Source organism: Stomoxys calcitrans, chromosome 1 (assembly GCF_963082655.1).
Source record: "Stomoxys calcitrans chromosome 1, idStoCalc2.1, whole genome shotgun sequence".
NCBI classification, from domain to species: domain Eukaryota; kingdom Metazoa; phylum Arthropoda; class Insecta; order Diptera; family Muscidae; genus Stomoxys; species Stomoxys calcitrans.
Genome location: NC_081552.1, coordinates 267,453,194 through 268,029,909, shown reverse-complemented (window position 1 = coordinate 268,029,909; position 576,716 = coordinate 267,453,194). Strand labels below are relative to the sequence as shown.

Here is a 576,716-nt window from a genome sequence, read left to right as displayed (position 1 = left end):
GTAACTAGCCTTATTACCGAACTGGTATTGATTTTTATACCAATCTGTTATTGGTCTTAGCACCCAACCGTTACTGGTTTTAGTACCAAACCGTTAAACCAAAAAAAAAAAAACATTAGAAATAATTTAAATATAAGTTTATTACGATTATTTTTGTTTATAACTAAAAAAAGTAATGTTACATCGTGACCAACCTCAATTCCTTGTATTCAACAATTGATTCCATAACCATCGATTCCCAGAAGTGGTTTTCACGCGAATACACCAACACAGCATCATTTTCCACACAATGGACTATCATGTTTTTATGTTGTAGAATATCCTTAGAATTTGTACAATTTAGATTTTTACCGCTTTCGAGCAGTTGAACAGGTTTTTATGCACTTAAATTGTATAGGAAAATTTTATTTATTTCTTTAACAAATATTTTACAATGGCGTCAATATTTTAAGTACAGAGCTCAACAACACTTCTGGCGCGATAGCCTCCTTTGTTTGGTATTGAATTGATACCAAATGGTATTAAAAATCTTTGGCAATGACGCGAACAAATTAATACCAGTTGGTATTGGCAAAGTACCGTAATTTTTCTATCAGTGTTGGGACTTATCTCCACCAGCTGTAAAATTAAAATATTCGTCTCGTTGTAATCATGTAAAAAAAAGTATTTATGAAAAAATTTCGCTAAAAGCGAATATATTACCACCCTTAAATCTTCATTTTTTCCCCAGCTTCAAATAACCAATTTTCTAATTTAAATTCCAACATTCCACATTCCCTTTCTCTTTAGTTGTATAGTTACTAGTGGACTTTTCTCTTTGGCGAAAATAAACTACTATGCACATATATTCATATTTTCATTTTCAGCAACTATTAAACTCTTACTTTTGCTTAAAGGCATCATCATTATTGACCCGCTAACAATGATGACGATGGCACTATGCGTTTAATGATGACGTCTCACGGCATACCAAATTCGCATTGCTATGGCTGGACAAGGTAAAACTCTCTTGGTCTGCTGCTTGGATGCACAACAAAAATGAAAGAGCTTTAGAAAACATGCTGAGCTCCAAGTAAGAGAGCTGTTCCCCTTAAGCAATGACCCTCGTCTGGGGAGAGAGCGAAAGAGCATAACGGCCATTGTTGTTTGTTTGATTGGTTGAAGTGTGATGTGAGAAGGAGAGCGATTTGTGTGTTTGTTTTTGCGTTGAACTTGATAATGATGATGTGGTTTGTTGTAAGCTTGCATGCGAGCGGCATGTTCCGACATTGGTTTTCAGTCTCTTTTAGACTTTTGTATCGAACGGTTGTCAACAAACCAACCAACCAATCAATAAAGAAGAAGAAGCGGCATATAATATAACGTGCAGTGTTTTTGAATTTCTAAATCCGAGAAGAGAAAATAAAACAAAAATTCGAAATAAATTTTATATGCGTGAGTTTCGCGTATATGTTTGCCTTCTTTAAAACACAAAGCCCCTCCGCCAGCCCACAATTCGGGTGGAGGCGTCATAGTGTTGTTATTTTTTTGTGGACAATATTAACTTGTGGATTATTTTGAACAAAAAAATAAAACAGAGTGTTGGAAGGCCAAGGGTAATAACAGTTTGAAGTTTATTACCCTTAAAATAAAAACAACTTGCTGCCTGTAAAAAGTTTTAGTGTTAAGACAAAATAAAAAGAAAAATAATAAAATAGTGTAAATTATTTAATAATTTACATGACCAGATAAACCAAAATATATTAGCCAAATAATTTAGTCTTAAACAGAGAAACAGGGGAATTAAAAAAAAAAAACAAACATGAAACCCTCTCCTTTGCCTTGGAGTATGAAATCCTAACTGCCTTAACAAAAAGAAAGTCTGTGAATTTTAAAATATAGAGTGATATTTTCAAAAACAAATAATAAAAAAAAACAAAACAAAACGTAAAAACCAATAAATGCAAATAGCTATTTGCGAAGTTTTCCTTTAAAAATCCCAAAAAATACATGCATACAATTTTTACATTTTCCGAGGCTTGTGCTATACAATAAATAGTTTAAAGCAAAAAAAAAAAAACAACTTTTCCATGAAAAAGCCCCACATAATCCTTGCAATTTGTTGTGCAGTGAGTGAGTGCATTATGCGATAATTTTTGTACATTTTGTAAATGCATGTTACGTTATTATCCCCACGCAAAAACTGAGCCAACAATCAAGCAGTCCAAAGACAAACCCCAACAAAACTCTCTCAGTCATTCTCCTTTCTCCATTTTCACTCCAGCCAACCAGCAAGCCAGCGGCAGCGCCATCCAACCGTCTTGCATTACATCGAACACGGATATTTTTACTTTTTGTTACGGTCTTTGTTTGGTGTTGTGCTGCAACTGAGACTGAGGCTGACTGACATCGGAGGTGCGCTGTTCGTACGATCGTCGTGTCGTTCACTCGCTCGCTTATTCGGTTGTTCGTTCATTGATCATCATACTTGCTCTCATACCAAGGTCAATAAACGTAAGATTGCACGCGATATCAACAAAAACAGCAACACTAACTGCAACGACAACAACAACAACGACAGCAAAAAAATAAAAAAAAACCGGGGTCAACGGTAGGAAGGAATACGTCGTCGTCATACACATTCACATAGAAATGTAATGTACCGTGCCGTACCGTAGCGCAGCGTAACGTATGCCTGCCTGCCTATCTATTAACGATCACTTTCCGCGAGAGTCAAAGAAATGTGAAAATTATTCAATAAAACAGAAATTATAAAAATTAAACAGCAGAAATCTCTTTCTTGTGTGCAATCTAACCAACAATGATGATGGTATGGTGATGTTAACCGCCGCGGCATTAGTAATTTAATCGTTTAATAAAAACTCTTCACCCCTCCGTCCATTCGGATGATTTCGAGATCATCATTTCATTCACTAAACAAAAACACACACACACACAACAACTAAGAAAGTGATCTCACTGAGTGCAAAACTCTTTTCCATCTTCCCTCTCCCACATCATGTCTTCAATTAAAGGATTCAATGATCTGTAAAAGGTAAGTTTCAACAGCTCTTTTGTACCATCTCTTTGGGTGGGGTAGGGGGGTGGCTGGATCCTCCTCCATTGCTCTGGCCAAACAGGTTTTCCGTTTTCACAATTTCGGCTATGTATGGTGAAATTTAACTTTTCGCTTTTTATTCGACATTTATTTTTTCCTGCATTTGTTTTCTGTTTCTACAGCATTGTCGTCGATGTCGTACGGCAGGGGTTGAGTTTTTTTTTCTTGCTGCTTTTTGTTATTACAGGAATTTTGGTAATGTGCATTGTCATGATCACACGCGAGATTTTCCTTTCTTTTCGAGTAAAAGGTTAAATGCTCAATTGTTGGGATTTTGGCTGGAAGTAGATAAAGCAAAGCGGGTTTTGTTTTGTCAACAGTGCACTACGAATCTACAATGCTTTCGATTTGCCATTCTGCTCTGTTGATTGTTTATAGGGTGCGGGAGGTATTTTAGTAGTAACGTGGGCACATTCTAAAAATTGGTTCAGCCCATTAAGCGCCAAAACCACTGCAGTTTTGTCGCTCGATTTCTTCGACCACTCATCGAAATCAGCTAATTTTATAGAGGGAAAACAGTTGAAAATGAGTTGCCGAAGGAATCGAATGACATTGAATGGCAGTAACCTTTGATTAACTTTACTCACTACCAGAGGCACGATAGGGTTTGAGTGAACTAGGGCATCCGTTTCAAATATTCCACAGACTGTTCTTCCTCATAATGCAGAACGTTGAGGATGGTAATATCTCTATCATATAAATCGACGCCTAGGTTTGAGTATTTATGCCCCTAGGAACCTTAACTTTTGGCTGCAATTTAGGCTACCCTTCACCCTTCATAGGATGGGGGTGTAGTATATTCGTCATTTGTAACACCTCCACATAGTGGTCTGCCGAGAGAAAGGTAATTTCCGCTGGAGGGCACAGTTATAATTTAATTTGGTTTCAACTGGATAGGCTTTCCAGATAAACTTCACTTATGATTTCACTTCTTGAGCCGCTGACAACAATTCTTAGGCTGGAGCATTGCATGTAGATCCTTAGACGCGAAATTGCAAAAGATTTGAAGCGCTTGCGCGAACGTGTTGATATGGGAAAATCGTGTTCTTTGAGGAGAAAACTATCCCTACTGAGCAGTTCGTAAACTCCCAAAATGATAGTTCGATAATTTGTTCCAACGAACGGTTACCCAGAGAATTCTGCCATCTCTAGTGATGGCATGGGCAGTTGTGCCCTCCAAAAATTTTCGCCAAAGACTCGGCTATAAAAATAAGGACCCTTATTCTTGAACTTAAAACTTGAATCGGAAAGCACTCAAGAATATGGGAGCAGTTTGTCCCTTTTCCTTAATAGAATGTCCATGGGCATTACACCTATAAGTCATATTTATCAATTTCGAGAAGATCGACTTGCCCGAAACGTTTGCGTTCAAATACCCACTGTGCATGGCGTCGCAGTTTATAAAGTGGTTTTTGTATATGTTTGCTGTTTTAGCAACAAATTACTGCTGATCAATTTAATTCCCTGTTGCTTCAGCACATTTTTTTGCTGTTTTTACTCTTGGCCTCCTTTGGAAAGCTTGGATTAGTTTTAAAGATGTTTTAATTGAAACATTTTTATCGATTTGTTTTTCTGCGTAGTTTCATTCAAATATGGGTTGATCTGAATAGTTTTTTATTCAGGTGCAGAAAAGCCTAACAGAAGTCACAGTTTCAGCGAAATTCGGTGATAAATTTGTTTTTTGTGCCATGATAAGGACCCTAAAGCGGAAGATCGGTCTATATATCTGCTATGTTTAAATACGGTCCGATCGGGACCGTAATTGACGAAGATGTCAAGGGATGTAATATAACTTATTGTTACAAATTTCGGCTAATAAATGCTCTTTTTATGGGCTTAAGATCCTAAATCGGCAGATCGGTCTATATGGCAGCCATATCCAAATATGGTTCTATCTAGACCATATTCAGGTTGAATATCGGGAGTCTTAATAAAACTCACTGTTTTTAATTCCACGGAAATCCGATAATAAATGTCATTTTAATAGGTTTAAGACCCTCTATTGGAAGATCCGATGGCAGCTATATCAAATACGATCCGATCTGGGCCATATTCGGGTCGGTTATCGGGAGTCTTAACAGCACACTAACTTCCGAAGAAGTAAAGCTAGACTCTTGAAATTTTGCACAAATACTTTTTATTAGTGTAGGGATTAGTGTTGGGATTGTAAATGGGCCAAATCGGTCCATGTTTTGATATAGCTGCCATATGAACCGATCTTCGGTCTTGACTTTTTGAGCATCTAGAGGGCGTAATTCTTATCTGATTTGGCCGAAATTTTGCACGTGGTGTTTTAGTTTCACTTCCGACAGCTGTGCTAAGTATGGTTAAAATCGGTCTATAACCTGATATAGCTGCCATATATACCGATCTTGGATCTTGACTTCTTGAGCCAATAGAAGGCACAATTCTTATCCGATTTGATTGAAATTTTGCATAAAGTTGTTTGTTATGACTTCCAACTCCTGTGTTAATTATGGTTCAAATCGGTCTATAACCTGATATAGCTGCCATATAAACCGATCATGGATCTTGACTTCTTGAGCCGCTAGAGGGCACAATTCTCATCCGATTTGGCTGACATTTTGTAAGAAGTTGTTTGTTATGACTTCCAACACCTGTGTTAAGTATGGTTCAAATCGGTCTATAACCTAATATAGCTGCCATATAAACCGATCTGGGATTTAAACTTCTTGAGCCGCTAGAGGGCGCAATTCCTTTCCGATTTGGCTGAAATTTTGCATGATGTTGTTTGTTATGACTTCCAACCCCTGTGTTAGGTATGGTTCAAATAGGTTTGAAACCTGATATAGCTGCCATAAAACCCGATCTGGGATCTTGACTTCTTGAGCCGCTAGAGGACGCAATTCTTATCCGATTTGGTTGAAATTTTGCATTAAGTATTTTGTTGTAACATCCAGCCAACATCCAACTACTGAGATCTTGACTCTTTAAGCTTCTAGAGGGCGCATTTCTTATCCGATTTTGCTGAAATTTTGTATAACGACTTCTCCCATGACCTTCAACAAACGTGTCTAATATGGTCTTCATCGTTCTAAAGCCTGATACAGCTCCCATATAAACCGATCTCTCGATTATGCTTTTTGAGCCCCTACAAGGCGCAATTCTTATCCGAATGGACTGAAATACTACCCAATGGCGTCTACTATGGTATCCAACATTCAATTCTCTTTTGGTCCGAATCGGACTATAACTTGATATATCTCCAACAGCTTCACAATTCTTATCCATTATTTTTCGTTTGCCTAAAAAGAGATACCACGCAAAGAACTCGATAAATGCGATCCATGGTGGAACCTAGCACGCTCTTACATGTTTCTGCTTTAAATCGACAAATCGGTCAATATGGCAGCTTTATCTAAATGTGGTCCAACCTGGGCCATACTGAATATAACCCATTGTTGCAAATTTCAGGGAAATCGGACAATAAATTCACCTTTTATGGGTTCAAGATCCTCTATCGGAAGATCGGTTTATATGGCAGCTACATATATATTCAAATATAGTGCGATCAAGACCCTATTTGGAACGGGTGTCGGAAGAGTTAATTTTTAACTTTTTTAAATTTTATCGAAATCAGGTAATAAATACGCTTTGTATGGGCTTAAGACCCAACATCGGAAGATCGGTCTTTATCTCAGTTTTTGATGGCTGTAGCGTGATTACAATAGACGGACGGACAGATTCATATGTACTTTGTAGGGTCGGAAACAAATATTTCGATGTGTTGCAAACGGAATGACTGAATGAGTATGACCCCTATCCCATGGTGGGGGGTATAAAAATGGACCCGGTACAGATCTAAGGGCTCTTAAATATATAAAATACACACTTTGTTTTGCAATATTAGATAGATTTGTAGTTTCATACATTCAAACTACAAAAGACTTTTGGATTTTTGGTCACAATTGCTTCAATTTCCATGACTTAAGTAATCGTTCTACGTCCTCTCCTTTGCGCCCTTCCCTTGGCCCTTGTTTTGTATAATTGTTATAATGACTATTGTTATTTTTGTTTTTCCCATTCTCGATAGAGTAAATAAATTACTAAAGGGTTATTGACTTTTTTTTGCAAATAATAAAAAACAAAAAAAAAAATGAATATGAAAATAATTATTTTTATAAATTGCAAATTATTTTCTTTGTTGAAAAGTGGTTGGCCGTTGTTTTGCATAGCTCGAGGAGAGCAGTCGCGATGCAATAAACTTGTCAACCATCGATAGGTTGCCTCCACCACCACCACCACCACCCCACAAATGGGTCAACAATTTTAATAATTTGTGAAAACCTAAGCACAAAACTCTTTTGTAATTTTTAAAAAATAAACTAAATACAATCGAACAACACATTTAAATGCACAAAATGGTTGTTGTAATCACTATCACCGTTTTATTTTTTTTTTTTTGTTAGCCATATTACAAGAGTCATACATGTTCGACAAAATAACAACAGCAAGACAAAAAAAGAGTGAAAAGGTGGAAAACGATTTACTTGCATACCTCCACTATGTCCAACAGCACATGCAATATTTTTTCTTGCGGATTTTTGCTTGTTACCAATGGTAATTCCTTTAAAAGTCATCGTCAGCTTTTGTCAATATAAAGCAAAAAAATTAATAAAGACACAGCTTTAATTTTGAACTGTGAGAATATTATCCATATACGATTTTAAAAGGTTGATTCTATTGCGAAATGTTTGTTTACTTAGTCAAGTCAAGTCAAGTTTATGAGAGAAAGTCTAGACAGGAGATTTTGGATCAGTGATGGGCACACTAACACTGTTGTCTATCATTGCCCGGCTTTCGCGTCTAACAGATACCAGCATTTAGGGTTCAGACATGAACCAACTTGGGGGAGTGGCATGGAAAACAATTAAGGATTTTGTAAGTAGAACGAAATTCCTAACTAAGATTTTCTTTTTTGTGGTTTTTATACCCTCCACCATAGGATGGGGGTATACTTATTTCGTCATTCTGTTTGTAACACCTCGAAATATGCGGCTGAGACCCCATAAAGTATATTCTTAAGTCGATCTAGCCATGTCCGTCCGTCCGTCTGTCTGTCGAAAGCACGCTAACTTTCGAAGGAGTAAAGCTAGCCGCTTGATATTTTGCACAAATACTTCTTATTAGTGTAGATCAGTTGGGATTGTAAATTGGCCAAATCGGTCCATGTTTTGATATAGCTGCCATATAAATCGAACTTGGGCCTTGACTTCTTGAGCCCCTAGAAGTCGCACTTCTCGTCCGATTTGATTGAAATTGTGCACGTGGTGTTTTGGTATCACTTCCAACAACTGCGCTAAGTATGGTTCAAATTGGTCTATGTTTTTATAAAGCTGTCATATAAACCGATCTTGGGTCTTGACTTCTTGAGCCTCTAGAGGGCGTAATTCTTATCCTTTTGGAATAAAATTTTGCACGACGTGTTTTGTTATGATATCCAACAACTGTGCCAAGTATGGCTTAAATCGGTTCATAACCTGATATAGCTGTCATATAAACCAATCTTGGGTCTTGACTTCTTGAGCTTTTAGAGGGCGTAATTCTTATCCGGTTGGAATGAAATTTTTCACGACGTGTTTTGTTATGATAACTAACAACTGTGCCAAGTATGGTTTAAATCGGTTTAAAACCTGATAAAGCTGCCATATAAACCGATCTTGGGTCTTAACTTCTTGAGCTTCTAGAGGGCGCAATTCTTATCCTATTGGAATGAAAATTTTCACCACGTGTTTCGCTATGACTTCCAACAACTGTGCTAAGTTAAATTCAAATCGGTACATAACCTGATATAGCTGTCCTATAAACCAATCTTGGGTCTTGACTTCTTGAGCCTCTAGAGGCCGTAATTCTTATCCGATTGGAATGAAATTTTTCACGACGTGTTTTGTTATGACTTCTAACAACTGTGCCAAATAATGTTCAAATCGGTTCATTACCTGATATAGCTGCCATATAAACCGATCTGGGTCTTGACTTCAGCTTTTAGAGGGCGCAATTCTTATCCGATTGGGTCTTGACTTCTTCAGCTTTTAGAGGGCGCACTTCCAACCAATGTGCTTAGTAGGGTTTAAATCGGATAATAACCTGGTATATCTGCCATATAAACCGATCTTGGATCTTGACTTCTTGATGGGCGCAATTCTCATCCGATTTGGCTGAAATTTTGCATGAGGACGGACGGACGGACGTGGCTAGATCGATATAAAATGTCATGATGATCGCATATTTCGAGGTGTTACGAACAGAATGACGAAATTAGTATACCCCCATCCTATGGTGAAGGGTATAAAAACAAAAACCATAATTTTTAAAGGTAGACAGAAAATGTGTTGTTAATAGCATTGACTGGTTTTCTAGATAGCAATTTCGTCTGGCACCACAACCAGACTCATAAGTAGGATCTGTCTAGCAGTTTTTATACCCTCCACCATAGTCCCACTACATAAGACCCCATATATATATATTCTTGATCGCCATGACATTTTAAGTCGATCTATGTTCGTCTGTCTGTCTGGTGCGCAAACTTTCGAAGGAGTAAAGCTAGCTGCTTGAAATTTTGCACCAATACTTTCTATTAGTGTAGGCCAGTTGAGATTGTAAATTGGTCATATCGGTCCATGTTTTGATTAAGCTGCCATATAAACCCATCTTGGTTTCTTGAACCCTTAGAGTGCGCAATTATTCTCCGATTTGGATAAAATTTAGCATGAAGTCCTTTGTCTTGACTTCCAATAACTAAGCCAAGTATGGTCCAAATCGGTTTAAAACTTGATATAGCTGCCATATAAACCCATTTCAGATCTTGTTTTCTTAGGCCTCTAGAGTGCGCAATTATTCTCCAATATGGCTACAATTTTGCATCAAGTATTTTGTTTCAACTTTCAACAAAAATGCCAAGTATGGCCCAGTATGAAGAGATTAGGACCGATACCGAATATATTTGGTATAATTGTTGGAGGTCATAGGAGACGTTATTGTGCAGAATTTCAGCGAAATTGGATAAGAATTGCGTCCTCTACTGACTTGGCCAATTTACTATCCCAATCGACCTACATAAATGAAATATTTTTGTGCCAAATTTCGAGCGGCTAGCTTTGGACATGGTAAGATCGACCTAACATGACATTAAGACCCTTGATAAGGTCTTAGATTAATATTTCTAAAATAGTTGGAATAAACGTATGACAATGTTAGTATACCGCGATCTCCGCTATGGTGTAGGATAAAAAAAACTAAAAAGCTAAGAACCTAAAAAAGCATTAAAAATCAATTAATCCTAGCGTAATATGAATGCAAGACCAGTAAATGTGAAATTTTTTTTCGAGACCCACTATTTTCAATAAATCCCTTGTGGTTACATTCTTGAAAAGTTTCCGTGGTTTCATTGCGAAAAGTGCCACACAAAGTGCAACATGAACAAACAAACAATTTTTCATAACATGGATTGTTTTTTGTCTGTCTATTAAAGTTTAGGTGTATGTTTTAATTATTCAAGTTAGTGTTGTCATAAAAAATTTAAATTTGTTAAATCTAAGAAATTACTTCAACAATTGCGACTGCACTGACGAAGGCGTCAGCAAAAGCAAAAAATAATGACAATAACAATGTCGACAGCAGATGAATGCCGTAGATGCGTAGTGCGAATGCAAAAGTGTGCGTTAGTGTATGTGTGTGTGTGATTTTCCATCGGCACTGACTGACGTAGTCGACATTTAGTGGGCCTGTGTTTTGCAATTTTTAAACAAATATCGATTTTGAATTATTGCTGGCCGGAGAAAAAAAATTTGGTTTTCAATTTTTGTTCAAGAAATACAACTAACCAAGTAAGCAACCATAAATAATAAATTTAATAAAAGCGGCAAAAAAAAAAAACGACGACAAACAAGTTGCACATTGCAAAGGCAAGTAAAGCAAAGCAAAGCAGCGAGCGAAGCTAGGCAAAGCAAAACATTGACATGAGCATGAACATGAACGTGAACGTCGTCGCCGTTTTATAATGAATGACCTTAACATTGACTAACGAGCGACTGCACTGGCACTGCAATGACTGCTGTACTTGCCTCGTTTCTTTACCTCCTTTGCTCTGCAACCCCCCTCAAGCACACACACACACACATATACATTGCATTGCATTCAAGAGATTTTCCTAAAATTTCAATTAAAATAACAACAACGCCAATTGCATAGAGTGACCACAGTTTACGCTTCTAAATGTTGAAGTCTTGAATTTGAATTTTTGTTTTTGAATGGAAAATATTTTGGAACTATCGATAAATTTTTGTTTGATTTTAAACTACTACGGGCTTAAACATTTTATTGAGACTGTGACAAGACCGCGAGTTTGATTTTACTTTTTATACCCTCCACCATAGGACGGCGGTATACTAATTTCGTCATTCTGTTTGTAACACCTCGAAATATGCGTCTGACATCCGTCCGTCTGTCTGTCGAAAGCACGTTAACTTTCGAAGGAGTAAAGCTAGCCGCTTGATATTTTGCACGAATACTTCTTATTAGTGTATGTCAGTTGGGATTTTAAATGGGACAAATCGGTCCATGTTTTTATATAGCTGCCATATAAACCGATCTTGGGTTTTGACTTCCTGAGTCTTTAGAGGGCGCAATTATCCGATTTGATTGAAATTTTGCACGACGTGTTTCGCTATGACTTCCAACAGCTGTGCTAAATATGGTTCAATTACCTGATATAGCTACCATATAAACCGATCTTGAATCTTGACTTCTTGAGCTACTAGAGGGCGCAATTCTTATCCGATTTGAATGAAATGTGCCAAATCGGTTCATAACCTGATAAAGCAGCCTTATAAACCGATCTGGGATCTTGACTACTTGAGCCTCTAGAGGTCGTAATTATTATCCGATTTGCCGGAAATTTTGTATGACGAAACCTCTCATGACCATCAACATACGTGTTTATTATGGTCTGAATCGGTCTATAGCCTGATACAGCTCCCATATGAATCGATCTCTCTATTTTACTTCTTGAGCGCCCAAAAGGGCACAATTCTTATTCGAAACGGCAGACATTTTACACAGGTCTCCAACATATGATTTAATTGTGGTCCGAACCGGACCATATCTTGATATCGCTGTAATATCAGAGCAAATCTTTTCTTTTATCCTTTTTTTGCCTAAGAAGAGATGCCGGGAAAAGAACTCAACAAATGCGATCCATGGTGGAGGGTATATAAGACTCGGCCCGGCCGAACTTAACACGCTTTTACTTGTTTTGTTATGTTCTGGTTAATTTTACTTTATTTTATTTTATTTACCTAATTGTATTCCTTATTACAGTGTGTTATTTATTTATTGTCATTTTTGTGTTCAGCTTAATTTTATTCTAAGGCCTCGTAGAATCTAAGATGGTAACAATGCTTTTAGTTCTAATTCTCTTTTTATACCCACCACCGAAGGATGGGGGTATATTCATTTTGTCATTCCGTTTGCAACACATCGAAATATCCATTTCCGACCCTATAAAGTATATATATTCTTGATCAGCGTAAAAATCTAAGACGATCTAGCCATGTCCGTCCGTCTGTCCGTCTGTCCGTCTGTCTGTTGAAATCACGCTACAGCCTTTAAAAATAGAGATATTGAGCTGAAACTTTGCACAGATTCTTTTTTTGTCCATAAGCAGGTTAAGTTCGAAGATGGGCTATATCGGACTATATCTTGATATAGCCCCCATATAGACCGATCGGCCGATTTAGGGTCTTAGGCCCATAAAAGCCACATTTATTATCCGATTTTGCTGAAATTTGGGACAGTAAGTTGTGTTAAGCCCTTCGACATCCTCCGTGAATTTTGCTCAGATCGGTCCAGATTTGGATATAGACCTATCATCCGATTTAGGGTCTAAGTCCCATGAAAGCCACATTTATTATCCGATTTCACTGAAATTTGGGATAGTGAGTTGCGTTAGGCCCTTCGACATCCTCCGTCAATTTGGTCCAGATCGGTCCAGATTTGTATATAGCTGCCATATAGACCGATATGCCAATTTAGGGTCTTAGGCCCATAAAAGCCACATTTATTATCCGATTGTGCTGAAATTTGGGACAGTGAGTTGTGTTAGGCCCTTCGACATCCTCCGTGAATTTGGCTCAGATCGGTACAGATTTGGATATAGCTGCCATATAGACCGATCCTCCGATTTAGGGTCTAAGTCCCATAAAAGCCACATATATTATCCGATTTCGCTGAAATTTGGGACAGTGAGTTGCGTTAGGCCCTTCGATATCCTCCGTCAATTTTGCTCAGATCGGTCCAGATTTGGATATAGCTGCCATATAGACCTATCATCCGATTTAGGGTCTAAGTCCCATAAAAGCCACATTTATTATCCGATTTCGCTGAAATTTGGGACAGTGAGTTGCGTTAGGCCCTTCGATATCCTCCGTCAATTTGGCTCAGATCGGTCCAGATTTGTATATAGCTGCCATATAGACCGATCCTCCGATTTAGGGTCTTAGGCCCATAAAAGCCACATTTATTATCCGATTTTGCTGAAATTTGGGACAGTGAGTTGTGTTATGCCTTTCAACATCTTTCATCAATTTGGCTCAGATCGGTTCAGACTTGGATATAGCTGCCATATAGACCGATTTCTTGATTTATGGTTTTGGGCCCATAAAATGCTTATTTATTATCCGATGTCGCCAAAATTTTGGACAGTGAGTTAAGTTAAACCCTTGACATACTTCTGCAATATCGCACAGATCGGTTCAGATTTGGGTATAGCTGCCATATTGACCGATATCTACGTTTTAGGTTTTGAGAGACAGTGAGTTTGGTTAGGCTCTTCGAAGTCCTTCTTCAATTTTGCCCAGATCGGTCGAGATTTGAATATAGCTGCCATATAGACCGATATCGCAATTTAAGGTCTTGGCCCCATAAAAGGCGCATTTATAATCCGATTTCACTGAAATTTGACACAGTGACTTATGTTAGGCTTTTCGACATCCGTGTCGTATATGGTTCAGATCGGTTTATTTTTAGATATAGCTAGTGTACTTTTAGTATTTGGTCCAAATCGGAACATATTTTGATATAACTGATATGGGACATAAGGTATGAAATTTCCACCGAATTTTGATGAAAGGTGGTTTACATATATTCCCGAGGTGGTGGGTATCCAAAGTTCGGCCCGGCCGAACTTAACGCCTTTTTACTTGTTTTAAATACGCCCGTTGCAGGGCTGCCAGATTCATTTGGAAGAAAATCTTCACTTTTCAAGAAAAAAATTGGCATTTTCGGCACTTCCATTATAAAATCAGCACCTTGGTTGAACAATAAAACGCATTAAAAAAGAAATAACCAAAAAGGTCTTATGTTGGGTTTGAACACACCATAAAGGACATTTAAACTCGGTTAAAAAATATACCTTTTTTGATCTCCAAATATGGCCATATTTTCCACCGATATAGATATAGAGTCCAAAAGAACCCGATCTTCCAAAAAATTTTTTTTTGGCAATGAAATAAAACTGCCTCATACATGTGATCAAGCAGGAGATAGGTCTAAATAATAGATATAACTAGATATGGTCCGATTTATAGCGGATTTGAGACAAACTAAACATTTTGTCCCCGTCACAGTAATGGTGCTGGCTACAGTTTGTGGTTTTGTACCATGCTAGAACCTAAAGTATTCAAATAGATTCCTTAGAAAGAACCATAATATTTGGTATTTTGCATATTGGGATCAAATGGAAAAACTAGAGGGTATACGTTTCAAAAAAATACTTTCTGGTTTTTTCGGACACTTTTTACATAGGGTCTAAAAATGGGCTTCAAAAGAGAAAAAAGAAATTTCATCTGGTAACCTGTATTTATGGTAATTATATAAAAAATTGCCCCTTATAACTCTCTGTACCCAATATAAGCTGAATCTGGTAAAAAAACACGCCTTTTGTGAACTGAAGAAGTTAAATCTGAAGGTTGGTTGAGATCGAGATATGGCCCATCTTCGAACTTAATATGCCCAATATAATAATAAAAATACCTCCTAAAAAAAATAAAGCTTTCATATGTTTAAAATTCGGCAGAGTAAAAATCGGCACTTTGCTGTTTTAGAAGCTAAAAATCGGAAAAATACCTAACAATCGGCAAATCTGGCAGCCCTGGTCTGTTGATAACTTTCTCTCCCTCTCTCTCTCGCTCTCTCTCTATATCACTATTAATGTTTTTGCTTGTTGCAGCGACCTTAAGAATAGAAAAAAGGAAAATAATATTTGAAAATCTATGCTCTCTTCTTCGTTTCCTTGATGAATTTGTCTTAAATGTCTGGTTTGTGCATTTCGCATTGAGCGCCTGCTGCAATAAAGCGCAATTAAGTTCAAAAACAATAGCATCAACTTGCATATGGCAATAACAATAATGGCAGCAAAGTATTTGTTAAAACCAAACAGTGGAAAACAGCAGAAAAAACACAACAAGAATACGAGAATAATACAATGTTTATCTTTACGTGTTTTTACAATGTCACGCTCAACAACGGTGAGCAGAGGAAAAAATACAGTTAACTTATGTTTTGCTTTTCAAGGTTTCACATAAACAAAACGAAAGCAAATCATTTTAGTTTACACTGCAAAAAATACCCCCGCCTCTTACTTGCAGTGCCACCTACACCCAACCTTGTCTGCGCTGACCCTCAGCCAAGCCCAGCTTCGTTCTATATTAACAACTGGTACTATTTGGCGGGTTTGCCTTGATAGATGCATATTCGGCATATGCACAAACTTTCACCGAAAATTATCTTTGCTGAGTTTTCAAAAAGAAAAAGAGTTTTTGTTTGACTCTTGGGGGGAGATTTCATAAAATTTGCAAACTCCACGTAGCGTTTAGCACGCTGTAGATAAATTGAATGAACGTCAGCTGATTGCTGAGAATGGCAAAATAAGTACACCGATTTAATTTCACCTGCACTTGCACTTGAAAAACTGATTTGGATTATATAAACACCTGCCATTTCGAAATGTCATGGTCCCGAAAATTGCTGCTGTGGACAAAAATCTTGAGCAGAAATTTGTAAGCTTTTCATTCTCAAACTCTCTAAACTCGCACTCTCCCGCCGAACGACTTTCAGCAAATATTTGTGCAAACTGAACACATTTCACACAGTTCACGAAGTTCGGACTATGCCCACTAATGCCAAATGGGTAGAAAAACATCCAAGAAGTTAGAAAAGAGATATCCCAATGTAGTTTGAATTATCGTAAAGTGGACGAATAAAATGAGTTAAAATTTTTTTCCCGCCATATAAGATCATATTTTGGGGAAAAGTTGGCGTGTCGAAAGTCAGCAATTTTTTTTTTATAGTTCAAAAATTTAAAAAAAAATTGTAATTCTTGGGGATGAGATTTATGGAAAACGTTTTGGAGACCTGTTGCATTTGATGGTTTCGATTTTAAAACAAGCAAAAACTTATATACTCTTCATCATAGAAAACATGGGACAAGTTCTTGGAATTGAACTTAAGTACATTAAGCAGCTCTGTCAAGTTATGGAAAACAATACCACGTTAAAAATTTCCGCAAAATGGGATATTAATTGTGTGGGAGCTATTTTAAGTTATGAACCAATTTTGACCATACTTAGCGTGTATTTTGGGAGCCAAAGCAAAACTCTACAGCAAAAGATTAGTCAAATCGAATAACAATTGCGCCCTCTAGAGGGCGATTTAAATTATGTCGGAAACATATCAGGTGTCGGAAACATATCAGGAACCATACTTGGCACAGTTGATGAAAGTCATAGCAAAACATTAGTCAAATCGTATAGGAATTACGTATAACCCGAAGACTGGTTTATATGGCAGCTATGTATATCGGGTAAAGTCCAATTTGAACCATACTTGGCCCAGTTGTTGGAAGTAAAGCAAAACATTAGTTGGGAAATTTCAGCCAAATCGGATAAGCGCTCTCTAGGTCTCAAGAAGTCAAATCGGGAGATTGGTTTATATGGCAGCTATATCAGGTAATTGACCGATCATAACTGATATGGCTATTTGAAGTCGTAGCAAAAGTATACGTCCAAAATTTCAGTCAAAGGGGATAATAATTACGTCCTCTAGAGGGGTCTTGAAGTTAAATCGAGAGATCGGTTTATATGGCAGCAGAAGAGGGTCAGGAGTTCAATTCGAAAAATCTGTTTATATCGGAAACATATCAGGTAATGAAGCGATTTAAACCATACTTGGCACAGTTGATGGAAGTCATAGCAAAGCATTACTCAAATCGGATAGGAATTACATTTAACCTGAAGACTGGTTTATATGGCAGCTACATATGTATATCGGGTAAAGACCAATTTGAACCATACTTGGCCCAGTTGTTGGAAGTTAAAGCAAAACATCAGTTGGACATGTTCAGCCATTTAAACCATAGCTAGAATAACAAAACAAAATACCTCATGCAAAGTTACATCCTAATCAGATAAGAATTGCACCCTTTGCAGGTTCAAGAAGAAAAGATCCGGTTTATATGGTAGCTTTATCAATTTATCCCATTACTTGGACCTAATTCTCACATATTACTGAGTGCTGTCGGATTCAAATTTAAGGCTCAATGATAAGGGGGACTCCTTTTTATAGCCCAGTCTGAACGCGTGCCGCAGTGCGACACCTCTTTGGGGAAAAGTTTTAACATGGCATAGTACCTCACAAATGTCGCCAGCATTAGGTGGGGATAACCACCACTGCAAATTTATTCTGATATTCTCGCCAGGATTCCAACCCAGGCGTTCAGCGTCATAGTTGAACATGCTAACCCCTGCGCTACCGTGGCTGCCATATATGAATGTGGACCAAACTCGTGATTTTCGGTCTTAAGCCCATAAAGACGGGTTTTTTTTTTTTTGAATCTGATTGCGACGAAATTTAGAACAGTGGGTTTTCGTTGACAGTACGGCGACTTGGTCTAGATTTTTATATATACCCATTTTCCGAATAAACGTTTTGGATTTAACCACAAGACGTTTCTTTTATCCGATTTTAACGAAATATGTCAAATTTTTGGCCAACAATAGTCTGGAGTATGTATAGTGTAGGCGTACGAAACATAAACGTTTTTTCTCACATTAAACTCGAAGTTTTTTTTTATTGAAGTAAACAGCCTAATTTAGCAATTAAATTACTAAACATAAAATGGGCTTAAAATTTAAATTTGTGTGCAAACGAAAATGTGTATAAAATAGTAGGTAATTAAATTATTAAAATAATTAAATTATTTGATACACAAATAACCTATCGTTTAATTCACTTATCGAAACAAAAACAAGCAAACAACCCCCAGCATATAGGCCTCAATGTCATACATATCCAGTTTTTAAAGCTACAGCCAAATCGATTTGAGCTCAAAAACAAACACACACATAAAGATAGAAAATTCCTCAACATAACACTGATCAGATGTTCGAGTTTAAACTGTTCTTAATATAACTGTAAACCATGGCAGTGAGTGAGTGTATTTTTAGAACTCAGCCTCGCATTTTCGCTCTCTACAGGCGATAGAAGGGGGCCTGCTCGCATGATCATATGGAGCAGGTTGGTTGGATGCATTGTTACAATATAGCCAGCCAGTCAGCACTTTATTCGTGTGGAGAAGGTCTCAGAAGGTCGAGGCTAACATCAAGTGATAACACAAACGCACACAATCTTACACAAACATACACATTGTCTATTGGCTGCACACCACACATAGGCGCTGGTGCACGCATTATTGTTATGACGTTTGCAAAAAAGCGTAGTGCCCTTATCACCATCTGGCGATGGCGGCGGTAAATGCAAAAACAACATTCACCACAACCATTCTTTTTTACAAGTGTAATGGGCGATAGTTTTTGGTTTTGTTTTGTTTTGTTACCGACAACAAGCGCACAAACGCATCAAATGCCAAATGCGATAATACACTCTCGTGGCAAATACCCCCCCCCCCCCCCATTCCCCCATTCCACGACTCCCTCGAACAAACCACACTCTCAGCTGGCCAAACTAGCAAACGTTGCTTTGAAGAATATAGCTAGTAAGAATTGCAAGAGAGCAATAATAATAGTATTTGGCGGGAGAGAGAGAGAGAGAGAAAAAGATTGTGAGCAGGGGACCCAGACGTTGTATTGGGAAAAGATACGGCAATAACAACATTTTTATATTTTTCTTCCGACTTTGAATATATAGAAGTACGTACGACAGTGCGACGACTACGGCTACGGCTATGAGTATATGTAAGCGTTAGAGGCTAAACAAACTATTCCACGCTGTTCGCCCGCTCGCTCGCTCGCTCGTTGTAGATATTAAGCAGTTTGTTTGGCGGGCTTGCTAGCTGGCTGGCTGGCAGGCAGCGTTTTGCATTGTGCGGCATGCGACGTTTGGTTGAGTGAGTGTGTTTACGTTGAAACGTATGACTGTGTGTTTGCGCTTTAGCTAGAGCTACTAGAGGTTTTTGTGTCCATTTTTTCTACATATTTCTCCCGTGACCCTGGCCTGCTATTGAAGCTCTAGCCTAGCCAGCTATATATGTTTTCATTTTCGTACATGAGCGTGTATAAATGTGAGCGTTCAGTGCTTTTGCCGTTTATAGTATGTATGTTTGTTTCTGCCTGAACCACAAGTACGAAAGTCGAATATGAATGAGCAGAGTAGACGTAGCCGCAGCCGCAGCCGCATATGTAGACTGAAAAGTGGAGGGAGGGGGAGGCACCGTCATCAACAAAATCAGCTGAAATTTGTTGAGTTGCTTGGTGGTAGTACGGGTCGCAGCAGTTGTCAATTGTCGTAGTCTTCGTGGAAGGTGATGTAGACTGTATGCAGCAAGTTTGTTGTAGTTATTTTTTAATTTGTGCCTCAAGTTCCGGGGGAATGCCAAAAGTGGGCGAGAGGAGGCGTTCAGGAAGAAAACCTAGACAGTTTTGGAGGTAACTGGTTTATATTTTGAACCAAACGTTAATAAACATGGATGCATGTAAGACGAATTCCAAATTCCTAAGCAGACCGATGGGCCTTTACTACCGGCCCTTCGATACCAGCTTAGTGTCTTGCCACATTGAGTTCCTGATTCATTTTAATAGTGGTAGAACATATTTGCATGATGTGAATGAAGTGGAGTTGATGCGGCTGTGCCTGATATCAAATGTGGCAGTTGTTCACATTTTGATAGGCTGCCATATCGGCTGACTGTTACTCGAAGGCGTTGGCTCAAGCGTAATAACGATTTGAATACCATTTTGAAGTAGAAAAATATGTTTTATTTGCCGCTTATCTTGACGCACACAGTACCTGGTGTAGGGTATCAGCAAAAGTCGATTTGGTTAGTACTTTTTTTTCTCTGAAAAGTAAAGGTCATTAATTGAAAACAATTTTACTAAATATATACACATACCAATTCAAATATGAGTCATAATTAGAATATGTCTATTAAAAATTATATGTGCCAGATTCCATGAGGATTTGTTTTAAAATTAACATCAAATTCTCCTATACCTAAAATGTGGCCATACATATTTGACCCACATCGAAATGTTGCTGATACATCTCATATAGTTGCTAAAATAATTTTATAGGTGACTTATTCCATAAATACTTTATATAAAAAAAACTAATTGTAATCATATGAACTTTTCTGTAATTTTTCTACAGAAAATACTAAAATCTAAAATTATGAAATCTTTGAAATTACAACGTTTAAAATAAGTCTAGATACTAGTTTTAAAAAATTCAGTTAAAAAAAAAAAGTAAAATGGCATTAAGTTCGGCCGGGCAGAACTTTGGATACCCACCACATAGCGCACAGTGGGCCAAATGGCAAAAAAATTGGAAATAAGTCTACAACTTTTTATCTGTTGATTTTAGCCATACAAAATGTTCTAGACATTTGTAGAGGAGGACATAGGCTTTCAGAAAAGTGCTGTTGTTGGTCCATATCTTTAATACAGGGTGAGCTACAGGGTGTGAAAGTTGACCACTTTTGACTTCTCCAAGCTTCTGGGGGCCATAACTTTTGATCTACTCAACCGATTTACATGATTTAGGACTCTAGAGAAAGAGCTTGACAAGATCTAAAAAACTTATGCATAAAGTACCATGCCATCGTGTACTGTTAAGGAGTTATGAATTGTTTAATTTTAAAATATGAAAATTTGGCCTTGGTTTTTTTCAGTGTTTTTTTAATAACTCCGTCAATTTTAAAGCTATAAACTTCATACTTCACACAAATTATGCCAGCATATGTGTGCATAAAATACAAAAGGAATCACGTGAATATCTTTGGCGGTTTAAAAATGGCATCGTTTTCAATATGAAAAATATTTTTTTTGTCAAAAAATTGCAAAATTTTTCAAAAAAGATACTCCCATTTCCTTTAAGTTTTCGCAAACTTTGGCCATCAAAGCATTATCATTTCTTTCCATTTTCACAAAGTCGAGGTATTAAGAAAAGTTTTAAGTGCTAATTTGGCTAATTTCGATATCAAACAACACCGTTATCTTAAGACCAAAATGGCCAATTTTTTTACTAAACTTCAAAAGTTTCTCACTGGAAAAAAAGTTCCACGGGGATTTTTTCGCTTTTTTTGAACTTAAATGAAAGCTTAAAATGTTCCCAACATTTTAAGGTATGTCTCGCCATATCCTAGCCATAAATGAGATCGTAGCGATCAAAATACTGAAAAAAGTCAATTTTCAAGTAGTGCTATATTCATTGCTAAAAAACAAGTATTACGTCACATTTTATTGCAAAGATGTTAAATAAACTTTTATTTGGTAACACTTCTTCTACAAAACACAAAAAGAATCATGGAAATATCTCTATTCTATTCCATTTTATGGAACCGGCAATAAAAAAGTCAATTTTTCAAAAAAGTCGAATTTCCCAAATTTTGTTTTTGTTGTCCTAATTGCACATGACACACTATAGCCATATTTACGCAACATACCTTATCGTAAAGGAAATTTTCATACCTTTCCAACGATGTATAAAACATTTCTCAACTCGGATTCTATCTACTCTAAAATTCATTTACACTTCATTAAACTCTATATAAAAATGTCTATTTGTGAAATGGAACCTTATATGGGGCCTACACTAAAACATTGATAGATTTGCCCAGGGTTTACAATACAAATGTGTTAGAATAAAAAAAGGTCTCCTGCCAAAGTTTAAAAAAATTGGAATAAAAATATGTGTTTTAGAGCGAAAACACTTCGCATCGGCGTGCGTTTGTATGTATATTAGCTACTCCCAAAATAAAAAAGCATTTTAGTTTTGTATTATTTGATTTTATTCTCTACCAAATAATCTAAGGTATCAAAATTTAAAAGCTTTTTAATTTGAATGGCATCGGGATCGTCCTTATCTATATCGTCACATATTTTTGGTAGCCATTTAGTTCTGATGCTGTATAGTACCGGATCAGACGATAACAATAAATATTGAAGTAAATCATAATTTTGGTTAAATTTGGTGCTCTTTCGGGTATTGAAAAGCCGGAACTGTTTAACATCTCTATTACGGGATTCCTGAGCTTCTTCTGTAAGTTCTCCTAACGGAAGTATGTTGTATTCCACAATTTCCTTGCCATGATGTAAGACTTTATGTACTGTCGGTGTTAAAGCTTTCCACGAATATAAATCAGATAAAATGTTTTTTGTGTCATTACTATAAGCTTCAAATTTGGTTGAATTTATCATCTTTTTGCTATTGATTACAGCCAAAATCACTTTGAATCGTCTTAGCAAGTGTTCATCAAGACCGGTTATTTTAGATGTCGATACGGGGTCCTCAAAAAACCGCCTTGCCGAGTTGCCATCATTTGTGCTTCCGTATCCGTAAAGAGGTTTATCTATTATAAGTCCCTTTTGTTTAAACTCCAACTGGATTCGATTCTTCTCTTCCTGCCTCATTTTGTGAAGATCTTGGTTGTTTCTAGCAGAGACATCGCGGTTTCCAGGGCTAGTCCGATATTTAAGGTCATACGATAAATGCAAACAATACTCCATGAATCGAATTCTACAGTGCAGGGGCGAAATACCGAAATTGAGCGCATTTTCGTTTACTAAATTTTCATCAGACTTGTCCTCGAATTGCCCATTCTTCTTGCCACAAATATTGCATCTCCAATTGGACATAACGCCAGTTAATGCGTTTGCCACCTTTCCATCGATCATAGTGAGTTGTAGTTGAAACGAAACTTTTATATTTCTTCCCAATTGGTTTATAACAATCATGGGTAATGCAGCAATTTCTTCCTTTATTTCGTTCACCAAAGATCGTGTTGTGTTCCGGTCTTCCTTTGTATACTCAAACCGAATTGGGCGACATAAATATTTTGACCCAGGTGTTCTATTTATCCATATATCTTGAAATGCATTTTCTTTCGATGATGAAGATTGGTCCTTGTACAATCTCATTCTCAATGGTACTAATGATGCCATGAAAATTGATGCGAAGTTGGTATCTATTTCTGTTTGTTGCTTATATTCGGAAAATCCAGATGATCCATCACAACCCCATTTGCTGATCAAAACCACTTCGGAATTATTACATGTGTTCAACTGTTCTTCAGTAAAATTAGAAATAATTCTAACAGCTGTATTTTCAACAAGATCAGCAAGTTTCACTCTTGCTTTTAATTCGTCCACGTATATATTTGATGGCACCATTTTCGTCCTGGTGTTGTACAATTTATGTTTTGAGGGTAAACAACCCCATCCTTTTTCACGAAGAGCCTTCCTCATTGTTGAGTATTTGTTTCTTGAGAGGCCTAGGTTCAAAATCAGGGCCAGTGCATCTTCCTCCGTGAATTCTGTAGTCGATTTTGGAGTTGGAATACTTTCTACCATTCTCTTTACCCTTTTCGGAGATGCTAATGGTAAAACATCGACAATTCGTCCAACATTTTTTGGTTGTGTTTTTAACAATGCTGTTTTGAACGTATCTTTTATTAAATTTGGCGGATGTGCCGCCAATAGTTCCTCTTGTTTTTTCTTTTTGGTTTTCTCCGTAACTTCGTCGTATGCTTTGCTAGGCCGGCCGGGAATCAGCGGTTTAATTTCAATAAGTAGATCCGATTTCAGCCACTTCTCATACATTTTGAAAAACTTGATTTTTGCGAATGAACATTCTGGCAACCTTCTCTCAAATGATTTGTAGAATTTTTCAAGTTTGTCTAAAGCGTCTTTATTTAGCCTTATTCCATATATGTGGTCCAAAGTGTAAACAAGTTCCTTAAATGACTCCGTGTATGATTTGGAATCATTTTTGATGTCCCATACAATTTTCGAAAGAGTGGAATACTTCAGTATGACTTCCATAACTTATAAATGTCCTTTACGCCTCTACAAAATATAATGAAGAAAATTTGGATTTTGTTCAAATATTTATGCAATATATTCACAATTAATGACCCATTTCAGGTATCAGACGCAATCGTAAAAAGGGGTCCAAAGTGCCTCTTTTTACTTACTCTTCTATAATTATTTACCTGGACTCGAATTTGGTTAAAAAAAATGACAATGAATTTTTTATGGGTAGGTTTTTTCACATTCATTGATACGGTGGATTTCCTGGGAATTCGACATAGCGAAACAGGTAACATTTGTCTGCATCAAATCTTAACACAAATATATATATATATGCAGGTATATTTCTAGGTTACTTTTTATTCAAAAATCATCAGCTTACATTAAAAATAGATGTAGGTACTATACAAACGCACGCCGATGCGAAGTGTTTTCGCTCTAAAACACATATTTTTATTCCAATTTTTTTAAACTTTGGCAGGAGACCTTTTTTTATTCTAACACATTTGTATTGTAAACCCTGGGCAAATCTATCAATGTTTTAGTGTAGGCCCCATATAAGGTTCCATTTCACAAATAGACATTTTTATATAGAGTTTAATGAAGTGTAAATGAATTTTAGAGTAGATAGAATCCGAGTTGAGAAATGTTTTATACATTGTTGGAAAGGTATGAAAATTTCCTTTACGATAAGGTATGTTGCGTAAATATGGCTATAGTGTGTCATGTGCAATTAGGACAACAAAAACAAAATTTGGGAAATTCGACTTTTTTGAAAAATTGACTTTTTTATTGCCGGTTCCATAAAATGGAATAGTATAGAGATATTTCCATGATTCTTTTTGTGTTTTGTAGAAGAAGTGTTACCAAATAAAAGTTTATTTAACATCTTTGCAATAAAATGTGACGTAATACTTGTTTTTTAGCAATGAATATAGCACTACTTGAAAATTGACTTTTTTCAGTATTTTGATCGCTACGATCTCATTTATGGCTAGGATATGGCGAGACATACCTTAAAATGTTGGGAACATTTTAAGCTTTCATTTAAGTTCAAAAAAAGCGAAAAAATCCCCGTGGAACTTTTTTTCCAGTGAGAAACTTTTGAAGTTTAGTAAAAAAATTGGCCATTTTGGTCTTAAGATAACGGTGTTGTTTGATATCGAAATTAGCCAAATTAGCACTTAAAACTTTTCTTAATACCTCGACTTTGTGAAAATGGAAAGAAATGATAATGCTTTGACGGCCAAAGTTTGCGAAAACTTAAAGGAAATGGGAGTATCTTTTTTGAAAAATTTTGCAATTTTTTGACAAAAAAAATATTTTTCATATTGAAAACGATGCCATTTTTAAACCGCCAAAGATATTCACGTGATTCCTTTTGTATTTTATGCACACATATGCTGGCATAATTTGTGTGAAGTATGAAGTTTATAGCTTTAAAATTGACGGAGTTATTTAAAAAACACTGAAAAAAACCAAGGCCAAATTTTCATATTTTAAAATTAAACAATTCATAACTCCTTAACAGTACACGATGGCATGGTACTTTATGCATAAGTTTTTTAGATCTTGTCAAGCTCTTTCTCTAGAGTCCTAAATCATGTAAATCGGTTGAGTAGATCAAAAGTTATGGCCCCCAGAAGCTTGGAGAAGTCAAAAGTGGTCAACTTTCACACCCTGTAGCTCACCCTGTATTAAAGATATGGACCAACAACAGCACTTTTCTGAAAGCCTATGTCCTCCTCTACAAATGTCTAGAACATTTTGTATGGCTAAAATCAACAGATAAAAAGTTGTAGACTTATTTCCAATTTTTTTGCCATTTGGCCCACTGTGTAGCGTCTATATGTAAACTCCATTTGGTCACAATGCGGTGAAAATTGGATAACTTATGCACCTTATGCGGACATTGAATGGTCTAACATAAATGTCAAAATTAAATTTTGTAGAACAAAATATTGGTCTTTTTGGCAGATATATCCAATTATAAACCGATCTGAACCATGTTAAGGTCGGATATCGTGAGGCTCAGAAAAACTCACTGTTTCAAATTTCAGCGAAATCGGGTAATAAATAAAGCTTTTACGAGCTTCAGATCCCTTATCGGCAGATCGGTCTAATATAGTCCGATCTGAACCATATTTAGGTCAGAGGTTTTAACCTACTCACTGTTTCAAGTTTCAGCGAAATCGGTCAAAAAATTAAGCTTTTATGGGTTTCAAACCCTTTATCGGCATATCGGTCTATATGACAGCTATATCTAAATATAGTCAGATCTGAACCATATTTAGGTCAGATGTTAGGAGGTCTTAACCTACTCACTGTTTCAAATTTCAGCGAAATCGGGTAATAAATAAAGCTTTTATTGGCTTCAGACCCCTCATCGGCAAATCGGTTTATATGACAGCTATATCTAAATATAGTCCGATCAGAACCATATTTAGGTCGGATGTTGGGAGGTCTTAACCTACTCACTGTTTCAAATTTCAGCGATATCGGGTAATAAAAAAAGCTTTTAAGGGCTTCAGACCCTTTATCGGCAGATCGGTCTATATGACAGCTATATCTAAATATAGTCCGATCTGAACCATATTTAGGTCGGATGTTGGGAGGTCTTAACCTACTCACTGTTTCAAATTTCAGCGATATCGGGTAATAAATAAAGCTTTTAAGGGCTTCAGACCCTTTATCGGCAGATTGGTCTATATGACAGCTATATATAAATATAGTCCGATCTTTATCATATTTAGGTCGGACGTTGGGAAGTCTTAACCTACTCACTGTTTCAAATTTCAGCGATATCGGGTAATAAATAAAGCTTTTAAGGGCTTCAGACCCTTTATCGGCAGATTGGTCTATATGACAGCTATATATAAATATAGTACGATCTGTTCTATATTTGGGTCAGGAGGCTTAATATAACCCACTGTTTTAAATTTAAGCGAAATCGAGTAATAAATAAAGCTTTTATGACCTTCAGACCTTTTATCGGGAGGCCGGTCTATATGACAGCTATACCTAAATATAATCCGATCTGAACAATATTTACGTCAGATGTCGGGAGGCTTAATATAACCCACTGTTTTAAATTTCAGCGAAATCGGGTAATAAATAAAGTTTTTATGGGCCTCAGACCTTTTATCGGGAGACCGGTCCATACGGTAGCTATATCTAAATATGGACCGTTCTAATCCATATTTATGTCAGATGTCGGGAGCCTGAAACTACTCACTGTTTCAAAATCGGATGAAAAATAAAGTTTTTATGGGCATTATAACCTTTATCGGAAAATCGGTCTACGATCCTACGGTGGTGGGTATAACAAGTACACCCTCCACCATGGATCGCATTTGTCAAGTTCTTTGGCCGATATCCAGTAATATTAAGAGTCATAAGAAAATCCCTCCTTCCAAATTTCCAGAGAATCGGATAACAAATGATTACTTTATTGCAATATTTCTCAAAATCGGACGAACATACAATACTTTGTAGGGTCGGAAATTGTTATTTCGATGTGTTGCAAACGGAATGACTAAATGAATATACTCCCTATCCTAAATGAATATTCCACCTATACCAACAAGTATACCCTCCACCATGGATCGCATTTGTCAAGTTCTTTGGCCGATATCTTTTTATAGATAAACAATGGATAACGGATAAAAATTGTCATGCTATTAAAGCTATACCAAGTTATGAACCGATTGGGGTCATAACTTGGCTATTGGAGATCAAAGTAGAATTAATTGTTCAAAATTTCAGCCAAATAGGATAAGAAGTGCGCCCTATAAAATAAGGAGATCTGTTTATATGGGAACTATATTACACGTATATAATAGGTCATAGAAAAAGTCGTTGTGCAAAGTTTCAGCCAAATCGGATTCGAATTGCTTCCTCTAGAGGCTCAGGAAGTATTATGGGGCGATCGGTTTATATGGAAGCTATATCAGGTTGCGAACCGATTTAAACTATACTTGGCACAGTTCATGCCAAATGTCATGCTAAATCGGTTAATAATTGCGCCCTCTGGCGGCTCAAGAAGTCAAGATCCGAGATCGGTTTCTATGGGAGCTATATCATTTGAACCATACTTGGCACAGTTGTTGGAAGCCAAAATAAAACATCTAGTGCAAAATTTTAGACAAATTGGAAAAGAATTGCGCCCTCTAGAGGCTCAAGAAGTCAAGATCCTGGATCGGTTTTTATTGGAGCTATGTCAAAACATGGGCCGATATAGCTCATTTACAAGTGTTTTTATTTGTTAATTTACTGAAGTATTTTGCTTTACTTACTCTATTTCTCGAACGAGCTTAATAAGCATAATGATCGAAGACCATAATATGACTCTCTTCGATTTCTTGGTTAAGGAAATCTCAGCGCATACATTAGGGTGTGAAGGCTTCAAGGGCCGTACGACGGTAGGTTGTACTTATGTCGAAAACGCCTTTATGATATAAATACGAAACTAACTAAGCTTGGCACCCAGTGTGCGAGCTGTTCCTTTTCCATTACATGTGTTTGTGTGTTGTAGTGATAGATTTTTTGTCCACGCAACTACAATGACTCCCATGGTATACACATGTTTTCGTGCATCATTCGGAAGTTGTGTCAATAGCTTCGAACGCTAGACAACGGTAACGGCAACGGATCTCGCTGTTGCTCCGAGTTTCCTGGTCTGAATTCTATTTTTTTAAGTCTTTTTGACTGTTAAATCAATGGTCATTTCAATTTCATAATTCCCATTCTATTTATCTTTCGAGACGGGCTTAATGATCGACGATTTTTTATACCCTCTACCATATGATGGGGGTATACTAATTTCGTTATTCTGGGTGTAACACCTCGAAATATATTCTTGATCGTCATGAAATTTTAAGTCGATCTAGTCATGTCCGTCCGTCTGCCTGTCGAAAGCACGCTAACTTTCGAACGAGTAAAGCTTACCGCATGAAATTTTGCAGAAATACTTTTTATTAGTGTAGGTCGGTTGGGATTGTAAATGGGCCAAATCGGTTCATGTTTTGATATAACTGTCATATAAACCAATCTTGGGTTTTGACTTCTTAAGCCTCTAGAGGGCGCAATTCTCGTCCGATTTGACTGAAATTCTGCACGTGGCGTTTAGGCGTCACTTCCAACAACTGCGCTAAGTATGATTCAAATCGGTCTATGTTTTGATATAGCTGCCATAGAAACCGATCTTGGGTCTTGACTTCTTGAGCCTCTAGAGGGCGCAATTCTCGTCCGAGTAGCCTGAAATTTTGTACAACGGCTTCTCTCATGACCTTTTATATGGTCTGAATCGAACATACCTTGAAACAGCTCCCATATAAACCCATCTCCCGATTTTGCTTCTTGAGCCCCTACAAGGCGAAATTTTTATCCGAATGAATTGAAATATTACACAATGACTTCTACAATGTTCAGCACTCATTAATGGTCCGAATCGGACTATAACATGATATAGCTCAAATAGCATAACAGTTGTTATTCAATATTCTTTGTTTGCCTTAAAAGAGATACCGCGCTTAGAACTCGACAAATGCGATCCATGGTGGAGGGTATATAAAATTCGACCCGGCCGAACTTAGCATGCTCTTATTTTGGCTTTACATCTGATATGATATTTTCTTTTGTATTTTCCCAATATATGCAGCTTTTTAGATCCTATTGAGTTGTAGTTGGTTAAACGTAATGACAAATTTGTTATTCCTACCGGTTAGCATATTGTGAAGGTTACCAATTTATGACCCATCGTCACACTGCGGTGTGAGTAAACAAATGTTGTTGAACAACATTTGGCTTCATTGCCTCCTGCTTTGTAGAAAAGCGAAAAACAGTTAACATCAGTTAATGGTTGACGCTTCGTGCGACTTCGTCATAACAGAACAAATGTCACATTCATGCTCACACACCTTCAAACTCCTAAACACTTGGGTGCAAGAAAAAAAATACAACAAAAAAATGCACAAAACTAACCGAAAACGAAGTGCATTTTGTACTGCTGCTGGGATGTGTTTAGGTGTGTGTGCTTACGAGTAGATGTCGTGTCACATCCAATAGTACATACTTGCATTTCTACATTAGTCTCACTCATTGGAGGCGGTGACAAGGCGTTTTGGTCGATTCTTCCCAAGTGTGTGTGTATGTGTGTGTGCTGTGTTAACAGAAAATATGACCACAGAGATACCAAGCAATGAAATTATAAAATTCGCAATCGTTTTATTTCGCCTGAACACGGCCTTACACATGAAAATGGAAAAATGTCTGCTAATATTTAAATAGCAACGGCCAATTATTATGCGGATTCAAAAGTTCTAACAATATGAGGGGGTGTAACCACTATTAAGGTATTAAAATGAAATAAAGTATCAATGCCACCATGTGAAAAAGATTGTTAGGACATTTGCACCATAAGCCCATAGACTGTCCTAAACATATTTGAAAACTTCATTGAACTTTTTTGAAAAAGTTGTACAAATTAAAAATTATGGGCTCAAATTGGCCAATGTACGTACCATTTGTAATTTTAATTGTAGTCAGATGAAAAATAAAACTACAACTTTTGTGGGGGGGTATTTAGCCCAACCCCAGAGGCTTTTCTACGCTAATATAAGCGACATTTCCGTATATCTGCCGAGCATGCATGTCTATTGATTAGCAATTAGGTATAGCCACATGTAAAATTGTGTTATTAGCGCTAACTTAATCTTGAAATCTTCGGAAATGTTACAAAGTTACTTTGAAAGCTCGACTCTTCCCATCAAAGGTGCTCGGCAATAAATAAAAAAAAAACTTTGTTTTTGTTCATTCAAAATTCAATACCTCTTGAGAATCTTTCAATGAGAAGTGTTGAGCCGGTTTTCAAAGTTTCAATGTCAATGATATCCATTGTAGTGTGGTCCATGAAGATATGAGCAATTTATGAGTTTCACTCTGTTTTCTGGCTGGTTTAAACTGCGGTCAATTTAAGAACCAAATTCATAATCAAAACAAAAAACCTTAAATTATAATAAATACGCATATAGAGAATTATTATGCGAACAAAAAAAAAAGATACGAGAACTGTTTTGGTTATAGAATGGAAAATTATCAGATTTGAAAATTTTAATGAAGGACTACAAACAGCAGTTTTTTTAATTTAAGCAGCAAACAATTTTGTTTTAAACGTAAAATTTGCCTAAAAAAGGGAAAGCAATAACACCGTGGAACAATTCAAGGATCACAGTTTGAGAATTGACGGCCTTTGTTCCAAAATGTTGACATTATATCTGAGATATATCAGAGATGGGTGGACTATTTCGTTACAAACATAAAATTTCCATTAATCGATCCACCCACCACTGATATACCTCGCATTATGGGATTTTTTGCCATCCTTTAACATACAGGACATACTAAAAGAATTCGATTCTTTGATTCACTGTTTGTAAAATTCGCAGAGGACAAATAAAGCATCCAAACAAAACAGAGGCTGCATCATACCTCATCTGCATATTGCCAGTATAGGTAAAGGATATGAGCACTAAAACATTGCAACAAAACAAAAGGAATTGAAAAAGAGTAGCCCGCGAAAATTCAAAATTATCTATACATTCTGTGTTGGTGTGGCATAGACTTTTTCTTGGGTTATTTTTGGCGGACAATCGTGAAATTCGTGAAAAGAGTAAGGGGTAGTTCTTCATCTATTCCAACTCTTGTTAAGGACGATCAACCCGGTTGATAAGGCTGACCCGGTTGATAAGGCTAACCTGTTGGCTGATATATTTGCAGTGAACTCTTCCCTGCCGGATAGCAATCAACCACTCCCCTCAATCGAAAATGTATCTGGCATCATGCCCCAAATATTTTTTCGAACTCGTGGAGTTAAAAGGGTTCTTGAAAATCCAGATGTAAATAAATCCCCGGGGTCGGATGGCATATCAACACTTGTCTTACTCAAGTGTTCTTCGACGCTCGCTCATCCATTTCGCAACCTTTTCAATCTTGCCTACCGTGCGGGAGTCTTTCCGGCGCGCGTGGAAGGTTGCGAACGTTCAGCCAGTACCCAAGAAGGGTGAGGCAAGCAACCCTGCGAATTATGGGCCAATTGCGTTATGCTCCGCTCTCTCCAAGGTCATGGAGAGCATGGTTGATCACCATCTTGTGAGGTATTTAGAGTCTAATGGACTTCTTAGCGAGGAACAGTATGGGTTCCGCAGAAATCACTCTACGGGTGACCTCATGGTACTTCTGTCGGAACGTTGGAGTCGCTCAATTCACCAGTTTGGTGAGAGTAAGGTTGTGGCTCTGGATATCTCCAAGGGATATGATAGGGTCTGGCACGGTGCACTACTATCAAAGCTTGTCGCATTTGGTGTCGGGAATGGCTTCGTTCGATTTATTTCGAGTTTTCTCAAAGATCGCACCATTCGAGTCGTTATAGATGTGTTCTCATCCAATGAGCACAAATTGACACAGGGCTCTGTTCTTTCTCCTTCTCTTTTTCTAATTTTCATCAACGATCTGTTGGGTCAGACATCGAATCCGATCTACTCATTTGCGGATGACAGTAATCTCTGTCATTCGTACTCATTCGACCATATGCCAAGTCTTCGAGAGATTGAGGACAAGAGGCGGGTTATGGATGATACACTCTGCCAGAATTTGCTGGCCATTTCTGAGTGGGGTCGAATGAATCGAATAGATTTTAATGCACAGAAGACTCAGTGCTGCTTGTTGTCACACAAACGATTCGCTAACCCATTACGATCATCTTTGTTTATCAACGGTGTAGATGTTGAGCAATCAGAAGCTCTTGATGTTCTGAGCATGAAAATACAAAGTGATGTCCGTTGGGCTAAACATGTATTCGAAGTGTCGAAATAAGCATTTAAGTGTTTAGGCTTCCTTAAACGGTGTAAGAATTACACCTCTACACCTACACCACTTTCATAAGGCCTAAAATGGAGTACAACTAACATGTATGGGCTGGAGCTTCACTGGACCCTGGAGGTACTGGACCGTGTACAGAGGAGAGCGATGGCGTTGATTGGGGACAGTGGGGTATCCAACTCTTGCCTCCCTTCATCATCGTCACAATGTGGGTAGTTTGGCGCTGTTCTATCGGTACTTTCATGGTGTTTGTTCGTCTGATATTCGTCTTCTTATTCCTGATGTAAGGATGTATGTGAGGGATACTAGACATTCCAGGAACTCACACCCGTTTGTAATTGATTGGCCAGCGGACCGCACAATGCATTATAGAGAGAATTCTTATTTCGCCTGAACCGTTCGTAAGTGGAATCGACTTCCGACTAATTTTTTTCCCACCCACTTTGACATCCAAAGATTTAAGACAAATGTCAATAAGCACTACATCCTTTTCCCCCCTCCAATTCCTAATTTCCTCTCGCCAACGCAATGCACTGTATTCGCAGGGGACATCCCCTGCGTGTTGGCTGACAGAAAAAAAAAGATGGAGTACTTTCGGCCTATTTACAGTCCCCACCAATCTATACCAATAAGAAATATTTGTGTCAAATTGGGGGTTGATAGACTTAATTGTCCGCAAGTACCTTCGAGTACCTTCGGGGGTATATATCTGGTAAGCGTAAGGAATCCATATCAGCTCCCAAAACTCTCTCAAAAGGACATATAGGTCAATCGGCACACTATGGGAAAGACTTCAATTCAAATGTGTAGTCCTGTGTTAGGCCACTTGTACTCAATATGACACTTCAATGAAAGCAATTCAAGAATAGGTTGGCAGTAGGTCAAATCTAGCTGATGCTGTTCTTTACTTTCAAACACCGAATTTTTTAACCACCCTCGTACAATATCAACATCTTCACTACCACATTCATGTGTGCTTTGCGAGATGTGGGCAAAAAGACAGCAAAGCTATGCAAAATTCAAAAATTATGCCTAAAAAGTGAAACCCTCTGATGAACCTTTAATTAAAATATCAAAAAAAAAAAAACATGGAAAACAACAAAAATTCATCTTTTATATTTGAAAAGAACTCTGCAATTTCTTGTTTTGTGTTTCTGATTTCTGTTGTCGGCAGCTAAAGTTTTGCTTAAAATTAACATTGTTGTTGTTTGTGTGTTGTGGGAATGCCTTAAGCAAAAACAGCAGCAGCGGCAGCGCTGGCCAGAAGTAACAATGAAAACTACACACAAATGAATCATGACCTTCCACAATGCCAGCTAAATAAACTGAATAGGTAAAGCCGTCCAGTTAGTTAACCAGTCAGCCAAGCTAGTAACTCGCCAAACCAGCAGCAAAACCAAAACAGAAGCAAACGGTCGGTCATAGTCGACTCTGCGAAGCCTTGTCAAGCAGTTCTACGGCCACAAGCATCTATCTCTTGTGGCCAAGCCATTAATGGGGCACCCACAGCCGGTGCTTGCCAACCGGCAAAGAGTAAAGCCATCAATTTGCTCTTAGTACTCCCATCCAAGCCATTCGACGCAACTTGAGTCTTCTACTCGCTTTGCGCTTTGCAAGCACACACACACAGGGCTCACACACTTCACATATGCGAAACGAAGCACTTTGATAGCCGAAAAAAGACGCTGAGCTGAAGACTGAAACAGACCAACAGCAAAAAAATATTGAAAATAAGGCCAAGGTGACTCACCTTGATTTAGACTCACAAAAAAACTTTAATGACCTCGGCAAAGCTTGATACACATAACAATTAACAGACATCAGACACAATAACAATGACGACGTTGACGACGATGACGACGGTTATGACGGTTACTCTGACTTCGATGGTGAGGAAGCCCAATTACCGACCAACTAGCTGGGTGCTAGTCGATGATGATGGATATGACGAAGACGCTTCTTCTTCGCCTGCTCTGATACTTCTGGTTGTCAGAGCTGTTACAAGTACCGCCACTACAACTGTCACTTTCGTACAGATTGATGGGCTATTATGGCCAATACCGCTAAGTTTACACACTGCCATCTACCAGTTGAGGCTGTGGGGTGGCAGCAGTGTAGTCTCAAGTCTTTCCTATTTGTTTTGATTAACTCTTTGATCTCGAGCTGACAAGCTAGACACAATTAAGCATTAGAAGTTTCTAGTTTAATAATTTGTCTGTGCTAAGCGGCGGAACTAGGCCACATTTAGGACAAAAGTGTTCAACTTTACATGTTCTAGATATAACATCACGGACACTTGGAATGAAGGTAAGATTTCTAGTGTCTAGAATGATATCTGAAAAACTCTTTGAAGATTCTAACACATTAATCAGAGGCGGCATGCATAAGTCATGGCAAATGCGTGTGTTTCAAATCACTATTCTGAAAGGAATATTCTTTGTAGTCATGGTCAAGGTCTTGAGCCGATTTCTGATTATACGAAATATAAGCTGTTATATAAAATAAAGGTAAAAGTTTTGAAGGAATTTTACTTCCTAATGGGTAGTCTTAATGGTCATTTATTGAGGGTCAAGTAGGTTAGCATGCCTACGAAGGGTGTAGAACAGTTGATTTCTAACACTGATTTCTCTCATATCAATGAGTATTCTTATATTAAGGTAGCTATTGTGATGGGATGAGTAACAGTATTGATGACATACTAAAAAAACGCACTTGAATGCAACCCTCCTTGAATACCCACCGTCATGCATTCGGCTAAAAATGAAAAATTTTAACGTGACCGTTGGGGAGTTCGTTTCAAGCTGGTCTTGATTTCTGAATAGTTTTTCATTCATTTAAGTTCCATATTTTTCATTTAAGTTCCATATTTTTTTAAATTGGTTTATATGCCTATTGTGGGGAGTTATGGAAGTTGGGGGGGCAACCCTGACACTTTAGCCCAAATTCGTATATGATGCTAGCCGAAGCGGAGCCTCTTCATTGGGCCTTCCTTCACTCTCTTATACATTTTATTGGAGACTTTTATTGCAATAGCCGGTAAATAAATAAGTAAGGGGTGGGACGTCCCCTCGGATATTTCGCCCCGAATGCGGATATAAAATTCTATATTCCCAAATATCTATTATTTGAGTCCCATATTGCGTTTGTCTGAAAAAATGTTCAGGTTGGTGGCGTTTTAGGGATGGTTGGGCGGCCACTTGACTCTAAAAATAGCTATCAGATCCGTGCGCTACTCTCAAATATCTTTGATTGGAGTTCTATATTGCCGTGGTTGGTAAATAAGTCCAGTTTGAGGGTCTTCTGGAGGTGAGACGGACTCCCAGAGACTTGGTGATGAAAATGGATATAAATTTCGTACTCTACTCCTTAAATCCTTTAATTTGAACTCCATATTGCCATGGTCGGATAATATGTCCTGCTTGAGGGGTGAGCGGTCCCCAAAACACTTAGCCCTAAAAGTGAATATCAGATTTCTATTCTACTCTCGAATTCATTTTATTTAAGTAGCGATTGGTCTATATATCCATTTGGTATATTTTGGTGGAGGCCACCGTAGCGCAGAGGTTAGCATTTTCTATGACGCCGAATGCCTGAGTTCGAATCCTGGCGAGACTATCAGAAAAAATTTTCATCGGTGGTTTTCCCCTCCTGATGCTGGCAACATTTGTGAGGTACAATGCCATGTAAAACTTCTCTCCAAAGAGATGTCGCACAACGGCACGCCGTTTGGACTTGGGTATAAACAGGAGGTCCCTTATCATTGAGCTTAAACTTGAATCGGACTGCACTCATTGATATGTGAGAAGTTTGCCCCCGTTCCTTAGTGGAATGTTCATGGGCAAAATTTGTATTTGTATATTTTGGTGGTGGTCATAAGAGGATCCGTCGTACAAAATTTCAGGCAAATCCCATAATAATTGCGACCTCTAGAGGCTCAAGAAGTCAAGATCCCAGATCGGTTTATATGGCATTAGGTTTTGAACCGATTTGAACCTTATTTGGCACAGTTGTTAGATATCATAACAAAATACTTCGTGGAAAATTTATCGGATAAAATCGGCTAAGATAGCGGCTAGCGGCTCAAGAAGTCAAGATCCTAGATCGGTTTATATTGCATCTATATCAAAACGTGGACCGATATAGCCCATTTACAATCCCAACCGACCTACACTAATAAGAAGTATTTGTGCAAAATTTCAAGCGGCTAGCTTTACTCCTTCGAAAGTTAGCGTGCTTTCGACAGACAGACGGACGGACAGATGGAAGGACATGGCTAGTTCCACTTAAAATGTCTTGACGGTCAAGAATATATATTCTTTATGGGGTCTTAGACGAATATTTCTAGGAGTTACAAACAGAATGACGAAATTAGTATACCCCCACCCTTTGGTGGAGGGTATACAATTTTTCTAAAAAAACAGCTGATTTTTTTACTTAAAACAGCAGATTTTGTTTGTTGATTTAGCTGGCCGAAATGTTTGTTAATACAGCAGCCCTATGTTTGTTGAAACAGCAGTAATGTCAGCTTTCCCCTTTTTAGCAGACAAAAAATGCTGTTTTAGCAAACTTTTTTGCTGTTTTGGTTGAGTGCATTAATACATGCAAAACACATATTAAAAAATTAACCATGGTTTGAGGACCTACCTACTTTGGCTATTACTCAAAACAAACAACCCGATCAGGCCAATTTTTACCATGGTTTGAGGACATGCCTTTAGAAAAGCTACTTTGGCTACTATTCAAAAACAAACAACTCGATCCGGCCAATTTTATACTTCAAGAAAGCTGACATATCACAAGGTATTCCCGACAAATTTGTGCCATCTAACTTTATTGACTTTTATGATATTAATTTTATACAGCAAGATTGGTCATTTCGTCCACTGTGCATTGTCAAGACCGATCATGAACAGAAGAACATCCGATTCGGCTATAAAAAAAACGTTTATATATGTGTGTAAAATTCAAATTAATAATGGCACCATGTTATTTATCCATAGTTGTCATCTTGATCGAAATAAACAAACTTTTAAAAGAATTTGAAATATTTGAAGTGTTGTGCCTGCATACAATTTCTTCTTAAGTTTTGTTCTAAACTAAAGGCCAAATTATTTTTGAACAAAAACTGCATGTATTTATAAACTCTTGTTACCTAGACCTTACGTTCATTGAGGTCGTATTAAAATGCATTCCATTTCTGTCGATTTTTTACTGTTTTACTGTTGTGCTGCTTAGATGGGATTTGCCCAGCACTGACTTCCGAAAAAAAAATTGTACGAATTGCGATTTTCTTTGCTTGATATTCGACCTGTTTTTTGGGGTTTCAAAGCTTAATTTGCATATGCAGATTTTGTGTTCCCAAAAACTAGCCATAGAAGATACTGGCATACATACACAGTTACACACACCTCGTTGTATGTGTGTATGCATACTCAAGCAGAGATTTAAGTGAGGTAGGCCAGTTTAAAAGTCAATCTATGAGTTAGTGAAAAGAAGTAGAAGAGGTCCCAATAATGACAACGGAGTTCATTATCCATGGCGCGGCATGGCACAATCCACACCAAGTAAAGACTAAGACTAAATTATGGTCATACCACTTCTGCCCTAAATGGCTAACATGCTGGTGGTGGCGTCGGGTGCCATGAACTGCATTGCTATTCTTTTTGTTGTTTAATACTTGAACTGTACTTGAAAGCACAAAATTACAACAACAACAACAACAACACCACCAACAATCATTTGCACACGCATCTAGACAATAATAACAATTATTGTTATTATTAAGCAACTCGAAATTTGTTCAGCAAAAAAACGTTTCTGGCCTTTTTTGGCTATTCACTAAATAAATATGAAACCTTTAAGGCAGAAACTCTGTCCGAAATCGGCATTGAACTCACAAGTGTGGTGGCTACATTCACAAGTATCCATATACGAAACTCGAAGAATGACCTCTCCCCCAACTTGCTGGCAGCTTGCTAATCTTTTAGGCGAGCTTGAATTATTTACATAATGTAGAGATTTGTACCTTCAATAACAGACAATTTTAGAACACTTGAATTCGTGTGATCAGCGTAGTCAAGCTTTTGTAGATGTCTCTCTGCTATGAGAGTTGTTTACTACAATACCAGAGGGCTTAGAGGGCTTTGCCTTATCTATCATCTAGCTAAATTCACAAAGTGCGTAAAGTTCGGCCGGGCTGAATAACCCACCAAAGATCGCATTTGACAAGTTCTTTGAATGACCCCTTCAAAAATAATTGGTTGCCCAAAAAGTAATTGCGGATTTTTCATATAGTCGGCGTTGACAAATTTTTTCACAGCTTGTGACTCTGTAATTGCATTCTTTCTTCTGTCAGTTATCAGCTGTTACTTTTAGCTTGCTTTAGAAAAAAAAGTGTAAAAAAAGTATATTTGATTAAAATTCATTCTAAGCTTTATTAAAAATCCATTTACTTTCTTTTAAAAAATCCGCAATTACTTTTTGGGCAACCCAATATATGAGAGCAATATCAAGTATTAGGCCGATATGGCTGTTACAGTTATAGACAAAAATACCACAATAATTGCGCCCTCTAGAGGCATAGAAAATCAAATTGGGTGATCTGTTTCTATGGCAGCTATATCAGGTTATAAACCGATTTAGACCATATGTGCCTCAGTTATAGAACATCTAAGCAAAATGCTATCTGCAAATTGGATAAGAATTGCGCCCTCTAGAAGCTCAAAAAGTCAAATTGGTATGAACCGATTTGAACCATACCTGGCATAGTTGCTGGAAGTCACAAACAAAACGCAAGATGCGAAGTTTAAGCCGAATCGGCTAAAAATTGCACCCTCCAGAAGCTCAAGAATTCAAATCGAAAGATCGGCCTATATGACAGCTATATCAAAACATGGAGCGATTTGATCCATTCACAATCCCAACCGACCAACACTAGTAGCAAGTATTTGTGCAAAATTAAGCAAGCGCTTAGCTTTACTCCTTCGAAAGTTGGTGTGCTTTCGACAGATGGACTGACGGATAGACGAACATGCTAGATTGATTTAAAATGTTATGACGGGTCTTAAACGAATATTCCTAGGTGCTACAAACGGCAAATAAAGAATAGTAGTAGTATCACTTTATTTCTTCTTAATAATTGGTACAATTCAAAATTTTCTTAAATATAAATGTAATTTTAATTACAATTGGGCAAAACAAAAAAATAAAGTGGATTCACGACTATGACATTATGTCGTCAGTCGGTAAAAATATGTACATTTACTTATATGTTAAAGAGAGCATATATTCTTGTTTCTTGTTTGTTTGGCTTTTTCGTTATGTTTTGTTTTAATTGTATTCATTAAGTATAAGTTTTCGATATCTAAGCGCCGATATAAGATAAGACACTAATTTTTTCCAATCAGCCCCATCATGTCCATCTAGTATTGATACGATTTCGTGTTGTTGAAGGTGGGGTTTACCAAATATTTGTATTCTAATTTCTCTGAGAATTGGACAGTTACCGAGAAAGTGCTGAAGTGTTTCCTTTTCATTTATATTGCAAATAGTACAGTTGTTGTTTTCATCTGTGCCTGATATATAACGATTTCCACTAAGACAAATTAGGTCGCACCTTGCTTTAAAAATCCAGGAGATTTCTTGTCTGTTGAAATTACCATTGAAATAACATGTGCCTCGTGTTAGATCTAAGTGTTTATAGATACGTGAGTTACTTTGCCGTGCTCTACGCAAATCCTTTGTTCTGTTATTGGTTGCTACACGTTCTATAAGAGCCGCTTCCATAAATTTCCAGACATTTGGTGAAATATTTTCCTCTATTGTCTGCATATCCAGTTCGGTTAATAAATCATTTAAGGATCTAACCCAAAATAGCTGTTTCCGAATTATTATTTTACTTAATTGACACGGTAACCTTTCTTGGTTATATTGAAACAATGTCCTCCAAATATAATTTAAGTGCAGTTTAAGTGTATAAATGTGGCCAGCATCAAGACCTGTTTCAATTGAAATAGCGTAGTTTGGTGTTGATTCAGGTAATCTCAGAACACGTTTTAGAAAAAATCGTTGTAGTTTATCTACTTCGTCAAAATGTAAATGGCCCCACACTTGCGCAGCATATGATTGGATTGCCCTGCACACAGCTTGATACATGTTCCACTTTTGGGCCAAGGGCACCTCATCTTTATTTATAAAATTCTTCCATGTGACGTTTATGGCACTCTTCGATTGGCTATTTCGATTTTGTATATGTTTTAAAAAGGACATTTGTGGCGTTACAATTACTCCAAGGTAGTTATATTGTGAAACTATCTCAATTTGTTCTCCTTTAAAAACCCATTTTTCTTGTTCGGCTAATCTGCCTCCTTTTCGAAATACAATTATCTTCGACTTTGCCATGTTGACCGTTAAATTCCATTTAGAGCAATACTTTTCTAAATTCGTTATCATAAGTTGAAGTATCTGTTTATCCTCAGCCAAAATAACGATATCGTCGGCGTATAGCAATAATCTTATATTCAAGCCCTCTATATACAAGCCACCTTTTAAAAAATCATGGAGGTCATTGAGATATAACGCGAAAAGCAGCGGGGATAACAGACAGCCTTGTTTCACGCCCGATAATGTATCAAAATATTCAGATATTTCCTCACCTGCCCAAACTGCTGATTTTGTGTTTTTATAAATGCTTTCTACCATTTTAACAAATTTATAGGAAATACCAAGTTCATGTAGTTTATAAATTAGTAGACTTCGACTGACATTATCAAATGCAGCCTTGAAGTCAACGAAGAAGGCATATACTTTCTTTTTTTCTGCCATCTTGATATTAACTATTGCAGCAAGGTTATAAATGTTGTCTGCGGCTGAATAATTTCTGCGAAATCCAGCCTGATATTCCAGCAGTAACTTTCGTGTTTCAATCCAGGTAATAAGCCTTTCATTGAGGATTCCCATGAAGATTTTAGCAACGCAGTTCATAAAGGAGATTCCTCTATAATTCGAAACATCACTAAGACAACCTTTTTTGTGGATCGGGAATATTATGGTCTTTATAAATGTATCTTCCACATCTGCATTTTCATACACTTTGTTGTATCCACGAGCTAATTCCGATAGAAACCCTTCAGTGGCGTGTATGAAAAATTCATACGGAATTCTGTCCTCCCCTGGCGCTTTGTGCAGTTTAACATTTTGTAGCATATCTTTAACTTCGTCCACTGTAATTTCCATATCCAACAAGTGGTCTGTTGCTAGCATTGGGGCATATAGTATTGGTAATGAAGTCTGCTCAGGATTCAAAAGCCGTATGAAGTAGTCTTTTAACATGTCGACTGAGATTTTATGACTTATTTTAAGCTCTTGATTATTTATTTCTTTTACTAGCTTCCACCATTCTTTGCCATTTTTAATATTGTTAATTTTTTCATTAATGAGACAAAAGTACCTACGTTTGCTCATCTCACATACTTCTTTGTACTTCTTTTTTGCGCTTAAGTATTTTTGCTTCTGTATTTCATTGTTATTTTTTCTAAATTTGCGCAAGTTTTCAAAAACCTTTCTTCTGGCCCAATGACATGTTTCATTGAACCATTTCATCTTTGGTGTGAATTTTGACGTGATTGTCGCTTCTGATGATGCTGTTATAACTCCAGTCAAATCTTTTAGACATATTCTTTCATTGTTTTCCAGAATAGTTTGCAAATTTCTATTAAGCTTGCTCTGGTAAATATATTTATCTGCATCCTTCCAGTGCAATTTAGGTAATAATTTCAACTTTTTTTCAGCATTATTCGGCGAGTTTAATTCCAATGTTAGAACTATTGGTAGATGGTCAGACCATATTTTTTCATCAACATGAAAGCCTTCCACATATTTCAACAAAGATTGAGATACTGAACAGATATCATTCACAGATTCCCCAACAGTACTAATAAACGTAAGATTCCCATTTTCATCACCTCTGGTTTGCCCATTTAGAATCATCAGATTATTTTCGTTGCAGAATTCCAAATATGTTCGGCCCTTTGCATTTATTTCCTCATCTTTGGATTTTCTTATTGCTTTTCCAGCAGGAAATAGCTCTCTATATAGTGGAGCAATATCTTGCTGTAAATTGCCTATACGTATATTTAAGTCTCCGATTAGAATGTAATTATCGCAATCTGACTGTTCCACGAAGTTCTTAACAATCGAGTAATCATTAGACCAGTTTGCGCTTCTCAGATATAATGGTATTATTCGCAGCGTGGAGTAGGCAGTTTTGATATGCAAGCATTGTACTTCATTGGTGCTATGAAAGTGGTAGCTGATGTTATATTTTGTTAATGACCTTTTTACACCTATCATAACTCCACCAATTGCCCTTCCAAATCGGCTTAATCTTGTAGCATTTATCCAGTTTATACAATGATCGGGAAAGTATTTTTCTGCCTGTCTTGTATTTTCCATGATAAGATGGGTTTCCAATAGAATAATAATATCGAATTCATTTAAATACGTAAAAAAAAGTGGATACAAATATTTATTAGACAATCCATTGATGTTATAGGAGATTATCTTAAGTTTAAAGCTGTTTTTATTATCATGGGGAATTTTTATTTTATCTTTAGCGCGCCTTGTTTTTAGTTTTTTGAATTAATTTTCTCAAAAATGTTGTTAAAGCAAGTTGTACGTATATCTTCTCCGTACAATGACTTGAGAACGGATTCGGCTTTTTCACGTCCACACATTAGATTACTACGACTGTCCCAGGTGAACCATTTGGTATTGATCTTCATTCTGTCCTCTCTTACAATAATTTTAAACTTTTTAGATTCGTTTAAAATTTCCTTTCTGACCATTAACATGGCTACTTTGTTCTTCTGCCTTCTTGGATTAAGGTCTCGATCTATCGAAATGGATGTACCTGCTAAATTTCTTGTATTTCGGAGCACTTCCATTGCATTACTCTCATTTCCAAAATCGGCAATTACGGTTTGCGTACCCTTTCGTTCGAAAATTGTGCGGGCTGATGTGATTGTAGGCGAGATATTCAATCTTTCCGTGCATATCTGCATAACAGCATTTAGCGGTGGTTTTATGTTTGATATTCCTTTGAAAATGAGTCTTGAGTTCGATATTTGGTGTTCCAGCCAACGTAAACTATCTTCACCTTCCTGCATTTTGACCCTCAATGTGCTTATCTCATCTTTCAACATTTGATTTTCAGCTTTTAGTTGTGCAATTTCGGCTTTGGCAGCTAATACTCCATCTTTTACTTCTTCTATATCTTGTTTTGTAGGAAGATTGGCAAGCTTTTCCTCCAACAGTCCATTCATTGTAGTTTTCATTAACTCCATCAAATCACTTACGTCCATATTTCCTACAGGTTTCTTCGCCATGTTGTTTATCTCTGGTGATGTTTCTAACAATTTTCGCTTTGGTTGCTGATAACTGGATGTGTTTTGCATACCTTTTTAGTAAAATAGTTCTAAATATATTCTCCACTACCGGTGATATTTTTCGAACCCTGACTTTTGGCTTTCAAAGTGTTAACGGCTAATTAGAACTTTGCAGCACTTTTCAGTGTTGGTAATCGAAATCACATACGAAACACACCACAACAGAAATGTCAAACATACCAGCTGATTATTGTTTTGTACAGAGTGCTGAATAATATTGCTCTCACCGGTTAACAGCAAAAATTTCTTCTTTCCAGTGTTTGGCTTTATTTTACCAAAATTTTTAATTTTTAAATTGCGAAAAATGGCGAACCGTGTAAAAAGCAAAGTCCCACAAACGTTCACCGAGGTTCTCCAGATTCCGGGGCAAAAATTTAACGTCTTTTGGAGGCAGGCCAACCACTGCTACAGGAAAGGGATAAGTTTTTTCAGGAGCACCAACAAAACGCGTAAGTTCTCTTTAACAGTGTAGATGTAAAGAATATTGAATAAGGACTGCTATGCTATTGGAGCTATATCAAGTTATAGCCTGATTCGGACAATAAATGAATGCTGAACATGGTAGAAGTCATTGTGTAATATTTCAGTTCATTCGGGTAAGAATTGCGCCTTGTAGGGGCTCAAGAAGCAAAATCGGGAGATAGGTTTATATGGAAGCTATATCAAGCTATTGATCGATTCAGACCATATTAGACACGTATGTTCAAGGTTAAGAGAGAAGCCGTTGTACAAAATTTCTGCCAAATCGGTTGAGAATTGCGGTCTCTCGAGGCTCAAAAAGTCAAGATCCCAGATCGGTTTATATGGCAGCTATATTAGGTTATGTACCGATTTGCACCATATTTAGTGCAGTTATTGGAAGTCATAACAAAACACCTCATGCAAAATTTCAGCCAAATCGGATGAGAATTGCGCGCTGTATTGGCTCAAGAATTCAATATCCAAGATCGGTTTATATGACAGCTATACCAGATTTTGAACCGATTTGCATCATATTTCACACAGTTGTTGGCAGTGATACCAGAACGGTACGTTAAAAAATTTAGTCAAATCGGACGAGAATTGCGCCCCCTAGAGGCCCAAGAAGTCAAGACCCAAGATCGGTTTATATGGCAGCTATATCAAAACATGTACGGATTTGGCCCATTTACAATCCCAACCGACCTACACTAATAAAAAGTATTTGTGCAAAATTTGAAGCGGCTAGCTGTACACCTTCGAAAGTAAACGTGCTTTCGACAGACAGACGGACGGGTGGACGGACGGACATGGCTAGGTCGACTTATAATGATATGACGATTAAGAATATATGTACTTTATGGGGTCTCAGACGAATATTACTAGGTGTAACAAACAGAATGAGGGAATTAGTATGTCCCCATAAAATGGAATAAACCAAAAAATATAATAAAATCAATTAGATTAAAAATGAAATTTCATCGAAATCGGGGAATGAATTCACTTTTTATGGGATTAAGAGCCTAAATCGGAAGATCGGTATAAATAGCACTTATGTCCGATCTCATCCCCTACCAGGGATGTCAAGGTATCTAATACAACTCGGCTGTTATGGGCTTTAGATGTTGACCATATTTTAGAAGTATGGCAGAAGTCACCATTCAAAAATTCAGCTAATCAAAAAGTCAAATCCTATACATGGTTTAGGATCGTCTTCCCTTAACAATATTTGCGAATGCTGAAAAATTATCGTAGTTAGAGTACTCCCTTGATCTACGACGCTGTTATGTCATGACCTAAGACAGTTATCACGAGATAACCAACGTTGTCTTTGGCACATGAGAAACTTGTATCGAACATGCAAGCAGAGACAGAGACAGAGTGAGTGAGAGAGAGAGAGAGGCTCATTTGCAGACATTGGCTCATTATCAGTTGATTTGTCTATTTTTGCTAAAGTGTATTGAGATTTCGTTCACGTAGCTTTAACTGCTTTAAAGAGACACCCTACTCCATTCCACTCGATTGTAATAACATTAAACAGTAATATTTTAGGCCTAAGTCTGTGGCTTGTGCTTATAAAATCTACAGCAGTGTGCTATTTGTGTAGTTGTTGTTGCGTTTGTGCGTAACTTTCGTTTGGCATGGCTTAATTCTTTTCAAGGTTAGGTTGAGGTTTCTTTTTTTCAATGGCGATTTTTTTTTTAGGGGGTTTTATTTTAGTGGGTCATTTTAATACTCAAACAATAACACACACACACACACACACAGATTTACACTTGGCCTCTATAAGAAAAATCTCTTATACAAATGTATTATAAATCAAAATTCATTAGGCCGTTCTGTTTTATCCAAGGCAGATTTGTAATAAAAATGTCCGCTGCTGAGCAGAAATGATCTTTTGGGCTTTCTTGATTGATTAATTACATATTCATAATCAAATCAAAATAAAAATAAAAAATAGATAAGGCAACGATTGGTGTTTATGGAATGATGGACTATGCATAATGAGATGCATGCGAGTTAATTGATCGATGGGAATTTTTCCCCCAAAAGCATATCGCAGTTTTTATGGTTTGAGAGACAGATCCATATCAATTTTTTATGTAAATACAAATATAGATGATGCAAGTTCAAACTGTTTGCATTTATTCGTTTTAGCCGGTAAAATATCAGACATGTTCTTGTGTTGTTTTTTCGTTTATTTAAAATATATGAAATAAGTGCTGAACAAAACTTGGTTTTGGTTTTGTTTGATGGCAAAACCGCAGAATTTTCTTTTCTTTAGATTGGAAAATATAATCTTCACAGTCCCCAATTTGTCATCCGTTACCCTTCGGGCCTTATTTCAAAGTATTAGCTTATATGCGCACAGACTCCACCTCCCATGGGCTCCTGCGCTGTGATGGGCTCCTTATGCTCGGGTCCTTAATGATTTTAGTTTATAATAATTTTACAAGTAAAAAGATGTTAAATTGGGCCGGGCCGACCTTTAGATACCCACCACCTTGGGTATATATGTAAACCACCTTTCGTCATAATCCGGTGAAAATGTATAATTTATGCCCCCATAGCAGCTATACCGAAAACTGGTCGACTTGAACCAAATTCGACACGGACATTGAGTGGTCTAATAAGTACAAGTCATTGTTCAATTTTGTAGAACAAAATATAGGTCTTTTTTATAGCGATATCCAAATATACCGCTCTGAAACATATACGACACGGATATGTCAAATTTCACCTAAATCGGACTATAAATGTGTCTTTTATGGGCCCAAAGCTTCAAATCGAGAGATCGGTATATATGGCAGCTAAATCCAAATCTGGACCGATCTGCGCCAAATTGAAGACGAATGTTGAAGGGCCTAAGACAACTCACTGTCCCAAATTTCGGCGACATTCGACATTAAATGCGCCTTCTATGGGCCCAAGACCTTAAATCGGGAGATCGGTCTATATGGCAGCTATATGCAAACATTGATCGATCTAGGCCATACATAACTCACCGTCCCAAATTTCGGCGACATCGGACAATAAATGCGCCTTTTATGGGCCCAAAACCTTAAATCGAGATATCGGTCTATATGGCAGCTATATCCAAATATGAACCGAACAGGGCCAAATTGAAGAAAGTTGTCGAAGGGCCTAAGACAACTCACTGTCCCCAATTTCAGCAAAATCGGATAATAAATGTAGCTTTTATAGGCCTGAGACCCTAAATCGGCGGATCAGTCTATATGGCAGCTTTATCCAAATCTGGACCGATCTCGACCAAATTGACGAAGGATGTCGAAGGGCCTAACACAACTCACTGTCCCAAATTTCAGCAAATTCGGATAATAAATGTGATTTTTATGGCCATAAAACCCTAAATCGGAGGATCGGTCTATATGACAGCTATATCCAAATCTGAACCGATTTGTGCCAAACTAAAGAAAGATTTCGAAAGGATTAACACAATTCACTGTACCAAATTTCAGCAAAATCGGATAATAAATGTGGCTTTTATGGGCCGAAGACCCTAAATCGGCGGATGGGTCTACATGGGGGCTATATCAAGATATAGTCCGATATAGGCCATTTTCGAACCTAACTTGCTTATGGACAAAAAAAGAATGTGTGCAAAGTTTCAGCTCAATATCTCTATTTGTAAAGACTGTAGCGTGATTTCAACAGACAGACGGACAAACGGACGGACATGTCTAGATCGCCTTAGATTTTTACGCTGATCAAGAATATATATACTTTATAGGGTCGCTACCAAAAAAGAACATTTGTTAACCGGTCCTCGAGAAATAAGGCAAGAAGGTAAGATATAGCTCCCATGTATATGTGTCGCCCGATTTTCACTTCTAGAGCCTTGACAAGCGCATTTTACGATATTCCAAAATAACTCTCTATAATTCCTAAGATATATTCGGACATCCTTCTTCAATTTGGCGATATTCCATAATAACTATCTGTTTTGTTATTACTTCCAATAACTGTGCTAAGTATGACACATATTGGTACTTTTTTAGGCGTAAAAAATGTTAAAGTTGTGAGAAAAAAAGTGGTTCAATCATAAATTTGTGACAGCCATTTAATTTGGGGTTGCTTTAATTCGACTGACAACATGTTTTTCTCAGAAGGAATAGAGCACGCTCTAAACCAACAAATGATAGGTGCTATTTTGAAAAGTGGTTTTCATATGCTAGTTTCATTTGTATCACACGACACGTACAGCTCCACAAGTGCCAAATTTGACATGTCATAAGATAGCTACATACCGTGTAATAGAGCCTTAAGAAGAGATAGACGTTATTAGCGATTATAACTTCAAGCTAGTTATCGGCTTGAGGTATTTTCTTTAATTTGCTACTATGCGAAACACTAGGGTTAAGACTATCTTACTTCATTGAGCACATTTGGATTTTTGCGTTTGAACCAAAGACCTAGCGGGCATGCTAATGGCTGATCCAAATTCGCAATATATATATGAAACATTTATACCTCGTAAACATTTTGTATAGCATTGAGCCAATTAAAAAAAAATAAGGCGAAATAAGTTTTAGTTAACATTTTAAATAAGCTTAATATTGACACAGATTGTTGAAAAGGCATAACTAGAGATGGGTAAATACACAAAGGTATTTACCCGGTAATTTGGGTAGATACCCGGGTATTTACTCATTTATACTCAAAAGCTGGGTATTTATAATTTTGCAGGTAAATTGGGTAATATGGTCCGATCTAAACGATATTCAACAAAAAGGTTTATAGGGGAACCGGTACTCGCTGTGTCAAATTTCATTGAAATAGGATGAAAAATGCTCCATTTATAGGTTAATTACACAATATCGGGAAATCGATATATATGACAGCTATATCCAAATATAGTCCGATCTGTGCCACATTTCACAGGAATGGGTAGGGGTCTAGCAGAACACACTGTGCCCAATTTCATCAAATTCGGGTAATAAATGGATCTTTTATGGCCTCAATACACTTTATCGGTTGGTCGGTCTAAGGGCAGCTATAACCAAATATAGTCCGATCTGATCCGCACTCACAGAAATGATTAGGGGTCTACCAGAACTCACTGTGCCAAAATTTATTGCCTCAAGACTTTAAGTCTGGAGATCAGTCTATAAAGCGGCTATATATCTAAAATCCGATTTTATGAGATCAGAAGATCAGGTTTATATACAAAGAATACGAAACAATCAAAAAATTGTTTTGAGAAGTTTTTTTATACCCAAGATGTCTGCAAAATTATAAATACCCAAGAAAAAGTATTTATGGGTATTTACCCAATAAATACCGAAGCGTTGGGTATTTACTCGGTAGAAACTCATCTCTAGGCATAACCTAATTGAATTTAAATCCAAATCATTGTTTTGTGCATGGACTAATTTACATTTTCAATTCTTATGCCCAATTGAATGTGAAAAGCAAATTTGCAATTAATTAACGAAATCGGTCGCTATGTTGAGAATTGCAAAAATTTCAATTTCATTTTCAACACTTTTATGTTTATAAAGAACTCTGAGCTTTTCCCGTCTCATACTGCATACCTGCATTTCACCACCGCTATGATCCACCTTGGCTGTTGTGTGCCTTCAAAGCCAACGTCGTCGTCTTCTTCTTGTCTGTCAATGTTTACGTTGTGTATGGCGTACATTGACCATCATCATGCATAGAGAGGAGATGCGAGCGAGATTCCTAAAAAACAACAAACCTACCGCAATCTATTCTTTATTTAGGAGGAATAACGTGGAGCAATAAAAAATCACATACAACGACACTAATACAGGCAAGACAGCAGTAACAACAACCAAACAAGAGAACCTTCAATAAAAAAAAAGAGTTCTAACGTCAGACAAGAAGAAAGCCGCGTACGAACAGACAGCCAGCCAGCCAGTTAGAGGCAGCAATAAAACAATCCAACACGAGATGAATGCCATTGAAGAGAGAACACCGCGCACACACATAGAAGAGTTCTGCTCATAATCACCATCAGGCAACATCATTATCTTGAAAAGCAAATATAACAACAACAACAACGAGATCGACGTCAAGAAAACGATGACGTACTGTTGCTTAAATTTTTTCGCAAAGTACTCTGAACTCTGTTCATGCCAAAGTGATGATAATGATGGCGAGGATGATGATGTGAGGCGACACATATACTCACTTGCAAGCGAATGTCTCTCAATGCAACACCACTTTATCTGTGTTTGGTGTTTTGTTGGGGTTTAATTAAAGGTACGGCAATGGCAACGGCATTATGTCGTTCGTACGCTCGTTGGTTCGTTGGCTGGTTGCTGGTGGTGGTTGCCTGGTTAGGTTGGATGACTGTTGGGCTTTCATACTTGACTTGTATGTGTGTATGCACGTAGTTACATGTGGTGTTGTGTTTTTTGCTTCTTGTTATTGTTATTATTATTATTTGGTCGTTGTTGTTTTTGTGGGTGAATAACATTTAAATAAATAAATTGTGAACAAAAATATGAATGACAACAACAATGGCAACACAAAAAATGAAATGGTATTTTTTCATTTCTGGTGCCGCCGAGGCTCCCCTCACGAAGCCGAATTGCATTGCAAACACTGTTTGTGTGCAGATATAAAAAGCAAAATATTAAGTAATGATGGCTATGAACTTTTGGGCGATTGTTATTGAACTTTAGCGTGCAATCAGGTTTACGGTTAAATAATTTCCTTCATTGTCGTCGTTTGCCTTGTGATCGGTTCTGAGAGTGTTCTCTGAGTCATAACCAACCGCACTTTGTGTGTTTCTTACTTTTGGTTTTTTTTTTTGCTTTTGGACATCACATTTGCCACACGGCCCTGATGGGAGGGCAATCCACTGGTGATGCTCACAATGATCCATGGTTGCTTTTGCGCACTTAAGCGAGGAGATTCGCTCAGGATGGGATCGTGAGAATGAAAGTCGATTCAGCGAAGGTTGTTGCCTACTGCTGCATGTTGCTTAGCATCTCTTAGTTTTAGACAAAATGTTTTGTCTTGAGCTTTATCATTAATCTTGATCAATGACATTGGTGCACTGTGGTGTATTCAGAAATAAATTTGTTATTGCCCTATTCAATCGAAAGTTTAACCACATGATGAGGAAAACCCATTAAATCATGCTTTTGGCGGGGTGGTAAAAAAATGCGACTACACCTGAAATGGTTTGGCAACGTATTGGCAATCAAATGGCTGAAGATCTGAAAATATCCTAACAAGTTTACACCAAAGCTGATACCTTAAACTTGAAAAAGTAAAGAAGTTGCTGTGCTCGTGGTGAATACCCTATGGGCAATTCGTAATCTCATGTAAATGATCGTGTTTACTTAATCGATGTGCAAAAAACATCACAAATGCAATCCATGATGGGGGTATACTAGATTACGTCCGGAACGTTTTCCGCTGTTTTACGTTATTAATCAACGGGCTAGGTTTGGAGAATCGGATAATCAATATATAGTACGTCACAAACTTCGCCAGCATTAGGAGGGCAACCTGGTAGCCGAGTTGGTAGCGTGCTCGAATTACCAGCGCAGGGGTCGTGGGTTCGATTCCCACCAGAAGCCTTGATCTGTTGCTACTGCGGTATCACAATGAACTTAAAATTTTCTAAGTGAGTCTGTAAAGGACTGCCACTCTTACCCTACCTAGGAGGGCAATGTCACCATTGAAAATTTTTTCTGATGTTCGCCAGGATTCGAACCCCTGCGTTCAGCGTCATAGGCGGACATGCTAATCTCTGCGCTATGGTGACTTTCCTGGAACAAATATCTCACCAAAAGTATCTCATTACTTAGTTGGGATCTAACTTCGTTGTTGAAAAACGTGCCGTTTAACGATTTTTTTTAAGTTATTACAAAACTTTGGTAATTGAGTTGGATGACCTTGACCTAGTTATACACATGCACATATGCATGATGAGTTAGTTCAAAGAAGGAATTCATAAAACGAGTGATTTAAAGAACGATATTTAATAATTTTTTTTATGCCTATAATAAAAGGAGTTTTGTGTCTTCTTGAAAGCGGACAAGACTCTTCAGAACTCGCATGGATGACTTATATAAGGTCTTCCGCAAAGATATACGCACACAGCAGAATAAATTGAAAATTATTATAAAAGAACCGCAACGTTTTTCCTATAACTTGGGAAGTAATGTAGTAAAGAAAGCGAAATATAAATTGGGGGAGTTATGAATAAATTGCATGTTTAGTAACTTCAAAGTGGCATATCCTTGGTTGACCCTTGTACATCATTTTTGACTATTTGAGCTGGGTGCTGGTCATACTCTTGCAAAATTGTTGGTCGATTTTCCACTTGAAGCTTCTATGGTAATTTTCTTCTATGTTGACTTTACCTTGACTCTTCAGAACTCGCATGGATGACTTATACAAGGTCCATTTGGGGCATAATTTTGGGATGGGGCGATCCGCCTGGGAATAGATCTTAAACTGTGATATACATAAGTTTCGTATTTTACTCTGAAATACCTTTCATTTTAATCCCATATTGTCGTTTTGGGGGCAATTCTTGGGGTGGGGCGTGTGCGTGAGATTTGACCCCAAATTTGTGTATAAGTTCAATACCGTTCATTTAGTGACAATATTGTCTCAATCGGTAAACATGTCCGTTTTAATGGGTTTTGGTGTAGGCCTTCACCCACGGTTATTTGATCCCAAAGTTGTATACCATAAAGTGGCGTACAAAATTTCGCTTTAATCGATAAACCCATCTCGGGGATTTTGCGTTTTTAAAAATTGTGGTTATCAAATCCCCTCGCGGATTTGATAAAATGAAGCATCATATTTTTTGTAAAAATATTATGAAAATCGTTTTCCCGTTTTTGAGTCTATTCGGAACAAACAAAGGGCAGCACTTTCATTTTTATGATTGTGCCTGGAAGAACGTACTTGATTATATTACCTTATTTGCGTATGATTAATATAAAGCATCCATTTAACATTTGCTACAACTTACCCATGAAAATACGAAGAAGCCAAGAATTGTTTTCAATATTTTTTGATAGCAGAAGAGATATTTGGAATTCAAATGTTTTTTTGAGCTTAACTTTTGGGGTTGGGGGGAAAAATTACACGTAATTTCCCTTTTTGAATATCAGATTAGTACCTTTTCAGTTTGAAATTGGGATCTTAACATTCTACTTCTCTTGTAAAATCATTTTTGTCACCTTTTCATGTAATAGTTTTGACTTTATACCAAAAGTAAAATTTTACATATATATGGAATTTTTAATAATTAATTGACGATATAATAAGCCACCCACTGGTCTACGCGATTCCACGATTATTTTTCAATAGAGAACCTGTAAAGGCACTAACAATTTAATTCAATAATTAAACAGATTATAAATTCTAGACCTAAACTTCTAGGCCTTGTCAAAAGTCACAAACATTTTGTTTTGATTATTACCTTCATACTACGCAAGTTTATAGACCAACAAATATCGCGCCTTTATCAATATGTTCGGGTCATTCTCCTACCTCAGTTACCCCCTTCTGGGAAACACCACTCTGCTGGGTTCAATATACAGCAACACACACGGAAAAGTAAATGAATGAATTACACACTCACCCATGATGATGGTGATGGGCTGTCAGTATTGGGTGGTTTGTTGGCCTTAGACACATTGCATTTAAGAGAGTTTCAATGGCAAGAGAATCCGCAGAGAGAGAGGTCGTGCTTTTGGTATGGATTTTTTGTGTATTTACTCTGGCGCTCTCTCTCTCTCCCCTTTTTGTTTGATGAATAGAAGAAGACCTTTTGAAGGTAATTGCCATTGGTCGGAGGCCGCGCAACGATGAGAAAGCTCTCTGTTTTGGAATTTCTTCTTCGTGAGTGTGTGCGTGTTTTCTTTTTCGGGGGAATATAGTTCATTGAATCTTTGTGCATCGAACGCGAGGCGTGCGTTGCCTGAGACTATATGGTTGTGTTGTGTTTTTGCATTGCCTTCATCGCTGCTGCTGGTGTTGTTGAAGTTGTTGTCGAGTGCGACAAATACAGCTTGCAAACATGTAGGCAGGCTGGCGGCAAACAGCAAATTTGCTGGCTGGTTACTGCCTGCCGTTGATGACGTTTACAATGACGATGATGATGTCGATAGCATATGGTTGTTTTTGTTGTTGGGGCTGCTATCTGGTCGCTGACTGATATTTGCCGTGCTAACCCAACCACATATCAAATGTTGTGCCTAAGGCTGCTGACTTGCGGTTTTTCTCTGCGCGCTCTGGAGCAGGCAACCTTCAAACGCAACATCAGGGAGTAAACAAAAATAAATGCTGCAACCAAACAACCATCCATCCATCCATCCGACAGAGCGCCAAACACCGAATGCAACTTATGCGGCAAGCTGCATTCATTGCTCTTGTACTGCAGTTGTTGCCATTGCTGCTGCTGCTACTGGTTGTAAGTTGAATGTTGCTCGGATGTTGTTGTCTGTACGAGTGTGTGTTGTTCCTCGTGCGCGCGCTATATGTGCGAGAGTTTGTTGTAAATTCAGCACAACACACAGTGCAATGACTACCCATGATGATGATAATAACGACAACAACGATGATGATGATGTTGATGATGGTTATCGAAGGTCTTTCACCCGAACTCGGTCATTGGCGTACATTTGCTTGTTTGCCTGCTGCCTGCCTTTGCCTTGCCTGCCTGCTTGCGAATCCAGAGCTTTTCAAAGTGTATACATGTCGCAATTTTCTTAAGAAAGTTCAATTGCCTCAACAATCACATTCACTGTCGGTTTCTGATGCATTCGAGCTGTATACGCCACTCGTACATGCATCACCACCACCACTACCATCATCAGCCAAACAAACACTGAACACTAAACACACCAACATACATGTTTATGTTTGTATGCATCGATGTATGTTTATGGAGGAGAATAACACTGCAACACACAATGCACACATAGTGCAAACTAAAAACTGATGGGCAAAAAACTGCCATAATAATAACAAAACATGAACTCAACTCATTGGATGCTCCCCACCCACCCCCTAAGGGTATACCCTGTATCTCTTCAGTGTTGAGGGATTGATTTTTTGGTGGATGTGCTAGGTAGGCATACCTATTTATCATAGATTTGCTGTTGTTGTTGTTGTTTAAATACAAGACACATGTTTTGTGGTTTTTTGGAAAATATTTGAGGAGTTTTGTTCCCCTTTTTGGTGGACATGAACGGTGTTTGTTAAATTTCTGATTTTTGCTTCAAAGGCGTTTAAGTAAAAACAAAAACAATAATAATAACCAACCACTCTGCAAATAAGAACAAGCGAAAACAATGGCAACGCCGGCAATTAATAACGAAAGTTCTTAATTGAGATGTTGGTTGGTAAGCAAAAGTATGGAAAAAAAACACGAAACGAGCAACAACAAAGCCCATTTAAAGTTTTCAATAATCATTGCATTTCGCTGATTCGCTCTCCGTTTCGTTGTTGATTTGAATGCAACGTTTCAACGTTGGGGCGATGTGTGAGTTTTCGCTGTTCGATACTTTTTACTTTTACTCTTTTCTTCCCCATGAGAAAGTGCTTGGCGCAACATTAAATGCAGCGTCGATTCGATTTGATTCTTAAAGCAGAACTCGTGAAATTCGATGCAATTTAATCATTTTTCAGTTGTCGGCAGATTCATTTGTGACTAATTGAGAAACATGAGATTGCCATTTTAATTTGACAACACAGTGACAATTTCACAATTGTTTTTGTTTAAAATTAATTCAACTCAACTGAAATTATTTGGTAATGACGCGAGGAAAATTTCACAGAAATTGATAATTAAATTTATGACTATGAATGAAGTTTATTTGAAGTTCTGAGTCAAATACCAACTAGGTATTTGAAAACCTATGTTTCAGGCTACACTCAACCAAATTTATTATTAAAAACAGCAAAATGTTTGCTAAAACAGCAGTTTTTGACTGCTGAAAATGGGAAAGCAGACTTTACTGCCCCTTCCGAATTTCTAGAGAGTCTGTTAACAAATGAGAAATGACCAACATATGACTGTTAACAAATGACCAAAAATCTGAACCGATTTTTTCCAATTTCAATAGAAAAATGTATGTGTGAAGACGATTGGATGAAAATCGCGACCTGTAATTTGTATACAAATTAACATGGACAGACGGACAAACTTCAGACGGACATAGCTAAATCGAATCAGAAAGTGATTCTGAGTTGATCGGTACACTTTTTAATCGGACTATCTCTCTTCCTTCTGGGTGTTACAAACAAATGCACCAAGTTTATTACCCTGTACCACAGTAGTGGTGTAGGGCATAATTAGGACATACAAAAACAGCTGTTGGGAAAATCTACATTTAATTGCTAAACTCGAATGTTATTGTTTTAAGTTTAACTAACACTATTTCGAAAATGATTTTTGTTAGATTTTTGTTTGTTTCTCTTTCGAGACGAGCTCAATGATCGGAGATGCAAATGGAAAAGGAAAGCCAAAGATACCAACACACACCAACCACTATGGGACGCGTTTCGTCTTTGGTTAGAAGGCTTTTCAACCATATTAGGTGTATGGCTTCAAGGGCCGTGCGTTGGTATGTTGTATTTGAATCGCATTAATAGCGAAAACGCATCTATGATACAATTACCACATTAACCAAGCTCGGCAATCCTGTCTATTAGCTGTACTTTTTCCCAATGAATGTATTTTTTGTGTAATGACAGACATTCTATCTGTGACAAATTACACTTCTTCCGTACTACACATGATTTTGTGCATCTGTTGGAAGTTGTATTGATGACTTCGAAGGCTAGACAATGGCAACGGCTCTCGCTGTTGCTCCGTGTGCCCAGGTTCGAAAAAAATTTTCAGCGGTGGTTTTCCCCTCCTAATGCTGGCAACATTTGTGAGGTACTATGCCATGTAAAACTTCTCTCCAAAGAGGTGTCGCACTGCGGCACACCGTTCGTACTCGGCTATAAAAAGGATGTCCCTTGTCATTGAGCTTAAACTTAAATCGGACTGCACTCATTGGCAGGTGAGAAGTTTGCCCCTGTTCCTTAGTGGAATGTTCATGTGCAAAATTTGCATTGTCATGGGGATATTTGATATTGTTGAAGGGATTTTTTTTTTGTAGGGCTTTGAGCAGTATCCAGCAGATAAATGGAACTCAGAGCACAAATAAAGGTTAGGCAGACCGAAAATTTTTCGATAGACCGTTGTGATCAACATTAGTGGCGTGTCAAAAATTGCCCGGGCTACATAGGGCCTTGAAATTTTTTGCCTAAAATATCGTTAACACCTCAGCTCGCGCTTCAGTCGAGTCCGGATAATTAATTACCGTTTAATTGAAAAACTCTTTTAATTGAAATCCAAATTTTAAGTGAAAAATTGCATTTCAATGATATTAATTTCGTTTAGTTGAAAATATCGGATAATGGAAACAAATTTCCCGAATTTTACTGTTTTCAATTAAGCGGATTCGACTGTATTCAATTTCAAAGTTTTTTTTTAACCCGTTCACAAATGTGATTTCCATTTTTATACACTCCACCATAGGATGGGGGCATACTAATTTCGTCATTCTGTTTGTAACTCCTCGAAATATGCGTCTCAGACCCCATAAGGTATATACATTCTTGACCGTCATGACATTTTATGTCGATCTAGCTATGTCCGTCCGTCTGTCTGTCGAAAGCACGCTAACTTTCGAAGGAATAAAGCTAGCCGCTTGAAATTGTGCACAAATACTTCTTGTAGGTGTAGGTCGTTTGGGATTGTAAATGGGCCATATCGGTTCATGGTTTGATATAGCTGTCATATAAACCGGTCTTGGGTCTTGACTTCTTGAGCCAATAGAGGACTCAATTTTAGTCTGATTTGACTGAAATTTTGCACTTTGTGTGTTTGGTATCACTTCCAACAGCTATGCAAAATATGGTTCAAATCGGTCCATAACCTGATATAGCTGTCATATATCGCCATATATCATATATCGGCCATATCGGTCCATGTTTTGATGTAGGTGCCATATAAACCTATCTTGGGTTTTGACTTCTTGAGCCTCTAGAGGGCGCAATTTTAGTCCGATTGGACTGAAATTTTGCACGTAGTGTTTTGGTATCACTTCCAACAACTATGCTAAGTTTGGTTCAAATCGGTCCATAACCTAATATAGCTGTCCTATACCCGGATCTGGGGTCTTGACTTCTTGTCAAGGAGAAGGCGCAATTCTTATCCGATTTGGCTGAAATTTTGCATGACGTGTTTCGTCACAACTTCCAACAACTGTGCCAAGTATGGGTGAAATCGGTGCCTAACCTGATATAGCTGTCATATAATCCGATCGGGGGCCTTGACTTCTTAAGCCTTTAGAGAGCGCAAATCCTATCCGATTTCGCTGTAATTTGGCATGACGTGTTTCGTTATGATTTTCATCTGATGTGCTAAGTATGGTTCATCTCGGTCCATATCCTGGTATAGCTGCCATATACCCCGATCTGGGGTCTTGACTTTTTGAGCCACTAGAGGGCGCAATTATTATCCGATTTTGCTGGAATATTGTATGAGGTTTTTTTTATGACTTTCAACAACTGTGCCAAATAAGGTTCAAATCGGTTCGTAACCTGATATAGTTGCCACATACACCGATCTGGGATTTTGACTTCTTGAGCCACTAGAGGGCGCAAGTATTATTTGATTTAGCTGAAATTTTGCATGGGGTGTTTTATTATGACTTTCAACAACTGTGCCAAATAAGGTTCAAATCGGTTCGTAACCTGATATAGCTGCCATATAAACCGATCTGGGATCTTGACTTCTTGAGCCTCTAGAGGTCGCAATTATCATCCAATTTGCCTGAAATTTTGTACGACGGATCCTCTCCTGACCATCAACATACGTGTCAAATATGATCTGAATCGGTCTATAGCCTAATACAGCTCCCATATAAAACGATCTCCCTATTTTACTTTTTGAGCCCCTAAAGGGCGCAATTCTTATTCGAATTGGCTGATATTTTACACAGCTCTCCAACAGATAATTTAATTGTGGTCCAAACCGGAGCATATCTTGATATCGCTTTAATAGCAGAGCAAATCTTTTCCTGTATCCTTTTTGGCCTAAGAAGAGATGTCGGGAAAAGAACTCGACAAATGCGATCCATGATGGAGGGTATATAAGATTCGGCCCGGCCGAACTTAGCACGCTTTTACTTGTTCTTAATTGAAAATTTCCTTTAAATTTCGTCTTCTCAGAAATTTTTTTTCAGCTAAAACTAAACGAAAAATTTTCCTTAGATGACGTCTCCGCTCTAAGTCAATGTTGTCTTAGAAATTGAAAAAAAGCATATGCTGGTTGATTTTTGACTTTATATTTCAAAAGGAACAAATAACCGGTTCGAACGGTTTTCCAACAAACTCAAAAACTTCAACCGGTTTTTTTAAAACCGAATGGCTCAAAAACTGACTCTAGGAAAACAAGCAACCGTGAAAAGTATTGATTTTGACTGTGAAGCACGAACTTAATCTTAGTACCTAAAAACCCAAATCTAATATCTGAATTTGGGGCAAGGCATCCTTGGGATACGCCTCAAACAAAAATCCTCCATTAGGATATGTTGATCGACCGGGACAGTATGGGAATAAAATGAGTACCAATCTGGTATAAAAATTTGGCCCCTAGTAACTGGGTGAAATAGTCCACCGCCGAATCTCTCCAAACCCTCCAGACAAAATGAGAACAATATAAGTGTCACATAAGAGGTACTAACGAACTGAGTACTTATATCATATAAAAATTTGGGCTACTTTACTTTTAAAATAGTATTGATTGAAAATCGAGCTGTTTTTACGTTGCGCTCCGTATTCGTTCATCCATTTCGAAATACCCTAAATTGTTACATTTAGTCTTCGTCACATTGGGCCAATTGCAAATTTAAATGAATGTGTGTTTGATTTGGTATTTGCGAAAACACCTTCTTCGAAATTATTGATTATCAATTGGCTGTATGCTAAGTAATTGCTTACTCCACATATCATTGTGGACAATGTCATCTAAGGAAAGACGCCGAGTCTTTTGGCAACAGCTCCATTGCGCACACACAAAAATGAGGTATTCCAAAAAAAAAAAAAATCACCTATTGGATAATTTCATTATCACAATTTGCGAGGTAATTTCCAGTAGCATAGCCAACTGGTATTTGGCAACGGACAAGGCCAATTGGTAAGGGGTAGACGCAGGGTCAGGCGGCTCTAAAGAAAGGCGTTTTGCGGTAAGCAGAAATTGACATTTCCCAGTGCCAAGTTGAAGACAACGCCGGAAAGTGGAATCACCACTGTCATTGTCAGTGCCACTGCTGCTGCCACTGCCACTGCCACTGCCACCTATAAAAAATACGTTGAGTCGTTAGATAGCTGGGCACTCACGCACGCATTCACATTTGTTTGGCTGCTTTGCACAGGTTGTTGTTGGCTTCAATTGGATGAGGTAAAGCATTCGATGTAATAATAATTAATTGCATATTTTGTAAGTTTGGTACGCATGCGTGCATTTTTAAACTCCCAATGCATACCTACTTTTGCTCTATAGAAGCATTTCACCACTTGCACTTGAACGCATACAGCCAAACATACTGGTCTTGCAAGTGTTACACCATTTCCAAAAGCAAAAAAAAGACGTTCAGTTGAGGTGACATCGAATCGCTTCATTTTTATACCCTCCACCATAGGATGGGGGTATACTAATTTCGTCATTCTGTTTGTAACACCTCGAAATATGCGTCTGAGACCCCACAAAATTCATATATTCTTGATCCTCATGTCATTTCAAGTTGATCTAGCCATTTCCGTCCGTCCGTCTGTCCGTCCGTCCGTCTGTCCGTCCGTCTGTCCGTCCGTCCGTCCGTCCGTCTGTCCGTCCTTCCGTCCGTCCGTCTGTCCGTCCTTCCGTCCGTCCGTCCGTCCGTCCGTCTGTCCGTCTGTCTGTCGAAAGCGCGCTTATTTTCGAAGGAGTAAAGCTAGCCGCTTGAAAATTTTGCACAGATACTTCTTATTAGTGTTGTTCGCTTGGGATTGTAAATTGGCCAAATCGGTCCATGCTGCCATATGAACCGATCTTGGGTCTTGACTTCTTGAGCCTCTAGAAAGCGCAATTCTCGTCCGATATGACTGAAATTCTGCACATGATGTTTTGGTATCACTTCCAACAACTGCGCTATGTATGGTTCAAATTGGTTCATAATCTGATATATCTGCCATATAAACCGATCTTGAGCCTTGACTTTTTAACCTTTAGAAGGTGAAATTCTTATCCAATTTGAATTAAATTTTGCACGAAGTATTTTGTTATCATATCCAACAATTGTACCAGGTATGGTTCAAATCGGTGCATAACCTGATATAGCTGCCATATGAACCGATCTTGGATCTTGACTTCTTGAGCCGCTAAAGGGCGCAATTCTTATCCGATTGGAATGAAATTTTTCACCGCGTGTTTCGCTACGACTTCCAACAACTGTGCTAAGTTAAATTCAAATCGGTACATAACCTGATATAGCTGTCATATAAACCAATATTGGGTCTTGACTTCTTCAGCCTCTAGAGGGCGCAATTCTTATTCGATTGGAATGAAATATTGCACGACATGTTTCGCTATGACTTCCAACAACTATGCTAAGTAAGGTTCAAATCGCTCCATAACCTGATATAGCTGCTATATAAACCGGTCTTGGGTCTTGACTTCTTCAGCCTCTAGAGGGCACAATTCTTATCCGATTCGGCTGAGATTTTGCACGACGTGTTTTGTTATAATATCCAACAATTGTGCCAGGTATGGTTCAAATCGGTGCATAACTTGATTTAGCTGCCATATGAACCGATCTTGGATCTTGACTTCTTGAGCCTCTAGAGGGCGCAATTCTTATCCAATTGGAATGAAATTTTGGACGACATGTTTCGCTATAACTTCCAACAACTACGCTAAGTAAGGTTCAAATCGCTCCATAACCTGATATAGCTACTATATAAACCGGTCTTGGGTCTTGACTTCTTCAACAACTGCGCTAAGTATGGTCCAAATCGGTTCATGTATTGATATAGCTGCCATATAAACCGGTCTTGGGTCTTGACTTCTTGAGCCTCTAGAGGGCGCAATTCTCGTCCGATGTGACTGAAATTTTGCACGTGATGTTTTGGTATGACTTGCAATAACTGTGCCAAATAGGGTTCAAATCGGTTAATAACCTGATATAGCTGACATATAAACCAATCTGGGATCATGACTTCTTGAGCCTTTAGGTGTCGCAATTATTTTCCGATTTGCCTGAAATTTTGTACGGTGGATCCTCTCATGACCATCGGCATACGTGTTTATTATGGTCTGAATCGGTCTATAGCCTGATACAGCTACCACATAAATCGATCTCTCTATTTTAGTTCTTGAGCTCCCAAAGGTCGCAATTCTTATTCGAATTGGCTAATATTTTACACAGGTCTCCAACACATTTTATTTTATTGTGGTCCAAAGCGGCCCATATCTTGATATCGCTCTAGTAGCAGAGCAAATCTTTTCTTATATCCTTTTTTGCCTAAGAAGAGATGCCGGGAAAAGAACTCGACAAATGCGATCCATGGTGGAGGGTATATAAGATTCGGCCCGACCTAACTTAGCACGCTTTTACTTGTTAAATTATACCCTACACCACTACTGCATTTGTATCCAACGCTAAGAAGGAGAAGAGCTAGACCCATCAATGAGTATCGGCTTAGAATCACTTCCTGGTTCGATTAATCTACGTCCGTGTGGCTGCCCATGTATTATTGCGATCAAGGTACAGGCCGCAATTATTGTCCGACTATTAAAACATTTTTCATCCGATATGGGCTTTTAAGGCTGTAGAATACACAATTTTGGTGCCATCTTTACAAAATTTAGCATGAGGTTTTTGATATGAAGTCCTCATATGTGTGCGAAATTTCATAAAAATTGGGTCAGATTTAGATATAGCTCCCATATATATCTTTCATCTGATATGGCCTTTTAAGGCTGTAGAGCCCACAATTTTGGTCCGATCTTTCAAAAATTTTGCATGAAGTGCAAAATTTCGGAGCAGATTAAGATATAGCTGTCATATATATTTTCACCCGATATGGCCTTTTAAGGTTGTGGAATACACAATTTTGGTCCGATCTTTACAAAATTTATTATGAGGTGTTTGATATGATGTCCTCATATGTGTGCAAAATTTCATAAAAAATTGGGCCAGATTTAGATATAGCTCCCTTCATCCGATATGGCCTTTTAAGGCTGTAGAGCCCACAATTTTTGGTCTGATCTTTACAAAATTTTGCATGAGGTGTTTTATTTGACGATTTTTAAAAAATCACACACGTGCAGCTGCCTTTTGTTCCGTGCTCCAAACTTTGATAATTAAAAACTTAAATACATCCGTTCGTACACCAAAAAAGTTCTTAAAGTATACAGCAGCGCCTGCTGAACACCCACTGACGAAGGCGGCTTGGAGGTTGCCTGTGATGTGAAGATTTTACACATTCTATTAATTTTTATCGCGAAAGGAAAATTATTTCTTCATTGGAATGTGAGTTCTTCTTCACTAACACAGACAAGGCAAAAGGTAAACATCAGCTGTACTATTCTATCATACTTGTCGAAAGGCTGTTAATCGATAACAAGTGCCAGCTGAAGTATTTTATCGTTATCGTCGATCATATGTTGTACTGTGTTGCCAGATGAATAGTAAGCGCACGTTATTATCAACATCACCAGATCAGGCAAATCATACACCGAAAAAATTTTCGCCGTGCCAAAGCATGAATTCTGACCACAAAGATGTTTTCTCATGGAGCAAGCTGGGGGATATGTTGGACGACAAATTGAAGGACGTTGCCAAGAAGGAGGATGTGGCTGCAATTAAGCAAGAAGTGGAAGACTTGAAAGTTGAAAACTCTAAGTTGAAAATCGAGGTAGAGAAGCTTACGAACCGAATTGAACAAATAGATAGACGAAGCAGGTCGGCAAATGTTGTGGTGAGTGGGCTTTCGTGTAAAAGCACCTTATCAGCTAAGAAGAGATTTGAAAAAATATGTAAAGATGATTTGAAAATGGAAGTTGATATCGTGAAAACAAGAATGTTATCGTCTGGCAAATCCTTTATCTTCTCTCTTGATACTTATGGACAAGCGCAGCGTGTAATCGATTCAAGGACAAAACTAAATGGAAAATCTATATATATACAAAAAGATTATACTGCCGTTGAACAGATGAATAGATACAATCTAAGAAAACTGTCTAAAGTACTATCCAGTAGCAAAAACAATATAAAAGTTCGTCTAGGTGAATTCTGTATTTTCGTTGACGACATAAGATACACTAGGGGAGATGGTAAAATACTTGCACCTTCTCAACGTGAGGCAGATTATCTCAACAATATTCTAGCAGATACAGATTGTTCTTTTGAAGTTCACTGTCAAAAACCAGTTAATTCAAGTAATGTAAGCTCAGGTTCTTTCACACAATAGCAGTTTGATTCGTGCCATATACTATCTTATAATGTTTCAAATCTACAAAGTTGTCTCAATTCTGGTAATTTTGTAACTTTTTTAAATAATTTTGATGTTTTCCTTTTATTTGAAACACATGTAACTGCAAATAAACGATCAAACTTTTCGTCATACCTCAAAAACTACTACCTACACTGGGTGGACGCAATTAAAATGAATAGATTTGGTAGAGCAAGTGGAGGAGGCCTCTATGGATTCAAAAAAGAGTTAAAAATCTCACTCAAAGCTAACTTTATAACGTCATACTCTTATCCATTTCTATCTTTAAATATTTGCGGTAACACAGTCTATTTAATTCCCATCTACATAAACTGTACTAGCTGGAAGCATGAGGCTGAAAAATTTGACTCCTTTTTATTGGATCTTGGCCCAACAAACTTTTGCCTAATGGGAGATATGAATGCCAGAATTGGCAACGTCCAGATTTTAGACAACAACATGATTCGTGGTATTTCTCATATTAATTCCGTTAGAAAGTCCAAAGATATAACTACAAACTCTCGTGGGAAACAACTATTGAACATTGTTGAGAACATTGGCGGTATTATATTAAATGGTAGGATAGATGGCGACGTTGAGGGAGAATACAGTTTCTGCGGTGTAATGGGTAACTCTGTTATTGATTACTGTATCTGTTCCACTACTTTCATTCATTATGTCGAGAAACTTGTGATTCCCCCTAAACCATATTCTGACCACATGCCTTTGTGCCTTCAAATCAGAATTCCTAGGCTAATGGGCAGTGGAGGCGATAACAACATTCAACACCGTCTTTATTGGAAAGGAATATATAAAGCACAGTATGTACGAAAACTTAATTCCATGCTACTTGATCTAGGTCAAATAAATAGTTTACCTGTTGATGTTATGGTCGAGAGCATTTCCCGGGCAATTAGACAGGCTCATATCCACAGGAGGAATAGAAAATTTTTTGAACCTAGGCAAAGATGGTTTGATTGGTCTTGCTTCCGTGCACGGTCTGTTATGTACAGAAGGCTAAAATTGTACAAAAGAATGAATACGGAGAACAATAGGAGGCTCTATTACTCATCAAGGAAAAGTTTTCGAAGGCTGTGTAGTGAAAAGAAGTTGGAATATTTTGACAACAACTTGATGAGGTTAGACGAAGTAAAGTGTAGCAAGGAATGGTGGGAACTATCTAAATCATTAAGTACCAGTTCGAACAGCATGAAAGGAAACATTGATGCAAATGAGTTCAAACGATATTTCAGCTCGCTTTTGGATAAGTCTGGTCAATCCCAGGAAATTAGTTGGTGCATGCCGTTTTTCGTAGACCCGTTCTTAGATTCCCCTATTGAATATTATGAATTATATAATGTTATAAGGAAGTTGAAACCGAATAAGTCCCCAGGGCAGGATGGTATCCCTTATGAGTTCTACAGACATGCTCCCAGATGTTTCCTTCAAAAACTGTTATACGTTTTCAATCAAATCTTCCTTAAGGGAGACATACCAATCACATTCACTGAATCCATTCTGATTCCATTACACAAAAAAGGGGATGTAAACGTACCAAGCAACTACAGAGGCTTATCGCTTATTGACTCGGTTTGTAAAATTTTCAACTCTATTCTTTTGAATAGGATAACGAATTGGTTGTCAATGAATAGTATTTTGAATGAATTTCAGGCTGGCTTCAGAAAGGATTATTCTACGATTGACAACATTTTCAATTTAGTTAGCATTGTGAAGTTGAACCAGGCTAAAGGTAAGACCACTTATGCCTTTTTTGTTGATTTTTCCGCGGCTTTTGATCTTATCCCAAGAAACAGTCTGTTCTACAAACTCTCATCTTTAGGACTTTCAACGAAAATTGTATCGATAGTGACATTACTGTACAAGAATACTAAAAGCAGAGTATGGGATGGAAATACATACTCGGAATATTTTCCTGTAGAGTCGGGAGTGAAACAGGGATGTATTCTTAGCCCAGTTCTTTTTTCACTATATTTAAATGACTTACCCGATGCTCTAACTGGAGGAATAAATATCGCGAACACACACGTGAAGATACTACTCTATGCCGACGATATTGTGATCTTGTCTGATACACCTAAAGATTTACAGATTATGATTGACACTTTGCAGGAATATTGCAGTACATGGAGCTTAAAAGTAAACCTTACTAAGTCGAAAGTTATGGTTTTTAGAAAGAGTACTAGGATATCGTCCGGTCTTCGTTTCCGCTACAACGATGAAGATATAGAAATAGTTAACAGATATACTTATCTCGGTGTGGAAATCGCGTACAATTTGTCTTTCAAAGACCATTTAAAGAACAAATTATCGGCATCGAAAATTGCTATTAACTCCACGTGGTCGAAATATATAAATAACCCAAGAATCTCTCACGATAATAAATTAAAAATATTTGACTCTTGTTCAAAGTCTATCATGTGTTATGCTGCTCAAGTATGGGGTTACGAAAAATATGATGATGTTGAAAAGTTGTTTCGTTTTTTCATTAAAAAGATGTTTTACTTACCTAACAACACACCTAATTATATGTTGTATCTAGAATCCGGACTATACTCCTTATACTCCTCCACCCTTAAAACTCATTTTCTTTACATCAAGAGGGTACTTCAACTAGAAGTTAGTAGACTTCCTCGAATTCTAGCAGAGGAAATCCTTAAACTAAATATTTCCTGGGCAAAAGTGTGGTCGGAATTATGTCAGGATTTGAACTATCTGCCCGCCAACAATAGATTGCCCTTATGCGCCTATTGGAGGGAAATAATTGATGCCTTGAATGTAAAGGAACGATATAGTTTTGAATCGGCAGCCAGAAATTCTCAGTTTCACGATCTCTACCCATATCTTGATTATAATATGATCCCAACACTGACAGAGAATCTTTCTGCTCGTGCTACCAGCTTGATCATTAAAGCCAGAGGTGGATTGCTTGATCTGAATTCCAGGGCATTTCGAAGTAACACTACTGGCATATGTTCTATCTGTAACACAGATGAACCTGAAAATACTTTACATTTTATTGGAAAATGTCCTATTTTGAAAGAATTTAGGAAACTTTATTTTAACAAAATAAGTCTCGAAGAAAATGAAACATTAAACATACTAAATGGCACGAATCTTACCTCTCTGTACTCTTATTTAGAAAGCTGTATCAAATATAGAAAATTAATAATAAACTGTTTTGATGTTTGAAAATTATATAAATGATTAAATATATTAACATGGCAAGCAGCATATGTGCTAAGCCATATATAGATTGTATGCTTAAGAATCAATATTATATACATGCATGTATTATTTTGTATTTCTTAATCAATCTATTAATAAATAATAAATAATAATAATAATAATAATTTGACGTCCCAATACATGAACAAAATTTCATTAAATTCGGTCCAGATATAGATATGGCTCCCAAATGTATCTTTCGTCCTATATGGCCTTTTAAGGCTGCACTAGACACAAGTCTGATCCGATCTCTACAATATTTTTTCATGAGATGTTTTAATTGGATATCAATTACTGGAGAAAATTTCACCAAATTCGGTTCAGATTTAGACATAGCTCCTATATACTTCTTTATCCGATATGGCCTTTTAAGGCTGTAGAAAGCCACCATTTTTGTACCATCGTAAGAATATCTTACAAGCTTCTATTTGATATATCAATGTGTATACAAAATTAAAGTTTGACTAGATTTAAGTTAAGTTCTATATATTGGGTTGCCCAAAAAGTAATTGCGGATTTTTTAAAAGAAAGTAAATGAATTTTTAATTAAACTTAGAATGAACTTTAATCAAATATACTTTTTTTACACTTTTTTTCTAAAGCAAGCTAAAAGTAACAACTGATAACTGACAGAAGAAAGAATGCAATTACAGAGTCACAAGCTGTGAAAAAATTTGTCAACGCCGACTATATGAAAAATCCGCAATTACTTTTTGGGCAACTCAATATAAGATGTAGTACGTAGACTCGGTGACGTAGGGTATTAAATGATCGTCTCCGCCCTACTTTTGCCTTTCTTTATTGGTTTTGTTTTGCTTTTTTTCGCTCGCATGGAGTCATGTTTCCCCAAACGGACATTTTGTATTGTACTGCAAGCGAGATCAAATACATTGAAATGGATCACATTAGAGCAATTTAAATGCCTCATGGTTAATTGGTGGTTTCCAGAACCTAGAGAGTTGGAAATGTTGAGTTCATGTGGGCTGTGTACGCCCCAGGCTTGCAAACTGCACCGTTATAGGAATCACAACCCTTTTCTATCTTCTTTTTTTTGGATCCATCTTGTAAATTCTCTTGTAGTCTTATTGTTTAATCAATGAGGATTTCTGTAATCCCTGCTAGCGTTATATGTTTTAATGTTTATTTAACTGTTAATTTGCAAAAATATTTTTTCTTTTTCAGGTATATTTTCGATGACTCACAATATTTTGTTGTAAGTGAAATTTTAATTAAATTGTTGCCATTGTATAATTCCAAAAAACAATAACATTTGCGAACAGAGAAAAAACTAAAAGCATGATTGAATTAAAAATCTTGTACATGCAATTAAAAAATTCGCTGAAATCGAACCTATTAACGTATTTGAATTATTGATTAACAATTTTGCAATTTGGATTTATGACAAGCTCAATTTGAAAGTTGTCCCTTCTCTCAAATAACATTTTTAGAAATTTAATTAAAGGAAATAATTGGAATTTTTTGCATTAATGAAAATCCGGCCAGGATTCGAACCAGGGCACACGGAACAACAGCGAGAGCCATTGCTGTTGTCCCATCGTTCAAAGCCATCCATACAACTTCCAACAGATGCACAAAATCATGTGTAGTGCAATTTGTCACAGAAAGAATGTCTGTCATTACACAAAAAATACATTCATTGGGAAAAAGTACAGCTAATAGACAGGGTTGCCGAGCGTGGTTAATGTGGTAATTGTATCATAGATGCGTTTTCGCTATTGATATGATTCAAATGCAACATACCAACGCATGGCCCTTGAAGCCATTACACCTATTATGGTTGAAAAGTCTTCTAACCAAAGAAGAAACGCGTCCCATAGTGGTTGGTGTGTGTTATTAAATTAATTTAACTTTAAACGTTTATAATGAATTGTGCATATTGAAAAGGATGCCAAATACAATTTAATTTTGTAACATTATACAAACTTTAATTTTTACGAATTATAAGTAGATCACAGTTGGAAATTCAAACGCTATAAATAAAACAAAAAATGTTTGTTGTTGTTTTTGCACATTTAAATATGTACTTTGTGATGGATATTCTTTATCGCGTAAACGTTAACAAACAATGTTTGTGCTTTACAAATTTTGGTTGGGTTTCTGTCTCAAAACATGGTCTCAGTTGGTAATTTAAAACAGATCTCAGTTGGTAATTCAAACTCTTCCAGACTATATTTGGAATTATTTCTATGTTATGATACACAATTATATTAAAAGCCTTCCATTTTCGCTCAACTCCATTATGGTTTTTTATCATGATCTTCTGTATTCCTTATGCTATAAATAAAACAAACTAGTAAAAGCGTGCTAAGTTCGGCCGGGCCGAATCTTTTATACCCTCCAACATGGATCTCATTTGTCGAGTTAGTTCTTTTCCCGGCATCTCTTCTTAGGCAAAAAAGAATATAAGAAAAGATTTGCTCTGCTATTAGAGCGATATCAAGATATGGTCCGGTTTGGACCACAATTAAATTACATGTTGGAGACCTGTGTAAAATGTCAGTCAATTCGAATAAGAATTGCGCCCTTTGGGGGCTCAAGAAGTAAAATAGAGAGATCGATTTATATGGGAGCTGTATCGGGCTATAGACAGATTCAGACCATAATAAACACGTATGTTGATGACCATGAGAGGATCCGTAGTAAAATTTCAGGCAAATCGGATAATAATTGCGACCTCTGAGGCTCAAGAAGTCAAGATCCCAGATCGGTTATATGGCAGCTATGTCAGGTTGTCAACCGATTTGAACCTTATTTGACACAATTGTTGAGAGTAAGAATAAAATACGTCATGCAAAATTTCAGCCAAATCGGATAGGAATTGGACCCTCTAGAAGCTCAAGAAGTCAAGTCTCCAGATATGTTTATATGACAGCTATATCAGGTTATTAACCGATTTGAACCATACTTGGCTCAGTTGTTGGATATCATAACAAAATACTTTGTGCAAAAATTCATTCAAATCGGATAAGAATTGCGCCGTCTAGAGGCTCAAGAAGTCAAGACCCAAGATCGGTTTATATGGCAGCTATATCAGGTTATGGACCGATTTGAATCATACCTGGCACAGTTGTTAGATATCACAACAAAACACGTCGTAAAAAAATTTCTATCGGATAAGAATTGCGCACTATAGAGGCTCATGAAGCCAAGAGCCAAGATCGGTTTATATGGCAGCTATATCAAAACATGGACCGATATGGTCCATTTACAATACCAACCGACCTACACTAATAAGAAGTATTTGTGCATAATTTCAAGCGGATAGCTTTACTCCTTCGGAAGTTAGCGTGCTTTCGACAGACAGATGGACGGACGGACAGACGGACGGACATGGCTAGATCGACATAAAATGTCGCGACGTTCAAGAATATATATACTTTATGGGGTCTCAGACGAATATTTCGAGTAGTTACAAACAGAATGACGAAATATGTATACCCCCCATCCCATGGTGGAGGGTATAAAAATGGTAGTATTGGGTTGCCCAAAAAGTAATTTTCGGTAATATAGTAGTAATATAGTCGGCGTTGACAAATTTTTTCAACGGCTTGTGAATCAGTAATTGCATTCTTTCTTCTGTCAGTTATCAGCTGTTACTTTTAGCTTGCTTTTGTTTACATTTGTTTGTTTGGCGTCAATTTTAATATGGGTACCACATGTATTGAAAGAAATTCATTTAACAAACCGAATCAACGCTTGTGATATGCACCTTAAACGCAATGAATTCGATCCGTTTTTAAAACGAATCATAACTGGAGATGAAAAATGGATTATTTACAACAACGTTAGTCGAAAACGATCATGGTCCAAGCATGGTGAACCAGCTCAAACCACTTCAAAGTCTGATATCCACCAAAAGAAGGTTATGGTGTCTGTTTGGTGGGATTGGAAGGGTGTGGTATATTTTGAGCTGCTTCCAAGGAACCAAACGATTAATTCGAATGTTTATTGTCAACAATTGGACAAATTGAATACAGCCATCAAGGAGAAGCGACCAGAATTGGTCAATCGTAAAGGTGTCATATTCCACCAGGACAACGCTAGACCGCACACATCTTTGGTCACTCGCCAAAAACTGAGTGAGCTTAGCTGGGAACTTTTGATGGATCCACCATATAGCCCTGACCTTGCACCATCAGACTACCATTTATTTCGATCTTTGCAGAACTCCTTAAATGGTAAAACTTTCGGCAATGATAAGGCTATAAAATCGCACTTGGTTCAGTTTTTTGCAGATAAAGGCCAGAAGTTCTATGAGCGTGGAATACTAAATTTGCCAGGAAGATGGCAAAAGGTTATCGAACAAAATGGCAATTATATATTTGATTAAAGTTCATTCTAAGTATAATTAAAAATGCATTTACTTTCTTTTAAAAAATCCGCAATTACTTTTTAGGCAACCCAATAGTTGTTTTCGCATATTTCAATACGTACTTTGTGATGGACATTTCTTTATCGCTTAAATGTTAGCCAACAATGTATGTGGCTTACACATTTTTGTTGTGTTTTCTTGTAACTGGTAGCCATTTGTGTATTGCTCTAATGATTTTTGTCATTGGAACTTTAGAAGTTGTCACTTTTCGCGTTTACCCTCCGCACTCTTCCGTGCTGCTCATTGTGATGTCTTCTCGTCGGCTCATCAGTCAAAACAAAAAAGGAAAAAGTGTTGTGTGTGAGAATGTGGCTATTCCAGTGACGAGCACACGATTGAAATTATTTGCTTGCCTATGGGTCTGCTTGGCATTATTTTCTTGTGTACGTACAAAGCTATATCCAATAGAGTGAGTATTTTTGCAAACCATTGGTCTATACGCTCAATTACTCACCCTGTTTCTCCAGTAGGAGAGACACAAGAGAATAATTTTTGGTCTGGTAAACGAAAAATCGGTTGCGGCTATTGAAGCACTTTTGTAATCAAAAAATTTTTGGTTTTACAACAAAAGGAAGGTCGTTTTACGTAGATGAAGCTGCTAAACGGTTTACAATAAACAAAGTTGGTTATGTATATTAATACTACGTTTATGGCCAACGTTCGTTATGTTGAAGCGACACGTTACACGTTTACTACAAACGCAAAACTTCGTGGTATAAGTACGAGTATTTTTTTGTTGTAAAAATTTCCCAAGCTTTTTGTTTTGCGTGTATGATGGGTAATATCTAGAAATGAAAGCCGAGAATTCGTTACACAGTTTCTAGGTATTTCTTTTCAGTACAAGATTATTTTCTTTGTAAGATTCATTTACCTTCTCTCATTTGGTTTGTAATACCCAGCTATGAGAGGCCTTTTGTTGTGCGCATTGTCCGATGTTGGAACTTTTTATCATAGGATTTGAGGGATTTCTCTCACTCAAATAATGATATTCTTTCAAAAACAGTAATTGGTTAAAAGGTTCAGTTTTTAAAACCACTAAAAGAAAATGTAAAACACAAAAACATGAAGGATTTCATCGATCTATTGCTAAACGAATATTTAGTAAATTGCTTGCCCCAACGTTATACTGCAATCGCTTGAATCCATTTGGGTAAAAATAACTCAAGTAGTAAAATACATGACAGGTTGTAATAGGCAAACATAAATTAAATTGCATCCTTCTGCTTAAATGGCATCCGATTTACCCCGTAGTTTTTGATTTTAAGGAAACTGCCATCATTTGCATTTGACGAATTTTTATGTACTCTGGATGAAATTGTGAATGCAGTTGCAATGTATGGCACAATTTATTTTTTTTGTTTGTTTGGTTTTCTCTGCCCTTTCTTCCTTTTCTCTTTCGTATGCATTATTATTTTGTATATGTTTCAATTTGATTTGGGTTTTCTGTGTTGATCTTGACGGTATTTGACTTGTTCGCTAGCATTTTCGTTTTTGTTTTTAGCATTTGAATGCGATCAATATAAGGCGCACTTACAATCGATCGCACACTCATTGTAGTCATTCGTTATTGTCATCTTCGTTGTCGCTGTTCGCCGTCGACGAGTGTGTCGGTGTGTTTTGTAGTGTTTTGTCTCGATCTCTCGCGCACATTCATTCGCCTTTCAATGAATCAATCCTTGAAATTTTAACTTCCTGATACGCATATTAGTTGATTTAGTAGTAGTTTCTCTCTATATAGCATTCGACCGCTACTTAGCGAAGACAGCGCCAAAGGCAGCGGCCACGACAGTGAAACTATGTAGAAACACACACACACACGAGCGCGCACACAAAACAAACAACTGCAAAGCAGAGCAGCACTAATGCAAACAACAACAATAACGAAAAAATTGCAACAGTATAACAACAATAACATTATGCACACATAGTAAAAGCAATAACTTCGTTGTTGTTGTTAGTGCCTAAACTGATGACTGCGGCAGTACACGAAAACAACACCATCACTCCAACACCCGCCACAAATAACTGGCATTACTTCCCCCATAACAGTGGTGGTCATATAATGAGAATAAAAACCAATGAAAATTCTTTTATGTGTACTCCGCGAAATATTCGTCTAAGACCCCATAAGTATATATATTCCTGATCGTTATTACATTTTAAGTCGATCTAGGTATGTCCATGCGTCTGTCTGTCGAAAGCATGCTAACTTTTGAAGGAGTAAAGCTAACCGCTTCAATTTTTGCACAAATACTTCTTACTAGTGTAGGTAGGTTGGGATTGTAAACGGGCTATATCGGTCCATGTTTTGATACCGCTGCCATATAAACCGCTCTTGACTTTTTGATCCACTACAGGGAACAGTTCTTCTCCGATTTGGCTGAAATTTTGCATGAGGTGTTTTTTTATGACTTCCAAAAACTGTGCTGAGTATGGTTGAAATCGGTTCATAACCTGATATAGCTGTCATATAAACCGATGTGGGGTCTTGACTTCTTTAGCCTCTAGAGGACGCAATTCCTATCCGATTTGGCTGACATTTTTGCTAAGTATTGGTTGAGTCGGCCCATAACCTGATTTAGCTGCCATTTAAACCGATCTTGAATCTTGTCATCTTGAGCCACTAGTGGTGCAATTCTTATCCGATTTGGCTGAAATTGCGCATGACGTATTTTGTTATGACTTCGAACATTTGTGCTTAACATGGTTCAAATCGATCCATAACCTGATATAGCTGCCATATAAACCTATCTGGGATCTTGACTTCTTGAGCCTGCAGAGGGCGTGATTATTATCCGATTTGGCTGAAATTTTGTACAACAGCCATTACCATTACTAATTGCGACGGTGGTTTGGTTAAAAATGCAAATTGCTTGAATATGTGCGTAAAGTTATGCCCACCAGTGTAATGCGACGACGGCTAACACTTTAGCTACCCTTTCTGTTGGTACTAGTACAATGACAGCTCTCGGCCTGTCTGTCTGTCTGTCTAGCTGGCTGCTTGATTTTTGTAGCTTTTGCTGTTGTTATTGTTATTATTTGTTAGATACAAATGGTGTTGTTGTTGTCGTCGTCGTTAGTTTTGTTGTTCTCTGCTTTTGCTGTTTTGTTTGAAGGTTGCGTATGAATTTATTGTAGTTTTATTTTAATAACAATAATAAAAAATTTACAGTTTTATTCTTAAACATTTAAATATGGGCATACAGGCACACACACACACATACACACACATGCGTACAAACACCAGTACCCCACCAACATACAATGAAACTTTGAATGGAGATAAACAGGTATATTTGTATGTTTGTAGTTGGCTTAATGTTGTTATTATTATTATTTTTCTGTTTTGTTTAGTTTTGTTTTAGTGTGAGTTGTTGGTGTTGTTTTTAACACCATCATCAGCATAGTTTTTGGAGAACATGATATGACTTTTAAGAATGAATGATAGGTATGCAACCAATGGATCTATGGAAATTTTAGTATGCCTATGTACTATGTGTGTATTTGCGTTTGCGTGTGCTAGTATGTGTGCCCGTGTTGAAGTAGCTATTGTTTTTAAGAAAGGTTTCATCAAAACAAACACCTTCGGATTATAATTAAGACCATTTAAAATTCAGGGTTAATGGTGTTGAGCCATGTTTTTCTTCTTTTCTGGTTCTCTGCTAAACTGGTGTATAGAACGAATCTAAACTTGGATTAGGCATGAAAAGATAAGCGAAAATCCTGTAACATCAGCATTATGAGGTCATTTCTCAGTTCCTGATTGGACTTCACCATGTCCATTTGTCCTTATATTTTAATACCCTCCATCATAGGGGGTATACTAAATTTGTCATTGCGTTTGAAACACCTTGAAATATTGGTTATAAGAAGTATATATTCATGATTGTCATGACATTACAAGTCCATGTAGCTAGTCCGTCCGAGTGTGGAAAGCACGCCCACGTTCGCATTAGTGAACTACTCTTTTCCTTAATTATTTTTCTCGTTTTGTCACGTGCAGCCAGATACCTTCTACCTTATGAGTCCAAGAATAAAACTGAGAAATGGTCCTGATTCAACACCTGCTTGTATGAGTTACATATTTTCCATGATTCTTTCCTCTTTAGAGACAACTACAACAAACACTCATGCCCACAATCCTCCATAAAAATCTCAAACTCATCGTTATTGACCTTCAATAGTTGTCGATTCAATATCGACATGCAAATGGAATTTTTAATAAAAATGATGCGTCAAAGTAGCTTCGTCATCCATCGCATGGCGGGAGCTTAACAACTTCTTTGGCTTTTGAGGTTTTATTTTTGCGTTTCGTTTTCATTTCGATTTTGTATACATTTAGGCATATTTGCGTAAAAATATGCCTGCTATTTAAGATCGTTAAACGTTCATCAAACCTGTTCAGTGAGATCTTTAATGAAGTTTAGAAAACAATGTTTTTTTTTTGTTGCCTGGATTACATGGTCAAAAAATTAATCGATTTCGTTTTCATATTGAATTAGATCGTTGGTTTCGTTCACGTTTGAGAATCGAATTAAAAACAAATTTCATAGATATGTTTAAAGCTACTTCAGATTTCCATAACAGAAACGTATGGCTTTAGACTGGATCTTAAGCCAGAATCAAAAATAAATTGAATAAATCTAGACTGGAGTAGGTCACTTTATACTGAATTGATTTAGACCAGTTTAACACATCCATTTGTTGAAGGACATTAAGAATATACAGGTCAAGAATTGAGAACATGTTTTGTAGAATTTGGTCAAAACAATAGTAGACTACGATCGTTATTGTATAACTATAATTGATTTTATGTGTATATATTGTTTTTATACATATAAATATATGTACCATAGGATGGGGGTATACTAAGATCGTCATTCCGTTTGTAACACATGGTAATATATGTCTAAGACCCCATAGTGTATATATATTCTTGATCGCCATGAAATTTTATCCAGCCATGTCCGTCCGTCTGTCTGTGTGTGGACGCACGCTAGCTTTCGAAGAAGCAAAGCTGGGCGCTTCAAATCGTACAAATAGCACTTCCTATAAGTGTAGGTCAGTTGGTATTGTAAATGGGCCATATCGGTCCATGTTTTGATATAGCTCCCGATCTCCCAAATACGTAGATTTCTCGAGCTTCTATTTGGCTGATTTTTTACACTATGATGTCTTCTATGACATTCAACAGATGTGTTAAGTACGGTTCGAAACGGTCTAAAACCTGATATAGCTCCGATCTCCCGATTTTACTTCTTGGCAGAAACTTTGCACAATGACTTCTACAATGGTCTCCAACATCCAATAGCTAAAATAGCATAGCAATTATTTTTCATTTTCCTTTGTTTGCCCATTGAGAGATACCGGACAAAGAATTTGACAAATGTGATCCATGGTTAGAGATGGGTGATGGGCAAATATCTAAAAGATATTTACCCGGTAAATTGGGAAAATTGGGTAAATACCCGAGTATTTACCTGTATATTCCCAAAAGCTGGGAATTTATAATTTTGCAGGTATAAAAATTAAAAAAATACCTATTATTTTAATTTTTATACCCTTCACCATAGGATGGGGTATACTAATTTCGTCATTCTGTTTGTAACACCTATATGCGTCTAAGACCCCATAAAGTATATGATCGTCGTGACATTTTAAGTCGAACTAGCCATGTCCGTCCGTCCGTCTGTCAGTCGAAAGCACGCTAACTTTTGAAGGAGTAGAGCTAGCCACTTGAAATTTTGCACAAATACTTCTTATTAGTGTAGGTCGGTTGGGATTGTAAATGGGCCGAAATTGGTCCATGTTTTGATATATTGTAGCTGCCATATAAACCGATCTTGGGTCTTGACTTCTAGAGCCTCTAGATTTGACTGAAATTTTGCACGTAGTGCGCAAAGAACTCGACAGATGCGACCATGGTGGAGGGTATATAAGATTCGGCCACGCTCTTACTTGATAAAACAAATTTTGATGCTTTCGTATTGTTTATACCTTTCATATAAACCTGACCTTCTGATCTCATAAAATCGGAATTTAGTTTATATAGCCGCTATATAGACCGATATCTCGACTTAAAGTCTTAAGGCAACAAATTGGTCATTATTCATCCCATTTCGGTAGTTAGTAGCACTGTTAGTTCTGGTAGACCCCTACCCATTTCTCTGAAGTGTGGTAAAGATCGGATCATATTTGGATATAGCTGGCCTATAGACAGACTGCCAGATCACCCGATATAGGGTGTTAAGGCCATAAAAGATCCATCTATTACCCGATTTTGACAAAACTTGGCATGGTGAGTTCTGGTTGACCCCTACCCATTCCTGTCAAAAATGTGGTCCAGATCGGATTGTATTTGGATATAGCTGCCATATAGACCGATCTTCCGGTATAGTGTATTGGGAATCGATTTCGGGTGAAAAATTTCGATGAAATTTGGCACATTGAAGACACCTACACCTATTTGTTGAATGTGGTCCAGATCGGATCATATTTGGATATAGCTGTCATATAGACCGATCTTCTGATATAGAGTATTAAGCTCATAAGAGGAGTATTTCTCATCCGATTTCGATGAAATTTGACAAAGGTCCGTTTTGGTACCCCTCTACATCTTTGTGTTGAATATCGTCCAGATCAGACCATATTTGGATAGAGCTGTCATTGAGTATTGTATTGAGCCCATAAAAGCAGCATTTTTCATCCAATTTTGTTGAAATTTGAAACAGTGAGTTTTGATAGCCCTCTACACTTGTTTGTTGAATATCATCCAGATCAGACTATATTTGGATATAGCTGCCATATAGACCGATCTCCCGATATAGAGTATTGAGAACCCTCCGTCGCCCTATACTATATTTTAACTAAATTGAAACTGCTATATCCAAATAAGGCCCGATCCCAGCAATACTTGAAAGTCGGCACAAAAGTCGAGGGGTCTAGTAAAACTCACTTTTCCAAATTCTAGCCGCATCAGGTTTTAAATGAGCATTTTATTTTAAATCGGTATATTGACGATTTGCCAGTTATTTATGTTTATAAAGAGTGTTCCACAACTTCCTGCAAATTTCCCAATATCGAGTAGCAAATGCGTATTTTATGGATTCAGTGTGGCGTTAGAGTCCTGGAAAAGACCCGAGAAGGACATTGATCAACACCTACCATCTATTCGTTGACTACAAAACTACCTTCGATACCAAACGAGGCTTGAGACAGGGAGACAGCTTATCAAGATGCAGGTGTGAGTAGTAATGTCACACTACTTACAAGTGAATACATTCCCGCCCGCCTAAGAGGATGACATCGATATTATGGGTCGTTGGCCGAAAGAAGCAATTTCAGCCTTTGAAAGTATCGAAAGAGAATCAGAAAAAGTGGGTCTGGCAGTAAATGAAGAAATGACAAATAGGATGATATCAACTAACGCAGTATCCTGCACACTTGGGCTGATAAAGAAAATGGAAAAAGTGGGGAACTTCACATTTATCTATCTAGAAACCGCCGTGACCAACACAAATGACATTATCTTTTAAATAAAACGAAGGATCAAATTGGCTTACATATACTTCTTTGAATTGAGCAAGCAGCTCAGGAGCAAAGCCAACTCTCGACAGACGAAAATCACACTATACAAGAGACTGATAATACCCGTGCACACGAGGAAGTGCACATAGTGTTTGAGAGAAAGTTTCTTCGTAAAATATAAGGACCAATCTGCGTTGATGAAGAATATAGGCGTCTCACAGTAAGATACAATCGAAAAAACTAGTAAAAAAAATCTGTCGTTTGAGAACGGGAAAAAATATTTGTTTGAAATTTTAAATCATTAGAGCTGAGGTATCGTTGAGCTTAAACATTAATCATACTGCACTCAATGGTATGAGAGCAGCATCTCCAGTTCCTTAATGGAATGTTCATGGGAATGTAGTTAGAGCTGAGGTGTTAACGAGATCATTTATGGTGCCTTTTTGCAGGCTCATAAGGTTGGTCACCTCAGTATTTCGAAAACTTGTTTGGACTGCCAAATCTTCATTTGGGATTTCCAATTTTTTTTTTACTGGATAGTGCTCAAAACCCCTACAAAAAAATCCGCTTCAGGTCCTCAGTATCCATTTTAGTCTTAGGGATTTTCGAATAAATTTTTTTTTTGCAATTTTTGGCCGAGATGTTCTTTGTATTTTGCAATTTGAGAAGGCATTTATGATTCGATTTTCATTTTGATGCATAATTTGGATTGGTGATCAGAATGTTTAAATACGATTATTCAGTTAAGAGTAATGCAGTTTGGAGGTCAAAAATTTAAATGAACTATTGTTTGCATTTTTAGTTTCTCTTCAAAAAAGTTACTTAAATACCTCAACATGTTTAAGATGTAAAACAAATTTGCCCATGAACATTCCATTGGGGAACAGGCACAAACTTCTCACATATGAATGAGAGCTGTCCGATTCAAATTTAAGCTCAGTGATAAGGGCCTCAATTTTATAGCGGAGTCGGAACGGCGTGCCGCAGTGCGACACCACTTTGGGAAGAAGCTGTTACATGGCATAGTACCTTACAAATCAGATCTTAGTTTCGCCAGGAGGCCACCGTAGCGCAGAGGTTAGCATGTCCGCCTTAGTTGCTGAACGCCTGGGTTCGAATCCTGGCGAGACCTTCAGAAATTTTCAGCGGTGGTTTTCCCCTCCTAATGCTGGCAACATTTGTGAGGTACTATGCCTTGTAAAACTTCTCTCTAAAGAGGTGTCGCACTGCGGCACGCCGTTCGGACTCGGCTATAAAATGGAGGCCCCTTATCATTAACCTTAAACTTGTATCGGACTGCACTGATTTGTGAGAAGTTTGCCCCTGTTCCTTAGGGGAATGTTCATGGGCTAAATTTGCATTTGCAGTTATCGCCAGGATTCGAACCCACGCGTTCAGCGCCATAGGCGGACACGCTAACCTCTGTGCTATGGTGTTTTTGCAAAATTTGAACAACAAACATCAGCTTAAACGGGCGTTATATGTACTACAAAATAGGTAACTTTTTAGGAAAAGATATCTCTAGCCGTTCTGAAACGCTAGCTCTTTTTGTACCCACCACCATAGGATGGGGGTATACCAATCTAGTCATTCCATTTGTAATACCTCGAAATATTGATTTAGAACCCCATAAAGTATATATATTATTGATCGTCTCGAAATTCTGATTCGAACTAGCTATGTCCGCCCGTTCATCCGTCTGTCGAAATCACGAAAGCGGTCGCATGCGTAGAGCTAGCCGCTTGAAATTTTGCACAGATACTTTATATTGATGTAGGTCGTTGGGGATTGTAAATGGACCATCTCGGTTTAGATTTGAATATAGCTCCCTTATAAACCGATCTCCCGATTGGACGTCTTGAGCCCATGGAAGCCACAATTATTGTCCGATGTGGCTGAAATTTTGCACATAATGTTCTGTTATGACTCCCAACAACTGTGCCAAGTACGGTCCAAATCGGTCAAGAACCTGATATAGCTCCCATATAAACCGATCTCACGATTTGACTTCCTGAGCCCCTGAAAGCCGCCGTTTTTGTCCGATTTGACTGAAATTTTGTACATTGTGTTCTGTTATGACTCCCAACAACTGTGCCAAGTACGGTCCAAATCGGTCAAGAACCTGATATAGCTATCATATAAACCGATCTCCCGATTTGACTTCCTGAACCCTTGAAAGCCGCAATTTTTGTCCAATTTGGCTGAAATTTTGCACATGGTGTTCTATTATGACTTCCAACAATGGGGCCAAGTACGGTCAAAATCGGTCTATAACCTGATATAGCTCCCATATAAACCGGTCTCCCGATATGACTTCCTGAGCCCTTGAAAGCCGCAATTTTTGCCCGATTTGGTTGAAATTTTGCACATGGTGTTCTATTTTGACTTCCAACAATAGAGCCATGTACGGTCAAAATCGGTCTATAACCTGATATAGCTTCCATATAAACCGATCTCCTGATTTGACTTCTTAAGCCCTTACACGCCGCGATTTTTATCCGATTTGGCTGAAATTTTGCACATGGTGTTCTATTTTGACTTCCAAAAATGGAGCCAAGTACGGTCAAAATCGGTCAATAACCTGATATAGCTTCCATATAAACCGATCTCCCGATTTAACTTCCTGAGCCCTAGAAAGCCGCAATTTTTGCCCGATTTGGCTTAAATTTTGTACATGGTGTTCTGTTATGACTCCCAACAACTGTGCCAAGTACAGTTCATATCGGGCTAGAACATGATATAGCTCTGCGCCAAGTACGGTCCAATTCGGTCTATAACTAGATATTGCTCCCATATTTTAGCAGAATCAATGGTGGTGGGTTCCCAAGATTCGGCCCGACCGAACTAAGCACGCTTCTACTTGTTCTAGTTTGTTTCGTTTCTGTTCCACGGTGCTTTGTGTAAACCACGAGCTGCATGACCACGCTAGCATAGTTAAAAAAAAACATGAACTCGAGGTGTAATGTTTGGACAAAGATCCGTGGGCACCCTTACGAACTAAAATTGCCTCGGAGGGGTGTTCCAAAAAATTTTGGTTTTCAGATAGGGATGCCCTATAGATTTGTTGTTGTTGTCGTAGCAGTGTGTTGTGCACTGAGGTTACAGCCCTTGGCAAATGAAGGATTTCATCGGACTGACATGGTATTGTTATAGATTTTTCGAAATGTGAAACATATAGGTCTTTGATCATCCTTCCATTTATATTGTAGCGGACAATATAGCCTTTAATTGATATTACTTAAGCACCTGTAATATGTTGAAATAAAGGTTGAATTTCAGATATTTACTGTGTTTTTAGTCCTGTCCAGTGTAAGTAAGATGTTCTGGATAGAATTTCAGTGGAAAGTTGTTCTAAATCGATGAGCGAAATAACTGATTGCTTAGTTGAAGAAGATAAAATTTCAATCACATCTTTTTTAGAAAATTTGGTAAAACTTGCTTGAATTTAGTTTTTTAGTTTTTTAATTGAAAATTAAAAAATATTCAATCACGATTGTGATTGAAAACTGTTTCAGATTCAATTAAAAATTAATTGAATCAATAAATATTTTAGTTGAAAATGGCAAACATTTCAATCACGTCTGTAATTGAAAAAGTTTGATATTCAATAAGAAAAAAATGATTGAATGAATAAAATTTATAAATCTTCAATAAAATTTTGAATTGAAATTTTTTTCTATGTACGCCTTCTTTTCATTTAAGCCCCATATTGCAATGGTCGTTATAATATATGTCCAGTTTGAGGATTGTTTTAGAGAGTGGGGCGGCCAGCCAAATACTTCGCACTTGAAATAGATGCCAGCTTCATGCTTTACTCTGAAATACCTTTTATTTGAGCCTCATATAGCCGTGGTCAGTTAATAAGCCCTATTTATTGGGTGCTAAGAGGGTGGGACGTCCCACGAGACAAGTGGTCCCAAAAGTGGAAATCAAATTGGTCGGTAGAAATGTCCTGGGGTCGCCCCACCCCAAGCACGTGGCCCAATAAATGGATATCAGATTCGTTCCCTACTCTTAAATGTCTTTCATTTGAATTCCATATTGTCCATCCATTTGGTGGGTTATGTGGGTGTGGCGACCCCCCCGGTACCCAAACTCAAATTGGGACAGCAGATTTTTGTTGTTTGGTTTCAAACTAAAATTCACTGAAATTGCCACACTCATTTTTGAAAATTGTAGTAAGGGGATCTCTCACGCTCCAAGAAAACCGCCAGCTTAGAAAAAATCATTGAAAAATATCGAAATGTTTTTTTTTCGTAAAATATCAATTTTTTATTTTCATTTAATCAACAAAAACATTATTTAAAAGAAATGACAAGTTTCAAATAAATTGGTTTTTTGTGTTGAAAACCATTCAGCTTGTATAAATCGAAATTTCAATATTGCTAATCAAAAATACAAATTTCTTTGCAAAATTTACCCATGAACATTCCATTAAAGAACAGGGACACATTAACTTCTGCACTAGGATGGCCTCCAAAATCCTTTATTGGCCCTATTTCATTGAATTGAACCGTGATTTTTAACATTTCCGTGCACATACCAAACCTTTGTTAAAATCTGGTAAAAAAAACTTTAAACATACTTGCGTAATTTTTTTGAAAAATTTAGTTACTTTTCTAAAAGGGATCTCAATTTGCGATACGTTGTTAAATAGTTCATAATAAAAAAAGCCACAAAATTTTTATTAGTATTTGTTGTTAGTACTTCATGACATCCACAATGTTCTCAAAATATCATCTACCATTCTAAGTGTTTAAACATAATTGTGTGAATTTAAAAGAAATATAGTTACAAAGTATCAAAATCAATTTGTAGCACCTTACAAAGCTATTGATGAGAGGTATGCGGCGGTATGGGGAAGAGAGAGCGAGAGAGAGATAGAGAGAGAAATCGGGTTGACAGTAATATGAGGGTGATCTATAATCACATTATTTTCAAATACATTCTGTCTCTGGTTGTTTAGTTGCATTGGCAAAAAAAATGTGCGTTTGTTACTACGTCAAAAGCACTAGGACAGACAGACAGACGGACAGAAAAACTGATGGACGGACAGACGCACATTGCACATACGAGCATTTATCAGTCTCCAAAAGCCATGACAAAAAATAAGGAACTTGAAAATGCATTCTACAAATGTGCGAGCGCACACACACACACATCGGCTCAAAGTGAACTGAAACGAATGACAAGCAACAACAAAGCCCAATAGAATATACTTGTGGCTGGTTGTGTGTGTGTGTATTTCCCCAAGTGCGAACTTGAGTGAACGTAAATAATTTTTATTCAATGAAATGAAAAACAATTTTTAGTTTGTGTTTGAAGTATGTATGTACATACACATGTACGCATGAGTGTGCGTGTTCATGAGTATTTTCCCTCTGTTTTCTTTAGGTTTAGTTTTGTTTGCAAAACAAAATACAAAACAAACCATAATAGTTTTGCCACAAAGTGGTTAAAAATATGACCACACATACATATTAATTATGGTACAACTGGATAGTGAATATGGAGGGAGTATGTATGTCTGTAAGTTTTAAGTTTGAATAATTTAGATTTTTTCATATGGTTCATTCATTTCTAATTTTTGCATTTTTTTTGGTGTTTTATTTTTATGAGCGCCAAAAATTGTTGTGTTTTGATTTTTCGAATGCGGCATGAGCGTTAAAATCCCAAATAGATTTTATGCGGAGAGCACACGATAGCAATAGCAACGACAACAACTGTAGCGAAAGCAACAAAGGCAATGCCAATAACACTAATAACGTTTGAGAAGTCGTCTGTCTAATGTAAACTACAACAAAAACAATTTTAAAAAACATTGAAAAGCTTCGCGCAGCCCTGACAGTGTGAGAAGGTCATCGTGCATAGTTGTCGTTGTCGGTTTGTGTAAATCACTACTACGACGACGACTACCACAACATCGACGTTGTCGGTTGTCGTTAAAGACGACGTCGATGCCGACAACGCCACTGACTGCTGCTGCTGCTGGCTGCTTTTCACACAGTGAGAGCACTTTTAAGTGGCACTCTTACATTATGTTTACACTCTCGGCCAATTGTTCGCAAACAGCCACAACAATAATAGCAGCTATAATGGTAATTTAATAACTAATTAATCTCGGCTACTATTAAATCGCAGTGTATTTGTTACTTTGTAATATTAGGCTAATTTTCTTCTAAGAAAGCACCTTACCTTAAGCATTGCTGGTAGCGGCTGAAGGTTGCGTACTGAAAAGAAAAAAAAAAAAAAAATAAAAGAATTATAATTTAACAACAGCTAAGAAAATTAAAAAAACCAATTTTCTGTATGAGAATGGGGGATGCTTATTTCAATAGTACTTGAAAAAAATATTTTCTTAATTAATATTTAAATGAATTATGTAATAGTAAATTTTAATGGTTTAGAGCGAAACGAAATCTTGTATATAAAATTCAGTTTGTGTTTGTTCCGTATAGACTCAAAAACTGTTGAACCGATTTCCTTGAAATTTTCAAAGATTGTGTAGGTTTGTCTGGAAGGAAACATGGGCTATATGATTTTTTGATATGGGGAGGAGAGCGGACCCTCCCCCGTACCCCAAAAGCACTACTCAAAAATAAAAGTGAACCGATCGGGACAATATGGGACTTAAATGAAAGGTATTCAAGAGTAGAGTACGAATTGCATAATAATAGTTGGGTCCAAGTACCTGGGGCGCCGCCCCAGCCCCAAAACCTCTTAAAAAAGGTTTATTTGACGATCATGACAATGTGGGACTCCAATGAAGGGTATTCAGGAGTAGATTACGAATATGGTCAGGAAGTCGGAACAGGCTTTATAATTTATTGATAACGGAAGTGGGCGGACCCTCCATTCTTACCCCAAAAGCACCACTCAAAATCAAAAGAGGACCGATAAGGACAATATGGGAATCAAATTATGGGAATCAAATGAAAAGTATGCGGGAGTAGACAACGAATCTGGCATACAAATTCATGTCGTAGTTTGGGGGGGCCTAAAATGGGCACAATAGCCAACCACGGATATATGGGACTCGGTTTGTTTGTTCCGTATAGACTACAAACGGCAGAATCGATTTTCTCGAAATTTTCCCATATTGTGTAGGTTGGTCTGGAAGGAAACATAGGCTATATAATTTTTCGGTATCGGAAGGCGGACGACCCCCGCCCCCTTATGCCAAAAACACTTCACAATATAGGTATCAAATGAAAGGTATTGGAGAGTAGAATACGAATATGGTATTAAAATTTTAGTATAAGTACCCATCGGGCCGCCCCAACCCCAAAACTCCCTCAAATAGACGTATGGAACGTTCATTTCAATATGGTGCTCAAATGAAAGGTAGTCGATTTCGCATCTGGCATACAAAATCAGATGGAAGTATAGGGGGTCACGGTACCCCTCGAAAACGCCAATAAACCCATTATGACTATATGATACTTGGCTTAACCGGTTTTCTTAAAATATTCATAGATTGTGTACGTTTGTCTGGAAGGAAACATAGCTATATTTAATTTTTAGATATAGGGTGAAGGCGGACCCTCCCCCTTACCCCAATAACGCCACCCATATCTGGAAGTGGTCCGATGGGCACAATAAGGGTACCAAATGAAAGGTATTGGAGACCAGAAAAGGAATATTGTATTAAAATTTGGGTCCAAGTACCCTGCGGGCCCCCCAACCCCAAAACTCTTCTAAACAGATATATTTGAAGTTCATGTCAATATGGGACTCAAATGAAAAGGCAATTAGGCAGTAGATTAAAAATATGGCATGAAACATTAGGTCCAAATAATGGGAGGCCGCCCACCCCCAAATGGACATATTAGCCGACCATGGCTATATAGGACTCAAATGAGAGGTATTAGGGAGTAGATTACGAATATGACATTTAAAATTCCGTTCAAGTCTTGGTGGCGCTTTTCCTTCTAAAGATATCTCAAATGGGTTATTTGACCCATTATGACAACATGGGACTCAAATGAAAGGTATTTGAGAGTAGAAAACGAATTTGATATCCAATTTTGGAGCTATGACAATATGGGGGTCAAATTAAAGGAATTTGGAAGTGCAGCACAAATTTGATATCCATATTTGAATCGAAATGTCTCCTAATGAGAACATTATTCTTAGGAAGAACATTACCACCGGGAACCGAGAAGGAGCAAATTCTCACACATCAATTAGTGCTTTCCGATTCAAGTTTAAACTCAATGATAAGGGTCCTTTTTTAAAGCCAAGTCCGAACGGCATCCCGCAGTGCGACATCTCTTTGGAGAATTTTTTTTTAATGACCATGCATTGGCATTGTACCTCGTAAATGTTGCCAACCACCTCTTTGTCCGATGTTCTCGCATGGATTCGAACGCGTTCAGCATCATAGGCTACAATGGCACGAATTCGATATCCGCATTCAGGGGGCGAAGTGTCCCCACCTAAAAAGATTAGAGAGTTAAAGACGGCGCAGCGGAGCGGGTCCGGTTCGGCTAGTTTTTAAATAAAATGGCCATATTGTACCTATCTGTAATTATGTTCGTATGGGTGGATTTTAGGGTGGGCCGTCCCTCCAGTTTGTTTGTATTTTTTGGTTATCATAGGAGGCATACAAAATATCGCCTAAATAGGAACAACCATTTCCAAGATCTGGCGTTTTTGAAAATTGTGGCAAGGCGGAGGGTCCCTCTTCGCCTCTCTTCAGATATAAAAAAATTAAATACGCTGTTTTCATTGGTGGGCCAAACTCTATCTCTGAAATTTTCATAAACATCGGTTCAAGCGTTTTTGAATATGTACAGAACAATCAAAGAAAACGCAAATTTTCATTTTTGTATACTAGACTAGATGAACCCGGCCCACGCCTTCATTAATGCCAAATATAAATAAATTTTTAACCTACTACCATATGTATCCCACCAATACAATTTGTTTAGCCACTCTCAGATATCCTATATTAGTTAGTATCCCCTATGGCCATGTTTGGAGGGTGGGGCTTCGCCTATCACTTGGACCTCATTTTAAATATGATATACGTAATCTACTCTCGAATACGTTTCATTTGAGTCCCATATTGTCATGGTAGTCGAAAATGTCCATTGGAGGGGGTTTTGACCGATAGATTTGCTCCCAGGTTTAGAGAGATATACTTTGCCTGTATCAGCAATTCGTATATACATGTGTCATAGAGGTCAATTTTATTTCAAAAAAGAGCGAAAGATTTTCGTCTTCTTAGTTATTCCTTTTTGTAGCCTCCACCATAAGATGTGGGGTATACTCATTTTGTCATTCCGTTTGCAACACATCGAATATAATTCTGAGACCCAACAAAGTATATATATATTCCTGATCATTTTGACATTTAAATCGATTTAGCCCTGATCGTACGCCTGTCGAAAGCACGCAAACTTTCGAAAGAATAAATTTAGGCCCTTGAAATTTTGCAAGAATTCTTCATATTAGTGTAGGTCGGTTGGGGTTGTAAATGGGCTATTTGGGTCAATGTTTTATATAGCTGCCATATAAGCCGTTCCTGGATCATGACTTGTTGAACCTTAAGAGGGCGGAATTCTTATCCAATTTGTCAAAAATTTTGCATGCAATGTTTTGTTATTACTTTCAACAACTGTGATGAGTATGGTCAAAATCGTTTTATAACCTGATATAGCTCACCTATAAACCGATTTCGGATATTGACTCTTTTAGCCACTAGAGGGTGCCGCAATTCTTATCCGATTTGGCTAAAATTTAGCATAAAGTGTTTTGTTTTGACTTCCAACAACTGTGCCAAGTATGGTCTAAATCGGTTCATAACCCGATATAAACCGATCTGAGGTCTTGACTTCTTTATTAACCGATTCGGCTGAAATTTTGCATGGAGTGGTTTGTTTTGACTTTTTTTGCACACTGATTTCTAATTAGGTCTCCAACAGCCAAACCAAGTATGACCCCAATCGGTTCACAATTTGATATAGCTCCAATAGCATAGTGGAGGCCACCGTAGTGTAGAGGTTAGCCTGTCCGCCTATGACGCTGAACGCCTGGGTTCGAATCCTGGCGAGACAATCAGAAAAAATTTTCAGCGGTGGTTTGCCCTCCTAATGCTGGCAACATTTGTGAGTTACTATGCCATGTAAAACTTCTCTCCAAATAGGTGTCGCACTGCGGCACGCCGTTCGGACTCGGCTATAAAAAGGAGGCCCCCTATCATTGAGCTTAAACTTGAATCGTACTGCACTCATTGATATGTGAGAAGAAGTTTGATATGTGGCATAAAAACATTAGATTTGAGATATTCGTTTAAAAGAAGATTAATCCCACTTTATTTGGTTTATTGCTTTGTTTAAAATCGTTTAAGTGCTAAACAATAACAATTTGAATTCAAAAACGTTTTCAAAACATGCCTTCCAATTCCATAGTGAAATATGGAATTATTCCGCAAATTACTCATCTGCAATTTATGTGGCTTAAGTGTTTGCAATTGTGGTTGTGGTACTCTAAAGAAAATACAAAACAATTTATTGGGTTGCCCAAAAAGTAATTGCGGATATTTTAAAAGAAAGTAAATGCATTTTTAATAAAACTTAGAATGAACTTTAATCAAATATACTTTTTTTACACTTTTTTTTCTAAAGCAAGCTAAAAGTAACAGCTGATAACTGACAGAAGAAAGAATGCAAATACAGAGTCACAAGCTGTGAAAAAAATTGTCAACGTCGACTATATGAAAAATCTGCAATTACTTTTTGGGCAACCCAATAAATGTTTTTTTATACTCTCCACCATAGGATGGGTGTATACTAATTTCGTCATTCTGTTTGTAACTCCTCCAAATATTCCTCTAAGGCCCCATAAAGTATATATATTCTTGATCGTCATGACATTTTAAGTCGATCTAGCCATGTCCGTCCGTCCGTCTGTCTATCGAAAGCACGCTAACTTTCGAAGGAGTAAAGCTAGCCGCTTGAAATTTTGCACAAATACTTCTTATTAGTGTTGGTCGGTTGGGATTGTAAGTGGGCCAGATCGGTTCATGTTTTGATATAGCTGCCAAATAAATCGATCTTGGAACTTAACTTCTTGAACCTCTAGAGGGCGCAATTTTTATCCGTTTGGGATAAAATTTTGCACGACGTGTTTTGATATGATATCCAATAACTGTACCAAAGATGGTTTAAATCGGTCCATAACCTGATATAGCTGCCATATAAACCGATCTTGGGTCTTGACTTCTTGAGCCTCTAGAGGGCGCAATTCTTATCCGATTGGAATAAAATTTTGCACGACGTGTTTTGTTGTGATATCCAATAACTGTGCCGAGTATGGTTTAAATCGGTCCATAACCTGATATAGCTGCCATATAAACCGATCTTGGGTCTTGACTCTTGAACCTCTAGAGGGCGCAATTCTTATCTGATTGGAATGAAATTTTGCACGACGTGTTTCCCTATGACTTCCAACAACTGTGCTAAATATGGTTCAAATCGGTCCATAACCTGATATAGCTGCCATATAAACCGATGTGGGGACTTGACTTATTGAGCTTCTAGAGGTCGCAATTATTATCCGATTTACCTGAAATTTTGTACGACATACGTGCTTATTCGGTCTATAGCCTGATACAGCTCTCATATAAATCGATCTCTCTATTTAACTTCTTGAGCCCCCAAAGGGCGCAATTCTTACTCGAATTGGCTGACATTTTACACAGGTCATAACTTATATATAATTTAATTGTGGTCTGAACCGGACCATATCTTGATATCGCTCTAATAGCAGAGCAAATCTTTTCTTTTATCCTTTTTTTGCCTAAGAAGAGATGCCGGGATAATAACTCGACAAATGCGATCCATAGTGGAGGGTATATAAGATTCGGCCCGGCCAAACTTAGCACGCTTTTACTTATTTTTTTTTATTAACTTTTGTTTTTTGAGAAGCATTGAGTAAATGAATAACCAGTCTCATGTGCACAGGGAAAGCAAACAAAGATCTGTTGCGGGGAAAAAATAGAGTAAGAGTCTGAATGCATATAAATGCAAACACTTCACAAGAGAGAGAGAGAGAGAGAGTGTGTGTTTGTCGTATGGAATAGATTGCTTTACGCACTCTATAAGCTTCCCTCTTAAGCGTTGCATTGTTTGTGTGATTAGAAAAAAGCCTTAACTGCCCTTTTCCCATTGCATATCCAATGCCGTTAAACGTCATTTTGTTTCTGATTGCAGTTTTTTTTTATTGTTGCCATTATCGCACTTTAGAATTTCCATGATGTGTGAGTTATGTTTGTTGTTGGCCAAAGCTTTAGCTGAAAAAGCTTTCATTTTGTTCTCAACGAAAAGCTATTGACATGACTTGTGGCGACAAAGAATACAAAAACTTAAGGAAATAAGAAAATCGGAGATAAAAACAAGTAAAAGCGTGCTAAGTTCGGCCGGGCCGAATCTTATATACCCTCCACCATGGATCGCATTTGTCGAGTTCTTTTCCCGGCATCTCTTCTTAGGCAAAAAAAGGATATAAGAAAAGATTTGCTCTGCTATTAAGGCGATATCAAGATCCGGTCCGGTTTGGACCACAATTAAATTATATGTTGGAGACCTGTGTAAAATGTCAGCCAATTCGAATAAGAATTGCGCCCTTTGTGGGCTCAAGAAGTAAAATAGAGAGATCGATTTATATGGGAGCTGTATCGGGCTATATACCGATTCAGACCATAATAAACACGTATGTTAATGGTCATGAGAGAATCCGTCGTACAAAATTTCAGGCAAATCGGATAATAATTGCGACCTCTAAAGGCTCAAGAAGTCAAGATCCCAGATCGGTTTATATGGCAGCTATATCAGGTTATGAACCGAGTTGAACCATATTTGGCACAGTTGTTGGATATCATAACAAAATACTACGTGCCAAAATTCATTCAAATTGGATAAGAATTGCGCCCTCTAGAGGCTCAAGAAGTCAAGACCCAAGATCGGTTTATTGACAGCTATATAAGGTTATAAACCGATTTGAACCATACTTGGCACAGTTGTTGGATATCGTAACAAAACACGTCGTGCAAAATTTCATTCCAATCGGATAAGAATTGCGCACTCTAGAGGCTCAAGAAGTTAAGACCCAAGATCGGTTTATATGACAGCTATATCAGGTTATGAACCGATTTGAACCATACTTGGCACAGTTGTTGGATGTCATAACAAAACACGTCGAGCAAAATTTCATCCCAATCGGATAAGAATTGCGCACTCTAGAGGCTCAAGAAGTCAAAACCCCAGATCGGTGTATATGGCAGCTATATCAGGTTATGGACCGATTTGAACAATACTTGGCACAGTTGTTGGATGTCATAACAAAACACGTCGTGCAAAATTTCATCCCAATCGGATAAGAATTGCGCACTCTAGAGGCTCAAGAAGTCAAGACCCAAGATCGGTTTATATGGCAGCTATATCAAAACATGGACCGATATGGCCCATTTACAATACCAACCGACCTACACTAATAAGAAGTATTTGTGCAAAATTTCAAGCGGCTAGCTTTACTCCTTCGGAAGTTAGCGTGCTTTCGACAGACAGACGGACGGACGGACGGACGGACGGACGGACGGACAGACGGACGGACATGGCTAGATCGACATAAAATTTCACGACGATCAAGAATATATATACTTTATGGGGTCTCAGACGAATATTTCGAGTAGTTACAAACAGAATGACGAAATTAGTATACCCCCCATCTTATGGTGGAGGGTATAAAAACGGTAATCTTTAGCTAGAGATGTGGGATAACCGGTTGCCGGTTTATAGTAATCTGTTTGTTATACGTAAGTGTTACCTGCGCTCTTTTCATACGTTTTTTTTTATAAAAAGAAGATGGGTTTAGGGTTTAAACTGCTCTTTCATTTATTTTTAATGCTTAAAAATTTACTAGACTTTTTTCATCTGGAGTGCACTTCCATATCAAGCCTATTCAGGAAAAGCCATGAAACGCCACGATAAATGAACTAAATAGTTATTTGCGTAATTACACAGTGGGCAAGGTTGCTAGTTTGAACATTTGGAGCATAATTTGCATTAATTAGATGTTTCACTTTTAGCCCTTATATAATAAAATGAAAATTTTTTCTGATAACATCACGGTGAGTTTCTTCTAATCAAGGAAGTTAATTACAACAATGAAGAGAAATTTACATGTCTCAATAGTCGTCGGCTTAGCCTATCAACAACGAATGGTAAGAGAAAAAAAATATTTATATAAGATGTTTGGCCTTCTTTGGTCCTTGGAGGAACTGTGGCGTGTATTAAACCCTGAGAATGGGAGCATTTCTATTTTGAGAGAATCCTGTTTACTGTTTTCCAAAGTTGAAAATTTTTGACCTCTCTACCTTTTTGCCCGAAATTACTACACTGATATATCTGATCAAACTATTTCGGCAAATGCATGATCCAAATCGGTTCATGTTTGTATAAGGCAGACAAATAGATTTACCTATGTTAAGGTTTCAGGTCCAAATTAAGATATATGTAGTTACAAAACGTACCCCGATTAGGAGAGTTTGCCCTTATCTGGACCAAATTGAAGAAAGATGTTGCAGAGCCTAACATAACTCACTGTCCCAAATTTCACCGTAATCGGGTAATAAATGTGTCTTTTATGGGCCTAAGACCCTAAATCGTCGGATCGGTCTATATGGCAGCTATATCCAAATCTGGACCGATCTGGGCCGAATTGAAGAGGGATGTCGAAGGCTTGACACAGCTCACTGACGCAAATTTCAGACGCAAAATCCGATAATAAATGGGGCTTTTATGGGCCTAAGACCCTAAATCGGCGGATCGGTCTATATGGGGGATATAGCAAGATATAGTCCGATATAGCCTATCTTCGATCTTAACCTGCTTATGGACAAAAAAAAAAAACATCTGTGCAAAGTTTAAGCTAAATATTTTTGTTTTTAAGGACGGTAGCGTGATTTTAATAGGCAGACGGACGGACATGGCTAGATCGTCTTTGATTTTTACGCTGATCAAGAATATATAAACATTTTAAAGGCTCGGAAATGGATATTTCGATGTGTTGCAAACGGAATGACGAAATGAATACACCCCCATCCTTCGGTGGTGGGTTTAAAAAAAAAAATATCGCAAAACATGTGCGGGTATAGTAGTAAAACAAAATTTGTTATAAAATTAAGTATCTCGTGTTGCTTTTCTATTGTCTATTATTACGCTCATCTCGACAGAGAAATTAACTCATCATTAGAAAAATGATTATCGCTCTAACAGCAAAGAAAAATTAAAAATGTATTTACATTTGTGCACGTTCTTATACCCACTACCATAGAATGGGGGTATACTTATCTAGTCATTCCATTTGTAACTCCTCGAAATATTGATCTGCCACCCTATAAGGTATACATAGTCTGGATCATCTCGAAATTCTGAATGGATCTAGCCATGTTCGTCCGTCCGTCTGTCGAAATCACGATAGCGGTTCAAGGCGTAAAGCTAGCCGCTTAAAATTTTGCACACATACTTCTTACTGACGTAGGTCTTTGGGGATTGCATATGAGCTAAATCGATTCAGATTTGAATTCTTGAGCCCCTAGAAGCCTAAATTTTCATCCAATTTGGCTGAAATTTTGATAGTTGGCTTCCAATATAAATTCCAAGTATACTTTTTCATCCGATTTGGCTGAAATTAGGAACAAAGACTTGTGTTACGACTTTCAATATCCATTCCAAGTATGGTCTGAAAGGGTAAATAAACAGATATAGCACCCATATAAACCAAACCCCAGATTTGACTTCTTCAGCCCTTATAAGCCTAATTTTCACCTGAATTTTCATCATGACTTACAATATTAGTGCCAAGTTTTATCCATATATATCAATATGGTGATATAGGCCCCGTTATCCCGACATGATTTCTTGAGACAAAAATAATTCAAATACAAACTCAGTACATAAGGGAAAATTTTTCGCGGAATCCATGGCGATATGTACCCAAGATTCGGCCCGGACGAACTTGGCACGCTTTTACTTGTTTTAAAATTAATTAGCCGAATCGGGCACGCACCGCTGCGACTTCTGTAGCTCTCTTATACCTTTTATTTAAGCCCTATATTGCTGTGGTCGGTAAATATGTCCTGTTTTGGGGTGGAGACATTTCGCTCCAATGTGGATATCGAATTCGTACTCAACTTTGTCTAATATGCCCATATGATTGATTTTGGGGTAAGACGACGACTCCATTACTTGGATCAATTTTTTCCGCCATAGTAATATGAACCTCCAATATGTCTTTTGGGGTAAGTTCTGGGGTTGTGGCGGCCCCCTGGCTACTTCGACCCAATCTTTGATATCATATTCGTATTCTACACCCCAACACCTTTCATTTGATGCCCACTTTGCCCCGATCGGTTTACTTTTAATTTTGGGAGGTATTTTGGGATAAGGGGAAGGGTCCGCCCCCTTTCGATATCAAAAAATTATATAACTACAATAATTGTTCCTTCCAGACCAACCGACATAATCTGTGAAAATTTCAAGAAAATCGGTTCAACCGTTTTTGAGTCTATGCGTAGTTGCCGATGTTATTTTTTTTAGAAGCCAATGCTATTTTTCTGCTTTATTATGTTTATGACGGCGGTTAGATTATTTCTTTTTTAATCGTTTAGCTAAAACGTAAACTGCATGAAATTCTAAGAAATTTCTCCGAAGAAACCATGCATTTAAAATAATATCCTTAAATAAATCCTAAAATGGCACAATCTGCATCGTTTGGTTGCAAGAAGGAGGACAGTATGAGTTTCGGTGTCTTTGCGGGTCATATAGGGCTCAAGGCATATTTATGCAGAATTGGTATGGCAAGTGACGTCATGTGTAGGGAATGTGAAGAAGATGATATGACTGTTCCAACGTCTTATCATTACTTCCTATGCCAATGACCGGTTTTCGCGGCCAGACTTTGGCTTTTGGGTGCGGATACGATACCAAACTTGAACAAACATGTAATCGATTTAGTGAGTAGCACGTAACCTATGGTTTTTATATCTTCTGGGTTACTTTTTGGACTTTTTGGAGAGCGCACTACATGCTGATTATTGGCTTAGATGTATGTCCATAGTGACATGGGACAGATTAAAATCCACACCCTCTTTCCATTCTAAATTAATCTAACATACACTGAAAGGAAAATGCTTCATCTCTTCAATGAACGCGTTCCATTAGTGTGTTTTCATACATTCAATGAACATTTTCATAAATACAAAGAAATTTTTCATTAATGCACTGAAAAGTTTCATTACTGTTAATTTTGCATTTCATGGTTTCATTAAATGAATAAAACGGAATTCATTGATGGAATGAAAATATTTTTTCCTAATATAAAATTAAATTATGTGAATATTGCGATATAAACTATGCATCCTAAAGCAGTAGGCAAAGCAAAATAAATTAGGAAAAAAAGTTTTGCAATGAACTTCTACGTTGGTTCTTAAACAATGACAAATTTCATTGCATCAATGTAAGATTTCACTTCGGTTACGAAGGGTTTCCTTTCAGTGTAAGTTTACCCATTTCCGTTATTGTTTTGTAATTTGAAGATTGTAGATGGTTATTTTTAATAGGGGACCATTCGATAAATTTAGAATAAAATAGGTTCCACCAGTCGGGCCTTTTTAGGGAACGAACAAAACGACTTTTAAATATATGATTTTTCTCCAATTTTCAATATTTTTCACACAAACAATGCGAGGGTTTTTTTAGTTGTTAATACATTTTGGCCTTGAAAGACTTCGATTTTACCTTGGGAGCGTATGAACAACGTGTAGTGTTTGTAGGGGTGTATTATCCATACGTCACCATGTACTTTGTTGGTTGCCCTTAATGCTGTTAGACAAAGAATTTAAATGTATGTACTTTTTTTTATTTTATCCAGCTTTCGTGCTGACCTGTTCTTATTTCATCAAATAATATTTGATTTTAATTGAGTTTTGTTTTTATTCCTCTTATATTTACAGAACACATGATCTAATTCAATGCATGATCAATACAACACCTATAAATGCGTCCCCAAAGACAACGTGTGGGATTTGTTGATGTTAAGATCGAGACACCATTCATTAGGAGGATACGTTGCAAAATCAAATTCTACGAACCCCCCAATGGTATGTCGATAAAATGATAAAAACCATAAATCGCGTGCTCTGAACGCGAGCCAATGCAGGAAAAATTGAACAGCATCACCAAATAAAAAAAAAAATTAACTTCAACGGAAAAACAAAACAATTTCTGTTTGAAAACCAAAAACAGCCTCAACGGGAGGATATTTTTGAAAACAAAAAACAAAGAAAAAAATACTCCATGATTCCAATAAAAAACAATAAAAGTGTTGAAAAAATCTTAGATCATCATAGCAGCCAACTTCAACGGCTTTTTAAATTGCTTTACTTCTCTTTGCTCATCGCAACCAATGGCAGCGTTTCCTGCATTGGATTTCTAGCCAAATCTGTGAATTTCAATAAGTCTTCAGTCATCGATCTGTTACACTGCCTTTTGTCAACTACGTTCACACATTCAATATGTCGATGCGTATTCGTAGATTTTTTACATCAAAAACACCAATAAGAACGATTTTTTGCAAACACTATATTGTCAATACATTTTAGTAAAATCAACAACAACAACACAAAGCTCAGAAAAAGATCAGAAACAGCAACAACACCAACAAAAAGGTAAGTGGTGCTCTGTGCTGCGATGTATTAAAGTGTACAAACGCCACTTTTCAGTATTTTAGCCTTTTCTATTTTTTTTTGTTTGTTTTTATATTTTTCCATTGTCTTTCTTTGAATTAATAATTATCAGTTAAATTTCGAAACAAAGGAATGAGCATAGAGCGGTAGTGTAGACACTTATTATATTTAAGGCTGCTTTTTTCGTATTTCAAATAGTTGACATTTTAAATAAATAGTTGCACTTGTGATGACTAATATGATGAAAAGTGCACGCAAAATATAGAAACCCCTAGGCTGAGACACAACGCGGGCGTTTTCAATAGTTAGTGGGCTTGCAAATGCAAATTTTGCCCACGAACAATCCACTAAGGAACAGGGGCAAATTTCTCACATATCAATGAGTGCAGTCCGATTCAAGTTTAAGCTCAATAATAAGGGGCCTCCTTTTTATAGCCGCGTCCGAACGGCGTGCCGCAGAGCGACACCTCTTTGGAGAGAAGTTTTACATGGCATAGTACCTCACAAATGTTGCCAGCATTAGGAGGGGAAAACCACTGCTGAAAAATTTTTTCTGATTGTGTCGCCAGGATTCGAACCCAGGCGTTCAGCGTCATAGGCGAACATGCTTACCTCTGCGCCACGGTGGCCCAGTTAATGGGCGTGACTTGCTTAAAATGAAATAAAATTGGAAATAAAGATTTGCCCGAAGGAAATTGAAAATTCTTTTCTTTTTTAGCACCTTGCAGAGGATGCATACAAGATTTGTCAAGACATTCTGTTTCACCAATAGTGAAAACGCTTTCAGCACAGTTCAGTTCGAGGGTTCCCGAACTTTGGCTAACCACCACCATGAAATAGTTTCTGCACAATTTCGGCCGCGTCGAATCTACTACTCTACCATGGCCTTTGTCAAGTTGTTTAAACAAAGTAGATTAGACGGCTAATATGAGAATCGAGTTATGGACCGATGTGGATAAAAGTTTCCATTGATGTTTGAAGGTAAAACAAAATATCAGTGCCTAGATTTACTCTGTCGAATGTTCGTGTATGAAAAATAACAAAATATTGTAAAGGACGGGAATATATCCTGGATTGAAATTTATTTCCCGGGAAATGAAAAATAACGCAAAAAGAAAATTCCTTGCTTTATTAGACCCTTGCTTAATTTGGTTTAGATCTAATGGATTTTTTTGCGATTAGTGATGCATATCCTCATTTTATTTATTTTAATTTTTTCTACTCTAAAAAAACTTTAAATTCCAAAATTTTTTTAGAACAAAAAAAATAAAGTGTTTATATTTTTGAACTGGACTGTTATAATCAATGTTGATGTTTTTTTTTTTTTTGAATTCAAGCTCAAGGTCCTTTTGTTTTTTATTTAAACTATTTAACGATATTCAATTTGGGCCAAGTTGCAGTAAAATGTCCAAGAGCCCAGCACAACTCACTGTTCGGACAATAAATGCGCCTTTTATGGGCTTAAATCCAATCTATATGGCAGCTATATCCAAATATGAACCGATCTTGGCCAAATTAAAGAAGAATGTCAATGAGCTAAACTCAACTCACTGTCCCAAATTCCGGCGACATCGGACAATAAATGCGACTTTTATGGACCCAAAACCTCAAATCGAGAGATCGGTCTATATGGCCACTATATTCAAATCTGTACCGATCTGTGCCATGGTGCAGAAGTATATCGAGGGGCTTAACTTAACTCACTGTCCCAAATTTCGGCGACATCGGACAAAAAATGCGCCTTTTATGGGCCCAAGACCTTAATTTGAGAGATCGGTCTATTTGGACACTATATCCAAATCTGAACCGATCTTGGCCAAATTAACGAAGGATGTCGAAGAGCCTAACAGAACTCACTGTCCCAAATTTCGGCGACATCGGACAAAAAATGTGCCTTTTATGGGCCCAAGACCTTAAATCGAGAGATCGGTCTATATAACAGCTATATTCAAATCTTGATCGATCTAGGCCAAATTGCAGAAATATATCGAGGGACTTAACTTAAATCACTGTCCCAAATTTCGGCGGCATCGGACAACATATGCGCCTTTTATGGCCCCAAAACCTTAAATCGAGAGATTGGTCTATATGGCAGCTATATTCAAATCTGGACCGATCTGAGCCAAATTGAAGAAGAATGTCGAAAGGCCTTACACAACTCACTGTCTCAAATTTCGGCGACATTGGCCAATAATGCGCCTTTTATGGGCCCGATCGAGAGATCGGTCTATATGGCAGCTATATGCCAATCTTGATCAGAAGTGTCAGAAGAGTAATTAGAGTAACCTTCGTTTCTATATTCGTGACGATCGGTTAAAATCGGACAAAAATATATACGGGAGCTATATCTTAATCCAAACCAATTCCAAAAAAACTCCGTATTTACACTCAAAAAATGTTGAACCTCAACACTAGTTAAAATGAACTAACTTTGGGAAATATTGAACTTCCTATGGCGCTAAAGAATTATGTGCTCGCTACGAGTTTAATAACTCATAACAGTTACGAAGTTCTTTTTACATACTATTAGTTCACTTTTACTTGCCACTGGTAAAATATGAACTAATGAGCATTGAAACTGAAAACCTCTACACTAGTTAAAATGAAATAACTTTGGGAAATGTTGAACTTCCCATGGCGCTAAAGAATGATGTGCTCGCTACGAGTTAAATAACTCATAACAGTTACGAAATTGTTTTACATACTATCAGTTCACTTTTTACTTGCTACTGGTAAAATATAAACTAACGAAGATTGAAACTGAAAGGTTAAGTTATTTAAAAAAAAATCGTTATTTCCGAACTCTTCGAATCATCTAATTGGAGATTGGCGGACACATCTTAATACATAACCCAGTTCCGCCTGTCTCCCATCCCCACGCTATCAATTGCTCAGCTGTTTTAAAGAAGACAAATTCAATATGAAACATTGCAATTATAAATTAAATAAAACTTTACCTTTAGTCGCAGCCGAGTATTGAACCAAGAACCTTCCGTTTACAAAGCAGTTGCTCTACACGTTCATCCACATAACTTTTATTTGAGTCTTTCACTATTATCTTTTTTCAATATTTGCTAACAACACAAAAGCAAAACATTTTCTAACTCTTTTCCATCAAAGATTGCCATGCTTTTTTGCTTAGGTTTGACATATTCTGTTCGAATTAATTTCAACGACTTAGCCTAAATACCCAATGTGGATAAGGAAAAGGTCGGCATTGCCCATTGCCAGTTCCTTAACAGGTGAAATCGACAAATATTTGTATATTTCTGTCATATGGACTGATCTGGCGTTTAAGGATCTAAAGTCCATAAAAACCGCATATATTGCCCGATTTTCCTTAAATTGAACAGTGAGTTGCACTAGACCCCCTAAATCCAAACCAAAAACAGTTCATATCGGGCCGTGTTTAGAAATAGCTGCAATATTGATCTATTTTTAGTTAAAATAATGGACAAAAATGTTTGCTAAAATAACAGCCCTAACAGTTTGCCAACAACAGCCCTAACAGTTTGCCAAAAAAGTCATTGCTGATTTCCCATTTTTAACAGACAAAAACTGTTGTTTTAGCAAAAAATTTTGTTATTTTAAACTAAAACCAATAAATATAAATAAATAAATAAAAGCGAGCTAAGTTCGGGCGGACCGAATCTTATATAACCTCCATCATGGATCGCATTTGTCAAGTACTTGCCCGGTATCTTGCAAATTGCAAATTTTGCACATGAACATTCCACTACTCACATGTCAATGAGTGCAGTCCGATTCAAGATTTTAGCTCAATAATAAGGGGCCTCCTTTTTTTATAGCCGAGTCCGAACGGCGAGCCGCTATGCGAAACCTCTTTGGAGAGAAGTTTTACATGGCAAAGTACCTCACAAATGTCGCCAGCATTAGGAGGGGAAAACCACCGGTGAAAATTTTTTCTGATGGTCTGCCAGGATTCGAACCCAGGCGTTCAGCATCATAGGCGGACATGCTAACCTCTGCGCTACGGTGGCCTCCCAGGCCACCGGTATCTTGTTATAGCCAACGAAGGATAATGGATAAAAATTGCCATGCTGTTGCAGCTTTGAAATCAGGTTGTGAAACGATTCGGACCATATCTGATTCGTTGTACAACATTTCAGCGAAATCTGGTAAAAAGTGCGCTCAGAGGCTCAAGAAGTATAATCTGGAGGTCGGTTGATAAGACAGCTATATCAAATTATGAACCAATTTGGACCATAGTTAGCATGATTGTTTAAAATCATAACCAAAGACCTCATACAAAAATCGGACAAGATTTGCGCTGTCTAGAGACTCAAGAAGAAAAGATCCATGATCGGTTTATATGGCAGCTATATTAAAAACATGGGCTGATATGGCCCATTTACAATCTCATCTGACCTATTCCAATAGGAAGTATTTGTGCAAAATTTCAAGCGCCTTGCTTTACTCGGCCGAAAGTTTGCGTGCTTTTGACAGAAGGACAGGCGGATGGACATGGCCAAACTGAATGTCAAGACGATTAAGGGTATTACAAACGGAATGATGGAATTAGTGTACATCCTATTCCATGGTGGAGGGTATACAAATTTTTTATGACAGATTTAGATGATACAGATACAGATCAACCCACAATCACTTTCTAATTCGATTTAGCTATTTCCGTCTAACTGTTTGTCTGCCTGTCCATGTTAAATTTTGTACAAAGTAGTACAGTAAAATTTTCATACGATCAAAACAATTTTTTGGTATTGAGACAAAGCCTGTTGAAACTGGAAAATTGGTTCAGATTTGGATATAGCTCCCATATATATTTTCGACATATTTGTTCTAATTTGTAATAATGTTGCCATATGTTGACAAATTCTCGCGAAATTTGAAGGATTCTTTTGTTTCTCTCGAAATAATTGATGAATTTCATAGAAATCGGTTCAGATTTAGATATGGCTCCTATATAAATCGTTCGACTGTGTAAATGTATTCCTTCCACTTCTAGAGCCTTTGCATGCGGATTTATCATTCGATCTTTTCAAAATTTTGCACATTTTGGATTTGGATCGAAATCGGTTCAGATTTAGATAAAGTTCCTATGTGTGGAAATTTTTCAATCGATTTTCAAGAGTATAGGTCCATAAGAAAAATAAAATTATCTAATAACAGTTAGCATTTTTATTGAGTTTTATCAAAGTCGCTTAAGATGAATGTATAGCTCGCTCGATTGGCATCTTCAGTGCCGGAGTTATTACAATTTTGAGCAGATTCTCTGGAAATTTGTTATGGATTATTTTATTACCCATTCGAAAACCTCAGCCCAAGTCCATCAAAATTGTTTCACATTAGATATACCATCCATACAGTGGCATTACCCAAGTTACACTCATAGGATAAATGAAGGGTATCTTACAGTTGGCACCGAAGGACTTTTGCCTTTCCTTGCTTGTTTTTCTCCAATGTTGTAATGTTATTGCAAATTTTCTCATTGCTAAGAAGCTATTTTTCAGTTATTGCTCGGGAGTTGGAAAGCATGAAAAATTGTATGTGTTCAGATTACTGTTTAACAAGTAAAAAGGCGTTAAGTTCGACCGGGCCGAACTTTGAATACCCACCACATCGGGTATATATGTAAACCACCTTTCATCAAAATCCGGTGAAAACTACATACCTTATGTCCCATGGCAGTTATATTGAAATATGTTCCGATTTTGACCAAATACTAATAAGTACAAGACATTGCTCACTTATGTATAACAAAATATTGGTCTTTTTAGTAGCTATATTTAAAAATAAACCGATCTGGACCATATACGACACGTATGTCGAAAAGCCTAACATAAGTCACTGGGTCAAATTTCAGTGAAATCGAATTATAAATGCGCCTTTTACGGACCCAAAACCTTAAATCGAGAGATCGATCTATATGGCAGCTATATCCAAATCTGGACCGATCTGAACCGAATTGAAGAAGAATGTCGAAGGTCTTATCTTTACTCAATGTCCCAAATTTGGGCGAAATCGGGCAATAAATGCGCCTTTTATGGGCTCAAAACCTTAAATCGAGAGATCGGTCTATATGACAGCTATATCCAAATCTGAACTGATCTGGGCCCAATTTAAAAAGGATATCGAAGGGTCTAACACAACTCACTGTCCCAAATTTCACCGATATTGGATAATAAATGTGGCTTTAATGGGAATAAGACTTTGAAACGGCGAATCGGTCTATATGGCAGCTATATCCAAATCTGGACCGATTTGGGCCAAATTGAAGAGGGATGTCCAAGGCCCAAGCATAACTTACTGTCCCAAATTTCACCGAAATCGGATAATAAATGTGGCTTTTATGAGCCTAAGACTCTAAATCGGCGGATCGGTCTATATGGCAGCTATATCCAAATCTGGACCGATCTTGGCCAAATTGAAGAAGGATGTCCAAGAGCCTAGCATAACTCACTGTCCCAAATTTCACCGAAATCGGATAATAAATGTGGCTTTTATGGGCCTAAGACCCTAAATAGGCGGATCGGTCCATATGGCAGATATATCCAAATCTGGACCCATCTGGGCCAAATTAAAGAAGAATATCGAAGGGCCTAACACAACTCACTGTCCCAAATTTTAGCAAAATCGGATAATGTATGTGGCTTTTATGGGCCAAGACTCTCAATCGGCGGATCGGTCTATATGACAGCTATGTCCAGGCCTTCGAAGAAGGATGTCGAAGGGCCTAACACAACTCAATGTCCCAAATTTCAGCAAAATCGGATAATAAATGTGGCTTTTATACGCCTAAGACTCTAAATCGGCGGATCGGTCCATATGGCAGCTATATCCAAATCTGGACCCATCTGGGCCAAATTAAAGAAGAATATCGAAGGGCCTAAAACAACTCACTGTCCCAAATTTTGGCAAAACCTGATAATAAATGTGACTTTTATGCACCTAAGACCCTACATCGGCGGATCGGTCTATATGACAGCTAAGTCCAGCCCTTCGAAGAAGGATGTCGAAGGGCCTAACACAACTCACTGTCCCAAATTTCAGCAAAATCGGATAATAAATGTGGCTTTTATATGCCTAAGACTCTAAATCGGCGGATCGGTCTATATGGCAGCTTTATCAAAATCTTAACCGATCTGGGCCAAGTTGAAGAAGAACGTCGAAGGGTCTAACACAACTCACTGTCCCAAATTTTGGCAAAACCTAATAATAAATGTGACTTTTATGCGCCTAAGACCCTACATCGGCGGATCGGTCTATATGACAGCTAAGTCCAGCCCTTCGAAGAAGGATGTCGAAGGGCCTAACACAACTAACTGTCCCAGATTTCAGCCAAATCGGATGAAAAAAAAGTATTTATGGGCATGAGACCCGTTATCGGAAAATCGGTCTATATAGCAGCTATATCCAATATTTGGCCCGTTCAAGAAATTAACCAGCGTCCATCAAAAAGACGTATCTGTGCCAAATTTCAGCTTAGTCTCTCAATTTTTGAAGGCTCTAGAGTGAGTACAACAGACGGACGGACAGACGGATAGACGAACAGTCACACGGACATCGTAAAATCGTCTTAGAATTTAACGACGATCCGAAATATATATACTTTGTAGGGTCGGAAATGGATATTTCGATGCAAACGGAATGACAAAGTGAATGTACCCCCATTCTTCGGTGGTGGGTATAAAAAGTATGAATGTTTGACGACTGCAAATGTAATTCTAAATGTAAATCTCGAAGTAATCGTCTTAGACCCCAAAAAGGTATAAAGTCGTAGTAGTGACCTTTCGACCATCCCTCTGCCCTTTCGGCACACTCACTTACGAACGAGTATGGCCAACCCCTCACAATTTTGACCAACTTTTTTTTAATATAGGTCTGATGGGATTGTCAATAGATTTGCCCAATCATTCCATGTTAAGATACAACTCTCACAAAAACCGATCTCATAATTTTTTTTTTCTCGAGCCCCTCCAAAGAGGCCGCAATAATTGTTCGATTTGACTAAATTTTTGCATGATGACACTTTCAATATTTGTTTTGCGTATAGTCCGAATCGGTCCTTAGTGTGATATAGCCTTTTAGAATGAATTAAATTTGTCCATCAAGTATAAATAGTCGACCGACGAAGTACTGTGAAAATAACTGAGGTGAATCACAGGTTGCTTTGAAGTTAATAATAAAAGATTAACGCATGCAAATGTAGAAACTCGTTTGCACATAAAGAGATTCATTTTCAAGCCAGTTTTTTTTTATTTTTTTTTTCCTATGTTTTGATATATCTTCCAAAATTGTGTGTACGACACTCTGTCGTAGTAGAAATAAAAATTGTAATTTTCCTTTTGTTTGAGTGTCGATGTTAGAAAATACTTAAACTACAACAACTTTGACTATGAAAACAATCTATGTTTATATAAAAACAAAAAGAAAGATGCATGTTGTCCACATGAATATATGTTTGCACATACACAGACAGTAGTCAGCGTAGTTATTATGACGGTATAGTGTGGGTTTCTGCATCACCTGGTTGACATAACTGAACTATGGTTTATAGACACTGATTCGCCACAAAATGTTTTTTATATAATATGTATTTCAGGAGGAGGCCACCGTAGCGCAGAGGTTAGCATGGGTTGGAATCATGGCTAAGGCCATCAGAAAAAAATTTTCTGCTGTGATTTTTTCCCTCCTAATGCTGGCAACATTTATGAGGTACTATGCCATATAAAACTTCTCTCCAAGGAGGTGTCCCTCTGCGGCACGCCGTTCGGGCTCGGCTATAAAAAGGGGGCCCCTTATCATTGATCTTAAACTTGAATCGGACTGCACTCATAGATATGTGAGAAGTTTGCCCCTGTTCCTTAGTGGAATGTTCATTGGCAAAATTTGCAATGTATGGTCTCAAGAATTTAGATCGAGGATATAAATATAAGTCTGCCCTCCCTGATTCCTCCTTTGACTCCTGAATGTTTTTTTTTTAAACAAATCATTCTTTTTAGTCTGAAAAAAGTCACTGATAGTAAATAGGTTTGGAATATACCGTGGGACATAGATTAGCATGACCGCTTATGACGCCGAACGCCTGGGTTCAAATCCCGCCTTGAAAATTACAAAAATTTTCAGCGGTGGTTATCCTCTTACCTATACGGGCTACAGTTGTGAGGTATACTGTCAAGTTAAAACTTCTATATCAAGTGGTGTCGCTATGCGGCAATTCGTTCGGACTCGGCATAAAAAAGCAGGCATCTTATCGTTGAGCTTAAAGTTTAATCGAACTGCACTCGTTGATATGAGTGTTCCTTAATGAATGTTCATGGGAAATTTAGTAGTAAGAAGGTTCAATGGTTAACTGCACATTATTTGTCATTGGCGATGTTCTATGCTTTTTGAAAAGCCCAGGACCATAATCGAATTGCATTGATTGGGAGTCTGTAGTTTCCTTTCCAGAAGAAATGTTTTTATTTTGAACATCTTTTCTTTAATGGGAACGACATCTTCCAATCTGAAATATAATTCTGAGAATCTATTAAGGGTATATTTTTGATTGACCTTTTGAGTCGATATTGCCAATCGTCCGAACCTTTGCCCGTAATCCGTGGAAATTACGATAGCGTATAAACGAATAAAGCAATTTGCTTTACATTTTGCTTGGATAGGAAGTATCCGAGGAAATTATGATAGCGTATAAACGAATAAAGTAATTTGCTTGACATTTTGGGCGTATATCGATGTAGGTCGTAGGAGATTGAAGATGGCCCCAATTTCACTTCTTGAAATCAGGACTGCAGAGTCGGAGTCTTGGAATCAGAGAATCTTGCTGGAGTCGAAAAAATTTGCTCTGCTACGATTTCGGCCAATAGAACTTTTACGAGAGCAAATTTTTTTTTCGGCTTATATGGTAGCTATATCCAAATCTGCTACGAATGTCGAGAAGATTACTACAACTCACTGTTCCAAATTACAGCGATATCGAGTAATAAATGTGCAAGTTATGGGGTTAAGAGCCCAAATTGGCATATCGGTCTTCATGACAGTTATATCTAAATATAGTCCGTTCGGGATCACATCCAGTATGGACGTCGAGAAGCTTAGTACAACACACCGTTTTAAGTTTCAGTGAAATCGGACAGCTTGACATTTTGGGCGTATATCGATGTAGGTCGTAGGAGATTGAAGACGGTCCCGATTTCACTTCTTGAAATCAGGGCTGCGGAGTCTTGGAATCAGAGAACCTTGTTGTAGTCGGAGTTGAAAATATTTGATCGACTATGATTTCGGCCAATAGAAATTTTACGAGAGCAAATTTTTTTTTTCGGCCTATATGGCAGCTATATCCAAATCTGCTACGAATGTCGAGAAGATTACTACAACTGACTTTTTCAAATTATAGCGAAATCGAGTAGTAAATGCTCATATTATGGGGTTAAGAACCCAAATTGGCATATCGGTCTTTATGACATTTATATCTAAATATAGTCCGTTCGGGATCACATTTAGTATGGACGTCGAGAAGCTTAGTACAACACACCGTTTTAAGTTTCAGTGAAATCGGATAATAACTGCGCCTTCTATGGATTCTAATTCGGGAGAACGGTCAATATGGCAGCTGTTTCGTAACACAGTCCGATCAAGAGAATATTAGGCAAGAATGTTGAGTATCTTAGTACAACTCATTGTTTAAAATATCTGCAAAATCGGATTATAATTGCGCCTTTTATGTGATCAAGACTATAAATCGGTAGATAGGTTGGCAGTATGGCAGCTAAGTATATGTAAATTCGGTTTTGGCCGTTTAAGAACTGAAAAGCTGTGGTGGGTATAAAAAACATATATTAATGGTTTCTAATACAATAAATACATTTCCCAAAGTCTTAATTTTTATCCGATTTGGCACAATGAATTCTCGTGGGGCCTGCAACATCCGTTTCAAGTATGGTTCGAATCGTCCCATAACCTGATATAGCCTTCACATAAAACAATCGCATGATTTGACTTCTTGAGCCATTAGAAGCCTCAATTTCAGATTCATGAGCCCCAGGTCATAAAGGTACCACATATAAGAAATTAGAAAAGACTCCCCCCAAACTTGGGTCCAAGATTGTATTGTACTTAGAAAGACGTTTGCTGGAGCATTATTTTATCTCAGTCAGCGTAAATGTCCGTTAGGGGTTTTTTTTAGGGATTGACAATACCCCGTCACCACTACGGCGGCTTATCACTGTGGCACCAAATCATTTTTTTTTAAGTTTAGCCATAAAAAAATTTTTTTGGTGAACCCGGGCCCATGTCCCCATATAAAAGTTTTCCCGATTTGGATTATGATTCTGGTATGATTCTTTATATTAATGGTAAATTTCATAGAAATCGGTTTCTTTTATACAAATCGCCTGATTTTCATCACTTCTAGAGCCTTTATCAATTCATTTATCAACGGATCTCAACAAAATTTTGCATAATGTCGTCTTCTATGACCTGAAAGATATTATATAGTCGGCACCACCTTACATTTTCCTTACTTTACTTGTTTTCTTCAAAAATTTTTTACTATCTAAAAATTTTTTTTACCACAAAAAAATCTGATGAGGCCTTTAGCAAAAGCCAAAATAGCGATCATTGCAGCCCGCCCCCAATACATTCCACACACTACATTGCTAAGACTCTATAAATGTTTTTTCTTGCTTTTCTTTTCTATTTTAATTTGTTTAAATTGTTTACTATCTAAAATTTTTTTTATCATAAGAAAATCTGATGAGGCCTCTGGCAAAAGCCGAAATCGCGATCATTGCAGCCCGCCCCAAATACATTTAACACACTACATTGCTGAGACTCTTTAAATAGTTTTTGTTGCTTTTTTTCTATTTGAAACAAGGGCAAAAAAATAATAAACAAGTAAAAACATGCTAAGTTCGACCGAACCGAATATTCGAAACCCACCACCATGGATTCTGCGGAAAATTGACACAAAATAAAATTAGCTGAAAGGCATAGTTTTTCTCCTCGTAGAAAATTTCTGCCAAACCAGGCAAAAACGAAAGTAAATTTCAAGCGGCTAGCTTAATGCTCGACCGCTATCGTGATTTCAACAGACGGATGGATGGGCATGGCTAGATCAAAATGTCCAGACGATCAAGAATATATATACTTTATGGGGACGCAGATCAATATTTCGAGGGGTTACAAACGAAATGACTAGGTTACTATACCCCCACCTTATGGTTGTGGATAAAAATATATAAAAAAGTGGTCTAAGCTGAATATAATACAAAAAACAAAATGAAATATGGCTAATTTTCATAGTAAATTTCTTGGAACATTTTAATAAAAAATAATAAAAATTGTGGTCAATATGTGATAATATTGACTATGGTCACTGTGACGCCAAACTGCATTTGTTGCATGTTACATGCGACCACCACGTACCATCATGCGCCCAGTGAAGTAAGATCGAATCATATGCGATACAGACTTCACAACAACAGCAGCAACAACAACAACAAAGCAGACCATATTGAAGCAAGCAGAAGAAGGCGAAAGGCAGAATAAAGAAAATGCATAAAACCCGATATTGGTCTTCTAATGCTGGGTTATTAAACATTGGATCACACATCACTTTGTTGTTATTGCCGTTGCTGTTGGTGTAGTTGTCTAATTTAGTCTGCTCTACAGCAACAGCAACAATAACAATGATTGTTGTATTATCTATTGAATAACGACGAAGGAATGAAGCAAAAACTAGTTTCGCAGTCATTGAAGACATGGCAAATGTTATGGCTTTCCTTGGTTGGAAGACCTATTGCACATTGCTTCCAGCAACAGCAGCAGCTGATGACAATGCCTATGCTTAGGAAGACTATGCGAACAACGATAATCATGTTGATGATGAATTTGGTTGTGTGTTGGCTCCCTGCTTGGCAGTCGGGGTTCGCTGCCGCCTCTAGTGCCATGGTCAGGCTTTTGGGGGCTCCATTATCAGAGTGCGAGTGCGAGTTGCTTTCAGTTAATGGGTGGTTTTATTGCAACCTATTTTGCTTGGCCGGTCACCTCCTCGATAATATAGCCAACTGTCTATTGTCAATGATGATGGCGATCATGGCGACTCCAATTATGACTTTGATGATAATGACGATCTTCACCATTACCAGGCATGATCAGCATAGACCATTGCCAGGGCCCGTCTTTGGTTGGTTGGCTGCATTTTGTTTTTGTTTCCTTTCTATGGCCGCTCTCCACCATGCAATTGTGCACCATTTCATTTGCGGTTGTTTTTGCTTTTGTTGTTGTTGTTGTTGTTGTTGTTGTTGCTAATGCTAATTCTATTGTCATTTGTTGTGTGCTGTATTCGTTGTTGGATTTCTGCAAATCGCCAACTCAGTCATTGCCTTTGTTTGGCTGCCGTCTGTCCTGGCTGGTTCGCTGGCTGCCTGTCAGACTGGCTCTCTTTCCGACTGTCTGTCTCTCTGTCTGTGTGTCTGATTTAGTGGCTCACTCACGTAGTTCAATGTTAACGAACTGTAGTCGCGCTTCGACTTTCACTTGTAATGAATTTGGCTGCGGTTCGCTAAATGAAGTTAGTCGCCGCCAAGCAATGCGCCATGCATTTGCCGATGTAGCAGCAGAGGCAGCAATTGCGGCACCCAGAGGCAACGAAACAACAACAACAAAAACAACCAGTAATAAAAAGCGCACATTAGAAAATAAAATTGAAACGAAATGGAAAATGCATTCAAAAACATTCGCACAGGCATGCTCCATATGCTCACTGCGGCATGGGGCAGGGAAAACATTAAAGCAACCAATGCAACACAGTGGTTTCCGCATTCGCTCTTCAGCCACGATTGGCATTAATAGTTCATTATGTTGGTTCATAGGAGTGTGCATAACAACTAAATAAGTTTGCTAAAATTTAACAAGTAAGGAAAGGCAAAAATCGAGCGGTGCCGACTATATAATACTCAACACCTATCCTCAAAGTACCAATTGGGAGCTTCATTGATGAACCTTGGGGTAGGTTTTCAGAAGGTTCCGCATTAAATTTCGAGCTGATATATTCAAAGTGCAAAAACTACAGCTGCATTAGAGAATAGGGCCACTTATGGAAATTAACAATCAATCTGAACCGATTTTTATACCCAGCACCGTAGGATAGGCGGTATATTAATTTAGTCATTCCGAAATTAGTCATCGAAATATCAATTTCCGACCTTACAAAGTATATATAATTCGGGTCGTCGTAAAATTCTAAGACGATTTAACGATGTCCGTGTGTCTGTCCGTTGGTCCGTCTGTCCGTCCGTCTGTTTTAATCACTCTACAACCTTCAAAAATTGAGATATTGGCACAGATACGTCTTTTCGATTCGCGCTGGTTCTTGAAGTTCTTAAAAAGGCCAAATCGGACCATATTTGGATATAGCTGCCAGATATACCGATTATTGCCATTATTGCAATATTGCTCTAAAGCGGACGAATATATATGAGAGCTAGATCCAAACCTGAACCGATTTCGACCGAACTTCTTAGATATAGTGGTAGTTGTTGAGGAAAGAGTTTTGCAAAATTCTGGGAGGTTTGATACATACATGTGCTTGCAGTGGCTCTAGAAGGGAAAATCGGTCAATATATTGGGTTGCCCAAAAAGTAATTGCGGATTTTTTAAAAGAAAGTAAATGCATTTTTAATAAAACTTAGAATGAACTTTAATCAAATATACTTTTTTTATACTTTTTTTCTAAAGCAAGCTAAAAGTAACAGCTGATAACTGACAGAAGAAAGAATGCAATTACAGAGTCACAAGCTGTGAAAAAATTTGTCAACGCCGACTATATGAAAAATCCGCAATTACTTTTTGGGCAACCCAATACATGTATGGGAGCTATATCCAAATCCAAACTGAAACCAGTAGTATTGAGAGTCAAAAGAAACTCCTTCTTGCCAAATTTCGAGAGAATCGATTAACAAATGATCACATTATTGCAATATTAGTCCAAATAGGACGAACATATATATGGGAGTTAGATCCAAATCTGAACCGATTTTTTCCAATTTCAATAGCCAAGAGACGAAGGCTAAGAAAATGCTTGTGCCAAATTTGAAGATGATTGGATGAAAATTGCGACATGTTCTTTGTTCACAAAATAACATAGACAGCCAGACAGACAGATGGACATAGCTAAATCGAATCTGAACGAAAATGGGGAGTTCCTTGTTAAACATGGAGTGGGGGTTGAAAGATCGCTTTTGGCTGTGGAGGTGAAAGGCGTTGACGTCACGAATGGAATTCCCTGTGGATGCTGAGTGGACTGTAAAAAGGGGGTTGTTTAACTTATTTTTCCTCGTACCCAGAGGAATAATAAGTCAAATGAGAAAATGAAGTATCCCAAAACGAGAAGAAGAAATAAAAGACAGTAAGTGTCGGCTTAGAAAATGTACAAAAGTTGGGGGTTTTATTGGGAAAAAGAGAAGGGTAGGATGTGTGTGTTGCTCACCTTGCTGTGGTTGTAGAAGACGTGAGGTTCTATACTCTACAGAAAAGGCAAGTGACATGTCGTACTAAAATGCTTATAACTAACAATTCACAATGGTCTATTCCAATCTATTCCAGATTAGTACGGATGGCAGAAAAAGATATCTTATACAGTATACAATTCATAGTAATTCACAATATAATTCAATGACATACAACTTATTTTACGATATATTCTTAATACTTTTCTGTTTTTTCCTTAATTTAAAGTGACAAATTCATATTTGTCCATGGCGTCGGCCTTGGTGAGGCGCATAAAACGATTGCCAGTGACTTGATTCCCTCTGACAAAATGAGGAAGTTTGGTTGTGGAGCCGCTGAGCTCTTTCTATTGGCGTTTTGGGTCTCCGATTTTCGCTGGGATTTAGGCTTGGGCTGTTGTTGTTGGTGGCTTCTTTGGCCCTTTGATATATTGTGACTTTTGGCTCCCATAATGTCATATCCCGAGCCGCTGACTGAATATATCTCCTTAGAAAACAGGTGGTTAAAATTGAAGGCAATCCATCACCAGTTTGCCATTCGATGAAAAGAAGAATATCTTAAGGCACTACAAAAGCGTTACAAGTGGAAAACCACATCTCTGAATATAAAAGTTGGTGATCTAGTAGTCGTGATGGACGATCCGGAAAGTGATTCTGAGTCGATCGGTATACTTTTCAATGGGTCTAGCTCTCTTCCTTCTGGGTGTTACAAACAAATTCACGAAGTTATAATACCATGTACCACAGTAGTGGTGAAGGGTAAAAACTTCAGGGGCCACAGCCCCTTATGCTTGCTTTGATAAATGCAACAAAACTTCTTTAGAAATGTGACCTTTCTTTATTTTTATTTTTATACCCACCACCGAAGGATGGGGGTATATTCATTTTGTCATTTCGTTTGCAACACATCGAAATATCCATTTCCGACCCTATAAAGTATATATATTCTTGATCAGCGTAAAAATCTAAGACGATCTAGCCATGTCCGTCCGTCTGTCTGTTGAAATCACGCTACAGTCTTTAAAAATAGAGATATTGAGCTGAAATTTTGCACAGATTCTTTTTTTGTCCATAAGCAGGTTAAGTTCGAAGATGGGCTATATCGGACTATATCTTGATAAAGCCCCCATATAGACCGATCCGCCGATTTAGGGTCTTAGGCCCATAAAAGCCACATTTATTATCCGATTTTGTTAAAATTTAGGACAGTGAGTTGTGTTAGGCCCTTCGACATCCTTTGTCAATTTGGCTCAGATCGGTCCAGATTTGGATATAGCTGCCAAATAGACCGATCCTCCGATTTAGGGTCTAAGGCCCATAAAAGCCACATTTATGGTCCGATTTCGCTGAAATTTGGGACAGTGAGTTGTCTTAGGCAATTCGACATTCTTCTTTAATTTGGTCCAGATCGATTCAGATTTGGATATAGCTGCCATATAGACCGATCCTCCGGTTTAGGGTCTAAGGCCCACAAAAGCCACATTTATTATCCGATTTTGATGAAATTCGGGGCAGTGAATAGTGTAAGGCCCATCGACATCCTTCGTTAATTTGGCTCAGATCGGTCCAGATATATCTGCCATATAAAGGGTGATTTTTTTGAGGTTAGGATTTTCATGCATTAGTATTTGACAGATCACGTGGGATTTCAGACATGGTGTCAAAGAGAAAGATGCTCAGTATGCTTTGACATTTCATCATGAATAGACTTACTAACGAGCAACGCTTGCAAATCATTGAATTTTATTACCAAAATCAGTGTTCGGTTCGAAATGTGTTCATTCACCGTTCAGCGATGAGGCTCATTTCTGGTTGAATGGCTACGTAAATAAGCAAAATTGCCGCATTTGGAGTGAAGAGCAACCAGAAGCCGTTCAAGAACTGCCCATGCATCCAGAAAAATGCACTGTTTGGTGTGGTTTGTACGCTGGTGGAATCATTGGACCGTATTTTTTCAAAGATGCTGTTGGACGCAACGTTACGGTGAATGAACACATTTCGAACCGAACACTGATTTTGGTAATAAAATTCAATGATTTGCAAGCGTTGCTCGTTAGTAAGTCTATTCATGATGAAATGTCAAAGCATACTGAGCATCTTTCTCTTTGACACCATGTCTGAAATCCCACGTGATCTGTCAAATACTAATGCATGAAAATCCTAACCTCAAAAAAATCGCCCTTTAGATCGATCCTCCGAATTATGGTGTAAAGCCCATAATAGCCACATTCATTATCCGATTTTGCTGAAATTTGGGACAGTGAGATGTGTTAGGCCCTTTGACATATTTCTTCAATTTGGTCCAGATCGGTTCAAATTTGGATATAGCTGCCATATAGACCGATTTATTGATTTATGGTTTTGGGCCCATAAAATGCTCATTTATTGCCCGATGTCCCCGAAATTTGGAACAGTGAGTTAAGTTAAGCCCCTTGACATACTTCTGCAATATCGCACAGATCGGTCCAGATTTGGATATAGCTGCCATATAGACGGATATCTAGGTTTTAGGTTTTGGGGCCATAAAAGAGACATTTATTGTCCGATTTCGCCGAAATTTGAGACAGTGAGTTTGGTTAGGCTCTTCGACGTCCTTCTTCAATTTTGCCCAGATCGGTCCAGATTTGAATATAGCTGCCATATAGACCGATCGCTGGATTTAAGGTTTAGGGCCCATAAAAGAGGCATTTATTGTCCGATTTCGCCGAAATTTGGGACAGTGCTTAGTGTTAGGCTCTTCGACATGTTTACGCAACTTGACCCAAATCGGTTCAGATTTGGATATAGCTGCCATGTAGACCGATATCTCGATTTAAAGTCTTGGCCCCATAAAAGGCGCATTTATAATCCGATTTCACTGAAATTTGACACAGTGACTTATGTTCGGCTTTTCGACATCCGTGTCGTATATAGTTCAGATCGGTATGAGGTATATGAGTATAAGGTATGAAATTTTCACCGAATTTTGATGAAAGGTGGTTTACATATATACCCGAGGTGGTGGGTATCCAAAGTTCGGCCCGGCCGAACTTAACGCCTTTTTACTTGTTTGATATAAATGTATTCTGAATGACAAATTGAAGTTTAGGCCTGTATGGGGATCAAGAAATTAAAGCGTTTGATGGTTTACGTTTATTATGGACAGATATGGCCTACATGCATTAGGGTAGTATGAAATACGTTAAGTAAGGTTAAAAAGAGGGTGCAGATTACAATCTGCGAACCACAAAATAAGGATATTGACTTGGGAAATGTTCTCACGTCTTATCAACATCTCCACATCACCAAATCACACTGTTACTTGCTACACCTCCTTCTTACTTCGGCTCATTAGAAGCCCCGACCTTTCATGATGCGGTTTCCCCACAGGATTTTCGTCGTTTTTCCGACTGTTTTACTGTCATGATCTTAGCTCGAAGTGTGCTGCCTTAAAAAGCTTCGCATTCTGGCCCCAACAACCAAGTCGTCTGCCCTCCTGTTCCACCTTAGTCCAATATGGCGTTAATCTTCGTCTCACACTTCAAGTCCGTCCGTGATTGTCATCCTGTCTGATATAGCCCTAATGGTAAACTTACTGCCCATAAAGATATTTGCACTCGAAGTCCTCGCGTTAATACAGTAACATTTCATCGGCCGAATTTCCGCCTGCTGAATCGTGATTATGCAAAGACATCATATTTTCTAAGCCTGTTGTAATGTTGCACTTCTACTGCATTGAAGTCCACCAAACTACCGTGGCATAATTTTGTAATAGTTCAACTATACTTCTGTAGAGCTAGTGGACTATCCTCGGATTCAGGCTCAGTTGGATCCGTCACTTTATATGCAAATTTTGCCATGAACATTCCACTAAGGAACTGGGGCAAACTTCTCACATATCAATGAGTGCAGTCCAATTCAAGATAAGAGGCCTCATTTTTATAGCCGAGTCCGAACAGCGTTCCGCAGTGCGACACCTCTTTGGAGAAAAGTTTTATATGGCAAAGTACCTCACAAATGTTGCCAGCATTAGGAGGGGAAAACCACCGCTGAAAATTCTTTCTGATGGTCTCGCCAGGATTCGAACCCAGGCGTTCAGCGTCATTGGCGGACATGCTAACCTCTGCGCTACGGTGGCCTCCATTTTATATGGTTCCAAATATCTGTGAGCTTCCTCAGTAAGCTGCTGAATATGACACTTTCATTTCCGTTTCCTTTCCAAGATCACTCCCTAGTATTTGACCTTGTCGGATATCGAAATCTTCCTACGTACCGTATGTTCCGCGTATTCATCAAAGTCTCAGCATGTCCTCCGTTGTGTGGACTTTTTGAGACTAGCGTCTGATGCTAATTTCTATCGACTATAAGTTCGGCAACTAGGACTGGGTGCGCGACGAAGCGATAATAGACGTAGTTGGTCCTTTCACATGAAAACAAAAGATACGGGAATTTTGACTTTCATTTCTAAACGGGTCATTCGGCTAATGACGAAATAAGCGAAATTCCAAAGTGTCCTGGAAAAAACATATAAAAGGAATTGCAAGGTGTGGTGTGCGTGCCTTCTACTCCTGCGGGAGGATGCAAATGGGGCGTAAGCCCATGTGTGATTTATTGGATGCCGCAGGCTGGTTTGAAAGCGATGCAAAATATACAACCCATTGGGGCTTTTATTTGGAACTGTGCCCCCAAGGTTGCACTTACTCTGAGGGAACTCAGCATGCTCATGGAGGGCAGATAGGCACAGCACTTAAGATAATAAATGCTTCGGAATGTCTTTACGACAAACAAAGCTCCTTTATTGAGGAAGAACTATTTTTATAGTAACTCTGTAATACTTCAAAAGTTTTTTTAAGCCAAAAATGTTTCGTTTACAGCATAAAAGAAGGTTCGTTTGCTTTGTCTATTTCTTGTGTCTCTTCCGTGTGGCGAAGAATTTCTCATTTTTGTTTTTTCTCATTAGGTAATGGAAGACATCGGTCATGAAATTTGGAACAAAGATTTTCTTATGACTATTGAAATCACTGGTGAATTTTATAAAAATCGGTTTAGACTTAGATATAGCACTCATATATATGTATATATCGCTCGCGTTTATCAACCGATGTTCTCGAAATGTTGAACCTAACCATTTTCTATGATTTCCTATTTGTTTGTTCATCACAAATAATTATCCAGATCGGATAATTATTGCGCCCTCTAAATATGCATTATTCGTCAAGTGAATATCCACATGTGCTTCACGAATCAACACTTCATCCACAAAAAATAACTGTTCGGTGCGGGTTGCATGCCGGCGGCGTCATTGGGCCATACTTCTTCGTTAATGATGTCAATCTTCATGCAACCGTGAATGGACAATTCTACCGCGCCATGATCACTGATTAGTTTTGGACTGAATTGGAAGATTTACACCTGGGCGACATGTGGTTTCAAAAGTACGGAGCCACAAGTCACACAGCACACGTTACAATCGATTTATTAAAGAGTGAGTTTTATGAGAAATTGCCCAGTCGACTGACCGCCTCGTACGTGTGATTTGACGCCTCTCGATTTTTTTCTTTGGGCCTACGTCAAGGCATTGCTTTATGCCAACAACCCGACGACGTTTGAAGAGCTCAGAGCCAACATTGCAAGGGAAATAGCGACCGTTTCGGCTGAATTGTGTGGTCGAGTCATCGAAAATTGGGTCCAACGTATTGATAGATGCAAACGTGCCCGCGGTGGCCTTATGAACGAAGTTGCATCCTATTTATAAATGTTTTGTTTGTACTTCAAGCCGATAAAAAAGTTTTAGAAGTATTTCAAATGGTTTGAGTTTTATTTATCAAAAAGTTGCCAATTTTTCCAATAAGGAAAACCCGATATATTTTAGGGTAATGTTTCATAATGAAAAAACACTCCAAGCTAGGAGCCGTTTTTCATTTTCAATTTGGGGCGCAATTGTTTGGGCCCGCTGTTATGGCGCCTGCCGGCACACAACGTTAACGAAGAAACAGACGAATGTGTTAAGAAGGGTTTGTTATTGGCTCAAAAAATAGTCGCCACGCTCATATATATGTATGTCGATTATCGAGCTACTGAACGTAGTAGTAGAAGGAAAGCACGATGCGGTGGTTGGGTTATGGTGACAATCCCTACTGATGTACTGCGCTATTGCTTGGGTACGAGTAATCTGCATAATAATTATTCTAGAAGCTGTTTTCATTAAAACACGACGGCCGAGCACTAGTTGATTACATGTACGCCTGGGTTCGAATCCTGACATTTGTGAGGTACTATGCCATGTAAAACTTCTCTCCAAAGAGATGCCGCACAACGGCACGCCGTTTGGACTCGGCTATAAAAAGGAGGTCCCTTATCATTGAGCTTAAACTTGAATCGAACTGCACTCTTTGAAATGGAGAAGTTTGTCCTTGTTCCTTCGTGGAATGTTCATGGGCAAAATTTGCATTTCTATATATTTTTGATATACTTTGTAGTAGTGAAGGCAACAAAATGCCATCAGTTTAGTCTAGGGGACATATTATTTTGCCAAGATTTGAACATGGTCTTTCAGCGTCGTAGGTAGACAAGCTAACCCAACCGCCTTGGTGTCCTTCATCTTAGGTCTAGAAAATACTATCCTTATAAAACACTTTTTCGCCTACATAATTCCAAATGGGAATTATTCTTGCGTTGATTCAGTGAAACGTGGTTCCCAACTGACCACTGTCTATGATCGCGAAATGCTGCTGACAAAACCAACAGTGATGGCAACATACCACTTTCTGTCGTTGCTGTTGTTGTTGCTGATGTTGTTGTTCGAGTTGTTGCAGCTTTTTGGGTTTTCATAGTTCAATAACATGTTATGTAAAGTTTTTTTTCTCACTCTATCTGGTTCGAAATATTTTCAAGAGTTTCTGAGTTTTTTCTGCACATTTTCTATTTTCGTTTTTCATTTCTATGGCGATAGCCCGTCGACGTAGTGTTCGTTGTCGTTGCTGTAACCGCCACTATTGCCAGCACTATTTGTCGGGAATCTCGGGGTGTTGAGTGTCGACTTTTCTTCAGCTTTGGCTTCAATTTCGATTTCGATACTTTTTGCCGCAGCCAGACTTATTGCGACTCCAATTGACGGAGTGTTTGTGCCTAGACCCCCATGTCAGTTCAGTTCCGTTGAGGGTCGGAGGTGTTGTTGGTCAATGTGGAGCGTAATGGCAATGCAGTCATATGCCTATGGTCGGTTTCAAGTATCTCCCGGCATGCTAAAGTTGATGGCAGTGATAAATCAACGACGACCACGACGATGACGAGAGGTAGCAACGAAGCGATATTGCTGACGGCCAAGACCAAGCAATGGCGATGATGATGATGATGCTCGATGTTGGTGGTGCCATTGGCTGTTGCTGCAGCTGATCGTAATCGGCAACAACATTGAGGGGGCACACTCACACACTTGTGGTAGTGCTGTGGCAGCAGGCATCGGCCCTCATCACTGCCATGGTTGGTCCATGTGTTTTCTACTAATATTCACTTTTTTTCGTAATAATTTTTTTTCTAATGCTCTGGTGGTAGTTCCTTCACTCTTCACTTCGGTCTGTTCGGCCTTATGCTGGTGTAAGTGGCCGATGATGTTGCTGTTGCAAAATTTTATAATTTTCTGTTGTTGTTGTTGCGAATGTATGAATGTGGATGGAGAAGGCAGACTGCTTACAAATTGTACGTGGGTTTTCCTATTGCTCCACAATGATCCGACAACTTGCGATGGTATTGACTGTGTGAGTATGTATGTGTGTGTGTGCGGTGTTTGCCTCTGAGGGTCTATTTAGAGTGGCAGGCATTAGACGCAGTAACGCAGTGGATTGCAATGCAATGCAGTGTAGTGGTGGCAGTCATTCGCTTTTTAGAGTTTTTCTTTGGTTTTTCTTCTCCTTCTTCGTCTTGTTGTTGTTGTATCTGAAGTTGGTTTTTTTTTAATTTTTGGTTTTTGTTGTTTTTGTATAATCCATACACAGCAGATGTTATTTGATTTGATGTTATTGAACTTTATTGTGTTGCTGTTGTCGCTGCCATTGTTGTGCTCTGTTGTGTTGTGTTGTATTGTTGTTGTCGTGTCGTTGCAATGCATTGTTATTGCTGGTAATGGTGTTGATAATGATGATTAACCGGAAGAAAGGAACCACCAAACAAATTTTCTTTTCATTTAGTTTTTGTTGTTATTTTGGATTGTTTTTCTGTTTTTTTGTTGCTATTTTTGTTTGGTATGTGGCGATGATCTACTTGCAGTCGCCGATGGGTAACGGGTTTGAATTATGTTTTTATTTTTATTAAAAGAAAAAACTTCCAGTAATTATGGCAACATTTCACTAATTAGTTATTAGGATTAATACATTCATGCATGCATGTATTCATATGCATGGGATGCATATTAAGCTTTGCATAGGTTTTCAGATATTTATAATTTAGCTGAGATATATATTTTGGGAACTAATTATTCATTCGCATTTATTTTAATAATGTCATGTAGATTCAAAATTTTACCTACAAATGAGTTACATAGCCTTTTTAGCCGTTTTGACGGCATTTTGTTTCGGCCTTTCGGCCTTATAGATTTTTTAAACCAACATAGGATGAGAGGTATACCCTGTTTGTGATACCTGGAAATGATGGTAATGCAAGTCCTGTGTCCAGATCAGGTCTATATATCGAAAGAAGGCTAGCTAACAAATTCCATATTGGTCTGGCCATACCAATCTGCCCTGTTCGTATGCAACAGGCAACATCTTTTGCTTCACTTTGCAAATTGCAAATTTTGCCCATGAAAATTCCACTAAGGAAAAGGGGCAAACTTCTTACATATGAATGAGTGCAGTCCGATTCAAGTTTAAGCTCAAAGATAAGGAGCCTCCTTTTTATAGCTGAGTTCGAACGGCATGCCGCAGTGCGACACCTCTTTGGATAGAAGTTCTACATGGCATATTACCTCACAAACGTTGCCAGCACTAGGAGGGGAAAACCACCGCTGAAATTTTTTTTCTGATGGTCTCGCCTGTATTCGAACCCAGGCGTTCAATGTCATAGGCGGACATGCTAACCTCTGCTCTACGGTGGCCTCCATGCTTGCCAAGTAAAAATAACAAAAACAACATAAAAAAATTATATGTGTTTGGGGAAGATAAGTAGTTTTGGAAATGTAAGTTGTCACTTTTGTCACTAGCTTTTCTGTTATCCCTACACTCATAGAAAAAAGTCTTCTAACTGTCTGCTTACTGTTATCAGTTTATTTTGCTGCTAATACAGCAGTAGTCCTTCTGGCATAGCTAGATATTTGCAATGTTAGACCAGCAGGCTGCCTGCTACAATGTCTGTTACATGCTGAAAATGCCTGCTGCTCACTTTAGCAAAAGAGGAGAGTGAAATAATATAAAATAACCTAAAATCAATGTAGGAAAATAAATAAGATAAAAAATAAAATAAATTAAAAGTTAAGCGTGCTGAGTTCGGCCTAGCCGAATCTTTTATACCCTCCACCATGGATCGCATTTGTCAAATTCTTTGCCCGGTATCTCTTAATAGGCGAACAGAGGATAATGCATAAGAATTGCCATGATATGGGTTCTATATCAGGTTACGAACCGATTCGGAAATTTCATTCAAATCGGAAAAGAATTGCTCTCTATGAGGGCTCAAGAAGTAAAATCGGGAGATCGGTGTGTATGGGAGCTATATCAGATTATGAACCAATTTTGACCATGCTTGGCATAGTTATTGCGAGTCAACACAAAACACTCCATTTTAAATTGCAGCCAAATCTGATAAGAATTACGTCCTCTAGTTCCTCAAGGAATCAAGATCTAAGATCGATTTATATGGCAGCTTTATCAAAATATGGACCGATATGGCCCATTTACAATCCTAATCGACCTACACTAATAACAAGTATTTGTGTTTGCTGAAAATAGCAAACACTGCCTGCTGAATATTAATGTTTAAGTTTGCTCCTATTGTAGCAGTAGTTCTGCTATTACAGCAGTAGATCTGGAATTTTTATTATGAACCGATTTAAACCATACTAAGCACAGTTGTTGGAACAAGACACTTCGTGCTAAATTTTGGCCAAATCGGGGGAGAATTGCGCCCTCTAGTGAGTGGCCCAAGAAGTCAAGATCCAAGATCGATTTACCATCCTAATCGACCTACACTAATAAGAATTATTTATGCGAAATGTTAAGCGCGTATTTTAATTCCTTCGAAAGCTAGCGTACTTTCGACAGACAGACGGATGGACATGGCTATATCGACTTAAAATGTCTTGACGAATTTTTCGAGATATAACAAATGGAAAAAGTTTGCTGAAAATAGCAAACACTGTCTGCTGAATATTAGTGTTTTATTTTGCTGCTATTGTAGCAGTATTCTGCTTTTACAGCAGTAGATCTGCAATTTCAGCAGCAAGCCTGTGCTGAAATGTCTATTGTTTGCTGAAAATTACTGCTGCTCAATTACGAAGGGGATGTTAGAAGAAAAAATAAAATACAAATGCAAATGTGTGTCTCACTGTATGTTTATAATCACCACTGAATGTTTTGTTTCCATAATCTTTTTTCTTAATGGATAGATCAGGTAGCTTCTTTACAGTAATTAAAATTACTAAAATAATTTCTACAAAAAATTCTAAGCAAATGCCTAAAGTAATCAAAACAGGCAAATATGAACAAGTAAAAAGGCATTAAGTTCGGCCGGGCCGAACTTAGGATACCCACCACCTCGGGTGTATATGTAAACCCCCTTTCGCCACAATCTGGGGAAAATTGGATAACTTTTGCACCCAAATCCGTCACGGACATTGGGTGGTCCAATAAATATAAGTCACTGTTGAATTTTGTATTTAAAATTTCAGCGAAATCGGATAAAAAACAAAGCTTTTATGGCCTTCAGGCCCTTTATCGGGAGATCGGTCTATATGGCGGCTATATATAACTATAGTCCGATCTGAACCATATTTAAGTCGGATGTTGGAAGGTTTTAACCTACTCACTGTTTCAAATTTCAGGGAAATCGGGTAATAAATAAAGCTTTTATTGGCTTCAGACCCCTTACAGTCAGATCGGTCTATATGGCAGCTATATCTAATTATGGACCGATCTGAACCATATTTGGGTCAGATGTTAGGAGGCTTAAAATAACCCACTGTTGCAAATTTCAACAGAATCGGATAATAAATAAAGCTTTTATGGTCTTCAGACCCTTTATCGGGAGATCGGTCTACATGGTAGCAATATCTAAATATAGTCCGATCTGAACCATATTTGGGTCAGATTCACTGTTTCAAATTTCAGAAAAATTTTAAGAAATAAAGTTTTTATGGGCATTAGAGCCTTTATCGGAAAATCGGTCTATATAGCAACTATATTCAAATATGGTCCGATTTGGCCCGTTCAAGAACTTAACCAGCGTGGATTAAAGAGACGTATCTGTGCCAAATGCCAGCTCAGTATCTCAATTTTTGAAGCCTGTAGAGTGATTACAACAGACGGACGGACATCGTTAAATCGTCTAAGAATTTTACGACGGTCCGAAATATATATACTTTGTAGGGTCGGAAATTGATATTTCGATGTGTCGCAAACGGAATAACTAAACGAATATACCCCCTATCCTACGGTGGTGGGCATAAAAATGTTTTGATTTTCATTTAATGCCTTTTTCGGCCTGACATGATTTTTGATTACTTTTGGCATTTTTTCTAAAGGGTGTCGGGCTAATGATCATGACAAATTATGTTGGAAAAGAAGATTTTAATTTATATTACCTGATCAAGAAATCCTTGTACACATAGCCATTACGACCATTGGGATGAATTTGGTTGCTCTGCTAATGCCCACCCTATCGTGGCTATTGGCTTTATAGCTCATTTTTACTTATATCGTTATTATATAAAAGAACGCTGTATGGAATGTAAACAGCCACTGAGACACACATCTCCATTCTCAATATCTCAAAGTATACTATCAAAATTTTGTTCCTTCCTACTTTCTGCTTCGGCGAGGAGACCCATTTGTTTGGTTTTTCTCATATTTAATCTTTATCCATTTTTCGTGTGTAGTAGAACAACAACAGTGCAAAGGTATTTCCAACAGGGAAATACCGCATAGGTGATTCATACTCTATTGATGCTTTTGACGCTTGTGCGCTGTGTAGTACTTACCGCAATATTTTTTTCCCCATTTTCTTTCCAAAAATCGTCTCTCCCATTTAATTTCTTCTAACAACCCTGCCATAATTTTAACAGCAGTAATTTTAACAAACAACAGACTTTTCAGCAGTAAGCTTGCTGTTCTGAAATTGCAGAACTGCTGCTGTAAAAGCAGCAAAAGTAGCTACTAACAATCAGCAGAGAGTGTTTGCTATTTTCAGCAGACTTTTTTCTATGAGTGTATTACTTTTCAAGGTCAATTAAGACTTGTCACATAATTGTATACCCTTCACCATACTTTTTATATCCACCACCGACGGATGGGGGTATATTCATTTTGTCATTGCGTTTGCAACACATCGAAATATCCATTTCCGAACCTTTAAAGTATAAATATTCTTGATCAGCGAAAAAATCTAAGACGATCTAGACATGTCCGTCCGTCTGTCTGTTTAAATCACGCAACAGTCTTTAAAAATAGAGATATTGATCTGAAACTTTGCAGAGATTATTGTTTTTTTTTTTTGTCTATAAGCAGGTTAAGTTCGAAGATGGGCTATATCGCACTATATCTTGATATAGCCCCCATATAGACCGACCCGCAGATTTAGGGTCTTATGCCCATAAAAGCCACATTTATTATCCGATTTTGCTGGAATTTGGGACAGTGAGTTGTCTTAGGCCCTTCGATATTCCTCTTCAATTTGGCTCAGATCGGTCGAGATTTAGATATATCTGCCATATAGACCGATCTCTCGATTTTAGGTTTTGGGCCATAAAAGCCACATTTATTATCCGATTTTGCCGAAATTTGGGACAGTGAGTTGTGTAAAGCCCTTCGAAATCCCTCTTCAATTTGGCCCAGATCGATCCAGATTTGGATATAGCTGTCATATAGACAGATTTCTCGATTTAAGGTTTTGGGCTTATAAAAGGCGCATTTATTTTGACAAAATTTGGGACAGTGGTTTGAGTTTAGCTCTTCGACATCCTTCTTTAATGTGGCCAAGATCGGTCCAGATTTGGATATAGCTGCCATATAGACCGATCCGCCGATTTAGGGTCATAACCCCATAAACACCATATTTATTATCCGATTTTGCTGAAATTTGGGACAGTGAGTTGTGTTAGGCCTTTCGACATCCTTCTTCAATTTGGCCCAGATCGGTCCAGATTTGGATATAGGCAGGTCTCTTGATTTAAAGTTTTGGTCCCATAAAAGGAGCATTTATTGTCCGATGTCGACGAAATTTGGGACAGTGAGTTGAGTTTAGCTCTTCGACATCTTTCTTTAATTTGGCCAAGATCGGTCCAAATTTGGATATAGCTGCCATATAGTTCGATCTCTCGATTTATGGTTTTGCGGCCATAAAAGGCGCATTTATTGTCCGATTTTGTACTGTTTGTAACACCTCGAAATATTACCGGGGCGCAACTTATCTCTATTCCCTATTCATATCTGTTACACATAAGAAAAATCACATGACTACAAAAAGGTGTCCTGTCACATGACAACGATATGTGTATCGTCTGTTATTTATTTGGTTGAAGACGATTTTCTCAATGCGCATGGAAGGAAAGAAATTTTTATTGATGGAGTTGGAGTTCGCGGTTTTGGTTTTCTCCTTTTTCTCCAAAATTACGTCTACGATGGGGGTATATTAATTTCGTCATTCTGTTTGTAACTCCTCGAAATATTCGTCTAAGACCCCATAAAGTATATATATTCTTGATGGTCATGATATTTTAAGTCGATCTAGCCATGTCCGTCCGTCTGTCTGTCTGTCCGTCTGTCTGTCGAAAATACGCTAACTTTCGAAGAAGTAAAGCTATCCGCTTGAAATTTTGCACAAATACTTCTTATAAGTTTGGGTCGGTTGGGATTGTAAATGGGCCATATCGGTCCATGTTTTTATATAGCTACCATTCAAACCGATCTGGGGTCTTGACTTCGTGAGTCTCTAGAGGACGCAATTCTTATCCGATTTGGCTGAAATTTTGCATGAGGTGTTTCCTTATGACTTCCAACAACTGTGCCAAAGATGTTTCAAATCGGTCTATAACCTAATATAGCTGCCATTTAAAGCGATCTGGGGTCTTGACTTCTTGACTCCAGGGTCTTCGTCTCTAGAGGGCGCAATTCCTATCCGATTTGGCTGAAATTTTGCATGAGGTGTTTTGTTATAGTTTCTAACAATTGTTGGTTCAAATCGGTCCATAATCTGACATGGCTGCCATATAGACCGATTTGGGGTCTTGACTTCTTGAGTCTCTAGAGGGCGTAATTCCTATCCGATTTGGCTGAAATTTTGCATGAGGTGTTTTCTTATGACTTCTAACAACTGTGCCAAAGATGATTCAAATCGGTTTATAACCTGATATAGCTGCCATTCAAACCGATCTGGGGTCTTGACTTCTTGAGCCTCTAGAGGGCGCAATTCCTATCCGATTTGGCTGAAATTTTGCATGAGGTGTTTTGTTATGACTTCCAACAACTGTGCCAAAGATGATTCAAATCGGTTCATAACCTGATATAGCTGCCATATAAACCGATCTGGGATATTGACTACTTGATCCTCAAGAGGGCGTTGTTATTATCCGATTTGGCTGACATTTTGTACTTCTTGAGCCCCTAAAAGGCCCAATTTTTATTCGATTTCGCTGAATTTTTACACATAGACTTCTATTGTGGTCTCCAACACTCAATTCAAGCATGGCAATTCTTTTCTTTTATCCTTTGTTTTTAAAAAAGAGATACCGGGAAAGAACTCGACATATGCGATCAATGGTGGAGGGTATATAAGATTCGGCCTGACCCAACTTGGGACGCTTTTACATGTTTATTATACCCACCATCATAGGATTAGGTGTATACGAACCAAGTCATTTCGTTTATAACACTTCGAAATATTGATATGCGAAATATCCATTTTGCCAAGTTCGAATTCGCTAGAAATTTTTCATAGAATTGGCTGAAATTTTGCACGTATGTCTTTCAGCATCCATGGTGAGTATTGTCCGAATAGGTCCATAACCAGATATAGCTCCTATATAAACCGATTTCTCGATTAGTCTTGTAAATTGAAAATTTTGTCTGATTTGGCAAAAATGTGGAAGGTGAAGACCACATATGCCCTTCAACTGCGTTAGTTGGTGGAAATTTTCAGCAGCCACCATGGATGTGGTGGTTTCCCGAGATTTGGCTGGGCCGAATTTGGCACGTTTTTAATTGATAATTATTGAGATTATAAGATTTTCGTTTTAGCAAATTACTAATTTGAACTTTATCTGCTCTTCTCTTCCAGACTTATCACAACTCTTTTTCTACACCAACTGGTTGCCTTAAACCCAATTTTTTCAACATTTTTTTAATTAGTGCGTAGTTTATTCTAATAATAAATGTAAAGTGTCGTTTTTTATACATCAAACAAAACCAAAACAACATCGATAGTAGGAGTGTAAATAAGAAGGATCCGTTTTTTTGTATCGGGAAACATAAATTCGTCCATAATTTAAAAGAATTTATTTTTGCAACTAATTGGCTTTAATTTCCGACAAGGAAAATGTAAATTTTAACCAATCTCTCTGCCACTAAGAACCACATTCACAAAACAAAAAAAAAGTAAAATATCCAAAACCAAATACAAAAAAAAAAAAAAAGAAGTGGGAAACAAAAAAGTGCCTAAATTTTTTATAAATCTCCCAACTATACTGCCCTCACCCCACTGAAGAAGAAGAAGAAGAAGAGGAGGAGGAAAAAAAGGAAGATTGTTATAGACCAAGGAAAGAGGCTCGATCACACTGCTGGAGTGCCCTTTCGAAATATAACAACCCCAACACCAACCAAAAAAACAGCGAATTTAAACATTTTTCCAAAGGGCACCGGTGACAAAAACACGCTGGCACTGGTGAACGAAGTTCTGGGTGGCTTTGCCTTAGCGATGCCATTTATTGATGACGCTCTACTCTGGTGTCCGGATAACGATGGTCGCATTGTGGGTGGCTTAGACATATCAGCATGCATGCAGGTAAGGACACTAAAACTCACACGCACCCACACACACACACACACACCTACATCCATATGTGATATTTCTTGATTTCTCCTTTAGGATGGCGTACCCCAATCCAATGAGAATGTCAGCGAGAGTACACAGTTAGCAGAGAGTACCACCGAATTGAATGCCCTGGAACCTTCGTTGTGCAACAATGACTCTTCCGATGAACTATTCCGCCAACTATCTGAAAGTAATTTTGAAATCGAGAGTTTGCTCTCCGACTTGGCTACAGTTGAAGTGAAAGTATGTGGAACACAAACGTTTTGCAAATGGTCCTAGCTACGGCCTCTGTTTTTTTTTTGTTTCTTTTTGCTTTGCAGGAGGAGAACAACAACATCAGCGATGTTACCAGTGAAGGATGTGCTGCTGATGATACATTTGCTGCACTGGTCAATGGAGCAGGCGTGGGTGTCAGCGTGGGGCCCAGTGCATGCGGCGGCGGTCGTGTCTCGTCCACAACATCACATTTGATCACCGGCAATGGCATTCAGCTGCCGGGTGAAAATTCTGCTCTGGGTTCTGTGGGCACGAATTCGCTAACCTTGGAACCCACTGCAGCATCTTCCACTCAGGAGCAGGCAAACAGCTCACCATATCTGACAAGAAGTAGCAGCAGTAACAACACAAGCAACAACACTGGCAGCAATCAGTCTGGCAACAGCCTTAATGCGGAGACATCATCAATATTCGATGATAGTTCAACACGTTTCTTAATTGCATCCAATCCCCTGCTGGCCGAAAAGTTGATGGCAAAAAGTTTAATACTCAAAACCGAAGCAACGACAGATTATAAAGGTGAGTCAGTCGTCTATGGGCAAATTTCTTATAAAATATTTTTCTGTTGAAAAATAGTGAAATTGGAAAAAGTTTAACTTCAATTTCAAAGTCACAGATTTTTACCAAGACCACTGTGGCGCAGAGGTAGACAAATCCGCCTATAATACTTAACGCGAGTTTTTAACTCCCGCCTAGGAGGCCGGAAAAGTATTCCAAAGGATATGTGGATGTGGTCTCCGCGCTAATTCAATGTTGTCTCAGAAACTGAAAAAAATATATGTTGTTCGATTTTTGCTTTCATCTAAAAAGAATTTACTTGTATAGAAAAAATAATCGGTTTTTCAAAAATCTCAAAGCTTAAAGCTTTTAAAAGTTTTCTCTACCCGGCAGATTTGTTACCAGTTGTTTCGATGTCATACCACTGTGCGCCGTTCAGACTCGCCTTTAAAAAGAGGTCCCCCATCGATTGAGCTTAAAAATTTATCGAACTGCACTCATTGATATTAGAGAAGTGTGCCCTGTTTCTAATAGAATTATTGTGCGAGAATTTGGACTTAGCTACTCTTATTCCACATGCATCTCTTAATTCTTCGCACTATAGGTTATCACCTTGTCGAAAATCATCCTTTGAAAGATTTTGCTATATTCTCTCCTGCACTCTGCACTTTTTTATGTTTTCTTGTGTGACCACGTCTTTTAGGCGCACAGAGCGCGGTGTATTGTCTGTGTCCCTGCGGCCTTTTTAGGCCAAAATAGAATGGGCATGTTGAGCTTTGTTTTTGAGCATTCCGTTGAAAGATGCAACTCTTTTGCTTCACGAATTCATCAATTGTGTTAAAGTAATTAATTTCAACGATAACGTTCATTACGTATTTAATGGTATTATATAATTTTTTCCGGGGAAAAATAGAGTCTAGTCTTAGCTACAACATTTCATTCGACCTATTTATCGTTCAATCACAGTTTCTGTCTGTCACTCCAACAAACCGTGGGTGTGTGACTTTGATAAGAAAAATTTCGTTATCGCACCAAAGCACACTTTTAGGCGCGCTGCTAATTTGAACGTAAGTTACACTATAAGCCGCCTGGTGTAGTTAATATTGCATAGACATAAACCATAAATATGGCCACTTGTAATTTCTACCAAACTATAGATGGCGCAACCATCCATTTACTGACTGTATGTACTGTATGTTCTCTTAGTATATGCGTCCCCAATAGTTTAAAAGCCTATTTTTGGGCGCATGTAAGACTTTGTATTGGAATGTCTGAATTTCCCCAAACTAATAATCAAAGATTAATTAAGATATTGGATTTCAATTGGTACTTTCGGATGTTAGACGTTGGCCCTTCTTTCGGTAACATTTTCATTGCATTTAGTGGTCAACAGGTGTCATTAGGCAAAAATGGTTCAATATTTTTTAGTGATTTGCTTAAAATTTAGTATTTAATGTGTGAGCCCTGAAATAAATATATGCTTCAGTTGGATCTCGATTATGCGAAACCTCCATTTTCCGGAATAGAAAAGATATTTTTGAATTTTTTTCATTGCTTCGATTATCCGTAATTACATTATCTGGGAGTATTAGCACACTTCACCATTATATTTGAATAAGCAAACAAAATGAAAATAAATGGAAGATGGGAATTCGCTCGTTTTCGTTTCTTTGGTGAACGCTACCGTAGCGCAGAGGTTAGCATGTCCGCCTATGACGCTGAACTCCTTGGTTCGAATCCTGACAAGAATATGATCAAAAACAATTTCCAGCGGTGGTTATCCCCTCTTAATGCTGGCGACATTTGTGAGGTACTGCACCATCTGGTATGGCAGTCATGTAATAACTTCTGCAAAAAGAGGTGTCACACTGCGTCACACCGTTCGGACTCGGCTTTAAAACGGAGGCCCCTTATCATTGAGCTTAAACTTGAATCGGGCAGCACACAGTGGTATGTGAGAAGTTTGCCCCTGTTCCTTAATGGAGTGTTCATGGGCAAATTTGTATTTGCATTACTATGTTTGTGGGTATTAAAACCTAAAACCCTTGGAAAACGCAGAAGAACCAAAATTGGACTTAGAAATTTGAGATTGGTCGCCAAGAACGAAGTAAGAGAACTTCAGAAACAGTCATAATGATAAAGAAAAAGTCTGAAGTATTCCATTCAAAGGTGAAGAAATTTCTTACACACATAAAAATTTTTTAGTAAAAACTGCAAAAATGTTTGCAGAAACAGCAGAAAGTCTGATAAAAATGGGACAGCAGTTAAAACAGCAAAGAAGCATAATCCGTGGGTTATATGTACTTTTTATTTTAAATATTTTTGTGATGGTTCCATTTCAATGAATACAATACCATCTATGCGTTCAAAACTATCCCTCATCGAGTTTATAAATACCAGTCTGTATTGTATAAATACCAGTCTCAGTTGAAAATAATTGTTCAAAGTTTCAACAAGTTGACTTTAACGATTGACTTTTTATTTTCTAATCGCTCTTACAGAATCTTTTGTTTGTGTTGTTTTTCGTTGATAATTACTGCTGCGCCATCTATTAGAGAGTGTTGAGTGATTGTACACAATGCGTTCCAAATGTTTATTTAACGAATTCTTTTTCACCACAGGTCTGTAGTTTGTTCAAGAACCATCGTAGACCACAGTTGGTGAAAATCAAAATAAACATTTCAATAGCAATACGTGTATCATTGCTCATTGCCTTGACATGCAATTTTGAAATTCATAACATTTATGCGATGTCGTAAAATATGAACCTTCCGAGAACCATGCGTTAACAGTATATCTGGGCATTTGTTTTTATGAGGACTATATCATAAATTGCGCCTATATAAAGCATATTCGGAGTCGAAATATGGTGAAAATGAGCCTTCGACGACCTCTTGAATCGAATCGAAAAATTGTTTTACATTGGAAAGGTAACCACTGCGTACCATATTTGGGATAGATGTAAGTGAGGTCTTAAATAGACCACTATTTCATACATCGTCGATATCGAATTTTTCAAGAGATCAAACCTAAACCTTAATTTCGGCCAAATTGGAGAAAATTGCGTCTTCCTGGAGTTCAAGATGTCAAATCGGGAAATCGGTTTATCGGATTGTTGGTTGTTGTAACAGATGCAGATTGTAGATTCCATCGCCTCAAAATGTCAAATCGGAAGATGGGTTTATATGTGAGGCACCGTAGCACAGAGGTTAGCATGTCCGCCTTTGACGCTGAATGCTTGGGTTCGAATCCTGGCGAGACCTTCAGAAAAAATGTTCAGCGCTGGTTTTCCGCTCCTAATGCTGGCAACATTTGTGAGGTACTATGCCATGTAAAACTTCTCTCCAAAGAGGTGTCGCAAAAAAGGAGGCCCCTCATTGATATGTGAGAAGTTTGCCCCTGGTTCCTAAGTGGAATGTTAATGGGCAAAATTTGCATTTGCAAAGAACACTCATAGAAAATAGTCTGCTGAAAATAGTAAACACTGCTGATTGTAGGTAGTTAATTTTGCAGCTATTACAGCAGTAGACCTGCAATTTCAGAACACCAGGCTTACTGTTGAAAAGTCTGTTGTTTGCTGAGAATGACTGCTGCTTAATTTATGATGGGTATGTTAGAAAAAATAAAATGAAAGAGAAGATTTTTGGAAAGAAAATTAAGAAAAAAGTTTGCAATCATACAGTCACTTAACACACAAAAGTGTAACCCTTGGTTGTAGTTGTTTATTGAACACGCTGCTGGCAAACGAATTTTGAGCACAGATAGTGCAGGATTTTTTTAATTTCATCATATTTTTTTTAATATTTTACGATATTGTAGCAAATTTTTATATATATTGTAAAACAGCAGGTTTTTTTATACCCTCCACCATAGGATGGGGGTATACTAATTTCGTCATTCTGTTTGTAACTCCTCGAAATATTCGTCTCAGACCCCATAAAGTATATATTGCGTTGCCCAAAAAGTAATTGCGGATTTTTCATATAGTCGGCGGTGACAAATTTTTTCACAGCTTGTGACTCTGTAATTGCATTCTTTCTTCTGTCAGTTATCAGCTGTTACTTTTAGCTTGCTTTAGAAAAAAAGTGTAAAAAAAGTATATTTGATTAAAGTTCATTCTAAGTTTTATTAAAAATGCATTTACTTTCTTTAAAAAATCCGCAATTACTTTTTGGGCAACCCTATTTTCTTGATCGTCATGACATTTTATGTCGATCTAGCCATGTCCGTCCATCTGTCTGTCCGTCCGTCCGTCCGTCCGTCTGTCTGTCTGTCCGTCCGTCCGTCTGTCTGTCGAAACCACGCTAACTTTCGAAGGAATAACGCCAGCCGCTTGAAATTTCGCACAAATACTTCTTATATGTGTAGGTCGGTTGGGATTGTAAATGGGCCATATCGGCCTATGTTTTGATATAACTGCCATATAAACCGATCTTGGGTCTTGACATCTTGAGCTAATAGAGGGCACAATTTTAGTCCGATTTGACTGAAATTTTGCACGTGGTTTTTTGGTATCACTCCCAACAACTGTGCTTAGTATGGTTCAAATCGGTTCATAACCTGATATAGCTGTCATATAAACCGATCTTAGGTCTTGACTTCTTGAGCCAATAGAGGGCACAATTTTAGTCCGATTTGGCTGAAATTTTGCATGACGTGTTTCATCACAACTTCCAATAACTGTGCCAAGTATGGTTCAAATCGGCCCATAACCTGATATAGCTGACATATAAACCGATATTGAATATTGACTTATTGAGCCACTAGTTTTAGCTGAAATAGCAGTACGAAATTGTTTCTAAAGCAGCAGCACTTTGTTTGTTGAAACAGCAGTCATTCCTGTTTCCCCTTTTCAGCAAACAAAAACTGTTGTTTTAGCAAACATTTTTGCTATTTTGAATAACAAATTTAGTTGAATGTAGTCTTTGCATACCTATCACCATTTCTAATCATTTACATACTATAAACTACCAACAATATCTGCTCATGGTCCCCATTTGAATAGGATTCGAAATGTTTTAGGCAGAGCTGTGGAGTCGGAGTCTTGGAATCGGAGTCAAGCAATTTTCCCTGTAGTCGGTGTCAAAGTCGAAAAAATTGCCTCCACTCCGGACAAAATAGAAAAAAATGTTTCAACAAAAAAAAAAAAAATTATGCAAAAAAAGAGAAACTTATTAAAATGTAGTCTTTAGAAAAAGTTTCTTTGAAACTTGTCTTTAGAAACAATTTCGTTAAAATATTGTCACTGAAATTTGAGATAAGTTACATTGTCTTTAGAAAAAGTTTGGTTGAAATTTTGTCTGTAGAAAAAATTTCATTGAAATTTTGTCCTTAGAGAAAATTTTATCGCAATTTTGCTTTGGAGAAAATTTGATCGAAATTTTGAAAAAATCTTAGAGAAATATTGTCTTTAAAGAAAATTTCATCGAACTTTGTCTTTTGAAATAATCTAATTGAAAGTTTTCTGCATTTTGACTTTAATAACCTTCTTTGAAATAGTGCCTTTAAAAATGTCCTTAAAACTTCGTGTTAAAATTTTTTTTTAAAACATTTGATCGAAAAATTCTGCATTGAAATTTAATAAAACGCTTCATTAAAATTGTGTATTGTAAAAATTTTTTAAAGTTTTTTTGTTTGGAAAAAATTTCATTTAGTTTTATATCACAGGGCGAAAATTGTTTAATTATTAATCTATGCGAAATTTCGTGGGGATATCCTCATTCAAAGGACGGGCGGATATTGTGAGATTGACTTCGAATACACAGACGATTGAGAATATTTATTATAAATATTTCGAGGTGTCACCAAGGAAATGACGAAATTTGGAGAGAAATGTACTTTGTGGGGCACACCCCCTAGTTCTGAGCCCAGTAACGAGATTCTAAAGTCGGTTTCTGGGGCAAAGGACCCTCGATTCCCTAGCGACCCAAAATTACCGCTCGGGTGGCATTGTCGTTGCCACATGGATGTGGCAATCACATTTTAATGCCCTAAAGAGTATATTTAATGTGCACACCCTTTACTCATCATCATTCCCTTCATCCTAATTTTGGATAAAAATGGAAATTGGAAAAAGCACCGTAGTCTACGTCTTAATACCTTTCGTTTGGTACCAATATTGCTTAGAGTTAAAGGGGGTCCAAAATTCTCAAGTTCCTGTAATTCTTTCCCAGGTGCAATTTTTATTTTTTGTTTTTACATATTCGTAATCTACTCGCTAATAACTTTCATTTGATGCCCTCATTGCCCTGGTTTGGGTATCCACCCCATCCTTTATTGGTGAGTATAAAATACAGAATTTTTACGGGCCCACAGTCGACTCCGGAGTCTAAGTCAGAGTTGGAGTCGATCAATTTGCCTGGAGTCAGAGTCAAGTCGAAATTGCTCGACTCCTTACGCCTGGTTTTATGAAATAAACCGTTTCAATACGATTCTACGATCTAAAGAAGAGAGAGAAATAGGTCGCATGTGACACAAGACAAGAAACAGGGACAAACTTCTCATGACCTATATGACAACTATATAAATATAAGCTGGTCTGAAACAACTCATTCATCCATAAGACGATATTGGATATGGATATTCGATATATGAACTATTAAACAATTTTCAATAATGCAGATGAAAGATTCACTTTTTTAAGCTTTCAGTTTTATAAGCAACAGGCCAACAATGTGTGTTTCGTTGTGCCATGCAAATGCAAATTTTGCCCTGCACACTAAGGAACAGGTTGCAAACTTCTCACATATCAATGAGTGCAGTCCGATTCATGTTTAAGCTCAATGATAAAGGGCCTCCTTTCTATAGCCGAGTCCGAACGGCGTGCCAGGGTGCGACAGCTCCTTGGAGAGAAGTTTTACATAGCATAGTACCTCCCAAATGTTGCTAGCATTAGGAGGGGAAAACCACGGCTGAAAAATTTTTCTGATGGTCTCGCCAGGATTCGAACCCAGGCATTCAGCGTCATAGGCGGGCTTGCTAACCTCTGCGCTACGGTAGCCTCCTTCTTCGCTACACCATATAATGACAGTGAGTAGTTTAAGACTTTTCGACAACTTGCCCAAATATGGTTCAGATCGGATTATATTTATAGACCGATCTCCCGATAAAGGGTCTGGAGACCATAAAAGCTTAATATATTATCCGATTCTGTTGAAATTTGCAACAGTGAGTTATTTTAAGCCTCCCGATATCTGACCTAAATATGGATTAGATCGGTTCATATTTAGATATAGCTGCCATATAGACCGATCTCCCGATAAGGGGTCTGAAGTCCATAAGAGCTCTATTTTTTATCCGATTTCGCTGAAATTTGGAATAGTGCGCAGTTTTAAGCCTCTCTACGTCCGACAAAAATATGGTACAGATCGAACTATTTTTAGATATAGCTTCCATACAGACCGATCTCCAGATAAAGGATCTGAAGCCAATTAAAGCTTTATTTTTTAACCGATTTCGCTAAAATTTGAAACAGTGCGCATTTTTACGCCTTTGTAATATATATATCGGACTATATTCAGATATAGCTGCGATATTGAGCGATCTGCCGATAAAGGGTCTGAAGTCCATAAAAGCTCTATTTATTACCCGAAATTTGAAACAGTAGGTTGATTTAGGCCTCCAGACGTCCGTCCCAAATATGATTTATATCGGACAATATTTAGATATAGCTTCCATACAGAGCAATCTCCCGATAAAGGATCTGAAGCCTATAAAAGCTTTATTTTTTATCCGCTTCACTGCGCCTTCTTTAACTCTCTAATATCTTGTTAGGGTGGGGACACTTCGCACCCTGAATGCGGATACCGAATTCGTGCCATTGTAGCCTTTGACGCTGAACGCGTTCGAATCCTGGCGAGAACATCGGACAAAACGGTATTTTTCCCCTCTTAATGTTGGCGTCATTTGCGAGGTGCAATGCCATGCATGGTCATTTAAAAAAATTTCCGGAAAGAGGTGTCGCACTGCGAGACGCAGTTCGAACTCGGCAGTTCGAACCCTTATCATTCAGTTTATACTTGAATCGGAAAGCACTCTTTGATGTGTGAGAATTTGCCCCTTCTCGGTTCCTGATGGTAATGTTCTTCCTTAGGATAATGTTCTCATTAGGGGAGGGAGTGATGGCACCTCAGACATTTCGACTCAAAAATGTGGATATCAAATTTGTGCTGCACTTCCAAATCTCTTTAATTTGAGCCCCATATTGCCATGGCCGGTAAATATGAACCGTTTGGAGGGTGTTTTGGGGTTGGGACGGCCTCCGGCACTGCACTGAAAGTAGATATCAAATTCGTTCTTTATTCCCAACGGAAATGAAGTTCAATTTAGGGGGTATTTTAGGGCGTACCCCATAACACTTGGCTCCAAAATTGGATATAAAATTTGTTTTCTATTCTCTAATACCTTTCATTTAAGTCCCATATTGCCATAATGGGTCAAATAACCCATTTGACGTATCTTTAGGAGGAAAAGTGCCATCTAGACTTGAACGCAAATTTTAATGTCATACTCGTTATCTCCCTAATACCTTTTATTTAAGTCCCATATAGCCATGGTCGGCTAATATGCCCATTTGGGGGTATTTGGGGTTGGGCGACCTCCCATTACTTGGATCTAATGTTTTACGCCATATTTGTAATCTACTGCCTAATACTTTTCATTTGAGTCCCATATTGACATGAACTTTGAATATATCTGTTTAGAGGAGTTTTGGGGTTGGGGCCCCGCGTTTCGTTTTCTGGTCTCCAATACCTTTCATTTGATACCCTTGTTGTGCCCATTGGACCTCTTTCGAATATGGGTGGCGTTTTTGGGGTAAGGGGGAGGGTCCGACTCCACCCGATATCTAAAAATTATATGGTCTATGTTTCCTTCCAGACAAACCTCTACAATATGCAAAAATTTCGAGAAAATCGGTTCTGTCGTTTTCAGTCAATACGGAACAAACAAACCGAGTCCCATAGATCCGTGATTGGCTAATGTGCCTATTTTGGGCGTTTGTGTGAGGGTGGGGTGACCCCCTATACTTCGACATGAGTTTGTATGCCAGATTCGTTATCTACTCCCGCATACTTTTCATTTAATACCCATATTGTCCTTATGGGTCTACTTTTGATTTTAAGTGTTGTTTTTGGTATAACGGTGGAGGTCCGCCCCTTCCGTTAACAATAAATTATAAAGGGTATTCCTACTTCCTGACCATATTCGTAATCTTCTCCCGAATACCTTTCATTTGAGTCCCATATTGTCATGATCGTCAATAAACCTATTTTAAAGGGGTTTTGGGACTGGGGCGGCCCCCCAGGTACTTGGACCCAATTTTTATTTTGAAATTCGTACTCTACTCTTGAATACCTTTCGCTTGAATCCCATATTGTTCTGATCGGTCCACTTTTATTTTTGGGTAGTACTTTTGGGGTAAGGGGGAGGGTCCGTCGCCTTACCGATATCAAAAAATTATATAGCCTATTTTTCCTTCCAGGCCAACCTACACAATCTGTGAAAATTTCAAGGTAATCGGTTCAGCCGTTTTTGAGTCTGTACGGAACAAACAAACATAGGCCGATCCTAATGTTTCAGAGCCTTCAAAGATTTTATGTAACCGGCAACATATGAGTCAATTTTTCAGAAAAGTATACTTTTTCCAAATTTGTTTGTTGCCGTTGCCATTACACATGAAAACGGACATCCTTACTTGCAAAATACCAAATATATATTTAGACCAATCACGACAAAATAGGGGACTCAAATGAAAGGTATTTAGGATAAGACAAGTAAAAGCGTGCTAAGTTCGGCCGGGCCGAATCTTATATACCCTCCACCATGGATCGCATTTGTCGAGTTCTTTTCCCGGCATCTCTTCTTAGGCAGAAAAGGATATAAGGAAAGAGTTGCTCTGCTATTAAAACGATATCAAGATATGGTCCGGTTCGAACCACAATTAAATTATATGTTGGAGACCTGTGTAAAATTTCAGCCAATTCGTATAAGAATTGCGCCCATTGGGGCTCACGAAGTAAAATAGAGAGAACGATTTATATGGGGTCTGTATCGGGCTATAGACCGATTCAGACCATAATAAACACGTTTGTTGATGGTCATGAGAGGATCCATCGTACAAAATTTCAGGCATATCGGATAATAATTGCGACCTCTAGGGGTCAAGAAGTCAAGATCCCAGATCGGTTTATATGGAAGCTATATCAGGTTATGAACCGATTTGAACCTTATTTGACACAGTTGTTGAAAGTAAAAATAAAATACGTCATGCAAAATTTCAGCCAAATCGGATAGGAATTGCGCCCTCTAAAAGCTCAAGAAGTCAAATCCCCAGATCTGTTTGTATGACAGCTATATCAGGTTATGGACCGATTTCAACCATACTTGGCACAGTTGTTGGATATCATAACGAAATACTTCGGGCAAAAATTCATTCAAATCGGATAAGAATTGTTCCCTCTAGAGGCTCAAGAAGTCAAGACCCAAGATCGGTTTATATGGCAGCTATATCAGGTTATGAACCGATTTCAACCATACTTGGCACAGTTGTTGGGTATCATAACAAAACACGTCGTGCGAAATTCCATTCCATTCGGATAAGAATTGCGCTCTCTAGAGGCTCAAGAAGTCAAGACCCCAAGATTGGTTTATATGGCAGCTATATCAGGTTATGGGCCGATTTGAACCATACTTGGCACAGTTGTTGGATATAATAACAAAACACGTCGTGCAAAATTTCATTTCAATCGGATAAGAATTGCGCACTCTAGAGGCTTAAAAAGTCAAGACCCAAGATCGGTTTATATGGCAGCTATATCAGGTTAAGGACCAATTTGAACCATACTTGGCACAACTGTTGGACATAATAACAAAACACGTCGTGCAAAATTCCATTTCAATCGGATAAGAATTGCGCACTCTAGAGGCTCAAGAAGTCAAGACCCAAGATCGGTTTATATGGCAGCTATATCAGGTTAAGGACCGATTTGAACTATACTTCGCGCAGTTGTTGGACATAATAACAAAACACGTCGTGCAAAATTCCATTCCAATCGGATAAGAATTGCGCACTCTAGAGGCTCAAGAAGTCAAGACCCAAGATCGGTTTATATGGCAGCTATATCAAAACATGGACCGATATGGCCCATTTACAATACCAACCGACCTACACTAATAAGAAGTATTTGTGCAAAATTTCAAGCGGCTAGCTTAACTCCTTCGGAAGTTAGCGTGCTTTCGACAGACAGACGGACGGACGGACAGACGGACGGACATGGCTAGATCGACATAAAATGTCGCGACGATCAAGAATACATTTCGAACCGAACACTGATTTTGGTAATAAAATTCAATGATTTGCAAGCGTTGCTCGTTAGTAAGTCTATTCATGATGAAATGTCAAAGCATACTGAGCATCTTTCTCTTTGACACCATGTCTGAAATCCCACGTGATCTGTCAAATACTAATGCATGAAAATCCTAACCTCAAAAAAATCACCCTTTATATACTTTATGGGGTCTCAGACGAATATTTCGAGTAGTTACAAACAGAATGACGAAATTAGTATACCCCCCATCTTATGGTGGAGGGTATAAAAACGTATCTGATATCCAATTGTCGGACCAAGCGTTAGGGGGACCAAGCGTTAGGGGGACCACCCCAAAACACCCCTAAATCGGACATAAAGGGTGATTTTTTTGAGGTTAGGATTTTCATGCATTAGTATTTGACAGATCACGTGGGATTTCAGACATGGTGTCAAAGAGAAAGATGCTCAGTATGCTTTGACATTTCATCATGAATAGACTTACTAACGAGCAACGCTTGCAAATCATTGAATTTTATTACCAAAATCAGTGTTCGGTTCGAAATGTGTTCATTCACCGTAACGTTGCGTCCAACAGCATCTTTGAAAAAATACGGTCCAATGATTCCACCAGCGTACAAACCACACCAAACAGTGCATTTTTCGGGATGCATGGGCAGTTCTTGAACGGCTTCTGGTTGCTCTTCACTCCAAATGCGGCAATTTTGCCTATTTACGTAGCCATTCAACCAGAAATGAGCCTCATCGCTGAACAAAATTTGTCAAAATTTGAACACATTTCGAACCGAACACTGATTTTGGTAATAAATTCAATGATTTGCAAGCGTTGCTCGTTAGTAAGTCTATTCATGATGAAATGTCAAAGCATACTGAGCATATTTCTCTTTGACACCATGTCTGAAATCCCACGTGATCTGTCAAATACTAATGCATGAAAATCCTAACCTCAAAAAATCACCCTTTATTTACCGACCATGGCAATATGGGACTCAAATGAAAGGTATTTGCGAGTAGAAACCGAATCTGATATCCAAATGTGGGACCACGTTTTTGGGGGTCCACCCCTTCCCCAAAAAACACCCCCCAAACTAGACTTATTTACTGACCATGGAAATATGGGGCTTAAATAAAAGGTATTTGAATGTAGAATACGAATCAGATATTCAAATATGGGACCAAATGTTTGGGGGTCGGCTCTCTCCACAAACATTACCCAAAGGGGACAAATTTACGACCATAGCAATATGGGGCTCAAATGAAAGGTCTTTGGGAGTAAAGCACGACTTTGATATCAATATTCGGGAAAAGTGTCTACGGGGCCACGCCACCCTCACAACACCACTAGCAATATGACTATTGCAATTGAGGCTCAAATAAGATGGTTTTTAAAGTGGAACAAGAATCCGATATATATTTTCAAGGCCATATTTGCCGACTATGGAAATATGGGGCTCAAATTCAAGGTATTTGGAAGTAGACCACGTATCTTCATTAGGAACCAACTGTCTAGCGGACGTCCCACCACCATAACAACCCCCAAATATTTGCTTACCAAGACAATTTGGATCTTAAAGAGAGGGGAACTAAATATTCATTGTTTTTAGGGCCAATACCCCAAAGATATAATCTTGTTGTGCTTGGTGTTAAATAAATGAAATGAAATGAAAATGAAATGAAACCGGATATATTTGCTGACTTTTGAAATAAGGAGTTTAAATGAGATTAGAAAACGAATTTGATATCCTATTTTTAGGGCAATATGGGGTTCAAATAAATGATATATAGATGTATGAGAATAGAGCACGTTGCAGATATATTTTCTGGGCTTAGTGTTTGGGGACCACCCCAATCCCCAAAACATCCCTAAATCGGGCATATTTCCCGACCATGTCAATGTAGAGCTTAAATGAAAGGTTTTGGGGGGTAGAGCAAGAATTGATACCCATTTTCGGGACCAATTTGCTGGGGGTCTACCCCTTTCCAAAAATACACCGCAGCAATTTTTTAGTGACCATCGCAATATAGGGCTCAAAGAAAGGTATTTGGGAGTAGAATACGAATTTGATATCCAAATGTAGGACCATGTATTTAGGGCATCACCCCTTTCCCAAAACAACCCCAGAGGGAAAGAAATTTTCGACCATGCCAATATGTGGCTCAAATGAAAGGTATTTGAGATTAGAAAACGAATTTGATAACCTAAGCGAAAATTTGATGTGCATGCCGCCCTTTAGGAGTAGTACTTGTTGAACATTTTAGCTGATTTTGTTTACTAAAATAGCAAGCAAATGATTTGCTAGGAATATGTTCGATAATTCAGCAGTTATTTCTGCTTCTCCGTTTTCGGCATTATTTGCTATTTTAAATAATAAACTTCGATGAGTGTTCTTTTCAATTAAATTTTTTTTTAATTTGATCTTTGTAAAAAGTATTTTTGTAATCATTGACAACATTTTTCAAAAAGATTTTAAGAAAAAAATTTTTATGTGATTTTGTGATATGCATGATTAAGTTAAGCTACACTTATCTATCAACACAATAAATACATATTTTTAGGCCATAATCTGGGAGAATGAGATATCCATAGCACTAAATCGATGTAAGAGGTAACATGCTTTACAAATATATCAAAGGCAATTTTCTTTATTTAAACCCATTATCCACTTACTCTCTATCTCTGAAATCTATGGAAGTCTGTCTAGAAAATAAAGTTTTAATAGAACACCATAGATTTGGCCGAACAGTTGATTATTTTTAAAACAAATCCTTAGACCATCTCCAATTGAATTGGAAAACGTTTCTGTTTGGGGATATTGAACTGAAACTTAGCTCAGGTGAAAAATATTAGTGATAAAACTCTTTGTGATACAAAATTGAAAATCAGACTCCCCCCGTAGGCGTATTTAATTCAATCCTTGTAGCAAGGATGTAGATGCAGATGGGTAGACGACAACACCTCATTGTAACTGTGTGTGAAATCTGTTTTATTTATTATTATTATAACCTGACAATCTCCTTAGCAATGGGTTTGGGTGAAAGACGCACAAGACTTAACAACACCTTGGCCCAAACCCCGAGTCACATATAACATCACCTCAGGAGAGAATAACCTTTCAAGGCCAAGTCAAGGTACAATGATCTCGAATGAGGCGGTAGAATCACACACCTCTACCGAAGAGTTCTCTCCTCGAGTTAAACGACTCTCTCACTGCAGCAGAGTGGTTGGGGGAAAGTCCACTCTCCCAAGGAGGCAGTCGAAAAGGATCATACCTTTCAATAAATTCAGTAAACTCTAAAAACAAATCATTTTCCCCAAACGCATTTCGCCACCGACCGACTGCTCAATGGTATTGTGCGTGGAAGCAGACATGTCCTTCCTTCCTCTTTTTTTTCCTCCACAAATATAGTGCCTCACACACACACACACACACATTCGTGCAGAAATAGATTGTCTGTGGGATTTGCGCATTTCATGCCTCTTTCGCCTTCCGTTCCTTCTGTGGCAGTCTGGCGTGTGACATGGAAAAAGTCAACCATCTATCCCAGTGCTGTTCATATGCGCCACCATTCAGAGGTGAGAGTAACAGTGTCGGGAGCAGCCAGAGTAAGTGTGGGAGTAGCGACAAGGGTATCCTGTGGCAGTTCGCCACTGTTAACTTCTGCTCCATCTCCTGACATCTTTGTTGTCGCAGACGTCGTGATGTTGGTTGTGCTAGAGACGGGTCAATAAATTCTTCAGTATGGAAATATACTTTCAAGGTCAAAAGGATATTGGCTTTGTTCACAAGAGAACGCACAAACACGCCACGAAGAGACCATCAGCCTACCAACTATTCACCCGCTCCTCCCATACGAATCTGCTGTCAAGGTTTGGAAATTTCGGGATCCTCATAAAAAATAGCACAAGGTTTGTGTGGCAGGGATAGGCAGACATCGCTCGAAAAGTTTCCGTATAGACCAGAGATGAGGGAAGAGGTAGCGCCATCCACATTTATCTTGCCGCAGCAGCTTGGCGACAATGACAGAGCAAAACCAACATTTGTTGGCAGAGACTATGGCAGCATCGCCGGCAGAGGCTGTAACTGAGTTCGACTGTGAAAGTTCGTTAGTTAAATAATGCCTTTGTCCTTGAATTCGTTCACATGAATTTTCAGGGTCTTACGAGTATTTTGCCTCTCGACTGCCAGCCTACGTTATGACAACAGACTGCTTGGGTATGGTTGGTCGCTCACATACTCTCGTGCCATTCTAATGCCGCCTGTGCGTACGGGTGTATGTGTTTGAGTGTCTGTGCAAGTGTGAGTGCATGCGTATGTTCATGTAAATATTATTGTTGATTTTTAACGTCTTTAGGGAATGAGGACGACAGACATCCTGAGACCCTGAAAAAAAATTGAATGTCATTTATATATGAACTCACACACACACATCGGCACCTACCAGAAGCAAAACAGCAATAAAAAAGTACTAAATTTTGAAGACAACACTAGGGATGATAATGATAGCAGCGCTTTACATTAGCTTTTTTACACTTTACTCAAATCTAAGCTATCGAATCAAGTTGTTAAAAAAAAATTCATGTTAATCTGAGTTTTATTTATTTAAAACTGAAGGTACAGATCAACAAATACTGGTATTTGGATGCCTCTTTTACAAGTAATTGACACAAACCTTAGAACTGAAAACCTTCCTATTTTTATTACCTGGATATACTGATCTGGGACCCTTTATAAAGGGTGATTTTTTTGAGGTTAGGATTTTCATGCATTAGTATTTGACAGATCACGTGGGATTTCAGACATGGTGTCAAAGAGAAAGATGCTCAGTATGCTTTGACATTTCATCATGAATAGACTTACTAACGAGCAACGCTTGCAAATCATTGAATTTTATTACCAAAATCAGTGTTCGGTTCGAAATGTGTTCATTCACCGTTCAGCGATGAGGCTCATTTCTGGTTAATTGGCTACGTAAATAAGCAAAATTGCCGCATTTGGAGTGAAGAGCAACCAGAAGCCGTTCAAGAACTGCCCATGCATCCCGAAAAATGCACTGTTTGGTGTGGTTTGTACGCTGGTGGAATCATTGGACCGTATTTTTTCAAAGATGCTGTTGGACGCAACGTTACGGTGAATGAACACATTTCGAACCGCCCGTCTCCTAGAATAATCAATTTTTTAACGACTGATTTGAAATTTGGTATGCGAAATACTTTTTTCTACCGTTCTTTCCACCCAGCTAGGTCCATAATTAGATATTGCCATTAGCGTAGCTAGACATTTTTCTTTGGGGGCCAAGACCCAAACAAAAAAAAATTATAATTTGTTTTTGCTTTCTTATAAGAATGAAATAATTCGTATACTTATGTTCTAAAAATTAAATCAATAGGTCCATAATTAGATATTGCCATTAGCGTAGCTAGAAATTTTCCCTTGGGGGGCCAAGACCCAACCAAAAAAAATATATATTTTTTTGCGTTTTTATAAGAATGAAATAATTCATATACTTATGTTCTAAAAATTCAATCATAAGGGTCGGTTTTTATCACATAAAATGTCCCGTTTCTCTTGTTCTTTAATTATGGGCTTAATGCCATGGGCACCACTTACTTCTTTATGACTTCTTGGGAAAAATCGTCAAGTTAATCGCAAAATTCGCCAAAGTCGATCGAGTAAGTTGGTTCTAAACGATCGTCAAACCGGTTTTAGTATATAAATTCAGATTCCTATTATGATTTGTATACTCGGGCAAGACTTCTTCGCGTCAGAAAAAGTTGATAGATTTGCACATTTGCAACAAATTTACCTAATTCTCATTTTGTATTATTTACAACAAATTTTTTATGGCAGTTAAATCGGATGTTTAGCTTGGCCGATTCTTATGTACGTTTCGGTGAAATTTGGTACTATATGGTCCATATGGGTATTAAGGAACAAAAATTCCCCTTTCTTGTGCTAAAGGAATTCAGGTGATTGGTCTTGAAGGGGTCTAAATCAAAATATAGTTTTATATTTTAGTTGTAATATAGAAGTCACCAGGGCCAAAAATCGAATTACAAAGTAGCATAGCCCACATTAAAAACTTTCATACTAAAGAAAATAAATTTAAATTTAGTATACTTAGCCAGTAATGAGTAGTTCCCCAAACCCAATTAAAATACAATAATTGAGCAAAGTCCGTAAAGATATCAAACTTCCTGAATCGTCACAAGCAAAAAAAAAAAAAAAAAAAACATGTAAGAGCGTGCTAACCTCGGCCGGGCAGAATCTTATATACCCTCCACCATGGTCGCATAAGTCGAGTTCTTTGCGCAATATCTGTGGACAGAGGAGCAGCTATATCAAGTTATAGCCCGATTCGGGGCTCAAGAAGCGAAATCGGGAGATCGGTTTATATGGGAGCTGTATCAAGCTATAGGTCGATTCTGACCATATTGCTCACGTATATTGAAGGCCATGGGTGGGAGCCATTGTACAAATTTTGTGCCAAATCGAATGCGCCCTCTAAAGGCTCAAGTAGTCAAGACCCAAGATCGGTTTATATGACAGCTGTATCAGGTTATGAACCGATTAGGACCATAATTCACACAGTTATTGGAAGTAATATCATAATATCATTGGAAGTAATAGAGGCTCAAGAAGTCAAGACCCAAGATCGGTTTATATGGCAGCTATATCAGATTATGGACCGGTTAAAACCATACTTCGCACAGTTGTTCGAAATGATATCAAAACACTATGTGCGAAATTTCAGTCAAATCGGACGAGAATTGCGCCCTCTAGAGGCTCAAGAAGTCAAGACCCAAAATCGGTTTGTATGGCAGCTATATCAAAACATGGACCGATTTGGATTTCAAGCGGCTAGCTTTACTCCTTCGAAAGTTAGCGTGCTTTCGACAGACTGATGGAAGGACGGACAGACGGACGGACGGACATGGCTAGATCGACTTTAAATGACATGACGCATATTTCGATGTGTTACAAACAGAATGACGAAATTAGTATACCCCCATCATATGGTGGTGGATATTAAAAAAAGTAATGATTTTTAATCTTTCAAAATCTTTTAAAATTTCAAACTAATCCAAGTACTCAATGCTGATCTTTGCCATGTTTCAGTAAAATAACTTATTTTTTAAACTCAAACATATTCAATAATTATTGAAAAATATAGTAAACAGATATCGAATATTGCTAAAATTGAATATCAGCCGCATCTAATAATAGAATAACGTCATCAGGACAAGCCATAGGTTCCACATATTGCAAATGCATGGTAAGTAAACATTTATGTTCCAGTGAAAAAAAAGATGCAATAAAGTTCGTTCTACTAATGATTTGGCAATTTGATAATAATTTGCCAAGTATCTTAAAATGCCCATGGCGGCGTATGAGTTTGGGTATAATTCTCGAATAGAAATCATACGCTCCCAAGGCCAATGAATAAATAAATAATTATTTTCAACCATGCACGCTCCGCTGTGCCCTCTTTTACAATACACAAAACAAAAACTTCCTTATATTTGTGATCTGAACTTCTAGGGTTCATGGTTGCATCTTGGCTTCAAAAATTTGTTACACTCAGAGAAATTTGTTAGTGAAATCAAAAAAATGTTGGAGTAACAACAAGATAAGGTGAAATATACAACTTTTCACAATATTTATGTTATCTTAGCTTCAAAAGTTTGTGTACAGTTACACTCAGAGAAATTTGTTACTAAAATCAAAAAATTGTTGGAGTAACAACAGATAGTCTGCTGGAAATGAGAAAGCAAAAATGTTTTTTGCAAAAAGCTTTTTCATTTCCTGCAGACTATCTATTGTTACTCCAACATTTTTTTGATTTTAGCAAAATTTTTCTCTGAGTGTAACTGTACACCAACTTTTGAAGCTAAGATAACATAAATATTGTAAAAAGTTGTATATTTCACCTTATCTTTTAATTTTTTGATTCACTTAAAACAAAACATCTAGTAAAATCATATTTAACCTTTTAAATCAAAAATGTACGTCTTAAATTGTTACAAATGTACATAAATATGTAGGAAATGCTTTAACTATTGTTTTGAAGTCTAAAAAGTTGAAACTGTTTTCTGCTATGTTAAAAAACTTTTTTTTTATAAAATCAGCAAAAAATATTCACTGACATCGGAAAACTTATTTCTCTGGGATAAAAGTAAATATTTTTAGGCTTTCAAAGGTTCTTCATTTAATATCAAGATTGACGACCCTTGAGATACGTGGCCCAAAAAGATGGATGTCAAATTCGCACACTGCTCTCAAATATCTTGAATTTAAATCCCATATTGTCATAATTTGGTTACATGTCCATTAAACCCTTTTGGGGTTAAGGTTCTCTGAAAGATGAATCCATATTTCAATGTTTGGTTGTTGCCATACTTATAAAATCCCCGCAAGTGAATACTACGTTATTATGATCGTTAGGTTTAGAGGATGACCCCCAGGCACATGACGCCATATTTATATATCAGATTCACTATACCTTCCATTTGAGACATTATATAGCTTTGATAACGCCTTTACTTTTAAAACCCCAAAGCGGACGTGTAATTTTTGGATATATTCGTGGAAAGTAGACCTACCACATATCAAGTTTTTTCATCACAGATTCATTATTTGCTGCAAACATTTCAAGAAAATAGATTATTGAGATTCCATTGCAGGATATTGTCCGGCTTTAGACCATTGTTTAATGCTTTCTATTCGAGGAATAGTATAGCAAAAACATTTAAAAGTCAGCAAAAAGTGTGTTGTTGCTAGAAGCATTTGACTGGTTTCCTTTATCGCGATTTAATTTTCAACCAAGAAACATCATCAGAAGGAGATGTCAAATGGATCCAGGTGCTTTACAACCATTCCAACTAGAGTAAGTTGTAAAGCACACATCTGAATTTGAACAGGTCTCTTTAAGTCGACTTGTTTCATAAGCGCCATAGAAAAAGTTAGAAGCGATTGATATTAGTACATAAGTACTTAATTAGCCAAAATTCGCCATCTTTCAGTGGGGACATAAATTGGCTGCAACCAAAAATTTCGCTAGAGGGGTGTACCCAGCTTAATAAAGATATGAGCCCATCAGATATTGCAAAATACTGCATCCTCTACCCTACATCTTTAAACTGTCCACCAGCTATTTCGATCATTGAGTGCATAGTATAGCCACACAATTAGTTACTTTGACTGAGCACAATCATTCATAGGCAGCTATATTTTTAATTTTCATTTCTATGTTTCAATACAATAAGTGACATTCACCTACCTACTGCATACGGCCTGTACTGGAGTTACACAATATTTTGTCTTGTTGTGTATGCTACCAAACACGGTGGTACACGCAAACCGGGAAGACCAAAAAGCCGATGGAAAGATCAAGTGTTGTCAGAGATTTTAGAATGAGCGCAGATGAGGCACTTAGAACGCTAGTGGCTAGTGGAACAAATGTTCTGTTATAGCCAATTAAAGTAAATTAAAGTGTATGCTCCCAATGGATGAACATACAAACAACAACAAACTAGCAAATGCCACACAAAGCCGAGCCTTTAGAAATTGGCTGAGCAACATGCTGAGTAGGACCACGCGCCGCACACCTTCTCGCACCATTTGTTTCTCTTACTCTCACCACTAATACTCCAACCGACAGGATTGCATTCACACTTTTAACGAATGCTTTAGAAAAGAACCAACAACAATTTGCCACGCACATGCAGATTACACCCCCACGATACCCTCACCTATAAAATGATACTCTTTCTCTCGCACCCTTAACAAATGCTTTAGAAAAACACCAACAACAATTTGCATCTTTTAGAGAAAATTAATACCTCATTTTCATGGCTTTTCTTTAGGGAAAATTAATTTTCATATATATTTGTCGCTTCTCGGAAAAAATATCTTTCGATTGATGTCAATTTCATTAAAATCCATTCTGCCGTTTGGGCGTAATATATACCACAAAATCGTCTTTATAAAACCCTTGGCCGTTTAATAATATATGCACATATATGAGTGACAAAACCCACCTACGACCTGTACTGTAGTTAAATTTTTTTTGTCTTGTTGTGTGGCGCTTAATAGATATACATACAAACAACAACAAAATTGCAAATGCCACTCAATGACGAGTCTTTAGAAATTGGCTGACAAACATGCCGAGTAGGGCGACGCACATCACACCCCCAAAAATCCCCACTTAAATAGTGATAATCTTTCTCTCGCATTATTTGGTTATCTTACTTACGCCACTAATACTCCAACCTATGGCTTTGCAGTCACACCCATAATGAATGCGTTCGAAAAAAACCACCAATTTGCCGTGCTTATGCATCTTCTTCTTTTGTTGAGTACAATTCCTGAGGCTTACAAACGAGCAACACTGATAACAGTTCATGCTCCTGCCCACCGGAACAGTCTCTGACTACTGACAAAACTTAACTAAATGCAATTAACTAACTCACTAAATAAAAAATAGAGCTTTAATGTTGTGTTAGGAAAAAAACTATTTTTCAATAATTTTTCTCGAAATTCTGGTTAATAATGAAACTGTAATGCATGCCTTAAAGTAACGTTCTCTATTTAGGTTCCCAAAAGGTATACACAAAAAACAACAACAAAATTGACACACAAAGCCGAGATTTTAAAAATTGGCTGACCTACATGCCGAGTAGAGCCACGCACATCACATTCCCACAGCACCCTTACCTACTATAAAAAGTGATACTCTTTCTCCCGCATATCTACCAGTTGTTTATATTTCTTTCGCCACTAATACTCCCAGCCATGGCTTTGCATTCACACAAATAACGGATGTTTAAGCAAAAAAGCAAAAACAATTTGCTATGTTAATGCTTCTTCTTCCTTTATTAAAAATCAATTCCTCATTTGCATTACTTTTCTGTAAGGAAAATTCATTTTCATATATATTCGTCGCTTCTCTGGAAAAAATTCGATTGATGCCAATTTCATTAAAATCCATTCAGGCGTTCGGCTGTTATATGTACCACAAAATCGGCTTAATAAAACCCTTGGCCTTGATTGGTGCTGTCAGGGAATTCCAGCTAATTATAGATGTTGCGACTTTAAGCGTCTATTATTTTACTGGACCACAATCGTATACGGATTTTATAGTTATTTTCTCCGTATACTACTAAAATAAAAAAACCACCAAATATGGGGAAGCCATGGCTTTTCCTGAACATCTATTTATCCAAATCCTTGCCTATGAAACGCAGTAGTATTCAAAGAGTCATAAGGGAAGCTATCGTGCCAAATTTCATGAGGATTGGATAACAAACGACATAATATTTCAATATTAGTCCAAGTCGGACTAATGTATGTATATATAAGTCGTGATTTTTATATCCTTTACCACAGGATCAGGGTTTACTGATTTCGTCATTCCATTTGTAACATATCGAAATATTGATCTGACACCCAACAAATATATTCTTGATCGTCGTGACTTTCTAAGTCTATTTAGCCATGTCTATCCGTCTGTCTGTCGGAAGCAAGCTTTTGAACTTTTGAAGGAATAGAGTTAAACGCTTGAAAATTTGCACAAATATTTCCTATTACTGTAGGTCGGTTGGTACTGTAAATGGGCCATATCGGTCCATGTTATTGTTTAGCTACCATATAAACCGATCTTGCATCTTGATTTCTTGAGTCTCTAGAGGGCGCTATTCTCGTCCGAAGTGGCTGAAATTATGTATGAAGTGTTTTGTAAAAGCATCCAACAACTGTGCTAAGTATGGTTCAAATCGGTTCATAACCTGATATAGCTGCCATATAAAGCAATTCTGGATTTTGACTTTTTGAGCCTCTAGAGGGCGCCATTCCTATCCTATTTGGGTGAAATTTTGTATACGGTATTTTGCTATGGCTTCCAACAGCACTAAGTTTGGTTGTACTAAGTTTGGTTTAAATCGGTTCACAACCTGATATTCCTCCCATATAAAGCGATCTCCCTTGAGCCTCCAGAGGACGCAATTCTTATCCGATTTGGCTGAAATTTTGTACAACGATCCTATGACTCTCAACATATATGCCAAATATATATCTGAATTGGTCCATAGCCTGATATAGCTCCTCCGATTCGGCTGAAATTTTGCACAAAGATGATGGCCATAGAAGAAATAGAACAGTAACAAGTAAAAAGGCGTTAAGTTCGGCCGGGCCGAACTTTGGATACCCACCACCTCGGGAATATATGTAAACCACCTTTCATCAAAATTCGGTGGAAATTTCATACCGTATGTCCCATATCAGTTATATCAAAATATGTTCCGATTTGGACCAAATACTAAAAGTTCACTAGCTATATCTAAAAATAAACCGATCTGAACCATATACGACACGGATGTCGAAAAGCCTAACATAAGTCACTATGTCAAATTTCAGTGAAATCGGATTATAAATGCGCCTTTTATGGGACCAAGACCTTAAATCGCGATATCGGTCTACATGGCAGCTATATTCAAATCTCTACCGATCTGGGCAAAATTGAAGAAGGGCTTCGAAGAGCCTCACCAAACTCATTGTCTCAAATTTCAGCGACATCGGACAATAAATGCGTCTTTTATGGCCCCAAAACCTAAAACGTAGATATCGGTCAATATGGCAGCTATATCCAAATCTGAACTGATCTGTGCGATATTGCAGAAGTATGTCAAGGGGTTTAACTTAACTCACTGTCCCAAATTTTGGCGACATCGGATAATAAATAAGCATTTTATGGGCCCAAAACCATAAATCAAGAAATCGGTCTATATGGCAGCTATATCCAAATCTGAACCGATCTGGGCCAAATTGAAGAAAGATGTCGAAGGGCATAACACAACTCACTGTCCCAAATTTCAGCAAGATCGGATAATAAATGTGGCTTTTATGGGCCTTAGACCCTAAATCGGAGGATCGGTCTATATGGCAGCTATATCCAAATCTGGACCGATCTGAGCCAAATTGACGAAGGATGTTGAAGGGCCTAACGCAACTCACTATCCCAAATTTCAGCGAAATCGGATAATAAATGTGGCTTTTATGGGACTTAGACCATAAATCGGATGATCGGTTATATGGCAGCTATATCCAAATCTGAACCGATCTGAGCCAAATTCACGAAGGACATTTTAGGGCCTAACACAACTCACTGTCTCTAATTGTAGCAAAATCGGATAATAAATGTGGCTTTTATGGGCTTAATACCCTAAATTTGAGGATCGGTCTATATGGCAGCTATATCCAAATCTGAACCGATCTAAGCCATATTGACGGAGGATGTCGAAGGGCCTAACACAACTCACTGTCCCAAATTTCAGCAAAATCGGATAATAAATGTGGCTTTTATGGGCCTAAGACCCTAAATCGGCCGATCGGTCTATATGGGGGCTATATCAAGATATAGTACGATATACCCCATCTTCGAACTTGACCTGCTTATGGACAAAAAAAGAATCTGTGCAAAGTTTCAGCTCAATATCTCTATTTTTAAAGGCTGTAGCGTGATTTCAACAGACAGACGGACAGACGGACGGACATGTCTAGATCGTCTTAGATTTTTACGCTGATCAAGAATATATATACTTTATAGGGTCGGAAATGGATATTTCGATGTGTTGCAAACGGAATGACAAAATGAATATACCCCCATCCTTCGGTGGTGGGTATAAAAATTGTGTCATGAGGACCACCACTTGAGGGGCTACCCAATCCTAACAGTCCTGGTTAATACCTCAGTTATGCTCATTCTAATTTTTGGAATTATATCTCTTCTCTCTTAAAATATAACTGTTTTCTTTTCTATTTCTTCATATCCAACTGTGCGTTTATTCATCTATAAGCAAACTCATATGATTTTCGAGAATTCGGACACATTTGAGAAATAACTGCCATATTTCAACTGAATTTTTACACTAAGGATGTAACACATTTAAATTTTGAAGGAACCGACCGATATTTATGACCTGATGCCAATAATATTGGGAGTCATAAATTTGTAGCAACTACAGAAAGTAAAAAAAAGTAAAAAAGTCATGTAACCCCATACAAATATTTTTGGCCACATGGTCTGCTATTTGAGGAGTCCGTTTTGTAGCCGACTTTTAAAAAGAAAATTGGGGAAATCAAGAATGAACCAAAAGAAAAAAGTGTTTGCGTGTCTGTGTGCCGTATTGTATTCAAACAGACGACTGTAGATAAGGGGTATGCGCCATATAGCAGCAGACTGGGACGGAGAGGAGAGACTAAGGAAGCCTTAAGTACCTACAGCCTTCGAAACGAAATGGGGGCAGGGGTGTCCTTGTGCGTGCGAACAAAAGTTCCTATAAACCGGCAAAATGGTTTGGGCTTATGTATTTCGTTGTAACGCCGTCGTACTGCTTCAGTCGCAGCTTATGTATGTCTCACTGATGGTCCATATGTTTCGGCTATCGTCTGGATGGTGAACGGGTGGGTGGCTGGTTGGTTGATGGTTTGGCTGGACTGGAATGGCTGCTGCCGGTGTTTGGTGTATATAAAAGTCCCAAAACAAAATTTTGTTTAACCTTGAACTTGAAAATATAGTCAACAACACCGACAACGGGGACGAATAACAGCAGTAGCAACAACAAAACAAAGTAATAATAAAACTAGACAAACGACCAAAATTTGAGGGAACAACAACACCAGCAGCCACAGCAACAGACCAAGCACAGAAAAAACACCATGGAAAATGGAAAATGAAAATGTCTCGCTGTCGGGCCACAAGAAAAAGGCTAAATATATTTATACAAACACACACACACACACATACTTGCACACATATACACAAACAACCAAAAGCCTTTTACCATGCCGTTATCGTTGCCGTAGTTGTTAATGTGACTGTCGAGTTATGTGCTTTTTCTATGCATGTGTGTGAGTGTTTTTTATAATCGGCGGCAGGTTTCAAGTGAAAATTACAATTGATAAGCAAATACCCATTCATTTGGGCCCACTCTCACTCTCTGTGCCAGTCTTTGGGACAGTGTGTCACTCAGTCAGTCATTTGAAGTCGTCAACAATCAGATTCAAGTCCCCCCAACTCTTGGCCATTGTGATCTGGTGGTATTGGTAGCCGGGATGCGACTACTTACTGATGGATGATGCATAGCAGGTCAAATCGATGGTGGTAATGTGTTTACTCCAAGTAAGATTGCTTTCGGGTTTTTAGTCTGCTACTCCCTCGCTTTGAACAATTTGAATTATTGTTGCTTAATGTCAAAATAAAAGAAGAATAAATTAACACCTAATGATAGGGGTGTGCGACAAAAAGGAGCAGCTGTTTAGAATTGAAGACCACCATAGCACAAAGATTAGCGTGTCCGACTTTGAGGCTGAACGACTGGGTTCGAATCCTGGCGAGAACATCAGAAAAAAATTTCTGCTGTGGTTATCCCCTATGCCATTTGAATAAATGGTATGGCAGCCATGTAAAAACTTTCCCTAAAGAGGTGTCGCACTGCGTCACGCCGTTCGACCTCGGTTATAAAATGGAGGCCCGGTATCTTTAAAATTTAATTAATTAATTGATATATGATAAGTTTGCCTCTGTTTCTTAATGGAATATTCATGGGCAAATTTTGTTGTTTAGAATTGGTGAGCGGAAATAGGTACAATGAAGTATGATCAACATGTATTATCGGTGTGTGTGTTGCTTTGACAAGACTTGAAAGTAATGAAGTACCTTGTAGTATTGCCTTAAAAGTTAATTTTTGTTTTAAAATAAATTGTATGGATTGTCTAGTGTAAACGTTGTTAGCTTGTATTTTTTTAAGAATTTCTGTTTAACGTTTGGGCACAAATTCGAAAGGATAACAAAAATTTGTTATTATCTGGTCCATAATAAGCATTTTCCCAACAGGATTGTCTCTGTTACATTAAGCGTCGGTTTTTAAAAGGAACTCTTCCTCCTTTTTCCCAACTGCTTAGTGGCCAAATCATACTTTCGACTAGACAATTATCTTGCCTTAATAAAATAATTGGATTTGAAATAATATCACCAAAAGTGTCATTATGTATTAGGTAATACAAGTCTAAAGCAAGGACAATTACTTAGCTTACAAAGGATGGTAACTGATATACCAAACATTCGTCTTGAAACGAAGTCTAATCAAACAATGGTCAAATATAATAACAACTTTAAAAGAGTTGGACATGCTCGTATGTGAATTGCTAAATATGTTGTATTCCAAACATATATGAGATAAATGTAAAACATTTATATACTGTTAGGTTGCCCAAAAAGTAATTGCGGATTTTTCATATAGTCGGCGTTGACAAATTTTTTTAACAGCTTGTGACTCTGTAATTGCGTTCTTTCTTCTGTCAGTTATCAGCTGTTACTTTTAGCTTGCTTTAGAAAAAAAATGTAAAAAAGTATATTTGATTAAAGTTCATTCTAAGTTTTATTAAAAATGCATTTATTTTCTTTTAAAAAATCCGCAATTACTTTTATTGGGTTGCCCAAAAAGTAATTGCGGATTTGACACATTTTTTAGTTACAAAACTCTCTGTTCATTCATGAATATGCTGTTAGTAGAGATCAATCTGTTAGCTCTAGTCAAACCAGGCGCTTTTTTGTATGAAGCCGTACAGTGACTCAGAAGGATTTGGGCAGTAAAAAAGTTGTTGACATTTGCGTAGGAGAACATACGTTTAACTGCCTTTATGAGGTCATATAAAAAACAAGTCATAGTCCGATTCGGACCAATAATGAATTGAATGTTAAAGACTGTAGTTGAAAAAAACAAGTCATAGTCCGATTCGGTCCATTAATGAATTAAATGTTAAAGACTGTACTAGAAGTCATTGGGTAATATTTCAGCCCATTCTGATAAGAATTGCGCCTTGTAGGGACTCAAGAAGCATAATCGGGAGATCGGTTTATATGGGAGCTGTATCAATCTATAGACCGATTCAGACCATATTGGACACGTAAATTGAAGGACATGAGGGAAGCTGTCGTACAAAATTTCTGCCAAATCGGATGAGAATTGCGCCCCCTAGCGGCTCAAGAAGTCAAGATCCAAGATCGGTTTATATGGCAGCTATTCCAGGTTATGAACCGATCTGAATCATACTGAGCACAGTTGTTGGAAGTGATACCAAAACACCAAATCGGATGAGAATTGCGCCCTCTAGAGGCTCTAGAAGTCAAGACCCAAGATCGGTTTATATGGCAGCTATATCAAAACATGGACCGATTTGACCCATTTACAATCCCAAATGACCTACACTAATGAACGGTATTTGTGCAAAATTTCATGCGCCTTTCGACAGACGGACGGATGGACGGACATGGCTAGATCGACTTAAAATGACATGACGATCAGAAATATATATGTTCTTATGGGGTCTTAGATTCATATTTCTAGGTTATATATCTCATAAACAGAATGAATGTTACCCTCCTACGGAGGAGGGTATAATAACCGTTATTTAAAACTTTTTCAAAAAGTATTTTTTATTCATCAATAACTATCTTGTCTCTTTCAAAGTAGTCCCCCTCAGATGTTTTTTCCAATCCTCAAAACTGAAACGCGCTTTTTAGTTACACAAAACTTAACCTTTTTATCTGTCAAAACTTGCAAACAAGCTGACAATCCAAAATGGCTGATATTACCAACATATATAACAGATATGTGTATCAACATAACAGAAAGAAGCGAAATCGAACATACGTTACTCAAGAAATTCGAATCGAGGTCTGATCGAATTGATCAGACCTCGTAAATGGATCTCGATTTTGAACTTCTTAAAAGAGGTGTAGTTTTATCCGGTTGCGTTGAAATTGTGTTAAACCCATCAACAGATGTGCCAATTATGTTTGGTATTAATGTAGATATTGGTCCAGTTTACTCCCAATTTCGAGGAATTTCAGCGCTAAATCGTAAAACATGTTGACTTATATGTTTGTTAATTTCGGCATAATTGATCTACTGATCGAAAATCCTGAGTTTACAAAAGGCGTTTATACAACTCCGTTGAAATTCTTAGTAATATTTTGTATTAGACTCCTCAATAAACGAAGTTGACTACATTTCAAATGAGACTTCATTTGAATCTAGCCGCCGAATAAGTCTATTTCCTGAGATAAGTTCATGAGCTTATAAATGGAGTTTTTTTTTTGCCAATTCGGCATTCGCCGGAGAATAAACCACTTCCTTGGAGACCTCGACTTCGCGGATGATATATGCTTCTTTGTGCATTGCTTTGAGCGAATAATTTCAAAATAGGATCGCTTGAATGAAAACGCGGCTAAATTCGGCCTGAAAACAAACATAGCTAAGACCAAATTGATGAGGATAAGAACCAAATATCTGACACCGCTCACTATAAACGGCCATGTCATTGAGGATGTTGACAACTTTTCCTACCTTTCGTAGTATCTGAAGCAGACATCTGCGACAACAAAGTTTGGAGATGCAGTGACATCTCATACAATACAAAAGTCAGAATCTTCAACAGTAGTGTGATACCTATTTTATTACATGGCTTGCAGATTGACAAAAGCGACTACCCGCCAAAACCCAAGTTTTTTTTTTTTAAATTACCGTCTACGACAAATTCTTCGAATTTTCTGCCAAATGGTATTTCAAATGAATAATTACATATAAGAACAAACACTATCCCTGTCGAAATGTCCTATACTGGAACCCGCAAGGATAGCGAAGAAGAGAACGGTCGAGAAACACAGGGTACCGCTTATAAGTCAATGTTTTGATGGTGATATATGAGGACTGATCAAAAAATAACCGATATTTTCAAATTTCATGAGTTGCATATGTTCTCAGATCATTACTTGGATGAGTTCATACGGAAGGACGATGCTAGTATCACCTTGAAGGGGTTAAGATAGTTATTGGTGAATAAATAAATACTTTTTGAAAATTTTTAAAATATCTGTTATTTTATGATCAGACCTCCTATTAGACATTTTATGATTGTATAGGATTAGAAATATACTTTGTGTATAAAGAAGCATCAGCAATTTGCACGAAGTTGGTTCACCACCGACTATTGATAACAACTTAGACGCTTAAAAATAAGTTACGGATGATGTCATATACAGCATATGTTGGGTGAATGGCGATGATGAAATGGCAAAGAGAGACTAAAAACTTCACCATACGACATTTAGTGGAGAGAGTTTGAGTTTGAAATCTTCACACAACTAAACACTAACAATTATTATTTGGAAATGGAAAGCAGACATGGCTGTTCTTTTAAACAAATATAGGACTGTTGCTTTAGCAAACATATCCGTCTGCTTTTGTAACTAACAAACCTGATTTTTCAAACAACAAAATCTGCTAAAATAATGGATGCAAATAGCGAACAAATAACATTTGCTTCGGCAGCAAATTTATTATTCTGCTATAAGTGCATACGTTTGGCATCTTCTACAAGCCAAATTTCGTCTATGAGCTATGAATGGGATAAGTCGACACATATTTTTTTAAACATATTGTTATGCATAAATAATTCGTAGTTAATACTCTCATTTTGTTTCAGTTTGCAATAATCATAATTATCTTATTTGTATTAAATTTTAAGTTTAGTATTTTACTTTGTCTCATAACAATCCCATTAAAAAGTGAGCAGCAAACATTTTCAGCAAACAGACTTTTTAGTAGTCTACCTGCTGCTCTGAAAATACAAACATTTTGTAATTAAATCAGAATAACTGCTGTTATAGCAGCAAAATATCAGTGTTAGCTATTATCAGCAGAATTTTCTACGGGTACAATAATTTGCGCTCTCTACGTTATTTTGAGAAATTAATTTAGCATTGATAGAATAACAAAAATATCATAAATACATTTTTCCAAAAAACCATGGGTCCAAAACAAAAAACTATTGCAGTTTATTCGGATAAGAATTGCGCCTTGTTGGTGCTCAAGAAGCCAAATCGGGAGATAGTTTTATATGGGAGCTGTATCAAGCTATTGATCGATTCAGACTATATTATACACGTATGTTGAAGGTCATGAGAGAAACCGTTGTACAAAATTTCAGCCAAATCGGATGAGAATTGCGCCCTCTAGAGGCTCAAGAAGTCAAGGCCGAAGATCGGTTTATATGGCAGCTATATCAGGTCCTATATCGATTTACGCCATACTAAGCACAGTTATTGGAAGTCATAACAAATCACCTCATGCAAAATTTCAGCCAAATCGGAAGAGATAGAGCGCTCAATTCTGGCTCAAGAAGTCAAGATTCAAGATCGCTTTATATGACAGCTATACCAGATTATGAACCGATTTGAATCATACTTAGCACAGTTGTTGGAAGTGATACCAAAATACTACGTGCAAAATTTCAGTTAAATCGGACGAGAATTGCGCCCTCTACAGGCTCAAGAAGTCAAGACCCAAGATCGGTTTATATGGCAGCTCTATCAAAACACTACGTGCAAAATTACAGCCAAATCGGATAAGAATTCTAGAGACTCAAGAAGTCAAGACCCAAGATTTATTTATATAGCAGCTAAATCAAAACATGGACCGATTTGGCCCATTTACAATATCAACCGACCTACACTAATAAAAATTATTTGTGCAAAATTTCAAGCGGCTAGCTTTACTCCTTCGAAAGTCGGACGGACATGGCTATATCAACTTAAAATGACATGACGATCAAGAATATATACACTTTATGGGGTCTTAGATGCATATTTCGAGGTGTTACAAACAGAATGACGAAATTAGTATACCCCCATCCTATGGTGGAAGGTATAAAAACGAACAGAGCCTTAATTAAAGTATTAACAAATTCGTGTGGCTTCGTTAAGTCCATGCATTGTTCTCATTGAGCAAAGTTACTTCTCTTAGTTGATTGTTTTGGGTTTTACTTTCTCTCGTACAAACACAATATAGTTTTTTCAACTGTGATCATCAACTCTCAGAAAAAAACGGTTAAACTAATCCCTAAAATTTAGTGAAGAACGTCCTTAAACAAGAACATATCATGGTACAAAGGCGTAGAGTGAACCGATTGTTCAGACTTATGTGCTATGAGGGTCGGTAACGATATTTGGTATACGAAAACTAAGACTTATTTTACGAAAAATTATCAAACAACCAGTAAGGAAAGGCAATAGTCGGGCGGAGCCGACTATATAATACCCTACACCACCGAGTCTACGTAATACTTTTAATATATAGAACTTATATTCTAATTTAGTCAGGCTCTAATTTTGATTATATCGAATAGAGCCTTCTATGATATTCTTTTGTGCCAAATTTGGTAAAGATCGGACCCAAATTGTGCCTCCTACAGCCTTAAAAGACCTTATCGGATGAATGATATATATGGGAGCTACATATAAATCTGATCCGATTCTGATGAAAATTGTGCCTTCTACAGCCTAAATAGGTCAAATCGGATGAAAGTTATATATGGCAGCTATATCTAAATCTGAACCAATTTCGATGAAATTTTGCACGTATATGTTGACGTCACACGAAACATCTCATGCTAAATTTGGTAAAGATCGGACCAAAATTGTAGCTCCTACAGCTTTAAAAGGGAATATCGGATGAAAGATATATATGGGAGCTATATCTAAATCTGGACCGATTTCAATGAAATTTGGCACACATATTGGGACGTCAAAAAACTCTTTGTGTCAAATTTTGTAAGGATCGGACTAAAATTGTGGCCTCTACAGCTTTAAAAAGGCACATCGGATGAAAGATATATATGGGAGCTATATCTAAAACTGAACCGATTTTTTGCAAAATCAATAGCGTGCGTCCTTGGATCAAAAAAGAGATTTATGCAAAATTTTGTGAAAATCGGACAACAAAAGCGAACTGTACCTTGATTACAACAATACATGGACAGACAGACAGACGGACATAGCTAAATCGAATCATGAAGTGATTCTAAGCCGATCCGTATACTTATCGATAGGACTAGCTCTTCTCCTTCATTTGAGCCACATATTGGCATGGTCGAAAAATTTTTACCCTTTGGGGGGTGTTTTGGGGAAGGGGTGATGTCCTAAATACATGGTCCTACATTTGGATATCAAATTCGTATTCTACTCCCAAATACCTTTATTTGAGCCCCATATTGCGATGGTCAGTAAAAAATTGCTGTTTGTGGGGTGTTGTAGGAGGAGAAATGAAAACACCCGTACGGTTTGGCTGTATTTTCAATTCTAATTTATTATGCCATTCAATCCTGTTTATATACTATCTTACCAACTAATTCTTAAACTACACTAAGCGAACAATCTTATCTTCCTTATTAGACGAATAACAACAGTACCTAATTACAGCGTCCCTTTTAAGTGATAAGCCGGTCATAAACTACCTAAGCGTCTTCCATATGCGCGGCAGGAAAACCCTAAACAATTATCGCTTGTAAACTCATTTACTTTATGGCTACATTAGATATGCATTAAGAAACCATAAACTGTAAAGAGATAAACAATCTCTATTGAAAGAGTAGGGATAAATGATCCTAATGACCTGAACTATTTTGATAAGAAAAGTATGCTTAAGATATTTTATTACTCCACCTTAAGATTATTCTAATGTATAGATTGTGTTCATATTTTTATGAACATTCTCCCGGCCGGCAAATAAACATTCTAGACCGTCGGCACCCCTGGGAACTGAATTGCAGCTATGCGCCTCTTCCTTATCTTTCCTCTTATGCATAGAATTATTAGAATTATTGATATTATTATAACTAAAATAAATGCCAAATGACCGGACCAATGATGGAACTCTAAGCCTCTTAATTTTATTCCTTCCTTCTTTAAATTGTCCACGACCTTCTTCAGTTGGTTGATCTCTTCGTGATGATTGACCAGTACATTTCCAAGGGGTTTTATGATTTCTCTTTCAGCCGGACTCACATCCTTCAAAAGAACTGAGGGAAATTTGGAAGATATCTCATCCTTTTGCTGATGGACCGCCACCAATGTGATTTGGTCTATCCTTGCCGCACAGTCTGGCTCTAGGACTAAAATACCTTGCTGTGGAAGCTCCATTAGGGTTTGCTGTTTGTCCGAACATTTCACGTGAGCTGTTGTGTTAGCAAATATCTTGAATAACCAGTTTGCCTTGCGTTTGAGCTGTATAAAATATGGACTGTTTTCTACTTCATCGTAAGTGCACTTCAAGTTTATGTGTGGCCTCAGAGGAGCTAACTCGCAATCATTTGTAGACGCATCTCTCCACGGAAAATTTTCTTCGCAAACAATTTCATCATCCAAGGTGCCTTTACACTCGTTCAACATGGCTTGCGTTAGATAGTGAAATGAATCCAATTCGAAATTGTACACTATATACGGTGCCTTTGTCCTCGCTATCATGACGACATTATTTCGTTCAAACGGTATCGGAATAACTCTGTATAGTTGCGATGACTGCCTATTGAAAAGAGGTATTTTCAAGTCGATTACCAACTGAGTGCCTACAAACATCCCATGACCTCTCATTAAATGCAACACCTCCTTCAGTTCTGCACCAGTGCTTTTACCGGGTAAAACATACTTCTCTGGTAGAGCATTACGTATTCTTATTATCTCAGACTGCAGTTGACTGGGACTCATGAGCACGGGGTGAAAGTGACCATTGTTCACTTCCAACAATACGTCGATGACCTCTTTCTGCGCCTCGTCACATTCTGTGATACTCTCGTGTATTTCTTTGGTGATTATAAAGAACCGAATTGATTCTCTATAAACGTAATAATTCTCGTTCATTGTGGCGCTTATGTTCTCAATTTTGCACTTCATTTCCGTAAAGTGCGAATTGACTTCATCTGTCGTTCTCTTTAGCAGATTGACCGTAGCATCAACTACAGATGTCTGCTTCCTTTCTAGTTCTTTAAGATCATGCTGGTTCGCTAATAGGTTTCTCACGTTGTTTTCCATTGCCACGCGATCTTCGTCGTCCATCACTCCGAAAACCCAATGTTGAAAAGAGCCTACGAACTTCAATGGAGCTCCTCTTTTCTGGCGTCTATCTTCTTTCATGAATAAACGATTATTCGCCTTTATTTTACTTATTTTGTATTCCATGTTCCTTATAACTGACCAGCACTGATCTTGAAATGTTTGGAGTCTCGGACATATTTCTTTTGATTTGTCCAGTAATCTTGCTGCAAGCTCCAAAGCATCCAAATAACTTCGCATTTCGAAATATATGACCATATTCCATGAAGATGATGACATATGGGTCTGTGATATCGGATCCAAGTACATTGCCGTGGAACTGTTCAGCTCGTGCACAAACGTAGCTTTAGTCGGCATCAACATACAAATGTTTACCAACATAATCATCATCATTGTGGGATTTCCCAGTATACTTGGTAATCGCCTAGTCGTGCTTAACTGCGCATTTTTCCGCTGCAAGTTTTCCATATTCTTCTCCTCCAATCTTTCATCTTCGTGCTCTAGCGGGCATAACTTATGGACCGGTCTCTTCAATTCCCCACTTTGTGTCTTAACCGTCACCACTCTTACCACTCCATCTTTGCCCGTATGTACTTCTGTGACTTTTGCTAGTGGCCACCGAGCTGGGTGAGTATCCTCATTTCGTAGTATCACCATTTGTCCAACCTCTAAATTCCGCTCTTTCTTTCTCCATTTTGTTCGATTTTGCAAGGATGTTAAATATTCTTCCTTCCACTTTCTCCAAAAATGATTTTTTATTCGTTGTATTAATTTCCACCGGTTAACGCATCCCAAGTCTCCTTCATCGCTTTTCGCCGGAGCTTCTAACAATGGTCGCCCAATTAAGAAGTGGCCTGGTGTTATTGTGTCGACATCTTCCGTGCTGCTACTGAGTTCGTGTAAAGGCCTTGAATTTAGAACCGCTTCAATCTGAGACAGCACTGTGCTCACTTCTTCATATGTTAACTTCGTGTCTCCAATAATTCTTTTCAGGTGATGCTTCATTGACTTAACAGCTGCTTCCCATATTCCTCCGAAGTGAGGAGCTGCCGGGGGAATAAAATTAAGAGGCTTAGAGTTCCATCATTGGTCCGGTCATTTGGCATTTATTTTAGTTATAATAATATCAATAATTCTAATAATTCTATGCATAAGAGGAAAGATAAGGAAGAGGCGCATAGCTGCAATTCAGTTCCCAGGGGTGCCGACGGTCTAGAATGTTTATTTGCCGGCCGGGAGAATGTTCATAAAAATATGAACACAATCTATACATTAGAATAATCTTAAGGTGGAGTAATAAAATATCTTAAGCATACTTTTCTTATCAAAATAGTTCAGGTCATTAGGATCATTTATCCCTACTCTTTCAATAGAGATTGTTTATCTCTTTACAGTTTATGGTTTCTTAATGCATATCTAATGTAGCCATAAAGTAAATGAGTTTACAAGCGATAATTGTTTAGGGTTTTCCTGCCGCGCATATGGAAGACGCTTAGGTAGTTTATGACCGGCTTATCACTTAAAAGGGACGCTGTAATTAGGTACTGTTGTTATTCGTCTAATAAGGAAGATAAGATTGTTCGCTTAGTGTAGTTTAAGAATTAGTTGGTAAGATAGTATATAAACAGGATTGAATGGCATAATAAATTAGAATTGAAAATACAGCCAAACCGTACGGGTGTTTTCATTTCTCCTCCTACCAACTAATTCTTAAACTACACTAAGCGAACAATCTTATCTTCCTTATTAGACGAATAACAACAGTACCTAATTACAGCGTCCCTTTTAAGTGATAAGCCGGTCATAAACTACCTAAGCGTCTTCCATATGCGCGGCAGGAAAACCCTAAACAATTATCGCTTGTAAACTCATTTACTTTATGGCTACATTAGATATGCATTAAGAAACCATAAACTGTAAAGAGATAAACAATCTCTATTGAAAGAGTAGGGATAAATGATCCTAATGACCTGAACTATTTTGATAAGAAAAGTATGCTTAAGATATTTTATTACTCCACCTTAAGATTATTCTAATGTATAGATTGTGTTCATATTTTTATGAACAGGGGTATTTTGGGAAAGGGGTAGACCCCCAGAAAATTGGTCCCGAAAGTGGGTATCAATTTTTGCTCTACCGCCCAATACCTTTCATTTATGCTCCACATTGACATGGTCGATAAATATGCCCGATTTAGGGGTGTCTTGGTGATTGGGGTGGTCCCCCGCCCGGAAAGCCCGGAAAATGTATCAGCAACGTGTTCTATTCTCATATATCTATATATCATTTATTTAAACCCCATATTGCCATTGGTCTCAAAACTGGATATTAAATTCGTTTTCTAATCTCATTTGAACTCCTTATTGAAAAAGTCAGCAAATATGTCCGGTTTAGGGTATTGGCCCTAACAACTATAAAACTCTCTTTAAGACCCAAATTGTCATACGTCCTATTAGGGGGTTGTTATAATGGTGGGACGTCCGCTAGACAGTTGGTCCCTAATGTGGGATACTCCCACTTACCTTTAATTTGAGTCCCATATTTCCGTAGTCGGCAAACATGGCCGGCTTGGCCATGGGAATGTGCGGCCACTCAGTGAGTTAGCCATGAAAATATATATCGGATTCGCGTTCTACTCTAAAAATAGTCAACAAATACTTACTTCTTGGGTGGTGTTGTGGGAATGGGGTGGACCCATAGAAATTTTACCCGATTATTGATATCAGATTCGTGCTTTACTCCCAAAGACCTTTCATTTGAGCCCCATATTGCTATGGTCGTAAATTTGTCCCCTTTGAGGGATGTTTTTGGGACCCCAAACACTTGGTCCCATATTTGGATATCAGATTCGAATTCTACTTTCAAACACCTTTTTAATTTAAGCCCCATATTCCCACGGTCAGTAAAAAAGTCCTGTTTGGGGGGTGTTTTGGGGAAGGGGTGGACCCCCAGGAACGTGGTCCCCCATTTGGATACGAGATTCGTATTCTACTCGAAAATACCTTTCATTTAAGTCTTATATTGCCATGGTCGGCAAATATGTCCGATTTTGGGGTGTTTTGGGGGTTGGGGTGGTCCCCCTACACTTGTTCCGACAATTGGATATCAGATACGTTTTATTATTCTAAATACCTTTCATTTGACTCCCATTGGTCTAAATATACGTTTGTTAGGTTTTAGGGTGGGGCGCCCCCCCTAGGTACCCCATCCGAAATTTGGATACCAAATTTTTATTTTTAGGGTATATATGAGAGCACACAAAATTTCGCTTAAATTGCACCACCGATCTGCGAGGTCTGGCGTTTTTGAAAATTAGGGTAAGGGGGAGGGTCCGCCCCCCTTCAGATATCAAAAAATGTAGCACCCTATTTTCACCACGGGATCATTATGCACCATCTGTGAAAATTTCAAGAAAATCGATTCAGCAGTTTCTACAGTCTACAAACAAACAAACAAACACAAATTGATTTATATATATAAGATTTTATATGGAAACTAATATATCTAAATCTGAAACGAGATGGGATCCAGTCTCCAACCAACTACATCCATAAGAAGTATCTGTACAAACGGGGATAGTTTTATGCGTTCAGACGCTATTGGGATTATGCCAGACGGGCAAATATGGCTCAATCGACTTAGAATGTCAAGACGATCAAGAAACTAAAGCGGGTTGAATGTCGATAGTTTGAGGTGTTATAAACTGAATGACTAGATTCCATTCTATGTTGGTTAGTGAAAAAATCAAGATAAGGGGTAATCATTATAAACAAAATTGTTATAAAAAAAGTTTTTCGTGAGAGTTCCCTATGACGACGAATGAAGAAGAGAAATGAGCCAAATCGGTTCGTATTCGACAAAAATTACTGTATTGATCGGTTCTTATGTTCTCTTAGAAGGTTATTATGGGGTTGGTTCAGCTGCTTAGGCACTTCGAACAGGGAAATGTCCTCTTGTTTTGGCTGAAGGGACTGATATTCGATTTGGGTATCAGATTCGTACTGCGGTACTCTCTGAGATTTTTGGACATGTTCTTCTGCCATCTAGTTTTCATGAGTGCTTATTAATGTTAAAAGCTTACTTATTTCAATTAAATTTATTTTTAATATACATCGAATTTATCATTTGGCAGAAGCCACTATTCTTATCATTAAATATTCGAATTATAATTTATCTTTTTTATTTTACTATTTAAAAACTCTTTAATCAACTTGTTATAAATAAAGTTTATTTTATGATTTTATGATCTTTTTTTTTGAGAAAATAAGATTTGCTGAGTTATTGAATCTTCGTAATTTTGTTTAATTGATGAGGAATGGATAATTAAAAGACGTGTCTATGGGTGAAGCTATCTATCTGGCCAATTTAATCATTCAGACTTCAGGCAGTGACCTCAAATGTGTTATATTTGTTTGCATTAAAGTGTTCTTATTAAGTAGGGATAGGCTGCCAAAACGCACGTTAACTCAATCTCAAGTTTTCCACTCAATCGCTTTCGTACATCCTACTATCCGCCCACAGCATGACGCTTAATAAATTACCTGTAGCGCAATGTCTGTAATAGCGTAGCACTTCTGCGACGCAGAGATAGTGGTGGTGGCGGTTATGATGATGACGACGACTTGACCTCCTACTGTCTAAATACTTACCCCATTTCATTGACCTGAAAAGTGGTCACTTTTTGCTTGTAAGTCATATTGGCTACTGCTCGCGTAGTCGAATGTAAATTGGTTTGGACACATGTCCAAATGGTGGCCCAATGTTGGACTAAAACACAATGTAGACAACTTTTATGAATAGGTAGATGTGTAGGAAAAATCGTCCTTACAAATATTTATTCTTGTAAACAGTTTCATTAAACATTTATCAATGTCGCCAGGGGCGAAGAACATTTTTCTTCTCTGATATTTTTTGTCAGGTGAAAAATGTAACATTTGTCCAACCATTGGCAAGCTCTTAATTTTTTCATATTTTTTTTTTGGTTTTTTATTTCTCTGAAATATTTGTAACTTAGCAGACATTTCCACTGGGCTATATTTAGGGCTTGGTTTTGGGTTCTTTTCCTCGAACTGAGGTTGGTGTTTACAAAATTACTTCTAATTTACTCCTTCACCTTTACCTACATGCACCTTACGTTTTGGTAAATGTCATAAATCCAGATTCTCCAGGAACAAGCCATTACTTAATGCACGTGTCGAGTAGATCAGGCGGTGTTAGGAGCAGAGTAGCGAACGATATTATTGAGAAGTATTTTTTTTTTTGTTGGAGCTAATGAAAGTAACTTAAGAACATATGCGCAATTTGTTTGTTTCTTGTGGCGATTCGGTGGGATTTTTGTTTAAATTTCCAGTGAAATAAGTCATAAATGGCATAAGGTTTACTCATCAAAGCTATGCTTGATACTTTTTTCCTAAACCATCATAGCATACCATAGTGAAGCAAATAAGATTTCATTTAAAGACCATATGTTTTGGTGGCATTCAATTTAAGAAGACAGAAGAGAAGAAGTAAAGAAGAATGGATATGGTCCAGATCGTACCATATTTGTATATAGCCCTCATATAGACCGGTCTCTTCATAAAAGGCGTATTAAGTTTTAGATTACTCTGAAATTGGGAACAGTGAGATGTGCTAGACATTTGTAACGAGTATGGTTCCACATTCGGACAAAGATGCCAATGGACCGATTTCCAAATATTTGGTAATGAATCCAGAAAATGCTTGTTTACTACCCAATTTCGTGAAATTTGTGAGTGAGTGAGTTGTATAAGATACCTAAAACTCAGTGCCAAATATGATCTAGAAAGGACCATAATGTGTTATAGCTGTATAAAGAGCGATCTCCCCCATAAACATCTTGGGTTCATAAAGGGTGAATTTTTAATCGAATTTTTGACGAAATATATATAAGACTAGCTAAACCAGACTCGCTTCACAGCGCCTTCAAATCCACGCGAAAAATATATATCTTACTTACTTTGTATAGGTTCGCACTCTACTTTAAATTGTTCATTAACCTATCTGTCAACATATTTGGAGTGGTTTTACGCGTTTTGGATACTTTCATTTGAACCCCAGATCGCCGGATCGCCTTATATATCCATTTCGAAGGGGGTTTAGGGGGATGGGGAGGCCAAACATTACTTGGACCCCATTTTTAATTCATACTCCTTATCTACTCCCGAGTACTTTTGATTTGAGTCCCATATTGCATGATCATTCAATATCCCTATATGGGGTGGGTTTGGTCTGGGTTGGTCACTTGGGTATTTATACCCAAGTTGCTTTATCATATTTGTACTCTACTTCCGAATATCTTTCGTTTAAGAATTATATTGTTCCGATCGGCCGGTTTTTGATTTTGGACAGTACTTGTGGGGGGTTTTTGGGCTCGGGGCCAAATCCAATTTTTTGTGTCGCATCCATACTCGCTACCCGAATACCTTTGATTTCTCATATTGTCCCATTCGGTTCTCTTTTGATTTTAGGCAGTACTTTTGGGGCAGTTTTGGGCTCGGGCGGGCACATAGTTACTTGAACCCAGTTTTTAAAATCGAATTCGTGTTCTATTCTCGAATACCTCGAATTTAAGCACCGTATTGTTCCTATCGGTCCGTTTTTGATTTTGGTGCTGTTGGGGTAAGGGGGAGAGCCCGCCCCTCTTCTAATATCTAAAAATAATAAATCATATTGCTGCTTCAAGACCAACCTACACAATCTGTGGAAATTTCAAGCAAATCGGTTCAGCGGTTTTTGGGTCTATACGGAGCAAACTGACAAACTGCAAACAAACAAACAAACAGACACAAATTCTTTTATATATATATAGACTAACTGAACCCATCCCGCTCCGCTGCGCGTTCATTAACACTACTCGAATATAGGTTTCTTACCTACTATCATATGCATCTCTCTGGTACAATTTGTCTACCTACTCCGGAACACCCTTTATTTGTGCCCCATATAGACATGAATGGCAAATATTGCCATTTAGTGAGGGATTTTGGGGGGTGGGGCGGCCTCTTATCACTTTAAGCTCATTTGGAATAAAATATTCGTAATCTACTCGCGAATATCTTTCATTTGAGCCCCATATTGTCCCCATTGGTCCACTTTTGTATATGGGTGGCACTTTTGGGGTTAGTTGGAGGGTCCGTCCTCTTCCGATATCAAAAAATTTTATGGGCTATTGTTACTTCCAGACAACTCCCCATATTAGTAAAAAATGCTAAATTTGCCCCTGAACATTCCATTAAGGAACAGGGGCAAAATTCTCACATATCAATGAGTGCAGTCCGATTCAAGTTTAAGCTCAATGATAAGGGGCCTCGAACCCGGGCGTTTAGAGTCATGGGCGGACATGCTAACCTCTGCGCTACGGTGTCCTCCCCATATTAGTAACTGTAGTTAAGAGCAGTAACCTCGTCGCCATAAATGCATGTTTTTAGTTGAATTTTTTTTTGGTTAGTTTTTAAGGGGCGATGTTGAATGTTAAACTTTAATTTCGAACTTTTCTGCATTTCATTTGATATTTCTCAATTTCAGACTAATGAAATTTTAATTTCTAATATGAAACAAGTGAAACTCCTTAAGACTGCTAGAGCGGGACGCACATACAGTAGCATTTTTATAGTTTCTTCTTCCCAGACGTCCAATGCGTTAAAGTTATTGATGATTTTCGTTCGACAAGCCAAATTTCCCTCAAAACATGAACTTATATGACCGGAAAATTTTCAATTTAAAAAAATCTCCAATCACAATGTATGGCCTTTGAAGGCTCCACACCTAACGTGTTTGAATAATTCCTCTAACCTAAGATGAAACGCGTCCTACAGTGGTTTGTGCGTTGTGATCTCTGGATTTTCTTTTCCATTGCAAGAAGTCTTCGAGCATTAAGCTAGTCTCGAAAGAGAAATGAAAGCAAAATTAAATTTGGTTTTTATGTCAATTAAAAATGCATTGGGATAACTCTTTCCAAGGTTAGGTTAGGTTGAATGGGTAGGCCACTCTGAAAAGCTGAGTTCACTCAGAGGCCAGCTTGACTCATTGTGATACCCTACTAAGAAAAAAACTGTGATGACGTACGAGTTCCCTGCTCCGATCCTAACAGGAGACAGGAAGAGGAAGAAATTTGAAATAGTATTGTCGAGCTTGGTTAATGTGGTAATTGTATCATAGATGCGTTTTCGCTATTAATACGATTCAAATACAACATACCAACGCAGGGCCCTTGAAGCCATCACAACTAATATGGTTGAACAGTCTTCTAGCCAAAGACGAAACGCGTTCCATAGTGGTTGGTGTGTGTTGCTATCTTTGGCTTTCCTTTTCCATTTGCATCTCCGATCATTGAACTCGTCTCGAAAGAGAAACTAAAAGAAAGAAGAAAATAATATGAGAACTTTAGGGAAAGAATAGAGAGCAAGCGCCTATCCATGACGCCGCCATGCATGTGTTTGCCCATTCGTCCATTGCCAAGCGTCAATATGTGCATAAGAATTGCATCGTGTCCACCGTCGAAATCGATCCGCCTTATCCACGTACATATCTGAGTAGACCCCTCAGAGATACATCTGCAAGATAGCTGAGATTGGAGAAATCCGCCTTGCTAGTATGGAAAGTCTCTGCCCCTGTGGACCCAGGAATGAGCATAGCAATTGCTCGTGATCTATAGCGTGCATTATGATAGCGCTCGCAGGGACTCCCATGCGCGAGGCCATATGGTAATCTTACTCAGTACTCTCCTAACAAGGGCAAACAATTCTTCCGTCTTGTTTATGTCAATAAAAACTGCATTGAGATTCCTCTTTCCTTGTACTAGAACTTAATCGTTAATGGATTAACACAGGCGCTCAGAGGAAATGCAAACTTCTGCGCCTCGTCTTCTTTTACTGTTCAACATTTCATCTAAATCCCATAAAAATTAACACAAGAATTAAAAATGTTTGATGTGAGAACCATTCCTTCCACCTATTGCATCCACCTCGACATTGCCCAAGTCACAGATTTAACATTTTTGACCTTTTTAATTACTTGTGCTTTCTATGATTCGAGTTAAAGTTTGAAATATTGGGAGAATGGAGAACATTTATCCTTTGAAATATGTCCAAAGCCTGCTACTATATCAGTTCATTGAATTCAATTTAGAAAAATCCCTCGCTAACTTCAATTTGACAAACAAGAGTTTATTGGATTTCTCAAGGCTTCCCCACTTTACCAAGGTTGTCGTTTGTCATTTTTGTGTCGCACAGACTTTTAATGCATCAGGTTTGTTTTTTTGCAAAGTGTACTGCAACTCATTAACAAATGGCAGCAAATATTCAAATTTATTCATAACCATTATTTTGCGTGCGTAACATTGGCTTAAAGTGATTTTTGTAAAGAACGAAAATGACATTTTACACTAAAACAGCGATATGAAAATTTATTTATCAGCCGATAATGGCCCAATACTGAATTCAAGGTCGGCCCATGCAAACAGCTTGCACGAGCTCGTAAAACACTCAGCTAAGCTGTGTGGCGTTGAGTGGTGGCGGTGGCGATTGCTGGCAAATTTGCCTTAAAGTTGTTGCCCATAGATGCGTATGAGAAACTTAAGATATGTCATCATGGCATAGACAGCCATTCAGTCAGCAGCACAGCAGGCCTTCAATTTGAACCGGATATAGCATTGTGACAACATTCTCACACATGCTTCGCCAAGTTGCAGCCACCATGATTCCATTCTAATGCTGGAGCTGCTTTTCAAAGAATTTGCTTTGTGCCACAAAATTGCACGCATTTGAGACGTTAACCACGATTCGATGGTTTAGGCCTAGATTTGTGTGCTCACTCACGACGGGATCTTTCGCCTGTACAAAAGAACAATCTAAACGATCAGCGTCGAATGCAGTGTAATTACAGCCAATTTGGTCATAAATATTAATGGCCAAATCTACAAACCTGATTGACACCATTTCGGCCATTGCATCGAATGCATCAAACAAGAATACACACACACACACAGGCACACATTCGCATGCATACAAGTCGGAAAAAACAACATTTACTCATATTTTTGTAAATGCAAAAAACCCCCATTGCTATGCGAATTCTATGTTAGTGGCGAACGATGTTCGTATTGTTGTTGTTGTTGTTCTGTGTATTTTTCTAAGTTCATGTGCAGTCAAATGTGCGTTCAGTGACTAGGCGACGTTTGCTGCCATTTCGAAGGTAACCGCCAGAAAAGTCATTACCATGCTACGTTACATTGCGTTACAACCAACTGACAAAGGCGCACATCGACCAAACGTCATTTTAACAAAAGTGCGTTTAAATGCAACTTGTGCGAGCGAGTGTACGTGAGAGATGTGAGGCGTTAGAAGAGTGACAAACTTCTAGAAGTTGTCGTTCACTATGATTGTTGTTGTTGTTCTTCGATTTTTTTTTATATTGTTGCGAACTGCAAATTATAGTGTCATTCATTTTAGTCACACATTAACAAACATGCATAGGTTGCGGGGCACAATGGTGCATTCTTTGAATGGTTTGAAAAAAAAACACATAACACTATACACGTAAGCCTAGAAGAAAATAGCCATAAACGATACATAACAAATCACAGATATCTATGTACAATCAAACAGCGACCGCCATTGTGGACCCTAGAGCTGGTTGGTCTAGGAAGGAAGCAAAAACCACAAGAGCACCGCACGATTGGGACATCTGTAAGGCTGAGCTAAGAAAATATCAAGGCGAATTGAGAAAGGCTCAGAACAAATCCTGGGTAGAATTCTGTAGCTCCGTGGAGGATACGTCTGAGGCCCCTAGACTAAGGAAGGTTCTATCCTCGAGATCTATTACGGTGGGGTATATTCAGAAGTCAGAGAATGTATGAACAATGTCTAGTGAGGAAACACTAGAACTACACGTTGATACACATTTCCCGGGAAATTCTTCATCGGACAACGTGGCTCCAAAAGAGGTTGTCACTGGTATGCATTCATCGGATATTATTGGGAAATTGTGTCTGAGGCGAAAATCCTTTGGGCGATAAGAGGTTTCGACTCCTGTAAGTCGCCAAGCCCTGATGATGTATCATCGGTTGAATTACAATCTGTGTCTAATACACTGGTTCCTCGCCTTAGGGAGATTTACTCTGCTTGTATCGCATTGCATATATATCTGTGGATGGAGGTACACTAAGGTAATTTTTATTCCGAAAGCAGGAAAACCTTACCACAGGAAGGCGAAAGATTTTCGTCCTATTAGTCTGTCAACCTTTATGCTGAAGACTCCTGAAAAGTTGATAGAAAGATCCGCTTGTCGCGGCGGCAGCATGTATATAGTAAAGGCAAATCCACTGAAACAGCCCTTCAAGACCTAGTCGGCTACATAGAGGGTACTCTCGCTGGTAGCATTTCTTGACATTGAAGATGCTTTCAATAATATAAAACCGACGTCAATTTTGAAGGATTTGGAGTTTCTAGGCATCAACTCTACTGTAAGAAAGTTTATTAATAACTTATTTACTAAAAGATGCATTACGGCAGGCTTGGGATCTGTGCATCTAAAAACCTCAAGGATGTATACTGTCTCCTCTACTTTGGAATATAGCCATTAACAATATATTATTGTCTCTGGAAGAAAAAGGCATTAATGTGGTTGCGTATGCTGATGATGTGGTATTTGCCGTTAGGGGAAATATTCCCAGCATACTGAGAGAAATACTTAAGGAAGGTATACGTGCAACAGCGAAGATGGCTACTAAAAGTGGTCTAGGTATAAATCCGTGCAAGACAGAAGTAGCTCTTTTCAGAAGGAGATGCAATGGTACAGTGGTACCTGTCTCCTTGGGAGGAGAGAACAGGGAATTGTACTTCAAATCCAACATTTTGGAAAGGGCAAGAAGGACAACTTTTGCCCTATATACCTGCAAGAGAGCCATTGGCAAAAGTTGGGGGCTTAGACCGCGTGTGATGCATTCGGTATATACTGCAGTTCTTAAACCTATAATGCTATATGGTGTTGTGGTCTGGTGGACTGCCCTTCAAAAGTCCACCTACTGCTCAATACTTAACCGGATTCAAAGGATGACTTGTTTGTACATCACAGCCGCACTGAGGACGACACCATCTGATGCACTGAATTTAATGCAACACCTAATGCTTCTGGACATTGTGGCTAGACAAATTGCAACGTCCATTTTCGTGAGATTGAGGGATCTTTCTCTTTGGTCATGTGGCGGCTACGGACAATGTGTTAACCTTGATATATTATCCAATGTTGCAGGCAGTGTGGATTACACCCTACCTGAGCCGCTTTTTGATAAAAATTACAGTACGACTATTCCTGATAGAATCGATCGAAACTATGGTATCTCTGGTAATGGAAGTAGCATAGACTTCTTTACGGTTGGTTCCAAACTAGATGACCAGGTGGGCTTTTGGGGTGTACTCGTAAGAACTAGAACTGGTCATATTGAAAAGGTTACCCTACCACTGCAGTGTGTATAAAGAGGAGATCCTTGCAATTAAGGAAGTAGTGGAATGGCTAAGATATAATGTCATAACGACGATTGGCATAGATATCTTCTCAGACAGCCAGGCAGCCATTAAATTCTTGGATAAGGTATTTCTGAACACAAAAACTGCCTTCGACTGTCGCAGATCTGTCTACGAGATGGCTGAACAGTTACAAATTCACCTTTTTTGGGTGCCGGGCCACAGAGATATCCGAGAGAATTGTAAAGCTGATGAGCTTACGAGACTAGGAACTACCTTCCACATTCCAAGGAAACAGGAATCTGTGGGTATGCCTGTAGCGACAAGTAAGCTAATTTTCCAAGACCAGACCCGAAGACAACGAATGATAGACGGTCTCAAAGAGGGGGCTCTGAGCATTCCAAAACTATCTGGGCTAATCTAGAAGAGGTCTACCGCTTTCCTGTCACTGGCTAGAACAGACGTCTCAGTCATTGTGTCCGTCATGACAGGTAACTGTCTAATCGGAAAACATGCTGACAAACTGAAGGTTGCCAGCAACGACTTTTGTAGAAGTTGGGAGAACATCGAACAAGAAATGACTGTAGAACATCCTCTGTGTGTGTCCCGTACTAGCAGTCAGAATGAGTTCCACTTTAGGTTCTTATTTCTTTGAGAATCTTTTTGATTTAGCGGATGTAAACATTCGCAAGTTGCAAATTGCAAATTTTTGCCCATGAACATTCCACTAAGGAACAGAGGCATATACACTTTATGGGGTCATAGACGAAATTGGAGGTGTTACAAATGGAATGACGAAATAAGTGAAAAATAGAGAGTAAGCTAAGGATTAGGTTAGGTTTAAGTGGCAGTCTGCCATCAGACTCACTTAGACGTTTTCGTCAATTGTGATACCAAAGGAACAGATGAAAGAAGATGCCTTCTAGTTCCTACCGTTGAACCATCCAAATCGCTTTAAAAAGCTCAATAACTTGCGAATGGAAGCCACCGTAGCGCAGAGCTTAGCATGTCCGCCATCAGAAAAAATTTCAGCGGTGGTTTTCCCCTCCTAATGCTGGTAACATTCGTGAGGTACTATGCCATGTAAAACTTCTCGGCTATAAAAAGGAGGCACCTTATCATTGAGCTTAAACTTGAATCGGACTGCACTCATTGATATGTGAGAAGTTTGCCCCTGTGCCTTAGTGGAATGTTCATGGGCAAAATTTGCATTTACAATCTCTACTCGGTTAAATGTTCAAGTGCTTCCGACAAACTGATGAAAGGAAGGACAGGCATCAGTGGATCGTCAAGACTATTTAAACTCAAACCCTTGGCAGCCGGATGTGCGTACCGGATTGATCCGAAAAAGTTCTTCGTCGGCAATGGCTGCCCCCTCAGTGTAAAACACATTGCTACAACAACAACAACAACAATTATTAAAACTTTGTATTGTAGTATATTAGAACAATATTTCAAAATGTTAGAAGTGTAGAATGTCACTGTTATCCAATATGGCAATTCTGTGAAAGCTTGTGAAGAGCAGGGTAAAAATGCAAATTGCAAAATTGCAAATTTTGCCCATGAACATTCCACTAAGGAACAGGAGCAACTTCTCACCTATCAATGAGTTCAGTCCGAGTTTAAGCTCAACGATAAGGGCCTCCTTTTTATAGCCGAGTCCGAACGGCGTGCCGCAGTGCGACACCTGAGTGGAGAGAAGTTTTACATGGCATATTATCTCACAAATGTTGCTAGCATCAGGATACGAACCCAGGCATTGAGCGTCATAGGCGGACATGCTAACCTCTGCGCTACGGTGGCTACGCTATGTGAAGGTACAAATATATAAATAAAAATTTTGTTCCGAATATTACGTAGTTTGCGCTGCAGGCTCATATAAAATATATGTTCATCTTATGGTCAAATTAATTGTAATCTGTTATTAAAAACAACAAATAATGTATCATTTAAATCAAATTGCTTCTTTAGACTATCTAACAAAATTACGATGAAGGTGCCACAGTGCCTAGTTAATTTCTATTATAGACCCAATAACATTGAGTCGAGTGTTAACATTGTGCGAGATTATTCAACTGTGTGTTTGTGACGAGAAGTCTGTTGTGAGGCATTAGGCATTTGGGGGTAAATTTATCTGAGATCGGAACATACAATCAATAATAGTTGGCTCGTTGGCCAGTTGATTAACTTTGCTTGACTTGCCTTGATTTGGTTGGCGAGGCTTAATGCACCGCCACTGCAGCAGACAATGTCCAATGCATGTCGTTGAGGCCATTGGTGGCTATGGGGTAGTGACGTGCTGCTGCTGCTGTTGGTGGTGGTGGTGGTGATTGTCTCAGAGACGTTGGGTGTGATGATTGTTTTGATTTGTGCATTGATTTCGGTTCAGGGGCCAGCACTGAAAGAACACTATGTTCGTCCATTAATTTGTCTGTCTGTCTGTCCGTCTGACTGTCTCGGCTATTGCCATTGCGGCATTAGCCACAAACAAAATGAGAGAGAGATGTTATTCTTCAGTTTTTCTGATTGTCTAGTTGGTCTTTTTGACTGTTGCTTGCTATTGGCTTGCTTAGGTTGGGTTGTTGCTGCTGATGCAACTGCTACTGCTGCTGCTGCTGCTGTTTCGTTGTGTATTTTAATAATCAAAACGCACTTTAAATTATGCGGTACACCTTGACATCAATTAAATGTTGTTAGAATACAACAACAGCAAAGTGCAAGCAAAAAGTAATGAAAAGCGCGCGCAGTGTCTAAATGTACAAAAAATGCAGTTGTCTGTCCGTTTGTTTGTCTCTTTTGGTGTGAGTGTTTGTGTACCTATGAGCGTATGAGCTACGACAATGGCAACGAATGCATGCTGAACGAGAGATTATACACGGATGTGCCTAACATCACTTCACCATGTATGTGTGAGCAAGAGTGCAATTTAAATGTGCATAAAAACTATTTCATACACCTCTCTCACACACTGACACACAAATACATGCATGTTTTGATTGTGTGTGCCTGGTTTTTTTGCTATTTTTTAAATAATCAATTACAGTTTTTTTCTCAATTTGCTGAGCGCCAAATGCGATCGTTCGTTAGAACATTTTTTTTCTATATCTGTTTTTGTTGTTATTTGTTGTATTTTTATATTATTTGTAGTTTTGCCTAAGCCAAAAAACCAAACTGACCAATGTCAAGTGAATAAATGTTGCGGCCGTTCGTTGTTCGTTCACTGATTGTTGACTTGCAATTTAGCTGGTGGCTAGTCGCATTGTATGTAGGTTGCCGTTTTTTTTCTTTCTTTTTTTTTTTGGGGGGAAAACAATTTCTGGGAAAATTGCACTTCTGTTTACATTCTGACACATAAACACATTTACAATGACATTTACACTATTCACGTTAATTAGGAGTAATGATGAATTTAGAGAACATTTTTATCACATTCTATTCCAATCGATAGCGAAGAAAAACAATTTAATTTTTGATTAAGCCAGTATCACATAATAAATTTCTTTCTATGGGCAGATAAGAGGAAATGAGGCTTATGTAATATCTAGTTAATCATAATGTCAAGTAAAAGTACTGAAGTGTCTTAACTTTGCATCATATAGACACTCACACTTTCGAAGGAAAAACTGAATATGTTATATCGATTAGGGTTCCAGCAACGTGGCCTATTGCTTTTTGCCTTTTTTTACCAAATAGGAAAGCAAAAAACTTTTTAAAATCTAAGCATTTTTATACCCTACACCACCATTGTGGTACAGAGTATTACAGATTTGTGCATTTGTTTGCAACACTAAGAAGGAGAAGAACTAGACCCATCGATAAGTATACGGATCGGCTTAGAATCACTTTCTGATTCGATTTAGCTATGTCCGTCTGTCTGTCCATGTATTCTTGTAATCAAGGTACAAGTCGCATTTGTTGTCCGATTCTCACAAAATTTAGCATAAGTGTCTTTTTTGGTCCAAGGACGAACGCTATTAATTTTGAAAATAATCGGTTCAAATTTATATATAGCTCCCATATATATCTTTCACGAAGTGCTTTTTGCGGCGTCCCAATATGTGTGCGAAATTCCATCAGAATCGGACCAGATGTGCACTTTTAAAGCTGTAGAAGGCACAATTTTGGTACCATCTTTACAAAATTTAGCATGGGACGTTTTATTTAACGTCCCTATATGTGTGCATAAAAATCGGTTCAGATTTAGATATAGCTCCCTTACATATCTTTCATCCGATATGGTCTTTTAAGGCTGTAGAATCCACAATTTTCGTCGGATTTTGCATGAGACGTTTTAATTGACGTTCCAATACGTATGCAAAATTTCATTAAAATCGGTCCTTTTTTAGATATACCCATAATGTGTATTTTTTCATCCGATATAAAAGCCCATATCGGATGAAAAAAAAGGCAGTAAAATCCACTATTTTGGTCTCATCTCTACTATATAGGGCGTGAGATGTGAGATGAAATTGGTACAGGTTTCGATATAACTCCCATATAATTCCTAGGGTAGGAAAATCTTACAAGGTTCCAAATTGCTATTTCAGTTGGTATCCAAATTGAAGTCTGACTAGATTTCGAGATAGGTTCTGCATGAAAAAAGTACTACATACACTAGGTGGTGTAGGGTATTATATAGTCGGCACCGCCCTACTTTTGCCTTTCCTTACTGGTTTTTATTGACAAAAAAGTAGAAATTTTATAGAAAAACAAGTAAAAGCGTACTGAGTTCGGCCGGGCGGAATCTTATGTACCCTCCAACATGGATCGCATTTCTCAAGTTCTCAGGTTTATAGGCAAACAAAGGTTATGGATAAGAATTTCTATTGGTTACAAACCGACTCAGACCATATTTGGAAGGCATGTGCGAAATTTCAGCCAAATCTTATTAGAATTGCGCCCTCTAGACGCTCAAGAAGTAAAATCAGGAGATCGGTTTATATGGGAGCTATATCAGGTTGTGGACCGATTCAAACCAGTTATATTTGAGGTTATAGAGACATTTACTGTGTAAAATTTTAGCCAAATCGTTTAAAAACTTCGTTCGGTTAAAAACTAAAGGCTCTAAAGAACGGTTTGTATGGGAGCGAAGACCCATACAAACCATATTTGGCACGTACACTAAGGGTCATAGAAAAAGTCACTGTGCAAAGTATCAATCAAATCAATCGGTAAATAGGCTTTCTAGAAGCTTAAGATGTTAAATCAGGAAATCGGCAGCTATATCAAGATATAAACGATTTGAGCCTTAATTGGCACAAATGTTGTAAGTCATATCAAAATGTGACGTGCAAAATTTTAGCCAAGTCGGATAAGAATTGCACCCCATAGGAGCTCCAGAAGTCAAATCAGGTGATCGGTTTATATGACAGTTATATGAAACAAGGACCGATTTGGCCCATTTACAATCCGAACCAACCTACGCTAATAGGAAGTATTTGTGCGTCTAGCTTTACTCCTTTAAAAGTTAGCGTGCTTTTCACATACAGACGGATGGACGGACATGGCTAGCAAATGCAAATTTTTGCAAATTTTGCCCATGAACATTCCACTAAGGAATTCGATTCAAGTTTAAGCTCAATGATAAGGGGCCTCCTATTTACAGCCGAGTCCAAACGGCGTGCCGCAGTGCGACACCTCTTTGCAGAGAAGTTTTACATGGCCTAGTACCTCACAAATGTTACCAGCATTAGGAGGGGAAAACCACCGTTGAAATTTTTTTTCTGATGGTCTCGCCAGGAATCGAACCCATGCGTTCAGCGTCATAGACGGACATGCTAACCTCTACGCTACAGTGGCCACCATGACATTGCTAGATCGACTTAAAATGTCATGAGGTTTAAGAATATATAAACTTTATGGGGTCTTACGATCTAGCTGTTGAAATTACAACAGCGGTCGAACGCGTAGGGCTAGACACACGAAATTTTGCTTAGATACTTCTTATTGACGTAGGCAGTTGGAGAAATTCAGCACGAAGTGTTCTGTTTAAACCTCCAACAATCGTGCTAAGTTTGGTTCAAATCGCCTTTTAACTTTATAAAGCTTCCATTCAAACCCGGTCTCTCAATTTGACAACTTTAGCCCCTGAGAGTAGCAATTGTGGTCCGATTTGTCTGAAATTTTTACTGGCTTTTGTAACGACTTCCAATATCTGCGGTTAGTATTATCCATTACATGATGTATTTTCCACATAAACCTTTCTGTGATTAACCTTCAAGGTTCTTCTACTAGAAGCTCAAAGAAGATTATATTTTATTTATTTATGACAAGTAAGAGCGTGCTAAGTTCGGCCGGGCTGAATCTTATATATACCATGGATCGCATTTGTCGAGTTCTATGCGCGGTATCTCCTTTTAGACAAACATAGAATATTGAAAAAGAACTGTTATGCTATTGGAGCTATATCAAGTTATAGTCCGACTCGGACCTTAAATGAATGCTGAACATTGTAGAAGTCATTGTGGTATATTTCAGTTCATTCGGATAAGAATTGCGCCTTGTAGGGGCTCAAGAGTAAAATCGGGAGATAGGTTTATATGGGAGCTGTATCAAGCTATTGATCGATTCGGACCATATAAGAAGGTCATGAGAGAAGCCGTTGTAAAAAATTTCAGCCAAATCGGTTATGTACCGATTTGCGCCATACTTGGCACAGTTATTGGAAGTCATAACAAAACAACTCATGCAAAATTTCAGCCAAATCGGATGAGAATTGCGCCCTTTATTGGCTCAAGAATTCAAGACGCAAGATCGGTTTATATGACAGCTACACAAGATTATGAACCGATTTGAATCATACTTAGCGTAGTTGTTGGTGATATCAAAACGCTACGTACAAAATTTCAGTTAAATCGGACGAGAATAGCGCCCTAAGAGGCTCAAGAAGTCAAGACCCAAGATCGGTTTATATGACAGCTATATCAAAACATGGACCGATGTAAACCATATTTAGCGTAGTTAGAAATGATACCAGAACACTACGCGCAAAATTTCATTAAAATCGGACGAGAATTGCGCCCTCTAGAGGCTCAAGAAGTCAAGACCCAAGATCGGTTTATATGGCAGCTATGTCAAAACATGGGCTGATTTGGCCCATTTACAATTTACATTTACAAGCGGCTAGCTTTACTCCTATGAAAGTTAGGGTGTATTCGACAGACAGACGGACTAACGGACGGACGGACATAGCTAGATCGACTTAAAATGACGATCAAGAATATATGTACTTTATTAGACGCATATTTCGAGGTGTTACAAACAGAATGACGATATTAGTATACCCCCATCCTATGGGGGAGGGTATAAAAAATTATGCCCTCCAACTATGGTGGTGGCTTCCCAAGATTCAGCTCGGCCAAACTTAACAAGTTTTAAATTTTTTTAATTTGATTCTTTTTTGAATGCTTTTTGCGACTCTTATTCAACAAATCTACTTTTTTTCAATAAAACTCTATCTTTATCTGTGTTGAACATAACATTATATGGGTTGCCCAGAAAGTAATTGCGGATTTTTCATATAGTCGGCGTTGTCAAATTTTTTCACAGCTTGTGACTCTGTAATTGCATTCTTTTTTCTGTCAGTTATCAGCTGTTACTATTAGCTTGCTTTAGAAAAAAGTGTAAAAAAAGTATATTTGATTAAAGTTAATTCTAAGTTTTATTAAAAATGCATTTACTTTCTTTTAAAAAATCCGCAATTACTTTTTGGGCAACCCAATATAATTTTGCAAAAATTTTATTTATGTAAAAATTTTTTTAAAACTTTATTTCTATAGAAAATAATCTCCCAATTTATTCCCATGGATATTTTGACTGAAATTCCGCAACGAAGCGGCATCTTTCACAATACAAGGAACTAAATATTTATAAATAAATTCCATGCTGTCTTTTTGAAGAGATGTTGACTGTTAGAACTTAACTTTTCTCTTACTGCGCTATAACAAAAGATTGAATAACAAAACCGAACATTTCACTCAGAGGGCTTTCTTCTACCATTGCACTGCTCACTAATTATTGAGTAGGTGGAAGCATGTAATCTTTTGGTGACATAGCAGTCTGATGAGGCTCCTGGCAAAGGCCGAAATCGCGATCCTTGATTCATCCTTGATTCACGACCCTTGATTCATTTTACAAAAATAATTAAAGCAATAAACACCTGGTTTGAAAAGTTTTTTATAAGTCAATGCCATGTTTAATCGGTCAAATTTAGGTCTACATTTTTTCTGTGTGGTATTTGATTCCAAAAATACCTTCGATTTGCCGATGCGGCGGCTGCCCAGATACTTGGAGACTAAATGGATACCATATTTAATATCAGATTTGGTTTTTTTTTTCTCAAATACCTTTTATTTGACTCCCATTTTGTCGCGATTTGTGCGTATGGTCAAAGTGGATATGCTAACCTCTTAGCAACGGGGGCCCTTTACACTGGAGTCCATCTATGTTCCTAATCAGACGACATTTGGATATAGCTGTCATATAGATCGATTCCTCAAGTAGACTTCTTGGCATTATTAAAGGCATATATTGGGTTGCCCAAAAAGTAATTGCGGATTTTTCATATAGTCGCCGTTGACAAATTTTTTCACAGCTTGTGACTCTTTGATTGCATTCTTTCTTCTGTCAGTTATCAGCTGTTACTTTTAGCTTGCTTTAGAAAAAAAGTGTAAAAAAGTATATTTGATTAAAGTTCATTCTAAGTTTTATTAAAAATACATTTACTTTCTTTTAAAAAATCCGCAATTACTTTTTGGGCAACCCAATATTTGTCCCAAATTTGCTACCACGAGCTGTATAAGCTGTATGACGACTATAGCATAGTTACACGCATCAAAATACAACGGCTGCGTTGGCTAGGTCATGTTGTCAGAATGGATGAAGAATATTCAGCAATGAAGTCTTTTGAAGGCAAACATGGTGGTACACGCAAACCGGGAAGACCAAAAGCCCGATGGAAAGATCAAGTGGTGTGAGATACTTCGAAATTTGGGTCAGAGATTTTAGAATGAGCGCAGAAGATCGAGGCGCTTGGAACGCTAGTTTACGTTCGGCTAGTGGAACAAATATTCTGTCATTCTGACTCACGTCTTTCCATATCCTTTTCCTTTCTGCGGAATAGACGTTTCTCCTCTCTCCTTTTCTCCCGATACCTCTCCTTCATCTGGCGCGTTGCTACTGATTGCAGGGTTGCCAAGGTTGGCACATTCTTGGCTTCAGTAGCATCTCGACACTCTTGGTCGTACCATGGGTTTCTTGGAGGAGGCTTCCGGTACCCAAGTACGGATTTCGCGACATTTTCCATGGAGTGAGCAATAGTTTGCCACTGCACCATTATATTATCGGAACAAGGAGTGCTTTCATCAAGCAGTTGGGTCAGTCGAGTGGAGTATGCCGCTGCCATTTGTCGTGTTTGCAGCTTTTCAGTGTCCAGCTTCCGTGCAGTGTCAGATCGTACTTTCCTCGCCATGTTCGAACGGGTGCGAACCTTTGCTGCAACAAGGTAATGATCCGAATCTATATTCGCTCCACGGATCGATCGTACATCTAACACGCTAGATGAATGCCTTCCATCTATCACAACGTTATCAATTTGGTTTCTCGTGTTTTGATCGGGTGACAGCCATGTGGCTTTGTGAATATTTTTATGTTGAAATCTGGTGCTACTAACCACCATGTTTTTTGCCGCGACGAAATCAATCAGCCTCAACCCATTACTGGACGTTATCTCGTGGAGGCTAAACTTTCCGACTGATGGACCAAAAATCTCTTCCTTCCCTATTTTCGCATTAAAATCTCCCAGAACGATTTTAATATCATGGGCGGGGCAGCGGCCTCTCCCTAGGCGGTCGTAGAAAATATCCTTGGTCTGCTCGTCTTTGTCTTCCGTCGGGGCATGGGCACAAATAAGGCTGATGTTGAAGAATTTGGATTTTATGTGAATTGTGGCTTGCCTCTCATCCACCGGAGTAAACCTAGAGACAAGGCGTTTCAGTCTCCGACTAACCACAAATCCACAGCCAAATTCATGCCTCGTGTTGTGGCAGCTATAGTACAGTTGGTCACCGTTTGGTGTTGTAGTGACGCCGTGACGAAATTTGGGACAGTGAGTTGTGTGAGGTCCCTCGACATTCTTCTTCAATTTGGTTCAGATTTCGATATAGCTGCCATATAGACCGATCTGTCGATATAATGTTTTGGGCCATAAAAGGCGCATTTAATATCCGATTTCGCCGAAATGTGGGACAGTTAGTTATGTTAGGCTTTTCGACTTCCGTGTCGTATATGGTTCATATCAGTTTATATTTGGATATGGCTACCAAACGATTTGTACTTATTAGACCTCTCAATATCCGTGTCGAATTTTCGATAAAGCTGTTATGGGGGCATAAATGATGCATTTTTCACCGGCTTATGACGAAATGTGGTTTACATATATACCCGAGGTGGTGGGTTTCCATCTTTTACTTACTAGTAAAATAAATGAACTTTATTCTGACTTTGTAGAGCTTCGATCTGTAATACTACAGCACTTCTATTATATTATTGGATAGTGCAGCGCTATACATCGAGTGACAAAATGTTTTTTTTTTTAACTGAACGATGAGAATATTTTTATACCCTCTATCATAGGATGGGGGTATACTAATTTCGCCATTCTGTTTGTAACACCACGAAATATGCGTAAAGTATATATATTCTTGATCGTCATGTCATTTTAAGTCGATCTAGCCATGTCCGTCCGACTGTCTGTCGAAGGCACGCTAACTTTCGAAATATTAAAACTAGACGCTTGAAATGTTGCACGAATACTTTTTATTACTGTAGGTCGGTAAATGGGCCAAATCGGTTCATGTTTTGATACAGGTGCCACATAAACCGATCTTGGGTCTTGACTTCTTGAGCCTGTAGAGGGCGCAATTCTCATCCGATTTGACTGAAATTTTGCATGTGGTATTTTGGTATCACTTCCAACAACTGTGTTAAGTATGATTCAAATCGTTTCATAATCTGGTATAGCTGCCATATTAACCGATCTTGGGTCTTGACTTCTTGAGCCAATAGAGCGTGCAATTCTCATCCAATTTTGCTGAAATTTTGCATGAAGTGTTGTGTCATGTCTTTCAATAACCGTGCTAAGGATGGCGCAAATCGGTCCATAACCTGATATAGCTGCCTGTAAGCCGATCTTGGATCTTGACTTCTTGAGCCTCTAGAGGGCGCAATTTTCATCCGATTTGGCAGAAATTTTGTACCACGGCTTCTCTCATGACCTTCAACATACATGTCTAATATGGTCGGGATACAGCTCCTATGTTAACCTATCTGCCGATTTTGCTTCTTGAGCCCCTACAAGGCGAAATTCTTATCAGAATGAACTGAAATATTACACAATGACTTTTGCAACGTTCATCATTCATTTATTCTTTTCTTTTCATACATTCTTTATTTTTGCCTTGTAGAATCTTAATCTCACAACTGATTTTTGGGTTTTTTTAGACCTAAGATTTATTTCTCCCTTTCTCCTAGCACTAGCTATTTAATATTGTAGGATATCGTTGCGTTTGCAACACTTGAGATGTTTATCTTTTACCATTTATTTTCTATAAAAAATTTCTTGGTTGCTATACGAATCTAAGAGAATTAACGATGTCGGTGTGTCTCTCCATCTTTACTTATTGCTAATTTTGCCCATCACCATTCCACTAAGGAACAGGGGTAATCTTTAGGTTTTTACGCTAGGCTTTTGCAGGCATAACAATTTTGTCAATCACATCTACTCCAATTTATGACAAATTAATTATTACATAATCCTTAATTGATATTGACTTTTCTTTTTATTTCAGGTATGTTCATATATTCAGTAAGTGCATATCACATTGCCGTTGTAAGTAACAATCCATAAAATATATTTTCTTTAATTTTACTCCCAATTGAGTACTATGCCTCAAATAGATGTTTCGGATTAAAAATTACTTGCTAGGCTTGTAGAGCTTGTCTTCAACGAGGGGCAGTATTTGACATATGTTTATGATTTCGTAGGTGTAAAATATATAGGCTGAACTGTCCGGAGGATAACTAATAAAACATATTTTTGTAGTCAACATTTTACAAACATTTATCAAAAAAGTTCACGCTTACAACTCTGAACGGCCAACACATTAAACACTCCTTTAAAATCGTTGAGACATTTTAAGTATTATTGCCTATGTGCGTAAAATGATTGACGATTGTATTTTGCATTTTAAGCAATAGGCATGAGAGCTCACACAGCTACAGTTTAACATTATCAGCATTGATACTAATGTCCGTGACAGAGAATTACAACGTGTTATCATACCAAAAGTGTACTCGGAAATTTTAAAAAGATTTTTTGTGTATGTGAATTACATACATTTACTCACAGCTCGAACGGTATGGATAGATCCTGAATAAATTTGTATTTGTCGAATACATGAACATCTTAAATACGTTCGAGAATGGTAAGATCCATACATAGATAAATGTTTCAGTATGGTGGATATAACAAACAACAAAATTTGCCTATGAACATTCCATTAAGAAACAGGGGATATTAAGCCCAAAACAGAATGAGCGTCTTGAGCTTTGTTTGTGAGCGTTGCGTCAAAAAATGCAACTTTGCATCCTACAAAAGCAACGCGCGAAGAATTTTAAGAAGAATTTAAAGAATTTTCAACTTTGACGATTGAAATCGAGCGTCGTGTTCTGTGTTGCCACACTTGAAGAAATGTTTTTCCTTTCATATCTCTCAATTAAGCTGTACAAAGGTATACACGGATACTATGAGTATACATGGATACTGTGAGAATTCAACGCATTACTTGGGTACCAAGCGTGAAACGTATCAAGCATGTGTTTACGTATGTGATTGTGTAAGCATGTGTAAGCGTGTGTCCACCCCGCAAACATTTTTCATAATTCTGGAAGATTTTAACGTAATTGTTCTTTCGTATGAGTCGCGAAACACTCTTGCAACTCATTGAGTTATAATCGTCCGTATGAGTCGTGAAACACTCTTCTAGAATATCATCGGACAATCCATTGCTTGAGCGGAAGTTTTAGCGACTCATCGCGATTATTGTTATGCAACTCATTGCATTATAATCGTCCAGAGGATTCATTGATAAATCGCCTGAGTTCACTTTCTGCGATTGCTTTCATTATCACATATGGTGCGTTAAGGAGTTGTATTAGATTATGTTATTCGATGTTTTGTTTTGAGTGGACAACTTTCACAACACCAAACAGAATTCTCTTGGCTTATATGACGGTTGGCGCTTCGTATGACGAATATGACGAGTTGAACTGACTCTTTTTATACCCACCACCGAAGGATGGGGGTATATTCATTTTGTCATTCCGTTTGCAACACATCGAAATATCAATTTCCGACCCTATAAAGTATATATATTCTTGATCAGCGTAAAAATCTAAGACGATCTAGACATGTCCGTCCGTCTGTCTGTTGAAATCACGCTACAGCCTTTAAAAATAGAGATATTGAGCTGAAACTTTGCACAGATTCTTTTTTTGTCCATATAACCCCCATATAGAGCAATCGGCCGATTTAGGGTCTTAGGCCCATAAAAGCCACATTTATTATCCGATTTTGCTGAAATATGGGACAGTGAGTTGTGTTAGGCCCTTCGACATCCTCCGTCAATATGGCTCAGATCGGTTCAGATTTGGATATAGCTGCCATATAGACCGATCCTCAAATTTAGGGTATTAGGCCCATAAAAGCCACATTTATTATCCGATTTTGCTACAATTAAAGACAGTGAGTTGTGTTAGGCCCTAAAATGTCCTCCGTGAATTTGGCTCAGATCGGTCCAGACTTGGATATAGCTGCCATATAGACCGATCATCCGATTTAGGGTCTAAGTCCCATAAAAGCCACATTTATTTTCCGATTTTGCTGAAATTTGGGACAGTGAGTTGTGTTAGGCCCTTCGACATTTTTCGTCAATTTGGCCCAAATCGGTTCAGATTTGGATATAGCTGCCATATTGACCGATTTCTTGATTTATGGTTTTGGGCCCATAAAATGCTTATTTATTATCCGATGTCGCCAAAATTTGGGACAGTGAGTTAAGTTAAGCCCCTTGACATACTTCTGCAATATCGCACAGATCGGTTCAGATTTGGATATAGCTGCCATATTGACCGATATCTACGTTTTAGGTTTGGGGCCATAAATGACGCATTTATTGTCCGATGTCGCTGAAATTTGAGACAGTGAGTTTGGTTAGGCTTTTCGAAGCCCTTCTTCAATTTTGCCCAGATCGGTCGAGATTTGAATATAGCTGCCATATAGACCGATATCGCGATTTAAGGTCTTGGCCCCATAAAAGGCGCATTTATAATCCGATTTCACTGAAATTTGAGACAGTGACTAATGTTAGGCTTTTCGACATCCGTGTCGTATATGGTTCAGATCGGTTTATTTTTAGATATAGCTAGTGTACTTTTAGTATTTGGTCCAAATCGGAACATATTTTGATATAACTGATATGGGACATAAGGTATGAAATTTCCACCGAATTTTGATAAAAGGTGGTTTACATATATTCCCGAGGTGGTGGGTATCCAAAGTTCGGCCCGGCCGAACTTAACGCATTTTTACTTGTTTAGGTTTTTTTCGGAGTTTTTACGTTTTTGATGAACAAACTAATGCATTTTAAGATCTTCCAAGCAATTTACGTGAAACTCTTACAGAATAACATTTAATAAAAATTACAAAACACTTTTTATATCCTCCACCATAGGATGGGGGAATACTAATTTCGTCATTCTGTTTGTAACATCTCGGAATATGCGTCTGAGATCCCATAATGTATGTATATTCTTGATCGTCATGTCATTTTAAGTCGATCTAGCCATGTCAGTCCGCCTGTCTGTCTGTCCGTCCGTCCGTCCGTCTGTCCGTCCGTCCGTTTGTCCGTCCGACTGTCTGTCGAAAGCACGCTAACTTTCGAAGGAGTAAAGCTAACCATTTGAAATTTTGCACAAATACTTTATATTAGTGTAGGTCGGTTGGTATTGTAAATGGGCCAAATCTAACCACGTTTTGATATATTGTAGCTACCATATAAACCGATCTTGGGTCTTGATTTCTTGAGCCTCTAGAGGGCGCAATTCTCGACCGATTTGACTGAAATTTTCCATAAGGTGTTTTATTATGACTTCTAATAACTGTGCTAAGTATGGCGCAAATCGGTCCATAACCTGATATAGCTGCCATATAAACCGATCTTGGATCTTGACTTTTTGACTTGATAAAGCTCCAATAGCATAATAGTTCTTATTCAATATTTTATGTTTGCCTAAAAAGAGATACCGCGCAAAGAAGTCGACAAATGCGATCCATGGTGGAGGGTATATAAGATTCGGCCCGGCCGAACTTAGCACGCTCTTACTTATTTTTACTAGTTCAGGCGAATAATGCGCAACTCTTCTGGAGAGCATTTTATTATTATTCCAAAAAACACTATATTCGCGGAACACTCTTCCAGAAGAGTCGTCTTGAGGACACAACTTCTCGTCTACGACTGTTAGACAATCTCGTCCGCGACCATAATCTTCATCTTGAAGATTTCTGTATGATTATTTAACGATCAAAAATGTCCGAAGGGCAGCCGAAATGGAGCAAATGTGCATTCGTCGATGCTTATAAAGGATGGTTATAGTATTGTGAAGCATGTGGAATATGTATGAGCTGGCACACTACATTTTGCATCCATACACATTGAACCCAAATATTTTTGTGGTATCCAACTCCATACACTTTGTCACTCTTTGGTCCGTGTTTTGTATTGTCTTGGGTAAAGAAAAACAGGAGGCCGCTGTAGCGCAGAGGTTAGCCTATCAGCCTATGAAGCCGTACGCCTGGGTTCAAGTTCCGGCGTTAACATCAAAAAATGTTCAGCGGTGGTTTTCCCCTTACTAATGCCGGCTGCATTTGTAACATATCCTGCCATGTTTAAACTTCTCTACCAAGTGGTGTTGCCATGCGGCACGCCATTTGGACTTGGCGTAAAAAATGAGGCCCCTTATCACTGAGCTTAAATCGTACTGCACTCATTGATATGAAAGAAGTACCCGTGTTCCTTAATGGAATGCTCTTGGGAAAGTAACAAAAATTGGAAGTAATTTTGACATTTTTAAATGGACACTGAAAATTTATAATGGAAAAAGATGAGATGTTCGCCATCATATAAATGAGCCCTCAATGTAAGTCACCTTGTACGAAATCTGGTATTCAAATTTCAGATGGGGTACCTAGGGGGCCGCCCTACCCCCAATATGGAGCTTAATTAAAAGGTATTTGAGTGTAGAATACGAATCTGATATCCAAATGTGGGATCAAGTGTTTGGGCGGCCGCCCCTACCAAAAACATCACCCAAAGAGGACAAATTTACGACCATAGCAATATGGGTCTCAAATTAAAGCTGTTTAGGAGTAAAGCACGAATCTGATATCAATATTCGGGAAAAAATGTCTATGGGGCCACCCCACCTCCATAGCACCACCCATATTGGAAGTATTTGTTGAACATTGCACAATGAGGCTCAAATGAAAGGTATTTGCGAGTAGACCACGAATCAGTATTTCAGGGCCAACTGTCTAGAGCACGTCCCACCACCATAACAACCTCCATATAGGACGTATTTAACTCCAAGACAATTTGGGTCTTCAAGATAGTGGAGCTCGATATTGATAGTTTTTAGGGCCCATATCCCAAGCTATTTGAGATTAGAAAACGAATTTGATATCTAATTTCGAGGCCAAAGGCAATATGGGGTTCAAATAAATGATATAGAGATATATGAGAATAGAGCATAATGCTGATATATGTCAGGGCTAATTGTTCAGGGGACCACGCTTCTCCCCAAAACACCCCTAAATCAGGCATATTTGCCGACCATGTCAATGTGGGGCTCAAATGAAAGGTATTGGAGAGTAGAGCACGAAATTGATACCCACTTTCGGGACCAATTTTCTGGGCGTCTACCCCTTTCCCAAAATACCCCACAAACAGCAATTATTTACTGACCATCGCAATATGGGGCTCAAATAAAGGTATTTGAGAGTAGAATACGTATCTGATATCCAAATGTGGGACCATGTATTTGGGGCACTGCCTCTTCTCCAAAAAAACCCCCAAAGGGTAAAAATTTACCGATTATGCCAATATGTGGCTTAAGTGTAAGGAAAACGAATTTGATAATAAATTTTGGGAGTAAGTGTTTGGAGGATTCCTCGTCCTATAAAAAAAGGACCCAAAACCTTAAATCCGGAGATGGTCTAATGATAGCTAATATCTAATTACCTTCCGATCTGCATCATATCCAGGAAAGAGTGTATAGGTCTTATAAAGGGTGATTTTTTTGAGGTTAGGATTTTCATGCATTAGTATTTGACAGATCACGTGGGATTTCAGACATGGTGTCAAAGAGAAAGATGCTCAGTATGCTTTGACATTTCATCATGAATAGACTTACTAACGAGCAACGCTTGCAAATCATTGAATTTTATTACCAAAATCAGTGTTCGGTTCGAAATGTGTTCATTCACCGTTCAGCGATGAGGCTCATTTCTGGTTGAATGGCTACGTAAATAAGCAAAATTGCCGCATTTGGAGTGAAGAGCAACCAGAAGCCGTTCAAGAACTGCCCATGCATCCCGAAAAATGCACTGTTTGGTGTGGTTTGTACGCTGGTGGAATCATTGGACCGTATTTTTTCAAAGATGCTGTTGGACGCAACGTTACGGTGAATGAACACATTTCGAACCGAACACTGATTTTGGTAATAAAATTCAATGATTTGCAAGCGTTGCTCGTTAGTAAGTCTATTCATGATGAAATGTCAAAGCATACTGAGCATCTTTCTCTTTGACACCATGTCTGAAATCCCACGTGATCTGTCAAATACTAATGCATGAAAATCCTAACCTCAAAAAATCACCCCCTTACAACTCACAGTTTAAAATTTCTGCTAAATCGGATTATATCAACACATAGTGGTCATCTTTTTCAAACGAGAAGTTGATTTTTAATGACTACAGAGTGATTTCAATAGAAAGACGGACTGATGAACGGACCGACAGACATGACATGAATCGTCTTAGAATTATTCGAAAGGCAAGGGATCAAGAGGCTCGAAAATGGATATTTCGGTGTGTTGCAAACGGAATGATAAAATGAATATAACCCAGTCCTCCGGTGGCAGGTATAAACATAGAAAAACGTTATATTTGAACGGATAGGGGAATTTTTTAATGGTTAAGGCTTAGGTGCAGATTTACTAATGCTGGAGACATTTGTGAGATATTAAGCCATGCCAACATGTTATGCCTATAACTGAACTACACTCAGAGAGAGAATAGTTCCATGTTCCTTATTGGCATCTTCATGGGAAATGTATGTATATCCTTGAACGATACTTCAACAATAAGATGGGTGCATCAGAATAAGTTAAGTGCATGTATTTACTTATGCACTTATTCAATCTATTCTGCCCATGATCGGTCGCCAGAACTTTATTATTAGATAAATTGAGACATCACCTTTTTTATGAAAAATTTGTGAAAAATTTAAATATAAATTTAAGGTTAAGTTAAAATAAAAAACAAGTAAAAACGTGTTAAGTTCGACTTTGCCGAATTTTGGATACCCACCACCATGGATAAATTAACCATCCTCTTTTATAACAACTCCACTTAATATCCATAACATATCTATATATAGTCCGATCCGAACCATATTTGAGTTGGATGTCGGCAGGCTTAACAACTCACAACTCACTATTTCCAATTTTAGCGAAATCGGATAATAACTGCGACTTTTATGGGCTTAAGACCCTCAATCTGCAAATCGGTTTACATTATAGTTATATCTGAATATTGTCCGATCTGAACTACATTTGAGTCGGATATCAGGAGGCGTAAAACAACTAACTTTTTCAAATTCCAACGAAATCGAATAATAATTGGGGTTTTTATGGACTTAAGACCCTAAATCAGCAGATCGGTCTATATGGCAGGCATATCTAAATATAGACCGATGTGAACTATATTTGAGTTGGATGTCGGGAGGCTTAAAAAATAGCTTTTTCAAATTTTAGCGAAATCGGATAACAATTCACTGTTACTAATTTCATCGAAATCTGATAATAAATGCGCCTGTTACGGTCTTAAGACTCTAAACCGCTATAACGGTCTATATGACAGCTATATGTAAATATGGTCCGATATGCGCCATATTCGGTTTGAATATCCGAGTCCCTAGTAGAACTTCCTGTTTCAAATTTCAGCTAAATCGCACAAAAAATACGTCTTTTACGAACTTAAGACCCTAAATCGCCAGATCAGTCTATATGGCAGCTATGTTCAAATATTGTCCGATTTGGCCCACTCAGAAATTAACCTGCGAATAGAAGAAATACGAGTCTGTGCAAATCTTCAACTCAATATCTCAATTTTTATAGGCTATAGCGTGATTACAACTGATGCACACGCTGACGGGCAGACACAAGGAAATGGATTTTTCGATGTGTTACAAACGGATTATACCCTCTATCCTATGGTGGTGGGTATAATTAGACGCTATTAATCCTGGTGAAGTATGAAGGATTGTGTCGAAGCAGAAAACTTGCTGCAAGTAAATGAGGATATTTTGTTAATGTTTTCCACAACTGTTCCGAAAGCAGAACAGAGTACCCTCCCACAATATAGTGCCGAACTTTATTATTAAAAATATTTAATTTTAACATTATATAATCAGGTTGCTGTATAGAGGTAAATACACATATGTTCCAGATGGCAATAACAAGCTCCGCTGAACTTTTTGCCTTTTTATTCCTAATTTTTTTATATCATCGTTTTTCACTAAACCTATATGATACCTACACAATATGTACAACATTATCTAGATTTATATTTAAAATAATAAAACATACCTCCAAATATTAATTCGTTATAAATATAAGAATTTTTATTCAAACTCAATATAAGCATTCATATCATATTGCCCCAGTCCTAGAATAAGTTTCCTAAATAGCTATTATTACGTTACCGTTGATATGTCTACGACATCTTGAACAGCATCAACATTCTACGCCAACACCTAGACCAACAAGTCAAACATCTTTCTTTGGCATTTGTTGGGATGCGACTGTTTTGCATGGCTGCAGTCGCACTAAGAACCTACCTACGACGACGAGTCCCACAGAAGCCCACAACTACAAACATCCCATTCTCTTGACTCTTGACGTATGGGTATGGGTGAGAGAGTCCCCTAAAGAGTAACACATTTCTAGATGAGAATTAAGCTTTTCCGTACTCATAGCTCGAAAGTATTTCAAATTCAAAAATACGGATGCGAGTTGTTTAGCGTAGCAAATGCAAGCACAAACGTCGCATAGGCTGCGATGATAGATAAAAAAAAATGGCAAACTGAAGACTTTGTTCTACGTGGACTATGCAAAGGAAAACAAACAACACAGATGCGCTGTCAACAGCAACTGCAGCAGAGGAAGAAGACGATAAACGACAACGACGCGACGCGACACAAAAATGCACAGAGATAATGTCATAATTGAGAATAGAACATATGTGCGAGGAGGTGGCTGGCTGGCTGGCTGGATGGCTTGTGAGCGCCAGAACACAAGGAGAATTGCAAGTATAAGAAAGCGCGCGAGAGAGAGAAAGAGCAGGCCGATGCACCAACACCAGCATAGTGGAAGGCCTACACAGCTACGATGTTCATGTGATGTGCAGCCTTGAATTAGTTCGGTGCACTCGCGTGACGACATTCCAACATACTTACATATGATTGATATATACAAACAAACTCAAACACACAGACCCGTAATCGCACTGTCACACAAACACACTCACCTACACACATCAAAGTCCCCACAAATGTAGTCGTATCATAACGCAATAACAAATAAAGAAAAACAAAAACAAAAACAGTCAAATCTTTACCTCCAATGCACGACAGCACAACAGCCGACTGTGGGGTAAAAGAACAATTCTGCTGTTCACACACCTCACCCCCTCCTCCTACTCCTTCATCGAGCGATTATTATTTTCAACGACCGCCTGTGCTCCTCTATCACTACTCAATTCACTCTCACTGCAAATAGCTACCAACCATCCCTCCCCTCCTTTCCAATCGTCATAAACAGTTGGCAACATTCGTGGCATCACAGCGGGCGAAAGACAACAAACGGGGCAACCATGATGATGATGACGACTACGGCAATGGAACAGACTAATGATCGGTTGGTTGCAGCGTCAGTATTGCAGCTATAACTGATGTTCACATAAGACGATTTACTGAAGATTAAGATGAAATTGTAAAGGAACAAATTTGTGTAACGAGCAGAAATGCATCCCAATTTGGTTGACTTCAAAACGCAATACAGTTCAACAAAGGCAACCCATGTTTATACCGTGGCATGTGAACCTCCCTAAGGAATGTTATTGAGTCAGGGAACGGTTTTCGTTAGAATAACTGATATATTCGCCAACACCCATACATGCACAATGCATTATTTTATAACTGGTAATAAACTTTGTTGTAATAAATATACGGGAATTTTATGCTCGTGTGGTTGTTTCAAACGTTTTTTTTTATACATTGTGTTTAATCTGTATCCTGGAATAAAATTTATTGAATAATTTTTACTTTAACTTTAGATTCAACTAAAAGTTGAATTATTGGAAAAATTGGTAAACTTTTCTACAATACATTTTATTGAATTAAATTGATGATAATATACAAAATTTAAAAAATTACCAAAAGGGAACAAAAAAAAAAAACTCTTATAGAGTAGATTTGGTGAAAAACTATTTCTGTTTGTTAAAAAAGTTATCAAACTTATTTTTGAAATTTTTTGCATCATTTATATGTATAGACTCCATTAAAAGGATGATTCGTAACTTATTTTTTAGTTTTAAACACAAACAACCATTGGCGGTTTGAAACCACTCTATATTATTTGTTAACATAATATAAGAAATATAAAAAATTTAATTAGGTCGTTAATTAAGATCGGTGTAATTTATTCCAAACAACCGATTTCATTTCAATGGTGTGGGATTCGGATTCGGACAAGGGGTCCCATGCAAACAGCATTCGGCATATATTGGAATGACACGTTCCTCTCACCATTCCGATTTCTTAACAGATTGCATGCGAGATTGTTAAGACACTAAATACGTATCGAGATATGGGTACTTCACGAAAATCATTGAAGCTATATCCAATTCAGGACCGATGCGGTTGACAAATGACAACATTATGGCAAATTACCCAAAATCTGACGAACGTATATATGGAAGCTATATCTAATTCTGAACTGATTCCGAGCAAACTTCTCAGATAATGTGGCAGTCGTCGAGGAAAGCGTTGTGCAAAATTTTGGAAAGATTGGTCAAACAATGCGCTTGCATTGGTTCTTGGGGTGAAAACCTGGCGATATACATACACGACAGCTACATCTAAATCTGGGCCGATTTCTATAAAAATTCATCAGTTATATTGAGAGTCATAGGAAAATTCTTCCTGCAAAATTTCGATAGAATCGGAACACAAATGATCACTTTTTTGCAATATTTCTCAAAATCGGACGAACATATATATGAGAGCTATATCTAAATCTGAACCGATTTCGAGCAAACTCCTCAGATACTGTGCCAGTCATCGAGGAAAGCGTTTTGCAAAATTTTGGCAAGATAGATCAATAAATGCGATTTTCTGTGACTCTAGAAGTTAAAATCGGGCGATATATATATATATATATATATATATATATATATATATATATATATATATATATATATATATATATATATATATATATATATATATATATATAAATCTGAACCGATTTCCATGAAATTCACCAGCAATATAGAGAGTGAAGAGAAAATCCTTACTGCAGAATTTCGAGAAATTCGGTAATCAAAAGGCCATTTTATTGCATTATTACTGCAAATCGGACGAAAATATATATGGGATCTATATCTAAATCTGAACCAATTTTGACCAAACTCTATGTATACTGTGGTAGTCGTCGAGGAAAGCATTGTGCAATATTTTGGCAAGATTGGTCAATAAATGCGCATGCAGTGGGTCTAGGAGTGAAAATCGGGCGATATATATATATATGAGAGCTATATCTAAATTTGAACCGATTTCCATAAAATTCACCAGTAATGTTGAGAATCGTAAAAATATCCCTCCTGCCAAATTTCGAGAGAATCGGTTAACAAAAACTGTGTCAAATAAGGTTCCAATCGGTTCATAACCTGATATAGCTGCCATATAAACCGTTCTGGAATCTCTAGAGGCCGCAATTATTATCCGATTTGCCTGAAATTTACCGTCATTCTGTTTGTAACTACTCAAAATATTCGTCTGAGACCCCATAAAGTATGTATATTCTTGATCGTCGTGACATTATGTGTCGATCTAGTCATGTCCGCCCGTCTGTCTGTCGAAAGCACGCTAACTTTCGAAAGAGTAAAGCTAGCCGCTTGAAATTTTGCACAAATACTTCTTATTAGTGAAGGTTGGTTGGGATTGTAAATGGGCCCTATCGGTCCATGTTTTGATATAGCTGCCATATAAACCGATCTTGGGTCTTGACTTCTTGAGCCTCTAGAGGGCGCAATTTTTATCCGATTGTAATGAAATTTTGCACGAAGTGTTTCGCTATGACTTTCAACAACTGTGCCAAGTATGGTTCAGATCGGTTCATAACCTGATATAGCTGCCATATAAACCGATGTGGGGATTTGACTTCTTGAGCCTCTAGAGGGCGCAATTCTTCTTCTGGAGTAAGGCTAGTCACTTGAAATTCTGCACAAACACTTCTTATTAGTGTAGGTCGGTTGGGATTGTACATGGGCTATATCGGTCCATGCTTTGATATATCTGCCATATAAACCGATCTTGGGTCTTGACTTCTTGAGCCTCTAGAGGGCGCAATTCTTATCCGATTGGAATGAAATTTTGCACGACGTGTTTCGCTATGACTTCCAACAACTGTGCTAAGTATGGTTCAAATTGATCCATAACCTGATATAGCTGTCATATTAACCGAGCTGGGGACTTGATTTCTTGAGCTTCTAGAGAACGCAATTCTTATCCGATTGGAATGAAATTTTGCACGAAGTGTTTCGCTATGACTTTCAACAACTGTGCCAAGTATGGTTCAGATCGGTTCATAACCTGATATAGCTGCCATATAAACCGATGTGGGGACTTGACTTCTTGAGCCTCTAGAGGGCGCAATTCTTCTTCTGGAGTAAGGCTAGTCGCTTGAAATTTTGCACAAATAGTTCTTATTAGTGAAGGTCGGTGGGATTGTAAATGGGCCATATCGGTCCATGTTTGGATATATCTGCCATATAAACCGATCTTGGGTCTTGACTTCTTGAGCCTCTAGAGGGCGCAATTCTTATCCGATCGGAATGAAATTTTGCACGACGTGTTTCGCTATGACATCCAACAACTGTGCCAAGTTCAAATCGGTCCATAACCTAAAATAGCTGACATATACACCGATCTTGGGTCTTGATTCCTTGAGCCTGTAGAGGGCGCAATTCTTCTTCTTGAGTAAAGCTAGCCGCTTGAAATTTTGCACAAATAGTTCTTATTAGTGTAGGTCGGTTGGGATTGCAAATGGGCCATATCGGTCCATGTTTTGATATAGCTGCCATATAAACCGATCTTGGGTCTTGCCTTCGTGAGCCCCTAGAGGGCGCAATTCTTATCCGATTGGAATGGAATTTTGCACGACGTGTTTCGCTATGACTTCCAACAACAATGCCAAGTATGGTTCAAATTGGTCCATAACCTGATATAGCTGTCATATTAACCGAGCTGGGGACTTGATTTCTTGAGCTTCTAGAGGACGCAAATCTTATCCGATTGGAATGGAATTTTGAATAACGTGTTTCGCTATGACTTTCAACAACTGTGTATGGTTCAAATCGGTCCATAACCTGAAATAGCTGCCATATAAACCGATCTTGGGTCTTGACTTCTTGAGCCTCTAGAGGACACAATTCTTCTTCTGCAGTAAAGCTAGCCGCTTGAAAGTTTGCACAAATAATTCTTATTAGTGAAGGTCGGTTGGGATTGTAAATGGGCCATATCGGTCCATGTTTTGATATAGCTGCCATATAAACCGATCTTGGGTCTTGACTTCTTGAGCCTCTAGAGGGCGCAATTCTTATCCGATCGGAATGAAATTTCGCACGATGTGTTTCGCTTTGAATTTATTTTAGTTCTTGAGCCCCAAAGGTGGCAATTCTTATTCAAATTGGCTGACATTTTACACAGGTCTCCAACATATAATTGAATTGTGGTCCGTACCGGATCATATCGTGATATCGCTCTAATAGCAATGCAAATATTTTCTTTTATCCTTTTTTTGCCTAAGAGGTGGTGTCGGGAAAAGAACTCGACAAATGCGATCCATAATGGAGGGTATGTAAGATTCGGCCCGGCCGAACTAAGCACGCTTTTACTTGTTTTTAGTTTCATTCAAAAGTTGAAGACAAATTTCTTTTGGTACCACATATTGAGAGATATATCTTGAATTAATTGACACACTTTTGGGGGAAAATGTAACTTCAATTGATTTGTAAGATAAGTCTCTTATCTGTTCGCTAATGAGAAATTCGTATGCCAACTTGAAATTTTAACTGTAGCAATAGATAGGGTGGGCTAATTTTGATATCGATTTCCACTCTTCTTTGTTCGATATAAACTCTGACAAAAAAATTGTCAATTGCCAATTTCTTGATTCCTTGCGTGATTCGATGTAAATCGCAGTTTGTTATAAATACATCCCATTGATTTAAACCTAATATTTAATATAGCGCTGTTATCCTAACACAAAACTAAAAGCGCTTTCCAATACCTGTTTTTTTTTCATAAAATAAGATTTAATTTTACTAATTTTCATAGAAATCATGAGAGTGCCTATAAATATGACGCAAAAATTTTGTTGCTTGTCCCTCAGTTCGTCCAACTGCCCAACCGCCTCATTCGCCTGGCTGACTGTTTGCGCTGTTTCGCTATTGTCAGTTGTTTGTTCTATTTTAATTCGGGCATGTCTGTGTTAAAGCCACTTTGTCTACTTTTATGTAGTTTTTTTTTAAATAATTTTAGGTATGTTTGTTTGCTTCAATCTACCTGCATACAAATAAACACTTGAGAAAACATTCTAATGTTAGAAGTGGCCAAGTTAAATTCCTAGACAAACATGTGATTATCACCTGCATTTTGATATCAGCCAGAGATACACACTTCGCTTCACGAGTTTCACATCTGTTTGTAATTGTTTTCGAAACGGAAGTTTGGCATTATATAACTAAGATAAGTACACTTGCCCAATAAGAAACTGAAAATGGAATTAAGACCTTTCTAATGTTTGGATTTACTGATAAATTCAAAAGTTAATCGTCCCTTAATTTCATTGGACTAGATTAGATTATTTTTATTTTATTTATTTTTTAATCGATTTAGTTGCAGAATTTTCGAATCTATAGCCGAAGTGCTGATTTAAAAATTACAAAGGTACTACTCCATTCAAACCACTCTCATGGGTTCGCCCCTCTCTAAGAAATGATACCATAGTATTAAGTACCGAGTTCAAAAGGTGAAATAAGTCGTTTGTTTATTAACTGGCTTAACAGGCAAAAAAATTCAAAATTAATATTCGACATTTTTCAGGCCCTTTTTCCATATTTGTAGACATCTTTTCATCACTTTAATAGATTCTCAGTGACCTTACCACGCCGTTAAGGTCACGCACAGTCATGCAGTGTAAGAAGAAGATTACGTCTTCTCAGAGGATGGCAAAATTCGCCTCGTTTGGGTGCGGTACCATAACGGAGTAAGGGGGAATGAAAGGGCAGACGATTTGGGGGTGAAGACCAGAGCACTGCCGTCAATGAACTTGGTTAACCCGAAGCCTTTCGGGTCGACACAGTCCGAGTAAAGGGAGTGAGCGACGAATACGCATGCAACTTTGTGGAACAGCGAAACGGTCGGTAGGACGGCGAAAATCCTATGGGGGGATCCAGATCGTGAGAAGACGAAGCTATTACTGAAAGAAGGCAAGAAGGAGGTCAGTATAGCTATTGGTATCACAATGGAACACATAGGACTACTTTTGTAAAATCGGTGCGGCAAGTGATAGCATGTGTAGGGCATGCGGGGAAGATGATGAGACGTTGGAGCATTTCCTTTGTAATTGCCCGGCTTTCGCGTCTAACCGCTACCGGCACTTAGGTGGAGATACAATGCCAAAAATGAACCAACTTAGGGGAGTGGTATTGAAAACAATTAAGGATTTTGTAAGTAGCACAGAATTTCTAACTTAAAATATTGTTTTATAGTTTTTAGAGCGCACAACAAGCCGATTACTGGCTTAGGTGTATGTCCATAGTGGCATGGGGCGAATTAATATCTGCACCCTCTTTTCAACCTAACCAAATAGATTCTCAAATGTGATTCTCTCTAGGCGATATCCAAATATGGCTTAAGACCCTATAAGTAAAAAAATTAATTAATAATTTTTAAGTTTTTCTCAGAGAAATATGTTTTAGGTTGTTTTTTCTCTTTGTGTATGAAAAAAAAAACATTTTTACATGTTTGAAAAATTTCTGTTTTTTCCACAAAGAGAAATTTTTATACAAAGAGAAATTTTTATACACCCAGAAGGAGGAGAGAGATAGACCCATTGATAAGTATACCGATCGACTCAGAATCACTTTCTGATTCGATTTAGCTATGTCCGTCGGTCTGTCTGTCTGTCCGTCTGTCTGTCCGTCTGTCTGTCTGTCTGTCCGTCTGTCTGTCCGTCTGTCTGTCTGTCTGTCTGTCCGTCTGTCTGTCCGTCCGTCTGTCTGTCCGTCACAGTTTTCATCCGATCGTCTTAAAATTTGGTACAAGCGTGTTTTTTGGTCTAGAGACGAAGCCTATTGAAATTGAAATTGAGCTCCCATATATATATTCCTCCGATTTCCAGTAATAATGCAATAAAATTGTCATTTATTAACCTTATGACTCTCGACATTACTGAAGAATTTCATAGAAACCGGTTCAGATTTAGGTATAGCTCCCATATATATGTTCGTCCGATTTTCAGTAATAATGCAATAAAATGGTCATTTATTAACCGATTCCCTCGATAATTGGCAGGAAGGATTTTCTAATGCCTCTCAACATTACTGGTGAATGGAAATTCATGGAAATCGGTTCAGATTTAGATATAGCTCCCATATATATATATCACCCGATTTTCACTCCTAGAGCCACTGCAAGCGCATTTATTGACCAATATTGCCAAAACGTTATACAACGCTTTCCTCGACGACTTGCATAATGTCTATAAAGTTTGCCCGAAATCGGTTCAGATTAAGATATAGCTCCCATATATATGTTTGTCCGATTTGCAGTAATATTGCAATTAAATGGTCATTTGTTAACCGATAACCTCTCAAAATTTGGATTTTCTAATGCCTCTCAACATTACTGGTGAATTTCATATAGCTATATATATATATATATATATATATATATCGCCCGATTTTAACTTCTAGAGTCACAGCAAGCGATTTTATTGATCCATCTTGCTAAAATTTTGCAAAACACACACAGCAAAAAACACAGCATCTGAGAAGTTTGCTCGAAATCGGTTCAGATTTAGGTATAGCTCCCATATATATGTTCGTCCGATTATGAGAAATATTGCAAGAAAGTTTTAATTTTTTTTACCGATTCTCTTGAAATTTGGCTGAAAGGATTTTCTTTTGACTCTCAACATTACTGGCGAATTTCTTGGAAATCGGTTAATATTTAGATATAGCTGTCGTGTATGTATATCGCCAGATTTTCACCCCAAGAGCCACTGCAAGCGAATTGTTTGACCAATCTTGCCAAAATTTTACATAACACTGCCCTCGACGACTACCACATTATCTGAGAAGTTTGCTCGAAATCGGTTCAGAATAAGATGTAGTTACCATATATATGTTCTTCAGATTTTGGGTAATTTGCAATAATGTTGTCATTTGTCAACCGTAGTTATTACAGTTTGAGCATATTTGCTCGCCGAGGTCCATCAAAATTGGTTCAGATTTGGATATAGTACTTATAGGGTAGGCGTAAGGTATTATACAGTCGGCACCTCTCAACTATTTTCCTTCCTTGCTCGTTAAAAATAATTCAATCGTAGCTCTTAACATTTAAAACACCATGTCATGTACAATCAAATCGGATCATAACATGGCATAGGAAGCATGCGAGGGCTGAAAAAAAATACTCGTTATTTTTAAATTTTTCAAAAGTATATTGTCCCCCCAAACAGATTCTGTTTTTTCCAAACCTCGAAACTCTTCTGAAACGCACTGTTTGGTTACACAAAACTTAATACAGTTTCTTTAATCCATTTTTTCGGATAGTAAAAAATCTAATAGCACTGCAAAACATTACACTCATAGAATTTTGTTAGTAAAAACAGCAAAAATGTTTGTTGAAACAGCAGAAAGTCTGCTGAAAGTGGGACAGCAGTAACTTTTTGCTAAAACAGCAAACTATTCCTACCATTTATACCCTACACCACCACTGTGGTACTGGGTATTATAGATTTGTGCATTTGTTTGCAACGCTAAGAAGGAGAAGAGCTAGACCCATTGATAAATATAACGATCGACTCAAAATCACTTTCTGATTCGATTTAGCCATGTCCGTCTGTCCCTCTGTTCGTCTGTGAGTTCATGTATTCTTATAATCAAAGTGCAGGTCCTATTTGTTGTCCGATTGTCACGAAATTTTGCACATGTCACTTTTTTGGCCCAAGAAAAAACGCTATTGATTTTGAAAAAAATCGATTCAGATTAAGATATTGCTCCTACATATATTTTTCATCCGATATGGCTTTTTAAGGCTGTAGAAGCCACAATTTTCGTCCGATCTGTACAAAATTTGACATTAGGTATTTTATTAGAGGTCTATATATGTGTGCAATATTTTATAAAAATTGGTTCAGATTTAGATATAGCTCCCATATATATCTTTCATCCGATATGGACTTTTAAGGCTGTAGAAGCCACAGTTTTAGTCCGATCTTCCAAATATTTTGCACGAGGTATTTTATTTGACGTCCTAATATGTGTGAATATTTTCATGAAAATCGGTCCAAATTTAGATATAGCTCCCATATATATCTTTCATCCGATAAAGCCGTTTAAGGCTGCAGAAGCCACAATTTTTTACCGATCTTTACAAAATTTGGCATGGGGTGTTGTATTTGACATCTCCATACGTATGCTATATTTCATAAAAATCGGTCCAGATTAAGATATAGCTCCTGTATATATGTATCGCCCGATTTGCACTTAAATGACCGTAGTAGCTACAATTTGCTACCGATCTGCACAAAATTTGGCACGTACTGTTTTGTTAAAGGTCTTAACATATCTGGAAAATTTCATCAAAATCGGTTCAAATTTAGATATAGCTCCCATATATATCTTTCATCCGATTCCAACTATTAAGGCTGTAGAAGCCACAATTTTGGTCCGATCTTCACCAATGTTGGCCAGGAGTTTTTGTGAAGTCTCAATGTATGTGCAAAATATCATAAAAATCGGTTCAAATTTAGATATATCTTCCATATATACCTTTCATCCGATTTGGCGTGAGGTGCTTTATTTTACGTCTTCATACGTGTGCAAAATTTCATTTCGGTTTCGATTTAGCTCCCATATATGTATCATTCATCCGAATTGGCCTTTTAAGGCTGTAGAATCCACAATTTTCGTCCAATTTTGCATGAGACGTTTAAATTGACGTTCCAATACGTGCGTAAAATTTCATTAAAATCAGTCCTAATTTAGATATAGCTCTAATGTGTACATATCATCCGATATGGTCTATTGAGGCAGTGAAATCCACAATTTTGGTCACATCTATACAATATAGGTCGTGAGATTCTATTTCATGTCCCAGTATGTGTCATTAAAATTGGCACAGGTTTCGATATAAGGCCCGACTTTTGCCTTTCCTTACAGGTTTTAAATTTTGAAATGTTAAAAAAAAACTTCAAAATGTCGTAAATATTAAAAAAAAACAAATTATATTCCATATTTTTTTCAATTTTACAAGCATATAACTGGATTTTTTTTTTAAGTCATAGTGTAATATTTCAGTCCATTCGGATAAGAATTGCGCCTTGTAGGGGCTCAAGAAGCAGAACCGGGAGATCGGTTTATATAGTAGCTGTATCAAGCTAAAGATCGATTCAGACCATGGTGGACACGTATGTTGAAGGTCATGGGAGAAGCAGTTTTACAAAAGTTCAGCAAAATCGGATAAGAATTGCGCCCTCTAGGGGCTCAAGAAGTCAAGATCTCAGATCGGTATATATGGCAGCTATATCAGGTTATGTACCGATTTGCGCCATATTTAACACAATTGTTGAAAGTCATAACAAAACACCTCATGCAAAATTTCAGCCCCCCCTAGAGGCTCAAGATTCAAGACCCAAGATCGGTTCATATGGCAGCTATGTCAAAACATGGGCCGCTTTGGCCCATTTACAATCCCAACCGACCTGCATTAATAAAAAGTATTTGTGCAAATTTCAGGCGCCTAGCTTTGCTCCTTAGAAAGTTAGCGTGCTTTCGACCGACAGACGGACGGACATGGATAGATCGACTTAAAATGTCTTGACGATCAAGAATATATATACTTCATGGGTTCTTAGACGCGTATTTCGAGGTGTTGCAAACAGAATGACGGAACTAGTATACCCCCATCCTATGATGAAGGGTATAAAAAGCGAAAATTAAACATACACAACTCACAAATTTGAAAATAATTGGTTTTTTGATCAGGCCTCGTAGATCGAATCGGCCTTTAATATCTTAATGGACTTTTGCAGAATGCCGTACGAATGAAAAGAATTTTTTTAATGTAAAATTATGTTCTGAACATCCATGCTATAAATTCGAATTCTTAAAAATAAATATCTACAATAGCTTACATGTGAAAAATAACTCCGTTTTATTAGAGACCCTAAACATTTGCATACGTAAAATATTTCTAGCCTCTTACATTTGCATAGCCTATCACATCTAAAGTCCCCTACATTCATGTTTGTTGAAATGCAACGATGCCCAATAACCTTCAATATGTTAATGCAGCTTTTCGATCATTCACACTTAATAATTCTAGACACCATTAGAGGGCGACAGACGGCAACAACAGCAACAACAACAACACTAGCTGAGAAGTGAATTATTTAATTAAATGTAATATCAAACCCAATCTTATGAAAGTTATCTTAATCTTGACCCTCTACGAGTGTATTACAAGCGAACAAGTCCAGTGGCCAAGTAAACAGTGGCAATAATGCATGGCGGTGCAGTGTGAGGTAGAAATTTTCCAATTTGAGGCTGACATAGAGCTACAGTAACAGCATTTTGCGATTGTTGGGGGGAAGGAAGGAAGAGAAAGAGAGCGATTGAGAACGAGAGAGACTAAATAGAGCCATAAGTGTAAAGTGTTCCACTGTCATGCGGGGCATAAAAGAGATATCTATCCATGTTCGTGCGTCCGCCTGTTGTCAAACATAGAGGAAGAAGACAAGGTGGGCACACGAAGTCAGGCATATGAACTAAGTGAGGATTGCATGAGTGGTGGCGTGGTGGGGGGCATGGGGCTATGGGGCTAGAGGAATATAAAGTACAACAACATAGTTTATGCCTCGTTCAACTTGAAATGTTGTTGAACCGAGTCGCGCTAACAGCCCTGAACACAGTGAATAACGCCAACAACAAATGCTGCCGCTGTTGCAACGACAACGGTAACGACAACGAGTGCAATAGCAGCGCACCACTGTGTAACACAGTTTGCAATTGGTGTGGTGTTGTTGTTGGCATTTTCGTTGTATGTTTTGATGTAATTGTTGTTGCTATTTGATAAAAATTGAAGGAAAAAAGAGAAACATTTAAAAAGGAAACTTGTTGTCGCTAATTGAATGCAACTGCAAATGCAGCAGTCATCCAACACACTCACAAACACACACACGCACACACATACCTCTGCACCCTGCTTTGCAATCTCAAGATGGACTATTCTTCTCTACACACTCTATTCACTATTCTAGAGAACACATACGCACAAACAGACTTACGTTTAGAATAATTTCGCTCTATGTGCCATTCTAGGCAGCATTCTGCATTCTACGAACACGCACTGGCGTGTGGAGCCATGATATGGGTCTGAGCGGAAGGGAGGCGGGAAACGAAAAACGAGAAGTCAAATGAAGGCGTTTACAGAGCACTCAACTCAAAGCAACATCCAAACGTACCTATTGTAAATAGATGCACACACTACCACACCTACAAATGACTTTTACTGCCAGCAACTATTTTCGACTTTGGTGGAGGAGAACAGCGAACAGTGGTAACATGTGACTATAGGACATTGAAAAGTGCAAAATAAAACATCAAATTGAAATAAATGTAATTTTTTTCGGAAGTGGATATTTAGAAAGAATCACAGTGGCAAATAGGGCTATAAAGACTTTGTCGTTTTAATTGGAATAACTTAAAACATTATTGAATAGTATTAGAATTTCTTTGAACTATCATGATAGACGAGGTCAAAATAGAAGACACATGCATCGGCATTTTTTTGAAGGTTTACATTGTGAGGTAAACTAAGAAGAAACCAAAAATTTCCCTCTGTTGGATTATTTTGTAAATACGGCTAGTATTTTCTTGTAATCACTTGAGTATCCTTGAAATCTTCGTATTTTAGGTATAATGTTTCTTTGCCAATATGATTGACATCACGGCGAGATTTTTTTTTTGAAAAAACTTAGGGTGTTCTCCTACGTTCAGATTTGTCAAATATTTGACCCAACTTGATTAAAAATATTTAAAAAGGGTGATTTTTTAAGAGCTACAGGAAAGATTTTCGAAAAAACACATAAAAGTCAGAAAAAACTCATGAAATCTTTATTTAAATCAATAGTGCGGTCCAGATAATTAAATATTTGAAGATTATTTCATGCAAATGTGGAACGTAACTCGCCTCAAATGGTCCATTCGCTTAGTCCAATTTTGGCATACTCTTTTCAACATTTCGGCCGGTATCTCACGAACATATGCTTCAATGCTGCCTTCCATTGCATCAATTGAAACGGGATTGTCTTTATAGACATGAGCTTTAACATAGCCAGACAAAAAATAGTAAAAAAATAGCACGATCTAGGCGGCCAATTGACCGGTCCCGAATGTGAAATGAAAGGTTCACCGAACTCTCCTCTCAATAAGTCCATTGTTATGAGTGTTGTGAGGCATGTGGCGCCGTCTTCTTTAAACCACTTGTCAAGTAAGTCAAGCTTTTGCATTTTAGATATCATCTCACGGTAGTGCTCACCATTCACAGTTACGATACGATTCGCATCATCTTTGATGAAGTACGGTTATCTAGAATGTGCAATATTTAGATCGATGCTAGAGAAGCCGTTATGCCATTAATATGCATATTTTGATCATAAATAAGATAGGAAATGTGTCTATAAATTTAAAAAAGATCTTCGTAAGACTTCTTGTGGGGATGTTTTATCTTCTATCTAAGTATTTATCAAATTTTCGAGCGACTAGACTATCAGTGCTGCTGGGACAGTAATTGCAGTGCTGCTGGGTCTAAAAAAGTGTCCGATCCAATTAAAAAATGCTTAAAGGAACTTACAGCTAGACCACTTGCATTGTTTTTCTTTTTGTCACTCAATTCGTTCGCCAATCCAATTTCCCTTTATAAAATCGGCTGCTTTCAATGAATTTGCGAACAAATCGAGTGCCAAAAAAAGTTAGTGGTCTAGGCCGTTATTGTTTCAAAAATTATTGAATCAATTAAGTTTTTAATTGAAAATTTCAATCAGGATCTCAATTGAGAAAAAGTTCAGATTAAAATTGAAATAAATAAAAGCCAAATCTTACATACCCTCCACCATGGACATCTTCTTAGACAAAAAGAAGGTTAAAAGAAAAATTTGCTTTGCTATTAGAGCGATATCAAAATATGATCCGGTTTGGACCACAATTAAATTATATGTTGGAGACCTGTGTAAAATGTCAGCCAATTTGAATAAGAATTGCGCCCTTTGGGGGCTCAAGAGTAAAATAGGGAGATCGATTTAAATGGGAGCTTTATCGGCCTATAGACAGATTCAGACCATGTTAAACACGTATGTTGATGGTCATGAGAGGATCCGTCGTACAAAATTTCAAATCAAATCAATTTGCAAATCGGATAATAATTGCGACCTCTAGAGGCTCAAGAAGTCAAGAGCCCAGATCGGTTTATATGGCAGCTATATCAGGTTATGGACCGATTTGAACTATTCTTAGCACAGTTGTTGGAAGTCATAACAGAACACGCAAAATGCTAAATTTCAGCCAAATCGGATGTGAATTGTGCTCTCTAGAGGCTCAAGAAGTCAAGTCTCCAGATCTTTTTATATGACAGCTATATCAGGTTATAAACCGATTTCAACCATACTTGGATCAACCAGTTGTTGGATATCATAACAAAATACTTTGTGCAAAATTTCATTCAAATCGGATAAGAATTGCGCCCTCTAGAGGCTCAAGAAGTCAAGACCCTAGATCGGTTTATATTGCTGCTATATCTAAACATATACGGATTTAGCACAGTTGTTAGAAGTCACAGCAAAACACGTCGTGCAAAATTTCATTCCAATCGGATACGAATTGCGCCCTCTAGAGGCTCAAGAAGTCAAGATCCCTGATTTTTATGGCAGCTATATCCGATTATAATATAATTATTATAATCCGATTTGAGCCTTATTTGGCGCAGTTGTTGAAAGTCAAAATAAAATACGTCATACAAAATTTCAGCCAAATCGGATAAGAATTGCGCCCTCTAGAAGATCAAGAAGTCAAGATCCCAGATCGGTTTATATGACAGCTATATCAGGTTATGGACTGATTTGAACCATACTTGGCACAGTTCTTGGATATCATAACAAAATACTTCGTGCATAATTTCATTCCAATCGGATAACAATTGCGCCCTCTAGTGGCTCAAGAATTCAAGATCCAAAATCGGTTTATATGACAGCTACATCAAAACATGGACCGATATAGCCTATTTACAATCTCAACCGTCCTACACTAATAAGAAGTATTTGTGCAAAATTACAAGCGTCTAGCTTTACTCCTTCGAAAATTGGTGTGCTTTCGACAGACAGACGGACGGCCATGTCTAGATCGACTTAAAATGTCAAGGAGATCAAGAATATATGTACTTCATGGGGTCTTTGACGAATATTTTGAGAAGTTACTTACAGAATGACGGAATTACTATACCCCCATTTTATGGTGGAGGGTATAAAAATGTTCGTGATTTTATTTTCTGTGTAGTGTAGATAACAACTTGAGATAATCATAGAAACGAGCATTTTTTTTTCTCTCAACTTGTAGACACAATCTGTCTTACTTATAACATGCTCGGGGTCATTAGCTCGGTGACTCTTCTGTGGAGAAAGAACGTTAGGAAAGAATGTTTCTACGATACTGAACAAACTTTACTTTGTTTTTATAACCATCGATGAAAGATGGTGTGTAAGACATCTAACTATCCATTTCAGACCCTACGTAGTACACACGAGGATATATATTCTTGATCGTCGTAAAATTCTAAGAGGATCTAGCAGTGTCCGTCCGTCTGTCTGTTGAAATTAATCTACAATGTGGGTTAAAAATTTTCTGGGGGTCGTCGAAAACCCTGATTTATATGGAGGCCACCGTAGCGCAGAGGTTAGCATGTCCGTCTATGACGCTGAACGCCTGGGTTCAAATCCTGGCGGGACCATCATTAAATTTTCAGCGGTGGTTATCCCCGCCTAATGCTGGCGATATTTGTGAATTACTATGCCATGTAAAAACTTCTCCTCAAAAGAGATGTCGCACTCCGGCACGCTGTTCGGACTCGGCTATAAAAAGGAGCTCCCTTATCAATGAGCTTAAATTTTAATCGGACTGTACTCATTGATATGTGAGAAGTGTGAGAAGAAGAGCCCCTGTTCCTTAATGGAATGTTCATGTGCAAAATTTGCAAATCGTGTCCGCTTATGACACGAGCCGCTTAGATCCGAAAAATTAAAAAAAATAAATTTGTTGATTTCTTCTGCGGTGGATACTCCTAGGCTTTTGGAAGCAATATTTATGAGACTTGCAGTCATGTTCCAGCTGTGCCTGAATTCAATATTTATGGAAAGGAACTAAAATATATGTGCTGGGACCCATTGTACATTAACGGCCTTATTCACAAAATTTAATGTAGATTTGAAATGGGTTTATTTGACAGATTGCCTTTAAAGAAGTTTCGAATAAACCTATTTCAAGTCTACATTAAGAATTGTGATTAAGGCTGTAAATGAATATACAAACCAATTTTCTTTCCAATGCACCACAGTGTGTTGGCTGTATGGCCACCGATTACATGGCTGCATTGAATGCAACGCACATTCAATTGCGCCAACGTTTAGAACATAACAAACAAATAAATGAAACAAACTTAACGTCTGTCTGTCTATCTTTGTGCCTGTGAGTGCGTATGTGGCTTTGTGTGCGTGTGTGTGTGTGTGTGTGTTGATGTGTTTATGAACGTTTCGTTCAGTATCGCATCGTTGTGCTTTATTAGAATGTAATTGTGCGCCTGGCCTAGACCTAGAAAAGGAAATTTTTCGTGCTAATATTGTTGCCATTGCCGCGACAGCAGCAGCACTGCAAAGGCAAGCAGCTTGAGCGGTGCCACCGATGTTGTTGTCTATATTTTGCGATTATTATTAGCGAATCGGTCGTTTCGTTTATTTGTTCTCCTTCCTCAGTGATTGTAGATGTTGCTGTTGTTGTTGTTGTTTCTTTTGATATTCAGAACTTTTTAACAACATTCTATAGAATGCTATTTGGGTGTATGCGTGCCAGTTTATGGTATGTGTGTGGAGTGTCTGTCTGCCGGTTAGTGTTGAATGCCTTTGAAAAGCTTGAATAAAGTGGAAGTGCATGTTGAACATTTTGCTGCAAACGTCAATGCCAACTGCAACAAATGCAACATCGACTGCGAATGCGACAACGTTTTACAGCGACTCTGACTGCATGGTGGCAGATTTGTAGATTTACACACACATTTTTTCAGCTTTCAATTTTCATTTAAACTTTTTGGTTTTTCCCATTACATTTTTGCTTTTTGTGGAAACGAAGTATGCACGGGGTTTTGTTTGCTTTTGGCATTTTTCACAAAATGCCAGCTCACATTTCCTGTGAAAAATGATGCCTCTTAAGGAAGCTTAATGTGGTGATTTTGTTTTTAGAAAAACAAGCGGGAAAAATGCACACACATCCTTTATCGAGACTTTGTTTCGAAATAAAGGTCATCTAATGTACTGATTTATTACTTTGAAATTACTTTTCAATTAAAGGAGAAATTATTTTTTAAGCTTAAATTAGGAATGGCGAAATTGTTCTTTTAAAAATCAAGAAAAAAATTGAAATGTTAATTAAAATAATTAAGGAGCGATAATATATAAATTTTGTGAAATCAATCTCGAGGTCTTCAGATTTGTTTATTCATTTATTCGCCATTTCGCCCATCCGTTGGTGAGAATTTTCAAAAAAATAACCATTAGAGTAACTAAGAACACAAACAAAATTTTAAAACTATGCAACCATCTTCACTGGCCGTTGCCTGTTTTAATAAAAAGGTCGAACAAAATAAAACAAACAAAAAATTCTAATCATTTTGAATTTTACTTAGATAGGCGCCCCGGTAGCCAAATTTGTAGCGTGCTCGGATTACTAGTGCGGGGTTTGTGGTTTCGATTCCCACCATAGGCTTTGGTCTTTCGCTACTGTGGTATCACAATGGACTTAGGTTAGGTTGAAAAGAGAGTGCGGATATTAATCCGCCTCAAGCCAATATGGACATACACCTAAGCCAGCAATCGGCTTGTTGTGCGCTCTAAATGCGTCTGTAAAGGACTGCCACTCTTACCTAAACTAATCTGCTTACTTAGATGGCCTTTACGGAAGAGTTTTTTTTAACGTTTGCTCTGCCAAAGCCATCTTGTCCGAAGGAATTTCTAGCGGTTTTTAGAAGAACCGCGTACGAAAGACAGTTTGAGTTTTCAAAAATTATTTGCCGAAATATATTTGTCCGGCGGAGGCCAACGTAGCGCAGAGTTTAGCATGTCCGCCTATGACGCTGAACGCCTGGGTTCAAATCCTGGCGAGACCATCATAAAATTTTCAGCGGTGGTTATCCCCTCTTAACGCTGGCAACATTTGTGAGGTACTATGCCATGAAAAACTTCTCCTCAAAAGAGGTGTCGCACTGCGGAACGCCGCCGTTCGGACTCGGCTATAAGAAGGAGGCCCCTTATCATTGATATGTGAGAAGTTTACCCCTGTTCCTTAGTGGAATGTTCATGGGGAAAATTTTCATTTACCTTTAAACAATAACTGATCATCTTCTGCAAACGCAAAAGCAATACAATTAATAGAAATGATAGACTCAAACAAATTATTCATAAATATTAAAAACAACAACGAAACAAGCACATAACCCTGTGGAACACCATTACACACTGAGACAATGCAAGACACACAATGATTACAGAATACATACTGTTTCCTCTCAAACAAGTACGGGTACAACAATCTGCACGCAGAACTCAAAAATTTGAGCACATTATACAGTTTTTCTATCAAGCACTTATGATTCACTCTGTCAAAAGCTTTCTCAAGATCCAAAAACATGAGCAGACAACAACCACCATCGCTAAAATTTCGGCACCCTCAATCGGCAGATCGGTATATAGGTCAGCTATATCTAAATATGGTCTGATGTGAACCAAATTCGGTTCGAATATCAGTGAGCTTAGTCCAACTCACTTTTCTAAATATCAATAACTGCGATTGCTATGGGCTTAGTCCAAGACTGTAAATCAGAAGATTGCTCTATATGGCAGCTTTATCCGAATATCGTCCAATGTGGACTAAAACAGTTTGTATTTCGAGAGGCTCAGTGCAACTCACTGTTCCAAATTTGAGCTAAATACTGAACTGCTGCGAAAACAGGCAAGATCTTTGGGTGCCAATGTGCTTAGGCGCCAAAAATTTCTTTACGAACAGCGTCTGCGTACTTCCTTTACACGAGGAAGTAAGAGCTTTTGGTCGTTCGTGAAAAGAGTAAAGGGTAGTTCTTCATTAATTCCAACTCTTGTTAGGGACGATCAAACGTTCACTGACCCGGTTGATAAGGCTAACCAGTTGGCTGTTATATTAGCAGGGAGCTCTTCCCTGCCGGATAGCAATCAACCACTTCCCTCAATCGAAAATGTATCTGGCACCATGCCCCAAATATTTTTTCGAACTCGTGGAGTTAAAAGGGTTCTTGAAAATCTAGATGTAAATAAAACCCCGGGCCCGGATGGCATTTAACACTTGTCTTACTCAAGTGTTCCTCGACGCTGGCTCGTCCATTACGTAACCTTTTCAACCTTGCCTACCATGCGGGAGTCTTCCCGGCGCGTTGGAAGGTTGCGAGCGTTCAGCCAATACCCAAGAAGGGTGAGGCAAACAACCCTGCGAATTATCGGCCAATTGCGATATGCCCTGCTCTCTCCAAGGTCATGGAGAGCATGGTTAATCACCATCTTTTGAGGTATTTAGAGTCTAATGGCCTTCTTAGCGACCAACAGTATGAGTTCCGCTGAAATCGCTCTACGAGCGATCTCATGGCACTTCTGTCGGAACATTGGAGTCGCTCAATCCACCAGTTTGGTGAGAGTAAGGTTATCTCCAAGATAACTAGATATCTCCAAGGCATTTGATAGGGTCTGGCAAGGTGCAATACTATTAAAGCTTGTCGCATTTGGTGTCGGTAATGGCTTCGTTCGATTTATTTCTAGCTTTCTCAGAGATCGCACTATTCGAGTCGTTATAGATGGGTTCTCATCCAATGAGCACAAATTGACCGCAGGTGTACCCCAGGGCTCTGTTCTTTCTCCTTCTCTTTTTCAAATTTTTATCAACGATCTGTTGGGTCAGACATCGAATCCGATCTACTCATTTGAGGGCAAGTCTTCGAGATATTGGGGACAAGAGGCAGGTTATGGACGACACACTCTGCCAGGATTTGCTGGCCATTTCTGAGTGGGGTCGAATGAATCGAGTAGATTTTAATGCACGGAAGAGTCAGTTCCACTTGTTGTCACAAAAACGATTCGCTGACCCAGTACGATCATCTTTGTCTATCAACGGTATAAGGGTTGAGCAATCAGAAGCTCTTGATGTTCTGGGCATGAAAATACAAAGTGATGTCCGTTGTATTCGAAGTGTCGAAAGAAGCATTCAAGTGTTTAGGCTTCCTTAAACGGTGTAAGAATTACTTCACTCCATCTGATCTTCTTAACATGTACACCACTTTCATAAGGCCGAAAATGGAGTACAACTCATATGTATGGGCTGGAGCTTCAAAATCATCCCTTGATCATCGTTGCAATGTGGGTTGTTTGGCGCTGTTCTATAGGTATTTTCATCTTGTGTGTTCGTCTGATATTCGTCTTCTTATTCCTGATATAAGGATGTATGTGAGGTATACTAGACATTCCAGGAACTCACACCCGTTTGTAATTGGCCAACGGACCGCACAATGCATTGTAAAGAGAATTCTTATTTCGTCCGAACCACCCAGTCTAGAAGAATTTTTTGCTCTATAAATTCCCATGAACCAAAAACGAGAAACGCCCATTAAATTTTTGCCATCCATGCTATGCTTTCCGAGGCACTGCTGCTGCAATCGCCACATTCTTCGATTGACGGAACCCTAGTATTGCCATCTGCAAGATCATGTTACACGGATGGATCAAAGCTAGAGCACAAAGTGGGTCTGGGGGTTTACAGGGCAATGGCAACCAGGACGGTAAGGTCACGAACAGTCTTGCAGTGTAAGAAGGAGATTAACGCCTTCTCTAAAGATGGCAAAATGCGCATCATTTGTCTGCCGGGCCATAACGGAGTAAGGGGAAATGAAAGGGCAGACGATTTGACGGTGAAGACCATAGGACTGCCGTCAATAAACTTGGTTAACCCGAAGCCTTTCGGGTCGTCGCAGTCCGAGTTAAGGGAGTGGGCGACGAATGCGCATGCAACATTGTAGAACAGCGAAAAGGTCGGTAGGACGGCGAAAATCCTATGGGGGGATCCAGATCGTGAGAAGACGAGGCTATTACTGAAAGAAGGCAAGAAGGAGGTCAGTATATCTATTGGTATCATAACGGGACACATAGTACTACGAGCTCACTTATGTAAATTCGGTGCGGCAAGTGATAACATGTGTAGGGCATGCGGGAAAGACGATAAGACGTTGGAGCATTTCCTTTTTAATTGCCAACAGACACCAGTACTTAGGTGGAGATACAATATCAGACATGAACCAACTTGGGGGAGTGGTATTGAAAACATTTAACGATTTTGTAAGTAGCACGGAATTCCTAACTTAAAATGTTATTTTTATGCCCTCCACCATAGGATGGGGGTATACTAATTTTGTCATTCTGTTTGTAACTACTCGAAATATTCGTCTGAGACCCCATAGAGTATATATATTCTTGATCGTCGTGACATTTTATGTCGATCTAGCCATGTCCGTCCGTCTGTCCGTACACCTCTCTGTCGAAAGCATGTTAACTATCGAAAGAGTAAAGGTTGCTTGAAATTTTGCACAAATACTTGTTATTAGTGTAGGTCAGTTGGGATTGTAAATGGGCCATAACAACCGTTCTTGGGTTTCGACTTCTTGAGCCTCTAGAGGGCGCACTAGTTATCCGATTGGAATGAAATTTTGCACGACGTGTTTTGCTATGACTTCAAACAACTGTGCTAAATTAGGTTCAAATCGATCAATAACTTGATATAGATGCCATATAAATCGATCTTGGGTCTCGACTTCTTGAGCCTCTAGAGGGCACAATTATTATCCGATTAGAATGAAATTATGCATGGCGTGTTTCGTTATGATATCGAGCAACTGTGCCAAGTATGGTTTACATCCGTTCTTAACTTAATATAGCTGCCATATAAACCGATCTTGGGTTTTGACTTCTTGAGCCTCTAGAGGGCGCAATTCTTATCCGATTGGAATGAATCTTGGCACGACGTGTTTTGCTATGACTTCCAACAACTGTGCCAAGTATGGTTCAAATCGGTTCATAACCTAATATAGCTACCATATAAACCGATCTGGGATCTTGACTTCTTGAGCCTCTAGAGGTCGCAATTATTATTCGATTTGCCTAAAATTTTGTACGACAGATCTTCTCATGATCATCAACATACGTGTTTATTATGGTCTGAATTGGTCTATAGCCCGATACAGCTCCCATATAAATCGTTCTCTCTATTTACTCCTTGAGACTCCAGAGGTCGCAATTCTTATTTGAATTGGCTGACATTTTACGCAGGTCTCCAAGATATAATTTGAAAGTGTTCCGAACCGGATCATATCTTGATATCGCTCTAATAGCAGAGCAAATCTTTTCTTCTATCCTTTTTTTGCCTAAGAAGAGATGGCGGGAAAAGATCTCGCCAAATTCGATCCATGGTGGAGGGTATATAAGATTCGGCTCGGCCGAACTTAGCACGCTTTTACTTGTTAGAGGTTAGTTTATAGTTTTTAGAGCGCACAACAAGCTGGCTTAGAGGTATGCCCATAGTTGTATGGGGCGGATTAATATCTGCACCCTCTTTTCAACCTAACCTTACCTCCATGCTAATCACCCCACCCTAATATGTACATACTTTTTAATGTCGGAAATTGATATTTCGATATGTTGCAAACAAAATAACAAAATCAATATACACTCTATTCTATGGTGCTGGGTATATTAATAGTTTATTAAAATTACAATATCAATAATTAATGTAATTTCAATTGTTTGGTATTGACTTTGAAAGCATATGCGACTGAAACTTTTCTACTGCATATTTTATAATGCAATAAATAAACATCAATTGGAATTTGCATCTATTACACCCAACATTTTGATATGTGTAAATGCTAAAACAGAGCATTTTTTTCTTTTTTATTATATTATTATTTAAATTTTGCCAAATTTTACCAAATCAGTTCAAAAGTCTTTAAAGCTTTCTTTTAATAACTATTGAACACATTTTCCTAAAGGGAATATTTCTCACATTGCCTTTTCGTTCCCTTTTATTTGGACATTTATGACATCATAGCATTTTCTTCTCAATTCTTACAAAATCAACAATTTTGTTATTGCTCCGTATTAAAATCAAATTTCTACCTGTAACACATAGCCTCTAACGAAATAGTTGTGCTTCCCACACAATTAATTTCTTCCTGTCTTCTTTGCTTAGCGTGCATATGTGCACATGTCCTTGGGACTAAATACCATTTAATTAGTGTATGTGTGTGCGTGTGGATGACCTACTATAATGCAAACAAGAAGCGACAAAACATTTAATAATGAAAAGAATTAAAAATAGTTCAACAAATTGTTTAAACTGAAACATTTTGAAGGCTAATCACTAGCCAAAAGTGATTAAGTCGCATTTAACTGTAATGGAAAACATAATATGAAATTTGTCACTTATGTACAATCGGATAAGAATTGCGCCCTCTAGCTATGGACGGATTTAAACCATACTTAGCACAGTTGTTGGAAGTCATAACTTAACACGTCGTGCTAAATTTCAGTCACATCGGACGAGAATTACGTCCTCTAGAGGCTCAAGATGTCAAGACCCATGATCGGTTTATATGGCAAAAATGCAAATTTTGCCCATGAACATTCCACTAAGGAACAGGGGCAAACTTCTCACGTAGTAATGAGTGCAGTCCGATTCAAGTTTTAAGCTCAATGATAGGGGGCCTTCTTTTTATAGACGAGTCCGAACGGAGTGCCGCAGTAGTACACTCACGACGATCAAGAATATATATACTTTATGGGGTCTAAGACGCATATTTCGAGGTGTTATAAACAGAATGACGAAATTTGTATACCCCCATCGTATGGTGGAGGGTATAAAAATCATAAAAGCATTAACTTGGGATTTGAGAAAATATATTACTACATAATAGACTTAATCCTTTTGACCATAGAATGTCGTTGATATGGTCTATGAACATTTATCAGTGCATTCGCTTTTCATTCTCCCTACGCTTTGCGTAGAACAACTACAACTACAACAATAACATCACCACATCACATATAAATTGCCACAGTGTCGAGTGCAATATGAAATAGAAACACAATCAACAAGAACAACAACAACGACGACAACATTGCAATGGCAGGGGCAGAAGTGCATTTACACTGGCATTAGAATTTTAGAAACAACAATACTACAACAACAAACGGCAGCGATAGCAAAAAACAAACAACCAAACTAGGGGGGGCCAATGCTCGGGCAGACTTGCGGGGCTTCGAACGGACAGACAGACAGACAACCAGCTAAACAGCCATACCAACAGAGGCGATGATGTAAACAAACGGTGTGGCTGGTGTGGAGATGGCATGACGGGAGAGAAGGTGGCACGGCAAGGGGTGCCAGCGGGTTATAAGCTTGATGTCCATGTCCCCATTTAAGTCAAGTGACGTGCTATCTGTCGCCTTCTCTCAGAACTTTGACTCCGAGTTTTGTTTGAATGCCAACCGCGCGCGAATATTTTTACATTTAACGCATTTAGAGTAGCAGTAGTTTTCAACGTACAAACGACCGATCCCCCGACATCCTCACCGACCGAAATGACGGGCAAACAAACAAACAACAAGAACAACAATTCAATAGAATTAGGAGAACAACAACAACAATAGCAATAATAATAATAAGAACAACGAGCACAAGACTAACCATAAACGACAATCAACGATTGTTTAGTTGCACTATAATTTCTAGATATTGTTGTTGTTGTATGCTTGCAATGTTATTGGTAATAATGGTGGTGTCGATGGTGGTTATTTTTTTTTTTTTGTCCGTCTGTCGCACATACATACAAATATGTGGATTTGTGTGTATATTGCATATATGCAAACATTTTTCTAATAAACACTGCTGCTGCTTTATGGATGCAAAACATGTCTGCTGCCACTTTTGCGGACAAACTTGCACAGCAATTTAGAGACAAACGACTATCGAGCCTATCGATATCAAGGTGCACAGTGTAATTCTCTCCAAAGGGTGTGATTTTTTCAAATTTTTTTTTAACCCCAAAAGAAGATTTTGTTTTATAGAGTTTTATCTCCTATTTTCTATTTCCATATACCCAGCAGTGGTCTCTGTCCTTTTCTTATCTCATGATGTAATGAAAAATACAGCGCTATGAAATTTGTCAAATCACAATGAGATTTATGAATTTGTTTTAACCCATCTGTAAGACCTTTTATTATTCAAGTTTTTTGACTTCATGTATTTCATAAATTAATTGTTCTGAATCCATTTAAACCCGCTTTGGCCCTACTCATTGATTTTGAGCTAATTTATACAGCTTTTTCTCTTTGATCTGCACAAATGTACGGTGAGGTGCCGTGGGACCTCTTCAAAATGTTTTAGTGTTGTATTGAGATTTTGTTAGATATGAGGCAAACAATTTTTAAATTTAAATTTTTCGAATCTAATGTTGTTTGTGCCATAAGTTCCTTTATTATGCTATATCGGGCCACATATTATCATAGCACACGTTTAAATGTAACGATAACCGTATTTGTTATCCTATTACGCTGAAACTTGCAACAGTGAGTTGTATTTGGCCCATAGAAATCCGTGCTCAGTATGGTCTAGATCGGCCCATATTTGAATATACCTGTCATGTAGACCCATCTCCTGATTTATGGTCAAGACGCCTCTATAACACGATTTTTATGAAATTTGGAACTGTAAAATCAATTAGACTCCTAGACAACCGTGCCAATTATATTACAGATAGGACCATATTTGGATATAGCTGCTGTGTAGATCGATCTGGCCAAAAACGTCTCCGTTTGATAAATACTCATAATGCTGTTGAGCATCCGATATTCAGCCCGGAAGAATCTAATTCGTAGTTATTGGTTTAATAAACATTACTTATCAATTTTCGATACATAATTTTAAAATTAACTGAGTTATTAGGAAAACGCTTTAAAAAAAAATGAGTGTCTAAATTGTAAAAATGTGATAATAATAATTTTTCTTTGTCTGTAATATGAAAACGATGCACAAAGGCATATTTGAAGCCAGAACATTTTGTTTAATACTTCCCTTTTGCAAATCGTTTCATTAGTTTAAAAGTTATAGAGAGTAGAAATTTGATCAAATGTGATATCCTGTTTTGCACCCTTTATTGGTAAAAGAAGCCACATACAGCCATTAACTGGAAGCCTATGTTCTCCTCGCAAAATGTCTAAAATATTTTGTACCGCTGAGATCTAAATATAAATATAAAGTTTTGGTATTATAACTACTGAGGTCCCCAGAGACCTTATCGCTCAGATATGACATCCGAAATTTTCGTATATCAAAGGATTAACAGATCGAAGCGAGTCTTTTTCTAAGTTAACTTATATATTTTTATACCCACCACCATAGGATAAGGGGTATATTCATTTAGTCATTCCGTTTGCAACACATCGAAATGTCAATTTCCGACCCTACAAAGTATATATATTTCGGATCGTGGTAAAATTCTAAGACGATTTAAAGACGTCCATGTGTCTACCCGTCTGTTGTAATCCCTCTAGAGCCTTCAAAAACTGAGATATTGAGCTGAAATTTGGCACAGATACGTCTCTTTAATGCACGCTGGTTAAGTTCTCGAACGGGCCAAATCGGACCATATTTGGATATAGCTGCTATATATACCGATCTGCCGATAAAGGGTCTAATGCCCATAAATGCTTTATTTTTTATCCGATTTCAATGAAATTTTAAACGGTGAGTAGCTTTAAGCTTTCCGACATCTGACTTAAATATGGTTCTGATCGGACTAAATTTAGATATAGCTGCCATTTAGACCGATCTCCCGATAAAGGGTCTGAAGCCCATAAAAGCTTTATTTTTCAACCGATTGCGCTGAAATTTGGAACAGTGGGTAGTTCTACAGGGTGGCTGATGAAAGCCGCTACCAAAAAAAAATGTAATAACTTTTTTTCTATTTAATAATAATAATTTAATAATTAATTTAATTAATTAATTAATTAATTTAATTAATAATAATTTAATAATTAATTTAATAATTTAATTTAACATGAATAAAAGAAAAATGTATTCCATACACCGAAAAAAAAATGTAGCAATATTCATCATTGTAGCAATATTCATCAGCCACCCTGTACGCCTCCTGACAAAGGACCCACATATGGTTCAGATCGGACTATATTTAGATATAGCTGCCATATAGACCGATCTCCCGATAAAGGTTCTGAAGCCCATAAAAGCTTTATTTTTTAACCGATTTCGCGAAAATTTGAAACGGTGGGTAGTTTCAGGCCCCCCTACATAGGACACAAATATGGTTCAGATCGGGCTTTATTTAGATATAGCTGCTGTATAGACCGATCTCCCGATAAAGGGTCTGAAGCCCATAAAAGCTTTATTTTTTATCCGATTTCGCTAAACTTTGAAACAGTGAGTTGTTTTGAGCCTCTCGATATCCGAGCTTAATATGGTTGACGTCGGACTATATTAAGATATAGCTGCCATATAGACCGATATCCCGATAAAGGGTCTGAAGCCCATAAAAGCTTTATTTATTATCCGATTTCGCTAAAATTTGAAACAGTTAGTAGTTTTAGGCCACCTGGCCACCTTAGGCCATCTGACCCAAATATGGTAAAGATCGGACTGTATTTAGATATAGTTGTCATATAGATCGATCTGCCGATTAAAGGTCTGAAGCCCGCAAAAGCTTTATTTATAACACGATTTTGTTGAAATATGAAATACAAATACAACAGTGTCTTATATTTATGAGACCACTCAATATCCGTGTCGAATTTGGTTGCATAAGTTATCCATAAGATTGTAAAAAGGGGGTTTACATACATATATACCCGAGGTGGTGGGTATCCAAAGTTCGGCCCGGCCGAACTTAATGACTTTTTACTAGTTTTAGCTTTTTTCATTCATCTGTCCAACAGCTTATTCAACAATTCGAGTCCCTAACTAATAAAATGCAATAAAAAATCAGTAAGGAAAAGCAAAAGTCGGGCGGTGCCGACTGTGTAATACTCTATACCTACTCTTTAAGTTCAAAGTGGGAGCTATTTCTAATTCTGAAATAATTTGATGGACCTCGACGGATGTTTTCAGAAGGGTTATTAAACAATCCGTATCAAATTTCGAGCAAATATATTCAAACCGCAATATCTACGGTTGACAAATGACAACATTATTGCATATTACCCAAAATCTGACGAACATATATATAACTACAACTAAACCGATGTCGACCAAACTTTATACAAATTGTGGTAGTAATCGAGGAAATCGTTTTGGAAGATTTTGGCAAGATTGGTCAATAAATGCCCTTGCCGTGGCACAGAAGTGAAAATCGGACGATATACATATATGACAGCTATTGTATATTTAGATCTGAACCTATTTCTATGAAATTCACCAGTAATATTAAGATTCATATGAAAATTCTTCCCGCCAAATTTCCAGAGAATCGGTTAACGAATGAGCACTTTATTGCAATATTTCGCAAAATCGGATGAACATATATATGGGAGCCAAATCTGACCCGATTTTTTCAATCGATTTTTTTCACCCAAAATGTATTTGCCAAATTTTAAGACGATCGGATGAAAATTGCGGCCTGTAGTTTGTACACAAATTATCATGGACAGACAGACAGACGAACATATCTAAATCAAATCAGAAGGTGATTTGAGTCGATCGCTATACTTATCAATAGTTCTAGCTCTCTTCCTTCCGGGTGCTACAAACAAATGCACTAAGTTATAATACCCCTGTAGTTTTTTTAAGTTTCTTCATTTATTTACTTAAACATTTAATTTTAAAGAAAAAGGATTATTAATAAATGAAGTACATATTTCGGTGTTACTGCTAATTTTAAAGCATTACTCATACGCACCGTGCACCATTGCTAACACTCATACGCTCTATGGAATTTTAATAACAGCTGCATGGGCTAAAGTTTTAGTAGTAGATGGGGCTAAAAGTGTTTAACCAATCTATAGAAAGGATAAATTCCGTTATTTCTCGATCTATGCAACGCTAAACGAATGATACGCGTTTTTTTAACGTTGGTGCACTTGTCACATGCCAGTACCTATTTTATTTCAGTTTGTTTGTGTTTAAGAAGGCCACCGTAGGGCAAAGGTTAGCATGTCCTCTTATGGTGCTGAACGCCTGGGTTCGAATCCTGGCGAGAAGATCAGAAAAAAAAATTCAGCGGTTATACCCACCTAATGCTGGCGACATGTGTGAGGTACTATGCCATGTGAATACTTCTCCCCATAGAGATCTCTCACTGCGGCACGACGTTCGGACTCGGCTGTAAAAAGAAGGCCGCTTATTATTGAGCTTCAACTTGAATCGGACAGCACTTGGTGATATGTAAGAAGTTTGCCCCTGTTCCTTAAAGGAAAATTCATGGGCAAATTTGCATTTGTATCACAATGGACTCTTTCAGCTATAAAATAGATTTACAAGCAGTACAAACTTTTTAAAGAACATCCAAAATTGGTGGAAAAATTATTAAAGGAAGTGCAGAGGAGGGTGGCACATATATAACCTCAACCCATACATAGTTTTGCATATCTCAACCATTAACTGTATGAAATTGAAAACAAGTTAGAACTTGAATAGGGCGCCTCGGTAGCCGAGTTGGAAGCGTGCTTGGATTACCAGTGCAGGGGTCGTGGGTTCGATTCCCGCCAGAAGACCTGGTCTGTCGCTACTGTGGTATCACAATGGACTTTAAATTGTTTAAGTGAGTCTGTTAAGGACTGCCTCTCTTACCTAACCTAAGAACTTGAATAGTTCGGCTGGGTTGAATGTTGGGAACTCAACACCATGAATTCTACTAAAAATTTACACAAAACAATTTAGTTGAAGGACGATAAGTACATCACATCACAAAATTTAAGCTTTTTGGGCCGTAAAAGATTAATCGAAGTTTAGAAGGGAGCTACATCCTGTTATAGACCGAGTTGGCCATTTCATCCAAATGGGAAGCAATCGAGAACTCAAATCGGGAGATTGGTTTTTATGGGAGCTTTATCAGGTTATTGACCAATTTGGATAGTACTTGTCGCTGTTGTTGAAGTCGTAAGTGAACTCTATATGCAAATTTTCAGCCAAATCGTATGAGAATTGGGGCTTCCAGGGGCTCAAGATGTCAATCGGTTTATATGGGACCTATTTCAGATAATAAATCTATTTGGACCTTGTTTAGTAGGCGCTTCGGTCGCTGAGTTGTTAGGTGGTCTAAAAAAGACATTAAATGCTAAATTTCAGACAATTGAGTAATAATTGCAGCCTCTAGGGGTTTACTAAGTCAAGCCGAGGGACCATTTTATATGGCAGCTATGTCCCCATTTGCCATCCTCAAGGACCTGCATCAATAAGAAGTATCAGTATCAGACAGACATACATGGCTAGATCGACTCAGAATGTCAAGGCACCTTAACTTTACCTTATTGACTCTGCAAACGATTTGTCTCCTCTCAGAGATGGTGGATGGCAAAAATTCACAAAAATATTCATTTTAACTTCTTATACCTGCGGTTTTTATCAAATGACATGTTTAAACAGCAATTCAAAGTGCCGTAGTTAAAGTAAATGGTCAAAAATCTAACAGGCTAACCAAGTGCATTGTTTCAGCATTTTTGTGGCTGGTGGTTTCGCAATAGGAATAAAACCATAGAATTACTTGAAGTTTTAAGCGATATGTGCGTTTAGTGACTCTTGCCGCATTTTTGCAGCTTGCTGGGTTTGTTGAAGTTCTTTTTTTTTTGTTGCTGTTGTTCTTCAAATGTTCATATCACAATGATAAGATGCCATTGACCTTTGAAAACAAAAGTAGAAGGTAGAATCGTATGCAATTCGAAATAAATACACAAAATTGCATACATACAAGGACACATGCATAATTCATATTTTGGTATTATCAAATATCAAAATGGCAACAAAAAAACTCAAAGTAAATATAATAACAATAAAAGCAAAGACATTTGTCCCTCCCCAGTGCTATGAATATAGCTGTGAATTTCCTGCTACGACATTTATATTATTTATGATGTTTTTCACCCAAGATGGTATGTTGTGGCGCTTTTTATATGATTTCCATTGCATTGTGTGACGCAAGAACGTGAATATGTTCTAAGAAACAAATAAAATTAAAGGGAATAATAATATTTTTTAACAAATAATACCAAATGAGGAAATTTTAAATTACAACTCAGAAGATTTTTGTCACACGTGAGAATGTGACGTCGACCTATTATTTCCTCCACCACATGCGGTTCAATAATTTGTTGTAAATCAATTGCAAGACAGCTTTTTTTCTCTTTAGATTCATTAAAATTCAATATAGACCATACAAATTGAGATATCGCCAACAACAACCTAAGCATATTGCTTCGTGTTCGTTTTTTTTTGTCATGGGATAGGCACATCCCGGAAAAGAACCCCGGACCCTGATTCTATTCGCTTTGCCAGAACCGCCTCCATCATCGGTCGATGTCGGTGAGGTGTAACCGGTGCATGGGGTGGGTACATTTCCGATCTTGCTCTGGCCTCACTTCACTACGGGAGCATAGTCATACTGGTTATGTCGCAAAGTGCTGTGTGAACATAGCCAGCAGTGGGTCACAAGCGTCGCCGTCGTCGCCTTATGCTTCCTCGTCGTCGGACTATGTGACCCTCGACCTCTCCCGTACGGTAATTTACGCGACGGCAGCATCCCAGCCCAAATATTGCCAGGCCAGTGCCGGGAAGTGTATCGTTTTTGCAGTTAAACTACAATGGACTTCGTGGCAAGATCGATGGGATTGTGGACTTAAGGAGTCGGAAGAGCATATTGGTCGCAGAGATCCAGGAGACAAAGCTGACCAACACCTGCAGCTTGCACAGTTGTCACGGTTACAATGTGCAACGTAAGGATCGCTCAAGGAATGGAGGTGGGGGATTGGCCTTCGTAATACACGATTCCGTGCAATATAGACCTATCTCGCCTGCGCATGGCGCTAGTGACCCCTACATGGAATGTATGGGGATAGCAATCAGGTTCGGTACTGCCGAGATAGAGCTATACAACAGTTGGTAGCTGTGTCCCGATTGATGGCCAAACTTACAACCCTGTCATAAGTGGGTTGCTATCTGGCCATAATCGTCTGGTTCTAGGGGACTTTAATGCGCATCACACGTCATGGCATTCTCCCCTAGGTAACGACCAGCGTGACATAGCTATGGCAGACGTAAATGAGGATGCCCCCACTAGGATTACGAGGAGGTGCAGCAGCTCGCCAGACATCTCCATTACATCCCCTGATATCCTAAGTGACGCATCCTGGCAAGCCGTCATCTCTTTGGGATCAGACCACCTCCCCATCGTTCTCACCATCGACCAACCACCCGACTTCATAACCTCTGACCACCGGACGTTTATCAGTCATAAGAAGACCGATTGGGCTGGCTTCAGAGAGTATAGCAATCGCCACTGATGTGCTAATGGTCGAGAGAAAAATCCGAGACATCATTATCGCAGCAGCCGCTCGCTTTATACCAGCCAGTCGAATACCCCCAGTTGCGGCCTAATTTCCCGGCGCAAGCAGTGGTACTCGCAGATGAGCGTGATGGGATTCGTGGTATGGACCCCGCTAACCCCAAAATCAGAGAGCTGAATCTGGAAATAAACAGGGTAGTCAACGAACATAAGCAGAATTTATGGCTGGAATACTTGGAGCAATGTACCTTAGGCACCGGTGTAGGCAAACTGTGGTCTACTGTTAAGTCACTCTCGAACCTCGGTAGACGGGATGACAGGACCTCAGTCACTTTTGGCGAAATAACCGTGACTGATCCGAAGAGATGCGCCGGGTTGTTCAACCGTCAATTTATTGTGCATCCCGAGAGAGACAGGGCAAGTCATTCGCCGTATTCGTGGTCTCCCAGCCGATGAACAGCCATCACAATTTACCGTGGGCGAAGTTACGAATGTCATCCGTGGCGCCAAATCATCAAAGGCGTTGGGCCCCGACAGAATCTCTACATTGATGTTGAAGAATCTGGATTCACCTGGAGTTGAGTACCTTACCACTGTTCTCAATCTGTCCTTTAACACTTTTATAGTTACCGATGTCTAGAAAATGGGCAGAGTGATCCCGCTACTGAAGCCTGGAAAAGACTCGAGTTTGGGGGAGTCGTACAGGCCGATCTCCCTTCTGTCACCAGTGGCAAAGACGCTTGAGGCATTACTCCTCCCGAGCCTCGTAGGAAAATTTCCATTCCCCGAGCATCAACATGGATTTCGAAGACTGCATATCACAACAACAGCTGTGCATGCCATCACCGCACACATTTGCTGTGGCTTCAATCGTGGCACTGGACCTATCGAAGGCATTCGACACGGTCAGCCATGCCAAATTATTTGAGGACATCGCCAACCCGTCCCTCCAGCCAACCCTGAAACGAAGGGTAGCGTATTATCTGTGTGGTCGCCAGTCATTTGTGGAATTTAGGGATAAGAAGTCGAAGCACCGTAGAGTGAAACAGGGAGTTCCCACATCACCTTGGGGAACTCCCTGTTTCACTCTATGGTGCTTCGACTTCTTATCCCTAAATTCCACAAATGACTGGCGACCACACAGATAATTCGCGACCCATCGTTTCAGGCACTGTTTAACCTCTACCTATCCTCCATTCCACCCCCTCCAAACGGCATAGAGATCGTATCATATGCGGACGATTGTACGATCATGGCATCAGGCCCCCCGCCACCTGCGATAGGTTGAACGTCTACCTCAACGAGCTTGCCTCATATTTCGCTGCAAGAAATCTTAAGATATCCGCCACCAAATTTTCTGCCACATTGTTCACTACAAATACGCGTGAGGTGATTACTAAGCTGACTGTGATGGTCGATGGAGAAATGATTCCGACCATCAAGTGCCTCTAAATACTTGGCGTTACATTTGACAGCTCTTACACATTCTCCCCACATGCCACAACAATCTGCGATAAAATCAAAAGTAGAAACAAGGTCCTCAAGTCACTCGCTGGCAGCACTTGGGGTGCAGACAAAGAAGCCTTGTTGACCACGTACAAAGCAATTGGCCCGTCTGTTGTAAGTTATGCAGCGCCAGTGTGGTCTCGTCAACTTTGTGACACGCAGTGGAATAATATTCAGATCTGTCAGAATGCCGCCCACCGAACTGCGACGGGCTGTCTTCTCAGTTCTCATGTGGACCACCTCCATCAGGAGCCAAGATCCTACCAGTGCGAAGACATAACTACATGCTGTCTAACCAATACCTTCTGGGCTGTTATCGCAGAGATCATCCAAATCATCATATTGAGGATAGATACCCACCGCCCAGAAGCCTTAAGGTACATCTACATGATCTAGAGCGTGAGCGCTACAAGGGAGAACCTCTAGATCAAGCGGCATATCAATCAGGTCTAAACAACATTCATGCAGACACTGTAGCAGATGCGGTAATTGGCTACCGGGTGAATGTAGTCCTAGGAGAACGACCGCCTCCCATTGCACCTGGAGAAATCGAACTCCCCCCGCAAACCAGAGTAGTTCTGGCTCAATTACGTCCCGGCAGATGCAGGGGAGGGATGGCACCTCAGATAGTTCGACTCAAATATGGATATCAAATTCGTGCTGCACTTCCAAATCCCTTTAATTTGAGCCCCATATTGCCATGACCGGTAAACATGATCAATTTGGAAGTGTTTTGGGGCAAATTTGTTCTTTTCTCCCAACGGAAATGCAGTTCAGTTTAGGGGGCGCTTTAGGGCGCAAAACACTTGGCTCTAAAATTGGATATCAAATTCGTTTTCTACTCTAAAATACCATTCATTTGAGTCCCATATTGTCATAATGGGTCAAATAACCCATTTAACGTATCTTTTAGGAGGAAAAGCGCCACCTTGACTTGAACGCAAATTTTAATGTCATATTTGTAATCTACTCCCTAATACCTTTCATTTGAGTTCCATATAGCCATGGTCGGCTAATATGCCCAATTAGGGATGGGTGACCTCCCATTACTTGGACCTAATGTTTTATGCCATATTTGTAATCTATTGTCCAATGCTTTTCATTTGAGTCCCATATTGACATGAACTTCGTTATATCCGTCTAGAGGAGTTTTGGGATTGGGGGACCCGCTGGGTACTTGGACCCAAATTTTAATACCATATTCGTTTTTTAGTCTCCAATACCTTTCAATTGATACCCTTATTGTGCCCATCGGACCACTTTCGTATATGGTTTGTATTTTTGGGGTAAGGGGGGGGTGCGCCTCCACCCGATATCTAAAAATTATAAAGCCAATGTTTCCTTCCAGACAAACGTACGCAATCTATGAAAATTTTAAGAAAATCGGTTCATCCATGTAGCACATAGTCATAATGGGTCTAATGGCGTTTTTGAGGTGTGGCGTGACCTCCTATACTTTGAACTGATTTTGTATGTCAGATTCGAAATCTACTCCCGAATACCTTTCATTTGAGCCCCATATTGAAATGAACGTGCAATATGCCTGTTTGGGGAGTTTTGGGGTTAGGGAGGCCCGCTGGGTACTTAGGCTCAAATTTTAATACCATATTCGTATTCTACTCTCCAATACCTTACATTTGATACCTATATTGTCCCGCTCGGTAAACTTTCGGTTTTGGGTTGTGTTTTTGACATAGGGGGGAGGGTCCGTCCCCCTTCCAATATTAAAAATTATAAAGCCTATGTTTTCGTTCCAGATCAACCTACACAATAAGCGAACATTTCGAGAAAATCGGTTCTGCCGTTTGTAGTCTATACGGAACAAACAAACCGAGTGCCATATATCCGTGGTTGGCTACTGTGCCCATTTTAGGCCCCCTATACTTCGACATGAATTTGTATGCCAGATTCGTTGTCTACTCCCGCATACTTTTCATTTGATACCTATATTGTCCCGCTCGGTCCACTTTTGATTTTGGATTGTGTTTTCGGCATAAGGGGGAGAGTACGTCCCCCTTCCACGACGTTCAGACGGACGGACAGACGGACAGACACACGGACATCTCGTCTTAGAATTTAACGACGATCTACACCTACTTTGTAAGGTCGGAAATGGATTTTTCCGATGGCTATGTGGTTGGTATGAAAATAATTTTGAAAAACACGCTACACACCACTTTATCAATGTCTGTATTGTATGGAGCGTCATTGTAACACTGTGCCAATTGTCCAATATTTAGTATCCGTCTATCGGTAATTTTAGCAAACATTGTTCGCAATAGAAAATAACAAAAAAAAAAATGCATTTTTAATTTACACCTTAGACGAATGAGTTTTCATGAATGTATTTACAATGTTCACAAGAGCGCATTTCGAGTGAGCGAGAATGGGCGAAGGAACATCTGTCTGTCCATTGGTCATTAAACGTCAATAGATTTTTTCGTTCTTACATTACAATGTGGCTTCTATCGAGGCAACTGTAAAAGACATCAGGCACTGCCAAGACTGGCATAATGCTGCCAGTCCGCCTGTCTGTCGGATCGTCTTTGCGTTTTACGTTGCTTGACTAACCAGTTGGGGCAGCCACAGCAGTAGTATCAACCTCATGCAATGGTATTTTGTATGTTCAGTGTCACCGTGCCTATTAGCGTTTGGGTATTCTAGTCTTTGCCATTGTTATTGTTTGTTTGCTGCTGGTTTTGGTATTGGCCACGACAAACATGTATGGCACTTTAAACCTATCGTTTGATTTGGTATTTTTGCCATTTGCAGCCACCATTCATTCATTCCCCCTCCACTGGGTGATAATCGGGGGCTGCCACATATCCCCTGTGTCTGGTGAGATGTCTCCCATCAAGCTTATAGCCAACATACATATTGGAGTTAATTTTTGAGTTAGTTATAGCTTAGCTACACTTATGCCACTTGAGGAATATCTAACAATGGTTAATGTCCGTCTGTCGCTCCACCATTGGCTCATCCATATGGCTGACTCATTCAAAGACTTTGTCTTCCATTTCATCTATTTCGTCCATCCATTGAGCTGCTGGCAAATGATTTGTAATGCCAATGTCGTCACATTGCTTTGCTCATTGTCTCGTTGTGTTTCTTTTGTGTCATTTTTTGTGGAAATCGAAATGAAAAGTTTTCAAATCAAACGCAAAACAAAAAAAAAAAACCTGAACAAAAACTGGGCAACTTCAGTGTCTGCCACTGCTGCAATTTCTGGTTGTTAGTTTTTTTTTTTGTCGAGTCTAAGCCATTGCATATGAATTGCATCCATCTAAGCAACCATTCATTCATTGAAGAAGTGGCGAAAAAAGTGGAATGGCAAGAAGAAAAGCACTTTCCCTCTCGTTGCTTTCCATTTTTGCACTATTATTGAATAGAGTTTACTTCACAAGCGGCTACTACAGCAACAACAACAACAACAACAGCACCATCACCAGCAACATTTGCGAGCTAATGCTGTCATCATCTATTGGTGGTGTTGCCGCTGCTGATGTTGGTGTGGGTATTGCTATTTGGCTGCAATTGCATTGGCTTTTCCTTTGGCAACGTTTATTGTTGTCTTGGTCGTCGATGATGTAGATGGGATGCATGCAGACAATTACTATTGCTGATGCATAGTGATTACACTAGTCTACAGGTGTAAGAAGTGTTTAAGAATAATTTCCATTTTTTTTTTAGTTTGAGACAAGAAAATCAGAAACAAAATTTCAGCAGTGGTTATCTCCTCCTAATGCTAGCGACATCTGTGAGTGATATGCCATGTACAATCTTCTCCCCAAAGAGGTGTCGTGCTATGGCATTTTGAGCTTAAACTAAAATGAAACATCACTGCTGGTCTCTAATGGTATGTTCATGGGTAAATTTAAAAACACCACACACCAACTACGATGAATCAATTTCGAGTTAAAAGATAAGAAAATGTTTGACATCATTCATGAGTTAACAATTTTTATCCAAATGCTAAATCACGTCAAATATGGTCCTAGTACATGAGCAGCTAGCTGCTTTTACCAACATAACAACAAAACCTAGGACATTATTTTCGCATGATTTTTATCACCCAATTCCGTTTGGAGAGTTCATTTCCGGTTATAAATAAAGCTTTTATGGGCTTCAGTCCCCTTATCGGCAGATCGGTCTATAAGGCAGCTATATCTAAATATAATCCGATCTAAACCATATATAGGTCAGATGGCGGGAGGTTTAAAATAATCCACTGTTGCAAATTTCAGCGAAATTAGGTAATAAATAAAGTTTTTATGGGCTTCGGATCCTTTATCGGAAGATCGGTCTATATGGCAGCTATATCTAAATATAGTCCGATCGGAACCATATTAAGGTCGGGTGTCAAGAGGCTTAAAATAACCCACCGTTTTAAATTTCAGCAAAATCGGGTAAAAAATAAAGCTTTTATGGCCTCCAGACCCTTCATCGGGAGATCGGTCTATATGGAAGCTATATCTAAATATAGTCCGATCTGTACTATATTTAGGTCAGATGGCGGGAGGCTTAAACTAACTCACTGTTGCAAATTTCAGCGAAATCGGGTAATAAATAAAGCTTTTATGGGCTTCAGACCCTTTATCGGGAGATAGGTCTATATGGCAGCTATATCTAAATATAGTCCGATCTGAACCATATTTGGGTCAGATGTCAGTAGGTTTAAAATAACCCACCGTTTTAAATTTCAGCGAAATCGGGTAAAAAATAAAGCTTTTATGGCCTTCAGACCCTTCATCGGGAGATTGGTCTATATGGAAGCTATATCTAAATATAGTCCGATCTGTACCATATTTAGGTCAGATGGCGGGAGGCTTAAACTAACTCACTGTTGCGAATTTCAGCGAAATCGGGTAATAAATAAAGCTTTTATAGGCCTCAGACCCTTTATCGGGAGATCGGTTTATATGGCAGCTATATCTAAATATAGTCCGATCTGAACCATATTAAAGTCAGATCTCGGGAGGCTTAAACTAACCCACCCTTTTAAATTTCAGCGAAATGGGATAATAAATAAAGCTTTTATGGGTTTCAGACCCTTTATCGGGAGATCGGTCTATATGGCAGCTATATCTAAATAAAGTACGATCTGAACCTTATTTGGGTCAGTTATCGGGAAGCCTTAAAATACTCACTGTTTTAAATTCCATTGAAATCGGATAAAAAATAAAGCATTTATGGTCATTAGACCCTATATCGGGAGATCGGTCTATATGGCACCTATATCTAAATATGATCCGATTTGGCGCGTTCAAGAACTTAACTAGCGTGCATCAAAAAGACGCATCTGTACCAAATTCCAGGTCAATATTTCAATTTTTGAAGGCTCTAGAGTGATTACAACGGACGGACGAACAGACGGATAGACGGGCAGGCATCGTTAAATCGTCTTAGAATTTTACTACGATCCGAAATATATATACTATATAGGGTCTTAGACGCTATTTAGAGGTGTTACAAACAGAATGACGAATTAATATCCTATGGTGGAGGGTATAGAAACGCAGCAAATTGATAATGGAGGAGCTAGGGATATATACCACATCGTCCGGCTTTTTCAAGATCAATATGTCAATCCAGATTCTTGGAAATTGCAGATATTTTGGAGCAGGTAAAGAAGTTTCTTCTGCGGGGCTTATGAAATAGAGTTTTGTTTTTGACCGGCCCTATATACTGGCACGATGTCAAACTTTGAAAGTAAGCATCTTGTTCATAATGAGTTTCAGAAACCCCATAAGCCATTTCGAATAGCTGGGCTCTTCAAAGCACATCACAAGCAGATAGATCATAACAAGTAAAAGCGTGCTAAGTTCGGCCGGGCCGAATCTTATATACCCTCCACCATGGATCGCATTTGTCGAGTTGTTTTCCCGGCATCTCTTCTTAGACTAAAAAGGATGTAAGAAAAGAGTTGCTCTGCTATTAAAACGATATCAAGATATGGTCCGGTTCGGACCACAATTAAATTATATGTTGGAGACCTGTGTAAAATTTCAGCCAATTCGTATAAGAATTGCGCCCATTGGGGCTCACGAAGTAAAATAGAGAGAACGATTTATATGGGATCAGTTTCGGGCTATAGACCGATTCAAAACATAATAAAAACGTTTGTTGAAGGTCATGAGAGGATCCGTCGTACAAAATTTCAGGCATATCGGATAATAATTGCGACCTCTAGGGGTCAAGAAGTCAAGATCCCAGATCGGTTTATATGGCAGCTATATCAGGTTATGAACCGATTTAAACCTTATTTGACACAGTTGTTGAAAGTAAAAATAAAATACGTCATGCAAAATTTCAGCCAAATCGGATAGGAATTGCGCCCTCTAGAAGCTGAAGAAGTCAAATCCCCAGATCTGTTTATATGACAGCTATATCAGGTTATGGACCGATTTAAACCATACTTGGTACAGTTGTTGGATATCATGACGAAATACTTCGTGCAAAAACTCATTCAAATCGGATAAGAATTGTGCCCTCTAGAGGGTCAAGAAGTCAAGACCCAAGATCGGTTTATATGGCAGCTATATCATGTTATGGACCGATTTAAACCATACTTGGCACAGTTGTTGGGTATCATAACAAAACACGTCGTGCGAAATTCCATTCCAATCGGATAAGAATTGCGCCCTCTAGAGGCTCAAGAAGTCAAGACCCAAGATCGGTTTATATGGCAGCTATATCAGGTTATGGACCGATTTCAACCATACTTGTCACAGTTGTTGGATATCATAAGAAAACACGTCGTGCAAAATTTCATTCCAATCGGATAAGAATTGCGCACTCTAGAGGCTCAAGAAGTCAAGACCCAAGATCGGTTTATATGGCAGCTATATCAAAACATGGACCGATATGGCCCATTTACAATACCAACCGACCTACACTAATAAGAAGTATTTGTGCAAAATTTCAAGCGGCTAGCTTTACTCCTTCGGAAGTTAGCGTGCTTTCGACAGACAGACGGACGGACGGACGGACATGGCTAGATCGACATAAAAAGTCGCGACGATCAAGAATATATATACTTTATGGGGTCTCAGACGAATATTTCGAGTAGTTACAAACAGAATGACGAAATTAGTATACCCCCCATCTTATGGTGGAGGGTATAAAAATACTACAGCTCTTTGGCTACCTATCGTCAGAAACTCACTCAGTACAACTTACTTAACTTTTAAAGGACCTCTGGTTATGCCCAAGGCTGGACACTTCTCATACCCCGCCAAAGAATCACTTTGCCTTTACTTGAATTGAATCATAACCATATTTAATTTCGGTTTCGGAATGCAGAATAAATTAAATCGCCAAAACCGCCATCTGTGTATTGTAGTGTAATTATTGCATGATGTTTGAGCTGTTGCATTTGCCTGCTCGTTGGCTTTCTTGTGCGCTGCTGTTACTGTTGTATTTTCGTATTTAATCGGTGAAACTTTCTTGGAAAAATTTTCTTGTTATAGAAAATGAAAACGAAACTTTTGCATTTTTTCTCTTGGCTTTGTGAAATAATTTCAAACACTGCTAGATGCGAATAGCCAATAGCTCGGTTGATGTGTGTGTGAGTGTGTGTGTGTGTGTGGAACATATAACAGCAACCGGCTTGCAGCATACAAAAGCATAGTTGCAACAACATAAATGCTGCTGCAAATAACCCCCATACCAATATGGCTACTCACGCACACACACACACACAACGGAACGACTACTTGCATCTGCAGTATGTGCTGTAAGTTAATTGGGCTCATGGCCAAGTGCTTCCCATTGAAAACGAAAACTATGCACATGCATATGTCTATGGCTATGGTCTATGCATGCCACACATAACCACACTCACATGCGAAAACCTATGCCAAGTTCGTTCGTTGATTTGTGCAGGCAACAATCGCGAACCTATCGACCAACCAACCGACCGATCGAACGACACACTCACTCACAACTCACACTGGTAGTAGTCCAATCCCCATAATAACATCCCATGCATGAGATGATTTTATTACCATTTTTTCCGTTCGTCTGTCTGTCCCTCCATCCATCCATACATGTGTTTGTTTGTTTGTGTGGTTTTTTTACTTTTACTTGTGAAAAGTTTCACTTTTAATAATCCTTTAATAGTCAAATTTCCGTTTTAATGCTTGTTGTTTCGTTTTTTTTTTAATATCGGTGATTGATTAAGTGACAGGCTCCCTGCAAGTCCAGAGCTGGTGTTAAATTTTTGCAGATTTCGCCGAATTTCCACATTTTTACGGTGATGCAAAAGCATTTTAAACAATTTATGTTAAAACTCTTGAAAATAATTGGTGTTTTTTTGTTGTAGTCCCATCGAGTTCAAGTCAGATGTTCTGCATAGAATATCAGTAAAAAGTTGTCCTGGATAGTTAGCGATATCATGTGATATAAAACACAGCAAATATAAGGGGTGATTAGAGGTTTAACAAGTAAGAGCATGCTAAGTTCGACCGGGCCGAATCTTACATACCCTCCACCATGGATCGCATTTTTCGAGTTCTATGCGCGGTATTTTTTTTTTTAGGCAAACAAGGAATAAGAACTGCTATGGTATTGGAGGTATATCAAGTTATAGTCCGATTCGGACCATAAATGAATGCTGAACATTGTAGAAGTCATTGTGCAATATTTCAATTCATTCGGATAAGAATTGCGACTTGTAGGGGCTCAAGAAGCAAAATCGGGAGATCGGTTTATATGGGAGCTGTATCAAGCTATTGATCGATTCAAACCATATTAGACACGTATGTTGAAGGTCATGAGAGCAGTCCTTGTACAAAATTACTTCCAAATCGGATAAGAATTGCGCCCTCTAGATGCTCAAGAAGTCAAGATCCCAGATCGGTTTATATGACAGCTATATCAGGTTATGAACTGATTAGCGCCATACTTAGCACAGTTATTGGAAGTCACAACAAAACACCTCATGCAAAATTACAGCCAAATCGGATGAGAAATGCGCCCTCTATTGGCTCAAGAAGTCAAGATCCAAGATCGGTTTATATGACAGCTATACCAGATTACGAACCGATTTGAATCGTACTTAACACAGTTGTTGAAAGTGATACCAAAACACCACGTGCAAAATTTCAGTCAAATCGCATAAGAATTGCGCCCTCTAGAAGCTCAAGAAGTCAAGACCCAAGGTTTATATTGCAGCTATATCAAAACATTGACCAATTTGAATCATACCTATTACAGTTGTTGGAAGTGATACCAAAACACTATGTGCAAAATTTCTATCAAATCGGGCGAAAATTGCGCCCTCTAGAGCCTTAAGAAGTCCAAACCCAAGATCGGTTTATATGGCAAAAATGCAAATTTTGCAGGCAAACTTCTCACGTTTCAATGAGTGCAGTCCGATTCAAGTTTTAAGCTCAATGATAAGGAGCCTTCTTTTTATAGCCGAGTCCGAACGGCGTACCGCAGTGCGACACCTCTTTGGAGAGAAGTTTTACATGGCATTGTACCTCACAAATGTTGCCAGCAATAGGAGGGGAAAACCATCGCCGAAAAAAAAATTTTTTCTGATGGTCTCGCCAGGATTCGAATCCAGGCTTTCAGCGTCATAGGCGGACATGCTAACCTCTGCGTTACGGTGGTCTCCGGTTTATAGGGCAGCTATATCAAAACATGGACCGATTTGGCCCATTTACAATCTCAACTGACCTACACTAATAAAAAGTATTTGTGCAAAGTAAAAAGCGGCTAGCTTTACTCCTTCGGAAGTTGGCGTGCTTTCGACAGACGGACGGACGGACATGGCTAGATCGACTTAAAATGACATGACGATCTGGAATATATATACTTAATGGGGTCTCGAGGTATATTTCGAGTTGTTACAAACAGAATGACGAAATTAGTATACCCCCATCCTATGGTGGAGGGTATAAAAAGGAGGCCCCTCATCAATGAGCTTAAACTTGATTCGAACAGCACTGGGCAAATTTGCATTTGCATTATTCAAATATTTCTCCTAAGCTTAATACGCAGCTCCGTCCGTCGGTCCGTCAGTCTGTCTATCCATATATTCTTTGGTCGCATTTGTTGTCCGATTTTCACAAAATTTTGCATATGTCTTTTTTTTTGGTCCTAGGATGAACGCCATTGATTTTGAAAATCGGTCCAGATTTAGATATAGCTCCCATATATACCTTACATCCGATGTGCCCTTTTTGCCACAATTTTGGTCTGATTTGGCACAAAGTGTTTCTTTTGACGTCCCAACATGTGTGCTAAAAATCGGTTCAGATTTAGATATAGCTCCCATATATATCTTTCATCCGATATGCCCTTTTAAACCTGTAGAAGCCGATCTTTACCAAATTTAGCATGATCTGTTTCGTGTGGCGTCTTAATACGTCTGCAAAATTTCATCTCAATCGGTTCAGATTTAGATATAGCTCCCACATATAACTTTGATCCGATTTGACCTATTAAGGCTGTAGAAGGCACAATTTTGGTGCGATCTTTACCAAATTTGGCACGAAGTGCCTTTTTACACGTCCTAGTATGGGTACAAAATTTCATCAGAATCGGATCAGATTTATATATAGCTCCCATTAATATCTTTCATTCGATATGCCCTTTTAAAGCTGTAGAAGGCACAATTTTGGTCCCATCCTTACAAAATTTTGCAGGATATGTTTTATTTGCAAAAAAGTCATCAAAACCAAACCAGATTTAGGTAAAGTTTCCATATACATATATCTTTTATGCGTTTCGACTTTTAAGGCTGCAGTAGCTACAATTTTGGTCCGATCTCTACAAAATTTCATAAAATTTCCAATAGTGTGCAAAATTTCATCAAAATCTAATCAGATTTAGATAAAACTCCCATATATATCTTTTATGCGTTTCGACTTTTAAGGCTGTAGAAGTAAAGTCGGACTAGATTTGGATATAAGTGCTATATATTAAGAACATTACGTAGACTCGGTGGTGTAGGGTGTTATGTAGTCGGCTCCGCCCGACTTTTGCCTTTCCTTACTGGTTTTTGTCTTGTAAATTTTATCTCAAGACAATATTTTATCTTAAACTTAAAGTTCAAAGTCTTAAAACATTGTCTTTTAATTGAATTTCCTAGTCCAGAGAACCCAACACTGAAGGATGGAGGTATACTGATTTTGTCATTCCATTTGTAACACATCGAAATATCGACTTCCGACCCTACAAAGAATAAATATGTATATAATCTTTTTTATGTCAACTCATGTTCATGCACGCTCACACGAAAATCAAGTAAAAAGACATTAGATTCGGCCGAGCCGAACTTTGGATACCCACCACCTTGGGTATAAATGTAAACCACCTTTAGTCAAAATGCGGTGAAAAATGCCTACCTTATGCCCCATAACAGCTGTATCAAAATATGTTCCGATTTGGACCAAATACTAATAAGTACAAGTCATTGTTCAATTGTTTATAACAAAATATGGATCTTTTTAGTAGCTATATCTAAAAATTAGCCGATCTGAACCATATACAACATGGATGTCCAAAAGCCTATCATAAGATACTGTGTCAAATTTCAGTGATATCGGATTATAAATGCTCCTTTTATGGGGCAAAGACTTTAAATCAAGATATCGGTCTATATGGCAGCTATATGCAAATCTTGATGGATCTAGACCAAATTGCAGAAATATGTGGAGGGGCTTAACGTAACTCTCTGTCCCAAATTTCGGCAACATTGGACAATAGAAGCGCCTTTTATGGGCCCAAAACATTAAATCGAGAGATCGGTCTATATGGCGGCTATATACAAATCTGGACCGATCTGAGTGAAATTAAAGAGGTATATCGAAGGGTCTAACACAACTCACTGTCCCTAATTGCGGCGAAATCGGACAAAAAATGCGTATTTTATGGGCTCAAAACCTTAAATCGAAAGATCGGTCTATATGGTAGCTATATTCAAATCTACACCGATCTGGGCCAAATCGAAGAAAGCTTTCAAAAGTCATAAGACAACTCACTGTCCCAAACTTGGGCGACATCGGAAAATAAATGCGCCATTTATGGGCCCAAAACTTTAAATCGAGAGATCGGTCTATATGGCAGCTATATCACAATCTGAACCCATATGAGCCAAATTGAAGAAGAAAGTCGAAGGGCCCAACACAACTCATTGTCCCAAATTTTGGCGACACCTTAAATCGAGGGATCGGTCTATATGGTAGCTATATTCAAATCTACACATATAGCCCATCTTCGAACTTAACCTGCTTATGGACAAAAAAAAAGAGTGCAAAATTTCAGCTCAATGTCTATATTTTTATAATCTCCACCATAGGATGGGGGTATACTAATTTCGTCATTCTGTTTGTAACACCTCGAAATATGCGTGTAAAACCCCATAAAGCATATATATATATTCTTGATCGTCACGTCATTTTAAGTCGATCTAGCCATGTCCGTCCGTCTGTCCATCCGTCCGTCTGTCTGTCGAAAGCACGCTAACTTTCGAAGGAGTAAAGCTAGCCGCTTGAAATTTTGCACTAATACCTTTTATTAGTGTAGGTCGGTTGGTATTGTAAATGGACCAAATCAGTCCATGTTTTGATATAGCTGCCATATGAACCGATCTTGGGTCTTGACTTCTTGAGCCTCTAGAGGGCGCAATTCTTATCCGATTTTATTAAAATCCAACAACTACACTAAGTATGATTTACATCGGTCCATGTTTTGATATAGCTGCCATATAAACCGATCTTGGGTCTTGACTTCTTGAGCCTCTAGAGGGCGCAATTCTTATCCGATTTTATTAAAATTTTGTACGTAGTGTTTTGTTATCACTTCCAACAACTACACTAAGTATGATTTACATCGGTCCATGTTTTGATATAGCTGCCATATAAACCGATCTTGGGTCTTGACTTCTTGAGCCAATAGAGCGCGCAATTCTCATCCGATTTGGCTGAAATTTTGCATGAGGTGTTTTGTTTTGATTTCCAATAAATGTGCTTAGTATGGCGTAAATCGGTATAGAACCTGATATAGCTGCCATATAAACCGATCTGGGATCTAGACTTCTTGAACCACTGAAATCCGAATCCGAATGAACTGAAATATTACACAATGACTTCTACAATGTTCAGCATTTATTTATGGTCCAAATCGGACTGTAACTTGATATAGCTCCAATATCACAACAGTTTTATTCAATATTCTACGTTTGTCTAAAAAGAGATACCGCGCATAGAACTTGACAAATGCGATCAATGGTGGAGGGTATATAAGATTCAGCCCGGCCGAACATAGCACGCTCTTACTTCTTAAAGACTGTAGCGTGATTTCAATAGACAGACAGACAGACGGCCGGACGTGCCTAGATCGTCTTAGATTTTTACGCTGATCAAGAATACATATACTTTATAGGGTCGGAAATGGATATTTCGATGTGTTGCAATCGGAAGGACAAAATGTATATACCCCCATTCTTCGTTGGTGGGTAAAAAAAAAGTACAAAAGTTTTGAATTTAAAATATTTCAAGCCAGCCATTTTGACCAGTTTGGTCTTTCTAGAGTTAGAGTTAGTATACCCGCATCCAAGATTGCCATATGTATAATAAAATCTTCAATTAAATTCAACAACTTATATTGTTCAACAATTTCAGTTTATTTTTAACACAAGTTTATATTTATTAATTTAACATTCCTTTATTAACTTGCATTTCTCATTTCATTTCATTTCAGGTTTGTAAATATAATGTAGTTAATGAAACACAATTTATTTGTATGGTAAGTAATGGAAGCATTGGCTGCTAGATCAACGGTTGAAAATTTGTTCTTTCTTCTCACCCAACTCCCATGCTTCTTAAAATAAATCTCCCAAAAGTCCATAAGGATAGAGAGAATAAGGTTTTAGTTTTGGAAAAAATTATTGCTTTCATTTGAGCAACAATGTTTGAGATGTTTAGATGACTTTTATTTATAAGAATGCTAAAATGAATGCTGAAGAAGCCACGAAGTTATCGATGTAGCTATGTAGCTTGTAGGTCTATATGTTCCGCCCTTCGATTAGTCGGTCGAAATCACTTTCACTTTGGAAAGAATCAAGCTATCCGATTACAATTTTGGACACTTTCTTCTTACTGATGTAGGCAGATTGTGTAGGTTGGTCTGGAAGGAAACATAATTTTTTGATATCGGATGGGGGGCGGACCCTCTCCCTTATCCCAAAAGTACTACCCAAACATAAAAGTGGACCGATGGGGACAATATGGGTCTCAAATGAAAGGTATTCAGGAGTTGAGTACGAATTTCATATAAACAAGTAAAAGCGTGCTAAGTTCGGCCGGGCCGAATCTTATATACCCTCCACCATGGATCGCATTTGTCGAGTTATTTTCCCGCCATCTCTTTTTAGGCAAAAAAATGATATAAGAAAAGATTTGCTCTGCTATAAGAGCGATATCAAGATATGGTCCGGTTTGGACCGCAATTAAATTATATGTTGGAGACCTGTGTAAAATGTCAGCCAATTCGAATAAGAATTGCGCCCTTTGTGGGCTCAAGAAGTAATCGGCCTAGACCGATTCAGACCATAATAAACATGTTAATGGTCATGAGAGAATCCGTCGTACAAACTTTCAGGCAAATCGGATAGAAATTGCGCCCTCTAGAAGCTCAAGAAGTCAAGTCCCCAGATCTGTTTATATGACAGCTATATCAGGTTATGAACCGATTTGAACCATATTTGGCACAGTTGTTGGATATCATACCAAAATACTACGTGCCAAAATTCATTCAAATTGGATAAGAATTGCGCCCTCTAGAGGCTCAAGAAGTCAAGACCCCAGATCGGTTTATATGGCAGCTATATCAAAACATGGACCGATATGGCCCATTTACAATACCAACCGACCTACACTAATAAGAAGTATTTGTGCAAATTTTCTAGCGGCTAGCTTTACTCCTTCGGAAGTTAGCGTGCTTTCGACAGACAGACGGACGGACATGGCTAGATCGACATAAAATTTCACGACGATCAAGAATATATATACTTGATGGGGTCTCAGACGAATATTTCGAGTAGTTACAATCAGAATGACGAAATTAGTATACCCCCCATCTTATGGTGGAGGGTATAAAAATTGGGTCCAAGTAACTGGGGGCCGCCCCAACCCTAAAACCCCCTAAAATAGGCTTTTTGGATGATAGATGTTCGTGAGTAAATTACGAATTTAGGCAAAAAGGAGAAACAGGCCTTATAATTTGTTGATTTCGGAAGGGGGAAGGGTGGACCCTCCCCCGTTACCCAAAAACACATCCCAAAATCAAAAGTGGATCGATCGGGACAATATGGGATTCAAATGAAAGGTATTGAAAAATAGAATACGATTATGGCATTAAAATTTGGGTCTATGTACCCATCGGCCCACCCCAACCCCAAAATTCCCCCAACAGACATATTGGACGTTCAATATGGGCTTCAAATGAAAGGCATTCGGGAGTAGATTGCGAATTTGGCATACAAAATCAGTTCGAAGTAGAGGGGGGTCACCCTACCTCCCAAAAATGCCTTAAATGGGCATATGACCCATCATGACTATATATAGACTCGGTTTTTTTGTTTGTTCCGTAGAATCAAACACGGCTGAACCGATTTTCTTAAAATGTTCACAGATTGCGTAAGTTTGTCTGGACGGAAACATAGGCTATATAATTTTTAGATATCGGATGGGGGCGGTCCCTACCCCCTACCCCTTACCCCAAAATAGCCACCCAGAACCAAAAGTGGACCGATGGGGCACAATATGGTTATCAAATCAAAGGTATTGGAGACTAGAGAGTGAATATCGTATTTAAATTTTAGTCCAAGTACCCAGCGGGCCGCCCCAACCCCAAAACTCCTTGTAACAGATATATTCGGCATTCCTATCAATATGGGACTCAAATGAAAAGTATTCGGCATTAGATTACAAATATGACATAAGTAATGGGAGGTCACCCCATTCTCAAATATCCCTAAAATGGGCATATCAGACGACCATGGCTATATGAGATTCAAATGAAAGGTATTTGGGTGTAGATTACGAATATGACATTAAAATTTGCGTTCACGTCTAGGTGGCACTTTTCCTTCCGAAAATAGGTTGATTCAAATAGATTGATTGACCCATTATGACAATATGGGACTCAAATGAAAGGTATTTGAGAGTAGAAAACGAATTTGATATCCAATTTTGGAGCCGCCCTTAAGCACCCCCTAAACTGAACTTCATTTCCAATTATGGCAATATGGAGTTCAAATCAACGGTATTTGGAAGTAAAGAACGAATTTGATATCTATTTTCTGGACATAGTGCCGGTGGCATCCATCCATCCCCAAAACACCCTCCAAACGGTTTATATTTACCAACCAAGGCAATATTGGACTCAAATTAAAGGGATTTGGGAGTTGAGCACGAATTTGATATGCATATTAGATTCGAAATGTCTGTGGTGACATCCCTTCCCTAAAAAGTACTTCTCATTGTTTTTTTTCGTTCAACTTTCAAAACGCCATATCTCGGAGATTGGTAATGTGATTCGTTCAACATTTTTTTTGCACTCTCACAGTGAAAACTAAACAGGGTTTCTATTGTTGGGGTCGGATGCCTTGGGGGCCGTCCAAAACCCGCCAGTCCAGTCACGCTCAAACGAAAGGTGGTTGAGAGAAAAAAAACGAATTTGATATCCAATCGAAGAGCCATGTATTTGGGAAGCCTCCGCACCCCAAAATACCTCCCAATTGGGTTGCCCAAAAAGTAATTGCGGATTTTTCATGTAGTCGGCGTTGACAAATTTTTTCACAGCTTGTGACTCTGTAATTGCATTCTTTCTTCTGTCAGTTATCAGCTGTTACTTTTAGCTTGCTTTAGAAAAAAAGTGTAAAAAAGTATATTTGATGAAAGTTCATTCTAAGATTTATTAAAAATGCATTTACTTTCTTTTAAAAAATCCGCAATTACTTTTTGGGCAACCCAATATATAAAAACTATTTAGGGAGGAATTGATAGATTTTCGGCATATTGATACTCATTTTCAGAACAAAGACCCTGGGGTCCACCCCACCCTAAAATAGAACTTATTTACCCATCACGCCATTATGGGGCTCAGAGCACGAATCTTATATCTACTTCAAGGGTCAAGTGTTTGGATGGCCACTCCACCCCTAAAATACCTCCTAAACCCGAAATATTTACCACTACGGTAATATGAGACTCAATAGAAAGGCATTTGGGAGTAGCGTAAAAATTTGCCCAGGAACCGAGAAGCGGCAAACTTCTCACACATCACTGAGTGCTTTCCGATTCAAGTTGAGTTTATCAACGATAAGGCGAGCCCGAACGGCGTGCCGCAGTGCGACACCTTTTTTGGAGAGAATTTTTTACATGACCATGCATGGCATAGTACCTCGCAAATGTCGCCAGCATTAAGAGGGGATAACCACCGCTGTACACTTTTTCCGAAGTTCTCGCTAGAATTCGAACGCCGTCATAGGCGGACATAGGCTACAGTAGCACAAATTCGATATCCACATTCAGAGCGAAGTGTCCCCACCCTAAAAAGATATTAGAGAGTTAAAGCAGAGACAGCGGTTACCGATATAAACCAATTACCCACTTCGATATGTTTGACTTTCCTAAGTGGTGGAATGCCGAAGACAGAGTATGACAGCTAATCTCGAGAACAGTGGTTGTGTTGATTGGAGACAGCAAAATGTTCAACTCTATTGTTTTACTTGGGCATTGTCGAAATCGAAATATGGATTGGCTTAAGTTGTTCTATTGATACTCGCATGGTGTATTTTCTACCATCTTATGCCTAATGTAAGATTGTTCGTCAGTAATATCTTTTCAGATAGCAGCCATTAAATCTCACGGGAACATATTTCTGAGTTCAAAAACTGCTCTCGACTGTCGCAGATCTCTCCACGAGTTAACTGAACACCTGTTCTGGGAACCGGGTCACAGAGATATCCCAGAAAAGTAAAGACTATAGAAATTAATTCTGATTTAAGTTTGAATTGAAGGTGTACTCCATTCTTAAAATACTTTATTTCAGTCCGATATTCTCATTATGTCTGATTTGGGGGTGTTTTCGGGGGTAAGGTGGTCCCCCAAACACATGGTCTCAAAATTGGCTATCAAATTCGTTTTCTAATCTCAAATAATTTTCATTTTGCTGACCATTGCAATATTAGGGGTGTTTTGGGGAGTAGGGAATTCTCCCAATCACTAAGCCCTGAAAAAATATCAGCAACGTGCTCTATTCTCAATTTTTTAACCCCATATTGCCATTAGCCTCAAAATTAGATATCAAATTCGTTTTCTAATTTCAAATACCATTCACTTAAACCCCTTATTGAAAAAGTGAGCAAATATGTCCGGTTTGGGGTATGGGCCCTAAAAACTATGAATATCGAGCTCCACTCTCTTTAAGACCCAAATTGTCTTGGTGAGCAAACACGTCGTACTTGGGGGTTGTTATGGTAGTGGGACGTCTAGGGACAGTTGGTCCCGAATGTTGATGTCAGATTCATGGTCTGCTCCAAAATACCATTCATTTGAGCTTCATTTTTCAATAGTCGGCAAACATGACCGGTTTGGGGGGTGTTTTGGGGGGTGGGGCGGCCGTTCAGTAACTTGGCTTTGTAAATATATATCAGATTCGTGTTCTTCTCTAAAATATCTCTTATTTGAGCCTCATATTGCAATGGTCAGCAAATTCTTCCTATTTGGGAAGTTTTGCCTAAACATTGATTTCAGATTCGTGCTTTACTTCCAAAGACCTTTCATTTGAGCCCCATATTGCTATGGTCGTAAATTTGTCTTCTTTAGGGGATGTTCTCTGGGATGGGCAGCCCCTCAAACACATGATCCCACATCTGGAAATCAGATTCGTATTCTACATTCAAATACGTTTTATTTAAGCCCCATATTGCCATGGTCAGTAAACCCCCAAAAACTTTGTCCCAAATTAGGATATCAGATTCTTATTTTACTCGCACATTGCCATGGTTGGTAAATATGTCCGATTTAGGGGTGTTTTGGGGGTGGGGTGGTCCCCCTAGCACTTTGTTTGACAAATGGATATCAGATATATTTTCTAATCTTACATACCTTTCATTTGAGTCCCATATTGGCGTGATTGGTGTATATATATATATTTGGAAGGTTTTGGGGTGGGACGCCCCAAAACCTTCCAAACCCCACGGTACCCCATCTGAAATTTGGGTACCAAATTTTTGTTTATAGGTTACTATAAGGGACCACACAAATTTCGATTAAATCGCACCACTCATCTCCGAGATCTGGCGTTTCTGAAAATTAGGGTAAGGGGGAGGGTCCGCCCCCCCTTCAGATATCAAAAAATATAGTACCCTATTTTTCACCACGGGATCATTATGCACCATCAGTTAAAATTTCAAGAAAATTGGTTCAGTCGTTTCTGAGTCTGTAAGGAACACACAAACAGACAAACACAAATTGATTTTTATACAGGGTGGCTGATGAATATTGCTACAATGATGAATATTGCTACATTTTTTTTTCGGTGTATGGAATACATTTTTCTTTTATTCATGTTAAATTAAATTATTAAATTAATTATTAAATTATTATTAATTAAATTAATTAATTAATTAATTAAATTAATTATTAAATTATTATTATTAAATAGAAAAAAAGTTATTACATTTTTTTTTGGTAGCGGCTTTCATCAGCCACCCTGTACATAAGATTAAGTTCCAACTACTCCTCTCTTATCATAATTGTGGACCTGCAGAAGTCATCCAAGGAGTACTACATTTATGACAATGAATGTCTGGGAGTTATCACTTATCACTTATCAGGTATCACTTACTTAGCACATATATACGACTTATCTTCCCCAATTTAGTTTGAAAGTAGATGCGAGTGTGTGTGCTAGACTATGTCTGTGTGTGTTTGTTCAATTGAATTGCCATCGTTGCGTGTTTCTATTTCCATTATGTTTTTCGCCACCAAACACACGCCACCCGGCGCTATCATGGGCATTATCATCAACGTTGCCATTATCATGGGATGAGATGGATTGCAGGCAACTAATAATAGAAACGGCCCAAGCAACAACATGCAACAGCATCGTCATCATCATCATCATTGGCTACAACAATGCCAACTATGGCAAAAATTGCATGGATTTTCGTTTCATTTTCATTTCAAAAGAAAACCAAAACTATATTTATAGGTTAGTTATACCATCCACACAGACACACACACACACAGACACACACTCGGCCACCACTACCTCAAAACAGTGACAACGATGCTGACTATGAGGCGCACTAACAAGGCAGCGACAATCCAGCATGGGCAACTGGTTATGTTGCCAATGCTGATGACGATGTTGATTAGCCGACTGGTTTTCTGTTATTAAATTAAACAGGCCGCCGCCACCGCCACGGCCGATGTTGGAGTCGCATCCACCTTTGCAGCTTCTTCTTCTCCATGCTCTTTGGGGTTTTGTCGTGTCTTTCTGCTTCGTGATTTTTCTATGACCGACTGACTTACGGTTGGAAAAACTAGTGAGACACTGCACTTGCACTTTCTATTTGCATTTATGGGCAATGGAAAAACTTTCGTTTTTCTTTTTCATGTAACTGACTGACTGACTGACTTAGTGACTGCTGCCGCAGCCTCTAAGACTGGCTGTTGACGCACAAAACTTGTAGCAAAACCAGCTTAGCCATCGTTTGGCAAAACGTCACCGAAGTGGTAGAGCCAGCTATTGCCTGTGGCTGCAGCATTTCAACTTCAATTGGTGTTAGAGCCGGCGTTAAGACTTTTCTTTGAAAACCGCATGAAAAACACGTACTTTTCTTCATGCAACATGCAACACAAGCAGATTTGTTAAAGTAGCACCACAACGAAAAAATAAAAGAAAAAAAAAACAAACTGCAAAACATGGCAAATAGAAAATTACTTTGTTAGAGTAGTGCGTCCGTCCATAGATAGATAGTCGACTAAGCGGACAGGCGTGTTGCATGCCGTACACGCGTATTCACATGCATGTTGAGACTTTGCCAGTGTGGCCCGGCTATAACATGTTTTTTGGTCGATGGGCTGGTTGAGGCGGCAATTAGACGAGTGCGTTATGTGGCGTCTTCGCATAATACCCAAAGCTCGGATGTTCAGACGTGCCACATACAACTCGTACAACACATGTCAGACGTACGTGCGTCTGTCCTCTTCTTGCGGGCACATTTCATATCTCCGTCCGTTGTGTTTGAAATTCATGTTAGAAAGGTCTGCTGCAGCTGCTTTTCCTTTCTTTGGGGCGGTGAGGTGGTGACGCTTTTTGTTTAGATTCGCCTTGGCTTCGTGCTGTGCACGCATCACTTCATAATGAAAGTGAAGTGAATCGCTGACGTATGCAACGCATTGTTGGCATTGGCGTAAAATGCTGTGAAATCAAAACAATTTGCTCACAAACTGCTCACAAGTCCATAAACGGCAGATGGCGCTGATGGACATGCCATTGTTTGGCGATATTGTCGCCATCGTCTAGGCAACAAAAGCAGCAACCAGCGGCCAAACATACATAGAGGGGCGCATGTGCAGCATCATAAAAGTGAAACATAATTTACTATGCGTCCACTAGAGTGGTCGATCAATTAGGCATCTCTTTTTTTATGCTTGATGTTGTTGTTGTTTTATTTGAGGCGTCTCGCATTGATTGAAACTGCATTCTGATGATGGTGGCTGGATGAATGGTTTTGCAATGTTGCATCAGTCACTTTCGATTTTAATATGAGGCAAAAACAGAAATTATGTTAAAACGGCATTCACTTTTTCATGAACATGTATGGCATTGGCAATGACGACTGGCTTAGCTCAAATCACATGGTACCACTGGCTATGTGGACATCACTTAGCGGCATACTTCCAGACATGCTCATACGAATACAAATTGGTCTAATTCCATCTCACAGCCATCTAATAGTCATCTTTCATATGTATCTACCCTTCCTGTAGGAGAAAGTCGGAATTTTGACAATTTTGCCTTGCCACTTGGAACATCTATTCTTGTCTCCTAGAGCCTTGTAAGAGTTATACGAAATGATGGTAAGTACGGAACCATGAATCGAGTTTGACAAGTTCTTTGGATGACTTTGTTTCTGTAGGCATAAATTCAAAGAGCATTTGGAAGTCAGTGGAAGTGGGCACGTGAGTGAGTTTTCACTCACACTCACGAGACAAGAATTTTAATCATGTCTGAACTTTTGGTGTTGATTGATGTTAACGCGCTTTGACGAAACAAACAACACACGACTCACAAGAAAATCACGATCCAAGAAAAAATGTACGACTAATGTAAAGGGATCGAATAAAGGAGAAAATAGAGAAAAAAAGTCAAAAAAAAAAACATGTTAAGTTCAGCCGTGCCGAATCCCACCACTATTGATTCTGGTGATTCTGATAGAGGTATCAAGCTCCATCAGAGGTGAGCATATGCATGGATTTCGTTGCATGAAATCTACATTCCGCCACAAGCTTTTCCGATGCTGCACACATTTTTCTATAACAGCAGAATTACTGCTGTTAAACGATCAAAACTCCCTACCAGCAGTTGGCAGACAGTGTTTGCTGTAATCGGCAGCCTTTTTTCTATGAGTGTAAGAAGAAATATTAGAGAGTAGATTACTAATGCACGGATAATGTAAAAATTGAAAAGAAATGTCGATGGGTCAAAAACAACCCGTTGCTCCAAATTTCTTCGTAATGGCATATAGAGCGATCTGAGCCGTATTCAACATTGATGTTGAGGCATCTAACACAAATGTCGGTTTTTCGGTCTCTATAGAGGCTTCAACTAGATAAAGAGCGATTTTTAAGCGTAGTTTTAAAAAATCTAACAACACCAAACTGCAAATGTGAAGAACAGCCAAACTGCAGCATGTGGCTGTTCTTCACCCGAAAAGTGACAGTCATGTTTGCCAGAAATGAGCCTTAACTCTGAACACAATTTATAGATAAAACAGTGGATTTCCTTCGGGGTGGCAATACCGATTGATAACTGTGTCCAAACGTTATCTTTGAAAGTGAAAAGTGTTCAGTACACTCTGCCATTTCTCATGGAGAAACTTACAAACGACCAATGATTGAAAATCGTAACCTCGAGCTCGAGGTTACAATTTTCATGAGAAATGGCCAAGTATACTGCCGAGGTCGAGGTTACGTAACCGAGCTCGAGGTTACGATTTTCAGTCATTGGTCATTTCTAAGTTTCTCCATGAGAAATGGCAGAGTATACTGAATACTTTTCACTTTCACAGATGATGTTTGGACACAATTATCAATCTGTATTGCCACCCGAAGGACTTAATTCACAAAAATAGCAGAAGTTTTTCTGCAATTTTATGAGGTGAGGAATTGCGACAATGGAGAATATAGGCGATGTATGAACCACGAGCTGTATGAGCTGCATAATGACGATAGCGTTGTTACACGCATCAAAATAATGTTGTCAGAATCGATGAAGAAGCTCCAGAAAAGAAATCTTTTGAAGGCAAACACGGTGGTACACGCAAACTGGGAAGACCAAAAGCTCGATGGAAAGATCAAGTGGTGGGAGACACCTCGAAACTTGGTGTCAGAGATTTTAGAATGAGCGCAGAAGATTGAGGCGCTTGGAACGCTATTCTACGTTCGGCTAGTGGAACAAATATTCTGTCATAGTCAAGGAATTGAAAAATGCCATAAACTGTTGTATATCACATACATTTACCACTGTGGTGCAGGGTATCATACATTTGCGCATTTGCGGACTGATAGTTTATATAGCTGTCACAAAAAGAGATTTTCCACCAAAACTTTATTAGCACAAAAATTACATATTTTTAGTCGACTGCTCTGAACCAACCATTCGACATTAAAAGGATTAATGCGTTCTTATTTGCTGGATACTACTTTTACGCCCACCAACTGAAAATCGTCTTGCCATACTCTAGCCCTGTCTGTCCGTTCTTCTGTCGAAATCACAATATACACATGAAATTTTGATACTTCTTATTTGAATAAAGCTTTCACAGAAAAAGGTTCTTTGAGTTGACTTCTGGATCCCCTAGAAGCCTTTGATTAACTGATTTGACAAAATCTGTGTGTGGGAAGTACATTTATGTTTCCAATTCACAGAACAAACCCCGACCAGATAGATCCATACGTAGATACTATTTAGATTCCCGGTGGTCCTCTTCGCTGCCCCCGTTTTTGATGCCCCTTTTTAGTCTAGATAGTCACTCGATTTATAAGATTATAAAGTTTTGTTATAATTGCGTAACAAATTTCAGGAATTTGTTCCCTTCTGTAAAGAAAGTACCAAATAGTACCAAGAAAAATCATTAAGTAGCCCAATATATTGCCAATGTATTAATGAATCCTCATTTTGAGCGCTTAATGCACGAATTAAAAACCAATCTTATTACCGCCCAATAGTTACTGTCAAGGTGTACGTGTATCCCAACTTTGAGAGCTTTAGTTCACACTGTTAAGAAAGTAAAATTTTGTACGTTTGTGTACCTAAACATACGAATAAATAATATCTTCTAGTCGCCCAATACATTCTTTCAAGGTACCAATTACACCACAATTAGTACGTTTTCTTCAAGTTACTTAATTTTATCAGCCATCATTCGCTGTACGCGAAGATAAGCTATTTCGTACTATTTTTCACTTTTTGGTACCAAAATGTACGAATTTTGAATGGATCATTTAGTCACCCATTATTTATCTCCTCCTTGTACCTACATGTCAAATTTCGGACCTCTAGCTCCATCTGTAAAAAAAGAACAAAATTGTTCCAAAATGTACGTGTTGTGAATAGATAATTTAGTCACCCATCTCATTTTTACTAGTTGTACCTGCATACCAAATTTCAAACCTCTAGCTCCTTGTGTAAGGAAAGTGCCAACTGGTACCAATTTGGCTGCAAAATGTATGAATTCTTAATAGATAATTTAGTCACCAATCATATATATCTTAATTATACCTATATGCCAAATTTCAAACCATTAGCTCCGTCTATGAAGAAAGTACCAAATGGTACCAAAATGTGCGAATGATCATTTAGCCACCCATCATATATTTCTAAGTTGTAGCCCCTTGCCAAGTTTCAGACCTCTAACTGCATCTGAACAGAAAGTACAAAATGGTACCAATTTTAGTAGCAAAATTTACGAATATTCAAAAGATCATTCAGTCGTCCATCATTTATTTCTTAGTTGTATCTACATGGCAAATTTCGTACCACTAGCTCCATCTGTAATAATTGTACCAAATTGTACCAATTTTGGTACCAATGGGTCGAATTGTGAAGTGATAATCACCATCACATTTTTCCTAGTTGTACCTGCATGCCAAATTGCAGACCTCTAGCTGCATCTGTAAAGAAAGTACTAAATGGTACAAATTTTGGCACCAAAATGTACGAATTTTGAATAGATCATTTGATCATCCATCATAAAATTCTAAATTTTACCTTTATGAAAATTTTATATAGCTTTAAAATCACACTTAGATAGCACCCATATAAACAGATCCCGGGATTTGAGTCCTTGAGTCTATATACGCCTTAATTTGTATATGATTTAAATGAAATTTTGAACGTAGACTATACAAATGCTCTTTTACTACCACTTAAATTTCACCCTCTTAAAAGTCCATTTCCCATTTGACTTCTTGATTCTCTACAAGTGTCAATCATTAAACGATTTCCATCACCATAGGATGAGCGGAAACCGAACTTCAGATCTGACTTTTCGAGCTCCTATGAAAACAAAACCATATCTAATGTGAACATCCACTGAGATACACATCTCACACATTGCCAATTGGTTAACATCTCATTCAAAAACTTCCTTAAATCCGGCTGTTCCAGTTTTTTTTGGTCTACCTATGTATTTCCGCAATGCATGACAAAATATTGTCCCTTCTTACGTTGGCTTCTGCGAGGAAACGCATTTGTTTGATTTTTCGGATATTTTGCCTTTATCCATTTCTCGTGTGTAGTATATACAACACGGATGTCGAAAAGCCTAACACAAGTTACTGTGTCAACAAATTTCAGTGAAATCGGATTTTTAATGCGCCTTTTATGCGGCCAAGACTTTAAATCGAGATATCAGCCTACATGGCAGCTTTATCCAAATCTGGACCGATTTGGGCAAATTTGGAGAAAAATTTCGAAGAGCACTGTCCCAAATTTCGGCGACATTGGACAAATGCGCCTTTTATAGGCCAAAAACCTTAAATCGAGAAATCGGTCTATATGGCAGATATATTCAAATCTGAACCGATCAGGGCCAAATTGAAGAAAGATGTCGAAGAGCCTTAATTAACTCACTGTCCCAAATTTCAGCAAAATCGAATAGTAAATGTGGCTTTAAAGGGCCTAAGACCCTAAATCGAAGGATCGGTCTATATGGCAGCTATATCCAAATCTGGACAAATCTGAGCCAAATTGACGAAGAATAGCGAAGGGTCTAACACAATTCACTGTCCCAAATTTCATCAAAATCGGATAATAAATGTGGCTTTTATGGGCCTAAGACCCTAAATCGGAGCATCGGTCTATATGGCAGCTATATCCACATCTGGACCTAAATTGACAAGGATGTCGAAGGGCCTATGACAACTCACTGTCCCAAATTTCAGCAAAATCTAATAATACATGCGCCTTTTTTTGGCCTAAGACCCTAAATCGGAGGATCGGTCTATATCCAAATCTGAACCGATCTGGGCCAAATTGACGAAGCATGTCGAAGGACCTAACACAACTCACTGTCCCAAAATTCATCCAAATTGGATAATAAATAAGGTTTTTTTGGGCCTAAGATCCTAAATAGGAGGATCGGTCTATATGGCAGCTATACCCAAATCTGGACCGATCTAGGCCAAATTAACGAAGGATCTCGAAGGGTCTAACACAACTCACTGTGGCTTTTATGGGCCTAAGACCCTAAATCGGAGGATCGGTCTATATGGGGGCTATATCAAGATATAGTCCGATATAGCCCATCTTCGAACTTAACTTGCTAATGAACAAAAAAACAATCTGTGCAAATTTTCAGCCCAATATCTCTATTTTTAAAGACTGTAGCGTGATTTCAACAGGCAGACGGACAGACGGACGGACATGTTTAGATGTGTTGCAAACAGAATGACAATATGAATATACCCCAGTCCTTCAGTAATGGGTATAAAACAGGTTATCTTTTTGTGTGAGTATGAGGCCGTGAAAGTTTTTCCTCATTTTCTTTCCAAAAATTGTCTCTTTTATTTTATTTCTTCTAACAAATCCGTCATGAATTATGTAGCAATCATTTTCAGCAGACATTCATTTTCAGCAAACATTCATTTTCAGCAGAACTGCTACTGTTTTAGCAGCAAAATTAATAGCAGTTGATCGTTTATAGCAACAAATTAACGATCAGCTGACAGTGTTGGTTGCTATTTCAGCAATCGGTCCATAAGCTGATATAGCTGCCATAAGATATGACTTATGACATCTCTAGAAGGTGCAATTACAAACCGATTTGTCTTAAATTTTTGCTATGCTATGACTTCCAACAGCTGTGCCAAGTATGATTCAATTCGTTCCACTACCTGATATAGCTGCCATATAAACCGATGTTCAGATTGGACGTCTTGGGACTCTAGAGTAGAGCTGGCAAACTATCGATAATCGCAACATTCGATATTTTCGGTAGTTTTAATAATAAATATCGATAGTATCGATACTATCGTTAATTTCCCATCACCTATATTTCAAACGTAACTGAGAAGTAAAAATCAGGAGATCGATTTATATAGAAGTCATATCAATGCACAGACCAAATAAAACCATGTTTAATAAAATGGAAGTCATGAGAGAAATCATTGTACAAAATGTTAGCCTAATCGAATGAATTCTGCGCCCTCTATAGGCGCAATGTATCTTAGGGAATATATTCAGTGTCAAATTGTTTATTTTTGTTTAATTTTGCAAAAAATATAATTCTTGCGAGAGTATTCATCGGAAAAATAATTATTTATCGGAAAAATATTTATTTTGGGTTTTTTCTCGTCAGAGTTGGGCTACGTAGTTGGAGAGGTCTTTTCATTGTGGAAGTAGATAATTACAAGCAATTGTAAATGTTTTTGTGATTGTTAGTGTTTGTCTGTTTGTGATAGTATCCATAGGAAAAATATTAATCGATATTCAGTCAGAACATTAAATATCGATAGTGCCATCGATATTTTGCCAGCTCTACTCTAGAGGGCGCAATTATTATCCGATTTGGTTGACATTTGATGCGTGTTTTTTTATGCTTCCATGTCGGTCCATAACTTAATGAGCCTCCCATATATTGGAAAAATTCATTCAGAATGCAATCCATGGGCCGGGCCGAACTTAACGCGTTTTAAATTGTTCAAACTAATTAATGCGATGGGAGAATGGATAGGGGATGGGAGCAGGTCATACCATTGCCGTATAATTGAGGCGACGGAAACATGGGTTAGAAGAGATTTCCGGTCGGATACCTGGGGTGAAACTTGAGGTCGAGTGCGAGACACTGCTGACAAAGGCACAGCCTTGGATTGACGGAACTCTGGTATAGCCATATGTTCGATCATGCTACAGAGATGGATCAAAGGTAGAGGTTTGGGCCTGGGGACTACATTGAGAACCCAGGGACCGAGAACTGTTTTCGTTTGCTTCACCATAATACAGTCCTGCAGGCAGAGATTCGGGCGATCATGGAATGGGTGATGTGGTGTGGTGTTCACGCGAAGAGGTCGGGTGTGAACATCTTTACGGATAGTAAACTGGCCTTCAGGGCAATAACGCCTTCTCTGAGGATGGCACGATCCAGAAATAAAGTAAGTTTTCTTGGTGAATCCATAGTGGTGGGTACCCAACATAAGTCCGTTTCAACTTGTTTCTTTTCATTGGCAAAAATTCAATGAAATAGTCATTCCAAAATTCCCATTCAATCAAGCTGAAAGAGTAAATATCGTCCTTTGCAGTTCTTCTGTAAAAGAGCTATCGACACCTGATATCAAGCATTTACAAAATACTTCAGATTTCGGTTGTATATGACATAGGAAACTCTGTGCTGTAATTGTCCAAAGCACAAACAGTTACTCAATGAAAGTTGGATATGGTCCGCATCATTTTTAAATAAAACTTTTGTTCACATTTAGGTTTAATTTGGCTATTTCAGCATGGAATTAACCTTCCTAATTCGTTTCCCATATTGGTTGGTATATGTTCTCGTTTGTTTTTTTTTTTTTTTTCATTGTTATTTTTTTAGCAAAAAAAAATCAAAACTTAACTTTCTTAATGCATAATTTCTCCAGCTGACATGGCACCTACCACAATTCAAAATAAATTCACAAATAAGGCCATTCCAAGTATTTCCACCTTAGTTGACTGTTTTTTATGGCACTTTTTCAATAACGGAAGCATTTTTGCCAACAACAGACCCTGCCCAAAAACAAATGCCCACCAAAAAATGAGACCTAAATTCTTGACAAGTTTTTGTCGATTTATGCAACTTTTGTGTTGTTGCTCTATCTATGGCTTGCTGTTGCTGCCTATGTTGCTTCTTTTAATGCGCAGTCACTGCCAGTGTTGGTGCAGTGCAATACAACAGCCAAATAGCCCTTGAAAAGAAATTGTATCCACTTTTACATTGTCGACATTGTTTACATTCGACTGCACTTTTCCCATTGTCTGTCTGTCTGCACTACGAGTCTGTCCCTCCGTCCGTCCGTCCATCTTTGTCTGTCTGTCTTTCTTTCAATGGCGGCTGTTGGTGGTTTGTTTTGAGTCTCCATCAGGCAAGTTTGGGGGTTCGATTGGTAGCCGAGTGCAGTCTGCATAGCTTTTTGTTAAGATTGCATTTTTCTGTTTTTGGATTTGTCTTTTTTTTTGCGCCAAAGTTTTGCTGATGTTTTGGGTTTTTTCTCGTCAGAGTTGGGCTACGTAGTTGGAGAGGTCTTTACATTGTGGAAGTGGATAATTACAAGCAATTGTAAATGTATATTTGATTGTTAATGTTTGTCTGTCTGTTTGTGTATGTGTGTGTGTGTATAAATGCATACAAATGATATCTTTAACACCCAGTGGCAGTGACAGTGAATGGTGGTGGTGGTAGTGGTAGTGGTGGCACAGTAAGTGAGTGAGTGCTGCAGACAAAGACCTAAAGAAAAAAATACGAGCAGCAGAAGCTGAAGAAGCGGCGCATAGCGCATTTACAAAATTCATCGAGATTCAATGTCATTGCTACGAAAAGTTGCGCGCTTTACCATTGACATTGATCGTTCGTTTGTTGCTTCGCCATTTGTTAGGGTATGAGCCAAGACCAAAGTGAGCCATTTTTTTTTTTTTTGTGGATTTTCGGTCCACGCATTTGTGTGTTATACTCCACAGTATTAATTCATGGGTGTTATGAGTGCAGAAAATGGCGGGCGCATGGCAACATTACCCAATAACCTTTCGGAAGAGCATTGAATAATACTATGTTTTGCTTATCTCAGACTTCTGAAAATTCCGTCAAAGAAAGCATTTCGTTGCATCATCATTGTGTCATGCGGTAAAGAAAAGAACTTTCTTTGAAATGGGGGATCATATTTTGAATGAGATTCGACGCAATAGTGAAATTCTATAGTGTTCTGAGTGGAAAACTCTAGAGTCCGAAAATCTTTTTTATCAATGGCATTATTTCCACCGATACTCTTATTTATAAAAGTTTTTTAACTCATCCCTAGTAAAGGTGATCAATAAACCCGCCTTTTATATCCACCACCGAAGGACGGGATATGTGGAGCAAAACATCGAAATATCCATTTCCGACCCTATAAAGTATAGATATTCTTGATCAGCGTAAAATTCTAAGACGATCTAGCCATGTCCGTCCGTCTGTCTGTTGAAACCACGCTACAGTCTTTAAAAATAGAGATATTGAGCTGAACATTTTGCACAGATTCTTTGTCTTTGTCCATAAGCAGGTTAAGTTCGAAGATGGGCTAAATCGGACTATATCTTCATATAGCCCCCATATAGACCGATCCGCCGATTAAGGACCTTAGGCCCATAAAAGTCACATTTATTATACGATTTTGCTGAAATTTGGGAAAGTGAGTTGTGTTATGCCACCTTATATGCTTCATCAATTTGGCCCAGATCGGTTCAGATTTGGATATAGCTGCCATATAGACCGATCCGCCGATTTAGGGTCTTAGGCCCATAAATGGCACATTTATTGACCGATTATGCCAATATTTGGGACAGAGAGTTGTGTTCGACATTCTTCGTTAATTTGGTCCAGATCGGTCCAGATTTGGATATAGCTGCCATATGGACCGATCTCTCGATTTTAGGTTTTAGGCCCATAAAAGGCGCATTTGTTGTTCGATTTTGCCACAATTTGCGAGAGTGAGTTGTGTTAGGTTCTTCAACATCCTTCTGCAATATGGCACAGATCGGTCCAGATTTGGATATAGCTGCCATATAGACCGATCTCTCGAGTTAAGGTTTTGGGCCCATAAAAGGCGCATTTATAGTCCGGTGTCACTGAAATTTGGGACAGTGAGTTGCGTTAGGCCCCTCGATATACTTCGTCAATTTGGCCCAGTTCGGTTCAGATTTGAATATAGTTGCCATATAGACCGATCTCTCGATATAAGGTTTTGGACCCATAAAAGGCGCATTTATTGTCCGATGTCGCCGAAATTTGGGAAAGTGAGTTGTGTTAGGCCCTTCGACATTCTTCGTCAATTTGGCTCAGTTCGGCTCAGATTTGAATATAACTGTCTTATAGATCAATCTCTCGATTAAAAGTGTTTTGTTATGACTTTCAACAAAGGTGGTAAGTATGGTCAACATCGGTTTATAACATGATATGGCTGCCATATACACCGATCTCTCGATTACACCTCTTGAGCTTCTAGAGGGTGTAATTCTATTGTAATTGCCGGAAATTTTGAACAACGAATTATTTTATGAACTTAAACATACGTGCCCAATATGGTCCATAACCTGATATAGCTCCCATATAATCTCGATTTTATGCACTATACGGCGCAATGCTTATTCGATTTGGTTGAAATTTTGCACAATGACTTCGACTATGATCTCCAATATTCAAATCATGTATAGTACTTGATATTACTCCAATGTCATAGCTATCCTTTATCCTTTGTTCCCCTATTAAGAGACTTTAACAAGTAGAAAAGTGTTAAGTTCGGTCGGGACGAACTTTGAACACCACCTCGGGTATATATCGTAACCACCTTTCGTCAAAATCCGGTGAAAAATGCATACCTTATATCCAAATCAGGACCAATCTGGGCCAAATTGAAGAAGGATCTCGAAGGGCCTAACACAACTCTCTGTCACAAATTTCAGCAAAATCGGTATTTATGGGCCTAAAACCCTAAGCGGATCGGTCTATATGGCAGCTATATCGAAATCTTCATCGATCTGGCCTATATTGAAGAAGGATGTCGAAGGGCCCAGCACAAATCACTTACCAAAATTTCAGCAATATGATCGGCTAATAAATGTGGATTTTATGGACCTAAGACCCTGAATCGGCGGATCGGCCTATATGGGGGCTATATCAAGATATAGTCCGATATAGCCCATCTTCGAACTTAACCTGCTTATGGACAAAAAAAGAATCTGTGCAAGGTTTCAGCTCAATATCTCGAAATTGAAGAACGATGCCTAACACAATTCACTGTCCGAAATTTTAGCAAAATCGGATAATAAATGTGGCTTTTATGGACCTCAGACCCTAAATTGGTGGATCGGTCTATACGGGGCTTATATCAAAATATATACTGCGATATAGCCCATGTTCGAACTTAATCTGCTTATGGACAAAAAAAAGAATGTGTGCAAAGTTTCAGCTCAATATCTCTATTTTTAAAGACAGACAGACGGACGGACCTGGCTAGATCGTCTTAGATTCTTACGCTGATCAAGAATTTATATACTTTATAGGGTCGGAAATGGATATTTCGGTGTGTTGCAAACGGAATGACAAAATGAATATGCCCCCATCCTTCGGAGGTGGGTATAAAAAAAACCTACATGTCGCTATTATTGCTAAGACAAACAAAGTTCTGAACAAATGTTGCTAGGGGACCTTGTGCTTTAGTGGGTTTGTTATGTACAGCCCCCACAACGAATCAATGACTAAATTTCAAAAAACAGAACTTAGTTTTCACGCCTTTCAATTTGGCCCTTCACATAGCAACACTCTGATATATCAGTCATTAAATTAAAAAATAACATCACATTGCATGAGAAAATTGTGTACTTCATCCTGGTGAGCAAACAAAACCAAACTTATGTATGTCGTTTCTAAGCAATTAACAAAAATTGTTATCACTAAACACTGCCCCATGAATTCGAAGGAATTACCTATTTTATCTCTGTTTAATTTTTTTGGAAGAACCCCTTCAGCACTGTCAAACTCCCGGGTGCAGCTTTTTTACCCTACACCACAATTGTGGTATAGGGTATTAGAACTTAGTGAAGTTGTTAGATGCATTCTCAGAAGGAGTAATATACCCATTGCAAAGTATACGGATCGATTGAGAATCACTTTCTGATTCGATTTAGCTATGTCCATCTATCTGTCTGTTCATGTTATGTACAAAGTACAGGTTCCAATTGCCATTCGATTATGTTCAGATTTGGCACACGCAATTTATTTGACCCAGAGACGAAACCCTATAAAATTGGAAGAATCTCGATTTGCACAAGCGCTTCTCCTATGGCCCTTGACATCACTAGTGAATTGGATAGAAATCGTTTCAAATTTAAATAAAGCTGTCATATATATCTATCGCCCTATTTTCACTTTTAGAGCCTTTGCAAGCGCATTTATCAAGCGATCTTCTCAAAATTATGCACAGCGCTTTCCTTTTCGACCACCAGAATGCCCCAGGTCGATTTTGGTCAAAATCGGTTCAGATTGGAGTATAGCTCCGATATATATGTTTATCCGATTTGAAGTAATATTGTAATAATGTGGTCATTTGTTAACCGGTTTGTGAAGAAATTTAACACAAATGATTCCCTAATAATGCCCGGCTTTGCCATTGAATTTCACAAAAATCGACTAAGATTAAGATATAGCTCCCATATATATGTAGGTATTACCCGATTTCCACGTTTAGAGTCCTTGTCAGCGTATTATAGGGGAGCTGTATTAGGCTATAAACCGATTCATTCCATATTCGACACGTATGTTAAAAGTCATGAGAGAAGCCGTTGTACAAAATTTCAGCTAAATCGGATAATAATTGCGCCCTCTAGTGGCTCAAAAAATCAAGACCCCAGATCGGTTTATATGGCAGCTATATCAGGTTATGGATCGATTTGAACTATTCTTAGCACAGTTGTTGGAAGTCATAACCAAACACCTCATGCAAAATTTCAGCTAAATCGGATAATAATTGTGCCCTCTAGCGGCTCAAGAAGTCAAGATCCCATATCGGTTTATATGGCAGCTATATCAGGTTATGGACCGATTTGAACTATTCTTAGCACAGTTGATGGAAGTCATAACAAAACACCTCATGCAAAATTTCAGCCAAATCGGATAATAATTGCATCCTCTAGTGGCTCAAAAAATCAAGACCCCAGATCGGTTTATATAACAGCTATATCAGGTTATGGACCGATTTGAACTATTCGTAGCACAGTTGTTGGAAGTCATAACAAAACACCTCATGCTAAATTTCAACCAAATCGGATAATAATTACACCCTCTAGTGGCTCAAAAAGTCAAGACCCCAGATCGGTTTATATGGCAGCTATATCAGGTTATGGACCGATTTGAACTATTCTTAGCACAGTCATTGGAAGTCATAACAAAACATATCGTGCAAAATTTCAGCCAAATCGGATAATAATTGCGTCCTCTAGTGGCTCAAGAAGTCAAGACCCTGTTCGGTTTATTTGGCAGCTATATCAGGTTATGAACTGATTTGAACTATTTTTATCACAGTTATTGGAATTCATAATAAAACACCTCGTGCAAAATTTCAGCTAAATCGGATAATAATTGTGCCCTCTAGCGGCTCAAGAAGTCAAGATCCCATATCGGTTTATATAGCAGCTATATCAGGTTATGGGCCGATTTGTACCATTCTTAGCACAGTTGTTGGAAGTCATAACAAAACACCTCATGACAAATTTCTGCCAAATCGGATGATAATTTCGTCCTCTAGTGGCTCAAGAAGTCAAGGTTTATATGACAGCTATATTAAAACGTAGACCGATACAGCCCATTTACAATCTCAACTGACCTACACTAATAGGAAGTATTTGTGCAAAATGTCAAGCGGCTAGCTTTACTGCTTCGAAAGTTAGCGTGCTTTCGACAGGCAGACGGACGGACGGACAGACATGGCTAGATCTTCTTAGATTTTTACGCATATTTCGATCTGTTGCAAACGGAATGGCAAAATGAATATACCCCCATTCTTCGATGGGGGTATATGTATGACTCCCACAAGTTGTAGGAAATTTGTGTGTCATAGGATGTCAAAATGTCGGCTATGACCGACTTTAGCCCGTCCTTACTTATTTAATTCCTGTTTCTGCATTTGTTTTTTTTTTTTTTTTGGGGGGGGGGGGGGAAGGGGGAATAATCATAATAAGACACGTTTGGATTTTGTATATTAAACTGTATAGGGGGGTATTCTATTGAGTCAACATTTTTTCTGATTTTGCGTTTGATAATTTAAAGAAGCTAAGCTTCCTAAAACAAAAATAAATAAAACGCAATTTCTCATCCAAAATACAAGACAAACAAATCGAATCGAAACAAATTGAAATGTGTGTGAATAAAAAATGCAACTACAACACCATCGTCATCATTCTCATCGGCACCAACACGGGCATTGATATCACCAACATCAACGCAGACAGTGTCCGTCAGAAGCCCCAGCTCAACCAGCACAGGCGCCAACCTCACACATCCCCCAATTAAGCAGCGAGGAGCACAGCAGTTTGGGGAGTTGTTTTTAGATTCCTTCCTTGGTACGTTCATTGCAAATTCCCCTTTTGGCCAGAGTGGCAGAAGTGCCACCACTGCCACTGTGGTAGTGCCAAGTAGTGTGAGAACTGCAGGGAAAGATGTGGGAACGGCGCGTGTTAGATCGTTTTCAGGTCATTCACTGAATGTTGTCTCGTTTCATGATTCACTTAATTTTCTTAATATACATGTACATGTGTATGTACATACATACCAGCCATCTACATGTATATGGGTATATACGAATATATATACGTAAAACATACACACATAAGTATAAAAGCTAGAAATCAGCAACCCCCCCCCCCGCGAAAAAATTAAATGCCAACAAAAACTGTTTTTCGTATATAAAGTAATACAGCAATCGGCTCACCTCCCTGCATTCCCGAAAATAACAAAAAAGACAACCTTCAACCGTTTACTGGCTGCTGCACTCCCCCTGCTCTTTGGTGTCGCACTTAAAGAAAAAGAAGAAGCAAAAGGAAATACTGGAACGGGATAAAAAGGTGTCGTCTGTTCATCGACACCGACCAAAACAAGCTACAGTGGTATGGTGATTAAGATTCGCTAAAGGAATTCTGTGCCGTTGCTTAGGTTCCTTTTGCCATCTTAGAAATCTTCACTTGACTACATTACAAGAGAAGGTGTGCGAAATGGATAAATGTTCTGATTATGTATACAGATATTTAAATTCCTCAAACCACAGAGAATATACAAAGCAAGTAGGCAATCTATACATGAAAACATTCTTTGACATATGGCAAAAATCTGAAACCCTGCTACATTTAGAAAAGGATACCCAAAATGTGTTTGTAGTTGGTTGGCCAATACGAAATCTTTGATTCCAAGGCCCTATGTTGAGAATTTCTTCAAACACTTAATTTTTTCCATCAAGTTTGGAGTTTCTTACAGTGCTTTTAACTCATCTTTACGATTGTCATATTTTTATACCCTCCATAAAGTATATATATTCACGGATATATGGGACTCGGTTTGTTTGTTCCGTATAGACAGAAAAACGGCAGAACAAATTTTCTCGAAATTTTCGCCCGCTGGGTACTTAAACCCAAATTTTAATATCATATTTGTGTTCTGGTCTCGAATACCTTTCATTTGATACCCTTATTGTGTCCATCGGACCATTTTCCGATATGGCTGGCGTTTTTAGGATATTGGGGAGGGTTCGCCTCCACCCAATATCTAAAAATGATATAGCCTATGATTGCTTCCAGACAAACGTACACAATCTATGAAGACTTTGAGAAAATCGGTTCAGCCAAGTATCGTATCGTCATTATGGGTCTAATGCCGTTTTTAAGGGGTGGCGTGACCCGCTATACTTCGTTCTGATTTTGTATGTTAGATTCGAAATCTACTCCCTAATACCTTTCATTTGAGCCCCATATTGAAATGTCCACTATGTCTGTTGGGGGGGAGTTTTGGGGTTGGGGCGGCCCGATGGCAACTTAGACTCAAGTTTTAATACCATATTCGTATTCTACTCTCCAATACCTTTCATTTGATACCCATATTGTCGAGATCGGCCCTCTTTTGATTTTGGGTGGTGTTTTTGGGGTAACGGTGGAGGGTCCGCCCCCTTCTGTTATCAATAAATTATAAAGCCTATTCCTACTTCCTTACCATATTCGTAATCTACTCCCGATGTTTAGATTTCTAAACATGGGATATTAGTTGATGTGTGTCATGGAAATGTTTTAGCCTTGAGAACGAATAGATAAGATACTTTCCATTTTTTGTTTATTTTCATGAGGAACCCTCGTGTTCCCGTATTCCCTCAGTTGAATTGCGCTGCACACAATTCAAGTTTTGGCAGTGTTTTCCTATTTTTCACTGGGTTTACCTTAGATTTTGCTGCTACCAACGTAACTTTGTTTGCGGCCCGGATGTATATGACAGCTGCGTACGCCTTTTCCGAAGCATCAGCAAAACCATGCAGTTCTATTTCCATTAGTGATGAGGTAGACAACCAACGCGGTATTCGGATTTCTGCTAAGTCGGGCAATTTCCTCATGATGACATCCCATTCAGAAACGCTACATGGAGGTGCGAAACTCATGGAAAATGAACTACGCAGCAGATATTGGGTGATTGGTGCCAAAAATGCCATCAAGAGAGCAGTTCGGTCATGCGTCAAATGTTTGCGTTATAGGCGAGAAACTGCGGCTCAATTAATGGGTAACCTACCAGAAAGCAGAGTTTGTGTGTCTCATCCATTTGATCACACAGGAATTGATTATGCAGGTCCTATTCAAATGAAGGTGTCTAAAGGAAGAGGACAGCGAGCTTACAAAGGATACATAGCTGTATTTGTTTGTATGGCAACCAAAGCATTACATTTGGAGGCAGTCAGCGATCTAACAACAGAAGCGTTTTTGGCTGCGCTACGGCGATTCTTCAGTAGAAGAGGAAAAAGTAGCCATATATATTCGGACAATGGCACTAATTTCGTGGGAGCGGCAAGACATCTGGATAAAGAGTTCGTCAAAGCGGTGCAGCAAAATTCAGACGTGGCTCATATATTAGCATCTGAGCGAATACAGTGGCACTTTATTCCGCCCGGAGCTCCTCACTTCGGAGGATTGTGGGAGGCTGCCGTGAAGTCTGTGAAGCACCATTTGAGACGGGTTGTTGGTGAAACGAAATTAACGTATGAGGAAATGGCAACGTTTTTGTCGCAGATAGAAGCTGTTCTCAACTCTCGTCCCTTGTGTCCACTCAGTGAGGACAACTGCGAGATTTTAACGCCAGGACACTTTGTAGTCGGAAGACCATTGCTAAGTATTCCAGAAAGAGGCGTGGAGAATAAACTGGGATCTTTAGACAGGTGGAAAATAATTCAAAGAATGCGGGATGATTTCTGGAAACAGTGGCGCAATGACTATCTGAGTAGTCTTCAGCAGAGAGTAAAATGGAAAACTCCAGTACCAAATATCAAGGTTGGACAGATGGTGATAGTGAGGGATGAAAATACTGCTCCTGGAAGGTGGCCTTTGGGAAGTATTGCGGAAGTACATAAAGGCAAAGATGGAAAGGTTCGAGTCGCTACAGTAAAGGTCGCTAAACAAAAGGGGTTGTTAAAACGGCCCATACACAAGTTATGCCCGCTGGAGATATTCGCTAATGGTGGTGAAAAGGAAGCCGACATTGAAGTGTCGCAGACATATATTTGCAAATTACCTCAAAAAAGAAAAATAAACGTAGCAATGATGTTATGGATGATCATGGCAATGATGGCAAGTGTTCAATCGATGTCAACCTCAATTACCGGCGGTGCGATAAAAGAATTGGGAAATGACACAATCATTTATATGGATAAAATTGGCAGAATCAACCGAGTAACATCGTCATGGAACCTTATGACATATTTCGATCTGCACGGGTATTTTATCACGGTGAATCATCTGGATAAGGGTCTAGAAGCGTGTAAATCATTATGTGTTCGGCTGAGATCGTTCGAGCAGCAGTGCGACACGCAGATGGATATTATGACGAACAGACTGAACACTATAGATGAGAACCACTTGTTACTCTCACACAAAAAACGTCAACGAAATAAAAGGGCTCCTTTAGAGTTTGTTGGGTCTCTTTTCCACATTCTTTTCGGAGTAATGGATGCGGACGACAGAGAGAGTATGGAAGCAAATATGAAAAATGTACTTGAAAATCAGCACAACTTGAAATATTTGGCTGAGAAGCAAACGTCTGTGGTGGAAGCAACGCTTAATGTGCTGAAAAAGACCACGGATGAAATAAATGGACAGTTTAAAGAGCTGAATGAGAAGGTGCAAAACATAAGTCAGATGCTGAACACTGACTATTCCCTCTTCAAAAAGGCGATGGACTTCTTCGCGGTAGCCGATCAACTTAGCAGCTTGTTTACTGAAGTGGAACATATTCAAGCCAGGGTAATTGGCTTATTAATTGACATCAACCATGGAAAAGTAAATCCAAATTTAGTACGGCCAAACCAGTTGCAGGCAGAGGTGATGAAAATAAAGGATCAGCTACCTAAAGGACTAAGGTTGCCTGGTGAGAAGGACAATGTGTTGCAGGCAATATACAAGGTGATGACGGCGCATGGTCTGCTGGTGGAAGAAAAATTAGTGATTGACGTGCAGATTCCCTTGGTAGAAAAATCATCAGCAGAAATATTCCGCGTCGTACCACTGCCGATGGTGAGAAACGGAACCGCAATGGTAGCAGCTTTAAGACAGCAGTTCCTGGCCTACAACTATGAAATGGATGCTTATCATCTACTGTCGCAGTCATTGATGAACCAATGTCAGCTAACTGGTGAAGATGAATTTCTTTGCAGAGGCAACTGGGCCTGGGAAGACGCCAACGATCATTCATGTGAGCTAGCAGCGCTTAAGCCAACAAGTAAATATGGCTGCCAGTTTTTGAAGACTCAGAACAGGAATTTTTGGATTGAGCTGAAGACAAGAGGGTCATGGTTGTTTAAAACTAAAGATCAAGTTTCGGCCCATATTCTATGTGCTGAGCGCACTAAAGGAGTATTTGAATTACCAGGCCTAGGTATCATCACTCTCCAGCCTGGGTGTACTGCTAGGATTGGACGAACCGTATTAACTGCGTCACAAGAAGCAAAAACTGAGATGTCCTATAATTCCACATCATATATCTTGAGAGAGGTGAAGGACATAGCGATGGTGGACGAGCTAAACTACAATAAAATCGATCATTCGTCAACGATTCAAGGATTGGAGGAAGAAATTAAAATGATGAAGGCGAATCCGATCCACCTTAAGGAGCTATCATGGCATCACATCAGTGGTCATATTTCACTAATCTTAATAATATTATTTTTAAGTTATGTAATCTATAAGTATTTAACAAGAGAAAGTAACATAGTTGTTGTTCGTCCTCGGGATGTTTAGATTTTAACATATATATTTGAATTACAGTCCATTTTGCTGAATTTTTACAGTTTATAAGTAGAGCTATTTCATAATTAGTTTTGGCCGCCCGCAGAATGTTTAGATTTCTAAACATGGGATATTAGTTGATGTGTGTCATGGAAATGTTTTAGCCTTGAGAACGAATAGATAAGATACTTTCCATTTTTTGTTTATTTTCATGAGGAACCCTCGTGTTCCCGTATTCCCTCAGTTTAGCTGCACCAAGGCAACCAAAAACCCCACACGAGCTGCTAAGTCAGCGCATTGGACACCTTATTCTAGACACCTTATTCATTTGGTTGCACCCAAACCAACTACTTACAACCATTCATGGGAAACCTTCATGCTCCCGTATTCCCACAAGTAACACGAGCCGCCTATTCAACACCCCACTACAGGTTAATAGCCCAATATTCTACACGGGCCACTGTGTCAGCAAGAAATGCAATGGCAACGTTGGCAGAGCGACAGCGGCGCAACATAATGTGGTGGCTTAGTTTTAAGTAACAGCATTATTGTAAGCTCAGTTTTTAACTCATACTCAATGAATAAAGTTTAATCCATTCATTAAAAATAATTTATATAAGGATGAGATTTTGAAGAAATAAATGAGTATCAAAAAAGTACTCCGGGATTAAACTCGTTTTATTCACCCGAATACCTTTCATTTGAGTCCCAAATTGTTATGATCGTCAAATAAATCTATTTTAACGGGTGTAGGTTGGTCTGGAAGGAAATATAGGCTATATAATTTGTCGGTATCGGAAGGGGGACGGACCCTCCCCTTTATATATTCCTGATCTTCAAGACATTTTAAGTCGATTTAGCCATGTCCGTCTCTCCGTCCGTGCGTCTGTCTGTTGAAGCACGCTAACTTTCGAAGGAGCAAAGCTAGCCGCTTGAAATTTTGCACAAAAACTTCTTACTAGTGTGGTTCGGTTGAGATTGTAAATGGGCTATATCGGTCCATGTTTTGATACAGCTGCCATATAACTACATCTTGGATCTTGACTTTTTGAGCCTCTAGAGGGCTCAAATCCTATCCGATTTAGCTCAAATTATGTACAACGTGTTTAGTTATGATTTCCAACTACTGGACTAAGTATGGTTCAAATCGGTTCATAACCTGATATGGCTGTCATATAAACCTATCTGGAGTCTAAACTTCTTGAGCGTCTATAGGGCTCAATTCCTATCCGATTTGGCTAAAATTATGTACAACTTTTTTCGTTATGACCTCCAACTACTGGGCTAAGTATGGTTCAAATCGGTTTATAACCTGATATAGCTGCCATACAAACCGATCTTGAATCATGACTTCTTGAGCCACTAGAGGGCGCAATTCTTATCCGATTTGGCCGAAATTTCGCATGGCGTGTTTTGCTATGACTTCGAACAATTGTGTCAAATATTGTTCAAATCGATCGAGAACCTGATGTAGCTGCCACTTAAACCGATCTGGGATCTTGACTTCTTGAGCCTCCAGAGGGCGTAATTTGGCTAAAAGTTTGTGTATCGACTTCTCCCATTACCTTCAACATACGAGTAAAATATGGTTCGCATTGGTCTGTAGCCTGATACAGCTCCCATATAAACCAATCTCTCTATTTTAGTTTTTGAGCCCCTAAAGGGCACAATTCATACTTGAATTGGCTGAAATTTTACACAAAGACTTCTACTATGGTCTCCAACATTCAATTCAATTAGAGTCAGAATCAGACCATAATTTGTTATAACTCCAATATTATAGCCATTCTTTTCTTTTGTCCTTTGTTGGCCTAAAAAGAGATACCTGGAAAAGAACTCGACAAATGCGATCTATGGTGGAGGGCATATAAGATTCCGCCCGGCCAAACTTAGCACGCTTTTATTTGTTCTATGTGTTTTTCATGTAGAGAAGTAATAATGATTGTGAAACCAAACAAACCTGAGTATCAAATATCATCATATAGACCGATTAGTCTACAATATAAGTAACTAGCCGAACCGGGCCCGATTCGCTGCGCCTTCTCTAATATCTTTTTAAGGTGGTGGCACTTCGCCCTGAATGCGGATATCGAATTCGTGCCATTGCAGCCTATGACGCTGAACGCGTTAAAATCGGACAAAACGGGGTTCATCCCCTCTTAATTTGCGAGGCACAATGCCATGCATGGTCATTTAAAAAATGTTCCCCAAAGAGGTGTCTCACTGCCGGACGCCGTTCGGCCTCGGCTTTAAAAAAAAAGGTCCCTTATCATTGAATTCCACTTTAGATTTTGGTTTGTGTTTTTGGCATAAGGGGGAGGGTCCGTCCCCCCTCCGATACCAAAAAATTATATAGCCTATGTTTTTTTCCAGACCAACCTACACAATATGCAAACATTTCGAGAAAATCGGTTCTGCCGTTTTTCTGTCTATACAGCACAAACAAACCGAGTCGCCTATATCCGTGATTGACTAATGTGCCATTGTGGGCGTTTTTGGGGGGTGGGGTGAGAACCTATACATCCACATGAATTTGTATGCCAGATTCGTTATCTACACCCGCATACTTTTCATTTGATACCCATATTGTCCTTATCGGTCCACTTTTAATTTTGGATGGTGTTTTTGGGGTAACGGTGGAGGGTACCCCTTCCATTATCAATAAAGTATAAAGCCTATTCCAACTTCCTGACCATATTCGTAATCTACTCCCGAATACCTTTCATTTAAGTCCCATATTGTCATGATCGTCAAATAAACCTATTTTAAGGGGTTTTGGGGCTGGGGTGGCCCCCAGGCACTTGGACACAGCTTTTATTATGAAATTCGTACTCTACTCTTGAATACCTTTCATTTGAATCCCATATTGTCCCGATAGGTCCACTTTTATTTTCGGATAGTACTTTTGGGGTTAGGGGGAGGGTCCGCCCCCTCCTGATATCAAAAAATTATAAAGCCTATGGTTCCTTCTAGACCAACCTGCACAATCTGTGAAAATATCAAGGTAATCGGTTCAGCCGAGTTTGAGTCTATACGGAACAAACAAACAAACCGACAAACAAGCAAACACAAATCGAATTTTATATATAAGATAATGATCCAAAGATTGATCGGATCGAATTCTGGACTTCCACAGTGTAGTGTATAGGGTCTCGTCCGTAGCTATAGCAACCTATGCCGATGACACGGTGGTCTTAGCGAGAAGTGCCAATAGAGCATCTATTGCAGTATAGGAACAATTTAATGATATTGAAGAATGGTTGGAAAACTGGAATATTAAAGTGAATGAGGGGAAATTAGCACACTTAACCCATACGTTGAGAAAAGGCGATTGTCCAGCCGTTAGTTTAAATTATATTCAAATTCCACAATCTATGTCAGTAAATTCTTAGGTTAACATATTGACAGGAGATTAAACTGGAGAACCATACCTTGTTGGAGGTCATAGGAAAAGTCATCGTGCAAAATTTCAGCCAAATCAGATAAGAATTGCGTCCTCTAAAAGTATATTCGGGAGATCGGTTTATATGGGAGCTATATCTAAACGTTGACCGATTTGGTCCATTAACAATCCCAACCGACCTACATTAATTAGATGTACTTATACAAAATTTCAGGCCCCTAGCTTTACTGCTTGGAAAGTTAGCGTTCATTAGACAAATGAACGTACGAACTGACATGACCACATCGACTTCAAATATCATGACAATCTGGAAAATATATACTTTATGGTGTCGTAGACGAATATTTCGAGGTGTTACAAACGGAATGACGAAATTAGTATATCCCCATCATATGGTGAAGGGATAAAAAAAGTTTGGAAATGTATTATTTTACTTAAACTTTCCATCAAAGCTTCCGCTTTCTTAATGACATTCTGCCTGCTGCTTCTTCTATTCTCCCAACGTGACCAAGCCAATTTCAATATCCGCTGTTCATGCTACAAAATGTTTCTCCATTAAAATAGGTCCATTTACAAGCCATCAAAAGCAGCCGATTCCAAGTTTAGATAAAATGAAAGCTATTCGCGATGGAGCAAAAGCGTTATAGTGAGATTTTAGCTATATTGGGCAGGAAAAACACAAACGGTCATTGTTGGCGAACTCAAACACCTTAAAGTGAACAACATGATTGTATATTGTTCGTTATAATAATAGCGGTAAATCGTTGTAATGATACCTGAAGCGTTGCCAAACGCCATGGTGGTGGTCAAAAAACACTGCATCATTATCTGAAATGGTTTGACGAGTGAAGGCTAGAATTCAACGATATGCACGCCGTAGTGGCAATCTAAACAAGTAAAAAGGCATTAAGTTTGGATTTGGCCCGTTCAAGAACTTAACCAGCGTGAATAAAAAAGACGTATCTGTGCCAAACTTCAGCTCAATATATCAATTTTTGAAAGCTCTAGAGTGATTACAACAGGCGGGCAGAGCTGTAGCTGTTATACTACTAAATTTATTAAAATTCCCATAAACATTCCATTAAGGAACAGGGAACGCTTCTCTCATATCAATGAGTGCAGTCCCATTAATGTTTAAGCTCAACGATAAGAGCCCTCCTTTTTCATGCCGATTTCGAACGGCGCACCATATAGCAACACCACTTGGTAGAGAGGTTTTAACATGGCTGAAAATGTTTCTAATGTTCACGCCGGAATTTGAACCCAGGCGTTCGGCGTCATATGCAGACATTCCAACCTCTGCGACACTGTGGCCTCCGTTGCTGCTATAAACTTTTGTATCTCACACTGATCTTTCGATCAGCCCATAAAATGAGTTACTATATCCCAATTTCGCTGATAATGGAAAAGTGAATTGCAGTGAGTCTCCTGAATATCCGTGCGAAATATGTTCCAGATCGAATTATATGTATTTAGATACAGCTTACACGGAAGTTATATCTTACGGCTTAAGGCACATAGCCTATAAAAGGCATATTTCTTACACGATTTCGCTGAAATTTGTTACAGAGAGTTATTTTGGACAACCAAAATAACGCTCATGCTGAATAATCCACATAGGATAATATTTGGAGAAACTGTATACCAATGATGTAAAACAGTGGCGCGCAAATACACACACACACTATTGCACATATTTGTATACGAGCCAAAGAACATAAGCCCATGGACTTGAAATATTACGCACACTAGCACATGTACCTTACGCTGATGTAAAACGTTATACATTCCCTAGTTTGATATCCAAATTTGGGTCGAAAAGTTAAAATGTACGCCCATCACATTGAAAGCCTAGGTTCGAATCCTGAAGTGGCCTGTAGTACCTTAATGGGATACTTGTGGAAATTTTACATTTGCTATTTTTCAACAAAAAATTATTTCTATAAAAGTTTCCTAAAACGTCTCACCAGTTGCAGTTTTACATGACAATTTGTATGAGGAGTTGAGGAAAATTGACTCAAACACTTGTTATGGAAAGGGCATATGATACCACTGTGTATCAAAGAGCAACAACACCAAGCCGCAAAAGTAATAACCAGACCTACATACAACACATCCCAAATACAGCAGGTTTATGCCAATAAACATAGATAAGAGGGTGTTGGTGCTGTACAGCATACCTGATACTATCTATGTGGGAGGAGACGGCGGCTTGCAGCAGCCAAATATTTTGGTGAGGTTAACAATCAAGACAAGGCTACAGGACGCTCATTCCTCCATGTCTGTCTTCAATGTTTATTTTGTCTCAAATGGGTTTCTTTGCCTCTTCGGCCAAGTTCACCTATGTTAAGTGCGAGGGCTGTCTGATTCCCTTCTCTTTGCAGGTGGCCGGAAAGCAAAAACAGACAGCTAGTGAATAGGAGCAAATGCACCTCAATAGGTTGTCTCTTTGACTGTCTGTCTATCTGCCTGACTGTATACCAACTGGTGAGTAGCTTAGAGTATCTTACATCTTCGGCAGCAATCTCAGTAACAAATGTAACCCCCAGCACATGCTGGTCTTTTGTTACTTTTTAACTTTGTAAAATCGTCTTTTTTTATTTTGAGCCGCTGCTGCTGCCTTTTCTGAAAGTTTCCCCCAAAACTCATGCCACTTTCCCAGTGAAAAGGAAGTCTGTTTTATTTTCTTGTGTATTCGCATAGCAGATCTCCTTTGCCATCACTCGCTTGGAGCCAAAAAATATAAAACAGCCAAAAGTCTTTTCTTATTAAGCCACATTCGCATTGCAGACGCTCAAATTACCTCAGAAGATTTCCCAGAGATCCCCCTGCCACAGATTTGTTTGCTGCGCGTTCTGTTTTTTCTATGCCACAGACAGCAGCAGACATCATCATTCGGTGGGTCTATGCATATCTTGTGCCTCCATCAAAGTAGAATCCAATTCCCCAATAAAAGACACAGGCGAACATGTTCAACCATAATCGGCACACACGCACACACTCACACACACACTCGAAGCCATCCATCCTCAAGATCCATCAGCCATCATTGCGACCATATGGTGGGGCAAACTGGTTGGTATGCAGGCATTGTGTGTGTGTGTGTGCGTATTTTTGCAATTCAAACGGAAAGTGAAAATTTGTGGCTACATGCAACAACAATGATAACAACAAAAACAACAAGACTTTGAAAATTACGACTGTCGGCCTTCCCTCTTCTGGCCTGGCGCACTGTCCCTATTAAATCCTCGCCTAACCCTCTGCAGCATTCACATACATCCAAGTGAATGATGAATATTTAGTTGTGTGAGTTGCACACACACACACTCACACACACACACAACACATGGGCATATTCATTCTCATAACCTTTGCAAAAATGTGCATGTGAGTGATGATTTGTGTCCGTGAATACTCTCTCGGGTCTTTATCGTCATTGTTACGGAAAATGCTGCTGTGAGATTTTTCACATTGCTATTGCTCTCGCTCTCGCTCTCTTCTCTCGCTGTCTCTCTTTTTTTGATGTTTTTCTTTTATTCAAAAGCAGATGTTGCTGCCTTTGCTGCTGTCTGTCTTTTCAATGTGTTTTTCTTGTTGTTGTTTGTGTAGTGGCTCTGTTGCCCATGTTGTTGGCTTGTAACATTGTAAAATTAAGGAAAGGAGATGAAAATAGACTGACTGCATGTTCTACTTTTGTGAGTTTTCCATTTCATTTTGCTCTATACACAGCTTGTTAATGTCAGAGAGGTGTTTTATTGTGGCTATTGTTTTTGTTGTTGCTTTGATGGAGGCAGGAAGCGATCTCAGTACATTCAGAGGGGTCTGACTACGTGCCTGAAGGCCTAGAATGAAATGCGGTATGAGCCAATGTAAATATTGAGACAGACAATTCTGGCTACTTTAATAAATTTTGTAAATTTAATTTCTTATGTTTTAAGGAGTGGTTTAAGACTATAAAGTTTCAGCTACAGCTGAAAGCTCTATCTAAACTATAATGTTATATTGTTCTACCTTGGGTTTGGCTGAATAGGTAGCCCATCATAAAAATAACTTCACTCGGAGCTTAGCGAGAGGGGAGAGCAAACCATATGCCCATTATTTTGTCTTGCTTACGTATTTGAGGAGATCTTCCAGAGAACGCCCCGATCGGAGGAACACATTGTTCCCAAAATGAAAAACCTTCGTCCCCAAATAACCCGATATGGACAAGGCAAATGCTTCACATTCATGGGCTAGACAAACTCTTTAAGGAAACATTTCCTTTGGTGAAAGTCTATAAAATCCTTCAATGGTAGTTTAATAGATCCTTAACTTTGTGCCTTGTTTTTTAAAGACACAAATCTTTATGTCAAGGTCAAAATGTCATCGAAGGTAGGAAAATAGGCTTTGGGGAAAGGCAATGTTGTACCTTAGTTAAATATGCAAGTAGGCGCGACTTAACTATTGATTTATATATTACCTGTAGATCTTAATAGCGAGCTCCATTTTGGTACCTAGGAACTAGAGCCTATTGACCTTAACCAGGCGGCCGGGCCGAACTTTGGATACCCGACACCTCGAATATATATGTAAAACCGTCAAAAGTCGGTGAAAAATACATACCCTATGCCCATAACCGCTATATCCAAATATGTTCCGATTTGGACCAAATACTAATAACTAAGAATCATTGTTCAATTATGTATAACAAAATATTGGTCTTTTTAGTAGCTATATCTAAAAATAAACCTATCTGAACCATATACGAAACGGATGCCGAAAAGCCTAACATAAGTCACTGTGTCAAATTTAATTTCATAAATGCCAGGTATATCCAAATCTTTACCGATTTGGGCAAAGTTGCAGAAAAATGTCGAGGAGCCTAACACAACTCGAAGTCCCGGGCCTTTTAAGACTCTAAATCGAGAGATCGGTCTATATGGCAGCTATATCCAAATCTGAACAGATCTGGGCCAAATTGCAGAAAGATGTCAAGAAGCCTAACACATCTCACTATCCCAAATTTCAGCAAAATCGGATTATAAATATGGCTTTAAGGGGCCCAAAATCTTAAATCAAGAGATCGGTCTATATGCCAGCTGTATCCAAATCTAAACCGATCTAGGCCAAATTTAGAAAGGATGTCGAAGGGCCTAACACAACTCACTGTCCCAAATTTCGGCGACATCGGACAATAAATGCGCCTTTTATGGGCCCAAAACCTTAAATCAAGAGATCGGTCTATATGGCAGCTATATCCAAATATGGACCGATCTGTGCCATATTGCAGAAGTATATTGAGGGGCTTAACACAACTCACTGTCCCGAATTTCGGCGAAATCGGACAATAAATTTGCCTTTTATGGGCCCAAAACCCTAAATCGAGCGATCGGTCTATATGGCAGCTATATTCAAATCTGAACCGATCTGGGCCAAATTGAGAAAATATGTCGAAGGGCTAAACACAACTCACTGTCCCAAATTTTGGCGACATCGGACAATAAATGCGCCTTTTATGGGCCTAAAACCTTTATTCGAGAGATCGGTCTATATGGCACCTATATCAAAATCTGGACCGATCTGGGCCAAATTGCAAAAATATATTAAGGGGCATAACGCAACTCACTGTCCCAAATTTCGGCAACATCGGAAAATAAATGCGCCTTTTATGGACCCAAAACCTTATATCGAGAGATCGGTCTATATGGCAGCTATATCCAAATCTGGACCGAACTGTGCCATATTGCAGGTATGTCGAGAAGCTTAACTTAATATTTTAGCAAAATCGGATAATAAATGTGGCTTTTATGGGCCTAAGACCCTAAATCGGAGGATCGGTCTATATGGTGGCCATATCAAGATATAGTCCGATATAGCCCATTTTTGAACTTTACCTGCTTATGGGCAAAAAAAAGAATCTGTGCAAAGTTTCAGCTCAATATCTTCATTTATAAATACTGTATCGTAATTTCAACATACAGACGGACAGACGGACGGATATGGCTAGATCGTCTTATATTTTTACGCTGATCAAAAATATATAAACACTTTATAGGGTTGGAAATGGATATTTCGATGTGTTGCAAATGGAATGACAAAATGAATATACCCCCATCCTTCGGTGATGGGTCAAAAATGAAGGAAAAAAAACCATAATTTTTTTACGATAAAGAATTGTCCCATACGATTTCGAGATGTAAACCTTCTGGACTTACAATGCAAAACATTTACCTCCTGTATCCTGTATTTCTCCAAGGATTCTAAAAATTCTTGACTGTTTGCAATAGAACATGCCCATTTGGCCACTTTTTGCAACAAAAAAATGTTTCCCATTTCCTTTGCTCCCTACCAACTTATATCTGTGCAACATAATACCCAAACTAGGGTAACCCCATTGCAAAGAAATATGCCAAACCGCTAACAAACGAATGAACGAACGAGCAGCCAACCAACCATCCAACCGGTCACACACATTCCCACACACCCGAGCACAGAGCAAGGAAAGGAAATATTGTGTACCAGAATTACACAGTGGTACAGTGGGTCTGGGTCGTCGTCGATGTTGATGTTGATGTGATGTCGGTCTCCAAGTGTTTTGGTTGGCTTGTGTGTCATGTTCGGGCAGCAAGTATTTGACGCAACGTTGCTGCTGTTTGGCATGGTTGATGTGTTTCCCGTCCGTATTTTACTTTTGCCACACACAGAACGAACGAACAGTGGAGAGCAGAAGAGCAAAAGGCAACACAACGCAACAAACGATGAAGGCGCACACAATTTGCTTTGACTTTGCTTTTGTTTGTTGTTTTGTTTTGTTTTTCTACCAGCACAAGACATGAATGCAAAATGCGCACGAGATGCGGTGGTGGCGGTGGCGGTGGCGAAGGACGTACGAGACGGAACAAAACACAACTCGGACATACACTCACTCACACTTCGGGGGCCAAGAAGAGATACCGATATGGCTATGTATTTAGTCAGTCCCATACTCAACACATTGCACATTGCTGCTGCATCATAAGTGAGAGTGTTGGGCCCAAATGAATTCACACCCCACTGCGTTGGGGATTCAAGAGAACAGCAGATTTGGAGAGGCAGAGCGCCAAGAGTGAATTTGTATGTGAAAGAGAAAAAGAGTACAGGCAGTAGCGGTGTATGGGTGAGCCTAAGCATTATTGCTGGTGCTCTTCGCTGTTGTTGTAGTTGTTGCCGCCGTTCCCTGCGAGAGAAGCCAACAACAAACCATCAACAATGTTTTGGAATGGTTGGCGGTTGTTGTCTGGTTATTGGTTGCTAAATGTTGTGCTGCCGTTCAACGCTGTGTGTTGTGTTTGCAGCCAAACAGTCGTCATTGCTTTTCTTCCCCATGCATAGTGAATTGATGGTGGCACTGCGGTGTTTAGCTTTATACACAAAGTTGCAAAAAATGTTCTTCTAACAAAAAACCAATCGAAACAAACCAGACTGAAATGGCAAAATTAAAGCTTTAAGGAATTTCCTCCCCATTGCAGCAGCATCCAGAGAGCCAGTCAGCCAAACTGCCCAGCCATCCAGCAAACAAACCCAAACCCCCTGCATTATCATCGCCATCTCCAATTCAAACTCGAGTCAGCAAACAATCAAGCCATCAGTTTGTCGGCCAGTCAGTCAGTCAGTCAGCTGCTCAAGCGTTTGTTTTGCTCCAACGGCACATAAGAGCAGCACCAGCAGCCAACCGCATAAGCAACGACAACAACAGCCACAGCCACAGCACCAGCAACAACGATGGCAGCGCATGCTTATACATGTGTACCCAACGACGAGACGACTTCGACGACGACTACGACTACGACGAGCAGCAGCAACGACGAAACTGAAATGGAATGAAAAAAAAAATATATCGAGTCTCAGCCACTTCAGCCGTAATCAACTTATTTCAGAAACTACAAAATTCAGTTTCGCTGATACCGTAAGAGATAAACGACGTTTGTGTTCGAAACGTTCGAAAGCGAAAACCAACCAACCAACCAAACAAACAAACATTTCAAAACAATTTCAAACAACACACTCAGACAACATTTGAAAAAATTAAAAAAAAAATTAAAATATATTAGAAAAACAGAAAAATATAAAACAGAATGGCAAAATTTTTTCTAACTATTCAAATAAAAAAATATAACGGATACGGATATCTCACATCTCGTCTCGATGCTTAAACACTTTTCAGGTTCCCACCAGCAATCCCCTGTTCAATCGCTCGTACAAGTGATTTGAGTGCTTTATGAATTCTGTGTAAATATATTTCGTGTTGCTGCTACGGTGTGTCAGTTTGTCAGCCACGGTCGTTTTTGTTCTTCAGTTTCTAAATACGCGAAATCAATTCCAAATTGCCAGCAAATATTCGAGAACTTAGCAGCCAAGCACCACTCCCGATTACACAAAAAAAAAATTAAACAAAAAATTTTAAAATTTTTTTTAACAAAAAACAAACAGTGTCATTCCAATAACATTAAAAATAAAAATAAATAAACATGCACTTCTAAATTAAAAAAAAAAAAAAAAAATATTTTTCAAAGAAAACTCATGAAAAATTCCCCAAGAAAACTTAAAAACCACTGACACAAAAATTTATATCGTCCGTTTTTAACTGATGTACAAACAAAAATTACCTCAAACCCCATTTAAAAAAAATACAAAAAAAAATTTAAACACAATATTTTATTAGAGATCTGGTCTCAGGTACAAAAACAAAAATTCTACAAAAAATAAAAAAAAACTAAAAATATATTTGAGTAAAAATTACAATAGTTGCAAGTGTTTAATTAAGTTTTCCTCACACAATGAGGAAAATCATGCAAAAACCAAATTGAAGCCAACTCTGGCTCTGGGCAGAAAAAACAAAATACACACTAGAATTTGACAACAGCAATATGATTATGGTGCAACATTTGGTGGCTGCAAATGCCCATACATTTGCCAATACCTCAAATGCCACAGCCTCGCCTTCACCCTCGCCACCGGCCACAAATGGGCATTTGCACAGCAGCAGCCCTTTGGCATCACCCTCAACGGCCTCAACATCCTCCTCCACAGCATCACAACAGACTATGGCCTCCTCACCATTATCCTCGCCGGCGGCCGGCGAGATGGTGGCTGCGGTCTCAAAATTATCCTGCAACATGGATACCACAACCAACCACAATAGCAACAGCAGCAGCAACAGTGAAAGCATGCAAACCCTAATTCATAGGCCTGTCTCACCTTCAAGCTGTCAATCGCCGCACGACTCGTCAATCGCAGCCAACAAAGAAGATTGGCCAACGTCAACGTCACCACAAGGTCATCATCATCATCATCTTCAGGATGCTGCAAGACCCCCCACGCCCCCCAGTGCCATATGTGAGGAGGCGACTTGTGAGGAGCGTGTGGCGGATTACAAGGACTCCACACAGAGTCCCCAGCATAGTCCTTCAACATCACCTGCGCTGTCAAATCACTCCGCCGCCACCGCCGCCAATAATGCTGACAGTGAACAGCATCAAATCTCAACATGTCGACAAAAATTTGCCGTTCTCTACAATCATTTGAGGCAACAACAGCAAACACCCTCCCGCCCGGACTCAATGGATGTGGAGACGACATCTCCCACACTGGGGCAAACGCATCTAACACAACCCGCAAGGCGTTCCGTCATTACCAGTCGTGAAGAAGAGGATTCCTTGTCAGAGGAGCATTGCGCTTCAGCGCCATCTCCAGACCATCTGGAAAAGGAGCTGGCAGATCAGAGGCATTATCAACATAATTCACAACAACTGCAACATCATCACCACTACAGCAGCCACCAGCAGCAACCACAACCACAAAAACTTCATCACCATCTCCCTGAGCATCCGCCTTCGGATCACTACCACAGCGATGAGGAGGAAGAGGAGGAGGAGGAAGATTTCGACGATGAGGCCCCCCTGGATTTATCATTACCCACAAAACTTGCCAGAAGTCGGGCGCGCACTTATTCCGGTTCCGATTCGGATGATTCGGGTTCGGGTGTCCATGATGGTGAACGCGGTAGTATGGCGCGACGTCTAAAACCCGAGGAGCGTAAAGCTGCCTACAAAAAGTCATTAATGAAGCGATATTGTAAGTGTTGTTATATTTAAAAACAAAATGAAAAAAAAGCTCGTGGTCTGCACTAAAAGTGTTGAGAATTTTGTATTTCTTAAGAAAGTCTTCATTCATGAACATCGATTCTTTGTCATCGATAAAGACATTGGTTTTGTTGTGTTTTTGTGTAAAATTTTGTTTTCGCACCAAATCTTGAACAGATTTGTGATTAATTTTTTTGGAATAGGCAAAAATTTTACATGAACCAAAACTCGTCCCAACAAAAAAGCTGTCAAAAAATTTACTAGACATTTGAAACTGCCAGCGTTGACAAGCATACGCAAGAGATATGAGTACTGATGTAACGTAACAAAACAATCGAAAAATAGAATAAGCTGCGAAAATTCGCAATACTTTTTGTCCAGACCTCGTGTGTATTTTAAAATTCTAAAAAGAACAATAAGTCAAAATGATTTTTGGCAAATGCTGATTAGTAAGCAATGATGGTGACCATCTGTCATCAGAGGCTCTTCGGGATGATCTTATTATCTGTTATCCTAAGAACTATCTTGCGCTAGAGGCATTTCCACTGATTCCAGTTCCCTTGAAAGCTGATAGGTAGTCCCTTTATCTTTAACCTGGACTGGACTGGGGCGAAAGCTTTTTAACAGCGAGGATATCTGTTTGCTACTCACGCCAGTGATCGGATGGCCTTTTCGAAATCCCCAATCCCTTAATCTTCCAACCTCGAACCATCCTTATAAACTTCTATGTAACTTTTATTGCCAGAAATATTGGACGTACAATCGGTTATAGACTATTTTTATCATAAGAAGCCAAGTTTGAGGATAAAAGTGCAGCAGTGCCTTTATTTTTTATTTGTGTTTTTATTTACATTGTGTTTTTTATTCGCAATCCTTGTGACTTAGGGACAATGGATATTTGTATAGATCGGTTCTGATAACTTTTATATGTACGTGGGAGTGTTTACACTCTTGGAAATATTCTCCAAAGATCATAGATAAAATAATTCAAAAAAGTCTTAAACAAGTAAGAGCGTGCTAAGTTCAGCCGGGCCGAATCCTACATACCCTCCACCATGGATCGCAATTGTCGAGTTCTTTGCGCGGTGTCTCTTTTTAGGCAAAGAAAGAATAATGGATAAGAATTATTATGCTATTTATCAAGTCATAGTCCGAATCGTCCGGACCGATAATGAATTGAATGTTAAAGACTGCAGTAGAAGTCATTGGGAAATATTTCAGCCCATTCGGATAAGAATTGCGCCTTGTAGGGGCTCAAGAAGTATAATCGTGAGATTGGTTTATATGGGAGCTGTATCAAGCTATAGATCGATTCAGACCATATTGGACACGTATACAGAAGGTCATGGGAGAAGCCGTTGTACAAAATTTCTGCCAAATCAAATGAGAATTGCGCCCTCTAGAGGCTCAAGAAGTCAAGATCCTAGATCGGTTTATATGGCAGCTATAACAGGTTATGAACCGATTTGAACCATACTTGGCATAGTTGTTGAAAGTCATAGCGAAACACGTTGAGCAAAATTTCATTCCAATCGGATAAGAATTGCGCCCTCTAGAGGCTCAAAAAGTCAAGACCCAAGATCGGTTTAAATGGCAGCTATATTAGGTTATCATCCGATTTCAATCATACTTGGCACATTTGTGGGATATCATTCAAAATTTCATTCCAATCGGATAAGAATTGCGCCCTCTAGAGGCTCAAGAAATCAATACCCAAGATCGGTTTATATGGCAGCTATATTAGGCTATCATCTGATTTGAACCCTATTTGGCTCATTTGTTGGAAGTCATAACAAAATACCACGTGCAAAATTTCAGTCAAATCTGACAAGAACTGCGCCCTCTAGAGGCTCAAAAATTCAAGACCCAAGATCGGTTTAAATGGCAGCTATATTAGGTTATGAACCGATTTGAACCCTATTTAGCTCATTTGTTGGAAGTCATAACGAAACACTACGTGCAAAATTTCAGTCAAATCTGACAATAACTGCGCCCTCTAGAGGCTCAAAAAGTCAAGACCCAAGATCGGTTTAAATGGCAGCTATATTAGGTTATCATCCGATTTGCACCACACTTAACACAGTTGCTGGAAGTGATACCAAAACACCAGATCCAAAATTTCAGCCAATCGGACGAGAATTGCGCCCTCTATAGGCTCAAGAAGTCCAGACCCAAGATCGATTTATATGGTGCTATATCAGAACATAAACCAATTTGGCCCATTTAAAATCCCAACCGACCTACACTAACAAAAGGTATTTGTGAAAAATTTCAAGCGCCTAGCTTTATTGTTTCGAAAGTTAGCGTGCTTTCTACAGACGGACGAACGGACGGAAAGACGGACGGACATTGCTAGATCGACATAAAATGTCACGACGGTCAAGAATATATATACTTTACGGGGTCTGAAAAGCATATTTCGAGGTGTTACAAACAGGCCACCGTAGCGCAGAGGTTAGCATATCCGTTTATGACGCTGAACGCCAGGGTTCGAAGACCATTTTCAGCGGTGGTTTTCCCCTCCTAATGCTGGCAACATTTGTTAGGTACTATGCCATGTAAAACTTCTCTCCAAAGAGGTGTCGCACTGCGGCACGCCGTTCGGACTCGGCTCTAAAAAACGAGGCCCCTTATCATTGAGCTTAAACTTGAATCGGACTGCACTCATTGATATGTGAGAAGTTTGCCCCTGTTCCTTAGTGGAATGTCCATGGACAAAATTTGCATTTGCCATGTCTTATCGAGATATTGGCCTATATGAGGTATATACCAATAAACCGTCTGATGTCAAGTTATATCAAGTTTGAACTTAATATCATATGAATCATTGTTCATACCTCATCTCTGTTCTTCATTTAATGAAATTATGGTGATTTCACCTTTCAAACGCTCCAAGTACTATTTCCTCTACTTTATTTTTGTACAGCTCTTTCTTGTTTCTCTACTCAGACCGTCTACAATAAAAGAAACAAATCAGTCGACATAACTAATGAAGGTCTGATTGAAAGTTGAAGGTGGAAATAGAAAACGGAAAAGTTTTTGAAAAAACATTGTAGCCATACCAATTTCTTTAATATTCATATATTCTAATTGTATAATGTCAACTCATACATGCTAGGCTTTATTGAATATAATTATACTTATAAAGAGTCTTACAAACTAATAGTTTAATAAGTACGAATCACCTGTATACCTTTTAATGAGTTTAATCATTTGGTGGCTCATAAATAAGGTGTTATTGATTTTTACATGAACCCAAGAACTTGCAAAACAATATTAAAACATGAAACTTTGTATAGGAAAAGAATTGCGCCCTCAAGGTCTGAAAAAGCCAAAATTCGATGTTCCTTTGAAGATGAAAAATAAAATGAACAAGTAATAAATTAGAGTGTGCTAAGTTCGGCCGGGCCGAATCTTATATACCCTCCATCATGGATCGCATTTGTCGAGTTCTATGCGCAAACAAAGAATAAAGAATAAGCACGGAGGAGGAGGACTTATATGAAGTTATTGGGTTGCCCAAAAAGTAATTGCGGATTTTTCATATAGTCGGCGTTGACAAATTTTTTCACAGCTTGTGACTCTGTAATTGCATTCTTTCATCTGTCAGTTATCAGCTGTTGCTTTTAGCTTGCTTTAGAAAAAAAGTGTAAAAAAAGTATATTTGATTAAAGTTCATTCTAAGTTATATTAAAAATGCATTTACTTTCTTTTAAAAAATCCGCAATTACTTTTTGGGCAGCCCAATATATTCTGATTCGGACATCAAAAAGCAAATTCGAGAGATCGGTTTATATGTGAGATGTATCAAGCTATTGATCGATTCCGACGTATGTTGAAGGTCATGAGAGAAGCCGTTGTACAAAATTTCTTCCCAATCGGATGAGAATTGCGCCCTCTAGAGGCTCATGAAGTCAAGATTCCTGATTGGTTTCAATGGCAGCTATATCAGGTTATGTTCCGATTTGCGCCATACTTAGCACAGTTATTAGAGGGCATAACAAAACAATTTATGCAAAATTTGAGCTAAATCAGATGAGAATTTCGTGCTCTATTGGCTCAAAAAGTCAAGATCCAAGATCGGTTTATATGACAGCTACACCAGATTATGAACCGATTTAAACCATACATAGCGCAGTTTTTGGAAGTGATACTAAAACACCACTTGCAAAAATTTCAGTCAAATCGGATGAGAATTGCGCCCTCTAAAGGCTGAAGAAGTCAAGACCCAAGATCGGTTTATATGGCAGCTATATCAGAACGTGGACCGAATTCAACCATATTTAACGCACTTGTTGGAAATGATACCAAAACAACACGTGCAAGATTTCAGTCAAATCGGACGAGAACTGCGCCCTCTAGAGGCTTAAGAAGTCAAGACCCAAGATTGGTTTATATGGCAGCTATATCAAAACATGAACCGATTTGACCCATTTACAATCCCAACCGACCTACACTAATAAGAAGTACTTGTGTAAAATTTCAAGCGACTAGCTTTACTCCTTCGAAAGTAAGCGTGTTTTCGACAGACGGACGGACGGACATGGCTATATCGAACTACTATCAAAGCTTATGGCATTTGGTGTCGGTAATGGCTTCGTTCGATTTATTTCTAGCTTTCTCAGAGATCGCACTATTCGAGTCGTTAAGATGGGTTCTCATCCAATGAGCACAAATTGACCGCAGGTGTATCCCAGGGCTCTGTTCTTTCTCCTTCTCTTTTTCTAGTTTTCATCAACGATCTGTTGGGTCAGATATCGAATCTGATCTACTCATTTGCGGATGACAGTAATCTCTGTCATTCGTACTCATTCGACCATAGGCCAAATCTTCGAGAGATTGAGGACAAGAGGTGGGTTATGGACGATACACTTTGCCAGGATATGCTGGCCATTTCTGGGTGGGGTCGAATGAATCGAGTAGATTTTAATGCACGGAAAACTCAGTGCTGCTGTTTTCACAAAAACGATTCGCTGACCCATTACAATCATCTTTGTCTATCAACGGTGTAGATGTTGAGCAATCAGAAGCATTTGATGTTCTGGGCATGAAAATACAAAGTGATGTCCGTTGGGCTAAACATGTCTGCGAAGTGTCGAAAGAAGCATTCAAGTGTTTAGACTTCCTTAAACGGTGTAAGAATTACTTCACTCCATCTGATCTTCTTAACATCTACACCACTTTCATAAGGCCTTAAATGGAGTACAACTCACATGTATGGGCTGGAGCTTCAAAATCATCCCTGGAGCTACTGGACCGTGTACAGAGGAGAGCGATTGCCTTGATTGGTGACAGTGGGGTATCCAACTCTATTGCCTCCCTTCATCATCGTCGTAATGTGGGTTGTTTGGCGCTATTCTATCGGTACTTGCATGGTGTGTGTTCGTCTGATATTCGTCTTCTTGTTCCTGATGTAAGGATGCATGTCAGGGATACTAGACATTCCAGGAACTCACACCCGTTTGTAATTGATTGGCCAGCGGACCGCATAATGCATTATAGAGAGAATTCTTATTTCGCCCGAACCGGTAGTATGTAAAATCGTGTTCCGGTTAATGTTTTATTTTTTTTTTTTGACATCCAAAGATTTAAGAGATCTGGCCATGTCCGTCCGTCTGTCTGTCGAAAGCACGCTAACTTTCGAAGGAGTAAAGCTAGCCGATTGAAATTTTGCACAAATACTCTTATTCTTATCCGATTGGAATGAAACTTTGCATGACGTGTGCCAAGTATGGCTTAAATCAGTTCATAGCCCGATATAGTTGCCATATAAAGCAATCTTGGGTCTTGACTTTTTCAGCCTCTAGAGGGCGCTATTGTTATCCAATTGGAATGAGATTTTGCACGACGTGTTTCATTATGATACCCAACAACTGTGCCAAGTATGGTTCAAATCGGATCATAACCTGATATAGCTGTCATATAAAGCGATCTTGGGTCTTAACTTCTTCAGCCGCTAGAGGGCGCAATTCTTATCCGATTTGAATGAAATTTTGCAGGACGTGTTTCGTTATGACTTCCAACAACTGTGATAAATTAAGTTCAAATCGGATCATAACCTGATATAGCTGCCATATAAGCCGATCTTGAGTCTTGACTTCTTGAGCCTCTAGAGGGCGCCATTATTATCCGATTGGAATGAAATTTTGTACGACGTGTTTTGTTATGATATACAACAAATGTGCTAAGTATGGTTCAAATCGGTCCATAACCTGATATAGCTGCCATATAAACTGATCTTGGCTCTTGAATTCTTGAGCCTCTATAGGGCGCAATTTTTTTCCTATTAGAATAAAATTTTGCACGACGTGTTTTGTTATGATATCCCACAACTGTGCTTAGTATGGTTCAAATCTGTTTATAACCTAATATAGCTGTCATATAAACTGATCTGGCGACTTGACTTCTTGAAATAACAAGAATTTGTTTGTAATTTTTTTTAAAAACTTAAATTTTTTTTTTAATAATTCAAAACAAAACGTTGCTACGTCAATATAAATGCTCTAAATAATGAAAAAACGAAATTTCATCAAAATCGGCCAAGGGAGTCAAGGGTCGGGCGATAATGGCTTAAAATGACCCATGCTGGAAATACATACCTCCATCATACATAGATGGCCTACAATTTGTACGTTTAGTTCTGCTATGCCTACTAAAACACATTCCAAATACGGCTGGCATTTTGATGTTGATCTCTCGATTCATTCTCTTACGCATCAAATTGATAGCTCGATTAGTATCCAAAATGGGTACAATTTTTATTATGTGCTTATGCTTCCATATTAAATTTGTTGCAAATGGTTTTATATACTCATATCAATTTTGAATACAACCTCTTTGGTTTCTAACGTTCAAAGAACTAACCGAATACGATCCATATAAGATTTTTAATGACTTAAACTCTCAAAATACTTAACTCAAACTCTTCTTATCCTCACCACTTTCAGTTTGCTTTGTTTTTGGTATTTTGGCTTGCTTTTCTCAAACTTTAATTCCTTCTCAACTTACTGCGAGTCTTGGAGTCTAAAGGTCCTTTATCCATATCAAGAAATGCACAAATTAGGTCACAAGCGTAGAGTTAGTAGGTCACCTCAGTAGGAAATCAATGTTGTATGAATCAATAATTGTAACAAGTGATTTACTCGATTGCTGCTGGTAGTTGTAGTCCCATAACATCATTAGCGCTGAGAGTAGGTTCTGAAAATGCAGTTCATGTTAGGGGTGGTGTTCAGGGCAACAAAGTTCACCTACAAACAACCCTTGTGGCTTATAGCTAAACGCCAGTTGCAGCAACAACAAAACCTTCAACATGCACTCTTACAATGACCGACCTGAACTATAAACCAACCAAACATGCATAAAGTGCAAAAACTATTTATTCTTGTTGTTGTTGTTGTTGCTGCTGTTTTTTTTTTCTCATAAAAATCTGGGTCAATGCGGAAGGAAGGCTTGCTTGACATGTGCCATGTTATGTGGTGTGTGCTGTGTGCTATGTCGGGGGAAAAGGGGCCCATTGCACATGAGTTCATGCATGTGTAGAATTTAGTCTGTGTTAGTTTACTGCTGCTGCTGCTGCTGCTGATGTGTGAGTATCGGCATGCTGGGGGTTTCTGTGTTTTTATGTCTTCTGCATTTAACAGTGGAATATAGAAGGCAACTCTATACATATCATGTGATGCCATAATTTAGGCCAACATTTTACCAACAACACGACCCAAACGACTCGAACCGGCCGACCCAACAGTCAGCCACCAACAACAACGTCGTCATCAACAGCTTCCCCAGCCCCAGCCGCAGCCACCGTGGCCTGTTATTAAACATGCACTTTTAATCGACTTTAGCTCTTTTACAATTTCCGGTTTTCATTTGGAATGGTTATTTGCGAAATGTATGCACATTCCCATGCACACACACACACACACACACGCACACTCACTCAATTCGTCACAGTTTAAAAGGAGCCCCCAAGCAGCCACCTATGCAGCAGCGCAGCTAACATGGCAATAATTCATTTCCTTTGAAAGGAAATTCTTAAGAAATTTACCAACTATAAATTACCATAATTTCAAATAAATCTTTAACTGTGTGTGTGTATGTGTGCATTTATAAGTGTTGTATATAAATGAAATGGCACACTCTTTCCAACGTGTGCATATTAAAGAGTTCATTGAGAGAAATTATTAAGTGCAAGTGGATTTGTGCTTTGGGGCTGGTAATGATGAAAGACAAATCGTACACTCCGAAAACCTGTCTCCGCCATTTGCCAGAAGATTATTGAAGAGGGCTAGAAGTAACTGAAATTTAATGTTTTACCCGTTTCATACATATCGCAAATTTGTGTTTTCGTAGAAAAAAATTGCGAATACTTGCAATTGATTTTGGGGGGGGCTTTTAAGATCCCCAGAAGGCCATCGTAGCGCAGATGTTAGCATGTCCGCCTATGCACTGAACGCCTGGGCTCGAATCCTGGCGAGACCACCAGAAAAAATTTTCAACGGTGGCTTTCCCCTCCTAATGCTGGCCACATTTGTGAGGTAATATGCCATGTAAAGCTTCTCTCCAAAGAGGTGAGCTTAAACTTGAATAGGACTGCACTCATTGATAGGCGGGAAGTTTGGCTCTGTTTCTTTAGTGAAATGTTCATGGGCAAAATTTTTTTGATAACAAAACTAAAATTTGAGCTGCATGTATCACTCAAACGCCATCTGTCGTATAAGTGATATAATTAATTAATATCACTTATACGCCGTCCAGTACTTTAGTGAGGATTTATAATTGTTTCTTCTTAGCACATTTTAAACGATTTTAAACCTTGTTGACCGCTTGTGCAATCAGTCCTATAAAAATTTTAAGATTAGCTAAAATTATTTGTAATGCCATAGAAAATAGCTTTACATTCCCCTCTATCGCAAGCAGCGTGAAATTTATTGCCGACTCCGACTCCGGAGTCTAACATGGAAAATATGTTTATTAAAAAGGTTTTTTACCAACCACCATAGGGCAAAATATCCATTTCCTCCGCTACAAAGCATATATATTCTTGGTCGTCGTAAGGTGTCTGTCCATCTGTTCGTCCGTCCATCCGTCTGTATGTGCGTCAGTTGCAAACACTCCAAGACCTTGAAAACACCACAGTGCAATATATCGTACTGTAGTTTTTCTATACCCAAGTCTTCTTCTTTAACGCGAAAAATTCTATCATATTTACATACAGCTCCCATATAAACCGATCATACGATTTTCTGTCTTAAGCACATAAAAGGCACAATTATTATCCGATTTCGATGAAATTTAGAACAGTAAGTTGTTCGAAATATGGGTTCGATTAGACATTATTGAGATATGGCTTCCATATAGATCAAACTGCCGATTAAGGGTCTTTCAACATTCACGCTATTTATGCTCCAAATTTAAAGAAACTGGCACTGAACTTGAAAACCATAACGGAACCCTGTATTTGAAATTTCAGACATACATCCAGAGAAAAGTTGATACCGAACGTGCTTATTTCAGTATCATACGATGTTGATAGTAAAGCAACACCGTATGGCATTAAAGCAATAGCGCATGGTATGGATGAAATATAAAATGATTATTACCGTTTGGTATTAGCTTTATTACCGAACTGATATTGATTTCAATACCAAACCGGTATTAGTTTTAGTACCAAACTAATATTGAATATTCCACCCTCTAATGAACCAAAATGAAACAACATGGAAAATAATTTCAGTCTTATTTTAATTGGATTGTTTAAGTGAATAATTTAAATTTAATATATGTAAACAAGTAAAAAGGCGTTAAGTTCGGCAACCATTCGTCAAAATCCGGTGAAAAATGCATACTTATGGCCCATAGCCGTTATATCGAAATATGTTCCGATTTGGACCAAATACTAATAAGTACAGTAACTAAATATATCTAAAAATAAACCGATCTGAACCATATTCGACACGGATGTCGAAAAGCCTAACATAAGTCACTGTGTCAAATTTTAGAGCCTAATGCAAAGCACTGTCCCAAATTTCAGCGAAATCGCACAATAAATGCGCCTTTTATGGGCCCACAACGTTAAATCGAGAAATCGGTCTATATGCCAGCTATATCCAAATCTGGACCGATCTGTGCCATGTTGCAGAAGTATGTCGAGGGGCTTAACTTAACTCGCTGTCCCAAATTTCAGCGACATCGGACAATAAATGCGCCTTTTATGGGCTCAAGACCTTAAATCGAAAAATCGGTCTATATGGCAGCTATATCCAAATCTGGACCAATCTTTGCCATATTACAGAATTATGTCTAGAGGCTTAACTTAACTCGCTGTCCCAAATTTCGGCGACATCGGACAATAAGTGCGCCTTTTATGGCCCCAAAATCCAAAACCGAGAGATCGGTCTATATGGCAGCTATATTCAAATCTGCACCGATCTGGTCGAAATCGAAGAAGGATGTCGAAGAGCCCAACACAACTCACTGTCCCAAATTTCGGCGACATCGGATAATAAATGCGCCTTTTATGGGCTTAAAACCTTAAATCGAGAGATCAGTCTATATGGCAGCTATATCCAAATCTTGACCGATCTGGGCCAAATTAAAAAAAGATGTCGAAGGGCCTAACACAATTCACTGTACCAAATTTCTGCGAAATCGGATAATAAATGTGATTTTTATGGGCCTAAGACCCCAAATTGGGGGATCGGTCTATACGGCAACTATATCCCAACCTGTACCGATCTGAGCCAAATTGACGAAGAATATCGAAGGCTCCAACACAACTCACTGTCCCGAATTTCAGCAAAATCGAACAATAAATGTGGCTTTTATGGCCCTAAGAGCCTAAATCGGAGGATCGGTCGATATGGCAACTTTATTCAAATCTGGACCGATCTGAGCCAAATTGACGTAGGGTATTGAAGGGCCTTACACAACTCACTGTCCGAAATTTCGGCGATGTCGGACAATAAATGCGCCTTTTATGGGCCCAAAACCTTAAATCAGAAATCGATTAATGGCAGCTATATCCAAATTTGAACCGATCATGGCCAAATTTAAGAAAGATGTCGAAAGGGTCGAACACAACTCACTGTCCCAAATTTCATCAAAATTGGACTAAGACCCTAAATCGGAGGAACGGTGTATATGACAGCTATATCCAAATCTGATCCGATCATGACCAAATTGAAGAAAGATGTCGAAGGGCCTAACACAACTCACTGTCCCAAATTTCAGCAAAATCGAATAATAAATATGGCTTTTATGGGCCTAAGACCCTAAATCGGAGGATTCGTCTATATGACAGCTATATCCAAATCTGGACCGATCTGGGCAAAATTAACGTAGGATGTCGAAGGGCCTAACACAACTCACAGTCCCAAATTTCATCAAAATCGGATAATAAATGTGGCTTTTATTGGCCTAAGACCCTAAATTGGGGGACCGGTCGGTATGGAAACTTTATCCAAATCTGGACCGATCTGAGCCAAATTGACGTAGGGTATTGAAGGGCCTTACACAACTCACTATCCCTAAATTCAGCAAAATCGGATAGTCAATGTGGCTTTTATGGGCCTAAGACCCTAAATCGGAGGATCGGTCTATATGGGGGCTATATCAAGATATAGTCCGATATAGCCCATATTCGAACTTAACTGCCTATGGTTAAAAAAAAAAGAATCTGTGCAAAGTTTCAGCTCAATATCTCTATTTTTAAAGACTGTAGCGTGATTTCAACAGACAGACGGACAGACGAACGGACATGTCCAGATCATCTTAAATGTTTACGCTGATCAAGAATATATTGGGTTGCCCAAAAAGTAATTGCGGATTTTTTAAAAGAAAGTAAATGCATTTTTAATAAAGCTTACAATGAACTTTAATCAAATATACTTTTTTTACACTAAAGCAAGCTAAAAGTAACAGCTGATAACTGACAGAAGAAAGAATGCAATTACAGAGTCACAAGCTGTGAAAAAATTTGTCAACGCCGACTATATGAAAAATCCGAAATTACTTTTTGGGCAACCCAATATATTAACACTTTATAGGGTCGGAAATGGATATTTCGATATGTTGCAAACGGAATGACAAAATTAATAAACCCCCATTCTTCGGTGGTGGGTATAAAAACAGGAAAATCATTCTAACTCAAACTCTTCCTTATTTTTGTACAAAAAAATTATGCATGGAATAAAATACACCAATTGACCTTCTTTTCCCAAATCCCCAAAATTAAATCTTCTACACAATCCCTAGTTTCTAATTTCCTCTAAGCTAAACAAACATGCTAGATGACCATCTAGAGCCAATCAAATCAATATATAGTTGTTTTGAGCCTATTGCATGCAATACTTAAAATAAATTTTCAATTTTAACTCTAAAATCTCGAATGATAAAAGCTGTATTAGCTGTTTATGAGTTAAACAATTATTTCGATACAATTATCTTTCGTGAATAGCCCAGATTGACGGCCTTTTAATTGCATAAACGACCAACCCTGAAGTGATTATCCTAATCTTACCAAACAATTTTTGTTTATTCATAGTCCTTGGGAAAATTGGTCAAGTAAACAAAAAAACAAGGAATCAATATCAGTTTTTATTTTCACCGTTTAAGAAAATTCCAATTTTCTGGAGAGTCTTAAGCTTCAAAGAGAATTTGATATAACTTCAACATTTATGTCATCACTCAGAATGTTTGTCTGTCCACTGAAACAACCCTGAACTGATTATGCTACATTTGCTTTCTTCTTTAAATGACTAGGAAATTTTAAATCTTTTTTTTTATTATTATTATTTAAATAGGTCAAAATTCCTCTGCCTAAGCGATTTTCCCAAGTTTTCCATTTAGATGTATTAGTTTGGCCATAGTTGTTGCACCCAGCTTAGGGAGTTGTCCATGGGTATTAATTAACATGCGACAAATTACGTATGTCTACATGCACTTGTTTGCACATGTCGTATGTTTATAATGTAGCCAACATACTTTCACATACATACATACATACAGATGTACATGGCTCTCTGCATTAACTCTCATTAATATAATTTGTTTGTCGCTGTTGCCTCTTCACCTGTGCATGAATTATTATGTGCGTGAATGTGTGTACGGCCGTGTGTATGGCTGTGTGTCTGTAGTGAAATGTTCACTTTTTGGCTGCGTAACAGTTTCCTAACCCACCTCAACAATTTTATTGATTTTTTTTTTCAGGTTGTTGTGGTAGCCCCCCGGCATTCGGTATTTTGACATAAAATGAAAAAGAAAAATAACACACAAGCCACCAGTGGCAGCAGCAGCACTACTGAGCTGCTGCGATTCCAAAAACACCCTTCGCCCCTGTCGCAAAGGAAACCCTCCCACAGTGCACTACAGTCTACAAATAGACCTTAGCAATATAAACACTCAAGCAAAAATCCCCAAAAAAAATGTAATGGTGGCAGGTAAATGATGCAAGGGTGAGGGCAAGAGGGCCCCTCTGCCACCTTTCGCTGCTGCCTGCTGTTTTAGTGGCCTTTTCTGCGGAAAAACAAAACTCTTGTTAAGCCCACAACACAAATGTCTTAGCCAAAACAAAACTCCAACCCAAACAAAAACTGTTGATTTCTTGTGGTTGTTGTCTTTAACGAGCGAGCAAACAGAAACTGGTTGACTGCTGTCTCTAGTCTCGGCTCTTTTATTTGGTTGGGAATTCTCATCAGTTAATTTGATTTATTTACTCCTCAAACTTATTTCCGTGTGCGTTAATGCCATCTAAAGCTGATGGTATTGGTGTGCTCTTTGCATTGCTGTTGTAATGGCAGTTTTTCCTTTTTGTAACACGAAATCCCTTTTGCTGGCTCTCACACACCATGACACAGAGCAATTTCGTTTGCTCTTTGCTCTTTTGCAGTGCGTTTTCCTCTTTGCTGCTACATTTTAGCCTATAGGCTTGTAGCTCAGACGCCATACTTGTGCTCTAGCCTATTTGGTTGGAATATTTTCTTTGCTCAATTCTCCCAGAGAATGAGCGCCGCCTGAACGAACTGAACTAGACGGAGTAAAACAGCACAACGCCAAAAGCCCCGAAATGCCTTTATTTCCCCACTATCACTTGTTGGCTTGACTTGTGGGCTGCTTGAAATCGTCGTCTCTGGGTTTTGGTTTGCCTACATCTCGGTTCGTAACATTTAAGACTTTTTCGTCAGGTTGTACCCAAAAATAACGTTAATATTGCATGAATAATCAAAACAACTTTTAGTTGGCGTTATGTTTGTTGCTGTTATTGCTGCTGTGTGCTCTTGTCGTTTTTGTTGTGGTAATGGCGGTGGAGTTGTTGCTGCTGCTGGATTTGAGGTTCTCCTCTGTGTATTGTAGGAATTTTAAAGTTTGCTTAAATAATCAATAATTTAAAAATGTAACACAGGCACATATTTCGCACTCGCTCGCACACAAACACAAGTAAAATGTGCAAGTGTATGGGTATCTGCTGGCTTTAAAGAATTTCATCCAAATTTAATATCTCCGGGTGAGTGTGGGTAGAATGTCTGTAACCGTTAAAGTTTGGCAAGGAAATCTTTAAATTTTCACTTGTTTAAGATTTTGCAAGTGGGTAGGGCAAAAATTAGGGTCATATGAGAATTGCGCCCTCAAGAGGCTCAAGAAGTCAAAATCCCAGATCGGTTTATATGACAGCTATACCATATATTCGAAGGAGTAAAGCTAGCCGCTTGAAATTTTGCACGAATACTTTTTATTAGTGTAGGTCTTGTAAATGGGCCAAATCGTTCCATGTTTTGATATAGCTGCCATATAAACCGATCTCACGATTTGACTTCTTTGATTGTTATGTTTTCCAATAACTGTGCCAAGTCCAGCCAAAATCAGTCCATAAACTGATAAAGCTCCCATGTAAACCGGTTTCTCGATCATCCTTGTTCGGTTCCAAGAAGCTTTAATTTTTGCTGGTTTAACAGAAGTTTGGAAGGTAGAAAAAAACTATGCCCTAAAACTTAATTTATTTTGTATAAATTTTTAGCAGAATCCATGGTGTTGGGTTCCCAAGATTCGGCTCGGCCCAACTTAGCACACTTTTATTTGTTTTCTTTAAGAGCCAATTGTCTGGTAGGCCGCTCCACCTCCAAAATAGCTCTCAAACCCCATATATTTACCGCCCTTGGCAATGTTGGACTCAAAATAAGGGTTTTTGGGAGAAGAGCATGAATTCTAAATTCACCCCAAATAAGAACTTATTTTTTGATCATGGCAATATAGGTCTCAAATATGAAAGTTAAAGAAGGCGCAGCGAAGCGGGCTCGGTACGGCTCGGTATATTGAACTATTTATGTTACACAAGGAAGGACAAGATTAGTATACCCCCATCCAATTTGCATCAGAAGATTGACAATGAAAAAAAGTATATGTACACCATCAATAATAAATTTAAAACGTTATCATTCAGTCGATTGATATCTTATCATAACAACCTATAATTTCGCTGGATTATTAAATAATTACAATCTTTTAATTCTCTTATCGCACAATTATGTTATCTAATAGTAGGACAGAGGAATAGCTCGTTTAAACATTCGATGAGGGATATGACTTTAAAGATTAATGGGTTAGTAGAACGACTTTTCCACCCAACAAAAAATTAAAACCAAATTATTATCTTTTATTAAATATATTGTAATGGTCGGTATAGTAACTTTGTTATGGCGTTGGTAAAACCTCAGAAAATTTATTTAAGATTCTGTAAAGTTTACATATTCTTGATCGTGTCGACATCCTACGTCGGTCTATCTGTCTTTTCGGCTTCTTAAGTATGCCTTATTTCAAAAGAATGAACCTTTTTGTTTCAGGGAGATTGGTCTATATGGCAGCTATAGTCCGATCTGAACCATACTTGGGTTCGAAGTTGAGAGGCCTGAAACTACTCCCTGTTTCAAATTTCAGCGAAATCGGTTAAAAAATAAAGCTTTTATGGGCTTCAGACCCTTTATCGGAATATCGGTCTACATGGCAGCTATATCTAAATATAGTCCGATCCAAGTCATATTTAGGGCGGATGTTAGGAGGCCTAAAACTATTCACTGTTTCAAATTTCAACAAAATCGGTTAAAAAATAAAGCTTTTATGGGCTTCAGACCCTTTATCGGGAGATCGGTCTATATGTCAGCTATATTTAAATATAGTCCGATCTGAGCCATATTTATGTCAGATGTTGAGATACTTAAAGTAGCCCACTGTTGTAAATTTCAGCGAAATTGAGTAATAAATAAAGCTTTTATGGGCTTCAGACCCTTTATCGGCAGATCGGTCTATATGGCAGCTATATCCAAATCCGGACCGATCTGGGCCAAATTGACGAAGGGTATCGAAGGGCCTTACACAACTCACTATCCCGAATTTCAGCAAAATCGGATAATAAATGTGGCTTTTATGGGCCTAAGACCCTAAATCGGAGGATCGGTCTATATGGCAGGTATATCCAAATCTGGACCGATCTGTGCCAAATAGCAGAAGAATGTCAAGGAGCTTAACCTTACTCACTGTCCCAAATTTCCGCAAAATCGGATTATAAATGTGGCTTTTATAGGCCTCAGACCCTAAATCGGAGGATCGGTCTATATGGCAGCTTTATCCAAATCTAAACCGATCTGGGCCAAATTGACGATGGATGTCGAAGGGCCTAACACAACTCACTGTCCGAAATTTCAGCAAAATTGGATAATAAATGTGGCTTTTATAGGTCTAAGACCCTAAATCGAAGGATCGGTCTATATGGCAAGTATATCCAAATCTGGACCGATCTGGGCCAAATTGACGAAGGATATCGAAGGGCTTAACTTAACTCACTGTCCCAAATTTCGGAGGCATCGGACAATAAATGCGCTTTTTATGGGCCCAAAATCTAAAACCGAGAGATCGGTCTATATGGCAGCTATATCCAAATCTGAACCGATCTGAGCCAAATTGCCGAAGGATGTCGGAGCGCCTAACACAACTCTCTGTCCCAAAATTTCAGCAATTTAGGATAATAAATGTGGCTTTTATGGGTCTAAGAGCCTAAATCGGCCGATCGATCTATATGGGGGCTATATCAAGATATAGTCCGATATAGCCCATCTTCGAACTTGACCTGCTTATGGAAAAAAAAGAATCTGTGCAAAGTTTCAGCTTAATATCTCTATTTTTAAAGACTGTAGCCTGATTTCAACAGACAGACGGGCGGACATCGTTAAATCGTCCTAGAATTTTACGACGATCCGAAATATATATACTTTGCAGGGTCGGAAATTGAAATTTCGATGTGTTACAAACGGAATGACTAGACGAATATACCCCCTATCCTACGGTGGTGGGTATAGAAATAATATTAAAATTTAACATATTTTCATACATATAAAAAATTTATTAAAATAAAATTGTTCTTAATTTTTTTTATAGTAAAGTCTAAAAATAAAAAATAATACATCAATATAAATGCTCTATATAAGGGTTATAAAAATGCAATCAATATCTAACAAGGAAATCGAGGGTTAGCCTTTAATAGGTTATCAGTTTTGTTCCATAAGGCATGATCAATTATAAACCCCTAGAAGCTTGAAACATCCAAAAATTAATCCAAAACACAAAATGATTATCATAAAAGTTTACTTGACATTTTATGGTTCAATTATAAAATTTCTATTCTTATATCTGTGAATACTTTAGTAATGTTTAAATATATTCAACACCTTTAAATATGCAAGTGGCATGTTTCTAATTTAAATTATCGACATATTCTAAATGTCATTGCTATCTGTGGTCTTTCTCTCTCTCTCTCTTTCAACCACTTTGCGGAAGAAGGCTTTCTTGGGAATAAACTTTTGAAAAACCTGTTCCTCAGATAGAAATCAATATGCATTCAGTAGCAAAGACAAAGCAAGCCATCATCTTAAAACAACGAGGAATTATGGTTGTTTTGCCAAATAAACAAGAACTGGCGTTATTTTGAAAAAAAAAGACAAAAAACGCCTTTCTTGTGGCAAGCACACAAAAACAAGCCAAGCTATTAAACTCTTAGAAATCAAATTTATTTAACTATTTTATGAAATGAAATGTTAACAACCATTATTTATAACAAAACAGTATCAAACAAGAGATATATGATGATGTTGGATCTTTTATTATAATGATGAAAGTGTTTTCTTTCAATTCTTTGGAACTAGAAATATGACACTTATCCCAGTAATTATAAGATCATTTTGTTAACAATTGCCTTCTTGGACTATAATATTATCCAAATCAAGACACAGTCAATTTGGAAAGTTTGTGAATTTCCAAATTGATTGTAGGCTACTACACATTTGGCCCAAATAAAATCGAGTTTTATATTCTCACAAAAAAAAAATCAGCAGTTATTAAAGCTAATGAGCTTTTTTGCTTCTGGCATATCAAACCATAATGGATTTAATCCCAAGCAATTCATCTTTAGTCTAGTCCCAATTTAATTTTTCAATAATTTTATTTCGCTTTATAATACAACCATTTTACATCAACCCTTTTATCAGCCCCGTTTTACCAAAGCCTTATCCTCCAAGCTGTACTGAAGAGAAGAAAAAAACAATGTTGGATGCAAATGACAGTTTGAAAGGCAATTGAATGACATTAGAATAATCGAATCGCATGTGGCCATTACAGAAACACACACTTGCACAAGCACACTCGCGCACTCACACATGCAAACAATATGCATAGGTTTTAAAAATAAATCACAAGCCTGAATGTGTCAATTTTATATAATAATCATCGATCGGTATCTCCCGCACCGGATACTGCAATCGATGTTGCCATTGCCTCTAAGCCATTCAAATCGAACTATTTAGAATTTCCGCAATGACAAAAACAAAACCCCCAGCTGGTCATAGATGGGTGTACAGCTTAGACATTTCAACAGTTCCAATTGGTGATGTTGGCATTGTTGTAAAAGAGGATAGGAATGATGTCAAAGCTACAGTAACAAGAACAAAAACAAAAACACTTCATTACAAACATGTCTGCATATGAAAGAAACATAGGCCAAATACGCAACAAACCCATGTAGATAAGTACTGAACAGACATGCATACACACACTTAGTACATACATATATACATATGTACTATGTCTTTATATCATCTGCTGGCAAGTTCCTACCACAACAAGCCATTATTATTATTATTAACAAAATAGAGTGTCATGACAGAAGCGGCGGCGGCGTCGGCGGCACTTTCGGCAGCAGAAGCGAAAAACAGACTACGGAAATCGTCACGTAAGAACCACCAAACAATCATTGAAAAAAAAACGAAACAAATCCAAAGCGTCCCCCATCGTCCCCGGTGGCCCCAAAACTACAGAGTATCACTGTAGAGTGTCTCATAGAAACACTGGCACACGCACACACCGACACACTTATGTATTATATACTGCACCAACATTTCATAGTCAGTCAGCCAGCCAGTGAGCCAACCAGCCAGCCATAGGCACATACCGGCGCGTTAGCAGCGACAACGGCAACCACACCAGCAGCAACAAAAACAACGACAGCGAAATAAAAGCTGAAAGAAACTAATATTTCGTGCGCTTAACATAATGTAGAATAGCTTGAGGTAGGTTGGGAATTTTTCTGTTGAATTTCTGTGTTAACGTTGTATTTGCAAGCCTGCTGTTATTTTTTTGTTATTGTTGCGCTTGTGTGTTTGGCCATAGAATGTGAGCTCGTTACATGCCCACATACACACTCGTATTCCGACACCCCCCACACACAGAGCCATATGTATGTACGAGTATGTACACGCAATTTGTGCCCTGCATTTAGAGAGGCATGTAAATTTACAGCAGAGAAACTTATCCCACTCATGAGCACACAAACAAAGCCACTAGCGGAGACTCAGTGCCATTCAGCCTACCACAAGAGAAACAGTATAGAACAGCAAGGAGAAAGGAGAAAGAGCGAGTTTGTCCATCACACAACCACTAGTGGCAGCGGCAGAGAATATTACAAAACAATTTTCACTTTCACTGCCAACGACGTAATGGCAGCAGCACTACAAAATCTTCCGCTTCTTCTTCTCACTGTAGTGCATTTCATATAGAAATAGAATAGACGACCAGCTCGTTAGAGAGCCTGACTGGGTGTGTGTGTGCGTGTGTGTGTCCGTCAGCCTAAGCGCCAGCCAGACAGCTTCTATGATTAATAGTTGCGGTGCTGATAAGCGAGCGAGCAAATACAATAATTGTAAATAACTTTTCCTTTTATTTGTATTAAAATGGCAAGTTTAAATATAATTGGCGCTCGGTTCAACTGATAAACTAATTATGGATTATGGTCTTATAACTGCAATAAAACATTGTCACTTTGAACATTTTAAAATTAAACACCTCTTCAAAAAGCAGGCGCATGTTAGATTGGAAAGATATTTTGAGTAGTGGGTATCGTACAGTTTGCTAAGGAGGCATACAACCGTTTAATGGCTTAGTTGTATGTCCATAGTAGCATGTGGCGGTTTAACACGCGCACCGTTTTTTTTCAACCTAACCTAACCTAGAGGTGAATTTTATGCACCCTATGCCATTTGTAAGGTTCTTGAGAGGGAAAGGTCTTAGTAATTAGAGCTCTGCTGGAATATTTATTTTATATTTGTGAAGGAAATTTCTGTGGCACCTCAAGAACTAAAATCGAAAGATCGGCATATGTACACAGAAAAAAAAATAAAAATCGGTCTCAATCACGAAATTAATTGATCCAAATAATTTTTTAATTGAAACGGCTTCAATCACAAAAATGATAATTTCAATCACAGTTTTTGAATAAGGTGATTTTTAATTGATCCAATTAAAACATTAATTGAATATGTTAAAAAATTCAATCATATTTTTAATTGGATCAATTAAAAAATCACCTTATTCATAAACTGTGATTGATATTATCATTTTCGTGATTGAAGCAGTTTTAATTAAAAAATTATTTGGATCAATTAATTTCGTGATTGAAACCGATTTTTTTTTTTCTGTGTACATAATTGAAAATATTCAAATGTTATATTAAAACTTTTACGAAAATCGCCCTATATAGAGCGCTTCCTCGATTTTGATGCAACATGGTTAACATATGTAAAACTCCTGGAACACGAATTTGAGGTTTATGTTTGGGTCCATGATCACTTCTTTGAAAAAAAAAACAATTACGGGGGTTTTCCCAAAAATAAATCGGAAAATATTGTTTTCCGAAAATGTTTTCAAAGCGGATAGCTATAACAGTGCTGTTGGGTCTAATAATTGAAAGAACTTACTGCCTAGAACTAAAATTTTCACCAGTTCAATGAAGTGAGATATTTTTCTCTTTAAAATCAGTTGTTCAGATTCAAATGAAAAAATGATTGAAATAATTAATTTTTTAATTGAAAATTTAAACAAATTCAATCACTATCGTAAATGCAAAAAAGATCAGATATAATTAAAAAAATGTTTGAATCAATTCATTTTTTTAATTGAAAACTTCAATCACGATCGTAAATAAAAAAAAATCCAGATTCAATTAAAAAATGATTGATTAAATTGAAAAATTTAATTGAAAAAATGCTTGTAATATATTTTTCTGTGTAGGAGCTTTTATAAGAAGTATTTCTGAAAAATTAAGGACATCTAGCATTACTCGTATTAAAGTTATCGTACTTTTGAAAGAAACCCGTTGGACGGACAAACGAGCAGAGAGGCGAATAATATACCAAGTCATAAGGTAATATTTCGAGTTACAAAGTAATGACGACGTGAGTATGCCAAATTTCAGCCATTTAAAATTTCATAACCGTTGTATATACTAGGAGCTATATCAGATTTAAAACAGAGTCGAACATTACTTTGTGTGGATCATGAACGTTAACATGGAACTTTTTTGTGCAGAAGACTTACATAATGATAACGCCTTTCAGGTGTTCAAGAAGGTATCGATTTGATTATTTTAGGCATAGCTATTAAGAACATGCCAAATTTGGATGGAAGTAAATAAGTATTAAAAAAAAAGTTCCATGTTCTTAAGAACATGCCAAATTTAGATGGAAGTAAATAAGTATTAAAAAACATCTAAAAAAGCACTATAATTAAAGTTCAAGTTATATATAAGGAGTCATATAACCTGATTGCCGATTAAATCGTCCATCCTTTTTTGTTAAATCCTGTGAAAAAACAAATCCCTTTGCATTCTAATTCAGTTCTTTGTCAGCTAAATATTGTATATGATTAATCACCTACATATATGATACATCAGATATGTGATATCAGCCATAAGATAAATCAGATTCCCTTATGCGTAATCTCTTTAGGCTTCAGTATATAAATTGATACAGCTATTCTCAAATCATGGTCCCATGAATATATTTTTACATATAGCCGCAAAAATTTTTAAAAATATATATTGCTTAGAAAAGAAAACATCCCGAGTATATATGAGTTGGATACATACATTAAATTTATTTAAAAACCTTTTGGTATATTAATATTATTATTTCCATATACTTTTTTTTTATTAGCATCACTTTATCTTTAGTGCGTATGATTATTTGGGGGGGGGGGGGGAATATTACTCATACGCAACCATGTAATTGTGGGTGATGGGGAAATATTATTCATACGCAACCAAGCAACTTGTATCAGACAGCACTCATTGCTATTAGAGATGTATCCCTGCTGTTCCTTAATGCAATTTTCATGGGCAAATTTGCAATTTCCCATAGATGAACGTCTGGCAATGGCCACCTATTCTAACGTTGCGACAAAAAAAAATCGTTACACACATGGAGTGATCACATTTGACTAACAAGCTAACAATAAAACATATATTGGGATGCCCAAAAAGTAATTGCGGATTTTTTAAAGAAAAGTAAATGTATTTTTAATAAAACTTTGAATGAACTTTAATCAAATATACTTTTTTACACTTTTTTTCTAAAGCAAGCTAAAAGTAACAGCTGATAACTGACAGAAGAAAGAATGCAATTACAGAGTCACAAGCTGTGAAAAAATTTGTCAACGCCAACTATATGAAAAATCCGCAATTACTTTTTGGGCAACCCAATATATTTAAATCTGAACCGATTTTTATCAAAATCAAAAGCGTTCGTCCTTGGGCCAAAACAGTGACATGTGCAAAATTTCGTAATGATTAGACAACAAATACGACCTGCACTTTGGTTACAAGAATGCTTGGACTCACAGACGGACATGGCTATAACGAATCAGAAAGTGATTCTGAGTCGATCGACATCCTTATCAATGGGTCTAGCTCCACAGTGGTTGTGCAGAGTATAAAATAAAAGCGCGTTAAGTTTGGCCTGGTCGAATCTTATGTACCCTCCACCATGGATCACATTTGCCGAGTTCTCTCTTTTAAGGCAAACAAAGAATATTGAATAAGAAATGTTATTCTATTGGAGCTATATCAAGTTATAGTCCGATTCGAACCATAAATGATTGCTGAACATTGTTGAAGTCATTGTGTAATATTTCAGTTCTTTCGGATAAGAATTGTAGCCTTGTAGGGGCTCAAGAAGCAAAATTGGGAGATCGTTTTATATGAGAGCTGTATGAAGCTATTGATCGATTTAGACCATATTGGACACGTATGTTGAAGATCATGGTAGAATCCGTTGTACAAAATTTCTGCCAAATCGGATGAGAATTGCGCCCTCTAGTGGCTCAAGAAGTCAAGATCCCAGATCGGTTAATATGGCAGCTATATCAGGTTATGTCCCGTTTTGCGTCATACTTAGCACAGTTATTGGAAGTCATAACAAAATACCTCATGCTAAATCTCAGTCAAATCGGACGAGAATTGCGCCCTCTAGAGGCTCAAGAAGTCAAGACCCAAGATCGGTTTATATGCCAGCTATATCAAAACATCGACCGATTTGAACCATACGTAGCGCAGTTGTTAAAAGTGATACCAAAACACCACATGCAAAATTTCAGTTAAATAGGACGAGAATTGCGCCCTCTAGAGGCTCAAGAATTCAAGACCCAAGATCGGTTTATATGACAGCTGTGCCAGATTATGAACCGATTAGAATCATACTTAACACAGATCTTGGAAGTGATATCAAAACACTACGTGCAAAATTTCAGTTAAATAGGACCAGATTTACGCCCTCTAGCGGCTCAAGAAGTCAAGACCCAAGATCGGTTTATATGACAGCTGTGCCAGATTATGAACCGATTTGAATCATACTTAACACAGATGTTGGAAGTGATATCAAAACACTACGTGCAAAATTTCAGTTAAATAGGACGAGATTTACGCCCTCTATTGGCCCAAGAAGTCAAGACCCCAGATCGGTTTATAAGGCAGCTATACCAAAACATGAACCGATATGGCCCATTTACAATCCCAACCGACCTACACTAATAAAAAGTATTTGTGCAAAATTTCAAGCGGCTAGCTTAACTCCTTCGAAAGTTAGCGTGCTTTCGACAGACAGACGGACGGGCGGACGGACGGGCAGACGGACGGACAGACAGACGTACGGACATGGCGACTTAAAATGACATGACGATCTAGAATATAAATACTTTATGGGGTCTGAGAAGCATATTTCGAGGTGTTACAAACAGAATGACGGAATTAGTATACCCTCATCCTATGGTGGAGGGTATAAAAATGAATATAGAAGTATTTTCAAAACTATTAAAAAATAAACTAACAATAAAACGGAGACCACCGTAGCGCAGAGGTTAGCATGTCCGTCTATGACGCTGAACGCCTGGGTTCGAAACCTGGCGAGACCATCAGAAAAATTTTCAGCAGTGGTTTTTTCCTCCTAATGCTGGCAACATTTGTGCGGTACTATGCCATGTAAAACTATTCTCCAAAGAGATGTCGCACTACGGCACGCCATTCGGACTCGGCTATAAAAAGGAGGTGCCTTATCATTGAGCTTAAAACTTGATTCGGACTGCACTCATTGATATATGAGAAGTTTGCCCCTGTTCCTTAGTGGAATGTTCATGGGTAAAATTTGCATTTGCAATAATAAAACGGTCGTGCACGAAAAGTTATAGAGCCGTTAGACTGGCAACCTTTAGTACAAACCATTTCAAGATCTCTGTGGTAAACCCCTCAAGGTAGGTTTACATGAGATCTAACTTCCAAAAACGAAACTTTTTGCAAATTACTTAACAAGGAAATTGAAATCTTTCGGTCCAATCCTTTGTGAATTGTGATTTAATAGCTTGATTTCATGATCCGAGTTATTTGGGATAAACAATTTTGCCCATACTTAGAAATACGTACCTGTGAGCTTGAAGAAATTAAATGGGAAAATATTTTTCAAGAGATCAATATCAAATCTGGGCGGCCACAACAGACGGATGGACATCATTTAATCAATTTCAAATGAAAATATCCTAAACTTATGTTTAAATTTCCTAATCTTAAAGATGGTTCTAACCAAGCGTGAGTACAAATATAGAACCTTATTCACAATTTATGGATATAACAAAGCTCAAAGTGCATCAAAGCAGAAAAATTCCTTGAAAAATAAAAAAATATTTTTTTTGACCAAGAAGGGGATTTAATCAAGGAAAAGCTTTTTTCCTAGAACTACTGAAAAAATATTCCTCACATCTCAATACTTGAATCTCTTGTATTTTAATACAATGTAACCACGTAAGCTTGATTATTTTTTCCCCGTTCTTTCTTTTTTTCTTGTTTTTTTGATAAATTTCTCAACGTATGACATATATATACACCACGTTGACATTTCTTGCGCAAGTGATTAACAATTTATGGAGTTCGTCACATTCACGAATGTATCTTAATTTGAAAAACAAAGCAAAAAAATCTGCAGGCGTTTCCTGGCAACTAAGCTTATGGCCAGCCAGCCAGTCAGCGAGCCAGTCAGTCAGCCAACCAAATGAGTATACATTTAGCATTTAAGATTTATTAAATTTTGATTAAATAATATTCCCCCACTGACACCGAATAAGACAATGTCAAACGTCTGTCTAAGCCTGTGAAGTGAAAAGTGAAGCGTTGAGCGTAATTTAATTGAGAATTGACGTACTTTCTTTGTTCTCGCATATAATTAAATTTTTTAAAATTTTTTCTTAAACATCTTGTGGCGCAACCGGTTGCAAATGCACTCGTAAAATATATTTTAATATAATTTTTAAAGGTAATTGTTTATTACAGCATTTGTTTTATATATCATGTATATATATGTATATGGCTATACGAATATTTTTCATTGTTCGCTGAAATGATTTTTTTTTTTTGGGGATTTCAAAAATACGAAAATATTAAACAGTTGACACAAAGACCCAGCGATCGAATGTTGACAGACAATGAAAGGAAAATAACAACCGAAATAAAAAAGGGAACATTGTGCAAATTTAATAAACTCTAATTGTAATTGTCTTAATTAAGGCAAAAGCTATGTTTTTAAAATTACATTTTTTTACGCTTCCAGCCAATAACAACAATGCTGTATGAATAAGTCATTTTTCGTATGTTTTTGTTTTTTTTTAATCTGACTGACTGACTGGCTAGCATTTACCAAAATGCAGGGTATGGGAACAAAATCCACAAAAAACGCTCATCCCGAAAAATTTTAAAATATTATACTTTTTTGAGAAAAACAAAAAAAAAACACAATAATAAGCATTTTTTATACTTTCATGTGTAGGTATGTAAGTATGTATGTACCTTTGTGGGCATTAATCTTTTTGTTTTTTTTTATGTGTTTCGTATTTTGTATTATTTTTTTATTTATTTTCTGTTGTTTTTTTTTTCAATAAAAATATTTGTGTTTCAATATTTGTGTCTCTGTTTATCAGGAAGTATTATAAATTACACCCAGTCTACTTGCATTTATTTATTGATATGTGTGTGTGCTTGTGTATATCACACATACACTCACTTACGTTTATAGACTCCCAATGAACCAGAATGTGAAAACAAAGAGTGTGGGATTCTTGTTCTGTGAGTGTTATTGGTTTGAGAAGTACTGAGTAAATATTCCCAAAAAAAGAATAAAGAGCCATGCACACATACACACGGACTGCAGTTGACTCTCTCGAAATCTTGCTGATGAATTCCTGCTTGCCCCCTTCGTTCTCTGCCTAACGATCCAGTGGGCCCTCTTTGTCCGGAAATTCTCTTGTTGGTTCCTCTTCATTTTTTTGTTGTTGCTTTTTATTTTATTTTTTGTTAACGAATTTCATTCCCAATTTAACTTAATCAAAATAAAACAAGTCGCATTGTGGACGGCGCTGCTGGCGTTGCCGGTTTCTCTGTTTGTTCCCCCTATTCCCCATTCTTCCCTGATGTCGACTGGCATCGGCCTACGTAGTCGTGTTTGCCATAACTCTGCGACAAGAACGAAGTGTATATATCATCATCATAATCTCCATCAACTGTTGTCGTTGTCGTTGTTGTTGTTGCCGCAGTCGTTTTCGTTGCCGTGCTCCCCACTCTCGAACACGCACACACGCTCTCACTTACTCACACACAACACTCAGTCATCGTGTTGTGTATTTGTTATCCGCAAGGCCTTGAACTTGAGACTAAATTTCCAAAATGCTTACACACATATCTCGCACATACCGTAGTATGTTGGTTTGTAGGAATGTTTGAGTACATACGGAAAAAATACACAAAAAAGTTGCTGGCTGGCTGGCTGGCTGACTGTTTTGAATGTCTGTTTTTATGCAAACACATACAGGCGCACGCATCAATGGAGCGACCTGCCGAAATCGAAATGCAGGCTGGCTGGCATTCTCGAACATGCCGATACAATTGACTGAACAGAATGATACGAAGAAAGGCTGACAGGCCAGGCCGCCAGGCAGTTAGGCAGAACGACAGGAACGACAATCGTCTGTCAGCTGTTTCGACCTCTCGCCTGTCGCTGGTCTGCGTCACTTCAACCAGCAGCCAATATTTTTACTGCCTTTGTTGCTTGACACACAGACCGACCATACGGACACACGCGTGTTTGTGTGTATGTGTGCATGCTCGCAAAAAACGGAATAACAAAAGGAATGAAAAAAGTCGAAAACAACAACAACAACTTTTATTAATTCGTCTGTATATCGTAAAAATAACCGATGAAATGCTTAGGAAGCTCAAAGAAAGTGAATTTGTATCGTATATTGATGAGGAGTCAGACCCAGACACTTTTATAGTATCATCCCCTGCCATTCGAACCGCAAGGGAGTAGATGCAGAGACATTTAATGCTGTCACATTTCTTTCGCACAGCCATTAGCCATTAGAATTTGCGTCGGCAGTCGGCAGGACGAAGCCGAATGGACAGCAAGCAAACAAATTCAATGCTGACAGTTTTCTCCCTAAAAATATGAAAATAGATCTTTAGTTTCTATTTTCAAATATTAAATAATTACCTAAAGGGGTTCCAGGAAATTGATGGATTCCATAGATTTGCTAACTGTGAATTAAAGCAAAAGTCAATAAATTAAACTTTAAATTAGATGCTGTAAAATTATAAGGAAAAATAGGCAGGAGCTAGTTGTTATAAAGCCAATAATAGCCTAAATCAGTCCAGATTGTAGACGGCACAATGTCAGACATTAGAATGAAGAAGCCAACATGCATGACAAAACGGCGGCTGGAGACATCCCTACAATCTGCCATTTAAAGCTATAGATGTCAAGAATGTCTAAAGGGCTAAGTTCCTAAAGATAATTTAGACACATTAAAGGTGTTCGTTTAACCATAATCCTACACCTACCCCCGCAATTTCTGGCCAATGCCACAATAGGTGCTCAACCGTTTATAACTCATCCTCATCTCTAGAAATCAAATGTAAGTCCGCTATGTGTCCGGCGTGACGTCAAAGTGCTGACATTGCAATGAGTGCGGCAGCTTCAACCTATCTGGGAGAAATACCCTGAACACAACAAATTACCTCATATTGGTAAATAGCACAAACTTTATCTATCGGGTGAAGCATCCAGACCATTGGTCAATCTTGCCACACGGGCACACACACACACCATAATGAGAACGTCATCCTCGTAGCCAACAAACTTTGAATGTCCCCTTTAAATGACCTTAAAATCCCATTTATATCCAAGAGGTTCAAATCTTCCTTTTTGAGCCGAAATATCAATTTTCGACCCTACAAAGTATATATAGTTCGGATCGTCGTAAAATTCTAAGACGATTTAACGATGTCCGTGTGTCTGTCCGTCCATCTGTCTGTCCGTCCGTCTGTTGTAATCACTCTACAGTCTTCAAAAATTGAGATATTGAGCTGAAATTTGGCACAGATACGTCTTTTTGATGCGCGCTGGTTAAGTTCTTGAACGGGTCAAATCGGACCATATTTGGATATAACTGCTTTATAGACCGATCTGCCGATAAAAAGTCTAATGCCCATAAGAACTTAATTTCTCATCCGATTTTGCTAAAATTTTAAAAAATTTAAACAGCAGTTTTAGGCCTCCCGACATCTGACCCAAATATGATCTGGATAGGACTAGGAGTCATATAGACCGGATATAGGAGCCATATAGACCGATCTGCCGATAAGGGGTGTGAATCCCATAAAAGCTTTATTTATAACCCAATTTCGCTGAAATTTGAAGCAGTGGGTTATTGTAAGCTTCCCTGCATCTGATCTAAGTATGGTTCAGCTCGGACTATATTCAGATATAGCTGCCATATAGACCGATCTGCCGATAAAGGGTCTGAAGCCCATAAAAGCTTTATTTTTTATCCGATTTCGCTGAAATTTTAAACAGTGAGTAGTTTTAGGCCTACCAACATCTGACCCAAATATGGTTCAGATCGGACTAGATGTAGATATAGCTGCCATATAGACCGATCTGCCGATAAAGGGTCCGAAGCCCATAAAAGCTTTTTTTAACCGATTTCGCTGAAATTTGAAACGGTGGGTTATTTTAAGCCTCCTTAAATCTGATCTAAGTATGGTACAGATCGGACTTTATTCAGATATAGCTGCCATATAGACCGATCTGCCGATAAAGGGCCTGAAGCCCATAAAAGCTTTATTTTTTAACCGATTTCGCCGAAATTTTAAACAGTGAGTAGTTTAAGGCTTCCCGACAACTGACACAAATATGGTTCAGATCGGACTATATTTAGATATATCTGCCATATAGACCGATCTGGCGATAAAGGGTCCGAAGCCCATAAAAGCTTTATTTTTTAACCGATTTCGCTGAAATTTGAAACAGTGAGCAGTTTTAGGTGTCCCAATATGGGACCCAAATATATTTCAGATCGGACTATATTTAGATATAGCTGCCATATAGACCGATCTGCCGATAAAGGGTCTGAAGCCCATAAAAGCCCTATTTATTACCCGATTTCGCTGAAATTTTAAACAGTGGGTAGTTTAAGGTCTCCCGACGTCCGCCCCAAATATGATCTGTATCGGACTATATTTAGATATAGCTGGCATATAGACCGATCTCTCAATTTAAGGTTTTAGGCCCATTAAAGGCGCATTTATTGTCCGATGTCGCTGAAATTTTGGTACAGTGAGTTGTGTTAGGCCCTTCGACATCCTTCTTCAACTTGGCCCAGATCGGTTAAGATTTGAATATAGCTCCCATATAGACCGATCTCTCGATTTAAGGTTTTGGGCCCATTAAAGCGCATTTATTGTACGATGTCGCCGAAATTTTGGTACAGTGAGTTGTGTTAGGCCCTTCGACATCCTGGGCCAATTTGACCCAGATCAGTTAAGATTTGGATATAGCTTCCATATAGACCGATCTCTCGATTTAAAATTTTGGGGCCATAAAAGGCACATTTATTGTCCGATTTCGCCGATATTTAGGACAGTGAGTTGTGTTAGTCTCTTCGACATTTTTCTGCCACTTGGCCCAAATCGGCCCAGATTTGGATATAGCTGCCATATAGACCGATATCTCGATTTAAAGTCTTGGCCCCATAAAAGGCGTATTTATAATCCTATTTCACTGAAATTTGGCACAGTGACTTATCTTTTCGACATCCGTGTCGTATATGGTTCAGATCGGTTTATTTTTAGATATAGCTACTGAAAAGACCAGTATTTTGTTATACACATTTGGACAATGATTAGTATTTGGTCCAAATCGGACTATATATCGATATAGTTGCTATGGGGCATAAAGTTTGCATTTTTCACCGGATTTTGACAAAAGTTGGTTTACCCGGCCGAACTTAAAGCCTTTTTACTTGTTAGTTCTGGAATTATTGGTTTTCTGATAAAACAATCTCGCAAATGTACCATTTTCCTTTGGCTTATTTTTTTAACGGCATGATGGTGATTCCTAATTACTTTTGAGCTTAGCACCCTTGCCTTCAAAAGATAATGTCTAAACCGAAATGCAAACAAGTGCACTTTGGGCATATTTTTACGCCTCCAACTCTTGTTTGCTCGAAGTTAATAAATGCATGTTTTTTTTGGTTTTTTTGAAGGGAGAGGGGGATTTGGCCTTAGTTAATGTGAAATTTATTGCTTGACTAATTGACCGCTAACCATGGCAGAGCGGTAGACGTGCAAAACACACACACACACACTCACGCACATATGATGTCTTGTTCATGCGGTTTGGCTTGTTAAATTTAAATTGATTTTTATAGAAATAATTTTGCCCAAAAATGTTTTTTTGTTAATTTTGTTATTTTGTTTACTCATAACACGCAAATGAGTTGATTTTCGTTTGTGTTTTCCCATTTGGTTCTGGCTTTTATTTATTTTTTTTATGTTTTAATATAACTTTGTTGGTTGTTTTTGTTGTTTATTGGGATGATTATAAAAATAGAAAAATAAATAACAATAAAAATACTACCTGTGGTTCCTCTTCCTTGGTGATTAAGCGCTGAAGACATTTTTGTCTTGTTGTTCTTGCTGCCATAGTGAATGTGATGAGAGAATTATTAGGCATGTGCACACTCATGCACATGCCCACCCATACAGTCAGCTGCCATGGGGGGATTTGTTTTAGCGGAAATTAAGATTCCAGAATATCTGATTCAATACACCAATGGGAAAAAAATCAATTTTATCCAAATTAAGGATATGATTGCCCATATCAGTTTTTCAATAAATTGTTGTAAATGACCTTTGGCGATTTATTATTATATAAGTGTGTTTATATAAATAAAAGAAATAATTTTCCAGAATAAATGAAATTGCATCATGGGTTTAATGCAATCCCAGCTAAATTTGTTATTAATATTGATTTTACAATTTTTTTGTTATACCTTCGACCATCAGCTGCTGCACTTAAGCAAACCAAAAAACAGAAAACTCCATTTCAACAAACATTTCCATCGCACATCTCGGTGTTCCGCTAAATTATAATTAAAAGACAATTAAATGTTCGAAAGGTTAATGATATGTGACAGAGTGCATTAAGTAGCGCTCTTTTTTAGATGTTAGCGAACTAAGCTTAAGCGGGGTTTTGTAAAAATTAAAAGTTGCATTTGATTTTATTCACCATCCAAAAACTGATGATTCAAATGAACCAAAGATAAAAAAAAATATGGAATGTGGCAACAGCGAATTACCTTGGCAAACTGTCCAACCTCTCAAATCCTGTATTAGCTTTATGGGATTATAATATTTGTCTGTCTTTGGATTCCATAGGTGAATTAGATACGTGATGAGTTTGATTATCTTTATACTTCGACGGTATCCTTCCATCGCCAATCTATTCAAAACTTGATGTAGCTCCCATAGAAACCTGTGTAACGATTTGACTTCATGAGTGTTCCAGTACAAAATTCCTCTTCGGTTCAAAAACGTAAATAAGTCACCATTTAGACTGTTAGACTCTTAGGAAGCCAAACCAAATTCTGTTTATTAGGTCGATAACAAAGAGGAGACCTAGATGTATTATGTAAAGAAAAAAAATAAATAAAAACTAGTGAAAATTGGCTAACTTAACCAAATTCGGCACACAATGTCCGTGCCGAATTTGGGTGCATAAAGCTTTTATGTGCTTCAAACCCTTTATCGGCAGATCAGTCTATATGGCAGCTATATCTAAATATAGTCTGATCTGTACCATATTTGGGTCGGACATCAGGAGACCTAAACCTACCCACCGTTTCAAATTTCACCAAAATCGGGTAATAAATAGAGCTTTTATGGTCTTCAGACCCTTTATCGGGAGATCGGTCTATATGGCAGCTATATCTAAATATGGACCGATCTAATCCATATTTATGTCAGATGTCGGGAAGCTCAAAATAACTCACTGTGGCAAATTTCAGCGAAATCGGTTAAAAAACAAAGCTTTTATGGTCTTCAGACCCTTTATCGGAAAATCGGTCTATATAGCAGCTATATCCAAATATGGTCCGATTTGGCCCGTGCATCAAAAAGACGTATCTGTGCCAAATTCAGCTGTATATCTAAATTTTTGAAGGCTGTAGGGTGATTACAACAGACGGCCAGACACACGGACACTGGGAATTTCGCTGAAATTTGATACAGTGGGCTATTTCAAGCTTCTTGACATCTGACCTAAAAATGCTTCATATCGGACTATATTTAGATATAGCTGCCATATAGACCGATCTCCATATAAAGGGTCTGAAGCCCATAACAGCTTTAAAAGCGTGCTAAGGAGGCATGCTGGAACCCACCATCATAGATTCTGCTAAAAATTTATACAAACTTAATTTAGTTGAAGGGCACAATTTTATTTTACATACCAAAATCTGTCAAATCAGCAAAAATTGACTTCTAGAAACCAAATGAGGATAATCGAGAAACCGGTATACATGGGAGCTATATCAGGTCATAGACTGATTTGGACCATACTTGGCACATTTAGTGAAAGTCAAAAACAGAACACCGCATGCAAAATTTCAGCCAAGTCGGACAAAAATTGCGGCTAGTAAGGGCCCAAGAAGTTAAATCGGGAGATCGGTTTATATGGGAGCTATATCAGGTTATGGACTGATTTGAACCGTACTCGGCACAGTTTTTGGAAGTCATAAAAAAACAGTATGTGCAAAATTGTAGCTGAATTGGATAAAAATTGCGTTTAGTAAGGGCTCAAGAAGTCACCGTACTTGTCATGGCTATTAGTAGTCATGCAAATATACCACCCCCAGAGACCCAGGACATACGGACGGACATGGCTTAATCGACTTAATCGATGTAATGACGATAAAGAATATTTGTACTTTACGTGGTCTTTGACGAATATTTCGGAATGACGAGGTTAGTGTAACTCCTATGGTGGAGGTTATAAAAATTAAGGGGAATTTGAGTAAAGTAAACATGCTTTTAAAACTGAATGTATGGGAAAATGAATTTCTTATTGCCTTTTAACGTATAAAGATAAGAAACCAGACATTTTAATGAACCTTTACAAGATTTTAAATAAATTGTTTGAACAACTTAAAAACGTTGCACAAATAGTCATAAACATTTATCGATCAGCGCTGTGCGAACAAGTCCAGATAGCAAATGGATCAAAATAAACAATAATCTGGTGTCAACGATCAGTTATCTTGTTTTATTTATCAATTCCAGTAGTCGACGATACAAAGAAATGTATTTTCATTGCCCTCAATTGGAAAATCTTTTTATAGTTTTTGTTTAAAATATTTTTGAATTAAGTTTTATAGTTTTCATAAATGAAATTGGTGTGCGGATTGCTTTAATTTCCATAAATTATAATTGCTGCAGCCGAAGGTTATTAGCATACCAGTGACACAGAGCTTCAACATGATCGTCAATAGGCTTGAAACGTTACTCTTCTAATAAACGAGTCTTGGATTGATGGGCCTTATGCCTTTAAAATGCATCGGAAAAATTTTGTTGGTCAATTTTTCAATTTTATTCATAGTTAATACGATTGCATTAGAAATAAATGGGTATTTAAGAAATGGTGTGCCATAGTTTTCAAATAATCTATTGTTATGTAAGATATTTTTTGATGGGCTTTTGAACTTGAACTTGATGTTATTGTTTGGAAATGTGGAATATGGAAACTTTTAGTAAGGTATGACGGGTGATGGTGAAAATGCACCGGTACCAATGTGAGAGATTTGTTTGTAGAACCTCAAGGACCTACAAGGACTTTATAAAAATATTCTATAATTTCCAAAAAATATGACTGTCTTCCTTAACAGCATATCTTAGTCATTGGCGTAGCTAGGGAGGGGGGTTGTTGGTGCTGGGGACACACATAAAAGTTTTCAGCCAAAAATATCAAAAACAAAACATACATACAAGGTGGGGAGCAGGCCAAGATTGAAGAGAGATTAAACCAATGCACTTCATATTCTTATTTGAGAAGCGTTTTCATTTTGGAGTAAAACCCCAATAAATCAAACAGGTTATGAGTACCGATTTTGATGAAATTTAACAGAGGCTTTTAGTTGGGTAATAAAACATGTCATAACTAATTTCGTGCAAATCGCTTGAAAATTGTAGCAACCATTATTATAAGTGAAAATCGAGCGATGTATATGCATAATAGGTATATCTAAATCTAAACCGAAATTGATGGGATGAAAAATGCAAGCTCTATTGATTGATTACAAAAAACAAGTAAGAGCGTGCTAAATTCGGCCGGGCCGAATCTTATATACCCTCCACCATGGATCGCATTTGTCGAGTTCTATTATGCGGTATCTCTTTTTAGGCAAACAAAGAATATTGAATAAGAACTGATATGCTATTGGAGCTATATCAAGTGATAGTCCGATTCGGACCATAAATGAATGCTGAACATTGTAGAAGATATTGTATCATATTTCAGTTCATTCGGATTGCGCCTTGTAGGGGCTCAAGAAGCAAACTCGGGAGATAGGTTTAAATGGGAGCTGTATCAAGTTATTGATCAATTCAGACCATATTAGGCACGCATGTTGAAGGTGCCAAATCGGATGAGAATTGCGCCCTCTAGAGGCTCAATAAGTCAAGATCCCATATCGGTTTATATGGCAGCTATGTCAGGTTATGTACCGATTTGCACCATACTTAGCACAGTTATGGGAATCACAACAAAACACCGCATGCAAAATTTCAGCCAAATTGGATGAGAATTGCGCCCTCTAGAGGCTCTAGAAGTCAAGGCCCAAGATCGGTTTATATGGCAGCTATATCAAAACATGGAACGATTTAAATCATACTTAGCTCAGTTGTTGAAAGTTTTACCAAAACACCACGTGCAAAATTTCAGTCAAATCGGATGAGAATTGCGCCCTCTAGAGGCTCAAGAAGTCATGACCCAAGATCGGTTTATATGGCAGCTATATCAAAACATGGATCGATTTGGCCTATTTACAATCCCAACCGACCTACACTAATAAAAAGTATTTGTGCAAAATTTCAAGCGACTAGCTTTACTCCTTCGAAAGTTAGCGTGCTTTTGACAGACAGACAGGCGGACAGACGCACGGACAGACGGATGGACATGGCTAGATCGACTTAAAATGACATGACGATCAAGAATATACATACTTTATGGGGTCTCACACGCATATTTCGAGGTGGTACAAACAGAATAATGAAATTAGTATACCCCCATCCTATGGTGGAGGGTTTAAAAATAAAAACAGCAAACGATATAGAAAGGATACGCAACAGACGGATATAAGTTTTTATTATATAGTTACTATCACAGCCACAGTAGTGGTGTAGGGTACCATATATGTTTTTATAATAAATATCACATACTCAACTGGACTCCCTAGAAATCACTACGATTGCCAAAATATTGGATATTTTTGTTCGTTTCTCTTTCGAGACGAACAAAGAGAAAACGAAAGCCAGAGATAGCAACACTCACCAACCATTATGGGAAGCGTTTCGTCTTTGGTTAGAAGACTTTTCAACCATATTAAGTGTGATGGCTTCAAGGGCAGTGCGTTGGTATGTTGTATTTGAATCGTATTTATTGCGAAAACGCCTCTATGATACAAATTGCACATAAACCACGCTCGACAACCCTGTCTATTAGCTTTACTTTTCCCAATGCATGTATTTTTGTGTAATGACAGACTTTTTTCTGTGACAATTACACTACTTCCATGGTGCACATGATTCTGTGCATCTGTTGGAAGTTGTATTGATGGCTTCGAACGCTAAGACAACGGCAACGGCTCTCGCCACTGCTAAGTCGGGCGGTGCCGACTTACATTTACCCTATAAGCGCCAATTGGGAGCTATATTTAGTGCTGAACTAATTTTGATGGACCTCGGCGAAGGTTTTCGAGCAAATATATTCGAATTGTAATAACTATGGCTTTATAAGTGCAAACAGGATTTATTTGTATATGGAAGTTGAAAATTAATCTGATTTAATTTTTATAACATTTTACAAAAATTTCCATAGTTGTAAGAGAGTTATATATGCCAATTTTCATTACAATCGGTTGACAACTGACAACATTATTGCAGGTTACTCAAAATCGGTCAAACACAAACCGATTTCGAACAAACTCCTAAGGCATTGTAGTAGTCCTCTATGAAAACGTTGTGCAAAATTTTGTGAAGATTGGTCAATAAATGCGCTTGCAGTAGCTCCAAAAGTGAAAATCGGGCAATATATGCATATGGGGAGCTGCATCCAAATCTGAACCAATTTTTATGAAATTCATCAGTAATGTGGAGAGTCATAAGAAAATCCTTCCTGTCAAATTTTGAGAGAATCGGTTAACAAATGACCACACTATTGCAATATTGCTCAAAATCGGACGAACATATATATGAGGACTGTATAGAAATCTGAACCGATTTCGACCAAACTGCTTGCAGTGGCTCTAGCAGAGAAAATCAGGTGATATCTTTATATATATATATGGGAGCTATATCCAAATCTGAACAGATATATATGAAATTCACCAGTAATTTCGAGAGTCATAAGAAAATTCTCCCCGCCAAATTTCGATAGGATCGGTTAACACTTGACCACAGTATTGCAATATTAGTCCAAATCGGACGAAAATTAATATGGAAGCTATATCCAAATCTGAACCGATTTTTTCCAATTCCAATAGGCTTTTTCTCTTGGCTAACGCCTGTATTAAATTTGAAGATGATTGGATGAAAATTGCCACCTTTAATTTCTTCACAAATTAAAGGTGGACAGACAGAAGGACAGGTATACTTATCACAAGGTCTAGTTCTCTTTCTTCTGGGTGTTACAAACAAATGCTCTAAGTACCACAGCACTGGTGTAGGGTATTAAAACACTTAAAATTTGGTGTTAAATTTCTGGGGGTGGCTAACATTTTTTCTGAGGGTGGTGATAAGCCCACCACAAGTATGACGAACTTGCTCCATAAAGGGAGCTTACCAAGGATCACGTTAGCAGATGCGGTATATGGCTATCGGGTGAATGTAGTCCTTGGAGAACGGCAGCCTCCCATTGCACCTAAAGAAATTGATCTCCCCCGGTAAACCAGAGTGGTTCTGGCTCAATTATGTTGCGGCAGATGCAGACGCCTCAACTCCTACAGAGCAAGGATTGGATGGCGACGTGCAAGATGTATGTCCCAATTGTAATCAGGGACCGCACTATACACCTCACATGTTTAACTGCCCGGCCAGACCCATTCGACTCAAACCCAGATCCCTGTGAACGTACCCCATCTGAGTAGCAAAGTTCCTGGGTCTTGAGACTCAACAGATTCAAGCAGACGAAAGATGCACCACCGCTGTGGTACAGGGTATTATAGATTTGTGCATTTGTCTGCAACGCTAAGAAGGAGAGCTAGACCCATCGATAAGCATACGGATCGGCTTAGCCATGTCCTGATTCGACTTAGCCATGTCCGTCTGTGCGTCCATGTATTCTTGTAATCAAAGTGCAGGTCGTATTTGTTGTCCAATCATCACGAAATTTTGCATAAGTGTCTTTTTTGGTCCAAGGACGAACGCTATTGATTTTGAAAAATATCGGTTCAGATTTCGATATAGCTCCCATATATATCTTTCATCCGATATGCACTTTTAAAGCAGTAGGAGCTACGATTTTGGTGCGATCTCTACCAAATTTGGCGTGAAATGTTTCGTGCAACGTCCCAATATATGTGCAAAATTTCATCTAAATTGGTTCAGATTTAGATATAGCACCTTTTAAAGCTGTAGAAAGCACAATTTTAGCCCTATCCTTATAAAATTTGGCACAAAGTGTTTTTTTTTTAACGACCCAAAATGCTTGCTAAATTTTATTGAAATTGGTTCAGATTTAGATATAGCTCTCATATATATCTTTTATCGGATTTGCGCTTTTAAAGCTGTAGGAGCCACAATTTTGATGCGATCTCTACCAAATTTGGCATGAAACGTTTCGTGTGATGTCCCAATATGTGTGCAAAATTTTATCATAATCGGATCTGGTTTATATATAGCTTCCATGTATATCTTTCATCCGATATGCCCTTTTAAAGCCGTAGAAGCCACAACTTTGGTCCGATCTTTACAAAATTTGGCATGGACCGTTTTATATTACGTTCTCATATGTGTGGAAAGTTTCATAAAAATCGGTCCAGATTTAGATATGGCTCCCATATATATTTTTCATCCGATATGGCCTTTTAAGGCTGTAGAAGCCACAATTTTGGTCCGATCTTCACAAAATTTGGCATGGGCCGTTTTATTCAACGTCCTCATATGTGTGCACAGTTTCAAAAAAATCGGTCCAGATTTAGATATGGCTCCCATATATATTTTTCATCCGATATGGCCTTTAAAGGCTGAGATGGTTAAATTGATTCTATTCAATATTTCAATAGGTATGCAAAATTAAAGTCTGACTAAATTTGGATATAAGTGCTATCTATTAAAAGTATTACGTATACTCGGTGGTGTAGGGTATAATATAGTCGGCTCCGCCCGACTTTTGCCTTTCCTTACTGGTTTTTTACAGATAAATGTAATTGCTTACAAATGCGACATTGTAAATGTGGGTCAATCAACTTCTGCTTCTATCCTCATTGCACACATCTATTTAATCTTGTTTCTCTGCTAAATTGGCCAGATTTGTTATGGCTCATTTGAAGGCCTGCCCGTCTTTTTTTTCTATTCATTTGCAGAAAATAGTTCAGATTTTGTTGTGTAGCCGTCAGTGCACAAAAGCCATTGTCGTATGACTTTTAATGGCAATTATTGCATAAATTCCTTTATACACTTTTTTTCGGCCACTCAACGCTAGATGACTGGATGGCATAAAAAACCCTATGCTCCTTTTTTGCGACTTGGCACTTCAAAAACCCCACAAACGTTCGCACAATTAACCCACAAAAAAAGTGCTCATAAAATAATTGTTATCACGATTACACTTTTGACCACAAAACAAGTGATACACTTTAACAATGATCACAAAAAAGAAAAAGAAAAATATAGATCAATATCATTGAACTTTTTCTTTTTTGTATCTTTTTGCCACATTTCGAACAGATAGTTGGACAGTCATGGCAGTGGTGATTGTTTACCTGATGGCAGCACTTAACAAGACCACGGCAAGCCTCCCCCGTACCATAGGCATTTCCTCTGGGTGAATAGAGCAAACAAAGTTATTTGCCAAATATTTGCCATTCAAAATACATTATCAAGCAAAAAAAAATGAACAACATAAAGTGTTACAAACTACACCACCAACACTGCTAAAAGCATCACCTCACCCATACAACTGTTAGCCTTTGTTGAGCCATATCAGGTTTCACGAATACACTGAGGAGACTGGTTAACGGTTTTCTGTTTATTTTGGCCTCTGCTTTGCATTATTTCAGGACTAATAGCAGGTCAATATACCTAATGTGCTGCAGCGGCCACAAGCCCTATACAGCTGGAAATGTTGATCATTATTGTTATTGAAGTCTTGTTTCAGCGGCAACTAGCCATGAGCAGAAATGTATTTTTGTTTTCGGGGAGGAGGTTTACCAAGGTACCCTTACTACTTAACAATCGCGAATTGCCATAGAATTGCATAATCGTCATACTGTGGCCAATTTCAGCCAGACAATACCAGAGACTGACCAACGAACCCTCAGTAATCACAGCACGCAAGACGCAAAAGAAATAACGAAAAAGAATAACAGCCACATTAATTTGACAAAAATCATAACCAAAAAACTCACGGCTTCAGAGTTGTATATTAAGAGCCAGCACAAGAAGAGTTGCGCTGATTCACACACACACACATCATTTCTTTCGCATCATAACCTGTCCAGTGCTCAAGCACGCACGCACGCACGCACTCGCACACACTCGCACACACTCACAGCAAACAAGCCCCAAATATGTGGCCACTGAACTATAAAACATTAAGGCATGCGCAATAATCACGCATACACCACCGCTACTCCAATGGGAATTTAACACACACTGCCATAGCCCAGAGTAGTATTAGTGTTTGATTGCATTTCATAGACGGTTAAATGTACTCTCTTCCGTCTGTCGCTGGTGGCGGTGTTTGTTTGTTTTGTTTTCGGCTTTCATAAATTTGTTTTTAATTTATTGCTTTATTATTAGCGTTAAGCACCAGCACCAGCGCCAGCAACGCCACCAAAACCGGCCTGAAGCTTGGCTCTTTCTTTTGCTCTCGCTCTCGGCATCTTTCTCCATTGACTTCATTCATCCGCGTCCGCACAGTCCCATTGCGCCATTGGCTCAGTTCGACGTCAAAACTTTTGCGCATGCTCTCTTACACCAAAACCCTAAATAGCCGAAAAAAAAACAAAACGTAAAACGCAAAACAAAAACAAATCAAGTACCAACAACAACAACAGACCAACTATCGTCTACAAAAGCCCCAGCAAAGTAAAAAACACATGGCAAGCATTTTATTCATTGACCTACTATCCAAAAACTTTGTATGTGGGGATATGATGTAACCGGCTGAACCGCAAAAGCATACATAACCGTTTTTTTATTCGGGCCATGTTTTTACAAATTTCAAGTCCAAGCTAAAATCATTTTATTCCGTTCGTTTTTATTATTATTATTTATTTATTTATTTGTTTGGTTGTTTTTTTTTCTGGCCAGTGCGGATTTTTTTTATTTGTTTTGCTCTTCTGGTATGGGCGCGAAAGACACTTTGGGGGGGGCAAACAGCAGCGGCGGTGGAGGTGGAGTAGTGGCTACGGAGTTAGCGCTACGGATATCTGCAATAAATAAAAACCGTTGTTTTCTGAAGGGTGCACAATCAAAAATTTCAATTTCGGGCCATTTATGCATGGCAACATCCGTTTGTTTTGCTTGAAAATCTACATAAATGCACCATAAAATTCTAAGGTCGGAAAATTTATAACATTTTGATTTAGTTTTGCATTGAGGATGTTTTCGTAATAACGAAACGAAATTATTTTTTTATTTTTTTTAATTGGACTAATGGTTTCAATTTCGAAATGATTTGGAAAAGATTGATGGAAATTTTATATATTTCGGAGGTTTTTATGGGGTGGGAAATTAATCAAAATATTAGTGAGAAATAACCCCAAAAGCTAGTTTCGTTTTCAATGTTACCCACAAAACAATGGTTCCAATCCATATGGGCTTTTTTCACTCCAATAAGCATTAGAGAGTCGAAAAATAGGTTTCGGAAATTGTCGTAGGATTATCGCAGATAGCAATTACGAGTTATACCAAACAAACTAGTTGTGGCAATGGTTTTCCCATGAAGGGACTTTATTTTTGAAGCCGATTCCAGGGCCATATTACTTTAAATTGAAGTTTTACATGGGGAAAAAGGCATCACTAATGCCCACGACATTAACCGACAGACCCTCGTTTCCCTTGGCTGATTTCGATGAAAATGTTTTTACCCTACATCACCACTGTGGTACAGGGTATTATAAATTTGTGCATTTTTTTGCAACGCTAAGAAGGAGAAGAGCTAGACCCATTGATAAGTATACCGGTCGACTCAGAATCACTTTCTGATTCGACTTAGCCATGTCCGTCTGCCCGTCTGTGAGTCCATGTATTCTTGTAATCAAAGTGCAGGTCGTATTTGTTGTCCAATCATGACGAAATTTTTGCACATATCACTTTTTTGGCTCATGTGCGAACGCTATTGATTTTAAAAAAAATCGGTTCAGATTAAGATATAGCTCCCATATATATGTATCGCCCGATTTGCACTTAAATTGCCGTAGTAGCTACAATTTTCAACCGATCTGCACAAAATTTGTCATGGATTGTTTTGTTACCGATCTTGACATATCTGGTAGATTTCATCAAAATCGGTTCAGATTAAGATATAGCTCCCATATATATGTATCGCCCAATTTGCTTTTAAATGGCCGTAGTAACTAAAATTTTCAACCGATATGCACAAAATTTGGCACGGATTGTTTTGTTACCGATCTTAACATATCTCCAAATTTTCACTTAAATCGGTTCAGATTTAGATGTAGCTCCCATATATATGTATCGCCCGATTTGCACAAAAATGGCCATAGTAGCTAAAATTTTCAATCGATCTGCACAAAATTTGGCACGGATTGTTTTGTTACCGATCTTAACATATCTCCAAATTTTCACTTAAATCGGTTCAGATTTAGATATAACTCCCATATATATGTATCGCCCGATTTGCACAAAAATGGCCGGAGTAGCTAAAATTTTCAACCGATCTGCACAAATTTTGGCACGGATTGTCTTGTTACCGATCTTAACATTTCCGCAAAATTTCACCCAAATCGGTTCAGATTAAGATATAGCTCCCATATATATGTATCGCCCGATTTGCACTTAAACGGCCGTAGTAGCTAACATTTTCAACCGATCTGCACAAAATTTGGCACGGATTATTTTGTTACCGATCTTAACATATCTCCAAATTTTCATTCAAATCGGTCCAGATTTAGATATAGCTACCATATATATGTGTCGCCCGATTTGTTCTTAACTGACCGTAGTAGCTACAATATTCAACCGATCTGCATAAGATTTGGCATGGATTGTTTTGTTACTGATCTTAACATATCTGCAGATTTTCATCCAAATCGGTTAAAATTTGGATGTAGCACCCATACATAATTATCGCCAGATTTGCACTTATATGGCCGTAGTAGCAACAATTTTCAAACGATCTCTTTAATAGTCGGTTCAGATTTAGATATAGCTCTCATATATAGATATATATTTATATAATGCCCGATTTTTTAAAATTGTAGTATAGGTGTAGGGTATTAAATAGTCGGCTCCGCCCGACTTTGGCCTTTCCTTAATTTTTGCAATCGGATATTTTGCGGCTGCAAACCTTAATCTACTGTCCGTTGCTATTACAAATAGAAACGAGGAAAGCATTGTACAAAGTTTTGGTCAATAAATGCGATTGCAGTGGTTCTAGGAATGAAAATCGGTCGATATATATGTATGGCAGCTATATCTAAATCTGAACCGATTTCTATGAAATTCATTAGTAATTTCAGAAAAATCCTTCCTACTAAATTTCAAGAGAATCGGTTAACAAAAGACCATTTTATTGCATTATTACTGAAAATCGGACGAACATATATATGGGAGCTATACCTAATTTGAACCGATTTCTATAAAATTCACCAGTAATTTCGAGAGTAAAGAAAAAATCCTTCCTACTAAATTTCAAGAAAATCCGTTGAAAAATTACCATTTTATTGCCTTACTACTGCAAATCGGACGAACATATATATGGGAGCTATATCTAAATCGGAACCGATTTCTATGAAATTCTCCAGTAATGTCGAGGGTCATGCAAAAATCCTTCCTGCCAAATTTCGAGAGAATCGGTTAAAAAATTACCATTTTATTGCATTATTACTGAAAATCGGACGAACATATGTATGGGAGCTATAGCCAAATCTGAACCGATTTTTTTCAATTTCAGTAGGCGTCGTCTCTGGGCCGAAAAACATGTCCGTACCAAATTTGAAGACGATCGGATGAAAATTGCGACCTGTAGTTTGTACACAAATTAACCTGGACAGACGGACAGACAGGCGGACAGACAGACAGAGGGACATAGCTAAATCGAATCAGAAAGTATATCTGAGCCGATCGGTATACTTATCAATGGGTCTATCTCCCTTCCTTTTTCTTTTCCTTTTGGGACCTCGGTTTACTGCCGAGTTCAATGGTGTTCTGCAAAGCGACATCACTTTGTGAAGGGACTTAAACCGACTGAAGACCAAATGTCGCCAGCATAAGAACGCAGATAAGCACAGCTGAAATCTTTTTGCTATGTTCTCGCAAGGATGCGTACCCATGATTTTGGCGTCAAGGGGGGGCACGCAAATCTCTGCGCTCCGTCGGCCTTTAGTGAGTTTGCTAGTTATTATACCAAATTTCAGCAAGGGACACATAGCACTAGGAGCTCATTTATGAAAATCAGTGCGGCAAGTGAAATCATTTATAGGGCATGTGGGAAAGATGATGAGACGTTGGAGCATTTCCTTTGGATACACAATACCAGACATGAACCAACTTAGGGGAGTGGTATTGAAAACATTTAAGGATTTTGTAAGTAGCACGGAATTCCTAACTTAAAATTTTCTTTTTAGAGCTTACTTTAAAGTTTTTAGAGCGCACAACAAGCCGATTACTGGCTTAGGTGTATGTCCATAGTGGCATGGGGCGGATTAATATCTGCGCCCTCTTTTCAACCTAACCGAATCTAGGTTATGTGGGAGCTATATCTGCGATATTTGGTCGGAGTCTTATGGGTCATCATCATCATCATCGTTGCCGTGTCCGAATGGCGTGCAGCAGGGCGACATCGGTTTAGGGAGACATTTTTTCATGGCATATATATATAAACTTTAAATTCAGAGACCAGGCCTCGTGGATGCCAAACAAGAAATGATATCTGACCTCGTTGTCGCCGCCTTTTCCCGCTGGGATGTTAGTGATTTTAAGTGGACTTTACATTTCAAATTATAGCCCAATTACTCTATAGGTTAAATGGATGGATCGGTTTATATTAGATTTAAGACATACGCACGACGGACGGACGGACTAGATTGACTTGGCATGTAAGACAATAAAGAGTATTTTTACGTTATGAAGTCGCAATTCATTATTAGGAAGTATTGCGATATGAATCCTCTCTATCCTATGTTGAGTAGTTCCTACAGCACATGAGTCTTACTTTCATATCAAATTTAAATTCCTGAAAGAAATTTTCCGACTAAATTTTACTACTGAAGTAATTTTAGCTCCCAAACGATATACGATATTTGATTCTTTGCAAACATTTCAATTTCTTCAATTGGCGACCCATGAATAAATTCTCCTTAGTTTTGTCACTCTGACCAAAGTTGCTACACCCCTGTTTGGGAGCTTTGGAATTATGACACTGTGTGTCTAATGCCAAAATGTAATGACATAAATGTGGGCAAAACTGTTGGCCATTTTGTTGGTATTAAAAGCAGTTGCAATTGCCGTTGCTGCTGGTGTACTGCGTTTAAGGTTAATTGTTTACAAACAATTTCAAGGATATTGAGTTTTTTTTTTTTTTTGTTTGGCTTTGCAGTTTTTGTGTAGCTATTGACACTCTTTTAACAATCCCCAATTCAAACCGCATTTCTAAGAAATCATGACTAACACGTGACAGTATTTATATTATTGTAGCCTAACAATAAGCAAACAACAATCACACAAATCTGCAAATTTAAACAAAAACAAAAGGCGATAGTTATCTTACATCTAAGCAAATAAACTTCAACGAACGTACGAACAAACGGCTATAACTGAAACTATCAAATTTAGGTACCTGCGAGTATTTATTATGAAATTGAATAAAAACTGAAACTGTTCACAATGGCCAAACACTAAACAGTTATAAACAAAATCAAACGTGTGTGGCATACGCAAAAATGAAATGTAAAAAAGCGCAAGCGTGCGCTGCTGGCTCATGGATGATTAACAAATGCCGTTTTTATTTCACTGCTGTCCCATGGGCCGTCCGTCCATCCCTCCGCCTAGCTAGCTGTCACTGGATTTCATCGCTTTGCCTGCTGCGATTCGATGGAAACGGACCAAATGTCAAGTGGCTAAAGTGAGAGGTGGTGTTGGCAGTGAAGTTGGGTAATTTCCATTCGAAACTGGTTGGCAATTCATGTTTCCCTGCGGACCATATCATTTTCGTTTATTGTTGTATTTTCAAAAATCACCGGAAAGAAATTTCAAATGTAAATCTCTTTACATCTGCAGATGTATGAGCATACACATGTACATATGTGTGTGTGTGTGTTTAGATGCCTCAGAATAGCCTGCAATTTGCATTAGTTGAAGAAAATGCATTATTGTTGTTGTTGCGTTTGCTGTAGGCACAATTTTTACTCTGCCCAGAAAAACTTGGACGAGCAGCAAATGTATGCAATGAACCTAAGTAGCACAGACACTGCCACCAACACCCGCGCCAACCAAAAACAATTCAAATAGCAAATAGACAAAAGCAACAGCAACACCACCAACAACAACAACATCATCAGTATAACGACATGCAATAATGCAACCAGCCAGCAAAGCATAAATTGTAAACGACTTTACACAGTACAATACCACCACCTCAAATACACACACACACACTCACACACATACCATGCCGCCAACGAGCCTTGACCTGATTTCTCTTCCTCTCTCGCGGCCAATTGTTTGTTGTTATTGTACGAGCACACAGTGCACAGGCAAACACACTCAGGCCAACACTTATGGTAAACATATTTAGTGTTGCTGTTGCTGCTGCTGCTGCTGATGTCGTTCGGAAAAATGGGGGATCGTTTACTCGTTAGTGGTCGCAGTGACAGGGAGGCTCGTTATAAACAGCCACTTACATAGTTCCTCCACCACTCTTACTCTCAAACACACACACACACGCATACACATGCTCTTATAAACGTGAGACTATTAAACCGCCGCATTCAGTTGCTTGTGGATGAACGTTGATGCCTTTTGCACTATCGCTGCAATCGCAAGCATCCGCTGTGCCCCCACACGCATACACTCACACACTCAATTTACTGCTTTATTGGTTATTGAGGGTTTCGCATAGTAGTGGGATTTATTCCAGGCATACCAATTGAAAAGAGTAGGTATGCGTGAAGATATGGAGGACTCAGTGTTGCCAGAGGACTCAATATATTTTGAATTCTGCAAAATTCTATGCAATCAATGTAATTATGGACTTTAAATTCAATAAATTTATTAGATTTTAAGAATAATATGACATGCAAGGTGAACCAGGACCCAAGAGTGGGGGGGTGGGGTAATTTAATGATTTTTTTTTTTTTTTTAAAGTCTACATCATTTGCTCATTTGTGGGTCTACATCAAAATTATTTTTTAATGCCAAAATTTCAATTAAATTTTTTCCATTTAGCAACACTATATAGAAAATTTTTAATCTTTTTTTGCTTTTCTATTCTAAATAGAAACAAAAACAAAACCCATTGTTCTAAACTGGACACAATTTCAATAACAGAATGAAATTTTTCTGTGTAAAGATAAAACTGCAAAGACATTCTTTCCCAAGAAACTTTTTATGTATTGAATAGATACTTAGCTCATAGTGTGGGCGCCCCGTTAGCCGAGTTGGTAGCGGTCTTGGATTACTAGTGCAGGGGTTGTGCGTTCGATTGCCGCCAGAAGCCTTGATCTGTCGCTACTGTGGTATCACAATGGACTTAAAATTGTCTAAGTGAGTCTGTAAGGAACTGCCACTCTTACCCAGCTTATAGTAAATACAAGACTAGTAGGATATGACAAAATATTGCTCAGACCTGGGCGCCTTTAATTTTCATGACATCTTTTCAAATGACAACATTTTCCAAAAAATTTTTCATGGGACAAATTTCAATAAATATTTTTAAGGACAACATTTTAATGAAATTTTCTTTAAAGACAGAATTGCAATGTAATTTTTTCAAAAGAAAAAAACTTTGAGATTGTTTTGAACAAAAAATTATTAAAGTTTTCTTTCAAGCTAAAATCTTCATGGAATTTTTTTCCAATGAAATATTTCAATGAAAATTGTTCGGTTTCCATGTTTACAAAAAATTCCAAGCTCTCTTAGAAAGGAAATGTGTCAAAATCCTATTAGTCAACAGACCTTTTTCTATGCGAGCAAGTTTTTATACCCTCCACCATCGGATGGGGGTATACCAATTTCGTCATTCTGTTTCTAACACCTCGAAATATGTGTCTGAGACCCCATAAAGCTTAAGTCGATCTAGCCATGGCCGTCCGTCTGTCCGTCCGTCCGTCCGTCTGGCTGTTGAATGCACGCTAACTTTCGAAGGAGTAAAGCTAGCCGCTTGAAATTTTACACAAATACTTTTTATTAGCGTAGGTCGGTTGGGATTGTAAATAGGCCAAATCGGTTCAAGTTTTGATATAGCTGCCATATAAACCGATCTGGGGTCTTGTCTTCTTGAGCCCCTAGAGGGCGCTATTCTCGTCCGATTTGATTGAAATTTTACACGTGGTGTTTTGGTATTACTTCCAACAACTGTTCGAAGTATGGTCCTAATGCGTCCATAACCTAATATAGCTGCCATATAAACCGATCTCTCTATTTTACTTCTTGAGCCTCTAGAGGGCGCATTTCCTATCAGATTGGGCTGAAATTTGGCATGACTTGTTTTGTTATGATAACCAACAACTGTGCCAAGTATGGTTTAAATCGGTTCATAATCTGATATAGCTGCCATATTAACCGATCTTGACTACTTGAGCCTCTAGAGGGCGCTATTCTCGTCCGATGTGAATGAAATTTTGCACGTAGTGTTTTTAACTTCCAATAACTGCTCTTAGTATAGTTTAAATCGGTACATGTTTTGATATAGCTGCCATATAAATCGATCTGGGGTCTTCATTTCTTGAGCCACTAGAGGGTGTAATTATTATCCGATTTAGCTGAAATTTTGCATGAGGTGTTTTGTTATGACTTCCAACAATTGCTTGCCTAAAAAGAGATATCGACAAATGCAATCCATGGTGATAAGATTCGACCCGGCTGAACTTAGCACGCTCTTACTTGTTTCTCCTTATTTTATATCATTTTATGTAAATTTTTGTAATTTTTTATTATTATTTTATTCTATTTTATGAAATTTTGTTGTATTTGATTTTGTATTATTTTATTTTTGATCATTTTATTTTTAATTTTTATTTTGTTTGAATTTGAATATGCATAGTACTTTTCCCGAATCTTAAAATTACAGTTTGCCCAAATAACTACTCAACGGCAACACTGCAGGCCTGTAAAAACATCATTAACTTGTACTTATCCAGATGTATGCATGTATGTGTGTGTGAGTAAAATTCGCTTGAAATATTCAGAGATGTGTATGTTGCTGGGTTCACAAACGGCCTAAAAACACGAATGTGCAACCTGGCTGCTTTGCTGCCAGGCTGACAGTTTTTGGTTTTTTTTTGATGAGTTGCCTGGCTGGTTGGGCTGACTGGCTCACAGTCTATTCATGCAAGCAGACATCTCTGTCTGTCCGTCCGTCTCTTATACATCTGCCAAAGAAATCAGTGAAAATGCACTTTTACTTTTACACGCTCGCCCAGCAGTTTTCCCTCGTCTCAAAATTTTGCACTTCGCCACGCCAGGCTGGCGTTGCATGTGGTGAAAAGCAAAAGTAAACTTGGTTGTTGTTTCTATCTTTCATTTTGGTGTAACTAACTAACAACCAGCAAACAAAACTCAACATAAAAAAAAATCGCAAACATAAACCAAAAAAGAAATTCTCCAAGTGAAATGAAAATGAAATCGAAATTAGTCATGTCGAGTTAGCTTGGAAACGCTTTGTGTTTTTCAAATGCATCAAATGTTGTTGTTGTTGTTGATGATGTTGTTGATGATGTTGTTGGGACATAAAAGAAAACCACAGAAATAAATTACAATGTGTGGTGCTGCGGCATCATAAAATGCAAAAAGAAATTGTTTTAGGACCATTCGCGTTGCAACAAAGAAATCTTTATTTCGGCCAAGATAGGATTTCCTTTGCTGCAATTGTGCTTTAAAATATAAGTTGAAGTACTTTGGGGTTTTAAAAATTCAATATCAATAGTAATCACAACAAATTTAAGAAAAACGAAAGACGCGTCAAGTGTAGTTAGGGTGATCTTGGGATATCCACCACCATAGATATAGTTCTAATCCTGCCTAACCTTCAAACAGCAAATTCACATCAATCTCATACCATTGAGTACTGATAGGGGACCTTCGTTTTATTGCCGTGGTAATAATGAGGGACCTTCTTTTTATTGCCGTGTCCGAACGTCTTGCCGCAGAGCGACCCCACTTTGTCAAGTAGTTCACACGGCTGATTTCCATCGTAGCTCAGATCGGTTCGAATCCCAGGTTTCGAATCCCATCGAGATTATCAAGAAAATATTTTGAGATATTTAATATTTAAAAATTTAGTATTTAAATATCTCAAAATTTTTTCCTGATAATCTTGCCGGGATTGTTCAACATCAAGGTGAAAATGCTAATCTCTGAGCTACGGTGGAAATGTGCCCTCGATACGCCCCTTTCACAAAAATTCAACAAAAACTGAAGGATATTGGACTATCAGACTGGAATTCCATCCACTTCAGTCTAAACCATCTTCGCCCAATTAACTCCCTGTCCCAAATTTCGGCGACATCGGACAATAAATGCGTCTTTATGGGCCAAAAACCTTATATCGAGAGATCGGTCTATATGGCAGCTATATCCAAATCTGGACCGATCTTTCCCATATTCGAGGAAAATATCGAGAAGCCCAACCTAAATCCCTGCCCCTAATTTCGGCGACATCTGACAATAAATGCGCCTTTTATGGGCCAAAAACTTTATATCGGGAGATCGGTCTATATGGCAGCTATATCCAAATCTGAGCCGATATTTTCCATATTCCAGGAAGATATCGAGAGGCCCCACTTAACTCCCTGTCCCAAATTTCGGCGACATCTGACAATAAATGCGCCTTTTATGGGCCAAAAACTTTATATCGGGAGATCGGTCTATATGGCAGCTATATCCAAATCTGAGCCGATATTTTCCATATTCCAGGAAGATATCGAGAGGCCCCACTTAACTCCCTGTCCCAAATTTCGGCGACATCGGACAATAAATGCCCCTTTTATGGTCCCAAAACCATTATATTGGGAGATCGGTCTATATGGCAGCTATACCCAAATCTGGACCGATCTGAGCCAATTGGAAGAAGGATGTCGAAGGGCCCAACCTAACCCTCTGTCCCAAATTTCAGCGACATCGGACAATAAATGCGACTTTTATGGGCCAAAAACCTTATATTTAGAGATCGGTGTATATGGCAGCTATATCCAAATCTGAACCGATCTTTCCCATATTCCAGGACTATGTCGATGGGCCCAACTTAACTTTTTGTCCCAAATTTCGGTGACATCGGACAATAAATGCGCCTTTTATTGGCCCAAAACCTTATATTGGGAAATCGGTCTATATGGCAGCTATATCCAAATCTGAACCGATCTGGGCCAATTTGAAGAGGAATGTCGAAGGACCAAACACAACTTCCTGTCCCAAATTTCGGCGACATCGGACAATAAATGTGCCTTTTATGGTCCCAAAACCTTATATTGAGAGATCGGTATATATGGCAGCTATATCCAAATCTGAGCTGATATTTCCCATAATATAGCAAAATGTCGAGGAAGAAGGAAGGATTGAAGAAGGATGTCGACTGGCCTAACACAACTCACTGTCCCAAATTTGAGCAAAATCGGAGAATTAATGTGGCTTTTATGGGCCTAAGACCCTAAATCGGCGGATCGGTCTATATGGGGCTATATCAAGATGTAGCCCATCTTCGAACATAACCTGCTTATAGCCAAAAGAAGAATCTGTGCAAAGTATCAGCTCAATATCTCAATTTTTAAAGACTGTAGCGTGGAGGCCACCGTAGCGCAGAGGTTAGCATGTCCGCCTATGGCGCTGAACGCCTGGCTTCGAATCCTGGCGAGACTATCAGAAAAAATTTTTTGTAAGGTACTATGCCATATAAAACTTCTCTCGAAAGAGGTGTCCCTCTGCGGCACGCCGTTCGGTCTCGGCTATAAAAAGGTGGTCCCTGATCATTGAGCTTAAAACTTGAATCGGACTGCACTCATTGATATGTGAGAAGTTTGCCCTTGCTCCTTAGTGGAATGTTCATGGGCAAAAATTTGCTTTTTTTTCTTATTTGATGTGATTTCAATAGACAGACGGACGGATTCGGCAAGATCGTCTTAGATTTTTACGCTGATCAAGAATATATATACTCTATAGGGTCGGAAATGGATATTTCGATGTGTTGCAAACGTAATGGCAAAATGAAATTTAATTTTCTACATATCTAGAATTAGGTTATTTGCCATATGTATATAATAAAAAAGACAAAAAAATTTTATTACATAATAAATGTCACTAATGCCTTTTTTTGTTTACCTTTGCAGATACTGAAATTCCTATTATAAAACAATCAACAAGTCCGGGACCTCATCTACACACGCACCTGCCACCACATCATCATGCGCAACAAGCGGCACATCAACAGCACCAGCAGCAGCAACAACAACAACAACAGCCTTCATTAACGCCACAACATTCGAACGCAAATCAATCAACGTTTACAGGATCAACCACTGTCATTAATATTAAGACCGAGCAAAATGTTCTAACATCGCCCACACAACACCAACAACAGCAGCAGCAACAGCAGCAACAACAACAGCAATCGCTCGGTGCTGGTGGAGGTGGCGGAGTTAATTTACAACAACACGGCGGCAATCTGACAGGACCTAGCAGCAATAATCTACAGTCATTGAATATACCACACCGGCCACTGTTGCACAACCTGCTGAGCGGTGGTTCACTCCACAGCACACATCACAGGAGTTATGGTGCGGGTACAACAGGTAATGAAAGCAAAGCTACAATTCACCTAACAACAACATTTGCTCTTGAAGACTATGATCATAGTGGTTTTCTATTCATTAATGAAAATACTTTTTTTTCCTCTCCCTCTCTCTCGTTGGCTTTTATGTTGCATTCCAGGCTCATTTCCTCCCAGTCCGGCCGATAGTGGGGTGTCCGATGTGGATAGCTCAAGCTCAGGTGGCCAGCCGTGTAGTGATGAACTTAAGGCACGTCTCGGTTTACCACCCCACTGTACGACGCACCCATCACATCTGGCGAATGGCACATTTCTGCATCCCAATCTATATCAGAATTCTCAAATAAGAAATATTTGGAATCGTGGAAGTAAGTACACAAGCTCTTCATGTTTTTTAAACATCATCATTGCAAACTAAAAAAACAAAGTCTAGAAAGAATATTCGATTGATTCGATTGTGGATATATTCGAATGTATTCTTGCTTAGGACGTCAAAGATGCAGTGTATGATTCGTGACCAAATAAAGTAAAATTGCTCCATTGAGGCTCCATGAAAACGTTTGGAGAGGGGCCATTGGCGGCCAATGCCCATAGCATCACTTGAGCTGGAAAATTACTTGGAGTGGGTGTATGTAGGCGCAAATTGCGCTTAGCTTAGTAAAAACGATCATTTTGGAAGTTTACGAATTGCTTCATTGGGAAATTGTTCTCCTCAGAGAACATCATGTTCGGAAATGCACCATGTCCGTGAAATCACAGCAATTCCTTTGCTCTTTCGAGTCTAACTTTTTTTGCTTTGGAGCAAGATCGTGTGCATTTGAAACATGTAAGGCTTTATCTTGAGCTTGTTATTCAATAAATGCAGGTATGTTGCATCCTTTCACGGGATATTTGCAGATCTTTTGCCATTGCCTCTATGGCTTCAATCAGATGTTTTTTCAGTTTTGGTTTTTGAAACACCACCATGGCGTTTAGTAATGCTAGCAGTTTCATTATTACGATTTCTGGTGTGATACACAAACATTTGGTTCACTTTAAAGTGTTTTAGTACCCCGGTTGTCACTTTCCAGCCAAATACAACACAATCACAGTATTACGATTGAACTCCATCACAAGTTTATTTCCTTTTAAATCAACTCAGAAGCTGTTAAAAGACAAAAATTATGCTGATGTCTCTTCTAGTTTGGCAGATATACTAGTGTGAACTTGGTAACATTTCGTGTCAATTACCCTGTTTACCTCTTACGTCATGTCGTTCATACAAATTACAAATTTTGCCCATGAACATTCCACTAAGGAACAGGCAAGGCAAACTCCTCACTTATCAATGAGTGCATTCAAGCTTAAGCTCAATGATAAGGGGCCTCCTTTTTATAGCCGAGTCCGAACGGCGTGCCGCAGTGCGACACCTCTTTGGAGAAAAGTTTTACAAATGTTGCCAGCATTGGGAAGGGAAAGCCACCGCTGAAAAATTTTTTCTGATGATCCCGCCAGGATTCGAACCCAGGCGTTCAGCGTCATAGGCGGACATGCTAACCTCTGCGCTACGATGGCCTCCTGTCGTTCATACGACACCGATATTCTTCGCTAGCGTATAGTGGTCCATACATTTTAAGATCACTCTTGAATATCTAAACGATTGCCTCATTTGGTTTTGATGTTCTGGTATTGTTTGCTTAGAATATCTTCATTGACTAAAATCTCTTTTACTGCGGAATGGCTCGGAGATTCTTCACTATTAAAATGCTGCCGTTAGACGGAGTCATCATCAGAAATCTTTAGGTGCAAGCGCTTCGACGGTCGTACATTGGTAGGTTGTATTCATCACGGAGAAATTGCGACAGTTCCTCTACGAAATGCATAGAATACTAGGTTCGATACTTTGTCCTGCCGGCTAGGCCATTTTTCCAATGCATGTGTGATTTAATGTAAATGCAAATTTTGCCCATGAACATTCAAGTTGAGCTCAATGATAAGGGGCCTCCTCTTTATAGGCGAGTTCAAAAGGCGTGCCGCAGTGCGACACCTCTTTGGAGAGAAGTCTCGGCAGGATTCGAACCCAGGCGTTCAGCGTCATAGGCGGCCATGCTAACCTCTGCGCTATGGTGCGTTTTAATGTAGCGAGGATTTATTTTCCCATCGTAAGATGCCATCGTAGCGCAGAGGTTAGCATGTCCGCATATGACGCTGAACGCTTGGGTTCGAATCCTAGCGAGAAAATCAGCAAACATTTTTCTGCGGTGTTTACCCCTCCTAATGCTGGCGATATTTGTGAAGTACTTTGCCTTGTAAAAACTTCTCTCTAGGTGTTGCACTGCGATAGGCCATTCGGACTCGGCTATAAAACGTAAATTTGAATTGGACAGCACTCATTGATATGTGAGAAATTTGCCGTTGTTCCTTAATTGAACCTTAATGGCCAAATTTGCAATTATACCCACAATTGTTTCCAGGGTATACACATGGTCTTTGTGCATCGTTTAGAAGTCGTGAGGATGGCTTTGAACGCCAAAACGACAGCACATGTTGCCCAAACATCGTGGGTATAAACCCCCGCCAGACTTAACCCAAATTGTTGTACCCTACACCACCACAGTAAAACTTTTTCTTTACACAAAGTACTAACCCTTACAAAAGCCAACATCAACTTAAAAAAATAAGGAAGAATATTTGAAAGAATACCTCTTCCCATTTCTTCACAGGGGTTTCTTATTGTTTTTTTTCTACTTCTTGGCATTAGATTTTAAAGAGCAAATCAATTCAGCCCTTCTCAATATGCGAAAATGCATTTAAATGGCAGAGACCTTTTGTGAGTGGTAGTCAGGCCGTCATCATCAATCTATACATTCATCAACTCATGTGCATAACTTAAACTCTAGCTAACAAAACAAAAACAAAGGCAAAAACACATTGCTAAAGTCTCCAACAAAACTAATGCGATTATAATAAGAAAGCAAACTAATGAACGTAAAGAAGACGGCGATTTAAGACATACACACCGACTGACAGACCGACCAACCCAACATACTACATGCAAACAAACATGCATAGAGGCAAGCAAACAAGAATTAAATGCACAAAATGTATTTGTTTAGCATCTTTTCTTTTCTTTTTTTTTTCTTTTGCCTATTTATTGTCGTTATTGCTGTTGTTGCTGCTGTTCATAATCGCCAACATTTGTATAGAATTCTAAAGATACACTCATATGCTGGTACTGCAAAATCAGGAGTGAGTACGTTTGTGCTACTCCGGTTCTGGCAAAATAATCGACTTTACTGCTGCACTCAACAAGCAAGCAAGCAACCAACCAACCAATGAGCTTTTGTTGTTGTTGCTGCTGCTGCAGCTGCCGCTACTGCGTCTCCTACTGCCCGTTGTTTGTGTTTGCTTTTTTTTGGTATTTTGTTTTCTTTGAACGAAACATACAAACGTAGAGTTGTTGTTGTATGTACGTCGATTATTTCTATGTATAAACGTATGAATCTGTGGTCATCGACACATTGCCTTTGCACAAATTCTGAAGGTCACAACCACATGCAACTCTCTTCTGTTTTACACACAACAGCCAGCCAAAGCGAAACGATAGTCGACAGGCAGTCATCTCGCAGCGCCTTCATTCCCATGTTTGCTTTGGAGCATTTCAACACACACCGCCAAATGAGTATTCCCCAATAACACAAACACAAACACACACGCACACACTATGGCTATCGCACAAAAAAATTAAATTTTGAGAGGCTGAGAGAGAGAGAGAAAGAGTGCTTAAAAGAGCACCATCTGCATGGGCAGACGAAGCAATGCATTTGTATTTTGGCTCTTTGAGTGCATTTGATGAGTCTAAAAGTAGACTGGGGGAGGCCGTTGGGAGGTAAGCAACTCTTTGCTTAAGCGTGTTTATAGTAAGGTCTAGCTAAACTCGCTAGCATATATTTACAGCTTTAACCCTAACTTACTTGGGACGTAGCTTTTTCTTTGAATGTACGTACCCCTGCATATTGGAATGCTGTGAATAGTAGCATGAGTGCAATTTAATTCCAGAGTTTTTAAGTACATATTTGCCAATTCCACACCATATGTCTAAAGATAACTAATTTGAGGGAGCTCTCTGACTGTGCGAGTAGCCAGGCCTTAGCCCCCTCTTGTTACTGCTTTACCTCTCGCACTTTTCATGAGAGTGTGTACTAGTGTAGTGTGGTTGGATCTGCGGGCAGCAGTGCATTCTGGTTTTAAGAGCGAACGTGTACAATAGCAACAAAAACAAATTTCTGTTGCTGTGACCGATGAGCATGAACGTTATGTCGTCGACGCTGTTGTGCGCGAGAATTGCAAAAACACTTTTATTTTTATTGCAGTATATTTTGTAACATTCCTCGTTAATTTTGACGCCGGATGTAAACCAACAAAACGAGAAATGTACAAACAAATACATATGTATGTACGCATGTATGTGCATACAAATGTATTATTTCATATGTACGATACAATGCAAAGCTTTAAACATGTGCTACATCCAATGGTACAAATATATGACAAACAAACAACAACAGCAATCTGCGATATCTGTTAGCCAGTCATACATGCATGCCACATATGCATCGCTGCAGCAAAAGCAGTCGACAGCAATTGTTGGTTATCCGCTCGTTTTCCTTCTATCAGAATTTTATCAACAGAATTTGTTGTATACATGACACGTTGTTGCGTTTGTTGTTCGTTTAAGGTGAGCAGGGAATGTGGTGTATTTTTGAGAGAGAAATGTTTGACACTATGACGGACAGCAAGGGAAGTACTTGTCACACAAGTCGAACTGTTGTACAAACAAAGAACCACTTGATTATTCTCCTTTTTTACTGAGAAGCGCACAATGAGGGTGTACCTTGCAAGGGGATATTCTTAAATTTCAGCACAAGGCATGATAATTAAATAAAATTTGACTTAAGATCATCTATGAAATAGAATATCTTTTTTTTGATTCACTAAGATAAACAATGCCAATGTTGGATTCAAATTGCAAATAAGAATTCACAATTAAAATTGCAAAAAAAAAAACAGCAATTAAAAAACATACCATAAAGCATCGTGAGAAAAACTGGAATAATATGGAAAAGCGAATCTTAAATTTCCGACCATAAGGTATTTTAGAATAAACAACGATCGCATGTTGGCAATTAAAATAATGTTTTATTTTTTATGATAAATGTGTTTGAATCATTGACGTGGGCTCAGTCATTAGTCAAAAATACCCTCTTTTCCTTAAGGAATTCATGTTATAAAGGAATATGTCTCATCTCAGTAGGACTTCCCTCACCCGTCAACCTTAGAACGGAAGGATTTTTCTTCCCCACCAAAAGGTTAACAACATACAAATATGTGACATGTAGTTATGCTTCGAAGCGAGGTGGAATGTGTTTGTTATATCCAAATCTGATCCAATTTCGCTGAATTTAGCTTTGTGCAAAATTTTGAAAAGATCGGTGAGTAAATGCTCTTTCAAAGGCTCTAGAAATGAAAATCGGGCGATACATACATATGGGAGCTATAGCCAAATCTGAATCGATTTCTTCCTATCAATAGGCTTTGTCTCTAACATGCCTGTGCCAAATTTGAAGATGATACAGATGGAAATTGGGACAGTTACTTAGAACACAAATTAGTATGGATAGACGGACAGACGGACATATCTCAATAGGCTTCGTCTCTAAGATGCCTGTGCCAAATTTGAAGATGATACGGATGGAAATTGGGACATGTACTTTGTACACAAATAAGCATGGATAGATGGACAGACGGACATAGCAAAATCGAATCAGAGAGATATTCTGAGTCGATCGGTCGCTATACTTAACAAAGGGTCCATCTGTCTTCCTTCTGGGTGTTACAAACAAATGCACTTAGTATAGATATTATAATAATAATAATTATAATTAATTTCGTATGATACCTCTTCCGAGATGTGTGATGTGTTCCTCAGTTTGTTTGGTCCAAATATTTTTTTAGCATTTTCATAGTTTTCATTTGTTCCATTCTCATTGAAAAAAATAAAGCCAGTAAGGAAAGGCAAAAGTCGGGCGAAGCCGACTATATAATACCCTACACCACCGAGTATACGTAATACTTTTAATAAATAGCACTTGTATCAAAATTTAGGCTAACTTTAATTTTGCATACCTATTAAAATATCGAATAGAACCTTATACGATTTCCTTACGATGGTATGAAAATTGTGGCTTCTACAGTCTTAAAAAAAGTCGAAACGCATAAAATATATATATATGGGAGTTTTATCTGAATCGATTTTGATGAAATTTTGCACACGTATTGGGATGTCAATCAAACCATCTCATGAAAAATTTTGTAGAGATCGGACCAAAATTGTGGTTTCTACAGCCTTAAAAGGCCATATCGGATGTATGATATATATGGGAGCTATATCTAAATCTGGACCGCTTTTTTGGAACTTTGCATACATATGGAGACGTTGAATAAAACGCTCCATGCCAAATTTTGTAAGAATGGGACCACAATTGTGGCTACTACAGCCTGAAAGACCATATCGGATGATAAATATATATGGGAGCTACATATAAATCTGATCCGATTTTTGTAAGGATGGGACCAAAATTGTGCCTTCTACAGCCTTAATAGGTCAAATCGGACGAAAGTTATTTATGGGAGCTATATCAAAATCTGAACCGATTATGATGAAATTTTGCACACATATTGGAACGTTACACGAAACATTTCATGCCAAATTTGGCTTTAAAAGGGCTTTAAAAGGGCACATCGGATGAAACATATATATGGGAGCTATATCTTAATCTGAACCGATTTCAATGAATTTTTGGTCACATATTGGGACGTCGAAAAAACCACTTTGTGTCAAATTTTGTAAGGATCGCACCAAAATTGTGGCTCCTACAGCTTTAAAAGGTCATATCGGATGAAAGATATATTTTGGAGCTATATATAAATCTGATCCGATTATGATGGAACTTTGCACACATGTTGGGACGTCACAAAAAGAACTTCGTGCCAAATTTTGTAAAGATCGGACCAAAATTGTGCCTTCTACAGCCTTAAAAAGTCAAATCGGACGAAAGTTATATATGGGAGCTATATCAAAATCTGAACCGATTTAGATGAAATTTTGCACACATGGTGCGACGTCACAAAAACACTTCGCGCCAAACTTTGTAAGAATCGGACCAAAATTGTGGCTTCTACAGCTTTAATAGGACACATCTGATGAAAAATATATATGGGAGCTATATCTAAATCTGGACCGATTTTTGTGAAACTTTGCACACATATGAGGACGTTGAATAAAACGCTCCATGCCAAATTTTGTAAGGATGGGACCAAAATTGTGGCTACTACAGCCTTAAAAGGCCATATCGGATGAAAGATATAAATGGAAGCAATATATAAATCTGATCCGATTATGATGCAATTTTGCACACATATTGGGACGTCACAAAAACACTTCATGCCAAATTTTGTAAGGATCGCACCAAAATTGTGGCTCCTACAGCTTTAAAAGGTCATATCGGATGAAAGATATATTTTGGAGCTATATATAAATCTGATCCGATTATGATGGAACTTTGCACACATGTTGGGACGTCACAAAAAGAACTTCGTGCCAAATTTTGTAAAGATCGGACCAAAATTGTGCCTTCTACAGCCTTAAAAAGTCAAATCGGACGAAAGTTATATATGGGAGCTATATCAAAATCTGAACCGATTTAGATGAAATTTTACACACATATTGGGACGTCAAAAAAAACACTTTGTGCCACTTTGGTAGAGATTGCACCAAAATTGTGTCTCCTACAGCTTTTAAAGGGCACATCGGATGAAACATATATATGGGAGCTATATCTTAATCTGAACCCATTACAATGAATTTATGATCACATATTGGGACGTCAAAAAAAACACTTAGTGCCAAATTTTGTAAGGATCGCACCAAAATTGTGGCCCCTACAGCTTTATAAGTGTATATCGGATGAAAGATATATATGGGAGCTATATCTTAATCTGAACCGATTTCTTTCAAAATCAATAGCGTTCGTCCTTAGACCAAAAAAGACTCTTATACAAAATTTTGTGAAAATCGGATAACAAATGCGACCTGTACCTTGATTACAAGAATACACGGACAGACGGACATAGCTAAATCGAATCAGGAAGTAATTCTAAGCCGATCCGTATACTTATCGATGGGTCTAGCTAGCCCTTCTCCTTCTTAGCGTTTCAAACAAATTCACAAATCTATTATACCCTGTACCACAGTAGTGGTGTAGGGTATAAATACACGGCTTGTTATTTTACCATGGCTCCCATAGCGTATGATCAACAAATAAGATATTTTTTAATAATACTCATACGCATGTTTGGATATGGGATGTTCTATTTATAAGCTACAAACATGCAATTCTATTTATAAGGTATTCTTATCCATATTCTGACTAAGTTCTTGAACGGCCTATATATCTAGATATAGCTGCTATATAGACCGATCATCTAATTTAGGGCACTTGTTTTCCGATTTTCTGAAATTTGAAGAAGTGAATGGTATTAGGCCCATCAAAATTCTTGTGCTCGAGTTCAAACCATTTTTGGATACAACTGTAATGTAAAAAAATCCAGATTTAATGGTTATAGGCCCATAATGGGTGCATTTAATGTCCGATCCATATACAACTTAAGAGGGAGTTTATTAATTTGTTTAGTAAAATGGCGGTAGAAACCTCAATCCTCGGATGGCTTACACAACTTTTCGACCATTTTTAGGACCATCTGGGGTAACTAAAGAATTTAATCATATTGGGGTTTCAACTTTGCATTTTGAGAACTCGAAGGATTTTCTTTTCTAGTATTTTCGAAAAAACTTTCCATGTTTTACTTCACATTCCTTCTACCTGAGCATAATTTTACTCTACATACCAAATTTTTGCTAAAACAGACCAAACCAAAAATAAAAGCGTGCGAAGTTCAGCCGGGCCGAAACTTATATACCCTCCACCATGGATCGAATTTGTCGAGTTCTTTTCCCGGCATCTCTTCTTAGAAAAGATTAGCTCTGCTATTAGAGCGATAAACGTTGGAGACCTTTTGGGCCCTCTTTGGGGGCTCAAGAAGTAAAATAGGGAGATCGATTTATATGGGAGCTGTATCAGGCTAAAGACCGATTCAGATCATAATAAACACGTATGTTGACGGCATTGGGAGGATCCATCGTACAAAATTTCAGGCAAATCGGAAAATAGTTGCGCCCTCTAGAGGCTCAAGAAGTCAAGACCCAAGATCGGTTTATATGGCAGCTATATCAGGTTATGCACCGATTTGCACCATACTTGGCACAGTTGTTGAAAGGCATAATAAAATACGTCATGCAAAATTGCAGCCAAATCGGATACGAATTGCGCCCTCTAGAGGCCCAAGAAGTCAAGACCCAAGATAGGTTTACATGGCAGCTATATCAGGTTATGGACCGATTTAAACTATACTTGGCACAGTTGTTGAATATCTTAACAAAAGACGTCGTGCACAATTGCAGCCAAATCGGATAAGAATTGCGCCCTCTAGAGGCCCAAGAAGTCAAGACCCAAGATCAGTTTATATGGTTATAGACGGATTTGAACCATACTTAGCACAGTTGTTGGATATCATAACAAAACACGTCGTGCAAAATTTCAGTCAAATCAGACGAGAATTGCGCCTTTCAGAGGCGCAAGAAGTCAAGATCTGTTTATATGGCAGCTATATCAAAATATAGACCGAGATGGCCCATTTACAATCCCAACCGACCTACACTAATAAGAAGTATTTGTGCAAAATTTCAAGCTGCCAGCTTTACTCCTTCGAAAGTTTGCGTTGCGGTCGAAGGAGTAGAGGTATAATCCTGCAAATTTGCACAGTCACTTCTTATTGATGTGGGTTCTAGTTGGGAATAGCTAATGTTATGGAATGGTTCCATTGTCTGTTGTTGTTTCTTGTCTGATTTTACTAAAGTTCGGTATGTAAAGTAAGTAGTTCATACCTTCTAGCGCTCGCACCAAATCCCGGCGCGATAGGTCCAAAAATTTGTATAGCCCCATACAAAGCAATCCCCATATATGAATTGGTGAGCCCTTAGAAGCCACAATTTGTCCACGATTGGGTCTGGCCGAATTTTGGTGGCTACTCAAGACTCAGTTTGGGAGAACTTAACTCTTGTTTACTTGTTTTAAGAGGGAGCATGTAATTTATTTTTTATAAGCATTACAGGAGATACATCATTGGTTGGAAAAACTATTCATTTCAATTCATTATAAAAACACTTCAACTTAGACTTATACCATTTGGTTTCGTATCTTTGCAGTGGCCGAAAATTATTATTTACCCCTGGCAACAAATGGCGGCGGGGGTGGCGGTAATCCATCCAGCAACGGTCCAATTGGTAATAGCAATGTCTCCTGCAGCTCAACGGCGCCCAATGGCTCGTACGGTGGTGCGCCCTATTTTACCACACCCTCTCCGCCTCGTGCAACGGTCGGCTTGGGTTCGCATCATTCCCTACATCCACATCAACAGCATGCTTTGCATTCACACCAGCAGCATTCCTCCGTGTCAAATCCCACTGTTGGCTCGACCAGCAACGGCGTCCTCTCGTCCAATGGCGTACTAACGCATCAGCAGAGCGTCATACAACCGGCCACGTCAAGTGTGAACTATGATCTCTCCTATATGCTAGAATTGGGTGGATTCCAGCAGCGCAAAGTGAAAAAGCCCCGCAAGCCCAAAATCGAGATGGGTGTAAAGCGACGTAGCCGCGAAGGCTCCACCACATATCTGTGGGAGTTTCTACTCAAGCTGTTGCAGGATCGCGAATATTGTCCACGTTTCATAAAGTGGACGAACCGCGAAAAGGGCGTCTTTAAGCTGGTCGACTCCAAGGCCGTGTCACGCCTATGGGGCATGCACAAGAACAAGCCCGACATGAACTACGAGACCATGGGTCGAGCCTTGCGTTACTACTATCAAAGAGGCATTCTGGCCAAGGTCGATGGCCAGCGTTTGGTCTATCAATTCGTGGATGTCCCCAAGGATATTGTGGAAATCGATTGTAATGGTGTTTAATGATGAAAAAGCGATGGTATTTCAAATAGCGCAGTCCCAAAGACCCAAGTCAAGTAAAACCATCCCATCCATAGTCAAACGGAGAAATCGAGCAAGCGAAAGAATAGGAATGAAAAGGAAGCGACAGAAAACAACCAACCAACACTGTTTCAATCGATTCCCAGTCAACTTTAGACCACAATTTTTTTTTTCAAATAAAAATTTTGTATCGGCCGCCCCAACAACGATCCCCTAAATGGTAAGTTGACAATTGTAACATGGAGTCATTTTGGTGTGTCACAAAATACTTTTTGAATTTGCAATAAAGCTTTTCATAGGCAACAAAGACTACTAACAGCAAACACTGTTCACTAAAAAAAACAGAAGGGTTTATACAATTACATATGTTATCATTTTATACGAACGACTTTCCTAAAATAAGTTGAGGGACAAAGAGTACTCAAAGTTTAGTCGCACGAAATTTGTCCATTAATTGATATGGCAGCTATATCCAAATCTGAACCGATCTGAGCCAAATTGAAGAAGGCTGTCGCAGGGGCTAACACAACACACTGTCCCAAATTTTGGCAAAATCGGATAATAAATGTGGCTTTTATGGGCCTAAGACCCTAAATCAGAGGATCGTTCTATATGGCAGCTTTATCCAAGCATGTCGAAGTGCCAATCACAACTCACTGTCCCAAATTTCGTCGACATCGGACAATAAATGCGCCTTTTATGGGCGCAAGACCTTAAATCGAGAGATCGGTCTATATGGCAGCTATATCCAAATTTGAACCGATCTGAGCCAAATTGAAGAAGGATGTCGCAGGGGCTAACACAACTCACTTTCCCAAATTTTGTCAAAATCGGATAACAAATGTGGCTTTTATGGCAGCTATATCTAAATCTGGACACATCTGGGCCAAATTGAAGAAAGACTTCGTAGGGCCTAACACAACTCACTGTCCCAAATGTTGGCGAAATCGGACAATAAATGCGTCTTTTATGGGCCTAAGACCCTAAATCGGCGGATCGGTCTATATGGCAGCTATATCCAAATCTCTACCGATCTGGGCCAAATTAAAGAAAGATGTCGAAGGGCTTAACACAACTCACTGTCCCAAATTTCAGCAAAATCGGATAATAAATGTGGCTTTTATGGGCCTAAGACCCTAAATCGGCCGATCGGTCTATATGGCAGCTATATCCAAATCTGGACCGAACTGGGCCAAATTAAAGAAAGAATCAGCAAAGTCGGATAATAAGTGTGGCTTTTATGGGCCTAAGACCCTAAATCGGTCGATCAGTCTATATGGGGTCTATATCAACATATAGTCCGATAAAGGCCATTTCCAAACTTAACCTGCTTAAGGACAAAAAAAGAATCTGTGCAAAGTTTCAGATCAATATCTCTATTTTTAAAGACTGTAGCGTGATTTCAATAGAGAGACGGACGGACATGTCTAGATCGTCTTAGATTTTTACGCTGATCAAGAATATATATACTCTCTAGGGTCGGAAATGGATATTTCGATGTGTTGCAAACGGAATGACAAAATGAATATACCCCCATCCTTCGGTGGTGGGTATAAAAATTGATTATTCCTGAAGCCAGTATAGATATTGCATACCTCAAGTAGACTTTTGTAAGAATTTTTGAGCACTATCGAGCAAAAAAAGTATTTTAGGAATCGGACCACAAATGAAGATTTGGCAGCACGAACCATTTTCCAAAATGCCCAGGTGACCAACTTTAGGGCCTTGCCAACGTTAGGGTATGGTCTCGATAGCACCTCAGCTCTAACCACTTCAAATTCCAAAGAGTTATCTGTAATGGCATATTTTTATACCCTCGTCATTCTGTTTGTAACACCTCGAAATATGCGTCTAAGACACCATAAATTATATATATTCTTGATCGTCATGTCATTTTAAGTCGATCTAACCATTTCCGTCCATCCGTCTGTTTGTCGAAAGCACCCTAACTTTCGAAAGAGTAAAGCTCGAAATTTTGCACAAATACTTCTTATTAGCCTAGGTCGGTTGGGATTGTAAATGGGCCGAATCGATCCATGTTTTGATATAACTGCCATATAAACCCATCTTGGATCTTGACTTCTTGAGCCTCTAGAGGGCGCAATTCTCTTTCGATTTGACTGAAATTTTGCATGAGGTGTTTTATTATGACTTCCAACAATTGTGTTGAGTATAGTTGAAATCGGTCTATAACTTGATATAGCTGTCATATAAACCTATCTGGGGTCTTGACTTCTTGAGGCACTAGAGGGCGCAATTCTCATCCGATTTGAATGAAATTTTGCACGTTGTGTTTCGGTATCACTTCCAACAGCTGGGCTAATTATGGTTCAAATCGGTCCATGTTTTGATATAGCTGCCATCTAAACCGATAACTGCCATATAAACCCATCTTGGATCTTGACTTCTTGAGACTCTAGAGGGCGCAATTCTCTTTCAATGTGGCTGAAATTTTGCATGAGGTGTTTTATTATGACTTCCAACAATTATGCTGAGTGTGGTTAAAATCGGTTTATAACCTGATATAGCTGTCATATAAACCTATCAGGGGTATTGACTTCTTGAACGTCTAGAGAGTGCAATTCCTATCCGATTTGACTGAAATTTTGCACGTCGTTTTAAACTGCGACTTCCAACAACTGTGCCAAGTATGCTTTAAATCGGAACATAACCTGATATAGCTGCCATATAAACCGATCTTGCTTTTTTGACTTCTTGAGGCACTAGAGGGGGCAATTCTTATCCGATTTGGCAGAAATTTAGCATGAGATGTTTTGTTATGACTTCTAACAACTGTGTCAAATATGGTTCAAATCGATCCATAACCTGATATAGCTGCCATATAAACCGGTCTGGTATCTTGACTTCTTGAGCCTACAGAGGACGTAATTATTACCCGATTTGTCTGAAATTTTGTACAACGGCTTCTCCCATTACCTTCAGCATACTTGTCAAGTATAGACTATAGCCTGATACAGTTCCCATATAAAGCGATCTGTCTATTTTACTTCTTGAGGCTTAAAAGGGCAAAATTCTTACTCGAATTGGCTGAAATTTTTGACAATTACTTCTACTATGGTCTCCAACAGCCAATTTAATAATGGTCCGAATAGGACTATAACTTGATATCCTTTGTTTTTAGTCAAACAAAGGATAAAAGAAAATAATTGTAGAAAAAAAAGAAAATTGTTGTAGTAGAAATCGGGAAAAGAACTCGACAAATGCGATCTATGGTGGAGGGTATATTAGATTCGGCCCGGCCGAACTTGGCATGCTTTTACCTTTTTGATCAGACCTCGTATATGCAAGTATGAACCGATATGACAAGTTTACAATCCTCAGACATCTCATCGTTAAGGGATAATCTTTTCCAAGTTTAAAGCCGACGGCTCCATTCGTTTGAACAATATAGAGACTTCGACAGACATTCAGACTGACGCATTGCGCTATATGAACTTGAAATGTCATGTCTGTCCATCCCTAATCGATGTAGACTATAGATTGCAAGGTGATTTTAATAAAATGTCTAGCATAAAATAATTTCGAAAAATCTTCTGTTTTTTATACCCACCACCGTAGAATAGGGGGTATATTCATTCCGCTTGCAACACATCGAAATATCAATTTCCGACCCTACAAAGTATATATATTTCGGATCGTAAAATTCTAAGACGATTTGACGATGTCCGTGTGTCTGTCCGTCCGTCTGTTGTAATCACTCTAGAGCCTTCAAAAATTAAGATATTGAGCTGAAATTTATCACAGATACATCTTTTTGATGCACGCTGGTTAAGTTCTTGAACGGGCCAAGTCGGACCATATTTGGATATAGCTGCTATATAGACCGATCTCCCGATAAAGGGTCTAATGCCCACAAAAGCTCTATTTTTTATCCGATTTTGTTGAAATTTGAAACATTGAGTAGTTAAAGGCTTCCCGACAACTGACCCAAATATGGTTCAGATCGGACCATACTTAGATATAGCAGCCATACAGACCGATCTCCCGATAAAGGGTCTGAAGACCATAAAAGCTTTATTTATTACCCCATTTCACTGAAATTTAAAATATTGGGTTATTTCAAGCCTCCCGACATCTGATCCAAATATGGTTCAGATCGGACTATATTTAGATATAGCTACCATATAGACCGATCTCCCGATAAAGGGTCTGTAGACCATAAAAGCTTTATTTATTACCCGATTTCGCTGAATTTTTAAATATTTGGGTTATTTTAAGCCTCCCGACATCTGGTCCTAATATGGTTCAGATCGGATAATATTTAGATATAGCTGTCATATAGACCGTTCTCCCGATTAGGGGTCTGAAGGCCATAAAAGCTTTATTATTTATCCGATTTCGCTGAAATTTGGAATAGTGCACAGTTTTAAGCTTCTCTACATCCGACAAAAATATGGTACAGATCGGTCTATATTTAGATATAGCTGCCATATAGACCGATCTCCAGATAAAAGGTCTGAAGACCATAAAAGCTTTATTTTTCATCCGATTTAACTGAAATTCGCAAAAGTGAGTTATTTTAAGCCTCCCGACATCTGACCTAAATATGGATTAGATCGGTCTATATTTAGATATAGCTGCCATATAGACCGATCCGCCGATAAAGGGTCTGAAGCCCATAAAAGCTCTATTTATTACCCGATTTCATTAAAATTTGAAACAGTGGGAGTTTTAGGTCTCCCGACGTCCGACCCAAATATGGTTTGTATTGGACAATATTTAGATATAGCTTCCATACAAAGCAATCTGCCTATTAAGGGTCTGAAGCCTATAAAAGCTTTAATTTTTATCCGATTTCGCTGAAATTTTAAATACACAATGCAACAGTGACTTATATTTATTAGACCACACAATGTCCGTATTGCATTTGGGTGCATAAGTTATTCAATTTTCAGCAGATTGTGGCGAAATGGGGGTTTGCATATACACCCGAGGTGGGGGTTATCCAAAGTTCGGCCCGGCCGAACTTAATGCCTTTTTACTTGTTTTTTATTGTTATGTGTTTCAGCTTTCTTTTTGCAAGAATCTTTCTCTGACGGTAATAGGTGGGGATACAAATTAATCTCAAGGGTAAAGTGCTTTATGTTGTTTGTGTATTAGCTTGTAAGTAGAAAATCTCGGATTAAATATAGGGACTCAACCGACTTTAACTTTCTCTCGTTAGTGCGAATAACTATCAGTTTTTATTTGAAAAGTAGGTCGTAGATTTCATTATAAAATGAAAAATTAATACTTATGCATATCTCAATTTTTCTGTCTCTCTTCTTCACCAGATTTCCAGCATTTGGATACACGCTTTTATGCCTTGGAAGATGATGCATAGCTGCAAGGGAAATATATGCGCTTTGAGTCATTCACGCATAAGCGAAATTGTTACCCTTGTTTAAACAGAAAAGTATCGTGTATAGAGATTGTTAATTGGATCATAAGAAGCTAGGAAACGTTTCGACTTTTGTCCCCAACGACACCAAGGAAGAGTCCCACTAGAGAAGGCAGCCAACTGGCTTAGCAAAGTAATGCAGATACCATGGACTACATAACGACAGAGTACCATAGCAATAAAAGGGCTGTAAGTCCCACATCCCAATCGCATCAGATACATAGAGAGCATCACAACAGTGGGCGTTTCTAGGTTCCGGGAAACTTTGGGAAAAATTGAATTGAAGCCGAGCTTAAGATTTTTCCCCAACCCTGCGCCATCGGGAAGGTTGGGTAAGCTGTATGAGGATAAGCGTGTCCTTGAACATGAAAGCAAAAAAGGAAAACCAACATCAAACAAAACAAAATAACCCTAACAACCTATATGTGTTAACTTTATAAAAGTAAAATGTGAACAAATTCACAACTCTTTTTCGTAATTGTAAAATTATTATTCTTTTTTTTTTAATTTTCGGTATAGTAGTGTTTTCGTTTTTCCTTTGCAAGGCCAAAAATTGGAGAGAAAAAAAAAACGCAATTGTTTACCTTTGTTCTTCACAAGCTGTGCTATTGGCTTACAAAAACAAACAAAGAAATTATCGTTATCAACTAAAACCCACATTGGTTAAGTCTAATTTATTCTGCACTCTTGTATGCAGAATAGGCAAATCAACTAAAATTGTGTAAATTAATCGATTTAGAAATATTTTCAAGAAAATACATAACATACATACATATATTTACTATACAAGACAAAAGCAGGATCATATCCAAGATATGACGGTATGATGATGCATCGTAGTTTCATAAGGGATATGTTGGATATAGTGTTGTAATTACATACAGTTTTCTATTATCATTATTATTATTACTATAACTATTAGTATGGATTAATTAATTGATATATAATTGTTAATAACGTTTAAGATTTATTCTATTACCACTATTATTACTATTATTATTATTATTATTATTATTATTATCATTATTATTACCATTACAATTACCATTATCATAATTAGAATTATTATTATTAATAGTAGAAATATTCTATTCTATTTGTAGCTGTTTAGCATAATTTTTACTCTACTCTGTATTTTATTTCTCATACATATATGTATGTGTGTTTTATCTTTTAATTTTATTGTTTTTTTTTAGTCTTTCACCGAGTGTAAAAAGAACAACCACTTTTGCTGTACGATGAATTATTTTTAAATCAAACAATCAATTTGTATCATATTTTTTGTTTTTGTTGCTTATTTTTTAATTCGAGAAAAAAAAACAAAAAACAGAACAACCTAAAGTAAACTTGAAAATGTTGATTTTTTTTTTTTTTGATAATAATATTAATATAATAATACATATGTGTAATACTACAATAATTGAATTTTTAGTAACTTCTTTTTTGTTTATTTTTTAAAAATGGAAACAATTTTTTTTTTTTGTTTCTTGTTAATTAAGGCAAAACAACCAGAGAACTATGCAATAATAATTTAAACAAAACTCAAACGTTTTATGTTCAAACTACAAGTATGATCATGAGAAACCAAAACCCCCGCCCCTCTCTTGAAGTGAGAAAGAGAGAGAGAGAGAGAGAGAGTAGGTGAGCGTGTGGTTGTTTTTGCTTTTTTTGGGTATTTAACAAATTAGGGATTTTTTTTATTGAAAAGCTCCCTCCTTACAAAAAAAGTCTTCCAAAATTACAGACGCTTCCATAATCACCAACATCAAAGAACAGCATTTGTTGTCACTTACAAATGAAAAATACTTTAAATATTTGTTATTTCTCATAGTTTTGTATTTTTTCTTAAAGTTTTTTTTTCTATATATATGATCTCTCATTAAATGTTACACATAAATGTGATAAGCCAATCCAAATATTAAAAAAAAAAAAACAAATTAAATCACCACACAGAACTAGGAGCGTGGTAATTGAAGTGGGGCAGAGATGAGCACGTATCGAAATAAGAAAACAAGGAAGAAGTGGTAAACAACCATGGTGAATAAATACTATACGTTCCATCAAGTATTGGTTCTATACAGCTGGACGACCTAGCTCCCAAAGGGAGGATTGTCAAAAATCGAAACCCTTTATGATATCGATAACAGATTATATATTAGATGTCATGCGATAACAGCAAAATGATGATTTTCTCTTAGCCATTTTTGACAATAATCGACACAATTGAAAATTTCATATTACAAATTTGCTATGTTGCCGATACCCTTCCCCCATACAAGTATGTAACATGATATCGATAATATATTATATGTTATCGTCATGTTATGTTATGTCATGTGCTAACACCAAAATAATGATATTCTCCTACCCCTTTCTGACAATAGTCGACATATTTGAAAATTTCTTATTAAAAATTTGCTATGTGGCCAATACCCCCCCCCCCCCCCCATACAAGTATGTGGCATTGTATCGATAATAGATTATATGTTATCAATGTCATGCGATAACAGCAAAATGATGATATTCTCTTAGCCCTATTTGAAAATAATCGACATATTTGAAAATTTCATATTAAAAATTTGCTATTAAAAATCATGCCTCATACAAGTATGTGGCATGATATCGATAATAGATTATATGTTATCAATGTCATGCGATAACAGCAAAATTACGATATTCTCTTGCCTCTTTTTGACAATAATCGACATATTTGAAAATTTCATATTAAAAATTTGCTAAATTGCCATATTTTCAAATCGATAAATCAAAATCCAAATACTTGAAAGCTATTGTAAATTCTCCCATTTATTTATTTCAGTTAGAGTGAACATCAAATAAATGTCTGTATCTTAGTTAACGATATCTTACTCGTTAAACAATAGATTTTTCCATATAAAACCCTGCTACTGCATACCAATTTGTTTAGCTTTTCTCTTTTAAGTTAAGCAATGCAAACGATGCAAATTTTGCCCGTGAACATTCCTCTAAGGAACAGGGGCAAACTTCTCACTTATCAATGAGTGCAGACCGCTTCAAGTTTAAGCTCAATGATAAGGGGCCTCCTTTTTATAGCCGAGTTCGAACGGCGTGCCGCAGTGCGACACCTCAATGGAGAGAAGTTTTACATGGCATATTACCTCAAAAAATGTTGCCAGCACTAGGAGGGGAAACCACCTCGGAAAATTTTTCTAATGGTCTAGCCAGGATTTGAACCCAGGCGTTCAGGCATTATAGGCGGGCATGCTTACCTCTGCGCTACGGTGGCCTACATTTTATGGTCATTTTACAGTCCGTTAAGATGTTCACACTCGATCTTCTCGCTTAAGTATCAGACAACCTCACGGCCGTGATTTGATGGTCTCGCCAGGATTCGAACCCAGGCGTTCAGCGTCATAGGCGGATATGCTAACCTCTGCGCTACGGTGGCCTCCATTTTATGGTCATTTTACAATCCGTTAAAATGTTCACACTCGATCTCCTTGCGTTAGTATCAGACAACCTTGCGCATTCCGTGATCGCCCGGATCTCCTCCTGCAGAACTGCTATTTTTACTAAATTTCGTGATATCTTCCTCCTCTTTATATTTTCATCGCAGAACCGCAATTTTGACTAAATTTCGTCATATCTTCCTCCTCTTTTTATTTTTATCGTTTCCCGGAACCGGCAAGTGGAGTGAAGCACCTTCTTGCATATGCTTTTGAGCCATTGAACGTAGACACTCACCAACATTGATGATGGTGTACATTTCATACAGCTCACGGTTCGTCGTATCATAGAGAAAGAACGCGTTGAGAAGCGTCTCGTTGATGCAATGCAACTCTGCTAACAAATGTCAAAATTTCAATCGCAAAAGTTAAACAAATCTTAACTTTGCCACACGTGTGGCAGCACAGAATGACGCTCGCTTTCAAGCGTCAAAGTTGAAAATTTGTTAACTCTTCTGCGTCACTTTTGAGGGATTTGTGTGCATAGTTGCGTTTTTGCAACGCAACGGTCAAAAACAAAACTCAATGCGCTCATTCTGTTTAGGCCTTAAATGCTGTTTTATCTGCTTACGTAAGTGCCCATGCCTTGGATGCATTTAAGAGCGCAGATAATATGGACATTAACTTCTAGCTGGAAAGTATTTGGATGTGAGCAGCAGCTTTTTATGAAACACCTATTTGAAGCAACAGTTTGCTGCTAAAAAAAAAACCCCCTCCAGCAGAATTTGCCGACTCTCAATTGGCAAATTCTCTGCATTTTGTTCACTCTCCTATTCTGCCATAAAACAAAAGGACGCGAATGACTTCCATTTCTTTAATGATTGTAAACATTGAGACTTCTCTTGTATCAATGATACAAGGATTAGTTCAATGGCAAGGAACCTCAGAAAAGCGTGCCGCAGAGAGAAACCCCTTCTGTAGAAATGTTTTTAGGTGAGTACTAAATGTTTTGAGGCTCTCGCTAGGATTGAACATGCTAACGCAAGCATTTTTTTTTAACATTTTTGATAATCGCCATAATTTATAGTCAAAAAACCGTTCATTCGACAAACTGAGGCAATAGTCCTTACCGATCATTCAACATGATTTCTGGCCGCCTGTGAGCCTGAACACCAGGCTTCGAAATTTCTATGCCTTTCCATTCCATTACTAAATGCTGGCAATGTTTATTCGTTTTAAGACCATGTTTAACTTAGCTCCTAAGTGGTGGTACTTGGGTGGAGACACAATATCAGACATGAACCAACTTAGGGGAGTGGTATTGAAAACAATTAAGGATTTTGTAAGTAGCACGGAATTCCTAACTTAAAATTTTCTTTTTAGAGGTTACTTTATAGTTTTTAGAGCGCACAACAAGCCGATTACTGGCTTAGGTGTATGTTCATAGTGTTATGGGGCAAACTAACCTAAGTGGTGTTGCTCTACGCGACGCCATATGAGTTCTTTAAACATTGAGCTTTAACTTATGGGTCGATTATGGATTGCAACTTGCGTTGCCAGAAGATAAACCACGAAGTAAAAAATTAGTATAAAGTTGGAAATTTTTGTCAATTTCATGCATAATCAGTATTTTTTTACTTCAGCTACTAAGAAATTCGAACATTGTTGTAACAAAATTAGGCCGTTGGCAACGCATCTGAAGTTGGGTTGCCATTTATAATCGATCCATTAAATCACTCCCACTCTCCCATGTGCTCTTTCATACTGCCAAATAAAATACGCAAGCGGGAACGAATAGTAAAGCACTTCAAGTTACTATTCGAGCTTAATGATTATTGTATAAGCTGTCTTGAAGAGGATAAGAATGAAACGTTCGACTTGTTTCTCTCTATATGCGGTTCTGATCTTCACCCGCGTCAGGAGGTTATTCTTCGATCTGCGAGCTCTTAGGGGCCAAGTAAGAAGATCCGTCGGGGGACACTTGCACACTCTGGGCCGAATGCTGTTTCGGAGATGCATATAAATGTGTGTACTTCCAATTTCTTTGGTTTTTTTTTTAACTTGAAAAAAATCCCAATAAACTGATAAGGAAATCAAATAATTTTTATACCCACCACCGAAGGATGGGGGTATATTCACCCTTTAAAAAAAAAAAATATATATATATACATATATATATATATATATATATATATATATATATTTGGTTCATTAAGTTCGAAAATGGGCTATATCGGACTATATCTTGATATAGCCCCCATATAGACGGATCTGCCGATTTAGGGTCATAGGCCCATAAAAGCCTCATTTATTGTCCGATTTTGATGAAATTTTGGACAGTGAATTGTGTTAGGCCCTTCGACATCCTTCGTCAATTTGACTCAGATCGGTCCAGATTTGGATATAGCTTCCATATAGACCAATCCTTTGATTTTCGGTCTTAGGCCCTTAAAAGCTACATTTATTATCCGATTTTGCCAAAATTTGGGACAGTGAGTTGTGTTAGACCCTTCGACATCCTTCTTCAATTTGGATATAGCTTCCATATAGACCGATCTCTCGATTTAAGGTTTTGGGGCCATAAAAGCCACATTTATTATCCGATTTTGCCGAAATTTGGGACAGTGAGTTGTGTTGGGCTCTTCGACATTCTTCGTCAATTTGGCCCACATCGGTTCAGATTTCGTTATAGCTGCCATATAGACCGATCCTCCTATTTAGGGTCTTAGACCCATAAAAACCACATTTATTTTCCGATTTTGTTGAAATTTGGGACAGTGCGTTGTGTTAGGCCCTTCGATCCTTCGTCAATTTTGCTCAGATCGGTCCAGATTTGGATATAACTGTCATATAGACCGATCCTGCGATTTAGCGTCTTAGGACCATAAAAGCCACATTTATTATCAGAATTTTCTTAAATTTAGAACAGTGAGTTGCGTTAGATCAGTCGACATCCTTCGTCAATTTTGCTCAGATCGGTTCAGATTTGGATATAGCTACCATATATACCGATCCTCCGCTTTAGGGTTCTAGGCCTATAAAAGCCACATTTATTATCCGATTTTGTTGAAATTGTGGACATTCAGTTGTGTTAGGCCCTTCGACATCCTTCGTCTATTTGGCCCAGATCGGGCCAGATTTAGTTATAGCTGTCATATAGACCGATTTCTCGATTTAAGGTTTTGAACCCATAAAAGGCGCATTTATTATCCAATTTTGCTGAAATTTGGGACAGTAAGTTCTCTTAGGCCCTTCGACATCTTTCTTCAATTTGGCTCAAATCGCTCCAGATTTGGATATAGTTGCCATATAGACCGATCTCCCGATTTAAGATTTTGGGGCCATAAAAGGCTCATTTATTGTCCGATGTCGCTGAAATTTGGGACAGTGAGTTCTGTTAGGCCCTTCGACATCTTTCTTCAATTTGGCCCTGATCGGTTCAGGTTTGGATATAGTTGCCATATAGACCGATTTCTCGGTTTAAGGTTTTGGGGCCATAAAAGACTCATTTACTGTCCGATGTCGCTGAAATTTGGGACAGTGAGTTTAGTTAGGCTCTTCGACGCCCTTCTTTAAATTGGCCTAGATTTAAATATAGCTGCCATATAGACCGATCTCTCGATTTAAGGTTTTGGGGCCATAAAAGGCACATTTATTGTCCGATTTCGCCGAAATTTGGGACTGTGCTTTGTGTTAGGCTCTTCGACAACTAGAACCAAATCGGTCCAGATTTGGATATAGCTGCCATGTAGACCGATATCTCAATTTAAAGTCTTAGCCCCATAAAAGACGCATTTCTAATCCGATTTCGCTGAAATTTGACACAGTGACTTATGTTAGGCATTTCGACATCCGTGTCGTATATGGTTCGGATCGGTTTATTTTTAGATATAGCTACTATACTTATTAGTATTTGGTCCAAATCGGAACATACTTCAAAAAAACTGCTATGGGACATAAGGTATGAAATTTTCACCGAATTTTGATGAAAGGTGGTTTACATAAATACCCGAGGTGGTGGGTATACAAAGTACGGCCCAGCCGAACTTAACGCCTTTTTACTTATTTTTTTTTTACGTTTGAGATTAAAATTTTTTTTTTTCCTTCAAATTTAAGTAAAACTGCCAAAACCAACAACTTTTTGTCCTCCGATTCATTGAAATCAGCTGATTTTATATAGGATGATTTTGAGGAATTGGCGAACAAATCGAGTGACAAAAAGTTGGTGGTTTTTGCTAGTTTTTGCTAAGTTTTGTGAATTTACTTTCAATAAAAGCTTTTCTGAAAGAGATAAATTTGGAATTAACGAAATTTGAATTAAACGTTAAATTAGGCATAGAAAATCTGTGTAATTTGCATATTTATTATTTTTTTTTTCAAAAATTAGCCTAAACCCTGCCACCTTCATTACCCGTCCAAACCTTAAACCAAAAAAAATCTTAATTTGTTAAATACCAAAAAAAAAAAATAAATTGCAGCTGTCTGCTAACTACATCGACTCCCCTATTTTGGAGCTATCTATCAAAGAAGGAGCTATCTATCAAGTTAAAAAAAAACAACAACAACAATATATACTTTTTGTAATATTTTTCTTTATAATTTAGCAAAGCTAAGTGAACGTTACACAAAAATAAGAAAAAAAAGAACAAAAATAGAAACAAATCAAAACTGTGTAAAAAAAAAACGAAACGAAACAAAAGAGAAAACTTAATTTTTTAGTCCAATATTTTGTGTTACCAACTACGTATAGCTAGCTACAACACGTCTATGTACTTGCAAAACTGTCCCTCAAACACACAACAAAACAAACCGTTCAAAACAATAGACTTTGGGAATTCTTTTTTGGAAATTCTTGCTAATCACCTTAACACTGCCCTCGTGCAACTGCAACGAAAATAGTTTCAATAGTTTGTCTTTTTTTTTTTGCTACAAATACTTTCAAAACTTTTAATTTTTTTTTTTATTTTTTTGGAATTTTTATTTCTTCTTGTGTATGTTATGCAATGATAATGATTTTTTGTACATTTATTTAATAGTAAATTGTTTTTTTTTTTTTTGTTTATTGTTTATAAATAATTAAATAATAGTAGCATACTTTTGTACATTGCCCTCATGTCCTTGGCACTGGTCACTGGCCTGAGATGATGGCATGTTTAAGGTGCCACAAAGCCAAGGATACGAGAGAAACAACTGCCCTACACTGCCTGTAATTTACACTCGATTCAATACGAAATGCAAGAAAGCAAAGCAAAGAAAAACTAAACATAAATTACAAAACAAAACAAAACAAAAAAAAAACTTAAACTAAAACTATTTAACATATAAAAACCAACAACAATGTAAAGTGCAATCTGTTATGAATCTTAAGTCTTGTTTTAATTTAATTTTATTTTGTCTATGTGTGTGTGTGTGCGGGCGTATGTTAGCCGAACAACAGAATTATGTTGAAAATTTTTCGTTTTGTTTATCCAGTACATACACAATTACATGCACACACACATGCATATACATACATATATTATATATATATATATAATTTTTGTGATTCCATGTGTTTTGGTTTTGTATTTTATTTTTTAGTTTTTGTTTTTATGATTATCTTCATTTGTGTAATATTTAACAAAACTACAAAATGTGAAAAATGTTTATATATTTTTAATTGTGTAATAAAAACAAAGTACTTTATATTATTTAAAAATAAATTTATTTTTATTTTAAACAATTTTTGTTTTATTTAATTTTGTCCAACTGATCAAAAACAATTAAAAGCGCACGGCCGGACCAACACCCATTACCATGAACATATTTCTAATCGTAAGGCGCTGGTGCTATATTTGTTCATCACAGTTGAAACACACATATTTTTCGCGGTTGCTTTTTAAAGCACTTCAAAAATCTCAATGCAAACATATGACTTTTTTCCTAAGTAATGAGTAGAGAGCGGATACATATGCAAATCCTTATATTTTTTGGAGCATCGGAAAAAAAATTTAAAAACACAGAAATTTGTTTCATCGAATGTAGGTTTGGAAAACGCTAATAAATTTTTGCATATTTTATGCAAACTGCAGATATTGCATATCTTTTGCACATTTAGCACATCTTTTGCATATTTTGTGCATATATTGCACATATTTTGCATATCTTTTGCATAATTTGTGCATATTTGATGACTAAACTAGTAAAGAGGCGTTAAGTTTGGCCGGGCCGAACTTTAGATACCCACTACCTCGGTTATATATGTAAACCACCTTTCATCAAAATGCGGTAAAAATTGCATACCTTATGTCCCATAACAGTTATATCGAAATATCTCCCGATTTGGGCTAAATTTTAATAAGTACAGTAGCTATATCTAAAAATACACCGATCTGAACCATATACGACACGAATGTCGAAAAGCCTAACATATGTCTTTGTGTCAAATTTCAGTGAAATCGGATTATAATTGCGCCTTTATGGGGCCAAGACTTTAAATCGAGATATCGCTCTATATGTCGGCTATATCTAAATCTGGACCGATTTGGGCCAAATTGATGAAGGATGTCGAAGAGCCCAACTTAACTTAAATTTAAAATTTCAGCCACATTGGAAAATAAATGCTCCTTTTATGGGCTCAAAACCTTTAACCGATAGATCGGTCTATATGGCAGCTACATCAAAATCTAAACCGATCTGTGCCATATTACAGAAGTATGTCAAGTAGCTTAACTTTACTCACTGTGCCAAATTTCGGTCTGGTCCAAATAAACGAAGGATGTCGAAGGGCCTAACACAACTCACTGTTCCAAGTTTCAGCAAAATCGTATAATAAATGTGGTTTTTAGGGGCCTAAGACCCTAAATCGGAGGATCGGTCTATATGGCAGCTATATCCAAATCTGTACCGATCTGGGCCAAAATGCAGAAATATGTCGAAGGGCCCTTAGATAACTCACTGTCCTGAATTTCAGCAAAATCAGATAATAAATGTGGCTTTTATGGGCCTAAGACCCTAAATCGCCGGATCGGTCTATATGGCAGCTATATCCAAATCTCGACCGATTTGGGCCGAATAAACGAAGGTTGTCGAAGGGCCTAACACAACCCACTGTCACAAATTTCAGCGATATTGGACAATAAATGCACTTTTTATGGGCCCAAAACCTTAAACCGATAGATCGATCTATACGGCAGCTATATCCAAATCTGACCCGATCTGGGCCAGATTAAAGAAAGATTTCGAAAGGCCTAAGACAACTCATTGTCCCAAATTTCAGCAAAATCGGATAATGCATGTTGCTTTTATGGGCCTTGGACCCTAAATCGGAGAATCGGTCTATATGGCAGCTATATCCAATACTGGACCGATCTGGCCAAAATGCAGAAATATGTCGAAGGGCCCCTAGACAACTCACAGTCCCAAATTTCAGCAAAATCGGATAATAAATGTGGCTTTTATGGGCCTAAGACCCCAAGTCGGAGGATCGGTCTATATTGTAGCTATAACCAAATCTGGACCGATCTGGTCCAAATAAACGAAGGATGTCGAAGGGCCTAACATTACTCACTGTTCCAAGTTTCAGCAAAATCGTATAATAAATGTGGTTTTTAGGGGCCTAAGACCCTAAATCGGAGGATCGGTCTATATGGCAGCTATAACCAAATCTGGACCGATCTGGGCCAAATTGAAGAAGGGTGTTGAAGGGCCTAACACAACTCACTGTCCCAAATTTCAGGAAAATCGGATAATAAATATGGTTTTTAGAGGCCTAAGACCCTAAATCGGCAGATCGGTCTATATGTAGGTAATATCAAGATATAGTCCGATATAGCCCATCTTCGAACTTAACCTGCTTATGGACCAAAAAAGAATTTGTGCAAAGTTTCAGCTCAATATCTCTATTTTTAAAGACTGTAGGGTGATTTCAACACACAGACGGACGGACATGTCTAGATCGTCTTAGATTTTTACGCTGATCAAGAATATATATACTTTATAGGGTCGGAAATGGATATGAACAAAATGAATATACCCCCATCCTTCGGTGGTTGGTATGAAAACGCTAGTTATCGAGGATGGCTTAAGCGATTTAAGCTTATTTTTGTATGTACCCTTATAATAACTCAAAAATACGAATCTTGTGTTAAGTTTGGGGTCAACCTATTGGGTGAATCGCCCAACCCGAAAGGACTTTGGTACATTGGGGCAATATCTAATTCAAATGTAAGATATTTGGACACATTTCATCTAGACTCGACCGAAGGGTATCCAAATTTGGCTCATCAGAATACTAAGATATTACTTAGCACTAGAAAGACCAAACGGTCATATAAATAATAATTGATACCCTCCACCATAGGATGGGGGTATACTAATTTCGTCATTCTGTTTGTAACACCTCGAAATATGCGTCTGAGATCCCATTAAGTATATATATTCTTGATCGTCATGTCATTTTAAGTCGATCGAACTTTCGAAGAAGTAAAGCTAGCCGCTTTTTACTTTGCACAAATACTTTTTATTAGTGTAGGTCGGCTGGCATTGTAAATAGGCCAAATTTAGTGGAATTCAAATTGATTCATAATCTGGTATAGCTGTCATATAAACCGATCTTGGGTCTTGACTTTTTGCGCCTCTAGAGGGCGCAATTCACGTCCTATTTAACTAAAATTTTGCACGTAGTGTTTTGTTATGACTTCCAACAACTGTTTTTAGTGCGATTCAAATTGATTCATAATCTGGTATAGCTGTCATATAAACCGATATTGGGTCTTGACTTCTTGAGCCTCTAGAGGGCGCAATTCTCGTCCGATTTGACTGCAATTTTGCAGGTAGTGTTTTGTTATGACTTTCAACAACTGTGTTAAGTATGATTCAAATCGGTTCATAATCTGGTAAAGCTGTCATTAAAACCGATTTTGGGTCTTGACTTCTAGAGTCAATAGAGCGGGAAATTCTCATCCGATTTGGCTGAAACTTTGCATGAGGTGTTTAGTTATGACTTCCAATAACTGTGCTAAGTATGGCGCAAATCGGTCAATGTTTTGATATAGCTCTCATATAAACCGATCCCCCTATTTTACTTCTTGAGGGTGCATTTCCTATCCGATTTGGCTGAAATTTGCCATGACGTGTTTTGTTATGATTTCCTACAGCAGTACTAAGTATGGTGCAAATCGGTATATAACCTGATATAGCTGTCATATAAACCCATCTGAGATCTTGACTTCTTGAGCCTCTAGAGGGCGCAATTATTATCCAATTTGGATGAAATTTCATTCAACGGTTTCTCCCATGACCTTCAACATAAGTGTTAAATATTGTCTGAATCGGTCCATAACCTGATATAGCTGCCATATAAACCGATCTGGGATCTTGATTTCTTGAACCTCTAGAGGGCGCAATTATTATCCGATTTGGCTGAAATTTTGTTCAACGGTTCCTCCCATGACCTTCAACATACATGTCTAATATGGTCTGAATCGATCAATAGCTTGATACAACTCCCATATAAACCTATCTCCCGATTGAACTGAAATATAACAATGTTCAGCATTCATCGGACTATAACTTGATATAGCTCCAATAGCAAACAGTTCTTATTCAATATTCTATGGTTGCCTAAAAAGAGATACCGCTCATAGAACTCGACAAATGCAAACCATGGTGGAGGCTATAAAAGATTCGGCCCCGACGAACTTAGCTCGCTCTTACTCTTACTTACTCTTGCTTAAGGTTTTAAATTTAGCTCAAAGATTTTGTTTTAGATATGTTAATCTTTAGACTGCCGTAGCGCTGAGGTTAGCATGTCCGCCTATGACGCTGTACGCCTGGGTTCGAATCCTGGCAAGAAAATCAGAAAATATTTTTCAGCTGTGATTATCTCCTCATAATGCTGGTGACATTTGTGAGGTATTTTGCAATGTAATAAAAACTCTCCAAAGAGGTATCGCTCTGCGGCATTCCGTTCGGACTCGGCTATAAAAAGAAGGTCCCTTATCATTGAGCTTAAACCTGAATCGGATAGCGTTGAGTGATATGTGAGAAATTTACCCCTATTCCTTTATGAAATGTTCATAGTTTGAAAACTTTTCAAATTGATTGTGAGTCCGCATTTTGAGAACAAGACCCAGGAACGGCCGAAGAAGGCTTTGAAAAGTAAGCTTTGGTTCGGGTTAATACAAAGAGGACACAGCGGAACAGCTTGTCGTATTTAAAACGTATCTTTTCATCCCCAAAAAAAAAAAGACGTTTATTTGAAGCGCAAAGATTCCACATCATTTTTGTACCCTCCACCATAGGATGGGGGTATACTAATTTCGTCATTCTGTTTGTAACCCCTTTAAATATGCGTCTAAGACCCCATAAAGTTGATCGTCGTGACATTTTAAGTCGAACTAGCCATGTCCGTCCGTCCGACTGTCTGTCGAAAGCACGCTTACTTTGAAGGAGTAAAACTAGCCGCTTAAAATTTTGCACAAATACTTCTTATTAGTGTAGGTCGGTTGGGATTATAAATGGGCCAAATCGGTCCATGTTTTGATATAGTTGCCATATAAACCAATCTTGGGTCTTAACTTCTTGAGCCTCTAGAGGGCGCAATTCTCATCCGATTTGAATGCAATTTTGCATATGGTGTTTTGATATCACTTCCAACAACTGTGCTAAGTATGGTCCTAATCGGTCCATAATCTGAGATAGCTGCCATATAAACCGATCTCCCTATTTTACTTCTTGAGCCTCTTGAGGGCGCATTTCCTATCCGATTTGGTTGAAATTTGGCATGACGTGTTTTGTTATGACTTCCTACAACAGTGCTAAGTATGGTGCAAATCGGTATATAACCTGATATAGCTGCCATATAAACCGATCTTGGGTCTTGACTTCTTGAGCTTCTAGAGAGCGCAATTCTCATCCGATTTAGCACAAATTTTGTACAACGGCTCCTCCCAAGGCCTTCAACATACGTGTGCAATATGGTCAGAATCGATCTATAGCTTGATACAGCTCCCATATAAACCGATCTCCCGTTTTCGCTTCTTGAGCCCCAAATCGGACTATAACTTGATATAGCTCCTCCTCCTCCGCCCTTATTAATTATTCTTTGTTTGCCTAAAAAGGGATACTGCGCAAAGAACTCGACAGATACGACCATGATGGAGGGTATATAAGATTCGGCTCCGACGAACTTAGCACGCCCTTACTTGTTAAAATAGAAATAGCCCAACAATAATAAAGTTCGTGGTCTGTTGCCAAAAAAAAAAATCATTTTAAAGTGAAACTCCATCATTTCGTAGATTGAAAAATTGCTTATAATTTGTTATTCATTCCTAAAATTTTTTTTTTTTTTTTTTTGATTTGAATAATCATTTGAACTTATTTGTTCATTATAGATTTTGTGATTCCGGATACTGGCACACATTATTACAAAAAAAAAAATTCACTATTCTTAGATAAATGAATTCTTTAGCAAAATGTGTAAATCATAAAAACAAAAATAATAAAAAAAAAACTAACGGAACAGGAATTTAGAACTGTTTTGGCGCGAAGTCTCAGACAGAGGTTTCTTTTAGTTAAATTAACAAACATTGTACGATTTAGAAAAATTACCTTTTATTAACTCATACATACATACAATATATAAAACAAATAAACACAATTTGTTTACATATTAAGAGTCATAAATGATGTCATTCGTAAAATTTTATATACCCCAAACTATATACGAACCTCGAACTCGATAAACTCCCCAACTTCAGCAACTTGAAGAAACTTTCAAATGAACATAAATGTACAACCTTTGACATTAGATAAGTAAAAAAAAATTAAGTACAACGAAAACATTACCCAAACAAAATAAATTTTAAAAAAATATCGCATATATACATGCATTACAAAGAACAAAAAAGGCAAAAATATATATAAAAAGTTTACATCATAAAAAGGAAAAGAGAAATTATTTATTTATATATCACAAGAGACGATATAATCGATATACATACATACAAGAGTTTGAAGAGAGTAAGGAACCCCCACCCCCCCCTATATGACCCATCCTTGTAGGGGCTATTCTCACTATCAGTTTCAACTGGCACCTTGTTGCTTGGAGCCCAGGTGGTTAACTTTTGCTTTGCTCACATCTATGGCAACAATCGGTCAGTGGGAAGAACCCCTTGCAACCCCCATTTCTTTCGAATAGATTTCATATTTCCGTCAATTATTTGTAAGAATGCACTTGAAAATACAAACCAAAATAAAGAGAAAAAAATGTTAAGCAAGGACATAACACATATTGATAAAAAAAAATATTTCTAAATACAAGCAAAAAACAACATTTGGACCTCATACTTTAAAAAAAAAAAAAAACCAAACGAAATGTTTAAAATTATTTAAATTTGAAATGATTATAGAAATTGTATTTGTATTATATTTAAAATAAGAGAGCGCAAAACATAAAACAGAAATTTGTACACAATACGCACCTTTTTCTAAAAGAAAAAATAAAGAAAAAAAATGAGAAATATCCTGATTGTAGAACCTTACAAAAACATTTCCAGCTTCCATCTGTCTTAAATGTCTTAAATCGACCGCCTCATTCTCACTTGTGGGGAAACCTAAGTTACAATATCTATACAGTTATAAGCCACAAAAAGCATATATATATTGTATATATATAAAAATAAATATAACAAAATTTATACGTATGCATTTTTTATACATTTACATACATACGTCGAACTCTCTGACTTTTCTATGGTAGAAAGAATTTGTTTATTCCTCTGATTGTTTTAAAATGGTTTCAAAGATGATTGAACGATGACGATGATGTCTGATGTCTGATGTATGACCCCAATAACCTCATTAGTCTAAAACCTTAAGTAAATATTATTATGATATTTAGTAAATATGTACTATTTTTAAGTTCATCAAATACCAAATGAAAAACGAAAACAAAAACAAAAACAAAAAATGAACATGAAAATGGGAACGAGCATATACCGCAATTGGTAAGGAGAATATTATATATATATTAATGATGATAATATTATTTAATTAAAATTTAGTAAATTCTATGCATAAGTTTTGTTATATGTCTTTAATATTAAACAACAACCAAAAGTTAAATTTAAATAAAATATAATACATATGTATATCAAAAGTAAAACGAACAAAATAAACGTTTTTTTCATTTAAAAATAAATACAATGTGGGAGCTAAATCCAATTCTGGACACATTTTTGATGGACCTCGGCGAGCAAAAATATGTTCAAACTGTAATAACTACGGTTGACAAATTGCAACATTATTGCAAATTACCCAAAATCTGACGAACATATATATGGGAGCTATAACTAATACTGGGAGCTATAACAGTAATGTCGGGAGTCATTAGAAAACCCTTCCTTTCGAATTTCGAGAGAATCGGGTAACAAATGACCTTTTTATTGCATTATTACTGCAAATCGAACGAACATATATATGGGAGCTATATCCAAATCTGAACCGATTTTTATGAAATTCACATGTAATGTCGGGAGTCATAAGAAAATCGTTCCTGCCAAATAAGAAAATCGTTCCTGCCAAATTTGCCAAGAGAAAATCGGTTTACAAATGACCAAATTATTGCATTATTACTACAAATCGGGTGAACATATATATGGGAGCTATATCGAAATCTGAAACGATTTTTTCCAATTCTAATACGCTTTGTCTCTAGGCTGAAAAACACGCCCATACCAAATTTCGAAAAAAAAACGGTTTACAAATGACCATATTATTGTAGTATTACTGCAAATCGAACGAACATATACATGGGAGCTATATCCAAATCTGAACCGATTTTTACCAATTTCAATAGGCTTTGTCTCTAGGCTGAAAAACACGCCCATACCAAATTTCGAAAAAACCGGTTTACAAATGACCATATTATTGTAGTATTACTGCAAATCGGGCGAACATATATATGGGAGCTATATCTAAATCTGAACCGATTCTTTCCAATTTCAATAGGCTTCGTCTCTAGGCGGAAAAACACGCCCATACCAAATTTCGAGCAAATTGGTTAACAAATGACCATTTTATTGCCGTATTACTACAAATCGGGCGGACATATATATGGGAGCTATATCCAAATCTGAACCGATTTTTATGAAATTCCCGTGTAATGTCGGGAGTCATAAGAAAATCGTTCCTGCCAAATTTTGAGAGAATCGGGTAACAAATGACCATATTATTGCAGTATTACTGCAAATCGGGCGAACATATATATGGGAGCTATATCCAAATCTGAACCGATTTTTTCCACATTTCAATAGGCTTCATCTCGAAAGACACGCACATACCAAATTTTAAGACGATCGAATGAAAATTGCGACCGGTATTTTGTACACAAATTAACATGGACAGACGGACAGACAGACAGACGGACATAGCTAAATCGAATCAGAAAGTGATTCTGAGTCGATCGGTATACTTATCAATGGGTCTATCTCTCTTCCTTTTGGGTGTTACAAACTAATTCACAAAGTTAAAATACCCTGTACCACAGTAATGGTGTAGGGTATAGTTTCCTCTAAGGTGGACTCAATAAACACAACCAAAGTGCATGCTAGACGGCGCTAAGCCACGGCACTCCTGCTAGGAAATGAGACAAGTTGCGAAACCCTAGAAACTCTGTCTCCAAACGGAGCTGGCCGCGTTCTTGATTGCATTTACGGTAGACGACTTCGTTCGATTTATTGCGAGCTTTTTCAGAGATCGCACTATTCGAGCCGTTATAGATGGGTTCTCATCCGATGAGCACAAATTGACCGCAGGTTTTGTTCTTTCTCCTTCTCTTTTTCTACTTTTCATCAACGATCTGTTGGGTCAGACATCGAATCCGATCTACTCATTTGCGGATGACAATAATCTCTGTCATTCGTATGCATTCGACCATAGGCCACGTCTTCGAGAGATTGAGGACAAGAGGCACATTATTGACGATACACTCTGCCAGGATTTGCTGACCATTTCTGAGTGGAGTAGAATGAATCGAGCAGACTTTAATGCACGCAAGACTCAGTGCAAATTGTTGTCACACAAACGATTTGCTCACCCTTTACGATCATCTTTTTCTATCAACGGTGTAGATGTTGAGCAATCAGAAGCTCTTGATGTTCTGGGCATGAAAATACAAAGTGATGTCCGTTGGGCTAAACATGTCTGTGAAGTGTCGAAAGAAGCATTCAAGTGTTTAGGCTTCCTTAAACGGTGTAAGAATTACTTCACTCCATCTGATATTCTTAACATCTACACCACTTTCATAAGGCCGAAAATGGAGTACAACTGACATGTATGGACTGGAGCTTCAAAATCATCCCTGGAGCTACTGGACCATGTACAGAGGAGAGCGATGGCGTTGATTGGGGACAGTGGGGTATCCAACTCTATTGCCTCCATTCATCATCGTCGCAATGTGGGTTGTTTGGCGCTGTTCTATCGGTACTTTCATGGTGTGTGTTTGTCTGATATTCGTCTTCTTGTTCCTGATGTAAGGATGCATGTCAGGGATACTAGACAATCCAGGAACTCACACCCGTTTGTAATTGATTGGCCAGCGGACCGCACAATGCATTATAGAGAGAATTCTTATTTCGCCCGAACCGTTTGTATGTGGAATCGCCTTCCGGCTAATGTTTTTCCCACCCACATTGACATCTAATGATTTAAGACAAATGTCAATAAGCAGTACTTCCTCTTCCCCCACTCCAATTCCTAATTTCCTCTCGCCAACGCAATGCATTGCATTGCAAAAATATTTAACCTGGACTTGTCATTGAAGGACACCAATTGATTCTCATCTACTTTCTTCTTTCTTTTCTTCTTATGACAAAATATTGGTTCTACTAGCGGAACGTAGAATAGCGTTCCAAGCGCCTCGATCTTCTGCGCTCATTCTAAAATCTCTGACATCAAGTTTCGAGGTGTCTACCACCACTTGATCTTTCCCTCGGGCTTTTGGTCTTCCCGGTTTGCGTGTACCACCGTGTTTGCATTCAAAAGACTTCTTTGCTGGAGCTTCTTCATCCATTCTGACAACATGACCTATCCAATGCAGCCGTTGTATTTTGATGCTATCGTCGTCATACAGCTCGTGGTTCATACGTCGCCTAAATTCTCCTTTAACGCAAACTGGTCCATATATTTTACAAAGAATCTTTCTCTCAAATACTCCAAGCACTGTCTCATCTGCTTTTTATTGTAATTAAATTTTGCATGAAATTAAACTCTTTTAAACTATATTTTATTTATTTTTATTTAGGTTAGGTTGAAAAGAGGGTGCAGATATTAATCCGCCCCATGCCACTATGGACATACACCTAAGCTAGTAGTTGTGCGCTCTAAAAAACTATAAAGTAACCTCTAAAAAGAAAGATTTAAGTTTCGAATTCCGTGCTTCTTACAAAATCCATAACCGTTTTCAATGCCACTCCCCCAAGTTGGTTCATGTCTGATATTGTGTCTCCACCTAAGTACCGGTGTCTGTTGGACGCGAAAGCCGGGCAATGACAAAGGAAATGCTCCAACGTCTCGTCCTGTTCCCCGCATGCCCTACATATGCTATCACTTGCCGCACCGAATTTACATAAGTGAGCTCATAGTCCTATGTGTCCCGTTATGATACCTATAGCTATACTGATATCCTTCTTGCTTCCTTTTAGTGATAGCCTCGTCTTTTTACGATCTGGATCCCCCCCCATAGGATTTTCGCAGTCCTACCGACCGTTTCGCTGTTGCACAATGTTGCATGCGCATTCGTCGCCCACTCCCTTATCTCGGACTGCGTCGACCCGAAAGGCTTCGGGTTAACCAAGTTTATTGACGGCAGTCCTCTGGCCTTCACCGCCAAATCGTCTGCCCTTTTATTTCCCCTCACTCCGTTATGGCCCGGCAGCCAAACGATGGGGATTTTTCCATCCTCAGAGAAGGCGTTAATCTCCTTCTTACACTGCAAGACTGTTCGTGACCTTACCGTCCTGGTTGTTATTGCCCTTATGGCAATTTTACTGTCGGTAAAGATGTTCCCACTCGACGCCCTCGCGTTAGCACCACACCACCGCACGCATTCTGTGATCGCCCGCATCTCCGCCTGCAAGACCGTTTAATGGTCAGGCAGTCTAAAACAGATCTCAATCCCTGGGTTCTCAATGTAAACTCCCGGGCCCACTCTGTCCTGTAGCTTTGATCCATCCGTGTAACATGATCTACCAGATGGCAATACTAGGGTTTCGTCAATGCAAGACTGTGCCTCTGGCAGAAGTGCCTCGCACTCGACTTCAAGGTTCATCTCAGGTATCCAATCGGAAACCTCTCCCCTTCCTTCCAGGTTTCCTATCGTCGCCTCGATTATACCGCGATGGTATGAGCTGCTCCCATCCCCAATCCATTTTTCCCATCGCCTTAAGTCTCATAGCTGCAGTGGCTGCCTCACACTTAATCTATATGTCAATGGGTCGGATATCTAGAATAGTCTCCAATGCCCTAGTGGGCGTGATCCTCATTGCTCCGCCTATGCCAAGACAACATGTTCTCTGAACCTGTTGTATGGTCCTTATGTTGCAGTTTTTCTCCATAGCAATCCACCGAACTACTGAGGCGCAAGTAAGTATTGGTCTAATCACGTTCCTGTAGAGCCAGTGGACTATCCTCGAATTCAGGCCCCATTTGGAGCCTACGGCCCATCTACATAGTGGCCAACATCTGTGAGTCTTCACAGTACGCTCCTGAATGTGACAATTCCAATCCCCTATTTGACGTGGCATTCGCACATTTTTACATTTTTGTACGAAGTCCATTTCTGGTCTCTAGGGTGGAATCAATTTCCTGCCCTGCAGTTTCTAAACAGAATTCTGGAAACTTTCTTCAAGGTAAAACTGATTTCTTCTAATTGTGATTCGTCAAATTGAAGGTATTGATCCCCTCTATGACGTGGCATTCGCATATTTTTGTACGAAGTCCATTCCTGGTCTGAAGGCTGGAATCAGTTTTCTGCCCTGCAGTTTCTAAACAGAAATCTGGAAACTTTTTTCAAGGAAAATCTGATTCCAGTTAAGTGTGATACGTCAAATAGAAGGTATTGACCTCTTCTTTGATGTGCACTTGATCCGCACTTTTTCGTACAAATTCCATTCCGCCCATTATAGATGATTTTCCTAGTTCGGATCTTCTTGATCGCTTGAAATTCCAGTACTTTAAGGCGATATTCTCTGCATTATGTATTTTATGAATAGTTTGAAGCCTTTTGAATGAATTATCGTTTTGTAAAAATGTCATATATAATTAATGATATGAAATGATACAAATAGTATCATTTTACTGATTTCATTTTAAAAATATTTTTTACTGTTTTGGATCACCCTGTGTATTCAGCTATCGAAAATAATCGAAAGTTACCGACGTCAAACTCGGTTTCGCCATGGGTTTGAGAGACTGGCTAAGTTATAGGGACTTTACATGGCACATGATGATGCGTGGTTATTATAATACTATTGGTGAAAATATGGGTATATGCGTCACATGTACACATAACCATCAGCCATGGCAAACAAATCAAAATCATTTGATATTTTCAATAATTGGCGTATGTATATCGGTTACCGTTTACACACAAATGTGTAATCATTACTTGACAGATATTGAAAAACACATACTGGCCAAAATAAGGTTATAAAAAAGAAGAAAAGTATGGAAAATTAAATAAAATCAAAGAAAAGAAAAATCAGTGCTCATTTTTGGCAAAAGCTGTTATCAACCCGCACACACGATGAGTACGATTATGATATGCCGTGTAAACCCTATTTTTTACCTTCTGCGCTTTGTTATTTTTCGGACTTGTTTGCAGAGTGGTAGTTTCCCAACTCAACGCTGAAAAACATAACCCAACGCGCTCATTCTGTTTCGGTGTTGTGGCTGGTACTATGTGCGTATTTCACAGTTGAAAACATAGGTTTTTCGTGATTATTTTTTGAAAACTTCAATGATAACCATGGCAAAACAATTAAAGGTGCTCTCATTTGTATAACAACCACAAATCATATGGTGCAATCCGCCATCTTGCCGTCAAGATGTTATTTCAAAAATGATATTTTTCTCAACACAACTAAAGAAGCGTACGCTCGTGTGTGTACGTGTACAGGTAAAATGAGAGAAAGAGAAACACAAACAAAGAGAAGGTGAAAAAACGGGGTGGTTTGCTTCGAATGTAAGGATAGAACTGACATCTTAATACCGTCCGAGGAGCTGTTTTCATCTGTTCGCGTGAGATCACCTTTATTAATCCACCTTGAATGATAACATAATACTTGTCATGGTACAATTAGGAGCCAGCGTTATGAGTACAACAACAAAGATCAACCTCCAAAGAAACTACCTTGATTGCCAAATGCCGTAAATGCAATGTTAAAGTGGTTTTAAAAATAAACGTTAATTTACAATTTATTTTTTTCAAATGTGTTATAATGATGTATTTTCATCATTATAAAACTGGGTTGTTACTTATAAGTGGAATATCGGATCAAATAAAACATCATTTAAAGAAGAAAAAATCACATCTGTGTTAACAAGCATTTGACATTTAGATTTATGGCAAAACCAAAACCAATATAAAAAAAGTACTCAGATGTTCGCATGACATCACCTTATAAGCGCATCCTGAACAGGGATTCGGAGTAGCGCGTAGAGCGGAGCTGAGTGGAGTGTGAAGCAGAGTAGGCCCATTTTCCCGGAGTGGTAGCGAAATTTGTTGAACCCGGAGCTGAGCGTTTTTCAATCTCAAAATCCGCTTCGCTCCAACAAAATAAAAATACACTTTTCTTGGTTTACGAATTTCTCATTTTAGCGAACTAAAACAACAATTTAAAATTATTAAATTAACATGAGATAACTTAAAAGTGGAGTTACATACTGTGCGCGCGCATTAAAAATGCAACTCTGCAAACAAAGCCTACTAAAGCAAATCGCAAAAGTTAAACAATTTTTAACTTTGACGCCTAAAAACACTACTTTATCTATAGCAACACAGAATGACGCTCGAGCTCAATCGTCATAGCTGAAAATTCTTTAATTTTTGCGGGTCGGTGTTGTGGATTTGTTTGCAGAGTTTCATATTTAATGCGTGCGCATTGTATGTAACTCCACCTTTAAGTCTAGGACTGACTTCATTCGCTGTGAAAATTCCTAAAAATATACTGCGAAATCCGACGGACTCTTGTATTTGTATTTATTTATAGTTTTGGAATACCATGCACAACAAGATAAAATTTTATATGTTACAGTACGGGTCTTTGTTCGTGTAAATTTAACAAATTGTACAATTAAAAAAAATCGTATAGTACTCATTACCACTGCTACGAAATGTGTTCGAAGTTTCAGTGCCAAGATATATTCATTTACAGGTAGTGGTTGTTGCCCAACAACAAAGTGAACTATCTGTCAAAATCAGTGATTAGTGCAACACTGATTTTGAGTATGTTGCTAGTTCGCGCCATCTTTCGGTGTTTGTGTGTGCTATGGTTATAATACACACACACAACTAAAACTCATTGGCAGATAGTTCACTTCGCCGGAAAAAATTGTACTCAACTGTTTACGGTGCCCTACCTGGTAATTATATCATGGTTTGAGAGGCTGGCTAAATTATGGGGACTTTACATGGCACATCGTGATGCATGGTCATTGTAATAGAATTGGTGAAAATATAGGACCATCAGTAATGGTTGCAAAATTAAAATCATTTGATATTTACGATGATTGACGTCTAACGTTTACCGTTTACACAGAAATGTGTGATCATTACTTCACAGATATTGAAAACACACATTCTGTCTAAAATTAGGTTATAAAAAGGGAAAAATTTATGGAAAATTCAATAAAATCAAAGAAAAGACAAAATCGATGTATCTTTTGTAATCAACACGTACACACAATGAGTACAACCATGATGTTCGGTGTAAATGGCCTATTGAAACGAAATCAAAATCGAAAAAAGCAATGTCTCGAATTTATAATCGATTAATCGATTTGTTTTAACTTTTTTCAAGGTGGAACAATCGACTAGTCGAAAATCGACTTTTAGATCCCTAGGTCTCTGGTATTTAATTTCTTTAAAATTTCGGAAAAATATTGGAATTTGTGCATGTAATGCACACAAAACCATTATAAATGTGCAACAAAACGTTTGGAAACAATTGCGCCAGTTTTTGAACCTCCGATTGCATAATTTCGAGGAGTTTTCTGTGGCGATAGTGAAAAGTTGAAAAGTGATTTTCTACGAAGAAAGAAATATTCATTTGACTTTTCTCGGCAAAGAGACGACGTACTGAAGTGAGCGTGTGTGCGTGTGTATGTTTCGAAATACTTTACTCGTGGTCGTGGCTTTTTCATGAAAAAGGAAAAAAATTGGTAATTTCTTCTACGCAAAAACGCCAATAAACACGAAATTGTGTCGAAAAACTCCGTCAAATTGGTTAGAAAGAATTTGTCATCTGGCTTGACAAAGAAAACAAAAACCTCATTTCGACTGGCTTTGGACATAATAAAAGTGTATTGATTAAAGCAGCGAAGCGTCGACGCCATATCAAAGCAGTTCCCAGTTGTAGCAGCAGCAGCAGCGACCCTAGCAGAAAACAGCAACAACAAACGTCGTACTCATTGTCAGCAGAGCAACATTGACGCCGTCGTTGTCGTAATAGAGACGACGACCGCCAGCATACCTGTACTTTTTTTTTCTCTTCTCAAATGTATGCATAGCAAAAATTATTACAAAAAAGCAACAAAAACAAACTGAGATAAAATTGGAAAGTGATGCTTAGTGTTTAAATGCTGATTTTGATTTGGCCCGTGTTTTGTTTGTAGTTTTCCTTCAACACTACTCTTCGCTCTTCACGCCCACACCCCTCCGTCGACAGCTTGGTTGTGATAAATCATGAGTGGAATTCCAAGTCCGTCACCAGTGCGAGGCAATCATGGCGACCGAGACAAAGATTCCATGTGGTATTTCACGTCCGAAGAATTGTCCAATTCGCCCAGTAGGCGAAATGGCATTACTCCCGACATAGAATTGTCGTATCGTCAGATGACGGCATATCTTATACAGGAAATGGGCCAAAGGCTGCAAGTGTAAGTACTCCTCACTTCTATGTCGTCCCCTCCTTTGTTAACTTCAATTTACACTCGTTTCTTCCTTTGTCTCATCGACAGCTCACAACTTTGCATCAACACTGCCATTGTTTACATGCATCGATTCTATGCGTTTCATTCATTCACACACTTTCACCGTAACGGCATAGCTGCCGCAAGTCTGTTCCTGGCTGCAAAAGTTGAGGAGCAACCACGAAAGTTGGAACATGTCATAAAAGCGGCCAACAAGTGCCTAAACCAGCCGAATACCTCAACAACGGACTCCTATTACATCGAGCAGGCTCAGGATTTGGTTTTCAACGAAAATGTTTTACTCCAAACCTTGGGTTTCGATGTTGCCATTGACCATCCCCACACACATGTTGTGAAAACATGTCATCTTGTTAAGGGTAACTAAATTTTTTATAAACTTATATAAAAGCCTACAAAAAACATACGCAAATTACATATGTACTTGGAGCTCATAATCCAGTGGCAATCGAGAATGACATCTCTCACTATGTAAAAAAGATGAATGCTGAGAAAATTCTGTCAATGCGGCGTGATAAGTTTCATTTCGAAGTGCAGCCAATAACAGTTATGAAGTGGACAAATAAGAATTTGCAACTAAAGGAGAGCTTGCTTTAAGTTCGTATTTCTCTGTGATGTGTTAGTCTTAACATGGCTTGATTACAATTTCCAACTTTGACCATGTCAAGAGTTACACCGATGCAACCATGTAGCCAATTGTGATTACTAAATCTCATGCCGGCACGGGATAGCTGTGAGCACCACAAAGGCTGGAACATTGAGGTTCGATTTGTGTGGTGTTCATTGCTTCCACGAGAAGCTTAGCTGCGAGCTACCGAGCGCGTCCAGAGGTTGCGGATAGTGGAATGGAAGTAGCTAGCTGCAACGGCAGTCGCGGACAATCAGCGCTATCGAGCTGAGAGTCTCAGTGAAAGGCCAAGCGTTACTGGCCCTTGCACAAATACTGAGTGCCTATGATGCTCGATATGACAAGGCGAGTTATTGGCGCCTTCAATTAGCCAATGGTCATCCCGCGGCGATCGGTCCTTTGGACCGGAACGATCTTGCTCACACAGCAGCTTGACGAGTATTGCCACCTCCACATGAAAATGTGGCAACAACAATAACAAAATCGCATTTTTCTCCTAGATCCGAACTCCACCTCTGGGTACGGCAGGCTTTACCCTGAACCTTTTCGTACCACTTTGATGGCAGAATAAAGATGTTATATCTGTTAGCCACCGCAGCATATCTGGAGGCCACCGTAGCGCAGAGTTTAGCATTTCCGCCTATGACGCTGAACGCCTGGATTCGAAACCTGGAGAGACCATCAGAAAAAATTTTCAGCAGTGGTTTTCCCCTCCTAATGCTTGCAACATTTGTGAAGTACTATGCCATGTAAAACTTCTCTCCAAAGAGGTGTCGCACTGCGGTACGCCGTTCGGACTAGGCTATAAAAAATAGGCCCCTTATTATTGAGCTTAAACTGGCATCGGACTGCACTCATTGATATGTGAGAAGTTTGCCCCTGTTCCTTAGTGGAATGTTCATGGGCAAAATTTGCACATCTGTTATAGTAATTTTAGCTACTTCGATGCCTGAAAGAAGAAAGTTCCCATTAATTTATTCTTACCATGATAAAGCCGGCGATTCTCATACCCGTTGCAATACAATCCCATAGCAGCCGGTTATACTTACCGGATTGACACGCCTCAGTGTACAACACACTGCTACGACGACAACACAGCCATCGGCGCCTTTAAACAACCAATGACGTTCCAGCGGCGATCGGTCCCTTGGACTGGAACAAGCTTGCTCTCCGTTATCTCCATATACAAATATGTGGCTACAACAAAAACAGATATCAGACGTGTGGATGTTCTTGACAGTATGATCACAATGGCAGCTGCTGCAATTGTCCCTAATATAAACAGAGAGATATGGGTTATTCTGTGCAGTGGATTTCACATCCGGTTTAACCATCCATCTGTAAAAATATTAAAATCCCTCAAACTTTATTCTCTGCTTCTGCTACTCCGCCAGAAAGGTACCAGCACATGTAACCAACTGTTCTGTTGCCAGCCTGCAAGACCTCCTTAGGCGCGTCGAGCGTACCGAAATGCAGGCTGGTATCTTCCGAAGCTATGAAAGTTGTAACCACGTAAGTTCTAGTCCGATTAACTAATATACACATTAATCGTCGGAGTCCACCGTTGCGCTGAGGTTAGCATGTCCGCCTATGACGCTGAACCCCTGGGTTCGAATCCTGTCGAGACCATTAGAAAAAAATTTTCAGCGGTAGTTTTCCCCTCTTAATTTGTGAGGTACTATGCCATGTAAAACTTCTCTCTAAAAAGGTGTCGCTCTGCTGCACGCCGTTCGGACTCGGCTATAAAAGACGGTCCCTTATTATTGAGCTTAAACTTGAATCGGACTGCACTCATTGATATGTGCCCCTGTTCCTGAGTGGAATGTTCAAGGGCAAAATTTCCAATTTACAAATTAATCGTCTGAACTCCAACAACACCTTTAAGAGCCATCCATAGGACAGAAAATGTCCAACCAACCACTCACGCCACAAATCTCCACAAATCCCACCGAAATAATGCCGCTCTGTGGCGTACCTCTGCTAACATTTATGGGCCCAATACAGGCTGTGATCTCCCTATGCAACAGCATATCCATTATCCAACCCGTAATGCCGTTCTCTACATCCACAGTACCGCCGACAACGCGTTACATTTAGAAGCGCAGTATTGATCACCGACCCATGATATAAGCGTGCTGACAGGTAGGAAATATGATTCTCCCAGCATACTTTTTATTGAAGGTCCAGAATCCTCTCCCACGTTTCAACGAAGAAGGAGAAAAGACTCGTACACTCATTGGTCTTAGTGACCAATGTATCCATTGCTGTCCCCGAAAATTGGGCAGCCCTTGCCGATGGAGAACTCCATCGGGTCAATCCGGTACGTACAACCGGCTGCCATGGGATTGAATTATTATTGGTAATAGGTATTGGCAAAATTTATGAGATTAACTGTTTTTTGAGTAGTATTTAAATCATTTTTTATGAATTGTTAATTTCGTTGGTATTATAGTCATATATGGTCTAGCGACTTGACTAATAAATGAGCAATTTAAAATAAAATTATTTTTAACATGGATTTTGTTTCTTTCAGCATGCAAGGACTTGGCCCAAACCTCCTATTTTTTGGCATCGAACAGTTTACATTTGACTTCTATGTGCCTGCAATATAAACCCACAGTTGTCGCCTGCTTTTGCATTTACTTAGCTTGCAAGTGGTCACGTTGGGAGGTAAATATGAATAAGTCTTGAATGGGGACCTGTGCAAGTAACTGGTTTTTGTCCCATCCCTCTTTCTTTCTGTGACAGATTCCCCAGTCGACTGAGGGCAAACATTGGTTCCATTATGTTGATGAGACAGTGACGATGGATTTGTTGAAAAAGCTTACAGATGAATTTATAGCCATCTACGAGAAGAGTCCTGCTCGGCTCAAGGCTAAGCTTAATTCTATTAAAGCTTTGGCGCAAGGTGCCAGCAATCGTCAAGGTCAAGTCAAGGAAAAGAAGGCAGACCAAGACTGGAAAATGGCTGATATGATGAAAATGTACCAGCCAGCCGATTCTGCTCCAGTTAGTGGCGGCGGTGGTAGTAGTTCGCAGTCTTCCTCTTCCCAGTACGGGGGTCAGGGGTCATCTGCAAACGACCAACAGCAGCAAAGCATACAGCCAATGCTACCTCCACCAACGCATCAGCCGCCACAGCAAATGCGTAAATCTGATATGCACTCATCGTCAAATCAGCACCGTTCTCATCATAGTTCATCATCGTCCTCGTCATCGTCTTCACACCATCCCCCCAAAATCGGATATTCTTCAGGCGATGTCCCTGGTAATAATTGCAATCCTTTATTTTTTATTCCTAAACAGATTTTAATGACGCTTTTGTTGCTCTTAAAGACCACAAGCTTGGAGCGAACCACAAACAACAACAACAGCAGCCTCCCTATGGTACGAATCTTGTAAATCGACAAAGAGAACACGCGTCATCATCCAACCACAGCCAGTCGATGATGGCACCTTCGTCGAAATCCTCAAGTTCAAGTTCATCCAGAGCATCATTGAGCAACAATATGGCTGGACAGCAATTATCTCGGCCTTCTTCGCAAGGCCACTCTATGGAGGTGAACTATCATAAGTCGAGGGATCGCAATATTCAAGTACCACCTGGTTCGCATAGTTTGCCTCCACACGGAATGTCTCACAAAATGGCTCAGAAGCAGCAAGATTCTGGTCGCTCTTTAGCAAAGGAGCATTCTGGGCGCCTCGCGTCCGAACAGCAACAGCAAACTAAACAGAGTAGTAGCGTTGGCAATAAACCATTTTCTTCCTCGTCTTCGTCATCTTCAGCACAATATGGTGGCAATAATCAACAAATGCCTCCGAGTGGTGGACCCAATCAAGCCACAAACAAGATGGATGCGTTGCATGACATGTCACGCAATATGTTGCACCCATCTAGGGGCTACAATCAGCAGCCACAGCCACCTACAAACGGTCCGCCAAATAATTTACTCAATTTCCATCAGCCACAGCAGGGATCACGTCATAGTAGCAGTAGTAGCAACAACAATAACGTTAGTAATAGTAGCAGTCTTAAGCATGAACAATCTAAGCAACAACAAATTTCCGTCCATATGCAACAACCCACACAAACTTCAACACACAACCACAAACAAATGATGCCACCAGAAGCTGGCTATCCTGGTTTGACAGCAGCCCAGCACGACTTGCAGCAGCAGCAGCAGCAACAACAACAGCAACAGCAATCACATGCAGCATCCTTGTTGGGCAACAACTATTGTAAAATTGAACCTACACAGCATTCCGATGATCATTCTATGTCACATTTCACAGCCCATAATCAAAATGCAGTTACTAAAACGGTTAGTTCGTTGTTCAGCCCTGATTGGAATGAAAAAATCATGGGGCATCATGAGCCGCAACAGCAACAACAACAACAACAGCAGCCACCGCAGTCTAAGCAGCATCAAATGCCAACAAATCTAAACTACAATAACAACGGCGGCATGCCGCACAACCTTAACACTGCTGAAACCTATACAGGCTTTAAACTAGCAGCCATCAAAGAGAGTCCACCCAAAATCAAGACCGAAAGGGATACACCTTCCAAGAAAGACAAAAGTCGCTCCAGTTCGCAACAAGATTCTTCCCTTAGCTCTGGACGCAATTCTTCGACATCGTCTTCGTCGGTTGCCAATCAGCCAATGCTTAAGACTTCGCTGTCAAATAAACTTGATGGCCAAATGACTGGCCTCAATGAACTTGCTGGTTCAAGTAATGTTGTAGGTAGTGTTGGAAGCGGTGGCGGTATGAAGAGGCCCAACGATCAGCTGATTATAAAGCCAGATGATGATATTCTTTTGCGTGATAGTAAAATTCGAAAATTAGACAGTGTAGGCGACACAGGTAAACACAATCAAGTGGTCAATGGCTTCGAAACCAACCCGGATTTGGTTCGAAACCTTCTAAAGGAAAGTCTTTGTCCACCGAGTGCTTTGCTTAAAACTGAAAACTCTATTATAACACCAAGCTTGCAACCGCCGGCCGAACTATTTGAACCATCTGCCACTACCTCAACTCAAAATCCTGCAAACAATGCCTCCGCCATTTCAGTAACTGCAGCAAATGCTCTCTCTGGTAACTCCGAAGTGAGTGCAATGGAAACAGAAGAGCAGAGCACATCTGCAGGTGGAAGTAAGTCCGAGAAGAAGAAGAAGAAAGACAAACACAAGCATAAAGAGAAGGATAAAGACAAGTCCAAAGATCGAGAAGAACGAAAGAAACACAAAAAGGATAAAGATCGCCATAAGGATAAGGAGCGAGAGCGTGAGCGTGAGTCTGAAAATGCAGAACACGTCAAAATCAAGATTTCAAAGGAAAAACTTGAGTCGGCTGGCGAGCCCATAGGTTTTAAAATAAAGATACCTAAAGATCGTATTATGGGCGATCTTAGTTCACAGTCGGCCCCAAGCCATTCATCAATAGACACAGCAGCGACACATGCACCTCCTGTTTTGAAAATAAAAATATCGAAAGATAAGCTGGAAAGCTATAGCAGCGGGTCGGCATCCGATGCCCTGGGCAATTTGACCACTCAACCATTGTATAGCCATGGCAATAGCCAATCTTCGTCCTCATATGCTCCGTACGCATCGACGCACTCCAGTTCGGCGACAACGCACTCCAGCAGCAAGAAGAAAGATCGCGAAAAGGACCGTGAACGTGACAAAGATAAGAAACGGCAGCATGACTCGTCCTCAAAGTCGAATGGTGGCGGCAGCAGTAGCTTAAGCATGAGCACGGCATTGGGGGCTGCAACAAATGGCTCCATTGCCGGTGGTTCGCATAGCACAGCTGGTGGAACAACAACACAGAAGAGTCAATACTCCAGCAAGGTACAGTAAAATCTGATTATTTTGATTGTTGTTGTCGTTGTTCAAGACTTAATAGACACCCGCACACACAAACACACACACACACACTGGGCAACATGGTGTTTTGTTGGCAAGCTATTGATCGTAAAGCCCGGCGTCTAGCAAATGCAAAGAACCCAGTGTGGCAGTGTGGAACGGCGTTCTTTTGCGGCTTAAGCTTCTTACTCCAAAAGCACTCTCACACACACACACACAGACTCATGTGAAATCATTATTTATACCGCAATTCATATTCATATGCACATATTACCATATACCATCATAAAAACAAACTTACGCAGACCTTACTCCCAACAAATATAAGCAATTTAGTTTATTTAATTATTCTTTTTCTTTTTTTTTTTGTTTAAAAAATATCTCTTAAGTTAGAATCCTTAAATACCAATACATACATTTACCCATAAAATTTTTTTAACGTTTCAAACAAACACCCACGACTTACACACACACACATGCCAACACACTCATGTACTCATAACTCATAATCATTCATCATAACTGTTAAGAAACGAACTTGAAATGCAAGCATATTCTAAATAATCATGAAATGAGCAGAAAACTCATCACCCCTCTCATTATCCTTTAGCATTAACTATTGTTTTTTTTTTATTCCTTCTTTACATAATAAAGGTGTATATAGTACCCATACTCTAACAATAACGATATAATTACACATTCAAAACTATGTTCTAAATTGGTGGTTATGGTCTCGGTCTCCGTCTCGGTCTCGGGTTTCTGGTTTTGGTCTAAAATGAAACAAACAAAAGAAAAACAAAAAAACAACAGCAACATAAACTTGTTACTAAATGTGTCAGTATTGCGTACTCTCCTTCCTATTTAGCACCACAATACACAATAGGCAATTGTACATAACTCTTCTCTTTTCCTAATTAGTTATCCTCCTTCTATTTCTCTCTCTCTCTCTCTAATTCATATCAGTTATCGTTGTGGTAACATTTACAATAGCAAAAACAACAAAACTAGTTTCTCATAGTTTTTCTGGTGTTCTCTCTCCATTCTACGTTGCCTCAACATTTCTTGCAGATGCATCATCAAAGTAATATGAGCCTTCTATTTGGGGAATCAAATGAGTCCAATGATGACGATGATGATGACTATTGATGATGAAATTGTTAATAATGACTCTGACTTCCTGTGTTTTAGCTGTTACCTTTACATTTTTGTACGCCTACATCCTATAAACCAACCAACAACATTTATATTTTAATTTCGTTATCTTTTTTTTCTTATTATCTAAAAACACACACACACACACAAGATTTATGATCACACACTTCCGCAGAGCATCTTTTTAACAAAAAAAAAAAGCAGACCATAGTTTGTTTCTTGTTTCGAATCGAAAAAAGGACGCGTGTCCATCCAAAGCGAAAGCGAATCAGACCGCAGTTTTTTATATTCATTAATTTCTTTTTTGGAAAGACGTTATATCTATTATTTTTTTTTTATTTATACACACACACACACATACACTATGCAGAAAAGTACGCGTCTAGTAATTTAGTAAAATTGTTTTTTTTTTTTTATTTGAATTGATACATTTTTTTATGAATATTTATTAGTATTGGAGTGAAAAAAAAAAAACAAAACAAAACAAAAGAAAAATAAAATTAATTTGTTTTCTTTGGAACATTATGAATGTTAATGAAACAAATATTTTTAACTACAAATTAACAACTTGCGTAATTTATTGTATTTTGTATAATTATGGGAGAACGAGTATTACTCTGGGCATTCAATTAAAACTACACCGAAAAGGGAAAGGATGTTCTTCGGGTGCTTATTTTGACATTTAGTAGAACCCAAGCCGTGCTGGCAATCACCCAGCTGAGGATATCAACACAGAAGAGTTGTTCAATGGGCTCCGCTGACAGTGCCAATACAGAAGAATAGTTCACAGCTTGCCAAGCTTCAGCGTAGGTCTTAAAAACGGAGAAAAATTCGACTCGTTAGCACACGTCCACAGGCCTCATTTTAACATCTTTACACAAATGAGTTTAGGGGCCTAATTACCGCATTTGTAAGCGATCGAGTTTCTAATTTTTATACCTTACACCACTACTGTGGTACATCCATTTTGACAACATGACCTAGCCAACGCAGCCGTTGTATTTTGATGCGTGTAACTATGCTATCGTCGTCATACAGCTCGTGGTTCATACGTCGCCTATATTGTCGATTATCGCAAACTGGTCCATATATTTGACCAATAATCTTTCTCTCAAATACTGCAAGAACTGCCTCGTCTGCTTTCACAAGTATCCATGCTTCAGAACCATATAACAGCACGGGTAGTGTGTATAGTGTAATCTTCGTCTGTCGAGAGGTAGCCTTGTTTCTAAACTGCTTACTTAGTCCAAAATAGCATCTGTTTGCCAGTATTATTCTTCACTTTATCTCAAAACTGGTGTCAATCGTGCGGTGCCGAGGTAAACAAAGTTACCGACTGTCCCGAAGTTGTGGTTCCCAACTTTCTCCATTTTCTTTATCTGCTCGGTTGTGCAAGGCTTTTTGGGAGTTGAAACCATCCATTTCGTCTTATCTCCATTTACAGCCAGACCCATTTTCACTGACTCTCTTTCGAATCTTTCAAAGGCTGCAGTTACTACTTGACCGACCGACCTATGATGTTGTTGTTGTTGTAGCAGTGTGTTATACACTGAGGCGGCAGCCCTTGCCATCGGGTCAATCCGGTACGCACAACCGGCTGCCATGGGATTGACCGACCTATGATGTTGATAGCATGTATGTCGATAGCATGTGTTCCCTTGTGATTAGTGTGCCATATCTATTCACATTTGCATCTCGTATAATCTTCTCCAGCAGGATATTAAAGAGATCACACGATAGGCTGTCTCCTTGTCTGAAACCTCGTTTGGTATTGAATGGTTCGGAGAGATTCTTTTCTATTCTTACTGAGGAACACGTATCAGCAAGTGTCATCATTGCAGGAATACCAAACTGAGACATGACTTGAAATACCTTTGAACGTATAGGGGGTATCGAAAGCGGCTTTGTAGTCAGCAAAGAGATGGTAGGTGTTGATTTGGCCTTCTCGGGTCTTTTCCAGAATTTGGCGCAGTGTGAATATGTGGCCCAGAATGGATTTGCCAGGTCTAAAGTCGCATTAATAGGGCCCAATTATCTCATTGACTTTAGGTTTTAATCTTTCTCACAGTATGCTCGAAAGTATCTTGTATGCAATGGGGAGGACACTTATTCCTCTGTAGTTGGCACATTCCGTTTTGTCTTCTTTCTTGTGTACGGGAGGTTCCAATCATCGGGTATGCGTTCTTCAAAACAGATTGCGACACTCTGATAAGGCGTATGCCTTTCGCCTCCAGTCTTAAATAGTTCAGCGGGTATCCCGTCGGCTCCTGCTGCCTTGTTGTTCTTTAGTCGTGTCACTGCTACTTGGACCTCATTCTGACTAGGAGTTAAAAATTCTATACCATCATCAGGGATTGATTCTGCGGTATCCTCTTCGCCACCAACGTCGGCCACTAGCAGTTGGATAAAATTTTCTTTCCATATCCTCAGTATGCTATCTGTGTCAGTTACAAGATTTCCTTTTTTGTCTCTGCAGGAGGATGTGTCTGCACCAAGGCCATCGGTTTGATGTTTAATTCTTTGGTAGAATTTCCGGACTTCATTCTGACTCCTGTACATCTCAATTCGCTCGCACTCACATCTTTCCATACCCTTTTTCTTTCTGCGGAATATACGTTTCTCCTCTCTCCTTTTCTGCCGATACCTCTCCTTCATCTGGCGCGTTGCTACAGATTGCAGGGTTACTCTATATGCCGCATTCTTGGCTTTAGTAGCATCTCGACACTCTTGGTCGTACCAGGGGTTTCTTGGAGGAGGCTTTCGAGGGACGGATTTAGCGGTGTTTTCCATGGAGTAGTTTGCCACTGCGCCAATATATCGTCGGAAGAAGGAGTGCTTTCATCAAGCATTTGGGTCAGTCGAGTGAAGTATGCCGCTGCCATCTGTTGTGTTTGCAGCTTTTCAATGTCGAACTTCCCTGCACTGTCAGATCGTACTTTCTTCGCCATGTTCAAACAGGTGCGAACCTTTACTGCGACAAGGTAATGATCCGAATCTATATTCGCTCCGCGTGATCAATTTGGTTCCTCGTGTTTTGATCGGGTGACAGCCATGTGGCTTTCTAATAATTAATACCCTACACCACTACTGTGGTACAGGGTATTATAACTTAGTGCATTTGTTTGTCACGCCCAAATGGAAGAGAGATGGACCCATTGATAAGTTTACCGATCGACTCAGAATCACTCTCTGATTCGATTTAGCTGTCCATGTTAAATTGTGTACAAAGTACAGGTCGCAGTTTTGATCCGATCGTCTTAAAATTTTTCGGCCAAGAGATGAAGCCTATTGAAATTTGAAAAAATCAGTTCAGATTTGGATATAGCTCCCATATATAGGTTCGTCCGATTTGCAGTAATACTGCAATAAAATGATCATTTGTTAACCGATTCTCTCAAAATTTGGCAGGAACGATTTTCTTATGACTCCTGACATTACAAGTGAATATAATAAAAATCGGTTCAGATTTGTATATAGCTCCCATATATATGTTCGATTTGCAGTAATAATGCAATAAAATGGTAATTTGTTATCCGATTTGCTCGAAATTTGGTATGGGCGTGTCTTTCGGCCTAGAGACGATGCCTATTGAAATTGGAAAAAATCGTTTCAGATTTGGATATAGCTTCGTTCGATTTGGATATAGCAAGAAGGATTTTCTCTTAACTCTCGACATTACTGGTGAATTTCATGAAAATCGGTTCAGATGAAGATATAGCTCTCATATATATTTGTTATTTTGCTGCCAAGATAGGAAAAGTTGTCAACGTCTTCAATGACATGGTCATCAATTTGGTCTTTGCTATGTTTATCCTCAGGCCTTATTTAATTAATTTTAATTTGATTAAAATAAACAAAATTGTACATTTCCAGATTGCACGGTTATAAACAAAATTTTACAATATAGTGCCAAACAATTTGTTTGTTTGAAATGTTGGCCTTTAAATTTATAATAACACCAAATGTTATATTCCTTTTTATTTGGTTAAATTTTTGGAAAACTGAATTGGTTCGCATCATGACATGATTACCTGGTAGTGTACCGTAAACAGCTGAGTACATTTTTTTCTCGCGAAGTACACTATCTGTCAACGAGTTTTGGTTGTGTGTGTGTGTATTGTAGTTAAGAACCATAACACACACAAACAAACAACGAAAATGGCGCGAACTAGAAATAAACACAAAATCAGAGTTGCACCAATCACTGATATTGACAACAACAATATTGTTGTTGTTAGGAAACTGCCACTACCTGTAAATGAATAAATGTTGTAGCTTTAGGGAGTATAATTGGGTAATCACGCAAAATACATCACTGGAAACAGCACTCTAAACTCTTCGATTACCCTTTGATGGCATATTTGTACCGAGCAGAATTAAATACAGTGTGGCATCGATTATCCGAGATGGTCGGGATCGAAAGCGTTCCGGAAAATCGATTTTCCCGGTTAATCGAGTTAAATTTGTTAACTCGTTTTTACATAGATATTTTTTTTTATACCCACCACCGAAGGATGGGGTATATTCATTTTGACATTCCGTTTGCAACACATCGAAATATCCATTTCCGACCCTATAAATTATAAATATTCTTGATCACATTAAAAATCTAAGACAATCTAGCCATGTCCGTCCGTCTGTCTGTTGAAATCACGCTATAGTATTTACAAATAGAGATATTGAGGTGAAATTTTGCACAGATTCTTTTTTTTTTGTCCATAAGCAGGTTAAGTTCGAAGATGGGCTATATCGGACTATATCTTGATATACCGATGCTCCGATTTAGGGTCTTAGGCCCATAAAAGGCACATTTATTATCCGATTTAGCTGAAATTTGGGACAGTGAGTTGTGTTAGGTCCTTCGTCAATTTGGCCCAGATTTGGATATAGCTGCCATATAGACCGATCCGCCGATTTAGGGTCTTAGACCCATAAAAGCCACATTTATTATCCTATATTGCTGAAATTTGGGACAGTGAGTTGTGTTGGGTTCTTCGACGTTTTTCAGCAACTTGGCCCATATCGGTCCAGATTTGGATATAGCTGCCATATGGTGCGAGATGATTTAAAGACTTGTCCCCATAAAAGGCGCATTTATAATCCAATTTCACTGAAATTTGACACAGTGACTTTCGACACCCGTGTCGTATATGCTTCAGGTTTGTTTATTTTTAGATATAGCTATTAAAAAGATCAATATTTTGTTATACACAATTGAACCATGACTTGTACTTATTAGTTTTTGGTTCAAATCGGAAAATATTGCGATATAGCTGCCATGAAGGATAAGGTATGAATTTTTCACCGGATTTTGACGAAATGGGGTTTTCATATATACCCAAGGTGGTGGGTGTCCAAAGTTCCTCCCGACCGACCTTAATGCCTTTTTGTTTGTTTTTATTTATTTTTCCCATTTTTTTTTACCCGTCTCCTAAAACTAAATAAGCTATTTCGTATAGCGACCACAATCTTCAAAAAAAAAAATTTGAGGCATCTTTACCAATTTAACAGTAACAGAAGAATTTTGGCAATTATCGATTTTGAAAAAATGTTCCCCCAAAAATGAAATCCTGGCTACGTCCCTGATAGGGGTTTCATTTTATTGTTTTATTTTGTCCCCCCCAAAAAAAAAATAAAATCCTGGCTACGCCCTGCTAGGGGTTTCATTTTATTGTGTCAAATGTTCAATTTGCTTGTTTTGTCCATATTTTCATACAATTTTTTAATACCAGAGACACTCACATGAAATTCGGGAAAAATATTTTAGAAATTTTTACTTTTTTTTTAAAGTGGGAATTCACAAACTACGAATAAAAACAATTTAAAAAAAAATACATTATATGCCATTTTATTGCATGTCGTCTAACTACTTTTTAAACTTAATGTATTTCGGCCTATTAATAATGTGTTGGCAATCAGTGTAAAATTCAGCTCTAACTTAATGACCAAATGATACTGCCGATGGGTCAGTTCCTTCTCCAAATAGCGACCACAATCTTCAAAAAAAATTTGAGGCATCTTTACCAATTTCACAATAACAGAAGAATTTTGGCAATTTTCGATTTTGAAAAAATGTGCCCCCCAAATTAAATCCTGGCTACGTCTCTGATAGGGGTTTCATTTTATTGTTTCATTTCCCCCCCCCAAAAAAAAAATCCTGGCTACGTCCCTGATAGGGCTTAATTTTTATTGCGTCAAATGTTCAATTTGCTTGTTTTGTCAATATTTTCATACAATTTTTTAACACCAGAGACATTGAACTTCGGGAAAAATATTTTTGGTAATTTTTAAAAAGTGGGAATTCACAAACTACAAATAAAAACAATTTTGAAAAAAAAAATACATAATATGTCATCTTATTGCATGTCGTCTAACTGCTTTTTTCACTTAATGTATTTCCAGTTTTGAAAGGATCTTAAACTTTAGACTACTTTCGAAACACTAAAGCACCGATGAACCAAATAAAGCCAGAGACAAGTGCATAAGCGACCGTTTATATATCAAATATATATATATATAAGCAACAGAAAAGTGTCGATGAGACAAACACACATACATGCATACATTTAGTGATAAACACTAAACAAATACAAAAACATATTTTAAACAACAAGTAAATAAATTTATACATACAATCCTATTAAATTGTTAAACACAGAAAAAAAAACAAATGCTATAAAATACATATACACACTCTCACACACACACACATGCATAGAATATTAAGAAAATGGTGAAAATTCTAAAGAAATCTGAAAACTACAAACATGTTGATGAATGTACTCTACGTATTTGTTGAAAAAGGAAAAGTTAATGTTATTCAAGAGAAAATGTTTTTTATCCACTACACACGAATTAATTAATAGGACTACAACAAAAACAAAACAAAAAAAAACATGCATACAAACACATATTCAAAAACAAAACAAAAATAATGATAAATAATACATTTCTCCAATGTCATTGCGATAACTATTTACTTGGAACATAGCAAACATACACAGCAAGTCCATTCTCGAAACAAAGTTGAATTATTAAACAATAAAGTGAAAATAAAGAAATGTTAATTTCATATAATCTATGCCAGTACTTGAAATATATCAACCGCCTGCCGAAGCGTATGCCTATGGCAGGGCCCATTCTAGAGTTGTAAAAATCCAAAAACCTAAAGGGAAAACAAAAATGTCCTTAGTAATACAAAAAGAATGCTTCAGCTCTTTAAAATCTTAAAAAAAAAAAACAACAACAAACATATTTTCAAAATAGAAAAGTAAAAACAACGTAGAAGGTCTTACCTTCATCTAAAAAGAAATATTCAAGAGGAACAAACATTGAAATAATGTTGAAATGAAAAATTTTATAAACGCAAAAATAGAAGTATGTAATGCATTAAATCCTCCTATCCTATATACCTAAGTTAAAATTAATTTAAGCAAATCTTTTGAATTACAACAAATTATACTTGAAACCATACCAAACGAAAACCCATAAACATTTTTATATACATATGTGGGTAGAATATGGATTGTCGCCCCGCCTTTAGTTGCGTTGCCAACGGGTAAATTTGTTATGGCTACATCTGTCTTTACTTACTTGCAAGATATATTCATTACAGGTAGTGAGTGGCAGTTGCCCAACAACAAAATATTGAGTGCACTGTCTGTCAAAATCAGTGATTAGTGCAACTCCGATTTGTGTATGTTACTAGTTCGCATCATTTTTCGTTGGCTGTGTGTGTTTCGTGGTTCTTAACTATGATATACACACACACACAACCAAAATTCATTGACAGATAGTGCACTTCGCGAGTAACAATTGTACTCAGCAGTGTACGGTAGACTACCTGCCAATAATGTCATGCTTAGTTGATAGCTAAACGTTCAAAACCACTTATATTGAATGAAACTCACAAAAATGTCCAACGATATATTCTCATTTCGTGATTTTATCTTTGAATATATTTGTCATTTTACAACATTTTTTATGACATCTTTACTAGGATATGTCATAAAATGCATTGAATAAAACCATCCACTATTTTATTTACAGTTAAAAGCTTTAAGAAAACTATGCTGGAAAAAAATTCAGAGCCGTTTTAATTATTCAATCAAGCCCAAAGCCCATTCTTCCAATACACAAAAAATAAAGAACGGCCCCCGAAAATCAAGAAATCCCTGATAAATACTTCCGTTCACTCAAACAATTTGTAGCATTAGTTTATTGAAAAAAAGAAAGAAGTTTTAATAAAAAATATTAAATATTTAAATATATGTTTATATATGGGTATGCCTTAAAAATGATATGGATTTGGGATTTGATTGTTTTTGACATCCACCATTTAAACTCATTTGGATGTCAAAGAGAGCTAAGCATGCTTTATCGTTTTTTTTTTGTTGTTTTTTATATGAACTTATTGTTATTTTCACATCTTTTTAGCAAAAGTCTTAATTTTATGGTTAGCTATTAGTTTATGTATGATTATGTTATATTTTGTTTCTGCTATACTATTAAAAAAAAAATATGTGAAAACACTATAAATCTTTGTAAATACAATCTGTCTGACATTAATTTAAAGTTTCAAGCAACAAAAATTTATGGGAAATTGTATTTCACCAAAAACAAAAAATTCCTATAAAATTGAATAACACAAGTAATTATATCGAAATGAACAAAAAGAAAACATTGAAACAAACAACAACAGCAAAACTAAGTAATATTCTAGAGATAAGTAACAAAGAATGAAAAATAAAAGAAACAAACAAAAAAACTGAGAAGAAACAAAAACGATGAGGTGGTGTGTTTATTGTTTACTGTAATAAATGGGTAATCTGAAGGTAATCAGGTTACAAACCGTTAAGGGCAATAACAAAACACTAGGTGGATTTATAAAGGTGGTCTCACGCGAACAGCTGAAAACAGCTGATATAAAGATGTCAGTTCTGTGTTTACATTCACAGCTAGCCACCCCATTTGCGATTTTGGCTGTGTGTCGAATGGTATCAAAGTTGTAGAGATAGTAAAAATATGACGTAAAGTGTGGTGTATAATTTTTGAATAGCCCAGGGGCTAGTAAGATTTTTGACAGTACAATAAATTTTGACGTTTCAATGAGCAAAGTCCCGTGGCAGTAATTGCAAGTGCATTTGCGTTTTGGTAACCAACTTGCATGCGGCATAACTTAGCCGCCTACATTGTGGGCAGATGTCACTAAATTTAAACGATTTAAATTGGCATAAAATAAGTAAAACTATTGTTTATAATCATTGGCAGCGGGATTCTAAAAGTACAGTTTTGTGTTTGTAGTTTATTGAAATGATGGCGCCACCGTTTAGTGATTATACCCACCACTGTGGTACAGGCTAATGTAGATTTGTGCATTTGTTTGCAACGGTAAGAAGGAGCAGAGCTAGACCCACTGATAAGTATACCGATCGACTCAGAATCACTTTCTGATGCGATTTAGCCATATCCGTCTGTGAGTCCATGTATTATTGTTATTAAAGTGCAGGTCGTATTTGTTGTCCAATCATTACGAAATTTTGCACATATCACTTTTTTGGCCCAAGGACAAACGCTATTAATTTTGATAAAAATCGGTTCAAATTTAAATATACAATAGCTCCCATATATATGTATCGCCCGATTTGCACTTAAATGGTCGTAGTAGCTAAAATTTTCGACCAATCTGCACAAAATTTGGCATGGATTGTTTTGTTACTGATTTTAACATATCTGCAAATTTTCATCAAAATCGGTTTAGATTTCGACATAGCTCCATATATATGTAACGCCCGATTTGCATTTAAATGGCTGTAGTAGCTAAAATTTTCAACCAATCTGCACAAAATTTGGCATGGATTGTTTCGTTACTGATTTCAATATATTCGCAAAATTTCATCAAAATCGGTTCAGATTTAGATATAGCTCCCATATATATGTATCGCCCGATTTGCACTTAAATGGTCGTAGTAGCTAAAATTTTCAACCGATCTGCACAAAATTTGTCATGGATTGTTTCGTTACTGATTTCGACATATTTGCCTAATTTGTTCAAAATCGGTTCAGATTTCGATATAGCTCACATATATATGTATCGCCCGATTTGCACTTAAATGGCCGTAGTAGCTAAAATGTTCAACCGATCTGCACAAAATTTGGCATCGATTGTTTTGTTACAGATCTTAACATATCTGGAAAATTTCATCAATCCCGTTTCAAATATAGATATAGCTCCCATATATATATAACGCCCGATTTGCACTTATATCGCCGTAGTAACAACAAATATCGACCGATCTGCACTAAACTCGGTTCAGATTTAGATAAATCTCTCATATACATATATACTTATATATTGCCCGAATTTATAATTGTAGGGTATTATAAAGTCGGCTCCGCCCGACTTTTGCCTTTCCTTACTGGTTTTTCTATAACGACGTCAATACTTTGTTTACCTGGCAATGAGTTTCGTTCATCATTTACATGTAAACAATAGAAAACAATAAAAAGGCGTTAAGTTCGGCCGGGCCGAACTTTGGATACCCTGCCATATAGACAGCTATATGGCAGGGTATCCAAAGTTTGCAGCTATATCCAATTCTGTACCGATCTGAGCCAAATTGACGAAGGATGTCGAAGGGCCTAACATAACTCTCTTCCCAAATTTCGGCGACATCGGGCAATAAATGCGCCTTTTATGGGCCCAAAACATTAAATTGAGAGATCGGTCTATATGACAGCTATATGCAAATCTTGATCGATCTAGGTCAAATTGCAGAAATATGTCCAGGGGCTTAACTGACTGTCCCAAATTTCGGCGATATCGGACAATAAATGCGCCTTTTATGGGCCCAAAACCTTAAATCGAGAGATTGGTCTATATGGCAGCTATAACCACATCTGGACCGATTTGTGCCAAATTGAAGAAGGATGTCGAAGGGCCTAACATAACTCACGATCTTAAATTACGGCGAGATCGGATAATAAATGCGCCTTTTATGGGTCCAAAACCTTAAATTGAGAGATGCGTCTATATGGCAGCTATATCCAAATCTGGATCGATCTGGGCCAAATTAAAGAAGGATGTCGAAGGGCCTAACATAACCCACGATCTTAAATTACGGCGAGATCGGATAATAAATGCGCCTTTTATGGATCCAAAACCTTAAATTGTTAATATATCGATTCGGAAGTTTTTGTGCAAAATTTCAGCCAAATCGGATCAAAATTGGGGCCTCTAGGGTCTTAAGAAGACAATACTAGGGATCGGTTTATATGGGGATATATCAAAATCCGAACCGATATGAAGTATCGGTGCGAAATTTCAAGGCAGATCACTCGGACTGAGCATAATTTTACTATACGTACCAATTTTTTGAGAAACTAGGCAAAATGTCTCACACCTTCGACAACCGGAATATTCTCCTGATCGCCCAAACTATTCCTGACTCCAGCACAATTTCATTAGCATTCAACCACGTTTCTTGCCTCAGAAATCCAGTCAGGTATTTTGACTTTTTTACTATACGTACCAAATTTCTGCCAAACCAGGAAAAATTTTAAGCTTCGATCCGCACAAGGGATGTATGTATATGGTTGAGACAGATCCTCATGTCATTTAAAGTCGATCTAGCCATGTTCCTCCGTTTGTACGTCCGTCCGCCTGTCTGTCGAATGCACGCTAACTTTCGAAGGAGTAAAACTAGCCGCTTGAAAATTTGCACAAATACTTTTTATTAGTGTAGGTCGGTTGGGATTGTAAATGGGCCAAATCGGTCCATGATTTGATATAGCTGCCATATAAAGAAAGTAAATGCATTTTTAATAAAACTTAGAACGAAGAATTAATCAAAAAACCTTTTTTACACTTTTTTTCTAAAGCAAGCTAAAAGTAACAGCTGATAACTGGCAGAAGAAAGAATGCAATTACAGAGTCACAAGCTGTGAAAAAATTTGTCAACGCCGACTGTATGAAAAATCCGCAATTACTTTTTGGGCAACCCGATACTTGAACTATAATAGAGCCACCCGGGTAAAGAAGACCTTTGCGGATCTTTGTTCCTGTCAGAAGCCTATATTCATTCCGTTTGCAACACACCGAAATATCCATTTCCAACCCTATTCTTGATCAGCGAAAAAATCTAAGACGATCCATGTACGTCCGTCTATCCGTCCGGCCGTCTGTTGAAATCACGCTACAGTCTTCAAAAATAGAGATATTGAGCTGAAACTTTGCACAGATTCGTTTCTTGTCCATAAGGTTAAGTTCGAAGATGGGCTATTTCGGACTATATCTTGATATAGCCCCCATATAGACCGATCCGCCGATTTAGAGTCTTAGGCCCATAAAGCCACATTTATTATCCGATTTTGTGATTACAGTGAGTTGTGATAGGCCCTTCGATATCCTTCTTCAATTTGACCTCGATCGGTCCGGATTTGGATATAGCTGCCATATAGACCGATTTCTCGATTTAAGGTTTTGGCTTGTAAAAAGCGCATTTATTGTCCAATGTCGCCGAAAATTGGGACAGAGAGTTAAGGTAAGCCCCGCCACATACTTCAGCAATATGGCACATATCGGTCCAGATTTAGATTTAGCTGCCATATAGACCGATCTCTCGATTTAAGCTTTTGGGCCCATAAAGGCGCATTTATTATCCGATTTTGCTGAAATTTGCTACAGTGAGTTGTGTGAGGCCCTTCGATATCCTTCTTCAATTTGGCCCAGATCGGTCCAGATTTGGATATAGCTGCCATATAGACCGATCCGCCGATTTAGGGTCTTGCGCCAATAAAAGTCACATTTATTATCCGATTTTGTTGAAATTTGGGACAGTGAGTTGTGTTAGGCCCTTCGCCATCTTTCTTCAATTTGGCCCAGATCGGTCCAGATTTGGATATAGCTGCCATATAAACCGATCTCTCGATTTAAGGCTTAGGGCCCATAAAAGGCGCATTTATTGTCCGATATTGCCGAAATTTGGAGCAAAGAGTTAAGGTAAGCCCCGCGACATACTTCTGCAATATGGCACATATCGGTCCAGATTTAGATATAACTGCCATATAGACCGATCTCTCGATTTAATCTTTTGGACCCATAAAAGGCGCATTTAATATCCGATTTTGCTGAAATTTGGGACAGTGAGTTATGTTAGGCCCTTCGATATCCCTCTTCAGTCTGGCCTCGATCGGTCCAGATTTGGATATAGCTGCCATATAGACCGATCCGCCGATTTAGGGTCTTAGGCCCATAAAAGCCACATTTATTATCCGATTTTGTTGAAATTTGGGACAGTGAGTTGAGTTAGACCCTTCGACATCTTTCATAAATTTGTCCCAGATTGGTTCAGATTTGGATATAGCTGCCATATAGACCGATTTCTCGATTTAAAGTCTTGCTCCCATAAAAGACGTATTGTCCGAGTTGGCCCAGATCGGTCCTGATTTGGATATAGCTGCCATATAGACCGATCTCTCGTTATTTATAATCCGATTTTGCTGATATTTGCTACAGTGAGTTGTGTTAGGCCCTACGAAGTCTTTCTTCAATTTCGTCCAGATCGGTTCAGATTTGGATATAGCTGCCATATAGACCGAAAGTTGTTTCACATATATTCCCGAGATGGTGGGTATCCAAAATTCGGCCCGGCCGAACTTAACGCCTTTTTACTTGTTTTAAAATGAAAAGAAAACAAATATGCTGATCTCTTTACACTTAAATAAGTTGTTAACACTCTGAACAAATTAGTTAAGTAAACTAATTTCAATGACGTTTTATAGAAAGTAAAACAAACCTGTTTCTGAGAGCAGCAAATATTTCTGCAATATCGCTCACTTCAAATGAACATAGACGCACACGGGTACATACATACAAATCTCAATTCATTCTTAACTCACACGTACACCCATCCATACATAATACGCTTGCAATACCACCTAACACATAATACATTACGCATTTCACATTTCACATCCGGTATGCCTAACTTGTTTTTTTACCACTTTGCCAGCCTGATTAATGATCAAGATCTGATTTCTGTTATATACTTATCTACACAGATTGGTATGTATGTATCGATTTACGAGGGTGTATTGAAAGCAAACATCTGGTATCCGTATCGACAAGGGGCAATCGCCAATCGTCAATTGGAGCAAAGTATCGACGACGACGACGACAATGGTTGTTGGTAGTCGGTCGAATGATGGTTGGCCGATGTCGTTGTTTCTTACATTTAAATTTAACCTTAAGGCAATGTACTTTGGTTTAATGCTTCCCTTTCTACTACCCAAAAAAAAACCCAATATGCGAATTGCAAATGAGTCATAGGCCATAATTCTTTTTAATTCGCAATGTGAAGAAACGTGAAATGCAAACAATGACCTACAACCATACAGTCATTTCGTCAACATAGTATGCCTGCTTGGGGATACCCCCATTCACAGCCGCAGTACTGAAGGCAACAACAATAGATGCTGCGATGTTGCCATGTTATGGCTTAGATTCTGCCAATTTTTTCACAGCTTGGAAAGCCAACGTGATTACCCCGGCTCTCACAAAAACTGGGTGCAGAAGGGGGGCGCTAGGAAAATAATAAAATGACGTACGTAGACTATTAATATAATATGCCCAGACATGCTTTTTGCTTTATTTTTGGTTTTAAAATTTGCTGCAAAATTTCAGTTTCGATTAAACTTTCGACAACAATTTTATTTCAATGAAAATTTTTTATAAAAATTAGATTAAAAAAAAGATTTAAAAAAGTCCAATTTCGAAAAATTTTTCTTTTATAAAAATTTAATCTTGGATAGTTTTATCCAACCATCCATTAAAATGAAGTATAGAACGGAAGTATATTTGCATGATAGCGATTCGCGATAACAGGAGACTAAGGGTCTCCTTTAAGGATGTATTAATTTGAAGCTTATATGTATTTTGCATAGTTTCCAAACCAATTTCATTTGAATCTTTCCACGATGCAAGGTGGCCCTGATCAGATACCTTCCATATGAGTTTCATAGTGTCCTAATCGGTCATGTGTCTGCTGAGGAGTATTTGAGGATAAGGGCTTTAATGTCGGATTCGAACTACATAGAAATAATTATGCTCATGATATTAATAAAAGTTTTTCTAGCATTAATGAAACATACTCCGCAGAGGTTAGCCTGTCCGCTTATGACGCTGAACGCCTGGGTTCGAATCCTGGCGGGACCATCAGAAAAAATTTTCAGCGGTGGCTTTCCCCTCCTAATGCTGGCAACATTTGTGAGGTAATACGCCATGTAAAACTTCACTCCAAAGAGGTGTTGCACTGCGGCACACCGTTCGGACTCGACTATAAAAAGGAGACCCCTTATCATTGAGCTTAAACTTGAATCGGATTGCACTCATTGATAGGTGAGAAGTTTGCCCCTGTTCCTTAGTGGAATGTTCATAGGCAAAATTGGCATTTTACTCCATAAAACATACACATACACTGAAAAAAAGATCCAAAATTTAAGATTTTTCGTTGTTCGTAAGATTTTAGCCATGAAAACGAGCCAAAGAAACAAAACTTTAAAAGATGTTATCTTTAAACTTAATTTCCTTTTTACTAACGGACATGACCAAATTGTTTCAAATTGTTTGATAGCTGATGAACTCTTATTTTATTTCATAGATGACTATCCAACTATTATTTTTTGAAGAATTCTTTTTTTTTAACTTAGCGGTAAGTTCGGCCGGGCCGAACTTTGGTTACCCACCAGCTCGGCTATATATGTAAACCACCTTTCATTCCGAATCTGGACCGATCTGGACCAAATTGACGAAGGATGTCGAAGGGCCTAACACAACTCAGTGTCCCAAATTTCAGCGAAATTGGATAATAAAAGTGGCTTTTTTGGGCCTAAGTCCCTAAATCGGAGGATCGGTCTATATGACAGCTATATCCAATTCTGGACCGATCTGGGCCAAATTGAAGAAGGATGTCGAAGGGTCTAACACATCTCACTGTCCCAAAATTCAGCAAAATCGGATAATAAATGTGGCTTTTATGGGTCTAAGATCTTAAATCGGAAAATCTGTGTATATGGCAGCTATATCCAAATCTGGACCAATCTGGGTCAAATTGACGAAGGATGTCGAAGGGCCTAACGCAATTCACTGTCCCAAATTTCAGCAAAATCGGATAATAAATATGGCTTTTATGGATTTAAGACCCTAAATCGACCGATCGGTCTATATGGGGGCTATATCAAGATATAGTCCGATATAGCCCATCTTCGAACTTAAACTGCTTATGGACAAAAAAAGAATCTGTGCAAAGTTTCAGCTCAATATCTCTATTTTTAAAGACTGTAGCGTGATTTCAACAGACTGACAGACAGACGGACGGACGTGTCTAGATCGTCTTAGATTTTTATGCTGATCAAGAATAGGGTCGGAAATGGATATTTCGATGTGTTGCAAACGGAATGACAAAATGAAAATACCCTCATCCTTTGGTGGTGGGTATAAAAAAACTGAACAAAACGCTCCTATTTGTAAGGCGTTTTTGCGTCTTTAACTAGGGTTTACTGTTGTCTTGTCTCAAGGTGGACTTCCAAACTTTCAACGATATTTTGACCTTCATTTTAGATTTTTGTGAAGACGCAAAGTTAACCTACCATTTAAAATAGAAAATACTTAATATGAAGGAGTGGCCACCGTAGCGCAGAGGTTAGCATGTCCGACTATGACGCTGAACGCCTGGATTCAAATCCTGGCGAGACCATCACAAAAAAAAAATGGTTTTCCCCTCCTAATGCTGGGAACATTTGTGAGGTACTATGCCATGTAAAATTTCCTGATTTAGATAAAGCGCCCACAAAAAAGGCGCATTTATTGTCCGATGTCGTCGAAATTTGGGACAGTGAGTTAAGTTAAGCCTCTCGGCATACTTCTGCACTATGGCACAGATCGGTCCAGATTTGGATATAGCTGCCCTATAGACCGAACTCTCTATTTAAGGTTTTGAGCCCAATAAGGGCGGATTTATTGTTCGATGTCGCCGAAATTTGGGCCAGTGAGTTGTGTGAGACCATTCGACATCCTTCTTCAATTTGGTCTAGATCGGTCCAGATTTGAATATAGCTGCCATATAGACCGATATTTCGATTTAAAGTCTTGGCCCCATAAAAGGCGCATTTATAATCCGATTTCACTGCAATTTGACACAGTGACTTATGTTAGGCTTTTCGATATCCGTGTCGTATATGGTTCAGATCGATTTATTTTTAGATATAGCTACTACAAAGATCAATATTTTGTTATAAACAATTGAACAATGACTTGTACTTATTAGTATTTGGTCCAAATCGGAACATATTTCGATATAGCGGCTATTGGCATAAGGTATGCATTTTTCACCGGATTTTGACGAAAGGTGGTTTACGTACATACCCGAGATAGTGGATATCCAAAGTTCGCCTTTTTACTTGTTTACTATACTTACTATAGGATGGGGTATACTAACTTCGTCATTCTGTTTGTAACACCTCGATATATGCGTCGAAGACCCCATAAGGTATATATTCTTGATCGTCATGTCATTTTAAGTCGATCTAGCCATGTTCGTCCGTCTGCCTGTAAAAAGCACGCTAACTTTCGAAGGAGTAAAGCTAGGCGCTAGAAATTTTGCACAAATACTTTTTATTAGTGTAGGTCGGTTGGGATTGTAAATGGGATTGGGATTGTAAATCGGTTCATGTTATGATATAGCTGTCATATAAACCGTTCGTGGATCTTGACTTCTTGAGCCAATAGAGGGCGCAATTCTTATCCGATGTGACTGAAATTTTGCATGCGGTGTTTTGGTATCACTTCCAATAACTGTGCTAAGTATGGTGCAAATCGATACATAACTTGACATAGCTGCCATATAAACCCATCTGGGATCTTGACTTCTTGAGCCTCTAGAGGGCGCTATTGTCACTCGATTTAGCAGAAATATTGTACAACGGCTTCTCTCATGACCTTCAACATACATGTCTAATATGGTCTGAATCGATAGATAGCTTGATACTGCTCCCATATAAACCTATCTCTTGATTATGCTTCTTGAGTCCCTACAAGGCGCAATTCTTATCCGAATGAACTGAAATATTACCCAATGACTTCGTCAATGTTCAGCATTCATTTATGGTTCGAATCGGACTATAACATGATAAAGCTCCAAAAGCATAACAGCTCTTATTGAATATTCTTTGTTTGCCTAAAAAGAGATACCGCGCATAGAACTCGACAAATGTGATCCATGGTGGAGGTTATACAAGATTCGGCCCGATCGAACTTAGCACGCTCTTATTTGTCTTTTTTTTCTGTGACTTCTGATTAAATCCACCATGGCACAGAGGTTGGTATGGCCGTCTTTAAAACTGAGCGTCTAGGGCCGAATTTTGGCGAAAACATCAAAATAAAGTTTCAGTGATCGTTATCCCGTCACTAATGCTGCCTTCATTAGTGAATTACTCGGCCAGGTAAGACTTCTCTTCTAAGTAGTTTGCTCTACGATAAGTCGTTCGGACTCCCCCTGTTTATTAACTGACTGTTCATGGGAAAATTCCCATTATTGTTTATCCTTGAGCCTGTAGAAACCTACATATCTACCTAATGCTGAGCCAAACGGCATAGTTATCAATGCACCAAGTTATAATATTTCGCATTGCAGCAGTAGCAGGGTATAAACATGACCAAATATTTTTTGTATCAATTATAAAAAGAGAATAATTTTAAAAAAAAATTTAAAATCTGTAACATTGCTGGTTCAACGTTTAAGGAATTTAAAATTTGTTCCAGATTCAAATGTGGATTTATATGTCAAGCTCCCGATGTTCTGTTAAAAAGGATAAATCTCCATATAATTGTCATTTTTAATTCGCGAGTTCATTCATTTTTATTATGTTTTACGCTTAGCATTCCAAAATATAAATAATCTTGAATAAATTAAAAGCGCCAATCCAAGAGTAAGTCAAACGACAATGTTTTTTTTTAATCGTTTAATAATTAAAATGCGACCACTGAAGAGCAGGTGTGAAAAGTTTGATGCCAAGGCAAAACTGGGTTGATTGTTCGAAACTTCTCCCCATCCAATAAAAATATACAAAATGTGGGTGGGTGCCCAAGTCCAAGTGGAGGACATTTACCCTTGACCAAGTCCAAGCCAATTTCGTAATTGAATGTAGTGTTCAAGTAATCTTAGAATCAAACTGACACGACTGACACGAAAATTTCAGCGATTTTTAAGATTATAAAAGTGGTTACTTTCTTAAGATTCAGATTCAAGTTGTCTGTCTATGGCTTAATATTTGTGAAAATCAGAGTAGCTAGTAATACATGATCTATTACTAATTATGTATGACTAACCAGTTTTGGCTGGTTCTCTAACTGGTGGCTAGTTGCAGCAGAACTCGTATACCAATTTTGCACAATGGGATGGATGCTAGCATTCCTTTATACCCTACAGCAACGCTATACGCGTAATTTGACCGGTATCATTAACATATGGCACTTGATTACAAGAAAAGATAAAGATTAAGAAGTCACTCTTTGCTTATCGATAGGCTTATAACTTCTTGCCATGACAAACTAATGTACAATACTATAATAGTCTATTCGACTGTAGCACAAACAACTAAGAGAGCGTAAGAAGCTTATATACCCTCTACCATTGATTACATTTGTCAAAAAAATTTTCATAGGGTAGATTACATGATTTATATGGGAATCAGGTTACAAACCGGTTTTTGGCCAAAACAAAACACTAGGTGCTTAATTACAGCTAAATAGTATAATAATTGCGTATTACAGGGGCTCTAGAAAATTAAATCGGTATGGAAGCTATGTACATATATCTCAACATATCCGATTTTACCCTTTTGCAGTTCCAAGACATATTTGAAGGTACATAAATAAGAAGTATTTGTGCAAAATTTCAAGTGTATAGCTTTACCTGTTCAAAAAATGACGTTACTTTGGCCGACGGACGGGTGTCGCACAGTGTCACGACCTTGGCCAAAAATTACAAAGGTCGACATATTCAGAATGCAATTTTTAAGATGCAATTTGTTAGATTACATTCCAGTTATTAGTTCTTATACCCTCCACCATAGGATGGGGGTATACTAATTTCGTCATTCTGTTTGTAACTCCTCGAAATATTCGTCTCAGACCCCATAAAGTACATATATTTGCAATCGACATGACATTTTAAGTCAATCTAGCCATGTCCGTCCGTCTGTCTGTCGAAAGCATACTAACTTTCGAAGGAGTAAAGCTTGAAATTTTACACAAATGCTTCTTATAGGTGTAGGTCGGTTGGAATTGTAAATGGATCATATCGGTCCATGTTTTGATATAGCTGCCATATAAACCGATCTTGGATGTTGACTTCTTGAGCCTCTAGAGGGCGCAATTCTTATACGATTTGGCTGACGTGTTTTGATATGACTTCCAACAACTGTGCTAAGAATGGTTCAAATCGGTCCATAACCTGATATAGTTGCCATATAATCACATTTGTGATCTTGACTTCTTGAGCCTTTAGAGGGCGCAATTCTTATCCGATTTAGCTGAAATTTTGCATGAGGTGTTTCGTTGTAACTTCCAATAACTGTGTAAGTATGGTTCATATCGGTTCATAACCTGATATAGCTGCCATATAATTCGATCTGGAATTTTGACTTCTTAAGCCTCTAGAGGTCGCAATTATTATCCGATTTGGCTGAATTTTGCATGATGTGTAACGTTATGACTTCTAACAACTGTACTAAGTATGGTTCAAATCGGTTCATAACATGATATAGCTGTCATATAAACAGATCTGGGGACTTGACTTCTTGGGCTTCCAGAGGGCGCAATTCCTATCCGATTTAGCTGAAATTTTGCATGACGTATTTTAGAGTTACTTTCAACAACTGTGTCAAATAAGGTTCAAATCGGTTCATAATCTGATATAATTGCCATGGAAACCGATCTGGGATCTTGACTTCTTGAGCCTCTAGAGGGCGTAATTATTATCCAATTTTGCTGAAATTTTGAACAACGGCTTTTCCCATAATCTTCAACATAAGTGTTAAACACGGTCTGAATCGGTCTATAGCCTGATACGGCTCCCATATAAACTTCTAGATCCTCTAGAGGGCGCATTTCCTATCCGATTTAGCAGAAATTTTGCATGAAGTGGTTTGTTATGACTTTTAATAACTGTGCTAAGTATGGTTCAAATCGATCCATAACCTGATATAGCTGCCATAGAAACCGATCTCTAGAGGGCGTAATTATTATCCAATTTTGCTGAAATTTTGAACAACGGTTTCTCCCATGATATGTGTCAAATAGGGTCTGAATCGGTCTATAGCCTGCTCCCATATAAACCGATCTCTCTATTTTACTTCTTGAGCATCTAGAGGGCGCATTTCCTATCCGATTTGGCTGAAATTTGGCATGACGTATTTTATTATGACTTCCTACAACTGTGCTAAGTATGGTTCAAATCGGTTCATAACGTGATATAGCTGTCATATAAACCGATATTAGACCTTGACTTCTTGAGCCTCTATAAACCGACCTCCCTATTTTACTTCTTGAGCCCCTAAAGGGCGCAATTCTATTCGAATTGGCTGAAATTTTACATAATGATTTCTACAATGGTCTCCAATATTCAGTTCAATTGTGGCCTGAATCGGACCATAACTTGATATAGCTTCAAAAGGATAGTAATTCTTATATTTTATCCTTTGTTTGCCTGAAAAGAGATACCGGGAAAAGAACTCGATAATGTAATCCATGGTGGAGGATATATAAGATTCGGCCCGGCCGAACATAGCACGCTTTCACTTGTTTTACCTACCACCATAGCATGGGATTGGATAACTCCCATATAAAGAAGAAATTTCCGTCCGATTTGGCTGAAATTTTGCACGGATTTTTATATCTACCACCGTAGGATAGGGGGTATATTCATTTAGTCATTCCGTTTGCTACACATCGAAATATCAATTTCCGACCCAACAAAGTTTATATATTTCGGATCATCGTAAAGTTCTAAGACGATTTAACGTCTGTCTGTCTGTCCGTCCGCTGGTTAAGTTTTTGAACGGAACAAATCGGACCATATTTGGATATAGCTGCTATATTCGATAAGCTTTATTTATTACCCGATGTCGTTGAAATTTAGAACAGTGGGTTATTTGAAGTCTCCTGTCATCTGACCTAAATATGGTTCAGATCGGACTATTTTTAGATATAGCTGCCATATAGACCGATCTGCCGATAAAGGGTCTGAAGCCCATAAAAGCTTTATTTATTACCCAATTTCGCTAAAATTTGAAACATCTGAGCTAAATATGGTTGTGACCGGACTATATTTAGATATAGCTGCCATATAGACCGATCTTTCGATAAGCGGACTGAAGCCCATAAAAGCTTTATTTATTACCCGATTTTGGTGAAATTTGAAACAGTGAGTTTTTCTGAACCTCACGATATCCGACCTTAATATGGTTCAGATCGGTTAATAATTTGTTCTACAAAATTGAATAGTGACATATATATTGGACTCAATGTCCGTGGCGAATTTGGGTGCTTAAGTTATCCAATTTTCACCGGATTGTGACGAAATATATACCCGAGGTGGTGGGTATCCAAATTTCGCCCCGGTCGAATTTAATGCCGTTTTACTTCTATTAAAGACAAAAATATATTTATTCCTTAATCTTAGTTTTGAATTATATTTCACCTTGGTATATTTAAAATGCCGATCTTCACAGAGACTTAAACGTGAAAACCATGGTGGAAGAGATCTCCTACGCAGCACAGAGACACGCCAATAAACTGAGGATACACGTGAACTCTGATTTAAACAACATATTCGAAAATTATACACCTGCTGGAGGCTTCTGGAGACAACTCCTATGGATTATGGACACACATAATTAAATATAATAGAGTGGAATTTCTGAATTACTTAATGCTAGCTATTTAGGTAGCAGTTAGGTCTTGTACATTACTAATTTAAAATTGCTAGATGAGTATGACTCAGTTGTATTAAAAAATGAAATGAAAAAATTATATATTTCAACCCATTGTGCAAGATTTGGCTCGTAGTAAACGTTCTTTACACGGTTAAGTTGGAAGTGCACTCGTCGTCGTCGTCGTCGTTGTCGTTGGTCGCTCAACACGTTAGTATGAGGCATTGCTTCTTGCTTCGTATTGGCTCAAGTCAAGAATCTTTTACGTGCACAAAGAAAAACTATAAAACCGTTTGTCGTGTCGACTTTCAATTCAGTCTAAATTGCCTTTGATCGGTGTAGCGAGCAAAGCGCGCGTTGCTTCGTTCGTCGTCGTAGTTCGCACAACTTGAAAGTTAAAACGTTAAGCTTGGCTTGACAGTTACGAATTCGAAAAAGTTTTCAAAAACAAAAAAAAAAAAAAACGAATTTAAAACTATCTGAACACAAAAAGTAACCGCAGAGAACAATAAAATATAGTGAAAATCTCAAAAAAAAAGCAAAGAATAAATTTCCAGCAATTATTATTGTCAATATTGGCATTTGTTGCAACGCTTGTACAACGAAATAAATAATAATTTTCTAATAATGACTCTCAACAATCAGGGTCACACGAAGGATGATACAAATTCATTTGTTAACATTGCCTTTACACACGACGAAAACGGCAGTGAGACAGTGATACGCCGTAAGAGTGGTAATTCCAATGGCTTGCAATTGGATGGCACAACGAATGCAACCAACAGCAACAATAATGGAGCTTCAGTGCCGCCTGCAGCTAATACAATGCCAATAGATTTCGACGATATTCTGCCCATGATTGGTGAATTCGGAAAATATCAAAAAATTCTTTTCCTTTGCATGATACCATTTGCATTTTTTGTGGCCTTTATATATTTTTCACAAATATTCCTAACATTGATTCCTGAGCAACATTGGTGTACTGTACCGGAATTGGAGGCTTTGCCATTGGAAGAAAGGTAAATAAATCTATTGAAGTACTGTTGGAATAGGAAGGATGTAGGAATTTAAAAATGTTTTTTTTTTTACTGAATTTGCTAAATATGATAGCAAGATGAGTGTCAAACATTGTTGTGCGAAAAATTTTATAAAAAATTGTTGTACGTTGCAACGTTACCTCCATTTAGTAAAACACATTGCTATAGATAGGCATACAGTTTCTCCGCCCAAATCTTATGTAATATCCACTATGGATGGCACTTGCCAAATTTAAAAAGTCAAATCTGAATGTGTGCTCTATGAAATTTCGATATCGATAAGGATCATACCCAGCAAAAACTCCCATTACCAAATAACCAGAAAGGTAAGCTCATTCAAAAACTAGTAACTACTTATTTTTAGGCATCGTTTCTAACTACTTTTGCATGACGATGTTTCAGGAGGAAAGTCCTTCCGCACAAGCATACCAGTAGTTCAAAAATAGTTACTTATGCTTAGGCATACAAGTTGTCAAAAATAATGACATATTATCTTAGTTGAATGTTGCCAAAAAATATTGAGTTGCCCAAAAAGTAATTGCGGATTTTTCATATAGTCGGCGTTGACAAATTTTTTCACAGCTTGTGACTCTGTAATTGCATTCTTTCTTCTGTCAGTTATCAGCTGTTACTTTTAGCTTGCTTTGGAAAAAAAGTGTAAAAAATGTATATTTGATTAAAGTTCATTCTAAGTTTTATTAAAAATGCATTTACTTTCTTTTAAAAAATCCGCAATTACTTTTTGGGCAACCCAATACATACTTAGACTCAAGCATGTTTGCGCCTTTCCCCACCACCATGTTCTCAATGCTCAGTTTCTTTGAAGAAGACAAATTTTATATGAATAATTCAAATTATAAATGAAGTTAAAACTTTCCCTTAATCGCTAGGTTGTTGTAGCGGTAAACTAGCTATCAAGAATGCATTTAACCTTCCACGATAGACCAGGGTACTTCTAGCTCAATTTCAATGGGGCTGGGATTGATTCCAACATCATAGACGTTTGTCTCTATTATAACCAGGGAACACACATCACATGTATGACTCTCTGATAGACATGAGGATTCCTTCTGAATTGAGTTCATACAATGTTGATGGGAAGGGCAATTAGCGTACCACTAGCAAACTAGGTTTTCCAATTCGAGTCATACGACTCCGGAGGGCCAATACGTTGAGCTTTTCGCTGCGCACAATGGTTTGACGCAACTAGTGAACGAACTGACAGATATCGCATGTGTTCAAGGGCACCAAAATAATACTCCTGACCTTTTTTTTAACTTCACACCCTGAAAAGTATGAAGTTAACACTCCCCTCAATCGAAAATGTATCTGGCATTATGCCCCGAATATTTTTTCGAACTCGTGGAGTTAAAAGGGTTTTGGAAAATCTAGATGTAAATAAAACCCCGGACCCGGATGGAATATCAACACTTGTTTTATGCAAGTGTTCTTCGACGCTCGCTCGTCCATTACGCAACCCTTTCAACCTTGACCTGCGGGAGTCTTCCCGGCGCGTTGGAAGTTTGCGAACGTTCAGCCAATACCCAAGAAGAGTGAGGCAAACAACCCTGCGAATTATCGGCCAATTGCGAAATGCTCCGCTCTCTCCAAGGTCAAGGAGGGCATGGTTAATCACCATCTTGTGAGGTATTTAGAATCTAATGGCCTTCTTAGCAGCCAACAGTATGGGTTCCGCAGAAATCGCTCTACGGGCGACCTCATGACACTTCTGTCGGAACGTTGGAGTCGCTCAATCCACCAGTTTGGTGAGAGTAAGGTTGTGGCTCTGGATATATCCAAGGCACGGTGCACTACTATCAAAGCTTGTCGCATTTGGTGTCGGTAATGGCTTCGTTCGATTTATTTCGAGCTTTCCCAGAGATCGTACTATTCGCGTCGTTATAGATGGGTTCTCATCCAATGAGCATAAATTGACCGCAGGTGTACCCCAGGGCTCTGTTCTTTCTCCTTCTCTTTTTCTTATTTTCATCAACGATCTGTTGGGTCAGACATCGAATCCGATCTACTCATTTGCGGATGACAGTAATCTCTGTAATTCGTTTCGACTATAGGCCGAATCTTCGAGAGATTGAAGACAAGAGGCGGGTTATGGACGATACACTCTGCCAGTATTTGCTGGCCATTTCTAAGTGGGGTCGAATGAATCGAGTAGATTTTTATGCACGGAAGACTCAGTGCTGCTTGTTGTTACACAAACGATTCGCTGGCCCATTACGATCATCTTTGTCGATTAACGGTATAAATGTTGAGCAATCAGAAGCTCTTGATGTTCTGGGCATGTCCGTTGGGCTAAACATGTCTGTGAAGTGTCGAAAGAAGCGTTCAAGTATTTAGGCTTCCTCAAACGGTGTAAGAATTACTTCACTCCATCTGATCTTCTTAACAACTACACCACTTTCATAAGGTCGAAAATGGAGTACAACCCATATGTATGGGCTGGAGCTTCAAAATCATCCCTGGAGCTACTGAACCGTGTACAGAGAAGAGCGATGGCGTTGATTAGAGACAGTGGGGTATCCAACTCTATTGCCTCCTTTGATCATCGTCGCAATGTGGGTTGTTTGGCGCTGTTCTATCGATACTTTCATGGTGTGTGTTCGTCTGATATTCGTCTTCTTATTCCTGATGTAAGGATGTATGTTAGCGATACTAGACATTCCAGGAACTCACACCCGTTTGTAATTGATTGGCCAGCGGACCGTACAATGCATTATAGAGAGAATTCTTATTTCACTTGAACCGTTCGTATGTGGAATCGACTTCCGGCTAATGTTTTTCCCACCCACTTTGACACCCAAAGATTTAAGACAAATGTCAATAAGCACTACATCATGACGATCAAGAATATGTATACTTTATGGGGTCTTAGACGAATATTTCGAGGTGTTACAAACGGAATGACGAAATTAGTATACCCCCTATCCTATTGTGGAGGGTATGAAAACGTGTTTTGGTAGGGAGACAAACAAATTTGATTGCTGTAAAATTTCGCTCGCGAAACAATTAAAAATATCAGTGACATTTCCGAAAGCAGAATAGAATTCCAAACCTTGGAGTTGAATCAAACATTCCGATGGCAAACAAAACAACTTTTCTTATTTAACAATTTCCAGTTAATAAAGAACATTTTTATTACTACTGGAAATATAAATTGAAGAAAACATATTAAATTTTTAATTTATAAAGCTTTCCTAGTAAAAAAGTGCTCTTGAATGGAAAGAAAAACGAAATAGTAATCAATCCGACAGGGTAAATGCAGTCGTATTGAAACCGGTATATCGGTTTCTAAACCGATTAGAGACATATATGCCATTAAGAAGAGATGTTATAATAGGACATCAAATGCTAATTCAAATTAAATGAGAATTGGACCATAAGGAGACTCAAGAAATAAAATCGGGTGATTCGAACCTATAAAGCCCGTTTACTTACTATTGCGATTTACATCATACACGGGGTCGGACAACCCTACAGCTAGTAAAACGTTATCACAATGCAGGAAACACATACATGAAAGGATTTTAGGTCAGAACCTCAATCGTATGGTGGCACCTGGAGGGTACTTATACTATCTAAATTTGAAAGAATTTTTAATATGGACTACCGTTATGATCTCCATTTGCCATTCAACCCATCCGAGCTTAATTGTTTTCAATTGCCTCTAAATATTTTTGTTGTGAGTTAAGTTAAGCCCCTCGACAAACTTCTGCAATATTGCACAGATCGGTCCAAATTTGGATATAGCTGCGATATAGACCGATCTCTCGATTTAAGGTTTTGAGCCCATAAAAGGCGCATTTATTGTCCAATATCGCCAAAATTTGGGACAGTGAGTTGTGTTAGGACATTCGACATTCTTCTTTAATTTGGCCCAGATCGGTCCAGATTTGAATATAGCTGTCATATAGACCGATATCTATATTTAAGGTTTTGGGGCCATAAAAGGCGCAATTATTGTACGATTTCGCCGAAAATTGGAACAGTGAGTTGCGTTTGGCTCTTCGACATTTCACATTTATAATCCGATTTAACTGAAATTTCAACAATGACTTGTACTTATAAGTATTTGGTCGAAATCGGAACATATTTCGATATATCTGCTATGGGGAATAAGGTATGCATTTTTCACCGGATTTTGACGAAAGGTGGTTTACATATATACCCGAGGTGGTGGGTATCCAAAAAGCCTTTTTCTTGTTATTTCAAATTTCAACAAATTCGTGTAACAAATAAAGCTTTTATGAGCTTCAGACCCTTAACCGGCAGATCGTTCTATATGAGAGCTATATCTTAATACATTCCGATCTGAACCATATTTGAATCGGATGTTAGGAAGCGTAAAAGTACTCACTGTTTTAAATTTCAGCGAAATCGGTTAAAAAATAAAGCTTTTATGGGTTTCAGAACCTTTATCGGGAGATCGGTCTATACGGCAGTTTATCTAAATATAGTCAGATCCAAACAATATTTGGGAAGGATGTTGGGAGACCTAAAACTAACCACTGTTTCAAATTTCAGCAAAATCGGGTAATAAATAGAGCTCTTATGGGCTTCAAACCCTTTATCGGCAGATCGATCTATATGCCAGCTATATGTATATATAGTCCGATCTGAACCATATTAAGGTTCTATGTTGGGAGGTATAAAACTACTCACAGTTTCAAATTTCAGCGAAATCGGTTAAAAAATAAAACTTTTATGGGCTTCAGCCCTTTTATCGGCAGATCGGTCTATATGGCAGCTACATCTAAATATAGTCCATATTTAAGTCAGATATTGAGAGGCTTAAAATAACCCACTGCTTCAAATTTCAGCGAAATTGGGTAACAAATAGAACTTTTATGGGTTTCAGCCCCTTTATCGGCAGATCGGTCTGCATGACAACTATATCTAAATATAGTCCGATCTGAACCATATTTAGGTCCTATGTTGGGAGGTATAAAACTACTCAAGGTTTCGAATTTCAGCGAAATCGGTTAAAATATAAAGCTTTTATGAGCTTCAGACCCTTACTCGGGAGATCGGTCTATATGGCAGCTATATCTAAACATAGTCCGATCTGAACCATGTTTAGGTCAGATGTCGGCAGGCTAAAAATAATCCACCTTTTCAAATTCCAGCGAAATCGGGTAATAAAAAAAGCTTTTATGGGCTTCAGACCCTTTATCGGGAGATCGCTATATGGCAGCTATATATAAATACAGTCCGATCTGAACCATATTTAGGTAAGATGTCGTGAGGCATCCGATTTCGCTGAAATTTGAGGCTGTTTCAAATTTCAGCGAAATCGGGTAATAAATAAAGCTTTTATGGCCTTCAGACCATTTATCGGCAGATCAGTATATATGGCAGCTATATCTAAATATTGTCCGATCTGAACCATATTTGGGTCTTATGTTGGGAGGTATAAAACTACTCACAGTTTAAAATTTCAGCAAAATCGGATGAAAAAATTAATTTTTATGGGCATTAGACCCTTTTTCGAAAAATCGGTCAATATAGCAGCTATATCCAAATATGGTCCGATTTGGCCCGTTCAAGAACTCATCCAGCGTGCATCAAAAAAACGCATCTGTACCAAATTCCAACTCAATATCTCAATTTTTGAAGGCTCTAGAGTGATAACAACGGACGGACGGACAGGCGGATAGACATACGGACATCGTTAAATCGTCTTAGAATTTTACGACGATCCGAAATATTTGCACTTTGTAGGGTCGGAAATCGATATTTCGATGTGTTGCAATGACTAAATGAATATATCCCCTATCCTACGGTGGTGGGTATAAAAAGGATCGATGATAGGTAGATATCCAAATTTATAAGACAGCTTCTTGAGTTAAATTTCGGTCGGTGAGTTATACATGTTGAAAACGGGTTTTACAGCTTCACGTTGTGTTTCGCCTTAAAAAATTATTCTGCTGATCTTATCAAACACTGTCTGCTGATATTAAATTTAAACGTCTAAATAACAATTGAGGAATTTTCTATACATTTATAAAATAAAGTTTCAATTTTAGGCGTTAATTTTTCTTTTTTAATTCTTAATAAAATGCTTGTAAAATTGAAAAACAAGATGGAATAAAATTTTTTTTAAATATTTGCAACATTTTTGAGCTTTCTTAACTTTCTAAAATTTGAAAACAGCAGAAAATGTTTGCTGTTTAGCAAGAAATTACTGCTGTCCGATTTTTAGCAGACTTTGTTTGTTAGCAAACATTTTTGCTGTTTTTACTTACAAATTTCTATGAGTGTATAAGCGTCAAATAAACCTCCCTGGTTAAGCGTCAACAAAACTGCCTGGAGATTTGTTGACATGAGTACATATATAAAAGTTTAGCCCGGTCAAAAATAATGCCAATTTTATTGTTGTTTTTTTTCTTGGAACATTATTGTTGTAACACACACCCTTTCAACGTCATTATCGTGGTGGTTTTATTCTATTTTAATAAATGAGCCAAATATTTTTGCCTTATATTCGGAAACAATCACGTATTTGATGTGGTCTGTTTGTAATTGTTTAATTATTGCATGCTCTCTCTATTTCCCAAATACGAAATTTACTTTCCCCAGTTCAAATAGTAGCTGTTCAATTTAGATTTTAAAGAACTAGATTTTGGGAAATTTCAATGATTCTATAAAAATATTATGACATTTTTTAGGAATAAAAAAATATACGGATGTTGGTTGTGAGGTATATAGTATATGAACACAGTATAATCGATCATTTAATCTATTAAGAGACAAACAGCCTTTTGTATCAAATCAAAAGTATCAATCGAAAAATTTGCTTGACATAATCGTTATTTTTTGCTATTTGTTATGCAGCAAATTCCATATCAATTGAGAATAAAAAAAAATAATAATAATATTTTGAATTCATTTCTGGTATTTCCTCATAAGTAAAGATCAATAATTGGAAACAAATAGTTCATAATAGGCATTAGAGTACATTTTTTTAAAGGAGATATAAAGTTCTTTTATTTGACTTCTCACAGAAAACACATTTTTTTCTTAACTATTCAAGAATAGCGTTACGAAGCTCAATACATCAAGTGTGGTGAAGGGCAAAAAAAGTTATACAATTTTCTGATAAATTTCTGTTAAAGTTTAATAAAAAATTTGCATTATACACCCAGAGACAAGAGTTCGTTGTTATAAGTGAACACGGTTTGCCAACAAACTCCTAACAGTTGAGGAACACCTATTAAGAAAAAATCATCATTTTACTTACATTTCGACATACCGCTTTGGAGAAAACTATTTGTGATCCTAAAAAGTTAAGTTATATAATAGATTTTTAGGAATTCGCTCAAAAATCATAAATTTTGTAATAAAATCAGAGTACAGTCGCAACCGGATAGTGAAACGCAACAAATACGTCAATTTCGTTTCACTTGTACGTCATTTTCAGTTAAGCGTACGTCGTACAAGAGAAAATCATTTCCAGTTAAGCGATTAGGCGTAAGTGAAGGCGAATTTTCACTTGACCCTAATAATTAAATGTGTGTTTGTTTTTCGTCGGTTTGTTTGTTTGTTCCGTATAGACTCGAACAAGTTAAAGCGCGCTAAGTTCGGCCGGGCCGAATCTTATATACGGCATCTCTTCTTAGGCAAAAAAAAAAGGATAAAATAAAACATTTGCTATTAGAGCGATATCAAGATATGGTCCGATTCGAAACACAATTAAATTAATTTTTGGAGACCTGTGTAAAATGTCAGCCATTCGAATAAGAATTGCGCCCTTTGGGGTCTCAAGGAGTAAAATAGAGAGATCGATTTATATGGGAGCTGTATCGGGCTATAGACCGATTCAGACCATAATAAACACGTATGTTGATGGTCATGAGAGAATCCGTCGTACAAAATTTCAGGCAAATCGGATAATAATTGCGACCTCTAGAGGCTCAAGAAGTCAAAATCCCAGATCGATTTATATGGCAGCTATATCAGGCTATAGGCCGATTTTAACCTAATTTAGCACAGTTGTTGGAAGTCGTAGCAAAACATGTTGTGCAAAATTTCATTCCAATCGGATAAAAATTGCACCCTTCAGAGGCTCAAGAAGTCAAGACCCAAGATCGGTTTATATGGCAGCTATATCCGGTTATGGACCGATTTTAACCTAATTTAGTACAGTTGTTGGAAGTCGTAGCAAAACACGTCGTGCAAAATTTCATTCCAATCGGATAAAAATTGCACCCTCTAGATGCTCAAGAAGTCAAGACCCAAGATCGGTTTTATGGCAGCTATATCAGGTTATGGTCGGATTTGAACCATAATTGGCACAGTTGTTGGATATCATGACAAAACACGTCGTGCAAAATTTCATTCCAATCGGATAAGAATTGCGCACTCTAGAGGCTCAAGAAGTCAAGAGCCAAGATCGGTTTATATAGCAGCTATATCGGGTTATTGGCCGATTTGAACCTAATTTAGCACAGTTGTTGGAAGTCGTAGCAAAACACGTAGTGCAAAATTTCATTCCAATCGAATAAGAATTGCGCACTCTAGAGGCTCAAGGAGTCAAGACCCAAGATCGGTTTATATGGCAGCTATATCAAAACATGGACCGATATGGCCCATTTACAATATCAACGGACCTACACGAATATGAAGTATTTGTGCAAAATTTCAAGCGGCTAGCTTTACTGCTTCGGAAGTTAGCGTGCTTTCGACAGACAGACGGACGGACGGACATGGCTAGATCGACATAAAATGTCACGACGATCAAGAATATATATACTTTATAGGGTCTCAGACGAATATTTCGAGTAGTTACAAACAGAATGATGAAATTAGTAAACCGCCCATCCTATGGTGGAGGGTATAAAAATGGCTGAACCGATTACATTGAAACTTTCACAGATTGTGTAGGTTGGCCTGGAAGGAGACATAGGCTATAAAATTTTTTGATATCGGAAGTGGGGCGGACCCTCCCCCTTACCCCAAAAGTACTACCCAAAAATAAAAGTGGACCGATCGGGATAATATGGGTCTCAAAAGAAAGGTATTCAGAAGTAGAGTACGAATTTCATATAAAAAATTGGGTCCAAGTAACTGGGAGGCCGCCCCAACCCCAAAACCCCCTAAAATAGTTTTTTTAACGATTATGACAATATGGGACTCAAATGAAAGGTATTCGGGAGTAGATTGCGAATATGGACAGGAAGGAGAAATAGGTTTTATAATTTGTTAATTTCGGAAGGGAGCGGACCCTCCCCCTTTACCCAAAATCAAAAGACGACCAATAGGAACAACATGGGAATCAAATGAAAGGTATTGGAAAGTAAAATACGAATATGGTATTTGGGTCTAAGTACCCATCGAGCCGCCCTAGCCCTGAAATTCTCCCAAACAGACATATTGGACGTTCATGTCAATATGGGCCTCAAAGGAAAGGTATTCGGGAGTAGATTACGAATCTGGCATACGAAATCAGTTCGAAGTATAGGGGGTAACCCTACCACCCAAAAATTCCTTGAATGGGCATATGACCCATCATGACTATATGGGACTCGGTTTCTTTGTTTGTTCCGTAGAATCAAAAACAGCTAAACCGATTTTCTTAAAATTTTCACAGATTGAAAATAAAGAGTATTCGGCATTAGATTACAAATGTGGCATAAAAAATTAGGTCCAAGTAATGGGAGGTCACCCCACCCCCAAAAGGGCATATTAGCCGACCATGACTATTTGAGACTTAAATGAAAGGCATTTGGGAGTAGATTACAATATGGCATTAAAATTTGCGTTCAAGTGTAGGTGGCGCTTCTCCTCCTAAAAATACGTTAAATTCGTTAATTGAGCCATTATGATAATATGGGACTTAAATGAAAGAGGTATTCGGAGTATAGAAAAGGTATTCGGAGAGTAGAAAACGAATTTGATATCCACTTTTGAAGCCAAGTGTTTGGGGGGATATGAAATTCAGTTTAGTGGGTGCTTTAGGGCGCCCCCCTAAACTGAACTTCATATCCGACTATGGCAAATTGGAGCTCAAATCAACGATATTTGGGGGTAAAGAACAAATTTGATATCTATTTTCAGGGCAAAGTACCGGTGGCTACCGCAGCCCCAAAACACCCTCCAAACGGTTAATATTTACCGACCATGGCAATATGGGTTTTGGGAGTATTGCACGAATTTGATATCCATATTTAAGTCGAAATGTCTGAGCTGCCATCGCTCCCCAAAAAGGACTTCTCATTAAACTAATTTTGAAAAACACCAGATCTCGGAGATTGGTGATGCGATTCGTTCGAAATTTTGTATATAAAAATCTAAGACGATCTAGACATGTCCGTCTGTCTGCTGAAATCACGCTATAGTCTTTAAAAATAGAGATATTGAGCTGAAACTTTGCACAGATTCTTTTTTTGTCCATAAGAAGGTTACGTTCGAAGATGGGCTATATCGGACTATATTTTGATATGGCCCACATATAGACCTATCGGCCGATTTGGGGTCTCAGGCCCATAAAAGCCACATTTATTATCCGATTTTGTTGAAATTTAGGACAGTGAGTTGTGTTAGGCCTTTCGAAATTCTTCGTCAATTTGGGCCAGATCGGTCCACATTTGGGGTATAGCTGCCATATAGACCGATCCTCCGATTTGGGGTCTTAGGCTCATAAAAGCCACATTTATTATCCGATTTCACTGAAATTTAGGACAGTGAGTTGTGTTAGGCCCTTCGACATTCTTCGTCAATTTGGCCCAGATCGGTCCACATTTGGGGTATAGCTGCCATATAGACCGATCCTCCGATTTAGGGTCTTAGGCCCATAAAAGCCACATTTATTATCCGATTTCACTGAAATTTGCGACAATGAGTTGTGTTAGGCCCTTCGATATTCTTCGTCAATTTGGCCCTGATCGGTACAGATTTGGATATAGCTGCCATATAGACCGATCTCTCGATTTAAGGTTTTGGGTCCTTAGAAGGCGCATTTAATATCCGACTTCGCCGAAATTTGGACCACTCAATATCCATGTCGAATTTGGTCCAAATCGGACCATATTTCTATAAAGCTGCTATGGGGGCATAAATTATTAATTTTTCACCGGATTCTGTCGTATAGTGGTTTACATATATACCCGAGGTGGTGGGTATCCAAAGTTCGGCCCGGCCGAACTTAATGCCTTTTTACTTGTTCAATTTAGTCAGGTTTAAAGCGAAATTAAATGAAAGTTTCCACAAAAATCAATTACAAATCGTTTCATTCAAACTTAATTCTGAACAAGAAATGATTAATCAGCTTACACATAATTCTCTCAAATCAAAAAGCAAGGTATGCGTATTAAATCAACGAGAGATATCGAACTGAAAAATTGCACAGGGGCAATTACAATGATTGCACACGACATGATTGCTTTAACCGACAGGTGTTATCTCATCTAGAAATAGAAACTTTAAGCTCCGTGAAGCTGGTTTTTGTAATGTATCAAACAAATCATATCTTATGGTACTAAATAAAAAATAATTGCAATTTTAATAGCCTACTTCTATAGTTTTTTGTGGGAATCATTTAAAAACGTTAACAGATTCTTAATAAAAGTCACATTAAAAAAATGATCTTAACTAAATTCTTCCCTATGCACAGTGGGTGAAACGGCGAATAAATGCGTGTCATAAATGAATTGAATGTTGAACACTGTAGAAGTAATTGTGGAATATTTCAGTACATTCGGAAAAGAATTGCGACGTGTGGGGGCTCAAAAACCAAACTCGGGAGATCGGTTTATATGGGAGCTGTATCAAGCTATTGATCAATTCAGACCATATTGAACACGTATATTGAAGGTCATGAGAGAAGCCGTTGTACAAAATTTCTACCAAATCGGATGAGAATTGCGCCCTCTAGAGGCTCAAGAAGTCAAGATCCGAGATCGGTTTATATGGCAGCTATATCAGGTTACGAACCGATTTGAACCTTATTTGGCACAGTTGTTGAAAGTCATAATAAAATAAGTCATGCTAAATTTCAGCCAAATCAGGTAAGAATTGCGCCCTCTAGAGGCTCAAGAAGTCAAGACCCAAGATCGGTTTATATGACAGCTATATCAAATTATAAACCGACTTGAATCATACTAAACACAGTTGTTGGAAGTGATACCAAAACACCACGTGCAAAATTTTAGTCAAATCGGACGAAAATTGCGCCCTCTAGAGGCTCAAAAAGTCAAGAACCAAGATCGGGTTATATGGCAGCTATATCAAAACATGAACCGATTTGACCCATTTACAATCCCAACCGACTTACACTAATAAGAAGTATTTGTGCAAAATTTCAAGCGGCTAGCTTTACTCCTTCAAAAGTTAGCGTGCTTTCTACAGACAGCCGGATGGACATGGCTAGTTCGACTTAAAATATTAAGATGATCAAAAATATATATACTTTATGGGGTCTTAGACGCATATTTCGAGGTGTTACAAACAGAATGACGAAATTAGTATACCCCCATCCTATGGTGGAGGGTATAAAATATGGTTCGTTTAGCCATAATCCTGCATCTACCCACGTAATTTTAGGCATTGCCACAATAGGTGGTGAACCGTCAATAAGTCTTTCATGTGTCTAGCGCGATGTCAAAGTCCTGGCATTATAATGGCTTGCCAGGACCCTTTTCAGCAGTGAGAGCGGTAGCTCCACCTCATCTAGGAAAGGTCCCCTGAACACATCATATTACCTCGTATTGGTGAATAGTAATCCCATTGCCAATCTTGGCAGCATACTTTATGAACTCTGATAGCCATACACCATAATGAAAACGCCTTCCTCGTAGCCAACAAACGTAAATCCCTTCCTTTTCAAGTGAACTGAAAATTCCACAAATATCCAAGAGCCTTAAAAATGGATACAAAAACCGTCCTTGTGTTGATTGAGCTCTTGTCACAATAATCCTATTTGAGCCCTTTGCTAGCGGAACGGTTATAATCCAGTCCATGTTGATGGACTGGATGAACTCAATTCAGGAGGAATCCTCATGTCCACCAGAGAGTCATGCATTACACACATGTGATATGTGGCCCCCGATTATAATTGACACACACGTCTATGAAGTTGGAATCAATCCCAGTCCAATTGGAATTGAGCCAGAACTACCCTAGTCTACCGTGGAAGGTTAAAGGCATTCGCTTGGTAGATATTTTACCGCTACAATTACCTTGTAAAAACATTTAAAAGTTTTTACAAGGTCTACTTTTACATGTCGATCCAGTCATGTCCGTCCGTCGGTCTGTCTGTCGAAAGCACGCTAACTTTCGAAGGAGTAAAGCTAGCCACTTGAAATGTTGCACAAATACATTTTTATAGTGTAGGTCGGTTGGGATTGTAAATGGGCCATATCGGTCCATGTTTTGATATAGCTGCCATATAAACCGATCTTGGGTCTTGACTTCTTGAGCCTCTAGAGGGCGCAATTCTTACCCGATTGGAATGAAATTTTGCATAACGTGTTTCGTTATGACTTTCAACAACTGTGCTAAGTATGATTCAAGTCGGTCCATAACCTGATATAGCTGCCATATAAACCGAACTTGAATCTTGACTTCTTGAGCCTCTGGAGGGCGCAATTCTTATCCGATTGAATTGAAATTTTGCATAACGTGTTCCGCTATGACTTTCAACAACTGTGCTAAGTATGGTTCAAGTCGGTCCATAACCTGATATAGCTGCCATATAAACCGATCTGGGCTCTTGACTTATTGAGCCTCTAGAGGTCGCAATTATTATCCGATTGGAATGAAATTTTGCACGACATGTTTTGCTATGACTTCCAACAACTGTGCCAAATAAGGTTCAAATCGGTTCATAACCTGATATAGCTGTCATATAAACCGATCTGGGGTCTTGACTTAATAAGCCTCTAGAGGTCGCAATTATTATCCGATTTGCCTGAAATTTTGTACGACGGATCCTCTCATTAGCGTCAACATATGTGTTTATTATGGTCTGAATCGGTCTATAGCCTGATTCTATTTTACTTCTTGAGCCCCCAAAGGGCGCAATTCTTATTCGAATTGGCTGACATTTTACACAGGTCTCCAACATATAATTGAATTGTGGTCCGTACTGGACAATATCGTGATATCGCTCTAATAGCAAAACTTTTCTTTTATCCTTTTTTTTGCCTAAGAAGAGATGTCGGGAAAATAACTCGACAAATGCGATCCATAATGGAGGGTATATAAGATTCGGCCCGGCCGAACTTAGCACGCTTTTACTTGTTTAAGATATTACTTTTATACAGCTAGATTAGTCATTTGGTCCACTGTGCTATGGAATGTTTCGCAATATTTACACTGTTCTCCTTCACTTTGGTAAAGGGTATTATGGTTTAGTTCATTTGTATGTTACTCACAAAGAGAAATTTGGCCGTAGCCGTCTGCCTGTCTAACTGTCAATGTATTTTTGAACTTCTTAAAATTTAGTACAGTTCACTTTAAGGACTTCAAACGAAGCCTATTGCAATTAAAAGATGTGTATGCGATACGTATGCATGTATGTAGTAAGTAAATATTTCAATAGGCTTCGAATAAATCGATTTCCATTGCCATATTAGTGAAAATCTGCTAAAATCCAACATACATTGAAAAAAATGTTGTCCTTATTTTAAAGGTATGAGCCAAACTGTTAAATTGATAATCAATCAATAGACCCATGCCATTATGGACATACTTCTAAAGCTGCCATCACACTATATGTGTTTGTCTGATGACATGTCCCTTATGCAATCAATCATGTACGTCGAAATTGTCAATTTGCATACCATTCATTGTTTTTGCTATCACACTTGTATGCTATTTTCGTATGACTTAACCTAAAAATGTGAGCAAAATCTCGTTTTTGTTATGCGTAGGTGAACATTCCACTAAGGAGCAGGGGCAAACTTCTCACATATCAATGAGTGCAGTCCGATTCAAGTTTAAGCTCAATGATAAGGGGCCTCATTTTTATAGACGAGCCCGAACGGCGTGCCGCAGTGCGACACCTCTTTGGAGAGAGTCATAGTACCTTACAAATGTTGCCAGCATTAGGAGGGGAAAACCACTGCCAGGCGTGTAGCTTCATAGGCGGACATGCTTACCTCTGCACTACGGTGCTATTTTGAAAATTTATCCACCTAGTCCTTAGCATTTGGCTTATCCAGTACCAGTCCAACCGAAACTGGTCCAAAATGTAGATGACTGTTATGCAGATGTATGGCTATTGGCACGTAGAATTCTTTGCGAGTTGTGGGGTAGGGTATGTAGAGTTCAACTTTGTCCGACATTGGTCGATACTTACTTTTAATTACCTACCAGTCATTGCTTTTTAATTTTTCTTTTTAATAGATAGCAGATGAAATGTTCTTTTCATCATTGTCTGAGCCAGAGTATAATTAAAAGCTAAATATTTATTTTGTGAAGTTTTTGTAACTATTAGAACATCATTTTCAATATTTGTTCAATGTATTATCAGTGCCGCTAAAGTTGGAACATGTAACAACACAAGACTACAAATTAATTTGCAAAGTGTTTTTAATAATAAAAATAATAATTTTACGTTAATTTTTAGTTTTGACAAAGATAAATTGTTTAAAAAATGCTTTGGCAAAAAGTTTGCATAAATAAAATCGATGGATGTTTTGTGGAATCATGCTTAAATTTAATGGAGTTCATATGTTCGATATCCGCCTAAAGTATATCGAGGGTCTTAACCTAACTCACGGTCCCAAATTTTGGTAAAATCGGACAAAAAATGTGCCTTTTATGGGCCGAAAACCTTAAATCGAGAGATCAATCTATAAGGCAGCTATATCCAACTGACTGTCACATATGTTAGCAAAATCCGAAAAAATACGGCTTCCCTGCCGAATATGGATTGGATCCGTCTATATTTGCATAAGGCTGCTATATAGACCGATCCTACGATTTAAGATCTAAGGCCCTTAAAAGCCAAATTTATTGCCCCATTTTGCTAAAATTAAGCATAGTGAACTGTGTTATGCACTTCGACATCTGTGTCGAATATGGTTTGATTGGTTTTTATTTAGATCTAGCTATCATATATACCGATCTCCCGATTGAAGTTGTTTGACCCATAAAATATGTATTTATTCCCGACTTCGCTGAAATTGGACCAGGGGCCAGTTTTAAACATTTTGACTTCCGTGCTGAGTATGGCTCTGATCGGACGATATTTGGATATAGCGCTCATATTAACCGATCTCCGGTTGGGGGTCTTTCCCATATTTAATGTATAAATTACCCGATTTTACTATAATTTTGTACAACAAGTTCCCTACGCATCCTTCTCGCAGATCGGAATATTTTTGGATATAACTGGCGCATAGACCGATCTCCCGATTTAAGCATTGATTCCATAGAAGGCCCCGTTAGCTCAAATTTAGAACAGGGAATGTGCTAAACAGCTCGTCTTCCTTGACCAGATTTGTCCAAATCTTACCATACCACGATCTAGTCGTCTTAGATTTTTACGCTGTCTGTCCGTCCGTCTAACTGTTGATCACGCTTCATTCTTTAAAAATAGAGATATTGAGCTGAAACTTTGCAGAGATTCTTTTTTTTGTCCATAAGCTGGTTAAGGTCGAAGATGGGCTATATCGGACTATATCTTGATATAGCCCCCCTATAGACCGATCCGCCGATTTAAGGTCTTAGGCCCATAAAAGCCACATTTATTATCCGATTTTGCTGAAATTTGGGACAGTGAGTTGTGTTAGACCTTTCAACATCCTTCTTCAACTTGGCTCCGGCCGGTCCAGATTTGGATATAGCTGCCATATAGACCGATCTCTTGATTTAAAGTTTTGGGCCCATAAAAGGCGAATTTATTGTCCGATGTCGCCGAAATTTAGGACAGTGAGTTGTGTTCGGTTCTTCGATATACTTCTGCAATATGGCACAGATCGGTCCAGACTTGGATATAGCTGCCATATTGACCAATCTCTCGATTTAAGATTTTGCGGCCATAAAAGACGCATTTCTTGTCCGATGTCGCCGAAATTTGAGACAGTGAGTTGTTTTAGGCCCTTCGAAATTCTTCTTCAATTTGGCTCAGATCGGTCCAGATTTGGATATAACTGCCATATAGACCGATCTCTCGATTTAAGGTTTTGGGGCCATAAAAGGCGCAGTTATTGTCCGATGTCGCCGAAATTTGGGACAGTGAGTTGTGTTAGGCTCTTTGACATTTTTCTGCAACTTGGCCCAAATCGGTCCAGATTTGGATATAACTACCATACAGACATATCTCTCGATTTAAGATTTTGGGACCATAAAAGACGCATTTATTGACCGATTTCGCCGAAATTTGGAAAAGTGAGTTGTGTTATGCTGCTGTGGGGCATAAGGTATCCATTTTTCACCGGATATTGACGGAAGGTGGTGGTACATATATACCCGAGGTGGTGGGTATCCAAAGTATAGCTAAACGCCTTTTTACTTGTTATTTGATTTCTTATATCATACAATAGGTGTTTCTAAGTAAAACTAGTCTTTTATGTTGTGTGACTTGATGTGGTTTTGATAACATATCATAACCGGTCTACCTAAGGAATGCCTTGTATCAATAAATTATTCTAGAATAATAAAAATAATTATTATTGTGGAATTTTGTAATCCCACATTCCATATTACAGACATAGAGCACACGAAAACAGTTATGAAAATGTCGAGCGTTCAGTAAAGCAATTGCGGATATTCTTCGTACTCTCTGATTCTAAATAGGAATAAAGTGTTATTTAACATAAGCAAAAGACTGAATCTACAATCTTGAAACTTTATAAAAGGTGCTTCAGGGTAAAATTTAACAGTTTTTAAAAATTTGGAGGTACGAAAAGTAAAAAAATTATATAATATAAGTTTTTGTTTATATTTAATTATTTATTTTTGATCTAAACATTGTAAACTTTAAAAGGATTAATTTCCCGAACAATAATCACAAGATACTACAACTCTAAAATTTTTTATTCAAACAAATTCTCTGCAAAATATCGTTTTAATGTTCATGACACCAAAACGAAAAGAATTTAATTTGTTATAATTGTTATACCCTCCACCATAGGATGGTGGGTATACTAATTTCGTCATTCTGTTTGTAACTCCTCGAAATATTCGTCTCAGAATCCATAAAGTATATATATTCTTGATCGTCATGACATTTTATGTCGATCTAGCCATGTCCGTCCACCTGTCCGTCCGTCTGTCGAAAGCACGCTAACATTCGAAGGATAAAGCTAGCCGCTTGAAATTTTACACAAATACTTCTTTTAGGTGTAGGTCGGTTGGGATTATAAATGGGCCATAACGGTCCATGTTTTGATATAGCTGCCATATAAACCGATCTGGGATCGTACTTCTTGAGCCTGCTGCAATTTTGCATGACGTGTTTCGTCATGACTTACAACAACTGTGTCAAGTATGGTTCAAATCGGTCCATAACCTGATATAGCTGTCATATAAACCGGTCTTGGATCTTGACTTTTTGAGCCACTTGAGGGCGCAATTCTTATCGGATTGGAATGAAATTTTGCACGACGTGTTTCGCTATGACTGCCAACAACTGTGCCAAGTATGGTTCAAATCGGTCCAAAACCTGATATAGCTGTCATATAAACCGATCTTGGGTCTTGACTTCTTGAGCCTCTTTGGGCTCAATTATTTTCTGATGTGGGTGGAATTTTGTTTAACAGCTTCTTCCATGACCTTCAACATACGTGTCAAATACAAGTTGCCTGCAGTGGGACCTGTCTCCTTGGGTGGAGAGAATATTCCATTTACAGAAAGCGCAAAATACCTGGGTGTTTTGCTGGACAGGAAACTGAACTTCAAATCCAACATTTTGGAAAGGGCAAGAAAGGCCACTCTTGCCCTATACACCTGCAAGAAAGCCATTGGCAAAAGTTGGGTATTTACACCGCATGTCATGCATTGGCTATATACTGCAGTTGTCAGACCTATTATGCTATATGGTGCTGTGGTCTGGTGGACGGCGCTTCAAAAAATCCACCTACTGCTCAATACTTAACCGGATCCAAAGGATGGCTTGTTTGTGCATCACAACCGCACTGAGGACGACACCATCTGATGCACTTAATTTAATGCAACATCTTATGCCTCTGGACATTGGGGCTACCCAAATTGCAGCGACCACTGCCGTGAGGTTAAGGCAGCTTTCTCATTGGTCATGTGGCGACCACGGACACTGTGTTACACTTGAAACAATATCCGATGTTCCAGGCAATGTGGATTACACCCTACCTCAGCCACTTTTTGATAAAAAATACTATGCCACTATTCCTGATAGAACCGTTTGAAATTACGATATCCCTGGTAATAGAAGTTACATAGACTTCTATACGGATGGGTTCAAACTAAACGACCAGGTGGGCTTTGGTGTGTACTCTAAAGATCTAAAACTGGTCATATCGCAAAGGTTACCCGACCACTGCAGTGTGTTTCAAGCAGAGATCCTTGCAAATAAGGAAGTGGTGGAATGGCTAAGATATAATGTCATAACGACGATTGGCATAAATATCTTTTCAGACAGCCAGGCAGCCATTAAATCCCCGGAGAACGTATTTCTGAACACAAAAACCGCCCTCTATCTTTCTTTCATTAGCTAGAACAGACGTCTCAATTATTGTGTTCACCATGACAGGTCACTGTCTAATCGGAAAACATGCTGACAGACTGAAGGTTCCCAGCAACGACTTTTGCAGCAGCTGTGAGGACATCGAGGAAGAAGAGACTATATGTGTGTGTGTCCCTCACTAGCAGTTAGAAGGAGTTCCACTTTAGGTTCTCATTTCTTTGGGAATCTCTCTAATATAGCGGATGTAAACATTCGCAAGTTTCTGGGCTTTTTAAAGCGATGGATGGTTCAACGGTAGGAAATAGAAGGTTCCTGTGGTACCACAATGGACGAAAACGTCTAAGTGAGTCTGATGGCAGACTGTCACTTAAACCTAACCTAACCTGCCCGACAATTGTTACGGATAGTTATATGAGCCATCTAAATACCTCTGCCGAAGTCCATAAAAAACGGTTCAAAATTAGATATAGCGTCCACCTAATCATATAGCCCCATTTTACACTCTAGGGTAAATGTAGGTTATCTTCTTCTTATATATAAAAATCAATTTGTGTTTGTTTGTTTGTGTGTTCCTTATAGACTCAGAAACGGCTGAACCGATTTTCTTGAAATTTTCACAGATGGTGCATAATGACCCCGTGGTGAAATTAGGGTACTAAGGTTTTTGATAACTGAAGGGGGAGCGGACGTTTCGCCTTACCCTACTTTTCAGAAACGTCAGATCTCGGAGATAGGTGGTGCGATTTAAGCCAAATTTTGTGTGCTCTCTTATAGTAACCTACAAACAAATATTTGGTATCCAAATTTCGGAAGGGGTACCTAGGGGGGGGGGGGGGCGTCCCACCCCAAAACCCACCAAATATATATATACAAATGAAAGGTATTTAGGATAAGAAAACCTATCTGATATCCATTTGTCGGACCAAGTGTTTGGGGGACCACCCCAACCCCCAAAACACCCCTAAATCGGACATATTTACCGACCATGGCAAAGTGGGATTCAAATGAAAGGTATTTGCGAGTAAAATACAAATCTGATATCCAAAGTTGGGACAAAGTTTCTGGGGGTCCACCCCTTCTCCCAAAACACCCCGCAAACCAAGTGTTTGGGGGGCCGCCCATCGCCTAGAGCATACCCCAAAGAAGTCAAATTTACGACCATAGCAATATGGGACTCTAATGAAAGGTCTTTGGAAGTAAAGCACGAATGTGATATCAATGTTCAGGAAAAGTATCTATGGGGCCACCCCACCCCCATAGCATCCCTCATATAGGATATGTTTGCTGACCATAGCAATATGAGGCTCAAATAAGAGGTATTTTAGAGTAGAACAGGAATCTGATATATATTTTCAAAGCCAAGTTACTGAGTGGCCGCCCATCCCCCAAGCCGGTCATGTTTGCCGACCACGGAAATATGGGGCTCAAATTAAAGGTTTGTGGGAGTAGACCACGTATCTGATATCAACATTAGGGGCCAACTGTCTAGCGGACGTCCCACCACCATAACAACCGCCCAATAGGACTAGGAGGAGAGGAACTAAATATTCATAGTTTTTAGAGCCAATACCCCAAACCGAACACATTTGCTGACTTTTGCAATAAGGAGTTTAAATGAGATTAGAAAATGAATTTGATATCCAAATTTGAGAGCAATGGCAATATGGGGTTCAAATAAATGAAATATAGATATATGAGAATAGAGAACGTTGCTGATATATTTTCCGGTCTTAGTGTTTGGGCCACCCCAATGCCCAAAACACCCCTATATCGGGTATATTTACCGACCTTGTCAATGTGGAGCTTAAATGAAAGGTATTGGGGGGTAGAACAAGAATTAATACCCATTTTCGGGACCAATTTTCTGGGGGTCTACCCCTTTCCGAAAATACCCCACAAACAGCAATTTTTTAGTGACCATCGCAATATGGAGCTCAAATAAAGGTATTTGGGAGTAGAATACGAATTTGATATCCAAATGTAGGACCCTGTATTTAGGACATCACCCCATTCCCAAAACACCCCCAAAGGGAAACAATTTTTCGACCATGCCAATATGTGCCTCAAATGAAAGTTAGTTGAGATTAGAAAACTAATTTGATAACCTTTTTTGGGCCATGTGTTTGGGGGACGCCTCATCCTGTAAACTCCTCTTAAGCTAATGGCAATATGGGGTTTAAATACATGGTATTTGAGAGAAGAGCACGATGCTGATATTTTTTCAGGGCCAAGTATGTGGGCGACCATCTCTCCCTCGAGAACACCACTAAATCAGACATCATGAGAATATCGGGCTGAAATGAAGTATTTTAAGAATGGAGTACACCTTACATCCAAACTTAAATTCGTAGACCAATAAAGATTATATGGGATTCAGATAAAGGCACTTATGTATATTGTTAAACTGTTAGTCAAGTTAGCATGGTATTTCCCCAAAATCTCTTTAATTGTCGAAAATAAATATTCCTAGGAAACTTTTGTTCCATATAAAGTAGAGGAAGGCGCAGCGGACCGGGCCTGGGTCAGCGAGTATAAAATAAAATCGTCATCGGCTAAGTTATGCCTTCTCCAAAGTGGCTAAAAAAGTCTTCAAGTGTATACCTATTCCCCTGCATTTGCCAATTTACTTTGTTGTAACCAGTCTCTGATAGAACTTAATTTTACTTCGAAAATAGCAAATAGCAATGCTTCCGTTTACGACGGTTGCGTAGCAACAACAGATTTTACAAAACTTACACAACACCTGGTAGGTAGGTACATTACAAAAAGATTTCGAATATATTATGACCATATTTAAGTAAAGCTACTATTACTACTTTGTATAATTTAAAATAATGTATTTTTTTCGAAAAGTGGCATTTGTTTGTAATGATGACCTTGATTGATGGCATAGAATACACAACGCAGTAAGCCCCTTCGAATCATGTCTAAATTTTAATTCATATGAAAGAGAATGAGAAGAAAAGCGAAGCCAACTTCAGTATTGTATGGTATTGTTCGGAAGACACAAAATTATTTGGGTAGATTTAAAAATATTATCCATGTTTGTACGCTTCAAGTTATTAAGGCAGTTTTTCGAGCGCTTGACCTTAACCGCTGTCAAAACCTATTCCTTTTTGTTGGCTTATAAAAAACACATGCAAATAGTTTTTGTTACTGTCATTAAGCAGCAGCAGCAGCAGTTTCATTGAAGCATTATGGAAATGACACTTTTTTTAATATTAATCCACACGGAAATGTTTTCTTTTATAATTACTTTCAGATTAATTAGATAAAATGTGGGGGGATATGATGTTATGGCAACAAAAAGGCATAATGTTGCATTATGTGCCACAGTTTAATGATTAAAATGTTAAAATTAGTTATGATTAGAGTGGTAGCAGGATTCACTAATAGAAGGTTAGGTCACATGCAAAAACACAAAGTGGATAGGCCCCATAAACATCATTAAGGATGTCAAATCTGACGATTGAAAATGTCATCATATAGGAGAAAACGTAAACAAAGAATGAATGTAAAAAGAGAACAAGTTGACATCCTCAATGCCAAGTACTGCCAAATATTAAAAAAAAAGTATATCGGCTGATCGCTTGGCTTAACCTTATTCAGTGAATCCTGGAGTGGTAGTTGGCATCGAAATTGTTTCAGCTATGAGTGCTGCATGTAAAAGTTGTACAATCCGTAAATGGTGTTGATAGGCAACCAATGATTACAGCTTCTAACTGCTCTAATGTCTCATTGTCCTCCCATCCATCTACTGATCTGATTGATCTCCCGATTTGACTTCTTCAGCAACTGTTGGGCTCAAATTTTATCTAAATCGGCTGAATTTTTCTGTTCTTCGATTTGACATCTTGCTCACCTGTGGGCAAAATGCAAAACTTTTTTTGCCAACTATTTGGCATTCTGTTTATGGTTACGCAACTTGCTCAATTTCGACTATAGAGCCATGGGTCTGGTGACTTTCAACATCCATGTATCACCTGAATCGGTCCATATCACGTTCTATATAAGGCCTTGCCTTGTTCTTTAATTTGACATCTTGCTCACCTGTGGGCATAATGCAAAACTTTTTTTTGTCAACTATTTGGCATTCTGTTTATGGTTACGCAGGTTGAGTCCGGTTCGGGGGTCGAAGCAAGCTTGCTCAATTTCGAGTATAGAGCCATGGGTCTGGTGACTTTCAACATCCATGTATCACCTGAATCGGTCCATATCTCGTTCCATATAAGAGCTCTTGTTCTGCTGAGTTCTAACATTTGTGTATAGTTTGAACCGGTCCACCGGTCCTATCCTACAGTTTTACATCTTGAGAACCTACAGGAAGCAACTCTTATCCAAATAGAACGTATTGTTCTGAGTCGCGTAAAACTTTACATATTTTTATTTTATTTAAAGTCCAAATACTTAGTGACATCCATCAGCCAGCAAAAAGTCTCATTACCAAATAACCAGAAAGGTAAGCTCATTCAAAAACTAGTAACTACTTATTTTTAGGCATCGTTTGTAATTACTTTTACATGGCAATGTCCTAGGAGGAAAGACCTTCCACACAAGCATACCAATAGTTCAAAAATAGGTAATTATGCCTAAGCCTACAAATTGCCAAAAAATAATGGCATATTATCTAGATTGAACGTTGCTAAAAATAACTACTTAGACTTAAACATGTTAGCGCCTTTCTCCACCACCACGTTCACAATGTTTAGTTTCTTTAAAGAAGACAAATTTTATATGAATAATTCATATTAAAACTTTACCTTCATCGCAATCGAGAGTTAAACCAAGAACCTGCTGTTTTCAAAGCAGACGCTTTATGCATTCATTCACATTACTATTGTTTGAATAATACACTATTTTCTCGTTTCAATATAAGCTAACAATACAAAAGCAAACTTTAATTCTATTTCATCAAAGATGGCCATGCCTTTGCGTTTATGTTTGACATATTCTACTTATTCTAACACATGGGAGTGATTTTTAGTAGTTTTGTAGCACAGAGCGTACATCAAAAGATTTACAATACGAAGGTCCTGAGACCAGCAAAATGATTTTTAATTCATTTTATTTCTTTAAACTTACGCCCACAGCATGCGGAACAATCTACGGTTTTGTGGAGAGAGAAATTAAAAACAAGTAAAAAGGCGTTAAGTTCGGCCGGGCCGAACTTTGGATACCCACCACCTCGGGTATATATGTAAAACACCTTTCGTCAAAATTCGGTGAAAAAAGCATACCTCTGCCCCATAGCAGCTATACCGATATATGTTTCGATTTGAACCAAATACTACGAAGTACAAAACATTGTTGGATGTCGGAAAGCCATAAGTCACAGTGTCAAATTTCAGTGAAATCGGATTATAAATGCGCCTTTTATGTGGCCAAGACTATATGGCAGCTAAATCCAAATCTGCACCGCTTTGGGCCAAGTTGCAGAAAAAACTCGAAGAGCCTAACATAACTCAAATTTCGATGAAATCGGATTATAAATGCGACTTTTTTGGCCCTCAAAACCTTAAATCGAGATATCGGTCTATATGACAGCTATATCCAAATCTGGACCGATTTAAGCCAAATTGAAAAAGAACGTCGAAAGGCCCAATACAACTTTCTGTCCGAAATTCTGGCGACATCGGACAATCAATGCGCCTTTTATTGAATCAAAACCTTAAATCTAGAGATCGGTCTATATAACAGCTATATTCAAATCTGGACCGATCTGAGCCAAATTGAAGAAGGATGTCGAAGGTCCTAACACTACTCAATGTCCCTAATTTCGGAGACATCGGATAATAAATGCGCCTTTTATGGGCGCAAGACCTTAAATCGAGGGATCGGTCTATATGGCAGCAATATCCAAATCTGAACCGATCGGAGCCAAATTGAGGAAGGACGTCGAGTGGCTTAACATAACTCTCTGTCCCAAATTTCAGCAAAATCGGATAATAAATGTGGCTATTATGGGCCAGATCGGCCTATATGGCAGCTATATCCAAATCTGAAGCGATCTGGGCCATATTGCAGAAGTATGTCAAGGGCCTTGACTTAACTCACTGTCCTGAATTTCGACGACATCGGACAATAAATGCGCCTTTTATGGGCGCAAGACCTTAAATCGAGAGATCGGTCTATATGGCAGCTATATCCAAATCTGAACCGATCGGAGCCAAATTGAGGAAGGACGTCGAGTGGCTTAACATAACTCTCTGTCCCAAATTTCAGCAAAATCGGATAATAAATGTGGCTATTATGGGCCTTAGACCCTAAATTGGCGGATCGGTCTATATGGCAGCTATATCCAAATCTGAAGCGATCTGGGCCAAATTGAAGAAGGATGTCAAGTGGCCTAACATAACTCTCTGTCCCAAATTTCAGCAAAATCGGATAATAAATGTGGCTATTATGGGCCAGATCGGCCTATATGGCAGCTATATCCAAATCTGAAGCGATCTGGGCCATATTGCAGAAGTATGTCAAGGGCCTTGACTTAACTCACTGTCCTGAATTTCGACGACATCGGACAATAAATGCGCCTTTTATGGGCGCAAGACCTTAAATCGAGAGATCGGTCTATATGGCAGCTATATCCAAATCTGAACCGATCGGAGCCAAATTGAGGAAGGACGTCGAGTGGCTTAACATAACTCTCTGTCCCAAATTTCAGCAAAATCGGATAATAAATGTGGCTATTATGGGCCTTAGACCCTAAATTGGCGGATCGGTCTATATGGCAGCTATATCCAAATCTGAAGCGATCTGGGCCAAATTGAAGAAGGATGTCAAGTGGCCTAACATAACTCTCTGTCCTAAATTTCAGCAAAATCGGATAATAAATGTGGCTTTTATGGGCCTTAGACCCCAAATTGGCGGATCGGTCTATATGGCAGCTATATCGAAATCTAGACCGATCTGAGCCAAATTAAGGAAGGATGTCGGGAGGCCTAAGATAACTCTCTGTCCTAAATTTCAGCAAAATCGGATAATAAATGTGGCTTTTATGGGCCTTAGACCCTAAATCGGCGGATCGGTCTATATGGGGGCTTTATGAAGATATAGTCCGATATAGCCCATCTTCGAACTTAACCTGCTTATGGACAAAAAAAGAATCTGTGCAAAATTTCAGCTCAATATCTCTATTTTTAAAGACTGTAGCGTGATTTCAACAGACAGACGGACAGACGGACAGACGGACGGACATGGCTAGATCGTCTTAGATTTTTACGCTGATCAAGAATATATATACTTTATAGGGTCGGAAATGGATATTTCGATGTGTTGCAAACGGAATGACAAAATGAATATACCCCCATCCTTCGGTGGTGGGTATAAAAAAAACAAGTAAAAGCGTGCTAAGTTCGGCCGGGCCGAATCTTATATACCCTCCACCATGGAGCGCATTTGTCAGTTCTTTTCCCGGCATCTCTTCTTAGGCAAAAAATTATATAAGAAAAGAAAGAAAGAAAAAACCTGCTATTAGAGCGATATCAAGATATGATCCGGTTTAGACCACAATTAAATTATATGTTGGAGACCTGTGTAAAATGTCAGCCAATTCGAATAAGAATTGCGCCCTTTGGGGGCTCAAAAAGTAAAATAGAGAGATCGATTTATATGGGAGCTGTATCGGGCTATAGACCGATTCAGACCATAATAAACACGCATGTTGATGGCCATGAGAGGATCCGTCGTACAAAATTTCAGGCAAATCATCAGAATTTCGCTCTCTAGAGGCCCAAGAAGTCAAGACCCAATATCGGTTTATATGACAGCTATATCAGGTTATAGACCGATTTGAACCACACTTGGCACAGTTATTGGATATCATAACAAAACACGTAGTGCAAAATTTCATTTCAATCGGATAAGAATTGCGCACTCTAGAGGCTCAGGAAGTCAAGACCCAAGATCGGTTTATATGGCAGCTATATCAGATTATGAACCGATTTGAACCATACTTGGCACAAATGTTGGATATCATAACAAAACACGTCGTGCAAAATTTCATTCAAATCGGATAAGAATTGCGCACTCTAGAGGCTCAAGAAGTCAAGACCCAAGATCGGTTTATATGACAGCTATATCAGGTTATGGACCGATTTGAACCATACTTGCCACAGTTGTTGGATATAATAACGAAACACGTCGTGCAAAATTTCATTCCAATCGGATAAGAATTGCGCACTCTAGAGGCTCAAGAAGTCAAGACCCAAGATCGGTTTATATGACAGCTATATCAGGTTATGGACCGATTTGAACCATACTTGGCACAGTTGTTGGATATAATAACGAAACACGTCGTTCAAAATTTCATTCCAATCGGATAAGAATTGCGCACTCTAGAGGCTCAAGAAGTCAAGACCCAAGATCGGTTTATATGACAGCTATATCAGGTTATGAACCGATTTGAACCATACTTGGCACAGTAGTTGGATATCATAACAAAACACGTCGTGCAAAATTTCATTCCAATCGGATAAGAATTGCGCACTCTAGAGGCTCAAGAAGTCAAGACCCAAGATCGGTTTATATGGCAGCTATATCAAAACATGGACCGATATGGCTCATTTACAATACCAACCGACCTACACTAATAAGAAATATTTGTGCAAAATTTCAAGCGGCTAGCTCTACTCCTTCGGAAGTTAGCGTGCTTTCGACAGACAGACGGACGGACGGACGGACAGACGGACGGACATGGCTAGATCGACATAAAATGTCACGACGATCAAGAATATATATACTTTATGGGGTCTCAGACGAATAATTCGAGTAGTTACAAACAGAATGACGAAATTAGTATACCCCCCATCTTATGGTGGAGGGTATAAAAATTATATTAATAACGAATGACGGCAAGCCATTCGTGCTCGCCAATAAAATGAAGGTCCCTTATCATTAAGCTTAACCTTGTAATGGACAGCACTCATAGGTGTGAGATAATTTTGAACATCTTAACTTCTTGGCATTTGTATGCCCTCCACCATAGGATGGGGGTATACTAATTTCGTCATTCTGTTTGTAACTATTCGAAATATTCGTCTGAGACCCCATAAAGTATATATATTCGTGATCGTCGTGACATTTTATGTCGATCTAGCCATGTCCGACCGACTGTCAGTAGAAAGCACGCTAACTTTTGAAGGAGTAAGGCTAGCCTCTTGAAATTTTGCACAAATACTTCTTATTAGTTGGGGTTGCAAATGGGTTATATTGGTCTATGTTTTGATATAGCTGCCATATAAACCGATCTGGGATTTTGATTTCTTGAGCCTCTAGAGGTCGCAATTATTATCAGATTTGCCTGAAATTTTGCACGAACTATTTTGTTATGATATCCAACAACTCTGCCAATTATGGTTCAAATCGGTCCATAACCTGATATAGCTGCCATATAAACCGAGGTCGGAATTATTATTCGATTTGCCTGAAATGTCCATCACCACACGTGTTTCTTATGGTCTGAATCGATCTATAGCCTGATACAGCTCCCATATAAATCGTTCTCTCTATTTTAGTTCTTGAGCCCCCAAAGGGCGCAATTCTCATTCGAATTGGCTGAGATTTTACACAGGTCTCCAACATATAATTTAATTGTGGTCCAAACCGGACCATTTCTTGATATCGCTCTAATGGCAGAGCAAATCTTTTCTTATATCATTTTTTGCCTAAGAAGAGATGACGGGAAAAGAACTCAACAAATGCGATCCATGGGGGAGGGTATATAAGATTCGGGCCGGCCGAACTTAATACGCTTTTACTTGTTTTATCTCTTGTTTTCTCGCATAATCTTTTATATAACTTAAATATAAATAGAGTAACTTAAACACATACTACTCTACTCTCCACAGACATATTGAGTGATTGTTTTGCTTGTCTCTTTTCACTTGTGATATTGTTTTTGTGATTATTTAGTTATTACTCAATATCTTCGAATTCTTGTTTGTTATTGCTTATTTTCAATTCAATGTTACTTTCTAATTGCCTATATAAGAAGACGCACAAACCAGAAATTCGCATTTTTAGAGTTGCAGCCGCCAATAAAGGACGAAATTGGACAATTGTCTGTTTTGACCCTCCAATTCAAAAATATTAGGTCTGTACCGAAAATAAAAACGTTTTTGGACGGAAACGTCTGGCACGTTATATTTTCGGAATAAAGATATATTATAAAAATTAAAGTAAACAAAATAAAATTAAAAAAACCCAAAACCTTCGGCTTGTGAATTCTTCACGAACCCTACATAGTATAATTCCCTATTGTTTAATTAAAAACCATTTATCAACAATTATAGATTTAATTATGCAAATCGTATGTACATACATGTGTATTACAAACAACTAGAATACCATCACTAAAGACAACGATGGTGACCGCTCTAACTCATTGCAAGAAATGCTCCACCGGCATTAGCATGAAGCTAGACCTTGGCTAGAAATGTTTGACAGAGAACTTCAATTTCATTGTGTAAGTGAATGGGCATTTTGTTCACTTAAAATGTGAACGTGTAAATAGTCATTAAGCCAGAAAACTAAAAAAATTAAAGTAGCTTTGTTCATGAAGTTTTAGATTTGCCGAGAGAATCTATGAGTTTTTGCTGCACAATACCGGTTAGGTCCAACTTGGTTCGTTTATAGCCATTAGTATGGTTATATGTCTGTCTGAATTGTTAGATGATTGCTTCTGACTAGCTCACATACGAACAAACAATCCCAACTACCATTTGATATCAAGGACATGTTATTGACCGAAACTAATTATTTTGAGAAACCTAAATGTCTATACACACAAATCCAACTAAATATTAAAGTTGCCTATTGTGTATCTATAAAATAAACAATGAGCTAATAAAAAAAAATAAACAAATTGCATGAAAAATAATAAATCATTATTTTGATTTAATTCATCATAATCCCCACATGCATTTTCAAATGATGTTAAACTTACGAGTATTGGCCTTTCGTCGCCAATTGATAGTAAAAAATCGGCGATTATAATCTAAAAACTAAATAGAAATTAAGTAACAACTAGTGTTGGAGGAGTCGATTTTTATCCCCTACATGGATAATGAAGTAAAATAGTCTTCCCCCATTTTCGAATATTTTACGCTTTAAGGCCTGGTTATGCTCTCGTTAATGTAGAACAAATGTGTCGTAAATGTAAAGAATCTGGGCACATGGAGCAACAGCGACAGCCATTGCCGTTGTCTTAGCGTTCGAAGCCATCAATGCAACTTCCAACAGATGAACAAAATCATGTGTAGTACGGAAGAAGTGTAATTTGCCACAGACAGAATGTCTGTCATTACACAAAAATACATGCATTGGGAAAAGTACAGCTAATAAGCAGGGTTGTCGAGCTTGATTAATGTGGTAATTGTATCATAGATGCGTTTTCGCTATTAATACGATTCAAATACAACATACCAACGCACGGCCCTTGAAGCCACCACACCTAATATGTTAGAAAAGTCTTCTAACCAAAGACGAAACGCCTCCCATAGTGGTTGGTGTTTGTTGCTATCTTTGGCTTTCCTTTTCCATTTGCATCTCCAATCATTGAGAACGTCTCGAAAGAGAAACAAAAAAAATTGCAAAACTATTTTTTTTTTAACAAAAAAAGACTTGAAAGTGAGAGATTGTCTGACGTCGATAACTTCAGGCATAACTCAAGGACAGGTCGGAGAAGACGGGGGGCCGCAGTGATGCGAGAAGTTGAGACGTCTCTCCAACTGAAGAAGTATGCAATGGCGGCCTTCTCGTATATTGAGAGGGCATTTAACAACCGCCCTCAGCCACACGCGGAGACAGAATACGGAAATTATGTATGCGAGGGGCGGACTGAGGAGGGTTTCTGTAGATAGGGACTGGATTGGGGCTATGCTACAACACACACAACATTTTAGGGAGATCTGTGTGCCATAATAATAGACGGAAAAGAAATTCTGGAAAGGGATTACCAGTTTTGGAAATCAGTTGTTGTTGCTGATGTTTTAGCCACATTTATATGTGAAGGTAGCGATTTCTCGTCAAGCTCGTTCCGGTCACCGATCGCAGCGGGAACATTATGACCATTGGTTATTTAAAGACGCCAATAGATCGCCTCGTCACATCGAGTATCACAGGCACTCAGTATTTAAGCAAGAGCCGTTGCCGTCCGGTCTCTCACGGAGACTCTCCCTTCGATACCGCTGATTGTCCGCGACTACAATTGCAGTTGTGGACTCGCCCGGTAGGTCTAAGCTGAGCTTCTCGTAATGACAATGAACACCAAATAAATTGGAGCTCAGAGTTTCATCTGATGTGGTGCTTACAATCATCGCGTGCCGGGTCGAAATCAGTACGTGTATATGGCGGCCCTAAGGCCATGAACTCTAGTACAGTGAGGTCAAAGTGCCTGGAGGAGTGTGTGGAATCCCTGGAAAGACCCCAGTTCCACGACATAGTGCTAACAAGGATTAGCGGACACAACAGCAACGTATTGGCGTTTACCCCTACTCCATTGTAATTTCTTGTTATCACATACATATGACTCACTTTTTTTCAAAACATTTTCTTTTCGCAACAGGTCAGACTGGCCACCTTTTCATGGCGGGCTACCCATTCAACCTTTATAATTAACAATAAATGTCACAGGATTTGATAGGAGAATAGGAGTTTTCTGAACATAAATTTTTGGTTTTGGAATTTCTTCGAACTTTAAATTTTATCACCTGACACAAAAACGGAACGTAAAATTTAGTTTTTACCGAGTTCTACATTCCACTTACGGTCGACGGACGTTCGATAATCGTTTGCATGCGTTTTCATAAAGCAAAACAAAACAGCTGGCAAGTTTTCTTACATTTACGGTATGTTTACGAGAGCATAATCAGGCCTTTACTCTTAATAGGCCGATACATATACTGTCGAATCCGGATAATTGAACACCGTTTATTTGAATAAGTCGGTTAATTGAAATGCAAATTATGTTGAACACATCACCTTTTAATGATATCAACTCCGCTTATTTGAAAACATCAGATAATTGACAGGACTATATCTTGATATAGCCCCCATATGGAGCGGTCCGCCAATTTAGAGTCTAAGGCCCTTAAAAGCCACACTTATTCCCGATTTTGCAAAAATTTGGGACAGTGAGTTGCGTTAGGCCCCTCGACATTCTTCTTCCACTTGGCCGAGGTCGGTCAAGATTTGGATATAGCTGTCATGTACACCGATCCGCCGATTTAGGGTCATAGGTCCAGAAAAGCCACATTTATTATCCGATTTTGCTGAAATTTGGGACAGTGAGTTGCGTTAGGCCACTCGAAATCTTTCTTCAATTTAGTCTAGATCGGTTCAGATTTGAATATAGCTGCCATATAGACCGATCTCTCGATTTAAGGTTTTGCGCCCATAAAAGGCGTATTTATTGTCTGATTTTGCCAAAATTTGGGACCGTGAGTTGTGTTAAGCCTTCAACATCCTTTTTCAATTGGGCCCAGATCGATCCAGATTTGAATATAGCTGTCATATAGACCGATCTCTCGACTTAAGGTTTTGGGCCCATAAAAGGCGCATTTATTATCCGATGTCGCCGAAATTTGGGACAATGAGTTGTGTTAGAACCTTCGACATCCTTCTTCAATTTGGCCCAGATCAGTCCAGGTTTGAATATAGCTGCCATATAGACCGATGTTTCGATTTAAGGTTTTGGGCAAATAAAAGGCGCATGTATTGTCCGATTTCGCCGAAATTTGGGACAGTGAGTTGGTTAATTAGGCTCTTCGACATTTTTTTGCAACTTGGTCCAAATCGGTCCAGATTTGGATAAAGCTACCATATAGACCGATATCTCAATTTAAAGGCCCCATAGAAGGCGCATTTATAATCCGATTTCACTGAAATTTGAGACAGTGACTTATGTTAGGCTTTTCGACATCCGTGCCGTATATGGTTCAGATTGGTTTACTTTTAGATATAGCCACTTGAAAGATCAATATTTTGCTATACACAATTGAACTATTAGTATTTGGTCCAAATCGGAACATTTTTCGATATAGCTGCTATGGGGCATAAGGTATGCATTTTTCACCGGATTTTGACGAAAGGTGGTCTACGTATATCGCCGAGGTGGTGGGTATCTAAAGTTCGGCCCTGCCGAACTTAACGCCTTTTTAAATTTTTTTTGTTTTTTGTTTTTTTTTTTTTTTTTTTTTTTTTTTTTGAAAATGACATCGGGTAAATGACGACCCCCATTGCGCATGCAGTGATTACGTCGATTTTTGTTTTTCTTGAGATGTGCATGGTTCGTGATCGATCGACATAAACAGTGCATCCGTTTTCTTAAAAAAAAAAAATAAGGACCAATTACTCCCATTTCTTGTCTTAAAAAGGAGTGTAAGAAGGAGATTAACGCCTTCTCTGAGGATGGCAAAATCCGCATTGTTTGGATGCCGGTCCATAATGGAGTAAGGGAAAATGAAAGGGTAGACGAGTTGGCGGTGAAGGCCAGAGGACTGCCGTCAATAAACTTGGTTAACCCGAAGCCTTTCGGGTCGACGCAGTCGGAGTTAAAGGAGTGGGCGACTAATGCGTATGCAACATTGTGGAACAGCGAAACGCTCGGTAGGACGGTGAAAATCCTATGGGGGGATCCAGATCGTGAGAAGACGAGGCTATCAGTATAGCAATTGGTATCATAACGGGACACATGGGACTAAGAGTTCACTTATGTAAAATTGGTGCGGCAAGTGATGGCATGTGTAGGACATTCGGGGAGATGATGAGACGTTGTAGCATTTCCTTTGTCATTGGCCGGTTTTCGCGTCTAACAGATACCGGAGACACAATACCAGACATGAACCAACTTAGGGGAGTGGTATTGAAAACAATTAAGGATTTTGTAAGTAGCACGAAATTCCAAACTTAAAATTTTCTTTTTAGAGGTTACTTTATAGTTTTCAGAGCGCACAACAAGCCGATTACTGGCATAGGTGTATGTCCATAATGGCATGGGGCGGATTAATATCTGCACCCTCTTTTCAACCTAACCTATTTATTCCCTTTACCCACATCGCACTAGACAGTAACTCGTTCACAACGAGTGGTGAAGTTCACGCGGATTACATCTCTCCAATAACTCATGTTTTTCTTGTTCACGGAGCCGGAAATGTGAATGTAAGCTTCGTCACTGGAAAAAGCTGCCGCGTCTTCAGGCAAGTGAGCGTCCGTTAGAGGAGAAGCTCTCAACGGCGAAGGCCCACTGCTTCCTAGACCAGAGCATGATGGCAACCGACTTGGGGACTTTCCCCTCTCGACCCCCTCCCCGGCCAAGTCATCGCTCGGGAGCTTAAACTTGAATCGGACTGCACTCATAGATATGTGAGATGTCTGCCCCTGTTCCTTAGTGGAATGTTTATGGGCAAAATTTGCAATGTGCAAATGATTCAACCTGTAGTTTCTTACCAGGTTAATATTGTAATAAGTTTTTCTTTATGAACATTGCGTAAATGTGAAAGTCCATTTACCTAAAGGAACCACATGTCATTTATCTTCCCTTTTTTTGCTGCCTATCCATCCGTTCAACGTTATCAACTGATGGATGAGGGGACGAGATTGTTGATATTGTAGAGATTTCCCGCAGAAATATCTACCATTACAATAGGCGCAGTTGAAAAACTGACGTGTGTTGATCCAAGCTTTCTCCCTACCCTCTTATTCTTATTCACGACTTCCCCAACTAGTTTTAACAAAATTTTTATATCTACAGAACCAATTGCAATTCTCCATATTTATTCCTCTTTCAGACTGGCTCTTTCCATACCCCGCATGGATAATGGTGATTACCACAATTGCTTCATGTACAACGTCAACTATACCGATTTGCTGGCCAAAGGTGTACGCAAGGCTGACCCGTCTTGGCCCAGGGCTGCTTGTATGCACGGTTGGTCCTACAATTTCACTGAGATCCCCTATGCCACTGTGGCTACGGAGGAAAATTGGGTGTGTGATCATGCCACCTTGCCCACATATGCTCAATCGATATTCTTTCTTGGTGCTATTGTTGGAGGTCTCCTATTTGGCTGGATTGCGGATAAATTTGGACGTATTCCATCTTTGATTGGATGTAATTTGGTGGGCTTTGCAGCTGGTGTGACCACAGCCTTTGTTTCAAGCTTCTGGCAGTTTGCCTTAATGCGGTTTTTTGTTGGCTTCGCATTTGACAATTGCTTTACAATGATGTACATATTAGGTGAGGACAACCACAGCAACATTAATTATTTAAAACTTCAAATGCATGGCCAGTGAATGGCATTGACATCACATCGGTATTGGCATTAATTAATCATAAAACTACATTTTTGTTTGTCATCACAAAGAGAACTGGACATGTGTGTCAAGCTGTGTTGAAAAGTTTACATAATAACCAACTAACTTGGATTAATAGAGATGCTAGGGAACCCATAGTGGAAACCTATATAGATGCACTTAAACAAATTATTTGAAGTTGTTATTGAAAATGCAAACATCTTGGTTTTTATACCCTCCACCATAGGATGGGGGTATACTGATTTCGTCATTCTGTTTGTAACTACTCGAAATATTCGTCTGCGACCCCATAAAGTATATAAATTCTTGATCGTCGTGACATTTTCGTCCGTCTGTCCGTCCGTCCGTCGGTCCGTCTATACGTCGAAAGCACGCTTACTTTCGAAGGAGTAAAACTAGCCTCTTGAAATTTTGCACAAATACTTCTTATTAGTGTAGGTCAGTTGGGATTGTAAATGGGCCATATCGGTCCATGTTTTGATATAGCTGTCATATAAATCGATCTTGGGTCTTGACTTCTTGAGCCTCTAGAGGGCGCGATTCTTATCCGATTAGAATGAAATTTTGCACGACGTGTTTCGCTATGACTTCCAACAACTGTGCGAAGTATGATTAAAATCGGTCCATAACCTGATACAGCTGTCATATAAACCGATCTTGGGTTTTGACTTCTTGAGCCTCTAGAGGGCGCAATTCTTATCCGATTTGAATGAAATTTTGCACTAAGTATTTTGTTATGATATCCAACAACTGTGCCAAGTGTGGGACAAATCGGTCCATAACCTGATATAGCGGTCATATACACCGATCTGGGGACTTAACTTCTTGAGCTTCTAGAGGGCGGAATTCCTCTTCCATTTAGCTAAAATTTTGCTTGACGTATTTATTATAACTTTTAACAACTGTGCCAAATAAGGTTCAAATCGGTCCATGTTTTGACATAGCTGCCATATAAACCGATCTTGGGTCTTGACTTCTTGAGCCTCTAGAGGGCGGCAATTTTTATCCGATTTGAAATAAATTTTGCACGAAGTATTTTGTTATGATATCCAACAACGTTGCCAAGTGTGGTACAAATCGGTCCATAACCTTATATCGCGGTCATATAAACCGATCTGGGGACTTAATTTCTTGAGCTTCTAGAGGGCGCAATTCCTCTTCCAATTAGCTGAAATTTTGCATGACGTATTTTATTATGACTTTCAACAACTGTGCCAAATAAGGTTCAAATCGGTTCATAACTTGATATAGCTGGCATATAAACCGATCTGGGACCTTGACTTCTTGGCCTCTAGAGGTCGCAATTATTATCCGATTTACCTGAAATTTTGTACGACGGATCCTCCCATGACAATCAACATACGTGTTTTTATGATCTGAATCGGTCTATAGTCTCATACAGCTCCCATGTAAATCGATCTCTCCATTTTACTTCTTGAGCCCCCAAAGACGCAATTCTTATTCGAATTGGCTGACATTTTACACAGGTCTCCAACATATAATTTAATTGTGGTCCGAACCGGACCATATCTTGATATCGCTCTAATAACAGAGCAAAACTTTTCTTTAATCTTTTTTTGCGTAAGAAGAGATGCCGGGAAAAGAACTCGACAAATGCGATCCATGGTGGAGGGTATATAAGATTCGACCCGGCCGAACTTAGCATGCTTTTACTTGTTATATTTATTCTCTAAAGGCTGGTACTATAGTCCCTTTTAAATATTTTTCGCCGATAATTTTTTTGAGATAATAGATTTTTATGGCTTACTTAATGGTTTCGGCTGCAGGTCAGTTAAAATAAAGTGTTTTAGGGTGTTGTTTCAATTTATTTCTGATATTCGGTTGACTTCGTCTAACCGTTTTCATAGGCTGTTTTTTTTTAACAAAACAATAAACAATTAAGTAAAATAAATCACAATGAAATGAAAAAAAATGTTTACATTTTGATTGAGGAGTCACATTCGATGTACTGCTCTTCGTCTCACTATCGGTTGTCAACTGATTTTCTCTTTCTAACGAACACACACCATGAAAGTACCGATAGAACAGCGCCAAACAACCCGCATTGCGACGATGATCAAGGGAGGCAATAAAGTTGGATACCACACAGTCCCCAATCAACGCCATCGCTCACATCGCCTGTACACAGTCCAGTAGCTCCAGGGATGATTTGAAGTAGATGTTAAGAAGATCAGATGGAGTGGAGTAATTCTTACACCGTTTAAGGAAATCTAAACACTTGAATGCTTCTTTCGACACTTAAAAACCATGTTGAGCCCAACGGACATCACTTTGTATTTTCATGTCCAAAACATTAAGAGCTGATTGCTCAACATCTACACCGTTGATAGACAAAGATGGTCGTAATGGGTCAGCGATTCGTTTGTGTGACAACAAGCAGCCCTGAGTCTACTCGATTCATTCGACCCCACTCAGAAATGGCCAGCTAATCCTGGCAGAGTGTATTATTCACAACCCGCCTCTTGTCCTCAATCTTTCGAAGACTCATGACAGAGATTACTGTCATCCGCAAATGAGTAGATCGGAATCGATGTCTGACCCATCAGATCGTTGATGAAAATAAGAACAAGTTATAGTCCGATTCGGACCATAAATGAATGCTGAACATTGTAGAAGTCATTGTGTAATATTTCAGCTCATTCGGATAAGAATTGCGCCTTGTAGGGGCTTAAGAAGCAAAATCGGGAGATAGGTTTATATGGGAGCAGTATCAAGCTATTGATCGATTCAAACCATATTAGACACGTATGTTAAAGGTCATGAGAGAAACCGTTGTACAAATTTTATGCCAAATCGGATGAGAATTGGGTCCTCTAGAGGATCAAGAAGTCAAGATCCCAGATCGGTTTATATGGCAGCTATATCAGGTTATGAACCAATGTGCGCCATATTTAGCACAGTTATTGGAAATAATAAGAAAACATCTTATGCAAAATTTCAGCTAAATCGGATGAGAATTGCTTGCTCAAGAAGTCAAGATCCAACCGATTTGAATCATACTTAACACAGTTGTTGGAAGTAATACCAAAATACTACGTGCAAAATTTTAATCAAATCTGACGATAATTGCGTCCTCTAGAGGCTCAAGAAGTCAAGACCCGAGATCGGTTTATATGGCAGCTATATCAGGTTATGAACCGATTTGCGCCATATTTAGCACAGTTATTGGAAGTCATAACAAAACACCTTATGCAAAATTTCAGTCAAATTGGACGATAATTGCGCCCTCTAGAGGCTCAAGAAGTCAAGACCCAAGATCGGTTTATATGACAGCTATATCAAAACATGGATCGATTTAAAACATACTAAGCGCTGTTTTTGGAAGTGATACCAAAACACCACGTGCAGAATTTCAGTCAAATCGGACGAGAATTGCGCCCTCTAGAGGCTCAAAAAGTCAAGACCCAAGATCGGTTTATATGGCAGCTATATCAAAACATGGACCAATTTGGCCCATTTACAATCCTAACCGACCTACACTAATAAAAAGCATTTGTGCTAAATTTCAAGCGGCTAGCTTTACTCCTTCGAAAGTTAGCGTGCTTTCGACAGAAAGACGGACGGACATGGCTAGATCGACATAAAATGTCACGACGATTAAGAATATATGGGGTCTCAGACGCATATTTCGAGGTGTTAACAGAATGAGGAAATTTGTATACCGCCATCCTATGGTGGAGGGAATAAAAAGAGAAGGAGAACGAGAAAGAACAGAGCCCTGGGGTACACCTGCGGTTAATTTATGCTCATTGGATGAGAACCCATCTATAACGACTCGAATAGTGCGTAAGCTCACCTACAGTAGTTTGATGAGGATCGTCATCTCCACATGAAAATGTGGCTACAACAGCAACAACATACTCAAGAGAAACAACTTACTCACAAAGAAACAACCAAAATGAAGTAGCGCAAAAACAGGTGAATGAACGGGAAGCACGCCGATAAATGTGTATACACACATTGAAAAGTTACTCTTTTGCAAACGAAGATTGCTGGGTAACAGGTTTTTGACATTGTCTGTGTTGCTATTGGCGGTTGGTGGTTTACCTTTCTTACTGCGCTTGAAGAAATGATGCCCTGGTATGATGTTTGTCTCAAGAAGGCATGCTTCTGCCATTGAGCATGTAAACTTTTTGGGGCAAAGCTGACTGATGATGGATTTTGGTTAGCTTCGAAATCGCGATCTCTGTAGCCTGTCCAATGCATCAATCGCAACCATATTTTACATAATGTTGTCCTTTAAGAGGAAGTCTATCATTGATGTATAAGCTTAAATCGAACTTTCCTCTTTGATTCACGAGAAGTCTTCCCGCTGTACCTTTCTTGCTTTCTGGAAACCATGGGGGCTTAATCCGTATCCGATTAGCCTAAAAAGTTCTATATTGCCTTTCGTTAACTTCTTACAACTCTGCCATATGAAACGATTTTCCGGAGCTCTGGGGAACGCTCTTCTTATCCGATTTGGCTAAAGTTATACATGTAAGGCCATAATTGCATGAAGTGTTCGTTATTACTTCCAACATATGAATTTGGTCTATAATCTAGAGTGGCTTCAATCTAAACCGATATGATATGCTATTATTAAGTGTCCTTTTTGTTAAATAGTTGCAAAGGAAAAATTGAATCCTATAACATGATCAATAATTTGTTCCTTTTATTATTCAACAGTTCTAGAATATGTTGGACCACGCTATCGCACATTCGTAGCTAATATGTCTATAGCGATATTCTTCACTACGGCCGCTTGTATGTTACCTTGGATTGCTTATTATTTGGCCAATTGGAAGCTACTGGCGGTAGTCACTTCGGCACCCCTTCTACTTGCTGTCTTTACGCCTTTGGTAGTACCGGAATCTGCAAGGTGAGTTCGATGAAAAGAAATACTTTTTTGGTCGTTTATACAATACATTTTTTTCTTATTACAGATGGCTGGTGTCTCAAGGCAAAGTGGATAAGGCTGTGGCAATTATGAAGAAATTGGAAAAAGTTAATGGAAAGCACATCTCAGCTGAAACTTATCAAAACTTTACAGATAGTTGCATGAAACTGCGGCAAGAGGATACCAAGAATCAGTCCTATTCTGTGATGGATCTGTTTAAGACACCTCGTCTGCGACGCATCACCATATTGTTGATAATAATTTGGATGGCTATCTCTCTGGTCTTTGATGGTCATGTGCGTAACGTTGGCTCTTTGGGTTTGGATTTGTTCTTTACTTTTACCGTTGCCAGCTTTACCGAATTTCCCGCAGATACTCTGTTGACATTGACATTGGATCGCTTCGGACGAAGATGGTTGGCTTGTGGCAGCATGGTCTTAAGTGGCCTCTTCAGTCTTTGTGCCACTGTGGCTCCGCTGGGCGTCTATTCGGCCAGCCTTGCCATAATGGGTCGTTTTTTCGTTAATATATCCTATAACATAGGTTTACAGTATGCAGCGGAAATTCTGCCAACAGTGGTGAGAGCCCAAGGTGTTGCCTTCATACACATCATGGGCTATGTGGCTTCGATAATTGCTCCTTTCGTGGTTTACCTCACCTACATATCGCCCATGCTGCCTTTGATTATTTTGGGTATTTTGGGCATTGTCGGAGGGCTATTGTCTTTGCTGCTGCCCGAAACACTGGATCACGATTTGCCACAAACTTTGAGCGATGGCGAAGACTTTGGTCGTGGACAAAGCATTTGGGACTTCCCTTGCTTGGCCAAGAAAATTGATGATAAAAATGATCTGGAAGTAAGAAATCCAAACTTTGTGCGTTCCACACAAAGTGGAGCCTCCCTGCGAGCATCAACAGGAGGTGAATTACGATCGAGCATTTTGCAAAGATCTGTGCGATCCCGGTACTCGTCAAAGCTGTAAAAATGCAATGCAAATTCAACATAACAAAGCAAGGTTTTAAAATACAAACAACATCCGCAATACACTCACACACACGCACATCCCCACAACTTGGTCACAACACACAGCCACAAAAGATTTTACAAACTATTCACTCTACACCTGCACATTACAAAACTTGAAACTCGTCTTTGTCCAGATGGCTGCATGATCCGTCATTAGTATGAGAGTCAATCTAATTGCAGTTGTAGCCACTATCGGCAATCAGCCTCGAACTCTCACACATGCTAAGCATGCGCCTAGCCGCTGTGGGCAACACGCACTACTTTCATGCATAATTAATAACAAATTTACATGTGGTTAATACACAATTATAGACATTCTAGCTAGCTCTAGCTACACATTAGGCTAATACTCGTTTCATAAAATTGGACAACCCAAACGAATAGAGAATCTTCCAACCTAATTGTAGGCCATTTTAAGAAGCATTTAAAACAAATTATTGTATAAATGTTTATTTTTTATTCTATTTCTTCTATAAAACTTCATAGTTTAGCAAGGGACCGACTCCCATATACTATATTTCGTACTAGTGTACTTGGATAATTAGTATGAGCCAAATTTAGACACCAACATAGATATATATATGCGTATACATACATATGAGTTAAATTAATTTTAATTGTACCTGTCTGTCGGCCATGTCGCCCCACACAGAGAAGCGATATACGATTCAGATGAATGGAATGACCATTGAAGTTATCGTGATTTCATCATTGGTAAACTCTGTACAATTGTGATATTAGTATTATTATTTATAATTTAATATATGTATAATCGAATATGAATATAGATTAAGTAAATTTCGCACAACCATTCAATTATGTTTATACCAACTAACGAAATTAGATGAAAGTTATTTAAAATAAAATTTGTTTTTATGGACTACATTATATAGCGAAGTTTCACTTTTTGGAAGGGAGTAAACCACGTTTTCCAATGGACAACTTTCAATCAGCAAAAACCAAATGAGTAATCCTCACCCATCCATCCCAGCAAAAACTGTCATTACTAAATAACCTAGTTGGTAAGCCCACGCATAATGAAGCAATTACTTTTACGTGGCCTAGGAAGCTATTACTTATTCGCACAGTTACCGTTGGCTCATTTGTAAGCTTGGACAATACATTAAAAATTACGTCGTTCTAATTTATTCTCTTACACTCTTTGTTTATGTTCTCTTCTATGGCTAGTATTACCGCAGGTATTAGTATGAATAAGTCCTTATTTTTAAGCCACAAGTAATGTTGATGGTAATGATATATCTATGCATGTAAATGCTAAAAATAACGACATGTGTTTATTAAGATTTTGCTGGATTTGGACAAAACACTGATTGTTATGTCAAATAATGATCGCAAATAGATTGTACTTATGGTAGAGCTGGCAAAATACCGATGGCAGAATCGATTTATTTTTTTGACTGAATATCGATTGATATTTTTCCGAGGAATACTATCGCAAAAGTTGAATATTCTTGCAAAATTAAACAAAACCAAGTAAGAGCGTGCTAAGTTCGGCCGGGTCCAATCTTATATACCCTCCACCATGGATCGCATTTGTCGAGTTCTATGCGCGGTATCTATCTTTAGGCAAACAAAGAATATTGAATAAGAACAGTTATGCTATTGGAGCTATATCAAGTAATAGTCCGATATGGGACCATAAATCTTTCAGTTCATTCGGATAAGAATTGCGCCGTTGCACAAAATTTCTTCCAAACCGAATGAGAATTGCGCCCTCTAGAGGTTCAATAAGTCAAGAACCCAGATCGGTTTATATGGCAGCTATATCAGTTTATGTAGCGATTTGTGCCATACTTAGCACAGCTATTGGAAGTCATAACAAAACACCTCATGCTAAATTTCAGCCCAATCGGATGAGAATTGCGCGCTCTATTGGCTCAGGAAGGCAAGATCCAAGATCATTACTTTGAATCATACTTAACACAGCTGTTGGAAGTGATACCAAAACACTACGTGCAAATTCAGTCAAATTGGATGAGAATTGCGCCCTCTAGAGGCTCAAGTCGTCAAGACTCATGATCGGTTTATATGGCAGCTATATCAAAACATTGACCGATTTGGCCCATTTACAATCCCAACCGACCTACGCATTTGTACATGTACATTTTCTGTTTTTATTTATTGCAATAATTGATTTTTTATTCATTTTCAATAAACACGGTATTAGATTTGCAATTCCCTAAGTGAGGTTGTAAATTTTCATTATATTTACAAGTATTTTCATAAACAATAACAAATATATTTACAACTTCAGTTATTGAGTTTACAATTTTCTCCTTGGGCACCAAATCAATTACAGGCTATAAATGGATTTACAAACCCAGGCCATTGCCTGTGAATGCCTGGTTTTGTAAATCCAATTATAATGATAATTGATTTGGTGCCAAATGGGGAAAAGTTGTAGATATAATTATTATTGTTTATTGAAAATATTTGTAAATATAATTACTATAATAAAAACATTTACAACCGCCTTTATGAAATTGGTAATTTGAAATTTAATAATAATCAAAATTGTAAAACTAATAACGTGTTTATTGAAAATCAGTGAAAATCTAAAAAAAAACAATAATTAAAACAAAAAAATTGTTTTTTTTTCTGTGTACCTTTCAAGCGAAATCTTCGGTAACGGTATCGAATAAAAAATTTCGTTTAGGATATATTAGTGCGTTTTATAAAGCAACGAAAATGTCGCTATAACCCGCGTACCTTAAAAAAGTTAACCTTTTGTAATTTTCGCCGGCGGACATATTTCTCTGGGTGTATGAGGATATAAACAGGCCTGTTCCGGTTTTCGCAAAAGCGCAAAATAATAGCTTTAAGTATATATTCCAAACTTCATACTTTTAAGGTTTGAAATCACTTGAGGTTCCTCTTACTGGACAGAAATTTGAAAAAAAGTATGCATTCAAGCTTTTATCTGGCAAATGTTGCAAGAAATAAGCAAAAGAAAAGCTTCCATTTTCCGTTTTCGAAAACCGGAACTTGTCTGAAAGCTTTTAAGCAGTACTGCTTTTATCAAGGTACATGTACATTCGGAGTCGATATAGCCATGTCAGATGCTATTTGATATAGGTCGCTGGTCTAAATTCTGGATATAAAAGTCACCTTACGTACGTATTAGTTGAAGTTTCCAATTTGTGCACTTGTACGTTTAAGATTATAAAATCTAGAACAAAAATGTTCCAACTTTGGTTAGTTCTCTCCACTTTTGTGGACCGATAAGGTCCGTTACCCCAAAAATACTACTGTATTGTGTGGAGGGTCCGCCCTCTTCCGTTATCAATAAATTATAAAGCCTATTTCTACTTCCTGACCATATTTGCAATCTACTCCCGAATACCTTTCATTTGAGTCCCATATTGTCATGATCATCCAAAAAACCTATTTAAGGCGGCCCCCAGGTACTTGGATCCAACTTTTATTATGAAAATCGCATTCTACTCTTCAATACCTTTCATTTGAATCCCATATTGTCCCGATCGGTCTACTTTTATTTTTGGGTAGTACTTTTGAGGTAAGGGGAGGGTCCGCTTTTTTTGTTATTAGAGTAAACTTTCTTTTCGGTTGTTTCTTACAAATTTCTCTGAGTGTGCTGTACTTCATTTTTCAAAATTTGTTCATTTTTGAACAATAATAAATGGTGGTGAGTTGTCGAGGCCTAATCCAGTCAAACTTAACGTGGTTTTTACTCATTCTTTATTAAAAATTTGTATTAACATAAATGTTTTAAATAAATTGCACCTATAGGCCCTTCCTCTAAAAGTATCCACATTGCACCTGTTATTTAAATATTTATTTGTGTATTTGTGCGTCATAAACATAACTTTAATGCTCTCAACACTTGTTTCGCCAACTACCAACTTTTGAACCAACTCTCAAAAAATCAAGAGAGTCAAATCTAATGGCAAAGCTCGAATTCAGCACTGCGATTTGAAAAACCACAAACACACAAGCAAACTTAAGCAATGTGCTCCGCTGACGGCGATATTCCAACAATCGTGTTGTGCTGTTTTAACACCCATCCACCAGGATGGGGGTATACTTCATTCATTGTTGCGTTTGTAACAACTCGAAATATCAACCACCTAAAGTGTATATGTTTGGATATGTTCTTCATCGTCTTGACACACAATGTCATTGTTGGTGATTGCAAGTGGGTTATATCGGCTAAGATGTGTATATAGCTCCCATATTGTGCGTTGACTTCTTGAGCGCCTGAAAGCGTTTTTTTTTACGATTTGGTATATATGGCTGGATACCTTACAAATGTGGCCAGCATTTTTAAAGGGGATAACCACCGCTGTAAAATTTTGTCTGCTGTTCACGCCAGGATTTTACCCCAAGCGTTCGTCGTCATAGGCAGACATGCTCACCTCTGCGCCACGGTGACCTCCCATCACATATAAACCGATGGCCCAATTTGATTTTCTGAGCCCCTGAAAGTTTTTTTTAACAGACTGGCAAACATTTGATACGTGAACAACACCTATGTCCTCCAATATTTATGCCTAGAGATGGGCGATGGGAAAATACCCAAAAGGTATTTACCCGGTAAATTGAGTAAATACCCGGGTATTTACCCATTTATACCTTAAAGCTGGGTATTTATAATTTTGCAGTTATTTAGGGTATAAAAACATTTTTCAAAAAACTTTTGATAATTTCATATTCATCGTATGTAAACCTGACCTTGAGATCTCATAAAGTCGGATTTTAGTCATATATAGCTGGTTTATAGACCGATCTCCAGATTAAAGTCTTGATGCAATAAATTGGTAATTTTTCATCCGATTTCGATGCAATTTGGCACTGTGAGTTCTGGAATACCCCTATTCATTTCAGTGAAGTGCGGTTCAGACCGGACTATATTTGGATATAGCTGCCCTATAGACCGACCACCCGATCTCGCGATATTGGGTATTGAGGCCATAAAAGATCCATTTATTACCCGAATTCGATGAAATTTGGCAAAGTGAATTCTGGTAGATCCCCACCCATTCCTGTCAAATATGGTACAGATCGGACCATATTTGAATATATCTGCCCTCTCCCGATATTGTGTAATAAAAGGAGCATTTTTCATTCTATTTTGATGAAATTTGGCACAGCGAGTTCCGGTACCCTTCTAAACCTTTTTGTTGAATATCGTCCAGATCGGACAATATTTGGATATAGCTGCCATATAGACCGATCTCCCGAAATATAGTATTGAGTCCATAAAACGAACATTTTTCATCCGATTTTGATGAAATTTGAAACAGTGCGTTTTAGCACCCCACTAAACCATGTTGAAACCAAATTTCATCGAATTCGGGTAATAAATGCATCTTTTATGGCCTCAATAACCTATATCGGAAGATCGGGTGGTCGGTCTATAGGGCAGATATATCCAAATGTAGTATTTCACAGAAATAAGAATAGGGGTCTACCAGAACTCACAGTGCCAAATTTCATCGAAATCGGATGAAAAATGACAAATTTATTGCCTCAAGACTTTAAGTATGGAGATATAGCGGCTATATATTGTATAATTAAAATCCGACTTTATGAGGTTAGCAGGTCAGGATTATATACAAAGAATACGAAATTATCAAAAATTGTTTGGAAATTCTTTTTATACCCAAGATATCTGCAAAATTATAAATATCCAAAAAAGGTATTTATTGGGTATTTACCCAAATTCCACCCAACTGGGTACATAAATAGATATAAACGATCCCTGGATTTGTTTTCTTGAGACCCCAAAAGCCTAAATTGTCTTCATATTTGGCTTAAGTTAGGCACCTGAAGTATACTTAGACCCTCCAATACCAAATATCACCCTGATAGATACATAAATGGATATATCCCTCATTTAAGCCCTCCCCTAGATATGACTTCTTGAGCCCCTAGAAGCCTCAATCATCATTCTTTTCTTCAACAAAAAGAAAATATAAATTTTAATGTTAACCAAAATCAAATGTAAATTTTGAGCATAAACCATGGTGATGGGTGCCCAAGATTCGGCCCGACCGAACTTAGCACATTTTACTTTTTACTGATTTTGAGCGCAAAAGCCCTTGAAAAGCTTTGGTTGGTACACACGACTGCCTCTGATAATTGCTTTAGTCGGATGCTTAAAGTGGGGTTTGTCTCTCAGTTCAATCAGTTTAGTGTTTAGCTGCATAGCATACCAACCATATCGCGATTTGTTAATCATATTGCCGTTAAGCGGTTACGAATATAAATTTACAAATACACGACGAACGGTCGAATGGCATAACTAGTAAATAAATCAAAAATATTGTTAGAATAGCGGCATCGGCATATCCGTGTGATTGATTTGTGGCGCAGATCGAACAATGACAGACATGGGAATTTTATGGCAACGACAGTTTGTGGGAATTTGTTTGTTCCTGTTCCTGCATTCATGTAAAGGCGATTTGCAAGTGCAACAGGTTGGTCGTTGTTTCATTTTGTGTTACCTAGCATGTTCCCCAATGATATACCTACCTGCCATCCCATCACCATCACCATCACCAGTTTTGTTTTTGTGATCTATTTTAATGTGTACAAAGTTTGACTTTTGTCTTATTGACTTTGCTTTTGTTGCTTTTATTGGCAGATATGGCCCGATGATAACGCTCACTTCAACCAAACATTGACAAATATTTTGCAACCACGCGTCGTGGGTTCAGCAGGGCACACCAATGTTAAAAACTTCATAGTGAGGTAAATATGTATGATTTTTACAATCGAACGAATCGAACCTGTTTCAGTGAAAGAAATCAAGAAACCATTCACGCTGCATTTCAGACAGTTTTAAATAACAACGTATTGTAGTTTTGTTTTTCTTCTGTTGCTGCATACAAATATTGATTTGAGGAGAACGTCACATCTGGTGTTTAATTTTAGTGACATATTAGTGCGAACAATTTTAGCTTCTTTCAAAGGCGATTGAGCTAATTATAAAAAAGTATTTTTGAAATTGCTTCCGGAATCAAAATTCATTAAGAGATTTGCTAGCCAACCAACTCTTATAATATTTTGGGAAATTTTTTGTTATATGTGGCTTATTTAAGTCTGAACAGGTAAGAATGCATTGAGTTCGGCTGGTCCAAATGCTTTCTAATTTTCAAGTTCCTTATTTTTATAGGATTATTAGCTGACTCGGGCTCCGCTGCGCCTTCTTTTACTTTATATGGAAAAAAGTTCCCTTGGAATATTTATTTTCGGCAATTAAAGATCTTTTAGTGAAATACCATGCTAACTTGACTAACAGTTTAACAATATAAGTGCCTTTATCTGAATCCCACATGATCTTTTTTGGTCTACGAATTTAAGTTTGGAAGTAAGGTGTACTCCATTCTTAAAATACTTCATTTCAGCCCAATATTCTCATGATGTCTGATTTAGTGGTGTTTTTGGGGGAGAGGTGGTCCCCCAGATACATGGGGGAACACCTCCAAATACCATTTATTTAAACCCATATTGCCATTGGCTTAAGAGGAGTTTACAGGATGAGGCGTCCCCCAAACACATGGCCCCAAAATAGGTTATCAAATTCATTTTCTAATCTCAAATAGGTTTCATTTGAGCCACATATTGGCATGGCCGAAAAATTTTTTCCCTTTGCGGGTGTTTTGGGAAAGGGGTGATGCCCTAAATACATGGTCCAACATTTAGATATCAAATTCGTATTCTACTCCCAAATACCTTTATTTGAGCCCCAAATTGCGATGGTCACTCAAAAATTGCTGTTTGTGGGGTATTTTGGGAAAGGGGCAAACCCCCAGAAAATTGGTTCCGAAAATGGGTATCAATTCTTACTCTACCCCCAATACTTTTCATTTAGGCCCACATTGTCATGGTCGTTAAATATGCCCGATTTAGGGGTGTTTTGGGGATTGGGGTGGTCCCTCAAACACTAAGCCCGGAAAATATATCAGCAACGTTCTCTATTCTCATTAATCTATATATCATTTATTTGAACCTCATATTGCCATTGGCCTCGAAATTGGATATCAAATACGTCTTCAAATCTCATTTAAACGCCTTATTGCAAAAGTCAGCAAATATGTCCGGTTTGGGCTATTGGCCCTAAAAACTATAAATATTTAGTTCCACTCTCTTTACGATCCGAGTTTTTTTGGTGAGCAAATACTTCCAATTTGGGAGTTGTTATGGTGGTGGGACGTCCCCTAGACAGTTGGTCCCTAATGTTGATATCAGATACGTGGTCTACTCCGAAATACCTTTAATTTGTGCCCCATATTTCCATAGTCGGCAAATATGACCGGCTTGGGGGGTGTTTTAGAGGATGGGCGGCCACTCTATGAGTTGGCCTTGAAAATATACATTGACTTTCGTAGAAATAAAACTAGGTGCTGGAAATTTCGCACAAATACTTCCCACAATTACTACTTCCAATTGGTAGGAGTCTACCAGAACTCACTGAGCCAAATTTCATCGAAATTGAATGAAAAATTACTTTAAGTCTGGAGATCGGTCTATATAGCAGCTATATATAACTAAAATGCGATTTTATGAGATCAGAAGGTTAGGCTTATACACAAAGAATACGGAATCATCAAAAATTGTTTGGAAAATGTTTTTATACCCAAGATATCTACAAAATTATAAATACCCAAAAAAGATATTTATTGGGTATTTACCCAATAAATACCCAAGCGTTGGGTGTTTACCCGGTAGAAACCCATCTCTACACATGTGCGTAAAAAAATAGGAAATAAGCAAAAAAATCGTTATGCAGGTGTGACATATTTTATATTTTATCTCTTTGTGTTTGTTTGCATGTTCCGTATGAAGTAAAAAACGGCAGAACCGATTTTATTTATTTCAAAATTCAGTAATACTAAGCCTTATTGGCCAGATACACGTATTACACTGTAAGAAAAACAACAACATAACATAAAAAAGTCCCATTTAGCAATAACGCAAATTAAACAAAGTATAGAATTTCTGAATTTGAACTCTTATAGTAATTTAAAATTTCGGGTGAGATGCCTGGGGGGCCGCCCAACCCTAAGACCCGCCATATGCATATATAGACCAATCTCCACAATATGGGATACAAATGAAAGGTATTTGTGAGTACAAAACGAATCTGTGTTTAGGGGCCGTCCCACCCCCAAGAGAGTGAAAGAAGGTGCAGCTGGGTGGGTCTGGTTCAGCTTATCAAAGATAAGCAGCATTACTCCCGATGAATTGTTTGATGCTTTTATGTCAGTTAAATCTAATGTCGCTGGGTGTGACGGGTTCCCGATGAATTTTTTTAAGATAATTTTCCCATTTATTTCCGATTTTCTTCTTAAATATAACCATGACCTCTACATTTCAAAACAGCTGGAAGATTGCTTGGATTAACCCTATAAGGAAAAAGAGCAGCACTGGTCATGTTTTGGATTATAGACCTATAGCGTTACTGCCGGTGCTTTCGAAGGTAGTGGAACATGTTTTTAAGAGACAGCTCATAACCTAGTCCGATCTGTACCATATTTGGGTCGGATGTTGGGAGGCTTAAAACTCCGCACTATTCCAAATTTCAGCGAAATCGAATAAAAAATAAAGCTTTTATGGTCTTCAGACCCTTAATCGAGAGATCGATCTATTGTATATGACAGCTATATCTAAATATACTCCGATCTGAACCATATTTAGGTCGGATGTCGGAAGGCTTAAAATAGCCTGATATTTCGATGTGTTGCAAACCGAATTACTAAATAAATATACCCCCTATCCTACGGTGGTGGGTATAATAAATAAAATAAAAGTTAGAAAAGGGAGCAGTTTTCATGATCAGCAACACATTCAACAAACAACAAAAATTCTAGAAGCTTTTCCAATTCCAGCGTATCTTCATCCATGTAAAATGAGAATTAATGTACCTTATCCATTTGCAGCGAACTCAACACACTAGGTTTCGATACGGAAATCGATTCGTTTACACAAAATGTTCCAATTTTCGGAAGTGTGACATTTTCGAATATTGTCGGAGTTATAAATTCGGAGGCCGATGATTTCTTAGCCTTGTCCTGTCATTACGATAGCAAATATTTTGCCAACGATCCCGGTTTTGTAGGAGCTACAGATTCGGCAGTGCCTTGCGCAATTCTTCTGAATACAGCAAAAACACTAAACTCGTACTTGCAGCAGCATTTTAAGAATCGCAAAGATCTGGGTTTGATGGTAAGTGTTATTTCAATCATATGTACGAACAGACAGACCATTAATTAGTATGCGTTTGAGGAAGTTTTGATGAACGCACGTTTTGTGAATACTAATTCTATGGATGTTTTGAGTTAAATTACTATGAAATGTTTTTTTTCTTGATGTAGCTTATTTTCTTTGATGGTGAGGAAGCTTTCCGAGAATGGAGCAACGATGATTCTGTGTATGGATCAAGACATTTGGCTAAAAAATATTCCGATACAAAAACCAGGTCCAATATAAGGCATATAGACCGTATTGTAAGTTGTTGTTCCACAATTGAGCATTCTACATAGCCTTTGTTATTCATACTCGTAGTTTAAACTAATGTTTCCTTCCTTCACCTTTAGGAGGTTTTAGTTCTTTTGGACTTGCTTGGTTCTGCCAATCCGAAATTCTACAGCTTCTATGCCAACACTGATGGTTTGCATAAGAGTATGTACGATATTGAACGGGATTTGGCAAAGAAAAGATTATTGGAAGGCAGCAATCTAATGTTTATCAATCGCCCAGCTCAAGGATTTGTTGACGATGACCACCGCCCATTTTTACAAGAGAGTAAGCAATATTATCATCTGCCAAAAGATTTGAGTACTCATTATTTATACCATGCCCTGTTTAGATGTTCCTATTTTACATGTGATACCAACACCCTTCCCGAACGTCTGGCATACATCTGGCGATAATGCTGCTAACCTCCATTGGCCTACCATGCGAAATTTCAATAAGATTTTCCGATCATTTGTTTATGAATACTTGAGGCGTCACAGGGAGAAAGTCAATTTAAGAAATCTTTAGGATTTTATAATCATCTAATCAGAAAAATTATCCGCTCTTTAAAAGTATTATACATATATTGCAAAAAATTAGAGACCCATTTTTTTGTTTTAATAAAATAACGAAGAGCATCCTTTGCAGCTCATTATTACCTAAAATCAACCCGCACCCCATCTTAGTCGCAGAGTTCCTGGGTCTTGACACTCAACAGAATCAAGCAGACGAAAAATGGAACACAACAAACTGCTACAACAAGCCCATTTTTTGTTGCTTTTATAATATAACGAAGAGCATCCTTTGCAGCTCATTATTACCTTAAATCAACACTTGAGAACACCAACAGATTTTACCTAAGGGCTATGATTTTTGTCACAAGAGAATGGCTAAAAGACTCCTTAAACGCATAATTACCAAAATAACCATGCAGAAACAGCAATGGAAGAAATCCCCGACGCTTGATTTATTGTTAAAAATGCTTTATAATGGGCTTGTGTCAGGTAAACTCATTCGATATGTAAATTGTCTTATTCAACAAAATTCGAAATAAACTTTCACTGTTAACCAATGTTGCGGAGGCCACTGAGCCATCGACCCAAATAAACGATTCATGATCTAAAATTTTATGATGATATTTATTGGCATCATATACAAAATGGTTTGCTGGGTTATGGCGATGTCGGTCATTGGGTGTGTAAAGATTTAATTGGCTCCTGGTCATCTTTATTCGAATCGTATCGACACTCACTGTGAAAATAGAGATTTAGAACATAGGACTCCTATTGTGGGTAATGAAATGGGGTGACAAACCTGGGAAGAAACGTGCAGTGTAGACCCACATTAATGTACATATATTCGGTGCGACAGTTTTTCTTTGAACGATGTTTTTCTTTATACGCCAGACAGAGCGAGAGTTCGCAAGAATTGACAAATATTCGGCCGGCTATATATATATATATATATCACATTGTATATGTGTCTGTGATCGTGTTTGGTGCCGTAACCTGGGCTTCATGAATGTAATCATGGTGTGGAACTGCTGCTGGGAGTTTATGTTCATTGATTAATTGTGGATATTTAGCCCACACCGTGCGCATACGTTTGACAAAAATTTGCCAAATGCGGTGGTTTTTGCTGTATACGCACGGGTGGAATGTGTGGACGTATGTGTGTAAACTTTTTCTTTGGTTTTTGTGGCCATGTTTTATTGCCTGTGACTCCTATTTTAATGTTTTCTTGGGCCAAATTATTGGTTGCATGGGACGGAATATTATTTATGCCCTGTTTTATGGTGCCGGCAGAATTATTTGCGAATTTATGAGGAAATATAATTTTTGGCTTGTGGTCGGTGGCGTGGTTGGTGGCGAATGACATTTTCTCGTAGTTGGCCATATGTTAGGAAGTGACCGGAATTGTGTATTAGTACAAGTACAGGGTTGGTTACAAGTAGGGATTCATTCATAAAATCCCGCGAAACATGGGGAATGCATACTATGCGATGTTTAAGACCGGAAAATAGAATTTAATAAAAATTTTGATTAAAAAGAAATTTAAACCTGGTTTTTGAAGAAAAAGGACAGATATTGTCAAAAATGGCGTGAAGAAGCCTACCTTGTGATAAAATGAGGGTATAAATAGAGCAATGAATCGAGAAAGAGGCCATTTTTTTAAAAAAAGTGTCTATCGAGTTTATTGAACAGGCGGATGGAAATTTGTTAAAACGAGCGGCAAAATTGAATTTTAAAATTCATATTAGAAGTATCTGTGTTGTGTCGGCAATAGTCTTGATTTTTTTGTTCTTTTGGTTTTTTGTGACGTCGTATAAGTCAAAGGCGAAGTGAGTGTAACTATGATGGACAATTTAGAGCAGCAATTAATTATTTATTCCGATAGGTCCGGAATAGTGTCCTGTGGATTCAGGAGGCATCCATTTTTTGGTCATACACCCGTTTTTGCAACAAGTAGCCTGCACCAGAATAATAAATCGCTCGGATCTGGAAGTGGGACACCTTATATATATTAACCTTTTTTTCCATACAAACAAAGTTCAACGGAATAAGGACAAAATATCAACATTAAACAGCAACAAGTTTGTACACCTTTTGTTTGGAGATTGCCAGGTATGAGAATGTGTGTGCTTGTGCGGTTGATTTAACATACAACAAATACCCGCCAAGAAAGTCATTAAGGAGCCTCCCATATAAAATATCGTTTCGGGAAAAATTTGCAAAAATTTTAAAAAGGTAAAGAAATCCGTCCTAAGTTATTTGTCGGTGTAAAGACGACTTGCTAGGCATTAATACCAGAGAATTCCAGAAATTGGGCAATGCTCTTGTGAAGAGGCGCGATTGCCAAGCATATTTTATATGACCATAAAAAAAAAAAAGATCTCATGAGAGAAAATTAAGTTGCCCGGAAATAGAAAATAGCAACCTTGATGAAAAAAAAAAAAATATATGATGTTAACTAATTAAATCGTCTTAAAAATCTAAACCAACATTTCTTTGAATAGTTTAAGTATTTATTTTATTATAATTATTTATTATTTTTATAATTCTTATTTTTTTTACTTTTTTTTATTTTTTTCATATCGAAACGACTTTCAGACTATAAAAACCTTTTGTGTTAAGGGCAAAACAAAGTACAAAGTTTTTACCTTTTTTGCGTGCCAGGGGTTTTAGACATAGTTATCCCTTGTATTCTGCTTAACTGAGCTCACTTAGGTAGGAAGTAAAGTCCAGTAGATTCCTAATTGGGAAGTAAAAACGCTTAGAACTTTGTGGGTCCTGCATTTTTAGTTTTTTTTGACTGTGTTATTATGATCAGCAAAATTTGGACGAGATTGTGTTTTTTTTTGTAATGCTTTAGTGTTAGTATGAAAACAAAATATGTTTAATAAATATGTCTTATTGTAATTGTGAGAAAAAATCATGTTTTGATATTTCAACATCTTTGAGAGGCAATATGTAAGGTAAACGGAGTGATGTGAAGTAAGGGGGTGTCAATGGGGTTCACAAACATGTTGATGAGGATCTGTGAACCATGGAAGGGCGGGCAGAGTGTGAGGTTTCCAAGACCAATAACCTCTGTTCAATGCAAATGTCCCTTTGTGTTAGTGTAATGGTAAATTGTTTTAATTCCCTTCATTTTTTTTGTGTTATACCTCGGGCTAGGTATTGGTGGGTTGAGGACCATCCTGAGAGTGGTTGAGTTGCCGGGGGACCAAGCCTAGTGCCAATATGGGGACATAACAGAAATGGCGCCCAAACGAAACTAAGGACTTCTAGTATTAAGAAATGTCTGTGATATTAGAAGTAGATATAGATAAGGTACATGACCAGCGAAGTACCAAGCAATAGAACGCTAGTTTTTATGAAATAGCCCGAATGAACTCTAGTCAAAACTGGAAACATCTAGTTGTTATTGCAGCCGGACTTATGTGATAATTTATTGATGTGCAATATTAAATTTAGGAGTTTTTTGATTTTAGGCTAGATTTTAGAAAATGGCGGGTCCAGTGCAATATCTTGTTAGTCAGTGTAACAATGAATGTTTTGTGATCGACCTGTACATATTCATATTTTGTTTTTGTTTTTTTTATGTATGCAATTTAAAGGTTGAGAAAATTTCTAAATAGAAATCGTTAGTAGCCGTTGTGAATATGAATCCACAAGTCAGATGTATTAGCGAGGACTTATTATTCTCGGAACTGTTTTCGTGTACCAGAAAACTGCCAGAATAGTAGATTTTTTTTTCAAAGACCATAATTTGTTGTTTTAATGTATGTCTAGGACGTTTTTGCATTGAATGCTCATTTGAGAACACTCTTTTTTTTGTTTGTGCATGTGTCAATTTTTTTTTGAGTTAACCAGACCGTTTAGTGATTTGTCCATAAATTGGAAGGTGTTTAACTTGAGACATGCAATACACCCTGTATGTTCGCTCCTGAGAATACCTTTACATATTCCTCTCGTTTATAAAAAAATAATAGCAAATTCACAAAATTTTGATTTTGCAATTCCCCTTTTTATTTTATTTATTATTTATCTATTTATTTATTTGTATGTGTCGTATTGAAAATCTTGACAATTCTTTCAGATTCAAACATTGTTTTTTTTAAATCGTTTATAAAACCTACTACTGTTTTTAGCTTTTTGCAATCTTTTTATTCAAACTAATTGCAATTTGCGGTCTTGACAACTGAGTCTTGTTTGCTTATTTTTTTTTTACACACATCGTGTTATGAATACAAGGTCACGTTCAAGATCTAAAAGAAATAGGACAGAGTCAGATCTGAACAATACTGTAACGAATATAGACCCTAAAAGAACGAAAATGATTAATTCAGGGAATCCAACGGATATAGGCAACGGTCAGATTCGGGATTTGTCTGGCAGTATTATATCTCGACCCGGTCCATCAAACGGTGTCCCTGTCCCACCTTCCACTAGTGAGGCAATGCAACAGGGGCCAAATAATACTTCAAACGCTGAAGCAGCAGGTTTAATGCCAGCAAATCGGTCTTTCGAGGAAACTATGAAGGCTATGATAGGCAATGAGTTGCGTGATGTCAGGAGGACCGTGGAGTCACTAGCCAGAACAGTGAGGGACTTGTCCAACATGGTGATTCAAGATAGGGCCCCGGCTATGGCGTTACAGAGGACCGAAGCCAATGACAATTCATCTGTCGGTGGTAATACTGGAGTTGACACACGAAATGACGCGTCCAGTACCTCGTCCACTAATAGGCCTAGATTTACGATGCCTTCCGCCAATAGTAACAATTCTTTTCCGAATTCTATAAATAACGAACAAATAAAGATTAGGGTTGATAAATTTGGTATTAATTTTGATGGCAACTTACAACGATTGACTGTTGAGGAATTTATCTTCCGGTTAGAATGTTTGCAGACCCAGTATGGTATACCTTGGGAGGAAGTTCTACGGGATTTTAGATTGTTAGTTTCCGGTCCAGCTTTGGAGTGGTTTTGGTATGCTCAGAGGCTGAAGAATTTTTCCAGCTGGTCCCATTTAAGAGAGGCATTAATGTGTCAATATAGGACAACTAAATCCACTTTCGAAGCAATGAGAGAGTTAGTCGACAGGAAGCAGGTGGTAAATGAGCCAATAGACGTTTATTTTCATAATATGGCCCAGCTTCGCGCCCGATTAGTTCAGCCAATAAGTGATTTAGATATGGTGAATATATTGAAAGTTAATGTAAAGGAAAATATAAAAGTTATAGTTTACCCCATGTCTATTTCTACGGTCGAGATGCTTCGAACAGAGTGTAAGGAGGCAGAACGTAACTTTCCACGTAGAGAACAAAGGCCAATCCAAATGAATTCGCGCCCCGCTAGACACGTAAATGAAATGTATGTTGGCGAATATGGTAGATTGGAGACAGATTTTCAGCCGGATGTAGAAGAAGTGGCTGCTATTCGCTTTAACCAGCAACAACAAACCAGGCAGTTAGTATGCTGGAATTGCCGTGAGGGAGGTCATGTTTTTATGGATTGCCCGTCTTCTGAGAGGGCATTATTTTGTTACAGGTGCGGTAAGCCCAACACGATCACTCCGAAATGTCCGAATTGTCAGCAGGGAAACCACAGAAGGGGCGTGGAGAAGATCGGGGAACCGCGTCCCTCGGAGAATCCAGGCAAATAGACCATATGACTATATTACCCCGCAAAGTATCTGAAGATGGAAGTGATAAGGGGAAACAAGATTTAGATGTCGATGGCAAACAATTTTTCCCCCAAAAGAGACATTACCTTCCCATAGAAATAAGACGGCACAATTATGCGCAGGTGCGAGCCAGAATTTTTGGTTCAGAATCCAGCCCCAAACCATTATCAAAAAGAATTTTAAAGTTACGTCAGAAATCAGCCGAAAAGCGCAAAAATAAACGCTTTTTGGTGGAGTCTGTTCACAGGGCGATAAGTAAAGTAGGCGACCCAAGGGTTTACGCCGAAGTAGAAATAGGAGACAAAGCTTTAAAAGGATTATTAGATACTGGTGCATCTGTTAGTATTATGGGGAAGAGATGCAGAGAATTCGTTGAAGATTCACAGATAGAGTTAATGCCAATCTTTAATAACGTTTCTACCGCCAGCGGCGACAATTATAGAATAATAGGAAAGATTTTATGTCAAGTGAAGTATAATGATTGCGTGAAGGAAATGATTTTGTATATGTGCCCCGATTTGGAGCAAGAACTCTACTTGGGAATAGACTTCTGGCGAAACTTTGGACTTGCCCCTAATATATTAGGTGTGGCCGAACTAAATGTGGAGAAAATTGTTAAAGACTTAGCCGAAACTAATATAGAGTATAAATTGAAGCCCCATGATTTGTCAGAGAAACAAAAGGCCAAGCTTAAGGAAGCCATTGGTGAATTTGACACTTTTGAGGAAAAGGGTCTAGGCCGTACGAAACTTGAGAAACATACCATCAAACTTATAGAGGGCGCAGAGCCTGTTAAAGATAGGTATTACCCGATATCACCGGCCGTACAGAAAATAACCTATGATGAAATTGATAATATGCTCAGATTAAACGTGATTGAAATAAGCGAAAGTCCGTGGAGTAACCGGACCACTGTAGTCAGAAAACCTGGTAAAAACCGTTTTTGTCTTGATGCAAGGAAATTAAACAAACTTACAGAAAAAGACGCCTATCCACTCCAAAACATCGACGGTATTTTGAGTCGTATAGATGAGACGTACTACATAAGTAGCGTCGATCTAAAATTTGCGTTCTGGCAAATCGAGCTAGACGAAGAGAGTAAGAAGTATACAGCCTTTACGGTAGCGGGTCGACCTTTATATCAGTTTCGAGTAATGCCCTTCGGGCTTTGTAATGCCGCACAGAGACTGTGCAGATTAATGGACAAGGTCGTCCCGAGTAGGCTGAAGGAGAATGTCTTCGTCTATCTTGACGATTTGCTCGTGATTTCTTCCGATTTCGATGAACATGTCAAGCTCTTAAAAGAAGTGGCTCAATGTTTGAAGACCGCCGGCTTGACGATAGGATTGAAGAAATCACAATTTTGCTTCCGGGAGCTGAAGTACCTCGGTTTTATCATCGGTGACGGGATGTTGAGGACAGACCCTGACAAATTGGAGGCGATAAGGAAGATACCGGTTCCCAAGAGCCCTCGAGAGGTTCGAAGTTTTCTCGGTACTGCAGGGTGGTACCGCCGATTCATACGGGACTTCGCAACAATATCGGCACCACTGACCGACACCCTCAAGAAGAGCAAAAAGTTCACGATGACTCCCGAAGCGTTAGGGGCATTTGAGGAGTTAAAAAAGGCCCTTACTTCAGCACCCGTGTTGCGACACGCTGATTTTACGAAACGCTTCTACATTCAATGTGATGCGTCTGAATACGGCATCGGAGCGGTACTCTTCCAACTGAATGAACAAGGGGACGAGCATCCGATTGCGTTTTACTCGCAGAAGTTAAATCAGTGCCAGAAAAATTACAGCGTAACGGAAAAGGAATGCCTTGCCGCCGTAATGGCAGTGAGAAAGTTCCGTCCTTACGTGGAGTTGATGGATTTCACTGTCATTACGGACCACGCTAGCCTGCAATGGCTAATGAACTTGAAGGATTTGAGTGGGAGGCTCGCCCGGTGGTCGTTGCAGTTGCAAGGATACCGCTTTGAAATACAACACCGCAAAGGCAAAGACAACGTTGTTGCTGACATGTTGTCGAGATTACCAGCCGTAGACGAAATTGATATGGGTCAGGTCTTGGACTTCGAGACCAATGAATTTGAATGCGATGAGTACAAAGATCTCATAAAGACTATAGAGGAGAATCGTGAGAGACTTCCGGATTTGAAAGTTACTGGAAACCTGGTTTTTAAAAGAGTGAGAGACGGCCGTGACGATGGGCTCCAAGAATATGATTGGAGACTGTGGATTCCTGAGGGCCTAACCCACTTATTAATTCAGAAGGCACATGATGAGCCAACCGCAGCTCATGGCGGGATGTCAAAGACCCTAAATCGGCTCCAAGAGAAATACTATTGGCCAAAGATGACATCACAAGTGAGGCAATACGTATCTAATTGTGTTACGTGTAAAGAGACGAAGCCAGTAAATTGCCGAACACAACCCACTATTGGCAATGAAGTCCAGACTGAAAGACCCTTCCAGAAACTTTATGTGGACTTCTTAGGTAAATACCCTCGGTCTAAAAGCGGAAATGCCTACATATTCATTGTAGTAGATCATTTCTCAAAGTTCACATTTTTAAAAGCGATGAGAGATGCCACTGCCACAAATGTTGTCAAGTTTCTGGTGGAGGACGTCTTTCGAAAATTCGGAGTACCAGAAACAATCCATAGTGATAATGGGGTACAATTTGTTTCAAATCACTTCAAGGAAATGATAAAATCTTTTGGTATAAATCATTTACAAACTGCACCATATTCACCGCAGTCCAATGCCTCTGAGAGGGTTAACCAGTCAGTACTCGCAGCAATCAGGGCATATTTGGAAAGCGACCACAGGGACTGGGACCTCTACCTTTCCGAAATTGAGTGTGCACTTCGTTCATCCGTTCACAGTGCGATTGGTGTTACACCCTTTTTCGCCCTTTTTGGGTATCATATGTACTCTAATGGAACGGATTATAATCTGGCTAGAAAATTGAAGTCGTTAACTGAGCACGAGATCCTGAATTTGGATAGATCAGACCGCATGACACTAGTTCGCGAGAAGATTAGAGCGAATATGCACAAAGCATTTGAAGTCAGCTCAAAGCGCTATAATCAGAGAGCTCGAATAGTGAAATTTGTGCCTGGGCAAGAGATTTATAAGCGGAATTATGTGCTCAGTGATTTTGGCAAGAATTTCAATTCAAAATTTGCCCGGAAGTTTACGAAGTGTCGAGTGTCGAAAATGGTTGGCAATAACATGTATGAATTGGAGGACCTACAAGGTAGACCCCTAGGTGTAGCCCATGCGAAGGATCTCAAGATGTGATGCTTTACAGTGAGTGCAATAAACTTTTTTTTTTCACTGATTTCGAAAATAACGACTATGGCCGGCTGAGTGTCATATTATGAATGTGCAATAGATCTGTGATTCTAAAGCTAACTACGTGCAATATAGGATTAGGTAAATGTTACTGTCAACGTCCTGCATGTTAGTGATTGTCTTTAGATTATAAAGTGCAGAAATGTATTGAATGATTTACCCAATGTGAAATCCAGCGTATTGTATGGAGTGAAGCGCTCAAATGTAATCGTGAAGTGCCCTGCAAGGAGGAAGAGAATATATCAGAAAGTAACTTCATTATCGACAGACTAATATTTATGCTTCCCTAATACCACAGGAAATTTTCATAGCCCGGCTGATGAGACTTCAGGGTGTGGGAGTTCCCCACGTTGGGACGCGAACCTTCAAATAATTCGATGAGTCTAGCCTCTCGCACACCGTTTATTCAATCGTCGACTCAGAATCCCCGGTGTTTTGTTGCGGAGGCCACTGAGCCATCGACCCAAATAAACGATTCATGATCTAAAATTTTATGATGATATTTATTGGCATCATATACAAAATGGTTTGCTGGGTTATGGCGATGTCGGTCATTGGGTGTGTAAAGATTTAATTGGCTCCTGGTCATCTTTATTCGAATCGTATCGACACTCACTGTGAAAATAGAGATTTAGAACATAGGACTCCTATTGTGGGTAATGAAATGGGGTGACAAACCTGGGAAGAAACGTGCAGTGTAGACCCACATTAATGTACATATATTCGGTGCGACAGTTTTTCTTTGAACGATGTTTTTCTTTATACGCCAGACAGAGCGAGAGTTCGCAAGAATTGACAAATATTCGGCCGGCTATATATATATATATATATATCACATTGTATATGTGTCTGTGATCGTGTTTGGTGCCGTAACCTGGGCTTCATGAATGTAATCATGGTGTGGAACTGCTGCTGGGAGTTTATGTTCATTGATTAATTGTGGATATTTAGCCCACACCGTGCGCATACGTTTGACAAAAATTTGCCAAATGCGGTGGTTTTTGCTGTATACGCACGGGTGGAATGTGTGGACGTATGTGTGTAAACTTTTTCTTTGGTTTTTGTGGCCATGTTTTATTGCCTGTGACTCCTATTTTAATGTTTTCTTGGGCCAAATTATTGGTTGCATGGGACGGAATATTATTTATGCCCTGTTTTATGGTGCCGGCAGAATTATTTGCGAATTTATGAGGAAATATAATTTTTGGCTTGTGGTCGGTGGCGTGGTTGGTGGCGAATGACATTTTCTCGTAGTTGGCCATATGTTAGGAAGTGACCGGAATTGTGTATTAGTACAAGTACAGGGTTGGTTACAAGTAGGGATTCATTCATAAAATCCCGCGAAACATGGGGAATGCATACTATGCGATGTTTAAGACCGGAAAATAGAATTTAATAAAAATTTTGATTAAAAAGAAATTTAAACCTGGTTTTTGAAGAAAAAGGACAGATATTGTCAAAAATGGCGTGAAGAAGCCTACCTTGTGATAAAATGAGGGTATAAATAGAGCAATGAATCGAGAAAGAGGCCATTTTTTTAAAAAAAGTGTCTATCGAGTTTATTGAACAGGCGGATGGAAATTTGTTAAAACGAGCGGCAAAATTGAATTTTAAAATTCATATTAGAAGTATCTGTGTTGTGTCGGCAATAGTCTTGATTTTTTTGTTCTTTTGGTTTTTTGTGACGTCGTATAAGTCAAAGGCGAAGTGAGTGTAACTATGATGGACAATTTAGAGCAGCAATTAATTATTTATTCCGATAGGTCCGGAATAGTGTCCTGTGGATTCAGGAGGCATCCATTTTTTGGTCATACACCCGTTTTTGCAACAAGTAGCCTGCACCAGAATAATAAATCGCTCGGATCTGGAAGTGGGACACCTTATATATATTAACCTTTTTTTCCATACAAACAAAGTTCAACGGAATAAGGACAAAATATCAACATTAAACAGCAACAAGTTTGTACACCTTTTGTTTGGAGATTGCCAGGTATGAGAATGTGTGTGCTTGTGCGGTTGATTTAACATACAACAAATACCCGCCAAGAAAGTCATTAAGGAGCCTCCCATATAAAATATCGTTTCGGGAAAAATTTGCAAAAATTTTAAAAAGGTAAAGAAATCCGTCCTAAGTTATTTGTCGGTGTAAAGACGACTTGCTAGGCATTAATACCAGAGAATTCCAGAAATTGGGCAATGCTCTTGTGAAGAGGCGCGATTGCCAAGCATATTTTATATGACCATAAAAAAAAAAAAGATCTCATGAGAGAAAATTAAGTTGCCCGGAAATAGAAAATAGCAACCTTGATGAAAAAAAAAAAAAATATATGATGTTAACTAATTAAATCGTCTTAAAAATCTAAACCAACATTTCTTTGAATAGTTTAAGTATTTATTTTATTATAATTATTTATTATTTTTATAATTCTTATTTTTTTTACTTTTTTTTATTTTTTTCATATCGAAACGACTTTCAGACTATAAAAACCTTTTGTGTTAAGGGCAAAACAAAGTACAAAGTTTTTACCTTTTTTGCGTGCCAGGGGTTTTAGACATAGTTATCCCTTGTATTCTGCTTAACTGAGCTCACTTAGGTAGGAAGTAAAGTCCAGTAGATTCCTAATTGGGAAGTAAAAACGCTTAGAACTTTGTGGGTCCTGCATTTTTAGTTTTTTTTGACTGTGTTATTATGATCAGCAAAATTTGGACGAGATTGTGTTTTTTTTTGTAATGCTTTAGTGTTAGTATGAAAACAAAATATGTTTAATAAATATGTCTTATTGTAATTGTGAGAAAAAATCATGTTTTGATATTTCAACATCTTTGAGAGGCAATATGTAAGGTAAACGGAGTGATGTGAAGTAAGGGGGTGTCAATGGGGTTCACAAACATGTTGATGAGGATCTGTGAACCATGGAAGGGCGGGCAGAGTGTGAGGTTTCCAAGACCAATAACCTCTGTTCAATGCAAATGTCCCTTTGTGTTAGTGTAATGGTAAATTGTTTTAATTCCCTTCATTTTTTTTGTGTTATACCTCGGGCTAGGTATTGGTGGGTTGAGGACCATCCTGAGAGTGGTTGAGTTGCCGGGGGACCAAGCCTAGTGCCAATATGGGGACATAACACCAATCGCTGTTCTATTTTCTTTTATTTGATTATAGTTTTACTATGATGAGCTTTTATACCCTCCACCATAGGATGGGGGTATACTAATTTCGTCATGTTTGTAACTCCTCGAAATATTCGTCTAAGACCCCACAAAGTATATAAATTCTTGATCGTCATGACATTTTAAGTCGAAGTGTCCGTCCGTTTGTCTGTCGAAAGCACGCTAACTTTCGAAGGAGTAAAGCTAGCCGCTTGACATTTGCCCAAGAATTCTTATTAGCGTAGGTCGGTTGGGATTAAAAATGGACTATATCGGTCCACGTTTTGATAAAGCTGCCATATAAATCGATCTGGGATCTTGACTTCTTGATCCGCTTGAGGGCACAATTCTTATCCGATTTGGCTGAAATTTTGCATGAGGTGTTTTATAATGACTGTGCTGATTATGGTTGAAATTGTTCTATAACCTGATATAGCTGTCATATAAACCTATCTGGGGTCTTGATTTCTTGAGCCTCTGCAGGGAGCAATTCCATTCCGATTTGGCTGAAATATTGCATGACGTGTTTCGTTATGACTTCCAACAACTATATTAAGAATGGTTAAAATCGGTCCATAACCTGATATATCTGCCATATATACCGATCTGGGGTCTTGACTTCTTGAGCCACTAGAGGGCACAATTACTATCCGATTTAGCTGAAATTTTGCATGAGGAGTTTTGTTGTCTTCCAATTACTATGCTGAGTATGGTTGAAATCGGCCTAGCTGCCATATAAACCGATATGGAGGACGCAATTCTTATTCGATTTGGCTGATATTTTGCACGTGGTGTTTTGGTTTCACTTCCAAAACTGTGCTTAGTACGATTCAAATCGGTTCATAATCTGGTATAGCTGTCGTATAAACCAATCTTGGATCTTGACTTCTTGAGCTAATAGAGCGCGCAATTCTGATCCGCTTTGGCTGAAATTTAGCATGAGGTGTTTTGTTATGACTTCCAATAATTATGCCAAGTATGGCGCAAATCGGTACATAACCTGCCATAAACCGATTTTGGATCTTGACTTCTTGAGCCTCTAGAGGCCGCAATTCTCATCCGATTTGGTTGAAATTTTGCATGAGGTGTTTTGTTATGACTTTCAATAATTGTGCCAAGTATGGCGCAAATCGGTACATAAACTGATAAAGCTGCCATATAAACCGATCTGGGATCTTGATTTCTTGAGCCTCTAGAGGGCGTAATTCTCATCCGATTTGGCAGAAATTTCGTACAACGCCTTCTCTTATGACCTTCAACATTCGTGTCTAATGTGGCATGAATCGATCTATAGCTTGATACAGCTCCCATATAAACCGATCTCCCGATTTTGCTTTTTGAGCCCCTACAAGGCGCAATTCTTATCCGAATGGACTGAAATATTACACAATGACTTGCACGATGCACGCTCTTACTTGTTATTCAACTATTATTTCTATTGTTCCCAAATAGTAAAACTTATACCTACTTGTATATATAAACTTTATACATAATCAAATTCTTATACGAAAATTTAATTGGCTCCCCAGCCTAAACTAGGCACTCAATTACAAATTAAAAAGTTAAACAAGTCCTTACCTGGTTAACATTGCAAAAAAAAAACGAAATCCAAGACGACAATTAAGTGAAATCAGAAAAACAAAAGTCTAGAAGTTTAAGACGAAACATATTAAAGAATGTGAAAAGATTCGTAGCTCAGCTGGTAATAAATTCCAACATCTCGCCACACGAATTTCAGACGATCTCTCAAATATAGACCTGAAAATACGGTGCAATGAGATATAAGTACTTCTACTTGAGCGAGAAAAATTAAAAAGGCTACATAATTGGAGGCCACTGTGGCGCAGAGGTTACCATGTCCCCCTATGCCGCAGAGCGCAAATCACGGCGCGAACATCAGAAAAAAAATTTTCAGCTGTGGTTATCCCCTTACTAGTGCTGGCAACATTTGTGAGGTATCCTGCCATGTTAAAACTTCTTTACCAAGTAGTGTCGCTATGCGGCACGCCGTTCGGTCTCGGCATATAAAAGAAGGCCCCTTGTCATTGAGCTTTAAACATTAATCGGACTGCACTCAATGATATGAGAGAAGTATCCCCTGTTCCTATACATATACACATAACCGATCCACTACAGGTTATTCATCAGGGTACTGCAACCAATGCGACTTCATCCTATCAGCCGAATATAGTCCTTGGTGGACGCCAACCACCAATATCAGATAAAGGGAAAGACCTACCTAGAAAAACCAGATCTACTCTGGCCCAATTTAGATCCGGATGGTTTAGAAAAATGAACTCATATCGCTCACGGTTAGACAGTACCATCCCCAATGTCTTCCCTGTATGAAACACCTGGCTCCATGACACCAAACACCTGATAACGGCTCAATAAATTGAAGTTGAACATTCTGCCCTATTTCTCCAGTTCAGTGCAGATTTCTAGAATCAGTTCCCTGATTCAAGAATCACTAGAAGGCGATTTAAAGTGATTAAATGCGCAAGGAGATTGAGATAGTTGCCGCGAAGCAGATTAAGATGTACAGCCACAAGACGTTATTCAGAAGACATTAGTGTCATACAGCAATGTTGTTGCCGACCACTTGGCTCTGCAAACCCATCGTATTGGTTAATCAAATAAAACTTGGTCATTCACATTTTTTTAGATGTTTTTACTATGTACTCTTTTAATTAAAACTACTTTAAAAAAAACAGAAAAATATGCTTATCTTACGGGTTGGTCTTTTCGGTACGCGGTCTTGTTCATCTCCTCTTTCGACCTATGGCTGCTTTTTTGCCCGGCGCTCTTTGGCCCTTACCACCTTTAGGTTTTTTACCCTTTCCTTTGGCCTTTTTACCTCCCTTTTTGCCCTTTGATTTACCCTGATCCGGGTTTGCTTCACGCCTGTAAGTGAAACAAATTATTCAAGTATGACCAAAAACAATACGAAATTACTGCAACTCACTCTAAGCGATCATCTTGTTTTTGTAAGGAAATCGCCTTTTCTATATCAATTTTTGGTTTTTTGTTCAATACACTCTTAATAAGATCCAAATTGGCTTCTTTTTCGGGTGTGTCGGTAATGTGAGACGCCTTTCTCTTGGAACCAGGAATCAATTCTTTGACACCAATTCCGCGGGCTTCTTTCTCCTTGGGCAGTTTGCTTTGGAATTTGCCTATAGATGCTGTAGAAGATTTTGCTACAGTCACAGCGGTTAGAAGCTGATTCGATGTAGCCGCCTCAGCACCAAGGTAACCACTTCGCGGAACTTCTTCTTTTCTGGCACGCACTATATTCCTCATACGTTGAATTTCATTCTTTGCCACTTTTTCATTACGTAAATCAATTTTCTTCTGGAACATATCTTCCATGGGATCAGCGTTTTGAGGAACTTCTAATACCCAGTCCTTTTGTTTTTCGGCATCAGCACGTCTATATCCGTAAGTTGGTACCCATTTCTTTGAGAACAATATGATAAGTTTTTATTCTGGAAAAAAAGTAATTCAACAGATACTTACATCAAGAGTCTGGTCATACACCTTCTTCTCTTTGTTCTTTTTGGATATGCCCTTTTCTTTGGCGAATTTCTCCCACTTAGTCATGGGTTTGGGTCCAGGAACTTTGCGTAGACGAGGCAAGATAGTGGTTGGTGTCGGCAATTTAGCAACTATGCATTCATCAACACGTTCAGTAGGTAGCTCCCAGATGCTGTTTATCAACAACTGTGTATTATCACGGGTTAAGCTTTGCAAATAGCTTTCCCTATTCTCCCTGAAAAGTAATCCACTGGTTAAAAGAACACCATAAAATCATAAAATTTCATCCGTACTTCATTTCATTCTCGTCCAAGTCATTTATGTCTGAAATTAGCATCATTCCGACATCCAATTCACAATCCAAATGTTTCTCAACCGTTATCGGTTTATACTTCTCCAACTCCCTTTGCTGTTTCTCCAATACCTCCTTGACAATATCCATTTTCGGTAATTGGATATTATTAAATTAAAATGAAAATAGTAGTGATGTATGCAAGCCGCACGTGTTTTTCCTTGTATTGTTTATAAGATGTCGATATGTCTAATCACTCGATTTGGCGAAACAGAAATATCGATAACAGAATATGTCGATTTTTGAACTCGTATCCCAGCGAGAACATCAGACAAATTTTGACCTAGCGCCATGCGAACAGCTGAGTACAATATATTATTTTTGTTTTGATTTTGCAGTAAATTTAAATGTCAAAGGCTTGATAACACAGCTGTAATTTTTTCTAAAATCTTTAAAAGGTCCGATATTCTACACACAAGCAACAAAACAGTGTTATAATGATGAAAATACGAATATAAAGCACATTGGGAGAAGATAAGTTGTAAAATAAAGTTCATATCTTTGATATTTCAATTCACGGCATTATTCACTCAAGGTAGTTTGGTTGGGAGTAGATTTTTGTTGTGATAATGATTTGTTATTTGTTTGCAGAGTTTCATTTTCCAACGCGACATTCAAAAACAAAGCACAATGCTCTCATTCTGTTGTTGTTGTAGCCACATTTTCATGTGGATGCGACGATCCTCGTCAAGCACCTGTATGTGAGCAAGCTTGTTCGCCGTGGGATCAAGGTGGTCATTGGTTATTTTAAGACTCCAATAACTCACCTTGTCATATCAAGCATCATAGGCACTCAGTATTTGTGCAAGAGCTGAAACTAGTAACATTTGTGTATGTTATCAGAGTTCACTAATCACTGATTTTGACAGATAGTGCACCAAATATTTTGTTCTTGGGCAACTGCCATTACCTCTTAATGAATATATCTTGATTGCAGCTACTTCGTATACATGGTACAATTAAGAGGTAGTGGCATTATCCATGTCTCCACTTGGAGCAAATCTAGAGTTGTGACAAGATTTCGGAAATCTCGTGTTTTGCAACGAGGTTTCCCATATATTTTCAATGTGAGCAAATCTACTTATGTAATGAGATTTGCAGCAAATCTCCTTCCAAATTCAAATGCAACACAGCATTTTTTCTTAACATCTGACAATTTCTTATTTAAATTATAAAATTTAGTAGTAGTTTAATAAAATCGTTTCACAAACTTAATTGCTGACCGCAATGTATATGCTGAACACAATAAAAATGCTAATCACAATAAAAACGATGTCAAAGACGTCACTGTTGACAAATAAAAACCCCAAAATCGTAGGGAAACGGATTTTGGAGATTATTTCAAATCAAGTGGATTTAGGCTCTAGTGGAAACATGGTAATGGCAATGAACACCACATAGATCGGACTTCAATATTCTAGCCTGTATCGTGCTCACAGCTATCCCGTGCCGGGTGCTCATTCTGTTTTGGCCTTGAGCGCGTTGAGCTTTATTTTTGAGCTTTGCCTTGAACAATGCAACTCTGCAAACAAAGCCCACAAAAGCAGCGCTCAAAAGTTAAACAATTGTTAATTTTTACGCCTAAACACACTTCATAACGTAAGGCAACACAAAATGACGCTCGATTTCTCTTGTCAGAGTTGAACAATAAAAATTCTTTAACTTTTGCGTGTTGCTTTATTAGGATTTGTTTGCAGAATTGCATTTTTCAACGCAACGCTCAAAAACAAAGATCAAATCCCTTATTCTCTTTTGGTTTTAAGTCATAAGCTTAGTATTCTGTTCAGCTTTTCAGGCGGACCATTGTCAATTACAATATAGAAAAACGTCGGCGAAACGCTGGAGGAAAATAACTCCCTCCCATCATCAATACAACTTAATGGCGACGCAAATAAGTTCAAACAAAATCTTACAAAATACTTTCAAAGCCTATAAATTAAGTGATTTGTTTTTCCTATTCTTCCTCTCAATTAATTATTGTTAATGAATTATTGATTATTGATTATTGATTATTGATTTTTATTGCTAATGTAATTAAAATTAAAGCCGAACTTAATGATCCCTTTTGTTAGAATAACGATTCTAATCACATACTGTAATTATAAGATTTTAAATCTTGTTGTATGTGAAACCAAATAAATAAATAAATAAATAAAATAAAATAAATAGGCGAAAAAATAGTACTCTCTTTATAGTCGGGATTCACTGAATAAGGTTAAGCCAAGCGATTAGCCGACAAACAATTTTTTTAATTTTTGGCAGTACTTGGCATTGCGGATGTCAACTTGTTCTCTTTTTACATTCATTTTTGTTTACAATTACTCCTTTTTGATGGCATTTTCAATCGGCAGATGTGACGACCTTAGTGATGTTCATGGGGCCTATCCACTTTATGTTTTGTAAGTAACCTTACCTACTTTTAGTGAATCCTGGTTTAAAGTCGTGGCGAAATAATTAAAGGTGGTCTCATTTGTACAACAACCACAAATCATATGGTGCAATCCGCCATGGTGGCATCAAACTGATGGACATTTTGCTAACACACACAAAGAAATTTGTGTGCGTGTGTGCATACATGTGCGTTCATGAGCAAAGAATATGCGAGAAAGAAGATAACAAAAAAGAGAATGCAAACAAAAGTCTGTCATCTTAATACCGTCAAAGTGTTAACAGCTGTTAGTTTAAGACCACCTTTTATTCTTTTTTTTTTTTATTTATTGACGAAAAATATATAAAACTATAAGTGCAGATAAAAAACGTATTTTGGTATAAAAATAAAAACCAATGATTACTGTCAAATTTCGCTCGCGAAATAAAGAAACATTTCAGCGACTATGCCGAAAGCAGAATAGAATGCCAATCCTTACAGAAAATATTACACAAAAGTTCTTTAAATATTTCATTTTAGTAATGTAATAAATAAGTGGAAAAGCCCATTATTAAATACTTCAAACCATGGCGGAACAATGAAAGATGGTCTCATATGTACAACAACCATAAATCGTATGGTACAATCCGCCATCTTGTCTTCATGCTGATCAACGTTTTGCCACCACACACAAAGAAATTTGTGTGTGTGCGTGTATACGTGCGCTTATATGGGCAGAGAACATTATACAACATACAGTAAAACCTTATTTACACTGTTCATTAAATCCGGATTTAAGGCTTTCGTCGGCTGATTTCATAAAGGGAAAACAGATGATCGAGCCATTAAATCTGGATTTAAAGAGCAGTATAAACGGGGTTTAAAAAAGAGAATGCAAACGAAAATCTGACATTTTAATGTCGTTAAACCCCACCGACTGTTAACAGTTGTTCGCGTGAGAACGCCTTTTTAAATCCGCCTTGATTACAATCATTATACAATATAAATCCGGATTTAAGGCTCTCGTCAGCTGATTTTATAAAGGGAAAACAGATGACCGAGCCATTAAATCCGGATTTAAAGAGCAGTGTAAACGGGGTTTAATAGCAAATTAAATTGCATATATTGTATATTATTTTACCATATCTTAAATTGTTAAGGACCCATTATAAATAACTGATGTGTTTTCAATCATAAATACAACCCTTTAGTTTGCAACTCTGATCACTTGGCAAGGGCTTTTGAAGTTTCCTTAACTGCAACCAACTTCATTCTATAGCTTTGTTGCTTCCGCCATGATGTTTCCTTTTTCTTTTCTGTCATCGCAGTCCCCGACAAAAGGTGAGATTTTTATTTACTCCCGTGAATTTGTTGAGTTAACACGTGTAAAATTTTGCTTAGAGCTGACAATATTGAGAATACATACACTTTGTATTTTCACAAGTCCAAAAATCCAAGCCATGCCTCCGGAATTCACCAAAAAATGCAATGGTAAATATTTCTCAAAAATTCTACACGTGCTAACTGCAATAAAAATAGCTGTTCTCATCATTTGCAAACAAGATTATTAAATTTCTCCATGATGAATTGAAAGGCAGAAGAGTTCTTGAAGACTATATTCATCACCCAAGACTGAAAAGAAATTTAATAAAACTGTTTTTTACAATTGTGATCTTTTGCAAGAGCATGAACTAATGGGTTTTTGTTTTCCTGTGTTTTCAGACTTGAGATGGCCTCTTCGTCGCACCTCAACTGGTTAATCATCCGCAACAACAATGCTTTCTTGTTAAAGAAACGCGATATTAAGAAACCATTCAGCACTGTAAGTATTGTGTTCCAGGCGTGTTAAGGAACATTTATTTGGAGGCATATTTGTCGGTGATGTTATTTTGAATTCACAATGATAGTTGATTACCACGTGATAAAACCCTTCTCAAACCTGAGCAAATCTGTTCCTCCAAATATTGTTTTTTCCTTTTTTGCATGGGAAATATGACAATGTAATTATGAAAATTTTATGTTTTAGGAAGCCAACAACTTGACCAATGTCAGCTCATACCGCTACAGTGGCATCGTGCACAAGAAGACACTCGGCGTTGTACCAGCTGCCGATAAAAAGGGCTTCACAGTCGTCATGAAGAAGGGCAAATATGTGCAACGTCCCGCCAAAAGCACCGTCAAAGTCAACATGAAGGCTGGTCCCAGAAGGTCTTTGAAGAAGTTGAGAAATCTCTTGACCGATAACAAATACCGCAAGGATTTGACTCAAGTAAGTCTATTAGTGTGTAGTACTTAATTCTCTTTAAATTAAGTCATGATGATTTTTTCTATTTACCAACCAAGATCGCTGAATGGTAGTGTTGAATACAATTTACTGATGTACTCTTAAAAAATCTCCATATTCTCCATTTATTGGTTTGAGTGATCTAATAGTTGTTGTTTCTTTTCTCACTTACAGGCTGCTTTGCGTCGTGCTTCCGCTGTGATGCGTTCCCAAAAGGCTCCTCAAGTCAAAAAAGCCAAGAAACCAGAATAAACAAAAAATATAGGCTTTTAAGAGAACGTTTTTAAATATACACCCCTAGAAACAATCCATGCCTAAAATTATTTGTTTTTTATCATCGTTATGCAAGAGCAAATGTATGTCTGTCGCCCGGCGATAGGAGAGAGGCAATTATAGTTGAAGGATGATAGATTCTCCAAATGGTAGATGGCAGATTTTGATTTGCAAGTGAGATTTTTTCTTTAGAAAGTACCTATACGTAAGCCAATCGAATCTTAATCAGATTCGATTTAGCATATCCGATGATACGAGCACAGCTAATAAATTTGATCATATTTTCTTTAAACTTGCGGATATTGTATCTATCCCTATACAAGGTGGGAGTAATTAGAGGGTGATCGATTTACCATCTACGTGAAAAAGTAAAAGGGTTCAAAATCTTTCACTCTTATATGGGAAAAGGGCATCTTTCAGATTAAGGAAGATGTTAAATCAACTATAGTTTTTTTTTTTTTAAATGTTAGTATCAAGTAACCGCCTCCCACTGAGACTTCACTCGATACCGCTGATTGTCCGCTACAGCCGTTGCAGCTACTCCGTATGGATCATTCCACCACACACAACCTGTGGACTTCCAAGGTAGCTCGCAGCTTAGCTTCTAGTGGCAGCAATGAACACCACATAAATTGGAGCTCAATGTTCCAGCCTGTGTGGTGCTTACAGTGCCGGGAACAATTCTATTCGATTACTGTTGTTGTTTTAATCACATTTGTGTATGGAGGTGGCGATCCTCGTTGAGCTCCAGATGTGAGTAAGCTCGCTCCGGTCCATAGGACTGTTCTCTGCGGGAACGTTGTTGCCATTGGTTATATAAATTTGCCAACAACTCGCTTTGTATCGAGTCTCATAGGCACTGAGTTTTAAAGCAAGAGCCAGTGCCGGCCGGAACAGCCTCCTATTGAGATACTCCACTCGATACCGCTGTTTGTCCGCGACTGCCGTTGCAGCTTCTTCGTATGGAGCATTCCACCACCCGCAACCCATAGACGTGCCCGGTAGCTCGCAACTTAGCTTCTCGTGGCAGGAATGAACACCACACAAATTGGAGCTCAATGTGCGTGTTCGCAGTCATCCCGAGCCGGGAACAGCTGATACTCGATTATGCACTCGTGAACAAATGCCATAATCTAGAATGTGAATGCGGTATTCAGAACGACTACGGTGATACAAAACAAAAATTGAACAATTTTACTTCTTCACGTATGGGGTAATTCGGCTCCTGATCTGTGTGGTGTTCATCGTTTCTGGTTGTTGAATTAGTTTATTGTGTTCTATCTTTCGTTTGCTTAATTCTGTCGAGTGTCAAGACCCAGAAACTTTGCGACTAAGATGGGGTGCGCCCACAGGGATCTGGGTCTGAGTCGAGTGGGTCTGGCTGGGCAGTTAAACAGGTGACGTGTATCGTGCGGTCCCTGGTTACAATCGGGACATACATCTCGCACGTCTGCATCAATTCTTGCTCTGTAGGAGTAGAGGCGGCTGCATCTACTGGAACCTAACTTAGCCAGAACTACTCTGGTTTGCCGGGGGAGGTCGATTTCTTCAGGTGCAATGGGTGGCGTTCGTTCTCCAAGGACTACATTCACCCGGTAGCCAATTATCGCATCAGCTACCGTGTCTGCATGAATGTTGTTTAGAACTGCTTGATATGCCGCTTGATCTTTTATTATCAAAATGCGTGCTCAGTTAAGAAAGGCAGGACCGTATTATGGTCAGGCAGTCTATAACAGATCTCAGTCCCTGGGTTCTCAATGTAAACCCCCAGGCCCACTCTTTCACAGTATGGGGGTAACCACTGCTTAAAATTTTTCTAATGTTCACGCCGGGATTTGAACCCAGGCGTCGCAGGCGCACATACATACATCATAGTAAATAAACCACATTTGCAATATAGACAGCGTCCATATTCCTTACTCGAACAAGGAGAGGGGTTTCATTGTAGTGATCGTGCCAATTGAATAGATACTAAATCATGTATTAAATACATTGACTTGTCACATCGAGCATCATTGGCCCTCATGCCAATATTTACAAAACGTAATACAGCTTCAAATAAAGTGTTTTTGTTTTACCAAATTTTCTCAATCCTATGGCAGCCGGTTGCACGTACCGGATTGACCCGTTGAAGTCCTTCATTGGCAAGGGCTGCCCCCTTAGTGTACTACACACTGCTGCAACAACAACTAGATTTCCTTAGTACAACTGTCAAATACACCAACATTAAAGCTGCATTAAGTTTTGTGAATACCGCCGTCAGTATTTAAGCAAGAGCCGATGCCGCCCAGTCACTCACTGAGATCTTCCACCCCATACCGCTGATTGTCCGCTGCCGAAATTGCAGCTACTCCGTATGCAGCATACCACTATCCACAACCTGGCGGATGTGGAACAGGTTATGGAGAGCAACCCCAGTAGCTCTCAGCTGAGCTTCTCATGATAACGATTAATACCATAAAGACCGGAGCTCATAATTCCAGCCTGTGTGATGCTCAAAGTTATCTCGTGCCATGGATTTCATTTCGTATTTATTGCATGTTATACCATTTTTATACAGATTTTAACGCTAAATGCTCGTTCAATAAAGACATACACCATTCACAATAGAGAAATTTCGAACGATTTTACTCGTTCTCGTACGCGGTAGTACACGGTCCCTGGCTATTATAAATACTATACATTTTTTATCTCTGTAAAGTTATACCCGTTTTCTTGAAAAAGAAGAAAAATAATAAAAGCTGCGATCTCAGCTGTTATTATTTGTTGATATATTTATAAAAAAGAAACTACTTTAATGATGACTACTTGAATTATTAAAAATGAATAGCAATAATTCACAATATACGAAGAAAAAAAATCACAATTATCATATAGCTAAGACATATTTCCGAAAAAAAATGTGTAGTCGATACACGAACCACCAGAAACGGGTGTGTCAAAAATTAAGTGCCAGCATAGTTTATTCACAAACCCAAAAACAATGGGTGTCTATTATAATTATGTACATCGATGTAAAATATAACGTATACGCAACCATTTACGAATCTTTCTTCAAAATGAAAATACAGTGTACTCGCGATAATATGAAGTAGTTTAATTAAAACCAAGCCAGCTCATTGTTGCAAGATTGCTCGCATTTACAAATCGAACCTTATTTCCTCTAAAAAAACGCATTTTCCATAGAAAAAGGTTCTTACGTTAAATTTATTATTACATTATTACAAACTTTACTACATTTGCTTTGTTTATCCTCTCCTAATGTTGGCGACATTTGTGAGGTACTGTACCATCTGGTATGGCAGCCATGTAAAAATTTCTGCACAAAGAGGTGCCGCACTGCGGCACTTCACTCGGACTCGGCTATAAAAAGGAGGAGGAGGAGCGATTTTATTTTGCTGTTTCTTTTGTTGAATCATCTGTAAAACGGCACGCTCTCTTAACTGTTGTATCATATTGTGTTCTATTTTTCGTCTGCTTGATTCGGTTGAGTGTCAAGACCCAGGAACTCTGCGACTAAGATGGGGTGAGTCCACAGGGATATGGGTCTCAGTCGAGTGGGTCTGGCCGGGCAGTTAAACAGGTGACGTGTATCGTGCGGAGAGTGTCTGGCCGGGCAATTAAACGGGTGACGTGTATCGTGCGGTCCCTGGTTACAATCGGGACATACATCCTGCCCGTCGGCATCAATCCTTGCTCTGTAGGAGTTGAGGCGGCTGCATTTGCCGGAACGTAATTGAGCCTGAACTACTCTGGTTTGCCGGGCGAGGTCAATTTCTTCAGGTGCAATGGGAGGCGGTCGTTCTTCAAGGACTACATTCACCTGGTAGCCATTTATCGCATCTGCTACCGTGTCTGCATGATTGTTGTCTAGACCTGTTTGATATGCCGCTTGATCTAGAGTTTATCTCTTATAGCGCTGAACCTCACGCTCTAGCTCATGTAGATCTACCTTAAGGCTTCTGGGCGGTGGATATCTATCCACAAGATGATGATTTGGATGGTCTCTGCGATAACAGCCCAAAAGGTATTGCTTCGACAGCATGTAGTTATGTCTTCGCACTGGTAGGATCTTTGTCTCCTGATGGAGGTGGTCCACATGAGAACTTCAGTCTCAGTTCGGAGGGCGGCATTCTGACAGATCTGGATATTATTCCACTGCGTGTCACAAAGTTGACGAGAGTTGACGAGACCGGCCAACTACTTTGTAAGTGCTCAACAAGGTTTCTTTGTCTGCACCCCAAGTGCTGCCAGCAAGTGACTTGAGGACATTGTTTCTTCTTTTTTACTTTATAGCAAATTGCTGTGGCATGTAGAAAAAATATTTTGGGACACTTGATGGTCGGAATTATTGCTCCATCGACCATAGCAGTCAGATCAGTATTCACCTCACGCGTATTTGTAATGAACAATGTGACTGAAGATTTGGTGGCAGATATCTTCAGATTTCTTGCAGCGAAATATGAGGCAAGTTCGTTGAGGTAGACGTTCAGCTTAACGCAGATGTCAACAATGGGTGAGGGGCCTGATGCCATGATCGTACAATCGTTCGCATATGATACGTTTTTTATGCCATCTGGAGGGGGTGGAATGGAGGATAGGTAGAGGTTGAACAGTGCCGGAGATATCACCCCACCTTAGGGAACTTCCTGTTTCTCTCTACGGTGCTTCGACTTCTTTTCCCTAAATTCCACAAATGACTGGCGATCACACAGATAATTCGCGACCCAGCATTTCAAGCCTGGCTGGAGGGACTGGAGGGAGTGTTGGCAATATCCTCAAATAATTTGACATGGCTGACCTTGTCGAATGCCTTCGATAGGTCCAGTGCCACGAGGACCGTCCTATCGCATGGCCTGGGCTGATTGAAGCCACAGCAAATGTGTGCGGTGATGGCATGCACAGCTGTTGTTGTGATATGCAGTCTTCGAAATCCATGTTGATGCTCGGCGAATGGAAATTCTCCTACGAGGCTCGGGAGGAGTAATGCCTCAAGCGCCACTGGTGAGAGAAGGGAGATCGGTCTGTATGACTCCCCAAAACTCGGGTCCTTTCCAGGATTCAGTAGCGGGATCACTCTGCCCATTTTCCAGACATCGGGAACTATAAGAGTATTCAAAGACAGGTTGAGGACAGTGGTAAGGTACTCAACTCCAGGTGAATTCAGATTCTCCAACATCAATGTAGAAATTCAGCCTTAGATGAATTGGCGCCACGGATCTCACTCGTAACTTCGCCCACGGTAAATTGTGATGGCTGTTCATCGGCTCGGAGACCACGAGTACGGCGAATGGCTCTCCTCCTTGCCCTGTCCCTCTGCACAATAAATTGACGGTTGAACAACCTGTCGCATCTCTTCGGACCAGTCACGGTTATTTCACCAAAAGTGACTGAGGTCCTGTCATCCCGTCTACCGGGGTTCGAGAGTGACTTAACAGTAGACCACAGTTTGTCCACACCGGTGCCTAAGTTACATTGCTCCAAGTGTTGCAACCACAAATTCCGCTTATGTTCGTTGACTACCCTGTTTATTTGGAGATTCAGCTCGCTGATTCTGGGGTTAGTGGGGTTCATACCACGAATCTCATCACGCTCGTTTGCGAGTACCACTGCTTGCGCCGGGAAATTGGGCCGCACTTGGGGTATTCGAGCGGCTGGTATAAAGCAAGCGGCTGCTGCGTTAATGATATCTCGGAATTTCCTCTCGCCCACTAGCACATCCGAGGGGGGTGGCAGTTCACTGAAGCGGTGATTGCTATACTCTCTGAAGCCAGCTTGATGAACGTCCGGCGCTCAGAGTTCATGAAGTCGGGTGGTCGGTCGATGGTGAGAATTATGGGGAGGTGGTCTGACCCCAAAGAGGCGACGGCTTGCCAGGATACGTCACTCAGGAGATCAGGGGATGCAATGGAGATGTCTGGCGAGCTGCTACACCTCTTCGTAATCCTAGTGGGGGCCATATTCATTCACCTTGCAAAACGTGGAGCTTTCAATCTGTTCTGCCAAAGTTATACCAAGCTGGTCGTTACCTAGGGGAGAATGCCATGAAGTGTGATGCGCATTAAAGTCCCCTAGAACCAGACGATTATGGGGAGATAGAAACCCACTTAAGTCGGGGTTGTAAGCCAACACAGCTACCAACCGGCGGTATGTACACGTTGTATAGTTCTATCTCGGCAGTACCGCATCTGACTGCTATCCCCATGCACTTCATGTAGGGGTTACTAGCGCCAGGCGCAGTGGGTCTATATTGCACGGAATGGTGTATCACGAAGGCCAGTCCACACCTCCATTTCTTGAGCAATTCTTTCGTAGCACATTGTCTACGTGACAACTGTGCAAGCTGCAGGTGTTGGTCAGCTTTGTCTCCTGGATCGCTCATGAAATCCACAATCTCATCAATCTCACCACACAGTCCGTTGCAGTTTAGCTGCAAAAACGTTACACTTCCCGATACAAGCCTGGAAATATTTGGGCTGGGAGGAGGAGGAGAGGTCGGACGGGTCACATAGTCCGACGACGACGACGCTTGTCACTCACTGCTGGCTATGTCCGCACAGCACCTTGCGACATAACCAGTATGAAGTGAGGCCAGAGCAAGATCGGAAATGTACCCACCGCATGCTCCGGTTACACCTCACCGACACCGACCGATGATGGAGACGGTTCTGGCAAACCGAACAGACCAGAGTCCGGGGTTCTTTTCAATCCCGGCACGGACGAGAAGCGTGCGGAGAAGGCACTCCGGGATGTGCCTCTCCCACGACGAAAAAAGACGAACACGTACTCTGAGCGGCAGCCCTTGCCGATGCGTACAACCGGCTGTCATGGGCTTTCATTTGTCATTTGTCAGCCATATTTGCTCGAAATTTGATACGGATTGCTTAATAATTGATCTGAAAACATCCGCCGAGGTCCATCAAAACTGGTTCAGAATTAGGTATAGCTCCACTAGGTAGGCACCGCCCGACTTTTGCCTTTCCTTACTGGTTTTTCTTTGTTTCCTTTCGTAAAGTAAACCCATGATTAGTAAAAGACTACCTTCTCTGTCGTTTTATTTTCATACTATTATTAAACATTGTTTTTTTTTTTTTTACATAACGAAATACTCTTAAATATTGTCTTAATATCACACAGTTGAAATACAGCAATTTCCGAAAGAGTCTTCAGTCTTTCAGTCTTTTTTGATTATATTTTCAATGCTAAATGCCATTGGGCTTTTATTTGGGATGGAACTACCTGTGTCGGGCGTCGGACATTTTTCCTTTTTCAACAACACCTTGGCCGAAGGACCTGTGGGGGTGAACGCGCTGGGTGATTGTGTCAACATGCGATCACTGGAACAACTGCTGTTCGAGAGGGTGTCGCCGGAAAAGTCCAAGGACTCAACGTCGGCAAATGAGTTGGTCGAACCATTCAATGAGGGGGCTGCAGGTGCGGATGAAGTTCGTGAGCTGGATGCGTAGTTGGGATTTGTGAAATCATCGGTCATTTGTTGCGATGGCGAGTTGTTGGAATTGGATGCCATGGCTGGATTGCCAAATAGAATGTTAAATGGAGCTATTGAAGCCAAATATTGCCTATGCATTTCTGTTATGCGGTCACTGTAGTTCAGACATAAATTTGTGGAATTTATGTTGAACATGGAATCCATATTGGCGCCGGATTCTGTCATGGATTGGTCCCCAAAACTTCCTTGTTGTTCAGAGGCCTAAAAGATTGAAATAAGTTTGTTTTTAAAGGCGCTATATAAGTATTAGGTTGCCCAAAAAGTAATTGCGGATTTTTCATATAGTTGGCGTTGACAAATTTTTTCACAGCTTGTGACTCTGTAATTGCATTCTTTCTTCTGCCAGTTAACAGCTGTTACTTTTAGCTTGCTTTAGAAAAAGTGTCAAAAAAGTATATTTGATTAAAGTTCATTCTAAGCTTTATTAAAAATGCATTTACTTTCTTTTAAAAAATCCGCAATTACTTTTTGTTAAAATTTTTTGCTATTTCTACTTACCTTAAAACTTTCCCCCAGCAGTGTCCCTGTTTTAAGGCATTGTCTTTGTCGCCTGGTTCTCCGACGTCTGTAGTTTCCCTGCTCGAACATATCATTGGCCGAAGCATCCAGCATCCAATAGCTGCCTTTGCCGGCACTGTCATTGTCTTCGATGGTATTTTTGTCACGAGGCACTTTCACAAAGCAATCATTCAGAGATAGGTTGTGTCTAATAGAATTTTGCCAGCCTTGTTTATTTTCTCGATAATAAGGAAATCTATAAAAAAAAAGTGAAAAATAAGAAATATTTTCTTAAAATTTGAGATAACGCGAAGAGGGCGAATGTAGTGCACCAAACGTTTTGTATACACCAGTGAGGTAAAAACAAGTAAAAAGACTTTAAGTTTGGCCGGGCCGAACTTTGGATACCCACCACCTCGGGTATATATGTAAACCACCTTTCTTAAAAATCTGGTGAAAAATGCATACCTTATGCCCCATAGCAGATATATCGAAATATGTTCCGATATGTAATACTAATAAGTACAAGTCATTGTTCAATTCTGTATAACAAAGTATTGGGCTTTTTAGTCGTTATATCTAAAAATAAACCGATTTGAACCATATAAAGGGTGATTTTTTTGAGGTTAGGATTTTCATGCATTAGTATTTAACAGATCACGTGGGATTTCAGACATGGTGTCAAAGAGAAAGATGCTCAGTATGCTTTGACATTTCATCATGAATAGACTTACTAACGAGCAACGCTTGCAAATCATTGAATTTTATTACCAAAATCAGTGTTCGGTTCGAAATGTGTTCATTCACCGTTCAGCGATGAGGCTCATTTCTGGTTGAATGGCTACGTAAATAAGCAAAATTGCCGCATTTGGAGTGAAGAGCAACCAGAAGCCGTTCAAGAACTGCCCATGCATCCCGAAAAATGCACTGTTTGGTGTGGTTTGTACGCTGGTGGAATCATTGGACCGTATTTTTTCAAAGATGCTGTTGGACGCAACGTTACGGTGAATGAACACATTTCGAACCGAACACTGATTTTGGTAATAAAATTCAATGATTTGCAAGCGTTGCTCGTTAGTAAGTCTATTCATGATGAAATGTCAAAGCATACTGAGCATCTTTCTCTTTGACACCATGTCTGAAATCCCACGTGATCTGTCAAATACTAATGCATGAAAATCCTAACCTCAAAAAAATCACCCTTTATATCGAAATATGTTCCGATATGTAATACTAATAAGTACAAGTCATTGTTCAATTCTGTATAACAAAGTATTGGTCTTTTTAGTAGTTATATCTAAAAATAAACCGATCTGAACCATATACAACGCAGATGTCGAAAAGCCTAACATAAGTCACTGTGTCAAATTTCAGTGAAATCGGATTACAAATGCGTCTTTTATGGGGCCAAGACTTTAAATCGAGAGATCGGTCTATATGGCAGCTATATTCAAATCAAATAGACCAAACTGGGCCAAATTGCAGAAAGATGTTGAAGAGCCTAAAAGAACTCATTTTTCAAAATTTCGGCGAAATCTGACAATAAATGCGCCTTTTATGGTCCCAAAACCTTAAATCGAGACATCGGTCTATATGGCAGCTATATTCAAATCTGGACCAATCTGAGCCAAATTGAAGAAAGATGTTGAAGAATCTAACACAACTCACTGTCCCAAATTTCGGCGACAATGGACAGTAAATGCGCCTTTTATTGCCACAAAACCTTAAATCGAGAGATCGGTCTACATGGCAGCTATATCCAAATCTGGGCCGATCTGTGCCATATTAAAGAAGTATGTTAAGGGGCTTAACTTAACTCACTGTCCCAAATTTCGGTGACATTGAACAATAAATGCGCCTTTTATGTCCCTAATATCTTAAATCGAGAGATCGATCTATATGGCACCTATATCCAAATTTGGGCCGATCTGAGCCAAATTAAAGAAGAATATCGAAGGGCCTTACACAAATCACGGTCCCAAATTTCGACGACATCGGACAATATATGGGCCTTTTATGGTCCCAAAGCCATAAATCGAGAGATCGGTCTATATGGCAGCTATATTCAAATCTGGACCAATCTGAGCCAAATTGAAGAAAAATATTGAAGAGTCTAACACAACTCACTGTCCCAAATTTTGACAAAATCGGGCCATAAATGCGCCTTTTATGGCCACAAGACCTCAAATCGCGAGATCCGTCTGTATGGCAGCTATATCCAAATCTGAACCGATCTGTGCCATATTGCAGAAGTATGTTGAGGGGCTTAAATTAACTCGCTGTCCCAAATTTCGGCGAAATCGAGCAATAAATGCGCCTTTTATGGCCCAAACCCTTAAATCGACGAATAACTCATTGTCCGAAATTTCAGCAAAGTCGGATGATAAATGTGGCTTTCATGGGCCTTAGACCCTAAATCGGCGGATCGGTCTATATGGGGGCTATATTAAGATATAGTCCGATATAGCCCATCTTCGAACATAACCTGCTTATGGACAAAAAAGAATCTGTGCAAAGTTTCACCTCAATATCTTTATTTTTAAAGACTGTAGCGTGATTTCTACAGACAGATGGACAGACGGACGGACATGTCTAGATGGTCTTAGATTTTTACGCTGATCAAGAATATATATACTTTGTAGGGTCGGAAATGAATATTTCGATGTGTTCCAAACGGAATGACAAAATGAATATACCCCCATCCTTCGGTGGTGGGTATAAAAAGTAAGCGACTTTGTATCTCGATACAACAGAGGAGAATATTAATTTGAAATGGCAGCTACTTTAGACTACATAAGAAGTAGCGGAGCAAAAGCATTTTCGCTTGGAAAGTAATTAACCCATTAACGACGAATGGGTAGAAAAACACCCAAAATAGAGGTGACTTAGAAAAAATTTTACTCGAGCTAAGAAAGAGGTATTTCTATGCGGTTTGATTGACATAAAGGGGATAAATGAAACTACTTAAATAAAATTCCCACATATTTGGTAATTTTTTTGCGTAAAAATTAGAGAGATGAAAGTTAGCAATTTTATATATTAGGTTGCCCAAAAAGTAATTGCGGATTTTTTAAAAGAAAGTAAATGCATTTTTAATAAAACTTAGGATGAACTTTAATCAAATATAAATTTTTTTACACTTTTTTTCTAAAGCAAGCTAACAGCTGTAACAGTAACAGCTGATAACTGACAGGAGAAAGAATGCAATTACAGAGTAACAAGCTGTGAAAAATTTTGTCAACGCCGACTATATGAAAAATACGCAATTACTTTTTGGGCAACCCAATAGTTCAAAAAATCAAACATAAAATTTTCGCAAAAACTCTTGGGAGTGAGATTTTTGAAAAATGATTTAAATTCGGCTGGGACGAATCGTTCGAACACACCACACTCTATTCCGCTAAAAATGTACACAAATCAATTTATTTCTAAGGACCGTAGAAGGCTTATTAGGAGATCTGTTTATATGGGAGCTATATCATCCCATAAGCCGATTTGGACAATACTAACCAAGTATGTTGCAAAATTTCACCCAAATCGAATGACAATTTCGGTTTGCGTGGACAAAAATGTCAAATCAAGAGATCGGTTTATATAGGAGGTTATAGACCTATTTGGACCAAACGATGTATAGAAGTCATAACAGGACAATACTTGCAGAACTTCAGACCAATAGGATAACAATTTTAGGGGCTCAAGAAATCAAGTCAAAGGACCACTTCATATGGGAGCTATATCCAAATCTGAACCGGTATAGCCCATTTGCAATTGCCAACGATCTATTGGTTGCCCAAAAAGTAATTGCTGATTTTTCATATAGTCGGCGTTGACAAATTTTTTCAAAGCTTGTGACTCTGTAATTGCATTCTTTCTTCTGTGAGTTATCAGCTGTTAATTTTAGCTTGCTTTAGAAAAAAAGTGTAAAAAAAGAATATTTGATTAAAGTTTATTCTAAGTTTTATTAAAAATGTATTAACTTTCTTTTCAAAAACCCGCAATTACTTTTTAGGCAACCCAATACATCAATAAGAAGTGTCTGTACAAAATATAAAGCGGTTAGCTACACGCATCCGACTGGTATCGTGATTTTCCCAGACGAACAGACATGTCTAGATTGCCTTCGAATGTCTAGCATCCACCTACAATGGATTAAATCGGTTTTTATACCCACCATTGAAGGATGGGGGTATATTCATTTTGTCATTCCGTTTGCAACACATCGAAATATCCATTTCCGACCCTATAAAGTATATATATTCTTGATTAGCGTAAAAATCTAAGACGATCTAGCCATGTCCGTCAGTCTGTCTGTTGAATTCTTTAACATATAAAAGCATGCTAAGTTCGGCCGGGTCGAATCTTATATACCCTACATCATCGATCTCATTTTTCGAGTTCATTCCCGGTATGTCTTCTTAGGTAAAAAGGGATAAAAGAAAAGATTTGCTCTGCTGTTATTAGAGTGATATCAAGATATGGTCCGGTTCGGACCACAATCAAATTATATGTTGGAGACCTGTGTAAAATGTCAGCCAATTCGAATAAGAATTGCGCCCTTTGGGGGCTCAAGAAGTAAAATAGAGAGATCGATTTATATGGAAGCTGTATCAGGCTATAGACCGATTCAGACCATAATAAACACGTAAACAGGTTTTGAACCGATTTGTACCTTATTTGGCACAGTTGTTGAAAGTCATGCTGTTGGAAATCATAACAAAATACTTTGTGCAAAAATTTAAATCGCATAAGAGTTGCGCCCTCTAGTGGCTTAAGAAGTCAAGATTCAAAATCGGTTTATATGGCAGCTATATCAGGTTATTGGCCGATTTAAACCTAATTAAGCACCGTTGTTGGAAGTCATAGCGAAACACGTCATGCAAAATTTCATTCCAATCGGATTAGAATTGTGCCCTCTAGAGGCTCAAGAAGTTAAGACCCAAGATCGGTTTATATGGCAGCTAGCTCAGGTTATGGATCGATTTGAACCATACTTGGCACAGTTGTTGGATATAATAACAAAATATGTCGTGCAAAATTTCATACATTCAAAACATGGACCGATATGGCACATTCACAATCCCAACCGACCTACACTAATAAAAAGTATTTGTGCAAAATGTCAAGCGGCTAGCTTTAGGTTAGGTTAGGTTAAAAAGAGGGTGGCGGATTCAAATTAATATCTGAATCCGCCTCATGCCACCATGGACATACACCTAAGCCAGTAATCGGCTTGTTGTGCGCTTTAAAAACTATAAAGTAAGCTCTAAAAAGAAAATTTTTAAGTTAGGAATTCCGTGCTACTAGCTTTACTCCCTCGAAAGTTAGCATGCTTTCGACAGACCGACGGACATGGCTAGATCGAAATAAAATGTCAAGACGATCAAGAATATATATACTTTAAGGGGTCTCAGACGAATATTTCGAGTAGTTACAAACAGAATGACGAAATTAGTATACCCCCATCCTATGGTGGAGGGTATAAAAATAGAGATATTGACTTGAAACTTTGCACAGATTCTTTTTTTGTCCATAAATAGGTGAAGTTCAAAGATGAGCTATATCCGACTATATCTTGATAAAGCCCCGGTCTTGCGCCCATAAAAAGCACATTTATTATCCGAATTTTCCAAAATTCGGGACAGTGAGTTGCCTTCGACATCCTTCTTCAATTTGGCCCAGATCGGTCCAGATTTAGATGTAGCTGCCATATAGACCGATCTCTCGGTTTAAGGCTTTAGGCCCATAAAAGGCGCATTTATTGCCCGAAATGCAGTGGCTCTAGAAATGAGTATCGGGCGATATATATATTGGAGCTATACCTAAATCTGAACCGATTTCTATTAAATTCACCAGCAATGTCGAAAGTCATAAGAAAAATATTCCACCCAAAATCTGAACCGATTTCTATAAAATTTACCAGTAATGTCGAAAGTCATAAGAAAAATTTTCCCGTCGAGAGAATCGGTTAACAAATGACCATTTTCTTTCATTATTACTGCATATCGGACGAACATACATATGGGAGCTATATCTAAATCTGAACCGATTTTTTCCAATTTCAATAGGCTTCGTCTCTAAGCCGAAAAACATGCCTGTACCAGATTTGAATACGATCGGATGAAAATTGCGACCTGTAATTGAGAAATTTTGTTTTCCCAGCAGCCAATATTCAAAAAATTACTCACTTATCCATGATAAATTTGTATATTCCACTTAGAGTAAGCCGTTGATTGGGTGCACTGCTTATGGCCATGGCGATTAGAGCAATGTAAGAAAATGGCGGTTTCTCCGGCCGGTGACTATTTTGTAAAAATGACCAGGGATATGACCACATATTACTTTGCATGGCCATGAGAGGATGCATATTTGAATAGAAGTAGGGACTAGGTGATGCCGACGGTGACGAATTGCTATCCGCTAATAGGGCTGGTAATGCAGAACCCAATGATGAATCCAGGTAATCGGTTCGTGGTAATAGTGAAGCCGAACTTGAGGCTAGCGGTGGCAGATTAAGGTAGTAAGGTGAGGGTAGCATGTTTCTGGGCCAACAACACTTTCTAAGAGAACTCAAGGCACTTTTTATTCAAATTTTATTTTTTTTTTGTTATTATAATTTGTAATGATCCTTTTTTGTTTTCAATTTCATTAGGTTTTTTTTTAATATTTTTTGTTGTTGTAAAATGTCACAACATGTCACACTTTTTTTTTATAAAAAAAAGTAACGAAGTAATTCTTTAAAATGACTTTTCCGTTTCCGTGTGTTTACTCGCCCACGAACCAAATGAAAAACATTCAAAATATCGAATTTGTTTCAGATAGTCAAATTTTTCTTTCGTTCAGAAGATAATTTACAGAGTGCAAGTGTATGTGTTGATGAATTTCGTTTTCGTGTGTGTGTGTGTGCGTGTGTGTGTATGAATGGTGATAGTTCTTGTGGTGCTCCGACGAAGCAGATTATCTCTCGAGCAATACCACCCCATCTCGGTTTGCTCTCATATGTAAACAAAAAATCACACGTTCATATGTGGTTCTTGTTGTTGTAGTGGGATGATCTTATTTTGTGCATGCTCTACATTTCCTCCCCACACATGCATGGATGAATGATCGATCGAACTCAGTCGGGGGACCGGCAATTGTTCTCGCGCTCTCCTTAAGTGACAGGAGAATACTAAAAAGTCGTAAAAATATTTTGTTTTTGTTTTCGTTGACTTTGGGAAATTGAAAATGTTGAGAACGATGTTACCCTTCACAACAACAACAAGAACAACAACAATGTGGAGCGTTCATATGCTCTTTTCGATTGGAATGAATTAACAGAGAAAACAGAGAAATAACAAAAACACTTAGCGACAGGCACGAGTGCGTGAGTGTGTGCCCATCGAATCATTCACAAATAGCAATCCTGGTCGTTTGTATACTCGATCCCTTCTTGGCTTTTGTTTCAAGCACCTAAAAAAACAGCAACAATGCCAACAACAGAGCGGCGGCAATAAGAATTATCATAAAAAGGGTTCTGGCAAAATGATCATAAAAAAGTCGTAAAATTTTTGTTAGAATCGTTGTTTACAATCAAAACTTTCACTTATGCTCTCAAGCAGCCTTGCCATCACACTGTGCCTCTTCTCTTTATCTCTCTGCCTCGCTCGTTCTTGCTTGACTAACGATAACTCTGGTGGGTGATCTTGTTTCGGCATGCCCATATGCATGTGTGTGTGTGTGTGTGTGTGGTTTTTATTTTCTGCTTAATTTCTTTTTACCACATTAATCATTGTTGCAATTGCATGCGGTCAAATCGATAAAATCCCTATAAAAATTATTCTCCGACTGTGTAGTCCCTGCTGTTTCTTGCTCTATGCTGCTGCTGCTGCTTCTGCTGCAGCTATTGTTGGTGTTGCTGTGGATGCTCTTTAGGCTTTCGGTAGCTTTGATGATAGGTGCGATGGTTGTTTGTTGCAATGATCGTTGGTGGTACACCTCGTTTAGTGTAAATATTGTGAAATAATAAAATACACTCTGTAAACAAATATAAAAGAATAATTGGGTTTTTAATGCCCCTCTCCCATAACTAACTATGTGGTATGGTGCTGCATATCATTCGGCTGCATCCCCCAGCAGCTCCAGTTTATGGGTTTTATTTGTCTGTCCGGTGCTTTGACGGCGGTGAGGTTTGGAACCACATCAAAAGAAAGTTTGTTTAATTCTTGGCCAGAATAAATGAGATATGTTTGGAAATAAACAATTTAAGGGAATTTATTAAGAAGGCCTCTATGATGGATTACCGCCGATCGCTTATATAAATATCAACTGTAACATGTGGGAAAAAGGCAGCTTGTAGATCAGTTTGCTTTTAAGGCAAATAAATAATACTCTTGGATAATCTAATTTTGTAGAAATAAAATACATTTGGCAGATACATGTTGTCCGTGCGGCTGAGCAAAAGTTTGGATAATATATACTTTATAGGGTCGGAAATGGATATTTCGATGTGTTGCAAAAAGAATGACAAAATGAATATACCCCCATACTTCGGTGGTGGATATAAAAACACATTTTATTAACTATTTTGCATTATACCCACCACCGTAGGTTGGGGGGTATATTCACTTAGTCATTCCGTTTGCAACACATCGAAATATAAATTTCCGACCCTACAAAGTATATATATTTCGGATCGTCGTATGATTCTAAGACGATTTAACGATGTCCGTGTGTCTGTCCCTCCGCCTGTTGTAATCACTCTACAGCCTTCCAAAATTGAGATATTGAGCTGAAATTTGGCACAGATACGCCTTTTTGATGCACGCTGGTTAGGTTTTTGAACGGGCCAAATCGGACCATATTTGAATATAGCTGCTATATAGACCGATTTTTCGATAAAGGGTCTAATGCCCATAAAAACTTAATTTTTCATACGATTTGAATTCATTTGATTTGAAACTGTGAGTAGTTTAAGGATTCCCGACAACTGACTCAAATATGGTTCAGATCGGACTATATTTAGATCTAGCTGCATATAGATCGATCTGCCGATAAAGGGTCTGAAGCCAATAAAGGCTATATTGATTACCCGATTTCCTTGAAATTTTGAAACAGTGAGTAGTTTAAGACCTACCAATACCCGACCTTAATAAAGTTCAGATCGGACTATATTTAGATATAGCTGCCATATAGACCGATCTTCCGATAAAGGTTCTGAAGGCCATAAAATCGTAAATTATCACCCGATTTCGCTGAAATTAAAAACAATGGGTTATTTTAAGCCTCCTTACATCTGACCTTAATATGGTTCAGATCGGACTTTATTAAGATATATTGTAAAAGTAACAGATGATAACTGACAGAAGAAAGAATGCAATTACAGAGTCACAAGCCGTTGAAAAAATTGTCAACGCCGACTATATTACTGCTATATAACCGACAATTACTTTTTAGGCAACTCAATAGCTGCCATATAGACCGATCTCCCGATAAAGGGTCTGAAGGCCATAAAAGCTTTAATATTAATCCGATTTCGCTGAAATTTAAAACAATGGGTTATTTTAAGCCTGCAAACATCCGACTTGAATATGGTACAGATCGCACTATATTTAGATATAGCTGTCATAATAATTTTATTTTTTAACTGATTTCGCTAAAATTTGAAATAGAGCGTTATTTTTAGCCTACTGACACCCGACCTAAATATGGTTTAGATCGGACTATATTTAGATATAGCTGCCATATAGACCTATCTCCCGATAAAGGGTCTGAAGCCAATAAAAGCTTTATTTATTACCCGATTTCGCTGAAATTTTAAACAGTGAGTTTTTCTGAGCTTCACGATATCCGACCTTACTATGGTTCAGATCGGTTTATAATTGAATATATCTGCCATAAAGACCACTATTTTGTTCTACAATATTGAATAGACCACTATATGCCCGTGCCTAATTTGGGTGTATATGTTATCCAATTTTCACCGGATTGTGAGGAAAGGGAAAAGGGACATATATAACCGAGGTGGTGGGTATTCATAGTTCGGCCCGGCCGAACTTAATGCCTTTTTACTTGTTGTTAATATACTTTGGCGATTTAACGGGATGTCCACCACGACAAGCTTTTCCATTTAGAAAAATTTCAATCAAATCGGAGAGGTAGATCGAAAGTTATGTTCATTTGCATTTGCAATATGTTTAATATACTCCAATTGTAAATAGAATCTATTTGAGGACGCAATTCTTATCATATTTGGCCGAAATTTTGCAAATATCGTTTTGCTACGACTTTCAACAATTGTATCAAATATGGTCTAAATCAGTTCATAACCTGATATAGCCACCATACCAAAGTAGAAATTGTGCATGCATTGTTTTGGTATGACTTTCAACAGCTTTTCCAAATATGGTCGAAATCAGTCCGTAACTTGATATAGATGCTATATAAACCGATCTCACGATTAGACTTCTTGATCCTCTTCTCCAATATGGCTGAAATTTTGCATATGTCGTTTTGTTATGACTTCCAACAGCTGTGTCAAGTATGGTCTAAATCGGTGTATAACCAGTTATTGCTGCCATATAAACCGATCTTCCAATTTGACTTTCTGAGAAATTTTGGAGGGGTATTTTTCTGTGACTTGTAACAGCTATGGTAGTCCATATCGGTCAATAACTTCATTTACCTCATATATATTTGAAAAAGTTCTTCAAAGAACTTGAAAATGCGGTCCATGGTGTATAAGATACGTCCCGGCACGCTTTTACTTGGATTTTTACACTCGTATTTCACAAATCATAAAATCGACAATATATTTTCAATATGATAAAAGCAAATTCTGCTGAGCAGAAATGTAGAATAGTGTAGGAATATGATTACTAAATAAAGGAAACAGTTCACTTTACTCAAATATATTCAAGTGATCTGCAACTTTAAAGAATGACATTGCCCAAAGCTAGCAGAAGCTGTTCGTTCTGCTTTGAAAATGTATTTTAATTAGCTTGAAGGACTCAATCTTAGAAATCATTTCGTGCATTCCCAAATTCTATGTGACACCGAAATCTCAAGAAAGTTAAAAATAAATAAATAGTCATTGAAGAATTGAATTGCTTTTTCCATTCGATATTCCACCAATGAACAAAAATGAAAGGCCATAAATAAAATGTCTCGTAAATAGTGCCAAAAATAACCCGCTTTGACTGGTCATTAACTTGGGCCGTTAATTTGATTTTCAAAATATTTATGCGTGAATTTCTCAATTTATTAATTTATTTATAATGTAATTATTCATAATTGCCACAACATTCCTGCTTGGAGGTGTTTAAGCATAAAACGGACCACGCCACATGGTGTCCGAATGCATATTATTCACGCCGTATAGCTCAATGATGTCTTAATACATTTATTATTAAATAAACTTATAAACAAATTAGTATTCAAACAATAGAGTTTTTGTTTTAAATTGTTCAAAACAACCATGGCTATGCATTAACCACCCAAGCAAGCTAGCCCCGTTCTTGAGTTGTATCCAATTTTTTGGATGCTGCCCAACCAGTCGGCCATGCCAACCACTGAGTTTCAAATCCAAATTTAAATAAATAAAACGAATTCGAGCAGAAAATATTTTAATGAATATTTGAAATTTTCCTAAACACACAACACCTCGTTGAGCATTTGTTGAACGTCTTATCTTTGCTAAATTTAAAGGAAAATACAAATAAATTTGAAAGAGATTAACATTTTCAAAATACATGGATAGGAGCGTTGATATTGTGGCAAAACATCAGCCACACCATACCGCCCCAGCCATCTCGCCCTGAACGTGATGCTTGGATCTGTGGTCGGCTGTGGGCGTAATTAACGACCCATTTGTGAGATCAAAAACCAAATGAAATCGTATAAACAAAGAAATCCTCGCGAATGGCGAAAATATGAGTGTAAATATTGAAAAATATTGCTCTTGTTGATGGCATTTCTTGAATCCAATTTTTGGACGATTTCTTCACAAATAAATATTTGCCGTGTAAAATAAATATTGTGAAAGAATTACACTACAGTTTCGTGTGCATGTGCATGTGCATGTGCCTGTATATGTGTAGGATCGTTTTGGGTGTATTTAACGATCACTGTTTATGGTTATGGGGAATAAGCGGAAAAAGTGATGTAAACTTTGATGTTGGTTGAAAGCGCTTGACTCTGAAGAAAGTGCACTGGTTCCACAGGAGCTAACATATGCGATGGAGAGAAAGTGCAACGTAGGGAAATTGTAATAGATAAAGAGAATGTGTTATCTTTGCATAGGCGGGAGGAGGCCAAATACTAAGGTGTAATCTTGGACAGGAAACTGAATTGGAAGTGTTACATTCAGGAGCGTACTGAGAAGGCTCACAGTGGTTTGGCACTGGCTTAGGTGTATGTCCATAGTTGCATGGGGCGTATTAATATTGCACCCTCTTTTCAACCTAACCTAACCTAAGTTTTCCAATGGGGTAACAGAAATCAGGATGTCACGAACGTCCTTGGTATGTAAGACGATTTTTAACCCCTTCTTCGAGTATGCAACAATCTGCATCATCCGGCTAAAACTTTGGTAAATGCGAAGTCTTTGAAGGGGACGTAAAATTGCAATAGCGCAGTAAGGATTACGAACATGATTACATGGATGTGGATAATAGTTTTGAGTTTAGATGTGTCACCAATGAGGAAGTTTTAAAAAGGTTTTCATTGATTAAATCTAATGCTGTGGGATTATATGATATCGACCCCCCCACCCCCTTCCCTATTTTATGTACCTTTTTAATTCAATTCTGAGTTATAGTTATTACTCAACCATTTGGAGACATGCTAAGACAATTCCTATCCCCAAATCTGAATTCCGCCCCTTTTTCCATCCTATGTTACCTGTCAAAAGTTTTTGAGAAAATTGTACATCAACAAATGTCTGAATATCTCAACTGGGAGTCTTTGTTGCTCGATAGGCAGGCGGAGTTCCACGCAGATCATAGTTGTGTCAGTGCTTTAGTTGAAATTTCCCTATCGATTGATAGTGAGATAGATGACAATAATGTTGCTCTTATGGTACTTCTTGATCATTCCCAAGCCTTCGATTCTTTTGATTATCTGAACTTAAAGAATTGAATATTCACAACCATCGGTATATTTATCGGTCTATATAACAACTATATTCAACAGAGTTTCGATACGGACCTATTGGGAATGAATGTAGAAAGGTCAATGCTATCTCATTTTCGAAATTTCATGAAAATCGGTACGTCATTTATAAGTTTTTTTTTTTTCACGAAACCAACACGCAGGGGATGTCCCCCATAAATGCAGTGAACGTCAATGTCGGTGAGAAAGACATTAGCTGGAAGTCGATTCCACATACCAAATGTTAGGGCGAAAAATGAATTTTCTCGGTAATGCATAGTTCGGTCGACTGGACAATCAATTACAAACGGGTGTGATTTCCTGCAAGATTTGTATTCCTGGTGAACATCCTAAAGTCAGGGATAAGAAGACGAATATCCCTGGAACACACACCATGAAAATAACGAAAGAGCAATACAACGCTACCCACATTCCGACGATGTTCAAGAGAAGCAATAGAGTTGGATATCCTACTGTCCCCAATCAACACCATCGCTCTCCGTTGAACACGGTCAAGTAGCTCCAAGGATTGTTTTGGAGCTCCTGCCTATATATGAGAGTTATATTCCATCCTCACCCTGATGATGGTAGTATAGATATTGAAAAGATCCGAAGAGGTGAAATATTTCTTGCACCGCTTAAGAAAGCCCAAATACTTGAATGCCTCCTGTCCACTATTTCATGAGGACTAGGCCTATGATCGAATAAATATGAATGACACAGACTACTGTCATCGGCAAATGAGTAGACTGGATTCGAAGTCTGACCCAATAGATCGTCAATGGAAATAAGAAAAAGGGAAGAGGAAAGGACAGAGCCTTGTGGTACACCTGCGGTCAGTGTATACTCATCGGATGAGAACCCATCTACAACAACTCGTATAGTGCGATCTATGAGAAAGCTCGATATAAATCGAACGAAGTTATTATCGACTCCAAAAGCGACAAGCTTTGATAAAAGTGCACCGTGCCGGACCCTAACAAATGCCTTGGAGATATCCAGAGCCACGACCTTACTCTCACCAAACTGGTGGATAGAGCGACTCCATCGTTCCGACAAAAATGTCATTAGGTCTCTCGTAGAGCGATTTCTGCGGAACCCATACTGTCTGTTGTTAAGAAGGCCATTGGACTCTAAGTATAAGACAAGATGAACAATACTCTACATAACCTTGGAGAGCGTAAAGCATATCGCAATTGCCCAGTAATTCGCAGGGTTGTTCGCCCCACCTTTTTTGGGGTGGGCTGGATCGCAACCTTCAAACTCGCCGGGAAAACTCACGCACGGTAAGCAAGGTTGAAAAGGCTGCGTAGTGGACGAGCAAGCGTCGAAGAACACTTACAAAGGACAAGTGTTGATATACTGTCCGGGCCCGGAGATTTATTAACGTCGAGATCCGCAAGGACCATTTGGACTCCACGTGTTCGAAAGAATATCTGAGGCATCAAACTAGGTACACTATCAATCACGGGGAGTGGTTGATTGCTAAACGGCAAGGAAGAATTTCCTGAAAACATTTCAGCCAGTACATTAGCCTTATCGACCGGGTCAGTGAACACCTGATCATCCTTAACAAGAGTTGGGATTTCCGATGGGATGCTCTTGCTTCCCCTCGGAGAAGCAATAACTTTTGGCACGAAAACGCTGTTCGTAAGAAAACTTTTCATATCTAAGTACTCTGGCACACGAAGTTCTTGCCTGTTTGTGCAGCATTTCAGTATTGGCATTTTTGTTCAGACGCCAAGTCCTAAATGCATCCTCTTTTGATCTGACAGCACCTCTGCATGCCCGGTTAAACCAAATTTTATCATTTGATTTAACCGAAGAATTCTTAGTCGAAATGAACGATCTTATTCCTATTAATATTACTTTCTGCACCATTTCGGCAGCAGCATTTACGTCACCGTTTAGAAAACAAAGTTCAATGCTGTAAAAATTCGTGGAGCTCAGCCCAACGTGCTCTATGGTATACAAAAATTGACCGCTTCGGGGCTGGGGTAGAGGCGGCGCGGAGAGCACAAAACGAAAAGGACGCTGAAATAGTGCAGTGATCGGAATTACCAAGAGGCGCAAGGACATTAACTTCATACTTCTCAGGGTGCGAAGTTAAGCATAGTTCAAGAGTGTTATGTTGGTGCTCTTCGACACATGAGAGGTGTGTCGGTTCATTCACTAGCTGCATCAGGTCATTCTATTGACCCTCCGGAGTCGTATATCCCGAATGGGAAAGCCAGGAGGAGTTATGGGCATTGAAATCGCCAGAAATAACGATTTCACTGTCCGGAAAATCCTCTAAGATTGTTGTAATTGAGTCAGAAAGGGAGTCAATCAAAGCCGCTTAAGGAAGCTTCCCTCCGAGTTTGAGAAGTTCTATCGAGAGATCCATCTATATAGAATGTAATCTAATGATGATCCGATCTAGGCCATTCCTCTCCCTCTCTCTCTTTCTACAACGCATTGATTAAAATTTCAGCGAAATCGGTTAAAAAATAGCCTTCTATTAGCTCAAAACCTTAAATTGGGAGATATGTGTATACGGTTGGTCATCACAATATGATCCGATCTGGACCATTTTCAAACGAAGGGTATAACACATTGTTGCAAATTTCGAACAAATTGGGGTAAATCGGGCTATCGGTTATACAGAGGCTATATAGATGTAGTTAAAAAATGGGCCTCTTCTATCGAACTAAACCTGACTGATTAATGGGAAAGTAATCTATACCCAAATTGCAAATTGCAAATTTTGCCCATGAACATTCCTCTAAGGAACAGGGGCAAACTTCTCACCTATCAATGAGTGCAGTCCGATTCAAGTTTAAGCTCAATGATAAGGGGCGTCCTTTTTATAGCCGAGTCCGAACGGCGTGCCGCAGTGCGACACCTCTTTGGAGAGAAGTTTTGCATGGCATATTACCTCACAAATATTGCCAGCATTAAGAGGGGAAAGTCACCGCTGAAAATTTTTTCTGGTGGTCTCGCCAGGATTCGAACCCAGGCGTTCAGCGTCATAGGCGGACATGCTAACCTCTGCTCTACGGTGGCTTCTATACCTAGTTTCAGTTAATTTCTTAATTTTAAAATGCTCAATTTTTGCTTAATTTATTAGAAACCTGGCGTTGAGAATCATAGAAGAAGGACAAATTAACTTCTGCACTAAGGAGACCTCCAACGTAGTACAGACTTTTTTTGTCCATAGGCAGGTTTATAACCATTTTCCACCCGGCATTCAAATGCCGACTACTGGAAATCAAATTTTTTAGGGTCCCTTAATGCGGCATCAAATAAAAAAATATTTTTTTTAAATAAATTTTATGACTAAAATGTCCTTTTGATAGCATTTTACCGTATTTTTCTATCATCAAAAAATTGGCATCACTCTTATTTTGTACCAAGAGCCTTCTTACTATATCCATATATATACGTATATGCCTATGCTTTCATGGGTACAAATGATCACATCTATGTATTGAAATACAAAGGGGGAATGAAAGAGCGACATAGCTTGGGAGAGAAGAAATTCAAAGGCTAGAGTGAGAGAAAAAAAAATGATCACCAAAAGGTGTGCACTCGCACTCACTCATACGAACATGTGTCATGACAAGTGCCAGCCAACAACAACCACTGCGAAGAGAGTGGGTGTTGATGATTTTCTTGAACGGGCCAATCAAAATCCATTATTTTCCATCATGGTGCCTGTTTGTGTTAACGTTGTTGTTTTTTCTCCTCTATGCTTTTTTCTTCATTATAAATCCAGTAGTGTTTGCTTTGATTTCGTTCATTTTCTTAACAAATAAATGAAAATGCTTTGATCTTTGCGCTATGTTTACAGATTCGTGGCTTCATAGATATTAAACGATCATTTGCTTGCCAGTTTCTTTGATTTGTCATCACCTGCCATTTGGTTAGGGGCTGTTGAAAATTTACAAATTCCTAGCGAAAACCACAAAATTGCAATATTTATTTATTTGCCTATTGAAATGTTTATGCAGAAATCAATAGAATTTATCCAAAAATAGCAATGACTGGCAGGCCATAAGGAAATACGCAGTTCATTTGCTTAATAACGATTTCAAACTGTTGAAATTGTAAATGGGAGGAGTTTATCAATGCATGGCCATACTAATTTTCTAAATCTTTTCATCTTTAGTTTCCTCACTTTTCGGTTTCCTATAGCCACGACTAACGTGTTGACGATATAGATGGACAGTTGCAAATTATTGTCAATGTAATTAAAATGTTTTGGGAGGACGTTTGCCTTCGTTGGCTCGCTCATCACCATCACCATCCAACTTCTCGTACCTGTATGAGGTTGCAATGTCATTTTGTCATGCAATGACATGTTTGTGAAACATATTTTTACGCCAATATTTCACTTAATAAAAATACTCGTAGTTCAATTAGCACTTCGAGCGACCAGCAATGGTAACCACCTTTTAACCACCACTTTTTAATCAATGATGGTAAATTTTTCATGTTCTAGGGGTAGGGACGACATAAAAAATTGGATATTAGGAAAATATTTTGATGTAGACGATACACTGCTGGTCTGTTAATCTAAATGTAGGGTGGCCGTAGGTAGTTTTTGAGTCGATTATATGAAATTTGGGCAATTGCACGAAAAATGACCCCATCTAGAATAAGCTTTTCATTATAAATTTACAGTGAACGAGAGTATAAGAGATCAAACAATTGATTACCACCAGAAATGTTTGCATGTTGCTAATACCGGCTAAATATGTACCTTATAATAGGGCGGACTGGCATCATTGTTTTTCAAAAATGATGAAATCTTTTCAATATTGGTATCCATAATGAAAACAAGTAAAAAGGCGTTAAGTTCGGCCGGGCCGAACTTTGGATACCCACCACCTCGGGTATATATGTAAACCACCTTTCATCCAAATCCTGTGAAAATTGCATATCTTATGTCCCATAGCAGTTATGGCGAAATATGTTCCGATTTGGACCAAATAATAATAAGTACAGTAGCTTTATCTAAAAATAGACCGATCATATAAGAAACGGATGTCGAAAAGCCTAACATAAGTCACAGTGTCAAATTTCAGTGAAATCGGATTATAAATGCGCCTTTTATGGGGCCTAGACTTTAAATCGAGATATCGGTCTGGACCGATTTGGGTGAAGTTGCAGAAAAATGTCGAAAATTCTAACACAAAGCACTGTTCCAAATTTTGGCGAAATCGGACAATAAATGCGCTTTTTAAGACCCAAAACCTTAAATCGAGAGTTCGGTCTATTTGGCAGCTATATCCAAATCTGATCCGATCTGAGCCAAATTAAAGAAGAATGTCGAAGGGCCTAATTTAACTCATTGTCCGAAATTTCGGCAATATCGGACAATAGAGTGGGCTAACACAACTCACTGTCCCAAATTTCAGCAAAATCGGATAATAAATGCGGATTTAATAGGCCTAAGACCGTAAATCTGAGGATCGGTCTATATGGCAGCTATATCCAAATCTGTACCGATCTGAGCCAAATTGACGAAGAATGTCGAGTGACCTAACGCAACTCACTGTCCCAAATTTCAGCAAAATCGGATAATAAATGTGGCTTTTATGGGCCTAAGACCCGAAATCGGAGGATCGGTCTATACGGCAGCTATATCGAAATCTGGACCGATCTGAGCCAAATTGACGAAGGGTGTCGAAGGGCCCAACGCACTGTCCCAAATTTCAGCAAAATCAGATAATAAATGTGGCTTTATGGGCCTAAGATCCTAAATCGGCCGATCGGTCTACATGGGGGCTATATCAAGATATAGTTCGATATAGCCCATCTTCGCACTTAATCTGCTTATGGATATGAAAAGAATCTGTGCGAAGTTTCAGCTCAATATCTCTATTTTTAAAGACTATAATGGACATGGCTAGATGGTCTTAGATTTTTACGCTGATCAAGAATATATATACCTTATAGGGTCGGAAATGGATATTTCGATGTGTTGCAAACGGAATGACAAAATGAATATGCCCCCATCCTTCGGTGGTGGGTATATTGGGTTGCCTAAAAAGTAATTGCGGATTTTATAAAAGAAAGTAAATGAATTTTTAATAAAACTTATAATGAACTTTAATCAAATATATAATTGCCATTTTGTTCGATAACCTTTTGCCATCTTCCTGGCAAATTTAGTATTCCACGCTCATAGAACTTCTGGCCTTTATCTGCAAAAAACTGAACCAAGTGTGATTTTATAGCCTCATCATTACCGAAAGTTTTACCATTTAAGGAGTTCTGCAAAGATCGAAATAAATGGTAGACTGATGGTGCAAGGTCAGGGCTATATGGTGGATGCATCAAAAGTTCCCAGCCAAGCTCACACAGTTTTTGGCGAGTGACCAAAGATGTGTGCGGTCTAGCGTTGTCCTGGTGCAATATGACACCTTTACGATTGACCAATTCTGGTCGTTTCTCCTTGATGGCTGTATTCAATTTGTCCAATTGTTGACAGGAAACATCCGAATTAATCATTTGGTTCCTTGGAAGCAGCTCAAAATATACCACACCCTTCCAATCCCACCAAACAGACAGCATAACCTTCTTTTGGTGGATATCAGCCTTTGAAGTGGTTTGAGCTGGTTCACCATGCTTGGACCATGATCGTTTTCGACTAACGTTGTTGTAAACAATCCATTTTTCATCTTCAGTTATGATTCGTTTTAAAAATGGACCAAATTCATTGCGTTTAAGGTGCATATCACAAGCGTTGATTCGGTACCCATATTAAAATTGACGCCAAACAAACAAATGTAAACAAAATTTCGCGCACTTTTTTTCTAAAGCAAGCTAAAAGTAACAGCTGATAACTGACAGAAGAAAGAATGCAATTACAGAGTCACAAGCCGTTGAAAAAATTTGTCAACGCCGACTATATTACTACTATATTACCGACAATTACTTTTTGGGCAACCCAATAATATTATTCGCTTCATCGAAAAATATTTTTTCAGCCATGTTTCGTAAGGTTTTGTGTAAGTCGTGATTTTTCCGAGGGTCGTGCGTGAGTAAAATTTTGGTCTCGTAAGCGTGCGTGAACGTGAGTCGACATAAAAAAGTCGTGAGTGAAATATTTTTTTTTCTCGTGAGCGTGAGTGAAAAATCACTCACTTGCACATCTCTAGAATGAACGAAATCCCGATTTGCGGAGGTAGTCCGCATCTCCTTCTTTTATGCTAGTCTTCTTTTGAGTAGTCTTCCGAATATTCTCCAGTTGGATGCCATCTTATTTCGAAAGCTTAACTTTCCATAGGCTTAATTTCCCTACAACGGTATTGTAAAAATTTAACCACCCTGGCCACCTTTATTTCAGCAACAAAGATTCTAATCCTGCTTAGAATTTGAAATGAACAGTCCACCCACCAGTCGAACTTTGCGTGTATGACAAATATTAAATTAATATACAAAAACGAAGAGATACAAAAACCCTTCATTAACGGCACCTTTGCATTCGTGGAAGATACACGCCGTCAACCTTTCATTTAACCCCTCTAGGTCAACATTGTAAATATCATCGATATCTCATTGCTGGAATCATATCTAACATTGTTAATCTTTCCATTTGCCTCATTTCGTTTTTAGAGGCAATTGCCAACTACAGGTTGGCCTTTCGCTCAACATGGGCCGCTGGGTGTCGTTGCTGTTGCTTTTCGTCGTTCGGTTTTTGTGGGTGTCATGCTCTGAATGTTCTGACGCCCCCTGATTGTTTGATGTTCATTTAATTGAAACATTCACAAAGTCCTTTTCCCCGGTGGTGTCCTGGTGGCGTAGTGTTATTTTTCATAAACAGAAATTTATGGCTCTCCTTTGAAGTGGACATTTATAAAACTATCTGGCTATTTTGTTTTGGGTTTGTGCTTCTACGACAGCGTTGGGTTGGGATGCATTCTAGCACAAGACAAAAAGGGTTGGTTGGATTTTATCGCTTGCGTTTTGAGTGTTATATGGACAGGATATTATGCATGGACGTGGAGCTAGTGCTTGGCGGTGTATGTGCGTTGCCCACTCTGAATGCCATTAATGGGCGAAGATTAATACCATTAATTTGTAACAACAACTTTATCGGAGCCATAATATACTGGAATGATATTTTCGTGAATTGCTTAACAGTGTTATTAATTGCACAAAACTGAATGAATGTTTTTTAGATGTTTTAGTCAAAATAAGAACAACTAGAGAAATATTTCGAAACAAGTTTGGGTAGCACGCAAATCAGTTTAGAAAGGAAATTATGATAGAATGTGTTCAAAATAGAGGAAACTCATATCTGTTTTAGTTTTTTTAAAGAAAAGTTGCACTTACTCTTAAACAATTTATAACAATAAATGAAATAGATGAATGCTTGGTCCACAAAAAACCTTTGGTGATTTGTGATTGTCTTTTATGAACCAATGATTCAGTTTGCCAACCTTGTGGTTGATTTTTTGATAAAATAAACCGAAACTTCCTCCAATTGGCGACATCTGATATCCGTTACACAGATAAAAATAATTTAAAAAAAACAACAACTTTGGTCGAAAAAACAACTACGAAACTTGTTTATTTTCCTGCAACAATTTATTGTGAATCTCAACGACCCAAAGTACAAATTTGTTGTTGAAAAGCACTCTTTGCAAGCTAATGTATAACAACAACAATATATCCATAAGCAAGGCAAAACACCATCTAACCAGCCAACACATGTGCTTTGTTTCGGGTGGTGGTGTTTTTGTTTTCTTTGTTCGTCTCGCGCTGCGTTGGCTTGTTCGTTTTACTGCTGCTCTCGGGTTTTCCTCTGTCACTCTCTACTATTACCCTTAAAAACAAATTTTAATATTTTTGGTATTGAACTCATGATCTAATGTTTGGTAGTCTTGCACGCATCCTCTAGCCTACCGACATCATCCTCTTTATGATGAATTAAATCAATAAGTACTGCAGCACCGAAATAAGTGTCTCAATTAATTAAATTAAAACAAGTAAAAAGGCGTTAAGTTGGATACCTACCACCTCGGGTATATGCGTAAAACATTTTTCGTCATAATCCAGCGAAAAATGCATAACTTATTCCCCTATAGCAGCTATATCAAAATATGGTGCGATTTGGACCAAATTCGGCACGGACATTGAGTGGTCTAATAAATACAAGTCATTGTTCAATTTTGTAGAACAAAATATTGGTCTTTTTGGTATCTATAACCAAAAATAGACCACTCTGAACCATATACGACAAGAATGTCGAAAAGCCTAACATAAGTCACTGTGTAAAATTTCAGTGAAATCGGATTATTAATGCGCCTTTTAAAGGGCCAAAACTTTAAATCGAGATATCGCTCTATATGGCAGCTATATCCAAATCTGGACCGATCTGTGCCATATTGCAGAAGTATGTCAAGGGGCTTAATTTAACTCACTGTCCGAAATTTCGGCGACATCGGACAATAAATGCGCCTTTTATGGGCCCAAAACCTAAAATCGTGAAATCGGTCTATATAGCAGCTATATCCAAATCTGAACCGATCAGAGCCAAATTGGAGAAAGATGTCGAAGGGCCTAAGACAACTTATTGTGCCCAATTTCAGCAAAATCGGATGATAAATTTGGCTTTTATGGGCCTAAGACCCTAAATCAGAGGATCGGTCTATATGGCAGCTATATCCAAATCTGGACCGATCTGAGAAAAATTGAATTGCTACAGTTTTAAAAATAGAGATATTGAGCTGAAGCTTTGCACAGATTCTTTTCTTGTCCATAAGTAGGTTAAGTTCGAAGATGGGCTATATCGGACAATATCTTGATGTAGCCCCCATATAGACCGATCCGCCGATTTAGGGTCTTAGGCCCATAAAAGTCACATTTATTTTTCGATTTTGCTAAAATTTGGGCAGTGAGATGTGTAAGGCCCTTCGACATCCTTCTTCAATTTGGCCCAGATTGGTCCTAATTTGGATATAGCTGCCATATAGACCGACCCTCAGATTTAGGGTCTTAGGTCCATAAAAGCCACATTTATTATCTGATTTCGCTGAAATTTGGGTCAGTGAGTTGTGTTAGGCCCTTCGACATCCTTCGTTAATTTGGCCTAGATCGGTCCAGATTTGGATATAGCTGCCATATAGACCGATCCACCGATTTAAGGTCTTAGGCCCAAAAAAACCACATTTATTTATTTTTCGATTTGCTAAAATTTGGGACAGTGAAATCTCCCGATCTCTCGATGCGATAAAAGGCGCATTTATTGTCTGATTTTGTCAAAATTTGGTGCAGTGAGTAGTGATAGGCCCTTCGACATCCTCCATCAATTTAAAGCTGCCATATGGACCGATATCTCGATTTAAGGTTTTGGACCCATAAAAGGCGCTTTTATTGTCCGATATCGCCGAAATTTAGGTCAGTGAGTTAAGTTAAGCTCCTCGACATACCTCTGAAATATGGCACAGATCGGTCCAGGTTTGGATATAGCTGCCATATAGACCGATCTCTTGATTTAAAGTCTTGCGCCCATAAAAAGCACATTTATTGTCCGATTTTGTCAAAATTTGGTACAGTGAGTTGTGTTAGGCCCTTCGACATCCTTCTTTAATTTGTCCTAGATCGGTCCAGATTTGTATATAGCTGCCATATGGACAGCTCTTTCGATTTAAGGTTTTTGGGGCCTTAAAAGGCGCATTTATTGTCCGATGTCGCCGAAATTTGGGGCAGTGAGTTAAATTAAGCTCCTCAACATACCTCTGCAATAAAGCACAAATCGGTCGATATTTGCATATAGCTGCTATATAGACCGATCTCTTAATCTAAGGTCTTGAGGCCATAAAAGGCAAATTTATTGTCCGATTTTGCCAAAATTTGGTACAGTGAGCTGTTTAGGCCCCTTAACATCCTTCTTTAATTTGGCCCAGATCGGTCTAGATTTGTATATAGCTTCCATATAGACCGATCCCTCGATTTAAGGTTTTGTGGCCATTAAAGGCGCATTTCTGTTCGATTTCGCCGGAATTTCGAACTGCTATGGGATATAAGGTATGAAATTTTCACCGAATTTTGATGAAAGGTGGTTTACATATATGCCCGAGGTGGTGGGTATCCAAAGTTCGGCCCGGCCGAACTTAACGCCTTTTCACTTGTTTTTATTAATAAAATAAAACAATTTCAAAGAAGCCGCGAAACCACTTGTAACAGGAATTGGCCAATCGCACGGGCAATTCCTGTTACAAGTGGTTTTAAGGCTTCTCTGAAATTGTTCTGAAGTTGTTGTTGTTGTAGCAGTGTGTTGTTAACCGAGGCGGGAACCCTTACAGATGAAGGACTTTATCGGGGCAATCTGGTACGCATGGGCCATGTTTTTCACTTAAACGTCGAAAGTGGGTAGTTTCTTGAACATATCTTTTCCTGAGCCAAACGTACATTTCTACGACAGTGAATTTAGTAACGTAAACCATAGTAGTAACAACACCTCACCAGACCTACGTTTTGATCTTGAGCGTTTTGAACAAAGCGATATCGTTAGCGCTGTAGAATCAATTAAGTCTAATGCCATTGGTTCTGATGGTATTGACCCAAGATTTTTTAGGATAATTCTACCCTTTATTCTTCCGTATATGTGCCATCTTTTTAACAATATTATATTAAGGAGTTGCTATCCACAGTCTTGGAAACGGGCAAGGATAGTCCCAATACCAAAGAATAACCAGGAATTTAGGCCAATAGCAATACTTCCATTCGTCTCTAAGATATTTGAGACTCTAGTCAACCGGAAAATATCTGAATATATTGTGAATAATTCGCTGCTAACAGATTTTCAATCTGGTTTCCGGCCAAAGCACAGTTGCACTACTGCACTGTTGAAAGTAGTTGAAGATGTAAGGAGTGATATTGACAGCGATAAAGTTGCCTTTCTTGTTCTTTTAGATCATTCGAAAGCTTTTGATTCCGTTGATCCCAATATACTTTGCCTTAAACTGAAACATTTATTTAAATTTTCTGAAAGAACAACGGATCTTATATATTCCTATCTTACGAATAGAAGCCAATCGGTATGTGTTGATAGCCGCTGTTCTAGTTATCTTCCAGTCTCAAGAGGTGTTCCACAGGGGTCTGTGTTGGGCCCACTCCTTTTTTCCTTATATAGCAATGACCTTCCTGGACAGTTGCGCAACTGTGGTATTCATATGTATGCCGACGACGTACAGCTGTATATGAGCTCCTCGCCGGGGAGGTTGATCGATGGCGTACTTCGACTAAATAATGACTTGGATAGGATAAACACATGGGCAAACGCCAACGGACTTCTTTTAAATCCAATAAAGTCAAAGTGCCTTGTAATTGGTAGGAATCGGGTGACAATGCCGCCCAATCTTGATGTAGCAATTGCTGGAGCCCCAATTGAGATTGTTTCATCTGCAAGAAACCTTGGTTTGGAGTTTGATGATAGACTTTCATGGAAGAATCATGTCAGAATGACAGTGGGCAGGACCTACGGCGTTTTACGAAACTTATATATGAGTCGACAGTATACCCCTTTGTCAATAAGAATGCTTTTGGCTAGGACATTTATTCTGCCGAAACTATTATACTCTTGCGAGGTTTTTTACGGTAGTGATGTAACTCATAGGAATAAATTGCACGTGGCCTTTAACGATGTCGTTAGATACATTTTTGGTTTGCGTAGAAGAGACCGGGTATCTGACTTTGCCAGACAAGTATATGGTGTCTCTTTTAACTCGTTCCTTAAGATACGCTTGTTGCAAATGATCCACAAGATAATTTATACCAATGAACCGTCATATCTGGCTTCTGTTTTGCGTTTTGCTAACTCTACAAGAGGTAAACAAGTAATACAAATACGTCATCAATATCGTGTATCTGAACAACAGTTCTTTGTTAATGCTATACGTCTCTGGAATAATCTTCCCAATGGTATTCAAATTATAAGTAATGAACGACAGTTCAAATCTTTGATTTATAATCATTTTAATTAATTATTTGTTTTGTTTTTTTTATAACTATTTTTTTAATTTATTTTATTAGTAACTTTGATTAAATTGTTAAATTTTCTTTAAAGTTTCTTTTTCTTTTTTTTGTTTTGTTTAAACCTTTTTTTAACTTAAATATTGCATCAGTAACTTTGCTTAAATTGTTAAATATTTTGTACCAATTATTGTTCTATTTAAATGAAAACTTGTTGAACTCATTGTATTTATCAATTTACTAACCCATGCTTTATATAAGACACTGTCTTTTGTATGGGTTTTATCATAATAATAAAAATACAAATACAATACAAATCGTATTTACGGGCTCAATCCCTTAAATCGGCCTTTTCCAAACACGACACAGTTTTTCGTTGAAATTGGGGCAAAAACACGACTATTATCAAGTCAAGATTTCTTATCGGGAGCGCTAAGGAGAGTTAGAGGTCTTATTGAGCCCTGTTTTAAAACAAAAGCGTGCTCTACACCGTATGGTAGAGAACCTTAATCTATTTGACAAAGGTGCTATGAAGTTACATGGTGTAACAGAAATCATGATATACTATCTAGTCAAAGTGTTTTAAATAACAACACACACTAGCTCAACTTTTACAAACTCTTTGCTTTGCTTTTCATTGAATAGAAATCATCGAACATGATCTTGAGCTGGTTCCGACCGAACTATATTTAGATATTGCTGCCATATAGACCGAACGCCCAATGTAGGGTCTTAAGCCGATAAAAGGCGAGTAGGTTTGGACCTCCCGGCATTCGACCCCAATATAGAAGTCCAGGTACTTTGTATCGGGTGTTTTTAAGATACTACTAAGGATTGTTCAAATGAAAATGTTTATCATATGCCAACTGGGATCAAAACCTCTGACAATTTTTAAAAATGGTTTGCATGAACAATTAAAAAAAAGAAATGCCAATTCTTGGTAAATAGACATGATTTATGGCTAATGGTTTTTATCATCATACCATGAAAATTTTAATATAATATTTCATATGAAATTGAAGTACGTCTTAACGGTGGGGATGTAAAGGAAAACAGCATTTCAACGTATCTGGCAATTGTTGAAAAACAAAACTTATGAATTTGATCTGAAAAGTCGTAAAAAATAACAAATAGACAATAATTTTATGATGCGTCTTGGGCCAAGTACGAAGTAAGTGCCAGCGACAACTGTCCAAGTACGCAACATTCATAATTCCATAATTGAAGTGGAGTTTTTATGGCTCCGGTATTATCTCCAATGAACGAGTGAACAACATATGCCATAAATCTGTATCAGCAGCTACGAATTCCAAGCAAAAATGTCTGCTTGATTTCTAAGCACTCCTGGCGCGTTCTCCTCTGATATCTGTCGCATAAACAAATAAAAGTTAAGCACTTTCTAAAAATGAACAGAATTCTGGGGAAAACCAAGAACAATTGGGAAAATGCGCCATCCGCGCCACTCTTAGTCGGGCTCGTCTTTCGAAGCGTCATTGTTGGTGTTGGCGTTAAAGTCATAAACTAGGGATTGTTAGTTGGCTGACGGGGCCTGTATGTAAGTCCGGACGCATTGTAACGATTTCCCGATTTCCAAAGATTTTTATGACTTTCAATGGCCCTTGGGCGCATTTTGCTAAAAGATAACGACGTGAGTGCCACACACACACACGCACAAACTGCTCCATTATCCTAGCAATGGTGCTGCTACTGCGCTCAAGGAAGTTCCAAATATGCATATGATTAGAGAAGTCTCTAGCCCATGGTTAGGTTGCACGATGGGATGCCACTGCATTGGCAGGCGTATCAATTGATGTCTGTTTTTTTTTTTTATTTCCACAATCCAAACGACCGCCAACAATTGAAAAGGCAACATTGAAGTTCAAAATCAACTTAAAAAGTCGTAAAATTTTTTGAAGATCATAAACAGGGCCATATCTCTTCGCTCTGTGTGTTTGGTTGAGCTCATTGTACTTAACATCTACCGCAACAATGCCAAGATGTAAAATATTTTTTTTTCTGTTTATTTTAGAGTTGTCTCACTAGCATTTAATTGTGAGGTTTGTTTTTTGTCCCAGATTGTTCGCGCACATTGTTTTATAATTTCAAATTTGTCTTAAAGTGAAGGGAATTTGGTTGTTTACCGCCTTCAGTCTAGTTGCTTGTAGTTCATAGTGATATCCTGGCATCATTGATGCCATATTTTCCCTACAATTGGTTATAAATAAACAACTCTAACAGATTTAAAATGCTTTGAATCGGTTTTTTGAATTTTGCAAATACATGCGGGACTTTCAAAACATAAATCGTTGAATCATCCTGTTGAAGGCGAAGGTATCATCCTGTAGAAGGCAAAACTAAATGACGCCTTCTACAGGATGATACCGCCTAGTCAGGGTAAATTCGCAGTTGCAGGCATACGGCGGCAGGAGCCGATGGGTTGCCAGTTGTGTTATTTAAGAACAGAAAAGGAAAAAGAGGAGCAAGTCATTACGCTAATTTTCTGCTATATTACCTGCGCCCTTTAGCGTCTCAAGAAGTGCTTTGGGAGCTTCATCAGGTTTTAGACCGATTCAGGCCATACTTGGAAAAAGTCATTGCACAGAATTTCAGCCAAATCGGAAAATAATTGCGCCCTCTAGAGGCTCAAGTTGACTTCTTGGGCCTCTAGAGGGCGCATTTCTTATCCAATTTGGCTGACATTTTGCACTATGTGTTCTATTTTGACTTCCAATAACAGTGGCAAGTATGGTTCAAATCGGTTAATAACCTGATATACCTCCTTAAAAACCGATCTCCGAACTTGACTTCTTGAGCCACTAGAGGTCGCAAATTTAAACCGATTTGGTTGAAATTTTATTTGAAGTGTTTTGGTTTGTCCACCAATAACTGTGTCAAATACAGTTCAAATCCGTTCATAATCTGATATAGGGTCTTGACTTCTTGAGTCTCTAGAGGGCGCAATTCTTATCCGATTAGAATGAAATTTTGCACAACGTGTTTTGTTATGATCCATAACTTGATATAGCTGCCATATAAACCGATCTTGGGTCTTGAGTTCTGAGCTTCTAGAGGGCGCAATTCTTAGCCGATTGGAATACAATTCTGCACAATGTGTTTTATTATAATATCCAACAACTGTGCCAAGTATGGATTAAATCGGTCTATAACCTGAAATAGCTGCCATATAAATCAATCTTGGATCTTGACTTCTTGAGCCACTAGAGTGCGCAATTCGTATCTGATTTTAATGAAATTTTCCACGAAGTATTTTGTTATGATATTCAACAACTGTGCCAAGTATGGTTCAAATCGATCCATAACATGATATAGCTGTCATATAAACCGATCTGGGGACTTGACTTCTTGAGCTTCTAGAGGGCGCAAATCTTATCCGATTGGAATAAAATTCTTCACAATGTGTTTTGTTATAATATCCAACAACTGTGCCAAGTATAGTTCAAATCGGTTCATGTTTTGATATAGCTGCCATATAAACCTATCTTGGGTCTTGACTTCTTGAGCCAATAGAGCGTGCAATTCTCATCCGATTTGGCTGAAATTTTGCATGAGGTGTTTTGTTATGACTTCCAACAACAGTGTTAAGAATAGTTCAAATCGGTCCATAACCTGATATATCTGTCATATAAACCTATCTTGGGTCTTGACTTCTTGAGCCTCTAGAGGGCGCAATTCTCATCCGATTTGACTGAACTTTTGCACGCGGTGTTTTGTTATGACTTTCAATCACTGTTCTAAGTAAAGCGCAAATCGGTATATAACCTGATATAGCTACCATATAAATCGATCTGGGATCTTGACTTCTTGAGCGTCTAGAGGGCGCAATTCTCATCTGATTTTGCAGTAATTTTGTACAACGGCTTCTCTCATGACTTTCAACATACGTGTCTTATATCTAGCTTGATACAGCTCTCATATAAATCTATTTCCCGATTTTACTTCTTGAGCCCCTACAAGGCGCAATTCTTATCCGGATGAACTGAAATATTACACAATGACTTCTACAATGTTCAGCATGTTCATAGCTCCAATAGCATAACAGTTCTTACTCAATATTCTTTGTTTGCTTAAAAAGGCATACCGCGCATAGAACTAGACAAATGCGATCCATGGTGGAGGATATAGAAGATTCGGCCCGGACGAACTTAGCACGCTCTTACATGTTCTAATTTAAAATATTTGCCTGTAAGTTACATTGAAAAATTGTGCCTGTTTAATTTTAAATTTTTTGAGGGCGGTATGCTCTCGTTGCTATCTGTAATGCATTGACATATCTTGAGCTAAATTTTCTGCTTGCTTTGTGTTATAGGTTGATATTGAAAGTATTGCACATTTATGTTTTGGTTTCATTCCAAAACTATTGCTTTGATAATTTGCAATTTGCATCACGCTTAATTTTGATATACACGCCTCAAAAAAGTTTGGCAGATTGGTCAAACAAATGTATAGTCACCATGTGTTTGCTACCGTGAATTTCGCTTGAGCTGCGTACTCGACCTTTGTGTTAAACTCCATTTAAAGGGTTCCCCACACTACTAATGCCATCACACCGCTGGTTAACCCTTTAAACTCAGCTCAAACATATGTGAGAGTACTTTCCACAGCCGTCTGTCAATATGTTTGGCATGCCATTGTGCGAGCGTATGACTATGTGTGGTAGATGTAGTAGTAAAATATTTGAAAATAATTTCCAACTTTTATGGCATTTTTACATCTTTTCCTCTATTGAGAATCATAAAACAATGGGTTGTCCTTTGTGTATTTTTACTGGTCTGTTTGGTGGTACTCTCTTGTTCTCCTTAACACAAAATAACAATTTTGTGGGTTTTTCTTGAGTTTTGTTTGATTTTTTTTTGTTGCTTTCTCCGACAATTTTAATGGAATATCAGTCAGTCATTTGGTGAATGTGAAACAGTTTCTGTGATTATTTTTCTTTTGTTGCCTCAAAATATGAGTTCAAATAAACATGTGAGGCGCTATTAAAACAAGTCTCTCTGCTACTCAGTACAGCTACAAGAACAATGTAATATTTTTATTGTTGTTTTATTTACTCTTTTTCTGTTATTTTTTTAGGGAAATAGGAATTTTATATGATTTTTTCATAGCTCTTTTTGTTATTGTAGCTCTTGATTTGTTGTTGTTTTCAAAAAGTCATATTGCATGGTTATCGTTGTCTCCCGGTGAGTGAGAGCGAGAAGAGATGGTCTTCGTCAACAGTGTATACTCGGCTAACACTGTTTTCTCTACTCCGTGTAAGAACTAATAAAACAAACTATTGGCTGATTGACTTATCGATTTGGCTTACCTTAAAACAATTGATTTTTATGGCAACCGCTGAAAGGAGTTGCGGGATTAGCAGCCCTCGGCATATTTGTGCTCCACAGTGTGACCTAGCTTTCGATGGAGAACTTTTTAAATTAAAATAGATTTTTGTCTTCGAGTCATAAAAAATAGTAAATGGTCCAGCACCAGAACAGTTATTAATTTTGAATTGAATTTAAATATGAGAAAAAAACTCGATTGTTTAAACTTTAGTAAGTGATATTTTATAGCCTTACTATGCAAATTAGCAGGAAGTGATATTTTATAGTTGTAGTAAAAAATAATTTATGAACGTGGGAATTTCGGATGACCTGAGCAGCCGCCCCACCCTAAAACCTACCAAACATATATTTAGACAATATGTGACTCAAATGAAAGCTATTTAGGATAAGAGAACGTATCTGATATCCAATTGTCGGACCAAATGTTGGGGGGACCACCCCTACCCCCAAAAACGCCCTTAAATCGGACATATTTACCGACCATGGCAATATGGAACTCAAATGAAAGGTCTTTGCGAGTAGAATACGAAATTAATATCCAAATGTGGAACCACGTTTCTGGGGGTCCACCCCTTTCCCAAAACACGCCCCAAACATAACTTATTTGATGACCATTGGAATATGGGGATTAAATAAAGGGTATTTGAGTGTAGAATTCGAATCTGGTATCCAAATATGGGATCAAGTGTTTGGGAGGCCGCCTCTCACCAAAAACATCCCCCAAAGATGACAAATTTACGACCATAGCAATATGGGGCTCAAATGAAAGGTCTTTGGGAGTAAAGCACGAATAATGGGGCCAACCCACCCCCACAGCACCACCCAAATAGGAAGTATTTGCTGACTATTGCAATATGAGGCTCAAATAAAAAGGTTTTTAGAGTAGTACACGAATTCGATATATATTTTCAAGGCCAACTCATTGAGTGGCCGCCCATCCCCCAAAACACCCCCCAAGCCGGTCATGTTTGCCGACTATGGAAATATGGGGCTCAAATTTGGATTTTGGGACTAGACCACTTATCTGATATCAACATTAGGGACCAACTGTCTAGGGAACGTCCCACCTCCATAACAACCCCCAAATAGGACGTATTTGCTCATCAAGGCAATTTGGCTCTTAAGGAGGGTGGAACTAAATATTCATAGTTTTTAGGGCCAATAATACCCCAAAACGAATTTGATATCCAATTTTGAGGGCAATGGCAATATGGGGTTCAAATAAAAGATATATAGATATATGAGAATAGAGCACGTTGCTGATATATTTTCCGGGCTTAGTGTTTGGGGGACCACGCCAATCCCCAAAACACCCCTAAATCGGGCATATTTACCGACCATGTCAATGTGGAGCTTAAATGAAAGGAATTGGGGAGTAGAGCAAAAATTTATACCCATATATCGGACCAAATCTTGATATAGCCCTCATATAGACCGATCAGCCGATTTAGGGTCATAGGTCAATAGAAGCCACATTTATTACCAGATTTTGCTGAAATTTGGGACAGTGAGTCATCCTTCATAAATTTGGGCCAAATCGGTTCAGATTTGGATATAGCTGCCATATACACCGATGCTCCGATTTAGGGTGTTAGGCCCATAAAAGCCATATTTATAATCCGATTTTGCTGAAATTTGGGGCAGTGAATTAAATTAAGCCCCTTGATATCCTTCGTCAATTTGACCCAGATCGGTCCAGATTTGGATGTAGCTGCCATATAGACCGATCCTCCGATTCAGGGTCTTTGGCTCATAAAAGCCACATTTATTATCCGATGTTGCTGAAATTTGGGACAGTGAGTTATGTTAGGCCCTTCGATGTCCTTCGTCAATTTGGCCCAGATCGGTCCAGATTTGAATATAGCTGCCATTTAGAACGATTTCTCGATTTAAAGTCTTGGGCCCATAAAAGGAGCATTTATTGTCCGATTCGCCGATATTTGGGACAGTAAGTTGTGTTAGGCTCTCAGAAATTTTTGTATAAATGGATATAGCTGCCATGTAGACTGATATCTCGATTTAAAGTCTTGGCCCCATAAAAGGCGCATTTATAATCCGATTTTGCTGAAAATATTATCAGTGACTTATGTTAGGCTTTTCGACATCTGTGTCGTATATGGTTTAGATCGATTTATTTTTAGCCCCCATCTAGACCGATCCGCTGATTTAGGGTCTTAGGCCCATAAAAGCCACATTTATTATCCGATTGCGCCGAAATTTGAGACAGTGAGTTGTATTAGGCTCTTCGACATTTTTCTGCAACTTGGCCTAGATCGGTTCAGATTTGAATATATCAGCCGACCTCTCGATATACGGTTTTGGGGCCATTTATTATCAGATTTCGCCGAAATTTGGGACAGTGAGTTGTGTTAGGCTTTTCGAAATTTTTCTGCAACTTGGACCAAATCGGTCCAGACTTGGATATAACTGTCATATAGACCGATATATCGATTTATAGTCTTGGCCTTATAAAAGGCGCATTTATTTCCAATTTGACTGAAATTTGACACAGTGACTTGTGTTAGTATATGGTTCAGATTGGTTTATTTGTAGATAAAGCTACTAAAAAGATCAATATATTGTTATACACAATTGAACAATGACTTGTACTTATTAGTATTTGGCCAAATCGGAACATATGTCGATATAGCTGCTGTGGGGTATAAAGTATGCAATTTTCACCGGATTTTGACTAAAGGTGGTTTACATATATACCCGAGGTGGTGGGTATTTAAAGTTCGGCCCTGCCGAATTTACGCCGTCTTACTTGTTTACTTTTCATTTTTGCTAAAAAATTCTCACTCGAAAGCAAGTTAGCAAGTGACTGATGTTGACATAAGCTTTGCTTTTTTGACAACTGTTGCGATGTACATGAACTTATTTTGTATGGGAATGCCTTCGCTTTAGTTCGACTTGTCGTTCGATAAATTCTTTGTTTAAAATGAGCTACATAAACCAAAATCAGTTTTTTTTTCGTTTGCAGGCCGAACAAACGCCAGCGCTCGACGTCGACAAACAGGCTTTGAGTATATGTTTGAATTTCTAGGTAGAAACAATAATGCATTTGTTTATTAAACACCGTTTAAAAAAAAGTAGGGTTGGAATTTGCTTCTAAAAATTGTCTCATTGCTGAATGTGAAGTAAAACGTTCCTAGTAACAAACTAAGCGTGAATCATAAGTTTTGTAGTGTAAATAACTTCGAATCTATTTAAAGTTGCCATAAAAGAAGTTGAAGCTACGAACTGCATAGGTGCCCAGCCATTGTCAATAAAACCACCACTTTGATAAGTGTAATTATTTTGGGTTTTATGATTCTATTCGATACATCCATGATCTGTAGACGCTGCAGGGCCTCAGTTAACACCACTTAGACACCTTTAACACGAATTGTTTGTTGGCCCATAATAAATCTCATTTAATAAGTTCTCGAAATTCTTTATACCATTTGGGTCGTAAATTTAAAGTACCAGCTACTAAATTAGAAGTCTTTGGGACAATGGGCAATCAGCAACAACAATGAAACCATCAGGCGAGAAAACAAAAGCAAAAACGCAGAAAATGCGCCGGGGAGTTTTCCCTCGAAAATTGACATAAATGATGATAAATGCCATTGGCTACACAACCATCGTGGCTGGTGCCCGCAAAAGGTGGTATGGGGTGACAGAAGTCAACAGCCAACTATTTGGAAAACATGCCCATACTCTCAAACATACATACTGCCAAGGCGGACGGACGCATCCACCTAGAGACAAAAACATAAATTTCGATAAAATTACATAACAATATTTTGAACAACAAAAAATTAATCCGAACACGGTCTACAAATTGCTGTAAATATCAACATTAATGTTGGGCCATTAAATGACTCCATAAAACTCGCCATCAAAATACCAATGGAGGTGGGGAGGAGCGAGCGTCAGCAAACAGCACCGACATCATCAAGGAAAGCAGGCACCATCACTGTCATCATCCCCATCAGCATCATTATTACACGGCTGCCCAAAATTCACCTTCATTCCTTCGCCTGCCACATAGCCATCAGCATGTAGCGTCATCATCACCATCATCATCATCATCATCACGAGCACCAACATCCTCCCCAGCATTGTAATGTTGTCGGTGCGACGATTATTGTATGTGAAGTTATGCGCGACAACACGTCGATCATAAAATTACCCTTCCTCCCATGGCCTTGCAAGCATTGTAACACCATTCGTGATGGTGTTGTAAAGCATAAAAATGTTACTGCATTTAAAAGAAAAAAAGACAACACCAGAAGAAAAAATATATACTCAGGAACTCATAATAATCAGGTAAATTCGTGCTCTACATACAATTATGCATGAATGAATGCTTCACTGGCAGGATTTGCGTGGACGGAAGTGGTATATCAACCCCTTCTGTTGTCCTCTACATTGAAATAGTGCTCACATAAAAAATGTCAAACCTATTTCTTGGGGATGTTAGTTGGGGAATGAAAGGAAAAAACGAGATTGGGTTGCAACGTCCTTGAAATGATAACGCTTGGCAAACTAGAGGAAGTAACAGCACGTATGATGACTCTGAGGGCATAGCAGGGTTCTGATTTCAAACGGTGAGTGTAGAATGCAGTGCTGCGGAGTCGGAGTCGAGCAGTTTTGCCAGGAGTCAGAGTCGATAAAATAATCTCGAAATATTGATCTTTTTAGTAGCTATATCTAAAAATAATCTGATTAGAACCATATACGACAAGGATGTCGAAAAGCCTAACATTAGTCACTGTGTCAGATTTCAGTGAAATCGGATTATAAATGCGCCTTTGATGTGGCCAAGAGTTTAAATCGAGATATCGGTCTATATGGCAGCCATATACAAATCTGGACCGTTTGGGCCAAGTTGCAGAAAAATGTCGAAGAGCCTAACACAACTCACTGTCCCAAATTTTGGTGAAATCGGACAATAAATGCGCCTTTTATGGTCCCAAAATCTTAAATCGAGAGATCGGTCTATATGGCAGCTATATCCAAATCTGGACCGATTTGGGCCAATTTGAAGAAGAATGTCAAAGGGCCCAACTCACTGTCCCAAATTTTGGCGTTAGAGGGCTAGAGGGTTATAGGGCGTTATCCGATTTGGCTGGAATGTTGCATGAGGTGTTTTTTATGACTGCCAACAACTGTGTTAAGAATTGTTGAAATTGGTCCATAAAGTGATATAGCTGCCATATAAACCGATCTGGGGTCTTGATTTCTTGAGCCATTAGAGGGCACAATTATTAGCCGATTTAGCTGAAATTTTGCATGACGTTTTTTGTCATGACTTTCAACAACTGTGCTAAGTATGGTTCAAATCGGTCCATAACATGATATAGCTGCCATATAAACCGATCTGGGGTCTTGACAACTTGAGCTTCTAAAGGGCGCAATTCTTATCCGATTGGAATGAAATTTTACACTACGTATTTTGCTTTGATTTCCAACAACTGTGCTAAATTAGGTTCACATCGGTCAATAACCTGATATAGCTGTCATGTAAACCGATCGTGGGTCTTGACTTCTTGAGCCTCTAGAGGGCGCAATTCTTATCCGATTGGAATGAAATTTTGCACTACGTGTTTTGCTTTGATTTCCAACAACTGTGCTGTGTTAGGTTCACATCGGTCCATATCCTGGTATAGCTGCCATATAAACCGATCTAGGGTCTTGAACTCTTGAGCCTCTAAAGGGCGCAATTCTTATCCGATTGGAATGAAATTTTGCACTACGTGTTTTGTTATGATATCCAACAACTGTGCAAAGTATGGTTCAAATCAGTCTATAACCTGATAAAGCTGCCATATAAACCGATATGGGGTCTTGACTTCTTGAGCCTCTAGAGGGTGCAATTCATATCCGATTGGAATGAAATTTTGCGCGACGTGTTTTGTTACGATATCCAACAACTGTGCCAAGTATGGTTCAAATCGGTCTATAACCTGATAAAGCTGCCATATAAACCGATCTTGGGTCTTGACTTCTTGAACCTCTGGAGGGTGCAATTCTTATCCGATTGGAATAAAATTTTACACTACGCGTTTTGTTATGATATCCAACAACTGTGCCAAGTGTGGTTCAAATCGGTCTATAACCTGACATAGCTGCCATAAACCGATCTTGGGTCTTGACTTCTTGCGCCTCTAGAGGGCGCAATTGTAATCCGATTTGCCCGAAATTTTGTGCGACGGATCGTCTCATGACCATCATATGTGTTGATTATGGTCTGAATCGGTCTATAGCCTGATACAGCTCCCATATAAATCGATCTCTCTATTTTACTTCTTGTTTTGCCTAAGAAGAGATACCGGGAAACGAACTCGACAAATGCGATCCATGGTGGAAGGTATATAGGATTCGGCCCGGCCGAACTTTGCACGCTTTTACTTGTTTTGCCATGATTATGAGGGCAAACTAAAAATGCGGGTAAGCTTAGGTGTGATTAACAATTTGAAAAATAAATAGACTTGTATTTAAAGGACATTTAAAGTGTCTTAAGTACCAAACCACTGTCCACACACTCACATGCACACTTAAGTAGTAATGCCACATTTTATGACCCCATAAAGGGGCCACATTATTGTAAAAGGCTCAGACGGACATTTCACAGGGCAACCAAGACACATATGATCTCACCTTTGAACAAACGACCGGGCATTGGTTAGCCGGGGGCGGAGGAGATACTAAGCATCGGTGTCGAAAATCGCATAAATTGTAACAAAATGATTTTTGTGGCTGACATTCTATTGTTTAATTACCGCTAAAGGGCACGTTTTAGACGGACTGAGAGTTGTTAATTCAGGTGATTTGGGCAATTTAATGTCAACGACGTGTGTCGCCAATGTTTATTGCTCCTTCAGATTTGTTGCCGCTTTTTGTTTTCGTGCTGCCTAGAGTGTGCACCAAACGAAGTTGGTGATGCTGCTGTTGCTGCTACTTGCCGCTGATGTTTCCCTACCATAACAAGCGTTTAAAGTAAACAAATCAATCGATCGATGATAAATGCATCACAAACAGTGCCCACCAGTTGTATCACCAACACCATAGAATATCAATAATAAAACACACACCAAATGATGCAGTCAACCAGCCAGAAGTCGCGGCTGGCTTTATTGAAGCGGCACAAGGACGGGCAACAATTGGTTGCTGTGTATTTGTGTGTGGGTGTCGTAGACAATTCGTAAAAATAGTGCAGGGAAAATTGGAAAACTGTAGAAAACCTCACACAAGGGTGCGATATGATGTGTTAAACTGTGAAGTGATCGTATCTGTTAGTCGGCCTGCACTTTGCTCACATAAGCGTCACATAATCACACAGATGACATTGGGTGTCAACACTCGGTTAAGAGACCTACAGTGATGCACAGTGCATTTTGGGTATAGAAACTATGATAATGACTGTGGTCTTCACATGCCGACGAGAGAGAGGCATGACGAAAAGTGGCACTTTGTTAGTCGTATTTATTTCGTAGGCACATTTTCGCATATGAGTACTGCTTCTCAACGAACTACCTTTGGAGCTTTTGAAGAGCCTGATGAGTGCTCTCTGCTCTGAAACCAAACGCATCAAACAATGGTTATTGTGTGGTATCGTACAAATCTGCTTGAATAATCTAAACACGAATAGCAATTTTCGTACATTTTTTTTCGAATCTAATGTTTTTTGAATAAAAAATCGAACTTACTTTTTGAAACCACTGTGCCCCTAAGTAGATTCTAGACGAAGAAATTGGTCATAAACGCCTAGGCATGGGCTGTCTACAAGCATGCATTTTTCCAATGTTTATCTTGGCTGCAGTTGTTCTCTGCAATGCATGTGACTATGGAACGGGGACATTATGGGGTATTATGGATGTGATTATCATCCCCCGTATGATCGATCATTTATCATTTATGTTTTATTGAAACACCCGTGTTGACAGATGAGATCATGTCAAAGCTGTTATTATTGTGGTGTGTGACTTTTGGGGGGTCACCCCAATCGTTTTATTTTCCTGCGTATTTTTTTACGGGAAATGATTTTTTTTTTGGTTGAACTGATTTTGGGATATCATCGCCAAAGTTTTCAACTAATGGCATATGCAGCAGACACTGGCTGCTGCTGTTCTATATTTGAAAATTAATTGGTTTTCTTGGGGATATGTAAAGAAACATTCGATTGCATGGTGTTTATTTTGTCGCATGGCGTTTTTATTTATGTTCCTTATAGGGATTAATTTTTTTTTTTGGTGCGTGTTAAATGCTGTTTTCTTAAGTCTTGTACAGAAAATTAATAGAAATAGTGTGGTGTACTGAAGGGGAAACTTGAAATGTTGTTACAAATTGCTCTCATTTTGGGACGAATACTGCATGTTTCTTAGGACTTTATTAACTAGGATTTTGTGGAAGTACTAACTGCACAGGAAGAATATAAACCTAAATTTAATCGTTTACATATGATATTGACTTAGCCACATCCAAATATAGACCGATCCGACCATACACCATACGGATATCGAAAAGTCGAACATAGGTCACTGTGCCAAATTTCAGCGAAATCGGATTATAATAAATGTGCCTTTAATGGCGCACAGTGATCGGTCTATATGGCAACTATATACAAATCTGGACCGATCTGAGCCAAATTGAAGAAGAATGTTAAAGGACCTTACACAACTTACTGTCCCAAATTTCGGCGTAATCGGACAATAAATGCACTTTTTATGGGTCCAAGACCTTAAATCGAGAGATGGGTCTATATGACAGCTATATCCAAATCTGGGTCATATTGCAAAAATATGTAGAAGGGCTTAACACAACTTACTGTCCCAAATTTCGGCGTCATCGAACAATAAATGCACCTTTTATGGGCCCGAAACCTTAAATCGAGAGATCGGTCTATACGGCAGCTTTATTTAAATTTGGACCGATGGACCAAATGGAACAAACAAACAAACAAACAAACAAACAAACAAACAAACAAACAAACAAACAAACAAACAAACAAACAAACAAACAAACAAACAAACAAACAAACAAACAAACAAACAAGCAAACAAACAAACAAACAAACAAACAAACAAACAAACAAACAAACAAACAAACAAACAAACAAACAAACAAACAAACAAACAAACAAACAAACAAACAAACAAACAAACAAACAAACAAACAAACAAACAAACAAACAAACAAACAAACAAACAAACAAACAAACAAACAAACAAACAAACAAACAAACAAACAAACAAACAAACAAACAAACAACCGTAGTGGGTAATCTATTTTATTATATGGCTGTACGATTCAGGACCTTGTCACAGGCAGCCTACGACAAATACTTCGAATTTTCTGGTCAAGCCGTATTTCAAAGGAAGAATTGCAAATAAAAACAAACGCTACCCCTGTCTAATGCAACACAGAAGTGGTGGAGGGTATTAAAATTATTCCAGTACGGGTGCGCTGAAAAAAGCGCTCAGGAATGGGCCAAATACTGGCAGATTAAATAGTGAATGATTTGCAACCGATCTGCACGAATTTTGTGACGGAATGAGATTTAGGTAGCCCTTAATATAACACAAAAAAAAAACATTTAAAGACATTTTATAAGAAAATCAAATTAAAGGCAAAATTAAAATGACATTATTTGGATATTTATCCAATTAGCATTAAATTCATGGCTTTAACGTTGCCTCAAAACACTTGCGACCTCTTCAACACGACCCATTTCAAGAACTGCAAAAAGGGTTGAATCCAATGGGTGAAGGGTGATGGATGGGGATGAACGGAAAAAATATTCAATAACGTGGCAGCGTTGATGGTGTGCCCTCCGAATGAAACCGTAACATTTGTTTATTTTACATTTGAAACCATACATCTTTCAGATTTCAGTGCCAAAAATCAATTTTGGCAAATGACCAGAAAAAAGTGAAAAATTTCACAAAACTTTAAACACTCTTTGTTGGTTTGGTTGTGAATTGTCTATGGCCTTTTGCCCTCTTTCACTCTCTCTCTCTCTCTCTCTCTCTTTCTTTGTCCTTAGAGTCAAGTCTAACAGCGTTCGTTAGTTGATTAACAAAAAATGGTAGAAAAATAGGATGCAACCAAAGGAATGACCAGCATGAAAAAAAAGAGGAAAAACATGAACGGCCGCCTAAAGCTGCAGCGGATGTAAACGCGTCTGTGTATGTGTGAGTGATGTGCAAGTGGCAGAACTGAGGTCGCTCATACGAAACCAAACGCCATTGTGTACACAGCGATTGGAAAACGTTTACTTGTAAGGCTGGCAGTCTGGTCCAGCCTCTGTGAAACATGGTGGCACCGCCACTTGTTGTACGGTGGCCAAAAACCAATAATGCACTCGTTCCCCTAACCAAACAACCAACAGCTCCAACTCAAAACTTACCGTAAATGCTCTTACTCTTGTCGCATGGCTTCGCGGCGGTAGTTTGGGCATCACAAAATTGGAAATTGGATGTATGTTCAGATGAGGCAAATAGTACTCGTGTTGTGTGTGTGTGCGTCTCACTGATATTATCCCATTGTGCTTCGGTCAGGCTGTGTAGCATCGATTAGAGCAACAAGGACTTTGGAGCAACACTCTGTCCTCGGGGTGGATGTTTGTGTATGCAACGAATGTGTCGCAGTGCCAATGCATGTGTGTGGCATACATTCATGGCTAAGTTATAGCTGGCGCCCTTTAGGCCAACATTGACACCGTGTTCTGTGGCTGTACGGCTGACTAGCTACTGCATTGATGGTTTTTTTTTTGTTGGCTTTATTTTCTGGGAAGGACATGCAAGATGCGAAGGATGCCTAAAAACTGGGGAAGTTTAAAAAGTCAAGAAATTTGCATATATCTTTCATCCATATTGGCTGAGCTATACATCACACTACACTGATCAACAATGATCAGACAAAACGTCAGAGAGGCAATGCAAAAACACAATTATGGAGTGGATGGACAATAGTTTCAATTCTCAGAAGCCCACACAAATGTTTGCAATCTTATAACATAAAAACTGTACACCAGACATTGTTAGGATGTGAACAGCTGTGGACAGTTTCCAACGTTTCTTTCACAAAAAACAGTTTTAAAAATAATTTTCCCCATATTCTGCCCTACATTTGTTATTCCTTTAACAATATTATATTAAGGAGCTGCTACCCACAATCATGGAAACAGGCAAGAGTAGTCCCAATACCGAAAAATAATCAAGAATTTAGACCTATAGCCAAATTTCCATACATTTCGAAGATATTTGAACAACTTTTGAACAAACAAATTTCGCAACATCACTTTTAACCAACCTCCAATAAGGATTCCGGCCGAAGCACAAATACACTTTTGAAAGTTTACGGAGATATAAGAAGTAAAATTGGCAGCAACAAAATCACTTTTCTGATTCTTTTAGTTCACTATAAGGCGTCTGACTCTGTTGACCCTAAAATTCTCTGTCTCGAACTTAAAATTTTTTTAAATTTTCCGAATCTTCAACAAATTTCATTCTTTCCTATCTGTCTAATCGTACCCAATCTGTTTCAGTTGGCAATCGTAATTCTAGATGCCTTCCAGTTTCACGCGGTGTCCCAAAAGTTCGAATATAGGTCCTCTCCTTCTTATACCCTCCACTATAGGATGGGGGTATACTAATATCGTCAGTGATTTTCAACAACTGTGCTGAGTATGGTTGAAATCGGTTCATAACCTGATATAGCTGTCATATAAACCTATCTGGGGTCTTGACTTTTTGAGCCACTAGAGGACTCAACTATTATCCGAGTTGGCTGAAATTTTGCACGAGGTGTTATGACATCCAATTACTGTGTCAAGAATAGTTCAAATCGGTCCATAACCTGATATAGCTGCTACATAAAAAGCGATATGCGATCTTGACTTCTTGAACCACTAGAGGGCGCAATTATTATCCGATTAACAAAAATTTAGCATGACAAGTTTTGTTTTAACTTTCAACAACTGTGCTAAGAATAGTTCAAATCGGTTCATAACCTGATATAGCTGCCATTTATATCGAACTGGGGTCTTGACTTCTTGAGCCTCTTCAGGGAGCAATTCCTATCCGATTTGGCTGAAATTTGCACGACTTGTTTTGTAACGACTTCCAACAACTGTGTTCAGAATGGTTCAAATCGGTCCATAACCTGATATGGCTGCCATATAAACCGATCTATGGTCTTGACTTCTTGAGCCACTAGAGGACGCAATTATTATCCGATTTGGCTGAAATTTTGCACGGGGTGTTTTGTTATGACATCCAACAACTGTGTCAAGAATAGTCCAAATTGGTCCACAACCTGATATAGCTGCCATATAAACCGATCTGGGGTCTTGACTTCTTGAGCCACTAGAGGACGCAATTATTATCCGATTTGGCTGAAATTTTGCACGAAGTGTTTTGTTATGACTTCCTACAACTGTGTTAAGAATAGTTCAAATCGGTCCATAACCTGATATAGCTGCCATATAAACAGATCTGGGGTCTTGACTTCTTGAACCACTAGAGGGCATAATTCTTATCCGATTTGGCTGAAATTTTGCACGACGTGTTTTGTTATGACTTCCGACAACTGTGTTAAGAATGGTTCAAATCGGTCCATAACCTGATATGGCTGCCATATAAACCGATCTAGGGTCTTGACTTCTTGAGCCACTAGAGGACGAAATTATTATCCGATTTGGCTGAAATTTTGCACGAGGTGTTTTGTTATGACCTTTAACAACTGTGCTAAGAATAGTTCAAATCGGTCCAAAACCTGATATAGCTGCCATATAAACCGATCATGGGTCTTGACTTCTTGAACCACTAGAGGGCGCAATTATTATCCGATTTAGCTAAAATTACGCATGACATGTTTTGTTTTAACTTCCGACAACTGTGTTAAGAATAGTTCAAATCGGTCCAAAACCTGATATAGCTGCCATATAAACCGATCTAGGGTCTTGACTTCATGAGCCGCCAGTGCACGTAATTCTCATCCAATTTGGCTGAAATTTTGCATGGGGTGTTTTGTTATGACTTCCTATAACTGTGCTAAGTATATAGCTGCCATACAAACCGTTCTGGGGTCTTGACTTCTTGATCCTCTAGAGGGCGCAATTCTCATCTGACTTGGAAGAAATTTTTGTACAACTGCCTCTCTCATGACTTTCAACATTCGTGTCTAATATGGTCTGAATCGATCTATAGCTTGATACAGTTCCCATATAAACCTATCTCCCGATTCGCTACTTGAGCCCCTACAAGGCACAATTCTTATCCGAATGGACTGATATACACAAAACACAATGACTTCTACAATGTTCAGCTTTCATTAATGGTCCCAATCAAACTATAGCTTGATATAGCTCCAATAGCATAACAGTTCTTATTCAATATTCTTAGTTTGCCAAAAAAAGAGATACTGCGCTTAGAACTCGACAAATGCGATCCATGGTGGAGGGTATATAAGATTCGGCCCGGCCGAACTTATCACGCTTTTACTTGTTTTCTGTTGTTCTCGCCAGGATTAGAACCCAGGCGTTCAGCGTCATAGGCGGACATGCTAGCCTCTGCGCTACGTTGGCCTCCGTATAACAATAGAAACACTTTAGTTTCGTAAAGGGTACTTGGAGAGACCAATATGGCTTCACTATGAATGGAGCTGCAATTCGATTTTATGCTATCGACTCACTCAATACTCTGTCATTAACGCAATTACTTTAACTGTCATACCATCCTCTTTCTCTCAAACTAATCATTAGGTCACTGGCAATAACTCTGGTTTGTGTAAATCCTGCGATGCGATATCTACTGGCCGGTAACTGCTACTCGACACTTCAATGTACTGTCGGACTGGAGGGCAAAATGGACTTGCCACATCAGAAGGACTCTGTCAGTGAGAGTGTATAAGTGTGAGCGAATTCCTCCAGGAGTTTTAATGTATTTACTTGTGCTAAATGGTCATTTGACCAGTTCGACTACCACACACAACGGATGCGGATACTGTGCCATAGCAATAACAACTATGCTGTCGGAAACAACAACGAGGACAATGCATGAATCTAACATTTATCCTGTATTTGGTAAATACAGGTACTTTTATAGTCCCCTCTAATATTTTTCGCTATCACTGTCATCCGACCACGGGCCATGGCTGCCCATGGGCTCCACGGTGCAGGGTGGTATTGCAAACCTATTCGGGGGCTGAGAACGAAGCATCTGTTCGCTGAAGCTGGCTGGGATTTGTCTCTATTATAAAGGTTGATGGGGTTCATGGTAGGGTAATAAAAAGAACGCTTATCTCTGGTTCTTGATTGCTAAACGTGTTTACGTGCCGTCCAGTTTTTAAAGCCATCTGTTACGCTACGATGCTTTGCCCATATTAAAACAAAAAGCAGAATTCGTTTTCCTCACTTCGGGCTAGGGACATTGTATTGCGGATTTGTTCAATGAATTTCAAAGCTATTGCCATATCGGTGAGTGAGTAGCTCGTTACATGCATTCTAGGCGTTTGATAAAATGGTTGCAGCTGCTATTCATCGGAAGCTGTTTCCGTAAAAAATTATATCTCAATACTTTGCATATGAAAAGAGCTGCGAATATTTTGAATGATTTTTGCTTGGTATGGCATTAAGCCATAAATGGTGAATATAAATAAAGAAATTATTGACAATCCTTAAACCCTTTAACCGAGTTTGAAAAGTGTACTCGTCACACAAAAACTTATTTTTTTGTGGGTATGACGAGTTTACTCGTCACCGTCGAATAAAATGACATTCAACATAAAAAATTTAATTATTGTATATAAAACATTTTTCTACAAATTAACTGATATGGGGGCTCTACGAACTTGTGAATAAAAACTTTTTTGATTCATGAGTTTCAAAATAACTAATTTCAGCACCTTCATATCGTACGACCGCTATCATGATTTTTGTTTACGGAAGGACATGGTCACATTGGCTAAGAATGCCAAGACGATGAACAATATAAGAGTTTCGCCAGAGAAACAAACTTATTTCAAACAACAAAGATCGGCTGGGTCGAATCTTATATACCCTCCACCAGGTATCGCATTTGTAGGGCTCTTGCCACGGTAATTCTTTTTAGGCAAACAAAGGATAAAAGAAAAGAATTGCTATGTTATTGGAACAATATCAAGTTATCGTCATCGTCATTCATCGGACCATAATCGAACTAAATATTGGATACCATAGTAGAAATCATTGTGTAAAATGTCAGCCAAAATTAGTAAGAATTGCGCACTTTAGGGGCTGAAGAAGTAAAATAGAGAGATCGGTTTATAGGGGAGCTGCATTAGGCTATAAGCCGATTCAAGCCATTTTCGACACGTATGTCAAAGGTCATAAGAAAAGCCGCTGTACAAAATTTCAGCTAAATAGGATAATAATTGCGCCCTCTAGTGGCTCAAGAAGTCAAGACCCTAGATCGGTTTATATGGCAGCTATATCAAAACGTGCACCGATATAGCCCATTTATAATCCCAACCGACCTACACTAATAAGAAGTATATGTGCAAAATTTCAAACTTCTAACACAACTCACTGTCCCAAATTTCGGCGACATCGGACAATAAATGAGCCTTTTATGGGCCCAAAACCTTAAATCGAGAGATCGGTCTATATGGCAGCTATATGCAAATCTTGATCGAGCCAAATTGCAGAAATATTTCGGGGGGCCTAACTTAACTCTCTGTCCCAAATTTCGGTGACATCGGACAATAAATGCTCTTTTTAGTCCCTAAATCGGCGGATCGGTCTATATGGGGGCTATATCAAGATATAGATATATCCGATATAGCCCATCTTCGAATTTAACCTGCTTATGGACAAAAAAAAGAATCCGTGCAAAGTTTCATCTCATTTCTTTATTTTTAAAGACTGTAGCGTGTCATTCCGTAAAAATCTAAGACGATCTAGCCATGTCCGTCCGTCTGTCTGTTGAAATCACGATACAGTCTTCAAAAATAGAGATATTGAGCTGAAACTTTGCACAGAATATTTTTTTGTCCATAAGCAGGTTAAGTTTGAAGATGGGCTATATCGGACTATATCTTGATATAGCCCCCATATCGACCGATCCACCGATTTAGGGTCTTAGGCCAATAAAAGCCACATTTATTATCCGATTTTGCTGAAATTTGCAACAGTGAGTTATGTTAGGCCCTCCCACGTCCTCCGTCAATTTGGCTCAGATCGGTCCAGATTTGGATATAGCTGCCATATAGACCGAACCTCCGATTTAGGGTCTTAGGCCCATAAAAGCCACATTTATTATCCGATTTTGCTATAATATGACACAGTGAGTTGTGTTAGGCTCTTCGACATATTTCTTTAATTTGGCTCAGATCGGTCCAGATTTTGATACAGCTACCATATAGACCGATCTCTCGATTTAAGGTTTTGGGGCCATAAAAGGCACATTGTCCGATTTCGCCGAAATTTGGCACAGTGAGTTGTGTTAGGCTCTTCGACATTTTTCTGCCAGATTTGGATATAGCTATCATATAGACCGATTTTTTGGGAGTAGAATGCCCCAGACACCTAGAGTCCAATACCTTTGCATTGATATCCATATTACCCCAATCGGTGAACATTTCTTTCGGGGGATTTTTGGGTTGGGCGTTCCATTAAGCATTTCGAGTCATATTTGTATATCAGAGTCGTACTCTGAGTCGTGCTTTTTACTTAGCATAAGACTGCAAACAAAATCCTTTCTCCTGATTTTGTTTGGTCAACCTTGAAACCTATAGAACTGACCAATTTGGTTGATAAATTTTGTACTGTTCCTTTTAACACTTACGCTAATTAGGGGTAAAATAGGGCCATAAACAAATGTAGACCACATAAAAAAGAAACTTTCACCTATTTAGCTAATTTGCAATTTTTATACCCACCACCGAAGGATGGGGGTATATTCATTTTGTCATTCCGTTTGCAACACATCGAAATATCCATTTCCGACCCTATAAAGTATATATATTCTTGATCAGCGTAAAAATCTAAGACGACCTAGACATGTCCGTCCGTCTGTCTGTTGAAATCACGCTACAGTCTTTAAAAATAGAGATATTGAGCTGAAATTTTGCACAGATTCTTTTTTTGTCCATAAGCAGGTTAAGTTCGAAGATGGGCTATATCGGACTATATCTTGATATAGCCCCCATATAGACCGATCCGCCGATTTAGGGTCTTAGCACCATAAAAGCCACATTTATTATCCGATTTTGTTGAAATTTGGGACAGTGAGTTGTGTTAGGCCATTTGACATCCTTCGTCAATTTGGCTCAGATCGGTTCAGATTTGGATATAGCTGCCATATAGACCGATCCTCCGATTTAAGGTCTAAGGCCCATAAAAGCCACATTTATTATCCGATTTTGTTGAAATTTGGGGCAGTGAGTTGTGTTAGGCCATTTGACATCCTTCGTCAATTTGGCTCAGATCGGTTCAGATTTGGATATAGCCCCCATATAGACCGATCCGCTGATTTTGGGTCTTAGCACCATAAAATCCACATTTATTATCCGATTTTGTTGAAATTTGGGGCAGTGAGTTGTGCTAGGCCATTTGACATCCTTCGTTAATTTGGCTCAAATCGGTCCAGATTTGGATATAGCTGCCATATAGATTGATCCTCCGATTTATGGTGTAAGGCTCATAAAAGCCACATTCATTATCCGATTTTGCTGAAATTTGGGACAGTGAGTTGTGTTAGGCCCTTTGATATATTTCTTCAATTTGGTCCAGATCGGTTCAGATTTGGATATAGCTGCCATATAGACCGATTTCTTGATTTATGGTTTTGGGCCCATAAAATGCTCATTTATTGTCCGATGTCGCCGAAATTTGGAACAGTGAGTAAAATTAAGCCCCTTGACATACTTCTGCAATATCGCACAGATCGGTCCAGATTTGGATATAGCTGCCATATAGACCGATATCTAGGTTTTAGGTTTTGGGGCCATAAAAGACGCATTTATTGTCCGATGTCGCTGAAATTTAACACAGTGAGTTTGGTTAGGCTCTTCGACGCCCTTCTTCAATTTTGCCCAGATCGGTTCAGATTTGTATATAGCTGCCATGTAGACCGATCTCTCGATTTAAGGTTTAGGGCCCATAAAAGAGGCATTTATTGTCCGATTTCGCCGAAATTTGGGACAGTGCTTTGTATTAGGCTTTTGGACATGTTTATGCAACTTGGCCCAAATCGGTCCAGATTTGGATATAGCTGCCATGTAGACCGATATCTCGATTTAAAGTCCTGGCCCCATAAAAGGCGCATTTATAATCCGATTTCACTGAAATTTGACACAGTGAATTATTTTCGCCTTTTCGACATCCGTGTCGTATATGGTTCAGATCGGTATGAGGTATATGAGTATAAGGTATGAAATTTTCACCGAATTTTGATGAAAGGTGGTTTTCATATATACCCGAGGTGGTGGGTATCCAAAGTTCGGCCCGGCCGAACTTAACGCCTTTTTACTTGTTATATGTGTGATAGTTGCAGTCGAATCAATTCCTTTATCATTGGCATTCTTTTATAAAACTTTTTCAAAAATTATTGAGCTGTTAACAATGTTGTGCGAACTTAAGTACATCTCAGTATTGACCTTTACACAAATGTAGGTGTTGGTTCGCTGCTGCGAAATAAGAAAATTCGTAGAAAGACTGTCTGTCGCCACTTTGGCCGACACAGAATTGCATACACAGTATAGAGTTCTAAGCCATCACCTGAACCATGGTAATTTCACCTTTGGCATTGCTGCATTTGTTCATTAGATTTTTGTCTGTTTGGTTTCTTTTTTCGGATAGCATATCTCATACCAAGTGAAAAAAGAAGCCATGCCAAATTTGAATTTTATTCAATGTTCCATGTGATTGTGGCTGTATGGGTAGTTTGCAGCTTGGAGGCAGTGCACATTGTTGACACGCTGCAGTTGAGTGGCACCAAAATGAAAGGAGATATTGAAACTGTGATAAAAGTGTGTCACACGTCCCAAGCATGCATTTCTGTCTTTATGGGAGCGAGTGTGTGTTTAAAGGTAAATTTGCAATTAGTTGCGCTACTTTACCATTAAGTTTTCCACATTTCCATGCAACTATAGACAGTTCGAGGTGTGTGTGTGTATATTTGAAAAACGTAATTGTGTATGGATGGATTTTAACAGTTTCCGGATATACAATGATTCTTGCTTGCAGTGGGTAGTTCAAGGTAAGATAATGTTGTATTTATAATATTTTATTAAAAATACTGATTCGAATATGCCCTCTGTGCATTTGAGAAGTCAAATCCCCATCGGGAGGGATCTTCATCATAAAATACTAGTCCATTATGTGTGTGTGCGAGTATCAGACAACGGCTGCGGTGCACCACAACCCCGTGATGTATTTGGTAAATGCCAATACTGAATGAAACTCTAGGTTGTAGAAAAATCCACTTTACCCAAACTCACATTTAATCACTTCTGCGATGCAAATTTACCCATGAACATTCCATTAAGAAACTGGGGAAAACTTCTCACAAATCAATGAGTGCTGTCCGATTAAATTTTAAGCTCAATGATAGGGGACCTCCTTTTTATAGCTGAGTCCGAACGGCCTGCCGCAGAGCGACATCTCTTTGGGAAGAAGTTTTTATATGGCAAAGTACCTCACAAATGTCGCCAGCATTAGAGGGGGATGACCACCGTTGAAGTACCTGCCAGGATTCGAACCCAAGCGTTTAGCGTCATAGGCGAACATGCTAACCTCTGCGCTACGGTGACCTCCGCTTAATCACTTCTATAAAAGTTTAAAAATAACTAAAAACAAGTAAAAAGGCATTTAGTTCGGCCGGGCCGAACTTTGGATACCCACCACCTCAGGTGTAAATGTGACCCCCTTTCGTCACAATCCGGTGAAAATTAGATAAATTATGCACCCAAATTCCGCACGGACATTAAGTGGTCTAATAATTATAAGTCACTGTTGAATTTTACATTTCGAATTTCAACAAAATCGGGTAATAAAAAAAGCTTTTATGTGATTTAGACCCTTCATCGGCATATGGTCTAAATGACAGCTATATCTTAATATAGTCCGATCCGAAACATATTCCGGATGGATGTCGGAAGATCTAAAACAACCCACTGTTACAAATTTCAGCGAAAACGGATAAAAAATGAAATCGGACAGTTTAAAATTTCAGCGAAATCGGGTAGTAAATTAAGCTTTTATGGGCTTCAGGCCCTTTATCGGGAGATCGGTCTATATGACAGCTATATCTAACTATAGTCCGACCTGTACTATATTTGGGTCGGTTTTTGGGAGGCTTAAAACTACTCAATCTTTCAAATTTCAGCGAAATTGGTTAAATAAATAAAGATTTTATTGGCTTTAGACCCATTATATAGAGATCGGTCTATATGGCAGTTATACTTACATATAGTCCGATTTCATTCATATTTAGGTCAGATGTTGGGAGGCCTAAAGCTACTAACTGTTTCAAATTTCAGCGAAATTGGGTAATAAATAAAGCTTTTATGGTCTTCAGACCCTTTATCGGGAGATCGATCTACATGGCAGCTATATCTAAATATAAATCGATCTAATCCATATTTAGGTCAGATGTCGGCAAGCCTCATACTACTCACTGTTTCAAATTTTAGCAAAATCAAATGAAAAATAAAGATTTTATGGGCATTAGACCCTTTATCGGAAAATCGGTCTATATAGCAGCTATATCCAAATATGGTCCGATTTGGCCCATTCAAGAACTTAACAAGCGTGCATCAGAAGGACGTATCTGTGGCAAATTTCAGCTCAATATCTCAATTTTTGAAGGCTCTAGAGTGATTACAACAGACGGATAGACGGAAAGATACACGGACATTGTTAAATAGTCGTTGAATATTACGTCCGTCCGTCCATCCGTCTGTCCGTCTCTCTGCCGAAAGCACGCTGACTTTCGAAGGAGTAAAATTTTGCACAAGTACTTCTTATTAGTGCAGGTCGGTTGGAATTGTAAATGGGCCATATCGGTCCATGTTTGATGTAGCTGCCATATAAACCGATCTTGGATCTTGACTTCTTCAGCCTCTAGAGGGCGCACATATCGTCCGATTTGACTGAAATTTTGCACGTGTTTTGGTATCACTTCCAACAACTGTGCTACGTACGGTTGAAATCGGTTCATAACCTGATATAACTGCCAAAACCGATATCGGGTCTTGACTCTAGACCTCTAGAGGGCGCAATTGCTATCCGATTAAGCTGAAATTTTGCATGACGTGTTTTGTTATGGCTTTCAACAACTGTGCTAAGTAGGGTTGAAATCGGTTCATAACCTGATATAGCTGTTGTATAAACCGATCTCGGGTCTTGACTTCTTGAGCCTCTAGAGGGCGCAATTACTATCCGATTTGGCTGAAATTTTGAAAAACGGCTTCTCCTATAAACGTAAATGTCAAATATGGTCCGAATCGGTCTATAGCCTGATACAGCTCCCATATAAACCGATCTCCCTATTTTACTCCTTGAGCCTCTAGAGGGCGCAATTCCCATCCGATTTGGCTGAAATTTTGTATGAAGTGTTTTGTTAAGACTTCCAACAACTGTAGTAAGGTGCAAAACGGTCCATAACCTGATATAGCTGTCATATAAACCGATCTGGGATCTTGACTTCTTGAGCCTCTAGAGGGCGCAATTACTATCCGATTTGGCTGAAATTTGGCATGACGTGTTTTGTTATGACTTCCAACAACTGTGCTAAGTATGGTTGAAATCGGTTCATAACCTGATATAGCTGTTGTATAAACCGATCTCGGGTCTTGACTTCTTGAGCCTCTAGAAGGCGTAATTACTATCTAATTTGGCTGAAATTTTGAACAACGACTTCTCCCATAACCCCCAACGTAAATGTCAAATGCGGTCCGAATCGGTCTATAGCCTGATACAGCTCCCATATAAACCGATCTCCCTATTTTACTTCTTGAGCCACTAGAGGGCGTAATTCCTATCCGATTTAGCTGAAATTTTGTATGAAGTGTTTTGTTAAGACTTCCAACAACTGTAGTAAGGTGCAAAACGGTCCATAACCTGATATAGCTGTCATATAAACCGATCTGGGATCTTGACTTCTTGAGCCTCTAGAGGGCGCAATTACTATCCGATTTGGCTGAAATTTGGCATGACGTATTTTGTTATGACTTCCAACAACTGTGCTAAGTATGGTTGAAATCGGTTCATAACCTGATATAGCTGTGGTATAAACCGATCTCGGGTCTTGACTTCTTGAGCCTCTAGAAGGCGTAATTACTATCTAATTTGGCTGAAATTTTGAACAACGACTTCTCCCATAACCCCCAACGTAAATGTCAAATGCGGTCCGAATCGGTCTATAGCCTGATACAGCTCCCATATAAACCGATCTCCCTATTTTACTTCTTGAGCCTCTAGAGGGCGTAATTCCTATCCGATTTGGCTGAAATTTTGTATGAAGTGTTTTGTTAAGACTTGCAACCACTGTACCAAGTAAGGTTCAAAACGGTTGATAACCCGATAGCTGTCATATAAACCGATCTGGGATCTTGACTTCTTGAGCCTCTAGAGGGCGCAATTATTACCCGAATTAGCTGAAGCTTTTTTACAAGGGTTTCTCCTATGACCTTCAACATACGTTTCAAATATGGTCTGAATCGGCCTATAGCCTGAAAGAGCATCGTGGGATAGCCTGAGATACCGGGATAAGAATTCGACAAATTTGATCCATGGTGGAGGGTATATAAGATTCGGCCCAGCCGCTTTTACTTGTTATCTTTCATAGCGACGAAGAGGAAAATTTAAAATTTGTTTTCAACTACATCGACCGAATGCACCAACCCTCTTCTATTGGAGTATTTATTCTCATTTATGGCTAGGCGTCATCAAGTGGGCGATTCATGATGTAAATTCCAAAATACAATCTAATACATGGGCCAGATACTGTACTGCTGCGATTGTATGTCTACATATGCATGTTGTGGTGTTACGGTTGACGCCAAACTGTCTGGCCCAACTTCAAAAAGCTTCCATGTTTATGGGTCGTTTTTGTTGCAGCCAAGTGGGCCCGCCAAACATTCAGCCCGAAGCGAATGTTTGTGCATTCCCCAGTGGTTTTTTTGGATGATATTTTTCCTGACACACGGACTCTAGGACTTGTGTAGAACAGCGTGTTGCCTTTTGAAGTAGTGGCACATTGAAGCAATAAAAGTTGTTGATATTCGCTTAGAAAAGTCGTACAAGTATGCCGAGAGTACATTCATCCATCCATCCATTTGGGCTCAGCCATATATGCACATATGAATGCACAAATGCAACGTGGAGAGAGGAGAGGAGAGGCTGCTTGCTGCTGGTGTGGCCATTGCCACCAATGTGGTGCAGTGGCAATCGCTTAAGCAGCGACAGCCAATATTTGTTTATACATCACACGCACGTATTCATCCACTCGAGCGTAATTCCCGCGGTCTTTAGCATTTTCATTGCACTACTTGATCTGGAGCACGCATATGGTTACAACGCTTTTGGCCAACACATTGCACATTCCTCCTTTCAGTTTGTGGTCTTGGTTTCGGCTTCCCGAGTGCAAGTGCCAGAGTTGATAGCTACTCTTCCTTTCGCTCGGCTCGCTCTCGTGCGTTTTTTTTTATTTCTGCATGTAAACACTTTGGTGGCAGGGCAAACATAACCAGTATCTCGGTATCTCTCCCAGCAGCTGCTACAGAGATGAAGAATGGCAAAGAGAAAACACTTGAAATGTCATGGCATCCACCAACTATAATAGACGTGGAGAGAACATCAAGTGGTCGTCGCTGCTTGAATATGGGGAATGTGAAGTGATCCCAGTTTTTTATGGGACCCCTTCTGAAAAGGTGCTTAAACCAAATATTCATCTTGGCATAAACAAATCTTCTGTCTGCCTAACGTTAAATTGGACAATTACTAGGAATTTCCATTTGATTTATTTATTTGTGAGTTGGCCAACGATTTTCATTGACTAAAGAAGTAGATGCAGTTTTAATTTGTGTGGTTTTAGTGGAAAAATATAAGAAAAAAAATATAAAGAACTTAAATACTTCCACGGTTTAGATCATTGATTTAATTATTTTTCATTTTTATCAGAGGGGGAAAAACATGCGAGTAGGTTTTTACAAATATTTTGTCAAAAACATAGTAAAAACGTGTCAAGTTCCTATGGGAGATATACCAGGTTATGGACCTATTCAGATCGTACATTTGCTACAGAAGTACAATCGGCAGATCGCTTCGTATTGAAGCTTTATCTAAATATCGACAGATTTGGTCTCATTACAAATCCAACCAACCAAAAGAGTTGTTAAAAAGTTTAAGCGGCTGAGCTTGGGATAGGTTGCCTTGAGGTGCCAGTCTGAAATCTGAAATCACAGCGAAGCTTATTGTGACAATCAAGGATAGCCCCGCATCCTGGCTAAGTGCCTGGTGGCAATCAAACTCACAATCCCCGAACTGATAATCCGAGATCGCAATCAACTCAGCTCCATCCTCGCTACGTATCTGGTGGCAATTGAACCAACAATCCCCGAACTGGTAATCCCAGCTCGCTATCAACTCAGCTCCGATTTGTATGGTGTACACCGCTATCAAGGAAAGCGATCAGAATTTAAGTTAGGCAATTTAGAAATTTCAGATACTACAGTATCAACACACTAAAACATATGGTAAAAATCGAACTGGAGGCCCCCACACTGGAATGAGACATCGTTGCTAATCCAGCTGCCGTCTCGCGATAACTGTGACTACAACACAGGCTGGAATTTTGTGCTTTAATTTGTGTGAGGTCCATAGTTACCATGGAAAGCGCAGCTGAGAGCTATAGAGCGCCTCCACAGGTTAGGGATAGCGGCAAGTACGCATAGTAGCTGATACTGCAGTCGCGGGCAATTTGCGGTATCGAGTAGAGGGACTCAGTCAGAGGACGGGCGGCACAGACTCTGGTTTTCATATCGTGTATCTCTGATATTCGATATGGCAAGGGGAGCTATTGGGGCCTCTATGCATATGGTTAAAAAAAACAAAAATCAACTCAAAACCCGAGTCGGTGAGGGGCCAGTCTCACTCTTTTAAAAATTACTCAGGTACAGTTTTTAGGTCAAACTTCATAGACGTCTAATCACTTTGCCACTCCGTTTGAACAGATCAAGACCCATTTCTGACCTCCCAAAATTGTTCTGTTAGTTGTCATCACGCAGAACATTAAACAAGTAAAAAGGCATTAAGTTCGGCCGAGCCGAACTTTGGATACCCACCACCTGGGGTGTATATGCACACCCCTTTCGCCACAATCTGGTGAAAATTGGATAACTTATGCAGCCAAATTCGGCAAGGGCATTGAGTGGTTTAATAAATTTAAGTCACTGTTGAATTTTGTATTTAAAATTTCAGCGAAATCGGATTAAAAATAAAGCTTTTAAGGCTTTCAGACCCTTTATTGGCATATTGCTCTGTATGGAAGCTACATCTAAATATTGTCCGATACAAACCATATTTAAGACGGACATCGGGAGACCTAAAAATACCCTCTGTTACAAATTTCAAAGAAATCGGGTAATAGATAAAGCTTTTATGGGCTTCAGACACTTTATCGGCAGATCGGTCAATATGGCAGCTATATCTGAATATAGTCCGATCTAAACCATATTTTGGTCCAATGTTGGAAGCCATAAAACTACTCACTGTTTTAAATTTCAGCGAAATCGGCTAAAAAATAAAGCTTTTATGGGCTTCAGACCTTTTATCGGGAGATCGGTCTATAGGGCAGCTATATCCAAATCTGAACCGATCTGGGCCAAATTAACGAAGAATGTCGAAGGGCCTAACACAACTCATTATACTAAATTTCAGCAAAATCGGATTATAAATGTGGCTTTTATAGGTCCAAAACCTTAAATCGAGAGATCGGTCTATATGGCAGCTATATTCAAATCTGAACCGATATGAGCCAAATTGAAAAAAAAAATGTTAAAGGGCCTAAGAAAACTCTCTGTCGCAAATTTCAGCAAAATCGGATAATAAATGTGCCTTTTATTGGCCTAAGACCCTAAATCGGCGGATCGGCCTATATGAGAGCTATTTATTGAAATCTGGACCGGCCTGGGCCAAATTAAAGAAGGAAGTCGAAGAGCATAACTAAACTCACTGTCGCAAATTTCAGCGACATCGGACAAGAAATGCGCCTTTTATGACCCAAACCCGAAAACCGAGAGATCGGTCTTTATAGCAGCTATATCCAAATCTGGACCGATCAGTGCCATATTACAGAAGTATGTAAAGGGGCTTAACTTAACTCATTGTCCCAAATTTTGGCAAAATCGGAAAGTAAATGTGGCTTTTATGGGTTTAAGACCCTAATTCGGACGATCGGTCTATATGGCAGCTATATCCAAATCTGAACCGATCTAAGCCAAATTGATGAAGGATATCGAAGGGCCTAACACAACGCACTGTCCCGAATTTCAGCAAAATTGGATTATAAATGTAGCTTTTAAGGGCCTATGACCCTAAATCGGAGGATCGGTCAACATGGCAGCTATAACCAAATCTGAACCGATCTGGGCCAAATTGAAGAAGAATGTCGAATGGCCTAAGATTACTCACTGTCCCAAATTTCGGCGACATCGGACAATATATGCACCTTTTATGGGCCCAAAACCTCCAGTCCAGAAATCGGTCTATATGGCAGCTATATTCAAATCTGGACCGATCTCAGCCAAATTTAAGAAGAATGTCGAAGGGTCTAACACAACTCACTGTCCCAAATTTCAGCAAAATCGGAGAATAAATGTGGCTTTTATGGGCCTAAGACCCAAAATCGGCAGATCGGCCTATATGGCGTCTATATCAAGATATAGTCCGATATAGCCCATCTTCGAACTTAACCTGCTTATGGACAAAAAAGATTCTGTGCAAAGTTCCAACTCAATAACTGCATTTTTAAAGTCTGTAGTGTGATTTCAACAGACAGACGGACGGACATGTCTAAATCGTCTTAGATCTAGTAATAAATAAATTTAGGTTTAACTTTACAAGAGTTGATTGCAAATAAAGACGAAGCTTAAATCATTAATTTTTAAATTATTGAATATAACGAATAGGTTAACATCTACCCCTTAAGTTCGACATGTAGTACTCCTAATTGAGTAGACACATTTTTGGACGAAACCACATTTTTCTTTTTTCTACAGATATACATTTCCGGAAAAACGTAGTCATAAATAGAAGTTCTTCTTGACTCCCCTACTAGTGGACCATCAGAGTTGGTTGTCTGCTGTTTAAAATAGAATTTTTTTGTACGCAAAGGTGGTCCCGATTTTTATGATGTTATTTAACTGTAAAACCGAAAACCACACAATCCAATCTCTGGGAACAGAACAGAGAATAGAAAACGAAAGAGGCATAACCACCAGCCATTCGAAGCGATTGCATTGTCTAGTTCATGTTCATGCAGCAACAATGACGACAATGGCAGCGATGAGTACACAACAACCACATGAAATGGCAGGCATGCCGCAAAATGTCGAAAGGCTTCCGAATGCGTCATGGAAAAGATGAAACTCTAATCTGGAGCCCCTTTCTGTCTGGATGCGATGCATTAATTCAGCTGCAGTTGCAGTTGCTAACCCACCCATCCATATCAGCCAGCCATGGATTTCTCTTTGATTTCGTTTTTCAATTGCTGCTGCAATACCCCCTCTTTCCCGCACGCTTCAGTGGCCCTGAAATAGGGAAATTTGTTTACAAGCAACTTAAGCGAGTTATTATTTGCTTTGTTTTATTTCTCAAGCATTCCGGCAAAACAATGAAAAATTTTTTCGTCATTTGCAATTGTGGTGGGATGTGGAATGACGGTGTTGCCCTTGGCTATGGGAAAAATTTCTACATTGCCGGTGCTACTACTAGGCTATGACATTGCGGAAATATGTCTTCAAATCTGAAAACCGTAGAGATTAAAATTTAGTTACATATGACAACTCTATCGACATTTTACAGCCTCATTCACTGAACTTAATGTAGATTTGAAATAGGTTTATTGGACAGTTCTATAAAGGAAATCGGTCAAATCTTAAATTTAATAACAACAACTTCTGGTAACAAGAATTCTGAAATGTCTGGGGGAGCCAGGTCATATATTTTCTGGTAGCAACGGTTTTGTTTACTAACGCAGGCTACGTGCTGATACAAATTCCAACGCGGGTTCACTCAATTCCCACTAATTTTACAATCCGGAACTTCCGACTTCGATCCCAGGTATTTCCTTTAAATTCACCAGGAAACTCAGATTATTAACGACCAGACGCCGTTTTTGTAACACATTTTGTGCGGCATTATTAAGGAGTCGATTATGGTCGCACAACTATAGTTGCGTTGAATATTGAAATTTTTCTCAATTCATTCATTATCAATGTTTTAAAGGCTCAGCAACTCGAAGTGTCTAAGTCAACTGAAGGGCCTTAAACCCCTACCCCATACTGTTGACGGCCAAGAAATGGGAAATCGCCTCATATCCAAATCTGATTCAATCTGAACCACTCTCGAAACGGATGGCGAAGAGTTAACAAGTAAAAAGGCGTTATGTCGGTCGGGCCGAACTTTGGATACCCACCACCTCGGGTATATATGTAAACCACCTTTCGTCAAAATCCGGTGCAAAACTCATACCTTATGTCTCATTGCAGAAATATGTGGAGGGGCTTAACGTAACTCTTTGTCCCAAATTTCGGCAACATCGGACAATAAATGCGCTTTTTATGGCCCCAAAACCTAAAACCGAGAGATCGGTTTATATGGCAGCTACATCCAAATCTGGACCAAATTGACGGAGGATGTCGAAGGGCCTAACACAACTCACTCTCCCAAATTTCAGCAAAATCGGATAATAAATGTGGCTTTTATGGGCTTAAGACCCTAAATCGGAGGATCGTCCATATGGCAGCTATATACAAATCCGAATCGATCGGGACTAAATTGACGACGGATGTCGAAGGGCTTAAGACAACTCAATGTCCCAAATTTCAGCAAAATCGGATAATAATTGTGGCTTTTATGGGTCTAGGATCCTAATTCTGAGGATCCGTCTATATGGCAGCTATATCCAAATCTGAACCGATCTGAGCGAAATTGACGAAGGATGTCAAAGGGCGTAAGACAACTCACTGTCCCAAATTTTAGCAAAATCGGATAATAAGTGTGGCTTTTATTGGCCTAAGACCCTAAATCGGCGGATCGGTCTATATGGGGGCTATATCAAGATATAGTCCGATATAGCCCATCTTCGAACTTAACCTGCTTATGGACAAAAAAAGAATCTGTGCAAAATTTCAGCTCAATATCTCTATTTTTGAAGACTGTAGCGTGATTTCAACAGACGGACGGGGAGACGGACGGACATGTCTAGATCGTCTTAGATTTTTACGCTGATCAAGAATATATATATATATTATAGGGTCGGAAATGGATATTTCGATGTGTTGCAAACGGAATGACAAAATGATGTACCCCCATCCTTCGATGGTGGGTATAAAAATAGAGATATTGAGCTGAAACTTTGCACAGATTCTTCTTTTGTCCATAAGCAAGTTAAGTTCGAAGATGGGCTATATCGGAATATATCTTGATATAGCCTCCATATAGACCGATCTGCCGATTTAGGGTCTTAGTCCCATAAAAGCCAGACTTATTATCCAATTTTGCTGAAATTTGGGACAGTGAGTTGTGTTAGGCCCTTCGACATTCTTCTTCATTTTGGCCCAGATAGGTCCAGATTTAAATACAGCTGTCATACAGACCGATCTTTCGATTTAAGGTTTTGGGCGCATAAAAGGCGTATTTATTATCCGATGTCGCTGAAATTTAAGACAGTGAGTTAAGTTAAGCCCCTTGAAATACTTCCTCAATATGGCACAGATCGGTCTAGATTTCGATATAGCTGCCATATAGACCGATTTTTCGGTATTAGGTTTTGGGGCCATAAAAGGCGCATTTGTTGTCCGATGTCGCTGAAATTTGGGACATTGAGTTTAGCTAGGCTCTTCGACGTCCTATTTCATTTTGGCCCAGATCGGTCCAGATTTGGATATAGCTGCCATATAGATTGATATCTCGATTAAAAAGCGCATTTATAATCTGATTTCATTGAAATTTGACACAGTGACTTATGTTAGGATTTTCGACCTCCATGTCGTATATGGTTCCGATCGGTTTATTTTTAGATATAGCTACTGTACTTATTATTATCTGGTCCAAATCGGAACATATTTCGATATATAAGCTGTGGAACATAAGGTATGCAATTTTCACCGGATTTTGATGAAAGGTGGTTTACATATATACCCGAGGTGGTGGGTACCCACGATTCAGCCCGGCAAAACTAAGCACACTTTATTTGTTGCAACTTTTCATACCACCCCTCTACAAAGTTTACATTTTTCTGGAAATTCCATGATGTTTAGCTGCTCCTTCCTAGTTTAGCCCCTCGTTGCCGCCTTTCTTATTTGTAGATTTTGTGGCATCTCGTTAAGTTGTTGTGTTCATTTGTTTGTTTGTTGTGATTAAAGGCGAAATTTGCATCTTGATGAGATTTGTTGCCTTGTTTTCTTTCCTTCTGCGCCTGCAAATTCCAGACTATTTGGATTTGCTTTGAGTGCAGCCAGGTTCTGTTTCAGCGGCTACTTCCATTTCAGGCGTGGATGACGATTCAGTTGATTCATGCTCCTATATTTACTGCAGTTCCTCTGCGCTGGGGAGTGTTTTTCGGTTTGTTTTTTTATTTCACCAAAATTTTATGACTTTTGTGTTCTGCTGGCTGGCATTGCTTTTGTGTGGCATCAAACACACCAAGTAAGCGGCAGCAACAATATGCACTTTCCCTTTGAAGTTTTCGCACTTTTTTCGGGAAAAAAAGAAATGACGTAAAAGTCTCATTGTTGTGGTCCAAATGGTGTTGTAGCAAATGAGTTTTTCATTAGAACTCGCATTCTTTGGTGGCGGTGTAACCGCCTTGAGGGTTGTGGGAATTGGAGGGTAGATTTTATGACCATTTTTGTTGTGGGTGTTTTCCATAACAAGAACAATAATCAATAATGATTTATTTACAAATACAACTGGTAACTTATAAGGAATCGGAGGTCTTCTACAAAGATTTCGCGATAATTGTTGTCTAAATATTTACGCGTAACAACGCATCGGCAGACCACCTGATGATGAAGTTTCTGGCATAAACAGAAACATCAAAGCAACAAAGTTTGGATACTGTTTGGAATTTCCATTAGGTTATTAATTTACATATCTTTTGTGTTTACGATTTTCTAATGTTGATGATAATCAAAGAGCAAAGCAAATTCTTTTATGACGACCAAGTGTCAGTGTCTTACAATGCACAATTCGAGCAACATCGCCCGGTAGCCGAGTTGGTAGCGTGCTCAGATTACCATTGCACTGGGGTCATAGGTTCCATTCCCACTATAGGCCTTGTTCTGTCGCCAGTATGGCATCACAATGGACCAATTGTCAAACATGGACTGAGCCAAAGTGAAGAAAAATGTTGAAGGGCCTAACGCAACTCACTGTCCCAAATTTCGGCGACATCGAACAATAAATGCACCTTTTATGGACGCAAGACCTTAAATCGAGAGATCGGTCTATATGTCAGCTATATCCAAATCTGAACCGATCTGAGCCAAATTGAAGAAGGATGTCGGAGGGCCTTACACAACTCACTGTCCCAAATTTTGGCAAAATCGGATAGTAAATGTGGCTTTTATGGGCCTAAGACCCTAAATCGGAGGATCGGCCTATATGGCAGCTATAACCAAACCTGGACCTATCTGGGCCAAATAAACGAAGGAAGTCGAAGGGCCTAACATAACCCACTATCCCAAATTTCAGCAAAATCCGATAATAAATGTAGCTTTTAGGACCTAAGATCCTAAATCGGCGGATCGGTTTATATGGGGGCTATATCAAAATATAGTCCGATATAGCCCATTTTCGAACTTAACCTGCTTATGGACAAAAAAAGAATCTGTGCAAAGTTTCAGCTCAATATCTCCATTTTTAAAGACTGTAGCGTGATTTCAACAGACAGTCGGACGGTCATGGCTAGATCGTCTTAGATTTTTACGCTGACCAAGAATATATATATATACTCTATCGGATCGGAAATGGATATTTCGATGTATTGCACTATCGAAATGACAAAATGAATATACTTCCATCATTCGATGGTGGGTATACAAATTAATGGCTCTTCATGGTATTAATGCAAGGACGTTGAGTGTGAACATCTTTAGGGACAGTAAAGGGGCCTTAGGGAAAATAACAACCTGGAGGGTAAGCTCACGAACAATCATGGAGTGTAAGAAGGATATTAACGCCCAGATCGGTCCAGATTTGGATATAGCTGCCATATAGATCATCCTTCAATTTAGAGTCTTAGGCCCAAAAAAGCCAAATTTTTTATCCGATTTTGCTGAAATATGGGACAGTGAGGTGTGTAAGGCTTTTTCGATATCCTTGTCAATTTGGCCCAGATCGGTCCAAATTTGGTTATTACTGCCATATAGACCGATCCTCCGATTTAGGGTCTTAGGCCCATAAAACCCACATTTATTATCCGATTTTGCTGAAAGTTGGAACAGAGAGTTGTCATAGGCCCTTCGACATCGTTCTTCAATTTGGCTCTGATCGGTTCAGATTTGGATATAGCTGCCATATAGACTGATTTCTCGATTTAAGGTTTTGGACACATAAAAGGCGCATTTATTGTCCGATGTCGCGGAAATTTGGGACAGTGAGCTTAGTTAGGCTCTTCGACGTCCTTCTTCAATTTGGCCCTGATCGGTTCAGATTTGGATATAGCTGCCATACAGACCTATTTCTCGATTTAAGGTTTTGGGCACATAAAAGGCGCATTTATTGTCCGATGTCGCCGAAATTTGGAACAGTGAGTTAAGTTAAGCCCATTAATATACTACTGAAATATCGCAAAGATCGGTCCAGATTTGGATATAGCTGCCATATAGACCGATATCTCGGTTTTAGGCTTTGGGGCCATAAAAGGCGTATTTTTTGTCCGATGTTGGCGAAATTTGGGACAGTGAATTGTGCTGGGTTCTTCGACATTTTTCTGCAACTTGGCCCAAATCGGTCCAGATTTGGATATAGCTGCCATATAGACCGACATCTCGATTTAAAATCTTGGCTCCATTAAAGGCGCATTTAAATCCGATTTCACTGAAATTTGACACAATGAGTTATGTTAGGCTGTTCGACATCCGTGTCGTATATGGTTCAGATTGGTTTATTTTTAGATATTGCTACTGTACTTATTAGTATTTGGTCCATATCGGAACATTATCGATATAACTGCTATGGGACATAAGGTATGACATTTTCAATGAATTTTGATGAAAGGTGGTTTATATGTATACCCGAGGTGGTAGGTATCCAAAGTTCGGCCCGGCCGAACATAACGCCTTTTTACTTGCTGTTGTTGTTCTTAATATAAATTCTTCCTAGACTTCTTTTGGTAATTTGCAAGTATTTAAAACAACAAATTATTCAATTTATGTTGACTGGAAGTAGATGACGCCACTGTTGTCGTCTATTAAAAAGAAATAACTCTCGGCCATTTGTCTGTCTGCAGATGTCCGCAACTTTGGACTTTCCCCTCCTTGGATATGGAATAGAAATAAATGTTCACTTTGATTTATTACAAAATTTCAATTCATTTTTTTAAGGAAAAAAATCACTTTCCAAAGCAAAACCATAACAATTTCCGGTTTTCTTGAGTGTCATTTCCTTTTCCGTTTACTTTGTTTCCTTTCCATTCCCTCCCATACACACACACAGACACACATACATAAACATACCTCAACCATAATTGTAAAGTCCTTGATTGCTGGGGGTATGAAGTGAAATCTTATCCGTCTTTCCTCGCACCAACGTCACCCTGCTGCTAGATGCGTGTGTGATTGTGGTTTGTAATTGAGATGGAGCCAAGGGAGCGGACTACGACGCATGGATGGCGGCGGTGATGGCAGCGATGATGATGATTGTACAATTGAAAGTGACACTTGTTTTGGTCGTCTTAGTCGCGTTCTCATTTGCATAAGTCGGTCAACCGCAATTGTTTTAATTAAAAATTATTCATTTATCATAATAAAACATCAACACGTCTTTTCTTATGCAAATTATTTATGCTTTCATTTAAGGATTAAATGGTGGCGGCCGCGGTGTTATCATGGGTGTGGAGAGAACTTTTAGTTGTCTTGGGGAGCTCTTTCAATTACATGCGACCTAAGTGAACGCACAAAGGAGATTTTTTAGTAAACATTAAGTTTATTTCTATGCTAATGAGTATAAGAAATGATTATGACTTGACTTTTTTTTTGCTGTTTTCTATAGAAAATCTGTTCGCCTTGAATATGGCCGGTGGATGTGTCAGTGACCCCTTCAATTAGTCGGCCCCAAAGACAATTGTTGACACGATGACATGGCTGTTGTTGCACACCACCCCATCATTGTGGGTGTCCTTGGTCAATAGTGAACTCTCTTAGCAAGTTAGCCACCAATGATAGGGTCTTTGACTACTCCTCGGTAGACATAGTAGAAGACCTCTTAATAAATGTGAATGTATTTGGGGTGAAAAGTATGTTGCTAAGAAGAATCACAATTTGCAGCAATTCTGAACATTTTGTATGGGAAATTTTAGGTAAAACCTCTAAGGAAAGGCAAAGGTCGGGCGCTGCCAATACCCTACACCTACCTTTTAAGGGGAAATCAGGACTCCGGAGTCAACTCCGGGCTGAATATGTAAAAAAGAGAATTTTGGAGCTCCTTTAACCCTAGGCAATACGGGTACCAAATGAATGGTATAATGGAGTAGTAGTACGACGCTTTTTTCCAGTTTTTATTTTTATCCAAAATTTAGGATGAAGTGGAGGATGATGATAAATATGAAAACATCAGATCACGGGTGCAAATACTCTTGTGGGCATTAAAATGTGTGATTGCCACATCCACACGGCAATCCCTGGGTAGCGTCAACGACAATGCCCCCCGAGGGGAAATTTAGGGTCACTAGAGGATTGAGGGGCCCTTGCCCCAGAAACGGATTTCAGATTCGCGTTCTTGGGTTCAAAACTAGAAGAGCGCTCCATAAAGTACATTTTTCCTCATTTCGTTTCTCTCAATTCTCAATCGTCTGAGTATTCGAAGTCAATCAATCTAGCAATTTCCGTTCGTCCGTTCAACAGGTAGACGAAATCACGATACCGTCGGGATGAATAAGGCTTTGCAACACATCGAAATATCCATTTCCGACCCTATAAAGTATATATATTCTTGATCAGCGTAAAAATCTAAGACGATCTAGGCATGTCGAGTCGTCTGTACGTCTTTCTGTTGAAATCACGCTACAGTCTTTAAAAATAGAGACGTTAGCTGAAACTTAGGAAAGATTATTTTTTTTGCCTGTAAGCAGGTTAAGTTTGATGATGGCCCATATAGGACTATATTTTGATATAGCCCCCAATAGACCGATCCGCCGATTTAGGGTCTTAGGCCCATAAAAGCCACATTTATTATCCGATTATGCTGAAATTAGGTACAGTGAGTTATGTTAGGCCCTTCGATATCCTTCGTCAATTTGGCTCATATCGGTCCACATTTGGATATAGCTGTCATATAGACCGATCTGCCGATTTAGGGTCTTAGGCCCATAAAAGCCACATTTATGATCCGATTTTGATGAAGTTTGGGACAGTGAGTTTTGTTAGACCCTCCGACATCCTTTGTAAATTTGGCCCAGATTTGTCCAGATTTGGTTATAGCTGCCATATAGACCGATCCTCCGATTTAGGCTCATAAAAGCCACATTTATTATCTGATATTGCTGAAATATGGGACAGTGCTTTGTGTTAGGCTCTTCGACATTTTTCTACAACTTGGCCCAAATTGGTCCAGATTTGGATATAGCTGCCATGTAGACCGATTTCTCGATTTGAAGTCTTGGCCTCATGAAAGGCGCAGTCTTAAATTAACTCACTGTTGTAAACTTCAGCGAAATCGGGTAATAAATGAAGCTTTTATGGTCTTCAGACCCTTTATCGGGAGATCGGTCTATATGGTAGCTATATCTAAATATAATCCGATCTGAGCTAAATATATTTTGATCAGTTACCTGGAAGCCTTAAACTACTTACCGTTTCAAATTTCAGCGGAATCGGATGAAAAATAAAGCTTTTATATGCATTAGACCTTTTATCGGATAATCGCTTCATAAAGCAGCTATATCCAAATAGGGTCCGAATTGGCCCGTTCAAGAACTTAAGCAGCGTGCATCAAAAAGACGTATCTGTGCCAAATTTCAGCTCAATATCTCAATTTTTGAAGGCTGTAGTGTGATTACAACAGACGGACGGATAGGCGGACAGACACATGGACATCATTAAATTGTCTTAGAATTTTACGACGATCCGAAATATATATACATTGAAGCGTCAAAAATTGATATTTCGATGTGTTGCAAACGGAATGACTAAATGATTATACCCCTTATCCTACGGTGGTGGGTATAAAAAACGTGAGCCAATTTTTAATATTTTTAAGTATCCATTGCAGGATATGCAGGTGACGAAAGGTGGTATACCCGAGGTGATGGGTATTTTTGTAGAATATTTTTTTGTTTGGAGTCAGAGTTGAGGCTAATTTTTTCGACTCCAACTCCTTAGCCCTGAATCAGACGAAAATACATATATATGGAAGCTATGTGAGGGTTATATCAAACAAGTAAAAAGGCGTTAAGTTCGTCCGGGCCGAACCTTGGATACCCAGCACCTCGGGTATATATGTAAACCACCTTTCGTCAAAATCCGGTGCAAAACTCATACCTTATGTCCCATAGCAGAAATATGTGGAGGGGCTTAACTTAACTCTTTGTCCCAAATTTCGGCAACATCGGACAATAAATGCGCTTTTTATGGCCCAAAACCTAAAACCGAGAGATCGGTCTATATGGCAGCTATATCCAAATCTGACCCGATCTGTGCGATTAGGCAGAAGTATGTCAAGGGGCTTACCTTAACTCACTGTCCCAAATTTCGGCGACATCGGACAATAAATGCGCCTAAGAGCCCAAATCGGAGGATCGGTCTATATGGCAGCTATACCCAAATCTGGACCGATCTGAGACAAATTAACCGAGCATTTTAAAGGGCCTAACACAACTCACCGTCCCAAATTTCAGCAATATCGGATAATAAATGTGGCTTTTATGGGCCTAAGACCCTAAATCGGAGGAGCGGTCTATATGGCAGCTATATCCAAATCTGGACTGATCTGAGTCAAATTGGCGGAGTATGTCGAAGGGCCTAACACAACTCACTGTCCCAAATTTCAGCAAAATCGGATAATAAATGTGGCTTTATTGGGCCTAAGACCCTAAATCGGAGGATCGGTCTATATGGGGGCTATATCAAGATATAGTCCGATATAGCCCATCTTCGAACTTAACCTGTTTATGGACAAAAAAATGTTTTGTGCAAAGTTTCAGCTCAATATCTCTATTTTTGAAGACTGTAGCGTGATTTCAACAGACAGACGGACAGATCGTCCTAGATTTTTACGCTGATCAAGAATATATATACTTTATAGGGTCGGATATATGGATATTTCGATGTGTTGCAAACAGAATGACAAAATGAATATACCCCCATTCGTCGGTGGTGGGTATAAAAATAGTAAGATGGAATTCTCCAAGAATTTAGTAGTGCATCTCCATAAACCAAGCAGTAGTAAGGATTTATTATAGGTTGGTCTTCTTTTCGTTTTACCGTTCATGACCCGTAGGCACTGCATTGGTGGGATTTCAGGGAACGCCTTTTACATCAACTTGGTCGGTCTCGTATGCCTTATTTGTTTCTTCTCTCTGACCGATTATGTTGCATGTTTTACAAATATCGCATCACAATGGGAAAGGAATGTCTCCATTCATCGAGGGGAAGTTGAAGAGAATAGTTGTCTCATAGACACAAGTACTGCCCGATATAGATTTTCCCTACATTTTATAGCCGAAATTTAACGTCGGCCGCAGGTTTATACATCTTAAAGTGAAGTGTGACAAGTCCACAATACTTAAAAGTATTTGCAGAGTTCATGCTAGAATTTGTCCCGGAGCATGCTCTCTATAACTCCAGATTATTTTAAGGCTTTTTTTATGCAATTTGGCTTAATATTGTGATCGTTGCCTTTTCTTACATTTCTATACCAATGACAAATGAATTGAGTTACACTTCTCGGCTTTGTGCTCAAAGCAAAATCACCTAAGGTTAACACGGGTGGTCCTTGCTATTCCTTTTGGAGTTATTTCTGCTTTGTAAGTTTAATTAAATTATTGACAGCTATAACTAATACGATTTCCTATTTTCGGTTGTGACCCCTTCCAAAAGCATTCTTTGAGAGAGCTTTCTCCTCTACACGTGTTCGTGGCAAACAACAATGTGTAAAGGAAATAAAGGAAAATCCTATGATGAAGATAATATAAAAGGCAACGACTAGAGCGCGTGTTTGAGAATAAAGGAAATAATGAATGAATGAATGCATGCATGAATAGATGTCAATCGATATTCAAATTATCTTTCCTTGATATGCTTTATTTCAAATCATGATAAGGCTCAAAGTGTTTCTTGGGTAAAATCATTCGAGTATTAATAATATTTACCATATTGACGTTTACGCATTGGCACATTAGGGTGTAATGACAGTTCTCGAAAGCTGTGTAAACATCAAAAAGGATTTGAGAGGCATGCTAGAGAATTTGAGACGTTTTTAATATGAGGAATCTGAATATGCAAAAACAGCATAGGGAAAAGAACATCACATTTATGGTTACTTTGTATAGCAGCACCGTTATGACTACACTGAAAAAATATAGACCGAAATATGACCGATTAAACATGGTGTTGACTTATAAAAAACGTTTCAAACAAGGTGTTAATTGCCTGAGACATAGAAATTTGATATTTTTTTTGTATGAGATTGGTAAAGAAGGCATAAGAATGTTATTTGATCGTTTAAAATGGGAAGAAATGAAGTTTATATTGTTTTCCCTTTCACACACAAGTATAGCGAAAAGAAGTGCGAACGAGTCAAATATATGTCACATACAGACACAAAGTGCTAGGTTCGGCCGGGCCTAATCTTATATACCCTCCACCATGGATCACATTTGGCAAGTTCTTTGCCCGGTATCTCGTCATGGGCAAACAAAGTATAACGGAAAAAATTGGCTTGGTCTTAAAGGTCCATAAGGTTATGGACCGATTCAGGCCATACTTGATTTGGGTGTTGGAGACCATAATGAAAGTCATTGAGCAAAATTTCAGCCAAACCGGATAAGAATTGGAAGATCGGTTTACATGGGAGCTATATCAGGTTATAAGCCGATTTAGACTTTACCTGGCATGGTTGTTGGAAGATGAAACAAATCACTTCATTCAAAATTTCAGCAAAATCGTATAATAATTGCACACTCAAGAAGCTCAAAGAAAGAATTGCACAAAATTCTGTTTGTAACACCTCGAAATTTGCGTCTGGGACCCCATAGAGTATATATATTCTTGATCGACATGTCATTTTAAGTCGATCTATCCATGTCCGTCCGTCTGTCTGTCGAAAGCACGCTAACTTTCGAAGAAGTAAAGCTAGACGCTTGAAATTTTGCACAAATACTTTTTATTAGTGTAGGTCAGTTGGTATTGTAAATGGGCCAAATCGGTCCATGTTTTGATATAGCTGTCATATAAACCGATCTTGGGTCTTGACTTCTTGAGCCTCTAGAGCACGCAGTTCTCGTCCGATTTAACTGAAATTTTGCACGTAGTGTTTTGGTATCACTTCCAACAACTGCGCTAAGTATGGTTCAAATCTGATCTGGGGTCTTGAGTTCTTGAGCCTCTAGAGCGCGCAAATCTTATTCGAATTGGCTGACATTTTACACGAAGTGTTTTGGTATCAATTCCAACAACTGTGCTAAGTATGATTTAAATCGGTTTATAATCTGGTATAGCTGCCATATGAACCGATCTGGGTCTTGACTTCTTGAGCCTCTAGAGCGCGCAATTCTCATCCGATTTGGCTGAAATTTTGTATAACGGCTTCTATCATGACCTTCAACATACGTGTCTAAAATGGTCTAAATCGATCAATAGCTTAAAACAGCTCCCATATAAACCTATCTCCCGATTTTGCTTCTTGACCCCCTACAAGGCGCAATTCTTATCCGAATGAACTGAAATATTACACAATGACTTCTACAATGTTTAGCATTCATTTATGGTCCGAATCGGACTATGACTTGACATAGCTCCAATAGCATAACAGTTCTTATTCAATATTCTTTGTTTGCCTAAAGAGAGATACCGCGCCTAGAACTCGACAAATGCAATCCATGGTGGAGGTTATATAAGATTCGGACCGGCCGAACTTAGCACGCCCTTACTTTTTATGATTTTATCCAATTTATTTTATTAAACACTACACCACCACTGTGGTACAGGGTATTATTACTTTGTGCATTTGTTTGCAACCGTAAGAAGGAGACGAGCTAGACCCATCGATAAGTATGCCGATCGGCTTAGAATCACTTTCTGATTCGATTTACCCATGTCCGTCTGTCTGTCAGCCAATATATTTTTCAAATCAAGGTAGAGGTCGCATATGTTGTCTGATTTTCATAAAATTTTGCACAAGTCACTTTTTTGGTCCAAGAACGAACGCTATTGATTTTGAAAAAAATCGGTCCAGATATAGATATGGCTCCCATATATATCTTTCATCCAATATGCCCTTTTAAAGGTGTAGTAGCCACAATTTTAGCCTGATCTTTAACAAACCTGGCACGAAGTGGTATTTTGGACGTTCCAACATGTGTGCGAAATTTTATCAAAATCGGTTTAGATTTAGATATATCTCCCATATAAATCTTTCATCCGATGTGGGATATTTAGTCTTTAGTATCCACCATTTCCGTCTGATCCCCTCAAAATTTATCATGAGATGTTTTGTGTGATGGCTTTATACCCGTGAATTTTCATCAAAATCGGGTCAGATTTAGATATAGCTCCCATATATATCTTTCATCAGATTTGACCTATAAAAGCTGTAGAAAACACAATTTTGGTCCGATCATTACAAAATTTGGCATGAAGTTCTTTTTGTGACGTCCAGAAATATGTGCAAAATTTCATTTGCCTTTTAAAGTTGGAAAAGCCACAATTTTGGTCTGATCTTTACCAAATTTCACACCAAGTGTTTTTTTTTTTGACATCCTAATAAAATGTTATGAAAATCGGTTTAGATTTAGATATAGCTGCCATATATAACTTTCATCCGATTTGCCTTTGAAAGCTAGTGAAGCCACAATTTTGGTCTGATCTTTGCCAAATTTGACACAAAGTGCCTTTTTGGTATCCCAATATGTGTGCAAAATTTTATGAAAATTGGTTCAGATTTAGATATAGGTTCCATATATATCTTTCATCCGATATGGGCTTTTAAGACTGCAATCGCCACAATTTTGGTTCGATTTTTATAAAATTTGGCCGCAATTTTTGTCCCATTAGGCTGAAATTTCGCATGTGATATTCTGATACGACTTCCAACAACTGTGCCAAATACAGCCAAAATCAGTTTATAACCTGATATAGCTTCCATGTAAACCGGTCTCTCGATCATCCTTGTACGGTTCCTAGAAGGTTTAATTTTTGCTGGTTTCACAGGAGTTTGGTATGTAGAATAAAATTATGCCCTACAACTAAATTTATTGAGTATACATTTTGAGCAGAATCCATGGTGGTGGGTTCCAAAGATTCGGCCCGGCCGAACTTATTTTGATTTTGTTTTAATTTTTTGTTTGGCTTCGCCTTCGCCAATAGAGAAAGTTTCGAAATGGTCAATTTATATTAAAAGATCAGAACAGATTCGCTATGCGTAGTGAAGATAATTTTCCTTGCCATCCTAATACAAGATTCCAAGTAAGTGTATTTACGTGCACGTTGGCATATTGTGTTCTCACATTGCTTTAGAATTCGATCTATAACCCCTACCCTCTCCCATTGTATTTCGGCTGTCATAGTTACGATTTTTTGCATTTTTATGCGGTTTCCTTGTTGTTTTGTTTACCACCGATTTGCAATGGAAAGAGGGATGAGGTAAGATTAGGCTGTTGATGATATTGGTCGGTCGAGGGTGGTGGTGGTGGTGTTATTGGCTCACACCTTTTGTGTGGGGCCCTGGGTTTAGCTTGGCTTGTCTACGTTGGTTCTTTGGCCCAGGCACTGTTTACGCTTTTCTGTAAGTTTATGAGGTCTGAGTTTTAAGGAACAAATAAAATCATTTATCAAATGAAAAACTTTTATTGTAACGAAAATGAAATATTGTCTATGTATATTCATCGATGTCAGTGCACGTATGGGTGTGAACGTGTGTGTGTGTGTGTGCACTTGAATGTGTGGGAGTTTCGTAAACAATGAATTGGAGTTGGAGATTAACAAAAAACCTCCGGCGATTTAGGCTATGACGGTAAAATGGGATTGGGGATTGGTTTAGATGTGTTTGCCGAATAGCAAAAAACAACAAAAACAGTCAAGAGAATCCTTGCAGGAATATTTTTAAAAATGGCAACAAACGAAACAAATGCTTTTTGATTATATAATACACAGAACAAAGTATCATCCTTCTCAATTTCGCAAGCATCATAGTTTGAATAAAAAAGAAATAAAATAGGAAAATTGTATATATTCTCATCTTTGCTATCTAGGAATTATGAAGTGTGGACAGTGGTTCGTATGTCACTTACTAATCCAAAAACGACAAAAGGGTCCAACAGTACTCTAGAATGGAGCTTGCTTATATATTGGATTGCCCAAAAAGTAATTGCGGATTTTTTAAAAGAAAGTAAATGCATTTTTAATAAAACTTAGAATGAACTTTAATCAAATATATAATTGCCATTTTGTTCGATAACCTTTTGCCATCTTCCTGGCGAATTTAGTATTCCACGCTCATAGAACTTCTGGCCTTTATCTGCAAAAAAGTGAATATAGCCTCATCATTGCCGAAAGTTTTACCATATAAGGAGTTCTGCAAAGATCGAAATAAATGGTAGTCTGATGGTGCAAGGTCAGGGCTACATGGTGGATGCATCAAAAGTTCCCAGCCAAGCTCACTCAGTTCTTGGCGAGTGACCAAAGATGTGTGCGGTCTAGCGTTGTCCTGGTGGAATATGACACCTTTACGATTGACCAATTCTGGTCGCTTCTCCTTGATGGCTGTATTCAATTTGTCCAATTGTTGACAGTAAACATCCGAATTAATCGTTTGGTTCCTTGGAAGCAGCTCAAAATATACCACATCCTTCCAATCCCACCAAACAGACAGCATAACCTTCTTTTGGTGGATATCAGCATTTGAAGTGGTTTGAGCTGGTTCACCATGCTTGGACCATGATCGTTTTCGACTAATGTTGTTGTAAACAATCTATTTTTCATCTCCAGTTATGATTCGTTTTAAAAACGGATCGAATTCATTGCGTTTAAGGTGCATATCACAAGCGTTGATTGGGTTTGTTAAATGAATTTCTTTCAATACATGTGGTACCCATACTAAAATTGACGCCAAACAAACAAATGTAAACAAAATTTCGCGCACTTTTTTTCTAAAGCAAGCTAAAAGTAACAGCTGATAACTGACAGAAGAAAGAATGCAATTACAGAGTCGCAAGCCATTGGAAAAATTTGTCAACGCCGACCATATTACTACTATATTACCGACAATTACTTTTTGGGCAACCCAATAATTTATGCACCCAAAATTCGACACGGACATTGAGAGGTCTAATAAAATAAACATTTTTTCCCAATTTGGTAGAGATCGCACCAAAATTGTAGCTCATACAGCTTTAAAAGGGCATGTCGAATGAAAGATATATATGGGAGCTATATCTAAATCTAAATCTGGCGTTTGTCCTTGGACTAAAAAAGACACATATGCAAAATTTTGTGAAAATCGGACAACAAATGCGACCTGTACCTTGATTATAAGCATACATGGACAGACGGACATAGCTAAATCGAGTTAGGAAGGGATTCTAAGCCGATCCGTATAGTTATCGATGGGTCTAACTCTTCTCCTTCTTAGCGTTGCAAACAAATGAACAAATCTATAATACCCTGTACCACAGTGGTGGTGTAGGGTATAAAAAGCATATCGTAGGGCTTAACACAACTCACTGGCCCATATTTCAGTGAAATTGGTCAATAAATGCGCCATTTATGGACCTAAGACATTTAATTGGAAGATCGGTATATATCGCAGCTGTATGCAAATCTGTTCCGATCCAAACACAATTCATTGTCTCAAATTTCGGCAAAATCGGACTATAAATACGCCTTTCGTGGGCTCAAGACCCTAAATCCAGAGATCAGTCTATATTCCAGCTATATTTAAATCTAGACCGATCTAGTCCAAATTGAAGAAGGATGTCGAAGGGCCCAACACAACTCACTAACCCAAATTTTGGCGAAATCGGACAATAAATGCGCCCTTTATGGGTACAAGACCTTAAATCGACAGATCGGTCTATGTGGCAGCTATATCCAAATCTGGGCCGATCTAAGCCAAATTTAAGAATGATGTCAAAGAGCCTACCATAACTCACTGTCCTAAATTTCGCCAAAATCGGATAATAAATGTGGCTTTTATGGGCCTAAGACCTTAAATCGCAGATCGGTCCATATGGGACCTATATTAAGATATAGTCCGATATAGCCCTTTTTCGAACTTAATCTTCTTATGGGCGAAAAAAGAATCTGTGCAAAGTTCCAGCACAATGTTTCTTTTTTAAAGATTGAAGCGTGATTTCAACATCGCTAGATCATCTGTGATTTTAACGGCTATCAAAAATAAACTTTCAGGGTCTGACCCTATGTGTTGCAAACGGAATGGCAGCCCTTACAAATGAATATACCCTCATCCTTTGGTGGTGGGTATAAAAATGAAGATCCCAATAATGGACTGAACACTTATTATAACCTTCGCCATAGGATGGGGTTATACTAATCTAGTTATTCTGTCAGAAATCGCTTCAGATTTCGATATAGCTCCCATATAAACCGATCTTCCGATTTGAATTCTCAATTCCCTGGATGCAGCAATTATTGTCCGATTTGGTTGAAATTTTGCACATAGTATTCCGATATGACCCTCAACAACAGTTCTTCGTACTGTCTAAACTAAACTGTCAAGAACCTGATATAGCTCCCATATAAACCGATCTCCCTGTTTGATTTCTTGAACCCCTGGATGACGCAATTTTCGGCCAGTTTGGCTGAAAGTTTGCTCATAGTGTTCCTACATGATTTCCAACAACTGTGCTAAGTACGGTCCAAATCGGTCAAGAACCTGTTATAGCTCCCATATAAACCTTTTTCCCGATTTGACTTTTTAACCCCTGGAAGCCTCAATTTGCATCCGATTGGGCAGAAATTTTGCACATGGTGTTCTGTTATGACTTTCAACAGCTGTGACAAGTATGGTTTAAATCGGTCAAGAACGTGATATAGGTCCCATATAATATAAAGGGTGATTTTTTTGAGGTTAGGATTTTCATGCATTAGTATTTGACAGATCACGTGGGATTTCAGACATGGTATCAAAGAGAAAGATGCTCAGTATGCTTTGACATTTCATCATGAATAGACTTACTAACGAGCAACGCTTGCAAATCATTGAATTTTATTACCAAAATCAGTGTTCGGTTCGAAATGTGTTCATTCACCGTAACGTTGCGTCCAACAGCATCTTTGAAAAAATACGGTCCAAT

The 576,716-nt window shown here is 38.4% G+C and overlaps 7 protein-coding genes, 3 long non-coding RNA genes and 1 other non-coding gene across 19 annotated transcripts; 6 read left to right on the top strand and 5 right to left on the bottom strand.

Annotated features, from left to right (window-relative positions):
• The first annotated feature begins 130,975 nt into the window (after positions 1-130,975).
• LOC106090063 (ecdysone-induced protein 74EF) lies at positions 130,976-361,779 on the top strand. Of its 2 annotated transcripts, XM_059360390.1 has the most exons (7): positions 130,976-131,352; positions 131,437-131,625; positions 131,703-132,177; positions 343,171-343,632; positions 343,772-343,978; positions 353,974-354,969; positions 360,044-361,779. In XM_059360390.1, exons 1-6 carry the CDS (start codon positions 131,266-131,268, stop codon positions 354,729-354,731), a joined length of 2,178 nt encoding a protein of 725 aa, XP_059216373.1. In that variant the 5' UTR covers positions 130,976-131,265; the 3' UTR covers positions 354,732-354,969; positions 360,044-361,779. The 2 variants fall into 2 exon arrangements, with proteins under 2 accessions (XP_059216373.1, XP_059216372.1); XM_059360389.1 differs by lacking the exons at positions 130,976-131,352; positions 131,437-131,625; positions 131,703-132,177 and adding an exon at positions 287,719-289,765.
• Positions 361,780-384,659: 22,880 nt separating this feature from the next.
• On the top strand, positions 384,660-402,203 carry LOC106090139 (cyclin-T). Of its 5 annotated transcripts, XM_013256235.2 has the most exons (7): positions 384,660-385,336; positions 385,452-385,715; positions 385,797-386,125; positions 388,928-389,064; positions 389,143-389,662; positions 389,731-392,249; positions 401,466-402,203. In XM_013256235.2, the coding sequence occupies exons 2-7, from the start codon at positions 385,522-385,524 to the stop codon at positions 401,592-401,594; spliced, it is 3,828 nt and encodes a 1,275-aa protein (XP_013111689.2). In that variant the 5' UTR covers positions 384,660-385,336; positions 385,452-385,521; the 3' UTR covers positions 401,595-402,203. The 5 variants fall into 5 exon arrangements, with proteins under 5 accessions (XP_013111689.2, XP_059217963.1, XP_059217981.1 ...); XM_059361980.1 differs by having other exon boundaries at positions 384,660-385,715; XM_059361998.1 differs by having other exon boundaries at positions 384,660-385,715; positions 399,819-401,558.
• A 14,387-nt stretch (positions 402,204-416,590) lies between these two features.
• LOC106090565 (beta-alanine transporter) lies at positions 416,591-460,192 on the top strand. Its single transcript, XM_013256805.2, has 4 exons — positions 416,591-417,424; positions 452,855-453,300; positions 458,067-458,259; positions 458,324-460,192. Exons 1-4 carry the CDS (start codon positions 417,033-417,035, stop codon positions 459,258-459,260), a joined length of 1,968 nt encoding a protein of 655 aa, XP_013112259.1. The 5' UTR covers positions 416,591-417,032; the 3' UTR covers positions 459,261-460,192.
• Positions 460,193-465,464: 5,272 nt separating this feature from the next.
• Positions 465,465-470,879, top strand: LOC106090577 (glutaminyl-peptide cyclotransferase). 3 transcript variants are annotated; one of them, XM_013256824.2, is made up of 7 exons: positions 465,465-465,765; positions 465,933-466,039; positions 469,231-469,516; positions 469,666-469,797; positions 469,888-470,095; positions 470,160-470,379; positions 470,456-470,879. In XM_013256824.2, the coding sequence occupies exons 1-6, from the start codon at positions 465,670-465,672 to the stop codon at positions 470,333-470,335; spliced, it is 1,005 nt and encodes a 334-aa protein (XP_013112278.1). In that variant the 5' UTR covers positions 465,465-465,669; the 3' UTR covers positions 470,336-470,379; positions 470,456-470,879. The 3 variants fall into 3 exon arrangements, with proteins under 3 accessions (XP_013112278.1, XP_013112285.1, XP_013112270.1); XM_013256831.2 differs by having other exon boundaries at positions 470,442-470,879; XM_013256816.2 differs by having other exon boundaries at positions 470,160-470,879.
• Positions 470,880-470,927: 48 nt separating this feature from the next.
• On the bottom strand, positions 470,928-471,902 carry LOC131994101 (uncharacterized). Its single transcript, XR_009396437.1, has 2 exons — positions 471,122-471,902; positions 470,928-471,058 (listed from the first exon to the last, which is right to left on the bottom strand). It is a non-coding gene; the product is annotated as an uncharacterized LOC131994101 (long non-coding RNA).
• Positions 471,903-474,536: 2,634 nt separating this feature from the next.
• LOC131994115 (uncharacterized) lies at positions 474,537-475,827 on the bottom strand. The gene is made up of 3 exons (XR_009396451.1): positions 475,562-475,827; positions 475,176-475,468; positions 474,537-475,109 (listed from the first exon to the last, which is right to left on the bottom strand). It is a non-coding gene; the product is annotated as an uncharacterized LOC131994115 (long non-coding RNA).
• A 4,021-nt stretch (positions 475,828-479,848) lies between these two features.
• On the bottom strand, positions 479,849-480,825 carry LOC131998565 (uncharacterized). Its single transcript, XR_009398799.1, has 2 exons — positions 480,043-480,825; positions 479,849-479,979 (listed from the first exon to the last, which is right to left on the bottom strand). It is a non-coding gene; the product is annotated as an uncharacterized LOC131998565 (long non-coding RNA).
• A 4,336-nt stretch (positions 480,826-485,161) lies between these two features.
• LOC106089866 (ribosome biogenesis regulatory protein homolog) lies at positions 485,162-486,570 on the bottom strand. The gene is made up of 4 exons (XM_013255860.2): positions 486,342-486,570; positions 486,031-486,283; positions 485,477-485,970; positions 485,162-485,415 (listed from the first exon to the last, which is right to left on the bottom strand). Exons 1-4 carry the CDS (start codon positions 486,488-486,490, stop codon positions 485,274-485,276), a joined length of 1,038 nt encoding a protein of 345 aa, XP_013111314.1. The 5' UTR covers positions 486,491-486,570; the 3' UTR covers positions 485,162-485,273.
• Positions 486,571-490,030: 3,460 nt separating this feature from the next.
• On the top strand, positions 490,031-491,359 carry LOC106089828 (large ribosomal subunit protein eL28). Of its 2 annotated transcripts, none has more exons than XM_013255824.2 (4): positions 490,031-490,109; positions 490,491-490,590; positions 490,795-491,037; positions 491,227-491,359. In XM_013255824.2, exons 2-4 carry the CDS (start codon positions 490,498-490,500, stop codon positions 491,302-491,304), a joined length of 414 nt encoding a protein of 137 aa, XP_013111278.1. In that variant the 5' UTR covers positions 490,031-490,109; positions 490,491-490,497; the 3' UTR covers positions 491,305-491,359. The 2 variants fall into 2 exon arrangements, with proteins under 2 accessions (XP_013111278.1, XP_013111285.1); XM_013255831.2 differs by lacking the exon at positions 490,031-490,109 and adding an exon at positions 490,163-490,259.
• Positions 490,340-490,412, top strand: LOC131994529 (small nucleolar RNA CD11). Its single transcript, XR_009396819.1, has one exon. It is a non-coding gene; the product is annotated as a small nucleolar RNA CD11 (small nucleolar RNA).
• Positions 491,360-498,401: 7,042 nt separating the features above from the next.
• LOC106089915 (fork head domain-containing protein L1) lies at positions 498,402-506,083 on the bottom strand. The gene is made up of 3 exons (XM_013255904.2): positions 505,519-506,083; positions 499,334-499,589; positions 498,402-499,036 (listed from the first exon to the last, which is right to left on the bottom strand). The coding sequence occupies exons 1-3, from the start codon at positions 505,866-505,868 to the stop codon at positions 498,500-498,502; spliced, it is 1,143 nt and encodes a 380-aa protein (XP_013111358.1). The 5' UTR covers positions 505,869-506,083; the 3' UTR covers positions 498,402-498,499.
• Between the last annotated feature and the right edge of the window lie 70,633 nt (positions 506,084-576,716).

Excerpts from the sequence above, each read along its gene's own strand:
- LOC106090063 (XM_059360389.1), top strand. The coding sequence starts at position 288,559 with ATGATTATGGTGCAACATTTGGTGGCTGCAAATGCCCATACATTTGCC. Across the intron at positions 289,766-343,170 it reads GTCATTAATGAAGCGATATT|ATACTGAAATTCCTATTATA; the intron begins GTAAGTGTTGTT and ends TTACCTTTGCAG. Across the intron at positions 343,633-343,771 it reads TTATGGTGCGGGTACAACAG|GCTCATTTCCTCCCAGTCCG; the intron begins GTAATGAAAGCA and ends GTTGCATTCCAG.
- LOC106090139 (XM_013256235.2), top strand. The coding sequence starts at position 385,522 with ATGAGTGGAATTCCAAGTCCGTCACCAGTGCGAGGCAATCATGGCGAC. Across the intron at positions 386,126-388,927 it reads AACATGTCATCTTGTTAAGG|CATGCAAGGACTTGGCCCAA; the intron begins GTAACTAAATTT and ends TGTTTCTTTCAG. Across the intron at positions 392,250-401,465 it reads AGAGTCAATACTCCAGCAAG|TTAAAAGCTTTAAGAAAACT; the intron begins GTACAGTAAAAT and ends TTTTATTTACAG.
- LOC106090565 (XM_013256805.2), top strand. The coding sequence starts at position 417,033 with ATGACTCTCAACAATCAGGGTCACACGAAGGATGATACAAATTCATTT. Across the intron at positions 417,425-452,854 it reads GCTTTGCCATTGGAAGAAAG|ACTGGCTCTTTCCATACCCC; the intron begins GTAAATAAATCT and ends TTCCTCTTTCAG. Across the intron at positions 458,260-458,323 it reads GTAGTACCGGAATCTGCAAG|ATGGCTGGTGTCTCAAGGCA; the intron begins GTGAGTTCGATG and ends TTCTTATTACAG.
- LOC106090577 (XM_013256824.2), top strand. The coding sequence starts at position 465,670 with ATGACAGACATGGGAATTTTATGGCAACGACAGTTTGTGGGAATTTGT. Across the intron at positions 465,766-465,932 it reads GCGATTTGCAAGTGCAACAG|ATATGGCCCGATGATAACGC; the intron begins GTTGGTCGTTGT and ends TTTTATTGGCAG. Across the intron at positions 469,798-469,887 it reads TAAGGCATATAGACCGTATT|GAGGTTTTAGTTCTTTTGGA; the intron begins GTAAGTTGTTGT and ends CTTCACCTTTAG.
- LOC106089866 (XM_013255860.2), bottom strand. The coding sequence starts at position 486,490 with ATGGATATTGTCAAGGAGGTATTGGAGAAACAGCAAAGGGAGTTGGAG. Across the intron at positions 486,284-486,341 it reads TTGGACGAGAATGAAATGAA|GGAGAATAGGGAAAGCTATT; the intron begins GTACGGATGAAA and ends ATTACTTTTCAG. Across the intron at positions 485,416-485,476 it reads AAACAAGATGATCGCTTAGA|GCGTGAAGCAAACCCGGATC; the intron begins GTGAGTTGCAGT and ends TTTCACTTACAG.
- LOC106089828 (XM_013255824.2), top strand. The coding sequence starts at position 490,498 with ATGGCCTCTTCGTCGCACCTCAACTGGTTAATCATCCGCAACAACAAT. Across the intron at positions 490,591-490,794 it reads TTAAGAAACCATTCAGCACT|GAAGCCAACAACTTGACCAA; the intron begins GTAAGTATTGTG and ends TTTATGTTTTAG. Across the intron at positions 491,038-491,226 it reads ACCGCAAGGATTTGACTCAA|GCTGCTTTGCGTCGTGCTTC; the intron begins GTAAGTCTATTA and ends TCTCACTTACAG.
- LOC106089915 (XM_013255904.2), bottom strand. The coding sequence starts at position 505,868 with ATGCTACCCTCACCTTACTACCTTAATCTGCCACCGCTAGCCTCAAGT. Across the intron at positions 499,590-505,518 it reads TACAAATTTATCATGGATAA|ATTTCCTTATTATCGAGAAA; the intron begins GTGAGTAATTTT and ends TTTTTTTTATAG. Across the intron at positions 499,037-499,333 it reads TGCTGGGGGAAAGTTTTAAG|GCCTCTGAACAACAAGGAAG; the intron begins GTAAGTAGAAAT and ends TCAATCTTTTAG.